The sequence below is a fragment of the Rhinolophus ferrumequinum genome, chromosome 2, assembly GCF_004115265.2.
Source record: "Rhinolophus ferrumequinum isolate MPI-CBG mRhiFer1 chromosome 2, mRhiFer1_v1.p, whole genome shotgun sequence".
In the NCBI taxonomy this organism is placed as follows: Eukaryota; Metazoa; Chordata; class Mammalia; order Chiroptera; family Rhinolophidae; genus Rhinolophus; species Rhinolophus ferrumequinum.
In genome coordinates this window covers 82,500,636-83,023,835 of record NC_046285.1, presented here as the reverse complement: position 1 = coordinate 83,023,835, position 523,200 = coordinate 82,500,636, and the positions used below count along the sequence as shown (strand labels likewise).

The following is a 523,200-nucleotide window of genomic DNA, read 5'->3' as shown; positions in this document are numbered from 1 at the left end:
TTTTTTAAGTTAATATAAAGTAAGACCCAGTCAAAGGCAAACATCAAAATACATTGTAAAATCAAATATTAATTACCCTTTTTTGAAGTTGTGGTATAGATCAGCAAGGTTTGACTACCTCAGAATCTTCCTTCTCTCGTGACTATGACACTTGGAAAATATCCCTCAGCATGTGCCCAGTGGCAATCTCTACTGCGTGTTGTTGGAAAAGTTAACAGATAATGCTTTGACTTGGAGACTAATGAAATGTCTCCATAATCAGTTATATATGGCTTATTGGCAGAGCTGGAGCCAGAATGCAGGCTTTCAGCTGTCTCTGTTGAAGAGGTAATGTTCTAAGGCCCATCGGCATCGCTGAACAGGAAGTTACCAGTGCGAAATTGACCATCAGGGATGAATGTGCTTCCAAAGTTATTCATTTCCTTACTGACAATAAGTTAGTGATTAGTTTTCTGGAGATAGTACTATCAGAAATTGCTCTGACATTCTTATGCCCAGTGTCATACCCCTGTTTCTGTGTTTCCACACTACTTCCCTCCTGTACTCTCCACTTATTTCTCCTCTCTTCCTCTCTCTCCTGAATTCTCATTGGAATCTGGTCAGGACACATCTTAGCTGTTACCAGCGGATGCTCCTTTCCTTAGCCCAAGTTAACAATGTAATGGGGAACTGAATACAAGTTGGATGTCTCCACCCTTGTCCCTACTGAGGGGGTTTAGCCACACAGGTGATACAGGTGATACCCTGGTTAGGGTATCTTTTTTACCACTTTACAGCTTTGACAGTAGTAATAGTGGCATCCTTGTCTCATATTCCTTAACGATTCATTTAATGACAAGTGAAGAGATTTGGAATCCCGCCAAAGAGTGCCAAATGCCAGCTTCCAGTCCTGATCTTACATGTTGAAGAGGCCCAGGTTCTACCCAACTAGAACCTTTTGATCAGTGGTTCTCGACCCTGGATACCTGTTACTACTACCTTGGGAGTTATGTCCGTATAATGCCGAGACCCCACAATCAAATCAACTGAATTTGATGTGATTGTGGTGCCTAAGCATTGACAGTTTTAAATCAGCTGGAATGAACTGTTAATGAGGGACATACTTGGTCTGTCTCCTATGGTTTAAAATCTTGGTCAAACCTGTAGGTGAGAAGAGAAGGAATAGATGCTGTCTTGCTGAGGATCTCAGAGCTAAGTTAGCTCAGAACTAGGGATCTTTGGAACTGCTGCTGCCTGTGCTGTGCTGTAGCTCAGACACTCCAACCACCTGTTAGGTAGCGTTTAGGGCAGCTGACATGAACAGCGCCCCGTGGAGATTTTTGTAAGAACTCACGGGCACCACTCTGTCAACCTCTTTCGTCCTACTCCTTTTGCTTTTTGTCAAAGAGGAGACATCCACTAGTATGCTGCAGCCATCTCTCCAAGTCTGATTCTAGCCAGATCGTAAGCTATCACTGTGCCCACTCAGAAATCCTGGAACTGTGTCATTTGGATAATTCTCTAGAGAGCTAGAGGTGACATACTTGTAACCTGAGTTCCCCAAATAAGAATCTGGAGCAGCTCCATCTTAATTTATCTCCCCAGGAGGCTCTTTGTTCACTGGCCAGTCCTGTGGCATCTTTTGGTTTCATTAAGGGCCCTTTGATTAGCAAAATCACTAGACTTGACGGGGAGTTTGGCTATTTCTTAGATAGATTAAGTTCAGTAGCTCCAAAACTCTGAGTTGTTCCAGGAAGCCTGAACCTTGAGTAATCGAAGTGGAGTACATACTTTTGGAGAATACAGATGTTTAAGGTAAGTAATTTTCTGTCTTTGAGTCTATGACCATAGCCACAACCTTAAGATATTAGATGAATGTAACCTTTTGAACATATTTTTTATAAAGAAATATTTTGTTGAATGGAATAAGTAGCATAGTTGTGAAATCATGTAATTGTTCATGGTATACTGAAATGTCTGTTGTATGTTTTGATAATGTAGACATAAAATAGCTTTGCTAAATTAATGTGAAATGACGTTAATGCCTTTTGTCTTCAGTATACTCATAAAGGAGGAAATGATGACTTGCATAATTTGTCATTAAGCTTCGGTGTTCACGAGAAAGAGAAGCAAGAGCAAAGAGGACACACTCAGGATGTTGGAAATAAAAAATTGCATCTACTGTCAGGGGTTTTTGGAGAATAAACTTAATCTCTTTTTCTTACATGTGTAAGAGGGTGACAGCGTTTTACCCAGAGTAATAACAGTGGACGTAAAATATTGGGTAGCTTTTAATTTAAATGATTAGCTTAAACAGGTGTGTATTTGTGTTTCCAAAATTACACACACATGCACACACACACTTCTTGCATATGCATTTTCATTTTTGATCATATCTGTTCTCAATTTCTTAAATTACCTTTATTAATTTGATAGAAATGTTGGATCCTTTGCATTGTTTGAAATTTTGTTATCAGAGTTGATCCAATGCATCAAAGTAAGTGTTTATATTAGTGAATTACCAATATGAAGGTTAGAGAAAATAACCATGTTCAGAAACTGAATTCAGTAATTACTTTTCAGGTGGCTACATTGCTCTGATAGGCTTCCTTTCATATCAGTGATCTGGTCTGGTCTGCTATCTAGGAAGACTTTAATTCAACTGTATTTTGAAACGTTTTCATTGTTTTAACATGGCTCAAAACAAAAATATTACTGAGTTTTTATCTTGAACTCTAAAAAATCATTCTTTTAAAAAAATGTTAGTATTAAAAGCTGTATTTCACATCTTAGCTACCATGTTTCCCCGAAAATAAGACCTACCCTGAAAATAAGCTCCAGTTAAGATCGTCAATCAGACGGATGCATTTAGTATGTTATGACGATGTTCCAGAAGAAGATGACATGACTGTATTTGAATAAGTGTAGATTGTTGTACATGAAAAAATAAGACATCCCCTGAAAATACACCCTAATGCGTCTTTTGGAGCAAAAATTAATATAAGACCCAGTCTTATTTTCGAGGAATCACGGTAAGTAGTTTTTTTTAGACTGTTAGTGAATTAGTCTAATGATTTATATAAGATAATAGAAAAGCAGCTAGGAATTCCGCTTTAAACTCACTGTTACCCAAATACTGTGTCAAATTCTAATTAAATGCTTTTTCCATATTTAAGAATGCTATTTCATATGCAGTTTTATATTACTGTTCTTTTAAGTAATATGTAACCTGCCAACACATTCTTTTTAAAAAAATGTAACACATAAAGAAAACTTTTTAAAAATTTCCACTTAACATGGCTGCTTTGAATAGTGAAGAACACAGGAGCCTTTTGTCAGGACGCCTGTACTTAATTGCATTAGGATGATTCGATACTCGCTCTAGATAAAAAAGTTCCAATGAACGGAAAAAAGTAGTTAAATGCTAAGAATTTCTATATATTTATGCTTTCGGAAAACTTCTACAGAGTGGGTTGGTGAGGATTTAATGATGTAATGAGTGGAACTGTTTATAGAAGTTTTTTCCCTTGTTATATATATTGCTTGCTTATTGTAAAACAAGGGGAAACAGTCACATACCATACACCCTTAAAAGAAAGTCTTTTTGTTACGTAGACAGCAATGGCAATCTCTTGAATATGCTTTCTGATTTTAGAGATAGGTTTCACTAAGGCAGAGAGGGAGTCGGCACTGTTCACATTCGTTTGGTAATCAATTGTATTTAAAGCTTACTAAAGGAACATAGCCATCTGGAATGTAGTTTCACCTTTGTGTGACTTCTTTATCCTGCATCTCTAGGAGAGAATCATGATAGAAAATGTGAACATTTTCTCTTTGAGAAAGAGGAATAAGAATCTATCTTGAAATCTTAAGAGTATTAATGACATAGAGAAAGAGTCCCAGTTTAGTTGTTAGGTGTAATTTGGGGAATCTATATTAGAAATAATACTTGTTCCTAATTCTGTTGGTAAAACATCCACTTGAAATCCAATAAACTTGGTTTATTTCTGAGTCCATGTAGCTGTGCAACCTTGGGTAAGCCACCAATATCCTGGGCAATAGTTAACTTGAATGTAACAAAGGCCTGCGGTCAAGTGAAAGAATGTACGAAAAATGAATACATTATGTATGAGACTATGTATTATCTATAAAATGTTAGTGTAAACGTGGTCGTATTTAAAACATGGCAGTGCAGATGAAACATGATGTGGGATTAATGCACTGTGCTCAGTTAGCTGGGACAATTCAGGTAAATTTATGCTCTGCCAGATCTCCAGATTTTGCAGGTGGGGTAGGGAAACTTTCAGCTACTACACAAGGGCTTATGTACGCATCTTTATGAAACTTACGCCACATGACCTTAATCCTGTGAACAGAGAACAACTCACTGTCTCCTGTCTCCTAATCTCCAAACTTGTACTTGAAAAGTACAAAAATTCGGTGTCCGGTTTCTTTTTTGTTGTGATTCCAGCGGTATGTGCAATAATGAAACATTTGTCCTCTTGTAGTTGGGAAAAGAAGTTTGGGATAATAATAGATGTGATAAATCAGCATGTGAGTAATTGCAGAATAAAATATTCAGGTGATACTTTCCATAAAATGTTAAGAAGTGAGGGAGAACACCACAAGCTCACGCGGTGTTCAAATGCTTTATGTCACCCATTGGCTTGGAACTGAGTCTTGGGAGGCAGTAGGCTACGGAGAGGTGCAAAGTGTGGAATATTCCAGGTGGGTGGAGGGCAGGAACCAGAAGTGAACAAACTGACAAGCTCGGGTTGTCAGGGTAGCACTGGAGAGTCATTGCAAAATTATGGAAGGCTGTGATTCAGCCAAGGGATTGAATTGTGTCCAGTTCGGAATGTAGTGGATAAGGCAAAAGTTGGAGAAGCATCGCTCTGGTGACCTAGCCAACCTGCAAGATGGTGGCACCAGCCCTTTCCCCTTGTAAACAAGGTCTCTGATAAGTTATGTCAGTGTAGTCAGGCACAGAAACTTTCTCCATGCTTTATGTGTGGTTCAAGTGACATGCTACATGTTTGAGAAAAGCTTTTGGTGTGGCTTTGAAGACCTTCCACAGCTTACCTTGCCTGCCATTCTGGCCTAACTGCCTTCTGCAGCCAGGTTGATGGTGTTATGGGGCCCTCTGGCCCCTTGCTGTTTCACTCCGTCCTTTGTCCCTACTGCTCCCCCTTCCTGGAGATTCAGCCACAAGACTCTCTTGCCCCACTCTGCAAACATCAGCTTTCAAAACTCAGGCGGGTCTTTATGAAAATGTCCATCCTCGTGTCTGTAGACGGAGTATTCCTTTCCAAGCTCCCACTACCTGTTGAGGAATCCATGACTATTTGTATTTATTATTTCCATTTTACATGTTTATATTTACTCAAAGTGCAAACTTTTCGAAGGCAGGATCAATGATTTTTTGTCTTTGAACTCCTAGAGCCTGATTCATACAGTGTAAAATGACATGCTTTTTAAAGAAGACCTGCAAAATGGGGACGGGGCTTCCCTCAAAGGGAAAATGTCCAACAGTAGAATTCCGAGTATCAGACACCTAAGTGAGAAAGCAAGCTCGGGCAGGTGACCTAGCCTGCACCCTTGCTTCCACACTTGAAATCACCAAATAGGAAGCTACTTACATGTTTCCCCCTGTGTAACTCCCTCCTTGTTGTTACAGTCCTAAACGCTGTGCTGTGTGTATAAAAAAAAAAATTATTTTTTTTAGCTCTGGAAAGGCAATCTGGTTCTTTGGCAAATCTGTTCGAATTTTAAATTAAAATATGAATGCTTGGGGAAGAGTCTACAATTACTGGAGATTTGTTCAGTCTTTTAATGAGGTTGAGTGGTAATGGTGCTCCCTGCCTAGGAGGCGGAAAAATCACAAAATTCAAAGGGATGAGTGGTCACCCTACTACAGGGGAGCCGAACAATTTTCGAGGTGCTTACGGTTACACTGGCCAACTGGCATGCAGGTCTCCTTTAAAAAGTTCTCTTTAGTTTTTCTCAGGACTTCCCGTTAGTACTCTTTTTCAAGAAGGTAAAAGGAGAGTTTTAGAAAAGAAGGTGAAGCAATTAAATGTCAGTCAGGGAGGATTTCAGGGGTTTTCAGCTTTTGTTGCAGCAGGGAACACTAGTTCATTACTCACAAAAGTAGAGAATAATGATGTTTATCTTACGAGGTTTATTTTTGTGTGCTAGTATGCTGCTGAGTGGCCAGGCAAATGTGAGGCAGCCATAGGCTGCATTTATTGTAAGGTTTAATGATGAAAGAGTGAGAGATTTATTACCCATCATCATATACTTTAAACATCTGCATTTATTTAGTAAGGGGAAGGGACATGGAACTTGACAGTTACTATTCTCCAAGCAACCATGAGTTCCTTTTGGCAATAACTGCCGAGTTTGCACCTGTTCTGTACCTGGCACCGTGCTAGACTCCAGAGAACAAGGCTCGAAGACTGGAGGGGATCGTGTCATGTTTGATTCCTCGGACTCCCTCACTGTATGTGTAACTGATCTGTGTTTAAATGACTGCTCCTTCTTCCAAGATGCCGCTTCCGTCTGCTCCATTCCATTCCCAGCTGCCAGGCCCTCAGTTGTGTCTGTTTTGTCTTATTACAGTGGCAACTGAGTTTTCTCTGCCCCTGGTTTCTTTCCTCTCCAAGCCAGTATCTCCATTTAAAAACACTGATCACGGACCCATTGGAAGTTCTGGTCACCTTATTTGTCTACTCAAAACACGTCAATGGCATCCTATGTCCATGGGCTACTGCCTAGACTGCTTTTCCTGGCACACAATGAATTTTCCAGCTTCGGCTTCTAAGACGCTCTTCCTGCCAGTCCTCCAGCTTTAGTCATCCTTCTGCCCGTGTGCGTGTGTGTGTGTCCAGGCTGTGCTTTCTCTACCTAGCCTGGTGTGACCACCAAAGGATATGAAGCCAGTTCACATTTGAAGACCCAGCTCAAGTCACATCGCCTAGAAGCCTCCCTCAGTTCCTTCAAGTCCGAGCATTTGCTCTCCTCTGCACTTCTGTGGCATATGTGCATTGGTCTTACGGCGTTTATTCCATTCTGCCTTGCATTGCAGTTGTTTGCTTACTTATTTCCAGTACTCAGTTGTTAACTTTGTGAAGGGAGAGAATGGGTCTTGTTTTGTTGTTCCATCAATCAATACCCATAAAAGTGTTTAACCCTGTAACAGGTGCTCATAAATGCTTGATCAATGTTATGTTCTATGCTTTATATGTGTTTTTAATTGCTTGCCATTTGGTCAGCAGACTCTTAGTTTTCATCAGTTAACAATATCAGTGCCTAAAAGGGGAACTGGACTCCCATCATCCACACCTACGGGGCTTAGGTAAGGAAGGTCAAAGGTAGTTTGTACATGCCAAGCAGGTCGGCATCAGAGAAGTAACATGGGATAGAGAACCAGATTTTTTGAGGCTGTTTCTCCAGCTTCACCAGCTGTGTAATCTTGGACAAGCTGCTCGTTCTGAACTTTTCCCCTCACAATAGATGAAACTAGTACCTACCTACTAGGATCGTTGTAAGGACTAAGATATTTTATTTTAGATACAGCATCTGGTGCGATGCTGGCACGTACAAGTTTTTGGCAAATGGTAGTCGTGTACATATTCCTGCTCTGCCCACCACGCTGCTGCTTCAGTAGACTTGTTTTGTATGACCCTGCATGTTCCTAGCTACAACTGACAAAACAGACAGTGGCAGACTGTTCATAGACTGGCCAGTGACCCGAGACAACGGCCAGACGTGAAGGGTGCCTCCTAGATGGAGCTGATTATTATGTCCTGCCTAGGGAGCTTAAACGGGGGGATTCTGGAGACAGTTATGTAGTGCTTTGGGGATTTAAGGTGGATTAGACTTGGATCCTTGAGAGGCTGTGTTGGCCCAGTGCAGGTTATGAGTAAGCAGGGGAAGGTGGTCCGGTGAGAACAGAAATTCAGAGAAAGGAGCGGAGAATGGGGGCGGGGGTGGGAGGAGGGAGAAGATAGGAAGAGCAGAGAGGGACAGAGGGAGGTGGACTCGGTAGGTTCTTAGTAGCTCTTAGCACCCTGTTTCCTCGAATATAAGACCTAGCCGAACAATCAGCTCTAATGCGTCTTTTGGAGTAAAAATTAATATAAGACCCGGTATTATACCCAGTATTCTGTTCTATTATTCTATTCTATAAAACCCGGTCTTATATTAATTTTTGCTGTAAAAGATGCATTAGAGCTGATTATCCGGCTAGGTCTTATTTTCGGGGAAACATGGTAGTTTTCCAAAAGGTGTGAGTGGCCCTTTGCGTCTTTCCACAGAAGACAGAAGAGGTGGCATTGTGTAGTATGTGGGCTTTGTTGCTCTTACCTCCTCTTGGGGGCTGTGATGGTCCCGCTGGTCGGCCAGCTCACACACAGTATCTGGAGAGTTGGTGCTTGCTGTGCTGCTCCAGACAGGTAGAAACTGAGACTCTGGGTCTTTTCAGCGCTGGAGAGTCATGATAGGAGAGGTCTTTGTTTTACCTGGGAAGCTCAAATGTGGTCACTTGGGGCATCAAGGAACAGGGCTGGTACATCCCAGTCGTGACAACGATGATGGATTGGAACTTGGCATTAGGACCCAAAAGAACCAAACCAGAAAGCCAGATTATGCACTTTACAGTTGATGTTAAATGATCAAAATGATGCTGCAAGTGTTGAAACTTTGAGTAACAAAGGGAAAAATAATCATAGTTCAGTTTTTTAATTTAGGCAGTGAAACTCTGGGCTAATAAAACCCATCCATCCTGGTCTAGTAGTTCAGAAGTAATGTTAAGATTTACCTAAGAGTTCCTCTTTTCACAGCAAGGGTTAAGCACTCCCCAAATCTCCAGCTCCCCCACCCTCTCCCCTCCACACCCAGATTGGGGCGCAACTCTTTAGCAGCTTAGTTTCTGATTCAGCCTGGAAAAGAGTTCCTATTTTAATTGGTTACTTTGCTTTTTTATTCTTTAGCACTAGAAGTTAGCCTGCCAGAATTTGAAACATTTGCAACCAGATGTCTAAAAAAGAATATTATGTAAAGTCAGTTTTTCTTTTTCTTAAGCAATTATCACTTAACACTCTTCTGGAAGTTTTTGGTTTCTAAGAAAAAAACAAAAATAGGGTGTATAAATTGGTGGGTGCAAGTCATATAGTGTAACTTGGTCCAATTATAATTTAAGCTTAAAATGCTTTTTATACCTGTGCATCTCAGCTGTGCAAACCTAATTACTTAACGCCCCTGCTCCCTGCCTTCTACTTCTGACTAGCTAGCAAAGTGCTCGTTACCATCTTGGTCATTGGGCAAGAAAGAAGAGAGAAAGGCACAGAAAAACTAGTTGTTTTTTGATAACTGGCCTATAAACTTCAGTGGGGGATGAGATACTATTGCACAGCTGGTTAAAGGTGGAACTGCACGGAGAACTCCAATCCCGGGAGCACTTCTCTCTACCTGACTTGTTCAGCCCTGTATCCTAATGGTCAGGGATGGAACCCCACGTTCCGCCTCCCGCCCCCCACGCACACACGCTTGAGAGCAAATGCCTCTTCCCATTAGTCTTGTCTAGGTCATGGGGTCCTGAAGTATCATTTGGGGCCTCCCCATCAAGTTTAGTTTAAAACTAAGAAACTCATCCTTCTTCCTTGGAAAAAGCAGGACCAAACCAAAATCCTTTGAGCAGAGAGAGAACTACCACCTTGTAAGATCTTTTCCTCTTATCAGGTAATACAGACTGATTTTTTCATCTTTAGAGGTCTCTTTGAAAAGCAGAATTTAATTTTTTAAATGTTTGAAGAAGAAATGTTTAATGCCTTCAAAAGTTAATTTATTCAAGCAACATTTGAATGCCCACTCCATGCTTGAATCATCTTGTGACACATGAACAGAATTATAACATATTTCTCAGATACTTTGATTTTGCTTTATATTTTAATCTATCTCTAGATAAGTATATGGAAAAATTATAAGGATATTCACTATAATGTTATTGGTGTGTTAATTCAGGGTAGTGAGATTGGAATGGATTCTAAATTTTACTCCAATTTTGTTTGAATTTTCTAAATTCCCCACAATTAACACATGCTGCTTTCAAAGTAAGAAAAAAATATTCTCCAAAGTAGATACTCCTCTGACCCGAAGGCCTAACAGCACTTTAATTAGACCATAATGTTGCTTAACCATTAGCTGAAAAAAACCTGGAGTAGGGCTTTTAAATGAACTTAATGGATTAAAAGTGGTTTGCAGAGCCTGGGGGAATATGGGAAAGGACAAGTCTTGATAGAAGCAAAACTTTTCGATACTTGACAAAGGAGCATGAGTTCCCTGAAAGCCCAAGAAAAGTGAAAAAACTGCAGCAAAGCAGTTGCCTAACAGGAAGCCTCCAGCCCTGTGCTTTGGCCTGATGCCCTGGTTAGACTGGGTCTTTGAAACTAAGAATGCCTGGGGAACCCGGCTGTTTGTAAGGTGGTATGAGCTCCGCGTTATTTAGCTTGCTGAAATGTACATCCACAACTGCGAACCACACAACTAGGGACCTGGATGAGAGAGGGGAGAACTGTGAACCATCTGCCTGTGCCATACACGCTCAGTCCATTCCATAGAAGGTCAACAGCGGCTCTTGAAAGGCACATGGAGGAATGATTGTGGGGGCTTATATGCAATGACATACTTGAACATCCATTTTATCTTTGGCTAAGTTGTTTCTTGAATTTTAATACTGTATTTCTGTCACTAATTAACATGATTAATAGTTGCCCTAACCAGGCAAGTTTATTTAGAAAAACACAAACTGTTTTACAGTTGACCCAAATCAACTTAAGTCTGAACAAACTCTTTTTCTGTTCCAAATATTGAATTTTATTGTCAAATAAGAGTTAAAGGGAGGAAGCTGTCACAGTTTCTCAAGGTTATTTAAAATTTTCCCAGTTCTTCTTCATTTAGGTTTTGTATTTATGATGAGATTTTAAGTCAAGATTTAAAAATATTTAAAAATATTTTCCTATGTCATAAATTTCAACTGAGCACTCATAATGAACAAGTGCTAAAAAACTTGCAGATGAGTAAAAGGGGTATTAAATAGAACTTGTAGGTCACAGCTCACCTCCATCATTCTTTGCAGCAAATTGGGGAAGTGAATGAACCAGTAGTGAAGGGAAGCAGAAGTTGAACCAATTGTAAAAGGGAGGTGAAGCATGGCATTAGGAACATGGCCTCGGGTAAGATACTTAACCTCCTGACAACTCTATGAAGTAGGCGTTATTATTAGTCTCCCCAGTTTACACACAAGGGACAGGTAGAGTGCAAAGCCCTTGAAACAGCCTGGGCTATGTAGAAAGTTCTATATAAGCGTTGGTTAAATAAATAATACAATAAAAGGAGGACTGAAAAACCAAACTCTGTCTGACCTTGTCTTGTTCTTGTTTGTTAATTTTTCAGCCACTGAGAAATGAAAGGTGATTAATGTCAAGTATTTTTCAGACTAATAATTAAATTATCTTCAGTTGCCTCTTGATCACTGGATACTGCACATTCCTGGTAAATACGATCTTAAAAGAATCCCAAGTTCGGTGACTAGGACTGTACCACAGAGAGGATAAACTGTCCCCCCATCTGACCTTCACCTTGGCTTAATATGGGCCGGCCCATGTATGTAGACAAAAATTAGTATTCTGGGATTTAGGGGATTGCAGTGAGACAGGTTAGTAAGTATGATTGCTGGGTAGACGGGGCGGGGGGTCCCTGGTGGAATAAACAACAAAGCAGCCATATCCTGAAACTCCAGGTCCTGGAATGTCTCCTTCACTCCAGGACAGAGACATGAGAATACGCCTTGAGGTTAATACATGATCTCAAATCCCTTTTGGCCGGACAAAGGAGCAGATCTGATAGATAGGAATACGTTATGTCCTTAATCCCTTCAGGATGGGCAAACAGGACAAACCTAATAGATGAATTCCATTAGAAGATTCCAGCTCCCTTCCCCCAGCGGGCAAGGGAAGGTAGAAGAGTAAGAGCTTTTGCCTCAGTCACTGGGCACCCCCATTTGGGACCCTCTCCCACTCAGGAGCTGCAACCTCTTCTCCTGCATCTAATAAACTGTCTTCCTTTACAACTCCTTGCCTCTCCCTGGTCCGTGTGTCCATTTTTGGGCTTCACGAGATGTGATCCCGGCCCACACCCAAAAACTGTCAGCATATCTAACATCACCTACATCATTTGGGGGCTCACGGAAAAATATTCCTACTTCAGCAGGACCAAGGGTATTCTTATATGAAGTTCAACTTCTGGTTCCCTAAATCTGTAAAGCAGTTTTCTCTAGTCCATAGAGCTATTTTTTTTCCCATTGAAAATTAGGAAAATGGGGGGGAGGTCTGAGGAAAGGCATTCTTAAACTTGGCAAATGTATCCATGTTTTTGAACGTTGAAAAGCTGACATTTGTTTTAGAAAATGTGTTGACGGGTATATTGTTAATACATTGCCCATTGAGATTCAGAGAGAAGACTTTATCAGTCTCTTTCTTTCTCTCACTGTTCTTCCTTATTTCTCCCTTTCTGGACTGTTTATCTTCCTTATGCATGCTGGAGAAATTACACCTATTTTAAAAATTAGTTACACATATTTAATGAAGTGTGCTTTTTTTTTTTAATTGGGGGAGGGGAACAGGACTTTATTGGGGAACAGTGTGTACTTCCAGGACTTTTTTCCAAGTCAAGTTGTCCTTTCAATCTTAGTTATGGAGGGTGCCGTTCAGCTTCAAGTTGTCCTTTCAGTCTTAGCTGTGGAGGGCGCAGCTCAGCTCCAGGTCCAGTTGCCGTTGCTAGTTGCAGGGGGCAAGGCCCACCATTCCTTGGGGGAGTCGAACCGGCAACCTTTGTGGTTGAGAGGGTGCACTCCAACCAACTGAGCCATCCGGGAGGCAGCTCAGCTCAAGGTGCCGTGTTCAACTTTAGTTGCAGGGGGCGCTGCCCACCATCCCTTGCGGGACTTGAGGAGTTGAACCGGCAACCTTGTGGTTGAGAGCCCACTGGCCCATGTGGGAATCGAACCGGCAGCAGCCTTCGGAGTTAGGAGCACGGAACTCTAACCTCCTGAGCCACCGGGCCGGCCTGAAGTGTGTTTCTTGGTCCTAATTCTATTGGGACACTTCACAATTCTCTTTCTTTATAAAGGAAAATGATGTACTAAGTTGACTTTAATTACATACCCACCTTAAGTTTAGGTAATGATTCCTAACACATAGATTCTGGATTCATATAAGGATTATCATGGTAGAAATGTATTTAATAATACAAGATAGAAAAAAACCTCATTGTCCACCGAAAGAATGATCAAACGACAGGAATTATACAAAATCTAGTATTCATGGAGCTGTTAAAAAGAATGAGGAGCTCTATATGCTGGTATGAAAAACTCATATATACTCATAGCATAATCATAATTTGAAAAAAATAATTCTGTAAATGTATAAAAAACTGAATTGTCTGAAGTAGTTGCCTTTCGGGTAGGTCAGTGGAAGGGGGAAATTCCACTGGGGTTTCAACATTTTACTCTGTTCTGGATGGTAGAAAATTTCCAGAGACGAAATCAACATATTATTTCTATTTATGTATTACTATTTTTAAGTCCACACCAGGGATACAGTATTCCTTACCTTTTGCGTAGGTGGATGGAATACTGCAAAACTCTGAAGAGAAGTTTGTCTTCCTCTTGAAATCCTTTTCCCATTTTCTTTCTGAGCAGTGATCTGTTACTCTTCTCCAGGGTCCATTAGCTTATGAGGAGCCTCCATTGTGATATTAATACTTCGGGTTTATTGCTGCATTCATTTCCATTAAAATTTATCTGCCTCCATCTCTGTCCTGGAGTTTTCCTCCCTATTAAGTGAAAAATAGGAATCTAGCACCACCATAAAGCATCCTCAAAGGCCTTTTGGAAGAAGAGCATCAATAATATATTAAAGAATAGCTGTATATTAGCTGGTAATGCTAAAAAATACGAACTTTTCTCATTCTACTTAAAAATTTCACATAATATGAATGTCTCCTTCAGGTTGCTCTAGATTGGGGTTTGATGATACTCTAGTTGGCCCAATCCCAAGTACGGGTATGGGATCCCCTCTTTGCTCCCACACCCTGAACTGTTGAGTGATCCTCTTGAATTTTTCTCATGTCTAAAGGCATGATGACATTGGACGACAGCATCTTCCTGAGGTAGCCAGGTCGCTGGATATGGGATGACATGAGTCATTTGTTCCTGTGATGACAGGAATATTGGTGGCCAGGTATCTGAACACAGGCCATTCAGCCTTTTTACTCCAGGAATGGCAGCAAGATGACCTCAGGGTGTGAGTTGGGGGGCTGAGTCTGGCCCATCAGAGCCTTTAGGGAAGTGGCTCTTACAGCTGCCCATCTATCCTACTCCACTTGGCTCTTCTCCATAGCAGGCTGACTTTCCCATCTTCATCAGGGATAGGATCCGTGGTAGTCAAATCCTTGGATATATGATCCATCCTCACTCTATGACAATTCTTAATTCCCATTAAAAGCTTGATGTCCACTTTACTAGCAATTTACTGTTGTAATTTCCTAAAAAGAGCAGAGTGAGCCATCAACAAATGAATCAACATTTTCTGATATCCTGTTCTTCATTCAATGTGGACACAACTAGAATTGTTCCCGCGAATGAAAATCGGCCAAGTTTTGTCTTACCAAATATTTCATTGCAGGCTCCTCTGTAGGCGCTGAAAACCACTTCCAGTTGTCAACAAGAGCTAACATTTTCCAGTCCAGTTTCTCACCCAATGTGACCATGACCTGACTTGTCCCGATTAACTAAAATCGGTCACCCAAGATTTCTACTACAGTTTCACTCTACATCCTTCTGTAATCTCTTTCATACTCCTGTAATTATCATTAGCAGGAGAGCTAACATTTGCTGGGGTCTAGGCTTCACTGATGTAGGCCCCACCTGCCTCTGGCTTCAAGCATTATTGTTATAAAGAGGCAACTCCAGGACACAATTCTTGGCCCAGTAAGACCCTGGTTCTCTACATGCTGGAGAGAACTCTGTCTTATCCCACAGTCTCTGTCCTTAGATTCCTATCCATTCCATGCTCAGAAATGAACCCACCAGTGTTGACACTTGTCAGCCCAATGTTCCCAGATCTAGCTTGGATTCCAAACTTCCGGATATCCTTCCAAAAAGCCCCAGAGGTGAGGCTCAGTAGGGGTAAAACTAGGACTCTTGTTAAGCATCCATTGTCTGGCAGCTTCTCCCTTTCCTTGTACCCTCTTACTGCTTTTTGACACTCATCTCTTTCCTTCCCTTCGTCTACATGTGTTTAGAAGTGATACCAGAGAATCTCTCCAGTTAAAGTGAAGCAAGTGTGGGTGTCGCTGTCCTGAAATTCAACAGAACAGTTCCTCATGTTCCGATCCTAGGCTTAGAAAGAAGTGGCTAGCTTTTTTAAAGTTCTCTTTATTATAAGCAAAGAAAAAACAGACACTCCATCATCTCGCTTAACCCAGCCCACTACCACTGCATATGCGATTATCCTATGGCCCTTCCATTCCAGGAGGCTACCTCAGACACTTGAGAAGCTCTGCCTTCTTAAGGAGAAACTCTAAGACTCTGGAGCATCAATTCCCCATGCCCTGTCCTAAGGCTGGCAACACTTTCCTTTTAGGGGGAGAGGAGCTTTATAACTCTACCATGTGCAGTGTCTCATTTTTCATTATGTCTCAATTCCTAGCTCAGCCCTCAGATTTTTTCCTGCATAAAGAAGACACACCCAGAAATCTCATATCTTTAAGCTAAATATCTTTTACAGCAGCCAGAGCCAAAACATCTAGGTTAGGGACTGACCATCACATATGTCCACACCCAGATTATGAATTTAATTGAGCTTATAATACTTTGTGGCAAAATGTAGTCCATGAATCTCCTTCCCTTTGAAACAGTGTTCATTGTACTCTGTGGGTCTAGGTCAGCCATGCGGCATCTAGTTCCAACCACCATTAGCCCAAATACCACAACGTTTCTTGGTTGGATATGTGCCTCCCTCTTCCCCACCATTATCTGTTCCTTAGAAATCAATAATCTCTACCCCTTCAATTTTCCCAATAGGAAATATGACTAGGAAGCTCACCAGAGATATCAAGACCTGCTCTGCTTCAGTCCCAAAGCCTGTAGTGTTCTTCCTGTTCACAATTCCCTGGCTTTTGAGCAGAGTCTGAGAGCTGCCTGTCAGGGTTTCCAGAGCTTCCGGGCAGGGGCTGCAAGACTTCCTGTCAGGGTTTCCCTTTCAGGCAGAGGTTCTAAGACTTCCTATCAGGGTTTTCCTTTCTGTCAAGGGTTCTAAGACTTCCTGTCAGGGTTTCCCTTTCAGGCAGAGGTTCTAAGACTTCCTGTCAGGGTTTCTAGGCAGGGGCTCCAGGGTTTCCTGTCACAGTTCACAAGGATTTGAGCAGGTGGTGCCAGGGAGAAGAAGCTTATTCATCAGGAAAGCTTTATCCCCCCCGGGCTGCCCTTAAAGTAGCTGCTCTCCTCAGCTAGCTAGCTTAGTTTCATTCATTCAGCAAACAGTTAAGGGGACGCTACCAAGCACAGTTTTGGTAGTTAATTGAGATGTAGTATCAGTTCACCAACACTTTTTCCTTGAAAGTTGGTTTTCAAACACATGCCTGTCTTCAGTTCCAAGGGTGCAGCATTTCTCTGGCTACCGGGTTCCAGCAGACCCCATAGCTCTGCATTCCACTTTTATCTTCACATGACTGGAGCGACTTCTATGAGTTCCCTGGCAGTGGTCTTAGTCCAGGCTCCTTCAGAGAGTTTATTTAGTCTCTTGTGGACTGGTGTTAGATGAGTAATCACCTTTTAAGTTTTCCTTTAAGCTTTCCTTTTGCTGTTCTCTGAGCCAGTAGAAAAGATTGCCAGATTATTCTTACCTCTAGGGAACTCTCATATCCCCAAAGAGGTGCCCTAGGATCCATACAGTAGAGCTCAAAAAAATCCCAATTATGGAATCCTGGGATCTACAGTGCTCTCCAAAGTGGGAGTCTGGAGGTAGTCACCAGCTCTACTTAGCCCCACCCATTAGACCTGTTTACTTATTTATTTTACATACTTTTTTAGGCCTGCTTACTTTCCACCTCATTTTTTTCACCCTGGGTATAGAATTCCGCTGACAGCTACCCAAAGTGAGTAGATTCCACAGTAAGAATACACCACAATTTACTTATCCATCCTCTTGTCGATGGTCCTTTGGGTGTTACTGTTTTTTTGCTATCATGAAAAATGCTGATGGAAAAATAATTGTACATGTCTCCTGCTACATATATGTAAGAGTTTCTCTTGGGTATATACACACACACATACTTACCTTTACAAGATAATGTCAAGTTATCTTTTAAAATTTCTGTACTAATTTATAGTTCCCTATAGGAGCATAGCAGTTTTGATTGATCTACTTCCTTCACAATACGTGGTGTTGTCAGTCAATTTAGTGGGTATACAATGGTGTCTTGATGCGATTTCACATTTTATTTCCTTGAGAAGATTGAACATCTTTTTATATTCACAATTCTTGCTTCCTCTTCTTTGAAACACTTGTTCATGTCTTTTGTACATTTTTTTTTTACTGTACCTTTAAAAAATTGATTTGTATGAGTTCTTTTTTTCCTGGTATTGATTCATTGTTAGATATGTTGTGAATATGTCTCCCAGTGTGTGGCTTATCTTTTCAGTTTGAAAGTTATCAGTGTTTTGTTTCATGGATAGCACTTTTTTGTATTGTTTACGTGCTTATCCTGAGATCATAGCATATGCTCCCTTTAATCCATTTAGCTGAGGTCTGCAATACATAGTTGACTTGAAGCAATGATTGAGAGCGTATTAGTCTGCTAAGGCTGCCCTAACAAAATACTACAGAATGGGTGGCTTAAACCACAAAATTATTTTCTCACAGTCCTGGAGGCTAGAAGTCTCAGATAGAGGTGCCAGCAGATTTGGGGTCTGGTGAGGCCTCTCTCCCTGGCTTGTAGATGGCCATCTTCCTGCTGTGTCCTTGTGGCTTCTTCTCTGTGCACGAGGAAGGAGAGTGAGCTCTGTGTCTTCCTTTTTCTTTTTTATAAAAGCATGCGTTCTATTAGATTAGGGTCCCAAACTTATGACATCACTTAACCTTTATTATATCCTTATTTGCCCTATCTGCAAATACAAGCACATTGGGGGTTAGGGCTTCAACATATGACTTTTGGGGGGACACAATTCAGTCTGTAACAGAGAGTATCTTTATCTTTTTCTTGACTTGAAAAGGAATACTTTTGTCGTTAAGAATTATGTTGGCTCCTGGTCTTTAGTAGATGTATTTTGTTACGGTAATCACGTTCCCTTTTATGCCTAGTTTGGTAAGAGAGTTTATTTGTTGTTGTTGTTGTTATTGGTGGTGGTAAATTGTGATTGCACATTGAATTTTATCAAAAGCTTTTTCTACATCTATTGAAATAATTATATGTATAGTGTTTCTCCTATAATGTGTTAACATGATAAACACATTTATAGATTTTATAGGGTTAGATGACCCTTGCGTTTCTTGTATAAACCCAACTTAGTCAATATGTATTACCATTTTTATGGATTTGTTGTTTTAATAACTGTTTTAGGATTTTTACATGTATGTTCGTAAGTGAAATTGGCTTGTAACGTTCCTATCTCATATTGTGCTTGTCTGGTTTTGATCTTGAGTTTATCTCAAGGCATAGAATGGATTGGGAAAGTGTATCCTCTTTTTTTTTGTTCTCTGGAAGAGGTATTGCAGTATAGTGGTAAAGAGCATGGATTCCTAAGTTTCCAAATTGTGTGTTGATGGGTCACTTAGTTGTAATGCCCAGATACTGTAAGAATTACAGCACCCCTCACCCCCAACAAGTGGGCCTGTATAACCCAAACTCAAATTCCTTTTCAAAAATCCCTAAATGATAAAGTCTATTAAGTTAAAAGCTAGAAAAAATAATGGGTTTATAAGCTTTTCAATAACCAGGTGCTACTTACTGTTGAATATTACTGATTATGATCCCAAAGTCTTAAATTTTCTCAGTATTTTCACTTTAGTCATGAATGTAGAACATTATACATTTTAGAAATGTCAGTGTCAAAATGTAGACGTGATCCAGTATCTCTGTAAAATAGCCATGGAAATACTTCTTGTTACAAGTATTGTTAAAATACTTATTGTTACAAGTGGATGTCCACAGGATACCCCTTTCTCTCCAGGAAGCCAGATGGGAAGTAAAGAAGAATTTGCAGAAATGCGAATAAAAGAAAGAAATCCATACATATTTACCCATACATATTCCATGTGTGTGCCCTATATTTCTATAGCTGTCTAAGAGAAATGAAACCTTTATTTGTTGGCGGGATTGTCCACAGATCTTCAGGACTAAATAGATGTTGAGGATAGTATTGTAAGGTACTTTACCAGTGTTTCAGTGCTTCACTTTTACTATGCCCCTGGCTCCTCTATTTTACCTTAGAAGGTGACAGATGCAACAAGGGAAAACCTCACTTCTCTGCTGGCCAGAACAGATGTTGGAGTGTTCAGAGCTATAATTGGCTATGTTTTCTTTTTTTCTTTCCAGATTCTTCTATCTCTTTTAAATGATGCTCAAAGGAAAGCTGCCCTAGAAAGCTGATATATGAGTTACAAAGATTCCAAATGCTGATGTTTCTGCTTTTTAGATTTATATTTTGATGTTTAAAGCCTCCAGTAACAGAACCCTTGCCATTTCCTCAAGCTCAGAGATTGGTTCCTCCGACGTGTCCAGACTAATAAGTCCACCAAAGGTACTCTTCATTCTGTTACAGTGTTTTTGATCTCTAGCCTTTCTTGTTGATTCTGTCTTAGAATTCAGAACTCTCTGCTTACATTGCGCATCTGTTCTTGCATGTTACCTATTTTTCCCATTAGAGCCCTTAGCGTACTAATCACAGTCATTTTAAATTCATGGCCTGAGAAGTGAAACATCCTGCCTTGTTTGGGTCTGGTTCTGATGCTTACTCTTTCTCTTCAGACTGTGTTTTTTTGCGTTTTGGTATGTCTTGTAATTTTTGTGAAAGCCAGACACGATGTTCTGCATGAAAGGTACTCCAGAAAATAGGCCGTTAGTGATGTGACTACACTCAAGGGGTTTGCCGCTGGGGACGTTCCCGTCAAGAACAAGGAGTGGTTGTTATTAGTTTTTTTTTATTTGCAGCAAATAAAGGAGACGGAGGATTCACATCCAAAGCTGTCTCCCAGAAGGGAGACTTAGCCATTGCTTATATATACTATTTGGTTAATTCCATGTTGATTTCTTCTTTGCAGTTGGCTAAACATATCAGGTCAAGCTCACCTGGTTCCAGCTGTATCTGCAAAATACTGCACTACATTTTAACATTTAGCAAGAATAGCATTTAGGAAGAACTGCCCAGACTTGAGACCCTCGTCCTATCTAAGTGTTAGGAGGCGGGGGTAAAAGAAGTGGGCTAGTCCTGTGATTAAGCTTCAGTCTTTTAGTGAGCCTGCGGCCTTGGGCTGTGAACTTCACATATGCTTCTCAGTTTTCAGGATCCCCACCCCCTTGGGTGGGACAGGATGTCTAGAGTAAGCTAGAATTGGGTATTTTCCTTCCCTCAGGTCAGTTAGACGCTAATAAAACCCCAGTAGATTTGGCCCTGGTATCATAGTTTCTCCGGGGCAGGCCTTGTTAAGAAGGACAGAATGCTCTGGCATATTTCAAAGTGGTTTCTTTTCTCCTCCCCCTGTCGGAAGAGGAGGGGAATTTCCTCTGATAGTCACTGTGAGAACCTGGTTCAGCTCCAGTAGGTAAAACTCACAGAATTATGGGGGCCCCCAGTGACAGGGCCCCTTGGAGTCTAACTCTTAGTCTTGTCCACACTGAACCTCCAGCAATTTGTCAGTTACAGCTTAGGTTTTTCCTACCCCTGCACTGCTTCTCAGGGAGGTTTCTATGGCTGGGTTCTGCTTCAGCAAGATGTGATTCTCAGTGTCTGCCTGTCTATCTTTATGATTTCTGGGGTAGCAGTTTGTCCTGTGGCCTCTCTTTTCTGAAAGATCTAAGACTAATTATTGATTTTTCTGTTTGTTCAGCTTTTAACTTGTTAGGACAGAGTGGCAACTTCTAAGCACATTACGTTCCTGACTGGAAACTGGAATTTGGTGCCTCAGAAAAACTCTTAAAATAAAACAAGCTTTTAAAGTTTAACTTCCTCCTAAATTCTCAAAGCACTTTTCAGGTGTATTAAGTAGTGTGCCTTGTAGTCTGGTGAAAAGAGTACTTGGTGTTAGGAGACAGAGGCAACATAATAGTAACTGTATTTATTAAAAGATAATTTCAAAACAAAACAAAAAAATCACTTAATGCTTTTAAGAGAATTAGGGAGAGAATGTAAAGCACTATAAATAGTTTGGAAAGAAGTGTCTAAAATGCAAGTATTGTGAGTTTATTGTAGTAAATTTTATCTGTCAGCTCAGGCTAAGTCATGCTGTGCTAGCAAATGAGCCCTAAGATCTCATGGCTTATGATGACAAAGGCCTGTGTTTCACTCGTGCTACGTCCGTCCCTAAGTACATATTTGCTGCAGGTCAGCTGAGGCTTTGCACCATGTCATCTTTATTCTGCAACTCAGGGACATGCCAATCAAAGGAAAAGAGAAGATTTTGTTCAAAAGAGGCACATAGTATCGCTATTCACATTTCTTTGCCCAAAGCAGTCATCTGGCTACTCCTGAGTTCATAGGGTAGGCTCCAGGGAAGGGTACTACAAGTCACACAGCCAAACATGGCATCAGTGTGCTGGAAGATATAATCTTCCTACAGGAGTAGAGATATTTTGAATATTAATACAATTTGCCATACAGTTTCTACCAAGTTTGCCCCTACTTTATTATGAAGTAGCTACTCAGAATTCTCTTATCCAAGTTACCACAGGACTGTGATAACTACTGTGCAAAGTTTTTATTGGCCATCTCCATAGCTACTTTGAGGTTGAGTTCTTTTACATTCGCTGTTAGAGGATGAGGGGACAAAGGAATCTTTCAGGTAAATGCTTTTGTGAGGAGCGCTTGGGCATTTGGTGGGATTGAAGGCAAAGTACTTGCTCTTAAAGTATTTATAAAGCTGCCTCTCCAGCAGATCTTTGATGTAAGCATATTTTCCTAGAATCAGCATTGCTAGACAGATGGTGGAAAAATGACTCCTTGTATATCGCGTCAGATTTTGGTTCTTGAGAAGCGTGTGGCCACCCCTGTGGCCATCAGGTTGCATCTGTGTGATGATAAGGAAATAATGCCGATCGAGTGATGGTCAGTTATTTCATCTGTCTGGAGATAGGGATAAAATTACTTAATGGGCAGGATTAGGAACAGGTTAAGGATAGGTAAGCTGTATTAAATAAATGGGTAGAGAAAATGCAAAGCAGTGAAAGCAAAAGCTGTTGTTCTCACAATAACTAGAATACAAAGCATCAAAATTCAGGTCAAAGTATTAAAGGTATATTCTATGATGCAGTGGTCACAAGCTAACAGCTCACAGGATGAGTCTGGGCCATATACAGAGGGTGCCAAAAAAATGTGTACACATTTTAAGAAGGAAAACTGTATTAAAATTGTAATACTCAATATACACCAGTAACAAAAGATGAATACAAGTGATTTTTTTTTTTTTGAATACAAATGATGTTTGACTTCTGCAATTACAAAAGGTGCTCAAAGCGGTTACCATCGGCATCCAGACACTTCTGATTACAGCGAACTACTGCTTGAGCAACGTTAACCAAAGTGTCCACTTGTATACACTTTTTTGGCACCCTCGAGATGTTGATACCTGGGAAGAGATTGGTTGGGAACGGGAAATAAAGCGAGTTAAAATAAAACCGATTGAGATAGAATATAATAGCCTTGCAGGTGCCAGCAATGAGAGCATACTGTGAATTGAGGAACGTGATCAATTCTGTAAACCTAAAGTTACAAAAGACGTCAACAATAAACAAGAGCTCCCATTCCTTCACATTTTGCTCAAAGATAACTCTTTTAATCTTTTTTTTTTTTTTTTTTTTTTTTTTTAACTTGTGAAGATGGAATAAATTCTTTGGTGTGGCCAAACTTGAGCAGCTCCGCTGCCAAACACTAATCTAACTGTCAGTTTCCTGTTACCCAGGCACACATTTGTGGTCTTCCTATTTGCTGTTTTCAGTGCATTCACTTATCTCCAGTCCATAAAGTCCTCTTATGCATAAAACTGCCAGATGCCCTACTCCGCTTTAGCTTAAGCAGAGTTTTTCTAGCAACCAGAGGGAAAATTCCTGCAAATTAAACTACCTGAATGCTGCTGGATTTGAAGTGGCAGATGGTGGTTGGATTTTATAAGCCTCCTTTGCCCTCTTCCTTCATTTTTGGGCTGTTTTTACATTAGTTTTATCTGTGCAGACGTGACTAAGGATGTGAAGCAGCCTCCAAGGAACTGCATCAATGATACTCCCAAATATGGGTCTCTGAAGAGTCATACTGAAGTAGGAATATTTTTCCGTGAGCCCCCAAATGATATAGGTGATGTTAGACATGCTGACAGTTTTTGGGTGTGGGCCGGGATCGCGTCTCGTGAAGCCCAAGAATGGACACACGGACCAGGGAGAGGCAAGGAGTTGTAAAGGAAGACAGTTTATTAGATGCAGGAGAAGAGGTTGCAGCTCCTGAGTGGGAGAGGGTCCCAAATGGGGGTGCCCAGTGACTGAGGCAAAAGCTCTTACTCTTCTACCTTCCCTTGCCCGCTTGGGGAAGGGGGCTGGAGCCTTCTAATGGAATTCATCTATCAGGTTTGTCCTGTTTGCCCATCCTGACGGGATTAAGGACATAACCTATTCCTATCTATCAGATCTGCTCCTTTGTCCGGCCAAAAGGGATTTGAGATCATTTATTAACCTCAAGGCTAATAAATGGCTAATAACCTCATGGAGTCCCTGTCCTGGAGTGAAGGAGATATTCCAGAACCTGGAGTTTCAGGATATGGCTATTTTTTGTTTATTCAACCTAAGACCCCCCAGTTCACCTAGCAACATGCTAACTAACCTGTCTCAATACTGCCTTTCATTTGCAAAGTCAGGGAAGCCCCTTCTGGCCTTTACTCTATTCAAGTTTTGCAGCAACTGGATATTTAGAGAGAACACGCAGGCAGGATGGGGGTGGAGCGCTTGCCAGGCTTCTCAGCAGAGGGCCTCCCAGCAGGCTGGATTGACTGGATTTTTCACTTTCCCTCATCATTTGTATTTCCTAATACTTTTTACTAATTCAGTCTTTAAAGCTGAGAAAATCAGCCAAATTGTACGAGAACACTGCAGCCTTACTCCCGGGGTCCAAGAATAACTGCTGAACTCTTCCAACGTGGCTGCATAGCTACCTCTACTGAAATCTCCTGAGCTCACCTCCCAGACCAAGGGGCATCACACAATGCTGGGACTTTTGTGATTTAAAAAAAAAAAAAAAGCCACTCAGTGTCTCTTCTACCTCAGTTTTTTCAATAACTTATGCTTCGTGTTAATGTTTGTAGTTTAGGAGTCACTGAAGTGATGTCACAAGGCTTAACAGAGCAAAATGTGTTCCTTAGCTTTGACTCACTCGTTCATTCAGTAAGTATTTTCTGAGCCCATATGTCAGGTATGTGGTTCTGACTCTCACCACCTACTTGTTAGGTGGTCCCTGTCCTTTGGTGATGAGACCTTGTATTGTGGTTTTTGGACTGCTGTGCACGTGCTACGTACGTGGCTTTTCAAATTGTTAAGTAGGGAGTCGATGTTCTTAAATAGAAGGATTGGTGCCTGATAAGTGACTTAACTTCTCACTCCGTGGTAATCTGTACTGCTAGGTTTTAGGAAACACCCGCTGCTTCTCGCCTGTGCTGGAGTGAGGCGTTGTGTGGTGTGGTGGGTGTAGTATGGTACCGGGTAGCATATTCCACGGCAGTATAGGATGTGGCTGTACTTAGACTCACTTAATAGCTCAAGCCTCAACTTGGCTATTATCTATTATCTTGCGTAAGTGTTTTAAGGCACATTTCTGTGCCTCCGTTTACTTAAAATGATAGGGATGTTTGTGCTTGGAGTTACCGAAAGCAATTAGCTGAGGTACTGTAGGTGCTCAGCACATAGATGCTCATTAAATGTCAGCTTCTCCTATGGCCCCCAAAGAGGAACACGAAGGGGGTAGAAAGTTCTGCTCAGGAACTAAGAGCCTATTAGGAAGATGAGACATAGACTCTACCTCAAATCAGTGGAGACCATGCCTCTGAGAAGAAACCTAAATAGCATGAATTAACTCACCCTGTCCCCTCATTACACCAATTCTGGAAATGAAAGATGGATTAGTCTAAAAAAAATGTGTTTATACTTGATGTCCAGAAGTCTTTGTATAAACCAACAACCCTTCTTGAGGAAGTGAAATGCTTAAGTTTTAAATTAATCACACACACACACACACACACACACACACATTATAGTCACTTAGGGTTCCATCAGGACATTCAGCTGAAAGTTGTACAAATGTTTCATCCCTCTGGTGACAGCTCATAGAACACGTTATTTCTCATATTTGAAAATATCTATCTAAATAGAAATGTGCTTGAAGGTATTCTATTTCATGTATAGGCCCTGGAAAGCCATTTATTTTGCTATATTTCATATTAAAATAATCAAAACCCTTACTTACACTGCATGTCTTCCTGCTTTTGGAGGTGCAGTTATGGCAGCGGAGCCTGAATGTGTGTTTTGATAATGCTAGGTCAGTCCTAGGACAGTGCGGGTCTGAGCTCCGGCAGGGGCGTCTTTTGAAGTGGTTGTTTCAAACACCTGTCGGTCTTATGTCAGCAGGTTCAGTGGAAAAAACAAGAGCTTTGAAGCTCATGAGACTTAGATTCTAATCCATATCCCTTGGAATGAGGTGTTGAAAATTTGTTGGATTGGTAGTGGTCATATTTGCATAGGGGACTTGGCAACTTCAGGGATCAAGGATTGCTACTTCTCTCATGTTAAATGCCACTGAAACTTCTCTGATGATTGAGATCATCCCAAATGGTGAGTAGTGTAAGGAAGGCCACTTGTGACCTCCCCAAATGACACTAACTGAGAAGATGAGCCCCCGCCACATACCAGTGCCTCAGTTATCTTGGAGAAGGAGAGGGTTCTGGACACACCTATGTCTGAAGTTGGAACTTCAAGGATTATGCTTTAGTGGTGAGCTTAACAATGCTTTGGAGGAAGCATTAATGACCATCTGAGCTGACTACATCTCACACAGCTGCTGGTGTCACACGTAGGGGCCATATAGCTGCAGGTTTTTTGATCACCTTGTGGGCCGTTGTGCTATTGTGAAGCCAGCCTGGTGGTGGCGCTTGTGAGCTTCGACTGCATTAGTGAAGTTGGGGGTGAGGGGTTATGGAGACGCAAGGTGAAGGGCTGGGAATAAGGTGACTCCAGATGTGGTGACAGTCAGAGAAGGGCAACGATGGAGTGTTTAAAGGAGTCAGGGATTGGGAACTCCTAATCACTCCTCTCCTTGGAGAAGCGATGAACAAATTAATCAATAGCAGAGTTGGGACTTGAAGGCAGCTGAGTGTCTCTCCAGTCTGACTATCCCTAAGGAGTATGTACCTATGGACCTACGGGCAGTATTTGGCTAGCCTTTCCTGGTGCAGGATTGTCCATTGCCCAGGTGTCAGTGGCTGCTATTCCTGAACCATGCACAGCTCAGTTGGAGTGTTCCTCTAGGAGCTTCTGTACCCTCAGTGTGTTTTTGAAGGGATAAATGTAAACTTTTGGCTCTTTCCTCACCCTGTGTTGGAGCATTCTCAGGGTTGGAGAATTCAGAGCTCTACATGGTATTATTCACAATTCCCTGAGTGTACTTGCACAAGTCTCAACCTTAGTGGGTTTTGGGGACAAAAATGCTTCTTTTCCTTGCTTTACATGTTTGATGCTAGATTAGAGTGAGAAAATGCTTTGGAAGTGCATTGCAATAAGACTATTTGAAATGGAAGAATATGAAGCATGCAGAGAGAGGTATTTTTAAGAGTTCCTAGAAAATTAGAATGGAATTTAATATTCCCTTGAAGTAAATAAGATATACCCTATTAAAGCCCACCAAGAAAAGACCATCAGGAACACATTTATTATTGTAAAAAGAAATTAGATTTATTTTTCTTGCTGTAGCAAGAGTGCAAGCACGCCAAAGGAACCAGGAAGACTTGGGAGAAGCTTCTCGTAGGATGTGTGTGGGTGCTGGATGATTCAAGGTGGGTTTAAGGTTGTGGAGGCCAATTGTGGATCTGGTGTTTCAGGAAACAGCACCAGTTTTGTGATTGTGTAACTTAACAATGCTTATCCATCACATAGTGGGGTGGGCGAACTCCTTGGTAAGGTGAAGGACCAGCAGTCTCTCCTGTTAAACAGAAGAGGGGGATGTTTCATCATTTTTGTGGTTGCACAGTGGCCCTATCTCTGCCTCATTCCAAATATGGTGCCGGAGTGGCCTTGTTTCCACACTGTTTCTTATTCTGTGAGCGTGGTTTATATTCAGTTGGGAACACCAAGGCACAGTTATCCCTCCCCAACCCATTACTTTCCTGTGATTCCTTTTCCATATAGTCTAGATCTATATTCATAATCTTCATTTTAATATCCATCTTATCCAGATTAAAATGGGAGTGGAAAACGATTAACACTGGTTACTTCTGGAAGTGATACCTGAGGGTTTAGGGAGAAATTGTCACTCTGTTTTACACACATATAGTGTTTACATTTTATAGGTTAATTATTTTTTAAATTAAGTTATTAAAACCAACAATGAAACCATGTAAGAAATGGCAGGGTGCCGGGATGTGTGATTTGGCATTGGGGATGGTCTCAGGGGTCATTTTAGATTTAGTATTTTTTTTGTTGTTGAAGGGAAATTCAAAATTCCCTTTTGGTAAGGGGATAGTTAGGTGTCTTGGATCTGTTTAAGAGATGATTTTGACAAAAAGCTAAACATCATGCTTCTCATACAAATATAAAATGAAAAATTTCAATAATTTTGATTCATTAATTAATGGGGAACCAGTACGATGTATAACCAGTTCGAGAGAATTTGAAGAGCAGACACACATATAGACATCCAAGAATGCTGAAATGGATTTGCTCAATAAATGTAAAACTGGCTTTTGGGAGGGAAAAGATTATCAGTTTGCACCTCTACCTGACAAAATCCGTTGCATCAAGAATGAGAATCAAAGTAACACTTGTTAAAATTTAGGTGTTTCTGCCTGACACCTGTACTGATGATTATATGTCTGAAAAGAGAAAAGGGAGAAAATTTGTTATAACTTTATTCTAATATTTATATTCTGGGTGGTAAGTAATCAACCCAAAATGACTGTTTGTAAAGAAAAGAAAAATTCACTGACTTTAAGATTGACAAGCTTTTAAATTAACTAAATTAACAATTAAATTAATTGTTTTAAATTAACTTTTGTTTTCTATTTTATCTTTTGGGATGGGGCCGAAAGCAAAGTATCAATTATAAGATAAAGAGTAAATACAGTTTTTAAAACATTCAATTCTTTTTTTTTTTAGTTTCAAGTATACAAAATAATGTAATAGACATTTCACGCCTCACAAAGTGATACCCCCTCTCCCCGAAGCTGTTGCGCCTCTGACATCGTATATAGCTGTTACAATTCCACTGACTCTATTCCCCATGCTGTACTCCACATCCTGTGACTGTATGTATATTAAATTATAGTTGACATACAATATTATTCAGCTTCAGCTTCAGATGTACAGTGCAGTGGTCAGGCATCTATCTACACCATCCATGAGACACTCAACTCTTAATGATGGTTTCTTCCTTTATTGCATTGGGTATGTTTTTCAGAGAAAAGTTGATATATTAATACCACTCCGTGAAATAAATTCATGTTCCTATTTTACCTGATCCATTTAACCAGAAGAATTATTTTCTTCCCTGGATACGAAGATCATCCACTTCTGTTTACTTGGGTTTTTAAAGTTTTCACGTTGTGTCTCTTTTCCTCTCTCTCTCTCTCTATCTCTCTCCCCCCTAATGGAAGAAAGCTTAAAATGTTTTGATCTAATTGCAACCAGGAGGGGTAAGCTGTGGGAGGGGAGTAGGACTGTTGAGGAGGGGTGAACAGGAAGCCAAGGCATAGAACACTGCTTATGTCTAACTGATCAGCGAAAAAAATCAAGAGATTGTATTTCTTCACCTGCTTTTCCCATTCCTGCCTTGTCATTTCTTTGCTATTTTTCATGTCACTGCAAGGTATACACACGTTGAGTACTATTTGCATTCTATGATGAAAATTAATGGAGTTTTATTTGGGAAAGAAAAATAAAAAATTGGGGAAAGGGAAGAAGAAAAGAAGAAAGGTAGAAGAGGGATTTCATAATTTTTAGAGAGTGGCACTAGCCACTGTTCTCCTACACCAAACCAAACACATTTGTTACCAAACACAACTGGGAAAGGAGCCTCAGAATTCCTCCTGATTATGGAAATAAAATGGAAATTTAGAATAAAGTAAGAATGACATGTTGGAAGTAATATCAGTCAGGTTTTCCCTGTATTTACTTGCTGCACTGGGACAGCACCCACACCTGCTGGTAGTGGGGGGAAGTGCTATGACTCGGGGAGAGGCAGTAAAGCTTTTATCAAGGATAAAGTTTTATCCTTTGCTTTGAAAGAATGTTTGCCCAAGTTTCAGAAAACCTTTGTTTACTAATCAGAATATTGTTTCCTGCAGTGTAGGTATGGCAAAACCCAAAATATAGACAGTGTTAATTCTGAAAACAGATGTACCCCCCGGGGAATAGCTCTGCCTTTGGTTCTCAGTGCTATCAAGTCTCCTTATTTTGAGTTCCATACATCCTTAATTCCATAGGCATTAGTAGTCTGAGGTTTATTCTGCAAACGCTTTTTTCACAGATGGTGAAAATTAATATCATTAATAAGAAGACTCTGGTAGTGTCTGCGGTGGTAGAAATGATTTATAAGAGCAACTATATTTCACGCATCTTAGAAAGATTATATAGATATTTAGGTAAATTAAACACATGTTTATTATTTAGACTGCCATGTTCTAAGAGGAACATGGAAAACCTGCATTCTGGTGCGAGTTATTGAAATTGCAAATCTGGCTTATTTTGACTCTCTTTCTCAACCATAGTTTGAGTGAATAAACCAATGAACAAAGGAATATCGTAGCCCAATTTGAGATTTAATATGTATCTCGCTAAATTAGATTAAAAATTTTTATACCCCAAATCTCTCCATAGTGGTGATTTCCAAGATTAGAATTGGTTCAAGGCAGTTGCGTGATAACATTTTGTTATTCAACAAACTTTGATTGAGAGAGCATGACTGTGAGCCAAGTAAATTTATTAGCATGTTTCACTGAACTGCATTTGAACAACCAGGTAAATTATTTTAGCTAGGTTTCAAAGTGCTTCTCATCCATTCAGAAGTCACTTTGACACTTAACCTACAGTAATCAGATATTACTGAACACTTGACAGAAAACTATGTACTGATGATAGCATTTAATAAAGTATAAAAAAGGTATTTTTCAATGCTAATAAAACATATAGTGTTAAATAGATCATTTAATATGTGAAAATACCTTTTTTGATATATCTTCTGGTTGATTTTAATGTGTATGTGTGTGACAGACCCTACATTTTCACCTAAGATTTTGTCAGGTTGATTTGAACTATGCCCTTTTTCAGAAAACCAGGACCTACTTTCTAAGGTCTTAATGAATCCTACCCAATTCTACCCAGTGTGACATTGGCATCCAGGGTTAGTCAGGCATCTCAGCAATGACCTTCTGCAAAGGGAGTCTAAAACACTGGAGGAAAAGAAAATAATGGGTATCTTTTGTATATTTTGTATTCCTTTTCTGCATATAAAATTCAATAACCTGAATGAGAGACTTCTTTAGTAGCTAAGGGACAAAGAAACACTGTTAATTTATAATGTTAGTTGGGCACTTCATTTTGTGCCAGTGACTATACTGAGTGTTACACCTGCTATTTCACAGCCATGCTTAATTCCCGTACCACGCTTAGTATTGTCTCTCTTTTGTACATGCGAGGAAACTGAAGTGTAGAATAGTTAAGTGACTTGCCCAGGGTCACATAGTTAGTCCTGGACACAGATCCTCACACTTAACCCCTGCTTTTGTAACAAAACTGATATTTTTGAAATAATTTCTAATGTACTTGCCTTTTGGTAATTAGGGCTAGATCATGAGGCTTTTTGTGCCAAGGAAGGGAAAAGAGAGCCACCCGTAGAAAAGAAGCTCATGGGATTGGTAAGAAGAAAACTATGACGTAAGGAGAATTGCTTCCAGAAAGGAAGGTAAGTAGAAAGTCCCTCTGGCGCTAGAGGAAGAAAGGGGCTGAGAAACTGGAGGGCCAGGTAAGAGTTTCTTGACTCTCCCTGTCCTCAGAGTTGAACACAGGGTGGGAGTAGTTGAACGTCTAAACAGGTTGGGGGCTCTCAGAGAGTGTCCAGGTTGGGAGACTAAACAGTTGAAGGAAGCCCTGGGTTTTTTATGGCACCTTGTTCAACATGGCGCCGTTTCCATGGGCTCAGTTCAGAAGTGACATTAGGCAGAGATACGTCTGTGGATGGGCCTACAATAGTGCCCCTATGCTCCATGCTATGTACAATGGCACACCGGAGAGTCACAAGTACTTGAAGACTGTGTGGAAGTGAGAGGAATATGGAAGCTGAGAGGACTCCCTGGAAGAAGCCGGGAATCGTGGAAAGGAGGTCAGGTCACAGAGTGACAGGCCTTGTGAAGGAGGTATGATTACAGGGCTGCAACCCTGTTGGGGGGTCCTAACATGATAGCCACAACAGTCATCAAATGCGGGGAGGCCAGCAAAGACCCAGAAGATGGCACATGGACCAGAGGCTCGTCCCCACCTTCTCAGGAATTTTCCCTTGAACTAAGCAGAAAGGAGAAATGGTTGTGGAGACTTCGTAAGAGGGACGAAACCACCATAATGAAGAGTCTAAATCTGAAATACATTGGGTATTTGCCTGAAGAGAGCACCTAAAATGGAAAGAGACGCTGGTACCAGTCTTCGGCAGAATCCAGGGTTCTTCCCCAACGTTATTCAGGCTCTCCCTCAATGGCCACCAGCAAGAATGGAAAACAAAGTACACATTTGAATCTTTGTAAGTTCTGATTCTGCTATATCACCTCGCTGTACGACTTAAATATTGGAAGTCTCTTCTGGCAAGTTGAGCAGTAACCTAATTCCCTTAAAAACAAACTGACCAGTGAGACCCCTTAGGCACTAGAAATTCCTTGAGTCTTGAGCAGATGTCAGGCAGCAATTTCTGCCTCACTGGAAATCCCCAAAGTGGAGGGGGCTGGGAGAGAGCTGCGGGGAATGTCTTCTATTTTTTGTTCTTAAAGATGGCTAGGCAGCTGGGATATGTGTACTCCCAGGGGCCGGTCACTGACTAGAGAATTCATCAAACTCACTAAGGTCCTTTATGAACTTGAGAATATTGCTTACCTTTTCTGAACTCCAGCTGCTTCATGTACAAAGTGGAAATAAACATAAAATAGTATTTGCTGCATATAGTTTTTGTAAGGATTGGTGCATAATGAGAAAAATATACTGTGGAATATAACGCCATTATTGTTATTAATACTTCTATCGTTGCTATTACTGTTCTTATTAATTGGTATATTTTGAACTAATAGTTGGGGGCCTCTGATGTGGATAAATAATCTAAGCACATGCAAAGTTATACGTATGGTTTTATGAAACACCACATCATTATTCTCTTAAAATCCAAGCTCTGTAACTCGAGAGCTTATTGTATGTCATCTCATTTTCTAATTATTTTACTTATTTTTGTTGATTCTCACCATCTAAACGATCATTTCTAGGCAGGCACTGTGTTTTATGGCACACAAATGCCCATTCCTGCAGTAGAGGTATAAAAAATGTGAACTGGAGATTAGAAATACTCATTTTCAGCCAGTTTTAGAAGATGGAAAAGTCCTTGAAAACAATGCTGAACAAATATTACAGGAAAAGCTGCATGCATAGAAATTAGAAATTAAGAAATCAGATCCTATCAAGCTCTTAAAAATTCTAAAATTTTCCTTTTATTTTCTCATTTCTTTCATTGCTTAAGTTTATTGTATTGCCTTTTCTCCTTTATTGTTACCAAAACAATTCAACCTTAGGCTCACTGAAGATTAAAAAAAAAATACTAGTTTAAAGAGTCCCCATAGCCAATGCACTTTAATAATTTGACAGATAGCCTTCTACGTCACTTTTAATACAATGAAAAGAATGATTAGACCACACCTACTTTGAAAATTATCAGAAGTTATATAACCAATTCCATCATATGGACACTTAGGTTGTTTCCTACTAACCCCTTTTATTGGATATTCAGGTTGTTTCCAAGTAGTCCTTTTGGTTGGATATTAGGTTATTTCCAACTCATTACTATTATATTACCTGTCACTGCTGTAACAGATTACCACACATTTAGTGGCTTAGAACAACACAGATTTATTCTCTTCCAGTTCTGGAGCTCAGAAATCTGAAACCAGTTTCAGTGGGCTAAAGTCAAGATGTCGGCAGGGCTGGTTCCTTCCGGTGGTTCTGAGCGGAGAATGTATTTCCTGGCCTTTTCCACCTTCTAGGAAACATTCCAATCTCTGCATTTGTCACATTGCCTTCACTTCGGCATAGTCTCTCCCACTATTTTCCTCTTATGAGGACAGTTGTGATTATATCATTGGACCTGCTTGGATAATGTATCTCAAGATACTTAACTTAATCATACCTACAAAGTCCATTTTCGGGGTCTGGAGATTAAGACGTGCACGTCTTGAGGGGCCATTATTCAGCCAATAATAACCAGTACAAACAGTATGAGCAGGTAGAATAGTCTGGGAAAATACTAGGAAAAAAATCCTGAATATTTTATGAAAAGTGATAAAAATATTTCAAGACATATGGATAGTTGTAAAACTGCCCAAATTTCTAATGCTGCCTAAAATAGGAACCAGTGGTGTCCATTTCAAGCAAGGCGTTTTAACAATTTGAAGTCTTGACCAACCTGTTTTCCATCCAATAACCTAAAGTTCACCACGTAAGTACAAAGAAAGGTAAGTAAGGTAGACTGTGGAGCATTGTGTATCTCAGATGTGAGTCTCGGAGGAAGTGACAAATATTCTGAGATATGAAGGAAAAGGAGTGAGTCCGGTGATGGGGCATGAGGGAGAAAGCTACTGACACAGGGAATATGGTACATATGTGAGTGAGAAAATACCTTGAGATAAAAGAGAGCATTGTGTGTTTAAGGAACTGAAGGCACGTTTATGTGGCTAGTAGTGTGTTTTGAATTGGCAGTGAGAGGGCAGTGCTGCAAAAAGAGGAAGCTGGTTAGTTAAGTAGGGGCTTGATCAAGATGGACCTTGTAAGGTCTGTTGTGTGTATGGATTTTATCTTCCAGCAGATGCAGAGGACCTGGGTCCTCTGATACATGAACTTAATGTTGCTGATATGACAAATTGATTTGCAGATTTAACACAATCTCTATCAAAGCACCAGCAGATTTTCACCCCCAGAAATTGATGAGCTGATCCTAAAACTCTTATAGAAATGAAATGGACCCAGAATTGTTGCAACAATCATAAAAAAGAAAAACAAAGTTGGAGGACTTACATTTCCTAATTTCAAAAATTACTACAAAACTACAGTAATGAATATAGAACACTGCTGGCATAAGGATAGACCTAGAGACCAAGGGGATAAAAATCCTTACATTTATGGTCAATTGATTTTTGACAAGGGTGCTGTAATAATTCAATGGGGAAATGATAGTATTCCCAATAAGTGGTGCAGGAATAGTTGGTTATTTATAATTTAAAAAATAAAAACAGCAACTTAGACCTTACCTTGTATCATACACAAAAATCAACTCAAAATGAATCATAAACTTACATGTAAGAGTTAAAATTTGAAAATATCTAGAAGGAAACATATAGCTTTCTTTGAGTCATTAACTATTAGGGACATGCAAATCAAGACACCATGAGCTACCACTTGATACCCTAGACTAGAATGCCTATAATAAATGACTAGAATGCCTATAATAAAAAAAGGACTGACAATAACAAGTCATGGCAAGAATATGGAGGTACGAGAACTGTCACACATTGCTAGTGGGAGAGTAAAATGGTACACCACTTTAGAAAAGAGTTTGGGACTTTCTCAAAATGTTAAGTGCATCGTCATTATATGGTTTAGCAATTCTACTTCTAGGAATCTATGCAGAGAATTAAAAACATATGTCCACACAAAGACTTGTGCAAGAATGTTCATGGCAGCACTGCCTGTAACAGCCAAAGTGTGGAAACAACACAAATGTCTATCAGCAGATGAATTGGATAAATAAAATATATATATATATATTATATATATATACATATGTTTTATGAATATTATTTACAATAAAAAAGAAACATTAAAAAGGAATAAAGTACTGATACATACTAAAACGTGGATGACCCTTGAAAACAGTATGCTAACTGAAGGAAGGCAGTAACAATGATCTCATGTTGTATGATTCCACTTATAAATATCCAGAATAGGGAAATCTTTAGCAGCAGAAAAGTAGATTAGTGGTGGTCCAGGGTTAGGGTGGTGGTGAGGGGTAATGGGAGTGGCTCTTAATAGGTTTGGGTTTGTTTTGGGGGTGATGAAGTGTCCAAAAATTAGGTTGTGATGATTATTACACAACTCCATAAGAATACTAAAACCCATTGATTTGTACATTTTAAATCAATGAATTTTATGGTGTATAAATTATATCTTAATGATATTTAAAAACTGAAGTCTAATACATACCACAATACATAGCTACACCTTAAAACATTATGCTATGTGCAAGAAGCCAGACACAAAAGACCACATATTGTATGATTCCATTTAAATGAAATGTCTGGAATAGGCAAATCTACAGAGACAGAAAATAGATTAGTGGTTGCCTCGGGATTGGGGTGAAGGAGGAATGGGAAATGAAGTTTCCTTTTTGAGATGATGGAAACGTTTTGAAATTAGATTGTGATGATGGCTACATAAGTATAAATATGCTAAAATCTATTGAATTGTGTGCTCTAAATAGGTGAATTTTATGGTATTGTAAATTATATCTCAATAAAATTGTAACTTTGAAAAAAAATGGCCTGGGAATTAGCACAGTCAATTTCCTTCAGTGTAGGAATGGAAGGGGGACAAGATTGGAGCAGGGATGCATGTTAAATGTTTCAGGTTAGAGTGAAAGCTGGCCAGGTGTTCTTAAATTTTACTTTTTTTAAAAAAGATGCTTATTCTCTAAAAGACTGTGATTATAACATTTCACAACTCTAGTCAATTGCTTACCATCTTCACAATTTTTGTTATAGCCACAGCACACTATAGCTATGTAACGTGTGATGCATCCATGGAGAAAGGATGCTTCAGGTTCTGTAGTAAGAGTTTGCTGCTTAGCAAGTCAGCTGATTTAGAGATAGGGGACTGTCAAATTATTTCCCTGAAAAATAGATGCAGCGGAAGAGATAATAGCTGTGGCTTTCTCAGTTCAGCAAGGCAGCTGTTTAGAATGTTTCATGTCTGCAGTGTCTGAGTGTCTCTTTCTTTGGCTGTAATTGAGAGCTTTCTCTAGACACACAGGGGGCTCTTCTGTAACAAGTGGTTAGTATTGATGTGTTAAAAAAACAACACCCTGCTTCTTACACACCCCATGCTTCTCATCAGTAACTTGCACCTCATATAACAATACACTTACGAAAACTGGTTTATTTTTAGTCTTCCTTTCTTCTCATGATAAAGATACAGGCCATATGTTATAATATCACAAAATTCAAAACAGGCAGTAAAATTTTAACTGTTGGAGACATACATTTAAAAAGATAGAATATATAGAATATATATATATACATACATATATATATATATGCATACGAGGCCTGACAATCAAGTTCGCATACTCATTGCAACAATGTTGCTAACCTTTTTTGATATCAGAGGGATTATTCATTATGAATTTGTACCAACTGGACAAACAATTAACCAAGTTTACTATTTGGAAGTGCTGAAAAGGCTGCATGAAAAAGTTGGACGACCTGAACTTTTTGCCAGCAATTCATGGCTCTTACATCACGACAATGCACCAGCTCACACAGCTCTGTCTGTGAGGGAGTTTTTAGCCAGTAAACAAGAAACTGTATTGGAACACCCTCCCTACTCACCTGATGACTTCTTTCTTTACCCAAAGATAAAGGAAATATTGAAAGGAAGACATTTTGATGACATTCAAGACATCAAGGGTAGTATGACAACAGCTCTGATGGCCATTCCAGAAAAGGTTCCAAAATTGCTTTGAAGGGTGGAGTAGGTGCTGGCATTGGTGCATAGCTTCCCAAGGGGAGGACTTCGAAGGTGACCATAGTGATATTCAGCAATGAGGTGTGTAGCACTTTTTCTAGGATGAGTTCGTGAACTTAATTGGCAGACCTCGTGTATACATATATACCATAAAGTAAAAACAGCAATTTAAAAACAGCAATTTAGGTGTTCATTTCTTGACTGTTTAGAAGGACAGCTCTGCAGGGGAAATGAGAAAATGAAGTAGATTGTAGAGTATCCACTCATCTGATGGTATAGCATCAGTAGTATCTAGGATTCTAAACGGTTATAAAGCTAAGGGAATGCCACAGAGGACTATAAAAGCCAAGTGATGTCTGACAAGCTCTGCCTGACCAGGAGACTGTCATCCAGCATTAAATTCACTTCAGTTGCTGTTATCCTTGGGCTTTTCAGAAGCACGCAGGGGTGTTCATCTGCAGTTGATCATGGAATTTGCGCTTTTCCTTGAAACCATACAACAGCCTTTAAATATTCTTTTATTCTTTGTTAATAAGATGTTTCTTTTTTTCATAACCTTCAGAGGCTCAGGTGTTTTTCTTTGCTTGAAGGCAGAGAACAAGGACTGAATAGTTATTGTTCCTGGAAGGGAGCCTGACCTTCGCCAGGGCCCTTGGAGAACAGCAAGGATCAAACAAGTGTGCGGGACAGACGCAGACCTACGAGCCTGGGTATGAACACATGGCATTAAGTACCCGTGGCTTTTTGCACCAATGTTCTTCTGGTGTCTTTTGCCTTGATTGGGGGTTCTTGAAGTCAGAGTCCTGTGGAAATGGTAATTAGGTTTAAAGTATTATTGAAGAAACAATCTCACCTTGATAGTTAACCAAATAATTGGCTACTACTGCTGGCTCTGACAGCACGTTATTAAGTTATGATTGAACCAGAACCAGAGCATTACTGACTCCTTCAGACCCACAGACTCCAAAAAAGGCCATTTAGCCCAAAGTGTCCTGCTTGGGGATAAGGGGCTGGCAGTCCAAGGAGATGGAGAGCCAGCCAGCCAAGAAGCTGATTTAGGACTCACCTTCCTGGACGTGGTCTGTGTCCTTTCTCTATACCACAAAGAACGTGGACTTTAGTATCTGCACATTAGCATGCCAGCCACGTGAACTCACGTTTCTCCATCTGTAAAGTGAACAAAAGAAAAGCAGTCATGCACGGTGTTATGAGGGTAGGATGAGGTGCTGAACTTAATGAGAACTCTCTGCACAGGAGCACTAAGGTTGTTTTCCTATTCTCTGCCTCATCTGTGATGAATTCGACCACATTCGGAGGATGTAATCACTGTGGCCCTGGTAAAATGTAGTGTCATCCCGGGAATTACAGAAGCACTGGATACCAGAAGCCTCTGTACCAGTAAGAAGCCTCGTCAACACTGAATCTAGTTGTGACATAGAGGAAGAAAAATGTATGTGAAAACAATTTGTAAAATGTCAAATGTGATAAAAATGCTGGGTTTTGTTATTAATGTCACTTAACCTATTTTAATGATTTTTTTAATGGTCCCTAGTATAACTTTTGCCCAGAGGATTAAGACAAATCGACTTTGGTGATAAACATATCTTCGTGCAAGGGTAGCCCTTGGCAACAAGAAGGGTAATTGCTTAGAAACAGCTATCTTCTGGTAAGAAAGGGAGAGCAAAAAGGAGTGAGGAATAGTTCCAGATAGTTCCGAGAAAGGCCGTGGACTAAACCTTTCCCGCTCAGGAGAGGGGTTCTCAGGCTGTTGGTGGTCTGTCACCCAGAGTGTCATTTTGTTTGGATGAAGCCAGACTCTGAAGCACATCTAGGAAGAGATTCTTCTGGGAATCTGTAGTTTTCTTTAAGTCTTTTCGGTTATCATTTTGAAACTCTGAGGGTGGAACCTGTGGACTATCCAAACTTTGGAAAACTAAAATGAGGCAGACATCTGACAGACAGAGCTGTCCCTCAGTCAGGGGCGAGGAGTGTGTGCCATCTGCTAGCTCACTTGTGAAGGCCTGCTCTGCTGTGGGGAGACTGAGACATGGGGCTGCAATTTCACCTGGGAAGTAGTAATAGGAACCTCTCTTTTGGGATTCTCCAGGGTCAGGTAGAGAGTACACTTAACCAACAATTGTGTATTGGAAATCCTTCAGTGGGTGAGGTGAAGGAAATGACTTTTGTGTGGAAGGGCTGGTGGGACCAAGGTGACTTGTAATCGTCATGATATTAGGGTGGTAAATATGTAGGGTGTGTGTGCTGGGGGACTGTTGGAGTTGGATGTACACGAACAGAGGAGTTGTAAAAAAAAGGAGGGGCCATTATTTTTTGTAGTATCATTTTTTTCTGTTTATAAGAGAAATACAAGAATATTGTAGAACATGGGAAAATATAGAAAAATATAAAGAAGAAAATTGAAATCACCCACAATGGACAACCAGCAAATGATTACAAGTACTGTATGGGTGTTGATTTGGACTGGAAATGAACATGGAAACATAACAGTTGGGTTTTTTAAATAATAGGAAAAGGGGTTTTTGTTTCCTTTTTTTCATCTTTTGATTTCAGTTTGCAGTAGTTTTTCTAGTGCTTTTAATGGAAATGTACAGATGAAAGAGCTATAATATATTGGTAAAGTTTATACATTTAGAATGTAATTGTATGTGCTGCTTTGTTATCGGTTACTTTCATTTTAAGCATATTATGAGCTTTTCCCTTGTGAGTATTTTCTAAAACATGATTTAAATGGTTTCTTTGTATTCCATCATGTGAATACCTCATAATCGATTTTAGAAATTCCCTATAGTGTACATTTAGTTAGTTCCATTTTTTACTAGTATAAATAAAACTGAACTCAATGTCCTTATGCATCACGTTTGTGTGGATCTGTATTGTGTCACTGAGGTAAATACTATGAAGTAAAATCATGTTATCAAAAGGTATACACATTTTTCATATTCCTGATACATATAATGGGATTGTGTTCTGAAAATATGAACTTATACTCCAAGGGGAGATGTTTGAGAACGACCAAAGAAGGAGACTGGGAGACTAGGAATTCATGATGAGGTGATCTGGAGAAAGAGATTGGGAGATATCCCTGAGAGGGGCCCCGCACGAAAGGCAGAAGGAAAGATTCTCAGGAAAGAACGCAGAAGTTCTCAGGGATTTGTGTTTGCACCAGTGAGAAAGTCAGCAAAGTAAGCCAAGAGCAACACTTTACCATGAAGAGGAAGGCGGTTAAAGAAAATGATGTCTGTAAAAAATGTTCCTTGAACTCTTACGGGCTTTACAAAACCTTTCTAGGGTAGCTTATTATCCTAGTCACTGATGAGGAACTTGAGGAACAGAAATTAAATGACTTTCGCACCGTCACACTTGTACAAGAGACAGAACATAGATTCAAAATGGTGTCTTCTCATCGAAATCCCCCACGCGACTTTTTATATGCCCCTAACAAAAGAGCTTGGCATGATGCCACTTTTAAAAAACTTTCTGGTGAAGAAAAATGCCCTTTCTCCCCTTTAAGTCAGGATCAGCTCCCACAAGGGTGGCTGAAGTGAGAATGAGTGAGGCTGAGGTACTCAAGAAAGGGACAATTTCTATAAAATGCAATGACTCTGTTTTAAACTCAAACCCCACTATTATGTTATTACTAAGCACAACAAACTTTTATGAGGCTCTTTTCCAAAGGAATGCTCAGCTCCTGATCCAAATCCGTAAATTGCAGGTGAGTATGAGGCTCTGTGATTGGCGGAGGCATGTCAATTATGTGGCAAGCGGTGGCAAGCTGAGTCTACGGAGACGTGACACACACTCACTGGAACACTCTATCAAGGGGCCTCGTTAAAACACTTAACACTGGCCATTTCCTCCAAATGCACCTTACTAAAATGGCCAGCAGAAAGAAATACTAGGTTCTAGGATTTCTTGCTTTTTGTATGGGCTGAATTGAGCATTGATGGCAAAGAAGAGACAGAAGAAGAACAGACCTGTTGGTTGCTGGGCAAGTTTGATTTGAATGGGTATGTAGACGTCAAAACCCATTTACTTGTTATTGGAGGACTGTTTCTGATTCACGCTAGAACCACCCCAGCAAACGAGTCGATTTGGGAACCAGTGTCAGCAAAAAGTGAGGGGTAAGCCATTCCTTTTGTCTTCTTTTTACATCAATCACAGGTGGTGGGGGTGAGGGAGTTTTGGGTGTGGGAGTCAGAGTCTGGAACTGGAGTGGTGAGGCCAGCCCTAGCTCTGACAGGATAGGTACTTCCTGTCTCTGGGCCTCCGTTTCTCCAAGGTGGACATTCTAGGATTGCTCAGAAATAAGAAAAGCTTGGTCTCTAGTGGGTCCTTTCCTGCTTCTGTATGTCACAGAGAAAAAGGACAGGTTTTGTATGTTGCAGCACATGGCTCATCAGAGGAAGGCCTGTCGTGGCCACAGCAGCAGCATCACCCAAGGGTCTGCTGGAAATGTGGGCTCTCTGGCTGCATCCCGGGTCTGCTGAATCAGAATCTGTGTTTCAACAAGACCTCCTGGTGATTCGTGTATACATTAAGGGTTGAGAGGCAGTGCTGCAGGTTTACTGTGAACTGTTATTAGACTACACTCTCCACAAGTGAAAATACGGTGTGGGAAGGCTGATTTATTTCTGAGCTAATAATGTTCATAGCAAGATTCCTTCATCCGGAAGGCTTTTGCCCTACTCCCCTAGCCCCGAAATTGTCATGTCCTAAAATGGGATCCGTAACTGATAATCTGAATTTGCTAACAATCCATTGTACAAAAGGTAAACATGGGTCAGATTTCTGGCTGTGAAATGTGTGTGTGTGTGTGTGCGCGTGCACACACATACAGTAGTTCTTCCCTTTCTTTGCCCACCCTTAAGCAGCACTTGCATACATTATGACAAGATATAAAAATAAAGCCTTATCAGTGTTTGCCACTCTAGGGGCATTTTACTACTTTGACCTAGAGCTGCTCTATCCAATACAGTACCACCTGGTTACACATAGCTTTTAAAGTTTAAATGGATTGAAATTAAATAAAATTAAAAATTCAGTTCCTTAGTCACATTAGCCACATTTCAAGTGCTCAATAGCCATGTGAGGTTAGGGGCTACCATATTGGATAGCACCGATGTATAAAACATCTCTCATTGCAGAAAAGAAGAGCTGCCCTTGGGCTACACTATAAACCATCTTCTGTGGCGCAGAGTTCTCTCCCTCAGTGGGGCCTGAGACTTCACTTTTGTATCCCTAGTGCTAGGCATATAGTAGGTGCTCAATATAATGTTTTGCACGAAAAAAGAGAAGATGTTACCACTTACATAAACAAAATTCATAGAATGCGCCTACTAAAAATGATGGAAAAAAATAGTAAAATTTTTTTAAAATAGTAAAAGCTATTTTAATGTTTCATTAGGGCACAGTAATTTTATTTTTCTCATCTTTTAAAATTAAAATTGGGGTTTTATTTGTGTAAAGAAATTGGTTCAAATGTAGCCCAATACAAATTTACTAAGTATGTACTATCACTCCCCCTGTGTTAAGCCCTGCAAAAAGACCACTGCTCTCACAGCACTTATGATCTAATTAATTAAATAGGCAAATATTTATTGAGCACAATACTATATGTGCTAGACACTCTTCTAGGAACTGGGGATACATCAGTGTACAAAACAGAAAAAAATCCGTACCTAATGGACTTAACATTTCAGTGGGAGGAAATAGTCAATAAACAAGATAAATTGATGAACTATATGTTATCTTAAAGAGTGATAATGTTACAGAGGAAAAAATAACAACGACTGAGATAGAGAGTGCTGGTGGGATTGCCATATTTTAATTTCACATAATGTGGTCAGGGAAGGCTTCACTGGGGAACATTTGAAGGAATACTTAAAAGAAAGTGAATCCATGCATTATCTAGGGGAAGAGCATTTCGAACAGAAGGAACAGCAAGCCCTGAGGCAGGAGCGTACTTACCATTTTGGAAGAATAGCAAAGAGATCAGTGTGGCTGGAAAGAGTGAGAGAGAGACAGTAGTGGGAGAAGAGGTAAGAGAGGCAAGAGAGGGTCAGATCATGTAGGGCCTTATTGGCTATTGAAAGGATATAGTTTTTGCACTGAGTGAAAAGGAGAGCCAAGAGAAACGCTTTCCAGAGGAGAGTCATGATTTGATTTAGATCATTCTGTCTGCCATATAGCAAATAGACTAAAGGAGTGGGGTGAGTGGGGGAACAAGAGTAGAACTAGGGAAATCAGTGAGAAGACCAATAAAATAATCCAAAATAATGAAGGTAGCTTGGATCACTAGAGATGTGGTACAGAGTAGGTCGATTCTGGATGTTACAGGTAGAAGTCACGGAGTTTGCTGACATATTGGATTTGCAAGAGTCCTGCATCAAACAATTAGTGAACGGTATAAGGCAAATTTAACTCATCATGGTAAACTGAGTCTGGATGTTGGTGAGAAGACGGGCCTGCATGAAGGAGAGGGTACATATAGACAAGTAATGGAAGACACGGTTGGGGATGATGGGTGAGAATGATGGTGTCAGAGACAGAAGTGAGAAATTTGGGAGGAGGAATAGGGTTAATGGGGATAATTTCAGACATGTTGAATTTGAGGTGATGGTGGGAACTCAAAGTCGGGAGGTGTTAGAAGTTTAGAATGTAGAATTAGAGGTCAGGTAGGAAAGGCTGGTGTTAGACATCAAGACTTGGGAGTTCTTATATAGAGCAGCTGTTCAAAGCAAGGGAATGAATGAGCTGCTTTATATCAAGGGATAAAGGCAGAGGATCAAGGACCAAACCCAAGAAAATTGCCCACTGTCATGAGGAAGGTGGAGGAAGTAGAACCAACAAAATAAATAAAAGGACCCAGTGGAAGCCCAGTGCATTTCAAGAAGGGATAGATCCATTGTGCCAGATATTGAAGAGAGATAAAGGAGAACGTGGCTAGAGGAAAAGCTATCAGACATGGTAAAGAACATTTTAGTGAGGTAAGTGATTTGGAAGCTAGATCATGAGGGTTGAGAAAGGATGGGATACTGAGAAATGGAACAAAAAGGCCTCGGCTCATTGTTCATGATGATTTTTCAAAGTAAGGTATGTGGAAAGCTCTTTTCAGAAGCCTGCATCAGGAGATAGGAAATCCAGTTCATTCTGTGGACGGACACACACACACACACACACCTTACAAGTAGCCTATCTATTGTGTAGCAATACGTACTTCAGTAATGTTACATACCATAACTGAGCTCAGTGATTTCTAGTTAAGTATTTTCCATTGTTAACTAATTCAAATTTAACTTAGGAAAATTCTGATTTCCCCAAAAAATATAAATGTGATTATTCACTTTCCACAATAAATCTTTGCTTAATGGAAAATTCATTTCATCTCCCTTTTAAATAGGAAGTTCAAGGGAGCTCAATAGAAATGTAGCTTAGAAATCTAGCCTTTTTATGTAGCTCAATACAAATTTACTAAGTATGTACTATCACTCCCTCTCTGTGTTAAGCGCTGCAAAAAGACCTTTTCCTGTGCCAATTTTCCCTATGGAACAGATATTTCATCTTTCTTTTCTACTTACACTTTATAACACATCTTTACTTTTAGACTATGCTGGAATGACCTTGTGGAAAGAAATACTTTTCAGGCTCTCAAGATAATTCTTGGGGTCACAGACCCCTCAGCCCTCCAAAAGCAGAAACAAATGAGTCCCCTCCCCGGATTCTCATGGGCATGGAGTATGGTCTGAGTCCCCAAGTTGGAAAGAGAAAACTTTAGGATTAGCTTTGTGTATCTAGAAGCAACCACAAGACTGACTTTTAGCAAAATTCCTCTCTAGGCTCTATATGTTGTTATTCCTTTTTGTCTATTATCCTTGTTCAGCTGTCCTAGATTTCCTAATATATCACAAAACGTCCACAGAAATCCAGATGTGAACTCTCTCAGCTTCACAAGTGGTGGCAACAAGGGACTCTGTTACTTGTGCTGTATTTGTCTTTGCTAGCTTCCCCATTCGGTGTGCACCCATCTGTGTCATCCTGGGACCCAGACAATGAACCAATATGCTGCTTCCACTGTATCCCATGTGCTGATGGACACGTGTCATGGGAACCAGGTAGAAATGGTCATTTTCTTCATTGACATAAAAATGAAATTAGATTAAATATGTTTTGGCAAAGAGATTCTTTGGAGCCTTCTAGCTAAATAGGGGTGAACAACTTATAACAAAAATCGTTATAATCTATTGAATGGTCTGTGCAGTGTGAAAAAACGTAACACTAGGTTTCAGTGCTAAAGCTTCTATAGTTGGAAAAAAACCTTGCATCTATGAATTTAAGAGGGGAAAAAATTTTAGTATGTGAAATATGAATAAACAGATTCATAAGAATAGTATTTAAAATTACTTTGATTTATGAAATAGATTACACATTAGTTACAGAAAAAATAGTAAATAATTGGAAAAATAAGTGAATTACATTTCTATGTTTTACTATATTATCTCTAATTTGGAACTATAAGATCAAGACTATTGTCTTAAAGCCATAATTACTCAAAGTTTGTAGGACAGATGAATTCTGCAATTACTGGCCTATGAATTCTTTACTACAACCTGCTGAATTGCTGCTCTTCATGACCAGAGTTTTAGTTGGGCTGGTGATGCTGAGCCTTATGAAGCATGTTGGAGCAGGTTTATTTTTATCTCTACCTTCTGTTGTAGAAGAGATAAAAATAAACTTGTACTTGTCTTTTGTCAAAAGTCCTTCAAGAGCAATTCATTTAAAAAAAATTTTAAAAGTGTAATAATGTCCCCAATTGGAAAATACGCACCATGTAACCTGAACAGTCTCTGCACAGTTACAGCAAGAGAAGTCCAGTCCAGCAGTCAGAGTCATTAAAAGGGAATTCCAGTCTGTACCTGCATCTTTCAAAGAATATGAAAGAGATCCATTTCATAATCTACCACAAATTTATCTCAAACAAGTTTTCCTTATGTTGCAATATTCTCCCTTAGAGCCTCTGCCCAGCTGAAGGCCCCAAATATTTTCTCAACCTTAGTCAACACGGTCATTTTTGTTTCTCCTCTTATTCTCAGTCTTTCTCTACCTCTTCTCTCAAATCTACATCTGGAGGGTGAGGAGGGCAAAGCTGATTGGGCAAAGACAAAATTATCTTCAGTAGGTGAGGGTGATACTGAATGGAAGACTGAAAACACTAGTATTTTAATTAACCTTATCCTTGACAGAATTCTCTTGATTGTTTCACCTTAGTAGCTTTAATTTTCTTATACACGGGAAATCATCTATGAATTATTCTGGTGTTTATGAGGATGCACACCTCCCTTCTCAACTGGATAACTGGAAGAGAAAGACAGAGGAATCTTACTGAACACAGCCCAGGAGGAAAGGCTGAAACCAAGAAGAGAGACTGAGTTTCTGAAATTGAAAATAATTCTCAATCTGTAATAATAGCTGCATTCTGAAAGACCATTTTATCACTGAGTTTTGGGAGATATTATATATTCTATATATAAAGGGATCTCAATGAATCCTGCAATAGGCCTTTGGCTGCTCAGAGCTATTACAGCTGAAGGGGTCAGTTGGATTTCTTTGCAGTCAATCCACTGTTCTTTGTCCATTAGGTCAAAGGGAGTGTGAACAACGTGGTGAAGACTATTGGTCAAACGCACAAAGGAGCGAGTATCTGCTGAAAGAGGTGGAATTCCTTGCTTATGACGAGGCCCTAGGATTCACTCTTGCCATTCTCTCCATCTTTGGAGTGTTTGGTGGTCTTGGCAGCCGCAATTTTGTATGTGATACACAGGCACACTCCGCTTGTAAACGCCAGTGACGGGGAGCTGAGCTTTCTCATTCAGGTTTCTCTGGTCATCACGCTGCTGTCTTCCATGCTTTTTATTGGCAAGCCATATACCACTGGTTCTGCATGGGCCGCCAGGGCGCTCTGGCCCTGGGCTTTTCTCTTTGCCTGTCTTGCTGTCTTGGAAAGACTATTTCACTGTTTTTAGCCTACAGAATTTCCAAATCCAAAAAAATCCAAAACCCGACTTATATCCATCTGCCCCCCTTTATCAGAAAACCATTGTGTTAATGGTTCTAGTCGACATTGGCATATGCACAGCCTACTTAGTGTTGAAGTCTCCAAGGGTGTACAAGAACATGGAATATCAAAATGTAAAGCTCATTCTGGAATGTGAGGAAGGTTCTATGGAATTTCTATGCTCTATATTTGGAGTTGATATTTTCCTGGCCTTGCTATGCTTTCTTATAAGCTCTGTGGCTGTGGCTCGCCAGTTGCTGATAATTAACGATGAAGGAAAATGGATCACCTTCTGGAGCTGGTCGTTTTCATTGTCTGGATCTCTTTTGTCCCTGATTACTTGAGCACCAAAGGCAAGTTCCAAGTGGCTGCGGAAATATTTACAACCTTGGCATCTGACTGCGGTTTGTTGGGTTGTATATTTGCTCCCAAGTGCTTCATTATTTTGCTGAGGCCAAAGAGGAACACCAATGAAATTGTTGGTGGACGAATCACCACTCTGGATAAGAGCATCCAACTGACTTCAGCCTCTGTGAGCAGTGAGTTTAACAATACTGCGGCGTCAAATGTTATGGAGGACTGGAGTTGTGAATTGAAAGCTGCACTGGTGACATGGTTCAACATTCCCTTTCAGGTTGTCTGTGCAGCAGCTACCTGATGCTCTGGGGTAATACTGAGGATTTGAGTTCTGGTAGTATAATCTTAGCATGATATATGAACTCTCATACTGTTAGGATACCGTTTTACCTGTTACTATTAATAGTAAACCACTTCATTCAAACATTTCATAACGCTTTCGTATGAGGAATGTATAGTAGAGGATATGACAGGCACAAATAATCTAAAGTAATGGATAAAACAATTTGACTCTTGAGCACTTTTATATATATCATGGGTGTCTGATCTAGAAATTTACATTAAACAAAATTACTTTGTGGGAACCAAGAGAGACACCTTATTCTATATTCTGTTAATGCCTCTGTGGAATAGACAGCTTTTCTCTGACTGAGGTAAGAATTACATTTCACAAACTTTCTCTTGCAACAGGGCATTTGATAAGAGAAGTTTCAAAGGACTCTGAAACATACAGAAAATATTGAAGGAATTAAGATATGAATAAAACTCAGTTCTTTTTTGAATTCATAATGGGAATAGACAAGTTTCTCCTAGAGGGAAGGCAAGGCCTACCTGCTCCAGAGTTTCCTGGAGAATAAGAAGTAAAATAGTTGAGTTTCAAATATTATTCTGTTTGAAAAATAGTAATGAAGGAAATTAAGATGTCAGCAAAACAGTTATTAGATTGGTATATAGTGAATATCTGGATGGCAAAATAAAAAAATAAAAAAATAAAGCAGCAAATGTTTACCTAGAGCAGGTAATGCAATATTTTGTAGGATAAATTGAATGATAGATATTTGCCCTTGAATTATCCATAGTTAACTGGAATGCTATAAAAATATTTCAGCCTTCTTCCAGATATGAATCTTTGAAAATTACCTACATGTATTTATGTGCATATGAATAAAGTGTATGAAAAACCAGAATTAGTAGAAATGCTGATAAACCAAATACCTATGTGTGTACTCAGTTCTAGGAAACCAAAGGGATCAGAAAGAGCTCTTTTTTCAGAAGAACTTAACAATGTTTGTGAATGTCAATTAACCAAACTAGGCAGAGATTCATGCAGGCTTTTGGGAGCCGAAAGCATGATAACTAGTTTAGTAGGATAGGTCTGTCAGGAATTTATTGATTGATTTTTAAAGAATGATTATTCCAGACAAGACAAGGGGATGAGCTTTCTGTAATTTAAATAAGAAGTTTAAACCAAGGTCCAGCAAAGCTCCAAGTGAGCTCATTTGTTGCAGGACTAATGGCATCCCAGTACTTTCTGGGAAGGCATCCATCTATCTCTCAAAACTCCTACAGTGCTTTCCTCACCGCCCTGGGATTCTTAGAGAAGAGCCAACATTACTAGATAAAGAGTGGGGAAATTGCTTCCCTCGTCCCTTCACTTGACCCAGGGATGAATTTGGAAAAGAGAGGATAGTTTGTCAAAGTATCACATAATAGGAAAATGAGAATCTGGGTCAATTTTCTGAGTAACTTTCTTGGTCAGTTATATATATAGCTTGAGTAGTCTCAATGATCCATCTTGGGATTTTAAAAAAGGTGAAAGCTGGCTGAAGTCTAGTGATTCACTTTACTTTTATATTCAAACTAGTTCAATCTCAGAGTAATCCATTTCTTTTCTGAAATTTTGATTAACATGTGACATCTAGAAAGATAACTAGATGGATTATCTAATATCAAAATCTCCATTTTGGAGATTTTGGGCAATATCAAAATCTCCATTATCTCTTTTCATACCACGTGACTCAATAATACTGTCTTAATGGACTTGTGTTGTTTGTAATTATTTACTTTTCTGATCAGCAATAGGTTTGGGAAATTAGAGAAAATAAATGTTATTTAAAAACAACATATCAACTGAACTTGCATGTTTAGCTTTAATGTTTACATGTACAACTTCACAGTTTTAAGATATAACTTGTATCTAGTGTGGTCTGAAGTTATCACTTGTTGATTTGGTACACATACGTTGTCATAGGAACTGGCTTATGGTCGATAAATGAATAACACGTGATTATTAAAGGGTGATGGTCTAATTTTTAGTCTTTATAGTTAATTACTTATCAAGTATTAAAACGTTTTTTATAACATTGAAAGATAATTTCTCTTTGGATAAATGTGTCATTTAAAAATGATTTCTAGTGAAAAAAAATGATGGGAATCTCTATCAGTACATCTTGATTTATAAGAGAATCTCATATAGAACTCACTAGTGACAATCCCTGCTGTGGGTGAGCATTTGCTGATAAACATATGCTGGGCCTTGGGGAGCTGCTCAGATTAATTTCAGGGTGTTGGATCAAAATAATGCAGTTGCTGGCTTGGGGAGTAGCATAAAGACTAATTGCTTGAAAGAAAAAAAATTGCAAAACAGCACTTGATTCAAGGCTGACCTAGACACATGTGAGTTTGAGCTATTTTAGAAAAAGAAATGTTTATCAGGGCCGCTCAAACCACACCATAAGATTAATTCCTTTGGATTAAGGCAATGAAAATTCCTGATAGGAAGTGAATGTATTATCGAAAAGGGAAAGATATTCTACGTGTCAGATTAGTCTCCTGAAACAAGAGCTCTGATCTCATACCCTCCCTGTGCCTCAGCTCCCAGTGGCTCTCCACTCTCTCTCTGGAGAATGCGTTCAACTGTCCTAGCCTGACATTCAAACCCCACAAACTGTTTTCCTTCTTCTATGTTCAACATTTGTCACCTGCCACCTCTCTGCTCACATCCTTATAATACAATCCAACTGGACTTCTGCAACTTCTGGAGCCTACATTCAATTTTCCTGATTTCATTTGGCTCCATGATTCCCTTTTGGCTCTAATAGTACTTCAGCCCTCCCTCCCTTCCTTCCTTCCTTCCTTCCTTCCTTCCTTCCTTCCTTCCTTCCTTCCTTCCTTCCTTCCTTCCTTCCTTCCTCTCTCCCTCCCTCTCCTTTTCCCTCCCTCCCTCCTTCTTCCTTCTTTTCTTCCCTGTCTCCCCCTCCCTCCCTCCCTTCCTCCGCTCCTTTTACTCACTCATTACTGAAGGCTTGGTGTGCACCAGATTCAGCGTTAGGCATAGAATATGTACAAAGACAAAGCTTTGTGGCCTACTTCCAGGTACTTACCATCACTTGCTTTCTCTCTTCTCCTTCTGGTACCCCTATGATGAGAATGTTGTTATGCTTGATGTCTCTTCAACTATCATCATTTCTTTGGAATCTTTTTTCTTTTTGCTGTTCTGATTGGGTGTTTTCTGCTACCTTGTCTTCCAAATCACTGATTCAATCCTCTGCTTCATCTAGTCTGCTGGTGATTCCTTCTAGTGCATTCTTCATTCAATTCAGTTATTGTATTCTTCACGTCTGACTGGTTCTTTTTAAAAAATCATTTCTATATCCTTTTTTATGCTTGCTATCTCTCTGTTGAAGTTCTCACTAAGTTCCTTGAGCATCCTTATAACCATTATTTTGAACTCTGTGTCTGGTAGGTTACTTGCCTCTATTTTGTTTAGTTCTTTTTCTGTAGTTTTCTCCTGTTCTTTCATTTGGGATGTATTTCTTTGTTTCCTCATTTTGGCTGCCTCTCTGTGCTTGTTTCTATGTATTATGTAGATCTGCTATGTTTCCCAGTTGTGGCTGGGTGGCCTTATGTAGTAGGTGTCCTGTGGGGCCCTGGCACAGTTTCCCTAGTCACCTGCTCTGGGTGCTCCAAAGGTACGCGTGTGGGTTGTGTGTGCCTTCTTGTTATAACTGAGCCTTGATTGCTATTGGCCTGTCAGTGGTTGGGATTAGCCCTCAGGCTGATTGGCTATGGGGTTTGGCCATGTCCATAGTTTATGGGCTGCTGTGGTGGGGGCTTATCCCACTGAGTGGGATTTGCCTGGGGGCTCTGGGGCCTGGTGAGACTGCCCTTTATGTATGCTGCTTGTGGGGCCAATTGGTTGGTGCTCTGCCTTGGTCTGAAACCAACTTCCAAGTATGTTGATTCTGGGGCCTCTTGGGAGAGACTCTGGTGCAGGCCCCGGTCACCCTTCCCTGTGACGGGCCGGGTCTACCTCTTAGGAGCTACAAAGCCATCTGAAGTTGTTTGCTACCTGTGCTACAGCTGGAGGCGTGTGGAAGAGGCCAAACTGAGAACTGAGGACGTCTCATCAATACCAGGCCTGGGGTAGCTCCAGAAAAAGCCAGGACAACCCAAGGTCTGCTGCCATCTGCCGGCCCCCTTAAGGTTCAGCTGCTGGTAGAGCCTCGTGTGGTTCTTGCATTGGGTGAGGCAGGGTCTCAGGGAATCATTAGAGTATTAAGTGTTATAATTACCAGGTTAATGTAAATTCTGGTTTGGTGCCAGTGCTGAGCCTGGAGCTACTCAGCAAAAGTCTCAGAGCACACCAAGGCTAATTGCCACCCATGCGGGGGCCGAGGACTCATAGTTTTTCAAAGAGGACTGCAATGTGGGCGGGGCTGGCTGCTTGCAGGAAAGGGTTTCCAGCCTTGAGGGAGTGGGGCGAGGTCCTAGAAGAGCTCACCAGGCTAATAAGATCCAGATTTGGCTGTGTGGGGGGAGGGCTCAACATAGGAAAAATGGCGCCCACCTCCCGGCTACACAGGGAAAATGGCAACTGTCCTCCAGCGCTTGCTTTATTGCTACACACTGCAGTCTGCCCCCCGTATGCCTCTGACACCCCTCAAGTTACTGTCCCTCCGCTGGAGCCCAAGGTGAGTGCCTGTGAGTGAGTGAGTCTGTGTGCGGGCTGTTTAAGAGGATGTCTGGGTTTCTCACAGCCTTCCATCCCACCTGGATGGTTGGTATCGCCAATGTTTTTCACAGGCACATGTTGTGGCCTCATTTTCCTGGCACCAGTACTCTGGGCTTGGGAGGCTGGTGTGGGGCTGGGGTCTCTTGCTCCTCCAGAGGCAGCGGGAACCTCCATGGCTGAGATATCCCTCTTGGCTCTCAACCATCACACAGAGGTTTGGTGCCAGCCCGTTTTATGTCTCTACCCCTCCTACCAGTCTCAGTGTGGCTTCTTCTTTATATCCTTAGTTATAAAACTTCTGTTTGGCCAGACTTCAGAGGATTCTCCAGGTTGATTTTTCTATAATTTAGTTGTCATTTTAATGTGTTCATGGAAGGATGCAGGCACAGTGTTTATCTACTTCACCATCTTGGATCCTGGCCCATATCTTTGCAGGCTTAACATCTAGAATATATCTAGCACTTAATTGGTGCCCAATGATTTTATTTTATAAATGAATGGATGAAGGAATAAAGTTATCAAGGTAGCTAATCACTCATCTAGCAAGGCCCAGGTGTAATGTTTCAACATAAGTAGAGGAGGCGGGGAGCACAGCATGGGTGCAGGTGGTAGGAGGTGGAAAGAGCCTGCTGGGGAAACAGTACATTTCCAAGATATTAGGGGCTAGTGTGAGAGTAATGGTCACTTCAATGGGGAAACAGAAGGGAGAGCAGGACTGAAAGGAAGGAGGTGAGTGGAAATGGAAATGTACAATCTTGAAAAGAATTTTTTCATGGTATTCATTTGATTATTTTCTCATGGTATTTTGTCTTTCTTATGTTCTCATATTTAAAAGAAAAAATGCAATACTTTGCCCCACCCACCCCCAATTTCCTCCATTTTGAGCTTCCATCGTAAAATGCAACTCTTTGGAACATCTAAAGGCAGAGGTAATGGTTTGTAATTTTCAGGTAGCATTATTAACAATTTATATAAAATATTTTTGTGAAATTCAATCATTTGCGTTTTTAGAGGATTGTTATACATTTTCCCTGATAGTTTTGGAAAAACAGTTTAGATATAAAAGGCATAATGTGAAAATCCATATAGACAGGATATAGCAGCTAGGGTAGGTTAACTGCTAAACCCAGCAACCTGTTAAACTTAGAGATTTAACAGATTAACATTTAACACACACCAAGACTAGTGTGGGTATTATTGGTCAGACTGTCTCCTAGGTGGCCCCTTCTAGGTAGTGACTCAAGAATGCTGCTGGATCACCTGTATTTGCCCCACCTGACGCATTCTCGGCCTTTTCCACTCTGCTCTGTGCCCCTGTATACTGCATCACATAAACTCCCTTGCTCTTCCAGTGGGTTTTGCTAATTAGAGGCACTAGTGGGAGACAGGAGAGTGAGAGGAGAGGTCAAGGTCTTTGCTATTTCAGTCATGATGCAGTCCCCTACCTGACACCCCTCTCCCATGACTCTCACAAGGTGCCGCATTTGCTGATCTATCCCCTTCTTCTTCCAGACCTGAGGATCAGAACTACTTCCCGTTGTAGTCCCAGGTGCTTCACCATCCTTTGTTAGATCCTCTAACTTTGTCCACTCATTCAATAGTCCTTCTTTAAATTCTCTTCTCTTTTGAGCATACCAGCTGTTTCCTGCTGGGACCCTGACTCATCCAATGTCCCAAGCTCCTTTCATTTTATGGTGCTGCTGTCTTTAGTGCAAGCTGGGAGAATACTTTGCAGGCCCCAGTTCATGGATGAATATAAATAAACTGGGAAAGTCTAATGGTGGCTAGTCTGGGACTGGGCCTTAGGAATTCTTGAAACTTTTTTTTTTTTTTTTTTTTTTTTTTAGTTTCAGGTGTACAAAACAATGTAATAGTTAGACATTTATCATTTATGTCCCTCACACAGTGACAACCCCCCTCCCCCATCCGCCACCCCTCTTATATCACACACAGCCATTATATTTCCATTGTCTCTGAGGAATTCTTGAAACTATTAAGCAAGAGTGCCACTTCAGGAAGAAGACTCCACTGAAGAGAAAATACTGGAGTAGAATCCAAACTGGTTAGGACAAGGACAGAAGAGCAAAGAAAGAAAAAAATGTTTCAAATCCATATAATCGAAGTAAATCTTACTGATTTAAACCTGTGTCATCTTGAAACATACGATAGCCCTGGACATGAATGAGAACAAGGTTTTAGGTGCTTTAGGATAATGAACATAGTTATTTTTGCTAATGGGGCAAAGCAGTGGCAAAGATAATCTCAAATTACTTAAGATATTACTGCCATATGACTTACTTTATCAATAAACATTCCAGGGCTTTTCAGTGTTTGCTGCAAAATGTTGTGCTATGTCGCTATCCGTTTTCGCATCAATTCACCATCACTCAGAACACTTTGGATCGTCTTGTGGAGATGCCTGTGGAGTTTCTAACACATGGTTTTGAATCCTCACTTATGAAGGATCTTTGCTTTCAGAATGATTAAAATTTTTTTGTTGGTAAACATTGGAAGAAAAATGTAAAAGAAAAACCGAAAAATGTAAAAGAAAAACTGAAAGACTGAATGGAATAAGAAATGAGGTAAACAAAATAAAAATGCAATGTTAATTACCACTTTGGAAAACTATTTTCAATATCTACTGAAGCTGATCAAATACATACCCTATGACGCAGCAACTGCACTCCCAGGATCTGCTAACTAAACTATGCCTGTATACTTATCCAAGCCATGCACTGAGTAATTGTGATTACCCAAGCAGGAAATAACCCCCATGCCCATCAAAATGAGAATGGATAAATATATTGAGGATGTCCTCACACAATGGGGTCCTGTACAGCAATAAGAATGAATGGGCTGCTTGTGGGGAGAAGACTATAGGCGGGTAAGGTTGAGAGTTGGCATACCCATTTAGAAGTGATTGCTGTCATCTAAGCAAGAGATTATGATGGCTGGGACCAAGCTCAGAGCTCTTCACAATCTGTGGCTAACTGGACCTTGTCACACCAGATTTCCTGACATAATTTAGACATTTGACAGTTGCATACTTGAAGTGCATATTCAAAGGAAAAGGGAGCATATTATTAGAAAGCTACAATTTAAGCACCGAACATCACTTCCAAAAGTAATCCTATTATTTTATACTGGCTTTTACTGCCTTTTGAAATTCTGATTAAGAAGAAAATTATTTAAGCTGATAAAGCCACCTGCGTAGAAAATGATCATCACAGAGTGGTTTGCCAGAGCTCACTAGTAATTGAAAAACATGAATGAAAAATTTCCTGCTTCTTTCCTATTTAAAAGTTTAAATATCTGCAAGGAAACACAGATCTTCTCTCTTTCCTGTCTGTATTGTGTATATTGATTTATAAGTGCTGCTAGAGAAGAGAGCCATGTTCTAGGTGGTGTCAGGACAATGCTTATGGACGTGGATGCAAATGCTATCCCTGTTCTTGGCAAAAAAAAAAAAAAAAAATGACAGGCTAACAGAAATCGTCACTGGGCACAAATGATGTGGGAAATAGAAAGACGCAATCTCCTTGAGTCACTTATAGACCTGGATGATATGCAAAGAATTTAGACTTACAGCCTAACCAGCCAATGCCTTTTTTTTTCTCCTCCCAAAGACACCAAAATTGATTTCTACTTTTCTTTTTGAAACTTCTCTCTATGGTGCCCCACTTTTTTGGGCTGGAGTATATTGATTTGTAGGTCAGACATAGGGTTTCTGAAGCGAAGCACAAATTACTTACTACTTTCTTATTAGGTTAGTGTTATCACTTGTCTTTGCTATTTTAACTTCAGCTTAAAAGTCAATCTCCTCAGTACCATGTTTCCCCAAAAATAAGACTGGGTCTTATATTAAGTTTGCTCCAAAAGACGCATTAGGGCTTATGTTCAGGGGATGACATCCTGAAACATCATGTGAGGGCTCGTTTTCAGGTTAGGTCTTATTTTCGGGGCAACACGGTATTAAGCAGACTGACAGAGGGCCTTGACTGGGGAAGAAAAAGACAAGGAATTACTTTGGTGCCCTGGTCTCAGAACTGGTTGGAAACAGCAGAGTGAAATGACTAAAAGCAAAGAGTTTAGAATAGCATGGTTTGGGATCAACAGTACACTTTCTTGCTGTTTAATCCTAGGTAAGTTGCTTTACTTCTCTAAGCACAAAGCCTGGCACGTAGTAAACATTCAATAACTATTAGCTAGCATCTTAGTCTGTTTAGCTGCTGTAACAAAACACCACACACTGGGTCTGGGTAGCTTATAAACAAAACATCTATTCATTACAGTTCTGAGCCTGGGAAGTCCAATATCATGGCATTGGCGGATTTAGTGTCTGGGAAGAGCCTGCTTCACGTGGTGGAAGGGATCTGTCTGGGATTCCTTTTACAAGGGTGCCAATCCCATTCCTGAGGGCTCTTTCCTGATCACCTCCCAAAGGCCCTACCTCCTAATACCGTCACCTTAGGGGTTAGGATTTCAACATATGAATTTTGGAGGGACACAGCCATTCAGACCATAGTAGCCAGTTACACTAGTTATCTTAACAGAGTGACTTGAACTGTTAGCTATTATTTTTAGCTAATTGTCTGCTATGTCTGTTTAGTCCTAACCCCAAGGACTAAGCAGCTTAAACTCTAGTGGAGGCAATGAACCCTCCTCTAATTCGTGTGATAGTCAGGGACACTTCTCTGCCTCAGAGTTCCTAGAATCAGGAAACTGGGAATTATCAACATACCTATTTTGTTCAGCTCTCACCTCCATCTTCCTTCCAAGCCCTGCATACAGCACAATTATTCATGAATTCCTGTCAATTCCAACCTCAATATGCTGTCAGATTAGTCTTTTCCTCTTTGTTCACCCAATAAGTTAGACTTTCTTGGCTCCAACACTTTTTCCTCTCTTACCCTATACCTCTCTGCAGCAAGTCCTCTTTCTAAGATGTGTATCTAATTTTGACACTGCCTGACTAAAATCCTTCACCATTCTGTTTTTGTTTCGTTTATCTTTCTCTCTTGACATTCTTTCTTTCCTGACCCGTTGTGGCTTCTCTTCCCTGTAGTTACATTGTTTACAATTCCCTGAATTTATTTCCTCAGAGAAAAAGGTGGCTTCTTTTTCCGGAATCTTCCTTCTCTGTCCCTCCCTTGCCAGCTATCTCCCTCCAAGCCTTGAAGATTGAAGTAACATATCACTCCTCTGTGGAAGCTTGCTGAGCAACCTTTCTTCACTAAGCTGGCGTGGGGTACCTTCTCAGTGCTTTGTAGCACTCCATGCCTACTTTGATTGTAGCACTTACCATCTTGTGTTGTGATGGACTTTGGGAGGGAGCACCGGAGGTCCAGGGAGCTCTGTATTGTTCATCTCTGTATTTCTTGTTCCTGGTAAGGGCCTGATACATGATAGGTGCCCCATAAATGCATCCTGAATATCACTATACGGTATCAGGTGGCTGCTGTCCTGGGAAGCTGGTGTTTTGGGTCAGTGTAATCAAGATACAGAGAGAACTATACATAATAAGTTTTGCTCATTTTTAAAGTTCCGAAGAAGTACTGGCATCGGGTTGTATTTTAGTCCATGGGTATGGCCATATTGAAACTTCCTCACACATGACTCTGCCCTGTAATAAACGCTATACTAACAGGTTTAAAACAGCATTACAGTATCTGAGATGATTTGCTTCTGGAGAAAATCTTTAACCTATAGACAAAGCCACAGTTAGCCATAGTCACCCATAAAGGTCAGCATAGAATTCCCCGCCTAGAGCTTTCCATCCATTGGCCCAGCCTACAGCAGCTAAAGCTGGCTTAATATAAGCTTTTACAAGCCACTAAGATCAAAATACCTTGCCTGCCCATTAAAGCTCAAGGCTGACAACCACATTTCCTGGCCCTACCAAAAGCAGGTCTACATGAAGATTTTGCCCTCCTCAATTTAATTGCTTAATTTTTAGTGTGGGAATTTTCAATTCCCAGCCCATGAAATGTTGTAACCATTGAGAATGCACCAAAATGAATTAAATCCTCCTCTTATTTTTGGATTTATAACAAATTAAGATATAAGTCAAACAGTAGCAAAATGCAATTTTTATTAGAATAAACACTGAGTTGAAGATGTAACTTTGAGTGTCAAGTGGGTTTCCTAAACCTGATCCCAAGAATTATGTCAATTTAATCACCTTGTACAAGTAATGTGGGACTAGGACAGGCCTCTCCACACAATGAGGAACTGCCCATGGGAAAGCAAGGAGAAAGTCCCATGCCCTGTGGACAGTCCATTCCCAAAGAAAATGACAGATAAATTGTCTGAACTCAGCTAGGTCACTCCACTTCCTCTCAGTGATGAGTAAGCAGTGGAGAGGGGCCAAGGGTGTTACACTAGTTGAGTGCCCTCAATATGGAAGGAGTCAGGAGTAGGGAAAAAGCGTTCCCACCCAGCTAATGATAGGGGCTCAAATAACTTTTGTGATTTAATCAAGGAAATGAATATATTAGGAAGCGCTATTATTCCACAGCAGTGTTTTGCTTCTTTTGAATTCCTGTAATTGCTAGCTGTACTGGACTACATATGGATAAACATATGGCGATTTTGCAGAACTCAAGAGAAGTTAGGATGAATTATCTATGCGTAGCTTACCATGAACTCTAATGATGCCTGCCACATTTCTTATCTGTATTTTAATGTTATCTAACACAACACAAGCTGAAAAAGTTTCTAAGCCTTGAAGCATGGAAAAAAAGAATAGTGACATTTTTTTCCCATGATTTTTTTTATTTTTTGCATTCTTTATTTTCTACTTTAAAAAAGTGAAATATCCAAAAGAACAAGTTCAGTCAATTTATTTTGAAAGTGTAACCTCCTTTCAGATTTCTAATTTAAAGACCAGTAATGGATACATAGCTTTGACCTTCATACATTAATGTTGCATTTTAAGAGCAGGGTAAGATGGGGCCATGTGATGTTTCTCAGATTTAGAAGCCTGATCACTTAATAATGTCACTGTACCTATCACTATACAGTATCAGGTGGCTGCTGAACTGGAGGCTGATGTTTTGGGTCAGTGTAACCAAGATACGGAGGAAACTGGTGAGGGTAGCTGACCCTTCAGATGGCCTGAGAGCCTATGATGCCAAAATGTGCCTATTGGCAAGTTTATCTACCCAGGGCTCCCAAAGAAAGTACAGGGGTAGTGAAAAATAGAGAAGTACCGTGCCTGTTTGCCCATTCATGATGAGTAGCCATTTCCCTGGCAGAGTGGGATATAAAATCTGGGCTTGAACTAAGTGATTGATGGGCAGTTTTGACAAGACTCCTTTTGGGCAGTTAATGACAAGAATTAGGACTCCATTGGTCAGTTTGAAAAATCACCAGGTACTTGCGCCTCACTTGCTGTGACCCCAGCAGTGAAGTGAATTTGCCAGTGAGGGAAAAGGGAATGGAGAGATGAGGAGAAGCAGCGGAGGAAGGAAGACATGGACCTCCTCTGGGGGTCTATGTTCTAGCCAGGGAAACAGGTTAATACAGTCATTTGGAGAATGCCAAACATCTGGTCAGTAAAAGACACAGTTTAAGGGCATATAAAATACCTTGGTCACATCACTTAGCATCCCTGAGAGTTTTATGCTTTTTGTTTCTAAATTTCCTGATCTGGTGTATGTGTGTCTTCATAGCACCTATCTTGTAGAGTAAAGAGAGGATTACACGAGATAATGCTTACAATGCTGGGCTTTAAAAAAACACGAAATGCTAGACTCGTGCCATTAAACCATTGCAAAGCAGTGTGCTTGGATCATGTTTTCTCATTCATTCCTGAAGAAACATTTAATGTTATAGCTTTGTTTTTATTATTTTTTTTTGCATGGTTGATATGAGAGAAACATTTACTTTCCTTGAAACCAGAGTTTTGCATTATCTATTATATGATTCTTCTGTAAGCACCTGAATGATAAATCCTTCCAACTCGAAAAGTGAAATGAGAAGAGGATATGAAAAGGAAATTCACAAAAGAAGAAATACAAACAGCTAATGAATATAGCAAAAAATAAAGATACTCAACATCATTAATAAATGAGAACTGAAATATCCGTGGAGCATTGTTTTCATGCACCCCATCGTAAGGATTAAAATGTTAATTCTCAGTATAAAAGGCAGAAATGGGCTTTCTCATACCGTGTAGGAGAGAATTGGTGCAAACTTTCTGGGAAGAGACTTGATGATATGTATTAAATAGTCTAAGATTTCTCCCGGTTGTAACCCAGTCATTCCACTTACAGAAATTTATTGGTAGGAAATAGTTATGCATGTATGCAAGGACTTATCTTCAGCATTGCTTTTATTTGCTGTACCCTCCCCACCAAATCCTTAAGCTACAACAATAGGAAGTTATTTAAATAAATTATGATATAGGAATACAGTGAAATACTACACATACAGCTATTTTAAGGGCTATTTAATGGGGAAATGTTTTCTTGATGTAGTGCTAGATAAGAAAAAGTATGGGTGTTCAAGATTTTATCAAAATGACAACAGAATTATCATGGTTCTCATTATGTAGGAAAATATTCATAATATATCATGTAGTTAAGAAAAAACATTAAAAAACAATATTACAGTACAATTTTAATTTTATATAAAAGTATGTTTCTAGATAATATTAGAACTCCACACATATGAGGTGAGCAATGACTATTTCTGGAAGCTGGGATTATGTATGATTTCAGTTTCACCATTTATGTTTTCCTGTATTTTCTGATTTTTCTCTTACAATTTAGCTTTAATCACAAAAGTAATGACACATATATTCACTGTAATGAAATGTTCAAGCTATACAGAAGTATAGAGTAAAAAGTGGAAGTCCGCCTTCCATTGCATTTTACCCAAGCGTCCTATCGCTGATGCTCTCTAGTTCTAGTTTTAGGGTGTCTTTCCAGAATTTTTTCTGGGGGTTCAGGAAGCCCACACTGTATTCTCTGCACTATTCTACAGTTTGCAGGCCACAGACTGTCTGCTTTCAACCATTTTCCCTGGGCTCTTCTGAATGCAGTGCTCTGATGAATGTGGGGTTCCTCTGTGAGGCTTTCAGTGTCCCTTGGCTATGCCAAGGGCCTAGGATCTCCCTGGGAATTCCTTCTGACCCTCAGAGCATCTAATGTTGTGTCCTTTGCTTCTTTCCTCCTCCTCCTCTTGCACTCAGAAATGTTTCTACCTCCTCCTTAGGTGGGTATTAATTCTTGAATTTTCTTTACCTTTGGATTTTTGGAAACTTTAAGCTCAGCTGGCCAAATCTTGGTTTATAAGGGAATCTTTAGGATAATGGAATCCATTCTCAATAATCTTGGTTTTCAAGACTCTCTTTCTTCTTTCCGTGATCCTTCCTGTCTCCCACCCCCTCCTTCTTCGTTTTCTGCTCTGGACTAAAACTTCCTCATTTACAAGTCCTCTGCCTATCACTGAATTCTTCTTTCATTTTGTAGTTTTGCTCAAACCATCCTCAGTCTCTAGCTGAACTGGGAGAAGTTCAAATACAAGGAAGAAAAAAAAAGGAGCACAGTGGCATATTTAAAAATAATACTTATCAAAGCATAGAGTTAAAGAAGGTTATACTGTGCATTCAGATATTTTTTTAAGGTGAGGTTTATAGATGTCTAATTTATAGAGAGTAAAACTCACCCTTTTTAGGTGGACAGTCAATAAACTTTGTCAAAGGCATACAAAGCTGTGTAACCAAGGCCTCAACCAAGATGTAGCACAACTTCATCACCCCAAACAAGGCCTCCATGTCCCTTTATAGTCAATCTCTTCCTCTAACCCTCAACCTCTGGCAGCCATTGATGTGATTTATGGTTTTGCCTATATACAAGGATGTGATATAAATTACAGTATACTGGGGATTAATTCCTTCTAGTGCATTCTTCATTTCAGTTATTGTACTCTTTACTTCTGGCTTTTTTTTATGGGTTCTATGTCCTTCTTTTATGCCTGCTATCTCTCTGGTGAAGTTCTCACTAAGTTCCTTGAGCATCCTTATAACCATTGTTTTGAACTTTGTATCTGGTAGGTTGCTTGCCTCCATTTTGTTTAGTCCTTTTCCTGGAGTTTTCTTCTGTTCTTTCGTTCGGGACGTATTTCTTTGCTTCCTCATTTTTGGCTGCCTCTCGTGCTTGTTTCTATGTATTAGGTAGGACTACTATGTCTCTCAGTCATGGCCTGGTGGCTTTATGTAGTAGGTGCCCTGTGAGGCCCTGGCACAACCTCCCTGGTCACCTGCTCTGGGTGTTCCAGGAGTGTCCCTTGTGTGGATTGTGTTTGCCCTCCTATTATAGTTAAGCCTTGATTGCTATTGGCATGTCAGTGGGTGAGATTGACCCTCAGGCTGATTGGCTATGAGGTTCGGCCATGTTCACAGTTTATAGACTGCAGTGCGGGGAGCTTACCCCACTGAGTGGGATTCACTCCAGTGGGCCTTTTGAGACTGCCCTTTGGATGTGTCACTTGTGAGGCTAATTGGGTGGTGCTCCACTGTGATCTGAAGCCAAGCTCCAAGTATGTTGGTTCTGGGGCCTCTTGTTAGGAGCTCCAGTGCAGTCCCAGGTCACCTACTACTTGTGACTGGCGAGGGACTACTTGGTAGGAGCTACAAAGCAATCCATGGTTGTTTGCTACCTGTGTTAATGTTGGAGGTGTGTGGAAGAGGCCACACTGCGAACTGAGGATGGCTGCCACAAGTACCAGGACTGGGGTAATTCTGCAAAAAGCCAGGACACACCAAGGCCTGCTGCCACCTGCTGGCTCCCTTATGGTTCAGCCCCTGATAAAGCCTTGTTGAGTACATGAGTTGGGTGAGGCAGGGTCTCAGGGAGTCACTAGATTGTGAAGAACTGCAGTCATCAGGTTAATGTAGACTCTGGTTTGGTGCCAATGCTGAGCCTCAGCAAAAGTCTCAGAGTACACCAAGGCCAGCTGCCACGCACCTGGGTTCTGCGGACTCTGATAGTTTTTCAAGAAAGAGTGCAATGTGGTTAGGCAAATTGAGTGGGGTGGTGTCTCAGGAAGTCAGCAGGGTGGAGCAGCAGAGCTCACCAGGCCAATCAGATTTGGAATTGCCCTGTGGGGCAGGTCTCAACATGTTAAAGATGGTGGCCACCTGCTGGCTACATGGGAGGAGGACCTCATGCAGGAAAAATGGTGACTGTTCTCCAGCTCTTGCTTTGAGGACACATACCTCAGTCTACCCCTTATATGCCTCCGACACCTGAGTTACTGTCTGCTGGAGCCCAACGTGAGTGCCTGCAAGTGAGAGAGTCTATGCTTAGGCTGTTTAAGAGTACATCTGGATTTCCCACAGTCTTCCGTCCCACCTGGATGGTTGGAATCACCAATGTTTTTCACAGCCAGATATTGTGTGGGCTCCTCTTCCTGGCAACAGTACTCTGGGCTTGGAAGGCCGGTGTGTGGCTGGGGTCTCATGCTCCTTCAGGGGGAACCTCCATGGCTGAGATATCCCTCTTGACTCTCAACTGCCACACGGAGGTTTGGGGCCAGCCCATTTTGTGTCTCCACTCCCCCTACCAGTCTTGACATGGCTTTTTTATATCCTTACTTATAAAACTTCTGTTCAGCCAAACTTCAGATAGTTCTCCAATTTAGTTGTTCAATAATTTAGTTGTAATTTTAATGTGTTCACAGGAGGAAACAGGCACAGTACTTATATATTCCACTATCTTGGATCTTTCTCTAGAGTGTGGTGACATCAGGTAGTGTGAATCCTCCAACTTTGTTTCTCCAAAATTATTTTGGCTATTCTAAGTCCTTTGCTTTTCTATATAAATATAAATAGTCAGCTAGTTGATTTGTACAAAGAAAAAACAGGCTGAAATTTTTTATTGGGATTGCATTGAATTGATAGATCATATTGGGGAGAATTGATGTTGTAGCAATATTGAGTCTGCTCATCTCTGAGCACAGTGCATTTATCCATTTACTTAGATATTTTTGATTTTTCTCATTATTGTTTGTGTTTTTAGCATACAAATTGTGCACATATTTTGTTAGATTTATCTCTACTTACCAGTGAAGTTGAATGTATTTTAATATATTTATTGACTACTTGTGTTTCTTTTGAGAGTTGCCTCCATTATTCTTTGTAAAAATTTCCCTTGATAGTTTAGTTTCTTTTATTTGATTTGAATGTACTTCCAAAGAATGCTGGTTGTTAATCTTGTATATATTGCAACTATTTTCTCCTAGGATGTTGCTCATCTTAATTAATATGGTGGGCTTTGGGAAGTTTTAAATGTTATGGCGTCAAATATGTCAGGCTGTTTTTGTTTTATGATTTCTGAGTTTGTAGCTCAATTAAGAGGGGTTTTCCACCCCAAGACAATACAATGTTGTCCTATAATTTATTCTTATAATTTGTAGTTATACTTTTGAACATTTAGCTCTTTACTCCATTTGAAATTTTTCTCTCTGTGTATATGTGAAAGATGTAGTTTTATAGTTGTACAATTGGTTAACCAATTGTTCCCCACCCATTTAATTGAATATCTTGTATTTTTCTTCACTGCTTTGAAATGCCATATTTATCTTTTGCTAAATGTTCATATATTGATGAGTGTCTTCCTGGATACTGACTTTTGTCCCTTTGCCCTATCTTTCTAAATTTCTGCTAGTACCACATAATTTTTATTTCTAGAGGCTTTCATATATTTTGCTATTGTGTAGAGGATTTGTACTGTGGCAGGTTCTGTGGAGAGGCTCACTCAACACCCATTCCAATTCCTTTCAAAAGTGGGATGGTTAAAGACTACATTGCATAGATTCTCTTGCACTTGCAGTTCTGTTGGAAATTTAATATTTAGAAGGAAAAGTGGAATATAGTGTTTTGGAGGCTGCTCTGTGCTGGTGAGCACAGAGGAGGGCATATTTTCTTTTCCTACAGCAATTGTAGCAGAGGTGCCATTGTCTGGCCCCCACTTTGGTGAAGATTGTGACAAATGTAGGCCATTAAGCAGTCAGTAATTTCTTGACTCTGTGAGGAGCAGATGCTCTATTGCTGGCCTAGTTTTGTTTTGAGGCTTTGGGAGGTGTTCCTGGAAACTCAGCCTAGGTTCTGTTTTGTTCACTTTCCCAGTGAATTTGGTACAGTACTCAATATCTAAAATGATTCTCCTTGTGTTAATCAGATGGGTTTTGTTTTCTGGAAATGAGCCGTAACACAATACATCTGCCATCATATTTCTTCTTTAGCAGTTGGGATGTACACGTGGAAGGAGGACTTAATTATTATAATGTGCTTTTTGTTTTTTTTGTCTTCTGTACCAATGTATATGTTACCTATTCTGATGATGATGATGATGATGATGATGATAAATAATAATATCCCAAGTCTACAAAATATTTATGAGCGATGCAAATTTTATTGTAAATTTTGTAGGGAAATGGATTAGACTAGTGTTTGCACACCTCTTGGTAAAAATTAGGAAAAATCCTCCATAGAGCCTTCACTTCTCCTCCCAAAGTTCTACTTAGCTGTCATTTTCCAAATTTCTTTCCCAATTCTTTCCCCAGAGGTCGTTCTTACCTTCTGAGCCCCTCACTTTCTTCTCCTCTTCCCACATGTCATTCAATTACCTTTATTGCAATATTTAAATACTTCAGAATAAACAAACTCATAGAGAGATGTTTCCTTGGAAAAGTAAAAGAAACCACACAGGTATGCACTGTTTTGTGTAGGTGGTGTTTCACAGTAAAAGATTCAGAATTCTAAGCAGTAGGTGGAAAGTGTTCTTCTCAAATTTGCATGGAATGACCAAGGCCCACTCACCTTGCCTTGAAATTAAAGGAGACCACGTGATTAACTTCCTCAGGATCTATCTATGCCAGTTATTAAAATGTTGTCTTTAAGGTCCAAACCTACCCTTGACGCTTTGCTTTGCCATGTTAGGGCTGGGACTGCAAACTGCATTTCTGCTTTGCTTGCTGGTTCTTTGTTAGACTCCGTCAATAGGGGGCGCTAGAGGGAGCCTGGAAGTTGGAGGAGGGAGAAGAACTTGCTTCCGGCTTGCCTTCTGATTCCGAGAGTGTCATCTCAACAACGCTTCTTTACCCCGGGAGCAGCAGTTCATTCCCTTAGGAGCAGCTGAGTCCAGTTTGCAGTTTTCTAGCATATGTAAAACCAGCTTTACTACGTGTCCCCTCAGCGACGCCTGCAACTGCTGGCTGATTTCCCCCAGCGTATTGTTCATTGGTTCACTGTTGTATCTCCAGAATCTAGAACAATGTTTGGCTATAGAGGGTGCCTAATAGATATTTTAGGAATTAATTAATTACTTAATTTAGACAGAACAGAAATATGGTAGATTTCAAATGTCAAAAGAAATTCCTCAGCCTCTGCCACCTCCAGATCCAAACACTGTCTCAGGGACTTGGCATTAATCTTACTAAAGTGGGTATTAATTTTTCTATTTTTAGATGAGGAAATTGAGGCTCACAGGCTTAAGTAAATCAACTAACTCAAGCAACTTTATTATCTTTATACACAGCACATTGGGGTTCAAACTCTGCGTTCCATCTGAGTCCTAAACCTGAGTTCTTTTCCCTCTGCCTTACAACAATTGTGATATTTTGAGGACCAATAGGGAGAGTCATTGACAAAGTATGAATATTTCGATGTTACACATGTATTTCATTAAGAACGTGTAAGTATGAGGAGCAAACATTTATTAGAAATAGCACTATTATAATTTTCATATATCCAACAAAAGCTCATAGAAATTGGGAATAAATGATGCTTTATAAACTTTGTGGGAAAGAACAGCAGCATACATTCTGGGGAGTCAGGAGACGTAGATTCTATTTGTGGCTCTGAGGTTAATTAGCTCTATGACCTTGGGCGTGTCCCAGTATCTCCCTGTGTTTCACTTTTCTCATCTGCAAGGTGAGGGAGTCAGTCTCTGGGATGTTTGATGCACATACCATTTAGCCTTGTAATTTGGCAGTTCTATATATGATATAAAAACGAACCAGCTTATGCCATGCAGACAATGGGAACCATCTAAATGTAAGTCAGGTAATAAATAAGTGAAAGCATAGACCCACTATTCTTCCATTGATATGTTTGTATTGCCACACCTGGAAATTTATTCTTACAATTTATGACTTGTGCTCTAAAAGGAAATTGCAAAAACATTAAGTAACGTAACTTTTTTTTCTTCCTTTTTAAAGCTGGCTTGAGGCTAAAATGATTTCTTAAGGTCTGTTTTGTTTAGAAACTGTTTATTCCTCACATTGAAAATTAAATAGAGGTTTCTGTTTTCTGTTACTGGCATCATGGAAGGATTTATTGAGAGGTTTATCCAATTAGGTGAATGAAGTAAGTCCTCATTTATTTGTTCTTGAATTCTTTCCAAACAGAATCGCTAGAATATTTTGATTACATTCTCTACTCTTTGTGGTTTTGTAATTAAGTTATTATTTGGGGAATTTATTCTTTATTTCTGATTAGGGGATGCATCAGAAATATTCTTTAAAAATGACTCAACCAATTAAAAAGAATAGTTACATCACAAATTAAATTCAGTGAAATCTCTGTTAGTTGGGCATCTTGGGGACCTTTGATGTTCTCAAGGATTTAGCGATCCCTGAAATCTGTGATCACTGTAGTGGGCAGGTAATAAAGATGTGGCCTCCTTTCCCCCAAAGTACCACTTCTCTCTCCCACCTCCAAGGGAGACACTGAACGAGAGAAAGGCAGAATGTCACTGAAAGAGTCCTAGACTGGGCCTTGGTGTCCTGAGTTCTAGTTCTACTTGGATAGGGCTTTGCTGTTACTTTGGGCAAGTGACCCTCTTTCTGAGGACCTCATCAGTAAAAGGAAGATTGGAGCAAAATGTCCCTGAGACCCTTTCTGAATTTTCTAGTCTATGACTTTAGAGCTGTATTTTGGGGGCTTTTTTAGTCCAGAGGAGACTGGATGAGAGGGGCTGGTTGAAAGAATTGCCTCAAAAGAGGGCCATTATGAGTAAGGAATGCTTGAAACTGAAAGACGGAGATCCCCCCACAATGGACTTCTCCCAGTGGCTGCATTTGGATTCCCCCTGTTGACAGGCCCCCAGCACAGAGCTGCCTTTGGATGGTGTCATGTTGCAGATGGACAAGGCTAATGAGGGTGCTTCTAACAGGGCCCAGCTAGGTGTTTGGAGAGGAGTCAGGAGAGAGTTATAATCTGGTGCAGGGTATTTGACTAATTGGCTTTGTACAGCTTGTCCTGGAAGGAGCAGAACAAGAACCAGGTCTCCCAGGAGGAGAAGTACTATTTGTTCCAGCAGTTATATTTAAAAACCCAAGACCTCCTGGGGCAGAGACTGATATGAGAAAATGTTATTTGTTTTTTTCTTCACAATCCAGTGTCACATTCTTTTAGGTCAAAGCTGTATCTTTCTTTTCTACCTGATTTTAATGCAGATAATTTCTATTTTGATAACCTCCAAGAATCCTATCTGTCAAGGAGAGAAAGAGAAAAACAGGACTACAGAAAAAAATTCCTTAGGATACATGTTTTCAATTTACATTTTTATTTGGGTGTTGGTGCAGTAAAACTAAGTGACTAGATAATGGTTCCATTCTTTTTAGACCTTTTAATCTATTTGTTGTATTATGGTTAGTCATGGTGAAGAGTCGTGGGCCTCGAAGCGCCTTCAGAGACAATTTAGTCTGTGGTATGCTGGTAAACTGGCTCTCTGAAATAAAAAGGTCTGGATTTGTAGCATTTGCTGATTTCTGTGGTATAAATACTCTGACTGAGGTCAGTTGCAAGGCGGCCGTGTGATGTCACTGCATGTGGAGCTGGGAGGAGATGCATGCGCACAATTGACTCTCGTGGTCTGGTGAGAGCACATCACTGAACATTCTCAATGAATAGAAATGCTGAGGCATGCAGAGAGGATGCGGGGTATTGTTTATTGGAGGACAGCGAAAGGGCTGCTGTGATTGAAGGAGTGAGCACCTTCTAGGGAGAGGACTGCAGGATCTGAATACCATCAAAATGAAAGCTGCGAGACTAAGCAAGCACGAGTTTCTGGGCCTAAATCTGTTAGATATCATCTTAGGCTAGTAGGCAAACGAATGGAACCAAACTGCTCAGAAACTGATGTCAGTACACATAATACATGTCTATGTATTTACCGTATGATGAAAGTGGTGTCCCAATGAGTGGGGAAGGAGGTATACATACTAATTATGTAGTACATATGTTTATAATACATCTTTACGAGTATATTTTATATATGTATCTATATGTTTATTTATGTTCCCTATATTTATATATAATTATGCAATGTTAATTATAATAATTAATGTGACCCATGAGCCCGTTTTCTCTGAGAATAGAAAACTTAATTTGGCTAATTCCGTGTAACCCAGTCTCCTCTCATATAAACTCAGTCTCTTAGGGCTTTTCTTTCTTCTTCATTTCCGCCACACTGGGCCCATCTAGCTCGTCTAGGCGGTCAGGCATGGCCTTAGAATGGGTGTGGGTCTCAGGTGTGATTTCCTCCTGTCTGCTGCACCAATGTGTAGCTTGCACTTGTGGTTGCAGAGGGCTGGCTTCTCTGTCCGCAGCATCTGCTCCAGATGTCCATGGTTGAGGAAGCTGTGCTCTGTCCTCTCAGCCATAGCGACTCCTCCACGAGCGGAGTCCTCTCCTTCCTGACTTGGATCGGCCTCCCTGTAGCTGGCCCCTGGCTTGGGTTGCAGGCCATCACCCTGCTGCAGGTCGTCCTTGCCCCAGCAGTGCTGGCCTTGGATTCTTTATTGCTTTCTGCATGTCTCTCAGGGGCTAACAGAAAGCACCCACATCTCTTCATTATTCTACTAGGCGCCGGTGGAGGGCGCTATTCTTAAACCCGTGATGCTGCCATTTCTACTCTCTTGTGGCTGTCCCCAGTGGTCCTGGGCATGAAAGGCTGAAGCCTTGGAGAGTTGGCCCTTCACAAACTTATCTAAGCTTCCGCCCTGATGCTCTTGTGTTTGGCTCAAAGCTCCTCCCAGTCTAGAGGGGATTCTTCTGTCTACTCCTGCCCTTATATGAGAGCTCACTCGTGCTTCTCTGCTTTCTGGCTCAGAGTTTAAAATCTGTGCTGCAAGTCTTCCTTCCAGGCGTTTACCTCTCGAAATGTGCAGCCCTTGAAAAGTTAAAAGGACTTTGTCTTCAAGACTGCTGTTTCTACTTTGGATTTGACAAGCCTGTTTTTGTACTCAAAGCCAAGATTTTTGCTTGTTTATTTGTCTGGTTTGGGACCCTCCCTTCCTTGGTGCGATAAGCCAATGTAAATTATAGGTGCTTATAAAAGAATGAAAAGGAAGATCATGTAGGTGAATACAGATGTCTGGTCTTGGGATGAAAAAATAGTTCTATCCTAAATTTAAAAGTAATAGAAATTACAAGAAAAATGCCAGTAGTTTTGATTACATAAAAATTAAAAACTTTTTAATGTTAAATGCACACAATACTAGAGGAATAAATAATAGTCTGGGAATCTCTTTATCCAAATATGAGAAATAAATGATTAATAACCTTTACATGTATGAAGTTCATACAAATCAATTAAAAACATTGAGGCACAATAAAAAAATGAGCAGAGCCAATATATAGAGAATATAGAAGAGGAAATACTAATAACTAATAAAATGAGATACCAAATATATGCAAATTAAAAGTTAACATGTCAAAAATGAGCATAATTCTGCTTAGCGTATTCTGAGAAGTGCATTCTCATGTTGCTAAAAGGTGTGAAAATTGATATAATTATTTTTCTGGTAGCAAATTAAAATCACGACCTTTCTGGTATCAAACTGATATTTAGACCCTTTGATTTCATAATTCCACTAATAGGAATTTAGAAGTTAAAAAAAATGAATAGATACAAAGGAAAAATCAAACTAGTTGGTCATTATTTCATTTTCTTTCATCTTTCAAAATGATCACGTGTTGCTTTTATAATTAGAAAGAAAAGTATTCTTAGGATGCTTAGGATAAGGGCAGGCCAGTGTACTTTCCTTTGGGTAAATTTTGAAAAGGCTTCTACAAGTGCCATTTTCTTTTCACGTCCCATCAATCAGACTATTTGTTTAGTCCCTTATCAGTAAGAGAAGCTTTGTGATTTTACAAGCATAAAATAATGTGAAACATAAACAAACCAGTATTTAAAATTCCATGGATGAGAAAGGATTTCCAAAAATGTTAAAAATGGATACCTTTGAGAAGACACATGTCTTTGACATTTTGAAAAAAGTTTAACATTTTTAATAAGCTATCAAGTGACGTTAGCTATTTGTCAAATTGAGCAGCATTTGTATTGTGCTTTACCCTTTACGAGGCACATGTTCTGTCATTGTCTCACATCTTTGTTAATTCTGTAGCACTTTAGGACAGGAATAATTATGATGTCTCCAATTTACACTACAAAGCCAGCTCAGGGCTCTTAGGTAGTAGAAACATGATTCATATCTAGATTTTCCTGTGAGAAATCCCAAGCTCACTGCACTGTACTGCACTATTTTCAAATAATCCAATAGCATGCTGACAACAAAACAGAAATGTAAAAGAAATTTTTGTTACAAGAGTTTTTAGACTTGAGGTTCCGTTTTAATTTTTGAGAATGTGATGCCATCTGGAAGTGATGTCCCATTTTAAAGCTGAGACAGTGATTCATGATTTCCTGATGGCTATGAATTGTTTACTAGTTTTATTCTTTCTTCTTCCTAAGATTCTCTGTATCAGACAGAAGACAGATGGCTGAAACATTGTGCCACCCAGGGCTGCTGCATTGTATAACTCCAGGGAACACCATTCACATCACATCTGTATGAATGGCACCTTCGGGAATTGTGCTGTGCTCAGCCTGTGCAGCTGTATATAGCCCTGGTGACACTGGGATGAATCATGCTTTTCATTGTGGTACCCAGTTCAGCTAGTGTTAGTCCTGAGGATGGTTGACAGGATAGGGGTCTAAATCCTTACACCCTAAATTTTATCCCATGTTCTATGGCCATTGCACCCTCCCTGAGTCCTAGGGGATATATGTAACACAGAAGATACTATAAGAAAACAAATGTTTTCTTGTTAGCTAAGCTATAATTCCCTTATCCTAAATCAGTGGTTCTCAATTCTGGCCACATTGGCAATGTCTAGAGATATTTTTGGTTGTGACAAGTGGGTGTCCTGTGCTTTGGTATCTAGTGGGTGGAGTCCAGGGACATAAATCCCAAAGAGCATAGGAAAACCCTCTCATAAGAAAGAATTGACTGACTCAAAATATCAATAGTGCAGACCCCTAAAAGTACTCTCTTCTTGATGAGTTAGGCTGGTCCATTTGTAAACCTTGAGCATTTTCGTGGCTCTTTCTTGACTCTTTTCAAGCTTGTAATAGAAGAGGGTAGGGGCTCCTTTCCCCTAAATCCACACTCTGTGGCTTCCTCTTGGGAATTTTCCATTTTCTCTGTGAGAGAAAGAAAAGTCCTTCCTGTGGAGAGTTTTCCTGAGTCATTTACCCAATGCCCCTCCCTCTTTTCCTATAAGTTTTTGTGTAGCACGTCTTGTAAAATATTTCTTAGGGTGGGAGTAAATGCAAGGCTGGAATCCCCCAGAGTGCAAGAGGGCATGGCCTTGAGGGCCTCCTGAGAGTTCTCACTGCCTCTATCCTGAATCCCTCAAGTGGAGCAGAAAGAATTCATATCTCTGAGGGAATGAAGGACCTAGCCCAAAGCAGGCCATTCCCAGGACTTTGATTTCTCTCATTTGATCTTAAAAACACATGTGAGTTTTTATTTTACTCTGTAATAGCCATGTTACTTTTTATAAGATTATTAGATACTTACATGATTTGTTTCTCCATGTCTTTGAATAAAATGTGAACTCCATGCATGTGTTTACCCTGTTGCCTTGCTTATGTGGCCACATACACATAGTTTTTCTCTATTGTCCCTCTTCAGGCGGCTTGGAAGATACTCACCCTCTTCCTGCATTAAGGAGAGAATACCTCAATACTTTTGTTTCGACTAGCGCTAGAAATGTTGAACTGGCCTGTGGCGTGTAGCAGCACCTGAATCAACAGGAATGGTCCATCATGACATCCAGATTCCTAGGAAGGGGATGTTCAATACACTAGTGGATACATCATGAGTGAATGAAAAAGGGGTTCTGAATATCCTTCAAAAGGAGAGGGATGAAGGGAAGACAGCTATAGTCTTGGGACTTGAGTTACAGTGAGAGTGTCAGTGTTTCAGCCAGATAGCCAGGACTGTGTCTTGCTGAGTAAGGTACCTGCCTAGTTTCTGCAGAGAACTCCAGGGGGACATGTCCGGAAACTGGCCCTTGGAGGGAGGCAGGTGCCCTGAATCATTGTCAGCCTCCAGAGTGATATGACAAAGTTGGTAGAATGGCTCAAGCAGCATTGAATCTGGCGACATCCACTGGGACCCTGGCCAGATGTCCTTGAACTGACAATCGGACAAGCAATGTGGCCTGTGCTGGACATCACCAGGTAATAAACCCCAAAGATTTTTAATAGGGGAGAGGGGCTCAGAAACGGTGCCTATGAAGGGTAGAACATACTAATAAAATATTACAAGGGTGTAATATCTCAGAGACAGAGAATTTAGGTGGGTTATGGGTTATGGAGAACTTTTAAGACTCCACCTGTAGGAGGTCTGTATGTTTAAGGCCCAAATCCACAGAATCCAGTGCCTTCCTGGGTTTCAAGCAAATCCCTGGGGGAAGAGAGCGTGGTGGTAGAAAATGTAGCAACATTCTTATCACCTAGAAGCGATAGGATGAAAAGTTTTCTGATTAGTGATGAGATTAGGGAATTTCTTTTTTGGTTTGCTAGAGAAGAGGCTGTGAAACATGTTATAATGGACTGATGTACCAGCGCAGGTGAGAGCCACCTGTGGCGGGATCTTCTTAATTGCTTTCCAGCTACAGGACTTGCCTGAGCTTCTTGACAGTTCTCTCTTTTGTCACAGTTAATTGGAAGAGGTGGGGGTAGAGGGAAACCAAGGCAACAGAGGACTATAAGAGTGTGGGGGATCATAATATGCCACTCAAAATTATGCCCCATGTGGCATATGGGTGTGGGGACAGAGCCAGGAGTACAGTTTCCAGGTTCTTGCCCTCACGTGGAAAGGTGCTGGCTCAGGTAGTAAATGGCCATCAACTGTGATTGGATGGCCATCAGCTGTGACTAATTGGCCGTCAGCTGTAACCAGTGAGCCATTGGCCACTAATATAACTGCCGTGGCTACGCTAGCAGCAGATGGGGGCTAGTGAGAGGATGGTGGCTGGCAAGCATGGATTGCAGTTAGCAAGTGGGGTTGGTTAGTTGGCAGAGAAGTGGATAGCGGGTTGCGGGTTATGTGGCTCCTGCTTCCTGTGTCTCCAACCCAGCCTCCAGTGAGACTATAGTGGTATGACTCCCCTATCTATGTCTCCGTGGGTGATCCTTTTTGACCTCACCAAGTCCTGCGTTCTTATGTGGGGAGCGGGACTAGAGACCCCACAGGACACCCTGCATGACAATGGGTTATTTTGAGTTGAAGAGAAATGAGAAACAGTAGATGCCAAAAGTTGTTCTCTGTCCTTCCCAATTATTTGCCTAAAATCAGGCTTAGACTTAATCACCAGAACAACCCTGGCGTCTTAATAGCCCAGAGATAGCACCAAGAGGAATCTATACAACAAACCCTACTAAATTAACCCTTATCTGCCATTAGTTTCTCCCTCTATATTTATATCCTCAAAGTTAGCTGACCCCAAAAGCCCGAACTCCTTTTCCTTTATCTTGTCACTTCTTTACAAGTATATTGTTCTTTGTTAAGATGCTATATAAGCCCAAGTTCTAAGCATCTCTTTGAGTTACTGATCCCTGAGTGTTCCCCGTGTGTGGGTGCTGCCTGTGTTAATTAAACTCTGTTTTTCTCTTGTTAATCTGTCTTTTCTCAGTTTAATTAGCAGGATCCCCAGCCACTGCATCTAGGAGTGTAAAGGCAAGAAGTTTTTCCGCCTCTATAAGTGGAAACCACGGGATGAATGTAGAACTGAGCTCAGGCTTGGAGACTGAGCCTGACCTAGTCTCAAAGAAGCAGGCAGGCCAAACGTTGGCTGTTCACCTGTGGCAGTGGAGAATCTAGAGTCTCTAAGCCTCTAAACTGGAAAAGATGTGCCAGAAGGTGGTCAGGAAATGAGCTTGGGGGTCTCATGCTAGAACTAACTGGTCCCCTATGGCATACTGCTCTTGTCCTGTGGCCACTCCAAACCCCTCCCCATAGAAGGGCTGTTTAGCAGTTCTGCCCTTCCTTCTTATCTCCAGACCAGTGGGCTAGTAGATTCTATCAGGCAGTCTCTAACCAGGAGAGTAGTGCCCTCACCAGGTAGTTCGATAGAGGGAATTTAATGTGGGAAGTGGCTGTGAAGTGTTTGGAAGAACTGTATGGCCAAATAGGAGACAGGAGGCAGCCCAGAGATGAACGATGGCAGGAAGCTACCACCCTTAGGCTCAAGAGGCAAATGGAAAAAGCCCTAAAGCCCAGGAAGCAGGACTGCACGGTGGGAGCTGGAAACAAGATAGGGAGCTGCTTGGTGGGACCTGGGAATACAGAGGGAGGGGTAGTCTGGTGGGAACTGGAATCCGGGAGACGAGGCAGTGCTCCTGGGGACGTTACCCAAAGCAGAGAGAGGGGAAGAAGTATCCTGGCTTCTCCCTTCCTTCTCTCCCAATATCTCTCCCCAACCTGCCTGCAATGCCAGGTTCTCATTGGCTGAACCCAGATGGAATTCAGTAGGAAGGGAAAGTGAGACATGTAGCTTGCAGGTGTCAGCCTGCTGCATCACGGAGCAGAGCAGGGAAAGGGCAGGGGAGGGACGTGAAAGCAAATGGAGAACTGGTCAGCATACAGGGGTAGATGTTGGTATAGAAGAAGGGTGCCGGGCATGAGTTCTCAGACGCTGTGGTGTTTTTAGTTAGTCTGTGCATAGATTCTTACAAGACCTTATTGGGTTAGCCTCTGCACTCTGAGTGTCCTTGGACCTTGATTGCCTAAAGGAAGTTGTGGGAATCTGCAGAATCTTAGACCCAGCTGAGGTGGTGAGCACAGATGTGGTCTGGCCTGCGTGTGTCTTAAAGAGGACCAATCCCAGTATCTCTGCTTTGTGAAGTAGGGTGTGTGTCACTTGAGAGCCAGGAGGTTCGGAGAGGCACTTCCGGTGAGTTCTAGCCAGCAGATGCTCAGTAGTAGAGGCCTGAGAAATGCTTTGATTTTAGTGAGTTCCCTGGGCCTGAGGAACGGAAGGCAAACTAAAACCGGAAGCTTTAGGCAGGAGCAGGGGATGCAGCTTATAGATGCAAAATGACGCTGAAGACATTTGTCTATCATTTGGGCATAATGCTTCTCAAATCTTCTCTTGGACATCTAGTTGGGAAACAACATTTTGATGACATACGTTGGTTGGGCTCATTGCTATTGTTTAAGAAAATGCCTCTATTCAAATCCAGATAGCTAGATCTGTTTTCCCAAAAACGTCTACTTGACTTGTGTACAGGACGTTAGATAGTATTTACAATAAAGTTTAAAAATCTGTGTGGGTCTGCAGGCTTCTTACTTTCTGTAAACATTAAAGAGGAAGTAAATTCCGATGTATGTTAAATTTTAAATCAGTCTTTCCTCATTATAGCAATGGATGATAGTTAAGTCGTTTGCTCACAGGATGTCAATGTAAAATGGCTTTCCAACAGAACACCAAGCAATTACTTCTCTGTAGAGTAAACTTTCCCATAGTTCTTACAAATGGACAGACTGTTATGTTTAAACACCTATCTTTTTTCTAAATAGGATATAGGCTAGTCTTACATCCTTTAATCAATAATATGCCTTTGAGGTTAGTGGTTATACAGAATGGTGTCTCATTGCACCACGTGTCTAGCCTGAAACAGAGATCCTGAAGTCAATGAGATGTCACACCAGCATTCAATTCAGTTCTTTTTCACTAAATTCAGTTTGGAAATGAACAAAAAGAGTTTATCTGAAATTGTAAATGACTATGAATACATTAAAGGTATAAAACCAGCTAGTCTATGGAAAAGAGCAAAAGATAAATTAGTCAAGAATTATATTAAAATATCAATGAAGAGATTAAAAAATCATTATACTTCTCATTTCCTTTCCTCCTTTTTAAGTTTTGTGATACTTTAATGTCTTTTTAGCTTTAGATGCTCTGGTATAAAAGAATCACTTTCTATATAGTTTCTTCTGATTTCTTGATGGGTCTTTCTTCAAAGACCCAATTTAGTCTTTTACTAAACTTAACCTTCTGTTAAATTTGGCCTCTGAAATCTAATACTGGTCTAGGAAGTATGAAGCTTATAAGAATTGCATAAACTTCACATGTACAGACACTTTTTAAAAAAATCTTTCCTCTGAAAAGGATCCACATCAAGTTTGCAAGAGTAGATAGTAGCAGTTACCCACGTACTAGACCACAAATGAGTCTAGCTTATCATCACCTTCCTTCTGCATTTCCAAATTCTTCCTTCTCTTTTTATGAACCTGTCTAAGTCATCACTGTCTGCCCCAGGTCTTAAGCTTCAAACCTTATAATTGGAAACAGAGTCTTCTCTTTCCCTTCTTTCCATTCAGTCCAATTAGCCACTAAAGCCCAATTCCACCCATGCATTATTTTTCTAAATAAGAACTGTGTTCAAATCACTCTTATGAACAGAAAAGATTTGATCTTCCATACTGTTTACAGAATAAAGATTAAGCTCCTCAACATGACTTTATAGAATCTCCATGTCTTCATTGTAGCCCACCTTTAGTTTATGTCAAATTCACCCCTATATTTATTTTGTACTCCTGGGAAACCAAGTTTGTAGGGGTTTCCTGATTACATCCAGTGCTAAATCACACCAATTTCTACCATTATTTTACTTTAATTTAAAAAATGATAGAGGAGCACATGGCGATTTTAGAAAACAGAAAATATAGATGAACAAAATGAAATATATAAATATTATAATTCAAATTCTCAGAGATAATTACTGCCAACATTTGGCTATATTTTCTTTTCAGTCTTTTTTTCATGCATCTTTATACATACGTAAATTTATAAAACTGAATTTTACTGAGTATACCATAATGCAATTATTTCAATAAACATAATTTCATGTTCATACTTCCATATTTTGGCTATCAAATGTATGGATGTTTAATTATCTAATCTCCTGTTTTGATCACTTAAGTTGTTTTCAATTTTCCCCCCCACAATTTAAAACAATTCTCCTAACGACTTTCTTCTTGTAGGAAACATTTTGTAAAAATTCTTAGTTAATTTCTTAGGGTCGTGTGCTTAGACTTGATTCTGGCATCATTGGTGACTTGATTAGATTGCTGTTTTAGAAAGATATATCAGCAACATGGTTCTGGGATTTCAGGTGGGCGGTACTGGAAACACGGAGGCCGGTTAGGAGACAATTACACTTACATATGAAAGAAATGAAGAGTGATGATGGTAGAAAAGGACAGATGCCCAGATGCTGGACCAGGGCAGCGGCCTAAGGGGCTTCAATGGGTACAACACTGAGACAGGACTTTAAAGAAACAGGACAGAGTATTGAATGACGCAGGAGACTTGAGTAGAGAAACCGAAATTGAGAGCCAGTCATGCTAAAAGAGGCATCAGTGGGACGAGGTGGAGCGGAGAGCTGAAGCCACATGGAATACAGTAGGTTGGGCCTGGGAATGCCAGGGAATATTCTAGAATGTGAAAATCAATGGGTTTTCTAAATAGAACAAGCAAACAACATCAACAGGAATATCCATAAATAGGCCACAAAGTAAAAATTTCCTCCAACCTGAAAATCTGTAACATGCCAGCAAAAGAGATGTCCTGGAGGGAAAAAAAATGCTGAATTGATTTCACAGTAATTTTGATCTGGGTGTGAAAATCTCATTGAGAATGAAATATTCAATCTTCATGGGCAACTCTAGTAGACACTCAACATTTTTACTGGCTTCTTTTTATCTCTAGCAGGAAAGACTACTGTGAACGTGTCCATACCCTTTATTGGGGAAAGAATCATAAGTATGTCATTTATAGATGCTGAAAACCACGCGTCGAGTGTTAACATTTGCCAGTTTCCCTCTACTTTTCCGTAAGTGTCATTCACCTCCTTTGGTTTGGGCTGTGTTCTAGTTATGTGATGTCATGTAAACAAAACTTTTCAAAACTTAGTGGCTTAAAACAGCAACAATGTTTTGCTTATGAATCTGTAACTTACCCAAAGCTTGCTGGGACAGCTTGTCTCCAATCCATTCAATGTCAACTTTGGTGGCTTGAAGGCAGAAGCATGGAATTATCTGAAACCTCTCCAGTCGAGTTTCTGATGGGTGATGCTAGGGAGACTCAAGCAGATGGGGGCTGGAGTGATGGGCGCCCCATGGCCAGTTCTCACAATTTCCACGTGATCTCTCTAGTAAAGTGGCTTCAGGGTAGCCGGACATATTTCACATATTGGAGAGAGAGAGAGAGAGAGAGAGAAAGAGAGCGAAAACGAGGAGGGAACTGTATTGCCTTTACTAACCTACCTTGGAAGACCAATTTTTTGTTGTTGTTGTTGTCGGGTTTTTTTTGCTGCATTCAAGTTAATAGAAATGAATCACTAAAGCCAGCCCATATATATCCAGGGGAGGGGACTTAGACTCCACCTTCTGTGGGAGGAGTGTCTAATAATCTGTTTTTAAACAACCTCAGTCTAAATGAGGGATTATTTGCAGGAGGGGATAAGAGACCTACCATTGTAGCCATAGTTTGGTTGTAGACCCTTTATTTTAAGGATCCGTATCTTTTGAGCCCTCCCCACTTCCCAAGTGCTGGTCCCCGTACCTTCTGATGGTCCTAAAGCAACATGGTACAGTGGAAGGAGAAGATGTTAGAGTCTGATTAGTGATCTCCTGGTCTCAGGTGGGCTCCTGACTTGCTGTGGTTGCCTTGTGCCTCAGGCTTCCCACAGTGAGCGAGGGTGGTTAGTTTAGACCACAAATAGCATGCTTTTTCCTTTAGTTAAAAACAAACATAAGATTTATGTATGAAGCAATTAACACATTTTATTGAGTTTTCCTTACATAAAAAATGTTATGCTGGGCTCTGAGGAAGATAACAAAGACTAGCCTCGGGCAGTAGATGCTGGTTCTAATTAATAAGTGGGGGCAGCCTGTGCAGACATAAGAACAGCATTATGGTCCTTAGACCTGAGCAAGTGGGGCTCCCTGGGCCATCCACCACTCCTGTCCCCCCTTACCCCTTAGAGTCTCAAGGGCTCCTATGCTTTGAAATATCTTTCTCAAAAGTTTCTATGTGCTTCTGCAGTGTTCAGTTCCAGCCAGGACCCCTACTGCCATTTAAGCAGGGTGCACTGAGCCTGGGTTAGGTCTGGCATAGGCCCTGTTATTCGTTTCTCCTGTTCAGAGTGCTCTGTGACTCTCTACAGCACCTTCCTATACAAGGGGTTGACCAGATGGCCAGGAACTTCAGGACTCATAACCATGGGGTTGTTCCAGGGCTCTGTGGCAGGACCCTGCTTCTAGAAGGGCATCCTCGTCAGCAGATAGCTTCTATTGGCTAGCATGGTATTTCTCTTATAGGAGGACATGTGGATGACTAGAATATTGCTGACATGCTGATTCCAAGGCCTGAGAATTTGAATTTTTAAAGAGTTTCCATGTGATGTTGATGCTTTTGGTCAGAGAACCACTGAACTAGTGTGTCTTATGAGCAAAATCTGTTGGATTCTTTTTAACCCTTTGAGAACTTTTGTTCTTGCATTCTGTGTTATTGGTAAAATGCTTAGCTCAAGAGCAACACAGGTCTAAATCTCCTCATCCAAATACATCCAAATTTCCTCATCCTGTTACACATGATGGTATTAACTCAGACCTCACCCTGTAAAATGACCCTCTGTGAATACCCTGCTCAATTGGCCTGCACTGTTGGTCACTGCTCAGTCAGTGCAATGTGTTCCTCATCTGTGTGGCTTACGTGAACGTGTTACATGATAAGCTGTGTATACATGGCCTGAGGACCAGAAAAGTAGAGCTGCAGCTCTGGGACCACATAATTTTTACTGTGGCTGAATGCCACAGGGGTGGGTATGAGTGCGCCTTCCTTTATATATTTTCCCCAAGTTTTAGGGAAAATGGAATTTCAAAAAATAAAATCTGATCAATGTTTGCTGGAGAAGGTAGCTCTTCAAAGGAAGATGATGATAATGGATATTTGGGAGGGGGCATTGCTTTGGCAGTTTGGGTTTTAAAGGGAGGGCTGAGTTTGTGGCCACGGTTTCTGAAGTTACAGAGGCCAGCAGGTCAAATGATCCCTTAAGGGATTTAGGACTTTCCAAAAGCATCTTTAGTCCCTGTGATGGCAGATGGCAGGAGATCCTCAACAGTCAATATTCACTAAATAACAGGTGAGTGCCAGGTCCACCCCAAGATGTGGGTTTTGTAGAATATGTAGGCCCCCTGGGGCTCACAATGCTGTCCCCACACACATAGCCACTAAGGAGCGTTGCCCAGCGGGAAGTCTCTGACAAGGGTGTCAACCAGGTACACAGAAACCAGAGGAGGGAGGTGTGTGTGAAAAAGTGGAATGCAGTAAGGATTCCCATGCATTATCTTAGTGTACCTTCAACTTACTTAAGGAGGGATTTTTATTCCTTTTTTAGAAGTGGGGAGACTAAGGCTCAGGGAGTTGTCGAAGATCCTATATAGTATTGCAAAGCTAGGATTTAAATCATCTGCACACATATTGTGTCTGTAGGAAGGGATCTTTAGAACAGATGATCTGTGTCAAATACTCACTCAACCATCTACTAGCTGTGGTCTGGTTACTGAGTCTCTCTTTTAGTTAACTCTTACAGAAAATAGTGTTGTTTACATAAACTACGCTCGTTGTGACCGAGAGAGACAAGAAACATCAAGTGCCTTATGTGGTGTTGGACACCTAGTAGATGCTAAAATGGTTGGCTTCCTTACTTCCCTTCTCTCCTCTCCCAAGAGGAGGCCCCAGCAGGAAATTGGGGCCATTTGAGTCATCCTATTTTATTTACTGTGCATGCTATACAGTTCTTGCCAAGGAGATGGCAGGATTTTCTTTCAAATAAAACTGAATTCTGCACAGTCCGCAGAAGAAGGATTTTCCCCCCTCTGTTGCTGTATTGAGCTTCCAAAGGGCTTCTTGCCAGAATGAAATGCTTGACTTTTCAATAACAGCCTCTGGTTTAATAATTAGACATTCCAGCAATAACTGCTTTGGCAGAAGTCAGTTAAATTTTATTTTGACAGTGAAGGAATCTACTATTTTCTTTTTCTCTTCCTATGCCGTTGTAATAACGGAAGAGCCTATTTGGAAGCCTGGAGTTTTTGTAACACATTTTATGGTTTATGGCCATGATGTGTGTTAAGATTTTCCCCAAAGGTCACAACTAGAAATATTTTACAGTTGACAGATCATGGGAAAGACCATCTCTTATGTATCCCAGTCAGTAGCTACTTGAGAAGTTTTCAAATTAAAGCTATAGTAGAGCTCTTCTAAGAGTCTCATTCCATCTTTGCAATAGGGAGTGGGCACTGTGGAATTTAAAGATGACTAGGAGGCTTTGGGGCAGGGACACCAAGGTATGGACTCCAGCCCAGTAATTAAATTGTCCCTGGCAAGTTATTGAAAACCTGTTATCCTCAATGTCCACAGCTGGAAAATGGCGGTGATAAACCCACGTTGCGGAATGGTTTGCAGGACAAGGGAAATGTATGTAAATCTCACAGAGTGTAGCACTTGGTAAGAACTCAACATATTTCAATAACTGTTAGGTCCTTTCCCCACTTCCTCCACTGCTTTATAATTAGGCATCGTGGGCGGTCGCTTAGGTCCTCCTGGTGTTTACCTATGTGTAAAGTTACCGGGCTTGGCTAGCTAACTACACTATGTTTCGTGTCTGCAAAGTCTTTGATTCTGTGATTCTTTATGTTGTTATTCTTCACTTGCAAGTTGCTCTGACATTGGACTGAATTGGCTCCAAGGGGAAAGGTGTAATGACCACAAGTGGCTGGGTGGCCTGTATGGCCTCCATGGTAAAATGACTTGAGCTGGGCTTGAGGAAAGTAGGAGAGCAGAAGCTAGGTAGCTATCTCAAGTGGGTCTCAGGATGGATGATAGTTTGACATTTTCTAGGGGCAAGAAGAATCCAGGGAAGTTTAACACAAACCCTGCTTGGAGTTCTGAAAGATCAAACAATTCTAGGGCCACGCGAGGCATTTCTATATTGTCCAGGTTATTACCTTTCAACCTTTCATGAAAAGTGGCAAAAACCCAATAAAAACCAGCTGAAGTCCAGTAAAAACCAGCTAAGGGATTTTATTGGCTCATGAAAGCAGGAAGTCTAAGGGATGGATCCACACCTGGCTGGACGAGGGCCTCAGACCATGCTTCAAGCCTTTTTTTCTCTACATCTTTCAGCTCTTCTTGTCCGTCTTTCTGAGCGTTGGCCTTTTAGTGTTTCTACCTGCTTCAGATAGACTTTCTCTACCTGACAGCAAAGTTAGACCCTGACAGACCTAGTCTTAAAGCCTTCGGCTTACAATCCAATAGGAATAGACTCTCTCTCTCTATGTCCATAAGCCAAATTCTGTGCAAGGGTTCTGAGTGGATCTTGTTCGCTATGGCTCATACCTTGATGAGCACATGGTGTACCACAGTGCTCAAAATACAAAGGCCTGGTGGATGTGGCCACCGATGTGACCAGGGGCCAGGTGGGCGTTGTGATTTATAGTCCAGTGATACGGAGTAATTGCTGTTTACCAATGAAGAAAGATGTGCCAGGCAACACCAAACAGATACAACCCATGACAAGAGGCCTAGTGAGCAGAGGTAAATCCCTGTATTGGTCTCAACCTCCTGTCCACCCAGAGATGCACTGACCGTGCAGAGACCACCAAGAAACACAGCAGAGTACCCCAGGTCCTGGCCTCCAAGAACTTGATCTTCTTTTTCTCTATCAGGAGCTTCCTTTTTTCAATTTTTTGTTCACAGATTTTACACAGCATTATCCTTCACTGATACTTTTCCAGTGTCAATTTCCTCATCCCCATTGTGCTTCCATCCCACCTGCCTGAAAACCCCCCAGATCTGGGTCAACCAAACCATTCCCACTTATACGTAGATGGCTGAGGACCCCAGGAGATGATGACAGGTCTGCACAGGTAAGAGCCATTGTAAACTCATGGCCTACAACCTCGGGCTAGCCCCATTCCGAGGCAGCTCTTTGATCCATGCTCCACAGTGGCCATTTCAAACATTTTTTGCTTGCTGGTTATTTGCTGTTTATCCTGTGGATTGATTCTCCACCTATGTCTTCTCTGTGCCCTGATTGTCTGACCTCTGCAGACAACATCATTTGGCTCCTGTGCTTTGATTTCCTGTTAGATTTGGTCAAGGGAGGCACCAACAGAAGAATCAGAGGGCAAAGGCCAGAGAAGTCGGGTTCTCTATTTCCCTGCTGCCTCGCTGCCTCACTACAGGTCTCGCAAGGACTGAGTCCCTTTGTCTAACGTCTCTGTTGGGCAATTCCCCTTTCATGGCTTCAGCTCTCGAGGGCTCGCTTCCCTCCTCTTGTCCACTGTTGCTTGTTGCGGGGTGGTTCACCTTCCCTCTTTGTTTCCTTAACCCACCCCACATTGATTTGACTTACCCTTTATTAATTCTCTTAATGAGTTAAACTCTTTTGAGTGTATTATCTGTTTCCTGCTGGAAAATAACTGAGCTCATCCACTCTCCTCACACCCGTGGCCTCTCTAATGATTCCTTCATCACCAGAAGTAAAGTGACCCCTTCGTTCTTACAGAGAGAACAGAAGCCACTAGAAGGGAACCTCCTCAACTTCCTTCGGTTAAGCCTATAACCCTCCTGCATCTGTATCCATCCTCTTACCGCACTTCTCCTGTAAAAGTAACAGATGCTCATCAACATTATGAAGAAACGACGTTGAACGAAACAACATTATTCAAGGATCTGCTATACTGGGTGGTCACATAAAAATCAGCTTTTATACTTAGGAAAAAAATTGGGCCAATGCTTCAATGTTCACTTATTACACTTAAATAAGGCATGTGTGGATGCTTTGACACATTTCCAAAATACTTGGGGTAATAAAATAAAATTAATATAACGGTAAATGACAAGAGGTTATAATGTTGTCTATAGTTGTATTGAGTACTTTCTGTCATCCTCATAGAAACAGACTGTAATCTGTATTTTCCTCTTGTGCCAATGGGGACACTGGGGCTCAGATTGGTTAAACAACCTTCCCAGGTCACACGGCTCCTATGCTGCAGAGCTTGGATCTACTCCCCTCTGTCTGATGTGCAAGCATGTCCAACCACTTCTGCTTCTCCAAATGTAAGTGATCTCTTAGGCTCCCTTTTCATTAGCCAACCACTTCCTTCAATAATGTCTTGTTTTACTTTTGCCATTTACTTTCTCATTCATCATCTCAGTGGGTTTTACTAATGAAACCTCTCCTGACTTGAGGCAATGTGATCATCACATTGGAAAATATCAGTAAGGGGCTTCTTCAGCATACTTAGTTGAGTTTAATCTTACACAAAATGGTATTCCCGAGGGACGGGAATGGGTGGCAAATGGAATCACTCTTTCTACCAGGCAGTGAGGCAGTGGAAATAATGCATCAGGTGAGTGAGCCATTATTTGCTTTTCCAATGTGGGACTGAAGAAATATTTGAGTGCACACCGAACCACACACTAAGAGCCTTGATGTGTTATTTTTGTTGTGAGTGATTGAACTGCAGTCAGCCCCTAGGATGAGAACCAAGGCAATGGGCCCTCAACAGGAACACGGCAAAAGTCATCACAGCAGCAACACTCCAAAAAGGGAGGAGTGACTGAAATATTGGACCCCCCAAAATAGTTTTTATAAGCTGGAAGTGCCCTCCAAGTCTATTAATGAGGGGTCTTTCAAGTTTTAAAGAAAGAAGTTTGAATAAATTATAGCAATAAAGGGCAATGGCCGGGACAGACTTACTGTGGGTCAGATATCCCATATGTTTCTGGTAAGATCACACAGTGTCGTTGATCCTGGTTGCCTGACCATTATCATAACTCGTCGGCCTTGAAAAACAAAACAAAAGAACACATAAATAATTATGGGCCATCCTGCACACTCTCTACTTTTCCTTTTTGGGGCCATGCTCAGTTCTTCTTCTCCTTTCGAGGAGAGGAGATGGAGAAAATGTAGATGATTTCTAAGTCTCTAGGTTCGGTAACAGGCTGCTAAAGGTTCGTAGAGGATGCTATTATATTTTTTTTCTTGATGTTTTCTTGAAGCAGTGATTACAGGGATGGCATAGTCTTCAGCACATTTCATGGATGGATTCAGTGTGTTTTCTTTCTTTGCCAGGCACTTAAATAGTTTCAGACAGGGCTCCGTGCTTTACCAATAGCAATGTTCTAAAATCTATTAAGAATTGCATTTTCTTTCAATGATGATGTTCTAAAAGAAATGTGTGGATATTAAAGCAGCAGAAATGCCATAGGAATACAAAGTGACTTAATACTACACAGTGTTAAGTATTTAAAAATTTATAAAGATGACCTATAGTAATTCATGATTAGCAAATTAACAGTAAAGAAGAAACCAACTTTTAACAGGCACGTCAGAAAAAACAAAATCCAACGCTTTAGCAGAGCAAATAGCCCGTGTGCTGTTTATTACTGTCATAAAGTGAGCGTGACAGAAGTTGACATCTTAAGAAATACTCAGTGCACAGAGAGCTTGTTTCCTGGATAGAATCTAGATTATCAGTGCAGCAAAGGACCCTTCACTATGTCTCTGGGTGATGGTTCTTGACTTGGCAATTGAGGAAGGGGTATAGACTGTGAAACAGCATATGGTTTTGAGTTCCCCACACCTGCTAAATGTGGAACAAGTTACACAACCTTTTGGGCCTGCATTTCCTCATCAAAAAATGGAGAATGCAATGAGAATACATGTGAGAATGATTAAAATCTCTAACTACGTGAGTATTGGTTATTGTGGTAAATCTTATTGTTATTCTGATCAGAAGTAGGGGCCCTCATGGAAAAGGCACTGGTTCAAAGTTCTCCCTGTTGAGCCTTGGAGGTTAGTGTCCTCATGCTCTTCCCACTAAGCTCTGCCCATCGTAGCCGATAATTGTAGCCCTGCCTATTTGCTGATGTGTGTGTCACACTTACGTGGGACTGGCCTGCTAGGTTCTATCAAGTTCTCAGAGGATGCAGGGGACATTGGAACTAATAAGAGTCTCGATGGTCTTAGGATGAGGGTTGAAACAAAACTAAATACACAGTTGTGGCCGTCAGGAGTACAGAACATCACTCATGCCTCAGTGTCTACTTCACAACACCTTCATTTCCACGGACAGGGAACAAAAAGTCTGCCACTTCAACATAAATAGTCACTTTTGAAAGTAAAGTAGTCAGTTTCAGATGATGTCCTCACCTTCCTTCTCCTTTGGATGATCTAAGATTCTAGGCATCTTACATTTAGTCTTGACCATGGGAGGGGTGTCTGGTCTCTGACGATCCTTGGTCCTCACAGGCCTGCACTTCAGGGCTGCTCATCCCCCTGGCACAAGACTCCATGCCCTCATATCAGGGCCCACATTAGGGTACGTTGCAGTTCCTTTGTCTGGAGCCCAGCTTTCATGACTGCTGGCTTCTCTCAGTCACGCGTTTTGATGGGAGGGCCTCCTGCTACAGAAACATTGGGGTGCTGTTCTGCCTTGGGCTGGGGGTGTGCGGAGGATGATTGCATCTCCTGGTTTGGGGGACATCGGAGTAATAAAACTATAGAAAATAGCCCAATAAAAATTCTAGAACTGAATAAGACATTATCTGTCATTAAAAAGTTACTGGATGCACTTGGCAGAATAGAGATGACAAAATGAGCTTCAAGAGAGATCAATAAAATTATCTAATCTGAAGAAGAGAAATAAGAATGAAAAATATCAACAAAGCCTCGAGGACATGAGGAACAATATCAAAAGATCTAATATATGGGTTTTTGGAGTCCCGGAAGACAGGAGAGAGTCTAAAAGTCATGGTCAAACCTTTCCCAAAGACAGTAATTTACAGATTCAAGAAGCTCAGCAAACCCTGAATAGTATAGGTACAAAGAAAATCTGGGCACATTATAGTCAAACTGATCAAAGCCGAAGAGAAAGTGTTGAAAACATCCAGCAAAACCTAACTCATTGCATACAAGACAAAACGACTTGACTGATCACCCACTTCTCATCAGAAAGCATGGCGGTCAGAACACAATGAAAAAATATCTTGAAAGTGATGGAAGAAAAACAACCCAGAGAAAATGTCCTTTAAGAATGCAGGTGAAATAAAGCTATTTTTGGATAAAGAGAATTTGTTGCTAGTAGACCTATAAGAATATTCAGGGAAGTTTGTAGACTATAGCAAATGATAATGGATGGAAACACGAATTCTCAGGAAGAAATCAAGAGCATCAACAAAGATGAATATGTGAGTACATACAAAAGCAATCCTCCAATTACATCTACCCTCACCCAGAAAAGTTGATCTTCTGTATCTTTCCAGACTCAGCAAGTGGCTCAAGCCAAAATCCTTTGGGTCATTCTTAATACCTCTCATTCTTTTCTACTACTTTCCTGGTACCACCCTACCAGGAAATTCTGTCCTTTCCACCTTCAAAATATGTACACAGAGTTTGAACACTTTTATTATTGTTATTGTTATTACCTCACTGTTCACTCCCCTGGACGAAGCCACCATCATCATCCCTTGATTATTGCAGCAGCTTCTAGACTCCACTCCCCTCTGCTTCCCTTGACTCTAAAGATTGTTCTAGCACAGTAGCCAGAATGATTTTTAAAAAATATGTAAACCTGATCACATCACTCCTCTGTCACTACCGTCTAAAAGGTCCTCATCTCAGAGTTGTTGGTGGATAAAATCATGAATGTCATTTTTAAATGATACATCATTGTGATTTTTTTTAACATATATCTGAGTAGACACTTAAAGAACTGAATAATTTTTACTATAATAAGAAGGTCTTCCTTTTCCCCTGAACTTATCTAAATGAACAAGGTTTTTCAGAACATGTATCTTTAAAAATGAAAAAAACAAACAAAAGTGTATGGAATTGATACTGAATCTTGTCTCAGTCTACCAAAAAATAATACCACTGTATGGATACATGACCTAATTCAGGAAAAAAAAATCCCAGCTCATTCCATGTCATTAAGATACATTTTCAATAAAATTTTACTTTGTATGGTAAGCAATAATTTTTCAAAATTTAGAAAATCTCATTTTGATAAATTATGTCCAATAATAATTGTCATGATAACTTAACTCATGAGACGTTTTATAACACTTAGAGTCTTATGGACATAGAAAATAAAAATTTAACATTTTATATTCATATTTTTGTTGCAGAGTATTTATAGGGAAATCTGTAAAATATTTTCAAGCATACAAATATTCTATATCAGAATAAAATTCTGAGTGTGAAACAGACTGGAAAAACAAGTTCAGGGAGAAAAAGGAAGAATGTAAAATTTCCAACTGCTGAAGAAGAGTGGGTTCATGAATTTTTTAAATGGATGATGATAGATATCAAATAGCTATGGGATTTAAATTCCATTGGATACATTTAAGATAGTGATGTAACAACCTGAATTTTAATGTAACAATACTTACAATAATGCTGAGGTGACATCTTTTGTGATTATTTATGATGAAAGATGATGTATGTTTTAAAATGTTTAAGTTCATGCTTAATTTTTCAATAATTTAAAAGGGAAATGTAAGGTTTGAATTCTAGTGCTGCCATAGTAGCTAACCTGGAGACTAAGTATTAGTACTAATTAAATGTTAATGTATGCTTGACGCTGTTCTAAGTATTTCCACATCTTTTGTTAAATGTTTATAATATGGGTATGACTAATGTTCTGACTGATGCCAAATAAATAACCTCAAAACTTAATGATGGTAATAAAGCAACCATTTTATTTAGCTCAGAATTTTATGGGTTAGAAATTTGGGGAGCCCTGGGGGTAGGGGCTGTTCTCACTTGGGATGTCTCACGCAGGTATAGTCAGCTGTTGGTGTTGACTGCAGTCATGTAAAGGCTGGACAGTGCCCTGATGCCCAAGCTGGCTTGCTCACACAGCTGGAGGTTGTCTGGGAACGCATCGGGGGTTACTGATCAAGAGTGTCAGGTCATGACTTTCCACTGTGGCAATTTCAAGGCACTCAGCTTCCTTACATGGCAGCTGGCTTCCCCCAGAATGAATGTTGCAAGCCTGGTGGGGAAAAGCTGCACAGCCTTTCTGACATAGCTTCACTTCCATGATATTTTACTGATCAAAACCGTCAGAAATCCCACCCAGCTTCAGGGGAAGGGAAATAGATCACCTGTCAATGAAAGGAGTGTCCAAGAACTTGAAGGCCATGTTTTAAAACTGCCACAAGTAGATAATTATCCCCATAGTGTTGTAGAAGAGGAAAGGAAAGCATAGTGGGCTTACGTAATTTGCCTAAGATTGCAGAGCAGGTAAGTGATGGAGTTCAGATTCAAACCCAATAGTCTGACTCCAGAGCAAAGCTCGCGAACACAACAACACTGCCTCCAGGGAACTGTGAAGCCCCTTGGCTGAATGAGCCCCACCTCCCAGTTCCCCTGCAGAGCCCTCTATTGACACATGCCCTACAATATCAAACTGGGAGATGGTTTCCAGAGTCTACATTTTGGGGAGACTGTTGCTATGGATACTATGTTGCCAGAGCTCTTCAATGACTCAAGGAGGGGAAGACAAAGAGAGGAGTTGGAGAGGCTGCAGCTGCTGGTGCCAAAAATTCCTGAGTCCCCACAGCCTCAGGTGAGGCAGACCTGGTACTTGGTCGCAGCTGCCTTCTTGCCTTTTGATAAGTGTTTCAGGTTGCACATTGCTTGGCAGTCATGGTTATAATCCTAGACTGCCCTGGATACTAATATTAAACAGCTTTCACCTGAATACAAAAGAGTCCGTGTGGTATGATTTTCTGTCCCCTCGTTCTTGGCTTTGATCAATTAGCAGCCATAGGCATCCTCAAAGACATCTACGTGCTTTCCAGAAGCCCTACCTCTTCAAGAAGAACCTCCTCTTTTCTCCTTTCTCTCTTGCCAGTCTGAGTCTATAAGACCTCACTATACCTCAATGATTTTTAAGGTGTGGTCTCGCATGAACAGAGAAATTCACAAACCTTCCTGAACTCAATTTTCTTTTTCAGCAAAATAAGCAAATTTAATAATATATATGTGTGGGGACTTCACATACCTGAGAGAGAGACCCCACATGCCCCCAGGTTCAGGGATAGAAAGGGCACATAGGTATATAAGACATTCTGAGCTAGGGGGTAGGTAACGTACTTTGAGGGCTTCAAAGGGTCGTTGCCTTGGACTCTTCATATGCAGCTAATACTGCGGCAGCTGACGCAGGAGGAGCTGAGGTTGATTAGGGGTCACCAAACAACTTTGTGATGGACCCTTAGGTGGACACAGACATCTTCGTCCCCTGAGCTAGGACAGAGGTCAGATGGGCAGGCATGTGTGGGTCTGTCCCATGTATCTTAACCACAAGGGCCATTAACTGTACTTTCCATTTGTAGAGCTAGTTTTCTTGTGCAGTGGGCATTATCTGCCTCATTCATTCCCGCACACACCCAGGCTCTTACCACTTCCTCTCGTTCTACTATTTTTTTTTTTTTCACTCCAACTTCAGCCTCGGTCTCCTCAATTATGAGATGAGTCTCCGGCTTCCATTCATCAGAAGTATCGAGAGGGTCAGTTACTGAATCCATTATGGGGGACTTACCATTTTTCCATTTGGAAGGAAAGAATATTTGACATATTAATGTGGTTCACTGACATTCAAAAAGCCTCCCTCTCCCAAAGGATTATAAAATAAATTAAAAATATTATTTTAAGGCTTACACAAAATGAATAATCTTCCCTTTGCATCGATATAGTTAAACTTATTTGAGGAAATCCACATTAAAACTTTTTAAACTCCAAGGGAATCTAAATAAGAATGGCTAATGAGCCATTAGATGTCTTTTTTTTTAAATGACTCTAACACGATAATCAGATATAATTTATCAAACTCTAATGATCTAAGTTTCAGAGTTATCTTTGTGAAATGAAGCAGAGGTCCTTACTTTGCAGAAGAAACAGCACTGCAAAACTTTCGTATTACAAAGTGGTTGGGGGTTGTTTTTAAAATGTCCATGTTCCGACATATCACGGGGTGGTGGCCGCCTTAGCTCTACCTCAGGAAAGTTACAGATAGCCTTTCATCCCCAGCCACAGAGCCGGCTCAATTACAGCTTTATGGCAGGATAAGGTTAAGGGGATGGGGCGGGGTGGGGGTGGGTGGGAAGGACACGGCAGACGACGGAGGCAGAAGCGGAAAAATCAATTCAAATTACTTTCATTACAGTGAGTTAGAGTCTTCTCTGAAAGACAGACCGGAACCTCCAGGATGCTGTCAGTCCCATCCCGGCCAGTGGGGAATGAAGGCTCAGAAGGGAACACCCCCAAGTTAAAGAAACAATCTGGGCTCTCCGTAGGGAGCAAAGACAAATCTCCCAAGAAAGCCTCAGCAAATGCAGAAAATGGGAAAGACAGCAGCCTCAGCCCCTCCGGGCAAACCCAGCTCAGGGAGCGGCAACTGGCGCTGTTGCGTGAAGTGGAGATGAATTGGTACCTAAAACTCTGCAACCTGTCCAGCGAGCGCAGCACCGCCTGCACCACCGGCATGCCTCACAGGTAAGCCCCCTCCCGCTCTGCGGGCCTTAGGAAACACCATTTGAAAGTGCTCTCCACGGTAAATGCTTTGATTTATTTTCCCGTGCTGCTTGAGATCTTAAGGGCTCTAACTGCCTTACAGGTGAGTGACTCTTTAAAATGTGTGTTACCACAACAGGAACTTGTTGAAAATGGCAAATAATGCTCCCTGGATTGTTATGGATTGTTATTCAGGAAACACCCCATTGTAAGGAGGCCATAGACACTCAAGAGCTGACAGGAAGAAGGAGTATGGCATTAAGATTTGTGTTAAATCAGAGGAGTTCAAAGATTGCAGGAAAATGCCCCCTTCCGAACAACAACAAAAAGACTGCAATCTTTCTGCACTTCCTTTACCTTGAGAACTTGGGGATGAGGGAGGGAAATGTGTTTGCCTGTTTGAAAAATGAACGACTGGGTAGTGTGAACTTGTTGAATAACTTAGTTTGCAATGGGGGTGCAGAGTAGAGCACATTGACCACTAATAAGGTGGTCTGAGCCCCTTGACTAAGACACTTTCTTTTTTTTGAAGAGGTAATCTAACATAAATCTCTATAGATTGTCTCTCTCTCTCTCTCTCTCTCCATATCTCCCTCCCTCAGTCTTGGCTTCAAATAATGCAGAGGAGGAATAATTATTTCACAAATCTCAATGATATAAGGCAAAAATGTACTGAGTAAAAGTGTCGAGTCCTGAATTTAAAAATTCTTATTCCCATAATTGCTATAAAAATCTCTTAGGAATTAAAGATAATTTTGCAAAGAAAAGTCTTGTAAATATAAAGCCTAAAATAACTATGTTCATTAAATTGTAATAAAAATCCATTAGAAATGAAAAATGGTTCCAATGAAATGGCTGAAGTATGGAAAACTTCTGTAGAAATGTGTTAGCATAGAAATCCTGAAATGTATTCTATTTATCAAAGCATCCCAGTGACTCTGAGATGCCCCCCATTTTTTCTATTTCTAATCCCAAAAGGATACTATAGGAAAACTTATTTAGCAATTGAATTAACTGATGCCTATAGACTAAAAACTTGGACTACAAACTTCAAATGTCCCAAATTCCACTTTTCCCCCTGCAAGGCAGGAATAAAATAGATAGTTCCAAATCTAAGTCACTATTTAAAAATTAACATTTAAAAGATAGAATGAACTTAAGTTTCTGGAAATGTGTTGTGAAATACATTTACTATTTATGGGCAGAGTGATTTGTCTGAAGCTCTTGTAAGCTGTTAGGTCTACATTTAGTGTACGTGGAGGAAGGACCCAAGAATGGTATCAAAGGAAACTTGAATGAACTGTCAGTGTTGGGAATGTAGTTCATATCTGTATATCTTAAAGCTATCATTAAAGAGCTTCTGGAAAAACAGTTAAGTAGCAAAAGAAAGCCTTGATAATGGTTTCCTTCCATACACATTTTTTAACTTACTCTAGGCCAGAAACTTTCCTCGAAGGAGTCTAACACAGGACTATAAAATTCCTGCTCTATTATCTGACATTGGAATAACATTTATTAGGTCAGAGGGGTAATGTTAATTAAGGTAACCAGGTTTAGCCAGCAACTTTTGGGAAAAAAACAAACCACTACTCTTTTCTGCTTTACCCAAGCAATAACAACTTGTCCTGTAATCAGAATTAATGGTTTCCCTGGTAATCTTGAGATCATGTTATTAATCATTGCTTCGCAATAGCTTTGTGAATCCCTTATTTAATGAATGTGCTAAAGAACAGAGAAAGTCATGTCTTACATTATCAAAGATCCAAAATGTCTCCTTCCCCCTTATTTTTACAAGATGATTGTTTCCAGGAGACTAGTGTGTGCAGTTGGAACTTAGTCCATTAATAAATTAGATTTACTACAGAGCTCTATGTGTGCCTATCTCAGAAAAAGGCATTTTTTTTTCTCACTGCCAGCTCCTTTGTTTTTTACACCCCCAAAGATGGAACTACCTATGTCAGTTGAGTCCTTGAGGTTGCTCGGAACAGTGACAATGATGATTGGTACAGTCCCTTCCAATTATGAAGAAGGCAATAGAACATGCAATTCCCCAAGCCACCTGTTTTTCTTTCATTTATATATGTTGACTGTGAAGAAGTTACAGAAAGTTTTTCTGGACTTCCAGTTAGTTGTCCTTTCTTCTAACAGCATGGTCCAAGAGTGATGTCTCCGTTAGAGACCTGTATGTAGAAGATAAATATGACTAATGTAAAGTATGAACAAATATATCTATCTGTGAAACCTTAAATATAGGACAGAATATAAAATGGATTTGAAGAGTCCTTGAAGACCTTACACATTTGCTGTGGGCAAGAATTCTACGGGTTGTTGGTTAATGGCCCTCAACAGGGAATTGCTAGAGTTCTCTAAGTTCCAATTTCCTTTCTGAGAAAATGGAATGAAAATATTTTACAACAGGTTAATTCTAGTTCATGAGGGATTTGAGGATCGCCTTCGGCCCAGATTCAAGGATAACCTTTATTTGAAACAAAGGGTATTATTAACTGATTGAAAGGAAAGCATTAGAAATAGAGAGGGGTCCAACCATCCTGGAATATTTCACAAATAAACTTACAGGAAGCAGAGCAGAGATGCACACTGGTCTTGTGGTAAGTGATTCTGACCCCCTTTCTGGGGCTGTGTCTACATAGGACTATATATTAAACAATCTAATATAATTTGCTTCATACTGATTTATGGCCATTTTGCAGAGTTGTCTGATTATCCTGTGAGGCGGATATATTTTATATGCTGCTCATTCTTTTGCACAGTGAGGGAGGGTGGTGTAGGGGACAGAGTCCTGAAGTTGGAGGCAAAGGATTGGCTTTTAGTTCCTGTGTAACTGGATATGATTTTTTTTTTCTTGTTTCAATTGTCAGTTTATTGCAAGATGGTAAAATTAATTACAAATTTAAACCATAACTTGGTAGTCTTTAGTCAGGTACCAAATTTTATTAAGAGCAAACTGCTTATTCAAAAGTGATTATGGAACATCTCAAAATACAGAGCAAGAAGGACAAGAAACATCTCACTGGCCAATAGATTGTTTGTTTTAATTCTTTCACTATATGAAACTCAAGCATTTCATTTTTAAGAAGGGTAAAGTGTAACTTCAGCAGGCCGCAATACAGAAAAGACTTTGTCACATAGTTTCCATTTAGTCAGTCAACTGTTTCTAGCTGTCTCAATCGGCATAGCTGCGTTTACATAACTGGCTGTGCTTGGGCCTTCTTTGCAAGCAGCTTTAGATCTGCAATGCACTTGGCAATTGTCTCCTTTTCCTGCTGTGCCGAGATGCTCTGTACCACATGCTTCTCCACCCAGTTTATCATGTGCTCTTGTTCCTTTCGACGCATCATATTCTGCACAGCGATCTGATAGTCCAGGCGATTCTTTACCTCCCTGTATACTCTATGCAGCCGGTCCAGGTAAGTAACCTCCAACGCCATAGCAATGTTATTCCTCTGGACATCAAAAAGGTAATGGCGCTTTTGAACCAGTGCCTGCTGTGACTTCTCCAGATTAATTGCATCCTGGATGTATTTCATGGAAGCCTGCTTCGCCTCTTCTAGTTGGGCAATTTTTTGCTCATGAGTTTATCAGCAAATTCCCCAATAGAGGCACCATATTTTTTAACTACATAGACAAGCAACCCTATTGTTGATACGGCAGAGATGGTCTCTGGTGTAACCACATATATTTCTTTGGATAGAAAATATAAGATAAGCCCAGTTCCGAGCACATCGGGTCCTGTTACACCGGTTTTAGGATAAAGGAACTGAAAGAATTCCTCAGGGATCAGCCCCATGACGAACTTTCCCCCCATATTCAGGAAGCGGGTGGTACAGGGGCCTGACTTGGCTGCCCAGTGTGAAAGATCCTTGTTGCCTGCAATACCCCTGGACGAGGGAGGGCCTGCGTTCTTCACACAGGGGGCCGCTGTGGCGACGGTAGAAAGTACCGCCGGGACAACATGGTCAGCGAGGGCCCGCTCGGCTGTCTCTGTGTCCGGGTGACCTGGACAGGGAGTCTTTCAGGGGCAGGCTGGATATGATTTTTTAACATGTATTTGTTGTTTTAAACAACTATTTTTAAGATTACAAAAGTAACATCTGAACTTGGTAAAAAAAACTTTAAAACAAGCATATTAAAAAAAACCACTGCTAATATTTTGCTGTGCTCTTCCCCAGCCTTTTGAATTGGAGTCATATATATATTGTTTCAACTTTTTTTCACTAAATATTATCCAGTCTAGTTTATTATTTCTTTATAAGGACTATATCTTATGACCTATTATTGCTTAGCTTTTCTTATTTTGTTTACTATTTACATTATTATAAATAATGTTATAATAAACAGCTTATACAGATTTTAAAAAACATATCTTGTCTATTTTCTTAGGCTCTATTTCTGGAAGTGGAATATTAAAGGGTGAATATCATACGTATAATATTACATGTACATATATGCCTACATAAATATTTTATCCTTTTTAAAATATAGCTAACATACAATATTATATAAGTTTCAGGTGTACATTATAGTTATTCAACATTTATATACCTAAAGAACTGATCACCATGATAAGTCCAGCAACCATCTGACACTGTACAATGCTATCACAGTATTATTGACTATTTTTCCTAAGCTGCACATTACATCCCCATGATTTATTGTTTTATACCTGGAAATATGAACTTCTTGTTCCCCTTCACCTTTTCCTTCCCCACTTTTAAAAATTTTCAATTACAGTTGACATTCATATTATTTTATATTAATTTCAGCATAGTGGTTACATATTTATGTAATTTATGAAGTGATCCCCTTGACTAGTCTACTACCCACCTGGCACTATACCGTATTATTGACTATATTCCCTTATATGCTTTACTTTTACATCCCCATGACTGTTTTGTAAGTATCAATTTGTACTCTTAATCTCTTCGCCTTTTTCACCCTGCCCCCTAACCCCCCACCCATCTGGCAACATCAAAATGTCTCTGTATCTATGAGTTGGTTTCTGCTTTTTTTGTTTTTTTTTTTTTGTTTTCTGTTGTTGTTCTTGGATTCCACATATAAGTAAAATCACATTGCATCTGTCTTTCTCTGTCTGATATACTCCACTTAGCCCAGTATCCTCTAGGTGCATCCATGCCGCCACAGATGACATGAACCCATTCCCTTCCATGGCCAAGCAATATTCCATGTATATATGTGCCACCTCTCTTTACCCACTTATCCATTGATGGACACCCAGGCTGCCTCCACTTGGCCATTGTAAACAATGCTACAGCGAACATATGGATGCACACATCCCCTTGAAGTAGCGTTTTGGGTTTCTTCAAATTAATACCAGCAGTGGGATTACTGGGTCTTTATTTGTCTTTTATTACAACCTTTGTTTAAAAGTTCTTTGTCTGGTATAAGTATTGCTATCCCAGATTTTTTCTCTTCACTTCCATTTTCATGAAATATCTTTTCCATCCCTTTACTTTCCATCTATGTGTTGTCTTTCCATCTGAAATGAGTTCTCTTATAGGCAGCATATGTAAGGGCCTTTTTAAAATCCGTTCAGCCACTCTATCTTTTGATTGGAGCATTTAATCCATTTACATTAAAAGTAATTGTTGATAGATATGTAGATATTGACATTTGTGTTACTCATATATATATATTTTTCATCTAAAGAATTCCCTCTAAGATTCCCTGTTAATGCAAGTTTGATGGTGATTAATCTTTAACCTTTCATGGAAGCTCTTTATCTGTCCTTTAATCAAATGATAGCTTTGTTGGATAGAGTAATCTTGGTTGTAGGTTCTTGCTTTTCATCACTACAAATGGTTTTGTGCCAGTCCCTTTTGATCTGTAAATTTTCTGTTGAAAATCACCTGATGATCTTATGGGAGCTCCCTTGTAGGTAACTACTGCTTTTCTCTTGCTGCTTTTAAGATTCTTTCTTTGTCTTTAACTTTGGCATATAATTATGGTGAGTCTTGGTGTGAGCCTCTTTGGGTTCTTCTGTTTGGGACTCTCTGCACTTGTATGTTATTTCCTTCTCCAGGTTAGGGAAGTTTTCTGTCATTAATTTCTTCAAATATGTTTTCAATTCCTTGCTCTCTCTCTTGTCTTTCTTGGTATCCCTATGATGTGAACATTGGTATGCTTGATGTTGTCCCAGAGGCCCCTTCAACTATCCTCATTTTTTTGGATTCTTTTTTTTTTTTTTTTGCTGTTCTGATTGGGTGTTTTCTGCTACCTTATCTTCTAAATTGTGGATTCAGTTTTCTGCTTCATCTAATCTATTGTTGATTTCCTCTAATGTATTCTTCATTTCAATTATTGTATTCTTTATTTCTGACTGGTTCTTTTTTATATTTTCTATCTCTACTTTTAGGTTTCCTATCATTTTGTTGAAGTTATCTCTGAAATCACTGAGCATCCTTATAACCAGTGTTTTGAACTCTGCTTGTCTCCAGTTTGTTTAGTTTTTTTTTCTGGGGCTTTGTTCTGTTCTTTCATTTGGGACATGTTTCTTTGTCTCCCCATTTGGCTACCTCTCTGGGTTTGTTTCTATGTATCAGTAGAGCTACTATGTCTCCTGGTCTTAGTAGAGTGGCCTTATGTAGTAGGTGTCCTAAGGGCCTCAGTGGCACGATCTCCCTGGTCACCTGAGCTGGGTGCTCCAGGAGTGTCCTTTGTGTGGGTTGTATATGCCCTTCTGTTGTAGTTGAGCCTTGGTTGCTGTTTGCACATCAGTGAGACGGATCGACCTTTGGGCTTATTGGTTGTGAGGACTGGCTGTGACTATAGTGGAGGAGCTGTCCCTACAGAGAAGGGTTCACTTTAACAGATTTTTGGTATCTGCCCAGTCTGCTTTTTTGGGTGTGTTGTTCTTGGAGGTGGCCAAGTGATGCTCTGGCTTGGTCTGAAGCTGATCACTGGGAGTACCAATTCCAGAAACTCCTGGGAGGGGCCCTGCCATAGGCCAGTTCAGCTGTATCCTGTGCCCCTCCCAAGATGAGCCACAAACCCATCCACAGATGGCTGTCAACCGCACAGGGCTTGAAGGTGCCTTGAGAGACCAAACTGCAAACCAAGACCAGCTACCACTAGTGCCAGACTTGGGGCTGCTGAGCCACAGGTATGATATACTCCAAAGCCAGACGCTGCTTGTTTGGGTTTTGTGAACTTTGAGAAGTTTTAGAAAAGTCTACAGCATGAGCCAAGACAGGCTGTTTGGATGGAAAGGCCACTGGAAGTGGCTTGGGTGTGCCTGAAAGTTGGGTGAGGCTGGGTCTCAGGACAAATGAATGGTGTTAGCCACATTGATGGAGATTCAGATATGGTGGTGCCCGTGCCTGCACACTGGTAGCAGGGAGGACTCGACAGAAAAACAATGGATTCTGCCAACACTTTTGTCTGGGAGAAAGCTGCCCCTCTAGCCCTTGCTTTGAAGCCAGACAACTCAGTTCCTCCCTTTATGTCCCTGGAGCCTTTTGAGTTGCTGCCATAACACTGAAGCTAAGAGCGAGTGAATCCATCAGTGAAAAAGTCTATGCGTGGGCCCTTTAAGAGGAGCACCTGGGAGTGCAGCCACCCTCTGTCTCACTCAGCCACAATCTCCTCTGGTTTTAACAGCCAGAAGTTGTGGGGACTTCCCTCCCAGGCACTGGTACCCTGGGCTGGGGAGCTTGGTGTGGGGGTGGGACCCTTCACTCCTCTTGGGGGACCTCTGCAGCTGAGATATCCCGCCAGGTTTTTAATGGTCAAACATGGGTGTGGGACCAGCCCATTCCACATCTCCTTCCCTCCTAGTCTTGAGGTGGTTTCTTCTGTATGTCCTTAGTTGTAGGGCTTTGGTTCAGCTGGACTTCAGTTTATTCTCAATGATGGTTGTTCTGTGGTTTAGTTGTAATTTTGATGTGGTCATGAGAGGAGGCAAGCACAGTGTTTACCTACTCCACCATCTTGACAAGAAACCCACATTTATTCTTAATGTAATTGTTTTCTGGAAATAGTTTCTCAGTGTACCTTCCCACTGGCAAAATTTGAGAATGCCTGTCTCATTGCTTTTTCTACACTACATAGTATTTATGTGGAATCTATAACATTGAGTTTATTGTTAAATTATTGGGTAAGTTAATTAACTTTTCTGAAGTTAATTTCTGAATCTCAATTTCTTTTATTGCAAAAGAGAACTAAAAGCACCATAAAGGACTGTTCCAAAAATTAAATGAAATAATGTACAAGTGTTTGAAAAGAGTAGTGTACTTGCTTTCAAACTGAAATACGTGTTGAGATGAGATCCCACATTGTACATATTGTATTTAAGGCTTATGAACATAATTAAGGATGAGGTGACTCTTAACTTATCTGGCAAAAATGTGCACTTCACCTAGCACACAACAGCTTAGGGTACTGCTATGCTCAATTAATATTTATGAGAGATCATTCTGTGTTCTTACAGAGGCTTTTTAGAGATTCATACCATCACCATCCTCCTGGGGAAAGGTGACTTGGGGATAGAATACAAAGAATTTTTAAACACTATCAGTGTTAACATTCCAAACCACAGCTGACTGAACATATTAGATTGAAATGACTGGGTACATTTAGTAGGACAAATCCACACATGAATGAACCGTTAGCTATAGTATTTCAATAGTGATTTCTACCATCTTAAAAAATGTTTCTTTTTTAACTAGAGAGTAGTTACACTGAGCCTCATTTCTACTATTTCCTCTTTGCTATGAAAACTCCCTGGCTTCCTAGAAACCATGTACTTCTACTTGCTGCCAGAAGATCAGATGTGGTTCTATGTGAGGACAGGAAGTTCTCCAAGGTGAATTTTCGTGCATTCAGTTCCTGTCAGCAGGGAAAGAGGTGATCCAGGAGCTTAGCAACGTGGCTTGCGATGCAGAGAGAGCTGATGTTGAGAATCAAGCCTAAGGTCTGTGCATGAACATCCAATAAGTGTTGTGTGAGCAGCCTCTTTCTACAGCCCTGTAGCTGACACAAGATGGATACAGCCTAGGGGAGATGAGACACATGCATAAATAAGAGATGCTATTCAAAAGGTCATAACAAAGAAAGGAGTGAGTGCTCCCAGCTGGAATGATTGGACTTGGAACAAGTGCAGGAAGGACTTGATCAGGAGATGGAGGCTGGGGAAGGCAATCCATGTGGAGGGAAGAATGTGAGCAAAGGCACAGATGTGTGAAAGTATGAAATGGAAATGGAGAGCTGCTTCCATTCACGAGGCTCCTGTTAGTATCCTGGCAGAGGTTCTTTCAGGCTGGAGCTGGAGAATGGGAGGAGAGAAGACCATTTTAGAGACGTGAAAAGTCAGGCAGAGACGAGGCGTGGAGGAGAGGCAGAGCGTGTGGGCTGCTCTCAAGAAGAGGCAATGGAGGTGAGAAGAGAGGATAATAGTTGAAGTCTGAAGCAAGATTAGTGGAGAATTTTGTAGGCGAAAACTGATATGTAGATTTTGGGGGGTGGAGGGGAGGAGTCCGGTCAAGAGAGAAAGTGTGTAACACAAATAGCAAGGCAAAATTGCAAAAAAGGAAGAAGACAGAGTCAAGAGCACTGAACGCAAGTGTCAGCTTGGAAAGAGATGTGTTGATGGAGACTGGTGATAAAGAACACATCTCTGGAGTCCTGTGGTCTGCAAGCTACATGCCAGCAGCACCACCTACCAGCTGGGCGGGCCCCTTGCCTGACAGAGGCAGTTGGCTTGGGGGTTAGGGCCACAGATCCTGGAGCCAGGCTGCTGGGTTCAAGCCTTGGTTCTGCCACTAACCAGTGTGTGACTGAGTTTCTTCTGCTATTAAAGGTGGGTAATGAGAGTACCAGTGCTGTAGAGTTATTATGAGAATTAAATGACTGAAATAAGTAAAGCACCTGGACTAGGGCCTGGCACATGGTGTATTATTATATAAAAGCCCTAAGCATAGTTCTGACACATGGTCCATGCCCTTGTTATTGTCAGGAGACTGTTATTTGATCTACCAAAATTAGGGATGCCTCCCTTTTCTGGAATGGATTGACTCTGGTCTGATTCCGTCAATGGGGGTAAGAATAGCTCAGAAGACTGCTGTGAGGATTCCACGAAGTGATGTAAAACGTTTGGTGTAGGTTGGACACTCAACCAGTCTGGGTCCTCATCTCTTCTCTCCTCCTCTACTGATCTAGAACATAGGGGATGGCATCAGTAAAATGGTATCGGAAACAGCATAGAGTGATGGAAATGAGGTGTAATGGAATAACTGCATTTTTAAGCCAATCTTTTTTTTAAGAAAATACTGTTGATTACATTATTTTCTTACTAAAGAGAAAGCTCTTCCTTTTCTAAACGATGATACAATTATGTTTGATTTTTTAAAAAAAGTTTTCCTTAATAGAAGGAAACACTTATGCAAACACCTTCGATGTGGAATGTGCCTGTTTATGAAATGTTTTCACCTTCATTACTTCAGGTGCCTTCACACAACAGAAAGCACATGCTCTTATCTCCTGCTTTCCTATGGGAGAACAGTCTAATGAAGGTGGCCTACCCGATCAGCGAGGCCTGGACCTCAGGTCTCCTGGCCCCTCATCCGGGGCTCTTTACATGTTTTCAGTGTTTCCCAAATTATGGCACACTGGTTGCTCCTGAGATGATATTGGGATATAGGGGGCATGTAGACATTAAATCTCTCGATGGTCTCATGCTTATTTTCATGAGTATTAGGAAGAAATATATAACTTATACATTACACCTATGAATTCATAGCTATAATGGCAGAGGACAAGGCTAAGTTTTAAAATCAGTGAGTCAGTTTAAAGGAAAATATTCACTAGTAGATGTGGAACTCAGATCTGACAAAAATCCTGAAGGAGGTACACAAAGCACTATTTATTTCATCTCCTTTACATGTATCAAGTACCTATAAAGCCTCGTGCTATCTGCCCAGGACTTTTGATGTTCATTCCGTTTAATTCATACAATATTGCCATGGACTTGTTACATTCCACATCCTTTAGTGATCAAGAGGGTGGCTCTGCTTATTCACTTTCTGTGTAGGGCTGATTATTTTTTTCTTATTTACCCATTAAGAGGATAAAATATTCCCTGGGCTGCCTCTCTGTGAATAGGCTCAAGTATCTCCCAGGTTGCCATTTTGAACCTTGGCTTTCTACCCCGTGTCCAAGGTCAGCCTTTCTAGTTTTGTCCCTAAAAATTGAATATTGTGCTTCTCCAGGAGTCTGGTAACATCATGCTGTGACTTTAAAATTTAGCTTTAGTTATAGAGCTTAGTTTCATTTTGTACAACTGAGATGTATTTAAGACATTTTAGTTTATTAAATTTTTACATTTGCCCTTCAGCTTTTTGTGTACTTCTGGTGTTCGCCAATAAGAGACAGTGTATGTCTTGCCTCTGGGACTTCATAGACTGGGGCAGATTAAATAAGCTCTGAGGTCAGGACACCTACATCTGCATCCTCCCACCATGGACTATCCACTGGTCACTATCTATGTGACCTTGGACTTCAGTCTCCTTACTTGTGAAACGGGAATAGCAGTATCACACATTCATGAGTTGGGAGAGTTAAATGACATATGGATAGAAGTTGTTAGCACAGTGCTGAGAGCATAGACAGGCCCTTTCAGCAAATACTATTATTACCATTCCCCTTTAGAGTGCCATCAGCCTTCATCTATTGTTTTACCTCCACACTCTTTCTGTCACTGGATTCCTTCCATGAGCACTCTAAGACTGGGAAAATTCTCCAACCCTACGAGAATGGTCTTGGCATGCTGATGCCCTCCTTGCTTCACTTAGAACCCCTTTCTTCTAAGATGTTGATTTATGTCCTCATTTAAAATTCTTTCTGATTAACAAGGATCAAATGTGTGTCTGACATGTCCTCTCTCCATGTGGAGAGGATACATCCATTGTCTCTAGAACAGAGAGGCCTGGGTTTAAAATCTGGCCCGGTTGCTGGCTACCGTGTGGATTTCAGCAAATCATGTCCCATCTGTGATCCTCAATTTCTTCATCTATGTGGTGGAAAATCAAGCATCTGCAGTCTCTATCATCTAGGATTTTAAAGATTAGATCCAATAGTATATATGAAAATCCTCAGTATGCTACAAGTGCTATGTATATGTTTGCTATTATATTATTTTTATCACCTTCTCTCCGGAGATATTGGCTCAAATTTAGTCTACAGCATGGTTACCACTAATCTGGTTTTCTAGTGAACACGGGAGTAGATACAGCCACACTTCTTTCCCAGACCCTGGACATGTTTTCTTGGGTGTGTTGCAAAGACTATGACATCTGCCTTTTTTTCCCTAATGTCAGCAACTGTGTATTGAAAATATTATGTTATAGATACCTGGCACTCTCTTTAGATTTTTCATTTTAATCTTTTGCAACCATCCATGGGGTAGTTATTTTTATAATTTCCACTTCATGGGAGGAAACGGAACCTTAGAAAAGATCCTTCCCAAGGTCATACTCAAGTAAGTGATAGAAACAGTACATGAACCTGGATAGTTGGGCGCAGATGTCACCTGTTAGCCCCACAGAATACTTCCTCCCTTAGCTTGGGTTGATTGTAGATTCTAATGAGATGTCACTTCAGTAATTTCACCTTTCACTTTCCATCACAGTTTAAGTGGCCTGTGGGAGTCATTTCTTTCCCCATTTTAGATCCTTGCATTTTGCCCTGCTGGTATCTAGCAAAGGTCCAAGGAATGCTGGGGAGCAGTCAGACCTGGGGGGTGGGGGTGGTGGAAGTCACTTTGATGGAGAGCAAAGGGCTGTGTGATACAGTGGACTGTGAATTTCAATATTTCTTTAGGCTTCTCTCCCATGGAAGTTGTTTCCATCAAGAGAGTTATGTAAGAACAGAGGCCCTGGAGACCCCAAGAAGCATCCTCTATTAGATGAATTTAACGCAATTTCAGATCTTAGGTGTTAAGAGTCTTTGGCCCTCTCTCTCTCAGATGAGCTCTGAGAGGATGGATGCAAAGATCCCACAGCAAAAGCTGTCCCAGCTTTTCTGACTTTAGCTTGTGGTCACTAAGTGGCATGTGCTAATGTCCTGCCAGAGGTTTTCACGGTTGTATTATGTGCTTTTGCTCTGTGGGAGGGGAAACAGCATAGTTCTGAGGAGCACTTGCTCACATTTCTCTGGAGATGATAGTTGAGACAATACTTCCTTTTCCCAACAGCCTCCCTAGCTTTGTGAAATGTCACAGGTGTCAGTCTTCCAGTTTTGGAGAAAAATCTCCTTTCCAAGGCAAGAGAAATTGGGGGTTTTATGTGCATTGGTACACACATTGCCACCTAATTGCAAAAATAAACTTGCTAAATCTTTCTTCAGTCATCAGGAAATTAAACTGCACTCCAGATAAGATATCTAGTTCTGGTTCCCAAACCAGGGAGGGCTCCCGAATGCTTATTATTATGGTTAGGCTGTAAGTAAATGTCCTTTACAAAATAAATTCCATTGACTTTATTAAAGGTAACCCTAGGTTGCCTAAATCCTGAAACCTCAGTGACTTGACACAAGACTGTTTATTTTCTGCTCATTTAAGTCCAATCAAAGGTAGGAAGTTCTAGTCAGGTGGGATCCAGACTGATGAAAGTTTTGTCATCTTCAGCTTTTGTTTTCTGAGGTGGACAGCAGATGAATATTGACATAGTCCAGCAGACAGGAGAAGAGACTGTGGAGGATCACGTGGAGGGTGCTTTATAGGCCAGGCCTGTAAGTGGCACCTGTGGGCAGTAGTGATAGTGGCTGGAATTCAGTCACATGACCATGCAACTGCTAGAGAGACTGGGAATTGTAGTCCAAATTCGTGCCTAGGAAGAGAGAAAAATAGGCCTGTGAACAGCTGACCAGTCTGTGCTGCAGAGCTGTGGTCCGAACAGAGTAAAGAAGTGCTGAGGTAGAGTCTGGCTGTTTTCTGTAACAGAGAGAGGCCAAGGCACTCCTTTACCTTTAATGTTATTCTCTTTCAAAGCCTGACCCACTCATCTGGCCTTAGCCACATGGTGGGTCAATATCTTTTGGATTCTCAGCTTGGAACTCACTTTACTGTTTTCCTGAGAAGGCTGATGGCCCATCAGAAACCTGCAGATAGTGATCTGAAGTTAGCTTGGCAGGGACTTGGAATACAGCCTTGCCAATGTCAATCCATGGGTGCTCAGCTCTTGTTTTGAACCTCTCAGAGTTTTTTTTTTGTTTTGTTTTTAATTGCCCGAAGAATCACTTAGGTATGGCTGAGCTGGGAGCCTCCCTGCAGCTCATGTTTTATTCCGCCTCCATTTGGTTGTGAGATGGAGTTGCTGTAGGGCCCCAGGTCATCCTTCCCCATGGAAACAGCCACCGGCTCTGGCATCACAGACACAGGCTGACAGACAGCTCATGAGGCAGGATCAGGCACATGGACTCAAAGGCCGGACAGTGCTTGTTGAGAGCCAGGAGAGCTCACTAATTCAGTGTTATTTCAGAACTGGCCAGGCGTGCGTTTTTAAGAGGAGCTTCTTAAAATGACAGTATGCTCATTCAAACAATGCCATCATTACACAGGTGTCTCTGTGATTCACCTACAGGATTCTTGAACACAGAGAAGGCAGTCACTGTGTTCCCAGCGGTGGATACAGCATAGTTTTGAATGTAATAGTGTGAAATAAAACTGTGTATCATTAACTATGTTCTGGCTACTCCTTCTCTGGCTCATTATCCTGACACAAGACATATGCACATTTTTTTGTGTGAAATGGTGAGGAATTGGAGGAAAAATTGGTTAACAAAATATGGGTTTGTATTCAAGAGACCTTTTTATTACAATATCTCCCATTTGAAATACTTCACTTTAAAAAATTAAAGCCCAAAGTGCATTTGATAGCTTAATCTTTGTATTTAATTTGATTACAGCAGTGAACATTTAGTAGGAAACAAGCTGTCCCAAAGGACTGTTGAATTATTTAATTACCCTCGAGACTAAGGAGGTGAGAGTATGCATAAACAGTTTCACAAGTAGCATGCATTAGGAAGATCACTTCCTTCTGTCCAAGCTTAGTAATTTGAATGACGTGACTACCCAAACACCAGTTGCTTGTTGAACAAAATATTAAATGCTTAAATCTGTTTACAGTATTTTAGGTTCCAGATGGCCATTTATCCAAAATAAGAGGCCAAGAAGTATTACGTTTAAATGTTTTTAAAGTATTTTCAGTTAAATGAATTTCCAATAAAGTCAATATTCAGAATTCAAGGACACTTTTTTGTTATCATATATGTAATATTGAAAGACTTTCTGACTCAAACTGGAAAATTTAACATAAATTCATTCAAGAAGTTTAATCATCTATTATGTTTTAGTTCTGGAGATGTTGGAATATATAAGACAGATTTTGCCGTGAATAATCTTGAAGTTTTTTCAGGGAAGACAAGACTATGATGGTTTTATTGGTGTAATATTAGAAATATGAATGAAGTGCTATGCAAATAGAGATAAAGGAGGAATTAGTTCTGCCAGGACCAGGGGCGACAAGGAAGAGAAGTGTCAGGAAAAAATACACAGAGAATGCACTGTTTGAACTGGAGTTTTACAAGGATGTGTAGAAGTTTGTGAGACTGTGAACCAGCACGGAGGCAGGTTGGAGAGGGACAAGGGAAGAAATGTGTTGTCTGTAGTTCAAGATCAAAGTTGACATTTTCTTAGGCTACAGTCAGCTAAACCACCAAGCTCCTAGTAATGGGAAAATAGTTGGTGACATGGGCAAGATAATATTTCTAAATGCAGAAAATATTCACAATTAGGCCTTGTTCATCTGACATTATTAGAGATTGAAAACTCTCACTCAAGCAATTTTTCCCCCTGAAACTTTCTAATTTAAGTGTCAAGGTTTTATGTTAACTTTTTAAACTTGAAGAAACAACTTGATAACTCTAGTGTATCTTACTAAATGTCAACTCTTGTGCTATGTTAAAGTGTCCTTGGGGACTATTAAGACATATAGAACTATTCACCTTGGAATTTAGAGGTCTTGTTTTGCAATTTTATTTTTAAAGTTTGGCTTCTGTATTTTTCCCCCTTCATTACTCTTTCTGTGTCCTCACCTTGCTGTAAATTTTCCTTGCTGCTGTCAGTAGGCCTGCCTCTAATAGTCCGTTTCATCTAGGTTGCTGTCTTGACTCTGCTGAAGAACGGGAAACAAGAAAATCCGCCTTGCTTGAATTATGAGTAAATGGTTTATGAATTGAGGTACTCTCCCTGGAAGTTTGAAACATGGGCCTTGTGGTATCTTATTTGTGCATTTGTTTATCCTTGGTTGTGTTCCATCAAGCAAGCCTGCTAAAAAGGTGACCTCTAAAAAAATTCCGTTATTACTTTATTTGAACTAACATTTGAATCTGTTTGGGAAAATGCCAAATGCTGAAATTGCTTCAAGTTGAAGTTTATCTTGGAATAATCTTTAGAGATGTTAGAAAAGCAAACCATGTAGAACACAATTTCTCAAAATGTTGATGGGACACTTGTACTCTAGATTTTATAATCTTCCCAGCTGAAAAGAATATTCTATCACAAAGTAAGCAAAATGATTTTGTCTTCCCCGGCAGAAATACTTTCTCAATAATATTGTCTTGGAATTTTAGTCAGTGAGTAAACATTTACAATTAGTATACATTTAAAAATATTATATATTTCAAGTGGAAGTGTGGTATATTTGGGGATTTAAAATACACAAACTGACTTTAGCTTATATAACTATGAAAAGGTGACATTGTTTTCCCCATTTTTTTCTGAGGAAGAAACTGAAAACTCAGAGTACTCATATCACCCAGTAGTATATTGTTAGGCAAGGATTCAAACCCCTGTCTGTCTAACCTCTAAGCCCCCACTCCTGAAAGTTTGTACTTTATTCCGGTTTTTACAGTAACTGACTCTTAATGTTGCCAATTTACCTAGATGTTTTCTTCCTTATTTGTAAAACAAGAGAATTAAGTAACTGATTTCTAAGATTTGTTACATCTCTAGTTAGAATTCTAGATTTTTTAGATTAATCGTAAATATCTAGAAAATGATGAAGTAGATTGCTTCAGATGGAAAGATCCCAACAAGACCTCAGCAGTACATTCATCACAAAACTGAAACTATACATTTTTAGGCCTTGCTGTTGTAGCTGAGACTTACTTTACCTGATGCCACTCTGCGTCCCAGCCTCCCAGCCTTGTCTCTGACAAGTTCCAGTCCCCAGAAGAATAACGTGGCAGAAGTGGGTGAGACCCGTGCAGAGCACGTGGAGCAGTGACTGTGGATGTGTGGGGTTCTTTGCAACTTTCAAATCTGCTTTCTGAGTAGATGCTTAAGGAGTGATGGAGGGATTTCTTGCCACATAATGAACAAATCAACTTTATCCAAATAATCCTTCACTTCTCTTTAGAAAGGAGAACGTTGTATTTAAAGCCATCCCATCCATTTTGCAGACATGCAACCTATAGCATTGAAGCCGCCTGAAAATTGTTGCTTGCTAAATCTGTCAAGGTCTGCCATATACAGCCATGCCTGCTGTGTACTGCTCACCAAGGGCCATCATCCCCACAGACAACAATGTCATGGCAGTGCTTGGAGTTGTACCATGCAGCAGATTTTGGAACAATAACCACCATTTACTGGGCTATTTTTTCTGTGTCAGGTGCATCAAATACCATATTTCCTTTTATATTCACAACAACCTGTGGTAATATGGTGAGGTGTATTTTCCAGAGGAAGAAATTGGGACTCAGAAAGTACCCACCGCCATTCCACTAGTGTGCTGTTGGGGTAGAATTTGAACTCAAGTCCTCCTTATTTCATAGCCCATGCTCTTTCCATCATATTCCACCCCCATTCCAACAGAATGCTCCTAAGCCAGGCCAGTGCAGACTGGGATAAGGGGGCAACGTGTTCTCAGCATTCTGGAAGCTTTACTTCAGTGATGACTCAATAGCACGTGACCACGATACTATCCTGATCTGAAACCTTCGATGGCCCAACATACTTAAAAATAAAGCCTATGTAACAGGACCGAGGCTGCATCTCCTACCTTCCTTCCTCCTCACTTACCTCTTCTCCGAGGCACTCTGTGCCCCCCACAGCCATCTTTCAAGGCAATTCTGGCCATAGAGTGCACTTTCACACATTGGGGTCCCACTGGCCATTTCCTTTACATTAGCATTATACGAAAGGCCACATTTTGGCATCTTTTCAAGAAACAGCAGAGGGTCACACTCAAAGCAGTGAGGGGGCTTTTGCTGCAAATGCCAAAACTGTACTCAAAGATGCTTTCTGGTTGAGGATGTGGGTCAGTGTGGGACGTCTGCAGAATGCCAGTGACATCCCAAGGGCCAGCCCTGCCCACAAGCCCTTGACAGGCCAAGGAAGAGACCAGTAGATCTGTTCACTCTTAAGTGTGCTTTATTCTTTCTAAAGCAAGGCTATAATATATATGTATTAGAGATATGACAGTGACACATTGGGGAGAGTTTTCTATGTTACAGTGTAAGAGTATATAATATACCAGCGAAAGAGATAAGGAAAAGAGATAAAAGAAGACAGACTGAGGCGGGGTGCTGCCTTCGGGATCCGGGCCTGTCTTGACGGGGGCTCTGCATGAGCGCCATGCTGTAATCCCTCACGCTGTACACGTGTCCCCTCCCTGTCCTGATGCGACTGTTTTATTCTACGTATAGAGAAATTTTGGTCTAAAAGAAAGTGAAACGGTTTAGCCAGAATAGGGCCAATGAACGATAAGAAGACAGATTTTCCAGATTAGGCTTGTTGCTTGATTGCAAACTTCTGAAAAAACTCCCTCTACTCCTTGCACCTCTTCCCTTTACTGCTGATGTTACTTCCTGAGCTCCACCCCTCAGACTGGGTTTTCAGCCGCAATCTGTACTGCTTGCCCCCATCGTGCTCAAAGTGCACTGCTTCGTAACCTTGTGGTTCTCTCTTCTCTCCTCCACTGTGAGCTCCTCAAGGCAAAGGCGATATTTTCTTCACTGTGTTGTGTTGATACGACACACACTTATTAACTGCAGTGTCAGCATGTACAGCTGGACCCCCGAGGTAGTTCTGGCAAAAGTGGCAATGACAAGAGGAGAGACCCCTCTGATGGCTCCCAGGGGGGGTGGGGGCGGATGTGTCAGTCAGGTGACTGCTTATCCACCATAGCATCACCTGCAGAGTGCCAGCAAGCAGACACCCTGAACAAGAGCAAAGGGGGCGACGTTCCCATAAATAATTGGAATAGGAAGACAGGCTCTGATCTGTGGTCTGGTGTCCTTGTCCAAATTCATTTGGGCAGAACCAGCACTCCTTCACCCCAGCCGTGGAAAAACAGTCCCAGTCCTTCTAGCCTCACCAGCTCCCGCCTCAGTTTGCAACTGTAGGCCAAGACAATTTTTAGATGACTGTCATGTGTTCATGAATCCATGATACCGTGCTTTCAATAAGTCTCTTTTCTAGCCAAGAAACATTGAAAACTAGGCTATAAATGTGATTGGTATGTTCTAAGAATAATAGCAGCAATCTCTGAGGCCTGGTATCTTAGAGAACTAGCTCGTATTTATTGAATCCATGTTTCACCAGTCAACACAGGAAGGGTCCTCACCTCTAAAGAACATCTAGCTCAAGTCGCTTTTAAGATTCATGGAACACTAGACCTAGAAGAATCCGAGATTACCTAAGCCTGAGCCAATAAAGAAATGAAGGGGACAGAAAGGTCAAGACCTGCCCAAGGTGACACAGTTAGTTATGAACACTGAACAGGTGTGCGTAAAGCCTGCTCACCACCCAGAGCTTGGTGAGCTTCTATTTGTGGACTTCTGAGTCCCAGGGCCTCTTGTGCCCCCTCAGCAAAATGTGGCTGGAAGCCCTTCTCTCATCAGATCTCCTTGTCACTTTTCCCCACACTCTGTGGACACTTGTATTGCACAAAATGTACAGATTCTGAACAGTATGTGATAACTGTCATTCCTGAGACACAGAAAGACTGCAAGGCAGTACATTAGCTGCCCTCCCCCGAGGCCCCCCCCCAGCTGCTCAGAGGCATTTCTTATAGTCTTACGTGTTTAGTTTCAAAACTGATCATTTGCATTGCCAGCCAGAATGCAATAATTCCCTCATAATTATAGTTTTTCTACTCTCCACCTGCAAGCTGGGACCTTTTGTGACAGTGATCAACTTTGAGAATGTTTCGAAAAGAAACTTCAGTGTCAGACAAATACTGGCTTTCTCTTCCCTCACTCCTCTCCTGGGCCTGGCTCCATATCCAGAGGGCAGAAAAAGACTGTAAGGCAATCAAATAGGGCTCCTGTCTCATTTTCATGACTGCTTTCCCAGTTCACCTCTGGCTCTTCCTTGGCTATTCCAAGCTGACCACCTATGACATTTGTGTACAGTTTTCTGTGAACATAGGTTTCATTCCTTGGGGATAGATACCCAAGAGTACAATTTCTATGTCATGTGGTAAGTTTGGTGAGTTTAGTTTTAGAAGGACTGCCGTATTCTGGGGGGGGGGGGGGGGGGGGGGGGGGGGGGGGGGGGAGTGGCAGTAACTTTTTACATGCCCAGCAGCACTTTATGAGTGATTCCAGTTTCTCTAATCCTTGTCAGCATTTGGTGTTATTGCCATGGTTATTTTAGCTGTTCTGGTAGATATCTCGTGGTGGATTTAATTTGCATTTCCCTAATGGCTAATGATGATGAGGTCTTTACATGTGTTTATTTGCCATCTGTATATCCTCTTCAGTGACATATTTGCTCATGTTTTTTGTCTATTTGTTTAATGGATTGTTTGTTTTTATTGTTGAGTTTGAGAGTTCTTTATATGTTCTAGTTTTATTATTTTGTTGGATATGTGGTTTGCAAATATTTTCTCTCAGTCTGTCATTTGTTTTTTCATCCTCTTTATAGGGTCTTTCACAGAGCAAAGTTTTGAATGTTTCTGAGATCCAGTTTACACATATTTTTCCTTTTATGGACTATGTTTTTGGTTTTAAGTCTAAGAACTCTCCACTTAGCCCGAGGTCCTGAAGACTTTCTCTTAAGTTTTTACCTAGGAGTTTTATAGTTTTACACTGAAGCATGTGATCCATTTTGAGTTAATTTTTGTATAAGCGTGAGGTGTCAATCTAGAGTTCATTTGTTTTTGCTTATAGACGTCCAGCTGCTCCGGCACCACTTGTGGAAAAGTCTGTCCTCCTATTGAATTGCTCTTGCACCTTTGCCAAAAATCAGTTGGGCCTGTTGGTGTGGGCCCTTTGCTTTTCACAACCACCTCATTGATATTTCCTATCGTTTGACAGCAACATCTGAAGAGGAAAAAGGTTAATGGACCTTATGCCCAAGTGAATCGTGTCACTAGTAAAATAAATTCTTTGATGATAAATATTTGATCATTTGGAGAGAACTCATTACATAGTCATGAATCATCCTCAAAGCCTATGGTCCTTATGAGAACAGAACATTTGGCCCATATCCCACCAAAATATTTCCCTTTACTTAAATAGAAAGACATGGGAAAGTGTGCCCATATTTTTTTCCCAGAGCCAATACATAGTTGCTTAAGTTGGACTTTGTGAACTTTAAAGGGACAAGAAAAATGATTGGCCTTTGTCAGGCTTCTTTTTGCACATTCTTCAGCAGAGACATGTAGCCAGCAGCTCTGCCACGGACTCAGGAGCCTGCTCGCATACAAATACCACAGGGGACATCTAAGGAAAACAACCTGATCCCTTTTAGGGACACACCAAAGCCAGATAACTCAAGTTAATCATAGCAAGTTACAGCCAGTCTTAGAGCTGAGGACGGTGAAATTAGCTTTGCTTCCCTAGGTTTTTGAAACATGCATCTGTATAAACCTGCCTGTGCAGACATCCCCAGCTCCAAGCTGGGTCTGCCCAAATCCAGTGAATCAGCTCTGAAATGTAGACGGCACATAGCAGTGACCAAGCCTCCGCCTCAGGCAGCCTGCTGGCCTGCGAGGCCCAGCGGAGCAGCAGAACGGAAATATCTGGAGAAGTTTTTACGTGTCCACGGAATTTCATTGCAAGAAACCACCAGGGCAGAGACGGGCATGGCTTACAGGTACTTGTTGGTTGTAATATCCTTCAACCAGGGTACTGACTAAAGTCAAAGGTTATTGTTATTAAAGAAATAAGGACTGAAATAGCAAAACAAACACAGATAGGAAAAGGAAAAGGAAACTGAATGCCGTGAGCCCTCTTCTTGGGCTACCTTAGTTTTTTAAGCTTTAAATTGTGTACTTCCTCTCTGCTCAAAAGCTGACGTAAGAGACAGTACAGCTCACCTGTGAAGCCCCTCCGCACCTGCCGCCTGTGCAAATGTCTTTGACTTTGGGTAGGTAGGTTATTTGTTGGGTCATAATCAAGAATGGAGACTCTGTACTTCTTAAGGGAATTTATAAATTAAGAGTAGGATTTTTTAGCTGCTTGGGCTTTAGGGCTGTTATTTTCTCCTAAGCCTGAATCATGTGGCCTGTGGGCTAACGGCTAATAAAGTAGTTCATGGAACTGAGCTAGTTTTTCTTGAGATGACAACACTTTTTATCAATGTAGCCCGAGATAGATTATTGGTTATTCTCTAAACTTCCAGTACCATCATTTATTCTGTGAAAGAGTAACCAAAGGGAGACATTTTTTCTTAGTGTGGGGTTGGATGTGTAATCTTTGTAAATGCTCTGAGATGGGCAGCATCATTCTCTTTCAGAGCAATAATTAGTCAAACCTCTATAAGATATGCTTGTGCTTAGCTAAATCACCCAGTAGCACCTGCACAAATGCTTCTGTGACAAATGCCTAGAGTTTTAACATCTGGAAGGCTGAGCAAAAGCTGTTCAGAAGATCAAGGGTGCTGAAAAGTAGGGGGAGAAAAAGTGTTTGTAAAGACCAGTTGTTTTAGCTCAAGTCAAAACTTCTACTTCACAGAATAGATTCTTTTTGCATGGACAAGATGTCCCCACTGGTTTCATTTTTCTATAATCCAAAGGTCAGTTTTAATGTAGTAGCTAGTGCTCTAGTTTATCAGCTAATTTGATTAGCAAAGCAATTTGCAATGAGATGGCTTCTCTCTGGAGAACAGTATTTCTCACAGACTTTTTATGTGATAAAGGGCTCACACAGAAGAGGAATGAACTTTACAAGGTTTATAGGACGTAAAAACATAGCACAGCCCACCCCATCATGCATTTTAGAAGTGGAGCCTGAGAAGAACCTAGCCACTTTTTCTAGAGAACGAGTGGCTTATACACGGGGTCAGAGTTGGAGATGACTATGTACCTCACCCACCTTTCCTGAATCTGTCCTTCACGAGAAGGAGCTTGCTTCTCTCTCTGACTCTCCACATTCGCTCACTGTCTTCTCCGTACTTTCCTGACCCTCGGCGGTGGAATATAGACCAAGTGAGGGTAGACTGACTCACTTAGAAAAAAATCTGTCTTTGCATCTTTGTCACAGTATGGGTGGTATTACCATGAACTCTTGGATAAGCCTTTGGAGGGCCGGCCTTTTTCAAAAGTCCTGCTTTAAATATCAGTTATACATCTTGTGATGTGTGCCAATGTTCAGACGAAGATACACTCTAGGAAAATGTTTTTCAAACAGTTATGAGACAAAGGAATACTTTCTTCAAACAGGTAAAAACAAAGGTGTCCTACCCTAGTTGAAGTTGGGGGCCTGGAGCCCACGTGCTTAAGGGGACCGGGACTCCTGGTTCCTGAGGCTTCATACTCTCCATGGTTTGAGAGTACAGTTCTGAGGTGACTCTTCATAATGCCTTGGAGAACAGGCTCTGTGACCTTGAGGATACCTGGTCCTGCTCAGCGTGTATGTGCGACTAGATCACACCGTAGGGAGAAATGGCACTTAAGAGATTGTTTTTCCCTGGTCAGAATGTGAGGGGAAACAAGTGCAGTTAAACTGATCATTGGCCCAGGAAGTAACCAAGGCTTTGAATTATGATGAACTTGCGGTGCTCTGCCACCTCTTCCTCATGTCTTCCTCCATTACTCCTCCCTCCAACTTGAAGCAAGTCTCCTTTTTCCAAATTTCCATAGTACTCTGTCTATTCTTTTTCAAGGCACTTATTAATTAACATTATTTAAATATCCTCCTTTAAACATTAGGGAGGGATTTGGGGGGAAGAGAACACAGGTTCTTCTGGTTCTTCTGCAACTGAGTTTTTGACCATGACTTCTTGTAAATATAGTTGGGGTTAGGTAAGAAATGACTTTCATATTCTTACCTCTTTTTAAGAACAGATTTTTATTAAAAATATAGCTAACATACAATATTATATGAGTTTCAGGGGTATACCATAGTTATTCAACATTTATATACCTAAGGAAGTGATCACCATGATAAATCCAGCAACCATCTGACACTGTACCACGCTATCACAATGTCACTGACTATATTCCCCATGCTGTATGTTATACCCCCATGACATACTTGTTCTATACCTGGAAGTTTGGACTACTTATTGCCCTTCACCTTCCCCCCTTTATAATTTTTCAATTATAGGTGACATTCAATATTATTTTATATTAATTACAGGGATACAGCACAATGGTTAGACATCTATATAATTTAAGAAGTGATCCCCCTGACAAGTCTAGTACCCACCTGGCACTATGCATAGTTATTGCCACATCATTGACTATGTTCCTTGTGCTTTACTTTATATCCTCATGACTATTTTGTAACTACCATTTTGTACTTCTTAATCCCTTCAAGTTTTTCACCCTGTCCCCTCAGCCGCCTCTCATCTATCACCCCAACAAATCTTGTACCCATCTGACTCCATACATAGGTATTACAATATTATTGCCTATATTCCTAATGCTATACCCTACCTCCCCATGACTACTTTGTAACAACCAAGTTGTATTTCTTAATCCCTTTCCCTTTTTTCACCCACACTCCCAACCTCCCTGCCATCTGGCGACCATCAAAACGTTCTATGTATTTATGAGTTTGTTTCTGATTTGTTTGTTTATTTTGTTATTTAGATTCCACATATAAGCAAAATCACATTGCATCTGCCTTTCTCTGTCTGACATACTTCACTCAGCACAATACCCTCTGGGTCAATCCATATTGTTATAGATGATGAGATTTCATTCTTTTTTATGGCTGAGTAATATTCCGTTGTATATATGTACCACCTCTTCTTTATCCATTCATCCATTGATGGACACCCAGGTTGCCTCCATATCTTGGCTATTATAAATAATGCTGTAATGAACATATAAATGCACACATGCCCACGAAGTAGTGTTTTGGGTTTCTTCAGATAAATACCCTGAAGTGAGATTACTGGGTCCTTCACTGTCTCTTTTTTTTTCCTTACTTTTTTAAAATTAGTTTCAGGTATACAAAACAATGCAATAGTTAGACATTTCACCCCTCACAAAGTGATAACCCCTCTCCCCCAATCTATTGCCCCTCTGATATCATATATATCTATTACAATTCCATTGACTCTATTCCCTATGTTGTACTCCATATCCCGTGACTATGTATATATATATTAAATTATGTAATAGTTGACATACAGTATTATTCAGCTTCAACTTCAAGTGTACAGTGCAGTGGTCAGGCACTTATACTGTCCATGAAGTGGTTTCCCTAATAAGACATGTGCCCATCTGATACCCTACAAAATCTTTACAATATTATTGATTATGTTCCCCAAGCTGTCTTTCATATCCCTGTGGCAATATTGTAGTTAACAATTTGTGCTTTCTGTTGTCTCTTCTTATAGCCTTTGTTTTAAAGTCTTTTGTCTGGTATAAGTATGGCTACTCCAGCTTTTTTTTTTCGTTTTCATTTTCATGAAATATCTTTTTCCATCTCTTTACTTTCTGTCTTTGTGTGTGCCTTTAAATCTGAAGTGCTTCTCTTATAGGCAGCATATGTGAGAGCTTTGTTTTCTTATCCATTCAGCCCTCCTGTGTCTTTTGAGTGAAGCATTTAATTCATTTACATTGAAACTAATTGTTGATAGATATGTAGTTTTTATCATTTTATTCATATTTTTTATTTCCCCCCCCCCCCCATTTTAAAGAAGTCCCTCTAAGATTCTTTGTAATACTGGTTTGGTGGTGATGAACAACGTTAGCTTTTTCTTGTCTGGGAAGCACTTTATTTTGTCCTTTTATTTTACATGATAGCCTTGCTGGGTAGCGTATCCTTGGTTGTAGGTCCTTTTTTTTCATCACATTGAATATTTTGTGCCAGTACCCTCTGGCCTGCAAAGCTTCTGTTGGGAAATCAGCTGACAGTCTTATGGGAGCTGCCTTATAAGTTACTAGTTGCTTTTCTCTTGCTGCTTTTAGGATTCTCTTTAACCTTTAACCTTTCCCATTTTAATTATAATGTGTCTTGGTTTGGGTCTGTTTGGGTTCATCTTGTTTGGGACTCTCTGTGCTTCCTGGCCTTGTATGTCTATTTCCTTCACCAGGTTAGGAAAGTTTTCAATCGTTATTTCTTGAAATGGGTTCTCAATCCCTTGCTTTCTCTCTTCTTCTGGTACCCCTATGATGAGATGTCCCAGAGGTCTCCTAAACTGTCATTTTTTTGGATTCTTTTTGCTGTTCTGATTGGGTGTTTTCTGCTACCTTATCTTCCAAATTGTTGATTCAGTCCTCTGCTTAATCTAGTCTGCTGGTGATTGCTTCTAGTGCATTCGTCATTTCAGTTATTGTGTTCTTCACTTCCAACTGGTTCTTTTTTATGGGTTCTATGTTTTATTTTTTTCAAATGCTTGCTATCTCTTTATTAAAGTTCTCATTAAATTTCTTGAGCATCCTTTTAACCATTGTTTTGAACTCCATCTCTGGTAGGTTTGCTTGCATCCATTTTGTTTAGTTCTTTATCTGGAGTTTTCTCCTGTTCCTTTATTTGGGACATATTTCTTTGTTTCTCCATTTTGGCTGTCTCCACGTATTTGTTTCTATGTATGCAGTAGATCTGCTATGTCTCCCAGTCTTGGCCAGGTGGTCTTATGTAGTAGGTGCCCTGTGGGCATGGTCTCCCTGGTCATCTGCTCTGGGTGCTCCAGTAGTATTTCTTATGTGGGTTGTGTGTACCCTCCTGTGATAGTTGAGACTTGATTACTTTGGTCACATCAGTGGGTGAGATTTACTCTCAGGCTGACTAGCTGTGAGGTTTGGCCACATCCACAGCTTATGGGCTGTTGCATGTGGGGGCTTACCCCACTGAGTGGGATTTTCCCCAGCAGGTCCTGGTGCCTGTTGAGACCATCTTTTGTGTGTATTCCTTGTGGGTCTAATTGGGCGGTGCTCTGTTATGGTTTGAAGCCAACCTTCCGGTATGTTGGTTTGGGGAACTCTTGGGAGGGGCTCTGGTGCAGGCCCAAGTTACCTACTTTCTGTGACCAGCTGGGGACTACATGGTAGGAGAAAGCAATCCACAGTTTTTTGCTGCCTGTGCTAAACCTGGAGGCACATGGGAGAGGCCACGCTATGAACCAAGGACGGCTGCCACCAGTACCAGGCCTGGGGTGGCTCTGCAAAAAGCCAAGACACCCCAAGGCCTGCTGCCACCTGCCAGCTCCCTTAAAGTTCAGCTGCTGATAAAGCCTCATGCAATATGCTAGTTGGGTGAGGCAGGTTTCAGGGAGTTACTACAGTGGGAAGTGTTGTGGTCACCTGGTTAATGTAGACTCTGGTTTGGTGTTAGTGCTGAGCCTGGAGCTACTCAGCAAAAGTCTCAGAGCACATAAGGCTGGTTCCTGCCCACCTGGGGCCTGACGCCTCCCATAGTTTTCCCAGAAAGAGTGCAATATGGGTGGGGCTTATTTCTCACAGAGAAAGTTGGGGGAGGTGAGTGAGGCAGGATCCCACTGAGTCAGCAGGATGGAGCCCTCGAGCTCACCAGACCAATCAGATTCAGATTTGGCTGTAAGCATGGGGGAGGCCTCAACATATTAAAGATGGTGGCTGCCTTTAGGCTGCACAGGCGGAGGACCCTTCACAGGGAAAAGGCCAACCGGCGTCAAAGTCACACACCTCAGTATGATCCCCATATGCCTCTGACACTCCTCCGAGTCACCATCCCTTCGCTGGAGCCCAAGGTGAGTGCCTGCGAGCAAGTGAGTCTGTGCGTGGGCCCTTTAAGATGACTCCTGGGTTTCTGGCAGCCTTCCGTGCCACCTGGATGGTTGGAATCCCCACTGTTTTTCACAGTTAGAAGTTGTGGGCACTGCTCCTCCTGGCACCAGTATTCTGGGCTGGGGAGTGTCGAGTGGGCCGGGGTCCTTTGCTCCTTTGGGGGGAAACTCATGACAGAGGTATCCCAATTTTCTCCTGCCACATGGAGGTTTGGGACCACCCATTTCGCATCTCTGCCCCTCCTACCGGTCTCGATTTGGCTTCTTCTTTATATCCTTAGTCTGTTCAGACAGACTTCAGGTGGTTCTCCAGGTTGATTGTTCTATAATTTGGTTGTAATGTGTTCACAGAAGGAAGCAGGCACAGTGTTTATCTACTCCCATCTTGGGTCTCCTAATCTTATTTCTTTATTTTGATTTCCACCTTCCACCAAGACCATGACTCTGTTAAAAGATCTGGTTCAACCTGTCTGTCCTATTTTCTTCTTTGGATGGGTATGACTTCATGTATGGCAGAAGAGAATGGGTTTGAAATGAACCAGACCAGAGTTCAAATCCAAGCTCTTCTGGTTTAAACTGTCTGACACTGGGCCAGCTGTGATATCTAAGTACCTAACACACAGTTCACACTCATTAAATGTAGGTTCTCTCTCTGTTTATTCTGTAGACTCTGTAAATCATTCCAGGGGCTGGGGATGAAAACCTCCTATAGCTAAAACATGGAAATGGGTAAGACAGAACATTCTCAGATGGAAAAGAAAGAATAAAAAATTCTCAGCAATTCACAATCTGTGTAGGTTTCCATGCTGAGCTTTGGAATTCTAAGAGGGCTGGAAGAGCTGGGTAAGCTGTTTTCCCTTCCTAATTTGGTCAGATGCCATTGCAGCCTTCAGCCCAATACCAGCTGCTCAAGTCCTTCGATCATCTGTGAGAGAGCATTATGCTGTGTTTCCATGGAGACTTGGTTATATTTCTAACTAAGGGTGACCAGGGGAGGAAAAAACCCCAGTAAATATGCAAACACATGTATCAACTGAAAAGAAACTGGAGGACATTGTTTGAACGTGGTGTAAAAAGTGCCAAGTTGCTGTTGTAGATCCTTCTGTTGGCTTAGAATTTTCAGCAAAAATAGAAGTTTTTGTGGGTTTATTATATTAGTGTCGATAAAATAGTCACCAAAGAGGATTCTTCAGAGGCTGAAAGTTAATTGTCTGTATTACACAGCACTGAGCCAGAGAGTAAGCCCGAGCTTGGGTCAAAGTTAAAGTATGCTGAGAAGTAGTTTTATGAACAAAGCACAAAAAATAGCTAGACTGAGTAAGGATGCAGCAAACACCCATCTTTGAAGCAATTTTATAAAACTAACATTAGGCAGGAGGAACACAAACTGATGTAAAATGATGCTCTAATCCAGGGGTCAGCAAACTTTTCCTGTAAAAGTCCAGATAGTAAATATTTTAGGTTCATGGGCCATATCCACCTCTGTCATAACTACTGAACTCTACTGTTGCAGAGTGAGCGCAGCCATTGACAATAAGCTAATGAGTAGGCAGCTGTGTTCCAATAAAACTTTATTTATAGACACTGAAATTGGAGTTTCACATAATTTTCTCATACCACAAATCTCCTTCTTTTTTCCTAAACCATTAAAAAATATAAAAGCCAATCTTATCTTGTGGATGATACCCAAACAAGTGGCAAGCTGGATTTTGCCAGTAGGCCAAAGTTTGCTCACCCTGATATAATACACAAAGCCTTCAACAGGTGATTTATTTGATGGTTTGTGTTTATTCATTTTTAAACCTTCTTGTGTCCAGAGGTATTTAAGGTGCTCAAATGAATATAATTCAGAAAGATAAAAATAAATATAGGAGAACTAAAAATGAGGTCAAGAAAGATTAAGAGCAGGAAGGGAAGACAGCCCAGGTCAGCACAAGTGCATGCCACAGGCAAGCCATGCCCTTGAACCCGGATTTGGCTCTGTGCTTTCCAGCTGCACCAAATGGTGCAAAGGGAAATGGAGCTCTTTACAACAGTCACAAAGTCCTTGAGGTAAAGAAGAATTAGGTGTGCTTAGTAATGGCATAATTCTTCCTGATTGGGGGATCAGAGAGAAGTTTCTCTTATGGTTCTTCTTCTTTGTGTAATTAAAAAAATCCTCAAAAATATCCTTATAAAAAACACAGCAGTGAGGGTCCTAGGGCTCTTTCCTATGAAGCCCCTAATATTAATATGTCATTGCATCAAATAATAATTCATCAACAGCAAGTGGGTAGATGGTAGAAGAAATGATTCTGGTTTAATAGAAATCAGATTGATCAATTTGAGATTATTTATGCTTTTAAAATTCCCCAATAACGATGACACAAATATTGTTATCTACTATCATGACAGGGCTTGTGCAGATTCATGGAATGAAATACTTGTTTTGGGTTTTTTTTTTTTTAGTATGTTATTTGCCAACCAAAGATAAAATTTTATATAGCCTTGAGCTGAAGGTGGGGAGGGGAACATAAAAAAAGAAAAGAAGAGGCAGGGGGATGTCTTGAAAGTATTGTATGGGGCAGAACTCGCAGATAATCTCCAAATTTTGGTTTAACAGCTGAACAAAATCAAGGCTTAGAGATGCTGTGTGACTGGCCTGGTGGTTGCAAAGCAGGGACTAGCACCCTTGTCCCTTGGGTCCCAGTCCAATGCTTTCTCTAGACTCTCCATATTTATTCCCAGCCCCCCAACCTATTCCATCCCACCCCATACCAACACACACACACACCCCACATACCCCCCTCACGCACCCTACACACCTCACACACTGCCTCCTGGGGATGCTGCAGGCCCTGTCATTCACCATCCTGCTCTGGTCCACTTTTCCAGGCACTCCCCCTGTTGCTCTGGAACCTGTTTCAGTCCTTCTCTGAACACTGATACTCCACCCCTGCCCCGGAACATTGAGCCTCACTCATCATTACCTTCCCTAACCAGAATATTCTTTCACATTCCCCTTGCCTAGGCAAATCCAACCCACAGTCTCTTCTCTCTCACAATGACCTTTTTTTTTTTTTTTTTAGCTCCATATAGAATTTGGATTATTAGGTGTGTGTGTGTGTGTGTGTGTGTGTGTGTGTGTGTGTATCTTATTCTTAAAATTATGCTGTTGTCACCTTGAGGATAAGGACTAGAGCTTATAATGTTTTGTAATCCTACATGCTTTGCACTTAGAAAGTGCTCAATGCGTATGTATTGCTTGATTGGGATATATCTATTCAGAAGTTGGGGAACAGAAAGAAAGACCAAAGAACAAAAAGGAACCTCCCTTTCCTCTTTAACAGTGCCTTAGACACGATGACATTTAGACATTAGACACTTAACCTGGCTGAGCCTTAATTTCTTCATCTGTAAAATGGGCATAATTCAACTTACTTCACAATAGTGTTGTAAGAATTAAATTAAGTCACATATGTGAAAGTGCTTAGCTCTCTGCCTGCCAGAATGGGAGTCTAATAAATTGAGTGCCCTTCATCCAACCTTCGTCTTAACCAACCCTAGGAATCCATCATTTTCAGAGGTTGAAAAAAAATGTGTATAATGATGTAGAGAGAGGGGCAGAAAATAAACACCTGCAAATTGAATCTTCTACAATTTTAAGCATATCATCCTCCTTTCCTCACTTGCTTTTATAAATTCTTTTTTGCTTTTCCTATCAGAATGTCCCCTTAGAATCTTTTGTATCTTTTCTTTTTATTTTACACATGGCCTTCTATTTAATTAAAATGGCCTCATGAAGTGTTGGAATAAATTACTCTCCAGATGGTGTAATATGAACATAAAGTAATCTTTTATCAATCTGTGTATATCCAGTGGCTAGCATTATGTCTAAAACAGAAATATCTGAGATAGAATGAAATGAAAATGGTTAACACTCCCACTTGTATCTTGCAGTACCTCTCCCATCAGCTTGCCACAGTGTCTGACAATTCCTTTGACTAGAGGCAGCAGTTCTTCTGTTAAAATGGAATCTATCAGCAGCAGACCAACAAGGAAACAGGACACTGGCCAGGCCTGACCTGAAAACAGAGAAGGTGGGAAGGAAGGTTCTAGACTAGATCCAAGGGAAAGTTTGGGTGTCAGGGCCCGGCTTAGTGCTACAAGCTGACTGTGCAGAAATGCAGGAGGGAAGAAACTGAAGAAGAGGGCAGGAAAACTGGAAAGAAACCTCATTCCCTTTCCAGCTCTTCTCAAAGATGTCTGGGCAGTGTTTGAAAACCGATCGAGTTTTCACTGATCTCTAAACAAGAGGCTAAAGATAAGTAGGAACTATTTTTCACTTTGAGAACCTTTTCCTGGGTTCTGTCATTGTGGGGACAGAGTCCAAAGAGCAGTTTCCAGGCTCTCGGCCTCATGTGGAAAGGCGTTGGCTCAGTTATTCGATGGCCATCAGTTGTAATCAGATAGCCATCCGCTGTGGCTGTGTGGCCATCAGCTGTTACCAGTTAGCCATTAGCCACTAATATAACTTTTGTGCCTAAGCCAGTAGGTTGGTTGATTGGCAGAGAAGCAGATGGCAGATTGCGGATTGTGTGGTTCCTGCTTCCTGTATCTTCAACCCAGCCGCCAGTGAGAATATAGTGGTATGACTCCCCTATCTATGGCTGCGTTGGTGTTCCTTTTTGGCCTAGCCATATCCTGTGTTCTTGTGCGGGGAGTGGGAGCTGAGTCCCTGTGTGACAGTCATAGTGAGAATGTGGTGTCCTAGCTGGAGGATTTGAAGGCCAGCTTCCTCCCTCTCTCTTTCTCTAATCCTTTGCTTCCTTATCTATAAAATGAAAATAGCAAACCTTTCCTCACAAGATAATATTATTTGTGACTCAACAAATACTCTCCTCCTCATGACCTTTCTGCTTTTCATAATTTCTGTGATACAGCATAGAAGTTGAAACTTATTTTTGTTCCTAAATGAAACTCACGATCACCCTTGCAGAATCCCAACCCCCACAAACCCCTACCTCCAAATCTTTTTTCGATGCATTCCCATGACCTACTTTTTTGTTGGAACACAAGGCATACTCAGACCTGCTTGAAAAGTAGTTGTGGTCATGACCGTGAAAATCAAAAGCCTAGAAAAAAATGCTTCCTGTGCAGGGGGTTGTATTTTCTACATTAAAAAAAAAAAAAGCCGACATGATTTATTTTAAACTGGCCTAATTTTCATCAGTTGTGGGCCTGTGCTAATTTGCTCTGAGCTAATTTGCTCTGTGGCTCTCCTGGCATCAACATTTCTGGAGGAATATGGGTGACACCCAGATGGTTCAGGCTCAAAACCTATATGATTACTTGAAACCTGAAACAGCTGCTGGTGAAGGGCCCAGAAGGCTTAGTGAAAGAGGCCTATTCAGAACAGAGTAGAATGTTTTTTCTCCTATTGACTGGAACAGAAGTTCTAAAATAAGTATGTTTTGAAAATGGCAGTTTAGATAGGAAATGCTCGAAACTTTAAGCAAGAGTGAGAGATGAGTGCCACTTGGGTTTGAAATATTATTTTCATTCTGGTTGAAATTTCCGCTTGTGGTTTTCCAGGAGAAAGTTTGCTTTGTTTATGTAGCATAATGAAAACATTGGAAATTCGGGGCTTGAAAACAACAGTGGGTTATATGAACCCCCGCTTTCTCATATAGAAATTGTTGATGGCGGTTCCATATGAAAAAAAAACAGGAGTTTTGAAGCCTGTTTTTTTTTGTTTTCTGACTAAGGAGCCACTACACATCAAATAAAACAACAAAAAAACTCTTCCTGAATTTCCCTGCAGTGTCTGTGAGTGCCACTGGGATGCGCTATTTCACAAAGAAAATGGAGCGCTTCAGTACCCTGAACCGAAGACAGCGGAAATCTTCACCCCGACAATCCTAGACCAGAACTTACAATTTGAATGTATATATATCCCTTGATTGTGAAAATTAAGAAGCATCTCTTTTTATACCAAATGGAAAATTTTCTATAGTGAGAAAAAAGAAGTTATGGCCACCATAGTCTCAGGATTCTGAGAAGCCCTGATGCTACAGGAGACATGTTATTATAACCCAACCCAGTTAGATACTTGATAGAGGAAATTTTCTATGTCCTGGAGTTTCTGAGCACAGGGGATTTTGAACCACGCCACAGTCCCCTGGGGGTTCCTGGTGGAAACAAGAAAGGTAGTTGTCTTCTCCACTTGGCCTGCCTTCAGAGAACGTTCTTTAATATCTTTTGCCCCACTTCAGGGGCAGGCACCTTTTCGCACAGTTAAGATGGAGGAGGGGTAGTGAATCTGGAAATGTGTATTATCAGGAAGGCCTTTGAGAAGGTCGGCTCAGAACCCAAGAATGTTCTTAGAACCATGACCCAGCAGGTCTGGCTCAGCACCAAATTAGGAGGTGGATGAATGATGGAGCCCTTTCTCCTGTGTATCCAGGGCTCATTTTCACTAATCATGGGACACCTCTCCACACCTAGCACTTTAGCCTCTCATCCAGTGACCCCTTTGCCTGCCCTTAGTTATCAACTGATACTCCCTAAGATTTCATCTACATATCTTGTGTTTTGTCAACGTTCAGATGAAGATATGTTCTAGGATAATATGTTTCAAACAGTTATGAAGCAGAAGAACACTTTTCTTCAAACAGGTGAAAGTAAAGCTGTCCCAGTTGAATTTGGGGGCCTGAGGATGTCTGCAAAATAGTTCATATCCAAAGAAATGAACCTCTAATGGTGGGCGTCCAGGTTGTAGAGGAACTATTTTCAGATAATCTATGTAGTTCTGAAACCAGATGCTTTTTTTAAAAAAACTTTTTATTTGAAAATAATTCCAAACATACAGAAAAGTTGCAAGAATAATATAAAAACACCTGTAGGCACTTCATCCTTTAACATATTGTTAACATTTTGCCCTCTTTGCCTTAACTTTGCTCAGGTTCTTACATGCTTACTCGCTGACCCCTGCCCCAATTTGTTTTTTGAAGCCTTTTGAGAATAAGTTATGTATGTCATGGCCCTTTACCCCTCAGTATCTCCTAACAGAAGGGCTATTTTCTTATATACCCCTTAGTACAATGACCAACTTCAGTTAAATTTACGTAGTACAGGTATATGATACTTTTATTTGATCTTCTGTCTGTATTCCAACTTTGTCAGCTGGCAGTGATGCTCTTTACAGCCATTTTCTCGTAATCCACTAATACTAGATCCAGTTTAGGGTCACATTGGTTTATTGCTGTCATGTCTTTTTAATTTCCTTCCGCGTTGGACAGTTCAGGCTGGAATTTTAGCCACTGGGAGAGGCTGACTAATTGCAACGTCTGCTTTGAGTTGGGAGGTGGCGCTGTAGCGCTATGCACGTCCTAAGGTCTCCTGGTTACTGCGACCAGTTCGGTGTCAAAGACTGCTGTTCCCCAACAAGAGTCACCACATTTTCATCCTGAACTTTAGGTCCACAGCTAAAGGGCATCTCAAGACTTACTGTCCTAACTGACCTACATAGGTAAATTTCAGTCATCTGTGTTGGGTCATCTCCGCACAGCAGTGTGCACTGGGGCGGGGGGTGGGGAGGGCGGGCTGGGGCAGTGCTATTGAGAGTCCCCAGGCACTGACAGGCAGGGTGGGAGGACAGGGAGAGCCAAGCACGCAGGTATCTGAAGCTGTCCAGCCCCAAAGTCAGGTACCCATGAAGCTGGGCCAGCGAACCACCCCAGGAGGCTGAAGCGGCAGCCAAAGGGAGAAGCCTATTACAAACTGGCTCCAGAGCAGAAGAGTGTGGATTCTGGCAGCAGGTTCCGGTGAGCTCACAGTGAGAGGTGGGAGTAGCTGAGATGCCCCAGCAGCCAGGAAAACATAGATTCTGAGAGGGTTAGATGTAATATTTTTAGACAAGGGAGTTTTGACCCAAATGCCTTTCGTCTATTTTTCCTTCCATGATATTCCTTTTAATTTGCTAAGGCAGAATGAGATAGAAGCTCTGACAGTTGTGGAGTGTGGGTGTAGAATGTGCATCTCATTAAGTATCTAAGCTCTTGCTTTAGCATTTGAAGGGTCTGTAACAGGTCACTGATTCCCCTCCTTTTGAAATTTTACAGCACTCTGTAACTCAGCACACAGCGACACTTTAAAAACTGGTTAAGGCTTTAGGAAGGAGCTGTGATTGCTTCCTGAGATTGTATAAGATGGCACATCTATGCATAATTTCTCAAAAGGTTAATCCTCATTGTAACTTCTTTGTAAGATTCATCGACTTAGCACCTCCCTCCTTTACCCCTGTTTTTCCTCCGAGCATTCTTATTTGTTTACTTCTGTATTGTCTGTCTCTCCCCCTGGAGTGTGAACTCCAGGAGGGCAAGGATGTATCTGTATGGTTAATTGCTAAATCCCAGAACCTGATTATCTAGTGTAGAACTCAATAAATATTTGCTGATTAAATGAATTATTAAGCAGGAGTATAACAAATAAGGCTTCGTTGTTCCCTGGCAGACAATCTGTTGAATTATCAGACACAGGGAATTTCTCCACCGGGCTCTCCATCTCCCTGCCACTGACTTCCTAATTTTCTCTACAAAACGCATCCAAAGTGTCCTCATGTGTGATAGTGGTACTTGGGGACAGCATTGTTCTCACAGAAAATAAGTTCCTTTTTTTTTAAAATTAAAGTTTGTTGGGGTGAAAATTGTTAGTAAAAAAAGTTACGTAGATTTCAGGTGTACAATTCTGTAATACATCATCTATATCTCACATTGTGTGTTCACCACCCAGAGTCAGTTCTCTTTCCATCACCATATATTAGACCCCGTTTACCCTCTTCTAGAGCCCTCCTCCCCCCTTACCCTCTGGTAATCCCTATTGTCTATGTCTAGAAATAGATTCTTAAATCATGAATTTTAAGGTTCTTTGAAGTTGCCTGTCATATTTATCATAATGTCATAAACCCACTTTATTTTTGTTTCTCCTCTGACATCCATCTTATTTCACCTTTCATTCACTCATTTACGTCACTCCATTCATGAAGTCTTCATTGAACTTTCCTCTAGAAAGTTCTCTGTGGTGCCACTGTCCAGCCTTATCTTTGATGATGTTCTGAGTTATAATGACCAGGAGACACTCAGCGCTTTCACTCCGTGCACATTCTTCAGTTCTCCTTGGATGTGGTGCTTACATCCCCACGTTACGGAGCCATGGGCCTCTCCTTCTCTACCTCTTCCCACCACAAGCTCTTCCCCTTCGTACCCCTAGTCCATCAATCCCATTGCCTAGCCCTCTGTAGGTTACTCTTTTCATGGTCATTTTCCATTTCCACCTCGTTACAAGAAGGGCTTCATCTTACTACATTACCCAGGTGTCATTTCTCAAAAGATGGGAGCCAAGTCTAGGGGGTCAGCCCTTCTATTGGGATTCCTGGGTACCCCATCATCCTAAATACCATAGATTTTTCTCTCTACTCAGTAATTGTGGATGATTGTGATTGCTGATTAGACCTCTTTGTTCTTGGTGCGGAGCAGACCTTTCCAGGAACAATCTGGCCTACAACAAAGGAACTCTTCAGCTAGTGATTAGCAGCTGCAGGATGGTACCTTGGTGGTATCATTAGATCATTGTGTGACTTGGCACTTGAATCTGGCCCCTTCTCATTTGATTCTACCTCCTGGGTAAGACGTTGACCTGTTTGACTCAGTGTTAGTCTGAATGGGCAATAACAACAGTAGGGTTGCACTTTTCCATTCAGGGGTTCAGTTGCTGGAGTGGCCTGGGTGAGACTCAGTGACGGTAGACGGAGTCCAACGATCTGCTTCCTCACAACCATTTCCTCTCCAAGGACCTTCCTTTTCTGACTCCATGTTCACCAATTCTTGGTTTCTGGATGTCCTGTATGGGTTAAATAATTTCCCTGGAGAGGGAGAGGGAAAGGGAGAGGGAGAAGGAGAAAGATTTTACTTTATACACAGAGATGCGCTTGATAGAAGAAAGCAAAGACCCATGTATGTATGTAGAAACATTTTTAAAGTTAGTTCTGAACTCCTAGTTAACAGAACTCCCCTCCATGGAGCAGCATCTCTGAATTTCCTTCTACCTATGAACATAGAGAAAAATATTTTTAAAAAATTATAGCTGAAAACTTAAATGGGCCCAATGTCTGACCAGAATATAGAAGGATTTTCCAATAATAATGATGTTTCTAATGCTGGATTATTAAAAACAGTACTCATGGTATTATCTATCTTTGCCTCATGAAACAGAACTTCTCTGTTTCATGGGTACCAAGACATTGTGCCCTTACCCTACTACCTGTTTTTTGGACTTTGGTGCTTCCTTGGTTTTGACATTTAGAGATTTCCCGTTCTAGGACTTAAACTTGCATTTAAGTTTATTTTGTATTTTATGCAACAATTCTATTTGGAGTGTGTGTGTGATGTTCCACGTCAATTAAATCATTCATATTGACCTGAAGTTCATTTTTTAAATCAAAACAAATAGATATTATAGTTAACAGTCAGAATGGACTCAATTACATTAAAAGAGAAGCACAGCAAAAAGAGTAGGAGAAAAAACAACCAAATATTAGCAGTTGTTATTTTAGGTGGAAGGAGTTGTTATTTTAGGTGGATAATGTTTTTTTTCCCTTTTTCTATTCCTAATTTTCAAATGTGTGTGTATTATTATTAAAGAGAGAAAAATTTTAATTCAAGCTAGATTTTAAGAATTTAAGATACGTGCTTTGAAGTTCTTTTTGAGATACCCCGCATCTACAACAAGATTTGGGATTCATGAATCTGATCTGTAGGGAGGTTTACAGATAAAGACTCTTGTTCTGAATTTAACCTGGAGAAAAATTTGGGCCTTTATGTAGATAAGAAATTAAAAATGCATTCTACCAAAATGCTTCTATATGTAACCATAGACCATCTGACTATCATCTATCTATCTAAAAGTAGGAAAACTTCAGAGAAGAGTAGACAGGGCAAAGTTTTTCCTGTCTGCATCTGTGACTTTCTTATTGCTAATGGTGCCACTCTCAGCTTCATACAGTGGGTCTGTGGCAGCTTCAGGCTCTTATCTCATCTTCAAGATGGCTGACGAAAGCTCTCCTTCACTTCTAGAAGGAAGAAAGAAAGAAGGAGCTTTCTCCTTCCAGAAGTTCCGTCTTCTTATTGATGCCTTGGTTTTGACTTGGTGCCCTGTCCACTACTGGATCACTGACCAGATCAGAAGCTTCACGCTCAACCCCTCCTAAACCACCTGGCTGAGAATGGAGAGACAGAATACTCTTGGTGTGACAAGAGGGCAGGTTCCCATCTGGAGGGGACAAATGTATCATAAGCTGGTGTGGTAATGAACTCATGGTAATGAGATTTCAGTTTGTCAGTCATCTGGAAATTGGGAATGAGGCTACTCCACCATTAACCAGCTGTGTACTGTCTCCATTTCTTGAGCTTTGGGTCTGGTTCTTAGTTTTCCTCTTGCTCTAAAGTCCTCTGACTTTTAATGTGTCAAGGGATATTTTCCTCTATTAATCTACATCACCAATAGCTTGTGCTACTTAATCACATGACTAAAATAAGCAGAAATTTCATTTAACTAAAGGTAAGAAGGGAAACATTGGCTTTAAATGCTATTTAATTTAGCATGGAAAGTAATGCATTTTTAATAAGAAACACATTAAAAACTCATAAAGTGGTTTATTTATAAGGTGGGTAACCTCCCCCCCATTACCCCAATAACTACAGTTAAGTTCCATCAACTATTCAGTAAGTGCAATTATACAAATGCCATGTTTCTTTTTGCATCTGATTATAGTAGTTCTCCCTCCTCACACACTCTGTATGCAAAGAGTAAGTGCATAGAATTTTAGGATCTGCAGAGATAGGGATAATTTAATATCTCCTCCCCACCCCCAGGTAATTTGACAGATACATTTTCTGAGGTCTGAAGAGGTTAAGCAATCTGCTAACAGTAACATAGATGGTTTGCTAAGTTCAAGTTAAGAATTGAACCAAAGACTTTTGATCTCCCAGTTCACTCTTTGCACAATAGAGTTGTTCAAATCAACAAAGATTGAGCACCAATTGTGCCCTGGGAAGTATGCCAAACACTGAACTCACAACAAGGAAAGACATGGTTTCTGACTTCAAGCAACTCCAAGAGCCATGCAGTAGGTAAGAGAGCCATGTCAGACATATTATTAGAGTCTGGTATGATACATGCAATATTACTGTTTAAAACACTCATATTGTAGTAGAGCGAATGATGAATGTTCTATTGAGAGTCAGGGATGATTTTGAAGAATTGGCGATTCATACACAGGGTTTTGAAGGATGAATAAAAGTTCTACGATTGGTCCAAGACTAGGAGAGCATTTGATGTAGAGGGAATAGTATGTGTGAAGGCACAAAGGTGATTTTTAAACAAGTTTGGAGACAGATCTGGATTGAATGCTGGTTCTAAGGCTTACTAAGTGGGTGACTTTACACAATTTATTTATCCCTTCTGCACATTCACTTTTTTTAATCAGAAAAATGGAAATAATACACATTCCATAGGGTTATGGAGGAGATTAAATAATATTGCAACGATAAAGCACATAGCATAATAGGAACTCAGGAGCAGATAGTTACTCTTCTCCATCTTCCTTCTTCTTTCTCCTTGCTTCCCTGCAAACCTTCTTGGTGAGGAGAGTACTGGAAAGAAAGGTTAAGAGGCAGGGAAAAAAATAGATCATGGGGAAAGCTTGCCATGAAAAATTGTGGCTGGATTCTTAGGTAAGAAGTGAGAAGGTCAAATTTACATTCAAAAAGGGATTTTTGAAAAAGCTGTGCATAGGAAATTGATAGAAAGCTATTTTAATAATCTAGGTGAGCGGGTGTCATGTGGAGTGGCCTGTGGGGTCTCTCTGGTCCCGCTCCCCACTTAAGAACACAGGATATGGTGATACCAAAAAGGAACACCCACGGAACCATAGGTAGGGGAGACATACTACTACTATATTCTCGCTGGCGGCTGGGTTGGAGACACAGGAGGCAGGAGCCCGCCATCCACTTGTCTCTGCCAAACAATCTCACTTGCTAGCAATCCGCTTCTCTGCAATCTGCAATCCACACTCCGCCGCTTGCAGGCTCAGCCACCATCTTCTTTCAGCCCCATTTTCTGCTAGCGTAGCCACGGAAGTTATATTCACGGCCAATGGCTCACTGGTTACAGCTGACGGCCAACCAGCCACAGCTGATGGCCATCCAATCACAGTTGATGGCCATTTACTACCCGAGTGAGCACCTTTCCACATGAGGCCGAGAGCCTGGAAACTGCACTCCTGGCTCTGTCCCCACAGCGGGCTTGAAGACAGGAGTAGCAGCAGTAGAATGGAAAGAAGAAAGCATGGATTGAGCTATTTGGGGAGGTTCAATAAGCAGGATACATTCTGCTATAGCTTTGTTCACTGCATTTTGGTTTTCATTTCCACACGTACATTAGAGACTGTGTGGAGGGAAAACGCTCACTAATTAGGCCCTAAGGTAACGCACTCTGGCATCAGGCAGGAGGCAAAAGGGCAAAACTCTGCAGCAGCTGCTATCGCTTTAGGCTCTTGTGTCTCAAAAGTGCTTCCGCAGAATCACTTAAGTCACCCATATTCTCATTCACATGAAAAGAAACCTCAGAGGGAGCCCCTGCATTGTCAAGTCTTTTCTCCCTTGCCTGACTTTAAAGCAACTCTTTAAACTACTACATTCCTGAGGCAATAATCTCTTCACTACAATTTATTAACTCAGAGTAAACTTAAATATTTTACTTTTAAGCAGCTCCAGATTTCCCTCTAAGGCTGGCCTGTGTCTCTCCTTTAACACACACTGAAGGGCCCAGTGGGTGCAGGGCTCGCCGGGGAGTGCTCACCAAATCCCTTGGGTCGACTGTGTTCGCTCCATGGCCTCCATCACTTACCTTCTACTTCCCTGTAAAAGCCCTGTGGCCTGTTCTACATGTTTGTCTTTCTTGTTTCACATGAGCCCTTTTACTAATGACCACATTGAAAGATGGAATAATTTGTACACACACACCCCAACTTCTCCTTCAACCCCCTAGAGGACTGATATCAAGAAAAAGAATATTATCTGACGTCCAACCTCTGAACATGGGTCTAATCAGAGGGAGGTTTATTCCCCCTGCAACTCCATTTCATGCTGATTTTAGATCTAAGCAGTATTTCAATATTTGTTCATACTTTCTTTTTTAATATAAATAGCAATCTATACACTTTGAATATGTTTGAATTCTACCCACATATGAGGTTCTGCATAATCTGTGAAAGCTGGCCCATGTAAGAAAAGCACCATAGCTTCACACTTTTCACAAAATGATTGGTCTTTGACTTCATTATCTACTGACACAATTATCTACATTTACTTACACAATATCTATATATTGGAACCCAGATGAAAATAAGTGAAGAACTATTGCCAAGGTATTTGTGCTTTTATCTGTAAAAAGAACCATGTGCTTTGGCTGCCTCTATTAAAAGAAATGAAAACAAATGACTCACATGATTTTCTTAGATCTGACTTGGTGAGTTTTTTGATTTAGATATTGAAAGAATTCATAAAACCTCAGAGCACACATTGAGAACACTGTGCTTGGGATATCTGACTTTCAGCGTGGGGCACAGAGAAGGAGCCTGTGAAACACCTGCATCTGAAGTGCTTTCGTTACCTGAAATCAAGTGAATTTAAATTTCATTACCTTTAAATCAAGTGAATTAAAGTGGTTTTCTAAACATTCCGTGAGGCTAAATTGAATAGATCATAGATTTAGCATATACTATTTATACTGGATGTTTTTAAGCAAGCAAGACAGAGCAAATAATAGCAATAGTACTATACCTGTTTATTTTTGTACATTAGAGGAATCGGTTATTTCTTCCAGTTTTAGGTCTATCAATTATGCAGCCAACCAACCAATGGTGTTGACCACCTGCTACCTGCAAGTACTATGCTAGCCACTAATAAGGCTAACGACTCTCAAAACAACACATCAGCTGCCTTTAATCTTTTCCCTCCTGGTGGTCTGGAGAAGACTATTATCTTGCTTTCATTGTGTGTTCAACTGAGTCTTCAGGAATTCAGAGTCAGATTGGAGAGCATCACAGATGTTAAGACATGGAGTCTTGCTTAAAAAGGGTAAGGTGGTGGCTAACACCGCTCATAGATAAGTGGTGTGTCGTGCAGGGCGGCCTGTGGGGTCTCTGCTCCCGCTCCCCACATAAGAATGCAGGATATGGTGAGGCCAAAAAGGAACACCCATGGAGCCATAGATGGGGGAGTCATACCACTATATTCTCACTGGCGGCTGTGTTGGAGACACAGGAGGCAGGAGCCACAGAATCTGCAATCCGTCATCCACTTGTCTCTGCCAAACAATCTCACTTGCTAGCAATCCGCTTCTCTGCAATCTGGAATCCACACTCCGCCACTTGCTAGCTCAGCCACCATCTTCTTGCTAGCCCCCATTTTCTGCTAGCATAGCCATGGCAGTTATATTAGTGGCCAATGGCTCACTGGTTACAGCTGATGGCCAACTAGCCCCAGCTGATGGCCATCCAATCACAGTTGATGGCCATTTGCTTCCTGAGCCAGCACCTTTCCACATGAGGCTGAGAGCCTGGAAATTGCACTCCTGGTTCTGTCCCCACATGGTGTCTGTGAAATTCCTTCAGATCATTCCTGCTGGTGACTCAACATGAGGCTATTTGCCAGCCAGCACTGTGACATCTTCAGTAACTATTACCCTTGGGTTAAAAAAAAAAAACCCACCAGAACGTTTGACCTTGGATTAGCCTGGGAGTCTGCCCACTATGTGGCTCCAAATAAATAAAAACCACTCCTCACCTTCTTCATTTGATGAACTGCTTCAAACAAAACAAAGGAAGGTAAAAATCCACATTGACACTGTTTAAGATAAGAGTAAGATCAGAAAAACAAGGAAAACCATTCTACAAATCAATTATGGAATGCATAAAACTTAGGTGCTCTGACGTTAGCAACATCCTGCAGAAGAATTCCACTTAGGTACTTGAGGAAACTGCCTTTAACTCTGGATGTATGTGAAAACAGGACTCATGCTGTGCTACCCTATATGGTAGCCACATGTGGTTATTTAAGTGAAAGTTAATTAACGTTAAATGAAATTAAAATTTAGTTCCTCAGTGACATTAGCACATTTCAAGGGCTTAGTATCCGCATGAAGCTAGAGGCTACTGTATTGGATGGTGAAGATAGAGAACATCCCCACCGTCCCATAGCATAGTCCTGCATGAAAAGATCAACTCAAAGCAAGAATCTCAGACCCAACATCCGAAAGGTTGTCTTTGCTCTTATGGATAGTTTTTCAGGTTTTCAAATGAACTATGGCATTAAAAATAACTCTACATAGTCCCCTTACCTTGAGACAAGTCAGATAATGGGGGCTTTGGTCCACCACCATGCCAACCTCATGGTGTAAGGGTAGGAATAATGATCACTAAATATCTAATGACTACCTGGCAGTGGGGTTGATTTAGTAACTTACAAATAAAACTCTGTTATGGAGAAGGTGGCAGAATGTACCTCACCAAAGAGCGTTTTGATGTATGCTATTCTGCACGCCCAGTTATTTTTCAAGTCAACGAGAAGCATTATTTGGCCTTGGTGATTAAATTACCACAATGAGCAGATTCCTGCCACCAGCTGAACCCTGTGATTAGGAGAAGAGAAATATGAATTTTGTCGTTATTCATGTTGGTTAAAATCCAGCCATAACTTTTTGCTGGGTGTAGACATTTAGATGAAGAAGTACTTTTAATTTAACTTTATCTTGTTATTTTATTATCCTTTTGCAGTAATGGCAAACTTTGTACAGAATTATAAATCAAGGCCAAATGTTGCCCGGGTGCCGTGGTACAAAGATTCATTTAGTGTACACACAATCTTATGATCTACAAGGTGATTCATCATTTGTTATCCTGTCTTCCAACTGAGGAGCTGGATGCTACTGCATACTAATAGACAAAAGTCAGCGCTGGGCGTGGAGCCTGAAGTCTCCATAATATCCTTCTCAGATCTAAGTGATTCTTAACCCAATGGCTGCAGAAAGAGCTGTCTTTTAGAAACAATTACCTAAATCCAGTGAATTCATCTGGGAAAGTGGTGAAATATGAAGTATGGCTTACCCTACATCCCCTTGGCTGTTGACAGTTTGCTCAACACTACAGTTTAGATGTGACCAGATAAGAAGGACAGGAAACATAAGATGAGCACCTCAGAAGAGAAGAAAGTATTATGCTTTTCAAAGCGCATTCACATACAATGCCCCATTTGATCCCATATCATTCTGTATCCAACCAGGGAAGGTTTAGTATCACAAATGAGGCGGCTCTCTGGGGAAAAATTGATCACTTTTCTATCTATGTCCCATTGGTCCCATTCCTCCCCGTATACCTCTGTTTGTAATTATTTGTATGCTTGACCACGTCTCTCACCAGACTTGCAGGTATTGGAGGCGGGGGTGGGATGACCAGGCTCTTACTTACCTTGTTTTCCTGGCATCTAGCGTGATGCCTGGTATATGACTTGTTTATTTGCCCAGAGGAAGGGTGAATGGAACACAAAAGATCTGTAAAGGAGTCATGATGTCTTGTTAAGGGAGAAACACATTATTCTGGGTTTTGTTTCTCAGAGTGCTTGCTCTACCCAAATTCAGGAAGATGTTGTTTAGCATGATCTGGGTCACACAGTCTCCGGTGATGGAGTTAGATCTAGGACTCAGGTCTCTTTCACAATACATTTCCCTCTAAAATGTTCTATTCTTTTTATACCATTGAATAGTTTAAGACATTCCATGTCTCTTTGTCGCTAGCCTAGCAAAAGGGAAAATGAATTTTACCTGAATTCCAAATAAAAATAGATTACAAATGCTTAAGTAGGAAGAATTGAAAAGCTATATTGCTGTTTATACTTTTGTTCCTGAATATGATGTCTAAAACCCTTTTGATGTGAAAGGAGATCTTAATAAAAGCAAACGTGACTACAGCGTTATATTGTAAAGTGGACTGTAAGTACAGACTGACGGACGAATTTGCTGGTCACTGGTGGACATAGGCATGTGATCCTGCGTGTGGCAAGTGGTATGTGCAGGTCGTAGTCCGGCTCTGGACTCAGCCTGGAGGTTCAAGAGGAGAGACAGCTCAGATGATAGAATAGAAGAGGTTGAAGAGGTAACAGTCTCCACAGTCAGCAGGACTTCATGTTTCACGGATTAAAACTCCTAACTGTCAAAATCTAGTGTCAAGTTTCTCTACTGACAAATGTCGTAACTGCTTTATACATCTCTTATGCTGCATTCACCTTTCCTCTTCTGAGCAAATGCTTTGTTATATTTAATGTTTTTACTTATAATTATCTTGAGCATTACTTTTATAGTTATGGTTTAGTTATCTTTTGCGTTTCTGAGCTCTCGTTTTAGTTTTCAAGTGTAAATGATCACTTCTCACTTTTGAATACAGTAGTGCCCCCTCTCCTCCAATCCGAGGTTTTGCTCTGCACGGTTTCTTACCAGCAGTCAATGGTGGTCTGAAAATATTGAATGGAAAATTCCAGAAATAAACAATTCATGAGTTTTAAATTGCACACCATTCTGAGTAGTGTGATGAAATCTTGTACCATCCCACTCCGTCCTACTCGGTATGTGAATCATCCCTTTGTCCAGCATGTGCACGCTGTACATACAATACAATGAGGTATTTTGAGAGAGAGAGAGAGAGAGAGAGAGAGAGAGAGAGAGAGAGACCACATTTACATAACTTTTATTACAGCATATTATTATAATTTTCTATATTATTGTTAATTTCTTACTGTACCTCATTTATAAATTAAACTTTATTATATATAAATGTGTGTGTATATATATACATATATATGTATATGTATATGTGTGTGTGTATATATATATATATATATATATATATATATATAGATATATATATAAACATAGCACATATAGAGTTCAGTACTATCCATGGTTTCAGGCATCCACTGGGAGTTTTAGAACCTATCTCATGTAGATGAAGGAGGACTACTGTACCACTTTGAATCTTGTTAGTGGGGACTTGTTTACTTGTTCTCACAAAGCCTTCCCTCCTCTCTGGATCAGAGTGGTTCCTTGAAGGTGTGTGAAGGACTCTTAGGTTCTGCTCACATGCAAAGAAAAGCCTATTGTGATGTTGGGAACTGAGTGTGGGAATCACCCAGTTTCTGGCTGGAGTTTGCCTCCCTCATTTCTTCCCATATACAGATGTTCAGTGAACACACATATCATAAGAGGGAAATGGCCTTACTTGAAGGAGAGATAATATGCCGAGATAAATTGCAAAGGTAATGAGAAAGTGTAATATTGCAAATAATATGCTGGGCTTTACTTTAAGTGTAGTGTCAGAATAATTCTCAGTGTTACTACAGAGGACAAAGTAGAGATGAGGTGGCATATATTCCCTTACTTGAATTCCCATGGCCTTTGGAAACCCACACTCAGTTTTTAGAACATACAAAGGCTCTGGAGGTCTTAGCCTGTGATGGGCTAGGGGGAGCAGAGGACGCCTTTGGCAACAAGTAGTAATGTAAGGACCTGTAAAGAAATTGTGTGGGAGAACTAGACGGGCAGTAACAGAGTAAGATTGGAAAGTAACAGATAATCCCCAAATGAATAACTTTTATATATTATTATTTTATCATACTAGAAAAATTTTAATTTATATGTATATAAGTAATCAATAATGTGGTATATTTAAAAACAACCCTAATTAATGATATCCAGTGAGATCCCTCTACTTCTTATGTGATTTTAAAGATCTTTCAAATCTCATTTCTTAGCTGTTTGCCCATAGTTTCTTTGCTTTTGTGGTAATTATACTATTGCACAGACACCCCTTTTGACTGAATATATAGTTGAAATTGGTAGAGGGAATATGTGGAGTGAATAAATTGGTCAATAATTTTACGACACTATTCCCTTTGAGCTCTGTCTTCCTAATCATGTGCTTCTAGAAGACTGGGCTTTTCATGTGACTTCTTAGAAAGACTTTTTCGGATTTCTATGAACCAGTTTGTATTTGCAGTGGTTTAGTGTGGCAGGGCGTTTGGGAGTCATCTAGGACATTGTCACTTCCGGTTGCCCTGGATTGTCCCTGCAGGGCAGTGCGGCCAGCACTGCCCAAGGCTCTGCGGCCAGCACTGCCCCAGGCTCTGCAGGATCCTACTCTCCAACAGGGCAAAAAGTCCTTGGGACCCAAGGAATGTGCCCATCCAGCTGCTCCCCCTTTCTGGACTACCCTCCCTGCGTACCCAGAATTCCCTGCTGGAGAGCCTGTGCAGCCTCTTCTACAGCTCTTATCCTTGGAGGGTGTAGATGCATAGGCTGCGTGTCCACCTGTGCTGGAGTCTCTGCAGGGGCTGGTGTGTGAGGCTCTTTGCAGAGACCAAAGGTGAATGGGATGGAAAAGAAGGGGGCTTTCATTCACAAAGATTAGGCATGAGCGTATTCCTGACCGATACCTACTAAAGGGCACTGGCAACATAATCATTTTTACAAGCAAATCATTCTATGAATTTCTGTAATGCCCTCTAGTAAGTAATAGTACTACTGTTCTAAGCAAGGTTTATTTTCTTTTCTAACAGACAAACTTTCCCTTAAGATAACATCAAAGAAACTCTAGAGATGTTTTGTGCTATGATAGCACCGATAGAATAAAAACATATCATTTTCAAAGATTCTACTTTAAAGAAAACTCATTGAAATATGTAAGATCTGGTAAAACAAATAGGTTTTTAACCAAAAGGAAAAAAGTCAGTGCTGATTGGGATTACTTATGGAATTTTTAAGGTGTACAGTGACGTGGTATGATATATGCAGCAAGTAGTCAGGAAAATTGCACTCTAGTTCTAGCACTTCTGTGGAACAGCTGAATTGTTTGGGGCCTGACCTTTAGGATCTCAGTTTTGATGTCTATTCAATGAAAGAGGTTGGAAAAGATGCCTTCTAAGCTTTCTTCTATATATGAAAGTCCAGGAGTTTTGCACAAGCTATGTTCTCTCATTTAGATATATGACAAGCTAGTCATCAAATCAAAGACCATCAATTGTAAGATGCACCATTAATTTGTGTACTGTTAAGAAAGAGACACACGGCCTGTCATAATTTTACAAGACTATTGACTATAGGAAACATTCTCGTTTCGAGATGCAAAAATATAAAAAGAATATCTTAAAGTCTCTAATATACAATGATTCTTATTTTATTTATCGAAACATCCTTCACAGTGTCTTGCAAGGTACCTGTCATATCTAGTCATTCATTTATTTATTCAATAAATAAGTATAAACTCAGTGCCTACTGTATTTCAGGTAATACAACATACATATATTGAAATGTATTGAATAATGGAATTTTAGAAGTATACTTGCCTTCCATGGTGTCAACATGCACATGACGTTAGTGATGCTGATAAGAATTCAGCTCAAGAAAACAGCAAGATGTTCTCTTTTGAGAACAACACAATCACCAAAAACTTGATTTCTAATGTGGACATTTGCTCCATAGAAATTTGTATTCAGCAATGGAAGGCAGGTAAACAAGAATTCCCAGATCAGATTCTTACTAATCAAGGGACCCTGGTTACGTTTTCCATATTTCTACAAAAACCTTGTAGAAAGAAGCACTTGTTAATTCCATCATGAAAGGTGCTTTGTTATGTGTCATTTCTTCCCCAGTAGAAATAGGCAAGGAATGACTGTTTTATGAAACACTTGTATACTCTAAATTGTATATGATATGAAACAATTTTACATGATTTATTATTATGCGACATTATTAAATGGATTTATATACACTTACATCTTTATATTATTCATTCATGTCTTATTGTACCCCAAGACTTAAATAATCCTTTAAGGCAACATTTTGTAAGGAATGATACTTCTCTAGTGAACTCACTCTCAGAGTCAGAATCTTGAGGGCACCAGGTAAGTAACAAACAAGGTTCATTCAGCCCTGATATCTTCACCTACAGTGGTTGTACTAGAGGAAGACGGCAAAAGAATTAGCTGAACGTGCTCGAACCCACTCAATATAATGGAAACCATATACACCGATTTCAAGCCTAATTATGTACAATGAACAATGATGTTTTGTTCCTCTTCAGGCAGCAGCTGGCAAAGCCTCTTAGTCAGGGATTAACTAAGAGAACGGTTTCTGTTCTTGTTCGGTTTGGATTTCCCTTCTCGAGCTGTCCTTGCCACATGGAATATTTGAATATTTCTAATTGGTCTTTTCTTTCAGTTTCTGTTCAAAGTTTGTTTTAAGTGCAGGGTTCTGATCAATCACAGTTCTTTTTCCCTCTACTGCTGAAGGCTGCTCCTTCTGATAATGGTTTCTATCTGGGTTCATAGAGCCCCAGCTTCTTGTTTCTGTTGGACCTGAGCATGGTGTGTTTTCTGATCAGTTAAATCTCTTCTCCAAACTGGGGTAGAAAAGAGGAATTCCACACACTGCTGTCTGGGCATGAACTGGTGAAAACATGGCTGCTAGGACACTTCCTGAGTCATGGTTAAAAGGTGATTGCAGGTTATCTGCTCAAAGTTTCTGTACTTACCTAATTAGATTCTCTTTACTTTTCCATGATCTACACTAGGATAAAATTTTTAAGTTGGTTAAATATGTTGCTTATGGCCATTTCTATCAAATCTGAGCATCAGATCATAACCAGAAACTTAATGTGTGCTTGTGTGTGTGCGCAAACACACACACTCACACACACACACACACACACACACACACACACATCATTTTCCACTTACATCATTTTGACCTACTCCTTCCAGCAACATCACTGTAAGAGTAAGAATGGTTTATATTGGTTTCTCTCCCCTATAAATGTCATTGAATAGTAGCTTTCCTGAAGAGTCCTAATCCATATGACTACATTTTAAATATAAATTTCTCCCCCGTGGTCCTTTGGCTATGGAGAAATTAGCACAGACTATAAGGCAGATTGCTTGGAAGAATCTCCTTGAGGGAAATGGGATGCAAGAGGGAAAGAGATTTATACTTTTCATTTAGTGGTAATACTTATTTTATGCAATCTTATATCGTTAGGCCCATTAAAGGACAAGAATGTGAAATATGTCCTCCCTGAAGACAGTTTTTCATGTTTGCATAACATTTTCTGCTTTGAATAAACCAGCCACAAGGAAGAGTCCAATGTGGATGGGCTGTAGTACTGAGTGTTTATTTCAAGGGCTCTTCATTTTCCCTCCCCTCTCCAGAGAGCCAAGATAACACAGAGCCCGCAGGCCTTAAGCACATAACCAACTGTCTTCTCTGACAGTCAGTTTCTGAAAGTTCCTTTTAAAATCCGTGACAAAAACGCCCAATCTATTAGTGGGTTCCATTTTGTAAGCTTCCCTCACAGACTACAGGCTGCTCTGGGATCTTTGTATTTATTCAGTGTGACCAAGTGGAAGGAGATATCTGGGAGTCGAATGCATATGAGAATGTGAGTGTGTGCCAGGCAGGAGGTTCTTTAATAAGATATTTTATCACAAACACTTTTTAAATGCATTTCAGCACAACCTGGACACAGTAGACTGGGTTTTGCATTTTTTGGCAAAATGCCTGGTACACATAATTTAAATATATCTATATATATGTGTGTGTACACACACACACACACACACACAATATTCAAAGACATTTTTTAAAAAATCCTTGAACTTGAAACAGGATGAGCATTTGATTCCCAGTGGATTCACACATAAACCTGGCAATTTTCTTGGTATCTGCATTCATCAGAAACTGTTACTAAGCCAGACATCATAAGCAAACACACTCTAATTCCCTTTAGTGGAGTGTGATAGCCGAGGGACAGTGGAGTTTCATAACAGAATTTTTAAGCATTACCCTGTTACCTAATTCAAATGGCATTTTTTAAAAGGGAATTAAAGATGGTGACATGATTGGTCACTTATACCTAGGCCAGTGGTCAGTGGCAAGTAGTACTAAGGGAAGATAGAGGCCTTTCTAGGTAAACTGAGGCAGTCATCGTGAAGTCCTAGGAAGACAATACAAGGGGACAGGACCCTTGGGCCAAAGGACTGAGGTAGGATCTGCAAAGTCCTCAGGGTGGTATCAGAGGCTGGGAATACTCTTGGCTTCTGGGTTTTACCAGCCATGGAAAGAGCCGAGGGCATCTGATACCCTTCCAGATAGAGTAGTTCCAACCTATCTTTGTAGCCTGTGAATGTAAATGTCCTTGCTGAAACTGGGCCGATTCTTTCAGAAACTGGTTTGGGTATTTTATGCACGGATGGGCTTTAAACATTTTGCTGCTGGAGAAAGACATGTAGGGCTCATCAAAAGCACCTGGCAAGTGTTGTCTTGCAAAGCGTCCTTCTCTGAAGGGAAAGGAAAGCCTGAAGAAGCTCTGAATGTCAGATGCTTCAGCCCACGCTGCAAACTTCTAAGCGGGATAGGGGACCTGGTAATAAGATCCTGTCACAAAATCTGCTTAGTGGAAGTGGACTCAGCACTTTCCTTACAGCACATCTACCATGTCTTAAGAAGTGTACCCCTGGTTTCATGGTAGCGGCAACAGAACTGTTATTAAGATGGCTGATGAGTTGGCCAAAGTGTTTCTAAGGTGAAAGAATGATGGGGAACATAGTAAGCAATGGGAAGGAGAGGAGAAAATAAAAAAGAAAAATATCATCCCATGGAAGTAGGACTCTTCCTAGTTTTAATCAATTAATTAGCAACGTGGAACACACCAGAAATGGGTGATGAATTATTTGGGTAGCAGGAACAGTTATTTTCCAGCAGTTGGTAACAAAGAAAACGGCATACTCCATTTTGATTTTACTTCTAGCTCTACCATCACTGTCTCTGTGACTCAGAGTCAAGTCTCATAACCTCTCTAGGATACTCCGTTTCTCCCTATCTAAATGACAGCTTTAACTCAAAAGTCTCCTCCAGTATTAATACTATGTGTAGCCATAAAAAGTGCAATGAGTCATATGTGGTGGTTAATTTTATGTGTCATCTTAACAGAGTCAAGACATGCCCAGATATTTGGTTAAACATTATTTCTGGATGTGCCTGTGTGTTTCCAGAAGAGTTTAGCATTTGGATTGGTAGACCGAGAAAGCAACTTGCCCTCTCCAAAGTGAGTGGACAACATCCAGTCAGTTGAAGGCTTGAATAGAAGACAAAGGCAGAAAGGAGAATTTGCTCTCTACCTGACTGCTTGAAACGAGACATCAGTTTTCTCCCATCCTCAGGTGGGACTCTCCTGGGCCTCTGGCCTTCAGACTTGGGTTAGAACTATACCACCAGCTCTCCTGGGTCTCCAGCTTTCAGATGACAGATTGTGGAACTTTTCAGCCTCCATAATTACATGAAACAGTACCTTATAATAAATTTCTCTCTCCTCCTCTCTCTCTCCACCTCCAAAAAATGTATACACATTTTAAGAAAGGAAAGAACTGTATTAAAATTGTAAATACTCAATATATACTGATAACAACAGATGAATACAGTCATGTGTACACATTTTTTTGGCATCCCTAGTATATATCTCCCTGACCTGTTACTTTTGTTTTTCTGGAGAACCCTGACTAACAACACATTGTCCATCTGGGAATAAAGATACTGCTCAAGTCTGGCGTTCTTGTCTCCAATTTCACTGAAAATAACTTTAGGAACTAATTATTTGCTTTATATTATCTTTGCTCCCTTCAAGTAATAATTGATTTTTCGTGCTTCGGTCCCAGGTAGGAATTAGAAACATTACATGGCCAACAGTACGCTGCATGCAGAGCTTATAAGAAAGAGATGCTTTTTGCAGTTAGTTCCTTGGTGAGAATTCAGCAGGAGGAGCTCTTTAGCTGTGCGAACAGCTGTAGGAAAGGTAGCGAGGCAGCAGGATCTATGGTACTCAAGAAAATAAAATTCTCCCAGCCGAAAGTGGCCTGCTTCATAAGAAATGGGATGGGCCCTTCCCCAACATCCTGGTAGTTTCAGTGTTAGTCAAAGTATCACCATGTAGTATCAGCACATAGTCAGAGGAAACCAGGAACCCGTAAGTATGCCAAACCCTTCTTTAGGCCTGTTCCTTAAAGGTGGCTAGCTGCCCCTAAATGTCCCAGATGGGTGAGGACCAGAAGGGCCAGAAGAGTTGATATTTACCAAATATGGTCACTTCCACTGGCTCTCTGGGTCTCACAGCAGCCCACTGAGAGTGGCATGTGGAGTCACCAATGCAGGGCTGTAAAGAAGCAGGGAAGCCACATGCCTGGGCTACCAAGGAGGGAGCATCTGTTGTCAGCGAGTTCTCACTTCTAGAAGACGTGCCAGCTTCTAGCTAACTCTGACAGATGCTAGTTGTCTAGGTCCTTCTCAAATCTGCTAGTGGGATCCTTCAGGGCAACCTTGTGCTTCTCGGGCTGTCACGTGATTCATTATATTTTTTACTTACCTATTTATTGTTTGATGGAGGATGCCACAGGGCGTAGAGTGGTCTTGGCCAAATGATCAGCTCTCTCATGAGGGCTCTGAACTGTTCCAGTGGGTTTGGATTTATACCCCTCAGGAGTGTCATTAAAGGAAAACAGGGATGCGCTGGGTTTTTGAGGCCCACTTGTCTGCTATTTTCATGCCCGTTGTCTGTGGAGCTGTCTGCATTCCTCAGTGGTTCTGCTGCCTCTTCCCCATTCTTCCACCCTATGCTGCACTTTGGAAGCAATATGATGACTTCAGCTACATTGTGTGTGACAGTGACTTGTTTTGTTTCTCCAGGGCCATTGCACTTGAATAGGGCAAAATCCATTAACACACAAGTGATTTCAGGCAAACATCCAGGAGTACGTGAGGGGCTTTTATAGAGAGAGAGGCTCAGACGGCATTCTTTAAATCAAGTGGTGTGAGGGTTCTAACCCCCAATTAAACATGGCTGGTCCTGTTTTACTGAACCCAGACATTTTGTAAAATTGCCTGGGAAATAGCCAATGCAAATGTGAACTGATGATTCTTAAATTTGGTGGTGGGGAGTCGGTGGATCTTGTTGAGAATATGTTAAGAGCTAAGGATCCCCTCCCCAGTTAAATACCTGTATGCACATATACCCACATTTATATACCATTCTAACAGGGTCAGCAGACTTCCTGGAGCTCATCTTGGGATTCCAGGGTTAGAAAAAGTCTGGTATTTGGAGTAAGGAGACATGGATTTGAGGTCCCACGGTGACCTTAGGCAAGTTCTGTGTGTTCTTGTAGACTACGTATATCAAAAGCTTGGACCTCTCAGCGGTTCTCAATTAGGGACAGTGCTGGAGGCATATTTCATGCCTCACATCCGTTCAGAATATGTCTAATCTGGGGGACGGGCAAATATTTTGAAAAATGTCCCCAGCTAAGCTGATATGCTCCCAATGGGGTTGAGAACTGTGAGGCAAGTAGAGCTCTAAGATTATCTCTGGCTCCAGTGTTCTATGACTCTGAGTTTTGCTTCAGAAATTCTACTCCATAAAGTTGAGAGGCTACTTCGCCAAGAACTAGTAGAAGAAGACGTGTAGCATGACAGAGGAGGCCAGAAGCCTGGCTTTCGTCTTCTTACAATTCTGTCCATTGTTTCATGGAGGAAATTGGTGGGAAGGGAGCAGAACCCTTCTAGAATTCTCTTTTCCTTGAGAACCCATGGAATTGGGAGAGGATTTATCTATTCAATCTTGAGGGGATAGAGAATCTAATTTATCTTTACTTTTTGAAAACCTATGCACATAAATATTATAGATGCAAAATAAATGTTTTTTTGACTAAATAAATATTTTTTGTTAGTTACTTTTTTAACTAACTAATGTGATGAACTCCTGCTGTCCCATTCTGGCTGAGAATCGCCAATATTGTCTAAGGTTTTATTTTACTGAAGTCATTGAAATAGATATTTATTTATTTATTGAAATTCAAGAAATATTTACTAAGCTCTTGTTATGTGCTTGACACAGTAGAGTTTTTAAAATAATGGAGTTTTAGGAAGAGAGTTCATAGCCCTGTGCTAATACCGAAAACCATATCTAGATACTAACTGCTGAGAAAAATTAGTCTGTTTATGTTTTTCCTCCCCATTCCAGAAAGGAGGACATAGATCTCTATAAAATAAAAGACATTTTTAAAAATATCCTTTATCATTCCCTGGTTTGGACCCTCTGGTGATAAGGAAATGATAAATATCCTTTATTATTCCCGAAGCTCTTGTGGCTTTGTGTTGAAGGGACCAGACACGTACATGTGCTTTAGGTTGGAAAAGCAGCGCATTTGGGTCTCCCTCAGGAAGGAGGTGTCGTATAGCAGAATCAGCGTCACTGAGAGCTTTACCTCTCTGGTCACCATTGCATGAAATAATTCTATAACATGGAGTTCCAGATGCTTAAAGAGGGCAATAACCATAGACACCAAAGGCATCGATAGAATAGATGCAATTGATGAGATTACATATTGCTCTAGTTCAAAATTAGTTTCATTCAGAAGATTAAATTGCTTCAAATACTGGAATCATCCCTTAGAAACTTCATAACTGACTGCATATAATAAAAGACTACTTTTCCCATATGATAATAGTTGTATTTTGGATTTAAATCCTCCTAGTGTGAATAATAATAATAATAAAAATTCTACTATTGGATATTCTCTATGCGGTGTGCTCTGCATTAGACACTTTAATATTGACTTATATTGCTTCACATATATTGAGCGTTTACTGTTTTAGGTGATCAAGTAATCAGCCTTATTAGCTTGGAACTATTATTGTCATTTTCCTCCTTTTATAGTTGAGAGAATTTAAGCTTAGCGCGATTAAGTAACATATCAGAGGTCGCTCAGCTGATAAATAGTGGAAAGCTGGGATTCTAATAGAGGTTCTCTAATCCTATTTCTAATTCAATCCTCACAGCAATCCTATACAGTAGTTATGGACATTTCCATTTTACAGATAAGGAAACGGAGTTGGAGAGGTGAATTAGTCTGATAATGTCATAGAACTAGTAAATGACAGAGCCAGGCTTGGAATCAGATTAGTCTGACTCATAAACCAGGGTCTGTTTCAACACACCACAGTGAGTAGCCATGGATTTAAAACATGTTACAATATCAAAAGGGAGGTACTTACTATCTCCCCTTTCAAAATAATAGACATTTATGTTGATTTTACTTAATAACTTTCTTTCCTTGGCTGTTCATTCTCAGAGGAAAATGCTTGGTACCTGGAGAATTTCTAGAAAATGTATGACATTTTTCTTACTACTTATAGTGATTCATTGTATTCCTTTCTTTGTGTTTTTTTTTTTTTGAATACAGTAATACTTAAATAAAGTATTCTGCAATAGAATTCTTTTTAGTACAATCCAGTGTGGACTCTTTGGACACCTACCATTTGCAAGGCTCTGAGTTAGGCGCCATGATGACGACAGAGACGAATAAAACATTGTTGATTGTGGGGGACAAGGCAAAATCCCCAGCACCACACAGGGGAACAAACAAGCAAATAAACAATAACAGAGTGTCATACAGGTCCTAAGGAGATGGAAGAGAAAATGTCACATGGAGAAGTTGGAAGCAGAGATGGACCTTGAAGGATGGTGTGCCAGTTTGCTAAGGCAGCACAACGAAGTTGGTAGTTTCTGTTAACAACAGAAAATAACAACAAAAATTTATTTTCTCACAGTTCTGGAGGCTATAAGTCCATGATCAAAGTGTTGGTAGTTTTGGTTTCTTCTAAGGCCTCTCTTCTTGGGTTTCAATAGTCACTTTCTTTTTGTGTGCTTACATGGTCATCCCTCAGTCTGGGTCATAATCTCCTCTTCTTAGAAGCAGATTAATAAGGTTGGATTAGGGACCACCCAAATGGCCTAATTTTACCTTAATTACTTCTTTAAAGACCTCATCTCCAAATACTGTCACATCTGAGGTACTTGTGTTAGGACTTTAACATGTAAATTTTGTGAAGACACAATTCGTCCTATAACAGATGGGGAAAAGACGGATAATAATTATGTTACTTCATGGGATGGTTGTGCACTTTAAAAACATCAGTATATGTAACAAACATAGGACAAATCATAGCACTTAGAAAACGCTATATGTTAGCTATTCTACAAGTGGAAATGTATTTGTTTCTATGTAGCATGTCTTGTCCTCCAAAGAAATCAAGTCAGTCAAAAGTTTATACAACACAGCGAGATGACTTATATTATAAGCAGGTGAGAAAGATGGTTGTTTCTTCTGCTTGCATGCTCCTGCCTCCTCTTTACCACCTCCTATTCTGACTTTGTTTCCTGCCAGTTTGATTCTTCCCCTGCCAGGCCCAGGTGGGATCAGTTTGATGCAGTTTCAGGTGCCTCTTCTACCCAGAGAGAAACTCATGTTCTGTCCAGCGCTGCGCTGTTCCCAAGTGTGGTTCATGAGGACATGGAGAGAGAGATGTTATAGAGCTGCAGGGTGTTTGGAGGCCAAAGAGAAGTTGCCAGTGGAGAAGGAGAGATGGAAGATGCTGGCAGGAGGTGGTGATTGATGGAATGAGTACCTGGAGGGGGCAGGAGGGGGTGGGTTCAAAACACGGGTCTCTGAGAACAAAGTTGGCTGTGTCTTTTACACAGCTTTCATCGATCAAGTGGAATAAAGCTGTCCACCTTTGCAGGCTGGCGTGACCAGAGCATCTCTCAGGGCAGCTCCTCTTCGCCTCCACCTGAAGGTAGTAAGATCAGCTCAAAGCAAAACCAGGAAGTCTGTCGAGTTGTCTTTGCTCTCCCCAGCCCACTTCTCTCTCCTTTCCCGTACTGGTCAGGCCATCTTCCCTCACGTCACCTGCCCCGATGTCCCCTGCGCTCACGCCTGACGCACCAGCCTCCAGATGCACGGGGTAGGCGCTGTCATGCACAGTATTTAATATTCACAGTGCCCCGTATCTCTATTCTGACAGGAGGAAACAAAACCCTCCAAAACCTAGGGAGTGTGAGGGTAAAGCTCAAGGTCACACAGACAAAAAGCGGCAGGGATCTGATCGGGGCCCCGATTCCTGACTGCAGGTCCGGAGGTCTTCCTGCCCTCCCTGATGAGTCCCCAGCAGTTATCTTCAGTGACCTTCGCTGACACTCCACCCTCTTTGGCAAGCCTTTCCCATGGGTCATGTGACTGTCTCAGTCCCCAGGGCTGAGTGCCTTCTCCTGTCCTAGGCTCGGAGATGCTCTATCCCCCTCACAGCCACCTGTCCCAGCAGCACGGTAGGCCCATGCTCCTACCACCTCCACAGCTACCCTCCCACCTCACCATCTCTGATTATCAGCAACATCCTGGGCTTCTCGTTCTCCCTTAGCCAGCCACGCACACAATACCCGTCTCCGCAACCTCTAAGCTGATAACCTTCTCAGTTTCCCTATCCTTGCAAATCCCAAGTTGCAAATTCCAAGCCTTGGACATATCTGAATACTAGTGTCTTCTTTGTATCCACACAGTGTAGCCCCTGAGCATCATGGGTGCAAAAAAATCTGTCATCTTGCCAATCGGTGGGCGTCAATTTGCAGTGACCAGCCTCAGTGGGAGCCTCACTGCTATCTGGCGGTCCTTTGCCTGAATGCTGCCAGGTTGATTTCGCTTGCTGCTTCCATGTTTCAGCCCACTTTCTTATGCCCAGTTCCCTGACTCCCAATCAATGATTCTGCCTCTTTCTCTGCAAAGAACTTAGAGTGTCCCTCGGTATCCCCCTTAAAATGTAGCCTTTTAGTCTACCACATTATCTGTATCGATTCCTGTCCTACTTCTTTCCCTCCCCCACCCTCAGAGCATCATCCTGCTCTCCTCCTGCTCCTGTCAACCTCCCTCTCCCAGGCCAAGCTGTGGACCACATCCCTCCAGAGCCTGATGCCATCTGTTATCTCCTTTTTTCCACGTTCCTTTCCGCTGTCTATGCCCCCTCGGAATACAAACCTGTCCAACTTTCTCCCCTTTTAAAAACAAAACCCAACACTCTTCCTGCGGCACTCTACTCCTAGCTGCTGCCCTGTCTCATTTCTACCTGTCCTACCTGCTTATACCGTTTCATTTCCATTCATCCTCTCACCTCCTTGCACTCTAGCTTCCAACTTCCATCACTCCGGGAACACTGCCCTTGACAAGGTGAGGTGTGCTTTCTCTAATAGCCAAAAGAGAGGTTTCAAGCCTTGTTGTTCTTGGCCTTTGAACGAAATTTCCCTCCCGTTTGTACACCTCTCTTGTCTTTTAGGATATTGCTTTCCTAACTCATCTCAGTATCTTTGACTCCCTCTTTGTACAATTGAGAAAAGCCCTTTACAATCTGGTTATAATTTTTAAAATAGTTTTTGGTATATTCTTTCAGACTTTTCCCTATGCTTCTACTAACTTACACAAACATTTTAAAAATTTGTATTCATGGGATAATATGCTTCACACTGTTCTGAAACTTTCTTTTTAAAAAAGTATTCAACAATGTATGTTCAAAAATGTAAAAAGACACTTTAATGTCTTGGTTATAATTACCATTTTGCATTTTTCTCCTCTACGATACCACGAGGCCCAAACTGTTTTCCTGGAAGTGGACTTAGTTTATTATTTTTCTAGTGATTTGGGAGAATATCAGACAGACAGCTGTGACCCATTCCCTTCAGAGAAATCCTTGCCCCCTAGGGGAGGATGCTTTCTTGTGCACATTAGGAACCAGCCAAGCTTTGGCGGGTAGAGGCCTCTGCCAGGTGTAGCTGACTTGGCTGAGTCAGACCCTTGGCTCTGGACATTGCCTTGCCCCAGGACGGGTCCCTCTAACCCCAAATCCCCGGATACACTTCTCTTGCTCTCCCAAAGTGTTGGTATTACCTCTGTCCATGTTGAATGATCGATCAATCAACTTATTCCTTTATCTGACAGAGTCTCAGCCTCAGCTTCTGACTGGGAGCTGTGGCCTTGTAATACTGCTTGGGTAGGAGTGGAATCATTGGAGCTCAGTTGATGGGATCATGGGGCTAAGAAGAAAGAGCTATCTGAGTTCCTGTGTAGTCCAGTTAACCTGTTCCATGATGAGATTGACCCACCTAAATCCAAGCAGTCATCTCAGAGACGTAAGCTTTCCTTTATCCCAGAGATGCAAGCTTTCCTTTATCCTTTATGTGTGAATGAGCAGCGATCCATCAGCACTGCTAGAGGAAACAGATGGTGGGTCAGGAGCAAAGTGTTCCCCTCCGAAGGACAGAACACCGTTGTTTTGGTTGGTATGTGCTTCGCCACATCACCAAACCCAGTATTTTATTAAGCGAGTGTTGGGGTATGAGGACGCTGAGGCTGGTGCTCATGTATTCAGAAATTGTGGAAAAACTTCTTCCCTCTTCTAATCTGTTGCATTCCCTTTTGTCTGTCTTCCTACCATTTAAATTTCTAGTGAACCCATAAAACGAAGGTGTGGCTAAATGGATGCGATCATTAAATTCAGAAAAAGAAAGGCTTGTTGTTTCTAGTAGTTTGTTAGTTAAAAATGCACAATGGCACATGCTTTATACTTTTTTAGGGACAGGTTGGGAAACATCTGTCTCCAAAATGTACAGACAATATAGGACCCTGAGTGGACTAACGGACATAGTCTAAAGTCACTTTGTTGGGACGGAGGGTAAGGGAGCCCTGTCATGTTCCTTCACAAAATAAATCACCAATCAAATGTCTTCCTCAGTCTGATAACAATGCTGGATTGAAGGAGTCTTTTGATAGACATAGAGTTTGACTGAATATTAAACCAAAAGAAATTATTAAAACAATTAAGGGGTGGCCGGTTGGCTCAGTTGGTTAGAGTGCAAACTTTCAACAAGGTTGCGGGTTCAATTCTCACATGGGATGGTGGGCTGTGCTTCCCACAACTAAAGATTGAAAACGGTCACTGGACTTGGAGCTGAGCTGCGCCTTCTACAATGAGACTGAAGGACAACGACTTGGAGCTGATGGGCCCTGGAGAAACACGCTGTTCCCCAATATTCCCCAATAAAAACAAAATTAAGAAAAAAACCAATAATTTAAAAATGTTATGTATTTCAGGAAAATACGTACAAATATGAATATACTAAAGAAGTTCAACTACAATTAGTATCTGAGTTGTGTTGACTCATTAAACAAAAGCTTAGTCCTGGGGCGGTCCGTGAAGTTGACAGCTTCACCTTCTCTGCTTGACTGTTGCTGGTTTTCCTGGGCCACTTCTAGAGTATTTGAAAGTCCCTCTTCCTCCTGCCTCCTCCCCTGGGGCCCATCTTCCCTGATCTAGCTGCAGACTATTTCCAACTGCCACCCTGTCCCTTTTTCACTAGAACCCATAGATTATGTTGTTTTCTTTCTGGCTTAAACCTAAAAAGCTTAGCTCTACATATAATATTATTCATTATTTATAGAAGTTGATGCATTCCTCATGGCAGCACAAAAACATAAGCTTCAAAAAGTAGAAAAAGAACCAATTTTGGCCATTTCTAAATATAGTCTGTCACTTATAAAATACAAACACAAGTTACAGCGAGTAAATAACTGTTATTTCTTAAACAACTGGGTGTCTGCCAGCTTGTTGTTGAGAGTTAGGGCAGACCGTTAATGCCCCACCCCCGTCCCTTGCCAAGTCTGATTTATCATCTGCAAAATGGGACAATAACACTGGCCCTACTGATGTCAGAGGGTTGGGTAGCACCGCACAAGGCGATGCCTAGGAAGTAGGAAAGCACTTCAAAAAGGGTTTTTAATCATTAAAACACATGTAGAAAAGGTGATATAAAGGCATGCCTCCTCAAACATGCAGGAGCAGAGGCTCATAACTTGAAGATTTCTGCACTTGCTGGAGATTTGAAGAAGAGATGGATTCACTTGTAGAAATAAATACCAACTGGGAAGATGGCTGAGGAAGCGCCTCAGCGCATCAGATCAAGAACATGCAGAAAAGCCCTCATGACAACAGCTGGTCAAGTGAGGCTGTGCCCTGTCCCTCAGCAGCCTTGTAGGAGTTCCGTGGTTTCCAAATGTCAGCACCTTCTGATTTTGTGATCTGTCATCAGGGAACCTAGTCCTTCAATCCTTGCAGAGAAACTGAACTTCCATCTCAGGCTCAGTTTGCTTTACAGACCAGCGGTCCTCTTCCTGCACTGGGGCTTGAGTTTCATTTGAAAATTATTTCATAGAAATGCTTTCTTGGATGGAGCATGATTAGATGCTCTCTCTTCTTTTGTTCTTCAAACTGGCTGATCCTATCAGGAAAACCTATATGTAACCTCCCTGTTTCGTATGAATCCAATTTAGAGACATTTAACACAATGATAATAAGTGGAAAAAGGTCTCAGTCGGGTTTACAAAGTGTGCCCAGACTCTTATCATTATTGTGGTTTAAGGGATATGATTAAAAAACGACTTTTAAAAAACTTATTTGTCCCACAGATACAAACCTAATAAAGAACTACTAGCTTTGGCCACATTTTTTGCATTTTTTGTTCCTCCTGATTTGCATGTGTTTCCCCTACCTCATTTAATGCTATCTCCATGAACAAAGAGAGCCAAAGTCATAATCCCAGGTACTGGGGAAGGCCAGCCTCCCCAGCCAGGCACTGAATTCGTTGTGAAGGAAAAACATTCTGACTTTACACATGTCTGCATCTATAGCAGGCTAACACCTGAAGTTTCACCGTTACAGCTTCATTCCTTTGGAATGTCCCTCATGTCTCTCTTCTTTATCCCCAAACAACCATTGATCTGCTTTCCGTCACTTTAGTTTGAAATTTCTAAAACTTTATGTAAATGGAATCATACCGTGCATACTCTACATTTTTGGTCTGGCTTCTTTGACTCAGCAAAATTATTTTGAGATTCATCTATGTTGTTGTGTGTAGCACAAGTTTATTCTTTTTATTGCTGAATAGTGCTCCTTTGCGTGGATATATTGCAATTTGTTTATATGGTCATGTTTTGATGGGTAGTTGGGTAATTTCAAGTCGTCATTAGAATTCTTATATAAGGATTTGAGGATTTTCTAGAAATCTTCCTGTTATTAATTTCTAATTTAATTCAAGTGGAATGAAAGAGCATATAGTATATGATTTGAATTTCTAAAACTACTGGAATTTTTTGAAGTTATTTTTTAAAAATTAAAAAAAAATTTCAAGTACAGTTGACATACAATAATATTATATTAGTTTTAGGTGTACACCATAGTGATTAGACATTTATATAACTTACGAAGTTTTCACCCCTGTAAGTCTAGTACCCATCTGACACTATACATAGTTATTACAATATTATTGACTACATTCCCTATGCTGTACTTTTCATCCCCATGACTATTTCCTAACTACCAATTTGTACATCTTAATCCCTTCACCTTTTTCACCCATTCTCCCACCCCCTTCCCTTCCGGCAACCATCAAAATGTTCTCTGTATGAGTTTGTTTCTGTTTTGTTTGTTCACTTATTTTGTTTTTTAGGTTCCACATGTAAGTACAATCATATGGTATTTGTTTTTCTCTGCCTGACTTATTTCACTTAGCATAATACCCTCTAGGTCCATCCATGTTGTCACAAATGGTAAGATTTCATTCTTTTTTATGGCTGAGTATATGTATCACCTCTTCTTTATCCATTCATCTATTGATGGACACTTAGGTTGCTTCCATATCTTGGCTAGTGTAAATCATGCTGCAATGAACATAAGGGTGCGTATGTCTTTTCTAATTAGTGTTTTGGATTTTTTCAGATGAATACCGAGGAGCGGAATTGCTGGGTGATATGGTAGTTCTACTTTTAATTTTTTGAGGAAACTCCACACTGTTTTGGATAGTGACTACAGTGATTTACAATCTGTTTGGGCTACATTTTATAGTACAGAATATGATCTTTATTGGTAAATTTTCCTAAAACACTTGAAAAGAATGTGCCTTCTGCTTTTCTTAGGTAGAATTTTCTGTAAATGTCAAGTATGACAAGTTGGTTGTTAATGTTACTCAAGTCTTCTATATCATAGCAAATTTTCTATCTCTTTGTTTCATCAATTATAAAAGAGGTATTAAATTCTCCAACAGCAATTGTGGATTTTTCTGTTTTTCTTTATAAGTCTATCTGTTTTTGCTTCATGCATTTTTAAGCTTTGTTTTATAAATATTTAGGTTTTTTTATGTCTTATGATGAATTGATCCATTGTTCAATATGAAATGAGCTTCTGCGACCTTAGTAATATTTTTTTGCTTTGAAATCTATTTTGCCTCATATTAATATAGCCAGTCCAGCTGTCTTTAGCATTATGATAGTATATCTTTTTCAATTCTTTTAGTTGTGACTTATTTGTATCTTTAAAGTTTAACTAGATATCTTGTAGGCAGCACACAATTGAGATCTTGCTTTTCAGTCCAATTTGACAATCCCTGCACTTTTAAGTTGGGTTCTTTAAACCAAATTGCATTTAATGTGATTGTTAATATGGTTGGATTTAAATGTATCATCGCTTTATTTGTTTTCTATTTGTCTCATCTGTTCTATGTTCCTTTTTACTTCTTTTTGGATTGAGCATCTTTTATGATTCCAATTTTTCTCCTTTTTCGGTTTATTAGCTATAACTCTTTGTTATTTTAGTGGTTGCTTCAGGGTTTTTAGTATATATATTTAATTTATTATAGTCAACCTTCAATTCATTACATACCACTTCACATATAGTGCAAGCACCTTACAAAGTATGCTTATTCTTCACTTCCCAGCCTTTGTACAGTTGTTCTCAGACACTTTATTTCTACATATATTATAAAACTCGTAATACATTGCTATTATTTTTATTTTAACCAATTATCTTTTAAAAAGATAAATACTAAGAAAAAATCTTTATATTTACCTATAAACTACATATGTAGTTGTTTCTGATGCTTGTTATTCCTTTGTGTGGAGCTAGGTTTCCTTTGCTATTGTTTATATGTTGAAAGACTTTCTTGACCTTTCTGGGGTCTGGAAGAAGCTGGAGTTGGGTATTTTTCTTCCTCCAGGTCAGTTATGCTCTAATAAAACCCCAAGTAGGTTAGTCTCTGGTAAAATGGTCACTTTTGAGGGCAGATCTCCTTGAACAAAGTGCTCTGGCATATCTCACAATGGTTACTTCTCTCTTCTCCTGACTGGAGGGGATCTTTCTCTGATTTCCACTGTGAGAGTTGTGGAGAGCTCCTGGAGGGAAAACTAACAAAACTGTGGATGCCCTCATAACCGTGGCTTCCTCCTCTGAGTTTTAAATTCTCAGAGTTGTCCACATTGAGCCTCCAGCATTTTATTAATTACAATTTAGGTTTCCCTACCCTGACACTGGTTCCCATGGAGGTTTCTACTCTTGGGTTTGTGCTCCAGTAAGATGTGATTCTCTGTATAAGCTGTCTGTTGCTCCAAATTTGGGGCAGCAGTTTGCCCTGTGAACTCCATTCTCTGAGACATCTACGAAGAGTTGTTGATGTTCAGTTGTTCAACGTTTTACTTTTTGTTAGGATGGAGCGATGACTTCAAGCTCCTTCCATGCCACAGCAGAAACTTGGAACTCCTAATTTGCTTTTTCACTTATTAAATCTCATAGCAATTATAGCACCTGAAAAGTGTTATAATTTTGGCTCCTCCTTTCTAATATTCTTTTTTCCTGGTCATGTTACCTCAGCTAGGACTTTCAGAATAATAATAAATAACAGTGTTAGTGAAGGTTATCTTTATCTTACTTTTTGTTTCATGGAGATATCTTTAGTATTTAAAGTATTAGTATTTAGTCTTTTTTACAATGTAAATAATTTTTTGGCATAGATAGTGTTTATATATTATGTATGTTGCTATTTATATATTGTTATTTATGTATTTATAAAGTAGAAATAACGATATACCGGCGGTGACAAAAAATGTATACATATGACTTGTATTCATCTTTTGTTATTGGTATATATTGAGTATTACAATTTTAATACAGTTTTTTCCTTTCTTATAATGTGTATACATTTTTGGGGCACCCTCTTGCATATAAATATGTTTCTTTAAAACTTAGAAATGAATGTTAAATTCTGAAAAACCTTTCTGAAGAACTAATAACACGTTTCACTTACTGTATTTATATATATTATGAATTACAATAATAGATTGTCAAAATATGGACCGAATTTGTGGCCAATGATATATTCTTAATTTCAGCAATTTTAGTTTTTATCTGAAAGTATTTTTTTCTAATTAGGAGTCTTTTTAGTAACTACAATGCCTTTTAAAATCTTACTGGAATTATAAATGAAAGATTTCTCAAGTTTATGCTCTGTCTTTTAAGGATGTCTCTTCCATAGCAAAACATTTGCTTTGATTCTTCAGATCCTCTTCTTTTAAACTTCTGTGGTTCCTCATATATTTAGTAATTGATTTCTTCTCAGGGGACTCTTTTTTCACTCACTCCTGGGATTGCAGATAGGTCCAAACTGAGCTTATGTGGGTCTTTCTCCAATATGCCAGGTCTGGGCAAATGGAGAAAGGAAGAATTTACAGCAGAAACCAAGATGTCAGCGGCACAGCCCCTGTTGTTGACTTCAACTGTAAAGTCCAAACAAGTGTATTTGTTATGATTATTGTTGCATTCATTAGTTCGCGGAGCATGGTCGTCTTCCCCACCTTCACATTTACTGTATCATCAGGAACCACCTGCTCCCAGGTAGTGCAGGACGGAAATTTGCCCTCCTCATGATAGCTGCATGTCCTCTCCTTTTCCCTAGCACCCGCCACTGTAGAAGTTTGGCTCAGGGTCCCATCCACTTACTTTCCAGGTGGGCAGTTGCTTTTTGATTCATGACTTGGAGTTTGGTAAATTCTTTTTGAAATCTGCCCTTGCATGTGTTGTATCTTACAGATAGTCTCAAAGTAACTGGCATAAGGAAAACACACTGCCCTCTGTCTGGCATTGACATAAATTCTCTGCTCTTACCCATTTTAGTAGAAATAAGGGCATGCTAGTTGGATAGCTAGATTGATAACCTTGAAACACATGTCCATTGATTTTTTTATGTTTTTCAACTGTGGTAGACAGACAAAAGAGAAAACATTTCAGTGAAATAAGCAATAGGTACAAACCAAATGACATGTTTCTTATATGCCCAGGCAATTGATAATTACACATGTAATAATTTTTGTAAATCACCTGAAAAGATAATTAAAAAAAAAAAAAAAGACTTCTTGCTCTTCTCTTTGCCAACTCTGGGGTAGAGAAGGGATTCTTAGAAAGAACATTTTCAAAGAAGACAAAATTCCAAGGCTGATTTCTTGACCTTAATTTTTGTAGGTTGAGTTATATTAAGCTTATATTTGCATTCATTATTCAATTACTCAGATAATTTAAAGAAATTTTTAAAATTGACCTTGGTATGAATTTTTGGTTGTTTTCATTTTAGCCAAGGTATTCTGTGGATTGAATTTCACCTGCAATTATTCCACTTCTCCACTTTGCTTTGCCTGTGTAGATTAAGACACAGAAAACTTCAACTGTAATAGAAGTTGATGGTGTTAAGAAATATAAAAATGAATTCACATGAAATATATGGGAGTTGATAATGAGAACACCTGGAATGGGATAAAACATCCTGTCAGTACCCAGGTAAACTCAGAGTCATCCTCATTTCCTTTCCCCTTATACATTTGTTGTCAAGTCCAATTGATCATCAAGCCCAATTGATTGTAACACCTACCTTCGTCTCCAAACTACCCTCTCCTTCCTCTTCCCTTAGCTACCATCTCTTGCCTCTGAATTTGATGGCCCCCGAACAGCTCTCTTAACTTTTAGACTTGGCTCCCCTCGAAGCCCCACCCCGTGTATAGCCTGTTCTACATTGTCCTTCTAACATATGGATCTGACCTGTCATTTCCCTGGCTAAATGCTTAATGCCTTTAAGGATAAGTCCCAGAATCCTTACCATCACATAAAGTGGTTCCAAACATCTTTCCAGCTGGAACTGTCCCCAAGCCCTGTGATACAGCCACGTCGAATGTCCCGTTGCTCCTACTACACACCATAATCTTTCATGCCTCGGTGCATTTGCACATGCTGTTTTACTTCCAGGTTCACTTTTCCCCTTCGATGCATTACCGCATACTGTATTATCCTATTCCTCCTTCAAGAATCAGGTAAAATGTCACCCAGCCCATTGGGGGAGTTTGTTACTCCCTTTTTAACTTCTGGAACATTTTTGCATGTGTCTTTATTTTGTGATGGTTGCTTCCCTGGCATTCACTCCCCCTTTCTTTTGCCAACAGCCCTCAGATTGTCCCTTGGGGATCTGTCCTTCCTCCATTGTCAGGATGTTGGGGTTGGATTGGCTCTAGACTCAACCGAAATGATGGGCTGTCATTGACCTGTGTTAATTAGAGTATCTCATTTTCCTGGCTCCAGTGGTTGGGTCCAAGGTGGTTTAAGCTTGTCCATTCAGAGTGAACACAGAGTTCTACTGTGTTTGTGACCAGGTATTGCTTCTCTTCTGGGTTTGGTGGTGTGAAAGTATGAGGCTTGGACTCCTCTAATCATTCCCCACCACGAAGAGAACCTTCCTGAAGATCCAAACAAGCACTATGAAGAGTAAGCTGAACTACCCTTTGTGAGCCAAAACCAGACAAAAACTACCTACCTACCTGCCATCTTTTTTGATCAAACCAACATAAGTTGGGTTTGTTTACATTTATCTTTGCATCTCAATGTATTACAGGGAACTTGGGCATAGTAGTTTCTCAATAAATGTTTGTGAAAAGATAGAAAGGAAGGAGAACTGTAGTTTTACCTAAATTCTTTCTCCTTGGCTGTATGAACAGCAAAGCTTTGCTCTGATATTTTTAGATGTCAATCCTTTTATATCTTATTTCTTGGCAAAAGGGTAGAAAAGGTGTAATAAAAACAAAGGACACACACAAGGAAAATCTTCAAGAATTTTTGTTGTTCATTGAATTCTCAAGGAGTATATTAAAAGAAGCTTGTAGGACCTGACAGGTCTCTACAAGGGACTGGGAATTAAGAAGTTTAAACAATACATTTATAAATGCTTTAAGTGATAGAAAATATTAAATTTTATTTTTTTTAAATAAAGCTTCTCTTTTGTATCAGTTATCTTCTGTTTGATTCTTCACATCCACTCTCTCCACTTTTCCAACCTGCTCTCTGCCTCAGGAGGTGACCTTCATGGCTTACTGGGGGGCCCTTGCCATCTGGTTTGACCAATGGGAAGCCCCAGCAACGCAGGAGGAAGGTGAGGTTGGGGTGTTGACTCTTTTCTTGTCCTTAGGCTGACAGTAGCCCCTGACCCAAGATTGTAAGTCCTTAGGAGTGAGCTCATGACAGCCTTCTCTACACGACTCTCTCCAACTCGATTCTGGCAACCACTCCCTTCTCTCTGCTGCTCACGCTGGCTTACTACAGTGTCCCTTAGGAGTCTTCTACACCTACGCAAATAAACCTAGTTTGAATTGACTAATTTGAGTGTGCCATCTGTTTTCTGTTGGGACCCCAAGTGATACATATTTATTTCAGAAATTAAAAAAAAAATTAAACATGGGCAATATAAACCTAATGCATTTTGATGCTGCCGCCTGAAACACTGTCTTTTAAGACTGGAAAAATAGAGCCCGTGTGAGCTGAGCCGATGTGAAAATGACTAAAAAGACAAACCATGAAAGGAAAATGCTTAGAAGGCCCTTTTAGTTTTATTCAAGCAAGTCTTCCCATCCCACAACTCCAGGCTAACTTTAGGAAAGTTTGACAATCCGAACCATGTCTACTTAGTAAGAAGAGAATGAGAACAAATCAAGCAATTTTATTTGGGGGAAAGGAGATTAAAACTGATAAAGAAATTCCAAAACGTGTTGGCTTCTTTTGGCCTTGAAAATTGCTCTTTTAGTTCCAAGTTTCTAAAAGAACACAGATCAAGAGTTGTATATCCAAGCAAAGAGGGATTGTGAACTTTGCCGTGGAGGTTTCGTTTAGGTTAGAATATACAGTGGCCTCTAAGATTTTTATCTAATACCAGTTGACACAACATCCAGTTTCCTTAGACCCGACTTCCTGAATCCTTGTCTAGTTCTTTGTCAAGCCTGGGAGTGTCCACTTCTGGCCCCCAAGTTGAGAAGTGGGTTGAGCATCACGATTTTCCATTCCTCAGGGCTGCCTCTGGTCCTAGTTGACCTTTGTAATAGTTCTGTTCTCTGCGCAGTGCTGCAAACTCCTCTCTCTCTTTTTCCGCAGCTTTGTTTCTCCTCCTGTGAATGGGGCTGCGCCTCTCGCAGCTTGGCTTTCTCTGAAGTGCAGCTGTAGCAGTGTGGAGTTAAAAATAACAACGTCTTGAGAGACTACGAGTGGGGCGGGTGTGGGGAGCAGAAAGCACGTTCATTAAGAGCTTTTAAATTTCAGAATGCCCCTTCTGCGTCCTTAACATGCTTGGTTAAGAACATCCCTGACAGCTCCGAGAGGGAGGAGGTGTTCCTGTGTTGTACTCGGAGTGTGTTATTGGTCTTTATGTTCATAAGGAGGGGAAAAAGCCTTGCCCATGCTGCTGATGAGCTGAATCCCATGCTGTGAGCAAACAGAACTAAATGTTAATTCTGCGTAAGTCAGCTGTCCGAGGAGCCTGCGGCCTAACCACCTGCCCCGTGACCACAATAGGCACTAATTAGCTAGCACTCTTACTGTTTAAGCACGTGCTATAGGTGTATATGCAAGGCAAGCCAAAGGTTCTATAGCGAAATCTGACTATTTATATCAACTGGAAGTGACAACTAGTAAGTCTTAACAAGAAATATCAGCTCTGGCGTATTTATCTCAGCAGTATAGTTTTCAAGAATGTACAGTAACAAAATGCACAACAGGAAGGTATTCTTCCTGCTCTGCTTCCACGGATAACCATCCACTGTTACTCATGTATGCAGTGCTCAAAGAGGAATAGAGTTTATGTTTTTTAAACCGTATTTTAAGAAACAGTTAAGTGGAGACGTAAATTTATATATAATTACATTTAGAGGTGATTAAGTGTCATAATCAAAGCGTACGGTATTAATGGTACACAGAGAAGACATAGTTTAGCTTGGTAGAAAGAAAGGCATGAGCCAGCAAAGGCTTCTGGAAGGAATGTGGAAGTTGAAATGGAGTTGGATTGAAATGGGCATTCTAGGCAGAGCAAATAGCATGTGCAAAGGTACTGTGGCAGGGAACTAGACCATGCTTACATTCACGGATATCTTGTTTAGGTTTTATTCTGAATGATGGAGCAAACACTAAGGGGCTACTGCATATGTCAGTGCTGATACTAATTAATAAACCAATATCTGTATCAATAAACTTTAGCATAAGAGCAGACCCTTTGAGAAACATTGTACAAATTTTTCCTGGATGTCAATGATGGATGTTATGGTTTTGATATTTTCAGTTCATGCTGACACAGATGCTTTCGGGAATGTGGGTGTACAGACATTCCACACCAGGTCACATATGCAAACAGAACACAAAAGCTGAGGAAAATTCTATCACAACCCGGAGGCATAAGGATGCATGTTGTGTGGGGAACCGAGAAACATGCCCATTATCAGTGTGTCAACAAGCCTGCTAAATTCACTGCAAAGAGTTTATTCTCTTGTCAAGGTGAAAAACAACCAGCAACTTCATCATGCCATTCACTTCCTAGTAAATCTTATTCAAGAATGGCAGGATGAAAGATAAGCCGCGGCTTAGAGCAGGTGATAGAACTGAAAATGATAGAATTAATTTCACGCCAGTGGGCTCTGTATTCCACAGTACAGAAACTTTCTTGAAAAAAGACCTTAAAAACATTATCTTGCTGTTATTTCTTTAAAACTACTAAATCATCAGGAGATTGTGCCGATTTCCCCTGTCCCCCGCAGGACATCTGCAGTGGTCTGAACTCATCACGGATGCTCACTAAGCAACTGTCAGGTCCTATTGGATTATTGACTCGGAAGGCAACGGCACGCTGAGCCCCCGCTCGCGAGCTGACGGTTGATGGTCAGGAGCGCAGCTCGCTGACCAGTAATGCCTCTGCTTGCTTTTGCTGTGTTTTAGAATTTGGTCCTGCTCTATGAAGTCGGTTGTTCCTCCAGTTTACTTTGTGTGCGTTTTTAATTTGTCTGGAGCTTGGGATCCAGAACAGAATTCAGGCTAGATTTGAATGTGCACAGATTTGATTTTCAGTTCTCCTACTGTCCTGGATTATAATGCTCCTTCCCCTCCTTCCCCTGTGCTATGAGCGGGGTGGCATTTGTAATACAGAAAATTTGGGCAATTCCGTCCAGGTTCTGTGCGTGCTTTCTGGAGGTCAGAGGGCTAGAGGAGAGGAAGGTTGTTTCTCCAGCCTGCACTCAGAAAACAAGAGGCTCTAATGCTCAGTATTTATAAAACACTCACATCATTTATTCATCCACTTATTGGAAAGACAGTGATTGATCACATTATGTGACAGGCACCCTTGCTAGCAATAGCCAGGCACCCCACCCACTACCAAACCGAGTCCAGAGACTGTCCCAAAATCCCAGGAGTAAGTGGCAGCGCTGAGACTGAAAGCTATGTCTTCTGATCCCAGACCCTGTGCTTTTTCTACTCCCCACAGTGCCCCTGTGAGTAGGCTGTGATCTGGCCCCAGGCAGGTACCTGTATCATCGGGAACTACTGTTGAATCTCCCTTAGTTATATGCTGCCCTTCTGGAAACTTCCCTTCCATTTTCAAGTTCGCTTTATTTGTTTACCTGCTCCTAGAGGACATGGGGTGGAGAATGTGTGGGTGGGTGCCTCAGTTATGATTTTCCACAAGGTTTCACCCAGGAAGCAGGGGCGAACAACTGCGAAGCTGAGATTTCAAAGATTTTTTAAAAAGAAAAGAAAAAATCCTCTATGAACGATGGTAATGAAATCTGAGTTGTCAGGCTGTATTTGATGTCAAACAAAGGGAGATCTGAGATGGTCCTCACGGTGAGTGTGGGCAGTTAGGAGAGGGGGTGCCCTGGGTGCTGAGGAAAATAAGTTGGTTTACTTACCCATGGACAACAGACTTGCTTACCTCGATGCTTCTCACAATTCTGTGGTAATGACTCAGAGGAAATGAATGACTCCAGGAAACTCAGGGATATGTTTGTGTCTGTGGGACAATCCCAGATGGTGTCCAAGCACATGTAGATTAGTCAGGGAAAAGAGTCAAATTACAGCATCTGAAACTGTACTTTTTAACACTTTATTCTGAGGACTGCAAATCAAAGGGGAGAAGGGGGAAAGGCATCACAAAACGAATTACTGATTAGAAATTGTCTTCAAAGCTTGTTTACTGCCTGATGCTTTCCGGCAAATTATTACTTGATGATTTTATTTTTTAGTAATTATCTGCAATGATTAATATTTGGAAGATGCAGATATGCATCATTTTCAGACATATGGTCAATGCAGTGGGTTGGGTTTCTGGGTAATCAGTGATTGATTCTCCTGGATATCGTCAGAAGGTGCCTTTCAGGCCTCATACAGTTGGCTCAAGTCTGAAATCACTCCCTCAGCTTCATAACCCAGGTGCTACGCTAATGTACGCACACTGGGTGATCCCTTCAGCACTGTTGTGGAAAAGGCATTCAGAAGGCAGTTTCTCTTTGCTATCACGTTATGCCCCCAGGAAGATCAAAGGAGATGACTCAGTAATAGAAAAATAAGTTCGTTTACTTACCCATGGCCAACAGACTTGCTTACCTCGATGTTTCTCATAATTCTGTGGTAATTACTCAAAGGAAATGAATGACTTCAAGAAACTCAGGGATACATTTGTGTCTGTGTGTGACAATCCCAGATGGTGTCCAAGCACATGGCAGGCTGCCCAGTGGAGTAGCAGTGGAGACGGAGAAGGCTCAGCAAGAGATGTTCACAGAAAGATGCTCCAAGGAGGGGCCGGGCTGGAATCAGAGGGAGAGGCTGGGCTCTCAGATTGAAACAGGGAGGGAAATGAGGCCAGTCAGAGTGGTGCTGATGCAGGTGGCTGCTTTGTCCTGTGGATTCCAGAGATCCAGCAACACTGGTGGGGGCTTCTTTTGGGGGTGAAAGGAACCAGGTAAGGGAATGTCATGATCCCCAACCATGTTAGCTCCTGAGATATCTTCCTGGTTTCAAATTCTGGTGGTAACTTATCCCACAAATGTGGATATAGGAAAGGGAGTGATACAAAGAACAGAAGCCACTGCAGTGCCGTGGAAGAGGCAGCTGCATTCGTCACCTGGACCACTCAAGTGTGAGCAGAAGAAAATGTTCTCTTTTCCAGGGATGGTTTCATTTTACTGACCCCTCTGAAAGACTTGAAAATGAAAGATGGGATGGTAGATTTTTTTTTTAATGAATAAAAAATACAAATCTGTTTCTCCTTCAATTATTCAACAATCAACAGCTAATTATGAAGCCCCTACTATCCTCACGCTCTAGGAAAAGCTTCAGAGATAGCTATAGTGGAACAGACACAGACTAACTCACTAGTTGGGAGATACAGTGGGAGACAGAGTAAGACAAAACGATTGTAAATTTGCACCCACCACCAGGTGGCAAAGGATGATACCTGTTACTCATAGAATTTATTGCAAAGCCCTTGACCTAATCAGGGAGGGCCTGGAAGCAACGATTGGGCTTATGTCTGAAGAGAAAGCAAAGAAAGAAGGTGAGTACTGCAGCCTGGGGGAACAGTAGGGGTGCAGGCCTGGGATGGGCAGGAGGGAATTTGGGAGTGGGGCAAGGCTCTGAAAGAGTGTGTTGCATGGAGAGGGCAAGACGGAAGGTGATGAGCAGTACCCTGCAGAGGTAAACAAGGGCTAGACCATGGGGCTTTGCAGATAGCGTAGAGTCGTGACTGTATCAGTAGAGCAGTTGGAGAGTCGTGGAAGGCTTTTAAGAAACGGAGCATGATGTTTCAAAGTCAAAACATCTGACTGCCATTGGACAATGGATTTAGTGGGGCTAGTGAAAAAGCAGGGAGATCAAGGCTATCGTCAGCTTTCAAAGCTACTTCGCAACTAAAACCGGTCGGATTTGGAGACGGGCTGAGTGTGGGGTAAGGGAGAGGGAGTTCCCCTCCTGCAATCCTGTGCTTACGTTCTCTTAGTGCTGAAATAAAATAGCTTAGAGTCCTATTAGCCTCTTTAACTTTCATAAGATTCATGTCTAAACTGTTGGAAGATCCTGGCAAGGCTACTACACCCCCACATCTCTGCACTTTTCTGGGAGAAGTGGGAGATGGTCCACTTTCTCCCTTGCATGCCGGGGCTTGTTGGGGGTCAATTCTTGTCATCTGTGTCATTCACCTTTGTTTTGGGGGAATCTGATAAGACACAATAACCCGCACCCCTTACCAGTTCCCACCCAAGATAAAAAATGGAAGCCTAATTAAAAATCAAAGTTCCCATACTTCCTGTCATTGCCCCCATTGTTGGAAGATGGAGAGATTTTGTCAGTTCAAAGCTGGTGGCTGCCTGCTGCAGTGACGGGCATGGCATCTATCTAAAGGATTCTGGGCCCAACCACAAGGCTGACGAGACTCAGGGACCCTGCTGAATTTGAGAATGGCAGCAGGATGGAATGATTTAATAAGCACTCACAGCTTGCTTCATTGAAGCCAAACTCTAATTTCTCAAAAGCTCAGATTCAGTCATATCATCCCACTGCACGTGAGAAATAAAGCCTGAAACATTTATTCTTGTCACCTGGGGAGTGTGGGGTTGGTATATCTGTACCGAACGGTGTACCAGGCTGTGACCCACCATTAGCAGGATCATAATATCCAGTCTTTCAGGGTGTAAAGGCTTCTTTGAGAATGTTTATCCCTCTGTCTCTGGCACTACTCTTTCTTTAAATCCATCAGTTAATTGTTTAAGAGGCAATCATAATTATTGTAAGAGTAATAAAGTCATACTTGTTCTCATTTCTGCACACTTCCTCCAGTCTATTACAGGCACTACAGTAAGCATCTTATTTCATTTAATCTTTAGAACAACTCTGACATAGGGGCGATTAGTCTGGCTTTGAGATGACCAAAGGGAGGCTACAGAAGTTAGGCAACTTGCAAAATGTAGCTCAAATATTAAGTGGCAGAGATGGCGGTTAAACAAAACGTACGTCCTTGAGCTTGATACTGAGCAAGGCATAGTCCTGGAACGCTGGTCTGTGGCCCACACAGCTCCTCAACTCAATCAACATTTAATGACCACCGACGGTATGCCAGGTACTGTGCTCAGTATAAGGAACATAAGACGGATAACCTGAGTTTCTTCTTTGATAAGGCTTCAAGTCTGTTGGAAGCTAAACCTCGATGTCCACATAACACAGACATGTTATATTAAGTGCTAAAGTAGAGGTCAGGCGGAGGTTATGGGAGCACTGAGGTGACACAGGTAAATTCTGATGGGGTGTGGGGGGGTGGTGGGAAGAAACTGGGAAACGTTTATGAGTGATACTATCTTTTCAGTTGCATCTTGAAAGACCAGCAAGCATATGACAAGTGGTGGAAACTGTCGGGGGGACCACTGAGAGGATATGACCACCGTTGACCTGTGATCTGGACGGGGGCAATCAGAGGCTTCTTTCTCACTCCTTCCCCTGTCCTTAGAATGTAGGTTCCGCCCACCACTCCCACACTAGGAGCTTTTTCAAGGCTGCAGCCTTGAGAGAATAATATGTTGTGTAGACCATCTGGACTATGTACGTAACTGAACCTAGTTAAGTCCTCTATATAAACTTTTAAGATTCTAGTGGGTGGTGCAGAGATATAATCGTATTACAGCTGCTCAAGACAAGTCTCGTATGCAACTTCCCTTGCTTATTAAAACTGCCACCTACGAGTCTGCCTCTTTCTTTGATCTCTCCTCACTCTCCACGTATTTGCAAACCAGCAGAGACAGAAGAGGCATTCCACAAAGACGCAGCAGCTTGACCAATGGCCCTGGGGTGAGAGGGTACATGGTGTGCTTATGCTCAAGGACCAGCCACAGAGACGACAGCACAGGCCACCAAGGTAGAGGGAAGAGGGGAATCCAGAGAGAGGCCGTGTGGAGGTGAGAATGGTCTGTAGTGCTGGCCAAGGGCTTTCTATAGAATGGGTGTCCACGGAAGATTTTTCAAAAAGAGAAGTGACACGATCGCATTCCTTCTTTGTGTGAGCAAAACACTCATGGTGTGTTTGCTGATACTCAGTGAGGTACTAGATTGAACTATATAAAAATGTTGACATTTGACCATTTTGACCTACAAAAATGACAATTTCCTATGGTTCAACTTAACACATTTTGAGATTTTGCTTCTGGTTCTGGAAAAGCCTTTGCCTATAGCGGGTGGCTATAAATTTGGAATCTCCTGTTCTTTAGAGGTCCTCAGAAGTACTCCTGGGGTCTAATGATTATTTTGAGTGTCTTAGATTAGCCACTAAGGCAATGAAATAAAATTTTATTTATTTTAGGCTGGAGCTTGGATAACTCAGGATGGTAATTCTGGCAGAAATCAGAGGCTCTGCTTGCCTGTTGATGAAATCATAGAAATTTCTAATATCTATAGGGAAGAAGGTAGATAGGGAATGAAGATTAAGGAAGGTCTTTGATGGTAAGAACTACAGGCTGACGTAGGCTGCTACTGAGAGCTAGCATGAACAGACACGCCATGTGTCTAAGCAACTTTGGGTGTCCTGGGGCTTTTACTTACTTTTCGTCATCCATCAAATGCTTTCTGAATATCTAAATGTTTCATGAACAGTTCTAGGCATTGGGCATATGGTTGGATTTAAACCAGATATATTTGTGTATTTGGTTCTTGGATTTGGGGCAAAACTAGAATGAATAACAGATGATTAAACTGTTGTACAGAAAGATTATCTAGTGCCCACCTGTGCATGAATGTGGCAGTGTAATCTAAGTGGAGAAAGGGTGGGATGTGACAGGGTGACATTTGACGAGTGCCTCTTTAGCACCAGACACTGAGTTTTGGTCTAATTATCTCCTTTTCATCTTCCTCACCTTTGGGCAAACTAGGTGTTGTTATCCACTTTTAACCGATGAGGAAATTGACTGTCAGAGAAATTAAGAAAATTGCTGGGGTTACCAAGGTGGGAAGTGGCGGGGTAGGGAGTTAAACCCAGATCTGTTTGTCTTCAAAGCCTGAGCTCTTTCCATCAGCATCCTCAGCACAAAGCTTAGATTGTGCATGACAAGCCTGCAGGGGCTTATTTTCTTTTCTCAACCAGAATGGAACCAGAATAGTGTAATCATAACCATTTGTTGACAATGGCAATGCAAGCGGTAGAGATAGGATTAGGGTGTCAAGGCCAGGTGGCTGATATTTATCTGCCAAAGCCATGGAAACAGTTTTCCAACCCAAGGGAAGGATGCAGCAGCATTCCTGCAAATCAAACAAGTCCCACAAGAATTTCTATTCTTGTGTCAAGAGAAAGTACAAAGATATTGCTTAGAGTTAGCAAGCATAACAATAATTTGGTCCCAATTTTGATGAATTTGTAGAAGTTGCAACCCAGAGGTTGTGCTATTAATTTGGGTGACATGATTATCATTACTTGCCTTCTCTATCCCACATATGTTAAAATAACAACAACAAAGTTTATATGGCTTAAAGCTTCATGTCATATTCTGTTTGGAGATATGCAGTCAGGAAACCAGAGTGAGATATGCAAAGAATTCCATTTTCTTCGTTTTAAAAATGACTGTCTGCAGACTTGAGTAATAAGGACTTGTCCTGATGAATGTATCCATTCTGAAAAGGTTTTTGTTCCTTTTAAACGTCATTGAAATTCCACCATAGTTTGGTGTGAACAAAGAAAACCAGCAACCCTTTCCTTAATTGGGTGCCAGAAATGTAGAGAGTGCAGAGCTGACTTTCTTATTATTTTAAAAAGGCAGGAGTCCCGGAGCTGCTTTGGTATTTGTTATTGATATAAAAAGGGAGCTCATCATTAAATATGCCTGCTCCTCTCTCCAGGGGATAGCAAGTCCTCTTATCTCCACTCTGAGACAGGGTGGTCTTAATGTCCCATCAGATATGCATTTGTTAGGAACTGTGTACGTCCAGTTGCCTAGAACAGGGACTCCAGGGCCCGGTGGTGAAAAGCTTTATCTCCCAAAGTGAACAACTTTCTATGTTTGTGAGGCCACTCTTTCATCTCAGACTCAGAAAACTCCCTGCAGGAGGCCCTGACTGCCCTGCATTCTTCCACTTTCTTGTGTAAGCGACAATCACCATTCGTAGTCCTGTCAGTCTTGATGAATTCTGTGCGTAATGATCAAGAGCGCATTTTCACTTTCGGGCAAATCAAATCATGGTGGACTATGTGACACAGACATAAGGGATAAACATTTATTAAAGGAGAAAAGCCCAGAGCCTGGAGCTGGTAGGTATTGCGTAAAAATAAAAGCATATAAACAATGAATTCCAACTATAGATAAAAACAGCTACAGGAACGATCAAAAACTTTCGTGTTATCCTTGGCTGTGGTTTTTAATGGTTTTGAAAATCTGCTTGATAACAATGTAGTTAAAAAAAAATTATCCATTTGGTCTTTGTGTGAAGCAGTGTAGGCCGTTAATCCACTGGTCAGTAGCTCGTGCAAGGAAAAGTTCTTTTAAATGCTTTTACAACTCGAACCTGTTTTGATTTAGTGCTGAAATGACTGGCCATTTGCAAGAATATAACTAATTTCAAGGAAAATGGCAAAGGACATTGTTCTCCAAGGTATTTAATAGGCCCTAAAAGTTTGACTTAGAGGGAAAAAAGTGGTGCTTGGAGTATATCCATACCAAGCATTCAGTAAAAATGTGACAATTCTGAGAAACTGGAAAAGACTTTCTCTCTGATTTCCGTAAGAATTGTCTTTTCTTATAATATTGTTAGCCTAGAATGGGAATTTATATATACCTATATACATATGTGTGTGTGTGTGTGTGTGTGTGTATGTACACACACACATATATATACACATACATATATACATATATAGGTACATATATATATTTTTACATACCATTTAGTATATGTATTTGTTTGATTAGACAATAGGTGATGTAGGTAAGATGGGCATTATCATTCAATTTTAGGACAGGAGAAAAATGGGACCCAGAGAGTTAGGACATTTGCTCCCGGTCATGCAGTTAGTATATAAAAATGTTTGAACGTGAACCCTGGTGGCTCCGACACCCAACGATTCTTCTCTCTATGTAGGGGGGCATGGCCCCCGTTAGCAGGCATGTGGTAACTTGTCACCTCAAACCCCTTCCAGGCTGCCATCCCATTTAAGAGCTTTTTCAGCATGTTGTGCTTGGGGGGGGGGGGCCTCCTTGAACAGAGACTTTCTGTCCAGACACGGCTTTCCCCCTCCAACCCCTTCTGCCATGTCAATGGTTCAAGGTCTGTGAGAGACAGCAAGTCACGAACTGTTGTGGGAACCAACTGTACATTTAGCAATGGTCCTAGAGACACGGAAGAGGGGGAAGATAACTGGTAGGACACAGTCTTAAACTTCACTTCCTGTTATATAAATTGAAACCAAACCCCAGAAATGTCTTCTCTCATTCATGTAATGTCATCTATAGTTTTAAAAAAAAAATCGTCCCGGGTACCAAAGTGGTTTGATTCTACTCTCTGTTCATTCCCTTTCCATCCCTCACTCTTTACTGAGCAGCAGCCCTTTGGCAGTCTCTGTGCTGGTGAGAAGGCAGACACTGACCCTGCCCTCAGGTACTGCACATGCCTCGGGGGACAGGGGTAGGACAAAAAGAAGCCAGTGCTGGTTGGCAGGTGGTAGGGAGCTAAAACCTGGGACGTGGTGAATCACAGAAAGCTACACATCTCTTGTCCCCAGACCTATGTGCTTTGAAGACGACAGCAGCATTTGATGGTTTTGCCTCCACCTAACTAGTAGAGGTCCCCAGCCTCTGTGATGTTCTCCTTAAGCATTTCTGGAAGCCCCCGAATGTGTCTTGCATGTGGTCATAAACAAACCTAATGTGCCCTCACACAGCCTCTGCTGCTTCTTCCCTCTTCTCGCTAGCTTTCCTGTTTGGGCTTCTCTCCTGTCCCACCGGAAACTAGCACTGACGTGCTTTGCTAAGATGTAGGAAGCGGCAGAGGCCTCTCTCCTCTTCGTGTTGCCCTCTGTGGGAGGGCTTCCACTGGCTTTCAGGGTCTGTAGTGAAACAGCTCATTCAGGTTGGGTTCCAGACCTTTCTTCCCCCAGACTCAGGCAGGAGTCTGAGTGGCACAGGACAGAGAATAGCCTCAGTGACTTCATTAATGCAGCCAGCATAATATGCCCTCAGAATTGTCCTCCACTTCAGACCGCTGCCTTTTTCCTTCCACTTGGACAAATTTTCTGTCCATGCTCACACTCCTCCTACAGGCTGACCACTTCCTCATTCCATGACTCCTGGGCAGCTCACCTGTGAGTTCCAGAGCATGCCTGAATTCAGGACTACTCTGAGAAGGCGCTGTGCTAGCAGAGTCCAGGGAGAGGACACTGGACTGTACCCCACAACGTTGCTTCCACTATTCTGTGGGGGGGAAGGCTGAGAGAGGGCACTCTGGACACAGTCTCTTTGAGAGAGAAGCTTGACGCCCCATTAAACAGGACCAGGACAATGTTTTTCCCTATGGTTAGAGATAAAAGACGTGGCATGATTATGCTGACGGCTCTAATGTCAAGGACAGCACATATTCATCCTGAAGTGTAATCACTGGAGGAGCCAAGTGATGTAAAATCATTCCCTAATTTGATGGGAAGATGGGATGAGGGAAGCAGGAAGGCACTGGAGGTCTGAAATAAAGGGGGAGTCTTGGGATGGTACAGAAACGAGAGACAAGGGATAAAAGCAGAAATGTAGCAAAGACCGTCCAGCTTTGACAGTGGTAATCTCTTGTGTTCTCTTCAGTTGGACGTGGGTAGGTACCAGCTGTGCCCAGAGATCCTTGTTTGGGGGGCAGGATATTGCCAACCTACAGACCACCTCCTTATGTAGGGGGAATCTGGTATCCAAAAATGTGATAGTTGGTGTGACCTAGGAAAACATTCTGTTCTACTTTTAATGCATATTTATTGAGGACTTACTGATGTTTCAGGCACTGTACTGAACATTCAGCTTGCCAAGATGAGATCACAGGCTGTTTTCTTATGACATAAAAGAGCGTGAGCCAAAGCTTCTCCTAGCATGCTTAGAATTAACACTAACATAGAACATGAACACTAACAGAATTCATAACAAAGTTTGTGCCAATCTAGTAAACATACAAGAATGAACCTGGGGTGAGTAAAAGGGGAAGAAGGTTTTCTCTTTGCAATTTATCAAAATTCTAATGTAAGCGCTTAATTTTGTAATGTTAGACCTTCTGGAATATTATAATAATTACAAATAAATGCATCTGAGAGTGGACACTCTTGGGGCAGGCTTCGTGTCGTGGGAAAGCATTCACCTGGTGGTCAGTGGTCCTGCGTCTGGGTTCTTGCTCTGTCACTCACTCGGTGTGTTTCCTTAGACACGTAATTGACGATATTCATTCTTCTGATACCTAGTTTCCTCATCTAAAACATTTGAAATTAGGCTCATGTTAAATGAGGTCCCTTCCAGGTTTAAGGTTCTTTATGATACTGCCATTTAATCATGTTTAGGGCCTTGCGTTCATTTATTCTTTTTTTTTAATGGTATTTATTGAGAGATCATTATGTGTCATATCCTGTGGCACTGGGTAGGTAGCGTGAGGAGTTTGACTTGTGGAGTTCACACGAAAGGGAGAGATAGACAACAAACAAGTCCACATCCAAATAAACACAGCACAACTTGTGCTATGAAGTAAACAAGTGGGATGATGAAATAAAGAGTAACTGCAGGGAATGGCCCTTCGTTATGCAGAAAAGGAAGTCAGAGAAGTCCTTTCTTGATCCAGGTGGTAGATACAGGATGTGTTTGTCTGTGGGAATTATACATGATTGTGCAAAAAGATTTATTTCCTTTAACAAAAAAAGCTGGGTTAAAACTTTGTGCACGTACTATAGAAATTCAACCGGTTCTGACAGTCTGTTGGGAGAAACAGCTGTCTCCACCTCCCTTCTGTTTCCCCTTCCCCCGAGAAAACTGCTTTCCACACTTAGACGGATGTGTTGGCATTTCCTTATGTTTATGGTTTGGGGTATTATAGCTTTCTGTCTTCCTCCTGCCCTGAACACAGCATGCCTTTGCCATCTTCAGGCTACAGATTTATTTTCAGTTTGATTAGATCAATGTTCAATACTCATGACCGTGCAAACACTAGTCACAGCCGAGCTGTGAGTACTTGTAATCACATAGGACTACTTTCCCTTTCCTGCACACACTTTTGCTTTTCCTAGAATTAATAATTATCTTTTCCCATGTATGCATCCCTTATTCAACCTCAAATACTCCTCCAGTTGTCAAAATATCCTCTCAAAATATCCATTTCCATCAGGCAGGCTCTCAGTTTCACATTCCTAAAGACGGCTGTTCTGAGTGCTTCCGAGCCGGTCCACTTGAGGTTGGCCTCCACACCTGTAGCCTGGCTCTCCTTTACCTCACTCTCCGGTAAGACTGGCTTTCTTAATCTCATGGCTTTCCCATTATTGGTTCAATGCCTCATTTTGAAGCTATTGCCATATCTCCCCACAGTTTCCTGAGAAAGCCTTCATGGGAGGAAAAGTTATTGACATTTTACCTGTCCAAATATATCTTTATTCTATCTTCTCACTTGCTTGATAATTAGGTTGTATGGATTTCTAGTTCAGAAATCACTTGCTTTCAGAATTTTGAAGGCACTGCCTTGGTGTCTCTACCTTCCAGTTTGCTGTGGAACTGTCCAGAGCTATTTTGATTCTTGATCCTTCATATATGTTTTTATTTTCTCTCTGGAAGCTTTTAAGATCTACACCTTAGTAAAGTGAAATTGCGTATGGAATGTGCCATGGTGCAAACCTGTTTATATCCATTTTATCGGGCACTCTGTCTGCCGTACAATCCCTGCACTCATATTCTTCTTTCCTGGAAAGTTTTCTGAAATTATTTCATTGTTGATTTCCTCCCCTCTGTTTTCAGTTTTCTATTCTTTCTTTTTAGAAGTCCTGTAATTGAAATGTGAGGCCTCCTGAAATATTGGTCTAATATTTTTATTGCTTTTCCCCCCTATTTAACATCTATTTGTCTTGGGTTTTCTGGAAGATACCCTCAGTTTATCTTCAAAATTTTCTAATGGGGTTTTCTTTTCTTCTATTCTATTTGTAATTTCTAGAGCCCATTTTTATTCTCTGACTGTTCCTTTAAATACATAGCACTCTATTCTTTCTTTTAATTTTCTCTTATTCCTCTAAAGATGTTTTAAAAACTCTTCTCTCTACATAGTTCCCTTTTTCTTCCAAACGGGTTGCCCCCACACCCCTTTTTATATTTGTCTCTTTCTTATTAGAGTTTTTCCTTAAATAGGTGCTAAATTTTTGTTGTCTGTTTAGATTTAAGAATAGGTGACCCAAAAGCTGATTGGAAACTTTGAGCATGTGGGTGGGGCTTGTTAACTCCAAGTAGATCACTGCAATTTTTTGTGGGAAAATACCTGCTATTAGTCACTTTAGGTCTTTCCTCTTGACTGGTCACACTCTCCAATAAGTGTTTTTCCCAATCTCTTTCTGAGTGAAGGCCTGGGAAAGAGGGCCAAGAGATCTAAGTGTACATTATGAGGTCTCCATTTTCCCTCAATTTTCTGTATGACACCCTTGTCCTTCACTGTGCATGGTGCTCCCATCTGGGGGCCTCATATTTCATCCTTTCTAAAGAGAAACCTCTGGTCTCTTGCTAGGATTGGGTGAGAGAGAACACAGCTCACAGAGCATAGGGGTAGGACTTCTTAAACAGCTTTGGACTATGTTCCTTATTTTATACCACCGTTCATTCCACTCCCTAAGGGACCCAGTGCCACCATTTTATGAACCATTTAAGATTCTACAGTGTAAATCAGGCTGTTTCTTGGTTTTCCCACATCCAGCTTAGGAGACATCTTTTTCAGAATGGCTGTCAGTTCTCACACTTTCCATTGCTTCCCAGCCTCCAAAATTTCATTATTGTGGTTTCCTTTTCTCTTTTCCCTGCCCTTGTAGGTTTATGTCTTTTTGAAAAATCACTTTCCTGTAGATTTAGTGAAGTTTCAGGAGGGAATGAAATTCAATATATGTGTTTTAAGCTGCCATTTTTACCTGTATGCCCCCCCTGTGAAGGCTTCCAGGCATAGCTGTGACAAGAGCTGATTTATGCTTTAAAATGATTGTTTTGCTGCTGTGTGGAGAATGGATTGGAAAAGAGTGGGGTGGGGGCAGCCTGCTGCAGTCTGTACTAGAAATGACAAGGATGGGGCCAGGTAGGGGACAGGAGAGATGGGAAGAAATGCATGGCTCCAAGACATGTTTTTTATGTACAAAGGACGTCGCTAAGGGTTTAGATGTGGGGAGTGAGGGAGAGAGAGGAATGCAGCTGAGTGCGACAAGTTTTGCTTGATGCAAAATGATGCTGTTTCCCAATATGGAGAAAACGAGGAGGAAACAAAAAATTCATATTAGAGACAAGTAACCAATCATTTTATGGCTACTCAGAGACCTTTGTAGACCTGGACTGCAAAGACTATTGTACAATGAGAAAACAATTTTTATATGGTTTAATTTCCTGGTTGTTTGTTTTCTATAGGTGCTTAAGTAGCAGAAGAGTAAAAGGAGTGATTGTGGTGTTGGCATATTGCCAAATGCTGCTCTAAGTAAATGTTCTTGTTTACTGTTTTTCCCAAGGTAATGTTGTGTATTACAATAAGATGTGGGTTTTAATGTAGGAACGAATCCAAGAACTCATATAATCTAAAGACATTCCTTCCTACTTTAGGAAGCACCCTTATGAGTCCTAAAAAATCTAAATATGCTTTTGTCATTCTCATGATAGTTTTTTAACAGCATTTGACTTGACTTTCTTTTATTTACTTAAGAGCAAAAGAACTTGTTGATTTATCCAACAAAGAACCAAGGTTGTAAAAAAATTGATTGAAGTGTCATATTCATTTGCTATTCAAAGTAGGTAATTTGGTAATAATTCTGTAATCTATGAGCGGAGTTATTTTTTAGATATGGATAGTGATATATAAACAGTTATACAGACCAACACATTAAAACAACAACAACGCTTCCTTTCATCGCCCAAAACTGTTTTCTTTACCTATTTGTCTTATTATAGTGACAATCTTAATGAACTCTTTGATTCAAAGTTCAGGTCAACAAATCACTTAAGGGACTATTTAAATTTTGTCATGTGTTCACTGACTGTGTTATTGGGTACAAACTTATAAAGAAATGACATATTTAAAGCTTTGTTCTGAAGACTTCAGCAGCAAATCTCTCGCTGAAGTCTGGGAAGTTTATGACTGCAATACTCATTTGTAGGTTGTTTCAAAGATGTATTATTTACCAAGGAAAATATCTTTTTTCTACAATTTACTATTAGAGAAGAATTTTTCCCTAAAATGGTACATGAATATGAAAAGCCATTTGCTGAAGAAGGGAGTAAAAAGGAAAGAAAGGAAGTGCTGTATATCCAGATAGTAGATCATAGCTAAATATTCACTCATGCTATCATATGAAAAATAAAAGGAAGAAAACGATTTCTAGCTAATAGTCTAGTTATCAAAACTAGGTCTCAGCGTGTAGAAACCTGTCAATGGTATTACTTCGAAGTTAATAGTAAACGAACGTGACCTGCAACTAGGAGACTAGATAGATAATTTGCCTCCTAGCCCCACCCCGTGGCCACACTCTCACCTCCATTGGTTAAGTGCAAATGTATATCTGATTTACATGGGCGGCGAGAATATGTAAACAAAGCTAAGAATAGATAAAAGTATTCTTAATTCTAGTAAGTATTAATTTACCTTTCAAGAAAGAAATACTGAATATTTATTAGTCCTTCCATTTTGGATCTCAAAGTCCAGGGAATCTAGACCTTTATACTAGCTTTTACTCATCTCCGATTATGATATTTTTGTGCAAGGAAGCCAATGAGTTTCTTGTTTCTTATTCTACAAAAATAAACACAACTTCCCTACAGAGCCTGCACTACTCCTAGACCTCACGTTTAGCTAAGAGGGCAGGGTCACGGCCAAGAAATTCTACACCAGTCAACAAACAAAAGCCAATCAACAACATGGGAAGAAGACATACAATTATTTTTCCTATCTCTGTGAGTGTCCCAGGAGGCAGAAATAGAAGGCTGATTTTTCATTTTAAAATGAGACTGTAATGTTTTCCCCAAGTGTACAGGAATTTTTATCTGGAAGTATGATTTTTAGAAGTAAAATCTAACAATTTCCAAAGTTTTATAAACCATTTGGGGAGACTGAAGGGCAGGTGGTAACACACAAATACTGAAATACCTTAGTTGCTATTCTAAATATAAATTCACAATATAAAAGTATTTGATTTTCAGAAAAACACAGAGACTGTACAGAAAATATTTTCTTTCAATTTTCCTTTTTTTTCTGGCTTACTTTCTTTCTAACTTCTCTTCCTTGAAGTCCTCATGGGCTGCTATACCTGGGAGTGTCATCTCTTCTAGAGGCTGGCTCATGCTCTGCAGAGTCTGACATCTCAAGCTTCAACTTTTACATTCATCTAAAAAATAATAGTTCTGCACAAAAATCTGTCAGGCACAGTTTTAGGCACCCTTTTGGGCACGGCATGAACAAAACAGATAAGGATCTTTGCCCTTGTGGAGCTTATGTGGGTGGCAAAGAGTACAGAAAATAATAACAATATTAATTGAAACATGTAATGTATTAGATAGTGGTAAGTGTTAAGGAAGAAAATAACACCAGGGAGGAGGGTATGGGAGGCCAGGGGGCTGCAGTGGTAACGGGGCTGTCAGGGAAGGTCTTACTGAGAAGACGCCACTTGAAGAAAGACCTGAAGGTGACAGGGAGTGAGCCACGCAGAGACCTGGGCAGAGAGAACAGCCAGTAAGGAGCCCTAAGCGGAGGGGAACTGGGGAACTGAAGGACCAGCAAGGTGGCGGGGGAGGCTGGAAGGAGAAGGCAGGTAGGAAGAAATATCAGAGAGGTGGTAGAGGTGAAATTATGTAGGACCTTTAGGACTTTTGCTTTCCTTCAAGTGGAATGGGAAGGCTTGTGTAGGGGGAGTGCCTGGGGATACTGGGTTAAGATTCAATTGAGGACTGGCCAGGGCAAAAATGGGCAGAGCGGTTGGGAAGCTTCTGTTGGAATCCAGGTAAAGAGTGAGGTGGCCGGGCGGGTGGAGTGCAGTGTAGGTGATGAGGAGGTTTGCACACTGGGTATCTGTTGAAGAAAGAGCTGGAGGATCTGCTGATTGAATGGATGTGATGAATGAGCAAAAGAGAGGCCTTGATAGTAACTCTAGGGTTTTAAGCCTGAGATGCTGGAAGAGAAGCATTGTTTCCCTGGGAAAGAAAGACTGTGGGGGAAGTGGAGTTGGAAGAGGAGCAGGAGCTCAGTCTGGACTTGTAAAGTGGGAAGTGACCAGTAGACATCGAAGTAGAAGTGACAAGTAGGCTCCTGGGCATTAAGTCTGGAGTTTAGGGGGCAAAACTGGGCTAGAGAGAGAAATTAGGGATGTGTTGGCTCATAGATGATACTGACAATTCTGAGACTGGATGGATTGCTGAGACAGTGAGTGTGGACAGAGAAGAGAAGAGTTCAAAACATGGGACCTTTTGTGGAGGAGAGGAGGAGGAACCAGCAAAGGAGAGAGAGAAGGAACAGCCAGTGACATAGGAGAAAAACCAGGAGAGGTGGGTGTTCTGGAAGCCAGAGGAGGAATGTGTTTGAAGGAGGACAGTGTGATCAACTCTGGCAAAATGTGTACGTATGTTTATAGGGAAGACCCAGTAGAGAAGGTAAAAATTGGCACGATAGGAGGGAGAAGGGAGAACTGCTGCAGTGATTTCCTTAAGTACAGAAGAGGTGGAATGTAAGTGGAAGGGGTGGCCTTAACCAGGAGTAGGGCAGTTCATCACAGTAACAAGGAGAAGGGAGAGGAAATGGGCCCCAATGCAGGAAGTGAGGAGATGTGGTGGCGGGAGACTCCCATGCCTTTTGTTCCTCAGTGAAATGGAAGTGAGGTCAATAGCCGAGAATAGGGATAGGTTGGGGGTGTCTTGAAGGTTTGAAGAGAGAAGAGAAGCTGGGAAGAGAGGAAGAAGGTAAGGACTAGGGAAGCAGAGTATGATCACTAAGGGCCCCTTGAGGTCTGTTTCATGAATTTAAAGTGAGACTAGTCAATACGGTTGTATGTTTTGCTTCAGTCACATGTAGCTGCATGGGTGCAAGTGTGGAGAAGGAGATTTAAACAGAGTTAATGCTTCTCTTGGAAAGTAGACTCACAATATCCAAACTCACACGAGATGCCAACGTCTACCAGAGTTGGCTAATATATAACGAGAAATGTAGCTATTACTGTCTTTGATCTCCTCTCTTTCTCTTCTTGTGTATCATCAACACTAGATGTTGATTTTCTAGTTTTTAATTTCTTCATGTGAATATGTGCCACATCAGCAATGAGTAAGAACAACATTATATTTCAATGTGTCTATCCTCAAGTAACTGGGCTCCCTCTCTAGCTAAGTGATTCATGCTGACCCACGAGCTGTAAGTGCAAGATTTGAAGTCATGTATCAGAATATCCCATTTGCTGGTGGAAAGTGCAGCTGCTAAATTCGTAAACGCCAGCATTCTCTCTGCTCGGGGTCATGCTTGTCATTTGCCCTCTTTAACCAGGCTGCCCTGCTCATACCCCACATGGCCTCCACATCACTAGACTGAACACCCAGCAGCCTTGTTTTGTTCACACCCAGGGCCCAAACTGCAGCTCTTCATCCCAGCTCATATTTTCTGTCTTGAAGCTAACTCTTTATCTCCTTTAGTTTCATGTTGCTCTAACAAGCAGTACCTGATGCGGTATCTTAACCTTGGCCTTCCCTTTCATTTAAAAAATGATCTTTCCCTGCCAGCGCAGTCCACATCCAGCTTCCCTGGGTAGCAGCAGCCTTACCCATTGCAGGTCAAGCCCTGAGTTCAGTGCCCTTGGGGCTGGCCCACGTATTTGGCCTTTTGGACAGGTATACCTGGAGCCTATGGGAAGCAATGAGATGTCTACCAGGGCATTTACATGGTAGATGTCTACCAGGGCATTTACTAAAGAAATAGTAATGGAAAGTCTTAGACGTCTCCACTTTTGGATGAAAGGTTCCCACAATGTGCAGATCACCATCAGCGTGGTGGCATGAGGCAGTGGACATGGGGAGGGCGGTTGTTCAGGATCAGGGTTTCTGTAAGGGCGGTCCTTGGATTCTCTATAAGATCATTGCTTATTAAAAATAGAAATTTCTGGGTCCCAGACTACTGAATCTCTGGCGGTGGGGCCAGGGAGTTGCTTATTTAATTAGTGTCTGAGAGATATATATGCTCTAAAGTTTTAGGACTACTAGTCTAGAGCAATGGCTCCTAAACCACTCTCTCGGGATGGTTAAAACACAGATTTGTGCACTTCATCTCAGTCATGCTCAATTAGACTCTGGGGTGAGGCCTGGGACTCTGTATTAAAATAATAATAATAATGATAATAATAATAATAATAATAATAATAATAATAATCAATAACAAAACCATCAAGACTTCCCAAGTGATTCTGGTGATCAGCCAGGTTGGAAATATCAAGTGTTCCTTATGCCAAGTACTTTCCAGCTCATCTGGAAAAGATTCATTGTGCTGGAAAACTTTCTCACTTAGTAAGAAATCAGCAGCTCTGGGTGCTGGCTGCCATTCAGCTCCTGCAAAGTTCTACTTCTGGGATGCATGGTGAAACCGAGGGCCTGCCAGCTTTGCTCCTCTAAAGCTCAGACACCGAAACCCGGTTGTGTCACCTGCAAGAGGTTTGGAATCACACAGATTCTGAAGCTCCAGCCCAGACATGTTGAATCATGGTCTCTGGGAGCAGAGTCCAGGAATCCCTATTTTTCAGAAACACCTCAGATGACTACAAGGATGAGACAATTTTGGGACCCACAAATCTGTGACTCTGGTAGGATATTCCAAAATGCAGGTGCCATAACAGCCCTTTTGAGGTACTTCAGGAACTGCTAGTTGATTAAAACGCAAACGTGCCACATTTCCTGATCACATCTGATACTTTGCACTGCCTCTTACCTGAATTCCTCTCCATGAAAATATTTTTCAGGCTTCCTACTCTCTTATCTCAGCTCCAAGCACCTGTCTGTTCATCCATTGCTGCCACCACTTGTCCTCTCATGTGGCTGCTCCAGTGCTCTGTCACTACTGTATCTGGTTACTGACACAGACCTGTTTGAAACTGGAATTGTCTATTTTCCAGAATTACATATTCAATCTGTGATTGTAGGACTCTAGCTTTTATAACAGAGCATGTATAACTTCTTAGTTGTTTTCGTACCAGATTTACTAAACACAGCAAAACTCCTCACCCGTTCCCTAATTGGAGCAAAGACTGAAGTAGGACCTGGTAAAAGGACGAGTTAGAAGAACATTTTATGGAATTGCATTGCCATTTTCTTCAGTGTAGGTGACGAGCTGGGCAGAGACTGGGCTGAGCTGTTTGTAAGGAATGCATGCGGACAACCATTTGTTGTCAGCACAGAGATGTTTGAATAGGAAGTCTAGAAGAGACAAGCTTGAAAGCAGTTTATTGATTTCAGTCCTTCACTAGACTAATCACTTCTTTGGACTACTTCCAAATAATTTATTTTCATACACGGTAACAAGGCAAACTTCAGCCTAATGTGTCTGGAATTATCCCAGATTTTAAATTGAAAAAGTGTAAGGAAGTGAGGTTTACTAAATGGATCAAAATGGTCATTTTCTCTCCGAATGTATATTTATTGTTATTAAGAAAGAAAACAGAAACTTTCAGAATAGTTGATTTTTTATTACATGTGTAATTAATGTAAATTGTAGAATAATTAGAAATTGTAGGAGATAAAGAAGAGAATAAAAGTTGCTCATATTTTTACCACTTATTCAGAAAATGACTTGATATTTTGGGGAACAGACTTTTAACACACACAAAATACACCACACACACACACAAACACACACACACACATTACATGTTGTTTTGTAACAAAAACTATGAATTTGGAGATTGGAAATTTTTTGTATCTATCTCTGCCTGCAATGCTTTACCTACCTCTTCTAAGTGGCTGTTTTCTTCTCATCAGTCAATGTCTCAGATCAAATGTCACCTTCTCAGAGAGGCCTTCGAGGACTACTCAGTCTAAAGCTGTATCCCGTTCTGCAGTTGTTTCAGCCCCATGACCTCCTATGTCACCTTCTCCATAGTCAGTTTACTTGTTTCCTGTCTTCTCCACTACAGGGTGAGCGCCAACAGAGCCAGAACCCTTTCTCTCCTATTCCACTGTATTCCCATTTCCTAGAACAGTGCCTTAACCCAGAGTAGGGGTTTAATAGATATTTGTAGAATAAATAAGGAAACAACAGCCTGACTGACTGACTGAGTGAAGGAATGAGAATATAGGACTGGGAGGGTGGCAGCCAGAGGCACAGCTAAGGAAGTGAGCGGAAAATCGGCTCTGGGCAAACAAATGCTTGATTTCCAAGGCACTTCTGAGGACAGTGGGATCACTTGTTAAAAAGTCCAGAAAGATCTTAAAGGACACTGTGTGGCCCCTAACCAAATGGCAAGTAGCCAAATGTGACAAAAGTTTTTAAGTCCCATACCCTGATTGAGGGTTTGGTAGAATTTAAATGATTCTACAGTGACTTTAGAACTTTCCGATTCATAACCTCATTTTTTGACAGTTTTCTCTCTTTCAGATTGTTTAGACTGAACATTTGTGGTTACTCATCAATTTTTAGTGGTTGACTCTAGAAAAACATGGGTAATTTTTCCAAATTGCATTGTTTTTTTGTGTCATTGATTCGGCTCACTGGCACAATCTTGCTTGTGATCTAAAATTATGAAAAATGAACAATATGTTGAGATGTCAAATTATGCATGAATGCTCAGGCGACAAACAACCTAGCTGACAACGAGGTTATTGTGAAAAATATCTACAACCGTACTTTGCTTTCATATCACACAAGACTTGACTTGAGGCAGGTAAAAATTAATCAAAGGTTCCTTAAGTTTTAACACTTTTGAGGAAAAACAGAGACCAGGTCATTATGCCCATTTCAGAAATATTTGATAAACAGGTATTTTAATCAAATGTCAGTTTTGAGAACTCTAATAGATTTGGAGGATTTTACCTAATATTCAGTTTTCTCTAGCAGTCAAAGGTACACTCTGTATTGCATGTGAAATACATTATGAACTTAATACACGTAACGAACAAATATGTAGCCATTCTGCTCCTTTCCTGGGTATTTTGTGCTTGTTGGGGAAGTGATTCTTTTTTGTGTGTTTTTTGGCCTTTTCTTTCAAGCTTCATGTAAAGATAAAAAGATGAATTTAAAAGTAGTATTGACTTTAAGGAAACGTAAGTGACTATTAAGGAAATCCATTTTGTTGCTGTTGTTATCAGGAGTTTCTTAGCGGTCAGCTAGTCGCGTCTGTCCTTAGCAAAACTAAAGGAGTTTAACCTTGTCCTGATCCTCTTCCCTCCCAGTTGCTTTCCTCTGCCCCCCACTCAGTTTCCTTGCCGAACCACGTGACCTCATACCTGCCCAGTCTGCTCCCTGGCTGTGAGCTGGGGCCTCTGGAATGCCCTCCACAGGCACGTGCAATCTCAGAGAGGCCTCTCTCAGCACCTTGTCTACGACTTCCTTCCAACTTGCTCTCCATCGCATCCTACTGTTTATTCCTTTCAAGGTATTTATCATAATTGGAAAGCACATGTCCAGCTTTTTATATTTGTTCACTTATCAGTCTCCTCTCTAGGATGTATGTAGGTTTTATAAAAGCAAAGACTATGTCTCGTTCACCTTTCTTTGTATGCGTTGCTCTCCAAACCAGTGAGGACTTCATCTGTCCCCTCGTATTTGGTGTTTCTTTAGAAAGGGGATAAAGATGCCTTTGAAAGGATGGCGGGAAAACAAAGCTTCATGAGCTTTTAAACTTCAACTTTTTAAACTTCAACAGCTGCCGTAAAATTGTGTTGGGGGAGAGGTGAAAGTGAGTGAGAAACAGACACACACACGAATGAGGTCATTTATAGCTTAAGTGAATAATAGCAGACATAGTTCATTGTCTAAAAATATTTTCTACAATAGACATGTTTTATGACTTCAAGGTTCTCTAAAATATATTTATCTGGCCTTGGATTTAACACGAGCCTTGGGGTTAAGGAGTTACAGTCCAGATGAGAAAAGGCAGTTTCAACTGTAAAACATTTTGACATTTCTGAGAGAGCTAGCCTCGTTTATCTTTCCTCTTTTTAACTTCTTCTCTCTCTCTTTTCCTTCCTTCCTTTCTTCTCTTCTCTTTCCTTATTTCTTAATTGAATTATATCAAAATAGTACACGCTAATAGTGATGCTATTAAAACTGATAGTACTATTAAAATGTCAAATGTTATTACAGGGTTTATGTATCAAAATATGACAATTTCTCGTCCCAACCTCTCCATTTTCCTGACTCCCTCTTCCTAGAAACAACCCCTTTGGACTTTCAGCTCTTCCTCTGGTATTTATGGATTTCCATACTTTTAAATAATATATAAATACTACTCTCTTTGGATTCTTCAATTTGAAACATAATCTATTGAATTTCTAATATGGTACATGGGGACTTCACTCTCTTACATCACCATCCCCTCTGCTTCTCTTCACCTATTCTCCTCATATAATTATACTACACATTTTGGTTAGATATATATTCAGTGTTAACATTATTATGCCTGTGCAAATTTTATTCCTTGAAATTTGTGATATCTCAATTCCCCAGGAAGAGAGCCTGAGACAAGGATTCTGCTACGTGTAGTGTATTTGGGAGGCACAGGAAACACCAATAGGAAAGTAGGAAGCGTTTTCCCTAACAGTAATAAAGGGTCATTATCAAGGTGTCACCACTACGAATAATTAGAGCTTTATCCAGTGAGGAGCACTCTGGGAAATTGTGTGGAACACACTACTTGTGTCATCCAGGGAGGGTGGGGGAGTTGCGGTGTTTATAAGCCCACCCCTGTCAGAAATTTGTTGAAGACTGTTTCCCAAGGATTGTTAATTCGTCAACAGTTCTGTTCTGCTGTGTGCAAATGCTGGTAGTTAGAAGCTAGCCAAGAATACCAACTATCTAGTGCATTATGGGTATGTTTTCATATTTTTTTGTTTTTTTCTCTGAAATTATTATTTGCTTTTAAAATTTGCTTAGTTTTCTTGATACCTATTACAAATTCTTCCCATGCCTTTCAACAGTTTCTGAACACACTATTTTACAACATTAATTACATCAGGTCATCTGTCAGCTCCCATTCTTCCCTTGCAGACATTCCTGGGGGCCTGTATTATCTCCTATGGACTTCATGCTCTAAGGGTCTTGTACATAGAAGATGACTTCCTGGAATTCCCAGTGCTTCAATCCTGGAAATATGCTTTGCCTACTGAGTTGGATTCCCTTGCTTCCTGCTCTGAGAATGTTTCTCCACCTTGGTTTACTTCTTAGTGAAGCACATTGTTCAGAGCATAGTTAGGTTAGAAAACCATCTTCTGAGTCACCCTGCTTCCACCGGGCTGGTTGCCCCCTTGTTTCTGCATTGCTGCCATTCTAGCATCTCCGTTTTTATTGCCAGAGAGAGTCCCTTCAATGCTCTCCTATTTGGATCTCTTTTGGGGGTATTCTGTTTTCCTTCTTCTTGTATTACTCCTTCATGTTGATGGACTAAATCTTCCAGTGTCTTAGAAAAGATGCTTGGGAGGTTAATATTTTAAACGTTGTGCATCTGAAAATGTATTTATTATCCTCTTGATTGATGGATTGGCTGGATAAAGAGTTATGTGCTGTGGAGACACATTCACAATTGTGAATATATTTTTCTGTAGTCCTCTACCTTCCAATGTTGCTGTGAAGAAGTATGAAGCAATTCTGATTTATAAACCCTTGTACTTGGCCTGTTGCTGGCATTAATTTTAAACCTCTGGAAGCTTATACAATCTCTTCTTTGGTTCCAATGTTCTGAAATTTTGTGATAAAGTCACTTGGTATGGGCTGATTTGTATTTTGTTTGCTCCATGGGCCAGGTCCTTTCAATTTGGAAGCTCATTTGTCAGTGCTGGGAAATGTTCTTAAATTATTTTGTTAATTTTTCCCCTACATTTTCTCTGTCCTCTTTTTGGTGCTTCTGTTATTCTGATGATGGACTTCTTGCTCTGGTTCTCTAATTACCTTATATTTTCTCTCCTAGTTTCCATCTCTTCTTTCTGAAAAATTTCTTCAAATTTACCCTTCAATCATTCCATTACTTTTTCGTATCAAATAACATGTTGTAAGCTTCTAAGAGCTCTTTTTAGTTTGTTGGGTGTTTATTTTTTAAAGCATCTTATTAATACTATTTCATGGATGAAATATTTTTTTTTCTTAACCTTCCAAATAAACAAGTAATTTCAATTGTTCATTTTGTATTATATTTTCTTTTCTGTGCATAGTCTCTATTTCCTTCAAGTTACCTTTTTCTGTTTTGATATTGATTTTTGTGTGTTAATATATATATACATAGATATATATATATACATACATCTATGTATATATATATATTTAATATTCAAAGCTTTCCGAGATATTTGATAATCCTCTATATTTTTAAGATGGAGAAAAAAAAACTTCGATTGGAAGCTCCAAACATATGGATGGGGCTCATTGACTTAGACCTTTGCTCAGGAATGAGCTATTTGGGCCCTTTGCAGGGAAAACCTCAGAAGCTAAGTATGTTTTGTCACATTGGCATTACTGCTTCTATTTAAGACTGGGAATTACCTTTTCCAGACCCCCCTTTCCTGTGTGATTAGCTTGAGCTAAGAGGGAAACTTGCATAAGATCTGGAAAGTGGAGGTGAAGTAGGAGCTTTTACTTTCAGCGGTCGTGCTGCAATGACACATAGACACAGGCAGTCCGGTGGGCTCCAGCCTCCCATCCCAACTCTGACGCCACTGACTAAGAGTGGCTTCAAGCTGTCAAGTGCTTGACTGCAGTTCCCCCAGAGGCAGTAGATTCCATCAAGCTGCCACGGCTCCCCGTCCATTACTCCATTTGGGCGGCCAAACATGCACGCTTTCTGAAAATTTCCCGTGTGCCGTGTTCATATCCATGCTTAAACTGTTGTGAGTATATTCGTTTCCTGTAGCTGCTGTAACCAATTACAACAAATGTAGTGGTTTAAAACAGCACAAATGTATTCCCTTCCAGCTCTGATGTCAGAAGTCTAAAAGTGAGGTGTCCGCTTTAGGAGGCTGGAGGGGAGTACTCCGTTTCCTTGTATTTCCAGTTACATTCTTTGGCTCCTGGCCCCTTCATCCTCGAAGCACGTCACTACAACCTCTGGCCTGTCTTCAAATCTCCTGCTGATCCTCCTGACTTCCTCTTGTAAGGACTGCTGTGATGGCATTGGGCCAGTCCAGATAATCCAGATACCGTCCCATCCCAAGATCCTTAGCTTAATGAAATCTACAAAGTTCCCATCACCACGTAAGGGAGCATTCTGGGGAGTAGAATATGGATGTCTTTGGGGGCCACTATTTTATCTACCACAGTGAGTAGTGACTGTTTCTGATCTGGTTGCCCTCCTCCAGACTTCCATTGTCACAACTCCTCCCAGAGTTGTATAAGCTCCAATTCCGAGAGTAAGCCCCATGGTCCTGTAATACCTTTAGTGACTCTGATTTCCTGACTAAACACTGACTAATACACTCCCAATGTCAATGTCTCTACAAGTATGTATTTCCTTTAGGGCTAGTAAGATTTCCCTGAAATTCTTTTTCTAGTTTCCAAGGGCTTCCAAGGGTCTGGGAGTCAAGAAGCTGAAAATGGTAGAGGGGTCTTCATTGGTCCTATCCATCCAATTATTGATTTCGTTCCGCTATTTTCAGTTTGGTTCTCCCCTACTCACCTGCTGCAGGAGTCCCCAGTACAGAGAGTCTTCGCCTTACCATCTCCAGAGAACATAGGTCCAGGCTCTGGCCATGTGGAGAAGGAAAAGCAGAATTTCAGGGACAGATAAAAAAGAGGGGCTCTAGCAAACTTGCTACAAATTAATTTTTCAGATCATGCTTTCATTAGCTTTCACTTCAGGGGGATGTTGCTGCCAGTTCTCAAAACTTTTGGAGATTCTGTGGTTAAATGAGCTTGCTTCTCAACTTTCTTTACTGCTGTCTTAGAATTTGGCTCCTGTAGTCAGCTAAGACAGTTACCTCATACCCACCACCTTGACCTCTTCCAAAATTTTATTAATGTCATCCATTCTTTTTCTTCCTATTTTTGCAGGTTTATATTGAGATCATTCAAGATTCACATATAATTATAAGAAATAATTCAGAGAAATTCCATATACCCTTCACTCATCTTCCCCTAATTGTAACATCTTGCATAACTATAGTACAGTATCAGAATCCAGAAATAAACATTGATATAATCATCCACTGATCTTGTTCATATTTCACCAATTTTACATGCACTTGTGTGTGTGTGTGTGTGCGTGTTTGGTTTTATGCAATTTTGTAATATGTGCTTTATATTTTTTTTAAGGAAAAAAGTCTCCTTACTATAATTTAGTGGAGTTTTGGAGAAAGCAAAATTAGATGCTGTGTCCTATGTACCATCTTCATCCTAAAGTTGAATGACAGGAAGAATAACAGAGTATTTTAAGCTTGTGAACAAGAGCACAGTATGGTCAAATTTTATCTTCTTTACAACCTTGCTTCCGGATTGACAGGTCAGCTAACAATGCTCTTCATTTAACTGCTGGGTTGTAAACATTCTTTTTTTTTTTTTTTCCCTCTCCTTCAGCCTAGAGAAAGGAATTTTGCAACACAAAACTGAATTAATGCACATTTTAGGGTCATAATATTTTCTCTGTGGTAGAATGATATTTTCTCTTGTCCATACTAAACTATAACTGATGGGCTTTCTGAATCTGCAGAGATAAAGAATTAATGCTCCAGGAGGCATAAACAGAGAGGTGATGGGGCTTTGTCTTTGGATTGATAGCTGTACCTGAATCCCCTAAAATCACTCCTAGGAGTTGGGCACTCAGATGATTAAATTGTCTCGATGGGCCACTTGGATTCCGCTTAATGCAGTCATGGAAAAGATGCCGCAGTATGTATTTGTACTCAAAGTCAGGAAGTAGGAATGGAGGCTCTATGAGACAATCAAAACCAGACAATAATATCTAACCTAAAAGTCAACATAGGCAGTAAAAGAAACTCAACAATTTATGTTTAGTCATTTATGTATATTGTGCCTTATTACAGATGTATTTAGATGAAGAAAAGGAATACTAATTTTTCCCATTTTCTTATTTGGCTCTTCTGGGAGGTTGCAGTTCTAAGATAACTATTGTTTCCTTTGTTGTGTTTGATCAGAAAGAGGCAGAGGAGGTGATGAATGTGGTAGGCCTTGATAAACATAAGCGATAACAAGAAACGTTTTTCTTTTACTCTGCAATCTTTTGTTTCAGTCTATCCGTGATACTGATTTAGGATTTGAACTGCATTATTGAAGGATTCTAAATGAAACTATGATGGTTTAAGAAAATTAAGGGAAATTGTGAAAGGATGATTACTACATTAATTAATTCTTCTTTATCTTAACCCTGTTTAATAACATTGTAAACTCAAGTTGAGAGGAGCATTTTCACTTTTCCATAGATGCATAAGAAACCATTCCAAAATTTAGTAGCTTAAGACAACAACCATTTGTTACTGCTCGTGAGACTATGGTTGACCAGGAGAAAAACTAGCGAGATTGACCAAGTCTGGCTGATCTTGGCTGCACTCGGTTATACATCTGTGGTCAGCTGGCACATTGGCTGGGGCTGACTGGTTTAGGAAGGCCTTCTTCCACGTGGTTGTTCATCCTTCGGAGAACCAGCCCAGGCTTATTCGCATGGTGGTTGCAGGGTCTGAGATAGTAATGAAAGTGTGCAAAGCCTCATGAGGACTAGTCTTGGAACTGACACACCAGCGCTTCTGTTGCATTCTACGGGCCAAAGGAAGTCACAAAGCCAATCCATATTCTGGGCTGAAGTTGATGGCTGAGAGAAATACTAATGCAGTAACATGATCAATATTTGACTGTTCTATTCTGTACCTAGCAGGTATTTTTTCTCTTATCCTCCTGGCAAATTCTTACCATCCTTCAAGCCCTAGTTCAAGCACCACTTCCTTGGGGAGCCCGCTCTGGTCCTGCCCCAACAGAGCGGACCCTCAGCCTCCTTTGTGTCATCACTAACTGTACTGCTATTGTCTGTGTACAGTTCTCAGTGCCTTGAGGACAGGAACTATTTTCCTAAACATCTTTATATCTACAGTTCCTAGCACAGTATTTAACCCAACATATATTTTCTGATTAAATGAGGTAATGGCCATTTTTCAGTTCTTTTAGTTCCCCCACCCACATTGTCATGTAGCTGTCATCTGGAGGAGAATCTTCTATTCCCTATTCATTTCTCTCCCTTAAATACCTTGACAAAAATTGGACTATTTGACGAGTTGTAATCAATGGAACAATGCTTGTGGAGGAATCTCCATGTTGTACCGCTAGAGTTTTGAGCATTTGTGAAGCTTACTAATGGCAAGGTAGCGTTTCTGCTTCAGTTCTTCAGCTGGGGTGGCTCCCTTCCATGTGCTCTGTGTGGTGCAGTTGCCAGTGCCCAGGTTCTTAGCATTTACAAGCATAGAAATGTTTATGGTCAAATGTTCAGAACTCCGTGGCAGTTGTGCAAGATTCAGCTTTTGAAAGTACTTTTCTTTAACTGGCAATTTGGTGCCATGGGAAGTTGTTATACAGTTGTGGGGGCCTGAAATGGCATTTTCCCATTGTAACAAACCCCTCGGTGTCTCAGTGTTTGTTTCTCATTGCATGTTGTTCCTTCTAGGCACAAGCACTATGGAATGAATACCTATAGTTAAGACTCCCTGGGGCTGAGAGAGATCAAAGATAACACCTAGTTCAACATAGTCTTATTTTATAGAAGTGACAACAGAGGCCCACAGAGGTAAAGTGACATACTCAGAGTTACACAATGACTTTAGGGCTTTTGGACAGGATTTGTGCAGTGGGAATAATTCAGAAATGTCCTAGAGAAACGAGCTGCCCAGCAAGGCGGCTCTTTCCCTTTAATTAAGCCAGGTGAAGGCCCATATGATGAGTCCTCTCTTAGCAGAGATTTCTCCTTTTTAAAAACTCATCATTTCCCACCCAGAGGTCAAATGGGAGGCAGTCCCTCTTTGACTGGACCAGGAATACCTATCTGTGTTACCTATCTGTGGATCGCAGTCATCTGGTTAAATTCAGATTACCAGGCACCTTCCCAGATCTCTTGAATTCCTGGGACAGAAATCTGTATTTTAAGCAAGTGCCCCGGTGATTCTGATGTACTTCTCGTGACGTCTGAGTACAAGTGGATATGACATAATATCAGTCAATATAAGTGCTACAGAGAAAAATAAGTCAGAGAAAGGGATGATAGAAAAGTTGCTATTTGGATAGGTAAGTTAGTGGAGATTTCTTTGACCAGAGACCTGGAAAGGTAAGCGGCCAGCCATACAAAGATATATGGTAAGAGGGACTAAGTAAGAGTAAATGCAGAGGACCTGCCTAGGAATGAGCTTTGCAGGTTCAAGGAGAAAGAAGACTTTGCTAAAAATGGTGCAATGATTTCCTATCAATCTTAAAATGAAATCCAAACTCCTTACCACACTCTATGAGACCTTATGTAATCTGGTCCCTGTCCGCTGGCAAAGACTAGTCCCATGGTCACACGTGACTGGGGGACCCAGTAAGTGTCGCTGGGAAATGCAGTCTCTAGTTCAGCAGCCATCTCTCCATGCTATAGAATGGGGACCACAAACCTTTGGGGGAGTCTGCTTTAGTAAGATCTCAGTAAGGTGAGCTGAAAATTGACCACAGGATTTGGCAAAATGAATCTCATTAATGACCTGGATAAAAGCTAGTTGGGTGGAGCCAGGGGCAACTTTAATCTGGAGTGATTGGCATCTTTTAGAGGCTTTCTATTGTATATGAGTGAATAGCATGATGACTGGAGGGATGTGGGGTCTGGGAGGTCTTTTTTAAGATTGGAAGTTTTTAGCATCTTTGGGTGCTATCAGGAAGGATGCAGTTTGGAGGGAGAAACAGACAATGTAAGAGAGAAGCAAAATCAAAAACTTTGAGAAGGGAGGAATAGAAGGAACCCAGTGCATCAGGGAAGGGGTTGGCCCTAGAAAGCAACTGGAACAGTTCTCCTTTTTAACGAGGAGGAAAGCAAGTTCAGAGCTTGTAAGGGGTGGAGTCAGGATCCAAATCATCAAAATTTTCTCAAGGCCAACTTGTGTTCAAGAAAGAGATTTCATTATTTTTCTTTTCCTCTTTCTTTTCCTCCTCCTCCTTCTATTGTGTGACATACTCGTATGGTCCTTTGCTCCCACATCCCATAGTTCTAGTTAATGACATTTATTCATTCAACAAACTTTTTGTGTACCATCTCTGCAACTTGTGGTGTTCCCGACTGTATAGTATGATATTTAGCATCAATAAAAAGCCATTCTTTATTTTACCCCTGAATAGAGGAGCTGCCAGCATTTCAGAAGAGCTGATGGCTTTTACTATCTGACCACATGACTTGGTCTGGACCTAGGAGATTACCCTCTTCCATGAATGGGTGACCTCAGGGGATGATGTAAGAAGGAAATTTCTGCCCTCTTAGCTCCATGAGCCAAAACACCTTACAGATGAATGGGTGACAAATGTCACACTCAGACCTCTCTCAACCTGAGCCACATTTAGGTTAATGCTTTCGTGTCATTTAACTGGAATGTTTTTTTAAGGACAAGTTATCTTGTTAGAAATTGACAAGTGGTTTTATGAGGAACCTCTGCTCATTTTAATATTTTCTTTTATCTGTACAAGTTTTTCTTGAGTCTACTTCATTTCACATCATTCTTTGATGCATGACTAAGAAGTCGGAAGGTACCCAGGGGAGATCTTTATGAAAAGTAGAAACTAAAATTAGATATCCAGTTGATTGAAGAGTTTGGATTACTGATGAATAACTTACTAGGAACCAGGTAAAAACCTGGTGCTAGGAGACATGGCTAGCAAAGAGAATACTTGAGCATGCTTACAACGTAAGTTTAAATAGGCTTGTGTGAGATACAGGCTTTCAGTATTTTCTATGGTAGAATATGTTCTGTGTTCCAAACAATGAACTTAAAGCAGAGCTCTGGAATGCAAATCACTTGCAAGTAAGTATGCTTAATTGCCTAATTGCCCTCATTACTAATATTTAAGGTAATCAGAAGAAATATATGAAGGATTCTGGGTGGGGTGAAGATAATAAGGTTTGAGCATATTAACACCAGGACTAAAATTAACACAGAGAAATGTACAATAAAAAGTTGTCTGTACTTGCAAGGGGGAAACACGTTAAGTTTTGCATTTCTTGGTGACCAGAGAAAAGTGAGAAACATGAGTAATTCTAAGATTCACAGTGTCCATAAAATGCAAATTATTTGTAAATTGTAAGCTTTCAATCACTTTAAGGGAGGAACTTCTGCTGTTGCCACAGGCTGCAGCAACGATCTGGGAGGCACATGATAATCCATACAGGCCTTGGGGGTCACTCTGGACACTTTCGCCCCCCCCCCCCATTTCTTGGCTCACATTTTTCTATTCTCTTTGGTTTGCTGGTGCTCTGTTCTCTACTCTTTTTTTGGTGGCACAACAGCTGACTTTTGGCTTCAGTGTGTGTGCTTCTCTGCTCTCTCCTCAGCACCTACCTGCAGCTGCTGCCTTGTTCTGACTCCCCAATATCACACGGCTTTCTGACCCACTCAGAGCTGAGCTTGTCTCTACCTTCAAAGCCAGGACCATTCCTTAGGCGCAAGCCTCCAATGGGACAGGTTGCACAAGGGAACAGGTGTCTGCTTTACAATGGAGTCACCTAAATGTTATTCAACCTTTTCCTTATGGATGTATTGGAATAAACTATTCTTAATGAAAATTGAGGCGTTTCCTGATTTCTTTGATGATATTTGTATATGTTTGTAATTTCTGCCTTCCAACGATAAGTGATTAAATTTATATGCTGCAAAACAAGAAAGTGTAGGCTGGGTCAGGGTGGTGGCAAGCCCTCTAATTTGCGTTTGTGATTTGCCATATCTAAGTTAAAGTGATATGTTCTGTTCCACCCTTACCTGTCTTAGAAGAGGAAGGAAGGGAGGAAGGAAGAAGGAAGGAAGGAAAGGAAGTTCTAAGAGTATAGCAATTGTATTGACTATTTGGGCATGTATTATGATACTGACAGAAATATGGAAGCATATTCACTCTTGGATAAAGTCGCTGTCAGTGTTCCCAGGACAGCTGATGGCTTTTGCCCATCTGGTCACATTCCCGTGTCTGCGCTTAGGATGTGTGTCCTCTCATGACTGGGTGGCCTCAGAGGATATGTATTAAGGGGATTCCCACCCACTCAATGGGTGGATTTATATGAATGGAAAAAACTCTATTCATATGTTCTAAAATATAAATATGTAGTCAAACAGCAAGAAGGAGCCCCAAATTTCCATAGCTGTGCTCCTTGCGATTAGATATTTTGTGAAATTGAAATTTGGACTGCTAACAATATTTTAAACCTGTCTGCAAAGATTTATAAAATTTGCCTGATCTAATTACATTGTAGATAAAACGCTGCTGAGTATCTGTCAAAAATCCTTGTTAGTCCAAGTTGTGCTGGAGACAGACAGCTTGCATTTTTTGTGCAGCCCGAAAAAGGAAGCTGTGATTTCCAGTTTCGACTGCTCCAAGTACCCCTGCCCTGCCCACTCTGGTGACAGTTCTAGCTTCCTCATTGCTGGTGAGTTGTTCCTCTTTCCTGGGCTGTGACCCAGGAAATAGAAAGTTCTTGCACACTGGACATAGCAGATGAGAAGCACCTGGCTCTTCCTGTGGAGGGCATTTTTGAGCCATACAGCCAAGGACACTCACCTGGGACATGGCTTCAGCATCCTCTATGAGGGAAACGTGGGCCAGAACAACATACATGTGGATCTGTCACCTGGCACAAGGCTTAATGTTATTCACACCAGAACTAAATCACTGGACTGAAAGTGGTGTCTTCTCTTTTGCCGTTTATCAGTATGTTTTCCCCGTTTTCCTGCTGGCTGGAAAGTAGAGCAGTACTGTGTACAGTTGATAAGCCAACACTTTTATTCTTTTGTTGTTTATTCTTTTGGTGTTGCAAATTCTGCCCAAATCTACAGAAGAAAGGCATGGCGAATGGATTTGTCTTTGACAGCACTCTATTCCAAGCAGCTGATATGCTTCGGTTGAAAGACAGTATTAGTACGGTACACAATATATTTTCTCTTCTTTCAAAACATGGAGTTACTGAGGCTGTCTTCAAAGTCACTGTTCTCCAGAATTGGCACATAGGTTAGAAGTGCTTCTTGGCTCACTTCAAGTGTATGGGAAAAATACCCAAGGCCCTGTGGAAAGCTGAGTGCGCCCACGATGTATAACTTGAAACACTCCCCATCCTAATCCCCAAAGTACTCAAGAAAGACTCCAGTCTTAGTGTGGAAGCTTGGATGAGCAATATGGTAGGGCACAATAAACAGTTTTCCATACACGTTGTTTGTTTGTTTGTTTGTTTATTGTTATTAATTTCACGTGTACAAAACAATGTAATAGACATTTATCATTTATATCCCTCACAAACCTAATCTACTAATCTAGCCCCCCTCCCCTAATCTACTACCCCTCTGACATCGCATATAGCTGTTACATTTCCATTGTCTCTATTCCTAATGCTGGACTCCACTTCTTGTGACTATATATATATATATACATATAAAATTATAGTTAACATTCATTATTGTTCAGCTTCAGCTCCAGGTGTACAGTGCAGTGATCAGGCATCTACACCGTCCATGAAGTGGTCTCCCTAATAAGACAAGTGTCCAATGGATACCCTACAAAATCTTTACAACATTGTTGATTATATTCCCCAACCTGACTTTCGTAACCCCAGGGCCATCTTGTGGTTACCGCTTGTGCTTTCTAATCCCCTCATCTTCTCCCTCATCCCCACCCTCCCTCTCATCTAGCAACCCTCAGTTTTTCCTCTATGTCTCTGAGGCTGTTTGTGATTAGTTCGTTCATTTATTCTTTTCTTTAGATTCCACATATAAATGAGAGCATATGGTATTTGTCTTTCTCTGTCTGACTTATTTCACTTAACATAATGTTCTCTAAGTCCATCCATATTGTTGCAAATGGTCACATTTCATTCTTCTTTATGGCTGTGTAATATTCCATTGTGTAAATGTACCACAGTTTCTTAATCCAGTCGTCTACCAAATGCCTATCCAATAGGCATTTTGGTTGTTTCATATCTTGGCTATTGTGAATAATGCTGCAATAAACAAAGCATCAATTTTTTTGAATTAGAGTTTTGGATTTCTCTGCATAGATACCTAGGAGTGGAATTGCTGGGTCATAAGGTAGTTCCATTTTCAGTTTTTTGAGATACCTCCATACTGATTTCCATAATGGCTGCACCAATCTGCAATCCCACCAACAGTGCACAAGGGTTCCCTTTTCTCCACATCCTCGCCAACACTTATTGTTTGTTGATTTATCGATGATAGCCATTTTGACTGGGGTGAGGTGGTATCTCATGGTGGTTTTTATTTGCATTTCTCTAATGATTAGTGAGTTTGAGCATTTTTTCATATGTCTGTTGCCATCTGTATGTCCTGTTTAGAAAAATGTCTCTTCATGTCCTCTGCCCATTTTTTAATTGGGTTGTTTGTTTTTTTGGAGTTGAGTTGAGTGAGTTTTTTATAAATTTTGGATATTAACCCCTTATCGGATATACCATTGACAAATATCTTCTCCCATTCAGTAGGATCCCTTTTTGTTTTATTGATGGTTTCCTTTGCTGTGAAAAAACTTTTTAGTTTGACGTAATCCCACATGTTTATTTTTCTCTCTTACTTCCCTTGCCCGAGGGGATATATCAGTAAAAATCTTACTACGGGTAATGTCTGTAAATTTTCTTCCTGTATTTTCTTCTAGGACTTTTATGGTTTCAGATCTTACATTTCAGTCTTTAATCCATTTTTATTTTATTCTTGTTTATGGTGTAAGGAAGTGGTCGAGCTTCATTTTTTTTTGCACGTGTCTGTCCAGGTTTCCCAGCACCATTTATTGAATAAACGTGGTTTTATAAGCTTTTATGTCCTGCCTACTGGGTTATCTGAGCAAGAAAGCTCACCCATCAGTCATTTTACGTCTGAATTCTGACAAATGACACTTGGTATTCCTTCCTAACACAATCTAAACCCTAAACTAATAAAAATCGAAATTGTGCAGGGAGCAAAACTCATCTTGTGAGGAGCAGCCAAGAGAAGGCCAAATTATCAGATCATGTTTTCACCAGGCACTGATGGAGCAGTCATATTTGGCTCAGCTTATAGCATCACTGTAATCAGATACTTGGGTTATTGCATATACACAGAAAACACATAAAAGGTAGGTTGCTGCACCAGACTTTGTATTTACAAAGTCTGGGTTATTTCAGTTTACGTTCAAGATCATCAGTTGATTGTTTTGTTTTTATCACGTTATCTCACAAAATGGAGGTACTGGAATGAGATGCATAGCCGGTGCTTCTTGCTGGTGTGCGTTGGTAACCATGCCCTCCCATGGGGTCTTCTGGGCTCCATCCATGCTGATGGGCCATTGACCATCTCCAGCATAAGCTCTGTCTCAGTTCTCACCCTGGGCTTGTGGCGAACAGCAGAGTCAAGTGCTATTAACCAAATGAGCCAGAAGCCAGAACCCACATAGACCACCAAAGATCTCCTCTTTGTGAAGAAGTTCAAGTTTTAGTGGCTTCCAACCCAGGCGACTCTGATGGTTGCCATTCAACAGCCACGTGCCTGTCCGTTTCCTTGCTAAAAGTTCCCTGATTTTGATCCTTTTCCTCCAAGCAACCATGTGTGTAAGGGAGGGTCAGTGACTTCCCTGTATCTAAGGGTGATCCTTGATTTGTCTAAGCCATGTCCTCAGTGTGTGGACCCACGACATCGATCTGGGAACCTGTTAGAAATGCAAATTCTTAGGCCCCACCTGCTGGATCAGAGCTTCTGGGAAAGAAGGCCAGCAATCTGTTTTAACAGGCCTTCTAGGTGATTCTGATGCCTGCTCAAATTTGAGAACCATTGGCTTAAGCCAACCTTAGAGGCTCACACCCCGGTCTGTGACACGTTAGATGTGGCCATGTGATGCAGTCCCAGTCAATGAGATGTGAGGGGAAACTGAGGCTTCTAATGAATACACAAAAGACAGACACATGTCCGTTTTCCCCTGCCTCTGGACATTGATGTGCAGCCAGTGAACTTATGATATTCATGTAACGAGGTGTTTATAAAAAGGTTTGACAAACAACTGTCATTATTTCTTTGAAAAACGTGAACTATTACAAATACAAAGCCAGCAGAGGCTACGTGTAGTTTATGTGAAAAATTTATTTGGAATATTCTGGTCATGAGACCTTATTCTGCTGCCTGCCCTCAGAAGGACCACACGTCAGTCAGTCCAGAACAGGACACGCCGATGTCACCTCAAGGTCAGGCACCGGCCATAGGGAGGCGCCAGTCACTTCATGCAGATCCCTCGCCAATTGCTCTGTTCCCCGAGGAGAGCATTTTCCTGGGGCAGCGGAGAATGGCTATGCGTGGACGTCGATTGGCTCACTCATGCAAGGCAAAGAGGGCCCCCAGACTTGTCCTCGCAGCTGCTCAGTGGCCGCTGCCCGGGTCAAGAGCAGTGTTTGTGGAGCTCAACCACTTCTCTTTAAGGATTGTTTGCAGTTCTTTCCAGGCTTATGGGAAGTCTCAGTGTGCACTCTGCCCAAGGGCGTCCCAATATTTGATATTTAATTACAAAGGCTCACTGCTGAAAAGGTGACCTTTCATTTGGCTCTATTTTCTTAACTGAGCCCTGAAGCAGATGAAATATTAGTTGCTGAGAGCTGGGCTGGGGACTTTGGCTTGCTTTCCATTTCAGTTAGAGAGTTCACTTCGCAACGGTCGATCTGGTGTCATACAAACATCTTTTCCTTCCTCCAGTCTTCTTTAGCATCAAAATCCAAAAGTGTTTTCTGATTTCGCCTTTGGGGTTAGGTAATAGAGCTTATAAAGGAAGCAAAATGGTTTTTTCTTCTTTTCACTTTTAATACCGATTTCCCCGACAGAAAGGAAATCACAGTGAGTTATTAACGGCAGGACGTGCAGATTAATTAGCGGCTCCCTCTCTTTCCCCTACTGAATTGACTGTGGGGTGACACGGGGCCCCCCTCTCTGTACTCACACTGATTTATGGAACATTCAGCAGATTCGTTGGAGGGCCTTGTAGCCTATCTCTCCCAGCACGACTATTTATAGGCTACTTTGTTCCAACAAACCACTTTCATTCTGAGCTCCTTCGTCTGGTTGGTGTTGAACTATTTCCATCATCCGTGAGGAGGCTGTGAGCCAGATCTTATTTACACTTTGAAAGCATTAATATCATTTGGGTGAAGTGACTTAAGGTGGGGCATTAGGGATGACTGCAGTTAGGATTTTACTGTCACAGACACAAATTGGACACAAACATGAGGCAGGAAGACAGAGCTGCTATCGCTCATGATGCTCAAAATACAACCACAAAAATATATATAACATACGTTGCAACCAGACATGGCACCCACCAGAGTCCTTACTGCCTCCGAATCAAGTTAAGTAAGCTTTATTTAAGGTTCTTCATGATTTGACTCAATGCATTTTTCCTTCCCCATCTCCTGCTATCATCCCCTTTCACTATATCATCCAACTGTAGCACACTGCCTCTTCTGGTCTACACTTGCCCAACACTTCATGTATCCATGTCTCTGTTCACACTCAGCCCTGACTTGGGGTATCCTTATCTTCTCTAACAATGGGCTCCTGTGCCCTCAAACAATAACCTGTTCATTTTTTCAAAGCCCAGAGCAAATATCACCTCCTCCATGCAGCCTTCTCAGATTGTCACACAGTCACTCTGCTTGGCACTCTCCCCGTCCCCAAATTACCTGAGCTTCTTTCTTTTTTTGGTGATTTATTTATTTATTTTAATTTTTTAAAATTTCAATTGCAGTGGACATTCAATATTATATTAGTTGCAGGTGTACAGCTTAGTGGTTAGATGTATAACGTATGAAGTGATCCCACTTGGCACCATACATAGTTATCGTAATATTATTGACTATAATCCCTATGCTTTACTTGACATCTCTGTGACTATTTGTAATGGTCAACTTGTACTTCTTACTCCTTTACCTTTTTCACCCAGCTCCTCAACCCCCTCCCCCCGGCAACCATCAGTTTGTTCTCTCTATCTATGCGTTTGTTCCTGTTTTGTTTGTTTGTTTGTTTTGTTTTTTAGATTCCACATATAAGAGAAATCATGGATTTCTGTTTTTCTCTGTCTATCTTACCCTCTTGAGCATGCATTTCGTTCTCTCCTGTATGATAGTTATCTATTTTTATGTCTGTCTCTCTTATTAGACTTTAAACGGTTTCAGGGAAATATGGGTCTTGTTTATCTTGAAATTCCCTTTCCCAGCACCTAGAACAGTGCCCGGATGCAGTAAGATGTTCAGTAAATATTTGTTTAATAAATGGAAGAGCAATGTGATTTCTTTCCCGTATTAGACTCTTCCTCGGAAAAGGGAGAAAACAGCAGCCTTAGTTGGACGGCTGAGTTTGAATAATTTCAGTGAAACTGTTTGTCGTTAGGATTTAGCAGATTAATTTTAAATTAAAAAATGAAAACACATTGTAGAAATCTAAACCTGGAAATTCTTTGGAGGGGGATCCGGTCCATGCCCTGAGCCACATTCTATGGAAAAGTTGCACATTTACATCATTACCTAAAAACAGAAGTTTGAAACTCTGGTCTCTTCCTCTTCTTATAAGGACACCAATCCTGTCATGGAAACCCCTCCCTCGTGGCCTCATTTAAACCTAATTACCTCCCAAAGGCCCCACCTCCAAATCCCATACCACGGGCAGGTTATGCTTCAACATATGAATTTGGGAGAGACACAAATATTCAGTCCATAACAATGCCCAACATAAAGACAGCCTTTGATGGTGGCCAAGTATGAGAGCCATAGTTTACTTGGTGACTGGCTGGTGCAGTTCTTTCTCTTGGGGAATTTAGCTAGGAAGTTTACTGTTAGTCTGTAGTCCCAGGAGCAGTGGAACCAGAGACCAAGTAGCTGAGTCACTATAACATGGTGGATAAAGCACCAGAGTAGGAAAGAGCAGACGCCACCTGCTGAGGGTAGTCACAAGTAGATGGGACCACTAGAGAATATGGTCTCCCTAATGACCTTTCAGTTCGTTCTCAAGCAGGTCTTTTCCTTGTAATAGCCTTAGGTGGCTTTAGGCTTAACTATCTACCAGTCCAGAAGAAAGAGGGTTTCTCTTTTCTTAAGTCCCAGGATTGAGTATTCTTGAATTGATTTGGGTCACACGACCATCCTGAGTCAATCATTGTGACCTGGGTGATGGAACTCTCTCTGACTGGCCTAGATCACATGCTCACACAGGAGCTTGGGAGTGGGAGTCTATCCCACTTGAAACATAGGATGCTCTTATCAGAAGGGAGAAGACATCTTGGATGTGCAAAAAGAACAAACTCATTTCAGTTTCTTGTCACCTGAAAGAGCCCATCGAACACAACTACTATTCAGAGAAATAAATCCTCTCTTTTCTGTATCATGTACTGACATCTGGTCCTGTGGCCACAATTTAAGGACTTCCAGTGACAGCAAGCTTCCCAGGTCTCCACAGCCCGCTGTGTTGGTGAACAGCCCACATTTTCAGCAGGTGCTCCTGCCAGTTCTCCTTGGTCCTGCTTCTGTCCTATAAAACAACACTCTGTAATGTCTTCCCTCCTCCACATGACAGCCTTTTGAATTTCAGAAGACAGTTCACAATTATGAATGATTACAGGAAAATTAAAATCAGGCAATCATTTGCTGGAATGAACATATTTTCTCATTTACCTACATGTAACATTAAATATCTCACACCTACTCAATTAAAAGAAAAAAACCCAAGCCAAAAACATTAGGTGTCTAACTAACCTCTCTGCTCTTCCCCCACATGAAAGCTTTTATAACAAACAACCGTATTGCTCTGAATAATGCGCCATGCTGTTGAGTGGACGAGCACGGGGCCTAATAAGGATGTGAGCGGTGGAATGGCTAATCCCCCTCTACATGGCGAACACAACAGTGGTTGGTTTACACAGATAATGCAATCTGACTAGCAGGGAAATGGAATGACTGCTTCCAACTGTCTGTTGTAGAATGATACCTCACTTGAAAATGTCACTTAAAGAGTTACAAATGGGTGAATTGATCTGTAAATGAACCAGAAACATGTGGGGTATAAGCCAAAGAAAGCTCTTGGGATCTAATGACTCACTGTGCCTACTGCAAAAGCAAACCATTTTAGCACCCTGGAAGGACCTCCTGTAGCTAGTGCTTTTGCCTGAGGCTCCAAGTGAGAAGATTTTGGTGATAAGAAGATAGGGCCTCAGCCATTACCTTTGAGCACCTTGTCCTTCTGCTCAAACACCCTCAAGAAGACCTGAGTCACCGTCTGACAGGCAGGGAGACTAATCTAATCTGATAAAGTGAGTCCCCTTAAACTCAGAAGAGTTGGTTTCTGGAGAACATAGAACGTTCTTCCTAGTAGGTCAGCCTGGGAGGTCTGAAGTCAAAGGTGGCAGCATTAAACCCTCAGCTCACTGGGAGCCTTCCACATCCTGCAAATGGCCATCAATGGTCAGAGAGGGAGCTTTTTATTGACTGGCCTCATCTGGTTCTAAAGCCCTAATTCTGCTAAGGGCAGGAAATTGCCCATAAATTGCTGTATAAGGTAACACATCCCCTTCCCAAGCAAGAGCTTTGGGTAAAGGTTTAGCTAGTTCAAAGTGCCACCTCCCCATTAGAGCTGGTCTTTATGCCATTCTTCACGTTCTTGTTACTCTCCTTTGAGTTGTCCCCTGGTACCTGTGTGTCCCACTTGGTTCTTGGGGATTCTGCTGCACCCAGTATCTTCGATTGCAAACCTTGCACTGCCTCAGTGTCCAGCTTTGTGCTCCGTGACCTACTGTGTGCCTGGAGGTCCTAATGGTTCTTGGTGGTTTTGTTGCCCCATTCCACAATGTGGGTGACTCCAGGAGGCTGCCTCAGACACCACCCTCAGCTGTTGCTGTCATCCTCGCATGCCATCCCAGACCCAGTGTTGTGCCCAATGTGGAACTTCTTTGGGATGCCTCGGGCTCTGTCTCAGCCTAGTTAGGGTTTCTAGACTCTTAGCCCAGTGATGGAGGAAGCACAGACTCTTCTGGGAACCCCACAGCAACTAAACTCATCATTCTTCCTGATCCATCTTGAGTCTTCTCAGAGATTTCCCAGACCTCTGATCTCTGTCTACTTATAGTAAGTTCTATGTTCAGGCCTCCAGTTTTGCTTCTGACATAGAAGAGGAAGTGTGGGGCTTAAAAAACAAAGAAACAAATACCTTCTTTCAGCAAAATCATGTTTTGTTTTATTTTGTTTTGTTTTTAACAGCTTTATTGAGATATAATTTGTACATCATAAAATTCACCCAAAATAAACGTGTAACTCAATGATTTTAGTAAATTTATAGTACAACCATAATCAAAATTCAGTTTTAGAACATTCCCATAACCTCAAAAAATGTCCCCATGCCTGTTTGTAGTTAGTCCCTGTTCCCATTCTCAGTCCCAGGAAAGCACTGATCTTTTTTGTCTGTATAAATGTGCTTCTCCAGACCTGTCATACGTAAACATCAAATTATATAACGTATAGCCTTTTTGTCTGGCTTCTTTCACTTAGCATAATGTTTTTGAGGATAATTTATGTTGTTCCATGTTCCATTCTTTTAATTGCTGAACAGAATTGCATAAATATATAAATATAACACATTTTGTTTATCCACTTACCAGTTGATGAACATTTGGATAATTTTCTGGTTTTAGTTATTATGAATAGTGCTGTTATGAGAATTCATGTACATGTCTTTATGTAGTCATGTATTTTTATACCTAGAAATGAAATTCCTTGGGCATATGAGAAATTTGTGCTTTTTAAGAAATGACCCAACTATTTTCCACAGTGGTGTTACCATGTGATATTCTCATCAGCAATGCGTGAGGGTTCCAGTTTCTCCATGTGTTATGTTTTAATGATTAAACCAAAACACTTTTCATTCCCTATAAATCATTACTAGGAATGAAAAGTATTTTGTTGAATATTTTCCGGATTATCCTTTCTTTTTAGAGACTGGTCCACTTTGATCTCATTTTGTTGAATTGATCCCCTGACAACTGTATTAAATTGCCCAGTTTCCAAGCTTCCTTTTGGATTTAATGTCACTGCCTGCTCCTTGACTTCATCATGAGTCCTGTGACTGGAATCTTCTGTTCTCGGAACTCGAGTTCCAACTGAGTCTTGATCCTGAACCCCAGGACGTTATGATTCCAAAAACTACCTCTGCTGACGTGATAGTCAGCATTTTGGTAAGCATTTACCAAAAAAGAAGGTTTCATTCAAAAACTTGGGGGTACTCTTGATCAGGAAAATGGTAAATTTAATAACAAACCAGCTATTTCTTAAGGTTTTGTCACTGCTTTGTTATTCCCTCCACAGCTTGCATGCCTCGTAGCTTCCATTCTGTTTGTTTCACTGCCATCCTACTAGCGTCATTGCTACTTCTACCTCCCAAGTAGTCCATGTGCCATTGTCTCACCACCTCTGGGCCTGTGTTCCTTCCAGGGAGGCCCTCTGATTTGGTGGTTCTTTCCATTCTCACCATGGGTGTGGTGATGGATGATCCTTTCATGTGAGATCTCTGTCCCTGAGCCAGTATTGTTCCTGGGCAAAGAGCCTCTGAGTGGGGCATGGGCAAGCCCACCTTCCCTTATTTGACCTATGAGACTTCTTCTTGTTCTCTTTCTTCTCACCCCATCAAAGAAACCGCTTTCAGATGAGAGTTGTTCAAACCTGTGCTCTGGGTGAGTTTACATCCCCATATTGTCTTGGGCTGTTTGGTTGTATCTTCACTTTTGCTTTCTTGTCAGATTGGAAAGCAAGTCCAGTCCCCTGCCTTCTCTTCTCCCCATCTTTCTCCCAACCTCCTCCCCTGTAACCCATGCTTTCCCCAAACCGACTGTAGTCATTGAATGGTAGCTCCAAAAAAGATCTGTCAACATCCTAATCCCTATAACCTGTGAATGTGACCTTATTTGGAAAAAGTATCTTTGCACATGAAATGAAGTTATAGATCTTAAGATGCGATCGCCCTGGATTACCCAATGACAAGTGTCCTTATAAGACACCTGGAGGACAAGCACATTTGAAGGTGGAGTCAAACGTTGGACTGAAACAGTCACAAGGAATGCTGGGAGCCACCAGAATCTGGAAGAGGCAAGGACTGAATTGTCTCTTAGAGCCTTTGGAGGGGACACCGCCATGCTGACACCTTGATTTCAGGTTTCTGGCCTCCAGAACTGTGAAAGAATACATTTCTCTTGTTTTAAGCCACCAAGTTTTTGTTTGTTTGTTTGTTTGTTTAATTTAAAACATAAAATATGGGTTGTTCCTAAACTCTACCTGTTGGCCACTGGATTCCTTCAACTTCCTGTGTCAGAACGTAGCAACTGACACTGAGAAGCCAGATAATCTGTGACTACAGCCCTAGGAAACTAACATATTGAACTTTCCCCAAAATTGACCAACTGCTTCCCCATGGAGTTCAGTCAGCAGATTATGTTCAAGTTTTTTGTCTCCCTTCAAATCTTTCCCTGCATTTGATTTTAGCTAAAATTCTTTTCCTTTTCTCAGTCCCCTCCCCATTCTTACTACTCCTTTGCCAGTATTTCCTAACATCTACACAGAAATACCATATTGCACTTCTTCCTTCTTCTCTCATTTAACCACCATGGAACTCTGTAAAAAAAACAAGTAGGAGGTAGGGGGAAAGGGTGAATGCAGACTACTGGGGACAAACCACAATTATTAGCGATGTCTCAGAAATTTCAACGTAGTGATTAGATTTCTACCCAGTTCTGGCACTATCCCAGAGTTCGATATAAATTCATTTATTCAGTCAACAGGAATTATAAAGTACCTCCCTGCATAGCCATGTTATAGACTGAGACATATCCTTCTCTTCTAAGGAGCTCAGCTCTCATTAATTTGATTGACTATGGACTTATATCGGTTCTCTTCCATTTAGTAGAGGTCAATTCTAGGGAGGGTCAATCAGTCTTGGGTTGACAGAGTAGTCGTCATTACCCAAAATTCTTTTAATATTCCATGTTTAATTGTTGCGATCCTTAGTGGACCAGACTACTTCTTGCCTGCCTCCCCAGCAGGAATCCATATCAGATCTAGAGAGAAACAAATAAACAGTGATTTGATTTGCTAAATTCTTCTCGACATCAGTCAGCAAAGCTTACTGGTCACATCCTGGATAATTGCTCCGGATACTTTTTGTTAAAAAGTAAGCTGAGTTGCCTTGGTGATGTGTATCCCACAGTACTGGTGCTGTGAAATAAAAAGAAAAAAGGCATTGGTCTTCCCACCATGACAAGTACACTCCCAGGCTCCTCATTCCTTCAAGCATTATTTCTATTTTTCTGGGTATCATTTTTTGTTGTTGTTTCATAATGTGAAAGTAAAATGTACTTGCAGCAGAAAATCATATACTATCAAAATAAAAGAAATAAAAATTACCCCTAGTTCCACCACCTACCAATAACTATGAATGATATTTGTGTATGTCAAACATACCCAATAACGAAATATATTTGCGTATATGTATATCCTTTTGTTTCTCTGCAGAGATAGATAATTTTTGCTTCTGTCAAAATAGGCTCATACTGTACATATTATTTTGTGAATTGTTTTTTTCAGCTCACAGTGCATTGCAAACATTTCCCCATCATCTTTCTATTAGAACTGGCAGTAAGAAGCATCATTCTTCCATTAGCAGATTTTACTTGATGGCTGGCTGATTCCAGCAGTCTCCTGCTGGTTTTCCTCCATTGAGTCTCTTCTCTTATGCCTCCAGGCCATTCTATTGGCTTCCAGATGGAGCTTCCAAAAATACTGCTTTACACTCCTCACCCTGGACCAAAATCCTTGATGGACCTTCTTCCTTCAACCTGCAGCTCTCCCAAGGAGGAGAGGCTTCACCCAGACTTTTATTCCAGACTGTTTGCAATGGACTCCAGTTCACTTGCATCATTTCTAACTACATCCTTTTAAAATAGGGTTCCATCCAAAGTGCTTTGCTCATTATTTCCCAATGGGCCCCTCAACACCCGCCTGCTACCTTTGCTAAAGCTGCTTCCTCTGCTGGTGTATCCTTCCTCCCCTATTCTCTTTCCTTGCCTGGGTTCTTCTCTGTCCCTAAAGCTCAGCTCTGTTCTGATACCACCATAGTTTCTCTAACTGCCCTAACCCCCAGGAGTCTTCCCCTCTTCTTATAGAGTGGGTATCAGCTATACCACTTGTCTGACATATGGGGCAGGCAACTGGTCATCAATAAATGTCTGCACGCTCCCCAGACAGGAAGGGAGCCCTATGAGGAGGGGCTGAGTCCTCCACTTTTTTGCCTCATCAGGGTATAGAACTTGTCAACTGAACAATGAAAAGTGCATACTGACGTGGTGATCAATGCATGGTGATGACAACTAACTGTCTTAAGGATAATGTGAGAAAATGAAAAGACACATGAAGACACACAAAATTATAGCCGAGGTAACTACCTTGAAAAGTTGTCAACTATATAAAATAACAACAATCAGTAAACTATGCATGAAAAATGAAAAACGCAAAAACCAAGAAAATATTAACAAAAATGTTAAACATTGAAAGTCTGGATTAATGCGTGACATTTTTTTTCCTTCTTGCCTCCACATATCACTGTTTCCTCTTAGAATCTGTGATAAGTTTATAATTTAAAAAAACTTAAATTTATTTTATTTTACTTACACGAGTAATACATGTATATTGTAAAAACTTCTGACAACACAGTGCTTGATAGAGCACAAGATGAGCGCTTGATCCTTATATCCTCCAAATGAATTTTGTTTTAAATGTAACGAAAGCCTACAAAGGGAAAGACTTAAATGAGGAAAAAAATCTCATAAGATCTTACATCTGCTCTTTTTATAACTCCTCCCCTTTGAAAATGAAGAGAATAAAGAGATGAGAGAAGACATCTTTTATAAAAATATAATAGACATTATGAGGTAGAGTGACATGTATAATAATGGCTTTCTCACCCTAAGACCAACAAATTTGAACGGAAACAACTAAATTTTAACCCATGAATGTATTTTTGGAAATACCTTCAGGTTGCTTCTTTTTATCAACCCCATCGGGCCAGGGTGACTTCAGGTGAAAAGCTCCTCCAGAGTCTGATTCACTTCTCAGTTTTGCAAAGGTGAAGATGAATGTTTATTTGACTCCATCTATAGAGTACTCAGTTGAGAGCCCAATTAATTTAGATGTTGAACAAAGGCTGATGTCCCCACCTCCCTTTGCTCTGGAATGAGATAATGGATGTAAAAGCCTTTGATACAATGCCTGGCACACAGTGGGTACTCAAAACTCTGTTCCTCTCTCCTTTTCTCCCTCCCTCCCTCTCTCTCTGCCTCCCTTCTTCTCTTCCTCCCTCCCTTCCTTCCACAGTATTTTAGATTTAAATTGTCATGAAATAAAAGTTTATAAGATACTCTCTGAGAAATCATCACAGTTCATCAATTCCTTGAAGCATATATTTCTCCTTTGCTGAAACTGTGACATGATTGATAGTTGCTGTTGGCTTGGGGTCCCTCAGGATGTGGTAGTTAATACTGCAGGTGTGCGTCACAACTTTCAGAGGGGGTGTCACCAGCTTGGGAAAAAATCCCAGAGACAATTGTTGAGCATGTTTTCTTTAAAAAAAAAAATGCCACGTTACCAGCACAAGGGAGGACAGTGTGGACAGATGTGGACATTGATGACTCACAGTAAAACATCCAGAAGCATCAAATTCTGAATGTGAACACATTTGGGGGATTCTTTAACCAATTTATTCCCCTCATATTTTCACGTATGTACATGAGTGAAAAAAAGCAAAAAGTATTTGGTTCTGACTTTACTTATAAGGAATTGAATCAATCAAAAGTTGAGGAAGAACTAATGGCATTTATAAAAAAAAAAAAATAGACCATGTGTCCCTGTTTTCTCCCAGCTCTATATCCAGGTTCCAGACAAGTTTATGAGAAATTACCTACCATGAAGAGGCCTGAACAAAATAATATGAATTGTGAATTTCCTATTTTTCCGCACCTGCTTCCTGCAGTACTGTGGCACCTTGCCTTAAATGTATAAAGCGATAGATACATACTGGAAATCTTGCTGATATATCTGATGTATCAGAAGTTTCAAATTAAGGAAATATTTGTCAGTGGCTGTGGGTATAGTTTAAATGTTAATTGAAAAGCTTAACCATCCTTAATTATGTTTTGGTTTTGGACATGTGGCTGGTGATGTAAGAATACTTGTATTGAGCCTGTCCTCAGAATTTCCTGGTAGGGGTTCTCTGGTGAACCTTTTTTTCCAGGGGAGCAGACGAGTAGATACCTGATAGATTCTTCTATTTAGCAGAGCCTTGAGTATTTCCAATTTGACCTCTCAATTTTACTTTCTCTGTTATCCCCAAACCTATGCCTATCTAAATGTGGGCCCGTGCTAATTTTCACGGCTGGTTCAATTTGTCAGAATATGATAAATTGTTCTCCAAACCCACGTGTTAAGAATTTCTGATAAATAGCAAACTCTCACCCTAACAATTAATTCCTCTTTTAATCACAAATAATAAGCACATAAAGTGGCTTGCCATCTGCACACATGCATGTTTAAAATTATTTGGATATTAGCAGCTTCTTTTGTGTTTTGAATGAATCCGATTTTTCCTGGCTGCAAAATTAAATGTTTTGTGGGCCTGGCTGACTGTGGTTTCCAATGGAATATAAACTATAGGTTCTAAGTGGACTCAGCAAAAAGCATTTGATTCTGACTTTACTTATAAGAAATTGAATCAATCAAACATTTTCCAGGTAATTGGAAGAAAAAGTTTTTCTTGAGCAATAGGAATAAAGTATTATGAAGTATTAAAAAAAAGGTTGATAAAAGGCATATTCAAAAGCTACCAAAAATGAATGATTTAATTGTTCTGAATTTTTCAGACTTTTAATATAGAATTTTCCTTCCTCATAATAAGAATAGGGCTTCTCTTAAATTGTATTCATCGAATGAATATAATTGAATATTCATTAAATTATTGAATATTCATTAAATTATATTCAAAGCCCTTCTCACAAGGAAGTTCTTGCAGTGAGGAGCAGTACGCACAGTGGTTAGGAAGGCAGTCACCCTCCCTCCCCCCGCTCGCCCCGTCCCTTACCAAGGTAAGTCCCAGGTCTGCAGCTTCTGGCCGGTGTTACCTTGGGTAAGTTATTTGACTCCTCTGTGTTACATGTTTCCTCATCTATAGGATGCAATTGATAACGTAGCACCCCCCCTCATTTGATTTTATGAGGATAAAATGAGTTAATACATGTAAGGTGTTCTTAGGAGTTTCTAGGATATAGGAAGTGCTGTGTAAGTGTTACTGCTATTAGTAATTGCTGAAGTCTCCCTATGAGCTTGAGTGAGAGGAAATGAAAGACTTCCTCACAGCCCTGCTTTACTAAATTGAGATGGACACTTAGCGGTTAGCCCATGTCCCTGCTGTGGTGGGCCAAGCACTGTGTCATGGAATTCCCACCAACATCCAGGCAAGCATGTTCTTGTACCATTTTTTCCTCACAGGAGGCTGAGGCACAGGAAGGTTGAGAATACTGCTCAGTACACATGGGAAAGAAGGGGTAAAGCTGAGCTGGGATTCACACCAGCTCTAACTCACTCCCCACACTAGAGTCCTTCCTTGTTACCATCAAGACTCTAGGATGACCATGAGAAGATACGGTGCAAGTTAAGCAGCCTGTGGTCTGTTGTGACCAGCTCTGTACCATGAGCCAGAGATGACTCTTTGACATTATTTGGAAAGAATTCCAAAGATCAGGTAATAATAGAGATCAGCTGAGACCAAGGCGAAAGTTCAGGGTAAGTAGTAATTTGGCTCTGTAATCTTGTAATCTGAAAAAACAACTCATGCAATGTATAAAACAAGAGAGGATCTTGGACATAAATATGTATCGCCCTCATATTTCAGGTGAGAGAAAAGAGGCACAGAGAGCTGTAATGACACCTGAGGTCACAGGCAAAGTGACATATCCGGGTTTGGAACCCAGGCCTTTGCTTCCTGGTGCAGGCCTGTCTCTACTACCTCATGACACTTCCAAGGTTTCTGGTTCTGGATGCCCAATATAAAGCAAGCCCTTAAAAGGGCAAATTGGCAAAATAAGGAGATTACTAAGAACAAGGAAAAGTACTAGAAGTGCCTTGAAAACCACATTTTTTTTTTTTTTAATCAAACATCACCATGTAGAGCCTGTATGCCTTTGTGGAAAGGGGTTGTGTTTGGATCTGGGCTTTGGAGCACATTTGTAGTGTTGGCTGAGGATGTGTAGAGTGGCCTGATAGTGACATTCATCGTGGTCTAATAATGACGTTTATGAGCACGTTCCTGAGAGAGCTCCATAGTTTCTCTTGACCAAAAATATAAGAATTAAAATAAAAACAAGCAATATCTACATCTGTATTAATTTGTTAAGGCTGCTATAACAAAATACCACAGATTGGGTGGCTGAAACAAGAGACATTTATTTTTTCAGAATTCTGGAGGCGGGAAGTCCCAGATCAAGGTGTCAGCAGGATTGATTTCTTCTGAGACCCCTCTCCTTAGCTTGCAGATGGCCGTCTTCTGCCTGTGTCCTCACATGACCTGCCCTCTGTGTGTGGCTTTGTCTTAATCTTCTCTTCTGATAAGGACACCCATCATTTTACCTCAATGACCTCTTTAAAGACCCTATCTCCAATACAGTCACCTTCTGAGATACTTACTGGGGATTAGGACTTCTACATATGGATTCGGGGGGCCCATAACTATATCTATGCCTCTATCTATATTTATATCTCTGTATACATACACACCTGTATCTGTATCTGTGCGTATGTCTATATCGATATCTATACCATTTGTGGGTCTTTTGTGAACCTGAAATAATAATAGTGAGAACTCCTCCAAATCCTACTGTGTGACCATGAAAAGATACGTATTCCACATCTGATTTCCCCAGCTTCATTAGCATGTGGCCTGTTAGCACGAACTTATTAGGAATGAGCATCCTCACAGCCAACTATTATCCGATTTCCGGGCTCCTGAGACCTACTGCTCCATTAATGACGGGCAGGGTGAGCTCAGCTGGGTAAGTCACCAAGCTGCTGGCTGGTTGTCAGAAAGCCCATGTGGCGACAGATCTGAAAAGGCGCAGTGTGGGCAGCAAGGAAGAGGCTCGCACTGTGAGCACTGCTCTGGCCTCAGGTCTTCGATTCTCTCGCAGGCGTGTACTGAAGGCTGGAACACTTGCCTCCACAGGAGGTGCAGGTGTGAGTGTGGGGCACTTATTCACTCCTTTTAAGGAGCGAGCTGTGTGAAAGTAGCATGTGCAGGATTTTCTTTCTTTCTTTTTTCTTCCTCTTCTTCTTTTTTTTTTTTTTTTTTTAAGGAAACAAGTTTCTCTAAGAATTTGGCATACGCCCATAATCCTCCCTTCCTCTCTCCTCCTTCCTTTGCTTCCCTGTCTCCCTCTCTGAATTATTTATAGAGTGAGGGCCTGCTATGCACAAGGCACTCTGCTTGGTCTTGTGGGGGATAAAAGGGTGACTCAGAGGCACTCTGCTATGCATGTTTTATTCTGATAACCCATTCCCTCTGCTGCTCATGTTTTCAGGCATTGCTCTTCGTTCTGACACTTCAGCTAGCAGTGTCCAGATCCCTGGCACCCTCAGCACCCCCTCCTCCCTGTAGCATTGGCAGCACTTGTACCTCAGGCCTTAGCCACCTTCCACACCTTCTCCCCCTTAGCCACTGACTCCTGACCCCTCTGGCCCTGTGGTGGTCATCGCTGGGTTCCGTCTTGCCTCCCAGGCTGCTTTATTTTTTCCCCCTTTTTGGAGCTGTTCCTTCTGATTCCTCCCACTTCTTCCTCTTCTCAATTTGACTCTTTTCCTGATTCGCATTGATCATTTCCGATGAGGCAGCTTAGTGTGAAAAAATAAACATTCTAATGATCTGCTTCCTCTCTGCCCACTGCTGTTTATTCCAGGGAACAAAGATGCGCTTCAAGAACTCCTGCCTTGGAGCTGAGGGTAAAAAGAAGGCGTCCTAGGTTCATTTGTCCCTTTCTACAACCCTCACCCCATCCTAATGTTACTTCCCAACCACTGAAAACTAGACAGTTTATTTATATTTTAAAGTAAAGAGTGGGAAGGGCATGGAGGGTAAAAGAGGAAATTCCACAATATGCTTTAAACCTCTTCTGCAGGTTATAAAATGTTAAGATTCATATCTGGAATAGAACTGAAAATAGGCACAGATTGTACTTAACAATTTTATTTCTACACCTTAATTTGGCTGGGAAGAAGTGGTCAGACCTGCTATTTTTATTTTGTTTTATGTTTTTTATTACATAGACACAGACAGAGTGTGTGTTCCCCCCACATCCACCAACCTCTGGGATGACAGACTCCCTTCTTTCCTGCTAATCAAATTCATGCCCCAGGCAAAGTCCCTTCCCTCTGTGAGGGTGGCCTGGACATCCATGAGCTCCTAGAGGTGCAGCCTTTGTCTAAGTCACCTTTGTCACCCAGCAACAACAAACCCAGGTACCTAATAGGGTCTTAGGAGAAGTGTGGGGAATTAATAAATGAGGAACTTTCTCCAGCTTCCTGTAATCATTCCCCTGCTAAGCCCTGGTAGACTCGGTGTCTGTATAACTCACTCTAACTAATGTGACCCTGACATTGTCAATTAGCCCATTGAAGACGGCATGCTTTGTACTTCTCACCCAGATTGCTAGTTCCTTGAGGAAAGGAACACTGCTCCCTTTTTTTCTGCCACATTTCTCTCTATTGCCTAGTACAGAGATGGTGCTCATAAATATTGTTGGTTTCAGCTCTGTTTCTTTTTGCTTGACAGTGGTGTCTGGAAACAGAAAACTGATTTTGCAGAAGCCACGATTTTAGTGTACATTCATCGTAGAAGGATTCTGGCTTCATGCATTTCAAACAGAGAAATAAATTGTTATTGGCCAATTGATACTTGGTTTGATTCAACCACGTTTATTGAGCAGTTGCTTTTCACTTGACACTGATCCAGGCAATGTTCCCACCTCACATCTTGCTGCCCACCACTGATCTGGGGACAGTGCTTATCCTCACCAGCTGGCCGTAGAGGACCAGCAGGCAGTGTACATGCTTCCGGCCACTGGCCTGGACCTTTCTGGATGGTGATGTGGACCTCTGCTCACTTAGTGCAGCCCCTTTTTGGGTGGTGCTGGACTGCTGCCTCCTCGCCCATCCTTGGCCAGCCTTTGGGAGCCAAAATAGAGCCCGCAGCAAGTTAGCTGTCTTGACTCCAAAAAGTCTGCACTGTGGCTTTTCAGGAAACTTCAAACTTATCTGCTTAAGAAATAATGTGCAAAGGGTAAATGAACCCTGGCAAGGCTAATAATAGGGACTTTAGGCTGTTTTAGCAAGCCAGCCAGTCACAGAGTAATCACGTGTTAATTCCCTGGCAGGTTCGGTGGCAGAAACACCCCCACGCCACCCTCCCCCTGTTCCAACTGTTGTGCTGCAGCAGGATTTGGTCTGAGTCTGAGCAGAGTCCCCCTTCATGAGCAGCCCTCCAGATTCTGTTACAGCAAGGGTGTGTGAAAGTGATCCGTGCCTTCCCGCTGCACACAAAGACAAGGAGCTCTTTAAGGGAACTCACTGCCTGCTTCTCCTGCAGCTACAAACCCGTGTCCCTGTGGGCTCAGCGACCAAGGCTTTTGCCTGAAAATGAATGGGGAGGGGTCTTGAGGAGCCCCCAGGACCTCCCAGAGAGGGGCAGGGAGGGAGCTGACAGGCTGAGCGGATGAGGACCACCGGTCCCCGGGGCCGGGCTTGCGTGTAGCGGCTTCGTGCGATGCTCCGCGTGCCAGTTGAGCATCCTGCCTGAGGTCCGGAGGGTGCTGGCGGCGCATCTTGCGGCATGCCTGCGTGGATTTGAGCCATCGCCCAGAGGCGAGCCCGCATTCAGACACGGCGGATGGGCTTCCTGCAGGGCTGTGTGTAGTCACCACGAATGATCAGCCCTAGGCATCTGCAAAAGCCTCCCGACTACATGGATTTGGCTGTTTAATCAGCCGAGGTCACTGCCCGGGAAGACTTGCTAGCCTGATCCGCGCTCCAGCTGCTGTGACAACTTCAGGGCTGGCTGTTTACTTCTCTCGGTGCCCGGGGCTCTGTCCTGCACCGCAGCCACTTTCCCGGCTCTGAAGTCTGCCGCGAGGACTCCTCTGACGGCATCCCAGGAAAGGGGGTGCGCCAAGGAGGGGTTACAAGGCTAGCAGAAACCCTCCCAACTGCTCAACCTCTCGTGACTGCCTGTGTTTTGGGGTTCTGAGAGGGACCGTGTGCTGCCCGGGGAAGCAATGCAAGTCTCCATAGCCTGCACAGAGCACAATTTGAAGAGTCGGAATGGTGAGGACCGACTTCTGAGCAAGCAGAGCTCCACCGCCCCCAATGTGGTGAACGCAGCCCGGGCCAAATTCCGCACGGTCGCAATCATCGCACGCAGCCTGGGGACGTTCACCCCTCAGCATCACATTTCTCTCAAAGAGTCCACCGCAAAGCAGACTGGCATGAAATATAGGTATGGATGTACGATTCCCTCTGCCCAGGGTTTCCGTGTTCTGTATAGGTACAGTGGAGACAGTTCACCGGTTTTGAAAAGTGACTTACTCATCTGTGGGTTGCTTAATTTAGAATTCTCAGGTGTCTCTAAAATAGCTCTTTAGCAGGGTGGAAAACCCAAGGTGGTTGTGTTGTGTTGTGTGTGTGTGTGTGTGGGATTTTTTTATTTTGTTTTTTAATGTGGCCTATTTTGTGCATTCTAAAGTATTAGGAACACCTTAGAAGCTGTATGAATTCCAGTCTGCGGAGAATAATACACTGCTGGAAACTGGTATTGAGATCAGGGTAGTTTTTCAACAGCAAATGTGATTGTCCTATTTTATGGTACAGACTGTAGTTTCTGTGATTACACTATTAAAAATAGTTTCCCATCTAATACTGCATTCTTATTTATCTTTTGAAACACCATGGTAACAAATGCTATGCAAGCCTTTGAGGAAGTTTTGTTGCAGGAAGAACCCTCCACCCACCAAATGGCAACTTAGATTGAACACTGACATATTTAAATCTAAATTACTGCTCGAAATAAATCTGGGCCATGGTGTGAAACATGGAGAAAAAGTCCATTGTTGTAATACAACTATTTTCCGTATAAAATTTTAAGCTCCCTCTTCCTCTATGTTGTTTTCCATAGTTGGAAATCTTCCTGGTAATAGTTGATGCTGTCTTTAACAGGGAATGACTTAAATTTGATAAGTAGAAAATTTCATTATTCAATTATGTGACTCCTGCCTCCTCATTATGTCTGCTTTGTACCAAGCCTTTCTAACTTTATTTCTTTTAAACTATTATGCTTCTAATCTCTAAAAGTGTTTGCAGATGTAGAGGAGAAAAGCTAATGATGTATCTTCCGAAGGCTTTGGTTACTTTAATTTGCAGATAGGATTTTGTCAACGGTTTACATTTAAATATCCAGCATCTTTCCTAGGAACCAGATTTTAGAATAGAAAGAACTTAATGCAATTAAAACAATTCGCACCTAAGACCATTTCCCATGTGGGGCTTTTGAAATAAGCATTTAAAACAATTTCTAGAAAACTTGTCCTTGAAAAGTTTCTTTGCAGAGTTACAGGACAGCTTCTCATTGAAAAAACTCCAAGCACTGTTGTTTTGATGTATTTTTGAGCCATTAAGAAAGAAAGCTGTGAGTGGGGGATGTCCTAGCGTTAAAAACCATAGCTAAAGCTCTTTGCCCCAACCTCAGTACCATGCAAGCAGTCTGACTCCAGCCACCTCTTTGAAGTGTCTGCTGTGTCTCTCTGCTTTTCCCAATATTTTCATGAAGGAGAGTAGGGCCCCACAATGACAGTTTGCTAACTGAGACTGCAGTATTGAGTGCATTGGCATCTTCTATTGCTGCTTCTGTGGCACACACCCAACCCCTGCCCTGTGGACGCAGTTCAGGTGCTGAGATGGAGATGAACTGCTCTCTGCCTTCCTTGGCAGGGCCCTAGGAATAGGACACTCAGGGTAAAGCACATCACAAAGGTGATTTGGATTGTGGCCTTTGGCACTTTAGCAGCACCATGAACTTTCTTTTTGTAAACCAGAAGAAATAAAAAAGAACACCCTTCATTTATTGTGGCAGAGTTTCATAGTTGCTTGTGGATCATTATACTGGAAGAATTTGGTCTAGTGAAGGCTTTTAGAAAGCAGGAGATTTCCATTAAGAGTTTGCTGGTAACTTACAGCTGAGCTCAGATGGGATGATAATTGTCTCCCCTTGCCGAAAGCTCAGTGGGCAAGATTCACTTGGGCGTGTTTCATCACTGGTAACTAAGGACAGCTCTTTTCTACAAAACGTTAGCCATAGGTGGTCTTCTGTACACTTTGAATTCAATTGTACGATTTGCTGTTTATGGTGACTGGACAAGATACCTTACCTCTACTCTCCCTCTTATTCTGAACCCTTCCATCTATATCAGGCAGGTGGTTTTGTGTTTGTGACTTAACCCCTCTCTTTTTCAAATTCCACTCAGGGTGACCTTTAGGAAAGAGATTACGAGATTATGCCAAGTGTACATTAAGACTTCTTAGTGTTGGAGAGAGAAAGAGAGACAAAGAGAGGTAGGTGGAGAGAGAGACGAATTATACACTTTATCAAAAATAATAGAAGTATTTTTATTAGCTTAATTATCCTTTTCTTTGAAATTGATGTCACTAAAATTTAATGTGCATGTATGACTATTGATCAATGATAAATAGCAAAACATAAAAAATAATGCTATAGAGTTGGGGAGGTAATTAGCTTACGTAAATGACCAGGAGAATACCTGAAGGAACTAGAATAGAAAGTCAGTGGCTAATTGTGTTTAAAATAATAGTCTCATCCTAAAAAATGATTTCCGTAGGCATAGCTTAATCTGGATCCGTGAACTCTATAGGAAATCAAGATCATTATCTTTTTGTGCACGTTTTTTTCTGAAGAGAGTGTTCATAGCTTTCATCAGAATTTGAAAAGTGTCTACCACTCAAATATTGTTACAAGCAGTGTTATAGAGTGAAGAGGTATTCAGTTAGTCAACAAATATTTACTGAGCATCTATTCTGCACCAGGAACTCTACTAGAACTGGGTACACAAAGATGTAGAACCCAGGCAAGGTTGGGGGCTTACATTCAGTTTGGGGAAACAGACCATGAATAAGAAAACGAACAAATAATAATCTATGGTGAGACATTTTCTTATAAAGGCTATATTTTGGGGAGAGAGAGTCATGTCTGGGCCTTCTTGGTTTATCCATTTTGAGGCTGCCATGTTGTCCTCAGTTCCAGGATTATGGTTACATCTTGAGGCATGAGTAAGTGTGCCCATATCTACCACCTGTTTTTGCCATCACAAGGACTTCTTTCAGGTTCCAATTCTGCTGTAAGGTGCTACTTGGCCATTGAGGACGTACTTATAACCCTGGTAAAGTAGTAGAATGCCTTCTACTGATATAATGCCTTATGATTTTTAAAGCGTAACTCATATCATAGTCTATGATTACCATTCATAAATCAAAAACTCATGAACATGGGATTTTAGAAAAAATTAATATACACTTGTGTGAAGCATATAAATTCTGCAAGAATAAAATGCTCAAAGCCTCTGTTAGATCCACACTACCACTGTGCAAGACTCTTGCATAAAATTTGCTGTTGTTTCAAGGCTGAGGATGAAAAAATCCACTAGGACAATTTGCTACTTAAATGATACTGTCAGCCCAAGAGAACAAGATTTCACTTAACGTTTAACCTGGGGACTATCCTGAATGTAAATAACATAGGACTATTTTGTTTCTTCTAGTTTTTATACTTGTGCTTTTTTAATGCATGAGAGTTTATGTTATTTTTACATATGTTTTTAATCTCAGAGTTCATCACACTATGTTAGAGTTTGATGTACCATCTTCAACCATATACATGATAAATGTAGATATGATAGATGTAGATACATACGTGAACCCTTCATCCTAAGAAAACCAAATCACTTAGAACAGAAGTTAAGTCAGATTTGTTTGGTTGTTTTTGCTTGTTTGGTTGGTCAGGTGTTATTAATCTATTTGTTTATTTTTTTAATAACTTTTTAGAATGCTTTTGTCATTCAGAATTGAGCACATTTGTACCAATAAGCTACCCCCCACCCCCATTCTAAAATTGTTACTTTAACTATAGAATTATTTCAATATTGATGGACTCAATTTCATTGAGAAAAATTTTATCTGTAACATATACATCCATGTCAACGTAACCTTGTGCTGTATAGTTACATAAAACAAGCTTTGAAATTCTTAAGAGAATTCTTTACAAGAAGAAATATTGTCTGAGCAATAATCTTTAATTCCACTAAAAACTTCTCTTTTTCCAGTTTTTTTAGGCTAACCGTTATCATTATTGTCATCATTTAAAATTTTTTTGAAATAATTATATATTCAGGAATTCACACATACACACACACATGCACACATACAGGGAATTTTTGTTTACCCTTAATCCAGTTTTTTCCAGTGATAACATCTTGCATAACTCTAGCACAACATCAACACGAATAAATTGATGTTGATACAATCCATAGAATCTATTTAGACTTTACTCGTTGTGTATATATTCATATGTGTGTAAGTTTATATGTCTATGCAATTTTATCACATGTAAGACTTTGTGTAACTACCATCGCCGTGAAGAAGCAGAATTGTTCCATTACCACAAGGCTCCCTCAAACGACCCCTTAGAGCCACATCCATGTACTTCCTCCCCAATCCTTAATCTTTGGCAACCACTAATCTATGATCCATCTCTATAATTCTGTGGTTTCAAGAACATTATATAAATGGAATCATAGGTTTGTTTTTTTAAAATATTTTGGGACTGGCTTTTTTCACTTAGCGTAATTCTCTTGAGGCCCATCCAAATTGTTGCGTGTATCAATAATTCATTTCTTTTTATTGCTGAGTAGTGTTCTATGCTATGGATGTTCCACAGTTGTTGTTTTTTTAACCATCCATTGAAGGACAATCAGTTTGTCGTAATCATTATTTTTAGCATGTAATTGGTACTGTCAGATTATAACATTATTTCCAAGTTCTTTCAATGCTATTCAGTAGCTCAGGAGATAAAATCCAAACTACCTAATATGGTACCTGAGGTCCTTCATGGTCTGGCTTCCATTATGCTTTTCAGTCACTACTCTTTGTTTTCTCATCTTACCTCCAACCTCATGCTTTATGAGAAGTACCTACTCGAGAGAAGGTTGTTCATGATACCCTGAACCTTCTTGGGTTTTTTTTGTTGTTATTTTTAATGTCTCTGTGTCATTTTCCATGCTGGTCCTTCTGCTCTGGAATTCTCCTACCCCTCTTGGTCAGTCAGGTGAACTCCTAGGTACGCCTCCTCCAAGACCCAACTCTAGCATAATCTTCTCTGTGAAACTGTTCTTGTCTCCCTCCCATATAGCATTAAATATTTGCTCTTAATGCCTTCACTGCATCTGGTTCTTACTTCTATTACGCAATCATGGAAATGATTGATTGCATAGTGTTGCTATTATCTCGTTGCATCTGTGTCTTCCCCATTAGTCCATGAGCAGCACGAGGTCTAGATTTTATTCATCTCTGTAAACCAGAGCCTAAACTTGGCACCTGGCACATAATAGCTACTCAATAACTGCTTGAGAAATGACGACACACGTGGGACATTCTGTTAATTGTTGGAGATACAGAGAGTGAGAGTCCTCTCTTGAGTGATTATAGTTTAATTGGGCTAGTTTTCTACACAAAATGGCTGCATATGTTAAGTACAACAAAGAACGGTTGCTGTAGTTGGAGAAGACCTCATTCACCAAGGGCTGTAGGAGTCAGGGATAAGTTTCATGAGGAAGGGCAGTGGAGCTTGGTATTGAGGAAGGAAAAATACGAAGAAGAGCAGAGAGGAGAAGGACAGCCAACTACAGCAGGGGATGTAGCATGTCTCAAAGACTGCATGGAGTGGTGAGAAACAATGGAATAGGGCAGAGGGCTCGTGCAGGGAAGTGGTGAGAGAGCATCTTGTAGAGGTAAAGAGGGGTCAGATTATGGCACCCTGGAGGTCAGGGTAAGCAATTTAGACACAAAGTAAACATCAACATTGGTGGAACCATTATGAATTTTTGATCAGGGTCTCTGATTACAAAGTTCTGTTAAGAGAGGCTTAATCTGGAAGTTGGTCCAAATACAAATTTTAGAGTTGTAAGTTTGAAACAAGAGACTTTGTGTTGAATTTTATAGCACTCTCTATTTTCCTGTATAGAAGCAACATTCCATAGAAAAGACTCAGACCAGATGCTTTTCCCATGCATTCCTTTCCCAGCCTTTTTATTAAAGTACACATCTCATCCACTGTTCTTTACCTCCCACGAATGGTGGGCAGATTTTGAATCAAAGCAATAGAAGTGAAATCAATCTTGTCAGCTGATTACGTAAAAGGCACCAAGTGTATGTGAGTGTGTGTGTGAGTGTGTGTGTGTGTGTGTGTGAGAGAGCCTCCATACGGGGAAAAGTGGGAGGAAATAAGTGGGCTGAAGTGGAGGAAGAGGAGAAGAGCCAACTCTGTGGCTATGTTTCAAATAGAAATATTTGACTTTAGTCCAGAGAAGAGAGCAGCTTGTTATTTAAAATGCCTTTTTTTTGGTAAAGAATACATTTGTCATTCCCACTGACGCCTATGGGTGTGGGCTTTCACTCTCTTCTTCAGAGCAAAATGCTGAGAATGGGGAGGTGGAGAAACCTTCCTGAAAATTAGTTGCTGATTCAATCTCATAGAGTTTATTCCACCTCTGCAAGGCACCAGTCAGAAGTCTGACATTCATGGGATGGTGAGAAAATGGTAGGAGGAGAGGGAGCCTCCCGGAAGTTGTTAGGCAAACGTCATTTCATGGCTCTGGAAGTGTGTGTGTGTGTGTGTGTGTGTGTGTGTGTGTGTGTGTCTGTACGCACGCGTGTTCAAGTGAAGGAATCCATCCAAAGTGTTTTCAGAAACAGCTCATCTTCTAGCTGCACTCTTCAATAGGGTTGTTACAGATAGAATCCTTAATCTCAAGTCCACTCAATGACCCCCTTTAGAAGTGCACTCATCTTTATAGATATCCTTTTAAAAAATGTTCTCCAAACATTTCAACTTGTGATAATTTGAGAAATGTTCTGAGAGAAGGAGGGAAAAAAATAACATTAAATTCAAAAGGAAAATCAGATTAATAAATTTCACTGGTTCTTCAAATTTATTTCACCCAATTTATAGTCCAGCATTATATATTGATTAGTATATTGATTCCTGAGCAGTATGAAGTTTGGGTCCAGTGAATCTGATCAAAATATAGAACTCTTGGTTTCTCTGAGTATTCTTCAAAGCTCCTTGTAGGAGAGAAAAACCTCTTTATGAGAACTGAATTCACAGAATTCATCAATTCATACTTTTCCTGCAAGAATTTCAAAGCCATTCTGATAGTTTTTAGACATAATAAAAAATGATTCGATGTTGCAAATTAATCACGTTGTATGCTTAAAAAACATCACTGTCAACAGTTTTCCACTTTTTTGAGAATTGGGAATAAAGTGATAGAGACTGAGAAATTTAAGGCAAAAGTCAAATTTCCATTTTACTATTGAGAATGATTAATCCTATGTGGTCACTGGAAATGACTGAGCCATAGAGGTTAGCAGTGAGGAAACTTTAGATGACATCTAGTTCAGTCACATTATTTTATACAGAACGGCCAGTTCTTTGGTGAGAGTTTCTTGGGCTGCCGATGGGACGATTAAGGCCAATCTCAGGTCTCCTGACTCCATGAGTAGGATTCATTGCACTCCTTTAGTTTCTACCTTGCAACTTCTTGGTTATGTTCCCTTTTTCAATACAGGAAAGAAGCACAGGGCATGCAGTGCTTCTAGAAGGGCCAATTCCCTTCTATACATATGCACAGGTTGCAGTTCGAGCTTTTCTCTTTAGAAGAAGCAAAGCCATGACATGCACCGAGAGAGCCAGACCAGCTTCAGCCAGACCTGAAGAGTCGTGAGGACCCCAAAGGGTCCCCACAGGAGCCCTCTCCTTGTACATGTTCTGAAGCTGGACATAAATTAATTTCCAGATGATAGTGTAATTAGCATCACAATTTGTAAAGAACTGGTGTCTTAGAAAGCGCTGCAAAATTGTGAGCACAGACCACCTGAAAGGGCTACAAGTCAGTCCTGGATAAGAAATGCTCATTGGGGTATTCAGTGTTGAGCATACTTTGCTCTTCTTCATGATTTTAGAGATTACTTTGACATCTTGCTCCTAGAGCTCAGAAGCAAAATACTTTTAAAAATCCTCATTGCAGGTTGATTTTCAGTTACTCAGATTGGAAACCCAAACAAAAGCTCAGCAGTGATTTTTTTTTTTTCTTGGAATTGACAGCTAGGGAAGACTCTGAGAGCAGCCGCCCAGGCCATCTGGTCCAGCCCTCATGAGAAATCTGTCCTGTTTTTCCAATTTGCACTGTGCAGCAACTACTTGTAAAGGCCCCTGAAGAAATATTGTGTAATTTCCTTTCACGGCAGTCATGAAAAAATTTGGCTCTTCTTTCTAAGAATTGGGACCATTCATTAAGCTCTGAAATCCTCAGAGGAAGCCATAAGGTGAGGGCTTTTAGAATTCTTGACCGTTGTCTAGACTCTAACAGTCAAGTCAGGTTGGAAAGTGAAGATAGAAGACTGAGGGGTGAGAAAGCAGGGGCACAGCAGTGAGGCAAGGGAGTGACACGCAGAGGATCCCAAGCCCCTTCGACATGGGAGGGGACTCCGCCCCATTCATGAAGGATCATGAAAAGGTCAAATTTGGTATATAGGTTTCAATGGTAGTTGAATATGCACATAAAAACTAACAGTTTAAATATGACTAATTTGCCTTTTGATATACTCTTATAAAGAAGTTGTTTTTTTTTTAATCTATCAGGTGTAAGTATAAAGGCAGCTGTACACGACTAGTATTATTAACAAGGAGTTTTCTGTATCGATAATTACCGTCTTCCAGGAGGCTGCCCCTGCAGGGACTCAGCTGCAGGAAATTCCAAGCACTGTGCTCTTCATGATAAGTTTGTATCTACTGGAAGGCCCATTTGGTTTAACAGAACTCTTACGTAAGAAAAGCAGCGAGCTTTTTCCTGAAGAACAGATGCTAATACAGCACCCTCTTTACTGTCTCTTTGAAATTAGTTTCCACTTGAAACTTAGTTTTTATGTTATTGAGATTTTGTTGTTAGTATATTTGGCTAAGACCAGAGCAACAAGCTTGTTGAAAAATCAACTGTGTATAAATAAAATGGCTTTAATGAGTGCTATTAGGTTGGTGCAAAAGTAATTGCAGTTTTTGCAATTATTTTTAACCTTTTAAACCGTAATTACTTTTGCACCAACCTAATACTTCTCTGTCAGCTCAAGAAGCAGCAGCAGATTCCTCTGAGGCATCTGATGGAAAGAAACCTTTCGATTCTCTACCACTCCAGTTCCTACCTCAATATGCATGCACAAGTACTTCTGCATTATGGAATCTTTGCATTCACTGAAAAGACTGGAAATGCTTGGAAGAAATCTTAAGTCTGATTCCAGAGGGTTTTCATCTTGATAGAAAACATATATGATCAGTTTTAATAAAGAGAAAATAAACGAATTACTGTGAAGAGACTCAAATCGAGAGTGGGTGTTAGAAAGTTCACGGTCTAACTTCCTGCTCAATAGTGGCTTATCTTTCATTTTCAAGGAAGAAGTTTAAGGTTTCAGTTTCCAAAAGCAATCTCCTGGAAGTCAGAAGGGTTGGATCTCTTAGTCCATAAGAGCACAGGATCATTCCTTAAGAGAGAAGCCAAGTGCATACTTGCCTGAGGACTCCAGATTCCACCAGATGTTTCCTGCTGGCTTCAGGACCTTCTGTGGTCCCATTTTAAAAACATGACATGATTTAAAAGAGGATACAGCAAGTATCCTTAAGAAGCAAATCTGGCCATTTCGCACTGTAGTAGTTTCCTATTGCTGATGCAACCAGCTACTACAAAGTTAGTGTCTTAAAACAACACAGATTTATGCTCTCACAGTCCAGAAATCAGAAGTCTAAAATCAAGATGTCGGCAGGGCAGTGTTCCTTCTGGAGGCTGCTGGGTAGAGATTCATTTTCTTCCCTTTTCCTGCTTCTAGAGACCACTTGCATTTCTTAGCTGGTGGCTCCTTCCTCCATCTTCAAAGCACATCTCTCCAACTTCTGCTTTTGTCTTCACATCTCTTTCTCACTTTGGTCCCCTTATAAGGACCCTGTGATAACATTGGGCCCACCTGAATAGTCAAGGATAGTCTCCCCATCTCAAAATCTTTAACTTGACTACATCTGCAAAGTCCCCTTTACTAGGTAAGGTAATATTATCCATAAGTTTCACAAATTAGGATATGAATATCTTTCAGGGGCTGTTATATAGCCTACCACACATATCATGCAAATATGTTACAAAAGAGAAGGGAGAGTTAAAGGAATCCCAAAGTATCAAACATTACATCCTCATCCCTTTCTTAGCATCTAAGACATATTCAGGTGAGGCAAAACCACTAACGGAATAATGAGGTCATTGAAAAGGCAGAGCGCTGGGGATTTCTGTGTGTAAGGCTACAGCTTAGGTTTGGAATCAGAATAAAAATTCCTGTTTACAGTGTGTAGTTCCAGAGTGGAGAAGTTTAAACAGTTTTTTCTTGACCTTGGCGATTACTATATAATGGCGGCTACATAGTGCCTGAATCTGCTCTGTTCCTTAGACCCCTCAATGTTGCACTACTACCAATATCCCTTTTGCCGTTTTCCTTTTTTTTTTTTGAGACCTACATACAAATTAGAAGATTTAGAGGTGCACATTAATACAAATCAATAGATAACCATAAAGATCAAGCTATAATTAAAATTCCTTTGGCTTAACAAGTATACCTACCTCCAACTTTCATGACTAATCAACGAGATATGGAATCATTCCCAGCCCACTTTTCATCCTGATGGGATGCCCCTGTGAGGCTCTGTGCATATCAGATGACAGAACTTTACTCTCCTGTAAAAGTCATGCTGTCCCTGCCTTACTAACATGATAGCAGTGAAGTGGGGGAGGAAAGAAAGAGTTTCCTGCAGGGATGTAAAATTCTTTTTCCAAACCCATCTATTAAATATTACTCTCTTGAATCCATTAGGTTGGCCAGTCATTTTCTTTTAATCACAAAAAGCCTTTTTATTCTTATTCATAAGTTTTCAAATGACACAAATTTTCAATTTAAATCTCATGCCGTTTTCCTCTGTGGACTTTTGTCTCACCTACCAATAGAGGAAGCTGATTGTGGCTCTGTTCTTTCCATCTCTTTCCAAAGCCTCACAGCTCCTCTACCACTGCTGCAAATATTGGGTTTCAAAGATCATATTCTTGATGCCAAATCATTTAAATCTATACCTTCTTTTGGAATGCAAGCAATAAATACCAAATTGCATCAAATTTGAGGAGAAATGTTAATGGCTGTAGATCAAAGTAAGTTAAAAAAGATTCACTGGAACAGAAATCAGGAGAGTCAAGAGTTAAAACTCAACCTTGGCCTATAATTCAGTCTCTCATGGACAGATATTGTTTCCTGGAGGCCGTAAGGAATGTAGTGCTTGAGTAAAAGAAATGAGGAAATGACCCCTTTGAGACCTTGCTGACCGTGGACTGTGAAACCACCCTGAACTCTACAGCTGGGGTCCAATGCACGGGCTAGGATGCAGTGATGGAGGAAGAATTCTAAAATAGGAAGAGAAGGTGTTGTAGAATCCCTCACAGGGCTAGTCAGCGCCACGTGCATTTCAATGCAGGGTCACCATCTTTATATAGACAGGACAGTGTATTGATTTTTATTTTATTTTATTACTTTTTTTTTAATTTATCGGGGTGACAATTGTTAGTAAAATTACATAGATTTCAGGTGTACAATTCTGCATTACATCATCTATAAATCCCATTGTGTGTTCACCACCCGGAGTCAGTTCTCCTTCCACCACCATATATTTGATCCCCCTTACCCTCATCTCCCACCCCCCACCTCCCTTACCCTCTGTATTGTCTGTGTCTATGAGTTAGGACAGTGTATTTAGAGCCAACAGGAAACACTAAGTACACTGAGGGCAGGAACCCCACCTACCCTTGCTGTCCATCAAACTATAGCCAACCAACAGGGTCTGTATTCTAACTCAGAGAAGATATGTTTCTTAGGCCAAATGCAAATTCAACAATGAACGTTGGTTAATGTTGACAGCAGAAAAGAAAAACACATTGAAGTCTGTATGTTAATTCCACTAATGAACTGTGCCTGATTACAGGTCACTGATGGCCACTAATGAAACAAACGTGATGAGTTTAATAAGTTTACTTCAGTTTTGTTTCTTAGCAGGAAGGCAATACTATTCACGTGCCAATAACATCGAGCAAAGTATTTGACCGTACTTTAACATTGATTAGTTTTAGGAATGGAAGCATTCATAAAATGTTAGTGTATGCTTTTTCTTGTTGGTTATTCCTATTAAGGAGATTAGCTTGGTCTGTATCTATTTTGAGATGGAAATATCTTGGGGATAGTATTTGACAAAAGACAAATGCTAACTATCAGACTATGTGAATGACATTCTTTGCCCCTAAAACAAATCTTACTTCATGTTGATAGCCTATGTAAACATTTAAACCAAGGAACTGAAAGAGCTTAATTAATATTATTTTTGTGCTTGAGAAAAACTCTGAAATCGGGTAGCAAGGAGTGTTATGGCTATTTTCAGTTATAGCAACTGAGGCACAAAATACAACCTAATGACATATTGTGCAGTCCAAAATATCAAACTTTTGGTTTCAATGGTAAGCTCAGACAGCTTCTAGCTTACTTTTCCTTATAGTGACGAGCAGATGTTTATGACAGTAGTGAATCAGGACTGAAAGAAACCTAACATTTGCAAATGACATTTCTGGACCAGGTTCTATTTTCCTTTGTTGGAATGAGGCAGTAGAATGGTCCAGGTGCTCGGTGTCCTTCATCCTTACTTTGCCCAGAAAACCAGGGCAGAGACAGGGTGGTGCAGCATGATGAGACAAAGAATGTGTGCTCAGGAGATCAGAGCTAATCTCAAATCCACAGGCTGATGGCAAGTTCATCAGCCACTGTTTAGTTCTGGTACTTCAAGCTATTAGAAATATGCATCAAGCAGAGGAATAAGTGCATCTTCAGGTGTGACTAGGTAAATTTATATATAACTCAAGGAGGTACCAGAAGGTGATTTTGGGGGGCCAAATATTTGTCATACATATTTGGTCCAGCAAAGTGTGTGTGTGTGTGTGTGTGTGTGTGTGTGTGTATGTGTTTAAGATGCAAACACATAACATGGAGTCGTAGTGGATAATGGCTCTGTGGGTTCATGACATAGTAGCCAAAGGTACTACAGCATTTGTTTACCCGGCTTTGTCTTTACTAGCAAATAACGTCTCTGTTTCCCAGTATCTGTAAGATGGTCCTGGTAATCCTTTATGGGGTTGTTTGGAAGATTGCACGAGATAGTACAGATTGTTATCCATTATATTTGTCATTACTGTCAGTAAAAAAGGGACAAGAAAAAATGAGGCTCTATGAGCACATGGTAATATCACTGTGATTGGTCTTTTTTAAACATTTTTTTTTTTGCTTTAGAATATTCATATTTTAATCATCCCCAGTTCTAGCACAATGTCTGGCATGTTGTAGGTGATCAGTAATAGTTTGTTGGGTGGATGAATGGATGGTTGAATGGTCCAGTTTTCATAAGCTTCAAGGATTATCATAGGATCGTATTACATTATAAATATAACTATCTTGGATTCCAGTCCAGGTTTCGTTCTCTACCAGACTTGTCCTCTTCACATTCATGTTGGGTCTTCTTTGCTTTGGAGTCGGGAATCCTGGCTGCTAGAGAGCCTGAATTATCTTTGCTGTCCCCCATGGTTTCCATTAGATCTACTTACACCCAACCTTGTAACAGAAAAGGATGTAAAGTGGTTCCCAAATCGCGTGTATTACAAGAAGAAAAAAAAAAACAAAAATGGCAAGGTAAAGACAGACATTCGGATGCTTGTAACATTTGTCTTGTTCAGACACTAATGCGTGTGCACGTCCTTGAGAACCATCAGCTGGCCCTGTACTATGTTGTTCCAAAAGAGAAAACGGCAGCTGTGTGCAGGGTCTCTGGGGTGCGGCGGAAAATTGTTCAGGGACTGCTGGAGTCTTTGTTTTTTGTGGGTTTTCTGCTAAGAATGTGGGTCTGCATGAGATGGTAATTCCCGAGTCATCATTTAATCCTTTACCAAAAAGGGGACGAGGAAAGTAAGGTGGTTTATAAAACTATGTTCCTGTTGGTGGTAAACAGATTTAGTCATAGAAAGGGAATACCTGTATGCAAACTATACTTTGGGGACAGATTATTTATATTGATAAATAATATTCACAGGGTTATATTAGTCAATTTAGAAAGTGATGTATTTGTAACAGTTCCAAGACTCCTTCAGTGACTTGGATTTTGAACAGAACGTGACGTGCAGATGGAGCTGGTTGAGTCTTCTTACGGCACATCCAGTCACTCTGTCCTTTTCTCAATAGCTGCAGCAGACTGAGGGTCTGAACGCCCCAGAGTACAGGTAGCAGGGCCACTCAAGACCCCAAGTCAAGGTCTACTCACTCCAGCCCACACTGAGCTACATTTTCTTCTGAGATGTGTGAACAGAAAAGCGATCTCCTTATTTGGTTGTTATGGGGACAGGTGTGGTGAGACTATCTAAAGATATGTATTAACATGTATGGTTTCTCCCTGCTTCTTTCCACTTTCTTTTTTTTATTCAAGCAAGTAGCTTATGCTTTCTTATTTGCAGAAAATGTGATTTTTGTTTCCAAAATACTAAGTCCGTTGAAGAGAGTTGGGTTTGAGAGAAAAGGCACTTCCCAGATTCCTCTGAGATTCTGCTGGATGGGCCCCAGGAGACTTGCTCTCTGATAGCAGCTAAAAAACATACTAGGATCTCAGAGGGAATGGCCCTGTGGTATCAGAGAGACTGGTTCCCCGGCCAGAGATGTCCAAGCTCTCTTAAGATCTATGAAGCTCCCTGAGTGACTTCAGAGTGGCAGAGGCAAGGACCATATGGTCTGGAACAAAGGCCAGCCAGGATAACACTGGACAGATGACGGATGATGGGAAACCCTTCCTGATGCCTCAGGAGTGTAAGACCCTGGAACGTTGGCCCAAAGCCAGCACCAAGGAGGGAGCAAGGAGGGATCCGGTATTGTCTGAAAGTTAAATTTCCTGTCACCTTGGCAGGAAGGGGTCCCTGAGTTGAAATTAAGTTAATTTTACAGTAAAATTTTACCATGCTATAATTCTTGCACACCTGAGTTTTGGCCTGAGAGTCTCATCTGCTTCTTTTGCATTTTGGAAGGTGGACAAGGAGAGCAGGAAGAATAATCCAGGCATCGTTTCAAGATGGGAAAGGAGCCAACGAAAGGAAAAGGGATAAGGAAGAAAACAAGTGTTTTGTGCTGTAGACATGAGTCTGAGGCTTAGCCATGCAGAGACTACAGGGATGTTTTAAGAACAACGGAAGTTATTTTTATGGAAATAGGGAATATTTTGTATTTGAATTTTTTCATCATTTCTTGTTCTGCCTTCACAGAAAAAAGAAATTAATTATTTGATTAAAAAGTTCCTTTTACTGGCATGCTCATTTCTCAAAAGAACGATTAAATGGTCTCCACTTCAGTTTAGAACAAGAGAGAGTTTTATTAAAATTGAAGCTGAGTTGGTAGTGCAGAGCCAAGTCCAAGAGAAAAGGAAGGACTCGGAGGTTCCTCTGGGGCTGTTACTGCCCCTCTGACGGAGGAGAGCTGAGGCCCAGGACAGTGCAGATGTATAAATAAGGTGGAGTGACACCTTCTCAGGGAGGCCATCGACTGACCGTGTTATTACTAAAATATCATGCACTGTTCTAACCACGATATAGCAGGAGTTAGGGGACAAGTGTGTCTCATTATTAAACTATTGGCATTAAAGCTTTTTCATATTTAATTGTGATTATTCAGTATCAGGATTATACAGAATAAAGAGTTCCAAGGAGAGCATCATGCTCGTATAGTATTTGGATGCGTAACTATTAAAGCTGATGTGATTTGGAATGGATGGATTTGTTCAATAAACACCCCTTGAGTACCCACTCTGTGCCGGGCACTGTTCTGGATGTTGAGTTTAAAGGAATGAACAAAATACAGTCTTTGCCTTTAAAAAGCTGACATTATTTGAACAAGGAGAAAGAGAAATAAATCAATGTTCAGCATATCAGGAGGTAAGACCTACTGGAAAGATAAGCAGGGCAAGGGTTAGCGCGTAACAGAGGGTGCTGTTTAAAGAGGGTGGACAGGGATGTTTTTTGATACCTTTTGAATGTGACTGACTGGGAGAAGGTGAGAGAGCAAGTGAGCCTTTTGAGTATGTGGGGGAAGATCAATACAGATGGAACAGCAAGTGCAAAGGCCCTGGGGGCATTTGCTGCATCTGAGAGGAGTTAAGAATTCAATGTGGTTGGAATAGGTCAGGGAGGGAGAGGGCCAGCCAGAAGCCAGATCTGGAGGGCCTCGTGGATCATTGTGAAGACTTTGAATTTACTTCTGGGTGAGATGGAGCCATTGCAGGATTTTGAGCTGAAGCGTGACAAGATCTGTTGTAGGCTTTATAAGGATTGCTCAGGTATCTTGGTAAATAATGGAATGTAGGGGTACAAATGCAAGACAAGAGGCCAATCAGAAAGAAGCTACAGTCATCTTCATGAAAATGAAGGTAACTTGAACTGGGGATATAGGGGTGCAAGTGGTGAGAAATGGTCAGATCTCAGGTAGACCAGCCCATGATGATACTGACGAGGTCCTATTACGTATGGAGCTTCTAATCTGGGGCTGTTCGTTGTAGTGATTAGACTTGAGCTTGAATCCCGTTCTGTCACTTATGCTGTCTGGGCTAGCTGTTCATCAGTAAAATGTAGATGGTGACAGTACCCATCTTATAGGTGGTTAAGAGGATTAAATAAAGGCACTGATCTTAACATTTCAACATTTTAATTCTGTCATGTTAGTATTCAAAAGTATCCTATGATCAACATCAAGAATTAGTGTGGTCACGTGTCTTTGTTCTAAACAGCTATTATTAAGTGGATGGTATATTTTCAATTGATGGAATGTTGGAATTTAGGAAATACAGGGTATCAACATAAAAAAAAAATGGAACACGCATATATCCTGAGGATTTATGAGCATAAGCTTTCAGATTTTTACTACAAGTTACTTTTCTCTTTTAGTTAGGGATCTATTCCTTATTTTCCCCTATTTTTCCCTTTCCAAAGAGTAAAGCAAAAAAATCCGCCCCCATCTCTCAAATTTCAAAACTGGAAAACAAACATTTTTCCAGAACTGCTAGTAATTTACTTTTTTCTTGCCGTACCTAATTCTCTCTGGCACTATCCTGAGTTGCAAACAATAAATCATTTTTTTTAAATAAAAGGCAAGTATTCAATCATATGGCTATGTTATTTCCCTGATACTAGGAAACTGGATTGCAAGCATTCGATCATATGGATATTTTATTTCCCTGATACCAGGAATCTGGATTTTAATTCTGGATTGTTTGAGTTTTTGATAAACAGAATTAATCTTCAGTATGATGTAGACACAGCCTTATAGGTAAAATGAGGCTGCTGTCCTCTTTACCACAGACGTTGTGGCCCTTTCTTGTTCTACTGGCAGTGGGCAGCCACCACAGATTGCCACCACACAGGCTCATGGTGTCTATAGCTCTTATTGTCACCCAATCAAGTCAACAAATCTTTATCTAGTCCTTATGTATTATGGGTATAGCACTCTGGTAGGGTCTGTGCATGAAACAAAAGAAATCCTGAATTCTACTTATCCTTTAAGGAGCATGGCAGCTTGTACCTTATTGGGGAGACAAGATTAACCTGCTTAAATGACTTGAGAACAATGTAAGTAATATAAACGAGATTACTCTGGAGAATTATAACAATATAGCAAGTTAAATGTTATAAACCATGGATCTCAACTCATCCAATCCTATGGTCAACATCAGAGAGAGAGGAGATAGCTGACCTCTGATCATAAAAGCAAGGAGAACGCTGGCAGCCCCCAGTCTTCCTGCTATCTTGGTGACCAACCTGATTATCAAGTGTCACAAGCCAAAGAATGCAGGGGCAGAAGACTGGGGCTCCACAATTCTAGGATCTGGACAGAAAGCTGGGTGCCTAGTGCAATGATCCCCATTGTTCAGGGACACACAGCGGCCAAGTGCAGTGGCCAAACATATCCCGCAGGGCTCACCAAGAGTGGGATTTCAGCAGAATCAGCCCCGGTACCATCACCACCACCCACTCCCCCAAATTAATATACAGACTGACTGAGGAGAGAATGAGAGGTCTCCTGGTGGAGTACTGCAGTGGTCTTCCTCCTTTCACCAACTCCCTGCAACAGAATGGGCTATTTCTCCTCCCACCCCAAAGCCAAGAGGGAGACTCCAGAAGGATCACTCATAAGCCTGCCATAACCACCCACTATTCTCAAAATCTGGGATAGCAATGCATGTCATCCTGATAGTTATCAAGCCACTGGCAACTGCTAGGGTATGGAGGGAGGGTCCGGGGGGGAGGGGGATGGCTGTTTCAACAAGGGCCAAGGGCATGAAGAATTATAAAGAGGTGTGAAGGCAGGATCCCAGTTGTGCTTGCAGGACCTAGAAATTTAGGCCAAAGAGATGAGGCTAAAGGCTGCAGATTTCTGGTGGTGTAGGGAAGTACATCAGAGAAGTTGGTAAGAAGTCATCAGCTAAGGGTTGATAAGCTAGCCTCATAAAGAGCCTTACCTTCTGAGCGCCAAGAAAACGAGGCAGGGCAGCAGTTATGCGGCAGACTTGGAGGACCGGAACTCGCTGCAAGCAGAGCAGCAAGGAGCCATCTCTCTCTTTTTCCCATGTTGTCCTGGACCAACACCAGAAGAAGCATGTAAGGAAGATGGGGGGAGAGGTGTCTGAGAAGCAGAAGACTCCTGCCCTGCTTCACTCTCATGTGAGGTCAGGGATGAGAAGAGATGAAAGATGTGCATTAAATATGATGGGGACATTTTAGAAGGAGCAGGGCTGTGTCTTAGAAAGAGTTTTAAGAAAAGTGACTGCAAGGTATAGAATTGAGCCAACATGCTTCAATGGAAGCCATCACAGAGCAGCAACACGGGGGAGGTTCAAGGAGTAGAGTTGAAAGCTGTAAGTGAGAAAAATAAAAGTGACGGATGTTTCTAATCCAACAGGTGAAGGCAATGGTATGTTGTGAGAAAGTTGGGAAGGGAAAGGCCAGTTTTGACTAGAGAGTTATCAAGAAGGCTTCAAGGACAAGGTGAGGGCTCGGGTCCTCTTACTGAAGGATAAGCAGTGGCTGAGTGGAGTGGGGAGAACAGGTGAGCCACGTGCAGTGGGAGGGGGCCTGGCCTTGATGGAGTACAGCCATAGACAGTGTGACAGGGCTCCACACACACCAGCGGCTTGGACCAGAGGTGCCCCAAGCTCCCAGATGAGGAATTGGGGTTTGGCCAGAAAGACGGCCAGCATATCCTTCAGTGCTGAGGCATGTGACAGGAAGGGTCTGTGAAAGAGGGAAGAGGAAAAGGGCGCTCCTTAAGACGCTATTCCAACCCTTGTGGAGGGCAAAGGGATTCAGAAGGACGACTGTTACACCCACGCCTTTACTTGGCTCCATTTATTGGTTATAAATAATGCAGCTGTGCACTTGAATCCCTTCCTTTTAAGCATTATAGGGCTCACTGGGTGGAGAGCTGGGGATGTGAGGCTCTGCAGCCTGGTTTCAGTTATCCACTCGGAAGCCAAGACTCCCTGTCCACGCATATAACATCCACTTGGGAACACCCCACCCGTCGCACATTTTATCTATGCTACTTACTTTTCTCCTGTTATCTATAATTTTAAATGGTTCTGTGCCCCCTCCCCTCCTTGAGGTGAATTAATAACCATGGAGACACGATGCTATTAGAACTTGGGCAGAGCTTAGTGACATGCACAGCTGCAGTATTGTCGTGGTTTTCTGTGACAGCTGGCAGTGTGGCTGTCTTCATTGAGTAAAGCAGGTGATAAGTATTGCGACCACATTTATGTAGAATATCACCTCTGGTAGGAGATGTGGATATTACACTTAAAACAGAAAATAGGGCTATATCTTTACCTTGAAGACAAGTTGCCAGAGGTTTTAAATAGCATGAAAAGTGAACTATGGAGAGTACGAAAAGGAGGCTTTTAATATGCTATAAAGCAATCAAATTTCCCCAAAGTTATGTGTGTACAAAAACCAATCGTAAAATTGTCAAATATCTCATAATAATGAGCATATTTCTCTCTGTGTGTATTTGAATGGCTCAAACTCTACTGTGAAGAAATAGGATTATTATTGCAAGCGCAGAAGGTGCGGGTTGACTGCTCATTTGGCCCTCTCCCCATGGTTTGTGGAAATTTCTCTCAGGGATGAGGGGAGTGTCAGAGCTGCCTTTTCTGAGAAAAAGCGGTCACAAGCCTGGCTCCAGCCAGAATGAACCCTGAAGCCTTCGCTCACTTGGTGAGCAGTTCGTCCCGGTGTCTGCTGAACCCCCATCCTACATAGTATCTCTGACTGGATCGTTTTTGCTTCACATTTCTATTTCTTTGGAAATATTGATGATCTTTCTCTTCCACAGCATCAGTAGCAAACATCATTAGCTCAAACTCACACATTCAACGGAAATTCAGCGGAAGAATTTGAGCAAATTCTGATTAACAATAGACACAGTATGAAAGGTATGCGGCTTAATTCACTGACACATTTGCTGGATTCAGTACTAAGATGGACTAGAAAAAAATCCAAGTGTTTGGTAGGTACTTCCTCTCTCTCTTATTTTATTGGCTACTCGGGTAGACTGAATGATGGCCTCCAAAGATATCCAAGTGCTAATTCCTGGAGCCTGTGAAAGTTACCTTACATGGCAAAAAGGACTTGGCAGATGTCATTAAGTTAAGGATTGGAGACGGGAGATTATCCTGGATCATCCGAGTGGGTCTTAAATGTAATCACAAGTGTTCTTGCAAGAGAGCAGCAGAGGAATCTGACCACAGATGTGATGACAGAAGCAGTGCGAGATTTGGAGATGTTAAGCTGCTGGCTTTGGAGATGGAGGACGGGGCAGAAAACCAAGGAATGAAAAAGGTATAGAAATTGTAAAAGGGGAGGAAATGGATTCTTTCCCAGGGCCTCCAGGAGAAACTAGCGCTGTCTGTATCTTGACTGTAGCTCAGTGAAACTGACTTGGGACGTCTGACCTCCAGAACTATGAGAGTAAGTTCATATTGTTTTGAAGACACTAAATTTGTGGTACCGTGTTTCCCCGAAAATAAGACCTAGCCAGACAATCAGCTCTAACGAGTCTTTTGGAGCAAAAATTAATATAACACCCGGTATTATATTATATCATATTATATTATATTATATACCGGGTCTTATATTATAGTAAAATAAGATGAGGTCTTATATTAATTTTTGCTCCAAAAGATGCATAAGACCTAGCTGATTGTCTGGCTAGGTCTTATTTTCGGGGAAACAGGGTAATTTGTTACAGCAGAAATAGGAAATGAATACAGCTACCTACCAAGCTAAAACCAGGAAGATGGAGAGGAAACATGGAGCATTTGAGTGACCAGAGTGTGGAGTGACATTCTTTTTGAGCATTGCCCGACTGCAGGGATAATAATTTAAGTTCCACCCCTCAGCCCCTTCTCCATTAGCGTTCCTTTCCCACTTGATCAGAAGGAGTCCCTCTTTCTTACCTCCGTGTATATAACTCACATGCTCCTTACTTTCTGCCAGGTATAATTCCAATTATCTTGTGGGTAAATGTCTTCTTATCTGCCAACTTGATAGTAAACTTCTGGAGGGCAGGGATCCAATCTTGAATTTTTCCTTGATTCGTTCATTCAACATTTATTCAGTACCTGTTGTATACTTCGCACAATTCTGAGCACTGGAGGGGCAGAGTGAGAGGTGTGGGTAAAAAAGCAAAAATGTAAGTAAATTTATATAATATGTGAAGTGCTGTGTCAAGAACACACAGTGAGGAGTTAACATTCATTGGGTTTTTACTACATACAGGCACATTGCTAAGTGCTTACATTTATTCTATTTAAAACTCTCAATATCCTTCAGCTTTCTGTGGCAACATTTTCTTAGGTATCTAAAAATTCTTCAGGAATATTGTGAGCTAGAGGCAGGAAACTGGTACATACTTTGTCAACAGGAAAATTGAGTTATCAAACTATGATATAATATTCCCAGTATCAGGGAATGAGCCAGAAGGACAAGGGAAGGTGAGGTTTATCTCAGTGGTGCAGTAGGAGTGCCCATTGTTACCTCCTGATGCAGTGGCCAGCCAGCCTTGTCAATGGGGGCGGAGGTCACCATCAACCGATCTGTAAGCGGAGTGGGCTGGTGAGCAGGGCCCACTCAGGGGCTCTGGCTTTGCCAGACAATGCAACAGTGGTCAAATTACCGGGGTTCTCTGGGGGCCCTTCTGGCCACCACTTTCACAGCAGGAAGCACCTTGTTCACTGAGGTGCCCTGGAATTCCTCAGGACCTGAGGCTTTCTGGATTCAAGCACTGATTCTCGTTCCAAGCCAGTGTCCCGGAATACTGCTAACTCTCTATCCATCTCCCAGCTGATGTAAAGGAGTGGAATCCATCTTTTCACCATCCCTTACAGAAGCTTTTACTTTATTTTTTTTATCTCAACCATGACTAATATGTATTTTGTATCTCAACTCTAGTATAAATGGGTCCAATTAGAGAAAAAATATTTCTCATTATCTACGATGTGGGATAAGGCGATTTTATAAAATATAGTTTCATGTCTATATTATCACATGCCCTAAAGTTATAGGTTTGACTTGTTGTACAGAGAATTATCAATGGTGAATGACATTTTCTTACATTTTAAAATGGTTGACTATAAATGTGGGATCCTGATAGTTAGAACATACACACATTTGAACTGTGAACAAATAATAGTAGATACCCTAACAAAGGGTTTGTATCATGGGAGAACAATGGTTTTTTAACTTATAGAATGAAAAGACATATGTTCCACATGTGTGAGCACACACACACATATAAAATATATATATATATAGGGACAGCTACATTTTAATACTGTTACAAATTGTATAACCCAAGGAAAAATAACTTACATTTACATAACACTCAGATCCTTCTAAGGTCCTTTCACATCTGTTATCTCAATTTTATTCTTACAAGACTCCTGAGGAATAAGTGGAGTAAGTGTATTTCCCTCATTTCCATGATGAAATCAAGGCCCTGAGAAGCCAAGTGGCTTTAGAAAACCATATAGCCCAGCTCAGCAGTGGTAGACTAAAGCCAACGCCCCTCCTTGGGATCAAGATCCAGATCCTTTTCTTGACAGAAAACCAACACAATGGGGATTCTGTTACAGACCATATACTGTATTGGGTAAGAACCTGGGCTTAGATCTCAGTTCAAATCTTGACTCTAGCATTTACCAGCTGTGCTGTCTTGGATAAGTCACATAACATTTCAAAGGCTCAATTTTTGTTTTTCAATCTAGAAATGGGAAATGATAGTGCTATATTATTCAGAGTCCATAAAGGTCAGTGCCCAGGCACAGAGCAGGGTGAAGAAAAATGGAGAGTGGACCCGAAGGGGCAAACAGAGAATAACCTGCGGAGGACCTCATCATAGGTAGTCATGAGGAAATACAAGATAAGGCAGGTGACAGGCTCAGCACAGCGCCTTGAACTAGACATAACAAGTTCTCAGTAAATGTTAGTTGTTGAAATTATTTTTATTATTATTCTCATTGGTGTTTGGTGTTGTCTTTCAGCTTCAGGGAGGTATTTCTAGAAACTTGACTGAAAAGAACCTATTTTGATCTAGAACCTAGAATAATTATTCTGCTCAGAGATGGGATAGGTATGTCAGACATTCAGAATATAATTCTAGACACATCTACAGGACTAATTCATAAGATTAAAAGGGAACATTTATATGTACACTTTAACATTGTGTCTGGTGACAGTGTAATTAAGATTGTGTCTGGTGACAGAGTAATTACGATTGTGTCAGGGTTTCCATATGTATTGCTATTTTCAAGCTTTTATAATGGTTATAAAATTTTGCTCTGGTGAAAACTTGGCATACTATGCCTCAGCCTTCAGATGAAAATTTTAACAGAGTAAAATGACCTTTTAATTGTCTTTCATTTGAGTAATAGAATATATGTGTGTGCGCCGTGGGTGTAGATATGTGTATATCTACCCATTAATACGTATGGTAATAGCTCCGGAGTTCTGTGTTACTTCTTCCCTGTCTTGATACCATTAACCCTGCTACTTAACAAGGAAATGACTCAAAGATGACTCATCTACAATTCCACCTAAGGAAGAGAGAAGGAAAAAAGGGCAAAAGAACAAGTGAAGAAAGGAGAAATACAAAGAATGGCTAAAGGACAGATGACTTACAATAATCTTGCAAATAATTTTTTAATATCTACCAGTGTACACATTTTTCACAAAGCCTGTTCCCACTGGAGCTAAAATACGGAGCCATTGCTCTGTACCCACATGCCTTCTTGGATTCACTGCAAAAGAACAGCGATGCCGTTAGTAAATAACGTTGCAGAGCAAACAGCAGGCTTTCCAGAATCTTGTTAAAGTGATATGCTAATTTCCATCCTACTGCTGAACGAAAATCTAAGACAGGTAGCTAAATATTTCAGATACCTAAAGCATCCCTTATTATTTCCAAAGCAAATGTGCATCTCCAGAATGAAAAGCCTGCCGGGAGAGCAGCAACAAAGGGAGGAAAGGGGCAGGACAGAAGCAAAGGAGACCTAAAGGGTGCTGGGTGTACTTTCTTTCTGGAGGGTTCAGTCAAGTGAGAGACAGGGGCTGAGAGAGAGAGAGAGGGCAGAGCCCATTTCTTTTTTTAACATACATCCACAGCTCAGCTTATACAATTTGTAGCAGTATTGAAATTAGATTTTCTTTAAAACTCTTGAAAAGACTCACTTTTCATTTTATGTTGCGTATAATTTTAGGATCAGAATAGTTGTTAAGGATGAAGGACTCTGAGAGGTCACTTAGTCCCAGCATCACAATGTCAGATGCCTACCGGCGCCAGGTGGGTAAAGTGAGTACCTGGCGGGGCCTTCCCCAAGCCTGTAGTGGAGGGACCCAACACGTCGTCTAAATGTACAGCTGTTCCTCAGCTTCTCACAAATTCTTACCGTATTGAAATATGGGCCCCCTATCACCAGATCTTCCAATTTTTCAAGAGAAGCTGGAAATCCTCTAGAATGTCAACTCCAAGAAGGCTTGGATTTTTTCACCTGTTTGGTGTATAACTGTAAACTCAGTGCTTAGATGCATGTATGGTGCGCAGTGAGCACTCCAAAAATATTTGTTGAATGAATGCATGTAGAAAAGCAAGCAAGCAAGCAGGGTTTTTATGTGAATTCTTTTGAATTCTAATGCTGACAAATAGATTTTTATGTTGTCGTGGTTTAATTAAAAGGGGAGAAAATCCACCCCTATGTGGACCGAACAAAACCTATCTCCGGTCTAAGTACAGTTCACCACGGGATGCTACTTTGCCTCCTGGGATCTAATCCAAGTTCCCTGTACTATAGACAGGGAAACTGAGGCCTCCAAATAGTAATGCTTTGTTCAGGGGTCACCCACATGATTCATGGCAGAGTCAGAATCAGCAAGACAACCAGTAAACAGTCAGTTAAACCAGTAAAACAACCTCCACCTTCTAGTTGCCCATCTAGAGCTTTCTCCTTTTTCATACCTTGCTGCCATTTCAAAAACAAATACAAAATCAGCCACAGGAACGTCAAAAGATCAAGAAATAAAGTTAGGTTCCTTTCTAAGAGGTCAAAAGACAGCCAAGAACTTTGAAATTAAAAGATAACTTGCAAAGGGGCGATGGAACGTTTGAGTAAGATACAGGAGGGAACCCCTCCCGTAGCTCCTACACAGCCAACCTGGCTGTGTAAAAAGCTCTCCTCGCCCACATTTTGTCTGTCAGAACCTGAAGTCCAGGTCATGCTGCAGGAGCAAACAGCACCCAGATCTCAGCAGCTTCAAGCACAGGGTTTATTTCTCGTTTACACTGCATTTCTTCATGGGTCAGCTGGGTGTTCTCTCTACATTGTGCTTACTTTGGGACCCATGCTAACCAGCAACCAGCAGCCACCTCTAGGCCATTGTCCATTGCTATGGCAGACAAATATGGAGAGTGTGGCAAGTGGCACACTGGCTCCTAGAGTTTCTGTCCAGAAATGAGACCTGTCACCTCTGCTTACACGTTATTGGTCCTGTAAGTCACATGGCCACACCTAACTTAGAAAGGGCAGCAAGAACAACCCTGCCTGTGGTTGGCATGCAGGGGCTGGAACTGCTGACGAACAGAAGTACAAATTGACTTAGCACAGCTCCAGAGCCTGGAGAAAAAGACACGCTCTCACAAAACACCGACTTAGGTCCACACTTTTGTATCTTAAACATGGGCTAGTAAAGAAAAGCTAAATGTTCTACTCGTCAACATTTCCTATCGAATATTCTCTCTTATGGGCTCTTGTGTATTTCAAGTTGTTCCAAGTGCAATCAAGTGCTTTAACCAGATGAAAGGAAACAAAAAGCTTAGAAGTGTGGCTTAATTGTTAGTGCCATGTGAATATTCTTGATTTCCAAATAAATATGTAGTCTGCTTTGGCGAGGTCCAGTTTTAATGTTGATCATAAAGGCTCTCCCCAGCTCCACGAGTGCCCTGGTGCCTACATGTGACCAGTACACTCACTCTGGGCAAAGGCAGAGCTAGGCCTGCTCCAGAAAATGAAGTGTGTTCACAGACGCCACATTGCTGTATTTCTATGTACTCTGAGGAGTCTCCAGGCCATCAGACAGTGGTGGGCATGGAGGGCCAGCGAGCCACACTCTGTAAACTACAGGCTTAGTTGCTGTGTCCCAGCTGCACTGAAAACTGAAAAGCAAAGCTTTGGTTTGTTAACAAATGGAGACCAATAGTGTGCCCCTAAGCAGAGCTGATTATTTGCTCTCCCTGATCTAAACTGTAAGCTCCTTGGGGGCAGGACATTTTCCTTAACCAAAAATAAACAAGCAAAAGGCTTATTTATTTATTTCTTGCAATATTAAAAACTTCATAACAACTTTATTATGAACTTGACTTCACATGTAAAGTCAATGGCAATTACACTTAAGAGTAACTCGTTAAAAAGTTTACATATCATAATATAGGTGTGTGCTATCTGAATTTCCAGAAAGTATTCTCAGAATCTAACATAATCCTAAACACAAAATTTGTTGAGTAAGAGAGTGAATGAATGAATGAATGGTGCAATCCACAGTCTTCTGCCATTTTCTATTGAGAACAATTGAGAGCTCATGAAGAAGAGCTAGAAGGTAGAAGGCCACCCAGGGGGACTGTGTATGGTGACAGCTGGATGCTGGAAGGCAAAGATGAGGAAGGAGCCCCAGGAAGCAGCTGGAAAAGCACTCCCTTGTCCCTCTGTCCTTACCGCTCTGGGACTGCTCTGTAAAAACACCTCCATGAGGTTTGTCTGGTGGGCTCTGGGAAGCCTGGAGGAAGTTCCCTTTCCCTTGCTGCCTCATGTCCTTATCTGCCTTTTGCTGCAGACACCCCCAGACTGGAGAGGAACAGAATAGAGACAGCACAGTGATTGGACAAGGAAGGAAGCGGGTGTAGGAACATGGTGGGAGGAACTTTTCCTGGCTCCGTTCCTGTCAACACACCTCTCTCCTGTCCTTCCTTTCAAATTAAATAAAATATTCATTAGAGTGGATATGTCTGTACTAGGTATGATTTGGTTAAGATTGCTGAATCTCCCCGTTCAAGAATGGCTAGTGTTTGCAGAAGCAGGTAATAGAAATGCTATAGTGTGTGAGCAGTTCTCCCCCAGAGAAACAGTTGTGGAGCAAACCCAGAGCCCTTCCTATGTGCAACGTGCATGATGTTGGCTGGCTATATCCTCACACATACCTCAGAGGTAAATAACCTATTAGCTCCATTTCACAGATGAGCAAACTGAGACATAGGGAGATTAACAGTCAAGGCCAAAAGCTAGTGAGTATTGATGGTATTTGAACACTGACAGCCTGGCTTGAGTGCTCTTAGCCACTGTACTATACTTCCATCTCTATACCTATTTTTCCTTGTTTCTCTCTATTTTTACTTTGCAAGTGTGTAAATTTCAGAACAAAGACGTACATGGGCTATTCTGGAAACTCAGATACCTTTTGCACCATTTATAACATTGTTTTTATAGCAAAATGCATTTTGATTTCCAAACAGCCAGCTTGCAAATAAACTTTTGAGCTTCACTCTATTTATAAGACGGATGTTCTTTTTATTTTTTATTTCATTTTAAATTCCAGGTAGTGAAAACAGCATTTTACAGAAATCAGAAATTCTGTTTTCAGAAAGTCAAAGTCCTCTGACTTATCCTAGAATTAAAAATAGTGGAGACGCAACTTATATGTCCATTATGTTCCAAAGTCAGTGGGTAAGGAGAAAACCAAGTGCGAGCAAAATTACCTTTGAAAATCCTTTCAGAAGGCTCCATTTGGGAGGTCACTGTACCAGCTCCCAGCCTACTGTTTCCTCCAGTGCTGTTGGATGCCAGGTGAAGTAGTCAGTGTTTAGGGCCATGAACTTCAGGGTCACTTAAGTCCAGTGAGGTGCTCACCCTGCATCAGTTACAAGGGACCGGGTCCCACCAGGAAATGGAACTCTTTCCCACCTTCTGGTCACCCCAGAATAATTCCTTTAGATGAAGGAAATCACCAACAAGAATGGCTTGAATTATTTCTCCTCTCCCTTTTCTGACTTAGTGCCTTTTGTTAAATTTGGGTATGTTAAATGAATGTTTGATGTGACTGACCTCAGACTGTATGTACAGTAAGGCAGACCGCTAAAAATCTTAGAGCTTCAGAATGATCTCAAAAGATTCACACAAGCATTCTCATTCTTACTCCTTTACCCAGCACTTTAACAGGACCACAGGTTTTCCAGATAATTTCCCCTAGAAACGCGACATCGAGGAACAATTACCGGATGGCTCGAATGGCTTCTGAGGTCTCTCACTTGCTGAGCCAGCTTTCTTAGCTCATGTAGAGCCTCGGGTGTTTTTTTAAGTTGACATATGTGAGGAGACATTATGCTACAAACTGCATGGATTATGAGATATCAGCTCTCCTGTTATTAAAAGGTGATGTCACAGATGTGCCAAGAGGAAGCCCACATTTAAAATGATTTTTCCAAGAGGGTGAATCTGTACCAACCAGTCTCACATTTTCACCGGTCTTGGCTTGGTACCCAAATCAACATCCCTTGACATTCTGGTGGACTTACCTCCATGGTTTGACTCCTAAATCCTTCTTAATTTTTTTATGATTTGCGACTCGCGTTGGAAATGTGTTCTCTGCCCTCCCCCTCCATATTGCTATATACATATTAGTGACTGGTGCCAAGAAGCTTCTTTAGGTACGATGGTAGATATTAAGGACCCATGACTGGAGTGGGTTGAAAGTGCCTTTCAAAGCAGCATAAAATTGAATCACTTCTATTCCATTGCTATTGGGTCTGGGGGTAGAGAAATGACACTCGCATTCATCAGATTTCTCCTCTGACCAGTGTACACAGATTTGTATTTATTTACATCATTACAGTAGAACTTCAAGCCACTTAAAGCTGTAAAAATATGTAACAACCATTTATGTACTTGGTTCATCTTCAGTCTGTCTGTACATTGCCTTCCCCCGCCCCACTTTCTAAATCTATCTTTCATCCATTAAAAATAGCTTTAGAGAAGTATTTTTTAAACAAATCCCTTGATCCTGTGTGAGATCTGTGTCATTCTGAAGAAAGGATTTGAGGTGTTTCTTTTGTGTGCTTGCAGGTTAAGTTGCCATGGTAATGGCTTATTGTGAAATATTGGTAGAAGTGCATTAGGAACATTGCATGTGGCAATTCCATATTGGGTTTCTGTTATTAGAGCCTGGGCACAACTTGACTTTTCTCAGTCCCAAACAATCTTTCCATACTTTTATAATAATGGGAATTTGTATTTCTAGCCCAAGGCTGCCTTTTTCCTACCTCATGATGCTTTTAAAAGAATCCAAAAGAGAATCATTATGGAAATTGCTTTGTATCAGGTATTACAGAGAAACAAAGTTCTCATGATTTTGACAGCATTTCAAACATGTAGAGAGCACTTTCTTTTTATTTTTTTTTTACTCTGCATTATTACTACTGCTTAAAGTCACGAAACATCACATAGAACAACTGTCAAAAACTGGAACAATTTATTTTGCGTTTTTCTGCATTTGCTTTCATGTCCTCGGGACAACACATAGTTTTATGAAAATATATGGAGAATCGGGTCTGCTCTCAGAGCCTGATCGGACATGTGAGTCAGAATTAATTTTAGAAAAAGAAGCCATAATCTTGATGCTGCTTTGTCAGCATCTTTTTGAGCTGAATGGATAGACAAGTATTTTCATTTAAGTAATTCAAGTTCATCCTGTCCTTGGCAACAGTTTGTCTCTCTCAAGCTTTTGGGAGGCCAACCTGTATTTTCTAAACTGGTCTATATTGCAATACACTTCAATTAGGAAGCATAATAGATAGGTACAAAGTGATTTCATTAAGACCTTTTTCTATAATTACCATCTATCTCCAGGAAAATGTTGCCCATATGTTTCCCATGAATCAGTGACATTTTAGTGATTTTGATGAACAGGTTTTTCTAAGGATGCCTCATTTATTCATGCATGTATTCATTCCAATAGATAATATTGTGCACTTACTTTGTGTCGAGGACGGTAACTTGAGGCCACACACTGACCTGGCTGACAAGAGTTCTCAAGTTCAGAACTGGTTCTACATGGGAGCCACCCCTGTTTCCTGGGACTTTGCAAACTTTGGTGCTTTCTCCCAAACCCTCACAGTCAGCCATTTTGCAATGGCTCTTCATGACAATCTCATTCATTCATTCAGCTGGCATTTATTGGGCCAGGCTCTCTACCATGCTCAAGAGATATCAAAGCAAGAGTAGTCCTTCCCTAAGAGGAGTCCAGACACTTCTGGAGTCCTGTCCTTGCGCGCGTGAGCGCCGAGGAGTTTGTTTTCTATTGACCCCACAGCAATCACACTCTGTAAGAGGCTTTCTTCAAACTCTTACATCTCTTCATTTTCTTCTTTCCCTTTCTTTCTCCAAGCAAGGGTTTATGAAAGTGCAATTCCTAAGATCACGGCACTGAGCTTCATTTGCTGGGTGTGCCCACGAGTACAAGGGACAACAACGTTCATTGCTTGAGATTTTGTTATGTGCTAGATGTGATGTGAAGCCCTTTACACACGTCGTCTCATTTCATCCTTACAAACACTGTACAAGGTAGATGCTACCCTTCTTCCTGTCTTACAAATGAGGAAACTAAGGCTCAGAGTAACCGTTCGGATATCTCTTAGGTTGAGAAGTAGAAAAGCTGAGACCTAAATCCAGTTTTGTCTGAGTCTAGTGCCCAAGCTCTTAAACTTCGTTGTCTAGCCATCCTTACTGTACAGCAAATTACGGGTATAGTTCTAGTGAGTGTCCATTCTCATCTATAAACTATGATTTCCATGCCACTATTTTTGTTATACTTTATTGAGAAATATATGTCTCTTACAAGTCTCTTTCAAAATATATGTGACTCATAGACCCAGGTAGAAGTAGATACTATTATGTAATGCATTTCAGAAAGATTTAGAATTAAAGAGAATAACTTCTCTTGATTTCCTTTGAGTACTTGTTCTACATTAAAAAAAAAATAAATTTTATACAATATTCAAAGTTAATTTTTTAAAAAATGTGATGTTTCTACATTAAGGAATGTAAGGTTTCAGCATTACATGAAAACCTAAAATATGTATCGTATATCTCTGGCTCATTCAAGTTCTCTCTCTCTCTCTCTCTCTCTCTCTCTCTCTCTCTCTCTCTCTCTCTCTCTCTCTCTCTCTTTTTTTAGCAGTTTGACTAAATGTGCCTAGGGATGACTTTCTTTGTATTTATCCTGCTTGGGTTTGCTGATCTTCTTGAATCTGTAAATCAATGTTTTCACCAAATTAAAATTATAATACCAACTACTAAAGTTGGTAAGCACTGAGCAGAGCCCAATTTTACTAATAACTTTGGCCTAATTAGGTTTATAATTGCACAAAACAAAGGCCCCTTTGCTCCTCAAGTAAGGTGGAGTTTACTAAAGGATACTTGTAATGTAATGGACTGTGTGAATGATGAGAGTCTCGTGGGACTTCAAGGAAAACCACCATAGAATAGCCGGTTCTCCCCTGATCTGGATACCAAGCAGCTCTGGAAACCTCAGACACAGGAGTTGGTACATCATCCACCAATAGTGGGTGCTTCCTCATTAGGCTCACTCAGCTTTTTCTGGGTACCTGCTCCCTTCTCCTACACTTTTGACTTGCTTTCTCATGTCTTCTTTTCTTTCCTATATTTTTTCGCCTATCACATTGGATCTGATTAATCATAACTCTCCTTGCCATGACATTTCTATACATCTTTTCAGCTCCAGCGCTACCTGCTAATAACCTCATTTTCTTAGCATCTCCTAGCTAAAATTTCTGAGATAGCATCAGATAGGTCCAGCTTATGACATCATCTCTGTATAGGCGGAATCCTCGACACCATATGTCATAAGACACTGGCAGGTATATAGACACTGAATTGCCTGTAGGGAGGTGACCACTCTAGTCCCAGCAGTTTTCAGTGCACAAGGGTGGTAAGAGTGGGGAATGGGAGTCTCATGATAAAAAACATGACTTCTTCAGTGCTTTTTCAGCAAGGTCATGAATAGGAGCTAGAGGCATGGTTAGCAACTTAATGGCCACGTCTAGTTTATTCTGAACGCTTATTTCTATATGTGAAATTCCAAAGATGCCCCCAGAACACTGCCATGGATAATTGTACAGCTTGGGCTTTCTAATTGGTGGACTTCAAGGTAGACTATGGTGTTTTTAACTGATTTTTTTTTTTTTTTTTGGTCTGAATGTTCTACTAGTTGCTGAAAGTGGAATTGTTTATTTCTCCCTTTAATTTTTTAAATTGTTGTTTCATATATTTTGGAACTCTATTATTAGCATATATATATTCATGATTACCTGTCTTACTGATTAATTTACCTTTATATCATTATAAAATGTGTCACTTTTATAATGTGTTATTTTTGGTAATACTCTTGTCTTAAAGTCTGTTTTATCTGTAATATTAATATAGCCACTCCAGCCTTCTTCTTACTGTTGGCATGGTATAATTTTTTCCATCCATTTACTTTCAACTTATCTCTTTATATAAAGAGCATCTCTTGAAGACAGCATGTATTTGGATCTTGCTTTTCTATCCATTCTAACATCCTCTAGCTTTTCATTGGAGTGTTTAGTCTATTAACATTTAACGTAATTGTTGACAACGGTGGATTTATGTTTGGATTATGTTTTCTGTTTGTCCTTTCTCTTTCTCTCTTTCTCTCTTTCTTTCTTTCTTTGTTCTTCCTCACCGTCTTACTTTGGCTTTTTAAAATTGCATTTAAAAATGCATTGTGGTTTATCTATTGCTATTTTAGCTATACCACTTTGCATTATTTTTAAATGGTTGGTCTAGGGAGTACAACATACATCCTTAAATTTTTACAGCTTACTTAGAGTTAGTAACACTACATGTAGAACGTAGAAATTTGCAAACTTATAAATTCATTTGTAGCCACCCACTCCCCTTAGATTACAGATGTTTTAAACTCTCAAGACAATGTTATCATTTTCACTTTATAGATTAAATGATATTTTAAAGAAAGTAAGAGAAAAAAATCATCTGTTGTATTTACCCACATATTTATCATGTCTAATGTTCTTCACTCCTTCCTGAAGATTTTTCATTTGATATTATTTTCTTTATACCTGCAGACCCTCCTTAGCATTTCTTATACTAAAGATCTGTTAGTTATACATTTTCTTAGATTTTTCTTTCAGTCTAAAAAATGTTTTTATTCTGTCTTTGTTTTTGCAGGCTATTTTCTTAGAATTCTGGATTGAATTTTTTTCCTCTAGTAATTTGCAGATGTTCATTCGTCTCTGGCCTCTACAGTTTTTACTGAGAAATCAGTTTATTTAAATCATATTATCCTGTCAATAATGCATCATGTGTTTTTAGCTGCACTCAAGTTTTTCTCTATGTCTTTGGTTTTTTAACAGTTTGACTATAATGTGCCTAAAGATGGTTTTCTTTATGTTTATCCTGCTTAGGGTTTGCTGACCTTCTTGGATCTATAAATTAATGTCTTTACCAAATTTGGGGAATTTTTAGTCATTGCTTTTTAAAGTATATTTTCTCTCACATTCAATTACATATATGTTAAACCTTTGACTATTTCCCCCCAAGTCCTTGAAGGTTTGATCATTTCTTAAAACCTTTTTTTTCTCTCTAATTTTAATTTGGTAATTTCTATTCACCTAGCTCCAAGTTTATTGTGTTTTACCTGTTATCACCATTCTGATGTTACGCTCATTCAGTGAATGTGTCCCCATACATTGTATTATTTTATTTGGGAAATTGCATCTTTTAAAAAAATATACAGCTTCTATTCATCAGCTGAAATTTCCTTTTATTCATTATAAGCATATTTTCCTTTCTATCTTTGAGCAGAGTTGTAATTGCTGCTTTAAAATCTTTGCTAATTCCAACATCTAGGACATTTCAGCATCATTCTCTCTTGGTTGTTTTTTATCTTGAGAATAGGTCATATTTTCCTGTTTCTTTGTATGTTGAATAATTTTGGATTATATTCTGGACATTGTAAATGTTGTATTGCAGAGAGTCGCATGCTATTATATTTCTCCAAAGACTTTTTCTTGTTGTTGTTATCACAGACAATTAACTTAATTCAATTCAAAGTGCAAATTCTGTCTCTTGGGCAGCAACTGCAATCTCATTTCTGACATTTCAGTCTCTCCTTGCCCATTTGGAGTCTGCCTTGTAAATGTTTGGTTCAGAGACCAGCCACAGATTTGGGCAGAATTAGTACAGAGAATTTATAGTTCCTCTCTCTGGCTCTCTAATTTCTGTGATTTTTTTCTCACTTTCTAGTGGCTGTGCTTGTCCCAAACTCTGCCGTCTAATTCTTTAAGTCGGAAAGACTACAAGTTTTCTATCAGAGTCTTAGCCACCTGACATAGACTGAGAACTGCTGTCAAGCCAAAGTAATGAAAATGGGAAATCCATCCAGTGCCATTCCCTTCTTTCAAGTGTCAGCTCCCCTCTGTCAAGGTGTGGGATTTGATTTTAACCTACTTACAAGCTCAAAATAAGCTTGGCAATATTTCATGGGTCATAAACAAGGGCTTTATTACTCATGGCACAGCAAGCACTATTTGTATCAACATGCTAGCATTAATTTCTCTTGTCCCCAAGTCTCATATAAATTGGTCCATGGGCCCAGATGGATGCCTGCATACACATGGGTTGTATTATAGGAGAGGAATACTGAGCTTGAGGAATCGGCCTCTTTTACATTAAGCAGTTAACCAGCCTGCTCTTTGTCCCTCAGGGAGACCTTATACAATCCTTCAAGACTATTTACTGCAAATTCAACCCTGAGTAATGGCCCAGGTTATGAGCAGTCAGGTTCTCACATCCTAGGCACACCCAGAAAGAACATCCAGGGACGTATAGCAAATTGTTTCTCTCAACACTCTCCAGAATGTACCTTCTTTTGGTTGCTCTTTGGTGCCTTCAGGTAGTTGCTTTTATATTTTGTCCAGAGTTTATAGTTGTTATCTTCAGGAGGATCATTCTGATAAGAGCTTATTTGGCCATTACAGGAAATAGAATTGGCCACTTCACCAGTATAGACCACATTGTGAATGGTTACGGAAGAGCCCCACCAAGCATTGATCAGTGACCTAGAGTATATACTGCCTTGTATGGGACAGCACTGTAACCGTACAGTGGGTAGGTCTTGTTCAGGCATAAAGTTCGTCAACTATGAAAGATCAGGGCTCCGAGGTCCACAGACGTGGCCTTTCTGCCCCTCTTTTTGCACAATCCAGTGAGGGAATCAACACATCTGACACACTCTCATCTTAGATTTTGGTTTAATAAACTGAGTTGCTAGGACGGAAAATGTCAAACACCTAAGGTTCTCATAAATTATATTAACAGAATAGCTCTGGGCCTGATAAATAGGGATTTCCGTTGACTCAAGCCAATTCAACAGAAGTGTCAGCTCCTCGAGGAAATCCCAGACCAGAATGCAAAGTATGAGAAGACAGATGGATTTGCCTTATTTGCTGACACCAGCAGATGAAGCCTTGCTGTCATCATGGGGCTGCCTCCCAGAGGGCAGCAACTTGGCCTGGCAGCTTCGCTGACCTAGAGGCTCTTTCTACTGCAAAGAAAGTAAAGAAAGCAGCTGGTTCCTGTTGGATTCATCAGTCCTCCCATATTCTTTACTACCTATAAGCATTGGGCTTTCCACTGCTCTCTCGTCCTTACTTTGCTCTTGTGTTTCTTTGTTTTGTTTTGTTTTGCACTTGCTGTTTCCTCTTTCTGGAATGCTCTCATCCCAGCAATTAGCATGCCTCCCTCCCTGACTTCAGTCACTTCTCCACTCAGATATGTCTCCTCCTTAAGGTCTTGTTTGGGCACACTATCTAAAAGAGTAATCGCTGTTATTCTCCATCCCTTTACCCCATTTATTTTTCTTCATAGCATTTATTACTATTTAGTATAATATTATATGTTTGTTTGTCTCTCTTCCCCACTAGAGCATAAGGCCCTTAAATGCAGAATGTCGTCAGTTCCGTTACTTGATGTATTCCCAGCACCTCGAAGGTGCCTAACACGTAGTGGGTGCTCAATAAGTATTTGTAGAATAAATGAATAACTAAAACTTATTAGCATTAAGAGTAGAAAGAACATTTATAATGTTGCAGTTTAGACTCCATGCTCTGAAAAGCAAAGCAGATAAGAAACAACTGACAAGAATGCCAACCCATGAACCTCTCTGTCTAACTAAGGTATAACCCTTTTCAGAGTTTAGTCCGCCTAATTAAGCATATTTTTAAAAAATCTGGTAAAGGCAAATGTAAGAGCAATAATAAAATAGCATGTTTCCATGGTACTCGATCCCACTCACATATTCAATCTGAAGGACAGTGGAAGGGTTTTGTGTTAAAATCAGGTAATTTACTTCCTTCTCACTGGAAGACGTATAATTAACCTAAATCAGCCCGAAGTACTCAGGAATGCACATGGCGATACCATATGATCTAAATGCTTTGCCTTTGAGTAGATATAACTAACTCAGAACATGGATTGAAAAGTATTTTCTACTCAATAATGTATTTTTAAAATGCTTTTCTCATAATGAGATAGATCAGGAAGCACTGATTCCTATATATTAATATTACCATGCTACTTTGAGAAATATGGTTTTCACTAAGATTTGACAAGTTAGAAATACCAGTAATTTATTAAACTTGTTTTATATACATATGTGTGCATATATAAATATAATATGTATGTGTGTATATGTGCGTGTTGTGTATACTATGTGCAGACATGGTGGTATTGCCACAGATGTAGTGCTATGAACTAGACCCTGGGGTTACACAGGCAAATTAGGACTCCATCATTGAGCAAGTGTTCAGTCTAGTAGGAGAATTGGAAATATAAACAAATAATTGAAAATCTGGGCCATATAGAATCTATAAGAGAACTATTCTGGATAGAGTCATGAGAGAGAGAGCAGATAAAGATCAAAACGTTTTTGGGAGATGATTGAGGTAAAGGAGGCAAGCATCTCAGGTAGGTGGCTACCTTCATTCCTACTTATCTCTCTTGCTTCAAATTTTTGACTCTGTGCCATCGCTTTGATGTCTTCCTTTGGTAGCCACCCCACCTTTGGGCTTCTGCACGACTCCGTTCTTTGCCTGACCCTTTCATCTGTGTCCTCATGCTGTCTAGCTCCTGACTTCATGGGGCTGTGTTCCCCATTCCTTCCACCACCACCCCACAATCCTTCCCATCCATGCTTTCCCATAGCTCATTGGAGAGCTAAACATTTAGATAAGGAAAATCTGGACAAAGAAACAAAGGCACAAAAAAGTATGCAGAGGGAGTTGCCTACCGTTTGGAATGGAACAGTAGGTAGGAAACATGAACTATGGTTATGAGGCTGGGTCGTTGGAGTAGATTATAAAGGGCATGGTACACCATAAGAAAAGAGTTTGAGCTTTGTTCTGGGGGCAATGAAGAGCTATGGAATGCTTTTGAAGGGGAAGTGTAATACTTGGAGTTTGACGTGAAAGAAGATAGAGTTTTCTAAGACAAACTATAATAAGGTAAATACTTCTTATGGACATTGATCTTTTATCAATGCAGCTTCAAATTCACTAGATTTCCCAACTATCATCCCTCATTTTTGAACATATGACTGTTCTGGTTAAGTCTTCAAGGTTATGAATTTAATACCCTTATTATTTAGCTGGGTCACCTCTATCCTGTAGTTATGACATTATTATATTAAATATAACTGCAAGATATAATTATTATTGAGTTGAGTTTCATCAAGTTAGTCTCGGCCCATTGTTGCAGCCTGTCTGCCCTTCCTAGCTGTGGGCCAGCTACAAGTTCGTAATCACATCCTCTGTTCTTAGCAAAATCATTAACGGAGTTGTTGGACAGAATGCACTACAGTATGAAACTGTATTGCACACTGTTAAAGAGCTCCTCCCAGGGAAAAATTGATCTCTAATTCAATAAGCTTTGAGCAAGTTGTTCAACCAGTTCCAAAACCACTGACTCCACACTCCATTTGGTGAGTCTTTGCCTTATTGGAACAGAGATGTTTGATATTTATATCATTTTCCTAATCTACCAGTTTAGTGTATCTAGATGTCTAGTACTTAAATGTGAAACAAGTCTGCCTTTATGTATTATCCAAATTTTCTAAAGCGAGTTGTTTTCCAGTGGGAGGTTATGGTGAAGTTTAAACAAACTTGATTTTGCTGCACTTTCTTTTTGCTGGTGAGTACCTTGCATCCAGCCAGTCAACTTCAGCTCTCCAATACCTAGAGGGAATCGTGGAACCAGGAACAAAACAACAAAACCATAGAATTCTTGACTTTAAAGATCAAAAAAAGGCAGGTGGAAATATTTTAAATGCCTTGCAATCAGACAGAGCTAGCCCCCATCCTCCTACATCTTCCCTTTCTTCCTTTTGTATGGATACAAAATAAAGATTCTGAGCTGGGAAGGGGAAGGAGAAAGTGGGAAGAAAGCAAGCAAGAGAATTAGATGTTGGGGGTGAGGAGCATGTCCCCTGCCTACAGCCATAGGACACGTCAAGAAGAGGATGGAACTCTACCTTTGGGGATCGAAGAGGAAAGGGAAAGCAGGACCTACAGCTGAGCTGGAGTTCTGGGAGGAAACTGCCTTGCAGATGGGCCTTAATGGAGAATGATGGGCTCAACAGGAGAGCTGAGAAGTTTTGCTCCTGGCTGTTATCAGCCACATGACCTCATCTGCCCCAAGCAATGACCATTCTTTTATCACGCCCCTAAGACTATGCCTGATGCAGAGAAAACCTCTGCTGAGTGAACTAGTGTTTGCAGAGTCATCTTCTGTGGTCTCAGCCTTTTTTAGTGGTAGACCGTGGCTCACTTACTTCTGCCCTTCCAGGGAACACCATAAACCTTCTCAAAGTCTCCAGGCCTTTCAGGCTTGGAGCAAAACCCCTGGCATTCCTGCTTCTGGCTTATTATTTGGATGCTCCTCTTTTAGAGTGTGCTTCTTATCTCTTTGAAGCTGTTTTTAAAGAAAAGACCAGGGAGACTGAATCTCCTTCTCCTCTTCCTGAGTACAGCCATCACCCTAGCCCAGGAGAGGTTCTTATGGGTGGTAGGTGTGGCTCTGGCCTCAGGGCACTTCTGGAGAGGGGCTCCTCGTGGACTGTCAACACTCAGGCTCTGGAAGCCTGCCCCTAGAAGCCTTAAGGTGATTGGCTTTGCTTTGCAAACAAATATTTCCTGTCCTGTTCTTTAAAAGTATCTTTAGATCCTTTTCTGAACACTGAGCCCCCATGTGTCCCGTAGAGTACCTAGTAATGTGTGGGTATGGCATGCAGAGGCAGCTAGAGAAGCGTCAAGCTGAGGAGAGCAGAGAAGTGGTCCAGGTCAGTGGGACCCAATCACCCAACATAGATGCTTCAGTACATGACAGGATGAGAAAAATTAGAACCATGGAGTGAGATTTGCTTTACCGTTAATCATTCAATGTAAAAGAATCCTCCTTTATCCTTCTTATGATAATTTTCAAAAGTGTTTTTACATATAGACACTAATATAACATAATTTTACATAATGCAAATGAGAGCATTATACATGATTTCAAAGGTACAATTTAGACAGAGTATTTTCTTTCACTGTTTTGTGGTGTTTAAAGGCTTTTTAAAAATTTGTGAAACCCCGGTGATAGCAGATGGTGGGAAGCATTTTGTTTGCCTGTTTGTTAATGTCCTTGTGTGGCAAAACAAAAGTTAGCAACCTTATGTCCATTCCCCAAGTTCTTTTAGAATGTTTACTTGTACTTGAAATCTAAATATCTGCAAACCCCTAGAAGGTCAAATTTTCCTGGGTCTTGTACTCTGAGCCCCGCTGGGATGAGCCAGACGACCACTGAAAGAAGGGGAGATCTGCGTCCACATAAAAGTCAGCTGTGACCTGGAAACTCTCTCTTCTCCTGTCAGAATGTGCCTGAGCTCAGGGGTCTAAGGCTGGGATGCGAGAGGACTTCCCTGCAGCCTTTTTCTAATTTGCCATATGTAAAGATGCAGTCTAACTTGGCATAATCTTGATCAGTTACATCTCTTGATAAATTTCATTTTTTTAAAAAGTCATAAATAGTATATAGGTTTTGTAATTAAAATGAGGTGTTTTTTGTTGTGTTTTGTTTTGTTTTTTTTAAAGGTTGTTCTGGGCTTTATGTGTTTGGATTCTTAATTAGATTAGAGATTGTGGGCATTCCTTTATTTGAACGGTATATTTTAAAACATGAATCGCTAATGAAACTTTATACATATATGAGTAAGAAAAGGTCAAGCTTGCATAAGTAGTTTGATTCCAAGTTTTCCTTGCTTTCACGTAAGGATCCCTCTCCTTCACCAGTTTTCACCAAGTTTAGTCATGCAATTTCTTTTTATTAAGTGGAATCCTTAATATTCTGTCCCACTGTACAGAGGGTGCCAAAAAAATGTATACACATTTTAAGAAAGGAAAAAATATTAAAATTGTAATAATGTATACCGATAACAAAAGATGAATACAAGTCACGCTTGACTTCTACAATTACAAGAGGTGCTCGAAGTGGTTACCAGCAGCGTCCAGACACTTATGATTATGGCGAACAACGTTGAGCAACGTTGACCAAAGTGTCCACTTGTATACCTGTTTTTGGCACCCCCAGTATTTACCCATGTACCTGTGCCTCACATTTACTGCTGGGCATTGGTTTGTAGTATGATGCTTCTCCCCCTAGTGGATGGGTTAGTTCCAACCAATATTTGTCATCGTCTGTTTCTGTAACAACACAGCTTTTCCAAAGAATGTAACTGTACCTGCAGTAGAGAATGTTTCTACCTGCTAAATGAGGCTGAGGCCTCTGTACTCAGTAATTTCTACCCTCCCTGAAAGTGCAGTGATTTCCCTCTAGTACTCAGACCATGGTCAGACCAAGAGGCTTGATTTTTCTTTCGGAAAATGTGGCCATTGTGCTATAAACCCATTTAGGAAAACTGAAAAGTAATAATGAAATTGTGTTTGATTGTTATGAAAATTTATTTAACCTTAGATGAAGGCAAGTGACTGCACAATACTGCATGTGATTTGTGACTTCCTCTGGGGAGACCAGTTTTGCCCCTAGATTTTATGATTGTTCATTTCTAAGTTCCCATAACCAAGTTTGGTCAGAACCCTAAATATAAAATAGTTTCCAAAAATAACTCGTCTTTTCCTTGGTCCCTTAGCCAACCTTTTGTGGAGTTGGTCTTACCAGTGTAAAGCCTCAAGGAGCCTTGAAACTGGCCTGAAATAAAATAGGAACAGAGTTAAAATCTGTTTGGGTCTGTTCCTGTACTCTTATCCATCTTATGTATCATTTCTCACTCCCTTTACTCTGCTTTACCCTACTTCTTTTATTTTGGAAAAGGAAATAAATGCACACAGTGAAAAAGTTTTTCAAATAGTTAAAAAGAGTACAAAGTGACAATTAACTCTCCCTCCCTTACATGTTCTCAGTTCCTGTTTCCTGGACTGTTACCAATTTTCTATGTATTTTAATAGTCTATGCATAAACAAGTATACACAGGTACACAATACACACATAAATGCATATACCTTTTTTCCTTTAAAAACACTGACATACTAGATACGTTGTTTCATATCTTGCTTTTTCCCTTTAAAAATGTACCTTGGAAATCAGGTCACATCAGTATGTGACCCCATTCATTTTAGTAGAATATTCTTTGTGTAGCTAGTGTCCCTATCAATGAATATTTAAATTGTTCCTACTTCTTTTCAGCACACATACATATGCACACATAATAGCTGCATTGAATACTGTGATACATATATGTATATACATATACATGTATATGCATATATACATGTATATGCATATATATATATATTCATAGGAAAAATTTCTGCAAGTAAAATTGCATAGTCAAATGAAATGCACATTCAAAATTTTCATGCATACTGCCAAATGACTGTAATAAGATAGCTTCATAATACATTCCTACTGATAATGTTTGAGAATCCCTGTTTCCCATAACCTAGTAATGAATAGTAATGGCAAACTTTTTGATCTTTGGTAATCTGATAGATAAAAAGTGGTATCGCAATGAAGTTTTAAGTTGTGTCTCTTCACATATTTAAAATTCACTTGTGTTTCTTTTTTTCTCTCAACTTTCTGTGAACGCGCTCATTTTTCAATTGGGTTGTTGGTCTTTTCATATTGATGTGTTAGAAGTCTTTATTATTGATTAAGAAAATTATCTTTTTGTCTGTCAGGTGGGAGGCAAATTATATTTTTCCGGAAATGTGTAGTTTTTATGTAGTCAAATATATCAGGCTTTGGAGTTTTTGTCATACTTTGGAAGTCCTTCTAGATCATTTTTTCAATTCCCAAATTTTCTTCTAAACCTTTTAGGTTTCAATGTTTTGCATGGAAGTTCTTGATCTCTCTGGAATTTTTTTCTGGTGTAAGGAGTATGTCCCTCTCTTTATCTTAGAAGAAAACGAATACTCCCAATTGTGGCAGCACAGGGCCAGGGAAATAGAGATGCCGAGCCAAGGGGACTAGTTACACCGTCAATAAGCAGCCTTCACTGCCTCGCAGACACAGCAAATGAATGACATATTGATAGAATGATGCTGTGGCCTCCTCAACACCAACGGCCATGAAAGGGCCCTCTCCTCCCTTTCGATCAGAGTGGGTTCAGAGTCCCACAGACATGGGAACAAAACTCTGCTTTACCCTTGTGAATTGGGAGGCTTCAGATAAGTTGTTTTATCTGAGCCTCCGTTTTTGCATCTGTGACAGTGAGGACACCAGTTTCTACACATGGTAGCTACTGTGAACGGTGAGAGAGAAAACACGTCCAAGGTCGCCCAGGAGTAGCAGTGTACCCAGCATTTAAAAGCTATCCAGTGAATGTCAGTTTAATCCTACTTTTCCTTTGGATTACTTTTTCATTTCACTTTGGCTTTTTTTCTCTTGTAAATACCAGTAGAAGTCAATCCTAGCCAGAAATCATGGTCCCTAGCTTCCCATTCTGGCCTCCTTCTTCAATCTCAGCCCCTGCACCCATGTTTTCTGGGACTTAGGGCCCTCCACAGGACACCTATCAGAACTCACTGTGAATCACGTGCACCTTCACACGCGCTTAGCCTGAACTTGGAATTCTGTCTGGATTCCTCCAACTTCCAGGCTTTCTTATCTCTAAGATCATATACTTTCCTCCTGATCATGTCCTTGACTCCAGCCGTGCCCTCTCCTCCAAATCCATGCTAGAGTCTGCTGCAAAACTTCTAAATTCTGCTTCCAGAAAAGAAGTCAATCACATTACTTCCCTACTGAAAGGATAAAACCCCAGTAGCTATAGATGGCAAAGCTCTCCACAAGCTCAATCCTGCTGTCTCTTCAGATGCTAGTAGATTCCCTGACACATTGTTCTTTTTCTGCACCTCTGTGGCTTTTCCCTACTGTTCTTTCATGTCATCCCAGAAGGCTCTCTCCCTTACTCTTCTTTCACCCAGAAAACGCTTCCCTCTACCTTGAGACCCTGTTCCAGCTTCCTCCTTCCCCTTTCTGAGAGTTTGCACACCTTATCTCCATCATGACTTGCCTTTACTTCTCCCTCCATCCAAGGAGAGTGACTTTGGAACACCACTTTATACACACATTGATTACAATACTTACCACGTGACACCTCCATTATCTTCACATGGCATTAAATTATTCATGTCCTTGCCTGGTTTTCCATAGACTGTGAGTTCCTTGCAGTTGAGGATTACAGCTCTATTTAGCCCTAGTGCTCTGCCTCGTATATAGGACAGTCTCAAAATTATTTGTTAAAGGTAAAATATTAATCCATCAATATCCAGACATTTTCTGGGCCTCTCGGGAAGGAATAATTGAGTTAGGATTTCCAGGCTTTGGAACATGTCACTTTCAGCTCACACCAAGATACCTCAAAGAAGAGCTGCTATTTCTGTTTTTCACTGTCAGCATTTCACCTGTTATTTGGTATTTTATAACGTGAGCCGATTATAAAACGTTAGCCAATGAATCAGAATTGTACTTAGGTAAGAACACAAATGCACTTTTTTAAAAACAGTATGATCTGTCAGAGTGGAATGTGGTAAAGCCGGTTGGGTTTTTCTTTTTTCTTTCTTTTTTTTTCCTTTTTCCTGTTTGCATTACAATCAGAGCTGGACATTCCTTTGGCCAACATTATGCATCTTACATTTTACTGTGAGACTGACTTGTGTTATCTGCTTGAGAGTAAAATGTCAGAAACATTGCTTACAACCCAAGGAACTATAATTATTTGTCTAATTTAATTTTTATAATCCAGAACACATTTAAGAGAAACAACACTGCTAACCATGTGCTAAAAAATCTTGGCTGTTATTAAATTAGTTTTATCATCTATGGGGAGCAACAACCAAAATTAGTTTAAGCTCTTCTGTGGACTAAAACTCTGGGCAGCAACTGGAAGGGAATTTGGGCCTTAATTCTGATCACCCATGGATTTTTGCATGTTCGGGATGGCACAGATTACGGAAAATTTCGTTGCTGATGTTTATAGTGATGAAAAATTAGGAGACTTTATTTATATTTATGTGATCCTGAAATTTCCAGTGATAAACAAGGAGATACTTTTTGGAGATTCTAAGAGAGATTATAGCTCAGTCCTCTTCTCTTGGAGATTTCTCTCTCTTTTGAACAAGTGCTCTACCTTGAGGAAGAAATACAAGAAGTGGGAAGGAGGAAAGACACCCAACTGAGCCACCCAGTTAGCTGAACCAGTTGTGGGTTCAACTAGTTGATACATCATAGCTCAATCATACCCAGGCCTATGGGCAAGTTTGACATGATGATATCCACGGACCACGATTTCAAAACTAAATTTTTTCGTGATAAATGCAGATTACATTGCAGAATATGTTTATGGCCACTGATAGTGTAAGGACTACACATAAAAGCCAGGGAGGATGCTCTTGCAGTGTGACAGACTTGGTAGGCAATTAAAAATCAGAGTCTTAAATTACTATTATTGTCACATATTATAGTCTCATTTTTTTTTGCCTTTGCTACCAATCTCAATATATTTAATGTAATTTACATGGCATTTAGATGCACAGAAATTATTCAGATTGTTTACTTCTGCCTTAAGAGATCAAATATCTCCTCTAGAAATAAAGTTTCATTATATAGAAGTGAGATACGTTGGAAATAAATATCTTCTGGGGACACCAAAGTTGGAGAGTTTTGGGGAAAAGTTTCTGTTTTGAAGCATAGGGGCTTTGTTACAGCATTTCTTATCGGAGTCAAAAAGCTGAATAAGTTTAACTTGCTTTCACTTTCTTCTCTACTTTCTTCTTTTATCTTGTCTTTGTCTTACTTCTCCTCATCCTTCTTTTTCCTTATTCCCTCACCCTCCTTTCTGTTTTATCTTCCTAATTCCCATTCTCCTTTCTCCGCCCCTAGCAGCCTAGGGGGAGGCACCAGTGGACACCTCTACCACTAATGAAGTCCCTTCAGCACACCTAGTAACGTGTGATGTTCTGTGGCCACTGTTCTATGTCCTATGGCATGTACTTGTGGTGTACACCTGGTCACAGGTACATTTCATCTGACTCTGGGAGCTTCTAGGACAGCAGTGTGGGTGTAGAGCACAGCTTTGGCATTAGACAGATCTGGGTTCAACGCTTACCCTCTCTGCTTAGTATTTGTCACCAGTGACCTTAGGTAAGCTACTCAACCTCATGTGTGAAAGGGGACACCAATGTCTACCTCAAATGATCCTTGTGAGAATTAAATACAGTGATAGGTTTGACTACCTAGCATAGCCATGTTGCACGTGTGATACATACTAGTTTTCTACCTTTACCCGGGCAGCATGCCACAGGGCAGGGTCGGGCACTCCTGGGTCGCCACAACACCATCAAAACCCCACCAGCACTTCTAACACATGCCTTTAAGGTAATTTAGTCAAAGTATAGAGAAGCTCCTAGCAGAGGAAGATTAGTCCCAGCAGGGGCATGACGGAGGGTATGGAGTCAGCTGAGGTTGGAAGGGGCAGCAGGTAGGAGCCCGGCCTGGATTTGAGGTTCAGGGATATGAACGACCGAGGGGAGCTTGTCTGTACTAAATGATTATGCAGTGTTGCTCAAGAAAGTAAAAGTGTGGGCCTCAATATTATAGCCCAGGTGTAAGCATGGTGTCTCTATTTTAGCAAATATTTATTAATATGTGTTCCATAGCCATTCTTTTTTGACATCTTGGAACATAAGGACTATCTTATTTACTTCTCCTAATGCAGTCTGTAACAACAGGGTTTATTCTAAGTGTAATATGACCTAGTTGGGGACCAAAACAATAGTAATATCACTTTCCTTCCAATTATTAAAGTGCCTACTATGTGCGAATTGTTGATATTTACAATAACCCAGGTGATTATTATCCCAATTTATAGAAGAGGAGTTGAGGCTCAGAGAAGTGAAATATCTGCTCAAAGCCTCATAGATCATAAGTGGTAGAGGCATGATTTGACTTTAAGATCTGGGGCTCCAGGGCCTGTTCTTGTGGCCTCTCCCCACAGCTTTGCCTACTTCAATCCTGCAAAAGGCCAGCCTGTTTCAGTTACAATAACATGTGTGTCCGTTGTCTCCCGATCGTTTACTCAGGCAGGCAGCAGGGCATGCGCTATGAAGTATCCCAAGAACCATTGCAGATTTACCCCATTGTGGGTGCAGTCTCTTGCCTTTGCACCCCTGTTACCTAGGTGGAGGGTAGAAAGCTCACAGCGCCCTTCCCCTCCCCCGGGACAATGAGCCTCACTCCTGTCTCATGACTGCTTGTCCTCCCTCTGTGTGGGCTCCTGGAAAGAGCTGAGATCCTGGAAAGATAGGATACTTTGGCTCATTCCTTGTCTTTTCTTCATCTTGTGAGATGAGGAAAATGCCTCCCAAGTTTCTGTCTCTGTTCTTTCACCCATGACAATAATATCTACTAAACTCTGTCTCAAGATTATTATAAACATGAAATATGAGTATGGAGGTAGAAACAATTTCTGAAGGTAAAGTGCTATGTATGATCATGGTTTGTATCAAAGGGAAATCAGGGGAGGTATTATTTCTCAATATTAGTAACAGAAGCATTTCTGAGGGATCCGCAGAACAATCACACGTCATGTTGACTGAATATCAGCGCAATTCTGCAATACCCTTCACTGGGGCCTAGTGGAAAAGTGCATCTTGACCAGCATTCAGCTCAAGTAAAAGGAAAAATCCCACAGAAACTGACTTCTGGGTAGGCTAACTAATTTAAATCCCTGGAGTTCTTAGCAGTGATTTAGGATTCCTTCAGAAAGAAGAAAAAATTCTTCTATTAAATACCAACCCCCCACAACACCTCTTTCAGAGTATGGGGGGCTTTGGGCACAACCACAATCTACCATCCCCTACAGAAAGCTCCTTTCCTGAGAGCCCTAGGTAGCTCCTTGCCGTTCCCAGTCAGTATGTCCTCCCTGCCACCTCAGACAAGGCTATCTGAAATAAAGAGCCGATGCAGGGGCTTCGCAGGCAGAATTCCCACCTATATCTTCAGAATACCTGGGACCGTCTCAACTGATGGGCCACGTCAGTGAGCAGGAGAAGAGGAGATGGTTTTTATAACTTGGGTGCTTGCCCAGACCGTCACTGTTATTTCTTTATTGGTCATTTTGCTGCCAAAATAGTGGTTGCATCTTCTCAACATGTAATGGCAGGATGTTTCACTTTTGTTATTGTTGTTTCTTACTGAGAGTATTAGACTTCCCTAACTCCACCCACCTCTCCCTGTCCCCCAAATTAAGGTCAGTAATAGAGAAAACTTGGTTTTATGAAATGATTATCAATGAAAAGAGACCCTTCTCCCTTTATGCAATACACTGGTCTGGAAAATGTAGCATATTTTTCCATTTAAGCATATTTTTATGATAAATTTAATTATGCAAAATGCACTTCTAAACTCAACAATTACAAGGAATCTGAAATTGTTTTATAATGTAAAGTCACTATCTATGTATAGATATCTATTTATAACTATATATGTTAGTTTCTCTTTGAGTAACATACCTACATTCATGGATAATCCACAGGGTTGAAATCTGGTAGAAAGTTGTCAACTCTCAGTGAAGGAAGCTATGAAATAAAAACCAGATCTAGATAATAGGTTAGGTTTTTTTTTTTCCGGCACATAAGCCTCTTAAAATGCTTACCGAGTTTGGCGTGAGTACCAAGCAAAAGCTATAGTGATAAACTCCGTCCTCATTATCTTCACCGATCTTTCTCTAAATTTTTACTGTAATTAAGGTCTGCCAGAGAACCCCAGTTCACATGTTGCCATACTTCCCAATCCTCTTATGTGTGTTGTTCTCACAGCCCAACTGGTCCCTAAGCTTTGTCAGGCTGAGATCGTGGCTGGTCTTCCCTGTGGCTTGTCTTAACTTACCACAGATGCCGCACCTATAGACTGGGTGTGATAAAATTTATTTTTTATTCTGCCGCAAAGCAATGTAATTCAGTGGTTCTCAAATGCTTTGACCACAACCATAGAAATACATTTTCCATCGTAGCCCGTGACACACATGCCTATACATACATACCATAAACCAAAGTTTCATGAAACAAAAGTTATCCTTGTATGTGAGATGGACTCTGAGCCCTGATATTTTCTGTTCTGTTCCATGCCGTGCCATTTTGTCCTGGTTAAAAATATGGGATGTGACCTTTAAAATAGATTTCATGACAAACCAATAGGTCACAATCATCAACTTGAAAGCCACTCCCTAGTGTATGTGGGGCAAGGTTTCTCCCAGGCCCACAGCAGAGCCACCACCCAGCAGCTGCTGCCACCGGAGTGTGTGCTGCCCTGGCTGCTCCAGTGACACCACCTGCAATGCCTGGCTGACGTCCCCTCAGTAACACCCTGTTCCCAACAAACATGAATTTTAAAGAAAGTGTGAATGTGGAGGAGACCAAATTTCCTTTTACGCCTACATTTTCTTTTCTCTACACTGCCAACACCACAGGTAGACTACCTTGGTGGTAGGACTGGGAGACCTAAATGGAAATAAAACATTCCATTGGAAAAGTTGACGACTGTAAGCTGTATCCCCTGTCCTCTTCACCCAGGGGAAAGCACCAAAAGATGTTACGCTCTTCTTGTGGGGGTCTCCTTGTAGACAAACCTTAGTGTCTAGCTGTCCTTCCTCCCCTGTTCTCCACTCTCCTGTTCTCCATCGTATCTCTATACTGTGGACCTTCATCCCTTAAGGTTGCCCTAGAAGCACATCTAAATGCCACCTCCCCTCACCCCTGTGACACACTGTTCATTTCCCAATTCCGAGTTAGTCAACCTGGCCTGCACACCCCAAGAGCTTTTGAAAAATACCCCTGCCCAGAGCCTCATACCCAGAGATTTCCATGTAACTGGTCTGAGGTGGGGCCTGGGTGTTGGTTTTTGAAAACTCTCAGGTGTTCCTGTTGAACAACGAGGGCCGAGCAACACTAGGACTGACTGACAATACTGGAGGACTTCAGGGGAGAAGTCTAGGGGTCTGGGCCTCCAGGTTCAGTTTCCTTCAAGACCTCCCCACATTGAGGTGCACAAGGAGAATTCTTCTTGATCATACGGATGGAAGCTATAGAATCAGACACACAGAGAGAATGATCCCCAAAACAAGGCATGAATTGTTAGAGTCGGTGCAGTTTCCATAGACATTAAGGAAGAAAACCCTTACGGGCACGTAATCTGCACAGACCTTCATTAGTATAAAGAATTGTGTTAGCCTCCCTACGTCCACTCCTTACTCTAGCTCTACCTTCCAGGCTGTGAACTTAGATCTTCCTGCATAAAATGGGCTCCAAATACGGAGCTCCCTAGCTGCCACAGCTTGGAAACATCTTCTTTGAACTTCACCATGCTCACGAACCATCTGGGGCTTCTTGTTAAAACGCATGTACTGATTCAGTACATCTGGGGAGGGGCGCAGATTCTGCATTCCTAACAAGCTGCCAGGTGATGACAACCATGGTGCTGGTCCACTCTGTCTACAGGCCTTAGACCAGCCCAGCTTCTGACCACAGATCCCCTACGTGACGGCTATAAGCAGGTGAGGAGCCAGGTGGGAGTTTATGCTGATCCCATGAAGTCTACCCAGAGACCATGGGGTCAGAGGGGAGGGTGCAGCCAGCTTTTCTCACTACAGGGAAGCTTCGTCCAGCACATTGGCCTCCCAGGTGAGGGCCCTTTCAGCGTCCTCAGCTTGTGGAAGAAAGGGCAGGGGGCTTGCTGGGACAGCCCCAGTTGGCTCTTGCTCTAGCTGAGACCTTCCCTTTTTGGTTCCCCTTGGCTGATTGACTTTGATGTTAGTTCTGATGGCATCAAAAGCTCTGTGGTTTAGGCATGAGCATTTTTAGGGTAGGAGAAGTTAGTAAGCCCAGGGAACAATCACCAGTGACTCTACAAAAAGGCTACTTATTTATAGTAACACCATAACAGCTAATTTACTTAAGTATATAAATCAAGAAATACCAAGAAGCCAAAGAAAACAAAGAACTTCTAAGTGAAAAAATGTATACTACCTCTTCTTACTGGAGGATGGAGATCTGTTTTGACACGTTCAGCTTCTTCTTGATGTTTTGAACAGTTAATGCCCTGGCTGAGATATTACATTGTTACTTTCCTACTCAATAATTTGTTAGCACCATTGTGTCTTGAATCCATCAGATCTTTGATAATCAGACAAAGATCCAGTCTTCCTAGAATGGCCCAAAGGCACCCGTCCAAAACTCCTTTTTATTAGAGAGATCTATCATTGTCACTGGAGTGTTAGCTCTTTCTGGTTAACTTCTTAAAGGGGTAATTTATTTGAACCACAAATAATATTAGAATTGTGAAGAAAAGGACCGTTTCCCTTAATAAAATCAAACTCCACACTCTTAAGTTTGGAAATGGAGGGAAATTCAACATAGAATGGAGGGAAATATACATAGAAAATGACGGCTCACCTTCCCCGCCCTGATCCTTCTCTGTTCTCTACTTCCCTGCCAAGAGCCACTTTCTCCTTCTGGAAGCTTCCACTAGCTGCCATTGACCACCCACCCCTACAGGCAAGTCATAGATGATGGGTGCTCTTTCTTAACATTCCTGCCTCATGTGTAACCATGGGCTTACCTCCAATTGGCTTAGTAACATAGTTGAGAAGATGGGAATATTTAAACCAGACTTTTCTAAAGACCAGGACACTGACGCTCAATTGGAAGGCCCATTTAATATGAGATAACAGGGTCCTAGTCCTGAAGATTCTGCTTTAATACATCTGGGATGATTCTGGGTGATTCTAATATGATCCATGGACTACACTTTGGGAAATACTAGCTTAGAGATTTTTTAAAAAAATCAAGATGAAATAAAAAATCAAGAAGAAATAAACTGAGAACAGTGTATAATGAGATAGAATCAGGTTGCAGGTTTATGCTCTGAGCCTCCAAGAGCCCATCATGTCCTATCTCCAGGTCTGGCCCTCTGTTCTTCTCTAGTTCTAGACCCAGAGCATGAGATCCAGTACAGAGAGGCGTGCCTGCTCCCACCTGTCCAAGGTTAGTTGTCCAAGTTCTGAGACCCGACCTCTTCTTTTGATAACTGACAATAAAACCAACCCTCTATTCCTTGAAAGAACTTCACCCTCCCCCTGAAGGTATCCCATTATTCCATTGACTCAAAAAGGCAATCTCATCTGAATCCAACACGATATGCCTAATACCTGTTCAAGAAATAAACAGAAACATGCAGTGTCAATTAATGGGGGATGGAGGTGTGTCATGGATCATTAAAGGATAAATAAAGCTTACAAGTTCATACAACTATTGAATATTAAACAAAACTTTTTTTTTGTCTGAATTTTTTATTCTCCCACCTTATTTTTTTGGTCACCTTCAAATACTCTCTATCCTCCATGGTGAAATGGAAAAATCTACTTCTTGGGCACCAACTAGAATATGCATGACACCCCAGAAGTATGGCCCCTTCCTCCCAGAGTTCACATTCTAAATATGCTAAACAAACTAAAATCAAATTGTTTCTGGGCATTCTCCTCATAATAAATAATAAAATGCCTAAAATCTTTTCTGGGATGAGAAGTATAAATAAATAAATAGCATAATTTGTTTTATTCATTTGTACTATTTATACTTTACTTGCACGCTGTGTTCAGCAGGCACTGAATTGCATTCAGAAAGCTTAGTAATTCTCCTTTTCCTAGTGACAAAAGGGAAAAAACTAATTGCTACATTAATAATGTTTGCATGGGGGCTAAAGAAGTGGGTCAATGTTTTAGAAATAAGTGTACCAATTTTAAAATTGCATTCTAATTTGGTTCTGGTCCTTAATTCTCTAAGTGTATCATGAAATTGAAAATAAAGACATATTCTATCTTTATTCAAGTGTAATGTCAACACAAGGAAGAACTCAAGTTCATTGAAACTCACTGGAATTTGAGATTACGCAACTTGAATTGAAAGCAGATTTATGGATGGGTGGCTTGGTGTTTCCACGCTTAACACATTACAGTATGGCCCACCAGACAAAAATGAGAGCTTCAGGTGGGAAGCGAGAAGGGCAGCGCAGGGTTAAGAAAAGACAGTAGCCAAGAATAGAGTGCAAGCGGGGCCAAGGGACTCAAGCCTCAAGGACTGAGCCCCAAGCCTCAAGGACTGAGCTCCAAATCGGGCCAACACGGTTTTTATTGATTAACTTCTAAGGAGGTAAAAGATTGTTAATCTCAAGATCTGTGCGTTACGTAGCCTGCTGGCTGTCTTTCCGAAAGTTCCCAGTGTGTTCCAGCTTGTACTTTGCCTTCACACACACGCACAACTCCAAGGAATCCATTGAAAGGGAGGGACCAGTATAATTCCATCGGGCCTCAGTTTCTCCCTTGTGAAATCCTGGGAAGAACGCAGGGGAACAAAGGGTTTGGCAGCTGTAAGGCAACAGACAGCGTTGCAATATTCTTCACCAACCCTAATTTGAACTAGAAACAAACAGAAGGATAATGATCCATTCCAGCCTCTATATGAAAGAAGAGAAGGGAAAAAAGAGAAAAGACAAAGAAAGAAGAGAGAAAGGAAAATAAATTGGTGAGGATGTCTGGGACTGTACTCCTGAACCGCAACCACCACAGCACTACCTGAATTTAAACAAGCCCAGTTTGGCTGGGCCTCATTTTTGAAGGGAACAAGTGAGAGGGATGTAATCTTACATTACGTGACCGTTAAGCATTTGCCCTCGCTGAAATGACAGCCATGTGTTTGGGCCTGTCATGGTCTGATACATACATTTTCCATGTTCATGTAGTTCATTATATGGTCTGGAGAAGCTATTCACATAAAGCTCTTAGAGCAGATACCAGAAGGGAAATAAAGCAGATCAATGACTATTTTATCTCCACATTTCATTATTTTTGAACTGGTAGGAGAGAAACGCAGAGGAAATAATAGAATTTGTATCTGCTGATGTATCTGTGGTCCATGACAAGTTATAGTCACACTAAACTCCATGAAGAAATAAATGAGCAGAAACAGCTCTCCAAACAAACAAGGAACAGCTAAAGAGCAGTGCCTGGTGGGAAAAGGCGTAGAGTCTGTGGTTGACCAAGGTTTCAGTTCCCATCATGACATTGTCTCTTAAATGCTTTACAATCAGGAGAAATCATACGAAGTATCGGGTGTTTCCCCCCCCCCCTAAAAAACAGGTCTAATAAGTGTCAGGGTTGGTGTGAGAATTAAATGAAATAATACGTGTAAGTTATCTCATTCATAAGTGATTATCCAATGCTAGCTGTGATAATCATCAAAAACGAAGTAGTCAAATACGAAGGAGTCTGAGTAAATGGCAGGAGGTGATTAATGTTATGAAACGTAGTTTTTTCAGTTATAGCCCTTACATCAATTCAGCAGATGAATTTTTCAGCAGATGATTTTCAGACATTTTGCCCAACTGGTTCTTAGCCTGCCACTCTCATAAAACGAATGAGTGATTAGAGTGATAAAATAAACCCAGCTCTCTTACTAAGATAAAGAGACAGAGAGAGGGAGAGACAGACAGAGAGAGAGACAGACAGAGCGAAAGAGAAAGAAAATAAGAAGGAAGAGAAGAAGAAGAAGGAGAAGGAGAGGAAGAGGAAAGCTATATGATATTTTCTTTTCAGAGTCTATGTGGCAGAAGTATTTAAAGAAGAATAATCCTGAAGTAGCAAATATGTATTTTTTAGTTTTACTTATAAAGTGAAAAAAAGTGACACAAATTTTAATAAGGTTAAAAGACGAAAAAATTTTTTGAAGTTTAGCTTCAGGTGTCAGGTAAAATGTGTGACACAATGTTTCCTACAGGAAAGCAGAAAAAAGAGAAACAGACAGCCAGCACTGAAATAGTCCTAGAAGAAATAAGATCACAAGTGACATCTAACTAAGCTGAAAATGCCGTTTTCCACCGCTGAAACTCAGCCCTGGCAGGTGTGTTAGGGCCTGGTTGCTTGCTGTTTGAGGAGAAGGTCATCGTTCTTGGCCTGAGCTCTCTGCAGGCTTCTTAAGACTCTGAGAAGACATATCTGACTGGATTTGTCACCGTAAGAACCTGATTCATCAGAAGGAACTAGAGAATCAGTAGAATTGGGCATGTTTGGTTTCATATTATAAGAAACTCATCCACCAGTTAACATATTATGTACAGAAATGTGTCTATTCCAGCATTTTATTGCCTCTGTGAAAAGATTAGTCAAAAGAACACTTAAAGAATCTGGAAACTTCCAGCCTTCAAGTCCTTTCATAGACTGACTTAACAACTGAGAGAGCTTCTCCATCATTTCTGAGTGGTATTTTCATTCCAGACACGATTTTCTAGCTCTTCAAAGTTGTGACCTTTAAATTTTTTCACAATTCACATATCTTTGTATACTTTAAACTAACTTGGTGCTTCTGTGAGATTTCCAATTCTCAAAATGTGTGCAGTATTCATCTGACAGGGCAGAGCCAATGAAACCCGAAACAGAAGGATCCGTTGGAAGGAATCTGATTCATTCTTCATTCTTTTTTTCTTCCTTTTTTTTATTCAGGAAATATATATGGACCATTTATCTACCAAGGACCAGACATTGTTCTAGACACTTGGGGATACAAGGAGAACAGGATACACAGGGCCCCAATCCTTAAGGTACAAGCAAATAAAAAGAAATGAACACACTAATGAAAGAATGTAGGGGATTATAAGAGCTACAAAAATAAAAAGAAAAAAAGAAAGAAAGAAAGAAAAAGAGCAGAAACCAGGGTATGAAATAGAAAGTCACAAGAGGAGACCTATTTTATATGATAGAGTGACCAGGGTGGGCTTTTTGAAGCTGTGACATTTAAGCTAAGGTCTAAAACTGAGGAAATAGTGAAGAGTGGGTAGAAGAGCAACCCAACAGTGGGAACAGCATATGCACAGGCCAAGAGCTGGGAAAGAACTTGGCTTGGGAGAGTGTCTTGGAGGGGTGCAGGAGAAGCAGCACAGCAGACAAGGGGCTATTTATGACAGCGGTCCAGACAAGAGACACCAGTGATTAGATTTGGGTGGTGGCGGCAGAGATTCAGGGCTGTGGTTAGAGTTCAGATGTATGTTGGAGACGAAATTGACATTGCTTGCTGATGTATTGGGCATGAGAGATTGAGAAACAGGGCTTCTCCCTGCTTTCTGGTTTGAGTCATTGGAAGGATGGTGGTGTCACTTACTGAGTCGAGGAACAGGATTTGGGGGGGAAATGAGTTCCATTTTGGACATGTAAGGTTTGAGAAATCTGTATGCCAAGTGGAACTGTAAGACAGACAGTTATATACCTGTGTCCGAACTCAGAAGAGTGCTCTGACCAGAAGAAATGACTTTGGGAGGCATGAACTCACATTCAGTATTATTGCTGAATCCATGGGAACAGATGTGATTTCCTCTGAGGCAAGCACCTTGGAAGGAGCCTCTTCTGAGGCTTAAAAATTAATATTTATGGAGAGTCCTTCCATTCCCTTGGATCTTCCAAACTCTCCCCTAGACTAAGCGAGGCCTCTGACTCTATCATGATGCCGCAACCTGAAGGTAGAATGACTTTTACTAGATGCTATCAGCTTATATTAAGTGTTTTCCTCAACCCATTATGAGAAATCATACCAGGAACTCATCCTGGTGTTTACTATAAAGAGGGTGTTGATGATATTGTTATTTATATACCACTGCAAGGCATAAACTGGCATCTGATGAGAAGGAATCCAGACTTAAGATCTGTTTTGTTTGGGCAAACATAGTGATTTTGAATGTTTTAATTGTGTTATTTATACCAGACAAGCATGCATTCTGTAAATAATCACAGTCTCCATCACTCTCTATTGCGTACCTGGCTGCTTTTCTCCTTTTGGTGACTTGCCGGGCCTAAAAGAGGGAGCATTTGAGTTTGCAGCCCCTGCGTATGCACAGTCTGGTGAAGATGATGATGGTGATAATGATGGCAGTATGGTGAAAATGATGATGATGATGAGAGTGCTTACATGTATTGATCGCTCTATACGTCAGATATTGTTCTGAACACTTTACATCTACTTACTACTCGTTTAAGCCTCACAATAACACAATGACCCTAAGAGCTAGCTGATACTTTCCCCATTTCACAGATGAGGAAACTGAGACACAGGAAGGTAATAATTGTACTTGGTCATGCAGCTCCTGAACTCTCAAACACTTCATTATACTACACTGACCCATGGAAATGGTAGTCAATTCTAGAGGCAACATTGAATTTGTTCTTGTGAAGTTATCTGGGGGCAAGTAGAAGAAAAACAAAAGTAGGGAAGTCTTGAAGGAATACATTCAGTTATGTTCCAGCCAATGTGGAGCCTGCAACAGAAACTTCCCTTCCTGACTCTGGTCCAGCACCATACTAGATGGCAACCCACTAAAAGTTCATTAAAATTCCACAGGAAGACAAAGCAGGTCCCTGTCTGAACAACTGTTTCATAAGTACCTTCTAATTAGGAAAAGATCATCAGTAGCACTGAGATAATTGTCGGTGATCTTCTAGCCCACTATTTCGACTTCAAATTCTCCAGCTTCTTGTCTTTGTTTTTCTTCTTTAATTTTCATTTCCTACTGAGTTCTTTTCTCCTCTCTGTAATTTCTTTGTCTTCCTATCATAGACTGAGCCCTGTCAGTGTTGGCTAAATCAACTTCTAAATTTTCTTCTAGGCTTAAGATGGGGATCATTTGGAATTTGGTCATCTTTTTCAAACTGTTTTCAAACTGCTGAGCTCAATGTTGTTTTACATGTACTAACATTTGGGTGTTAAGAAATCTATTTTTAAAGATTTTTTTTTATTAAAAATATAGCTAACATACAATATTATGTTAGTTTCAGGGGTACGCCATAGTTATTCAACATTTCTATATCTAAAGAAGTGATCACCATGATAAGCCCAGCACCCATCTGACACCATACCACGCTGTCACAATATTATTGACTATATCCCCCATGCTGTACGTTACAGCCCCATGACTTACTTGTTTTATACCTGGAAATTTGGACCTCTTATTCCCCTTCACCTCCCACCCCCCTTTTTAATTTTATCAATTACAGTTATATTATTTTATATTAATTTCAGGTGTACAGCATAGTAGTTAGACTGTTATATAATTTAAGAAGTGATCCACTTGACTAGTCTAGTACCCACCTAGCACTATATATATAGTTATTACCATATTATTGACTATATTCCCCATGCTTTATTTGTATCCCCATGACTATTTTGTAACTGCCAATTTGTACTTCTTAATCCCTTCACCTGTTTCATCCTGCCCTCAACTCCCTCCCATTACCCTGATAAATCTAGTACCCATCTGACACCATAGTTATTACAGTATTATTGACTATATTCCTTATGCTATACCCTACATCCCCATAACTACTTTGTAACAATCAATTTACTTCTTAATCCCTTCCCCTTTTATTTACCCACACCTCCAAGCTGCCTTCCATCTGGCAACCATCAAAATGTTTTCTGTATCTATGAGTTTGTTTTGTTTGTTAATTTTGTTCTTAGATTCCACATATAAGGAAAATACATTGCATCTGTCTTTCTCTGTCTGATATACTCCACTCAGCACGACACCCTTCATTCAGGTCCATCCATGCCACTGCAGGTGGCAATAACCCATTCCCTTCTCTGGCCAAGCAATATTCCACCGTATACATGTACCACCTCTTCTTTACCCATTCATCCATCGATGGACACCCAGGCTGCCTCCACGTCTTGGCCATTGTAAACAGTGCTACAATGAACATATGGCTGCACACCTCCCCTTGAAGTATTTATAGCATTTGGGGTATCTTCTGATATTACCCTGAAGTGGGATTACTGGGTCTTTCATTATCTCTTCTTAGCCTTTGTTTTAAAGTCTATATGTCTGATATAAGTTTTGCTATCCCAGCTTTTTTGTTTTTTTTTCATTTTCATTTTCATGAACTAATCCGTTTCCATCCCTTTACTCTTTGTATGCGTTTTTCAGTCTGAAGTGAGTCTCTTATAGGCAGCATATGTAAGGGTGTTGTTCCCTTATCCATTCATAACTACTATGTCTTTTGATTGGAGCATTTAATCCATTTACCATTTACATTGAAAGTAATTGTTGATAGATATGTAGCTATTGCTATTTTATTATTCATAATTTTGATCTTTTTTTCTTTTTCTTTTCTTTTTTTCCGTCTTAAAGAAGTCCCTCTGAAATTCCTTGTAGTACTGGTTTGGGGGTGATGAACTCCTTTAGCTTTTTCTTATCTGGGAATCTATCTGTCCTTCAATTTTAAATGATCTTCACTTCTGATTCTTTTATTTTATGGTGTCTATGTCCTTTTGTATGCTTTGCTATCTCTTTGTTGAAGTTCTAAGTTCCTTGAGCATCATTATAACCATTGTTTGGAACTCTGTCTCTGGTAGATTGCTTGACTCCATTTTATTTTTCTGGATTTTTCTCCTATTCTTTCATTTGGGACATATTTATTTGTTTCCTCATTTTTGCTGCCTCTCTGTGTTTGTTTCTATGTATTAAGTAGATATGCTATGTTTCCCAGTCATGGCCAGGTGGCCTTATATAGTGGGTGTCCTGTGGGGCCCATTGGCACAGTGTCCCTGGTCACCTGCTCTGGATGACCCTGGTGTGGATTGTGTTTGTCCTCCTGTTACAGTCAAGCCTTGGTTGCTACTGGCACATCAGTGGATGGGATGGACTCTCAGTCTGATTGGCTGTGGGGTTTGGCCACATGCACAGCTTATGGGCTGTTGTATGAGGGGACTTATCCCATGAAGCAGGATTTGCCCCAGCAGGCTCTGGTGCCTGTTAAGACCACCCTTTGTGTGTGCTACTTGTGTGGGTAATTGGGTGGTGTTCTGCTGTTGTCTGAAGCCAACCTCCAAGTATATTTGTTCTGGAGCCTCTTGGGAAGGGCTCTTGTGCAAGCCCAGGTCCCCCGCTGCTGTAACCCGCTGGGGACTACCTGATAGGAGCTATGAAGTGATCTGTGGTTATTCTCTGCCTATGCAAAACTTGGAGGCATGTGGGAGAGGCCTCACTGTGAACTGAGATCAGCTGCCACCAGTACCAGGCCTGGGGTAACTCCACAAAAAGCCAGGATACCGAAAGGCCTGACTCCACCTGCCAGCTCTCTTCAGGTCCAGCCACAGATAAAGCCTCATGCAGTAGGCAGGTTGGGTGAGGCAGGGTCTCAGGCAGTCACTTGAGTGGGAAGAATTGTGGTCACCAGTTATTGTACATTCTCGTTTGCTGCCAGTGCTGAGCCTGGAGCTACTCAGTAAAAGTCTTAGAGCACACCACGGTCTGTTGCTGCTCACCTGTGGCCCACCAGACAGATAGTTTTCCAAGAAAGAGTGCAATGTGGGTGGGGTTGGCTGCTCATGAGAAAGTTCCTTCAGCTGTGCACGAGTTGAGTAGGGCAGGGTTTCAGCTGAGTCAGCCGGGATGAACAGCAGAGCTCACCAGGCCAATCGGATTCAGATTTGGCCTGTGGAAGGTGGGCTCAACACAGGCACGATGGCGCCCGTCTGCTGGCTGCATGGAAGGAGGACGGCTCAACTCCTCAGAGAAATGCCAACTGTCCTCCAGTCCACCCCTGTAACCACACCTCAGTGTGCCTCCCATATGTCTCTGAGGCCCCCCAAGTCACTGTCCCTCTGCTGGAACACAAGGTAAGTGCCTGCGTGTGAGTCTGTGCATGGGCCATTAAGAGGATGTCTGGGTTTCCTGCAGCCCTCTGTCCCAGCCGAACCGTCGTAATCCCCACTGTTTTTCACAGCCAGATGTGGGGGCGCCTCTTCCCGCCACCAGAAGTCTAAACTGGAGAGCCTGGTGTAGGGGGCTGAGGTCCCTCACTTCTCTGAGGTGAACCTCCATGGCAGAGCTAGCCCTCCTGATTCTCAAACACAACAGGGCGGTTTGGGGCCCATTCTTTGTCTCCGCCCCTCCTACCAGTCCTAATATGGATTCTTTATATTTTCAGTTATAGGACTTCTTTTCGGCTGGACTTAAGATGGTTCTATCATTTAGTTGTAATTTTAATGTGTTCACAGAAGGATGCAGGCACAGTGTTTATCTACTCCACCATGTTGCCAGGGTCTGGGTGCTTATCTTGTTATTTTTATATTATTGTTACCTGTGTCCGCCATCATTTTATTCTGAAAACCCTTAGCAGACAGTGACCATGTCAGGATAATGAAACTGGTTCAGTGCTGAGCACATCTGAGTGCAACTGTTTTTTTTTTTAAAATATTAAATAAGTGAGATAAAATGCTGAATTGGTTAAACAGATTAGTTACAAGAAGTGATTTTCTTTTCTTATTATTTTATTTATTAAATTTATTGGGGTGACATTGGTTAGTAAAATTATATAGGTTTCAGGTATACAATTCTGTAATACATCATCAATATATTGTATTGTGTGTTCACCATCCAGAGTGTATCACCATATATTTATCCCCTTTTTCCTCTTCTACCACTCCCCTCCCCCCTTACCCTCTGGTAACCAATAAACTGTTGTCTGTGTCTATGAGTTTTTGTTTCTTTGTCTGTTTGTCTTGTTCCTTTGTTGCTTTCAGTTTTATATGCCATATATGAGTGAAGTCACATGGTTCTGGACATTTTTCTGTCTGCTTTATTTTGCTTAGCATAATAATCTCAAGATCCACCCGTGTTGTCACAAATGGAGTATTTCATCTTTTCTTATGGCAGAATAGTATTCCATTGTGTATATATATCACATTTTCTTTATCCAATCATCTACTGATGGACACTTTGGTTGTTTCCATGTTGTGGCCACCATAAATAATACTGCAATGAACATAGGGGTACATATATCTTTATGGTAAAGGTTTTCAGATTTTTTTGGTAGATACCCAGGAGAGGTATTGCTGGGTCATATGGTAATTCTATTCTTAATTTTTTGAGGAACCTCCATACTGTTTGCCATGGTGTCTGTACCAATTTACATTCCCATCAGCAGTGTATAAGCGTACCTTTTTCTCCACAGCCTCTCCAACATTTATTGTTGTTTGTCTTGTTGAGGATAGTCATTCATGATGAGAGTCAATCACCTAACAGATGTAAGGTGATTTCTCATTGTGGTTTTGATTTGCGTTTTCCTAATAGCTAGTGAAGCTGAACATTTTTTCATATATCCGCTGGCTGTTTGTATAACTTTTGGGGAGAAATATTTGTTTAGTTCCTCTGCCCATTTTTTAATTGGATTGTTTTTTTATTGTTGAGTTGTATGAGTTCTTTATGCATTTTGGATATTCGCCCTTTTCAGAGGCGTTGCTTGCAAATATCTTCTCCCATTCTGTTGGTTGCAGCTTTGTTTTGTTGATGGTTTCTTTTGCTGTGCAGAAGCTTTTTAGTTCGATATAGTCCCTTTCATTTATTTTTGCTTTCACTTCCCTTGCCTTTGGGGTCACCTGCATAAAATCCTCTTTAAAACCAAGGTCCATAAGTTTAGTACCTATGCTTTCTTCTATGCAGTTTATTGTTTTAGGTCTTCAGTTTAGGTCTTTGACCCATTTTGAGTTAATTTTAGTATATGGTGACAGACAGTAGTCTAGTTTCATTCTTTTGCACGTGGCTTTCCAATTTTCCCAGCACCATTTATTGAAAAGGCTTTCTTTTCTCCATTATATGTTTTTGGCTCCTTTGTTGAAAATTTTCTGCCCAATATATGTGGGTTTACATATGGGTTTTCAATTCTGTTCCATTGGCGTATGTGTCTCTTTTTCTGCCGAAACAATGCTGTTTTGATTATTGTCACTTTCTAGTATAAATTGAAGTCAGGGAGTGTTACATCTTCAGCCTTGTTCTTTTTTCTTAGGATTTTTTTTTTTTTTTGGCTGTTCGGGGGCTTTTATAATTCCATACAAATATGATGATTTTTTGTTCCATTTCTTTAAAAAATGCTGTTGGGTTTTTGATGGGGATTGCATTAAATCTGTATATTGCTTTGGTTAATACGGCCATTTTAACTATGTTGATTCTTCCAACCCATGAATACGGAATATCTTTCCATTTCTTTGTGTTTTCTTCAATTTCTTTTAAGAATGTCTTATAGTTTTCAGTATGTAGGTTCTTTACATCCTTTGTTAAGTTTATTCCTTGGTATTTTATTCTTGTTGCAATTACAAAAGAAATTGTGTGTTTTGTTTTTTTTTTCATTTCTTTTTCTGAAATTTCATTGTTAGTATATAGGAATGCAACGGATTTTGGATTTTTGTACATTGATTTTTGTAGTCAGCAAGAGTACAAAAGAGTAGCCTCTACTCTCACCCACTTGGAGGGAGCCAGAAACAGAAACTCAGGAGCTGGGACACTGTGTGTTACAGGTTCTGTGTGAGATATGCATGGACGCCAAAGAAAGTACTGAGTGAATGAATGGAATCAGACAAACAGATTAATAGATGATGGGGTGGGGTAACAACTTATTTTTTAATCACCCAAAATGGAAAGAAAATGAAAACCTAAACTAAGGTGGAAGCTCTTATAAGAAATGTCTCTGAAGTTTTTCAAAAAATCTCAGAGCAGATGCAACAATGCTTCTGTTATTTTCCTAGTTGGCAACACTGAGCTTATCTTGTGAGTTGGGGAAAGTAAGCCAAGAAAGCAAGCAGAACCCTACCAAAAAAGAGTCAGGGCTAAGCAGACAGCACTGTGATAAAGGAGTTCTACATCACGGGAGTGCATGGGCTTCTAAGGAAGAGGCAACAGAGCGGATGGAGACTGGCGTGAACAGATGGAGGCTTTCCATTCTGCTGCATGGTGTGCTGAGTGCAATCCAGTCTTTCAACATCCACCTGACGTTAATCAAACTCCAGTTTATCTCTAATTTAGCACTTACTATCCTACTGTTCACTGCCCCCTGGTTTCCTTTTACTTTTTAATCCTCATTTGGGATTTAACTGGTACTACAAACATCTGGACTCACTGAGAATTTCTTCCAGCCTATTGAAAGGTGGAGGGCCCTGGAGTAGGGGTTATGGCAGAAGCTTCTCTCACTCCATAACTTCTCTAATCTGTCCTAACACATGGAAGGCTCTGAGGTGGGTAATAGTCTCAGCTTATTGACTGAGCTGTGTGAGACCTGTGACATTCTTTTCTTCTCTGCATCTGCAATTAATTTTATTTAATTTGCCCTTTATTCCAGTGGGCGTGTGAAACAATCTGAGGCTATTTAGAGCCTCCCCCTGTCCTTCTTCTAGGGCTGAGCCTCTGTTCTGAGACTGGTGTGGTGCTAGGGCAAGTGTGGGCGGGGCTGCCTTAGCTGCCAGGCAGCCGAGAGTCCCCATCCACTGCAGGTCCCGCTCCACCCTGTCTCACTGTGGAGGTCTCCTTAACCTGTCTGCTGCTCTCTTCGGGACCCAGGGCACCTCACTGGGGCCCCGAGGAACTCTGTAAGGCTGGCTCAACTCATCTGCCCAGCTTCCTATCAGCCATTGAAGCTCAAGTCCATGGTGAGACGCAGGGGACCGGGGCTGGAGGACATTGCTGCCTCCCGGGGCCACACTTCTGCCTTTAGACACCCCATCCCTTGCCCTGTCTAGAGTTTCTGCCAATAACATCTCTCCTGAGGGCTTTTCTTGGGGATCCACATCAATGTCTCTTCCTTCCCTCTTCAGAGATGGTTGTTGTCCACAGCCTGGGAGGGTATGGGCGAAGCCTCATCACAGATTCTTCCAAAGCTGCTCTTTATGCCCAGAGTCCCTTCTCTTCTCCTCTGAAGTTAAATCCCTGCATTCTGTGGTGTAACAATCACTCAGAGACAATGAATACTGCAACTTCTCAAAGGGGATACTCACGGGGGTGGGGGCGTGAGGGAACAGAAAATATAAGGAAAAGGCATGTCAGTGAATATATCATACTCTCACGTCAACACAGAGTTCACACAGTGGAAAAGGACCTCAGAGTTCTTCCACCCCAAGTCCTCACCATGGTTTGGACCTTTCTATAGTATCAACACTTTAGTGACAGGAACGGCACTGGACCCTGGGACAACCCTTTTAGTTGCAGTCTTTTCTAAGTCTCCCGGCAGCATCCACTGCCCTGAGGGTCACATTCAATGGATCTATTTATTTCATGTTCTCTCAATGCTCCTGGCTGCCCAGGCCCCAGGTGAGCAGCCTGAAAAGGAAAAACCCCCACCCACAGCAGAACGGTTTTGGCCAGTCCTGGGCAGAGAAAGGCCACTGCCCCAAGGGAACCCAGCTGGCCCCTTTTATAGTGCTGTCTGCGCTATTCTCCACAAGCTCCTGCCTGGGCTTCCCCACAGGCACCCGCGACCATGGAGTAAGATTGGCTACCAGTCCTCACGCCTGGCTGTGGATGGCCTTTGTGCTGATGGTCAGGCAGGGCTTCTCAGCCAGGGCAGCACGGATGCCGGCGCTCGCCCCAGCCGTCTGAGACGGAGGGCCGGCGTTCCGCACTCACACATTTGACAGGCGCTCCCGGGATGAGTCCAGCGCATACTCCAGGGGAGAACTCTGCTATGAGCAGTTGTTAAGCTGTTCACCAAATGTGAAATTAATTAGAAGTGGAGGTGAAATCTGTCAGTTGAGTGACTGTTCTTCAGGCAATCAGCTGTTGATTTTCAGCTTTGTGTCATCTTGAGTTTCTGTTCTTTCACAGATGCTTACCTTTTCCGCTTCCTCTCTTTCTTTCTCTGTCCTATTTTCCTTCTCTTCTAATTCTTTCACTAGATAGATGCCTAACAAACAAGGATGAAACAGACCCCGGCCCTGGCCTCAAGAAGCTCATGGACATATGAATACATGATTATGATAAGTGTTATAGGTTATATAAGTTGTCTATTGCTGTGTAACATTACTCCAAAGTTTAATAGTTTATATCTATTAACTCACAGTTTCTGGGGATCAGGAATCCAGGTGTGGCTCACGTGCGTCCTCTGTCTCAGGGCATCTCGTGAGCTCACAGACGAGGTATTGGCCTGGCCGGTACCATCTCAAGGCTCAGCTGGGGGAAAATCCACTTCCAGACTCACTCATTTGACTCCTGGACGGCTTCAACATATGATAGTTTCTTGCTGGCTGTTGGCCAGAGAACTCCCTCAGCTCCTTGCTGAGTCTGTGGATCAGCTCATGACAGGGAGGCTGGCTTCCATTAGAGAGAGCAAGCGACAGAGCCAGAGAGGGAAGAAGGAGGCCACAGTCATTTTCTAACCTAGCCTTGGAAGTGGCAGCCCATCGCTTTTGTCATATTCTATTTGTTAAAAGCCAGTCACTGGGTCCAGCTCACACTCAGAGGGATGAAATTATACAAGGTGGGAATACTGGGAAGCAGGGGGCATGTGAGAGACCACCTACCATGCGGGATTGCTATAATGTCTTTTAAAACATTTCAGCCTCAAATCAACTGGCCCAAGCTCAGTGAATTAAAAATATCAGTTTCCCCTTTTCTTACGATGCAGTGAGGAAGGCAGGTGAGGAAACTTAAAAAGCATTAGAATGAAGTCCTAGAGATCAAATTAAAATGGTTCATTATTCCTGTTTCTCAACTTTGCCAAAAGTAACATCTCAGTTTCTGTCTCCAATGCGGAATTGAAGTAACTTCTGTTATTTCTCTTTAACTAAGCATAGCCTTCCCATCCATCCCAAAAAAGACCAGTGCCAGTGAGGCAAGTGGAGACTATTCAACTAAATAGTCTATTGAGTATTCAGTTCAATATTCATCCCTATTTAGTTCCAGTAAAATGACGGTGCTACAATTGGTGATGTAGTTACTTTGACTCAATATCGATTTTATCCAAATTTCCAACCAGAAAAACCTGCGACCTTAAGAATATTAGCTCACACACAATATCCAAATGAAAGATTTCCGTTCAAGAATCTAGCCTATGAGCCTGGCTATTATTCCTTTATAGTATCAGATGAGGGAAAGGTTGAAGGCCATCCTAATTGGCTGCTTTGGGATAATGCATGTGAATTGAAGTCGGTTGACACCTTAGTGTTTGTAGACACCACATGTTTCATTCTAAAAGATTAATAATGGATCATACAAATGATCCTACAGTATAATTTGTTTAAGCCTTTAAAGAGTATAGTCACACTTGTACCATTATATATATGTATGTATGTGTGTGTGTGTGTACACACACACACACACACACACACACACACACATATATATATATATGCAGAATGGAAATATCTAAATATTTTATACAGAATGCATGATATATCACCAAAGAATCTCCCATTTTAATTCACATAAGGTGCCAGCATTGAAATGAGACCCACGTCCTTAGGTTCTAACTCCGTCTCACAAGAATTAATGCAGAGATCCTCGAAAGCCCCCTGACAGGTAGGTCACAGATGGTGGGACTGAGGTAAAGGAGATGTCCCTGCTGCCCAGACAGCTCCATCTTTCACGTTCAGTGCGCCACTTGCCTTCTTGCAAAACAATTAGCTATGCATATGTTGACCTACCTCAAAGGCCCTTGTTTATTGAAATGCTACAGCAACTTTGTGGTGGTTTATTTATTTATTTTTAGTACAAATATAAAATAAATTCATATTTATTACTCAAAACTTAGAATTTTATTGCTAATTTTATCACGGAGAAAATTGGCATCCATAATCAAAATTCAGTTTGGGAGTATTGCATATAAGGCATATGTTTTTTGATAGTCACCTACAGTCACAGGTGGGGGATCTGATTTGGAAACCTCAGAGCCTCAGTCACTATATTCCCATTTCAGTGTTCTAAAATGTTTGGAATTTCACACTGCTGAAAGTGTGACCCCACGTTAGAGATCACTGAGGAAGAAAAACATGGAAAGCTGTCTTAATATACAACTTAGAGAGGGGGTGAATGTGAGCATGAAAACTTTTCATTCTGCAAAACCAGTTTCCACAAGGAACACATCAGGCAAGGCTCAGGTAGTAAACACACACACACACACACAAATCAATTATTCTGCCTTCATTTTAAAAATATGATAATTTCTTTAAGAACTCATTTAAAGTTGTTTATATTACTCCTTTGACCATGGCAGGGGCAGGGATCATAGACCCAAGTTGCTGATGGGACATTAGCGTCACAGAGGTGCTGGCGTCAGCAGTCAGGCACTCATTAAGCCCAGTCTCTTTGATTTTCACTCACTGCCTCTTCTAAACCCAAGAGGGTCCTACTTTTCAAATTTAGAAAGTAAGCAACTCCCATAGCTCCCTTTCTCTTATGCAAATAATACAACAGAATGCAGCACAAGACAAATATGCTATTAACTTGGGGATGTATCATCACTGGTCCCACAAAGTACAAGTTAGGGTTCTGAGTACATTTTCCTTACTAGATGCACAAGTTTCTGCAGAACTGTCTTTTACCAGCTTAGAAAAGAAGAGCTAAAGAGTAATATTTCTTTGGATTTGCAAGTAATAATGAAATCCTACAGAGACAGGACCAGGTTAGAGGAGGGGGACTGTGGTGTCAGCAGTAGGATCTGAGAAGAATTCCTTTATCTTGTTGGCTCTGTCCTCTCAAGTTACAGCAGTAGGGAGTCTCTTGAACTGCCACTTAACAGGCAGAACGTGATGTGGAGGGTGTTTTATTTGAGGTGAAGTGGAAGAAACAAGCAAAGTCTCTGTGGCCGAAGCCATGAAACATAAATGTATGTATGAGCATGTAGTCATCCATCTCTCTCTCTCTCTCTCTCTCTCTCTCTCTCTTTCTCTCTTTCACACACACACACACACACACACACACACACACACACACACCCACCCTCATTCTGAAGACTCTGGATTCTGTTTACCAGGCTTGAATAAATGCATGCTTCCTCTTAATAAATCATGTTGAAAGTTCCCACAGTGAATCCTTTGGCTGGTCTGAGAAGTGGCTCATGCTGCAATGAGGGGGAACTTTCAAGTGGAGACACAGGTAGAAAAGGGAGTCTTAATATCTGAGCTATAGGAGGATATATTAATTATTTCTAATGATACCCTCGTGAATTCCATTTCTACTTTTCTGTAAGACAGTGTAAAGTATCACAAGACTAGCGCCTCTTCTGCCAGGTGAGTGGGCAGTTTCAAGGAATTCCCTACCACTGTAACATGGAAAGACAGAGCCAACAAGATACAGGGTGTAGTACAAGGTTCTGACTATTTTCTATGCAATTTCACTTCTTAAAAAACTCAAAGGTTATTCGGTGCTCAGAAAGCTGTTTGATACTTTTAATTCATAAAATATAAGAAGTTTTAGAGCAGCGCTTTCTAATAGAAATATAATGAAGCTACTTATGTAATTTAAAATTTTCTAGTAGCCACATTAACAAATGTAAAAGGAAGCAAATGAAATTAATTTCATAATATATCTATTTAATCTACTGTATCCATAATATTATCATTTTGATATATGTAGTAGATACAGTAATCACTATATTTATAATATTACCATTTGATATGATATAAAAATTATGAGATTTTTTACATTTTTTTATACTGAATCTTCAAAATCTGGTAAATATTTTAAACTTAAAACACTCAAATTGGATGTTAAGTTTTCATCAGAAATACTGAATCTGTATTTAGTTTTCATAAAATTTACAGCTGAAAAAGTGAGCTCATATTTCCAAGTTGCTCCAGACATACTTAAAATAACTGAATTGAGGTCAATTTTTAAATTCAAATGAATGAAAATTAAATAATATGAAAAATGCAGTGTCTCAGTTGCACCAGCTACATTTCAGGTGAACAACAGCCACGTGTGACAACAGCTACATGTGATGTGTAGCTACGAACGACAGCACAGGTTTAGAAAAATGAACCGTTTCATCCTTTGAGCCACCTCAGGTCTCCCAGGGGATGGATTAATTTTAAAGGATTATAACTTTTGGCAAATAGGCTTGAGAATTTTTCTTGCTTTACTCTACATCATCCCTTCTCCTAAAACAACAACAAAGACAAAAAAAATTAAGGTCATAACATAATTTTGGTCGGTCATTTTTGTTCCTCCATCAGCCAGCAGCTGTCCAGCGTGATATAAGCTCCATTTCTCCTATGGGGCCCACATGCTAGGGTGGCGAGGAGGGAGGGAATTGTGCTCTGGGCCCTGCTGAGAGAAGGACAGCAGAGAAGCCAGAGCAGGTGCCCGGAGCAGGAGCCCCGAGGACGCTGAGTCCCCCAACCCCACGTGTTCTCACCACCCACCAGACCCTTCCCTCTCCTCCCTCTCGTTGACTCCCAGTCACTGCAAGGCGGCTTGCAGTAACTTGGATCTCTGCCATTGCCTTGGGAGTTCCTTGGGAAAGGCTAGAGGTTTTTCACACACACAACAGAAAACACACTGCAGATGCCTGTGGAAATAATTACAATGAGTTATCTTCTCGATGGCTTTGTTGTTGTCGTTTTCCCATTTTCTTCAAAAGTGAGCTTGAGCTAACCTGACTGTTGGGTCAAACTTCTACCGTGTTTCCCCGAAAATATGACCAGGTCTTACATTAAGTTTTGCTCCAAAAGACGCATTAGGGCCTATGTTCAGGGGATGTCATCCTGAAAAATCATGCTGGGGCTTATTTTCCGGTTAGGTCTTATTTTGGGGGAAACACAGTAGCTCCCCCTCTTCCCACCTGTGTGGCCTCAGATGAGAAAACGTGGCTCGGTTTCCCCATCGATAAAACAGGGTTTTGATGAGGTAGTATTTAAATCACCTCTCAGGGAGTCTGGTGGATGAAAAGTCCTCAAGAAATAATAGAGCTTATAATTATTGTTTTAGACTATGGCCTCTTAAAGTTTATCAGCGAAGAATTATGTGACCCCTATGCATAACATATGAGTATTTTAAGGGCAGCACATCTTACAGCGCTCCAAAAAGAAAACGCCTGCTGTGATTTGTCCAAAACAGTATTTAATATTAAATAAACAAATCTTGGGCTTATTTCACATGAACATGTCTAGCAGAAGCACCATGCCAGTTCTGCTCTGAGGAGGATTCGATTATCACCAGCAGACCTCCTTTCAACATTTGATTGTTTGAGTCATTCTGTTGATATGCATTGAAAATGAATGCCCCTCCCACCCCCACAGCAGGAGAAAAATACAAATTCTGCCAGGGGTCACTAATCTTTTTTTTCTTTCTTTTTTTTTATTAATGAACTCACGTTTGTTTCCTTTTTCTTTGCCTGTTTCTCCTCTCCTCAGCTCCCTCACCAGCACCTGTATCACGTGCCTCAGGCTATACCTCACATGGTACATTAGAGGCCAAGCTTCTATGAGTCTAAGACAATTTGTAATGACCTTACATCTTGTCCACCCTCTCCCATAACCTGTTGCCATTGGTTTTTAAGCGATTTCAAAAGGTGAAGCCCAGTGAATTTGCAATGATTTCCTTTCAGCTCATCAGCTTACACCAGTGGGCTCTTATTGCCTCTGGATTAGAAACGTCAGTGACCTTCAACCAGGGTCCAAGAGGCCAAAAAGGAGCAAGGACGTGAGGAAAATGATGAATGATTTGCTTATGTAACACTAAGGAAATAATCACCATGGTGTGTGTATATCATTATGTGAATTTATGCCATCTGCAAATGATCAGATTAGATAGAAGTTGCACGTCACCATGTTATGCAATCCATACAGTGTGTCATTATAGATTCTATTTTCGAGTGACATCCTGAGAGGCTTAACAGATATTTAGCTATAATAATCTTTCTATAGATTTGTCATAGTACGAGAAAAGTGAAACTGGGAATTGTACCTTAGAGGCAATGGTGGTGTGGTAGAAAAAGCACTAGAAAATCCAAGTTTGTATCCTATCCTCCCGTGTGCCGGTTGTGACCTTGAACAAGTCCTTTTACCCCATTGAAGCCTCAGTTTTCTCATCTGTAAATGAGCATCAAAATAACTACACCCTGATGTTTTTGTGAGGATTAAACAAGATAACAAATGTATTCTAGGGCTATTCTTAACCTCAAGTGTTTGATTTATATTAATTTTAAATATATATATATATATATATATATATATATATGTATATAATTTTATTGAACCACATGAGAAAATGTTCATAATATATAATTGAATGTAAATAGATTTCCATATTATTCATAAGATAATCTAAATTTTGTAATTAGATATTCACATCATTGTATCAAGCCTGATTTTCTCTCTCAGGCTCTAGATTTGTACATGCAACTGCCCACTTGACGTCTCTACTTGGATCTCAAAGTTTACGTATCCAAAACCAAGCTCCATATCCTCCCACCCCCACCCAACCTGCCTTCCTGCCAGCATTCCATGTTTCAGTTCATAACAGCTCATTTCCTCCACCCTTCAGGTCTCAGAAGCCAAAACTTTGCCATCGTTCTTGACCTTTCTTTTCCTCTCCTCCCCCACATCTAATCTGTTAGCAAAATCCTATGGGCTCTTTCTTTAAAATAAACCCAAATTTCAACAGTTCCTCACTTCCTCCACTACTACCGTCCAACCCAAGCTTCTGCCTCTCCCCTGTGTTACTGCCATGGCCTCTTACCTGGTCTCACTACTGCCTACTGCCCTGAAATAGCCTCCTTGCAGCCCAGCAGCCAGAAGGATCCTTTGACACCCTAAGTCATTTCATGTCACAGCTCTGTGCAGCACCCTCCAACGCCTCCCCATCCACTCAGAGTCAAAGCCAGAGCCCTTGCAGTGGTCCAACCAAACCCTTCACGATCTGATACCCCCAACGTCCCAATACTTCCTGGCCCTCATCATTCTTCCCACCTCTGCTCACTCTGTTCCTGCCACATGGGCCTCCTGGATTTTCCTCAGGCAGACCACACCCATTGTTACTCCAGCGCCTTTGGACTTGCCTCTTCCTGCCTGCTCCTCCCCAGACATCCACTTGGCTCATGTCAGGTCTCACCTCAAATGGCACCTTCTCAGTGAGGCCTTCACTAGCTCCCTATTTCATATAGCCACCCCATCCCCACGCCACACTCCGCATCCCCCTTTCCTGCTTCATTTTCCTTTGTGATGCTTATCACCATTTGACATTATCGCATTTTGCTATGTGGGTACACGTGTGCATAATATGCAGACATATACAAATATACACAAATATGTGTAATTTATTTGTGTGGTGTCAGCCACTCTCCACTAGCATCTAAGCTTCATGAAGGCAGAGAACCTCTGCTTAACACTGCTGTAGTCCCTCTGCCCAGAACAATGCCCAGCACAGAGAAGGCTCTCGGTAAATATTTTTGGAATATGTAAGTGAATTATTCACCTATATTCATTCAACAAATGTTATTGAGCCCCCGTCCTGTGCCATGCATTGTTCTAGAAACTTGAAATATCATAGTAAAGAAAATAGTCAAAGATACTGTTTATCTATCTACCTACCTACCTACCTACCTACCTACCTACCTACCTACCTATCAGAGTGGGAAGTGTATAGTGATGGGATTATGGGTGACTTTCCGTATTTGTACTCTTCTGTACTTTCTGTTATTGTTGCCATCAGAGATAGCTATGCAGATAGAAAAGAGAAGTGAAGAAACAGTTAAATGCAAAGGGAACTTTAACATCTATCCTGCATTGATGTGAACACAGTCAGACGTCTGATTAGGTATCAAACTGTTATATTCCTGCTGTGATTGAGGCAGGGAAGATGGCTGACTCTAAATTGCCTGACTCTAATCTTGGCTAGTTTATATGACCTTAGCTCTCTCTGTAGCTCAGTTTCCTCATCTAAAATTTGGCGATAAAAATAGTATCTACTTCATAGGTTGATGTGAGGATTGAATGAATACATGAAAAGTGCTAAGAACAGTGTAGGACATGGAACGAATAATCAACGATAAGCACTATTACTGTTTTCTGTTGGCATTAGAGTTATTAATTCTAATCTTTATTACTATTGAATGAAGTGGGGGGAGATTTATTCTCCACACCATTACGTTTAATTATGCATTTACTGGCTCCTATAAAAAAATACTATTTAGAATTTTACTCTCGCATACATTTGAATAATTTATTTATAATAAGGTCTTCTGTGGATAAATTCATCAGGAATTAAAGAACAACTCTGAGAATAGGAGCAGTCTTCCCTGAAAGCCCAGCTCAGTTCTCAGAACTGTCTCAGACGTGGTCTGTGGAAGCTGGTTTTCTGGCCATCTGAGTAGGGAGTCAGGATATTGCCATCTGAGGTGCCACAGAAAGAGCAGTGAAAATGAATTTGTGTAATTGGCACTCCAGTGGGAATGCCTGTATGTCTGATGTGAAGTTAATTATATTAATTAGAAAAACAACTGTTTATATTAACCAGAAAAAAATGATTGATTTAACCCCAGATCACATTTTAAATTAGTAACACTCTTGCGGTAAATATATGTAATCCTTTGAAAAACTAATTCAAATGTCATTGTTTGACAAGTGGTTATGCTTAATCAAAATCCAACTGGAAGGTTTTAATACTTTGGGTAGTTATTTATTTGTTCATTTGATTTTGCTTCTTTGTATGTTCGGCCGAATCCAATTACATTATTACTTGGAAATGTTTTTATTTAGCATTTTATCATAATCATTTACAAATAATCCAATTAAATCTGATGAAGCATATTGTTCAATGCAGGAATAAGACATTTGTGAATTCTATATGTCAGCAGTTGCATTTATTAGAGTTAGGGATTTTTAACATTAACTATGTTCTCCAAGAGTGAAGTCTAGAATGCTTGCAGGCAAGACCCCATGACTCCATTTCTGGTTCAACAGCTAAACAGAAGTGACACACTACAAGTCCGATGAGGTAGCTTAGGCGTATTTTGCTTATATAGTTCACATTTGAATACTTCTTACTTTCTCTCTGTTCCACACAGTACACAGTACATCTCAAGGTCTTTCAGTCACTACCAGCTCAACTCTTGTAATTTCAAGAGAGATGCTCGGGTAGCATGCCAAAGAGGCCGCAGAGTTGTCAGTCTGAAGGAAGTATCAGAGGCTGTCTGCTCCATTCATCTACCTTCAGGCTAAATTGCACAATTAAGAGTCCAAACTTGCCCAGTCCTCTCGGCTCTCTGAGCAGTTGAGATGTATGTGTGATGAATGAGGCATATTTGAGAGTAGACTGCTTAGTTCGAGTTAAGCTCAACCCATTTTTCATGTCAGAAATTCTCCCCTCAGACCTCAGCTGAGCCTGAAACCAAGTCCTTTGACGAATATCAAATGATCCTCAGCTCATGGTAACACATATTAGAAATGAATGTGGAGCAGGTGCCCCTCAGCACAGAAATGAGATGGCTTTCTGTGGGTTAAAGCTGCGACACAAACATAGGCACCTGAATGGAGAAAGAGGCAATATTCAAAACTCTATTTCATTGAACGTACCTTTATACTTACTGTCAAGAAAGGGGTGTCGAAGGGGAGGTCGTAAGACAGACGATGTCCAGGAAGGAGGTAGAATCAAAGCTAAATATTAAACACAATCCATTAGTGGTGAAGATGGGATTATCTGCACCTGAAATTGTTACTTGTGGGACTTGGACCTGAGCTGGGAAAAGAAAGTAGAAATTCAAGGTTTTCCTAGTATTTGTTGTCCCAGAGACAGGAGGCTTGCCCCAAACCTAGGCTGTGTAGTAGAAGAGTTCAGAGCAGAGCTTTGGACTAACAAGGCCTGGGAACGAATCTAGCCTCTGCCGGTTACTTCCTGTGTGGCCCCAGTCAGTTTGCTGAAACTCCTGGTTTCCCATTTATAAAACAGGGAAAATGCAGATGATGTAACAGTGATACCTACCTTATAAGATAGCTAAGATGCTTAATGGGGGACCATGTGTATGGTACCTGGTACATAGATAATGTTAATAGCTGTTGGTTTCTATTTTCTGTGTACAGGACAGATGAGTGCCAGAGGCTCATCTTCCTCCTGATCTAAGGAAAATGCTAATTACCACTAAACTTCCTAAGCCCTGCAAAATGTTAGCAACATTATTAAGGCATTTTAAACTGTACCCCCCCATTCTCCCTTTCCAATACAACACCTCTGTCAGCTTTCCCCCCCCTTTTCAGGGTTTGCACTCATGCACCTGTATTTTTCACAATTATAGTCATAGTGACTGCACACTTTCTTATTCAGATATTTTCTTTTCATTTTCCTTTAAGTCTGGGCTCCCACTGGGCCATGACTTGTGCTCTTCTGTCTGTTGTGATTTGGGGAGGGCCTGGGACCAGGACAAATGAAACCGTTTTATCAGGAAGGACCTGAGCTTTTTCATCTTGAGTTTCCACTCCCGATCTCTCACTATCTTGCAAAGCATTGAGCCCCAGCTTCACCCTTTCCAGAATGAATGAAAATCGACAAGATCCCAACCTCCGAGTTCACAGTCTCACACAATTCAAATGGATGCAGACCAGGCATAACTCAGGCAAACAAGTCTTGAAATATTGCAGAAATTAAATTGTTTGTGCACACTGGGAAAGCATAAGGGGTGAACACGCTTATGGCTTGGTGGGGAAGGCTCACTGTTCAGAAAGGCTGGAACCAGAGGGAAGAATGCTCCTCGTCTCAGCCTTTCTCTTGTCTCTGTATAGAATACTTAGTATTTTGTTCTATACTTGGCCTTCAGACATAAAAGATAATGAAGGAAAGTAGAAGTTCTCTCGATAGTTTATAATTCTTATTCTAACTGATGCACAAATATCACAGTAGGTGCAATATGTATGCAATATGACAATTTCATGAGTGCTGAAGATGGAAAATAGCAAATATTTATGGTTTACCATCTATCTTTTGAAATTATAGCTATCCCTCCTTGTCTCCCATCATGTTTAAAACAAATGACAGATGAAAAGAGGACAAACTTTGAATAACTGAGCAGAAACTGAAAGTGTAGAGAATGATGCTGGAAAAGGGTGAAGGGAAAAAATCTGGAATTGTGTACTTAGTCACTAATTTATTGTCTTCTCCTCTGCTGAAACATGAGCTCCTTAATAATAGAGATGCTGGCGGCCTCGTTCAAGGTTACCTCTGGATCCCTACACACCTAGGAGAGGCCTGGTCCACAGTAGGTGCTCAATAAACACCCATTAAAGCATAAGAAAATAGAGAACAGAATTTCACCCTCTTCAGGTTGTAGGGTTGGTCCCCACTGGAATGGCAAGCAGACCCAAGGAGCATTCCAGCTCTCAGCAGCCATGATCTTCTCTAAGGGAAGGAGGGAAAACTCCTCCCATTTGGGGGAGAACTCCAACTCAGGAATTGAGATTTCCCAGCATCTTGTTCCTTAAGTTAACAGGAGAAACACTCCAACTTGCATCAAAGACTGCTGCATTGCCACCTGACTCCATGTTTAGAGCTGTAATTTGGAATCATTACCCAGTTAGAAGGGGAATCCAGTATCTCTGCCTCTTAATTTTGTTTTAATAACTTTCAAATAGGGAAACTACTTTGCTCTCTGTGACTTCTCATGCAGCATGTAGTATATCTCATTTTAATGTCTTACTGCATTTAAATTTGAACCACATGGCTCCCAAGAATTGTATTTTTCAGCTACTGAGAATAAGCATATAGTTAGCAGAAGGAAAGGATCTGGTCCCTGGAGCATTGCAGGAAACCTGCAAGAGGAGCAGAGAGTCATAATTGTGTCATGGCTAATCCAATAACTGGGCAGGTTGACTGGATTCTTGAATTCAAATGGAAAAGTTTCAGAGATTTCTGTATTTCATAAAAGTCTTTGCATGAGTAATTAGTGCCTTTAACAATTCCCTTCCCAGTAAGTGGCATCTCAGTCTTCTGACTACCTTAACACAAGTCCTTTATTTATAGAAGAAGCTGTCTGGATAATAATGAAAAAGCAATCCTCCCCCTCAAAAAAATAGATAATTCAAAAACTATAACTGGTGCTATTTTAGTGGCTGACAATTTTGAGCAGACTTTTCATTTTCCTTGACCAATGGCCCAGTAGAAATGGCTGTAGCAACAGCATTGCAAAGACACAAGAAATACTTAATGCTTCACCCCTCCTTCTCCCAGCCTCAAACACGGCTGACAGGTAAGCCAGAATGCACAGAATTCAGTGGGAATTCATTTACAAAGCTAGGAGATCTTTTTTTCTTTTTTCCTGTTTCCTGTTCTTGAAATTGAAAGATCTTTTAGCGAAAAGATGAATGAGACAAAGTGTTTGGTGGCAAAGTTTCCCTACAGGGTCTCTTTTCCTACCCCAAGCCTCAAGGCTCAACATTCTTTCCTCAAGTCTGCTTTCGAGGTTGTATTCCTGTGTGTGCTTGGCTTTTCACAGTTACACCTAGCTCTGATTGTGCCATGAAAAGCTCTAGGACTTGGAATTTTCATGGAAAAGTTGGGGTGGGGGAGGGGTAGTGTTGCCAAATGTAGCGAATAAAAACATAATCGCCCAGTTAAACTTGGACTTCAGATAAATCATGAATACTTTTTCAGTGTAAGTATCTTCTATGCAATACTCTGGACATATTTATATTAAGAAATGTATGGGTTGTTTGTCTGAAATTCAAATTTAACTGGGCATCCTGTATTTTATTTGGAAACCCTGGGAGAGGGTTTCCTGGGTGGGGAGCTGTGCCCTGAAGCCTCAGTGAGTGCATCTGTACACACAGAGGACCTGGTGATCCGTCCAGAGCCAGCCAGAGTGTCTTCAGATGAGAAACAATTAGACCCTCTGTGATGGTGGTGGTGGTGGTGGTTGTTTGGAGAAGGGCTCATTTTTGCTAGCTTACCTTTATTTGAAATAAGTTTGCCTAGGAAAGCAACACTGTAGAATGGGAAGGGCACCCACTTATGCGCCCTGGATGTAATTCCAATTCTGACATTTATTCACAGTGTGACCTCAGACTAATTAATGTTTTTTTTGCTACCAGAGATGATAAATACCTGTTCTGCACACCTCCCAGGATGGAGTGAGAATTAAAAAGGAACATAAAGCCAGTAACACAAAGCCCAGTGTATAAAACCAGTGATCCATGTGGCCCCATTTCCCACCAGTAAAGGAAATGGTGGAATTATTAGAGCCCCAAACTTCTTGGTAAAGCATTAGTGGGTAGGTTTTCTTCCTACAGATCTTTCTTGTTTGTTTCTTTATTTAATACAGTCGTGTGTCGCTTAATGATGGGGACATGTTTTGAGGAATGCGTTGTGAGGCCATTTCATTGTTGTGCGAGTGTCGTAGCGTGCACTTATACAAACCAAGATGGTCCAGCCTACTACACATGTATGGTACAGCCTATTGCTGTTAGGCTACAAACCTGTCCAGCATGGTACTGTACTGAATACTCTAGGTGATTGTAATTCATTGTGCTATGACATTGTGACATCTATAACATCACTAGGCAATAGGAATTTTTCAGTTCCATTATATTATGGGACCACCATCATATATGTGGTCTATCATTGACCAAAGTGTCATTATGCAGTGTATAACTGATGTATAACTTATATGTGGGTGAAGGGCACAAATATTCAATGCACAGCTTGATAAATGTTTTCATATGCATATACTCATGGAACACAGGCAGGTCGAGATCTAGAACATTTCCATCTCCCCAAAACATTCCTTCATACTGTTTCCCAGTCAATACCACCTTCCCAGAGGTAACTACTATTCTGACTTCTATAACCATAAATTAGCTTTCCGTGTTCTTAAAGTTAATATAAGTGAAATCACATAGAATGTATCCTTTGGGTCTGGCTTCTCTCACATAATATTGTACGTTTTATTTTGTAAACTTTTAAATTAAATTTATTGGGGTGACATTGTTTAATAAAATTATATAGGTTTCAAGTGCACAATTCTATAATATATCATCTTTATATTGCATTGTTGTGTTCACCACCCAAAAAGTCAGATCTCCTTCCATCATCATATATTTGGCCCCCTACACCCTCTTCTACCATACCCCTCTTTCACCTTACCCTCTGGTAACCACTAAAATGTTGTCTGTATCTATGTGTTTTGCTTATTTATTTGTCTTGTTTGCTTATTGCTTTCAGTTTTATATCTCACATGAGTGAAATCATACCGTTCTTGACGTTTTCTGTCTGACGTATTTCACTTAGTATGATAATCTCAAGGTCCACCCGTGTTGTCATAAATGGCAGTATTTCATCTTATGGCCAAGTAATATTACATTGTATATATGTACCACACCTTCTTTATCCAATCATCTATCGAAAGATACTTAGGTAGTTTCCATGTCTTGGCCACTGTGAATAATGCTACAATGAACATAGGGGTACATATATCTTTACAGATAAATGTTTTCAGACATTTTGGGAAGATATCCAGAAGAGGGATTGCTGTGTTGTATAGTAATTCTAGTCTTAATTTTTTGAGGAACCTCCATGCTGTTCCCCACAGCAGCTGCACCAATTTACATTCCCACAAGCAGCTTATGAGGGTTCCTTTTTCTCCACAGCCTCTCCAACACTTGTTATCACTTGTTTGTTTGATAATAGCCATTCTAAGAGGTGTGAAGTGGTATCTCATTGTGGTTTTGATTTGAATTTTTCTAATAGCTAGTGAAATTGAGCATCATTTCAATATTGTATGTTTAGAGTCATCCATATTGTGTGTGTCAATAGTTTGATTTTTTCATTCCAGGGTAATGTTCCATTATATGAATATACTACGATTTATCCATTTTATTGTTGATGGAGATTAAGTTTTTTTCCAGTTTTGAGTTATCATAAATAAAGCCACCTTGAACATTCTTGTACATATCTTTTCATGAGCATATGTATTCATTTCTCTTAGATGTATAGGAGTAGAATAGCTAGGTCATGGCATATATCTGTGTTCTCTCTCCAACTCCAGGTGCATGGCATGCATTGCAAACATGCAAACATATATATATATATATATTTGAGAGAGAGTGAGGGACAAAGTAAATAAGAAAGGAAAAAAGGAAGGAATTGAGAGCCTAGTTCCGCCAGCAGACTTCACCATACATAAAGGCATGCTTTAAATGTACATTTCACTGTAGAAGAGGATCCTGAATTTAGGAGAACTTCTTTGATACATTTCAGTAAACAGAATCCACAGAAAAGCTTGAGCCTTACACACTTAGTCACATATTAGTGATGCAGTTAGTTTAAGTTTAAACAGATGTCATTTAAGAAAAAAATGGTAGTTTCTTCTTACATGAAGTTTATGTTTAGGCCTTCACATTCATTTGTTTTACATCAGTCAAAATATTTTTGTCAATTCTCAAGTAGCTCCAACTGTCACACCATAGCAGATTAACTATTAGACATAAAATACTTCACAGACAAGCCAGGTTTTAAAGGCCAAAATTACTAAATGTCATTCAAATTGTTTCCATTTTGGAAAAAATAAAATATATTGAAGTTTATAAAAAATAAAATGTTCATAAGTAGGAACAATATAATGCTTTTGCTTTCCACACCCTTGGGCAGTGTGTGCTCTTACTGTAATTTGCCAGTGTTGGGCTAAAATTGTCCCTCCTGTGTTAGGACAGTGAGTGCTGCTGCCTTCCAGCACCAGCCAAAGAGGACTTGACCTTCAGCTGGATCACCCCCTGCCCTCGGCCTCCTCTGATGTTAGTGCTAAACCACACAATTTCGAGCATTCCACTGTTGAAGCTACTCAGGCAAACGGGCTTATGGGACAACGTCAGGGAGAAGAAGCAGAGTCCAGCAAAACAAGAGGTCTTTCCAATAAACCTCCAAGAAGTTAAGCATTTGGTTGTCAAGTACAATCATTTGTAAATTGTTGTGAAATAGATAATTCTGCCTAAAAGTATTTTAGCATTGAAATAATAAATAATACCAGAAGTGCAGTGCAAGGATTGTAAGATTCAGTACTCAGAAGCCATCTTTATAAGGCCATAGAGCCTGGAATGGATGAGGGTTCTGGTATGGTATTTGTTCATTCAAAATCCATCTAGCAGAAACTGCTGTTCAGAACTGAACAAGGTCAGTAGAAAGGGAAGGAGACGTGATACAAAGTGAGCCACAGGGTTGGTCCTTGACTTCTAGAATTGAGGAAATAAAGCCCGTTCTGAGTTGTGCCTCTCCCACTATCCCTTCTCAAAGGGTCAAGGAAGTTAATTAGAAAATTGTATCACGTTGGTAGGCAGCAGGCTCAGGTTCACGTCTCAGACTTGCCACTTACAGGACTGTGTCTTTGTTAATATTAACTTCCTGAGCTTTAGTTTCCTTACCTGAAAAGGGTGGGATCAACTGTGGCAACCACTGATCACTGTGAGAGAATCTCAACAAATGTTGGTACCTGCACGCTCCCCCACTCCAGCCCTCCCCTATTCTATTTTTCTGCTCAGATACCTGAAGCAGGGTCAGTACATGATTTCTTCCCCTCAAGATAGTATAGTCTTGCATGCTGATACTGTTGTTTCACTTCCTGAAACATAATTCTATTTAAAGAAGAATGGGGTACTTCAGATGAGGGTCTACAACAACTTTTGAAAAATTACGGAAATGCAATCTGAAAGGGGTTTTCTCAGGGTAGAGTTTTCCCATATTAAAAATACAAACAAACAGGGAAATTGGGGCTTAAATTAACTGCAATGTTAATCAATTTTAGTAAAATAAACAATTAAATCTGCCTCTCAATTTTCACAGTATTATGCAGATAATAAATACTCGATATAACCAATAGATGTTGAAATGAATTACAATGGTTAATCTAACTCTGCATGCAACATAAGCAGAGTTCAAGCCCATTTTCTGTGCAAAAATTATCCTTAACAACCAGAAAGCAATGGAACAAAGATGGTGAAAATCTATAAATCTTTGTTCTTCAGAGAATACTGAAAATGGTTTCAGACCGGTTTTAGAGCAGCAAAGTGGTGATAAAACCTTGTGATTCATTTTTCTCATTCATTAAACAAATGTTCATTGACCATCTACCCCAGATCAGGGCAGGTCAAGATAAACTACTTGCAGCATCCCTGTCTTGGAGGACCTCCCTGGTCTCCAGCAAACCAGAGACTTACAGTTATTTATTATAATAATAAAATGTGAAAAAAGAGATTACAGATTGGATACACCACACTGGAGAACACAGAAAAGAGCCAGGGAAGGGAAATTCTTCATAGAGGAAAAACAATTCTGAATAGTAGGATATTGGATAGATAAGAGGCTTGGGTAAGTTATTTAACTTCTCTATGACTCAATGGATTCAGCTATAAAATGAGAATAATACTGTTTAACCTCTGAAGATTCTTGTCAGGATTAAATGAGTTAAGATGGTGGTTCTTAAACCTGAGTGTGTATGAGAATCACCTAGAGTTAAGACACACGACATTGCTGTGAGTCCAATTTTCTGATTTAGTAGTAGGGTGAGCCTCTAGAATTTGCCTTTCTAGCAAGCTCTTGGGTGAGGCTGGTGCTGGCAGACAGGGTGCTACAATTTTAGAACCAGAGGCAATACAAGTGAGGGGCTCAGAAAAACTCCTGGCACACGACAAACACTCAATAAGTGTGAGCTACTATTTATGGGCTTTTGAGCTGGGTTTAAAAGCCTGAGTCAGAGTTTGCCAGGTGGAGGACGACACTCCAAGAACAGGGTCTCTCTAATCCAAGGATACTCTAAGCAAAGGAAACAGCATGATGTTTTAGGGATAAATTAGAGATTTGGTGCAGCTGGAATATAGGTTAGGGAATGCAAAGCTGAGGCGGTGAAAGGAAGTTAGAGAGGAATAGTTTGGGAATGCCTATGAGAGCCACAGAGACTTTAAATCATGACTTCAGCTCCTCGTGTTGTAGTTCTTCTCTCTTGGGTCTTATCTCTCTAACAAGACTTTGGCTACTAGAGGGCAGGCGCGAGACCACACTGTGAGCGCTTCATTAATGCTTGTGGGCTGAATGCATATTAGCGAGAAGGGTAAAATTTGTGTCAGTTATAAAGAACAGCAGCTGAGCAGTTAGCGACTTCCTAACTTGAAAAACACAGACAGCCCTGAGCTGCTTAGGCCAAACACAAGATTTCAAGGCAGCTGAGCAGCTGAAAACTGTCTCTTTTCATTATTTTATCCCAACAGAACAGGGAAAATCCACAAAGCAATTTTATCTGCTGCAAAACAATTACAGCTGGGCGAAGGAAGAACACCACAAAAGCCTTGGAAATTTCCTGAGAGCCAGGGTGTGTGAAATCCAGACAGAATTAATCACCCTTGTTGGTTCCTTAAATGGAGAGCTTAATCTCATTTTTATATATCCGTAAAGAATAATTTGGAGAGGCTTCGAAAAGTGCAAGTCAAAGCCTCTTGGAGTTCAAGGGAGACGTTACTGGTCAAAAAGGAAATAAAAATGCAAAAGGAAGGTTATAAAAGCTAAACTGCTTAGAAATGTTTATATCCTATAAGTTCACCATTTTAACCTAAAATGTAAAGTGTCAAATAATTGTTATCTTGAAATAATAATTTATGTTTAAAACCACATATTAAGCTTTGGAGATATGTTGACAGGCTGTGTGATGAAGATAAGCGATTTCCATCTTTCCTCTGTCTCTCTGAGATAATTGTATGGCCTCAGTAAGAGGAATGTCAAAGGTCTAAAGAAGAGGACTGGACCCAGTGGCCTTTCTGGCCCAGGCTGTGACAGGCTTTGGCTAGGAAAAACAAAAGGAATTTCACTTACCGCAGGCATTCATCAGAGGAGGGGTTCTTAAGGGATTCTGTCTGATCTGTGCAGGACAGACAAGGGACAGTCTCCCTGGCTGTGTATTTCCTGTGTGAAAATAGGGCGGGTCGTTGAAGATTCAGAAGAAGGAAGCAGCGAACAGGAACCAAATGGCCCAAGTCACCCAACCTCTCTGTGCCCCAGTTTTTTCATCTATAAAATAGGCGTGATAATTATACCTAACTTCTAGGGTTATTGTGAATATTCGATTGGTTAGGTCTTGAATGTCACCCGTCCAATAGGCGGTAATCAGATGCTTGCCAGCTGTCTGAGCTTTGGAAACTCAATCGCTCTGTGTCTCTGTTTTCTCAAAAAATGAGGGAGTAAGATGACTTTATCTCTGAGAACCTTCCTGTTCTTCAACTTTTTGATTCTGTGACTCTGCTGTGAATATGTTGCCTTAAAGTAGGAAGAGAAATAAAGAGATGGAGCGGAGCAAGAGATGAACTTTTGTCTCCTTGCCTCACTAATTTTGGTCAGGAATTCCTGAGCTACTTCAGAGTTTGAACGACACTCAGAGAACATTTTATTTTCCTTGGAAAATTTCATTTGTTCATGACAGTTTGCACATAGCGAGTGTTTGTTTGTCAAACATCATTTTTAGAAGTTACACCAATATTGAGGTTTAATTCTTTGCACTAGATGGATCCAGTCAAAAAGCCTTACGTAGGGGAAATGCAGCAGAAAAACAACTATTATGGTCAAATGGAGAGAAAACTTAAAGGCAGGATTCCATCCCAAACATCCTCGGCATCACTGCATCTAGGAGCCAATGTTCCTTTGCTCTTTGCCCCTAGAGACAGGTGGCAGAGTGCAGTGGTGAATGGCATGGACTTGGTCCCACTGAGGCAGATATGGATGCCACGCCCAGCTCTGTCACTTACGGCTGTCTGGTCTTGGCCATGTTACTCAACTTTCCTGAGCCCCACTTTCTTTATATATAAAGTGAGGTATTAACAATACTTACTTCTAAGTTGTTGTAAAGGTTAGATTTTTTTAATGTAGGTTGAGCACTTAATGTGATGTTCAGAGTAAATGTTCAAAAAAAGTGAGCTCTCATGGTAGGCAACATAAAGAAAGAAAAATTATTAAAACAACATCATTCTTGTGATATAAACATGCAAGGACTGTATTCAATATGTAAATCTCCCTCACATCTTCCTTGATAGATCTTTACACTGACGTAATTTAGTTTCGTGTTTAAATTATGTCAGTAAAAGCAAAATAATAATGAAGTACGTAATAATACCTTGAATTGTTCCCTCACAATTTACAAAGCAATTTCTTCTTTCTTTTTGTAAATTAAATTTATCGGGGTGACATTGGTTAATAACATTGTATAAGCTTCAAGGGTATAATTCCATAATACATCATCTGTGTATTGCATTGTGTGTTCACCACTCAACACTCAAAATCTAGTCTTCTTCTATCACCATATATTTGAGTCCCTTTATCCTCCCCTCGTCCCCATTCTCCTCTGGTGATGACCATACTGTTGTCTTTATCTATGATTTTTTTTGCTTGTTTATTTGTTGACAAAGCAATTTCATATGCATTGTCTCCTATATTCAACAAGCTTGAATTTCTTCTAACAAGAAAACTAGTTCACAGGGATGGTGAGTGGCAGAGCAGGAAATAGAATGCAGTTTTCTTGACTCTCTGCTCCTTGCAGAAGCCACAACCCTTGTTTATAGAGTTTACAAAGCCCATCTACATGCAGCCTCTCATTCCCTGCCACTCTGTGATGAAAGCTAGACTGGTGTTATTACCTCCATTTGTTAAGTGAGGAAATTGACACTCCAAGAAGTTAAATGATTTTCCGAGTCACAGCCTGGTGAAGGGCAGAGATAAGACCAGAACCCGCTCATTGTCTAGTGGCACAAACAGAAATAAAAATAAGCAAATCAAAACAATCTAATAAATATTATAATCCCTTTTAAATGAATTGTAAGATGTTGTGGGGTCCCAGAAGCAAAAGAAAATAAGTGTGTGTGTGTGTGTGTGTTACATGAGAGGGTATATGTTGTTCAGGGAAGATTTCCCACAATAGTACTTGAACTGATATTTGAAGAAAAAGTAGGCTGCAAAGTAGGCACTTGGAGGAAAAGTAGGTAGTGGGGAAACCTCATGCAAAATAATAGAAGCTCAAAATAATTTTGCTGGTCAGGCAGAAAGTTCTGTATGCCTTACATTCTGAGGATGCTTTCATTTATTCTTTTAACAATTCTTTATTCAGCATCTACTATGTGTGGAGATCTGTAAGCTTGAGGTCCCCATAACCTGGTCTGCAGGGTACCCATAGTTGGAAATACCCAAATGGAACTCAAGCAGCTAGAGGCAGCATGTGAGCAAGACCAGAAGGCACTGGAATAGATGAAGTCACACGCAGGAGGAGAAAGCAGTGAGAGATGGGAGAGCCCTGGACAAGCCCTGGAGTCCAATGTTTAAGTAGGGGACAGAAGATGCAAGGTCAACAAAGATTAGAAAGCAAAGGTCAAAGACTGCAGAGGTCAGTCAGGAAAGAGGGGAGAAAAATGAGTGAGGCCAACATTATAACAGTCCACAGAGTTAAAAAAGATGGAGACCAAAAGGCCACCACAGTAAAGGACAGTTGGGAGGTCTCCTCTGGTTTCAGTGAGCACAGTTTTAATGTCATGCAGGAGGAAGAAGCTAGATAATTGTTGGTTGAAGAGTAATGGGAGGTAAAGAAGGAAAGCTTCCGAGAGCAGATGAGTTCCGTAAGCTTGGCTGGAAAGGAAAGGGAGAAGCTGGAGGTAGGCAAGGGAAATGGGAGGGCTGAGGATACAACTGAGGGAGGGTTTCTTTTTTTAAAAAAAAAAAAAAGAATGTCAGAGACTTGAGGGAAACCCAAGGCACTGAAGATGAGAGAGGAGCTAAGGAGATATGAGGAGATGTGATCAAGGACATTGGTGAATAGAAGGAGGGATACTTTTTCCCCAGATGAGGGCAGGAATCTTGTTTTGTTGCAAATAACAACAGAAGTTAATCACTGGTTTGTAGAATGAAGCAACCCGTTTACACAAATAAGGGAAGTTAATTGGCTCAGAAAAGTCTAAGGATGGAGCTAATTTTAAGAGAAGCTGAATCAGAACATAATGTCCCTCCATCTCTTAGCTCTGAATTTTTCTGTTTGGCTTCACCCTCCACAGGCAAAGAGGCTCTCAGGAGGCATTCTCTTCTCATTTGAATAAAATTCTCAGAATGAATTCTAATTGGCCATATTTTGTCATATGCCCATTCCTCACCAATGATTCCAATTAGAGAGAAAAAAGAGCTGATTGGCTTGGACAGGGTCACATGTCCATCTCCTGAGTTAGAGGTAGGATGACTCCTCGTAAGCCATGTGAGCTGAGAATGAGAGAGTTCTCCAAGAAAACCAGGGTGTTGATAGCAGAAAAGTGGGGAAGGATGCTGGGTCAGTGCAAATAAATAAATAAATAAATAAATAATCAAATCAGATGTCCACTACGCCTTGTGACCAGAAGATGTGAAAACTTTGGCAGAGGGGACACGGACGAAGTCCAGGCGGGTGGCGTCTGTTTTGTGCATGAGGGAAGAAGCCTGACTTAGTAACGCTGTGCAAGCCTTGCGGCAGCCTCCACAAAGCTCAGCACTCCCACCTACCCACCCCCAACTCCCCTTTTTTCCATTCCTCCACAAGTGAGGGGGAATGAAAGTTGATAAGGTGAATTAAAATAAATGCCTATGATGAGAAGGAAAGAGGTCCCATGCAGAGGTGGAAATACCTGCAGGTGTGGTAGGAGGGAGCGAGGCAAAGATAACTCGAGCCATGTCAGTCTGCGAAAATCACTTTTTAAGTTTATTACTTATTGAAAGAAAGGACCAGCAGATTCCAAAAGAACAAGCTAACCTCATAGAAAGCGCTGAGAAAAGCTGGTTTCTTCTCAGCGTGTCTCCTTATTTTCATAATTTACCTCAACTCTTCTTCAGACAGGAGTGGTTGGTCCCCATAGTGTTGCACGGAGATACGGTCAGTGTAAATCGTCCCAGGACCATCTCCGGGGAGGTGCACTAGAATGTACTGGGGGGCAAGGGAGGGATCCTGCCCTTCTGAACAAGAATAATTAATGTGCATGTGGACATGCCAGGAGGCTTTATCCTCCGAGCACACTTCAGAAGTGAAAACGCAAACAAATCTGAGGACAATGAATGTGCTGAAACCACATTACAGGAATAAACTCAGGGAAGAAGTAAACGCTACAAGCTTTCCAGAATCTGAACGCCCCAGAGCCCAGAAGTGGGTCCTGAGAATGTTTGCGTCTGCTAACTAGGGGACCCCCATGGCCCGGGAACAAAGGGAGGAAGGGGTGGGCATGGGAGCCACTCTTCTGAGATGCTGCTCCCACCCTTAGAGTCCACACGGAAAGAAGGCAGCCACCCCCAGCTCAGGGTCTGGAGGAGACTCTGGCCTCACTCCAGAATTTTGCCCTTTGGATTTGGGGATTGAACTATGGGTATTTGGATGTTTCCAGAAGCCTTGCTCCTTTGGGTTGGTTTGCCGAGCTCCTCTGAGCCCTTCTGGCCAGTTTAAACCCTGCCTCCTGCATGAACCCTCACTGGGCATCCATGTTCCAGGGCTCCCTCGCGCCCTCCTCTGAACTCCAGTGGTGCATCATTCCTTCAACATTTAAATTGGGTCCTGCTTCACTGTTTTCTGTGTGCATTCCCTTCATCTCCCCAGGGGGGGCATAGAGTCCTTGACGGGTTCATTTTGGGGGTCCCTAGAACCCAGCATGGTGCCTGGCAGGTAGTTGATGTTCAGAACATGTTTTATTGGTTGGATGTTCTCTTGCCTTAAGGTGGCTCCAAGCCCAGGAACCAGGAGGGCCAAGAGCCAAGCCAGTCTCGCGCAAAGCTGGGAATAGAGAACCAGGGGCAGGAGGAGGAGGGCCTAGGAGAGGAAGCGGGACATCCCCTGTCTCAAGCTTTTTGGCAGTTTCTGCTGGAAATCCCCAGAGCTATGGGAGCACGCTTCCTGTGGGATTTCCAGCTAGCCACTAGCTAGGAAGGGTTTGGGGGGACTCACTGAGTCATTTGTTTTAACCCAGAGAAAAACTCCACAGGAGCATTTCATGGAAGTTTGTGAAGGAGATGACCCTCCTGCTGGGAAGTCAAGTTCTTGTCCATTTCTGAGCTGGGTTCTGTAGTCCCCCTGTGAGTTCTCTGAGCTGCCCTCTAGCCATTCATTCATTCATTCATTCATTCAACAAATATTTATTGGGCCTCTATTATATCTGCTAGCTCTGCTCTAGGCACTGGGGATGTAGCAAAAAACAAATCCAACAAAAATCCCTGCCCTCATAAGGCTTACATTTTAGTTGAGAGAGAACAGATAACAAAGAAGATAAGGAAAATGTGTACCATGTTAGGTGGTGGCAAGTGCGTAAAACTAAAGGAAGGTGGAAGGGGGCGTTGGTATGGGAAATGTGCTTTTATCAGGACAGATCGGTCAGGGAAGGCATCCTTGGGAAGGTGACACATGAGCTGAAGGAGGTAAGGGCGTCAGCCCTGTGCGGTCTGGGGAAGAGCACAGAGTAGAGGGAGCCGCCTGTACAATGCTCAGAGTAGGAGTGCCCATGATGTTAAGGAAATGCAAGGGGGTCGGGAAGGCGGCTCCAGAGGGAACCAGTGGAGAATAAGAAAGGAGGTCTGGGAGGCAGCGGGGGCCAGGTCCTTGGGAGCTCTGGAGGCCTTCGCATCGTGGAGATGGGAATTCACGGAGAGTTCTGAGCAGAGCAGTGATGGGACCTGACTGCTGTTTTAACAATATCCCTCTGACCTCTAAGGAAAGAACAAGGTTAGAGGCAGGGAAACTGTCCTGAGGCTACTGGAATGATTGAGAGGACTGCTGGTGGCAGTGGAGGTGGTGAGAAACAATTGAGTTGTGGATGTCTTTTGAAAACAGAGCAGACAGAATTTATTTCCTGAGCGTTGGGCACGAGCTGTGAGATGAAAGGAGGAGTCAGGACTGGTACTGTCTTAGTCTGTTTGAACCGCTATAACAAAGCACCACGGACTGGATGGCTTATAAACAACAAAAATTTATTTGTCACAGTTCTGGAGGCTGGAAGTCAAGTTCATGGCACCAGCGTGGTCAGGGGAGGGCTCTCCTCTGAGTCTCAGACTTCATATTGTGTTCACATGTGGTGGAAGGAGGTAAGAGCTCTCTGGGGATTCGTTTATAAAGATACTGATTTCAGTAGGGCATTAGAGCATTTGTGAACTAATCACCTCCGGAAGGCCCACCTGCTAATACCATTACATTGAGCACTGGGGTTTCAACATATGAATTTGGAGGGGACACAGACACTCAAACCATAGCAGATGCTGAGGTTTTTGCTTCAGTGCCTGGAAGGATATGGTTGCCCCAAGTCATCTTTCCAGCAGGTTTCCTTTCTATGCCTCGTGATTGTAGATATGGGAGTAGCCACTGCAAACACGTCAGCTACTGAACGTCACATTGCAGCAAGGTGACTTTCTGCTTCCTGACACCTTCCCGTCAGCTGAGGTCTCTAAACACGTGTAGTCCTTCCCCAGTGTCTTCCTCTTTCTCCTCCATTGCCAGGAAAGAGAACAGAAAACCAAGGCAACCCACATGCAGCAGTTCTGGTTTCTTGGCTGATCTGGATTATAGAGAAATACCATCATCCTTCAGAGTGCCTTGATTTGGTTTGTGAATCATGTATTCTGCACATAGCCTATATTCAGTTCTAGAAGTGATATGCATTCGTTTTGGTACAGAGCATTCCTTTGGGAAGCCCTGAATGATATTTGAATCCTTTTTGATTTAGATTTAAGAAAAATAAGGCCTAAGTCTGAAAACAACGCAACTAGTTCACAGAAAAACAGAATTCATTCAGTCTCCCGGTCAAACAAAATTCTAGAGCACTTATATGAAATCATTGCTAAATTGAATGAGGTTAGGGGTAGCTATAAATTCAAAAACAAATAAATTATAGTCTCAAAGAGATTGGAATCTAGGGAGAAAAGTGAAACAACCTCCCCCTTTTCCTTGTTTTTTCCCTTCCTTCTTTACTTTCCTCCTTCCTTGCAGACACATGTATTCAACATCAAATATTGCAGGAACTATGCCAGATGCTAGGGATAGAAACAGACACACTAGATCTGGTCCCTGCTCTTGAGAGGCATAGTCTGCTGAGGGAGACATTGGCCTCCAAGTTAACTTATAATAGGAGGTAGAAAAAAATCAATTTTAGAAGAGAGCCAAGAATCAAAACCCATTAGACCCTAGGAGAAAGGAGTATTAATTCTGACTTTGGGGACTGGGGAATTTTGTAGTGAGTTGGTGAAACCAGAGCTGGTTGGTTAAAGAATGAAAATTTTGGGGGACAGAACATTTTAGGCTGAGGGAACAGTGTGAGTTCTACCACAGGACATGGCAGTTTTTGAGAACAGCCCAGCAGCTGACACTGAGGGGGTTTTAGCGACACTCAGGACAGGAGGAGGTGAGCCAAAACCATGTGCTGAAGGGCGTGAAGCCTCCAGTGTCCAAGAGAACAAGAGCATTCACTCACTCCTGCAACTGTGGGGCGCGTTTCTCACACGCAGCTGCTCTGACGTGGGTGCCCTCCAAGGGGACACTCAGGCAGGGAGAGGCTTGTGGAAGGGCTCCCTCGGAGGCTCCCCAGGGAAGTTTACAGATTGTCTCATCTAACTAAATCAGTGGACACTGAGAATAGAAGGCCATTGCCAGCCTGGCCAGAAACACAAAGTGAGGAAAGAATCTAGTGAGGGAAAGTGGAGCGGCTTCAGCTGGCAGGACACACAGGGGAGTGGAGCTGACAGACTCTTTTACCTCATTCCTTCCATGCTCACGCCAATATTCTCTTGCCTCTGGAAAACATGGGACCTGGATAAAATGGGGAAGGCCCATCCACTCCTCTGACATGTGAAGAGGTCCCCAAGACCCAAAGAAATGCCCCATTAGCCTTGCACAGATGCTTACTATGTTATTAAAGATCCACTACGTTAGCTGGAAAAAAACTAAAATAAAATGCAAACTCTTTGAGGAAGCAGTACAGCCAAGTTGAAAGAGCACTGAATCAAGAGTCAAGAGACCTGACCTCGTTGGATTCTTCACCTGAGTAGCTGTGTGGCCTTAGGTACCAGAGATCCCCTCCTTAGCAATTTCCCAGCATGAGGCCCATTGTGCAATCATGGAGAGTTGTTCAATCTGTCTTAGTCCCAGGTTCCACTCAGATTCACTGCATCAGGATCTCCAAAAGCTAGACTCAGAACCTGTATTTCATAGGGTTCTGGTGGTATTTGTTTGTTTGTTTTGTGGTACTCATGAGTGCTATTCACCAACTATTTCCTGTCCAGCTCATTCCTGGGAACCAGGCAGCATTGTTGTGTGTGTGGCCCTCTTGTGGTTGGGTGGGGCTGTGTAACTGGTTCTGGCCACTGAGTTGTGAGTGGAAGAGACCAGTGTCTGCTTTTGGCTGGAGTATTGAATTGTCAGAGTGAGGCCGTCACCTGTTGTCTTTTCCCTCTGGCACTGTGATCAGTCACTGTGGGACCTCTGAGTGACCACGATGAGCAGAGCACCCTGCCTACCTGCATTGGACATTGAGCCTTTGTTGTTATAACCTTTGTTGTTATAAGCCACTAAAATGGGAAGCTTGTTTGTTAGCACAGCATAATCTAGCTTACACCAACGGATAATCATCCTCAGGTGATTCTCACACAACCAGACTGACAATAGGCAGGCCTCTGAGAAGCATTGGCTAGATGACCTTTCAGGTGCCTTCCAAATCTAATTTTATTTTTTTTGGTTCTGGAAGCAGGTTATTAGCTATTAACCTCTGAGAAGATGCTAACTGGACATCAGATTAGTACGGCTCTTCTGAGGTCTTTCTGAGAGCTGCTGCTGCAAAATGAGAAGTGTAGGGAGATCAGAACGGTGAGGGGGTATCTGGGGTAGGGGGTACAGCGGAGCCCTCAGAGAAAGCAGTCATACGTGGGAGCAAGCGGAAGGCACATTCCAAAGACTCACCTCACCTTGGGCCCTGGGCCCACTCGACAGCTGGAATTCCTACCTCTATCATTTCAATTTTTCTTGGCACTAGAAGTTTTTAATGAATGGATGGATAATCTGCGTTAGGGATTTTCAACATCGGTGATGATGGTTTCTTAAAATTCTGCTGCCTAGAAATTCTTTTTGTGAGTTCGAGGCCTAAGCTCCTTAGCACCACAGTTTGGGTCACCTCAACACATTAGTAGGGTGAATAGCCATCCTGGTTGTCCTGGAACTGTCCTGGTTTTAGCACTGAGAGTCCCACATCTGGGAAACCCCACAGTCCTGGGCAAACTGGGACCGTTGGTCACCCTATGGGCCACTTTGTTCCTTTCCAGTAACGTCACTATGAAGACAAACTCACCACCCCACCCCACCCCACTCCGAGAGTTGGCAAATTTACATTCCAACTTCTTTCCATGTGCTCTAGCTCAAGTCAGGAAAAAATAAACCCTCAACAGCTTCTGTTCTACAGAAAGAGGTTTATAGATTTCAATATGCCAGCCAAAAAGAAAAAAAATATTCTCAGCTTGATTCTTTTGCCAGCTTGATAGGCAATGACAGAGATGGGTGGTTTCCAACAAAGTTTTTCGCCCCTGAGCTGGTTTTGAACCTCGCAGCTCTGCCACTTGACGGCATCCAGGTTTCCAGACGCTGGCAGAGCTGCGACAGTCTGTCACCATCAGGGCCACTTTGAATTTTCCTGTTCTAACAACTAGACAAGATGTCTTTGGAAGGGCGTTTAGTACTTGGGTGGTTTGTTTTCAAGATAGATGAACCCCCTAGTAAATGTGCTTCAGAAAATATTCAATGTTGGAAAATGGTCTGTATCCTACTTGAAGAGTCTGCTTAGTTACAAGGATAGACACTTTTTGTTCTGTAATTAAATGAATGCAATGACTCTTTGCTGAAAGTGGTAATGAGAAACTGGGTAATGAAGAACTAACTGGGGGCCTGTCGGAAAATAGCTGAAATCCTGAGCAGTTATAGCTGGTATGGCATTTGCTTCCCCTCTGGCTTATACAAGGTATTATGAAGTGACTAATATGATCATATTTAACTTTAAGATAAGACCCCTGAAATGAACTATTTGCCCGAATGTCCCTCTACTCTGCAGCCCAACAGAAAAGAAGGGTCTGAGGAAAGGCAGGTTGCCTCTGGCTCTATCACCCTCCTCCCTCCTTTCATTCTCAGTAGGCACTGGGTCCCAGACCAAAGGCTGTTGCAGAAACAATTTGCTCCTGGAACAATGCACAAAAGGAAGATAGAGTGCAAAAGGAAAAATCTACTTCCAGGGAGACAGAATTAGGAGGAAATGAAAAAATGAGATGTCAAACACAATGAGTGGAAAGAAAGGCAGGAAAGTGAGGGCATTTCTGGAGGCAAGGATGGCCCAGGATGCCAGGAAATATGGTTTGAGAAATGCTGGGAAAGGCTTCTTGTTTCATATATTCACTCTGGCAGAGGAACCGCAATACAAGAAATTCTATTCTTCTTTTAGGTTAAGTTCAGTTCTCGTCGGAAAACTTCCATCATGAAATCTCCCTTGGAATGGGATGACATGTACATTGAATGAATTTATCACGTAGATTTTATTCTGCTAGCAGTAGAACACGGTGCCTGAGGGGTAGGGGCACCTGGGAGGCTGAAATGTACAGGAAGGAAAGTGACATACAACACACATTATTTGTCCTACTTCAACACATTCCCCATAGCTGACCCCGTGAGAAGGAAAAGAAAACAAAAAAGCCTGAAATTGTGTGGATTGGGCTTTTCTCCTCACCAGCCTCCTCAGGAATGTAACCTCAGGAAGATTTGTGCAAGTAAATCTTACCTCAACGTCTTTAATTTCTGCAAGACTTTGGTTTTTCCTGAGAACACCAAACTGCCAGTCAGCCTGCCTTTGTGGCTTTCTAAGTCATGGGCTTTGAGGGGTCACCCATGTTTGACAAACATGTGACCAGAGGAAATTCAGTGATGTGAATTATGAAAAAGATGCTACCATGGGAATCTTGTCTGGCTCCAACAGGCCATTTTACTCACTGGGACCAAATGGACACCAGTGCCTGCAAGACCTATAAGGCTATGGTTCTAGAACGAAGAACTGATCAGAGAAGGAACAAATTTGCATTTTCCTTCAGACAAAAGGAGAATCTGACTGAATGAAGGAAAAAGAAAAACTTCGAAGTTGAAGCCACAGATATTGCCAGAAAGTAAAAATCGATTATTTTAATGCATTTTTTCAAAAGAGCATGTTTTAAAATTTGATTCAAAATTATGTGAAAAGTCAGATGAGGCACAGCTACCTAATGTGAGGGAAATTAAAGCAAAAATAAATTATAGTAAAGGAAACTTTTATAGAACATTATTTCAGCTAAGATGAGAAAATTAAGTTTAATTTATATAATTTAAAAACTGAACATAGCACGTAAGTTCTTAAAATTTTTCAGAACATGAGAATCTTTCAGAAGTTTATTTATTCTCAGAAGCAATGATTTCCCTATAGAGACCAGCTAATTTAGTGTAGCTATAAATTAAAGTGAGCACTTTCTATATTGTGTACTTGTGTTATCTGTAGATTGGATTTGAAATTTTTATATAGTTTTCCAGGTTGCAAAAAATCATTAAAGATTTTATCAATTCTTTAGGCATCTAAGAAGAGACCGAAAGAGATGTTATGGGCCTTCCTACTGCTTCTAAGTTTCCAAGCAATGGGTAGTTCAAATGATTCAACTATCGTTGTCAATATCAATGCCAAACCAATTTATTCATTAGACACAGAGCATTGGTTAAAGTCACCTACCCTCTGTGAGGGACTCTATCAACTCCTTTAGCAAATTGAGCCCAGACCCTCTACGGCACTCTTACCAATGAATGGTGGCCACCACCGTTCTTAGAGCAAATGAAAGCGATACCAAGGGAAAGATGAATCTTTGAGAAAAGAGTCAGGGTGACAAGGCCCAGCTTCCCATTCATGTCAAGTCTCCATCCTTTGCTGACTTTGGCGGATCTGAGCTTGATTTTTTTTTTTTAAGAGATCTAGTATGCTGCTCTATAATCTCCATGAAATTACAAATTCTTCTTCCTAAACTTGAAAGGGTCTGTGTGTTCTAAGAGATTGGCTGGGGCAGGGCAAATGTGGTCCAGGTTCTGGGTGTGTAAAAAGATTGAGGCCCAGGGATCCAAAGCTGGGCGGACCTGGGTAGGTACTAAAGCAGCCAAGGGCAGGAAAAGCCAAGAGATGAATCTAGGGATTGTCTGAGGCCAAGGGAGGGGAGTTGAGTATGATGATCAAATCCCAGGAGTGAACTCAGAGCTGAATGAGACAGGAGCCTAAACATTAGAAGCCAAATAGGCTGGGGATGGAGTGGATTCCAAGAGCAACGGGGGTGTGATGGGGGTTCAAAATAGTTTCATGTTCTTAGCTGAAAATGGAGACTCCCCCCTTTTAACCCAATATATGGCGTTTTTATATTGTTTATTATTTTAAAACATTTTTGATGGCTGCATATATTCCATCATATTCCTGTAGCATAAGATTCTTAACCATTTCCCTATTGTTAGATTGTAGTGCTTTTTAAGATTCTCATTTTCATACACTTTAAAGTTAAAATTAAAAGGAAAATTACTAGATGGATCTGGATTCACCAATTTAAGAAGAAAAATATAGATATTCACTAATAAAAATATAGATATATTTAAGAAGTAGGGGAAATCTGGAGCCATTAGTTAATGAATAGGCAAAACCTTGGCGAAGTGTGCAAGATACGGGCTTTTTTTAAAAAAAAAAAAATCCAAATCATTACAGATGAGAAAAAGTTAGAGATTTTTCTTAGTGAAGAATAATTATAGTTAGGACTAAATTAGATGGTGATGGAGAAGATTTACCTCAGATCTGTTATTGTTTTTTAAAAACTTGCTCTAAATTCAGGTTCCGTTTGTTAATTTTAAAAACATATAAGTGCTATTTATAATGAGTTTTGTTTTCCTAGAAAAGGCGTAAGTAACTTATGGTCAAAGCGTTGCTCTCTGCCATCTGTGCGTGGGAAAAGTCTAGTCAATTAGGTCTTGAAGCCCAAGGGAGGCATCACCCATCACCTGGGTAATGCTAATTGAACTATGGGTACGGTACCCAGGGCCTCAACGCTGCAAGCCAGACAAACAGCATAGGAAGTAGGACCTTGTATCTGGAGTTAGTCTCAGCTAAAAAAACAAAAACAAACAAACAAAAAATGACAACAACGGAAAAAAAAACTTCTGAAATAAGATTTGAGATTTAAGGTCTTTAACAAAACCTGGGAGTGGAACTGGGTTCAGAATTCCTGGAAGGTTGGAAGGATGTGGAAACTCAGCGCTGGAACCCTGTGAATCTTCCACAGGGCAAAGGGCCCCATGGATAGGTCAGAGAGCAGTACAGCCTGACTGCCTGCTTCTCCCAGTCTGGTTCTGACATTAAGCCTTAGACATCCTAATAATATTCCAACACTATGTGTTCCAGCGCTTCACAACTCTGAGCTGATTCTCTTCAGTCTGTCCTCTTGGGCAGTCCTAGCATGGGCCCCGACCAAGACAGCGTCCCAGTAGTACAAGGGTGCATTTCATAATACACATTTGAGCAAACGGCTGTGGAAACAATTATGCCCGTTCACTTTCTTCCCACTAGGACACCAAGAGCATGCCTGCGTATCTTACATCCTGTGGGCAGCTCCACTCCCAGTTCTCCTCATCTCCCGCTCCACTTGGCCTGCAAATCCCTAGACAAGCCCTCAAGGGTCCAGGGCGTAGTATCCAAGCTGTTTGCACACCAGCCTCTGGCTTTGACAAGCCTGTTCTTTCACATCAGGGGCTTTTAACGATTAAAGGATCTCAACTCTGCTTGGAAGGTGAGAGAGACTGGGGCTGGTCTGTTGGGTGTCCCCCCCTCTTGCCCTCCAGTTGTTTCGCTATAGCCTGCAGTTCCACAACTCCATGTCTAGTCTTTCAGATCTGAAGGTATGTGATCTGAGACCACAGGGAAGTAACTGGGGTCTGGTTGTGCTACAGCCTTCTCAGGCAAGGTAGATTTTTGTAAATTCTCCCTGTGCACTCCTCACCTGGCTCAGAAAGCTCCCCTGTTCTCTCCTGTACCTGGACACAAGGAAATGCAGTCAGTCAGGCCATCTATAGCTCCAGGGAAAGGGGACAGTCCAACCCTATTGTTGCTTTTCTCTCTGAGCGCCTGCTCCAGAAGTCCCTCACCTTGCCATGACCTTGGCTCTTTTTGCTTCCTTGGCCATCCTACCCTCACCCCAGCAAGAAGTCCATTAGAAGGACAGGCAGATCTGAATCTCCCAGCTGCTCCTGCCCCTCCAGCCCCTTCCATCAGTGCATTCTTATGGCAACATACCCCCTCCCCAGACACTTTAAATAGGAAGGTACATATTTATCATAGTGGTTCTCAAAGTGTGGTCCTGGATCTGCAGGACTCATGCCTTCTGGGAACTTCTGAGAAAAGGGAATTCTCAGGCCCCACCACAAAATTGCTGAATCAAAAATATGTACTGGGATAGGGACCTGACATTCTGTGTTTCACAAGCCTGCCAGGTCATTTTGATACATGCCAAAGTTTGATTATTTGCATTTCTAACAGTTTCCCAGGTAACGCTGATGCTGATGTGGGGGCCACATGTTGAGAAGCAGTTTATGAGCTTGGGGAGATTATTACTCTCTTCCAGAGTTTGGCAAACTATGGCCGGTGGCCCACATCCAGCCCACTGTCTGTTTTGTAAATAAAGTTTTATTGGAACATAGCCATGACCACTGATCTACATATTGTTTATGGTTGCTTTTGTGCTACAAGGGCAGAGTTGAATAGTTGTCACAGAGACTGTATAGCCCTCAAAGCCTAAAATATGTACAGAAAAAGGTTGTTGACCCCTGATCTACACAGACACATCCTCTTCTGGACCAAATACGTGGCTTGTTGCCAAATGGAATGTAAGCAAAGACAACAACAACAATAACACACCGTGAAATGAGCACTTGCAAACCCCTGAAAGCAGCTCTAGTTGAGATCAGAAGTCTCTGGTAGAGGCTGTTGCTGGCAGGTGCCCCAGGCCACCCGAGGCCTGAGGGCTAGGCCAGCACAGAATTTGCAGGTGCGCAGGAATGCTGGGCTGTCAGTTGCGTATAGAAGAGACTACATTTTAGCAATCTAAGCATTTCTTATTAAAAAAACAACTACAGATTTTTTTCAAGGCAGCATGCTATTTGATTATCCTGGACTCAAAAAAAAAAAAAAAAAGTGGAGTATTTGAGCTCTTTCCCTTAGCAGCTAAGAAATTCCATTTTTCTTTGTTGGCTCTCTCTACAGTATCGAAAATGCTTTCTCCACAATACCTAGTTGCAAGCTTTTCCAGAACAAGAGCAATCTGTAAATGTCTAAAGCTGGAGAATGTCATTAGGTCAGACCTCCAATTTAGACGTGTCGTTCAGTCTCTAATACTCATGGGAGATGGAGATGATGGAGGGGAGGGAAATCATCTGCCTTAAAAAGAGGATATTTTCACCTTTTTATAAGAAATACAGAAAATGGGAATAGCCATTCTGAAACAGCAATTTCTGAAGGTCAAGAAGACAGTGCAGTAGAATGGCAAGAAATAGCTCCTAGAATTCAGCTAGAATTTGAATACCCAGATTGAAATCTCAGTCCTGTAGCTTTCTACTGCTGTGGCCTTGGGCAAGTTACTTAACCTTCACCACTCTGAACCTGTTTCCTCATCTATAAAATAAGGATAATCATATCTAGATCAAAGATAAACTTAAACTTGATCTGGTAAGTTCCTCATGTGGTATGGGATACTCAGTCAGTGTCAACCTTCATTTACTCCCCTGGCCTGTTGGTAGAATTTTTCCTTTTATGTTTTATGATTTCTTTGTTTTTTAATTTCGGAAACTTTAGCAGAACTGAGAAAAGAGAAGCTTTTTAGGGAAAAAATGATGCTGTTTTAAGAGAGCTAACAGAACTTCCCTAATTTGAGGAAAATGCTTCATTTATTCATCTCTGCTGTGTATGGTAGCAGTCTTTGAAATTACTTAGTCCTGGGTTAACAGCTCTACAAGATGCTGGAGAAGAATTTCCAGACAGAGGACAAGCATCCTAGGGACAGCCTAACAGCTATGGGGCGGGGGAAGGCATGAGGGGGTGAAAGTAAGTATAAAGATGAATCTAACACACAGGGCTCTAGCGCCGCCTCAGGCATTGACCAACCAAGTTATTTTTACTCTCAGGACTCCCTGAGAGTGAAGTAGCCCCAACAGCATTTTCCATTGTCTAGAAGGCGTGTGACTTAGATGGAGAATGGGGCAGTGGAGAGTGATGGCACATGGAAAAAGAGAAAGAGCTCCACAGATTCAATAGTTATTAACTAATATCTCAGCCTTTGTAGTTGTCAGATGTCCAACAACTTATGGATCATTAAAAGGAGACTCTTTGTGATCTCCAGGAATAAAAATACTTTGTCAATAGGTGTTTTGTTATTAAGGGCCGTGCCCACTATTCTCCTAAGGAATAAATTAATTCATTTAGAGGAAAGGATTGAAGAGTTCTTGTTATTCAGCATGAATTCTCCCTCAGGTCGCTGCTCATAGTCACCTCCTCAGAGAAGACTCCCCATCCACCATCCCATCCACCCGTCTACAGTGACCTCTCACTCCAGCCACTCGCCTACACCCCTCCCACTTCACTGTATCGTTACTTGAAATAATGTGGTATAGTTAACTGATTACTTGTTTATTGTCAGGCTCTCCAACCAGAATGAAAAAGGCCTTCGCCTTATTCATTACTTTATCCTCAGGGCTTAGAGCAAGTACTCAATACACACGCATTTTATGAAGGAATTAACTCTCCCCAAAAACAAGTTTTAATAAAATTCTAATTAGAATTTGTGTCCCATTGTAAAAAGGGAGGTTTCAAACTGACTCAGTAGTCTCTTGTTTTAGAAAGACTCTCTTTTATTTCTGGGCTCAAGGTTATCATTCATTTGCTTGTGTCTGATCCTGCTGCATTTATTTCTAGGTTTATTCTATTGGTTTAGTCAATACAATATTGAATATTATCATAAGCATGGGCATCTTTTTCTTATTCCCAATCTTAAAGGTAAAGCTTTCAACATTTCAGCAATAAATATGGTATTTGCTGTAAGATTTTTGAGATGCCCTTTGTCAGAGTAGAGAAGTTCCCTTCTATTTCTAGTTTGCTAAGTTTTGTTTTAATTATGTGTGGATAATATAAACAAATAATTTTGCTGTAACTGTTGGAATGATCATAGGATTTTTCTCTTGTTTTATCAAGTGCTAAACCATCCTTACACTCTGACATGAATTCAACTGGGTCATGATATATGGGTTCTTGCTATATTTTGCTAGACTTAATTTTCTAATATTTTTTTAGGATCTTGGTATCTATGTTCAACAATGAGATTGGCCAGTAATTCTTCTTTCTCATAATGTCCTTGTCCAGTGTTGATATTAAGGTCATGTTCCCTCTTTTTCTGTTTTCTGGCATGATGGGTGTGTGTTATTTCTGCCTGCAGGACTTGATAGAATTCACCAATGAAGCCATTTAGGCCTGGAGTATTCCTGTGCTGCTCAGGTGTTAGGAAAGCAACAGATCATACCAGTCCAGTTTCAGGGCTTGAGAGGATTCAAAGCTTAGCTGCCATCTCTTCATGGACCAGTCTACTTTCCATTCACCCTTACTTCTGGGTTTAGTTATTCAGGATCCCAAACCCAGGCCTCATGTTTTGTCCTCCAGCCTGGAAGGTTGTCCAAAGTGCTGTTCAGCCTGTCAGCCTTTTCTTTGCTAATCTGCAGAAGCACCTGGGGATAGAGCAGCTGCCAAGTCCCACCTTACTGCTCTGGGTTTCCAGTTTCTCCCCGATCTTGGTCCCATAATTTTACACTTACCTGTTACCTTTCTGATCCCTTCAAATATACGTGCTTTCATTCTGTGCAGCTTTTTTATTCTCTTCAGTTGGATAGCTTTTCTAAATTACATACTCCATTCTGACCAGACAGTAGTTTGGTGTTTTTTTCCCTCAAACAAAAAAGGAAACTAGAACCTGTACACCCAAATGAAGTCTTTCAGAGTAGTGTCTTGTGGGGGCCACGCACTTATTCCAAATATGCTGCCTTTGCTGAGAAATTCTTGATCTCCTCATTAGCATTATCTTCAGGACCAGGTTTGATTGCGACCTTCTTATTCAAATCAATTCAAAAAGTATTCTTCAGTCCCTACTGGTACCACATGCCTCAGGCGAAGTACAAAGAATACAAAGATAAATAACAGAGGGGTTGTAATCTGCGGAGATGGGTATTTAGACAGACAAATGACAGCATAATGCAGGTACCATTACAAAGACAAGAACCAAAGGTATTTATACAGAGAGGACATACTCGTATAGCACACTGATTCTTTCTAGAAAATATGGTTAATAGGTCATATGTTAGTCTGGATTCTAAGAAAGGAGCAGAAGTTAGCAGTAAAGAGAAGGAGGAATGGTCATTCCAGGGAGAGGGAACAGCACATGAAAAGAGAACACAGAGATAAGTTGAGAGGCAACATGGCTCAGTGGTAAAAAGAGTGACATACCTATGTGAAAATATGGCTCTGATAGCACGCACCTGGTCAAGTAACTTAACTTTTAAGCCTCAGGTATCACTTCTGTAAAGTAGGATTAATGATATTTTCCACCTTATAAGACCACTTACTTAAATGCGATGTCACCTGTAAAGTGTATTAAACAATATTTAGTACATAAGAAGTACTCGATAAATTATTGGAGCATATGATATAGGGGAAGGGGATAGTAAGAAATAGGAAAAACAGGTTGATTTTCTCATTAATTTTGCTGCCTATAAAAATAAAACTCTCTTGGGAATATTCAGAGAGTTAGGTCAGGGTTAGAAAGACATGGAAAGGAGTTGGAGGGCTATCCCGCCCCAACACACACACACACACACACACACACACACACACACACACACACACACACACACACGAGTTCCAGGATTGGCTTGCATGAGGCAGGAGTATGGGAATTAGGGTTTAGACTCCCAAGGAGACTGCTTTGAAGGAGATGGCACTCATCTGAGTGGACAGACTGAACTTAATTTTTTTAAATTTATTTTTAAATTTTTAACACAATATTTAACCCGACATATCCAAAATATCCTTTCCACATGTAAATCATATAAAATTACTAAGAAGATATATGTTTTTATGCGAGGTTTTTGAAATTTGATATGTATTTTATCATTTTGGACTAGCCACATGTCAAGCGGTCACTAGCCACAGGTGGCTAGTGGCTGTTGTATCGGAGTATGCAGATTTGGGGGACCCTAATTGCCTATTTCCCAATTAACTGACTTAAAACTCTGCTGCTGCTTTACTCTTAAGCTAGAACGATGAATAAAACGTGCACTTAGGTTGTACATAACATTCTGTAGGCAACTTTACAATACCTTTTCTTCCCATGTGACCAGTCTGGGCTAGCTACAGCAATTGTGAGTGGTGGTGCTCTTAGAGGGCCCTACAGTTACCTCAGAGTAGTTCATCTGCCAAAACTACCTGAAGTTAGTTTTAATAAGACATTGTTTTGTGGTCACTTGGATGTGCTTGTCCCTTAGGTACATCCGTTCCTCAGAGCAACCCCATACCCTGTTTTTCTCCACTCCTGCACCTTCTCTGCCTCATCCTGTCTCCAGGGACACAGCTCTTCTCCACCCCACCCCCCAGGGCTGCTCAAATTCCACCTTCCCGCCAGGTCCCGTCTCTTCTGTGGACCCTCCTCTTACCTTCCTCACTGACCCAGCAACCACACTGCACACCAAAGCCTTTCATTCCCTCCGGTTTTGCTTTTCTGTAATAGTTATTCCAAACCCCTATTTACATCTGCTCCTATGGGGCAAACTTTTTCAATACAAGGAATAAGCTTCCCATCTTTGCCTGATAGAGCACAGGACACTCCCTTCTTAATGAATAGTCATAAATTAAATAGTACCAGCCAATGTGTGACAGAATAAGTGAGGTCTAATTTCTCTCTCCATTCCCTCATTCTAGGGAGGATTGAAGGGATGTTCGAAAGAAGGTGGCTTGGTCTAGTTAAGGAATATGTCAGTAAACAAATTGGAACCTATTTTAAATTGCTAAGCTGAAAAATGGTTACCACAGCACCACCAGGAGGAAAGCAGCACTATAGCCTAAGGAGAGAACACAAGCCCAATAATGGAATGACACGGGTTTGAGGGCGGACTCCATCCCTCGTTTTCTTCTCTGTGAAGTTAGTTAACCTCTGGAGTATTGATTAGATAGACATCCACGAGACAAAAACAATACCTACCCTGCCCACATTAAATGAGAATAATGAAAATAGTAGGTTCGAATGAGATGGTGCTATACAAATGCACAGTTGCTGTTTTACAGAGGCAGGATTTGGCTTATGCTGGGTGAGCAAAACCTGGAAATAAACCCTCCGTTTTCATTAGCCTCAACATCTCTCCTGGAATCTTCTAGAGTGGAGCTCAGCAGTAGTAAGGGAGCTAGAATAAGGCAAATGCTGATTCTGCCCTGTTCTAAAAATGAGCCCTCAGGAGTGAAGTCTATTTTCAAAGGTAGGGACCAGAAGGGGCGGGGGAAGTTGGACTAAGATAGGAACAAAAAGCTTCGGAAGTGTTGTGGGCCCCGGGGATATCACACGATGTTTGATTCTGGGCAAAGGAGAGGTGAAGAGAAACTTCTTTCTCAGCTGAGTTGTGCAAGGGAGGAAGCTGCCTCCACAACCATTTGTCAACTTCTTAACCTTTACTGATCATGGTAAAGACAAGCCTTGTGAGGCTAGAAAGGAAAAAAAAGAAGAGGAAGAGGAGGAGGAAGAGGAGGAGAAGGAAGAGGAGGAAGAATGTTTGGTCAAGTCACAGAGGAATACGACATGTTTGCCTCATACAAATACCCTTAAGCTGTTCAGCCACCACATCACCCCTAAGCAGCGCACCCCAATCACAGTCTCTACACTAATCCTTGTAACTCCCAATTCATTTCCAGTTTTATAGATTTTTGTTTACCAGCTTTATTCTGTTCTCTTCTTCAAGTCCCAAAAAGAGTATAGTCGTTCCGGCTCCAGTGTTCAGTGAAAGTTGGAAATGGTCCAGGATATAAATGAACTCAATAATGATACGTCAATCATCTAGTGTTATTGAAAGCTTCTCCCTTGCAAACATCGAAATATTCTTAGATAACCAAAGACGGCAATTTGTGAGCTGTTTTACATGCAAGCTCTTATTCGCATTCTGCCGTTCTATTTCACATAACATTCAGATATAAAGTAGAACTTCCTGAAATTTGTCTTCTTAAACTTCTTTGTTCCGATGTTGAAGTAATGGACGTGTGCACTTTAATCCTAAGAGCGTGGTGATCATTCTTTCCAGATGCAAATGCTCTCCACAGTCCAATTTTCATTTATCAAGAAAAATGCCTTCTTCTTCTCTTTGGGCACTTAATACGTTTTCAGCCACATTATAATTCGCAATCTCAAAGCCAGACGTTTTGATTTGTGAAGGCCGTGGGTTCCAACCATTTTGGGAAAAGGAAAAATTGCTGGTGTTGCAGTTTTTATTGTTTTCTCTCTCTCCTAAGAAAACAATCGCTTGTGAATTTAAGGTAAACATTCCCAAAGCAGAATGTATCTCTCTTTCCACTTTTAAATATGTATGTACGTTGCCAATGGTGTGCGTGGATGTCTACGAGAGCAGGCAGGCAGGGACAGACTGTGAAGAAACCGATGCCTCAGAGACTGGGGAAAAGCGGCCTCCTTCCTTCCTACTTTATACCTACCTTATTACCATATGTGAAAAACATTTACTCAGTCCTGCCCAAGTTTGATGCCTTTAAAGGGTAGTCAAACCGAACCAAATTATTATTGCTTCAAAGGTTAGGGACAATGTACTGATCACTAGTAATGAGAAGGTTAAACAATGCAGTGAACCTAGAAGGTTCTGGTGAAACCATCTGGCTCGGTAAACCTTATTTTAGATGACTTTGAAGAGCTGGAGAACATCTCCATTTGTACAGGGCTTGTTTTGTTTTGTTTTATTTTTTCTCTAAAGAGAGATCGAATTATTCTATGCATGTGTTGGCCCTAGATAATTTTCCATGCATAGCTAGCCCTAATTTCGCTGGTTGCAGGCAGGTAGAGCTAAATCAGATAGACCTATTTCAACATGTAGGCTATGCAAATTCTTTAAAAAAGTTAGAAACTTTCTTTTGCTTAATTTTGTATATAAAAAAAAATCCCCCACAAAACTCTAAAATTAAAATTCAAAACATAAATATTGAACAGGGCAGCCACTTTCATTCTCCTGTACTTAAAATGCATCTTTTCCACCAGAGCAAGGCAAACATTTCTCACCAAGATTCACTCACGTGTGGCCTCGTTTACCAGAACTCAGTTATAACATCATAATCAACCAGATACAATATTCAATATTTCTTCTTATTCCTCTCCACTGCCCTGACTCCAATGCCTCCCACCAATTACAAGACCAAAAGAACACTGTAGAGGGGTTGAAAGCTTTCTGGCAAATATACAATGTAATATAACATGTGATTTCTATTGCCCCAAGTTTCCTGGGTAAGCCTTATCTGCCTGGGTATATATTTGGCCACAATACTTATTTTCCAACATTTTCAATGACAATTAATTAGTCTAAAAGTGGGGATGGACAGCAGATAGATAATCATTCAGGAAGTTTATACGAGCAGCCTTGGGGCTGGGAAGCCTGAGGTCCATGGGGAGTCTATTTTAGTGGTTCTGGCATTCACAGAACCAGTTACTTTGATTCAGATTCTTTTCATCTTAATTAGGACCAGCGACGTAATGACACAATCCAACACATATGGTAGGATTATAAAACATTTGGGGTGACTGCTGGCTGCTGATCTGGTGGTATTTACTAGTGTATATTGATTTGTAAATGTAACAATATTGGGCTGAAGCGTAGGAATCGCCTCTGTGCCTTGAGGCAGGAGAAGTAATACACTCTGGCTACCAGAAGCCACACTGGGTAATCGGAAGGTAGGAGTCCTTTAACAAAGCCTTTGAAAGCTGCGTGCCATGGCAGAGTCGGGCAGGGATAGCTGGAACTCACACTTTAGCACTGCTAGCTGGATCAGTCACTGAAAACACTCTGTGAGTCTGAGTTCTCCTCAGAAAAATGGGAGAGATATCAACTCACAGTTGTTATTTATGAGAATGAAGCAATGTACGTAAAGAGCTGGGCACAGGTTATCTGTAAAGAGAACTAGGAGTACCTGGGTACCTACTAGGCATATTTGAATTTCTTTGCTCTGCAAACTTCTGAACTGTCTACACGTTTAGTTCACATTAACTGGAAGAAAGATCTCGGGAACGGTTTCCATGGGAAGCCAAGCTGCCTTTGTGAAGAAATGGAATTATCAAGATTTTTCTATGCCTTTCCCTTCTGCTTTGTAACAACGCTCCCCGCCTCCTGGGGAGCTGTAATGGCTTGGCTCCTGAAAGAAGGTGTCTGTCTCCTTTCTATTTCCTTTCATAGGGACGTTAAAACTCCTTTCTTCTGGTGTATTAAGAATCCCATCCACACAAGAATAACAACGCCAGCCCCCAGAGACCCATCCTGTTACCGGAGAAGAGCAGAGCGATGCTCTTTCTTCTTCACCTTCATTCTACTCACTCTTTTCCCAACATCTGTCCTGAGCTTTAAGAAACACTGCCACGCTCTTGGGGTTGTGTGTGTGTGTATACATACCTGGGGAAAAACAACTACTGAATGTATGTTTACGTATGTATGTATTTTCAGCTCCCTAACTAGAATGGAAGCCTTTGAAAACAAGACCTTTAATGTATGGCTGGTTTGTACCATAGCAGATACTTCCAAACATCTTTCACTGAGTGCATGGGAAAACCAGGCACTTCCACCAAACAAGTATTCATTTTTAAAATATACGCATGTACTACTATGCTAATATTAATTATAAAATATACCTCAAAAAAGCAGACATTTTAAAAAGGGATTAAAAATGCAAATATGAGTACTTCTAATTTTTCTTTCCACACCGCAGTGTGTTCATTGTCTTTTGGGGCACGAGCATCCATTTTGGAGACTGCTGCCCCACAGCGCTGAGGAATGGCTGATTTTTTTTAAGACCGAGCAGTCACCCTGGCCAGGCAGGACCGAGACACATGTTCTGGGTTGCTTTTTATTTTCCACCAGTCTCCTGCCTACCATGCTTTCTCTGTTCAGTGCCTCCCTCCCCCGTACACATTGACTCGGTAGGTATCTGGGGGGACATTTGGGTGACGGATGTCTTACTTAACTTAGACTCAAGCCTTCCATGATTATTTTCTTGGATGCAAAAGGTGCACCAGCTGCCTGCATTCCCCCCTCTTCTCATAAATACAAGAAGCCCCCAGAGGCTGCCGGTTTGTGAGGATCTCACAGTCTGCCTGGTGTTTCAGTCGTGTTAGGTGTGCTGTATGGGATGGTCACCCACAAAAATTGTGGGAAACGTTCTTTGCAGAAACAATCCGGCTTTTCATTTCAGGATGCAGATGGAGGTATGGTAAAGAGGTGGTGGGGAAAGGCTGGGGTACGTGTGACCGTGGAACCTGGGCCATCCTGTGGACTTGCAGGGAGCCCACACAATAGTTCGTTCACCAAACATGCGCCGAGGCCCTATTAGAGGCTGAGAACTCTGAGATAGAGTTGTCCACTTCAGGGAGATTTCAGTGTTCCTGGGAAGACAAACTATGGACTGGAGAAACTAAATCACACTGCAAGCAGCTGGTCATGACAAGCGGCGGCAGTCATCCAGAGGAAGTTCTGTGTATCCTATCCCAGTCCTGTCACACAGCCCGTGAGACCATGACTGCCCAAAAGAGATGCCCATATGCACTCAAGATGGACACGCACAGTGAACAGGGTAGTAAACCCCACCCTTGCCCTGGTGCCACAAGCCATTCAGTAGCCTCTGCCTGGAGAGGGCAGATCACAAAGTAAAATTTCAGAGGAGGGAGAATTTTCCATCACTAAAAGCTGGAACATGAAGAGCATTCCATTGTCAATAAAACAGTCTGCAATCCTCCACTTCAGAAGCCATATCATATGACTGCCCCACTTTCTCAACCACAACTCTTCCTTTAGGCTCTTGGCCTCCACCATCCAGCTCAGTTACCTGCCCTGCCTGTTACCCTCAACACCCCACAGAGGCCACACCACGTTCCTCGTGTGCCTACACTGTAAGGGGTGTCTCTCTGTGGTGGCCACAGCTCTAAGCACCCGAGAGTCAAAGCGAATCCATAACTAATTCTTCGCGTGATTCCCAAATGTGAGCTTTTCATTGGTTTTCAGTGCCCTCTCGGGAGGAAAATAAGTTAATCTGTCAGTGACATAGAAAGGAAGAACAGCTTACAAAGATTTGATGTTAATGCCAAAAGATGTTTAAATTTCCTGAGGATGTTTCCTGAGTTGGTCTCCCCTCTTTCATCTAGCACACCAGCAATGTGTTTAGTCTGAAACTCTGCAGTCTGTGAAGATAACAGCTATTGTACTACAGGTCACTTACAGACCTCTTGTCAATCGAAGGCAGCTGCGCTAATTTGCAGATGCTTTCTTCTTTAGATTACTGAAGTCGTCTCCTGGTTGCTCTCCCTCGCTCCAGTCGCTGCCTCCTCCAATCCATCCTCCACATTGCTGTCAGTATCTTTCTGAAATGCAAATTGGATGGTATTTTATCCTTGCTTAAATACTCTGATAGCTCTGTATCACCCACAGGTTACATTTTAAATTCATCAAACATGGCATTCAAGCCTTTCTCTAGTCCCAATCAACCATCCTAGCCCTGTTTCAAGCTCCGTAGGTCTACTTTGACACACTGCCCATCTGATAACCACACCATGTACCTTCTTGTTTAGATGTGTCGCTACTTAAACTGCTTCCTGTTTGGAACACCTTCCCCAACTTCTTGCCCTGGTGAACACCTCTTCTCTCCTCAAGTCTTAGCTCAGATCCTCCTTTCCCCGGGGAAGCTGCTTTCAAACACCAGCAAACAAAGGTCTCTGCCCACTTCTTTGCTCCCGTCCCACCTCCTACACAGCTCTGTTGTTACTCGTCATTGTATTAGACTGATTTTTGTCTACTTATTGTCCAATTCTTGTCTACTCATTGTCTTCCTTGCCTCTATGCCCCAGAACCCGACACAGTGATACCCAAGGGCTACTCAAATCCTCCACAAATGACGGAACAGAAGGAACTTACTGATCTCCAAGGTTTCCACATAAGGAAATCTCCTTTCTGATGGGGTGTATATAATTCTTGTTTGTAGGTGGCTCAATCCCCAGGTCTGGATGTGGAGGGCCTCAGACTCTCACCACTTCTCTACAAATATCTTGAATCAAATCATAGGACATTCCATAAATAAGCAGAGAACCTCAAGCTGAAATAGAATACAAAACAAACATTATTAGAAAGAGTCCTTCATTGTTAACTCTTCCTCCCTACCACAGATATTGTTCACATTTTAGATGTTAGCCCTGCTTTATGCACACATGTATGTGCAAAGCAGATAAATCCTGAACCAGCTGCTAATTGAATTTCACCAGCAGTTCTGCATCTGATGTTCCATGATTGGAACAGCCCTCAACATTGAAAATGTACTTCATGAGTCACTGAATTGGGTCTTGATTGTGTTTTTATTTTTCTTTCTATTTTTATACGGAGGCAGTGAAATCTAAGTTAAGGGTGCTTCAGCTAATGGATGCATCTTGACATTGAATTGAGGCTACTTTGGCCCATCAATGTCCAAGTTCATTCATTTAATCACAGAAAAGCCACCAGGAGGGTCTGAGTGCATATTTCCATTTTCTTAGTCTAACAACGAGAACCTTCTTCCCCTTCAGCTAACAAGTCCCCAAGTCCCCAGCCGCCCAATGAAACCTGCATTTTTTGCAGAACAGTAACAAAGGCGTACAGCCAGGTTTTTGAAATGCTCTTTCCAAAATGAGCCAAATTAAATGTAAAGCTCATTCCAAAACATGTTCCTCTCTACATTTGTAAAAGCATGACTGCTTGGCAAGGCTCTATTAAGAGAAAAGGGCAAAGTCTCCCCCAAGATTTTCAACTTTATTTTTTATACTAGTTAGAAAAAAAAAGTGTTTGGAAAATCAAATTGCAGTTTGACTTAAAAACAACACAAAAAGAAGTGTTGTAGGTGGGAATATGCTCAGAAATGCAATAATCATAGTGTTTCATAATCCCTAGAGACAAATATGAAGTATCTCTCAATATCGAAATAATAGATTTACAAGTTAATCTAAGAGATATGTTTTTCTGTTCACTAAGAGAAAAGAAAAACAAAGTTCACCCAAGCTCTCCTCAAAAACATATGCTTTGGGCCTACCAGTGTTTTCACTGAAAATATTTATTTTAGGGAATTTTGATGTAATTATCATCAAACTGCCCAAGTGAAATAATGGGATCTCAATTATCGAATCCACATTCCTTCAACACCTGCTATTTTTATGACAAATCTCGAGTATGTTTTCTCTCCCTTTGCAGACAGACAAGGCCACGATACATAATGACTCTAAATAGGGTTTCCTTAACCAAGTTAGATCCATAGGGAGTAGTTAAAATAGCCATAATCAGGTGGCCAGAAGACCACCTGCGAGCCTTCCCTCTCTGCCTTAAGTACTCAGAATGAATTCACTCCTTGGTTCTCAGATCTCACAGTGGCTTCTTGTGGAGTTTTGTAATAAGGATACTTGGGGCTGGGATGCACTGGGCCTTGACAATAGAGGGGATGTGTTCAATTGTTCTCTGTACTTCTCTATAGCATTTAACACAATGCAATAATGTAATTATTCATGGAACGTTTAATCTCCCCGGCTAGACTCTAAAGACTGTGAGGGCAAGGCCCACGTCTGTTTTTTCTGCTGCCTTGTCAGACTTTGCACACAGTGGCTGTTTAACACATATTTGTTGCATAAATTAATGAAGGAGGAGTATCAAAACTATTTTAAAAATAATCTGCCATTGCACAAAGGAATTTCAGTGGTTTGAACATGACATTTTTTTCTTCCTATTTTTTTTTCCTCAACCCTACTTTTCCTGTCCCCTCAGTGCCCCTGCCACACACGCACACATTATTTATTACTTTGATAGAAATCACTTCCTAATTCCTTTTCTTGGCCTTATTTGCGTGCAGATCTCAATGGACAAAGAGTGAATAAGAACTTCCTTATTCAAAAAATGTTTGTCTTTACTTTTGTTCAGAATATATCTTAATCCTTTTTTTCCCCATAAATGGCTACACAAAACATTTCAGCAGTGTTCTTAACAGTGTGAGTTATTTGATATTGCTACAAAATCTGTCTATCAGTCTATGGAACCTAAGACCACTATTTGCCTTGAGAGCACAGAAATGACGGATGGTCTTTTCCCCACTTGTTTTGGGCGGGTGCAGCAGCTCCTGCAACTATTAATCCCAGTAGTTATTATCATGGCAATGACTAACATTTGTAAAGACCTGTGTGGCTCTGTAAGCCTTCTCACATACTTTATCTCATTTCACCCTCACAACTAACTGCCTGTAAGCAGGTTAAGGCAGGCACTGCATTTCTGCACATTTCACAGATGGAAACACTGAGGTTGGGGAGGCCAGCATCCCAGTGCTGCTGAGGAGTGCAGCCCAGCCTTCAAACCGGAGGTCCTTGCTGCTGATTCCAGCCTTTCAACACTATGTTTCCTGTCTTCACTTTCATTTTAAATCTTTTATTATTATTAATTATTCTTTGGTGGTGAGAGTGGGTGAAGAGTGGTCAGAAAGGATTTTGTGCAAAGCAATTTGATGACTTTGCTGTTGAGTGTGTCTGCTTGGGAAGAATGAGAAAGGAAGGTATCAGACATAGAAGAGATGAATGTAAAATTCAGGAGCAGAGCTCGAGAGCTCACGGGAGGCCCTGCGCTGTACGTGGGCGTTTTGTTCCGGTCAGAGTCAGGGCCGAGTTTCTGTAGGCCTCGGAGATCTGCTGTAAGCTTCAGTCAGGCCTAGACGCTTCAGCTCCTGGTGACGAATGGTTCGTTAACATCGCTACCTGATGGTACCAACACTAATAACTGAGTCTTAAATTGCAAAATGACAAAATAAAAGGGAACCCTGCTGAGGTTAGAAGCTCATTATTCCTATGGGGAAATAGACCCAGTGAGATGGCTCCTACTCAGCTGCGCAGCCAGTCTGGGACCCGAGCGTTTGTTCACCTTGTCCCAACATGGAGAAGTCCCTATTCCGTCTTAGGCTTGGCCGAGGCAAGACAGAGCTACCCTGGAGCAGGTCTTCTGTGCCCTGCCAGCTGCAGGCATTCGCTATTCCCCATTCCATCTGCAGAGGTCAGCCCCCTGGACGGCCAGTGCCCCGCCCTCCCTGCCTGTCCTCACACAGGCTTGGGCTCTTCCTGCTCCGAGAGCTGTCCCCATCCCCTCCCAGCCCATTCCTTTTCTGTGGCTGCTCTTAGCAACTAATGCGAAGTGGTTCGCGTTTCTCAGTTCAGTACATTTCTTTTTCCCATCATAAAAGCAATACATGCTTAATACAAGAAACTTTAGAAAATACAAATATACAGAAATTTAAACCTACCAGTATCTTACCCCCTAGAAGGACTACCACTGTTTTCATTTTTAGTGAACTTCCTTCTTGGCTTACTTCTATGCATTTTTAAAGATCACATTGCAACAACTTTCAGATCCTGTTTTTTTCGTTTAGTATGGTAAAGCGAGCATTTTCTTGTGTTAATAAAATACTCTTTTTAATGTAATTTGAAATAGTTACATAATACTCCATCTTACTGATGAAACAATTTGATTCTCCTCGTAAAATTAGTTTTCTTCCTTTGCCCATTATAAATAATGACTCCATCTATATTTTTGTGCACGAACCTCATTGCAGACATCTGAATCTTTCTTTTAGGTAAATTATTAAAAGTAGCATCATCGGGTCTTGGGATTCTTGATTCCTTATATGAAAATGAAGAGCAGTTTTATGTAAGAGCAGTATTTTGGTGTGGTTGGTGGAGCAGTGCACTCGTATGACACAGAGCAGAGGTACAATAAATGTTTCTTGTATAAATAAATGAACATAATCCTATTAGGAGTATTTGCATTTTAAAAGAGGAAGTTTGCCAACAAATGAATCTTCAATTGGTAGCAATATTTATAATATTGAAGAAATCAAAATTGTAGTGACTGCAAGACTGTGATTGAAGGGAAGTTTTCTAAAAAGAAACGAATTAATACTTTCTAAAAAGTGTTAATTCAGTTCATCACGGTGAAGACCCTAGCCTACTATGATCAAAGGAAGGGCTCTTATGACCTTCCCCCGCTCCTGGGTCAGACAGTCCACATGAGCCTGGCATCGTGCCAGGGCCCGGAAACAGATGAATGAGACCTGGACTCTGTCCTCAAGAAGTCCATGAGCTTGAAAGGGGACAGATCAACCAGACAAGGCACAAAATAACAGGGAAGAGCAGAGTTGAGAGATAAGCTCAGTAGAAGAAGCAACTAGCTCTTCCTGGGAAGCTTCCTTGGGAGACGGACTCTGGAGCTGGGTCTCAAGTGAGAATATGTGAGAAAAGCATTCCAAGCAGATGCACGCGCGAAGAGCCATTCTTCCTGTTTCCAGGGAATCCTAAGTTGCTGATCGCTCCTTCCCCACTCCAGGCAGCACTTTGCCGTGTTGGTCACTCCTTCCTTGGTGAGAATGAGTTGTTCTGGCTTTCCTAAGAACAGAATTTGATGCAGAGAAAAGAGACAGAGCCTGAGACCTGGAGATACTTGACACCAGAGGAACAAGAGAGAATACCATTAAAAAGCAAAGGGGTGCAGACAGGAAAAGCAGGGAGCCTGAGACAGGACCACGGAACTGTACAGTTGGGAAACGGGGGTGTGCAAATGGAATATAGTGTGCCCCTAGAGTTGTGCAACAAGGCAACCCTAGGCCCCCAAACCCAAGGACCTCACCAGTGTAGGGAGATGTGACCTTTTCCCAAATGATGCTCCTTCCACCTTTATCCACTCCTTCTAAACTTCTCCAGCGCAGGTTAATACCCTCTCTGTTTTAAAGCTCTATTTAAGTAAAATATCTCTTAGAATACAGTCCTCAGCAATCTGGGGACTATTTCTCTCCACCCTGCCCAGGAAGAGAGCAGTAAGCCGGTTGCCTGCAGCCTGTAAGCCTGGCTTCTGTGTCTCTGTGTAACCCATCCTGTGTTGCTCCCCACCGCTCCCGCTGACTTGCAGCACACTCCCCTCCTTTCTGCTCCTCAGGCCTGGCTCCTCTCTCTGCCTGGAACTTCCCTCCCCAAGATCTTTCCAAGGCTGCTCCTTCCCATCCTTCTGATGTCACCTCCTCGGAGTGGCTGCCCTCTGACCACTCGGGTTTGCCATTATCCAGCTCACGTTTTCAGAGCACCTCTCATTTGTTGAAGCATTTCTATGCCTCCTTGTTTACTGTGAGTCACCCCAGCAGAATGTAAGCCTCCTGAGGTCAGGAGCTTCCTCCGCTGTGTTCACTGCCACAGCCCTAGAACCTAGAACAGCACCCGTCTCAACAGCCAGTGCTCAATACACAAGTACTGGGGGAATTAATGATTCGTTTTGGAGATACGATTTATTCACGTTGATGTCCTTAGCTCTTTGCCCACACAGCTCTAAAGTGTTTGTGAGATTGAATTGTGCCGAAAATAACTCTTGATCCAACCTTCTTTTGCAGGCAAGGCTACCTCAGCTCTTCCAAACTTTTCTTTCTGTTCCCCTTTCCAAGCCCCTAGCCCCACACCTCATGCACATGTTGTGAGCGTGGTCCGTCCCGGCACCATGGGTCACCCCTTCTCCAATCAGCAGAGCACACAAATGACTTCATTTTTTTTCTCTTTTCAAAAGAGCAAAAAATGGGATGAAATCAGTTCTGTTGCATTTTGAACAGTGTGAGCTGTACATTTCCTTCTGCCTACTTTCTTCCCCTGCTGTTTCTGTCTGAAGGCTGATGGAAAGAGTGAGATGAGTGGCAGTTCACCACCTCCCACTGCTGCCATACCATCAGTCACAGAGAGACTGTGGAAAGCTACAGTCAGGAGTGGGGGTGGAGAGTGGGGGCCGGGGGCGGGGGGTCCAGAACAGACAGCAGGAGAGGGTATGCATGCCTAGCAAGAGCTGCAGAAACTTTTTCTTTCAGGTCTAGGCCTCTAAAATATACCTGACCCAGGCAGAGACCCTCCCCCTACAGTCCCCCCAGAAAATGGCTAACTGTTGGGTCATTTCTGATGGGCAGGCTGCATGAAGGCAAGGTGGAGCAGTGGAAGGAGCACACACTTCCATAGCAGACAGAATTCCACTCCTGGAAGGAGCCACGTGTTAGATGTGTGGTACCTCGGCCTGTTGTTACTTAAACTCTCTCGCCCTCCATTTCCTCATGGATCAAATGGGCACAAGAGTGTCTACTTGGAAAGACGGTGTGCCTTTCTATGCATGAATTACGTGTGAAAGCACCTGTTAGGATCCTGGCATCTAGGTGGTTTCCAGTTTCTGATGATTACGAATAAAGCTGCTATATATACGTAGTTGCCTGTAGTTGTTTGTGGGAGCATAAGTTTCAGTTCACTTGGGTAAATACCTCCGGGTGGAATTGCTGAGTCATATTGTCTGCGTATGTTTATAAGAATCTGTCAAAATGGTTTCTAAAGTGGGCTGTACCATTTTGCATCTCCACCAGCAATGGTTCCATTTGCTTTGCATCTTTGCCAGTACTTAGCATTGTGTTTGTTTTTGGTTTTGTTTTTATCTTGCCCATTCTAATAAGTGTGCACTGGTATCTCATTACAGTTTTAATTTGTATTTCCCTATTGCCTAATGATGTGGAGCATTTTATCATATGGTTCATTTGCCATGCAACTATTTTCTTTGGTCAAGTGTGTATTTAGGACTTTGGCCACACCTTTTACTGGATTTTTTTGTTCAGGCATTTTTCTTTCCAATCAGTAGCTTGTCTTTTCATTTTCCTAACAGTATCTTTCACAGAGCAAAAGTTTTTCATTTTTATAAAGTCCAATTTTTCAATTTTTTTAATGGATCATCCTTTTGGTACAATATCTAAAAACTCTTGCCAAACCTAAAGTCTTACAGATTATTTTTTTCCTTTTTTTTCCCTAGACGTTTTGTAATTTTAAGTTTTACATTTGGGTCTGTGGTCCATTTGAGTTAATTTTTGCATAAGATGTGAAGAGTGTTTCAAGGTTTATTTTATTGTAAATAAACAATTGTTCCATTTGTTTCAGCACCATTTGTTGAAGACTATTTTTTCTCCAGTAAATTATCTTTGTACCTTTGTCAAAAATCAGTGGACTACACTTGTGTGGGGCTATTTCTGGCTGGTCTATTCTGTTCCATACACTGTCTATTCTGTTCCATGTCTACGTGCTTCATTCCTTTGCCAATACCCACTGCCTTGATTAGTGTATGAGGCGACTGAGATGCCTATGGTTACCAGGAGGTAGTGGAACTTGGATTCAAACTCGCGTCTGTCTGATAACAGCTTACACTTAGAGTACTTACCGTGTGCCAAGCATTATCTTAAATGCATGAATCCTCACATTTCATACTCACATCCACGCTGTGAGGTAGTTTCTATTATTATCCCCAGTAGCAGAGGGGGCACAGAGAGGTTTGGTAACTCTCCCAAGGTTTCACTGATGAGGTAGAGGCACTTCTCCACGATTTGTACTCCACCATTGCACGGTGCTGGCCAGTGTCTTCCAGCAAACCACGGAGCCTCCTGAGCCAACAAGAGTGGAACAACGCAGTCCTTAGCCACAGCGAAGCGATGGCATGAGAGCACCCACTGTGGGCATCACTGAACACCTGCTGTGTACCCAGCACTGTGCTAGGTGTTGGAAATAAGCAGATGTATCAGACAAAGACCCTGTCCCAACAGATCTCAGTCTGGAAGTAGAAGCAGCCATGTACACAATGAGTGTCACCTGCACCGTGATAGAGGGCATCTGACGGCAGATGTGAAGGAGATGGGACACCACAGAGAAAACAGGCATGAATTTTCTGTTCCTCTGTCAAGGAAAGTGAAAGGCAAACGAATGCGTGTTTGCTGAAAGCATTTCCTTTTGATTAAGTGGCTATTTAAATATCAACCTGCTTCCGTCAGGCTCCTGCCTCTGAGTCTGTGTCACATTGCTGACTTTGCTTTCTGAAGAGAAAGTAAGAAACACCCCCACAGTAAACGGAGTCGAAAAGATGTGGAGCATGGAACTCCTACATCAGATGCTGTTTTGTTTGTTTCATTTGCCTTTGAAAACTGCACAGCTCATTACAGTGGAAACTAATCATAGCTCTCATTACAAAGTGGATGTCAGAGAAAGCTTGACCTTTGCTTCAGCAAGTACTCGTAAGGTATTTACATAGGAAAGTGTCGTCATTCTGTCAGGAGGAGAGCTGTGATCCTGGACAAAATCTGGAAAGGGCCAAAGTGTGTTCTTCCTTTGGGGGCTCGCTTCCTTCATCTAATCCCTATCCCACGTTTATTACCCTTTCCATCTCTCTCAGAGTTTTAGTGCTTTATCTCTTGATTGCATCTTCAGATCCCTCCAAATTGATGTAAGAGAAAGGTCTGGAACTCTTTCACACTAAGGTGTAAATGACTGGTAATCATATATAGCCAGGCCTTCCAAACTGGGGCAGTAAAGGGTGCCCAGAAGTACCCAGTAAAGCCATGGGACCAACACAGCACATCTCTAAGATAAGAAACATGCTTGAAAATTTAAGAAGGAAGCATTATTTTGTATTAAAACAGACACAGATATATGAAATGGAATATAAAATGGTTGAAAGAATGAATCACATTAAAGTGAATTGTTATAAAAAGTATTGTGCCTGAGGCAATCCACTTCTTGCTAAGACCCCGGAGCCTTGAGGCTGGAGAGTCCTCTTCTCTCTCCTGTGCTCCAGAGGGCAAGCACGGCAGTCCCATGCTGCAGGAGGGTGGATGAGGCCCTTGAGAACCCCACGGAGACCTTAGAGGCAAGGACTGGTATCCAAGTAGAGATAACACAAGTAGTGGGCCTGAGTTTGGAATGAAATTCATTGAGGGCCTAAGAAATATTTTTTTAATTTACCAAAATTAAACAAATAAGTAGGGTTACTAAGTGCCAACCCTATTGACTGCATTATACACATTTTAAGTAGTAGCAGTGGGGTTTTGCATATTTAATTTTGCTTTCAAATATTCTTCAAGATTGTCTTCCCTCCCATTTGTAAAAGATCCTTGTAAACTCACCTGCTTGGTTGCAGATGTATGCACCATGAGGCATTTTTAAAACAACTTTCATCTTTCATCTGCATCCGAGATCCTTGATGCATAGAGTCCTCTATCAGTCCAGTGAAGCCTTCAGACCCCTCAGAAAAATAAGAGCTTTAAATACACAAAATACACAGGGTGCCACTTAAGTTGAAGTACAGTTCAAAATATTTAAAATCCAAATTCACAACCTCGTAAAACATGCACTTCTTTATCAATATATCAAACAACAACTTCTAGAAACAAGTAGAATACCACAGTTTCCAAGTGGTGATGAGGGTAAATGGTGAGTGCAAATAATTTTTTGAGATCTCTGAAGCAACTGTGATGTGACAGAAATTTTCCTATAATTTTTATTGGTGGCAAAGTCACAGGAATTGTGTATATTTCTGTGTTTTCTTGCCTATTCATAATTGAAGGAGATGTGAAATTTCAGTTCAGTTGGTGAAAAATAAAAACGTATTTTTTTCCATTCCCAAGTTCATGAACCCCCAAATTTTATGCCCCTGAGGTAAAGGTTCTAGAGTCTTCTGATTTAAGACTATGAGTTATTGATTTCCCTCTATTCTGATACTTGAAAAAGAAAAAGCAATGTAACTTTTATTTAAGCGACAACTAGACCTCGGCGGAGAGGCTGGAGAGTCCCCCACCCCACCCCCACCGCCGCCAAACACCCAAGGTTGTGTAACCCCATCCACATAGCTTTCTGTCACATGTCCATCTTCCCTTCCTGGTGATCGTGGAAGAACTATTCTAAATACCTCAGACCCACGTGATTTATCCAAGCTTTGCCAACCAAGTACTACCTTCTCCTTTGCCTCCCTTATCTATCTTTATCTCCTGGCTCCTACTTTTCTGATGATTCTAGCAAAATGACTCACAACGTGCATGTAATAGATTCAGGATGGTTGTGATATCTAAACACAAATCCAGAGAGTAGGTGGATCCGAAGTTCAGGAAACTGAGTCTTATAAGGCACAGAGGTGGCTTCCTACCAGCTTCAGTACCTGAACCAGAGCCCCGCCCCCTAGATTCAGTGTTTGAGGCACTGCTTTTCCTAGGATATAAGAAAGGCTGAAAGCAGCGAACATTTATTGAAATGTGTTGGGTCTAGTGCTGCATGTACGTTTTGTCAATCTCAACAACAACAAAAAAAGTGGGCTATTAAGATCTCCATTTATGAATGAGGAAAGAGGCTTAAAAAGGCTAAATAACCCACCCAAGGTCACACACAGCTAGTAAGCATGGTTTCTGCACCTCTGCTCTCATCAGTCCACCAGCCTGACGTCCACCCACAGCACCACTGAAATGATTTGCCATGGAAGTCGGTAGCAATCTCACGTTGCTGAAGAGCCAGGGCATTTCTGTCTCCTGGAATTGGATCTCTCAGCAGCCTGCAATGCTGCCAGACACTGTCGCCCTGTTGAAACCGTTCCACCTTGGCCTCTGCGCTGACACTTTCCTGGTGTCCTTCCGCACCTCTACCACTCCTTCCTTCTCACTTTCCTTTGCCAGTGCAGCGTGCTCTCTGCCACCTGTGATGTGGGAACTCCTGAAGTTGTGGCCCTCTGTTCCAACAGAGCACTGTCTCCTTGGGAAGTTGACCACAGCCCACGGCACCTGTTACCCTGGATATCCAGAAAACACTTCTCCCCACTGTAAGCTCCAAGGAAAGCTAGGATATCTCATGCATGTTTGCCCATGGGCCCAAAGCTGAGGCAAAACCCTCTGTTTCTCAAATGAACCCTACTCTGGTAAAGTGCAGCGCTCTTCACCCAGCTGCTCAAGTCAGAAACCTGAGAATGGCTCATTACTCCTTCTCTTTTACTCACCTATTCAATCAAACACAAATCCTATAGATTTTACCTGCTAAGAATATCTAGAATCTTCCCCGTTTTCATTGAATATGATTTCAAGGTGCCATCATTTCTCATCAGGATTACCAAAGGAGCCTCCTGACTCCTCTCCTTTCCTCCCTTCAATCCATTTCCCCTGCTTAAGTTTCTCAGTAGTTTTCCATTACTCCTTCATATGAAGGCCAAAATCGGTAACATGCATGAATTGGTGAGGCCCTGCTTGATCTGCCTCCTACAGCATCCTCTCCCCCGGCCAGACTCATCTGCAGTCACTCTGCACTCCACTCTTCCGCTGCCCTGTTCTATTCCAGTTCGTTAATTACCCACGTGTCTTCCGAACTCCAGGCCTTTGCACATGTTGTTCACTCTGCTTAGACTGCTAATCCCTACTCTTTTCATTAAGTTACTTTCTGCTCCTCCTTTGAATTTCAGTTTAAATGCTGCTTCCGTAGAGAAGCTTTTCCTAACCATCCGGACCAGGTCAGCTTCCCCAGCATCCCAATTTTATACTTAGGGCATACTGTCCTTTTATTTAAGGTTATAATCAAAAAATGAATTCACTGTTTAATGTCTGTTTCCCTTCCTATGATATAAGTTCCATGACATCAACAACTCTTACTCAGCCAACAACCCCACACCCCAATACATGGCTTGTATGTAGGTTAATACAACAGTAATACAAGGTTGGATCTCGATGCATCTCTATTGAACTAATTAATTAATTTTAAGGAAGTCTTTTTTTGCCATACATCTCTAGACTTTTCTAGGATGATACAGATCAATAGGTGATTTTAGATGTTCAAAGCAAATGAATAGGAATTTACATTGTCAGTTGGGATTTACAACTGACAAATGGCTTAAACCTTTAAATCAAAGAATCTGAAAGAATGCCATCCTACTTTGTTGATACTTCAATGAAAGTTAAGAAGGAAACAAAGTTTCATTGTTCTACTTGTCAATGCTTGTCATCAAAATGCATGCCTAATTATTTATGTGCCTGGTAGTTTCCAAATGACTCATTATTCACTTATCAACAGTGATGAACAATGTCCTCGTAAGATAACATGATTACCATCTGTAGTTATCGTTATGGCTGTCAAAATGCATGTTCTTGTGCAGCCATCAAAAGCAGCTGACTGACAAGTCACATGGCTTCAGCTCTGGATTTTTCAAGAAAGGTTAAATATACATTTCTTAAAAAAAACATTCCCATACCTCATATTTGACTAGTAACTTCCAGGTAAGTCACCACAGAATAGCAGAGTGTGACTTAGAGGGAACAAAACGATGTTCAGATAGAGTGAGACAGCAGATGATGTAATGATCTGACCAAGTCGAACCTAACTTATGTCTGTCAGCCTGACCTGGCCACTGAAGCCTCTTCCATTACTTTCAGTCATCCATGTTGTGCGAACCTTTAAATCAGGAATTTTTCCCCACACAATACACATCTTTCTTAGTCAAATGCAAGGTACGTATTTTAGCTAGCTACTCCTCTTTCCCGAGCAATTTACAACCGTGAATAGTGTCTAAAATACATGTACTCAGAAATAAACAATTTAAAACAACCCATTTGGGCTACTATTCTTCTGCTTTGAGCATCTCTGATTTGTAAAGGAACCGTAACAGTCAGACTGGCTTGTGATGCTGTGCCGAAGTGATGCTTGATTTCAGTTCTCACCACTCCATTATTGCCTTAGCATCAAAAAGGGCCTGATGGATGCTCCACCAAACAACAGTAGGAATTACATTTAATGCCTCTGCCATGGAACTAACCACTGTTCTAAAATAAACTCAGCCGGTTATTCATTAAGTAGATAGTCCTTCCTTCAGAAAGAAAGGAATATGGTGATGGAAGGAGAACTGACTCTGGGTGGTGAGCACACAATGTGATATATAGATGATGTATTACAGAATTGTACACCTGAAGCCTATGGAACTTTAGTAACACTTGTCACCCCAATAAACTTTAATTAAAATATACACACACACACACACACACACACACACACACACACACACACATACATATATATATTTCCACATAATGAGGATGCAAGGTGGTGAAACTGTATTTTATCATGTTTTAGTAAACAAAATTATGGCATAGAGGACAATAAATTAAGTGGAAATTCATGATTAAAAAAAAAGGAAAGAAAGAAAGAAAGGAGAAATATGACATTTGAGTTCTGAGAAGCTATATCCCTTCTCCAGATAACTCTTTACTGAAGCTTTGATTTAATGTTTAGGATTTCCAAAATTTGACTATCAAAGCCAAATGTCCCATGCCCCCACACTGATGTCATTCATTTCTAATATTAGCAGCAGAGCAGCTCAGGTTCACCTGGGGAAGAAGAGCTTTTATTTTGAGTTAAACAGGAGCAGATACTAAAAATGAACACAGTGAGACTTCCTTCTGGTATATCTGACACACATAAACTAGGTAGAGCAGTGCAATGAGACTAGTATTTTGAATAAAATGGGAAAGGAATTTAATTGAAAATTTGAGGTGCTTGCAGAATTTTTACGTAGTCCCAATTGTGCAAATGATGAGGAATTAAGAAATAAAGAGAAAAATCTATAAAGTTGTTTTGTTGTACAATGTCACTCAAGATCATAAAGTGTTCATGAAAATTCCATATGGATGAGATAAAGAAGGTTCCAGAGCATCTGTTATAGCCCAGCATGATGGTATAAACTTGGCCCTTATTTTGTGGTACAGCTACACAAACAAGCTTTGGATGATATATGTTGTATTTACTAGATCAAATGCATCCGGTATTTGGGCTCTTATTACCCAGCCGAGTGTAAATGGATCAGAGTAGCTGGACAATGGCCGTGTCTCCTGTTAGTATTGCGCAGACAGAAACATGAGCAGGAGGATGCAGATGTGACATTTAGAAATTGGTGCTGGGATTCCAGTCCCTGAACTGGAGGGAACTAGCTCCTCCTACCTTCTCCATCTGCAAAGTGAGAGGCATTGACATGTGTTGAGAGGGCTTCCCTAGGTAGGAGTCTCATGAATAGATTCAGTCCTGGACAAGGTCAGGGCAGTGGACTTAGAGACTAGATATGGTTCATACACAGAAAAGTCCTCTCACTTTAAAAACATCCACCTGAGGTTGGGACTGGGGTTAGGGGATCAGTTCATATATGTCTAACCTCTATGCTAATATAAAATAGTATTGACTATCAACTATAATTGAAAATTTAAAACTAAGAAGAAGAAAGAAAATAAATATAAACAGCCATTTGAATATGGTAGCCATTCCATGCAGAGGGTGAAGCTATTTAGAGAAAGAGTTAAAGGAAATAAAATCTCCAAGGCTCAATGTGGGACCTATTACCACTATATCAATATTTGTCTTAACCAAACTTTTCTTACAGTGCAAATTCTTCTAAGGCTTTCATTCCAGAAAAGCTGGCCTGGGTGTTTAAAGAGCAGTGATAGCAAGATGGGCCACGAGTAGTACTTGCTACTTTGCAGTTTGTTTTTGCTGACAATTCTCAAGTTTATCCAGTGGGGTCTTCCAAACCCATAGCAGAGTGATCATTGTCTTCCTATGTCACTGTCATAAGGAAAATAGGGCAGGTCTCCCCATCTTGGGTGTGGAAATGTTGCTCAGTGACCACCTGGCCCTATTGGAGTTCATGAGAAAAATGTCTTGCTCTGCATAGTTTTCTGCACCCAGTCCCTCCTCCCTGTTCTCAGAATCACAGAAAGATATTAAAATGACCTGAAAATCCTTACCTGGATCTTCTTTCCATGACACCCACATAATTATGCAAATACCAGCGTGAAGTAGCATCCGCCTTCCTCTTACACCTAAAGACATCCACGGAGGCCATACCCTGTTCTATTGTAACTACATGGTTGCCTTTCTGTGTCCCTCAGAAAAGGGTGAGACGGTAGAGCCCTGTGCCTTGTTCCTCTCTGATCGCCATGACCTGGACGTTGCCTGGAACGTGGTCACCTCCCCATACATCTTTACCAATTCATCAGTGTTGGATATCTCTATCTGGAGGACTGTTGTTTACATATACTTGCTTTTTTTGTTTTGGTGTAGTCTCCTTTTATTCTCCCCACTATATAGCTTTTGCCGTAGATCAGTAGACTTTTAGACTAAAAGATCTTCTGGCTACACATCCTAGAGTTTTCCGAGAAACTACTAAATGAACAATTTTTTATGCAAATTATTTTCACGGGAGAGGTTCAATTTATTTTTATCCTATTGAGTAAAGTAGTTCAAAATATTTTCCACACACACCGTTATGCAAGAGCTTCCTTCCAGGTGGATATATCTAATTCATATGGGAAAATCTAGCACTATGCCTTTGAGAGGGTGAACAGAGTCAGAGATCACAAAAAAGAATTAGGCCTTGCGTTTGTGTACTGTGCAATACTTTTAGCATATATTACCATGTCCTGGCCCCACAACAGTGATGCTGGATGAATGGGATAGGCATTACTATCCCATCCTACTAAGGATGAAAATGAACGCGGGAGGAAGGAAGTGATTTCTCCAAGGTTACCGAGCTTGTTGCCACAATGGGATAGAAACTTGACGGTCTTTCAATTTTCAACTCTTTGCAATGTGAACTGTGCTATGACATTCAATGTGTTGCTTAGGTGGCATTTTATAAACAAGAATAACAAGCAGAGAAAAGAAATCAATGCAAAAATGAGAACACTGATTACTAACTCTAAAGAAGCTGTGGAAGATCGAGGCAAGGCTTGCAGGAGCTGAGCTGTGCTGCAGCTGGAAAAGTCTGTGTGTGCTGTTTTGTTTTGGGCGGGAGGAAAATAGTGTTCTCAGAAGAGCATCTGATCCGATAGTAAGAGACATAATTGTCTACCATGTTTCAATTATTTAAGCTTCACCGCCTCACGTTGAACCCCTACAATATTCTATGAAGCATCCCCTCCCTGAGAATTTGATTCCTTCTCTGACGGCAGATAGGCAGATGACAAGATGAGCTGGGTCTGGGTCTCCGTGGACAGATACCTTACAATGCAGACTACAGCGTCTAGTTCTCTCCCTCTTTACAGAGTGGGACTGTATTTCCTTTCTCTGATAGACTTTAAGGGTTGAAAAGCAAAGGTGTTGATGAGGAAAAGAAGAACCATTTTAAAAGGACTATTTAACCTTCTTATGTAGCATTTTATAAAACAAAATAATATAACTTAGCTTAAATAGCCCAAAGGATTTTGTTCTTTTAAGAATCCCCATCCACTGGTAATAATACTCTGCTGTAGAAGTCAGTTACTAAACTAACGAGTATTTATTTATTAAGGGTCCACAGTGTGTCAGGCTCTCTTGATGAATAATGAATGAATAATAATACATGACTGGTTGGTGAATAAGATACAGACTCTGCCCTCAAGGAACTCACCTTCTAGAAAGAGAGAGAAAGACAACTTGTAAACAAACTAATAAAAACTGTCCTTCGGGGCTGCAAAGCTGCGTCTGGTGGGGACATTTGTTCTTGCGCTGAGCCTAAGTACATTCCGAACATCCTAGCGCCCAAATCGAGATGAGAGAGAGACTCAGCCCCACCCCACAGCCTGTGTCTGGGGCTCTGCGTCTGCCACAACTCTAGTGGAGCACAATGCGATCCAAAGTGAGATATAATATTCATGGTTAAATGTACACAGTTTCAGCTGAGGAAATGTTGACCACATGTTGCTTTATTTTTATTCTAGGAATCTTGGAAAATCAGGACTCAGAGTTTCTTGCTTGGGTCTTGGTAAGTACTTGGGGTATCATGTGGGGTGAGCTGGGAGGTGAGAGGTTAGGGAGGATACCAGGGAGTGATTGGGGTGCATGGTGACCCGTTCTAAGGTGAGAAAGGACTTCCTGATCAGCGTCGGGCCACTTCTCTTTCCGAGCCTTTCCTGCCCAACGCAGCCCTCTCTCTGTCAGGCCCACGGAGCCACTATGTTCATGATGCCTTATGGGGTCTCATCAAAGAGAAAGAAATCTGGTATTAGAGCACAGCCTAGAGGGAGAGAGGCTCATGTGTTATTCCCATTTAGCAAGTGTGAAGGACCTCATCGGATGCATTTGTTTGCTCACCTCACCTGCGTCACCTGAACTTTTTCCATCCTTATTTTCCCTTTGCCTAATTGCTTGACTTACTTTTCTATATTGTTATGTACTTTAGTTTTATAATCTACTTTAGATACTTTGGGGGCAAGGTGATTTCATATTTATATATATAAGTTGGGAGGAGGGTTTCTTGACCCACGTTGAATGAAAGGGATGACAGTGAATCATCCCTGATAGAGATCGTGGCAACGAATTCTGCCTCCTTTCGCTGTATTTCAAAGATACTAAGGTTATTGATGGCTAAGTTTTTTCTGATTCTTCCTAATGCTCTGATTTAGGAGGTAAGGGTGGCTTTTGTTCAACGTAAGTCGAAGGGAATGAGACATTTGCTTAATTTACGGCTCTGATCTTGTTACCATTTACTTTTATTTGAAAGGAGATTCACTATCAGGGAATCTCACTATCAGGAGATTCACTAACCTTAGTTTTATGTGAATGTGCTTTATGGTAAATAATTATTCACTCTCCATGGGAAGAAACTACCTATAAATATAAATTAAGAAACATAATGATTTAAGAAAACATAAATTTAAAAATATAGTAAAAAACAGTCATTGACCAATTATCTCATAGAGTCAGTATCTATGACAGAAAATAATTTAGTCAAAAGTACATAGAAAACTCAACCAAAGGCCCTTAACACCAAAAACATTCAGGTGTCCCTGAAGGGCCACATGTAAATGAATCTCCAGAGGGTGGACAACAGTTTTTTTTAAACCCCCACATACGTAAGCTGTAGGTATTTGGGTGAACTTTGAAACAGACTTGATTCAGGAGCAACAAGTCCGGATTTGAGCTTCAAGCTTTTCTGAGAGCCTGAACATGTACGATAAGACACTGAATGAGAAATAGGAGGAAACAAAGTTTATGGGCTGATTGGCTTCATTCAAAACAGGTAACAAAGCTTGACAGCATGAATAAGAATTCTTTAAGAATTTTTCTGAGCTGCCTCTGTAAGCCAGAGGAGACAAAAAATTCAGAGAAAGGAATAATAAACCTGCCTTAGATAGTTTGTCAGGCTCTACAGACCCCAGCTGTGAAATCCAGGGGGGCAGGTTTATTGCTGTAGGCTTGGGATGTCAGCGAAGTCACAGCTCATGTTCAACTGAGGTTTCGGAAAGTAAGTATTCAGTGTTCCAAGCAATCACAAGACTATAGATGTCTTTTATGGAAATACTCTAAAGTTCATAGCTAAAGCTAACAATTCTGACTCTCTTCTCTGTCAGAGGACAGGCTGGAAATTTCTTGCTCTGCCATCTTTCCTTTTGATAAACTAAGAGTATTTGTAAACAGGAGCAGATAAGTGAAGTAGCTTGAGGATGAACTGACGAGACATCTAAAGGAACATAGCCCTGCCAACAAGAGAAAGAGGGGAAAATATTAAGTGGCCAAACCCACTTGTGGATTGCTGTGATTGGCCTTGTTTATAAATACACTGACCACTACTGTTAAGACCCAAACTCAAAGAAACTTGTGGGAAAGGAGTAAATCCATCCAAAATCCACTAGAAAAGTTTAAAACTCTGAAGCCATTTAAAAATTTGGATCAGGAGTAGGATATGATCAAATGCATTAGGATTGTTTTCCGGGAGCTATTCGAAAGCTAGATTAGAGGGGGGAAAGGGTTGAAACTGGAGATTGGGAGATAAATTAGGAGTCAGATAATGAGATGGTGATATCAAAGATGGGCAGAAAGGATGTGATTATTTACAAGGAAGAATAAACAGGACTTGGTGACCTTGGGGTGCAGAATGAGAGGTCGTCCCGAGAAGAGGGTGCCTGGGTTCCTGGATGGGGAATGGGGGTGGACAAGCTGACATCTCAGAAGGAAATGCAAGAGAAAGCAATAAGAGGCAGGAGGATCTGGAGAAGGGGAGTGGTGATCAGAGAGCCTGTGAACCTCTGGTTTCAGATACCCAGAGGGACTGGGGAGTGCTGGAGAGAGCTCTGGGCTGGAAACAAAGACCCCGGAACTTCTAACAATGGCAAACCCAGGGTTGTCATTGAGATCACTGGCAAATACAGAGAACTGAGATATTTGCACAGGTTTAGGACACCCATCTTGTGGAGTTTGCCAGACTGCTTGCTCCCTGAGAGCAAAGACCACCTGTTTTTTCTACACCGATGTTGTACCTTTAATAGATCATGGTATCGGAAAAGTAGTAGGTGCTCAAAAATATTTAGTGAATGAATGACTGGATAGATGGATCAATTGCTGAGGAATGACAAAAAGTGCACTGGGTAGTAGTGAAGATCCTGCCGAAGTCAGAAATCATGAATTGCTGGGCTGCAGCCAGTTCAGTTCTTTGGTTTTCTTCAGCAGCATTTCAATGTAAAAACAGAGAGGGCCTCGTGGAGGTGGGAGGTGGGGAGAGGAGAGAGAGAGAGTCCCAGCGTCGAGGATTCGAGGATTGTCCCCAAAATGAGTCAGGGACCAGGAGGTCTACTGCATATACTGTGCCATGGAGTCCAGGCTGGGTTGGCTCTGGCCTTCTCAGCAGGGCTCTCACTCCTGTAGTTAGAAAGAGACACCTCTCTGCACTCTGAGTTGCTCCACAAAGTTTCACATGAGGAGCAGGAGACCTGCCTGATTCTTGCCATGGAGGTGATACACCGCAGTGGGCAGCTGCTCTTACAGGTGCTTGAAAAGGGCTGTCTTTACCCTGCACTGTTTTACACAAACCTCCAGGCCGTAATTCCTAGGTAGTGCAAACTGACTCCATGATTATTACATCTTATGTTCTTTTATGCAGCCCTTTCTCACTTCATCTTGAAAAAATGAAGCCCCAAAGGAAAATATGTAACACCTTGAAGAACACAAGTCTCTCCAGAGCCATTTCTTCTCACCACAGAATTATCTGTGGTGCTTTTAAAAATGCAGATAACCGGTCTCCACCCAGACCTTTGGAATCATAAGCTCCCAAGGCGCCCCGGACTCAAGTGTTTTTAAAAGCCTGCGCTGATGATGATTTGGTGGCAGTGGCAGTGTTGGAACCTGTTGCCCTCACCAGATGGAGAACTGGTATCTGGTGAGCCGGTCGGTGCCAGAGCCATGATTTCTACCTACCAGGTGGCTGCGGCCTCCAGTCCTGGCCGCTGGGGTTTGCCAAGTCATTTCCACCTGAACCGTGGTCTCCAACAGGAAAATCTGCCCAGCTCAGGGCTGGCCTCTGGCTTCTCTGGAGCCGAAGTCCTGAGAAGGTTCCTGGGGCAGGCAAGTTGAGCTCAATCCCCTTCCATTCTGTGACTGCCACCTTCGTCCATTTTGCCTTATGCCCTTCTCTAACCAAGGGAACCTTCTAGAGCAAAAGCAGTGAATCTTAAGAATGGACTGTGTGGGCTTCTTTGTAATGTACAGCGTATGTGCAGCACACACTCCTGGCTCGTCTCCCTCTGCCTTGGAGATGCTCTCACTGCACTAAATATTTTGACACTAGGAGAACATGACATGAAATATTTAACACGGATGGTATTATTTTTGTGACACCCTTTGTGACTGTCATCCTTATTGCTGAGGCTAATGCACACTAGGCCCCTTGCTTATTATTACAATGACATAACAACAATAGTATTTATAAAGGGCCTCCAAGACTCTGGAGAAACAATTTAAAAAGTGCAATTTCTTCCCTGAGAAAGTTTATTAATTTTTCTGCATAACAGAGTGCACTATCTTAAGACCAAAATACTCAGAATTTAAATGCTGCATGAATATTAAACATATAACACGAGAGTTTGGGGCTTGTCATTTTTCCTGGAAAGTCTACCGTGAATAAGCACCATGATGCACACCCATTAAAAATGAGCAGGCGTTTGTGTCTTTACAAAATTATTTAAAAATATTTCTCCCTCATTTCCTACTTTCATGGATAAAATCCTTCTTAAGAATTGCTGATAACCTGGCTGCCCTCTGAATTACCAATGACTGCTGCCCACATGCCTTGGCTGTCCCTCGTGGAGTCTATTAGGTACAGTGGGATGCGAGGACAGCAGCCTGATGTTCCACGCATGGTCAGAGCTAGGGCTCAAGGGAAAACTTGAGAAGAGAAAGCAGAGGAGTCTAAAACATCCCCGTGTATGTATACACACACACACACACACACACACACACACATCTCATTGCCCTCAGTGCAGTTGTAAAGGGACGATTAGCCTTCATTTGCTAACCTGGGATTCAAAAATGACACAAATGGTTGCAAAGCTATTGAGTAGCAGGGAAGAGAGGGTCCTCCCAGAGCCAGATGTGGGCAATTTGCTGAAACGGATAATAATTTATAAACATGGTCTAACAGTTATGAGAGGGAGAATTAGTCCTTGCAGTCACCGCTCCTTTTACAGACGAGAAAAACAGAAGCAGAAAGAAGGGAAATGCCCACAGCCAGCAGTAGAGACAGCAGAGCCCTATATCCAGCCCCTGGCCCCTCCACCAGCCACCTGGGTCCCCACCACCCCATCTACCTCCAGCTTCCAAGTGCTCACAGCCACTGCTGTTATCTGCCACTCTTTGGGTCCTCAGCTTTCTCTTTGAGGGACGTGAATGGCTGGACCAGCATGTAAGGCCCCTTCTAGCTCTAATAGCTGTGATGTGCGCAGCAGTGAAATTCAGCATGACTCCAAGGTGGCAGCTGGTTAAAAATGCCTTTATTTTAGAACTAGAAAATGTCGAACCTGAATGACTCCTGGTGTTACTCTCCAGAGTGAGGGAAGACAAAGACCTATGAAAGCTCCACAGATGGAATGGGGGCCAGAATCTGTGTCCTGTGGCCCATGATCAGGTGTGATTTCCCTATGAGATTTCAAAGTAAGAATGCAAGTGAGTGCCCTGACTGAAGCTCCCGACTCCTGGCTTGCCCTTCTGTGCACACTGCCCGTGCTACCTCAGGAAGCCCTGCCGTGAGTGGCTAGCTGTACTCAAAGCTGCATCCTGACTAAGGCACACTTTGTGTACATGCGAGTCTATTCCTATTGTTTCCCTAGAGGTTGCCCTGAACACTCTATGTTGATAAAGATCACCTTTGTAAGATTACTTTCCTAAACCCTATGCAGCATGAAAACCCAAAGGACAGTTTTACTATTTCAATCAACAGTGCAGTTGAGCTCCTCTAGGAGTGAGGCTACACACGAGGAAATCAGTTGGGGTGCTATCCTCCTGTAAAGCGGGGGCTCCACCTCTGGTGTGCTCGTGTTAAGACAGAGCAGGGCTGTGGGGAGACACCTCCGGGAGGGTGGCGTAAATGTCTGAGGGGTGCCCTGCTGTGGGTAAGTACATGGAGGAGAAACGTGTAGAGATTGTACATATGCCTTAGAGGGCTTAGGTGGACAGAGTTAGGAATAAAATCTCAGTTCTTTTTAGGTTTATCAAGTGTGAATCAATCAGAAGCCTTCCTGAGTAAGTGAACAGAAAACCCAGCTCAAGGCAAAGCAAAAACATCAGCTTAAGCAAAAACAGAAATTTCTAGACTCACGTAGGAGAATTTCTAGGCTCACATGCACTGTGGATCCATATGGCTGATCCATGGGTCAGACTATGAGCTCTGCAAACCAGCGGTTGGTTTGCTGCAAACCAGCAAACTCTCGGGCTGCCCTCAGAATGACAAGATGGTCACAGTGGCTTCAAGCCTCATATCCCTTTCACTCTGACGGGCTTGTGTATCCATCTTGAACCAATCACTGAAAGATTTCAGTCAATGAAGAACTACTCTTGAAGCTGGAGGACAGTTTAAATCTACCGCAACCACAGAATGCAGATTCACAAAGGAAAGTTACAGTGCTCTTGCCTAAAGAGCTCTGAGTTCCTCTGCTCTGAGTTAAGATGAAAAAATATCCCTGGGTCCTGAAATCCCTTCCCCCCTAGTTTAGCTTAGCTGAGCCTTTTCTGAGTCATTGATAGCCCAGGTTGAAATTAAAGTTCTCCCAGCATGTTCTATAGCATGGTGCTCAGTTTGGTGGGTCAGCTCATGAGGTCAGCTTCTGATACCTCAGTTTGCCTAATTGAGAAAATTTTCCTCTGCAGGGTATATATGTAGCTTTGCATTTTTAATATACTCTCTCCTGTACATTTTCTCTGTAATCTTGAAGGATCTGTGAGACTGAGGTTCATTTACAAAGAGAAGCTTCATCCTAATACCTGGATGATGAAAATATGCAAAGGAGGACCTCCAAGAGAGCAAAGCAGAAAATACCAGCAATGTGCATTTTATATTTGACAATTAATTAAAATGAGAGGAGGAAGAGGCTACCTAACATGCAATTATAGAAAATTGGTGATGAGGTAATAAGCAGGAGCTAAATTAGAGCTGACAGTGTAACCATAGGGATTACTTCAGGGTGAGGAGAAGGAAACAGGAAGATAGAAGTCCTGGTTTGGCTGTTTGTGGTGACTTGAAACGAGCTTTCTGTGGGACTTTGTCATGTTTCTTCTTAGTCTCTACCTCCCCTGCTGATGGTACCTTCATCTCCCGCTCTTCACTCCCTTTCCTTTTCCCCTTACTGAGCAGAAACAGTAGCCCAACCTGGTCAAGCTGCTTTTTTTTTTTTTTTTTGAGTTATCATCATTTTTATTTATATTTTTATTATTTTTATTTATTTATTTATTTTTTATTAGTTTCAGGTGCACACAACAATGTAATAGTTAAACATTTATCATTTATATCCCTCACACAGTGACAACCCCCTCCCCCCATCTACTACCCCTCTGACATCACACACAGCCATTACATTTCCACTGTCTCTATTCCTAATGCTGTACTCTGCTTCTTATAATCATATATATATATATATATGTAATTGTAGTTGACATTGACATTCATTATTGTTTAGTTTCATATAAGTCAGAAAGAGAAAGACAAATACCATATGATCTCACTTATATGTGGAATCTAAAAAAAAGAGTAAATGAACTAATCAGAAACAGTCTCAGAGACATAGAGGAAAACCTGAGGGTTGCGAGACGGGAGGGGGGTGGGGATCAGGGGGTGAGGGGATTAGAAAGCACAGTCAGTAACCACAAGATTGCCGCAGGGATATGAAAGTCAATTTGGGGAATGGAATCAAGCTGCTTTTAGCAGTGATATTCATAACTGCTGGTTGAAGAGAGGAGGCAGGACGGGTCCTGCGACCTGTTTCTGGAAGGCACCGTCTGTCTGACTTCATTACCTGTCACACCATTCCCAGGGGCAACGTTCAGGAGCAGAGCGGCCCCCTTCCCATTGAGCACCTCCCCAGGAGGGCTGGTTGGCTGCCCTGGCCCTGCTGGTAGATTTATGGCCTGAGATTCCATTAGCATCTTAGTTTGTAAGGCCTTAAAGGGCAGAAGCTGCAACTGACTCCATCGTCCCTGTAAAGCCTGGAATCTGGCACTCCTCTCATTCATGCATGTGTTTTTGGATTACGCAAAAGTGTGCCAGATGCTGTGCTGGGGAAAAGATGCACCAGTGCACCAGCACCTGCCCTCACACAGCCTACATGGGGGGCGAGGGGGAGCCAGGACCTGATTCCCAGGCTGGACTAGATCCTTGGTCTGTGTGTCCCCAGAGGACACCCTGCATTTGTTTTTTGGTGATCGTTTCTTTAGCCCAACTTATTTCCTGCTGGATTGTCAGCTCAGCACACATGCCTAGATCAGAGAAGGTGCTTAGTATATTCTCCTTTGTGAAATGAATGAATAAGTCACTGTGTGGCTAGTGCTCTGAGAGAAATACAAGGTGCAAGGAGAACACCAATGAGGACTGCCTCAGATAGAGTTGGGGAGATCGTGGAAGGCTTCCTGGAGGAAGAGAGATCTGAGTTGGGTACAAAAGGACGAGAAAGGTGAAAAATAGACAGGTCAAAGAGTAAACAAGTGAAAAAGCAGTTTAACAATGATCTGATAGAGGTAGAGAGACAGAGACTGAAGTAAAAAACACAGAAATGGTATGGACCAGGAAGTGACCGGGAAGTGGGGGAAGTTGCTGGAGCAGTGTGATTTTGAAGCATGCATAGGAATCTGTCGGGTCAGCAAGAGAAAGGAAACCACAGGCACTTCTTTTGTTGAATTTCCTACAAACCCCTCACTGAGATCCGGGCTTTCCTGACCAAGTGTAGGAGAAGCTTCCTAAGGCCTGTACGCTAATTGTTGGAGTATTGATCTGTCTTCCCCAATGAACGGGGAGCTCCATTATTATCATTTGCCACTTTGACCCCCACTATCTGGCATGGTTCTGGGGGATCATAAGAGCTTAGTAAATATTTTGTAAATGAATTGATCAATTTCAGGAAGAGAAGCAAGGAAGTCTAAATCAGCATGGCCTGGAGAGGAAACTATATGGGAAAGAAAATGATGAGAGAGGACTTTGGAAAGATTACAAAGAATATTGGAGGCCATGCCATGAAACTTGGAATTTATTGGTTTTGTGATTGGGTCTCTGAAATGTTTAACTCCAGGAATCACTTGCCTCAATGCATTTAAAGAAGCTCTGTTCTTTAAGGAAAAGGACAGAGGTAAATGGAAAATGAAGAAATGGACAAATACAAATCAGACAATATGAACAAAAAGGAAGTGAAGTGGAGTTATAAAATTAATAAACGAAGTAGGATCAGGCGAAGAAAAGATACAGTAATGAGAGTTGGTAATCGATGGAGTGGGGTCCCTGAGAAGGAGCAGGAAATGAGCCCCAGATAATCAATCAGTGGAGAAATGAATCTTGGATGGGAGAAGGGACCCTCTTCCACAGCGACAGAAAGAAAGGAAGAAAAGATGGGTGTTGTCTTAGTTTATGTTCCCTTCACTCTGGAGCCAGTGGTGAGTGCCCATCCACCAGAGTGAGGGAGGCGGGGTGTTTGCATACCAGAGGGAGTCCTCAGGTAGCTGGACACCCACGGGGAAGTGGGCCTGACGGACATTAATCGTGTCTGCTATGGGGAGGTTGATAGATTTGGCAGCAGGAAGTGGAGGAGGTTATAGTTCGTTCGGTTTTATGTTCCCTGTGAAACGGAAGGCATGATTATCTGCTGACGAAGAAGGAAGAGGGGTGGGATCTGAGGTTTAGAAAAGTAGGGCAAGTTTGAAATCTAAACAGTGGAGAAAAAAATGATTAGAAAACAGAGGACTGGCGGGCTCCATGCACAGTTACTGTAGACCAAAAATTTATAATGTATGGGTCTCAGCAGTCTGTGATTTTCTCCAGCACAGCTCAGCATCTTGGTTACAGGTAATGAGCAGCCAGATAGTCACATTCCTCCAGGGGTCGATTTTAGCTAGGCAGGTGCAATGACGGAAGAGTGAAATAATGCAGTTGAGAATAGGGCAAGAGAATCTTCTACACAGTGAACCATGTTACCCAACCTTTCTAACCTTTCTGGTTAAGGAAGGAATTGAAGACAGGGACTAGAGGACCGTGTGTGAGGAAGGCAACAGCACAAGACTAGCAAGAGTGAGAGATGATAGCACTCGAGGGCTAATAGCAGAGCTTTAATACATATATTTGGAATATGAATAAGGCGCACCTCCACTCAAGTTTTCTTGTGTGGAAGCTCAGCTTTCTTTTTTTTTAATTAAAGTTTATTGGGGTGACAATGATTAGTAAAGTTACATAGGTTTCAAGTGTACAATTCTGTAATAGATCATCTATATCACATTGTCAGCGCTGTTTTTTTCACGGCAACTTTGTGGTCTTCTATTTCTACCCCATCAGCATTTTCTACTGTCCATCTAATAGTCATCACCTGTCTTGCATACAATTTTTTAAATTGAGGTTTATACTTGGGAGTTTGCAATATCCAAGGAGTGCTAACTGTATGTAATTTCTATGTCGCTGTAATTTTCAGAAGAGTTTGCATTTTGTTCAGATGATTTGGTGGCTGCTGTGTGGCTCCTCTGATTGGCCCACTGGAGCTGCATGAGGAAGACAGTGGATTCTCAATTACCTCTGCTAAGAGAGGGACATTTTTTCAAATGCTTTTATGTTTGTCCTTGGAATGAATTTTGTATTTCTATTTGCATATGGATGCCATAAACACGAAAACCTGTTAGTGGAAAATCAAGGATTACCTAGAGTTAATAAAAGGTGTAGGAACAGTATAATGTCCTAGTAGCCCTTCTCTAAGCTTCAGTTAAGCTTTTAAATCTCCATATTGAATTAATCACTCTACGTCGCACCGTGGGAGAAATTCTTCCCTGACCTCATCAAGCTGATGTGTCTCACCTGTCCCCTTTTCTATCAGGATCGGTAGCCCTTATTGTCCCAGAAAACAAGAATGCTGATGCTCTTTTATTCCACCTTTTTTTTACCCCCCACTAAGCTATTTTTGCTACAGTCATCTACTGCCACTGGGATTTTTGCAGAGGTTTAATAATACCGATAAAATGAAGGGCAAATCACCAAAGAGAGAATCTTGAAAGAATAGTCTGTAATTCTTTGTTTGGTCAGAGCTAAAGACCCTGTGAGGCATTACAACGTCCAGTTTGGAGTCAAGGCCTGTTAATCTTTTCTGAATGGTTCTTCAACCTCTGCCCCATACGTAATGTCTTTCTTCCTACCACTCCAAGCTTCCCGTCATTTTGGGAGCTTGTAGAGGGACTGAGTCCATTCCAATGACGTTCTGATCACTTCCCAGACCAGTTTTGAACTCTGACTGCCATTACTCTCACATGGCGAGCTTTTAAAAAGCACCTGTGCCTGAGCTCTTCCTCAGACCACCTAACCCAGAATCTCTGGGGTGGGGTAAGGCATCAGATCCCAGGTCAAGGAGCTCGAAACTCTGCATCCTGAATCCCCACCTGTGTTACTTCTTATCAGATGGCTGAGTCCACCGTGGAGGCTTTGAGCACCTGAGAGATTTTGCAGATCTCTCAGGCAGCATGCAGAAGACAGAGCCAGTGACCAGGGGCATGCCACTTTTAGTGCCCAGTGCGAGAAGGAAGTACCAGGTGGGGTCTTTGTTTTTCATTTAGCTTTGATCTCCAATTAAAATTCAGAATTTTGCAGCACTTTTGAATGTTTTAGTCTATTCATTACTCTCCATATGTCACTTCTGAACAATCCATAATAAATCATAGATTTTTCCTGTGCTATGTTAAGATGGGTATACTGTTAGAACTAATGCATTCTAAGTTCTAACTTTGGCAGTCTCTGGAAAAGTCATTTATTTTCCTATAGAATTTCTGCTGCTTCACATACATCTCTTTGGAAGATAAGAAGGAAAGTAACATTTAGTGAAGACCTGTTGTGTACTTAATACTGTACTAGACATACTCGTATGCTATTGAAACCATTAAGAACGTGGACTATGGAGTTAGACTGGCTGGACTCCCACCCTGGCTCAGCCACTCCCCAGCAAATAATCTCAAATCACAGAGTGGTTGTGAGTTTCACATGAGATAATGTGTATAAAGTGTGTAGCACAGGGCCTGGCACAATATATTCTCAAAATTACGTTGGCTGGCATCATCATCATCTCATTTGGTTCTCACAACAATATTGGAGCAAGTATCATCCGTTTTAGAGATGAGCCAAGTCCCAAAGGTGAAGTTGTTTATCCACTGACATACTCAAGCTCAGGTGTATCTGAAAGAAAATGGAAGTACCTACTCTTCAGGCCTGTTGAAAAACAAGAGAAATAATTTCAGAATGTATTGCCTAAGATCTGAGAGATAGTTGACCTGCAAAACTGAGCTCTATTCTTGGTGTTGGAAGGACAGTGCTGAACAGACGGTCAGATTCCCTGTTTTTGTGGTGAGTAAGCTAAGATTTCCAGCCAAACTTCAGGAACCATGAAGCATGGTACATACCAGATCTCTTAGTGGCATATTCTTTCCTAGTTATCAGACAGTTCTAATCCTTTGCAGTGAGTGGTCCCTAAGGTTCTTGACTAATCACAAAATGATCAAAGGTGGAGAGTCACCAAGCGAGTGTCTTTGCTCCCCCAGGAGTTCCTTCTGGTAGCATTGTCCCTTGTTTCCTGAAACCAGGGCACCTGCTGCTAACAGGAGTAACAAAATGCTATCACTGTTTTAAGATGGCAAATGCAAGTGTTATTCTACGACAATGACTCTCTGGATCCATGCCAACCTCCCAGCGATCCTCTGGAATGTTCTCTCACTGTGTATACTGGTGTGGTAGCTGGGGAATACCCAGACCACTAATTCATATAAAGCCACAAATGGATTGATTCAGATTAACATATTTCCAAGCAATGAATTAATGAAAAGAAGATCAGCAGTCGATAAAAGAGTTTATTGAACATCACTTCTATGCTGATTATTTCCTCTCTGCTGGTCTTAAATTCATTCATTCATAAAACACTTAATAAACTCCTACTATGTACCAGGGTTGTTTTTTTTTTTTACATGGTTACCTATTTTTCTTTTTTCCTTTTTTGTCATGAGAACACTAAGATCTGCTCTCTTAGCAAATTCAAGTCTACAGTATTATTAACTGTAGTCACCATGCTGCATATTAGATCCCCAGAAATTAGTCATCTTGCCAATGATAGTTTGTACCCTTTAAGCAACATTTCCCCATGTCTCCCACCCCCTCCCCAGTCCCTGGCAATCAATGTTCTACTCTGTAGTTTTAAGAGCTCAATTTTTTTAGATTCGACATATAGGTGAGAGCATACAGTATTTGTCTTTCTCTGTCTGGTTTATTTCATTTAGCATAATGTTCTCCAGGTTTTTCATGTTGTTGCCAATGGCAGGATTTCATTTTTTTAAAAACTGAATTATATTTTTTCATATATATATATATATATATATATATATACCACATTTTCTTTAATCATTCATCTATCAACGGATACTTAGCTTGTTTTCATATCTTACCTACTGTGAATAATGCTATACCAGGTTTTATATAGACTCTGGGGATACAGAGATTATCCCAAAATGTTAGTGGTTTTGAAAATGTCTCAGGAAGACCTATCTCTATATTTGAGAACAATCCAAAATATTGTTGATCTAGAAATGTAACTTTTCTATTCCTTGATGTCTTTGGCTACCTAAATTTCTGGATAACTTTCCATACAGTATGTTGAAAATTGCATGATGGAAATTTTATTCCATCCCTATAAAATCAGGACTATTTGGTTATAATGTCATCACTTCCATGCTAAAACCTGGTTGGGAACACCAGTGTTCAGATCAGGCTGCCAGGAGCTGTTCTGGACTTCTCCCATGCCATAATTAATTTTTCAGTATAATATAAAATATCATTTCAAAGGAGAATGACTCTATGTAGAGTTTTAATTAAATGGGATCTGCTAAGATTAAAGATATACCAACATGGTTTTATGATTTAGTATTGCTCCATTTTCTTCTTTAACATGATAAATTTCTACATATAATTACTGAAAAGGGAAGGTCTCTGACTCTTAGATAGAAATAGACAGTCAGTTTTTAAATAAAATTTTTTAAAAATTCCATGCATAGTTCTATGGGAGCTGAAAAAATACCTCATCTACTTGATACAGCTATGAATTTTCCATTAGGAAAAGGAAGTTATTATAGAATTAAAAAAAAAAAAGCTAAAATCATTAACAGTTGGTACCTATTAGTCACAGATGAAATAAACGAACCTTATGTGTAAATCCATAAAGCTACAGGGAAACATGGGAACTGGGTTAATTTGAATGTAATAGAGTTGGGAACTTTTAAAATCTTTAAGTTTTTACTAACTTATCCTTTATAGAGTTCCTCAGTTTTAATTTCTCTGCATTTCAAAAACTTCTCAGTCAAAATGTACGTGAATCATTTTGTATTTCTTCTGAGTTTTTATTAGTGACATTTAAAACTACAAACATCTTGAAGCTCATAGTCCAAGAGGGAGAATTTGAAAGGACTGTTGTAAAATATTTTTTATTCTTTTTTACAATGTGTTATCCTTGTTTTCACTAAAAGTTTCTTTGCCTCACCACGGGATAAAAATTTATTTCCTGGAATACCTGATAGCCCTATGAGCACACACTGTTTTTTTCATACAGATACAACAGAGTTATTTAAAATTATTACTGTTTGAGGAGAATAACTCATTAAACCATCAGAAAGCATATCCCTGCACAAAGACAAAGATTTGACGTGAACTTTTCAGAGATAAAAGAAAATATAAAGGAAGTAATGTTGACTTTAAAACTTCTTGACATCAGTGTTTTTCAGAGAGTTCTTATTCACAGTAACTTACTGTGGAAAAACAAAAGATAAATGCAAAAAAATATATATATATATTTGAACACATACTATCCAGGCCCTGTGCTAGGAGTTCACTGAAAAAACAACAAAACTTTCAATCTTAATAATAGATCCCATTTTAGAAGATATTGAAAATATTGAATTTGTTTAGAAAAACGTGAAATGACATTTAGCTCTAATGTCCCACGATAGGTGTCTAATTTTATTCTAACACTGTGTTATTTCACCTATTTAGCTATTGTGTACATTTCTTATAGGAGTTCTTTCAAAGAACAAAATGAACAAGGCACATTAGTGATACATGCTGGTTATAAATGCCCTGGAATCTTCATTGTAAGAAATAATTTTCAACATGTAAATATAAGTACAAGAAACTATGAGGAAATTTTACCAAGAAACTTAGAACAAAACACAAACACTGCCTCTTTTTCATATTCAAGAAGTAGGGAAAGCTATAATTTGTTAAATCTCTTGTTTATGAATGGATTTCCCCCATGAAGTAATAAGGTTTAAAAAACAAAACCAACTTGCTTCTGATTATAAAAGTAATAATATTCATCTCAATAGTGTGGGCAAAACACTGAGAAGAAAAATGTATCTGAAAATTTTGGGGCTTTATTTTATTTTAAAATTTCCATAACAGGCCCAACATGCTAAATCGATCCAGTCAGGAGTCATACCTACATAAGGAAACTTAAGGTGCTTAAGCCATGGATTTAAATTACTATACGAGTATATTATTAATTCTAACATCTAAATGTTGGGAGTGGGTCATTATTTTCTGTGGGAAGATTTAGAGCAGTGAGATTTCATTCCTATGTTATGCTCACAATGGAGTGTCTTATAGCACAAAACTGCCTCTTCTAAACTCGTCCCCATCCTTCATCCTGCTTCCATCACCACTTCCTTGTCTTTAAACTTTACTAATCAGATTAATGGAGAAACAGAACAAAATGGTTCCAGGCAAATTTTCCCTGAAACAAATCTTAAAACAAAAATGGAACTGGTAGTATCTTTTGGCACTACAAAGAAAGAAGGAAAATATCAAATATTTGTACATTCTCTACAAAAATCACAAGAACCTAATGTCTATCCAGCCATTCAACCCTCAAAACTCATCAAAATCTCAAGCCTGCACATGGGCATTAAAAGGTGGTCCAGGGTCCAACTGTCCATAGGTTTTTCTGGGAAACCCAGCCAGCCAGCCCTACCCCAGCCTTGACTAACTTAAGACTGGGCTCCCCTCTGCTACGGCCTTGATCACTGGTACACCCTGCCCCAGATTCCTTCAGTGACACCCACCTCATTATTGCTCAGCTCTCAGCCTTGGCTCTGGGGTTCTTATGGGTTTGAGAGCTTACAGTCCAGGATGGCTCTGTGCATGGTGTCTCTTAGGAAGCTAAAACCTGTCCTCAAGTGGAGTTGGGAGAAACTGGGAGCCAGGAGGTGACCCAGAGGAGTGAGGGCAAGTGTATGCCATTCTTCATCCATAGATGAGGTGGTTTGGGGGCAAAGATAGGTGTTAAGCTTATTCTAAGGCAGGTTCAGTGATGGAGGCATTCGGCAGACGGAGGAACATGGAAGATTCATGAAAGCAGGATATTGTTACAAGCATTGAGAGCAAACACTAGGCTGTACCATTTGGCTCAAGAGGGTGGAGAGGGGCGCGGGAGGTATCATTACCAGAAAGCAACATGGGGCTGGGAGAGCCCATGGCCTTGGAGACCCCACCTCTAACCAGCTGTGGAAAGTCACTTCTCTACCACTCACTTCCTCATCTGTAAAATATGTAGAATTCTTCAGAGCTTGCAGAGTTGCCTGTAAATGGGAATTCTACTTGCACTTCACCTGCCTGAGAGCCCTCTTTGATTCCACACAGCCTTTACCATTTTCTTGTCTAGTTTCATTGTGATTTTCAGCTCTTTATAAAGTGCAGGTGTCTTTTTGAAGCACCCTCTAAATCCCACAGAGTTTGAGTGGTTTTATTGGTTCTTGCAAGAAAAGGTAATCAAAGTAAAAATGAAAAGGCTAAGTTGTTATCACATTCATTACCTCAGGCCAGATGCTCGTTAGCAATACACTAGAAGCCAAAAATGAAAGACCAAGTTGCAGGTTGAATCCAAAACTAGGGGCCAGGCCCTGTGGCAAACATCAACAGATGAAGGAAGAACGCTTTGCGCCATTTGTCTAAGCTAGAGCTTTGGGCTGTGTCCCAGGGGCCCAGACACAGGTCCACACCCAGTTTACCTGTAGTGGCCACAAATGGGTTGCTCAGAACAGCGTTTTGCCTCCCGATCACCTGGTATGCTTGTTACATATAAAGATTCTTGCAGAATCCGATCTCAGAGTGGGGCTCCTAGAGAGTTCTTGATGCACCCTGAAGCATAGGAGCCATTGATTGGAGATTGAAAATTAATGCTTGCATTGGCAGACACTGTTAAACACCAAATTTCACTGACTCCTCCTAACAACTCTGTGAACTATCTATTATTACTACCCTCCCTCCCCATGCTAGTGAGTGGTAGAGTCAGAATTCCAACCCAGGGCTGCCTGATTTCCCCCTACCTGCTCAACCACTAACTTTACTGCTTCCTGAGCAGAATACCTCCATCCCACGATCCTCAAGTGGTAGAGGGCAACAAGGGCAAGAAGCCAATTCTTCACCTCTGTCAACTGTCGGTACATCCCACCCCTATCATCTCAGATTTCCCCTCAGGTCCAGATATCTAAGTGCCTGCTTTCTGTCTGTTTGGTTTGGATCCTGCAACAAAGTGCACATTAAAGTACCTACCTGTGCAACTTAACCTCTCTTACTGAAAGAACAGCCTTTACTGCACTCCATGCTATCAATAAGAGTGGGAAGGTGGTTGGGGGCGGGGAGGGACTTGTTTGGATTTCAGTCCCAGCTCCAGCTGCAATACTTACTAGATACTTGAACTTTGGGCAAGTCTCTTAGACCTCTGAAAAATGGGTAAAAGTTCAGTAAAAGTGTGAGAAAGACAAGTGAAAGTATAAAGAAAAGGATGAGATACTCAATTATCGGTATGGAAAGAGTCTAGAACAGTGGTTCTTAGCCCTGGAATTATCTAAGGATCCTTTTAAAATTCTGATGCCGGGGTCCTGTTCCCACAGATTCTGAGTCAATGGGTCTAGTGAGGAAACAGGTCAGCAGTACCATTGAAAACTCCCCAGGACATTCAGAGGTGCAGCCAGGGTTGAGAGTCACTCGCCCAAGATGGTGAGTGAGAGAAGCAACCCACATACTGCACATGCTGTCATGTCAGAGACACTTTCTTACTAGGGCTGGAATGCCTGTGTCTTAAAATGTTTATTTACTGATTGAACAATTATTCCGCACCTACTATGTGCAGGCTCCACTTCAGGGGTTAGAATTGAAAATACAGATTAAAGTTGGTCCCTGCCATCAGGACAGTTACAGTCTGATGGGGAAGTCGTTTGTGAAAGTAAATTAACATAGTTCCAATGCAATGTGGTCAGTGTGGTAATAGCAGCTTGTTCAAAGTGTAAAAGAAGAGTAAATGAAATGATTTGTTCTCCCTTCACAATCCAACCACAGAGTCATGAAATTACAGAAATGAAAGGAGCTTGATGTCCCTAATTTTGTGTATAAGGAAACTAGAAATTAAGGAGTGTAGACACCAAGACTTTCTCAGGCTCACAGAGTTAATAGAACAGAGACCTAAAATATTCACTTCGACTCTCCAGAGGAAGTGTGAAGGGACTGTGTCCAGCAGACCTGTACTCTGAGGTTGAAGTTCTGGGTCCTGAAGAATAAGTAGGACTTGGACATAAGGACATGGGAAGGCTTCCATTCTCAGGAGACTCAGCCCACAGCTCAGAGGGGCAGAACTCACAGGGGTTCTGCCCCGGCCCTGCTCTCAGGGATGCTTGGTGCCCCCTCCTCCACATCCTCAGCTTATACTCTGTTTCTTGCTTTCCATGCAGTTTGGAGGGATGCTCCTTCCTCCAGCTCCCCCTCTCTCTAGGAACAATTCTATTCGAATGAGATAGTGACCATGTAACTTTTGCCCAGTACGTTGTCTAAATTTGGTGAGATCTGGGGTTTGAATCGCTGACCTTAAATTCTTCAGTGATATAAGTTTCTAATAAATAACTCTAAACACCTCTAGATTGAATAGTTCTTGATCCCTTGGTCAACCTTGACTACATTAACCTGGAGTTGATATGTGCTCTGTGTGCAAAACTGACAGTTGTTTGTGTTGCGTTGGGTCTCTATTCTCCCCTTGCTCTGACCTTGATGTTGTTTGTTCCTGAAGTCTCACCTTCTCTCACACCCTGCATTCTTTTAATCGGCAAATCCTATTGCCTTGTCTTCAAAACTTGTCAAATATTCAAGCACTTTTCACTAACCTCCCTACCACCACCTCGGTCCAACCACTGTCATCTCTCCTGGATTAATTATCACACCAGCCTCCTAACTGCTGCTGTGCTTCAGCCTCAGCCTCGGAGGTATGACCTCAACACTGCAGCACATGGTCCTTTCAAGGAGTATCAGATGGGGTTCCTTCACTATTCCAAACTCTTCATTGGCCTCTCCAAGGTCCTTTTTGTAATTGACATGACCCTACATGGTCTGTTCCCCATGACCCCTTGGACCTCACCTTCTCTTCTCTGGTCATTCTGGCCTCCTCATTGACCTTGAACATTCCAAAGAAGCACACACCCCCTCCTGCTCCTGTCCCCCCACCACACCCTGAAACTCTTTCCCTCCAGATAGCTGCATGGCGAGCTCCTTCATTTTCTTTGGGTCTCTTCTCAAAAATTACTTTCTTCATGAAACTTATCTGGACCCTATGTAAAATCTCGACACCCACCTCCTGACATTTCATATACTGTAGCCCAGCCTTATAAAACTGACTCTTTTTAACACCCATCAATAAACATTATGTGTTTTATATGTTACTTATTTATGAAATTAACATTCATAAATCAAAACTATATATTTAACTTGTTTTTTTTTATTGTTTTGTCTTTCCCCATAAATCTGTTCCATGAGAAGAAAAATAATTACCAGTTTTGCTCATTATTGTATCCTGATAATTTAAGTACAATGCCTGCCATATGGTAGACTCAATGAATATTTGTTGCATGAAAGAGTGAAGAAAAGTTAGCTGTGGCATAATAAATATTACAAATCCATTTATATATTTCTGTCTTGGTAGTTATAAAAAAATACATATCCAAACCATAAGCAAGTCAAACTGCAATATAGAAAAAGAAGTCACCAAATCTAGAACCTTAAAATGATTCAAACCCAAATCGAGGGACATTCTACAGCGTACTTGATCAGTGCTCTTCAAAAATGTCAAGGTCACCAAAGACAAGGAAAAACTGAAGAACTGTCACAGGTCAGAGGAGACTAAGGAGACATGAACACTAAACGTAATGCTGGGTCATGCATAGGCTCCTAGGACAGAAGAGAGGACAGTGAGATTCAAAAAGAGGTCTTTAGTTTAGTTACTAGTACTGGACAGTGTTAATTTTCTGGTCTTGATAATTGCACTAAGACGATGTACTAGGCTAACGGCCAGGGAGGTAGCCTGCCTGAACACACAGTATTACATCTAATGGTCTGAAGCATCTCTTCACACTCTAGGAAGGAAGTCATTTAAATAATAAGCGTGTTTCCTAAATGAGTAATAAGAAGTAATTACCAACAAGGTAACTGAGTAACCAAGATAGGGCTGTGTATGTGTGTATGTATGTGTAAAGGCAGTTTTTATGTTACAGCAATCATTTTTCTATGACCAAGCAGGGGTCTTCGAAGCATGTATTCCTTGGTACGTGAAGGAGTTTTATCAGAAGACACAATAACAATTCAAAGTTCTCTTTATACTCTCTCTGCTTTTAAAAGGTTAGAAATAACACGTGTCAGATTAGTAAAACTATCTTCTAAATAACGCCTAACTTGAGGTTTCACAGTGAATTGTACACGATCCGAGGTCTCAAGAAGGAGTATTCTCTTTAAAAGCAGAAAAATGATCAAGAAACCTGTCACAGAGGGCTTTTAAGAATCATATTAACTAATAAACCACCTTAGATCTTGGGTGAAGAGGGCAGTAGAGAATAAAATCGTACAAGCAGAATTTCCCTGTGTGGAAGTCTGCCACTCCATCCCTCTCCATCAGGAGAGATGGTGTCTTATTTGTAAGTGGCCACTCTTCCTCAGGGGTGGCTGCTGGACCCTGCCTTCATTTTGCCACCCCCAACCCACCCCCAGAAGCCTTGCAGCCAAGGAGAGGGACTTTCCCAAGCCCTTTTCTGGGATGGGACACAGCTGGGTGGGTACCCAGGGACCAGAAAAAACACATCAATCACCTCAGGACTAGAAGAACTGAAGACTATTGAAGGGCATTCCTTATGTTTCTTTAAATCAAAATAAACATGTTAGTTTGGCGGGGAATTATCCCAGTATTTTGTAGATTAATGACTGTCGAAAAGGCAATTCAATTCAATTTGACCAACAATTATTGACCATCTACTAAGGACTCACTTCTGTTCTAGGGCTGTGGAGATAAGAGATAAATGAAATAAAACCCTAACCCTCAGACAGCTTACTCCGTAGTAAAAGATTAAAGTTTGTAAACAAATAACTATAAAACAAATGAGTAGCAAATGTCTAAAAGTTCAATGAGGTAGCCTACCTGAATAAGGAAGCTGAATGTAAGAGTAACAAAAGTCCCAGAAATGGTATCAAGCTCTTTATTTTTACTAAGTTATGGTGTAGACATATATTTATAATATAAATATATATTATATATATAATATAGTGATAAAAATACAATGAATGTTTAAATTTTAAAACATTTATTACAGTAAAAGACATATTGCCATTAATCCCCTTAAAATACACCCCCTTTCTTCGAACACACTTATCCCATCATTCTTGCCACTTTCTGAAGCAGTTTTGGAAGTCCTCTTTCGTGAGTGTCTTTGGTTGCACTGTCGTGGTTGCCTCGATATCCTGAATAGATTTAAAATGTTTACCTTTCATGGTCATTTTGACTTTGGGGAAGAGCCAGAAGTTGCATCATGCCAGATCCAGTGAATAAGGTAGGTGAGTACACACTGTAATGTTTTATTTGACAGAAATTGCCTTATACCAGAAGCAATCTGTGACATGGAGCATTGTCATGATGGAGGATGATTTACAGCACACTTTAAAACACGTCTTTTCTCAACTGTAGCTCACACCTGACTGACTGCCCTGAACAAGTTGAAACTTGTCACACACGGTTACTAAAGTTCCCCCCCGCCGCTTCCTGTATTAAAGATCCCTGCCTTTCTGTTCAGATGACCCTTGGCAGCAGCATTCACTGTATTTTGTGATCACAAAGGAAAGGCTCCGTGTCACACATCACTTCTAGAACGACGATTTCTGTCAAATAAAAACATGACGGTGTGTCCTCATCTACCTTATTCACCGATCTGGCACTGTGCGATTCTGGCTCTTCCCCTAAAGTCAAAATGATTCAGGACATAGAGGCAGCCACGACAGTGCAACTGAAGACACTCACAATAGAGGACTTCTAGAACTGCTTTAGAAAGTGGCAAGAATGATGGGATAAGTGTGAAGCGAAGGGGAGTATTTTGATGGGGATGAATGGCAATGTGTCTTTTACTATAATACTTTTTTTTTCATGTAAACATTCACCATACTGTTTGATCACACCTCATATATATGCATATATGATATCCATGTTCTATTTTATATTAAAATTTTCAAACTAACTGAAAAATAAAAACATTTAATTATTACAATTTTTTTTTCATAATTCGTTAATGCTTTGATTTGGAATCAGAAACCTGACATCTTCTGTAGCAAAATGTCAGTTACAGTATTATTTTCACTGTGATACGAATACGGTATGCAGCTTTAAATACTTAAACTGGGGTCGGTCGATAGTTTTTTCCGATTTATTTTCAGATTCATATTTCTAAAAATAAACTCCAACGTGGGTAGAATTATTGTAAATGGTTCTTATAAGCAGGGTGATCTCCAAGATGTGTGTGTGTTCAATCCTGATTTTCAGTGTTGTCATATTTAGTCTTCAATATCATTTTGTACTACAGTTTAATAACTTCACATCATAGCCCTTCATTTGCATTGTCAAAAATTAATTAAGAAAGTTAAGCTAAATAATGCTAGCTTGTTTTCATAAAGTTTGAAATTCAGTATTCAATGGCCCAGTTTCGAGGAATAAATTTCAAGCTATCAATTTCATTTCTGGAAACTGCCTGCAATGTAGGAAAGAGGACCAAATTATTCTTTAACAAATGAATTTCCCAAAGACTATTCTGTCAGGATGTAGAGAAGCAAATGAAATATTTATGCAAATACTTGTGAATGTCCCATAAAAAAAATATTCAAAAGGTGTAGATGAGTTATAATGTCAGCAAGAAACTTGGGATTTCAAGCCAACCTTTTTTGTTCAGTGGAGATAGGACTGCTCCCTTCGATGCCATGAATAGTTTAAAAAAATCTCCGTCATCACAGCACAAGTAAGCCAGCAAATTCATCAAGCAGACACTGACCTGATTTTGCTCCAAGATATAGCAGAATAGCCGATTCATGATATTAATTACTGAATCCATGGCTCGTCTCATTTTAGCTTTTTAGCCCAAAACAACTCCTGATGAATGAGAAAATTAATGGATTTATAGACTTAAATGTTTAGTGCCCCTACTACAAAATACTGCTGCCTCGGGATCTGCTGCTCCAGCGTCAGCCCCTTGTGTAGTAACATAACTTAGAACAGTACATCCTACATCCAGTGGTCTGAGACCTTTCTCATCATGAACTGAGCCATTTCCTGATATTTTGCCTCACATGACTCCTTGTTCAAAAGTTCTTTGACCCTCCAAAATTCTCAAAACATCACAAATAAATATAGCTAACAATGTGCTATGATTTATACCTGTGCTCTCTTTTGCTGCAATAGAAAATGTCACCAATAATTTAACTTATCCTGAAAGTTCTCAGACATTTTTTTAACATGCTAAGCTACAATGTTTCTGGTTATACTAAAATTTGAAAATGTTTATTTATGCTCTGGACATATCATTTCTGCTGTATTCAAAAGAGATTCTTTTATAAACGTGTTGTCTGTAAAAAGGTTTTGATGTCCCGGCCATTTTTTTTCACTTAATAGAGAACTGCATTTCACAGCCGAGCACTTATTTTCCTCTCATTCAAGAACAAACCCTGACATTTCACCAGTCCATTAAGCTTCTCAACGCCCATCTTTTCTGTATACCACTCATGGCTGGTTTTATTATGGTGACTTAAGTTGTAATTTGTTTGTGTGAACAGTCTTTGTTTGGATGTTCTTCACATCCACCATAAAGCACACTCATATTTTTCTCGAAATACTCAACTCTGTGTTTCAGGAGATGCATAAGTTCATTTTTCTCTTAATTTTACAATAAGAAAAATAGCAGTAAACATGAGGTGGGAAATAACAATTGCGTGTGATTTCAGTGTTGGAAAAACAAAGGAAGGTGTCTGGCCTTTGGCTAACTGCGGAGGGCAGCGTCCTTCCAACAGATGACATCGCCCCTCGGAGTCATGGGTGTCGGCAAGGTGGGGACACAGGCCCTCTGTTGTTAAGAGACACTGGAAATCAGACATTTTAAAAGAAACATCTTCAAATTATTTAAATGTTGGTAGCTTATTCAAAATGTATTAAAATAGCAAGTGGGTGAACATAGTTCGAGCCAGGCATAACAAGTCTGGGGGTGAGTGCAGCCTGTGGACTGCCCCTCTGCACCCTCTGGGGTTGTAGGGTGTAGTAGAACGTAACAGTAAAATAACTTATATCCTACCTTTGAGTTCGTCCCTGGGAACAAAGAAGGGAAAACATACAATTACATCAACATTCTGTGGAGTCTGAAATCCAAGTGCCGTAATTAATTTGGAGACATTCTAATGAGGCAGCGAGATGCAGTGTCCAGGATACCTTCCTTGAAGCCAAGCGTGTGTGGGGAATCCTGAGTTTTTCACTCATTAAGTTGGTTGACGTTAGATTCCTGATCTGGAAATAGGAATAATAAAATTGTCTTGTACGTTTTCCAAAAAGATTAGACATGAAAGTATGTAAATTTCTCAGCATACTGTTGGCATTTGGAAGGTGTTCCATAAATGGTAGCAATGACTGTTATTATGGAATACAAAACATAAGTTTCCAACAGTGTTTCTTTGTATGTTCCCACAAATAACAATTGAGCCCATGCTGCTCTCATTCCGGCCACCTCTCTCTCTGTGTTATGTTTCCTCATTGGCCCAGTGGCCCACGCCACAGCTTATCAACACACTCTAAAGTTTTCTACCTCCTTGCCTTGCCTATATAATTGAATATCTGTCCCTTCCTTCTTCATTCAGTCACCTCCTTTGCAACTCAACTAAAATGTCATCAATTCCATGAAGTCTTTCCTGAGCGCTACCTCCCTCCAATCTGGGTAGCAAACTCCGTCTTACCACCTTGTGTCCACCTCAGGCATAGTATTGTCAACTATGGGAGGAAGGAATTGGATTAACCACCTGATTGTCCCTACCACCTGGGTGCAATGCCTTTGCCTGGCATGCAATTAGGGCTCAAACAGTGGATCAGGGTAGGAAGGAAGGAATGAGGTGGCAGTAGAGGGCAGTGGCAAGAGCCCATGCAGGGTCGCTTCTCTCCTGCTTGACCAAGGCAAATCTGGCTGCTGGTTATGCCTCTCTCCCCTTGCCTTCCCAATCCTCACTCCAGTTCCCTCTACTCCCAGCCCCAAACTAATGGAGATCTCCATTCTGGAGTAGCAGATCACAACAGAGAAGGTAGTTAATTGCCAGCCACCTCTTGGGGCTTGAAAGTAGGAACTGAAAGGAAAGTTGAGAGGGTTTCTTTTGAAAGGTAATAGGGAATACATCCATCAAGAAACTAGTAGAGCTGATAAATGAATATAGTAAAGTAGCAGGATACAAAATTAATATTCAGAAATCCGTTGCATTTGTATATACCAATAATAAAATATCAGAAGGAGAAATTAAGAAAACCCCATTTACAATTGCTTCAAAGACTATAAAATACCTGGGAATACAAAACAGAGTCCCTTGTTGGAGACAAAGAAGGGAAGAACCATAACCCAAGGTCTTACCTTCACTTTCAGAACAGGTGGCTTCTTATATAAGTGACAGTAAGAATGGGTGTATAGCCAGAGTGGGCGTGGTAGCACTACCCTCTTTCACACTAATATTCATGGTTCTATATCAGAAGAAAAAGCATTGTGTAAGACAGGGCTGCTCTTAGCATATATGGTGCCTTTCAATGAAGAAAGGGCATCCCTCCCTCCAGGGGGATGCAGATGCTGCTGGAGCTTAGTGAGAAGACGGGAGTGGGCTGGATTTCAGTGCCCCTCATCCAGGCGCCTTCAGGAACAACCAATTGAAGTGGTCTTGTCATAAGAAAAAGTGTGTCCTCTCATTATATACAATATTAGAAAAATGATTATAAGTAACATGCAAAAATTTATTCTTTTCTAGGAACATGGGTGACATTTGGAGGTCAAATTTCAGATGAGGTAAGTTACTTTTTCTTTCCATTATGCTGATCAAAGAAAATACAAAGAGAGCTATATGATAGAGGTATTCTTCCTGGGATCTTTGCATCTTACACGGATAACGTTTTAATCACAGGAAACGGTCAAGATTGACTCAAAGATTGTTTTCAGTTTTCTCTTGCTTCTTATATTTTTCACATTTAGACTATTAATCCTGAGGCTGTCAGTGTATTATATGTGCAGACTGAATAGATAGAGAAGGAACCAGTTTGGAATTAACATTAATCACTTTATGAAAATATTTTATTGCTGTTGTTTGCTTTAGCTTCACGTAGGGTGACCAACTGGTCCCAGTTTGCATGGACTTTCACATTTTAGCCTGGGACTTCTCAGTCCTGGGCAAACCAGGACAGTTGGTCACCCCAGCTTGGGCAAGTCAATCCAACTTCCATGAGCTTCAGTTCTTCCTTTGTGAAATGGGATAATAATGTAGACCTTGAAGGTCTGTAGAAAGGATTAAGCATGTCGTGCATCTCAGAGATTTATATAGCCTTTTGACTAGTAGGTAGCAGACACTCCATAAATGGCAGCTGTAATAATTATAGTTACCATAAAATTCCTTTAAATCTTTGTTTACACATTCAGAACAATGCTTACCAAGGTGACAGTCTTACCATTGCCCTAAGGGGTATCTACATGGCATAATGAGCTAAGGCTCCAATGCCCTCCAGACCCCCGATCCTTCCTTGCCTGCCTGCAGCACCACTGATGCTACATCTGAATGGATACACTCAGTGGGATGCAGCCCACTTTGCCACTGACTAGATTAACTAACATTTATATCTGGTATTAACAGTTGCCAGTAAAATGCAGATGAAAGCCCCAACTCAGAGGGGTCCTGGTCAAGATGAATAAGACGATGCCTAGAAGGTGCTCAGACAGTACCCAGCCAGAACAAGCCCTCTGTCAAGGTGGTTCTTACTATCATTCCTAAGCAGAACCCTGGGGGAACCAGGGGTCTTTTCCACAGCTCCCAAAGTCACCAGCATTATTTAATAGATGCTGGAGGAGGAGTCTTATCTGCATATTATTATCTCTCTGAATGCCTGTTTCCGGTATTGGGCACAGGTTACTCTAGAGAGAGTGTCACCTGGGGGATTCCTTGAGAAACAGACTCTGAGCTGGAGAGTAGCATGCAGAGCACTGTTAGGAAGTGCTCTCAGGATCAACCCAGGGCAGGGAAGGAGGCAGAATTGGGCAGACAGAGAAACTGAGCCATTTTGCCATCTCAGCAATGACCTCAGCTGACCCCATGGGAGCTCTGAAGCTGAAATGGCCTGCAGGGTTGTCCCAAGTTGGGGCAAGAGGACTGAGCATTTATATCCCTTGCCAGTCATTGGATGGAGGCTGCCTTGGGAAGCAGGTCTAAGATTGGGCTTGGCAACTCTCTTTAGCCGAGTGCAATTTCCAGAAAGCGTGGATAGCTGAAATCCACCTGATGTCAGCATTCCTAGCAGCTATGGGAGTAAGTCCTTCGGTTCTGAAGGAGAATCTGGGTGGCCATCACGGAGCCCACTATAGGGCTCTCTGACGGGCATCAGGTGGGGCGTATGGAGACGGCACAGAGGCAAGCCCACAGGTATCAGAGCAATGACCACAGACTTATATACAAAATAGGTAACAAGTAGGGAAGGAGGTCTAAAGTCAATAATCCACTGTACCCAGTACGTGCATAACCTTCTACTGCCAGGTATGGCGCTTCCCTTTTGCAGCAGAGTGGCCAACTGTAAGCGCGTCACTTTCCCCTTCATCTTTGCTTTCCCCTTTACAGTGTTGGCCACTCTGCTGCAATAAGCCCAGGATGCCCACGTCAGAGTGTGAAGGGCTGGGCTCCGAAACAAATCCTTTCAAAATTATGGTTCTAAAATCTCAACCACACGTATCTCATGAATGGCTGCAACCGCTCTCAGCTCAGATGCAGACCAAATAGCTAACTGTCCTTCCAGAGAGCACCTGTGACGTCCCCCAGGTCCCTGTGGAGAGAATGCCAGTCACGAGAGGGAAGGGAGGTGCAGCAGACCAGTCACACCAGTGGGTGAATTGCTTAAGCTCATGGCAAAAATGAGAGGCAATCGCTACACATTCACCGCCCCAGATTTTCCCACGTTGCCTTCACATGAGCTCAGCACAAAGCAAAGCCAATTATGGGATCCAGCAATGACCACACAGCAATGTGCTGGGTGACGCAAGCAGTGCAGCCTCAGGAGGTGGTGATGTCCCCATTCCTGGGAGAGTTCCACCATAGATGGAATAGCCACTTGCCCGGGATATTATCAAAAGGATTCAAACATGAAACTAGATAACACCATGAGGTGCCTCCCAAAGATGATTTGGCTTGAGCAAAAAACCGTGATAGATGTTACTCATATGAATACCATTTCTAGAAAATGGTGTATTATCATCTTACAAGGCATTTAATTTTCAGAGTTTTATTTACATGTTCTCATCTGTAAGGTAGTTAGGGTTCCTTCAATTGCACGTACCTAGGAACTCAAATTGCCTTAACCCATTAGGAAATAAGTTATTTTGACTTTCATACTAGAAGTGTAGAAGTAGAGCAAGCTCCTGGGTTGACTCAACCAGTGGCCCCCACTCCATTTCCCAGTGATTCTCTTGGCCCTGTATTCTTTGTATTCCTTTGTGTATCGCCTCCATCCTCAGGTAGTAAGAGAGCTGTAGGAATTCTGGGCCACAATTAGAATGAAAAAGCCAGGGAAAGGCAAGGGAGGTCAGCTTCCTCTGGGCCTGTAGGCTCCATGGGAGATCTGAACAGAATCATCCTCATTTTGCAGATGAAGAAACTGCAATACAGAGAGTTCAAATGACTTGCCCAAGTTCATTTATCTAGTGACTGGCACATTCAAGGCCAGAAGTCGTTCTTCTGACTTAGTCCAGTGATTTTATTATTCTATGTTGAGATCTTCAAATTCTATGGTTGGGAAACATCTCATTTAGTCTAATCATTTAGTCCAACTATCCATCCAGGATTCTCCATCTTATCTTAAAACTTCTTTCTATATAAAATTTATTATGCACATTTCCCAGTAATAATCCGCTAGTACATCATGTGACATAACACAAGAATGATGTACAATACAAGCACAACAGTTTCTCAAACACAGGACATATGAATGTGGGAAAGACTATACTTATCTTAACGTTTAATCTCTACTCAGGATAAATGTCATAACAGTACCAAATTAAAAGCAGTCATAGCATTTTTGCTCCTACTTTTCTAAAGGATTTGCAGGATCTCCATTTTGCTAGCCTAACAATTTTCTTGAACAGCCAACTTTAAAAACAACAAGAAAATAGTTTATCTTGGATACGCTGATGAAGCAACTTTAGCCCACAGTCAAAACCATAATGGAAAAATCAATTTTAATTATTTGTGAGGTATATAATTTCTCAGTTGACTAATAAGTCTATCAGCAAAATGAAAATGTCCCCTCTCCACTGTTGTTTATGGCTATTCCTCTATCGCTATCACTCAGGCTGTTGTTTACAGCTATCCCCACCAACACTCTTCTGTCACACTTGCCACTTGCCTTCAGCAGAACAAAGGAGGGAACAAGGAGCCTGAAGATCTATTTTCAGGCTGACATTAGGGAGCTGGATCCCTGGTGAGCCAGTGCCTCCCTCCTTCCTTTCCCTGTCGATTTGGCTGGCTGGTCACTGTGATGATGTCTGAGGTTTTGTTGAGATGCGGGTGACAGGAGTTATAACAGTCACAGCTCTGTTTAACCATTGATTCATTAGTACAGTCTGCTAAGCCTTGAGGAAAAAAGGCACAAACTTTTTAGTCATGAGTCACCCAGGTACCACAATCTATTGGCTTGGAGAAAGGAGAAGAGAAATGAAGTCGGTCAGAGTACAAATTATCCTCTTTGTCAGAGAGATGTTGTCAAACCTGATCTTCCAAGCAGAGTGAGAAACAAATCTATTCACCTCACTGTGCTCCTGACCACTGGAAATCCCTTAGCACCCAGGTAGATGTCTGAGGGGAAGAATGGTTACTCTATACACGCTGGTTGAAGCTTCTTGTTTTCTTTGTTTACTACAACTGAGAAAAGCAAGGAATGGTTAGTGGAATTTCAGTGTTCTCAAAGACCACTAGAGGATTCAAAGTCACTTCCCATGTTTGGAAAGCATTTGGCTTTTCTGACTGACCTTCGCACCCTCTTGCAGGTTGCTGAACGGCTCATGACAATCGCCTACGAAAGTGGAGTTAATCTCTTTGATACTGCCGAGGTCTACGCCGCTGGAAAGTAAGTCAGTACCTATTTGTGGCTCTGAAGTGGCATCTGTAGAACCAAGAGACCCTGCCCAAAACATTGCTGACCTGCTGGTGAGAAGGATCTGCCCTTCCCACACATGTGGAAGGCACTGCTTTTCTCCCTCCCTCTACCACCATCACCAGGATTAGGGATATTGACCATCTCTAGCCCCCTCTGCCCACCCAAACCTTCCCACGTCTGGTCCCTGCATGATGAATGGACTGGGAGCAATTGCCATGGTCTACGTAAGGGTAAGAGGTGGCTGGGACCAGAGTGGTAGCAGTGGAAATCAATCAGTGTTAATCAGATATACGAGTGAGCAAATAAATGAACAGATTACAGTGTGGTTGTTCAAAAGCTAGTCTCGTTATTTTATAACAACATCTCATAGTTCCTCAGTCCCCGAGGGAAACTGGGCTGTCCACTCTGCAGGGAAGCAGGGCCTGCTTTTCCTGTTTACAGACTTGTCCCTCCATGTAGCATTATAGGTAGGGCAGAGATTAAAAGACGGGTCCCTAACGATGCCAAGAAATCTAATATCTTTTAAAAGAGGGCATTTCAGACTCCACTCTGAGGACAGAGAGGGCTACAGAGAGGCCTTGCTTCCTTTGCTGTAGAAGTCACATCTTGCTACCATCTTCCCTTTGACCTGAGAGCAGGTATGGGCTCTAGGACAGGGCTCACTTCTAAATCAGAACACATGGGGCTTGTGCCCCCAGGGCCAGGCCACAGAATCCATGCGCTCCAGGTCCAGGCACAGCAGCACATTTCAGAACAGAACTGGAACACCTGGGCCTCCCACTGTGAACATGGATGCAGCTCCAGGAGCTGAAAGGCACAAATAGCTGGACAGCTGCTTGAGCAGCTCAGCAATTTTCTAACAGGACTGTAACACATAACCACCTGCAGGCCTAATGCCCGCCCCCACCTTCGATCAAACTGCTGGACTTGCTGAATCAGGTTCACTGTTGCCTAGTTGAAGTGCCTGCCCCTTGAGTGGGTTTCCTCCTTTTCAACGGCAGGTGTGTGTTTAAGGACCATCAAGGAGGTTAAGAGCCCACATCCCTGATATTTTCTGTTGAGTTCAAGGAGAGAAAATACAATTGATAAGGCCTTGCTCCTTTTGACACCCTACCCTTTCTCACTGTTTTCTTCTTTTGTTGAGTCCTGCTCGACACCAAATTGGGCTCAGGTTGACAAAGGGAGGAATGATGAGCGAGTGTGTTAGAGTTCTGGTTATGTTCCTACTGTGAAGGATAATCAGTCCCGGCTAATTTCTGGTTGATTGTCAGTGTGTAACTGAGACAGGTTCCCACTGTGAAATACAAGGTTGCAAAGGCAACTGTCAGAGAGATAGAGGAGAGGAAGAAGAGAACCCTAACATTCAGTGCATGTCTTTTGGGGGCATGCTCCAGAGCTAAGCACATCATGGCTTATTGCCAAGCTCCTAAATACACTCCAACAAAGACGGAATGTTCAGTGAAGACAAAAACCGATTAGCAATGACTCCCATCTATAGCACACTAATGGACCAAGTGCTAATTCCGTTGATGTCCCCATTCACAAGTCTCTAGAGGCCAGCTGCTTCTCACAGTTGGTCTTACTGGGAGGGACCTAGAAGACAGTTTTAGTCTCCTCCAGCTTGGGTCCCAGCTGAGCTAGGTAGATGGGGAGAGGAAGTGGGGATGCCATCAGTGTACCTGTCTACAACCCAGGCTTTGGTGCAAGAAGAACCTTTTGTCCTGTTTCTATGACAGTCCTTCTCACTAGAACCCAGATCATTCTCTACGTGGGCCACTACAGCTGTAGCCCTGGCGCTGGGGCATCTAAACCCACAAATGCGTTCTTTTATCCTGCAAGATCTCCTGGGAGTCAGTATTTTCTGTCTAAACAGTTGAGGTCTCATTGTCCTCCCTGGTCCCACGTGGGGACCACTGCAAATAGAAGGAAAACCTTGACTCCCATCGGGCACTGCCAAGCGTGACATTTATGTATGGATCAGTGGTTTCAAAACACCAAACTGCCAAAGGACTCCACTGTTTCTTAGTATCAGGATCTCAGGTGGTCTCCTAACAGTGTGTCAGGATTTGGCAGGTGTTTCTGGAATGTTCTGGAGCAGGATTCTGCAGGCATGAGCAGAAACAGTGGAAATGGAGAGCCCCTTCTATTTTGAATATTTAGAGAATATTCAAACTGAGAATTCAAACAAGAAATGGTTCTGGTGTTTTGGATTGACTCCCACGTTTCCAGGACACTGTACCCTAAGACATTATCTTTTTCCCCCTGCAGGGCTGAAGTGATTCTGGGGAGCATCATCAAGAAGAAAGGCTGGAGGTAATGCATTCACCATAATCATTTATTTACCTTTAAAAAGACTTATTATTTGTACCAGAGAAGGGAAAATAAAAATTGTATGACAATTGACAAAAAGGTTCTCCAAAATAAGGTCAACTTTTAGTAAAGAAATCATTTACAGTGTTCTGAAAATACCAGCCAGTTCATTTCTGGTGCTTCAAAAGTTATTGACTAGTCATTAATCACAGTGAATTACCAAGGGGTTGAGCAGAGAAGGTGGGAAAATTTAGGAGGTCTTCGTCCATAAAAGAAAGTGACATGTTCATGACTTCTGACTGCCATTTATGGTAATTTGGTGAAGTAAGCAGCTGACAGGAAGCTGATTATGTATACTGTACACACCACTATTAATAACTCTGAAAGCAAAGAAATTATAAAGTAAGAAGCCCTTAAGATAAATACCCCAAAGCTTTTTTATCTGCCAGTGTCTCTCCAGTGTACCGGCAGCCCTATTATCTGGGGACTCAAGAAAGCGCTTCATCTGCTATCCTTGATGGGGTCATGTCCCATCCCATCACGTTCTGTAGCCAAAACCAGTGGTATGGATGCCATAACATCTGCGGGGGTGGAGAACAATCCCCCTCTATTTCACATGCATGTTAGCCCCGTTGGCCACTTCTTCCCCAACATGAGCGCAGAATCAGGTAAAGACCACTGGACAAGTTTGGGGTCCTTTTCTGCTCTAGTATAATATCTGCTGGTTGCATAAATAAATAACAGTTCAATAGTATTAGTGAGACAACTGTGCAAAGAGCTCCGTACCCACACAGGTAGCTTGTATAAAATGTAGTCCAGGAAAAATAGACCTCCTCAAAATGTTTAGCTCAAGACTGGTTTTATTATGCCTCTGCACAAAGCATTTAATTTCCCTCTGGAAGAGGAAACTAGAAAGGTCATACAGAGCTCCGTGTATTAGGGCTGCTTACACCTCACTCTTAGATAAACGTTTGGTAGGAACTAGGGGCCTTGTGGAAATAGGAAACCAGAAATTTATGGAGATGTCAACAAATAAAATTTAGTGACCTACATTCTCCCTCCTACTTCTCTTCCTCCCCAACTCCAGGGGCTGTGAGTGTGTTACAAGAGAACTGTATTCATCCTTAAATATGGAAAAATATTCATGTCCCCTCCCAGTCTTCCACCTTGCCTGAGCCACTTTCCCACTCATATGTTGATCCGTCCATCATTTCCCAAATAGGGATTGGATCCATTTCATAGGGCTGCTGTGACAAAGGGCCCCAAACTGGAGCTTAAACCAACAAAAATTTATTCTCTCACAGTCTGGAGGCCAGAAGTCCAAAATCAAGATTTGGACAGGGCCATATTCCCTCTGAAACTCTGGGTAGAATCCTTCCTTGCCTCTTCTGAGCCTCTGGTGGGAGCTTTGGTGTTCCTTGGTGCAGATACAGTACTTCAACCTCTACCTCTGTCATCACATGGTGTTCTCCCCCGTGTGTGTCTGTGTTTTCTTATAAAGACATCAGTCACATTGATATTGGATTAAAGGCTCACCGCTCTCCAATACGACCTCATCTTAATTTGACTAATTACATCTGCAATGACCCTATTTCCAATCAGCTCACATTCTGAAGAACTGAGGGGTTAGGACTTTAACATAAAATTTTGAGGGACACAAGTCAACCTATAACAGAGACCTTGGAGATGAGTCCACTAGGGGTGCAGTGAAATCTGCAGCGAGGTGTAGGCTGACAGAGTACACCTGAGGAAGGAGGGGACACGTTGGTGCAGTAGCTCTTCTCCCTTCAACACCCAGAGAACATTTAGCCACCACTCTCCATAATTCACAGACCCCAAAGAAAGTAGATTAACATGCATCTTTCACAAACTGCCTTTCAGTCTTGCAAATAAAAACTCAAGCTATCATCATGCTACAGAGTATTGATATCAGTTCACAGCTGCCCCCAGAATACTGGTGAAAAGATAAACCATATCATCATAGCACAGAGTCTATAAAAGCAGTTTCAACTAGCATACTTGTCTTCTAGTCCCAGTGCCACCACTCACTAGCTGTGCTGTCCAGGACAAGTTACTTCTCTTCTTTGAGTCGCAATTTCCCCACCTGTAAAATGGACGGCCTGGTTGTTCAGGAAGTGTCGTGCTGATAACGTGACAGACGGTATGCAAAAGTATTTTGAAGGTGGTGCTGTATCAAAGTAAAACATTCATATTATCATTCTGCACCCTCTCCAAATGCCTCCGTGAGGTCAGTGATGATTTGCCAGATTGCTGTCTACTCTTGCGATTTGAACACAGATGTTAGTGTGCACACCCATGTCAGGCCGAACATTTTACAGAAAGCCCAGCTTTACAAAAATAAGTAAGTCCGCGGTGGTGTTTGGCAGGCCCAAATGCTCTGAATCATCAAAAGGGCTGCATGCATTTTTCATACTACCCCACCCAGCCTTCGATTGAAGCTCTGCCCAGGATTGCTACAGGAGACCTTGCTACTATACTAGGTCTCATGAGGTTGACGGATGAACCTGGAAAGCGCAGCAGCCCTTCTGGAATGTACAGATGCATGTCTCTGTAGACTTTTCATTTCAGTGATTCAAATTATTTTCGGGGAATTAACTTCAGTGGGATGGGGTTGCTGACATTTTCTGCAAATTTTTCTTGGTGCAGCCATGTTGTCAGAATTGTCACTGCTGTTCCCTATTGGTTATCATTAATCATACTAGGCTTTTACACCTGAGGGCCCTGAGGCATCGCTGCGACAGCTAATGGAAGTATAAATGCCTTATTTCAAATACTCGCCAAGTTTGGTCTTAACTTTTGAATCACAAATGGTTTTTTTTTCTAGACCAGTTCAATTGAATTATATACCTGGAGCAACTATATTACACTGAGATCTGCCTCCCAATTTTAAATTATATAACTATAATTCTCAAGACATATTTCTTATTCCACGACCATAATGGCATTTTCTGCCTGTGGGTGTGGTTTTGAGAAAGTAATAAGTTTGCTGACAAGATTTCCACATTTTATTCCCTTAAGCATAAGGTGGTAAAACTTTGAGTTAAGGATTATAGGACCGTTTTCCTGAAATGACGTTTCCATTTAATAAGACACTCAAAGAAATTGTATTCCTATTTATTGACTATTATAATTTGCTTCATCATTCATATTTCCATGTAGTCAGTTCTTGCCTGCAAATGTGGTGGTGGGAGAGGTAGTAACTCAGAATCACTAGGTCCATGGTCCTTGGAGGGTAGACTTAACCCCAGAAAAGTTTATGTTCAATGTTAAGTTAGATGCTAAGTAAGTGGTAGTTGGTGGCTGTTTGTTTGAGCTACTAAAGCAATCCATCCTTTAAGTCCTTTCACTTACCCTTCTCATTTACTCTTTCTGACCCTCTATGCCTACCGATTACCTTCCCTTTGCCACCACCACTCACCTGTTTGCTGTCACAGCCCTCCCCCTCCTCCAACCCCTCCAAGTAAAGGTCACTTCCATTCAACCTCTTGCTCTGGGGTCTGACTTGAAGTCCCCATTCACCAGTTCCCTTTGTCCTTACATTTCAGTGACATGAATTAACAAATTTATCTCTTTACCAATCTTTTAAAATATAAGCTATAATGAGTTCTTTGTAGTGTTATAATAATAATAATATGACTCTGTATAATAACCAGCAATTTATTTAATATTTCTCTCTGTTTGTCTGTTCCATATACAGGAGGTCCAGCCTGGTCATAACAACCAAACTGTACTGGGGTGGAAAGTAAGTTAAATTCCTTTTATTTTCCCTTCTTGACAGTAAACAAGTAGTAGTTCATGCTTTTATCTTTTTAGGAAAAACCATTTTACATCTAACGTACTAAAATTAATTGGTTTGCAGGGAAAGTTATTTTTTCTCACTTGAAGGAAATAGCAGTTAGCCTAGGAGTCAAGTTTAGCAAGATGCCCCCAAAGAAATGTAGTGCAAAGCATGTGGTCGCTCATTACTAAGTGATTCGTGGAAATTTTCAAATACCATCCTCATCCTTAGAACCGTCTCCAACACAGAGTTCAAATTTGGGGGGAAGAAAATAAGCACATAGCATCACAGAAGAAAAGCTACTCAAATCTGCCCAAACTTGGAGATTTCTACAGAATGCAAAGATAAAAACATCTCATCTGGCCCAACGTGTACGTCTCTGATCGTTTCTGCAGAGCGCACTGAACGTGCCCATTGAAAGGAGCATCCCACTGGAGAGTGACACAGAGCTACTTGTATCACTCCCTGTCAGGCCTCGTGAAAGAGAAGTCCTCTCTCTGGTGTGGGATGCAGAACAAATTTTGCAGAGTGAATTAGCTTCTGATGGATCTACTGGTGTTTGAACTGGTGCTTACATTACCCAGCAGGACTTAGAAGTCTGACCTTTTTGACAAACATGTAAGAAAATAGCAAGCTACTCCATGTACCTTTTCAAGGAAATCTCAAAGACTTCCATGGAGTCTTAGAAAAAAACAAACAAACAAATCCTTATTCATCTGCTAATAATTGATAGGGAAGAGTTAAAAATGAAATTAGAGTCAGAGGCCAGTTCCTCAAAATGTATATGTGTATGCATATGTACATACATACACACTGGGGGTGACAAAAAAATGTATACATGTAGACACTTTGGTCAACGTTGCTCAAGCAGTAGTTCGCCATAATCAAAAGTGTCTGGACGCTGATGGTAACCACTTTGAGCACCTCTTGTAAATCCAGAAGTCAAATGTGACTTGTATTCATTTTTGTTATTGGTATATATTGAGTATTACAATTTTAATACAGTTTTCCTTTCTTAAAATGTGTATACATTTTTTGGCACCCTCTGTATTTACTCAGATTTTATTGATGTTTTGAGCCTGTTTATGATGAAGACAGAAAGATGGAATTTAGATGTTTATTCTTATTATAGTTTATATAAAAATAAAGCAACATAGTACCTATGAGAATATAGGCTTACATTGTCTATGCTCTGATCCACGGTGCCATTGCCTGGTGCTTTTGCAGTGGTACTCAAAATCTTGCCTAGAATTTAGAAACAAACAGGAAGTAAAACAATCCACAAGAACCATTATGTAGTAGAGTGTTATGTACACTATTATCTGATATACTTATAAAAGATATAAAATCCCTAATGGTAAACTCATATGCTTTAAAAAGAGGTTGCCAAAGGTACTAATTTTGAAGAAACATTTCATCAATACTTTAAACTCGAGGACACATTTCTTTCTAATGGGCCAGAGCTTGAGAATGGTCTGAAAAGGCAAAAGTCCTGGTTAAAAGTTGCTCTTCTTAGCATATCATTTAAGGAAAAGTTGGTCGATCACATTTTAAAAGGAAATAGTTCATTTGTTTGGAAAGTCAAAGGCGCTATCAAATTTGCTTCCTTTCTCAGAAGAGCTAATGACGTCAGCAGCCTGGCAATTTTATAGTTAAGCTCACAAACTTAAGTGAAGCCTTTTTTGAATTTGAGTTTTTGAACTTGCTTGGGATTGGTTAAGAACAAGGTGGGAAGGTTGAGCCATGTGTCAAGTTCTATATGGACAGGCTGTGCATGGCTAAGTTGTTATTACTATGGAGTGATGACAGTCATGGTTAATTAATTCATTGCCTGCGGTCTCCAAAGAAAAGGGGCTCAGTATGTTGCTCACCAGCCTTTTCTCTTCAGCGTGCAGTGGTGCAGAATTTGCAAAGAACAGGGTATGAAATTAGCAATTTGTTCTAGAATTATTATTCTGTACTTTTCCACTCAAAGTCATTTGCTTCTTTTTCTTCTTAGAGCTGAAACGGAAAGAGGGTTGTCAAGAAAACATATTATTGAAGGTAGGTACTGGTGCTTCCATTTTATTTTCATCTGGGGGCTGCTGATTCAAAAAAGGTATCAACCGAATAGGTTCAAAACATTTTAGGGGGGTGGAAAATTCTCTGTAAAAAGCAGCACAGTCAACTAAGTTTCTTCCTGGGGTTGAGTGTGGGGAGTGTAGTGATAATAGAGGGAAGAATGGAATCTCAGAGAAAAGTCAAAGTTTCTAGAACTCTTCTCATTTACAGCTATGCTGACATTAATAAAACACTTCCATAAGACTTTTTAAAGAGTTTTATTGAGATATAATTCATATACCATAAAAGTTTACCCATTTAAAGTTAATTGGTTCTAAGGGTAATTACAGAGTTGTGCAATCACTATCATTTAATTTTAAAACATTTTCATCACCCCAAAAAGAAAACTTGTACCCACTAGTAGTCATTTCCCGTCCCCTCCTCCCCCTCTCCCATAGCCCCAAGCAACCACTGATCTACTTTTCTCTATATAGATTTTCTAATTCTGTACATTCTATATAAATAGGAACGTACAGTATGTGATATTTTGTGGTTAGCTTCTTTCACTTAGCATAATGTTCATCCATGTTGTAGCATGTGTCAGTACTTCATTCTTTTTTTTTTTGCTAAATAAAATTTCATTGTATGACTGCCACATTTCATCTAGTCATCAGTTAATATGCATTTGTGTTGTTTCACTTTTTGACTATTCTATGAATAATGCTGCTATAGACATTTGTATGCAAGTTTTTGTGTGGACCTATGTTAAGACAACCATACTTTAAAAAAAAAAAAGTATATATGCATAGGAAAAAACTTATAGAAAATTACCACTGGGTGATTGATTCATGATTCCATTGCTTTTACAATGGTATCAAAATTTTGCATAGCTTAGAAATAAAGAGGAAATATTAGGTTGGTGCAAAAGTAATTGCAGTTTTGGGTCAGCCCGGTGGCTCAGGCGGTTAAAGTTCCATGCTCCTAACTCCGAAGGCTGCCGGTTTGATTCCCACATGGGCCAGTGGGCTCTAAACCACAAGGTTGCCAGTTCAATTCCTCGAGTCCCACGAGGGATGGTGGGCAGCGCCCCCTGCAACTAAGATTGAACACGGCACCTTGAGCTGAGCTGCCTTCCGGATGACTCAGTTGGTTGGAGTACATCCTCTCAACTACAGGGTTGCTGGTTCGACTCCCACAAGGGATGGTGGGCTGTGCCCCCTGCAACTAGCAATGGCAATCGGACCTGGAGCTGAGCTGCGCCCTCCACAACTAAGATTGAAAGGACAACAACTTGACTTGGAAAAAAGTCCTGGAAGTACATACTGTTCCCCAATAAAGTCCTGTACCCCTTCCCCAATAATAAAAAAAAAAATCTTTACCAAAAAAAGTAATTGCAGTTTAAAAGGTTAAAAATAATTGCAAAAAATGCAATTACTTTTGCACCAACCTAATAAAATAGTCTGCAAGAACCATTATATTAATAGTAGAGTACTACAACCCTATTTCTCTGTGAGGATTATGAGAATTGTAAGGAAATTGCATTTATTTCTTGCTTGTCTGTATATTACAAAAACTTCACACTTTTTCAATAAAGGAAAAAATGTTAAAAGGGGCTGCCATATGTTTCTAACATCTTTCTACTAGTTCGTGAATTAATTCATAAAAATCCAAGATTTTATAACTTCAGATTCATGATTAATCATTGACACAGATGATTTTTCTCCTTTTAAAAACTAATTTCACTTATGAAATGCCAAAGTTACCAAAAAGCATAAAATATATTCTAATCAAACCACTCTGAAAATAAAAATGGATAAAGAAGTAAAGTCCTCCCTTTGCTCACCTCATCTCTTTCCACAATTTGACAATCTGGTGCCTTATCCTTCCCAACTTTTCCCTACAGTCACACTGACTTATCTATCTACACAACTTACTTATAAACACAAAAACATATTGTGTTGAACCAATGGAATTAAGCTATAGCTATGAACTTAAACTTTACTGTATGTCTCAATTAAAATAAATTTACACACACACACATACACACATTATTTATGTGTCATTCCTGTTTTTAGTATTTTAAAGAATTATAGAAATGACCATCCTTATATAAATGAATTAGAAACTGGAAATGACATTGTTAGGTCAAAAAATAATGGATATTTTCACACAAAATTACTTTCTAAAAAGAATATACCTATCTGATGGATGAACTGATCTTATTTATTTGCTTTTTTATACAATTATTTATTAATTGGTTTGAGCTTTTCATAATCATGTGCTTCTTGTTCTGGGAATTAAGTCTTCGTATTCTTAAGCTATTTTTCTTTTGAGTTGTTTGTCTTGATCTTATTAATTTGTAGGAGCTCTTTATACGTTACTGATGTTCACCGTTTGTCAATGACATGAGTTGCAAATGTTTTCTCCTAGGCTGTCATTTCATGGTGAAATTTTTTCTCCGCATGAATCTAATCTAAAATATAATATTACTGTTAAAGACATTCTTCCTAGTTTGGGAGTTGGAGCTCCTTATTGACCTATAACGATAATGACTTTGAAATATCTTAGACTTGCACTAGAATAAAAAATAGTTTTAGTATTCAATCATTTAATTTAAAATGGAGACTTTTGAAGCCAGATCTTGTGTACACACACACACACACACACACACACACACTTTTAACAGTAATAATTATATTCATTTACTTCCATAGTCTTTGTTTGAGTTTGGTATTTCTCACTAACTGGTTTTTAACATATTTGTAGGCATTTGGGCTCTGAAATCAGACAAACATTGGTTCAAGTTCCAACTCTGTCATGTATGAGCTGGGGGACTTTATGCAAACAACTTAACCTCACTAAGCCTCCATTTCTTTGACTATAAAATGGGCCATAAATATTCCTGCCTTATGATGATACTATACGTCGATTGAAATTAGATCATTCACATTGAGCACAGTGTCTGTCACATAATAAGCACTTGATAAATTTTACTTTTGTCACCATCATTCTTCGTAGTACAACTGCTAGTCACCATTCTATGGATAAGAACACCGTTTACTAAGTAAGTAACACCTGAGGCTGCCACAGTAAATAACCACATTCTAGCACTACAGAAAGCTTCCAGATTCCTCACCCAAACAAGCTCTCTTCAGGCCTTGGTGTCCAATTGGTCACTGTAAAGTCAAACCCAACCTGCCTCTCAAAAGTGGTACCACTCCTTCTCTAGCCTTTACCCCAGTATTTTCATCTACCACACAGTTTGTCAATAGAAATAAACCCAAGTTAGCTTGTAGTAACCAGTTGAACCAACAGTGCTGCTGCTTTTCTTTTCACTCTAATTGATTAAAAAAGATATTTAGAAAATTGTTCGCACTGGTAATCAATAAAGAAATAAAATCGAAGAGAAAAAAATGGAGAAGGTGTGCTACTGTGCTTTTTAACGAATCTCCATTGCTTTAATAGTTACCAGTGTGTGCACATAATTTTAGAATTCTTTCTTTTTTTAAAGAGAGAATTGAAGTTTTCTTCAAGTCTCATACAACTTAATAGAAATACCTTAAATTCTCGCTCCCTTTTAAATAAGTCAGGAGTTCTCTTAGGAACTAATCTCTCAGGATAGATAAACCAGTTCAGCTGAAGTTCAAACTGACCCAGATTCAAACTTCAACACAAAATTCCAAACTTTTGAGATTGAAGAAGAATTGCGATCAGTTATTATTATGTCATTATGTTATTTTTCAGTTCACAGTTTCAGCCAAAGACAAAAAATGTTCATGAGTACAAGAGAGTCAGCAAAAAGGATATTTCTGGGCAGGCTAAAATTAGGGAATTGAGTGATTTTTGCAGAAAAGAAGGTCACATGAGATTTCCAGACCCAAAATAAAATTTGAATGATTTGTAAGTCATTATCCTTGAGCCTCATTGGTACTTGTTCTGTGATGAAGGTGATTTTATTCAACACGGGACATTCATACACACATTAAATCTGAGAGTTGCTCTTAAAGGATAAAACAGAAGCCAATTCATGGAGAGTTCAGGCCATTTGTGCTGAGTGACCTTGGCCACCTGAGTTAGTTTATAGAGTGAAAAATGAGTTTGACTTGTACATAGTGTAGTTTTGAAGAAAACTCATATGAAAGGCCTTTTCAATGGGCCCAAAGTCCTTGACTTAAGTCCAGTTAGGAATAACATTCTCCTTAGATTCACAAGGAGGGGTAGAAATTTCACTAATAGGTTTATTATATCCATTTAGAATCCCCAGGTCCTCTCAGGCTCTGAAGCTCTATTTATTCATTCCGCCATTTTACAAACATTCATTAAGCCCAAATGTGTGCCTCTGTTAAAATTTAGCAGATCAAATTTCCTTAGACTCTAATAGGAAAAATAGAAATAGTTTGGTAAGTCATACTGGAAGAATAAGTAAATTGTGTGCTTTTTATAGGCAAAAGCTGTGTCTAAGTCTGTGTTTGCCTTTCAGGTAAACAACAGTTTTGCTATGAGATTCAAAACAAAAACCCACTGTTTCAGGAGTAGATAAAGAAAATCGTCTGAGAAAGCTCTGCTTGAAATTTTTTAATGAATAGCAAATGTTAAACCCTCCTATCTGAACTTTGTTTTAAAAAAGAGATAATTGATGATTTTGCAATTGAAGTATAAATTTTTTAACAAATGGATTCAGCACAGGATCCCTTTCTTGTGTTCCATGTTCATAGTAAACTAAAATTACCCACCAGGATAACCATGTTTCATAATGGCAGATGCAGTCACATATATTATTCTAATACAGTGCAGTCTTCAAATATATATATATATCAAGTGTATTTTAAATCATGAATGAGAAGTCTGCCAAGAAGATGCTGGAAAATTATGCAGGGAAACCGTGTACATTACTTAAGCTAACATTTTTTTTTCAAGCTAGATAGGAAATCAAATGTGTGGTAGGTGTAAAAGATGACGATATAGCATCTTTGAGTAGAACGCTTGCAGAATCTCCAAACTACCGATTTCCTGTTTCTACCCCAATAAGCCTGCAACACTGAACACCTGATCCACCTCTATGGCGATCGGCTTAATCTCTGAGTGAGCAGATTTCTTTAGAAGCCTGTGAAATAGGCTTAACTTGATTTGAGGTTCACCTTATGAATAATACAGTTCCTGTTCAACCTCAGAACCTAGAAGAAAAACGAAGCTAGATTTCTTTTTTTACTATAGTCACTTGAAAGCTATTTTCTTTGCACAACACAATTTATCATCCTGTGGGCTTTTGAGGAATTGCTAGTTAATTGCTAGACATTCCTCAAGGGCAAGGAGCGTTTCTCATGCTTCTCCTATGTTCACTCTCACAGACCCTGGGTGGGTGACAAGGGACAGGCTAATGTCAAAAGTGCCTCCAGCAAGTGCAACACTGCACTGGAGCACTTACCATCTTGGGTTATGATTCGCTGTCTGGATGCCCCTCCGGAGCCAAGGCTAATGTATTTTTGTATGTCTAGTTAAACTTAAGACAATACCTGGCCCCAAGTCAGTGCTCAACAAACATTTGCTAAGTGGAGATAGAACATGACAATTTGTTTATTGGAGATAAACCCTAAATGGCTCTCAAGGAGACAGTCAGTGCACACGTCTTTATGTTGCTATGATTTTTTGCTATTTGTACAAGATTAAAGCATCCAAATAGGAAAAGGCAGGACTACCCGATTTGGTTTGCAGTCCCCGGAAAGGTCAAAGCAGAAGGATCACCTAGCTCCCTTTCATCTTTGGACAGAGGAGGAAATGAAGGCCCAAAGGAGCTCGGAGACATAGGCGAGGTCATTCAGGCAAGCCTGAATTAGTACCCTGGATCTCAAACCCTGTGCTTCACCTGCACATAGACCTCTCCCTGAATATGCCAGACTGTACCACGCAGCTGCCAGTGGCCCCGTGTGGGTGTTGGATGTGCTGCTCAGACTTATGGCTCCCTCCATCACCACCAGTCTTTTCCCCTGACTTCCTCACCTTACTTACATGCACGTCACTTCTCAGGCCAAACATCCGAGAGTCATCCTTGATTCCTCTACCTCCACTCTCTACATCCAGCCATCAGCACATCCTCTAATTTCTGCTTATACAACTCGTCCCAAATTTGAACACCTCTCACCAACCTGGTCCAACCTTGGTCTGCTGCAGTAACCTCCTTACTGGTCTCCTACCTGCTTTCTCTCTTGTCCCCAACAGATCTTTCTCAGCACACCAAGTGATCAGTTCAAAATGGAAGTCTATCCCGTTAGAGATTTCAGGGAAATATCATTTTCTCTGCTTAACTCCCATGTCCTTACCTCCCAGTCCCACAACCAATATTTTTCCATCTCACATAGAGTAAAACCCAAAATTCATACCACGGATTACAAGACTGTATGACTGAGATTTTCAAACTGAGGGGATAATGTCTCTTAGGGGCACAATCTCCTTTTACTTCACTACAAAGACAGAGTAGGGACCACTAATATCATTGCTTATAGTCTCACATGAAGACACTTGAGTCTCTGCTTCCCAGAGAAAGAATTGACAGGTGAGGAATGACCAAATACCATGACCTTTATGGCGAGTGCACGCCATTATTTGGGGCACACATTATTACCATGATCAACAACGCTGTACCAATAGATGCTCTCAGTATGCACTGCTGGCTTCTTGGGGGTGAACACCATGTCCATACATCTCTGTACCGCCAGAGCCCAGCACAGTTTCAGGATCAAATTGGAATTCAGTACATGCTTATGACGTGAAAGAGTAAATGATTTAAGTCCTGACTGACTGGTCACACAGCATTACAAGGGCCACGTCCGTTGCAGCTTCTTCTCCTACTTGCTCTCAGCCCACACTGAGCTGTTTGAAGAGACACAGAAGGAGTGGGCCATCATCAGAAAGGAGGACATTGCTTCCAGTGCCAGGCATGGGCCAGAATGTCACTCAATGCCTCCTTCCAAAACCAGGGGCTCTAGTGATAATCGCTAGCATTTGCTTTGGCACGTCTCCTTCTGAGCCTTTCCAGGTGTGCACACCATTGTAATTACCGTATCTCTATAGACTGTTGCATTTACAAAGTGCTTGACAATTGATTTTATTTGTTCTCTGGAGCAACAATTCCAAAGGTACTAAATACTGTTATCCCCACTGCAGATCAGAAAACTGAGTCACAAAAGAAGGTGAAATAACCCAGGTGGGGGTCACACAATGTGCTAGGGTACAGATTTCCAAACTTTCACAATTGTAGCACCCTATTGTTTGTTTGCTTGGTTATCCTGTCCTCCCTTACCTCCTCCATAAGCACAGTTGTTTCCGAAAAGTAGCTCATATCATAGTGCTTTTCAAAGTAAATTTAATTTCAAGCTGCCCTTGAGATAGCCTGAGCCTGAAAGTCACTACAGTTTTTTAAGAGCAAGCATTAGACCTTATAACACCTACCTACCCTCATCTCTTCATCAGTGCTCTTTTAAACAAGCTTCCACCACAGACAATCGTTTCTCAATGAATGAAAAATATTTCCGGAACTATATTCAAGCACTCCATTTTCCTGTCAAAAATATAATTGTGGCTGGCCAATAAACCAGTTTGAAAAATCAAATTTAAATGAGCCAAATTTAAATTTATAAGAGCTTCATTTAACATGCAATTAATTTTATGCCTATAATAAAAAGAGAAAAACCTCCGGTCTTCCTGAAGAAATTAAATTGGCTGATTAGGAAATGCTGTGCCTCATGAAAATGAGGTAACACTACTCATGAACACTGTCATCCTTTTGGTTGTATAATATATACAATGCTTTCTATTTCAAGGAAATATTAATTTCACTGAAATTAAATAAGTTTTTATGAGTGCTCATAGAAATGTGACCAAATGGTTAGGGCTAAAAAAAATGATTATTAGTGCCAGATATTTTTAAAGCTCTCGCTCTCTCCTTTATATTACCTCTTAGGTCTTTATAGCTTCTAGCATTTTTGTTTCTCCCCAAAAGAATGGAGAACAATAAAAATGGTAGAGCTCAGCTATATTTAAGGTTCTTCAAACTTTGTTCAAATCAGTAAATTGGAAAAAAAGCCTTCATTTGCCAACACTTTTATTCCTACTATGATAAAACCCATGTGTACATAGCGCTGGTAGTCATTTATTTCTGATTTATACTATTTTTATGTTTTTGATGTGCAATAAGTATATCTCCATCCCATTAAGTAATTCAATACATGACATTAATTTGCATTTTTCAAGAAGAAACTCTTAGTCTGCTTTTTATTCTAAACTTTGCTTCTGGATACTGCCACCCATGAGTCATTGTGCAAGATTATTACTAAATATGTGTTTTCCAGTGGGGTAGGAGAGCTAAAATCATTGAGAAAATTCTAAGATTTTTCCTTGTTGGGGTCAAAATCAGCCTTTCATATATTTTTTAAAGGTTTTAGAGATCAGTTAACACATCATTATATTCAATGCCTTTTTGAAACTAATCCAATGCTCTTTTTAAAAAAAGAGAGAGTAAATTCTTAAAGGTAACCAAATTTTAGCTATTTCTCATAGTGCTCATCCTTAGACTTTTTTGGTTTTTCCTGCTTCTCTTCTCAGGATTGAAAGGCTCCCTCCAGAGGCTGCAGCTTGAGTATGTGGACGTAGTCTTTGCAAATCGACCGGACAGTAACACCCCCATGGAAGGTGAGTGAAGAAATTTAATAAAAATTGTACAGTTATTGATTCTAGCTTCACAATTTATTCTACTCACAGTAGGAAATAAAATACATTCCGACGGATTTGATTGAGTATGAAAAATAAAAACCTTTCCAGTCGATGTCTTTCAGCCTCAATATTTACTCCTTAAGCCAATGCTAAACATCCTACATCTTCATTACTTTTTAAAGCAGTTGCAGGCATTGGAATTGTGCCTCCTGTTGGGTACCGTGCTCACTTTTTCCAGGTTCATTTCACTTCTGTGATTCTATCAACTAAAACAATAAAATTAATTGGAAGGAGAGTTTATAACCCAGCCATCATTATTTTGGAGTGAGTCCGCTGAGGGTCTTCCTATTTTATAATGACCCTAAGTCTGATTAGTTTCCAATCTGTGGTAACAAGTGCTAAGTGGTACCATGAGCAGAGATTTTACAGGAGCCACTATTCAAAATGAGACTCTTCCAATTTGGTTTTTGATTCTAAAGGAGCTTCAACATTTTATTTCCTTTCTGTTATAACTGCTTGAAGACAATAATTTAAGCATTTTTCAGAACATTCTTAAAACCATGTTTTCTTCAATTTACATTAATTTATGGAATGGTTGAGAAAGAAGATTGTTTGGGAGGTAAATTACAAACAATATTTTAGTTAATTGAGGTTTGCAGTCATATGGATTATAACTTATCTGGGGTAAAGGAGAATAAAAACATTTGGGAAAAAGGAAAAGGAGAATGTTTTTGCTATTTGAGGTTTATGATATGACATAGATCTACAAATTTTCAAAGAATTAGAATAATCAACATAAAATTACACTGATGGTAAATCTGTCTTTGATGATTCAAAAGGTAGTTCAGGATCTTGTAATAAGCCTATAAAAGTTCTATAAAGATTTATTCTTGCTGTCGGGTTATAGAAGTTGTACAAGTTATAAATGATTGAAGTACATATGAATTTTCCTGTAGCTTGCATTTCTGACCAAAGCAATGTTATTTAAGTTATTTTCCTTGCCATTTGTCTCTTTTTCAACTACAGAGAAATGTTTAAAATACATATTTATGTATGTATAATTTTCTCCTAGAATTTTCTGCTTGCTTGATTCTGAGTAAATTAGAAGTTTACTATTATATAAGGCAATATTAGTGTTGGAAATTCATAATAAAAAAATTATCCATGGAAATGACATAAAGAAAATGGGTGTTCGATAAAGCAAATCATAAACACTTTTTAGTATAAGAAATGCTTATTGCAAGGATAATATAATGTCACTCTTTTCATATTAGAACAGAGTACTACAGCTATGTAGTGAGTAAAAGTTACAGATGAAATGCCATTTAGTGGGGACTGTGAAAGACTGAAATTGCTTCCCATTTTAAGTGCCTAGTGACTATTTTTTTTTCTTTGGAAAAGTGTCCTAGTGTTCTTTGCAATTACACCATATGCAGGATAGAAGAACAGCTGGAATTTTTCAGTCTTTTGTTTTTTTCCCATTTTGCCCATCCTACCCCTATCTTTAATCTTAGGGATATAATGTAGGAGTCTCTCAAACAGACAATTTTGTAATTTGCATGATGTACCTATAAAAGGAAGAAATTCTCGATTAAGAGCCAAACTATGCGATGCTGATATGATAATGGTGTCTGCTGTATGAACACTGATTATGCATTGAAATTTATTAGAAGGGTGCTTCCAATTGTTTAAAAAAAAAAAAAAGTAGAACTGTAGCATGGTCCAGCCTCTGCTGAAATCAGAGAACATTCCCATGTTCTCTGATTTCCTTATAGAAAATTCTGCATAGCAGAATAGGAAGCTATTTTATCATGAGCCATTGTCCAGATGCAGAAGTCTAATGAAGAGTGTCAAACAATAGAGAGGAACATGGCTCTGGGGCAGTCAGCCACCTTATGCTGCCATGTAGCCTATTCTGCCCCTCCCCCACTCCCACCCGCACCCCCACCAGGGGCAGATCCACTCCGAGCTGGCCCATCAGGCTCAGAGTTTTATTCCTCTGGGAGGACTTAGCAAGGACACACCACCACAGGCAATCGCTCACATAGGACTTGCTCCAGATTAAAATAGCTCCACTGTGATTTCTCCCTAGCTTTCAGAAAATGTGTATCCTCAGACTTCCTATACTATGTTCTATGGTGGGCCCAATGGAAGTGCCAGTTTGAGGCTAGTCTCTGGAAACTCATTCTCTACATTTCGTCTTTTCTACTTCACTGTAAGAGAGGAAAGCACTGATGTGGACGATAGAAGAAGAAATGGGAAATAAGAAGAATGTAAGAAATAGACAGGGATTGCAGGTGGCCTTGGGTACATTTGCTCCTCTAAGAATGAAAAAACAAAACAAAAAACAAAAACACAAACTACTGGTGTCCAAGCTATTTCTGGATTCCATGTTGTTATTAAGATTCATTTTTTTTCAGTGGTTTTGTAAGTCATATGTGTGTGAGAATGAAAGTTGTACACGTACAATGGGGCTACCTTAGGAGGGCTATTTGTTTCTAAAAACAACACAGAAAGTAAATGTTATGTATAATCAAAATTACCCTTGAAAATGCTATAGTAATTCTTTGTTAGTCAATGTTACTCTGTAGCCTTTAATTAGTTACTCAATTTCTTCACCAAATATAGTGGCAAAACCATCACTAGATTTCACAGAGCCACTTTTTTTTTTTTTGTAATTGCCAGAAAATTCTTAATATGATTCACATCCTTTTCTCATTTTAGCAACTCACATTGGCAACTTTGGGCTCAATCACATTCATTTCTAATATAAATGATGCAACAGTGGTTGCCAATTGCGTATTGCCAAATTTTCATGCATTAAATCTACATATATTGGCACTGTACTGTGTGTATATGCTGGGTGTCCTGTAGTCGACCCTTAGCATTTGTAGATCATTTTTACTGGTTTCAACCACTCCCTGACAACTCCGTGGAGGCACCACACAAGCTAACTTACAATTTTTCTGAGGCACCTATTTTAAACCCCTAATGAGATCTAATGAAAGAGCATAGCCCAGCTTTCTAAGACACATTTTAAACAACTTTGATTTAAATTTATTAAAATGCCAACCCCATTCATTTAATTTGCACCATGAAAGGATGTTAATTGGGAACATTTCTAAAATAGACCAGGATGAGTTTCATCCAGTTTTGACATATCATATAGCAACCCATTGAGCCAGAAAAAGATGAGCAGTAACACCTTCTTCATAACATCTTGGCATCATATATCCAATGAGTTGTTGCCTTCCCTTCTTCCTTAGAAAACCGATAGACAAAACGTGAGTCCTCTGAAAAGAATTCCAAACGTCCCATCACTGGAGAAAGGGGTGGCGCTTCATTTGCAATCTGCAACCCTACGGCACACAATTCAACATTTTAGAGCTCTGGGAAGATGTTCTGGACAGCAGAGGGGCACTTGTGTACTTTGTCCTCTGTCCTTCTTGTTTTTCTGGTTCACCTCGTAGTAAGTCATTTTTCTTTCACAGCATCTGCTATGCCATCTGTCTCTGCTACAATATCTGGCATCGGTGGCATGTTTTCCAATCCCAGAAAAAATCAGCCCATATTCTGTTTCTTACTTCTCATGCTGCTGTGTTCTTCCCTGTAGTCACTGACAGTTCCTCGTGCTCTGTGATATTAATATTCTTAATTCTCTCATTTCCATAAAACCCCTATGTGTATTTTAAAACCTCTTGCGCTCATTAGAAAGAGAAAGTTCACTCCAACGAGTCCTCCTGAATAGGGCTAGACTTGGAGCATGTGTGTGTCTGACGACCTGTACTAGGAGTTTTTTATTTGGTTTTCTGTCATTCCCAAGTGCCAGGCTCATTTCTCCATCTATTTGCTACGTGTTGCTTCAGGGAGGACGTGATCGAGCATGACGGTAGACAATGAAAGGAGGTTATAAACCTTGTACCACTTGTGAATAATAGAAGAAAGAGGGGACCCATTTTCGTTTATATAGCTTTTTAAAAATGAAGGTAGAAAGCCAATAATTTGTTGATCTGCAAATATGATGGGTTTTATATTAATTTAGCTTTCGATTTAAAAAAACAACAACACTTGGAGTTGAGCCTTCTAACTTTCATTTAGAGCTTTTTGCCAAACTAGTTAATCTCATAGACTCCTTGAGTCATGAGATATTATTCCTTTCCTAAGTACAGTTCAGTTTTTTTCCTGTTAGCAATTCAATGCAGACATAAAACAACCCAGATGTCTTATTTCAAATAAGAAAAACAAGATCAAAGTTGGTTTCACCTAATTCCATAATATCATCATGTCAAACAACCCATTCCATAAGTATTTACTTCTTTCTAAACCATCTTTTTTAGTGTCACCATATGTAATCAGCGATCTATGGATATTCAGGAATCTAGAGTATCCAATGACAGTACAGGAAATACAAGAAAGTGGCAAACGTTGCAGCATCTCAGTTTTTTTACATTTTTTTCACCTCTAGAACACTGGACCTAGATATTTAGCATCCAAAGTAAAGCTTCAGAACAAAACCTTAATGACCTAAAACCTAGAAATATCACCTAACCACAATGGATCATCCCTTCTGCATTTATATTTTATTATCCTTCCTGAAAGACACTCTCAATCTGTCCCCCCAAAAAAACCATAATAATAGCAGGAAGAAGTCTTCTGCAAATAGTCTATAACAGTGCTGTCCAATAGAAATATTATGCAAGCCACATATATATTTAAAATTTTCTTTTAGCTACATTTAAAAAGTAAAAAGAAACAGGTGATATTAATTGTAAAAATATGTATACTTTAATCCAATGTATAAAAAATTGTTTCAATATAAAAATTACTAATGAGACTTTTTACTTTCTTTTTTTCATATTAAGTCTTTGAAATCTGTAATATATTTCACACTTATAGCTTATCTTAATTTGGACCAGTCACATTTCAAGTGCTCAATAGCCACATGCGGTTAGTGGCCACTGTATTTGACCATACAAACTCTATTTCCAGTCTAACAGAGCACCAGACACAGAGTAGGTGCTCAATAAATATTTACTGGGTGGAAGGATAGCTAGAAGGATGGATGGATGGATGGATGGATGGATGGATGGATGGATGGATGGATAAGTGTTTGAGCAACTGACTGAATGAAGCTCTAAAGTCAAATAGTTCTAACCTAATTTTTCTCTACTTGAAAACTTATTTGGGTTTCCTGACGTCGTGAACATGCTGGTACTTACTCTGTTTCAGCATATTTCAGGGTGATGTTAAGAAGGATGGGACACTGGCAAACATCCCCAGGACACTCTTACACCCATGTATCCTCATCTGCAACAAGGGCAGCATCCAGATGCCGGATCTCTCCCTAGAAATCTGATTGATACTTAAATGAGTAGAAATGAATGGAGGGATGATTTCTTGGCAGTTCGTTGCCCCTGAGGATTATGATATCAAATTAAAATTATCTAACACATGTCATTTATGTCTCTGGCCAGGAGGTTCCTAAGAGCCTCTGGTATCCATCAGATCAATTTAACCTCCTGGCTTGAGAAGGCTGGGAGAGCTGAATTTTCAATAAATTAATTCGGAGAAAATGATTTTCATATTCAAGAAGAGAAGCCAAACCCTACCAAGCCTGATTTTATAAAATTGGAAAAAAGTGTTCCAATTTTATGAAATCAGTTTTATTTTCACTTAAGTGTGAATTTACCAAACATTTTACTGCTGCTTTAGACTTATGTTTTATCCTTCTTGGTTAGACCTTCCTTGGACACCCTATGTAAAATCTATCCTGCATACCTTCTATCCCTTGATGTTTTATCCTATACAGAACAGCAAGCTAGTCATGTCATAAAAGGAGAAATTAATTTCATCCATTCTAAGGAAAAACACAGGGGGGATGGTTGGGTTAACTTTGGGTTCTTTTAGTCTCCAGTGCAGCTTTTTAGAAAGAAACCATTTTTTTATTCATTGCGGGCCTCCTCATTGGGACAATATTTCTGCAAAGTGGACTAGAGAACATTAGATGGACACATCTTCTAATCCTGGCTTTGCACCCATTAGACTGTATAGCAGGGACAAGTTACTATCCTTGCTGAGACTCCATATTTTCACCTGAAAATGGAGGTAACATATAAAGAGACATCTGAATGCGTTAACAATGTAGGTTCACCACCTCACTCAGAGCTGAGGAAGCAAATATAAGCTACATTTCTAGAATGCCCCACATAATGTACCTACATATAAAACTCCTTTTTGTCTGGATCTCTACTCGGAGGTAACCATAGAAATCCAAGACCCTGAAATTATCACGTGACGAAAATCCAATGAAGGTGGCCAAGTATAGGGTCAACCAGGGTCTATGGTGAGGCCACGGAGGAATCAAGGTACAGAGCTGGCGAGGAAATCCTCTAGCCCATTATTTTCTCTTTGGAATTTTGTTCTAAAATCCTCCATTCCCTTTATATTAATGTCATCATAGATTCTCCAGGGTTAATCTATTCAGTTCAAAAGCGATCTTGAACCTGTGACATTATTTTCAAATGTGTATCTAGAAAAAAGCTCAGTAATAGGATTCGCTCATTCATTCAACTGATATTCATTGAATATCTACCATGTGCCAAGCACCAGGAGAAGCAGAAGTTAATAAATCAGGCAAACATCCTGCCCTTATAGAAACTGCGTTCTTGTGGGGGAGGTAGACAATAAATTGGTAAATCACATGAGATCGTGATACTAGTATAGAGAAAAAAATAAATCCTAGAAGGGGGATAGGACGTCTGCGGGGTAGAATTTACATAAGGTGTCCAAAGAAGATCTAACCGAGAAGGATATGGAGGGAGTACCTTGGCCTCCCCCGACATAGGAAGGGCAGGACTTTGGAGTCAGATAGATCCGAATTCAAATCATCTTCCTCTTTCTTACTAGCTTTGTGATCTTAGGCAAGTTAATCTCTTATCCTCCGTTTACTTGTCTGTAAAATGCAGGTGATAATATCTACTCTACGGGTTATTATGAGGATTATTTGAGACAATACATACAAAATGCTTAGAATGTTGCTTAGTACCTGGTAATTATTCAAAACGTTTAAGCTATCAATTTTTATTGTTATGGTTTGCATGGTCCTTTTGTAAATTCGCTGTGTGGGAAACGACCCTGATGCAATAGTAGCCTCCAAGTTCACTACCAGGTAATCCTAGAGGTCCCAGAACAGAAAGGCTCACACAGCAAATTAAGATGCATGAATCACATGGTTTGTTAAACCAATTAAAAAAAACATAGTGAGAATCGAGGGGGAAGAGATAGGCGGAATTAAATCAATTAGGGTAGAGTACAAGCAGGTAGAGGGACCCAACTACCCGAATTTTGGGGCAGGCAGTGTTCACACGATCTCTTCTTTCAGCTGCATTGGACTTCCCTCTGGTGGCCTGGTTATAATGGTCAGAGGTGAGGTTTGAGCAAGGAAGCACAGCAGACCGAAGGTGCCTGGGTTAATGGATCACTTGCTGTATTGGAAACCTCAGGGACAAATCCACCTGGCCATTAGCTGTACATCACTAGTTAACCTGATGCATAGCTGCAGACAAGAAATGAGGATTTCTTGTGCAGAGAATTTTTGAAGCCAGAATGGGGACACCCACGGGTGGCTGATTTAAGACCTCTTTTGAGTCCTCACGAGTTTCATGTATATTTAGTGTATCTCGAGTGTTTGGTGTTACTCATATGGATGCATTGTGAATATCATGTCTTTCCATCCTTCCCTCTCTATGCTCAGCACACACAGTCGCTGCTTTGTCTGTGGCTGCCATGACTCAAAGGTTACTAATCCACTTCGTTTTGCTAGACACACACTGTGAATTCTGCCAGTCTCACAAACTACTTGATTCTCTATCCCGTTTCATTTATCCTCACTATTTGTTTGTGTTCTTACTTTCTTGAGCAGAACTGAGTAATCTAAAGTAACACAGCAAAGACACATTACAGAGTTTACCACTCTGCCTCAGACTTGCAGTCTTCTAAGACCATTGAAAAAATTTTCCAGAGTTGACAGAGGGCCCCAAAGTTCTGAACATGGATCACTCTGATATGCATCTATCAGGAACAGAGCCCTGGTTAACAAATTATCTTTTTCCATCTGGGTTCCACAGAACAGGAGCTTTAGGAAAACTCCCTCTATTAGACATACTGAAAAGTTCAGATTGCCAAGACTGGAGAAAATACGTGATGGGCTAGCTTTAAAGAAAACTACATTCCACTTTGTAATCATCTGCTGCTGTGTTTTGTGCTTTCTTCGGAAGGCAAAGATTTCCAACCTTACTCCACAAAGTTTTGGTTGGAAGGGAGGATCCTTCCAACATGAGCACATAGAATAGAATATGCTTGTGTTCTATACAGTTTAGCTACATCCTCCATTCTCTTGCCCCCTTTTGTTTCCTTTCTTCACATCTTCAGTCATCAGTGAAGGCAGAAGATATTCAACCCCTATCATTAGTAAGATACAAAAGGAGAAACAACAGGATCATGTGTCTGGGGGCTTATTGGAACTTCTTACCCCAAATCTGTGGCCCTCACCAAGCTCAGAAAGGGTGGTTTTTGTTGTTGTTTATTTTTTCAAGTTGTTTTTAGTTCAGAAAAAAAGAAACAGAGAGAGAACGGAGATGGCTTCTGCTCACCCCCAGCTGTCAGGTGGAAACAGAGCTGCTTAGTATTCTGGGGCTGTGGGTTTGTGACTCATGTGAACTTCCTTCTGTGGGAGTTGTCATCTCCCTGAAAGATAGCTGGAGCTGTGACAAGATTTACCTCCGTATTCTGAGGGAATGTTGACTCAATCTCAGGGGAATTCATCTTTATAAATTCCTCATTATGCTGCAGCTGATCTGCAATGACATGGGTGCAACTCGAAGACTAACATTATCCAACTCGCTAGCCGGGACAGGTGGGGCTGTGGATTTTAGCAGCCTGTCACTTAGGAGCATCTCACACAAACTCGGGGTTTCCAAGCCTGCTGATTTCATGGGGTGAGCAGAGCCACCCACCTACGCCATCATTAACCTGGAATTCTCAGACAGTGGGGACGAACAAATACCCTTAAGTCTCTCTCTTGCCCTCTGTACAAAATGAAGTAACAAAAGAGTAAATGTTTTTGTTAAACCCCTCTTGTACATTTAATATGTGTAGTAAAAAAATAGGGGATCTGCCATCAGAGGGTGAGGATGTTAGTTTTAGGCATGTAAACTTGGTTGAGTTGCTCAGACTCTGTTGCTCTGTGTTTCATTTGGAAAATTGGAAGAATAAAAATATTACCTTCCCTAACTATTTCCAAGATTGGTATGAAGACATTAAGAGATAATATAAGTAAACATGTTTTATAAACTATAATGCCTTGTACACATATTTTGAGGTTGATATTGTTGTTACATATGTTTATAATTTGGGGAATAGATACGCATAATAAGATGTAATCATTAAAGTTTCAGCCAGGCACCAAGACACAATTTCATTTCTCTTTGAAATGAAATTTTAAAGAGAGGCACCCAATCTGCATTTGTATACTTGCAAAGGAAATGGGCAAGGGCTGGTTCCATTTCTCTTTCCTTCCCCAGCTTTTTATTTTGAAAAATTAAAACCTACAGAAAAGTTGAAAAAATAAACATATAATACTCTTCACCTAGATGTACCACCTAGTGCTGTATTTTGTCCCTATTTTGCTCTTTCTCGCTTTCTCATTGTAATATTTCACACACACTTTCCTGTCTCCCGAGAACAAGGCATTCTTCTATATACTCATAACATAATCATCACACCTGAGAATTCTAACATTAATACATACTATTATCTAGTATACGATCCATATTCAAATTTCCTGTAATGTCCTTTACAGGATTTACTTGAGGTTTTTGGGGGAGAAGGTGGCTCCATGATTTAATTAAGAATTCCACATTGCTTTTAGTTGTCATGGCCTTTGAATCTCCTTTAGTCTAAAACTGTTCCTTCACCTTTTTTGCTCTTTAATGACATGGACATTTTTTTTAAAATCCAAGCCAGTTGCTCTGGAGAAGCTCTCTCAGTCTGGATTTGTCTGATTGTTGTCTTGTGATTAGATTAAGAGTAAGCATTTCTGCAAGAAGACTACACAGGTGATGTTGGGTCCTTCTCAGTGTGTCCCTCAGAGGTTCCCATGGGGGTCACTGTGTCCCATTATTCGTCACCTTAAGGTTGATCACTTGGTTAAGGTGATGTCTGCCAGCCTTCTCCACCATGATGGTACCTCTTTGACTTGGTAATTAATGAATAACCTACAGTGTGATTCTTTGAGACCAGGTAAACAGCCTGCTGCCCCACAGCCCGGTTGTATCATCCAATGAGGATCCCTGCACATGTCCATTGTTCCAGTGGGGGTTGCAGCCCTTCACCCTCTGTGAGCGGGCATTCTTCTGTGGAGACGAGCTTTCCCTGTCTTCTCCCCCACCGCACTCTCAGTTCCCTGACTCTGGAGCTCCCTGACTTGCAAGAATATAAAGGTTGAGAGTGAGGAGGAGAGAAGATCTGGTGAGAAGGGTATATCTGGAGGAAACTGTGCTGTGAGCCCATCCACCCCAACAGTGGGAGAAGGCTGTCTCTTCGCTCCAGCCCTGGTTGTGGGTGGGGAGTTGGGAGGCTACTCATATTGCTCAAAATGTGACCTTCTCAGTTGGGGACTACAGTGGCTCAGGAGCTGACTCATGTCTGGCAGATCTAGGGGTAGAAAAGTGGGCTGGATCTCTACTTTAGTGGTACAGCCAGGAGAGTGCTTTTCTCCCTGGGGGTGACAGAGAGGGTGTCTGTGAATATTTCTTGGGTGGGGTCATCTTGGGTCCTGTCCTCTAGGAGAACAGCCTCTAGGAGGTCAGGGCTGGAGCTAAACACCCAAAGCCAGTAGGAAAAGGGACCAGAGAAGAAGCAGAAAGTAGAGGAATGGAGGAGACACCAGCACTGTCCCATGTCACCCCTTACTGCAGGCTTCTAGTCTAAACAGATCCAGGCTAGGAAAGGGAAAAGAATTTGAGTTTGGAATTTTGACCTGAGATCTATGGAAGCTGTTTATGATTGAAAATGATGTCAGGACGGTCTATTACCCAAGAGTAGACAGAAAAGCTGTAGGGCCAGCCTGAGTTTTCATCAGGGCCAAGGGACATTTGTTCCCAGTGAATGTAAAGAGCCAGTGGGAGCTTTAAAATTAAAGTTATGTTACGATTACATTATCATGTTCATGCTTGTTCCACATACTAGTTACATATCTTTAAATACCTAATTTTAAATCAATCTGACTTAACTTACACATTAAAAAAAGGAACTCTTCTATTAGTTTCAGAGCACAAATTTGCTTACTTTATAAGAAAATAACATTATGTCCAATATAACTAGAAGTTTAGGAAAAACTTGTGTGCTTAAGATTCAGGTCTCCACAAATTATAAAATACGGTGCTTGGCCACCTATAAAGGTCAAATATAAAACGGTCAAATATAAAATTTACATATTATATATAGATATCCTTCATACCTTATCACTACTCTTCCCCACAAACCCTCCCCAGGAATCTGAACACTTTTGAAAGTGTCACTTCTACTTTGGGGGGCAATTGCTTGTCAGTGTTCAAATACTGAAAAAAGGTTGTAAGCCAGAAAACCTCAACCTCTGCAGTTTGGAATTTATTCATCCTTTCTAAATGTATCCCTGTGTTAGGTTTTGCTTATTTGTTTTAAATTCTGAATGATGAACTTGTGTTGTGACTAGCTTCAATGAAGCCAATCATACAATATTAATGAGAATTAAAAGAGATACTTTTAGACAACTTTTTAAAACCTTACAAGTCAACCTAGAATTTACTTATACAAGAAAATTCTTTTCTTTTTTTTTTTTTTTTTAAGGGTAAGTGGATAGAAACAATGGGTACAGGGAAAGAGTAGAAGGCGGAATGGGGCGGTGGGGGGGAAGTTCAGTGTTTTCAATATTCTCCTTTACTTGGAGAGAAAAAAAGTGTTGTGTCATTAGCACAGAAACTGGAAGTATATTTGGTAATGGAACAAACTTAATTACCACCTATAAATGAGTGCTTTTATCTAATAAGACAAGTGAAAAAAACAAACTGACTTAAGAACTCACACAAAACTTAACAGAACACGAAAAAAGGAGATATGGAGACCAAAAAGAAAAAATTGGTAGGTACAAAAGGATGAAATTTATTTCTTCCATACATTTCCCCTACTCCCTTCCCAAACACAGGTCAAATCTTGCAGACTCCTTTCTCAAAAAAACTACGGAATGCATTTTACACGTTATCTTATAGCACTTAGGCTCAGAGAAGAACATGGTATAGTAAAACTACTCAGGTCTAAATCCTGGCTCCTTCATTTATTTATATCAACTAATATTTATTGAGTGCTCATTATACTAGTCATTATTCTTGTTACTTAGAGAACAAAATAGACAAAGATCCCCACTCTTGTGGGACACATTAGTTCTAGCAGGAGAGGTAGGGAATAGACAGTACAACTATAAGAAATTAAATTATATAGAATATTAGAAGGTTGGGGGTTACAGCAAAAAGAAAATGTAGAGGAGGGCATGAGGATGGAAATGCTGGGGGAGTCGGGAGTGTCCTCTGAGAAGGTGAGATCTGAGCAAAGACTAGAAGGAGTGCAGTGAGCACAAGGAAGACAGGGAGGCCGTTTCTGGCTGTAGAAACTGTGCAGAGGCCCTGAGATGGGAGCAGCCTGTTGTGTTTGAGGAACATCAAGGACATTAATGCGGCTGCAGACAGTAAGGAAGGAAGAGTATAGGAGATGGGTGTAGAGAGAATACAGGGGCCACATCTTTTGGCACCGTCTGAATTTTGGACAAAGAAGTGACACGATTCACTTTACCCTGTTTCCCCAAAAATAAGACCTAGCTGGATAATCAGCTCTAATGCGTCTTTGGTAGCAAAAATTAATATAAGACCCAGTTTATATTATATTATGTTATATTTATTATATTATACTATATATATTTTACTATAAGACCGGGTCTTATTTTACTATAAATTATTTTACTATTGTTTTACTTATTTTACTATTTTACTATTTTATAGTAAAATAAGACCCGGTCTTATATTAATTTTTGCTCCAAAAGATGCATTAGAGCTGATTGTCTGGCTAGGTCTTATTTTTGGGGAAACACGGTGCATTTCTAAAGGATCCCTCTGGCTTAGAATTAGAATAAATTATAAAGGGGCAAATGCAAGAGCAGGGAGACATGTTAAGAAATAATTGTAACAATCTAGGTGAGAGAAGATGATGGCTCAGATGAGAGTGTTAGCTGTGGAAGTGTAAAAGTGGATCCGTTTGGATAAATATTAACAGTACAGCCAGTGAAAGTTCCCGATGAGTTGGATGTGGGTGTAATGGAAAGAGAAGTGAAGACTGACTCCAAGGAATTAGGCTTGAGTCACCAGAAGGATGGAGCCACCATCGACCGATATGGGAAATAACATAGGTGCAAATGGTTTGTAGGAGAGATCAGGAGTCTGTGTTTAGTCATTGTGAGTTTGAGATGTTCATTAGACATCCAAGTAAAGATGTTGAGTAGGCAGTTGGACACTGAATCTGAAACTCAGGAGACAGACAGAGATTTAAATTTGGGAGTTCTTTGCATGTAAATGGTATTTCAAGCATTGAGAATTGATAAAATTACACAGGGAGTTAAAATAGAAAGAAAAAAAGGACATAGAAAGAAAGGACCAAGGACTGAGCGCTGGGGCTCTCCAATATTAGGAGGAGGGAGAGAAGAGTATGGTGCCCAAAGAACAGGTAAAGAGAACACATCATAGAGGAAGAATTGATTGACCATATGAAACGCTACTGACGGAACAAGTAAGAAGAGGGCTGAGAATTGTATGTTGGTGTTCACAGTGCAGAGGTGATCGATAATTTTGACAACACCAGTTTTATGAAATAGGGAGTGGGTGAGGGAGTGAAAGCTACGTAATCTCTGAGTCACAGCTTCCTCAATTGGAAAACAGTGAAGAAACCTCTAGATTTAGGATGACAAAGTAAAATATTTCTGCCCCTTTTTTTTAAAATAAGCAATTTAAAAAATCACCCAATAAATAACATACAGAGCCAAGAACTGAAATAGAAATTCCCTTTCTAATGGAAGTAGCAGACAACTGGAAACCTGGACCAATATATATGAAAATGGGGAAGGGATGGAGAAATTGTAAATGACTTAGCAGAACTGAAAAGATTTATTAAAAGTGGCCACAAGAGAGAAGCAAGTAAATCTGCACCATACAACTTGAGAAAGGTTATGGCATTACAGACACCAATGCCACAGAAGACGGGTGGGGGCTGTGTGAAGTAAGAACTAGATACAAGGTAGTGGTTTACAAGACTATACAGAGCTGTTAAAGCTCCATGTCCCCAGATCTGCAGGCAGGACTCTGCCTTTCTCCTTCAATGAAGAAGGCAAGAGGTACATTAACTGGAGAAATTAGTTGAGAAGCTCTAGTCTAAGGGATACTAGTCAGAAGAAGGTGGGACTAGGCTGGGTAAAAAAAAAAGGATTGTAAAATTTGAGACCCCACACCTCTCCTCTCACTTCCAGGTCACTAACAGCCAGGTTACTTTCCCCATGCAAAGATAAGGGAATAAGTCTCTGGAGAAAATTAACTATCCCAGAAAAAAAAAAAAAATTAACAGATACTGACATTATAGTGAAAGAAAACCCCAGTGGGAAAAAGTGGCAAGTCCCCTAATTGCTCCCACCGTGAATTGCACTAGTTAACAAGTGCCATCCAAGCACAATTTTAGTGCTTTGCCCTTACATGTAAACAGAAACCTGACATTCAAAGAAAACCTCCAATATGAAAAAATTTTTAAAAGAGCTCATTAGAAGAAAATAGCAATGAAAAGCGATATAGAAAATTTCAAAGAAATTATAATTAATATACTTGGTCAGATAAGATACTGCATTAATGGAACAAGAACAGGATGAAAAAGAGCAAGAACGACATAGCATTCCAAAAAAAAAATATTAGAGATACATTTTGATGGTTGCCAGATGGGAGAGAGTTGGGAGGATAGGTGAAAAAGTTGAAAAGAAGTACAAATTGGTAGTTACGAAAAAGTCATGGGGATATAAAGTAAAGCATAGATCATATAGTCAATAACATTATAATAACTATGTATGGTGTCAGATGGGTATTAGATTTGTCGGTGTGATCACTTTATAAGTTATATAAATGTCTAATCACTATGTCGTACACCTGAAACTAACATAATATTGTATGTCAACTGTAACTGAAAAATAGAAAAGAAAAAATATTAGGGATTAAAAATATAATGCTAAAAAAATTTTAAAGTCAATAAAGAAGTTGAACATTAAAGTTGAGGAAATATTCCAAAAGTGAAAAAAAAGGCATTGACAATAGGAATGAAAAGATGAGAAAATTAAGGTTCTTTTCAGGAAGTCCAACATTAATTCAGCTACAAGATTTCTAGAGAAAGAACAGATGAAAGGGAGGAGAGGTAGTTATCAAAAAAAAAAAAAACTACAACAACATGTCCACATTTGACGACTATGAGTCTCCAGATTGAAAGTTCCCACCAAGTGCCCAGAACAATGAATGAAGACCCACACAAAGAAACATTATAATGAAATTTCACAGCTGAGAATATAAAGAAAAGCATCCTAATATATTCCAGAGACTTAATAGTGTACACACATGAAAGACTGAGAATAAGAATTGCCCAGAGGTTTTCAACAGAAGAATTGAGACCCAGTGTATTGGAGCAAGTCTTCAGAATTATAAGCAAAAACATGGTGGGAATCTACAGGAATAACAACATGTTGACTTTCCTGTCTCCCAAACACAACTCCTCAGAAGCTACTGGAATATGTTCTCTACCAAAATGAGGAAAGAACGCCACAAAAGGACAAGATCCAACTCATTAAAGGGAAGAAGAGAATTTCCAGGATGTTTGGAAAAGAAATGCCAGAATGACAGCTGTGCAGGAGGGACAGAGAGCAGCCAGTGTAGGTTGTGGCAGGATGATGGCGGGCTCTAGATGGGATGTTGTAGTGTGGGGCAGGGTGGGGGGGTGGGGTGGGGGGGGGTGGGGGAGACTGCTGAGGTTCTCACAAACTTGACCATGTGGAAAACTGTATTGAGAGACATTTGCACAAAGTATGGGAAATTGGAAGTTCAGCTACAGCTCCATATAAAATTAAGTTAATGAAGCAATTGTCAACTAAAAGAAGATGAAAAAGTTATAGAAGAAAGGAAATGTGATCATTGTAAACTACTTTGCTCAGCAGTGGACACTAAGTAATCAGTCATTAAAATGAAAACACAGCATATGAATTTAACTCTAAACTGAGAAGTGAATATATTGGGGGGTAGTGAAGACAGAGGGCTGTATGAGTGGGAGCTAAAATCCTCACTTCCACAGGTCAGCAGATAATATCTAAAAAAGCTGGACCAAAAGAGTAATGCATAAATATTACTGAGGAATGTAGACATTCGTACCAGAATAAACAGCTGCATGTGTTGCAAATGGTTTCCTCTGGGGTGCAGGCAAACAGTCAAAGGACTACTGCTTTTTGTCATAAGCCTTTTAGCATTAACTCTTTAAACAACGTGCATGTGTTACTTTGACAAAGCCAAAGATTAAAATGATAAACACACACATACAACACACAAATGAGATAAAAATGTCCCTGGTATCGAGTTGTCAGTAGTAAATATGATCTCATGGTTGTTGAAGTCCAGGCACAGTCCTCAGGATTTAGAAATACACAGTCAATGCTAGTTTTTCTACCCCAGAGTCCACCATCAGAGGCCAACCCATTTCTCACCACATCCCTCCAGAAACATGCCAGCACAAGAGACCTACCTGCTGTTTCCTAATCAAGCTGTGCTGAGCCAGCCTCCTTTCCTCTGTGACTCCAGAGCAGGCTGTGCCAGATAATCCATTGCAGGATGAGAAGAAACCATAATTTCCATTTATTTTCTGTCTTGTTATTTGTAAAGTTTCTATTTATTGCATATGTCTTATTTTCTATTTTTAAACAATCCATTGATATAATTATGGGCATTAAAAGTAGTAAAAATAGTACAAAAGATTCCTATAGGCCCCTCTCCCAGATTCCCTCAAGCACTAACATCTTACATAACCATGGTACAATTATTAAAATATGGAAATTAACACTGACACAGCAATGTTATGTGGATCTTATTTATGGATAAGATCCTTATTTAATCTATGGATCTTATTTATGTTTCTCCAATTGTCTCACTCATAGCTTTTTCTGGCCCAGATCCAACCTGTAGTTCATACATTGCAGTTCATCATCACGTGTCTGGTCTCCTTTAAGCTGGATCAATTCCTCAGTCTGTCTTTGTCTTTCATAATTTTGACACTTTAGAAGACTATTAGCCAGTTATGTTGTAGAATGTTCCTCAGTTAGAGACGTTTGCTACTGATTAAATTTAAGTCAGGTAATTTTGGCAAAGGAGCCATAGAAATGTTGCATCCTCTCAGTGTATCACATCAGGGGGTACATAATGTCTATTTTTCCCATTACTGATGATGTCAACTTTGGCTAATGTGATACCTACCAGGTTTCTCAATTGTAAAGTTACTGTTTTTCCTTTAGTATGTATAAAATATATAGAGAGTGTATAAAACTAATGAGTATCTTTGGGGGAGATACTTTTAAACTATGCAAATATCCTGTTTCTCATCATACTTTTGCCCACTTAATTTTAGCACTCCTCAATAATTCTTGCCTGAAATTAAGCACTGTAGTATTTGCCAAATGATGATTTTCTATTTTCATCATTCTTTCTACTTTTTTTAGTTGGCATTCTACTGTGAAGACGACCTTTCTCTTTTCCCCTATTTATTTATTTATTCAATTATTGAATTTTTTATTAGTTTCAGGTGTACAAAACAATGTAATAGTTAGACATTTATCATTTATTCCCTCACACAGTGATAACACCCCACCCCCATCTACTACCCTTCTGACGTCGCATACAGCCATTACATTTCCACTGCCTCTATTCCTAATGCTGTACTCTACTTCTTGTAACTATATATATGTATTTTATGTGTGTGTGTATATATATGTATAATATATATAAAAAAATTATAGTTGGCATTTATTATTGTTCAGCTTCAGCTTCAGGTGTACAGTGCAGTGATCAGGCATCTACATCATCCCTGAGGTGGTCTCCCCAACGAGACAAGTGTCCATCGGATACCCTACAAAATCTTACAACGTTATTGATTACATTCCGCAAATTGACTTTCATATCCCGGTAGCAATCTTGTGGTTATCGATTTTGCTTTCTAATCCCCTCACCTTCCCCCTTATCCCCACCCTCCACACCCATCTAGCAACCCTCAGTTTTTCCTCTATGTCTCTGAGACAGTTTCTGATTAGTTCATTCATTTATTCTTTTCTTTAGATTCCACACATAAGGGAGATCATACGGTATTTGTCTTTCTCTGTCTGGCTTATTTCACTAAACATAATGTTCTCTAGGTCAATCCATATTGTTGTAAATGGTAAGATTTCATTCTTCTTTATGGCTGCGTAATACTCCATTGTATAAACGTACCACAGTTTCTTAATCCAGACATCTACTGATGGCATTTCAGTTTTTTCCATGTCTTGGCTATTATGTATAGTGCTGCAATAAACATAGGAGTGCATAAATTTTTTCGAATTAGAGTTTTGGATTTCTCCGGATAGATACGTAGGAGTGGAATTGCTGGGTCATAAGATTTTCAGATTTTTGAGATACCTCCATACTGTTTTCCATAGTGGCTGCACCAATCTACAATCCCACCAACAGTGCACAAGCGTTCCCTTTTCTCCACATCCGCGCCAGCACTTGTTGTTTGTTGATTTATTGATGATAGCCATTTTGACTGGGGTGGTATCTCATCGTGGTTTTTATTTGCATTTCTCTAATGGTTAGTGAGGTTGAGCATTTCTTCATATGTCTGTTTGCCATCTGTATGTCCTCTTTAGAAAAATGTCTCTTCATGTCCTCTGCCCATTTTTTAATTGGGTCGTTTGTTTTTTTGGAGTTGAGTTGAGTGAGTTTTTTTATAAATTTTGGATATTAACCCCTTATCGGATATATCATTGACAAATATCTTCTCCCATTCAGTAGGATCCCTTTTTGTTTTATTGATGGTTTCCATTGCTGTGAAAAAAACTTTCTAGTTTGATATAATCCCACATGTTTATTTTTCTCTTACTTCCCTTGCCCGAGGGAATATATCAGTAAAAATCTTACTCTGGGTAATGTCTATAAAATTTCTTCCTATATTTTCTTCTAGCAATTTTATGGTTTCAGATATTACCTTTAAGTCTTTAAACCATTTTGAATTTATTCTTGTATATGGTGTAAGGAGGTGGTCCAGCTTCATTTTTTTGCATGTGTCTGTCCAGGTTTCCCAGCACCATTTATTGAATAGACTGTCTTTACCCCACCATACATTCTTGCTTCCATTGCCGTAGATTAAATGACCATATACACATGGATTTATTTCTGGGCTCTCTATTCTGTTCCATTGATCTATGTAACAATTATTGAATATTTTTTAAATTAATTTATTCAGTGATTTATGTCAGTATGAACTAATGGGCTCTGATTTTATCCTATGATTTATAATTCATTATTTATTTTGTTGCTACAATTATCCCCAACATGGATATTTAGAGTATCTTTAGCATGTCTTCCATGTCCTTTACACATGTCTCCATATATCTTTTTTTCTGAGGACTTTTTGCTCCCCAGTGGTTTTTTGCCCGAGATATTCCAAGCTCACCTATATATTCCTCAGCCCTGTAATCAGCCATTTCTCCCTGGAGCCCTAGTTTCTTTTAATGAAAAATAGTATTTTGAAGCCAAGATCTGGGTGCCATCATATATATTTTATAACATTAGCTTGATAGTACAGTAGTTATTTTATATATCAATCAATATACCTTTTTGGAAAAGAAAACTGGGAAGTATAATAAAAATTTTTGAAAAGCACTCTCTTTGTGTAGAAAGCACTGCTCTTTGTTTCCTTAGCCTGGACTATCGCCTAGGAAGCCATCCTGATCTCCTTAGTTGGAATTAAGCGCCCCCTGTTTTTCCACCTGTGTAGCACGAGGCCTCTTCCTCTGTGTATCACTTACCTTTTCCTGCCTTACTTTGTAGGCAGTAGTTGACTCCATTGTCTCTTTCTATCCTGTCAACTTCCTGTATTGAAAGAGGTTCATATGTAAAAGCTGCAATGCAATGAGTCCCAAGTAGGGAAGAGAAACTGTCCATGTTGCTATGTCACAAAGAAGCACCATGCGGACACACACACACAAACACACGAAACACACACACACAAAACACACACACACACACACACACACACACACACACACACACGGCAGCCACCTATATGAACTGTGTGATCAGGAAACAGAAAATGGTTCCTGTTGGTTCCCCAAAGGAGCTCTGTAGCCAGCATTTTCTTACTTTAATGTAAGCTGTCATGCTCTGTCAGGGCATCCCCGTCCACTTGGCTGGGAACAATTCTGCCTATTTCTAATGAGCGGAAGTGTTCTCTATGAGTAAGAGCAGGCTAGGGCCAGACTGCTTGCTTTCAAACCCCAGCTCCAACACTTACTAGCTGGGTAATCTTAAATAATTTACTCACCTTCGTTATGCCTCACTTTCCTTATGTATAAAATACGAGTAATAATAGACCTATGCTATAAGATTGTTGTGAGGACTAAATGATTTAAAATATGTAAAGTGTTCAGAACAAGGCCAAGTATGTTATGAGCACTAAATGAGTGTAACCTTATTATTAATATTCCAGAAGACCCTTATTTGTATACGAGAGAGCCTCATAAAATGTGGCATGAAAATACATCAAAGTTCAGGACATGAAGGATTAGGTTAGACTAGGGTTCTGTGCCTAATTAAAGACCAGTCCCCAAGGGGGACAATTCATTTTACACTTTTTTAGTCGCTGACTCCTCCTTGCTGCTCTTTGCCTCGAAGCCAGGCATGTGTTTCCCCTGAAGCACAAGGAAGTGTGTTGTGTGTGGAAAAGTCAGCTGTGGGAGGGTGAGGGGAGTTGGACAAGCCACAGGGTAAACAGGAGACATTTTCCTTCCGTCAGTTTTATTCAAAGAGTTGTAAAGAAAAATGTTATGATTGTTTTAAAGTAAATGTTTTATTGCCGGGTGGGATAGAAATCTGCATAAATTTGCATGCTAAAGTCAAAATTGTCTAATAACATTTGCTTTTGCCGCACTTCAGTGGATCATGCAGAAATATTTAAGAAGCACTATCAAACCTTGCTAAATACTTCCTTATGAGAAGATTCTAATAAAGAAAATAAAGGAAAACAGCCCTCTTTGGGTGAGGGATAGAGAAGCACCTCAGAAATGGGAAAGAAAGCCCCAAAGCAAGAGATCAACGGCTCCAGGTACAAGCAGACTATGTGTGCAACAGTAAAATAGACACAAGGAAAAGAACATGGGGCATCCCAGGACAGACCCCGGGACAGGCCGGCGTCCTCTGCATTGGCTCTTGCAGTGGAGTTGCTCAGCTGCCACTGGGCCTGTCTTACATTTTAGCAATACAGTGCAGCAGGTACTTTGTTTTAAAATATTAGCAGAGTTAGTATTTTCTCTTTACCACATAGTTCACTGTTGAAAAGCCGAGAAAAATCACTCCACCACGTCAAGTTTAAAAGTTGCCTTTTGGTTAGTTACCAGATACCTCACACATACAGATAAGCTTTGCAAAGCTAAAAATGGGTCTGACAGGGGGCCGCATTTGCTGTAGGGGTGGAGGTTTTAATATCATTAAGATAGCATCTCCTTTCAGACGTCTCCCAGGGTAGGACCAGGAAGTAAGGCCAGCTCTACACTTTTAAAGAAGCAATAAAGACTGCTTCCTGTTACAGCATGAAACTAGATTTGCCAGCAGAAAATCACATTAGGATAAATATTGTTTTTCTCTTATCCGTCCTCTACTAAGTCGCCTGCTTTAATCTTTCATCCACCAGATAGATTTCCTTTTAAAGTAAAGTTAAAAGCCTATCCCAAGAAACTGATACACAGACAGTTGTATAAATAAAAAGCTCCAGACAGGATCACAGACTAAGAAGCTACGAGTCAAGATTCTACATCGGTGTGCCTGACCAATGAAAGTGACATGAACACAATTGAAAAGATCAGAAATGCAAGGCTTGAGTCAGATATCTACAATGCAATGACAGATGCTCTGAAGTATAAAAATAATTGTTCCACTAATAATGGCTGTATATATATTAGGTGCCATGTAGAACTTGTGGGGTTTGGTTAAATTCATTTTTTAGGATCTCAATGAACATTTGGAAAACGATTCCTTAATGAATGTTTTGCATAATACGTTTCCTTTTGACATGCCTGAAGACTCATTGCCTCAGTTGATAAAGATATTTTAACCCTCTATGTGCTTCAAATAGCAAAATCAAAAGAGTGCACATGAAATACATAAATCTGGATGAAGACAAAGGGAAGAAGATATTTTACTTCATATTGTTTGAGCATGGGGATAGGTGGGTGAGGCTGGTTTTAGAGGAAACTGCAAAGGTGGCTTCATCGAGTTTTTAATCTCTCGGAGTTTCAATGTCTTCAAATGTAAAATGAAAATGTAACAATGCCACCTCATTGGGCTATAGCAAAGCTTAAATGCAATCATGTTGGTAAAATGCCCAGCACAGAGCCAAGCACAGAGTAGGCACTCGGTAGAATTTGCTCTCTCCCTTCCCCGCTGTTATTGGTGTGCCCAAACCCCGTCTGAGCACAGCGGAAACTGTTGGTGGTTGGCCTAGCAGTCATCATTTCTCAGGCACCCAGATTTTCGTGTGGGTAATCACTCTCTCCTCACACTGCCGACTGACTCAGAGGAAGGCCTCTTCCTCTCCCCTTTCCAGCCTTCAGTTCCAGGATGGGCCTGGGTTGTGTTAAGCCAATCATCCCACTTTTTCCGCTTAACCAGAGTCACTGGTTCATGTGACCAAAACAGCACAGAGTAAATGTCAGCAGTCTTGGAATGCTGAGGCAAAAGGGCTCTGGATAAAGATGGACAAGCAAGCAGGCAGTCATGGCCACCTAATGCCACAACGGAATCCAGCCTGGGGATAGCAGAACACAGATTTAGAAAATATTGGTCCTTAATGACTCGGAACAACCAATTCTGAAGCATGTACGACCTCTGCATTTCTGGTGACAAAAGCCGATAAATCTCCTTTACAATTTAAGGACTTTCAATTGAGTTTTCAATAACATATTCCATTAAAAAAAAAACAAAAAAAAAACCTAACACACTAGGAAAAACTGCAACCTAAAACTCAAGAGGATCACGAAATAAAAAGATAATAATTCTCAAAGATAGCCTCTTTCGATCTTTTACATATCATAGCCAAATGAAGGATATCTATAACTTCTAGCACATCTTTCTATGTGTTGCTGATAGGTTTTATTGTCATATACCAGAATTCCCTTCCACCGTCCTTGTTCCTGATATCTAAGAAGGGTTTCACTTAGCTATTCTATACTTAGTTCTATCAAATAAACGTACACAGCAAGTTAATGTCCTTGTTTATTTCTGCATAAATTTTGTAGATCATTCATTCTAGTACATTCACTGGAAAAAAAATTAGGCTATTCAAAATCAGGTGTTCATGGAATGAATGTCTTCCGTGGCAACAAGAGCAGCTGGTAACACCTGCTTTGAGAACTTCCTAGGCCATTGCTATAGACTGAATGTTTGTGTCCTCCAGAAATGCCTACAGTGAAACCTAACCCTCAATGTGATACAGTTAGGAGGTGGGCCTTTGGTAAATGTGTAGGTCGTCAGGCTGGAGGCTTCATGGATGCGATTGGTGCCTTTAGTAAAGAGGCCCCAGACAATATCCTTGTGCCTCCACCATGTGAGGGCACAGCAAGAAGCTGTCTGTGAACCAGAAAGAAAGCTCTCACCAGACACTAAATCTGCCAGTGCTTCATCTTGGACTTCCCAGCCTCCAGGCTGTGAGAAATGAATGTCTGGTATGTATGCCACCTATGGCAATCTTGTATTTTTGTATATGTCTATGGTATTTTAGTTATAGCAGCCCAAACTAACCAAGACGGCCATATTCTGTAATAAAGTTTGTGGACTTACTGGACAGGAACAAAACTTCAAAAATTTTAGAGGGAAAGAGAATCCTTTTTCAAATTTCGATTTTTTCATTCATGTCAGAGAGATATCCCACAATAGGGAAGACTCATGTTCAAACTACAAAAAATCCTTTTTAAAAGTTTGACCAGTAATATTGTCAAAGGAAACTCCAGGATGTGAATGTAGCAGACCAGTTTCCTACAATCCACGGATGATATAACTTTAGCTTCACCAATGAATCTGTAAGTCAGGTATCTAGGAAATTTGCAGTACCCTGGAATTTCAATTCACTTAGATTTGTTTATTTGTTTAAATGTGTTTATTTGTTGCCTTGCTCCAGACAAAATTTAAGGCAATGGGTTCACGTACTCTCATTTTGATAGTCTCTAAGTCAATTAGAATTCGTTCCACTATTCACAAATCCTACAAAATTTGGCATTATGGGAGAATAGCACTTTATACCCACCAGAATAGAAATCATCACTTTAATTACTACCATTTAGTATTAACTAAACATAGAAATTACAAGCTGATAGTTTCAATTCAACAGGTTTTAGCAGGAAATAGTGGGGACCGTGTTTAGATTATGTTGAAGGGAGATGTGAGATTTTATGATCCATATTCGACACAATTATTTATTGGGAGTGTCATCAGGCAGTAGTGCGTCTACATGAGAAGCTGCAAAGGCCGGATGTAGTGAAAAGAGGATTACACAGAAAAATTGAGGATAGAGTGGTATTGTATGACAAGAAAGCTATGTCATTATTATTGCAAGTCGCTTAGATACGGTCATCTAAATGTAAAACGAAAGGTCTCTCTCTTGCTAGGATTAAACAGTCCCTGTCTAGTGGAGGAAGAAATAATATTAAAAGTGGGCAGCATCACATAGCCTCCCCCTCCATAGGGGGAGCTGAACGAGGCATAAGCAGGGTCCTCAGGATAGCCTGTGTCTGTCTCTTCATAAGTCACAGTAAACTCAGGCTCTACAAGGAATGTTTCTTGTTTGCACATTCTGCAAATGGGGTTTTTAGGTTCTAGAGTTTTATTCAGTTTGAGATAAGGTGAAAGATGGCGGTGAAGGGAGGCATCACAGGGGGAGGTAAGGAAATGCCACAGAACTCAAACACGTCCAATTAAATTGTCTCTCAACCTTAACCTCCACCCATTTATTCTTCCAAGGTGGTGGGTGGACTAAAGATAGCCACACCTTTTTTGCTGGTCCTACATAGATGGTCTAGAACCTCACTTTGGAACTTGGGGATACTTACCAACTGTTGTTTTTGTTCAAGGACTTTGGACTCTGGGTAAAAGTGAGAATAAAACTGTCCCATTTCAAATACCTTTTCTACATATCAGAGTAAGATTCGTTAATGACATCTGGGCAATTTTAAAGGCTCAATTCAAACTGTCTAGGGTCAGGGAAAACCAGAGTGTGGCAGAGCAGAGAGGTTGAAGACCGGATGACCTTTAGGGAGGTTCTCTCAGGGTAGCTGCAGGGTGAGAACAGTGTATTGTCCTTGGAGACATAAAGCTCCATATGTATCCCTTCCTAGTCTCTTATTCTGAGCTGTTTGGTCGAGAATCATTTTGGCTGATGCCCTGATCCAGAAAGCTGTTCCTTATAAACTATCTTGTGAAGATCACTCTTTCTGTAAGTTTCAACAGGTCAGAAGCAGACATGAGCTCTTTTTTGGCTCTTTTTTTTTTTTTCCAAAGAGTTATCAGATTTGAGGTCTTTGTTCAAGGAAGCAAAAAGATAGTTCGTATTTCTCAAGTCATTTAAACTCATCATGAACTATAGTCATTGGTGTATTAAATACAAAAGGATCGATATAACCACACAGAAGGCATCACGTGTTCACAAATACACAATGGGATCAATTAAATAAATGCCCTGTCATTTTTCTGGCCCCAACCCACCTTCTCTCACCGTGTACTATGCACAAAACCTTCCAAGACAACCAATCACCGAACTTCAAAGCTAGAAGAGGCATTATAGACTATCTCCTGAGAACTTGCCCATATGACTATTTTTCTGAGCCTCAGCTTCTTCATCAATAAAATGCGGGTTACAATATAACCCACCTAAACAGTTATTATAAAGATTGCCTATGGGCTCAATTAATATCAGTCTGCTCACTTGTGTTGAAGGAACTGAAATCCAGGAAGGTCGAGGAATGTGCCCAAGGTAGTGACAAGGATGGGACATAAACCAGTGTCTCCTGAATCCTGGTGTGCTCTGCAAGACAGATGGAGCCAGAATTTCCTCAGTCAGCAAACCACTAAGGCGAAACATGGCATCACTCCATTGTATGAGTATGCGTTTCCATTCCTGTGAGAAAGGACATATCTCTAGACACTCAGCTGTACACTGAGGGAGGGCTCTCCTCAGCCAAGAAGATAAAGGACTAATAAAGAACCAACAGGAAACTTCTAAGCCACAAAGAGGCACAATTATAAATCAACACCACCACCAGCTGCTGACGTTAAGTAAATAAACAACTCAAGTTAGATAAATAACGAACAGCTGGTTTGGAATAAAAATGGTGTCCAGGTCTAGAGTTATTTTTTATTAGTGTTTACAACAATTCCTCTGATGAAATCAAGTCTCTGTGTTCTACCAGTGCCCCAGTTGTCACGGTGCTCTCCTCTTAAAAAAGAAAGGATCTAAGAGCAGTTAGGTTGAACCACGTGAATAACACTGTCAATAGTCAGCATTTTGACCTCTAAAAATGGCAACTTCATTTGTTTAAGCCGAGTATTTGTGGATTAACCTATAACATGTTAGTGTTTTAAAGTGGCACCTTTGTTTGGGAATCTTGTTCTTTCTTTTTTTATATTATAAAAGTGTGATGATGCACACTTACAGAAACTTGGAAAATATAGAATAAAATTACATATAGTTCCACTGTATAAGTACAATTATTAGTTTGTATATTCACACTCAGCATTTTGTAAGCATATTTGAAATATTTTTAATTATTAATAACATTCAAGCTTTTAATTAGGCCTTAAAACAATGAACTCCTAGCCTGTATTTCCTCATCCAGAGTAAGAGGAAACTGCATTGGTGTGTCTCTAAGGTTTCTTTTGTTTTTATCATTTTGTGTCTTTATGGCCAGATTAACTTGAGTACATTCTATGTGATCAAAACGCTCATTTCTGCATATTTGTATGTTTAGTCCTATGGTTTATTGTTCGTGCAGTATAACTATTTGCTTATGACTTTCAAGGTTCTAGGGAACATTCCCCATGAACCACGGTTTAATGTGAGCAACCATTTTTTTCATGAGGGCCAGTTTAAAACAAAACATGTTTATTGACAAATACGTTTCACTCAAAAACAGTTTTATTAAGTCCTTTAGCATAAAATGCATATTTGAAAATATAGATGACCTACATTATTGAAAGAAAAATGTCAATCTTTTTTTCTTTTTTAAACTAAAATGTTAGAATGTGAGCCTATTTGAGAAGACACAACCAGGGCCATATCCTGCTTACCTCTTACTCAGTTTGTGTGAACTCTTTTAGCTTCACAAATTGGTCCGCACACTTTATCTCATGTCAAGCTTTGAAAGGCTTCCATAGGACCAATGCTATCCTCACTTTACAGATGGCAAATGGAAGACTCAGAGAAGCACAAGTGATTTGCAGCATTTATAGAGGGCCAGTTACGCGCTAAGGATACAGGGAATAAGACAGAGCTGTCTGCAGCCTGCGGGCTAAAGAACAGTACTGATCATTTCGGACTGGAAAAGAGAACACAGGGAGTACACAGAGAAGATTTAACAAAGTTTGCCTGTAGTTTAGACAGTGTTTCTCAAGCTTTGAGATTTGAGAGCAGATGAAAATAATACAAAGGCCCAGGTTCATTGAAGTAGGCTAGGGCCTGGACCTTTGCATTTTCATCTAATTTCTCAGGTGATCCTGATTCATACCAAAATGTGTGTGTGTGTGTGTGTGTGTGTGTACGTGTATACGCATGCACACATGTGCATGTCATATGGACTAAAGCAAATAACTAAATTAAGTGTTAACTTATAGCATGAAGCATTCAGATTAGATGAAAGAGCAGAAAGGAAACGTGGGAGGAAGTTTATACCCACTGCAATGGCTTAGGTGGGAATGATATAAAGCAGTGGTTCTCAAACTTCAGTTTTCACCAGAGTGGCTTGCAGGGCCGGTTTAAAACAGACTGCTGGGCCCCAGCTACCCCCAGAATTTGTAATTCAGTGGTTCTGAGGTTAGGCCCTAGGAATTGTATTTCCAACAAGTTCCCAGGGCTGCTGATGCTGCTGGTCCATAAGGCGGCATTGTTACACTTTGGGAGCACTGGTGGAGACAAGCACAGTGTTTCCAAGCCCTGGCTGCACGCTGGAATTGCCAAGGATGAATTCTTAAAGTATTGATGCCGGCCCTCACCCCCAGAGATTCTGATAAACTATTACTTCGGTGGAGCCCGGATAGTATAGTTTTCCAAGCTCCCTGGGTGTTTTAATGTGCACTCAGGTTTGAGACCACTGGTGCTAAGGCTTTCCGGAAAAGCAGGGAAGTCATTCAGTCCTGGGTTGACCGATTTAATCAGTTTGTTTGTCTGGATGTCCTTTCCCAGGGTCAGGTGAATGCAATGCACTAAATGATATTCTTAATATGCTCTTCTCCATTCAGGATCAATGCTCCGACTAGGATGCTTTTAAAATGTATTTCCATGATACACAAATGAAACGAATGCATTTAGACTCGGTTAATTTTTTTCTTAACAATGCTGCCCTCTAGTGTTTTTAAATAGTAGAATCATATAAAAAACCCACCTCAGGCATCAGTATGGCGATTTCCTGTTAGACACCTAAACACTTGGGGAATTTTTCTCTGATATTAAAAAAATAATAATATGCATGAAATTTAATTTGTGGCAACATGAATCTCTAACCGTGGCCTCTCAGTTCTCTCACAGTTTCTCCCTGCATTCTGCACTGCAGAATCCTCCAGAGGATAAGGACTCCTGAATTAAAGCTTTTACTACAAATGAAACTGAAAATAAGAGCCATGGTCCTTTTGCCTTTCTAAATATTTTATTTTTAAATTAATTTTTGATGGGACAATGACAGGGACGATTCGTGATATTATGATCAGTCAGTGTGGTTCTAAAGACATCCTTTATCTCAGAACTTGGCGAAAAGTGCCTTCATCCAATCAAGGCAAGATGAGAAGAAAAGAGAAAGCTAGCTTTGTTCATTTGGTCCATATTAAAATTTTTGTTGTCTTTTGGCTCTTCTTCAAGTTGTAATACTGTGATCAATGAAACTCAACTATAAGTCTTTTAATAGGATTACCATGATAGATTATTCTCAAAGATAATGATTGTGGTCTATGACAAAGAAAAAAGGACTCCTGGAATTCTCCTTTCCACATTCCACCATGCTCTTGTCTGCAGAGTCAGAGGCCAGACAAATTAGGAGCAAGAAATGACCAGCAATTAAATGCCTGGACCATTGGAGTTTCCTGTAGGCTATTCCACACTCTGAACTATTTGTTCTCACCTTTTCCTCATTTCTCACATCCTCCTCTTATTCACTTGACTAATAGTTTATTGAAAATAGAATTCATCAAAAAGGAGCTCCCGTGTCTTCCTGTGATGAGTTCTACAAACATCTTGGGTCCCACCATCTCGATAAAAGTGTCTTTCCTCCCCCACCGGTGCTTTGCGCCTCCTCCATCTCACTTTAACAAGTCTTCTCCCTCCTTTCTTTCCCAACCCCCTAGCCTGTATCATCAATAACTCCTCTTTCTAGATCACGTCCAAGGGTATACAGGCTTATTCTTGCATCTTCCATCTTTAAAATAAATCCTTTGACCCCACATGCCCCTTCAGCTACTGTCCTATTTCTCTGCTTGGTTCACTTCCAAACATGAACATGGGAAAAGGAAGTCTTTAGAGTCTACCCAGGTTGTCTCTACCGGCTTCCTTTTCCCACGCCCCCTCTTCCATTGGCTCCAGCGTGGCCTTGGCCCCATGCACCACCAGCACAGAAACTGCTCATCTTGTGGTCTGCTGTGACCTCCCTGTCCTGTGGCCAAATCCAGCGGACACCGTTTTGGGCCCTTCTGACTTCAAGGCTCACAGTGTTCCAAGTGTGTGAGCTCAGCTCCTTCTCGAAGCATTCTCTGCTCTTGATTCTAAAAGCTTCCTGCCTCTCTGGCTGCTGATGACCGAGACCCTGCAGTGTCCGATCTCTGACCCGTGGGCTGGCTCTTAGGACCTCTTCTCTTCTCTTTTCTCTTTGTAGACTCCCCTTACATAGACTCATCCCCTTCCATGAATTTAAGTACAGCTAATAGACTGGTAACTAATAAATATATCACCTCAAACCCAGGTTGATTACTGTGTCACTTATCCAACCATCTCTGCACGACATCTCCCCTTTAGTATCTCACAGGCACCTCCATTTTTTGCATGTCCAAACAGGAAGCCTTGATTCCCTCCACCTCCCAAAACCTGTTCCTGCCTCAGGCTCCCTCATCACTGTAAATGACCGGGTACCTGGGAGATCGCCTTGATTCCTGCCTTTCCCTTATGTGCCACATTCAGTCCATCTGCAAATCTTGTGCATTCTATCTCTAAAATATATTTGAATCCATCCATGTCTTTATTCCACAACCCTATTCCACGCCACGCTCTTCTCCTGCCTGGAATACTGCAATACATTCTTAAAGATCTTCCTGCTTCCTCCAGCCCTCCCACTGTGATTCTTCACCGCACAGTCAGAAATAGTGCTCTTCTGAAGAGTAAACTACAGCTTGTCATTCCCTTACCTAAAAAATGTTAATTTCCCAGTAAACTCTGAATAACAGAAAAATAACATGGTTTGCCCTCTGCCAATTTCATCTTGTACCCTTCCTCCTTCCTTACCAGACTCCAGGCACAATGGCTTTTTTCTGACTGCTAAAAATCACTAAGCTCTGACTCAGGGCCTTTGCACGTGCTGTTCTAGCGTACGCTTACACATCTGTCTAGCATACGCTTCCCCTGTTCTTCCCATGGCAGGCTCCTTTTTATTTTTTGATGACTACACATGACTCCTCAAGGAGACCTTCTTTGACCTAACTAAATAGGTCTTCCCTTTTATTCCCTATCTCAGCCCCCTATTTGTTTACTTCGTAACATTTCACATTTTATAATTTTTATACGTACTTGTTTGCATCTCCATCTTCTCCACTCAACCTTAAACTCCCTGAGTCCAGGAGCTTTTTATCTGTTCTACTGATAGATGAACCTAGCGACTTGCGCAGTGCCTGGCAAATGTTAGGCTTTTAATCATGTATGTTATATCAGTGAATGAAGGTACAGGAAGAGTCAGAACTTCCACTCCACCTTAATTGCTCTTGTCATGGCCTCAGTGACTGCCATGGGGCCAAGCCACGGCCGTGTTCTGTGCTCATCTTACTGGACGACAGATTAGAGACAGGGAAGTGTCCTAGGTTCAATTTATTCTCTGTTAACCTCATCAGTGTTTACCAACATGTTTGATTCATCACAGTATTCCCAGCACCCAGTGCAGCAGACACTTAATAAATACTGTGGATTCAATAAACTCCTCGGCTCCTGAAGGATACAGGATGTGAAAGGAAAGGGAGCTGGTATAACAATGGAGATATCAAAGAGAGAGAATGCATCTGCGGCAGACATTTTAAAATGGCTTTCCGCTTCCAGAAGTGTTTATCATTGCCATTTGCATAATAAAAGAAAAATGTTTCATATAACTTTGTATACCTAATTTGCTTTAGGAAGGGAGAATGAACTTCCTGGCTTTCATGGCTGAGTTAGTTTAGTTTCCTTGTAAGCCAAATTCTACCTCTACTGGGTAGACAATGGTGAATGAAAGCATTCCCATGTTCCACAGAAAGAGTAAGGAGAAAGAAACCAATGCAATTTAAATGGTTTACATAAGCCAAAGCAAGGAAGCAAAGAACCTAACCCTCTGTCTCATTCCAAATCCTCAAATCGACTTTGAGACCAGGATTTGATTCTTCTGAAGGACACGGAACCCACAGGTCTTTGTGGGACACAGAGAAGTCGAGGCTGCAACCCCTTGAAAATGTCAAATTAGCAGGCATCCTGGGTGTTTGGCTGACCTGCTTTGTAGGAGAAATCCAACTGTGATTGTGACTTTCCACTCAGTTGAACCTGAGGCTCTCTTGCTCTTTGGTTCTGCATCACATCTGGCTGATGCCAAGGGCATTAGCTCAGCTCCATCCCTCTGGGGAAGGCATTCATTGTCCTGTTTAGGAATTGTCACGTCAAGCTGAAAGAGGCTGATGTGCAAACTGGGTGGGACCACGAGCAGGTCCCAGTAAAATTCATTACATGGGTGTCTTCGAATAAAGCTTGGTTCACAGTGCTCAAGGACAAGTAGTACCGTTGTGTGCTGGGACCCAATGTGGCTTCAGCTGTTTGCTCAGCATTTAGTAGATTTATCTTTCTGCTAAATACACTGTTGTTCTGTCATCTCTGTTAAACAGCCACCCTGTGTGAGCCCTCGCTCTGCAAATCCGACACACAAAGGCAGGCCTCCTACCCTCACTGACCTTACTTCTACAAAGTCAAAATAGATGCTTTCTCTTACGTCTCCCAGGTTCTGCAAGAGGTGACTCATGTGTTGTTCTGTCAGGCCAGGAACCATGAAGCAATAAAAGTAAAAGAAGAACTTAAGGTGGTCATTATGTTTTTAATATCATTTAGTGTTATTGCTACAAATGGAAATGAAAGTCAATTTACCCAGAAGTACCATTAGCCTCCAAACCATCAATATTTCATGGTAGACTATTATGTTGTTGCCAATGTTAAGTAACTGTATTAATCAAACAAATAATTGCATTAAACTTCTAAGCTTTGGGCAGGAAAAAAAAAAAGAGAGACAAAGACCACATAACTTTGAAAACCCAAGAAACTCTTGAAATGCTGTTTGGTCTTCCGTAGAAATTGTTCGAGCCATGACACACGTGATAAACCAAGGAATGGCGATGTACTGGGGAACCTCACGCTGGAGTGCTATGGAGATCATGGTAATTTCATTTCTATTTTTAAATGGCCATCGAGTATCTTATCACAGGCATACCTTGTTTTTATTGCACTGCACTTTATTGCGCTTCACAGATATTGCATCGTGTTTACACATTGAAGGTTTGCAGCAACCCTGTGTTGAGCAAGTCCAGTGGTGCCAGTTTTCCAACAGCATTTGCTCACTTTGTGTCTCGGTGTCACATTTTGGTAATTCCATGTCACCCTCCACCAGCAAAAAGATGACCTCTTCCTGAAGGCTCAGATGATAGTTAGCATTTTTTAGCAATAATGTGTTTTTTAATTAAGGTATGTACACTTATTTTTTTAGCCATAATGGTATTGCACACTGAATAGACTATAGTATAGTGTGAATATAACATTTATATGCACTGGGAAGCCCAAAATTACCGTGTTTCCCCAAAAATAAGACCTGGCTGTACAATCAGCTCTAATGCATCTTTTGGAGCAAAAATTAAAATAAGACCCAATATTATATTATATCATATCATATCATAGCATAGCATATCATATCATATCATATTATATTAAAGACCCACTCTTATAGTAAAATAAGACCAGATCTTATATTAATTTTTGCTCCAAAAGACACATTAAAGCTAATTGTCCAGCTAGGTCTTATTTTGGGGAAACACGGTAGTGTCACTCACGTTATTGCGGCACTCACTTTATTGCAGTGGTCTGGAACAAACCCAAAGTCTCCGAAGTGTGCCTCTATTGTTTTTTAGATACGTCTAAACTGCAAGAACTCTTGCGATCTCTCCTCGTAATCACCAGAATTTGAGAATCACTCAAATTCTATGATGAATTCCATCATTGCAGAGATGGATATGGGGCCTGGATCTCAGCAGCTTACAATACAACAGGGAGGGTGCCGGTCTCTAAAAGGAGTCGTGTTTTAGCACCTTCTTGGGTGGCAAGAGGATAAACTGAATTTCTCAGCTAATAAGATATATGAACACAAAATTCTAGTTTTCTTTAAAAACACTATATTAAATAACTATACTGTTTATTACATGCTAATTACAGATCATTTTCTATTAGTCTAAGTTTTATTTCTTTAGAAACCCAAAAGTAGTCAAATTACATTTTTTTTATAATAGTCCATAATTCACACTTTGGATAATTTCCTCTGGATTCTACTTAGTCCAAACCCTTCTGAAGACAAAAAAGGATTTCTTGCATTTGGTATTGATTGCTCCGAGTGAAATTGATGGTCATAATTTTGCTTATTATTTGGCATCCTACGTGTCTCTTGGTTTGTACTGATTTCACTAAAATGAAAACTTCTCATGCACACAAATCACAGGGCAGCCTTATTTCTCATCAGTATAAACTCAGTTGCAATCTTATTTCTCCCTAGGAAGCCTATTCTGTAGCAAGACAATTCAATATGATCCCTCCAGTCTGTGAACAAGCTGAGTACCATCTTTTCCAGAGAGAGAAAGTGGAAGTTCAGCTACCAGAGCTCTACCATAAAATAGGTAATCTTCACAATCAAATTTACTTAATATTTTTAACAACAAGAGACCAGTGACCTGGAAAACAAGATTTACTGAAATGCTTTCCTAAATATCCTTCATTAACAAAGGGATGTAAGAGCTATACATTCCAGAGACTGTAGAAGAATCAAATGTGCTTATATGTAGTCTACAAGGCAGATACAACAGAGTTGCAAATTGTGACCAGCATATAAGCTGTACTCGGCAGGTGTTGAAAAAACAATGCATATAGAATGAAAGGAAGAAACCATGAATTAAACTCATAGGGTGCTTGCTGGAGCCAAAGCATGCATCTTTGAGTGGATTATGACTGTCTTTCCAAAAAAGTTATGGATATATACATCTATATCTCCTACTCTGTGCCGGAAACTGAGTCAGACGGGGAATTCAAGAATGACTGACCTGTTTGTGGAGGTAGACATGATGATTTCAAAGAGAGGGGAAAATAAATACACAACATATACACAAGAATTTTAGACCTCAGAAAAACGAATAAGCCATATTTTCAGGCTTATTTATCAAAACAGTTTCCAGAGATAATTTATTCTCTAAGAAATAGAGGTTCACATGAGCAGAAAAATGCTGGGTAAGGAAAAAAAGGGTAAAAAAAATTCAGCAACAATAATTATTATCGCTATCATTTACCTAAGTGTGTTTACTGTGCACTAGGCATAGCATGTGTACTACGTACAAGACACTATTTAGGCACCGAGTGGACAAGCAAAGAGCTGATTTCTGTGCAAGTAAAAGTGTGGCGTCTCTGAGTGTAAAAAGAAACATGAATGTTGGACATCAGAAAATTATGGATAAGTCACATTTTCAGGGTAGTTAATATGGCCTGCTCTCTGTAACTGACAGTGTGTGTTTAATTGGTTTATAAAAATGAAGCACAATTCGTAAATGCCTAAATGGGAACAGAAAGATAGATGCTGGTATAAACTCTTTTTAGCTGGCCAGCTTTCCCCCATAACAAACCAAGTCCTGCTTAAATACCACCACGGTTTTGATCCCAGTTTGCACAAGCAACTTTTAAAGTTTGTTTTTTTTCCCTTCTGTAGGAGTTGGAGCAATGACATGGTCTCCACTTGCCTGTGGAATCATCTCAGGAAAATATGGAAATGGGGTGCCTGAAAGCTCCAGGGCTTCTCTGAAGGTATTTTCCTCCACCTCTAGAAGAGTCTGGGGATGGGAGACAGGGATGTGGAGAGGGAGTCACGATGAAATAAAAAGCTGCGCAGCAGCCCGTGGCTTCCCGCTCAGGCAGAGCATGGCCTTAGGCGGGCACTGTCCTCTGGCAGGCTCCCACAACCCTGAGCCCGCCAGAGGTCTCTGCTCCTGGCCCAGCATCAGTCAGCCCTTCATAATCTGCCAGCATGAATACTTCTCCTCTGGGGCCTGGGAAGCAATGCCCTCCATTGTTATGTATTCTTATGTTAAAAAAAAGGCATTTCGTTCCTCCTTTGAAACTGACAGAATGTAAAAGTCCCTTTTCTATATGAGAGGATCTAATTTTACTTTTCTTGACAAAACAAAATTTAAGCCACAGAAATGTAATCCATGTGGGGTTAACCAGTTGTAGCTGAGTGCAGTTTGAGGTTGGTTAACATTTTTTACTGTGTGAGGGTGGAGGGTGAGGAGGGAGAGGTGGGGAAGCAGACCTGTCACGGGCTCTCGAGGCGGGCCTTCTCAGAGGTCAACTCTGCCTGCTACGTCTTGCAGCTTAAAATTCTTCTCTGAAGCATAAGATGTTTAAGATCACTGACATAAAATTACCTCCATTCAGAAAATTTTGATGATTAATTTATTGGAGAGTACTCCAAACATCTCCTTATTAATAACAACACGTCTGTTTTCTTAAACCTTGAGAGAATGTGTAATAACATTAGAATCACAAATTACTCCGTAATGTTAGGCAGAGAGAATACAGGCACTTTCAAAAGTCAGGCAAGCCAAAGGCCCCTAAGAGGAAGCAGAAGTCTGAAAGCCTCTTGCCTCCATCCGCACAAAGTTAGCGGGAGGTCAGCTCAAGTTAGGTCCAAACCACCAACCATTTAATCACTGTGGCTGGGACCAGCATGAGCTTCCCTAATCAGAACCTTCTCCAGGCCTGTCACTTTCCTTTCTGCCTGTAACAGTTGACCTATGAGCTTGTTTGTTCTCTAAAATAATGCAACATAAGCATGGTGACATGGTCCTATTTCTAGTTTTGTATTATCACAAATATAATTATCCTAAAATAATAAATACTGTCTTGCATCTGAAAACTGAAGATTGTTATAAACCAAGTTTAAGTAAGTCAGCAAAGAAAAACTAAAAAGCATTTTTAGGGAAGAAGGTATAAAAGGAGGAAGGCAAAAAGAGAGTGAAGGAAGGGAAGCACTGAAAACTGTAATTTTACTTAGCGCCTACTATGAGTCGAGCACCGAGCTAAGTGTTATTATTCGTCTCCTTTTATCCTCACAAAGGCAAATGGACACACGTGACTTGTAGTCAATTGTAACTAAGCATGTTGCTTTACATTCTTTCAGAGACTTTCTGAAAAGCTCAAAGTACTTCCCTATATATTGGGTATTTGTTTTTAGACTATCATTATAAGAGGGTAGACCTTTTCCAGATGCAGAAAGTGAGCACAGAGAGGTTAGATACTAATCCAAGAGCACAAACTCATAGTAAAGATGCTATTAGAAACCGGGTTTCCTGGCTCTCAATTTCATCACCCCAAATGCAGGTTTTTAAAGAAGGAAGAAGTAGCTATCCTGTATTTGGAGTGTATGATTGGTTAACCTCAATCACTGTTTGGAAAAAGCTTACAGATAGCTGAAAAAACTTTCACAAATGCACTAACAAAGGGAGAAAAAAATGAAAAAAGGAGATACGAAATATTTGAAGGTGGCTAAGCCCAAAAGCGACTCAGAAAATATTTCTATTTTTGACGTTTATGAAGTCAGCTCCATCTATTTTGAACCGTTCTTAACAGTAAACATTAAGGGCTCTCAACAGGTGAAAGGCAGGCAGCCAATCATAAAACATACTCTCAAGGCTTCCTGAAGCATCAGGGCAACCTTAGGAGCGAATGAGAATGCTAATAGTTAAAAAGAAAATTAACAAAGAGAGCCAGGCAAGTAGACAGATGAGTTGGCAACTTGCACATCTCCCTGACCTCCCTCCTTACCCTCCCCCCACCAAAACATAGAATACATGATTGGTCTTTCACACTGGCTGCTGCAAGTTATACCCGTAAAATAAAGATGCTCATATTTTGTGTCTATTGTAAATATTGAACTGTAGCTGAAGGATAAATTAACCCAGTGTGAAAAATACCTATCTTTTAGAACTACTTACCCAGGGGCTTTGGGGGAGGCTGCATCTGACCCACTACTGTAACAATGACTTCTAAATCAGTGTCATCAGCTCTGACTTCACTGCTGAGCTAAACACCACTGCTTCTTTGTGTCAATTACATCTCTCCAGGTGGCTGTCCCATGGGCTGTCCCATGAAATCTACCTCACTCCCCAGAACCTGCCCTTCCTTCCTATTAGACAGAGCCTCCACCCATCCACCTGGTCGTCCCATTGAGAAGCCAAGGCAGTACCTCAGGGTGTCCTCTCCTCCCTCACTCTTGCCCAGTGGGGCAGCCACTCCTCCAGTCCACATCTTGACCCAGCATAGCTCTTGTTCAGATTGCCATCGTTTCTTTCCTGGTTTGCTGCAATAACCTCCTGTCTGGACTCTCTTTTCCCCCCTTTTCTCAACAACCCACCATCGTGGCCAACTTATCTTTCTAAAAGATTAATCATAACCATGCTTAAAATACTTTAATGACTCCCCAGTCATTGTTTATAGGACAAAACCCAAGCCCCACAGAAAAATATTCAAGGAAATCCCCTTGAGATCTAAGTTGGGCCCATTTTTCCATTTTCTTCTCTCCCCATATCATATTACTTTGTTTTCCACCCAAATGTGCTGTACTTTTCCCCCTCCCTCCCAGAAATACCCTTTTCATCCTGCTGTGGAAGCTCTCTTCATTTCTAAAGACAAAGCTTGGTCGTCTTCACCTTTTCACTTTATAAAATTGAGTTATTTGAATCTTCTTCTGTTAGTTCATGAATGCTGCTTGCAGAGTCTTAGAATTCTTTGGTTGCAAGGAACAGAACTCAATTCAAACTAATTTCATCCAAGAAGGGGACACGTAGACACTCCCTGGGAAGGATGAGTGGCGATGGCCTCAGGGGAGACTCCATCCACAGACTTGCAGGTTGTCAGGATTTTCTATCTCCCCTATTTCTCTCTGCATGGGGTGTCATTTTCTTCTGCTACTAATGGGTCTTCTCTATGAGGCCAGGAGTGGGAAAGCTGGTGATTGCAGGTTTACATCCTTAAAGCATGTAACCTAAGAGAAAGAGATCTTTTCTCTATCGGCATCAGTCCAGAGAAGACTGGCCAAGCCTGGGTCATGTGCCAACCTGTTAGACGAATGGCAGTGACCAAAAAGATGAGTTGCTGTGATCAGCTCACGTCGTGCACCATAGTTGGGTATGTTCCACAGGAGGGCAGTACAAACATGGCTTCTGAGGAAATCATTGAAGGGGGCACCCCCACTACAAAACACTTCTCAAGTTACCAGACAATGATCTGTGATGACTTCTAGGACAGACACTGAAACTTACTCATGTAACTCATAACAGAGCCTGGCACACAATAGGTACTCAGTAATGTTTGTTAAATGAATGCAGTGAGCCAGAACGGAAGATCAACAAGTCTGATCAAGAGACCAGGTGTGTAGCTTTGAAACAGAGAGTTTAAATAGAAATGAAAAGTACAATAAAACTTATGGAAAGCTCTTCTCTGTTGTTAGCAAACTGCCTTATAAAAGAGTCATAAAATATGTACCCCTCTGTCAAAGAAAACTAGGAAACATGCAACACTAGCTGAATAAAAGTTGGGGGGCGGGGTGGAGAAGGGCAGTCCAAGTACTCCAGGGGTTCAAATTAAGAAACTAAGGATATTGCACATTATGGTCTCGTATCAGAAGGAAATGTTTTAGCTCCAGCATTTTACCTAGAGGTTGCAACCTCACTCGTGAAGACTTGGCTGCTCTTTTGAACCTCAAACTTTGATGTTTAAATTGAAAAAGTCAATCTTGGATGCTAAATTATTCTAGACAAGTTCCAGAGATGCAGTGGGACTGATTCTGTCTATAGCTTCCTAGTCGCTGCCTGAGCTCCAATCGCAGGTTATGGGGCCAGGCTCACAGACTATACCCACTCCACTACCGTTACCTATAAAATGGGGACACATAAATAATGGTCATGGCATTGGAAGACAGCAAAGAAATAGGCTTCAGGAAAATTTAGAGAATTTTGTGACTTATGTATAAACACAGTAGCCCACTAATCTGTGGAGAAAAGCTCTTTTGATTGTTTTTTACACAAATATTTACTGAGTGTCTAGTTCATGCCAGGCTCTGTGCTGAGTGCTAAGCGTACAGGGATGAATGGGGACAGCCTTGACCCTCAAGGAGTAACTCAGGGACTTGTCTGAGAGACAGATATGTGAAGGGGTGAATTAGGAAACAGTGTGAAATTCACAAGCCCTGTGGACTTGTGAATCATACTGTATGAAGTCATACTGTAGGAAGGAGGGGGTGCTCAATCTGAAAAGTTGAAGAGATCTATTTTTACTTGTGGCGCCCTGGTTTCTCAGATTCCTCTCTCGCCGACATATGGGCTGGGCCCCCGCCTCTGTGCCCACCACTGTGTCAGGGCAGGAGATGCTGAAATGAACAAGAAGCTATCCTTGCCTTCCACTTAGTTAGAAAAAAAGATCAACATGTAATCAAATCACTGTAGCAGTGGGGTGAGCAACACAATAAGGTTGGAAGAGGAAATTTCATATTTTGGGGGATGCGGGAGTCTTTCCAATGACTGTGGCTCACAAGGCAATGTGACAGATGCCTGCAAACTCCCTTGGTCTTCTTGATTCATAGAGTATTGCTCACAGTCAACAAGCTAGTTTTTTATTATTGCACACAACCAAACCCCCCGCCAATCCTCTCATAAAATACTGCTTTGCTTTCATAATAATTAATTAATATTTTAATTAAGCCTCATTTCCTCCTGATGCTAACATTTTCGCACTTGTAAGGCAGTTAAAGCTACTTATTTCCAAAACACTTTTGTTTCCTTTGGCAGGAGGAAAACAATATGAATACTATGCATTTACTGTTTAAAAACTCTAACCTGCTTACGTTTTCCAATGAGTAAGGCAGCAATGAGATTGACAGTGTGAGGGTGGGAAGAGAGGGATTCAATAAAAGATGGTGATGTTTGTTACTTTGAGAAGTCTGCCTTGGTATGTTTGTGTGCATACACGTGTGTGCGTGTATAAATATTTTCACACACACAGAACTTGTAACCCAATCCTAAGAGCAACAATGCATTGCACGTGAGATTTGAAAAATGGAGTTCCAGAGATTCATAAATAAACCAAACATTCTTTATGTGTGTGGTATATCTCAAACCCGAAGTCTCCTAGTTATAATAAAAGTCAATTATTTGAAAAGCATTTGGCTTTTGGTTTTCAACTTTTTATTTATTTATTTTTAATTTGAATAACATTCAGAGATACTGGTCCCCTGACAGATGTTAGGAAACTACACTGAGGATTGCTGTTTTTCCCACTGGTTCAGGGAGTTCAGGGAGTCTCTGCCGTACCCAGCCCCCTGGCCAGGGAAGGCTGCTGCGCCCCAGTCACAGCGTTCATTATCGTAACTGTCTACCTCAGCATCACTGGCACCAGCTGTCATCTCCAGGCCACCCTCCCTCCCGGGACAAGCGGAGGTTTCCCAGAGCTGAGGCTGGGAAAACTCTTGGTCATGTCCCTAAGCAAAGTCTCCCATAAGGAAGGAGCCAGAGCATACGCCTTGGAGGCCAAGGAGGAGAACCGCGCGGGGAGGCTTGCCCTTTCTCTTTTCCACATCTGCAAAATCATTCCAAAAAATCATAATAAAACATAATGTGGTTCCTCTTTTCTTTGGAAATATTGTCTTGGAATGATGAAAAACTACTTTCAAAACAAAAGGCAGCTGCCTATTCAAATCGTGTGGGTGGAATGACTGTCACAACTGCAGAGTTTGCTGCTGCCTTTGGGAAGATAAAGGAAAGTCTGTGGTGGCAATTATGTCACACATACGCGTAATGGAGAAAGTCCTCACTGCCAGGGATGGTTTTTATTATTTTCACTAAAACAGACTAACAAAGTCTTACAAATATTTTTTTCCTTTGGGTGTTTCCGCCTTAGTGCTAGCTTTGTATGGAAGAGTCTATTCTTCCCTGTTTCATAGTAAGAACAGAACCTTCTGGAAAGTAGGCCATTGAGAAGTTTTAAAAGATTTAAAAGTCCTTTTATTTAGGAAATTAGGCTCACTTTATAGTCCACAGATCAGAGTCAGTCACTTCTCATATGTTTTAAAAAATAGTCTCCCATTTTGAGTTTCCTTACCTTTTTAAGTTTCACTATAGAAAAGGTAATACACATTTGGGAAAGACTTTATCCACTTTTAAAGTTTTAAAAATGTGCTTGGTACCTATCAGTTATACCATGTCTGCTTCTAGGAAGGAGCTGAGAAAGCTAACAAGGAAGCCCCATTATAAGAATACAAAACTGGGAGTAAATTGAAGGCAAGAGGAAGAAAGACAGTTATAAGAATGTAAAATAATGGCTTCCTTTGAGCAGAAAGCTTGGCACCCAGCTTTCTTGACGAAAAGGAAACATAATAGACTTTGGTGAAATGTAAATACTTTGGGGTTTTGTTTGTTTGTTTGTTTTGTTTGTTTTGCTACATGCTAAAGTTGGCTATGGCAGTAAGAAACATCATTTCCTCCACTTAGCAAACTGGATATAATTGATTATATGTCAGGATTTTCACATCTTTCATGCGTGTTGATGGATTTGAGTGATGAATATTAGTTAAAATTAATCTGTTTTGAACCAATAAATAAGGAGCGAGACCATGGGGACCATTTCTTTGAATGAAGGCATAAGGTATCCTCATCACCATGAAACACAAAGGTCAGAGTCAAGGAAATGCAGGAATTCACCACGCGGTTCTTGTATTTTATTGAATTAACAGTCTTTGACGTCAAACCCTTACTGGACATTAACATTTAAATCTTCTTATTCCTAGTGCTACCAGTGGTTGAAGGAAAGAATTGTGAGTGAAGAAGGAAGAAAACAGCAAAACAAGTTAAAAGACCTCTCCCCGATTGCTGCGCGTCTGGGCTGCACACTCCCCCAGCTAGCTGTTGGTAAGCCAGTTACGAGGGAGGGGCTCTGCGGGGGCACAGAAAATACAGCTTTCAATTGTTGATCCCTATCCCTCTATGAGAAAACATCATTGTAGGGGCAGCATAAACTCCTGGTGAATACTATCTAAAACGAGGTTTTCAGAGTTCCCCAGAATTTTCCATGTGTGTCAACTCCTTCCCCTCCTTTATAACCCAGTTTAAATGAGGACTCGTGAGTGAAAATGCACACATCCTCACCGTGTCGGGGGTGGGAGTACCCTCCGAACTGTGTGGGGATATCCATTTCTTCTGGCTCAGTTTTCCATCCCTGTTGAAGCGTAAGCAGGGCAGGGTGAGAGACTGAGAAGCAGAGCTGTGACAGAGGCCCAAGGCAACTGCCTCAGGCAAAGTCTGTCCTAGAGAAGCAATGTCTCCCTGAAACTTCCCAGGGGCCATGGAAATTGCTCCTCTAACAACTGTGGAGTCAATGGAAGGTCATGGTCCCTGGTAACAACTGAAAACCACAGGCAACGGCATGATCCAACAGAAATATAATGTGAACCACATATTTAATTATACATTTTCTAGTGGCCATATTCAAAATGTAAAAAGGAAATACGTGAAACTAATTTTAATAAGGGACTTTATTTAACCCCATATAGCCAAAATATCATTTTAACATGTAATAAATATTTTAAAAGTTATGGAGACCTTTTACACTCTGTTTTTCATACTAAATATTCAAAATCCAAAATGTGTTTTTTACCTACAGCACATCTCAACTCAGGCTGAACACATCTCACGTGTTCAATGGCTACATGTGGCTAGTGGCTAGGTGTTGGACAGAAAAGCATGGAAACTTTCAGTTCTCATGCTGATGGCTATCCGCCAGGCTCTGTGACAAGCACTTCATGCCATTGTCTTGTAGCCTTAGTCATCAAAACAACCCTGAGAGCTATACTTTTACAAGCCCTTACTTACAGATATTAATGGAGCATTTGCTATTATCATTTCCACTTTACAAATGAAGAAACTAAAGATAAAAGAATTCATGTGGTAGTTATGGGAAAAATAAAATAGGTGTAAATTCTAGAAAAGAATCCTAAGAATTAAGAAATAGCAGGAATTGAGACAAATCAGATAGTGACTTAATGAGAAAAAAAAAAACTCAAGACAAGTTTTATGCAAATAAAATAATGTGATAGAATATTTGTTAGAATCTTGACCCTTCTGAGGTTGGAAGGCAAGGAAATGGTACTGGCAGTTAACAGTCATGGAAAGATGGAAATGGGAGGTGGTTTGGGGGTAGGGGAGAGGAATACCATTTTACCTAAGTATACGTATGACTACCTTTAATCCTTTCTTCCTGAAAGAAAAAAAAAAGAGAATCCAAGACTATATTTAATGTGATTAGTTAGCATCCCTATACCTTTACCGAACACAGTAAAAAGTATTAGTTATTTGTCCATCAGCAAGTTATTTAACCTGCTATCAATTTTCTCATCTGTAAAATGGGTATAATGATACATATCTTACAAACTTGTTGAGTAAGCAGAGAGTAGGTGCTCTTTGTGTAGTGTTATCGATGGTGATGAGGCTGCTGCTGTTTTTGTAAAGAATTAGACACCTGGGACCTGAAACTCTGTCTCCCCCCGGCATGGCATGTGGTCAGAGTGACAGGCACAAACAGAAACACTTATTCTTGAAATATAGTCATAAATATGGTTTTTAGGTGGTAACGTGAAACTGAGTATTAAATTTAGCTCTGAAAGAGACAGAACATTGTCTTTCTAAAGAGGAAATCTTTACAAGATTTAAATGTTCACTCGATGTTAGATATACATGAAAGATCCTCTTTACAGAGTTCAAGTTTAAAACATGCCTTGTTTCTCCTTTTCCTCCCTCTGTGCCCCCAGCTGTCTATCATGCCGGTCATGCCTTTTTTCTTTTTTTTATAAACAAGTAGTTTTGTTTTTAACCACAGACCTCTCAAACCAAGAGGGAAATTATTTCCAGGCATATTAACTTTGATCTGCTAGAAGGGTGTGGGGGAGGGGAAATCCCTTCCTCCCCACCGGCAGGAAACCAACTACTTGAACCCAACCATGAGCAGGCTCCCACCTCACAGGCCTGCACCTGCCTGCATAGCGTTCACACCTGGCCGGTACAGGCACTCTGTGTTGCCTGCTTGGTGCCACTTGGTTAGATGCTAATTATCTAGAATCATCTGCATGTGTGCTAGCCAGTTCTGTCCAGTGGGTTCTCCTACGCCCTGCATCCCAGAGTGGGAAATTGGCTGTTGCTGATACCAACTAGTTTATGGGCAATCATTTTCCCCATACCTGCTTTGCCCTCAGAAAATGTCCCCTGGTGCCAAAACAGAGTTTTAAGTACCAAGCAGGAAATAATGCAGCCAAAAAGAGAGAGAGAGAGAGAGAGAGAAGCAGCAGCAGCCGCAGCAGCCGCAGCAGCCCTGGATACCTTGGCTTGTTGCCTTTATAGAGCATTATCTTGCCCATGTGGAAAGATTTAGCGATTGCCTTAAAAGGCCTGAGCATGGTCACAGCTTAAGAGTTTTAGTTGACAGCAGAGCCTTGAGAAAATGGGGCAGAAGAAGTCCTTGGGTCCTTTTCACGCATCAATCATTCGTGCCTGTGTTTATTCAACAAACATTTGCTAAGAACATTAAGTACCCACCATGTACAGGTACTGGGCTGGGTACTGAGCATCCAGCTGCAAATCTCACAGCCTGGCGGGCAAAGCAGAAAAATAAATGGGTCATTTTTTTTTATTATTTTTTTTAATTTATTGGGGTGACAATTGTTAGTAAAATTACATAGATTTCAGGTGTACAATTCTGTATCACATCATCTATTAATTACATTGTGTATTCACCACCCGGAGTCAGTTCTCCTTCCATCACCATATATTTGATCCCCCTTACCCTCATCTCCCACCCCCCACCCCCCTTACCCTCTGGTAACCACTAAACTATTGTCTGTATCTATGAGTTTTTTTTAAAACGGGTCATTTTAATACAGTGTTGTAGTAAAATAATTGGGAAGGGCCCAGGGGGTGTAGGAGCTCCCAAACCAGCCTGGGATTCAGGGAAGACCTTTGGGAGAAGGTAGTTCCTGTGGGGAATCTCAAATACTGAGTGGATAGTAAGGCAACAGAGGGAGGACGCAAAGGGACCTTCCAGACCAAGGCGACTGCTTGAGCCAAGGGCTCGAGGAGGAGGAAAACAGCATGATGTTTGCGGATCGAGAGGATTGACAAAGTGTTCCTGGAGCACAAAGTTCAAGGCCAGGAGTAGGAGACATGAAGCTGGCGAGTGGGCTAGAAAGCGAGGTTTGTCAGGGTGAGAAATGAGAGCTTCAGCTTACAGGGCAATGATTACGTAAGGCACACGCTGAGGAACGTTTAGTCAGCAAGTGACATGATCAGATTTGTATCTGGAGAAACTGCTGCTGGATGTGTAAACGCCGGGTGGGGGTGGCGGGGGGGTGGGGGACAATCCAAAGAAGAGGTAGGAGGAGGAGTTGTGCCAGACAGAGATGGTGAAGCCTGAAGGAGGGCAGCAGACAGCGGAACCAGAGCAGCGATTCTCAAGTGTAGGCCCCACATGCACACAGCGGAATATTCTTCAGCAGTAGAAAGAAATGATACACTGACACATGCTGTAACATGGAGGAACCTCACAAACGGTGCTAAATGAAAGAAGTCAGACACAGAAGACCCATATTCTACGATTCTAGTTAGTTGAAATGTCCAGAAACAATAGATCTGCAGGATACAAAGTTATTAGTGGTGTCCTGCAGTCGGCCATGGGAAGGGGACTAACTGTAAATGGGCAGGAATGAGCTTAATGGGGTGATGGAAATGTTCTAAAACTATTTAAAACGGCTTAAATGCAGTTTTAGATTTTAACGCACTTGATACATTTACCCAAAATTATTGAACTGCGCACTTAAAATGGGTAAAATTTTTGGTGTGTAAGTTTTCCCTTAGTAAAGTTAAAAAAGAAAGAAAGAAAGAAAACCTGGTTTCTGCATCAGCAGCATCAGCATCACAGGGGGAGCTTGTCAGAAATGCTGCTTCTCAGGCCCAGCGGTCCCTTCGCAGTCAGAAAGTCTGGGAGTGGCACCGATAGTTGGTGTTTCACGAGCCCTGCATGCTAACCTTTCTGATGCTCTGATACATGCTGCTAACCTTTGAGAACCACTGGATTAGAGAAATTTTTAGGCAGGTACTCAACTAGACTTGGCAGTGACAGGTAAAAGTGGGGTCAGAATGGGACAGTCCCTAAGTTTAAGTGCCAGTTTCCAGATGGGGAGACCACGTTGTTGAGGATGCCACCAAATGGGGAATAGAGGCGTGACAGGCTGAGGTTTAAGTAGCAAGAAGCTTGCAGGGCCTGTCGGACATCTCCCAGGGACACAGAGCAGACACTGCATCTGTGGGCCTATAGAAACATCGAGTTCAGGGCAGCCACACGCCGAGCAGTCTACTGCAACCCCAGGGAGACCTCGGCTTCAGACATGTCAGGAAGGGGACTGGGAGGTGAGAAAGGGGCATCAGGGAGTCTAAACGGGCCTTTCAGAAGTTTAAGGGGCAAAGGGTGGGACCGTTGCTCGGCAGGTATGAAGGATCAGAGGAAGCTTATTTTACAGTGGAAGACATTTGAGCACATTATGTTGATAGAAAAGACAATGACGATAGTACTGCTGAATAAAACAATTCGGGGAGCGGGGAGAGAGAGAGAGAGAACATGAATTAAGTCCAAGGAAAGACAAAAGGAGATGGATCCAGACAGAGTTTGGCCTCAGACAGAAACAGCACAAGGCGTCCTCTGAACCTGGGGGATGTGGACGTGTCCTCGTGTCCGTGGAGAGTGGGGAATGAAGGAAGACCCCACAGATGGACGTGATGTTTTACATCCAGCTGGAGGCCAGGTCATGTGCTGAGAGCGAGGGGCTGACGCTGATGGAGAATTTAAGGGTAGATGTTGCCAGAGAGGCAGAGGAAGGGAGGGAGTGGGGTTTGAGGGTTAGTGAGAGTGAGATCGTCGACACAGGGTGAATCTTTTGTTAGGAAGAAAGGTCGGTCCGATGAGGGTGGACAGGTAGAAACAAAGGAACCAGACACGTAGAGTCTACAGGACTGTAGCAGGGGAGAGGAAACTGAGAGCATGAATACGAAGCAAAGGCAGGAGCTTGTGGGCCAGCATGGAAACAGGAGTCCAGACGTCTGCGGATGAGCAGTGCCAGGTGTTTCCAGGCACAGGAATGTATTTCTGGGGTGAGTGGCTGGATCTCACGCCCCGTTGTTCGGGTAAGGCCTCACATAGAAAGCAGTGGCGCCCTAAGGCCACAATTCAAATACACAGATTTACCAGATCGTCTCCACAACAGGGGTGCTGCTGAGGTTTTTAATCCTGGAGACACGGTCCATCCTCTCCCCAAACGTTATAAATGAATGAATGTTATGAAAATGAATGTTTGCCATAAAGTACAGTTTGGTTGCCACAATGGCCGCTGGAGGTGGTGTTTGTAAGCGAATCAATCATCAGAAGTGCTCTGCTATCCTGACCCAGTGCTCTGTCTCCCCAGCATGGTGCCTGAGAAACGAGGGTGTGAGTTCTGTGCTCCTGGGATCATCCACTCCTGAACAACTCATTGAGAACCTTGGTGCCATTCAGGCAAGTACCATAGCCCTTTCCAACAAACGCTAGGGAATTTCACAGTGTCTTTGAAAGCTGTCCCCAGGCAGGGTCCCGTCTCTCCCCGCCTGTCCTCCCTCACGTCACAGCTTCCAGTTGCACAAAAGCTGCTAATATAGGGAACAGGCTACCTGTTCCTAGATGGGGGGTGGAGGGAAAGCGGGGACAAAGGCAGAACAGGCAACAGAACTGTTACAGAACGTGGATCCAGGAGTGTTCTCTTCTTATTAACAGGCAGTGATCTGGAAGCTCAGGTCTCAGGATGGTTTGTTTCTGTAGAAAGGCACGCCACGCCCCAAGCAATGTTCTATTTGCTGACTGGGTTCTCAGGCCCGATCATTAAAGTATGCTTAATAACCTGCTTGAAATGTAAGAGCCATAGGACAATATACGTACATCACTTACTTGTATTCGTTTGTTCTTTCCACAAATACTTACTGCCACCCTCCGGTGTGCCGAGCCCCTCCTTTCTGCTCTCTGCAGCCTGCATCCCCCTCCGATCACAGCACTTAGGATAATGCAGCATAGTTGCCTGCTGGATTGTAAGCTCCCTGAGGTCAGAGACCTGTGCCTTTCTTGCTTCTCCACTGGTTTCCAGTTCCTAGCGTACTATATGGCCCTTAGTCAACACTTAAGAAACACTTGTTGAGTGAATGAATGTTTGCCACATTTTGAAAGAAATAGAATCAAAATTCTGTTTGGACTTCCAGGGTCCCATCTCCCTGGCAGCACTTTCAGGAGTGCCCATCTCCACTCCCTCCCATGAGTGGACTGCCTGAGGCCCGAGGCTCTGGCTGGAGCCTGCTCTGGGGAGCCCACGGGGGTGGGAGTTCTGAGGGGGGTGGGCTCAGCGGCTGTCCTGACCATCCTCCTCCCCAAAGGCTGTATCTCAGGCCTGAGCCTGCCCCACTCTCAGCAGGGGGCCCCAGGAGGGAGCCCGCCCAGTGCTCTTGCCATAGCCACCACCACCTGCCCAACAGGTAAGGTGTCCTTTCCTCCTGCTCACTGGGGAACAGAACTGTCTCACGGCTTCTCCCCTGTTCACCTGTACCTGAAACAAGCACTTTCCTCTCCGTTACTTTTCCCAAAAGAAACAGACAGAGTGGCGATAAAAATTGATCTAACTTAAAATGGTTAAAAACCCTTCTGAATAGCGCATGCTGGGGGATAAATGGCACAGACTTCCTTTGCCACCGTCACCTTTCTGAGGGCTGTGCCTCTGCTTCCAAGAAGCCCTCCGAGCCCAGCTCCTCCTGGATTCTGTGGGAGCTCCCCATCCCTTCAGGGGAATGCTGCTCTTATGATGGCCGCCCCCACCTTTACTCCTTTTCACATACGCTCTGGGAAAAGATAAAGGCTACGCAGTGATGGTGAGGAAACAGAGGAACCGGGTACCCGAGTCCTGGAATTCCATCTGATGATGTCAATTCCACTAAGCGGTATTGAGCACTTATTCTATGCCTGGAACCACGCCAGGCAGAGAGTAAGAACACGGGCTCGCTGACAAATGAATTAAGCAACCTGTCGCTTAGTTCATTCAGCAGAGCTTTGAGAACCTGCTGTGACTGGTCACTGGGGATACCACAGGAAACAAGAAAGAGATTGTCCAATGTTCAAGGAGCTTCCGTTCCAGTGGGAGAGGCACGTTAATAAATATATAAAAGAATTTCAAAGCGTGAGAATGGCTATTAAGAGGGTGTGGTAATATGCTACTTGACAAATGGATGGGCCCACTTTAAATAGTGTCCTTGCCAGGCCCTTCTCGGTATGTGCTGTCTGAAGTCTGGAAGATGAGGCCCCAGCACATGAAAACCCAGGAGAGTTTCCAGACCCAGGGAAGGGCCCTAAGGTAGGAAGGAGCTTGGCTTTCTCCAGGAACGGCCAGTCCTGGGCACGTGTGGCCAACATGCAGTACGCAAAACGGACGGCGGATATACTGGAAAGCCAGGCAGGGGACAGACCTTACAGGACACTAGAGGGGTCAGAGTTTTATTCTACGTGAAACAAATCCTTCGAAGGGTTTTCAGAAGAAGAGGGACATGCTGTTATTTGAACGTTTAAAGATTGCTCTTGGCTGCTGGAAAGTAGAATGAAGAAAGGCAAGGGCGGTTGTCCAGGTGACAGGTGATGGTGGCTTGGACCAGCTAGGATGATGGCCATGGAGGTGAAGTGGATGGATTCTGTCGGTTTTGGAAATAGAGACAGGACTTGCTGATAGCTTGGCAAGAAGAGGGAGGAATGAGGATTCCCGTCATGCTGATACAGAGCGAGCACTGCCATCCCAGGGGCAGTCAACACGCCTAGATGGTAGAGAGGTCACTCCTGGGCTGTAGTACTCCAGGTAGCTGAGGGCACGTTTCAGAGGAAAACTGGGTCAGTCATCTTCCCAAAGCATCTCCTTGCCAGTACGACTCTGGCTGGTGGCGAGATGGGGCTTCCACACTCGGAAGGTAGCTACAAGAGGAGTTTTCCAGGCAGGGAGGCTCCCACCATGGGCGCTTACCAGCCTCGTCCCCTTCCTACTCCCACCAGCCCGGCACCTAAGAATCCACCCTAGACAAGCTGTGATTGGGCTGCTTAGTGGGCGGAGAATAAGGTGGGGTGTCTGCAGGGTCCCAGCAGTGGTGAGACTGGGTACAGGATAGAAAGCTGCAGTGCCAGCAGTTGTAAGGAAAGGAAATCTCTAGTAGGCAGCTGCTCCAAGGGATAAAATGTGCCTAATGTGCGTCAACTAGGGGGTATGTGTAAATCAGAACCTCAGTTGGGACAGACTGTAGGAGAAACCACAGCTACAGAAAGCCCACCACCATCTACATAGCCCCCCCCCACCTAAAAGGTGCAGAGAACTGCGGCTCCCTCTCCGCCCCACCAGCCTTAAAACCCTTCTGAGGCCCCCATCAGCCACTCAGAGCAGCCCAGGCTCCTCACATCCAGGGCTCGTCTCCCCCCGAATCCTAATATCCAGCCACCTGGAACCACTCAGATCACCAGAAGTAAGAGTGGTCCTCTGCCTGCAGTGGCCACCACCCCAGCCTGCCAAGGTCCGACTCAAGGGACCCAATCCTGGGACTGCCTTAGTACCCCACCAGTCAGACACCCTTCCCCCACCAAGTATTCCAGTCAGAGTAACACCAAGGTTGCAAAACTGGGAGCCCAGGGAGTGCTTGTGTAATGCGCAGATGAAAATGTTTTAAAACAGCTGTCAACATTTTTAAAAATCAGGCAATTTCACATGAAATTCTGGATGTATGGCTTCTCTTTATAATTCAGGCCTTTGCAACATTATATATATTTTTTTCATGTTTTATTCAAGTACTTTCATGGTTTCATTTTTTTTTTTAATGTTTAAATCTCTATCTGAAATTTATTTTGGTGTAATGAATGGAATTTTTTTTTTTTTTCTCACATGGCTAACCCACTATAGACACTAAACTTCCAACAAATCCAATTTCTAGATTTGGGTCTCAGCGTTGCAGTCTCACTTTAAACAACACATTGGTTTATATCCTCTGAGACTCCAGAACTGGTGGGAAATGCAACTCTTCCTTTAGCTTCAGATAAGAAAACAATAAGCAGAACCAGTTCCCAGGCTGAGTAGCTCTACTGCTCTGCCAACCCTAAGGTTTCTGGGGATGGCACCTGAGTGGAGACAAGGTCACCCTGGCCAGCGTGACTGCAGCAGAGGCAGGGTGAGGCTTAAACCTCAGAACTGGTCATCATAATTGTATTTCACCACAGTCTCCACACAGGGTCAGACTATTCCTGCGAAAACGTCTGCCTTTGTTTCTTGTCTGATGGTGTAATGTGTGCCCTTGGCCCCCTTCTCACAATAAACACTAGCTAGCCCCAGATGATCTCATCCTTTCCCAGGGCTTCAGTTAGCATGTCCGTGACGATAACTTGCAAATCCTCAACTCATCCTCCTGCTACTAGCAAGCTCCACAGCTGCACTTCCTGCAGCCTAAAGCCATTTCCACCTGGATAGCCCACAGGCACCTTCAACTCCACACTTACACTCCCAACTACTTCTCCTGTGGACTCCAATCACAATCATATCAGTATCTTTCTAGACATGCAGTCTTAAAATCACTATCAATCTCCAGAATGTCTCTCAGAACCCCTCTCATTTTCTACTCCACTGTACCTGTCTTACTTAAGGCTGTCAGTGTCTAGCTAGGGCAGCAATGAATGTCTTTTTGTGCCAGAACTTCCCAATTTTATTATTTTTTAATTTTTTTATTAGTTTCATGTATACAAAACACTGTAATAGACATTTATCATTTATACCCCTCTCAAAGTGACACCCCCTCTCCCAATCTACTACCCCTGACATCGCATACAGCCATTACACTTCCCGTCTGTTATGTTGTACTCTACTTCTTGTCACTATATATATATGTGTGTATATATATTTATAATTGACTATATATGTGTATATACGTATATATTTCCCCAAAAATAAGACCTAGCCGGACAATCAACTCTAATGCGTCTTATTTTACTATAAGACCGAGTCTTATATTAATTTTTGCTTCAAAAGACGCATTAGAGCTGACGGCCCGGCTAGGTCTTATTTTCGGGGAAACACAGTATATGTATATATTTATATATAATTATAGTTGACATTCATTATTATTCAGCTTCAGGTGTACAGTGCAGTGATCAGACATCTATATCATCCCTGAGGTGGTCTCCCTAATAAGACAAGAATCCATTGGATACCCTAAAAAAATCTTTACATTATTGATTATATTCCCCAAATTGACTTTCATATCCTGGTGGCAATCTCGAGGTTATCAATCGTGCTTTCTAATCCCCTGAACTTCCTCCTTCTCCCCACCCCCACCTCTATCTAGTAACCATTTTTCCTCTATGTCTCTGAGACTGTTTCTGATTAGTTCGTTCATTTATTCTATTCTTTAGATTCTACATATAAGTGAGATCATATGGTATTTCTCTTTCTCTGTCTGACTTATTTCACTAAGCATAATGTTCTCTAGGTCCATCCATATTGCTGCAAATAGTAAGATTTCTTCTTTTTGGCTGTGTGATATTCCACTGTATAAATGTACCAGTTTCTTAATCCAGTCGTCTACCGATGGGCATTTCGGTTGTTTCCATGTCTTGGCTATTGTGAATAGTGCTGCAATAAACATAAGGGTGCATAGATTTTTTTCAAATTAGCATTTTGGAATTCTCTGGATACCCAAGAGTGGAATTGCTGGGTCACAAGGTAGTTCCATTTTCAATTTTTTTGAGATCGAGATACCTCCATACTGTTTTCCATAGTGGCTGCACCAATCTACAATCCCACCAACAGTGTATGAGGGTTCCCTTTTCTCCACATCCTCGCCAACACTTGTTGTTTGTTGATTTATTGTTGATGGCCATTCTGACCAGAGTGGGGTGGTATCTCATTGTGGTTTTTACTTGCATTTTTCTAATTAGAGAGGTTGGGCATTTTTTCATGTCTGTTTGCCATCTGTATGTCCTCTTTAGTAAAATGTCTCTTCATGTCCTCTGCCCATTTTTTAATTGGGTTATTTTTTTGGAGTTGAATTGACTCAGTTTTTTTTATGAATTTTGGATATTAACCCCTTATCAGATATATCATTGAAAAATATCCTCTCCCATTCAATAGGCTCCCGTTTATTGGTTTCCTTAGCTGTGAAAAAACTTTAGTTTGACATAATCCCATGTTTATTTTTTATTTCCATTGCCCAAGGGGATATATCAGTAAAAATATTACTCCAGGTAATGTCTGTAAACTTTCTTCCTATATTTTCTTCTAGGAGTTTTATGGTTTCAGGTCTTACATTTAAGTCTTTAATCCATTTTGAATTTATTCTTGTATATGGTGTAAGGAGGTGGTCCAGCTTCATTTTTTTGGATGTCTGTCCAGGTTTCCCAGCACCATTTATTGAATAGGCTGTCTTTACCCCAACAAAATTTTTGTTGTATTTTAAATGACCATATAAGTATGGATTTATTTCTGAGCTCTCTATTCTGTTCCATTGATCTATGTGTCTGTTTTTATGCCACTACCATGCTGTTCTGATTACTGTAGCCTTGTAGTATAATCTGACATCAGGTATCGTGATACCTCCCACTTTGTTCTTATTTCTCAAGATTGCCAAGACTATCAGGGGTCTTTCATGGTTCCATATAAATTTTAGGATTATATGTTCTGTGAAAAACGCCCTTGGTAGTTTGATGGGAATTGCGTTGAATCTGTATATTGCCTTAGGCAGTATGGACATTTTAACTATGCTATTTCTTCCTATCCATGAGCATGGTATGTGTTTCCATCTATTTGTATCTTCTCTAATTTCTCTCTTCAGTGTCTTATAATTTTCTGAGTACAGGTCTTTTACTTCTTTGGTTAAATGTATTCCTAGGTATTTTATAGTCTTTGAAGCAATTGTAAATGGAACTGTTTTCTTAATTTCTTCTGATATTTTGTTATTGATATATACAAATGCAACTGATTTCTGAATATTAATTTTGTATCTTGCTACTTTACTAAATTCATTTATCAGTTCTAAAACAGTTTTTTGGTGGAGTCTTTGGGGTTCTCGATATATAGTATCATGTCATCTGCATATAATGACAATTTTACTTCCTCCTTACCAATCTGGATGCCTTTTATTTCTTTTTCTTATCTGATTGCTGTGGTTAGAACTTCTAGAACTATGTAGAATAGAAGTGGAGAAAGTGGGCAACCTTGCCTTGTTCCTGATCTTAAGGGGAATGGTCTTAGTTTTTCCCCATTGAATATGATGTTAGCTGTGGGTTTATCATATGTGGCCTTTATTATGTTGAGATATAGCAATAAATTTCTGACATCCGTGTTCCCTCTCAGCCTACACCAACTCATCCTTCAAGCTACCACCAAGTGTCTGATGGGTTTTCTCCCAGTTCAGAAGTCCTGAGAGGTTGCCCACTGTCTACAAAACAAATTTCAACACCAAAAAATGGCATTCAAAGCCTTCCACTCTCTTTCCCCACACTTCTTTCCCCTGTTCCTACCATTCCACACCTCAGCCACTCACTTCACACTTGTATCACTCCACTGCAGACTTCTGCTTTTTTCAAGCTATTTCCTCTACCTAAGATGCTGTTAACCCTTGGCCATCCTTCACCGGGGTTCTGACCACCAGTGGTAGCCTCTCATTAGTCTCTGGGCCTGTCCTGTCCACTTACCGTAGCCTCTAGCCACACGTGGCTATTGAATGCGTGCACACTAGCTCATCCAAATGCAGATGTGCTGTTAAGTGTAAAATGGACAATGGATTTGAAAGACTTAGTATTTTAACAAACTGTAAAGCATCTTAAGAATTTTCTACTGACTACATGTTGAAATGTTTTGGATATAATGGATTAAAAACATAATTTCACCTGTTTCTTTTCACTTTCATTCACGTGGCCACTAGAAAATCTAAAATCGTATTGTGTGACTTGCATTATATTTCTACCTGGGCAGAGATGCTCTGGATAGTCTATATTTCAATGAGCCTTCATTTATTCAGACAACCTGTAATCACGAGAACCGACTATGGCCCAAGCGCTCTTACTGGCACTGGATACAGGGGTGAATAAAACAAGATCCCTGACCTCGAGGAGCTTACAGTTTGATGAAGAGCTTATAGTCCAGTTATGGTTTATAAATGTGTACCAGTCTAGATTTTCAGCACACAGAACAAATATCAAGTCCTAATCACATCCTTTGTACTTCTCCTGCTCTCAGGTTCTCCCAAAGATGACATCACACGTGGTAAATGAGATTGATAACATATTGCGCAACAAGCCCTACAGCAAAAAGGACTACAGATCGTAAGGCAATGCATGAGCCACAGGAGCTGCATGGTTAAAAATCGGTCTATACCGGTGCAGAACGGTGTTACTAGCCAGTCTTTTACATCACTTAGCAGCCCGCTGCTCAACCTCTAGTGTCCCTGGATTCTGAGGTGCCTGCTGTTGCTACCACTGTGCACCTGAATTATGAGCACATCTGAAAACTCATAACTAAGAAAATCCATTCTAAGGAAATCCATTCTATTTTCTTATCTTGGACTGGAGTCACCTATTCTTGCATTGCTGTGTACACCTCATGCTAATGCAATAGAAAGTATATGGAGGGAAGATATATTACCTTCAGGTATTCAGTAACTTAAAGAAGGCTACACAGATATATTTTTTCAAATGAACAAAATCCATAGATGCAACATGGATTGCATCTGAAAGAGTAGCTATGTTCAGTCAGAAGTCTTGTCTGGAAAAATAACACAAACAATTTTACCCTTTTTCTATTTTCACATTCCTGTTAGCAAGAGTTGTTTCACTTGTCATTCAACAAAACTAAAATTCCTAGGTATTTGCTTTCATAACCTTTTAAATAATCACTGTTGTTTGACCCCAAGAATGACCCTGGATAGCAATTTACCCAAGATGTCTATTAGGATTCAAATAATGCTATGTCCATTTATACGTAGAGGTGGTAAAAGGATGAACACCTCCGTCTTTAACTAGAGACACCATGGTTAATTCATGAAAGGGAAGATAGTACTGCTATGGAAGCTTAGCTTTGGATAAAATGTAATGCATCTGCAAAGAAGTGTTCGTTTTTGACTACATGTTATGAAAACCTGCTTTATACTTCGACTGCTTGTAGGCACAGCTTCTGCAAGTTTAAATATTTGAGCTTTAAAAATATACACATGCTCAGTTCTAATAAGTAAACCTGTAAAATACCCAGAAAGGCAAATGTTTGCTGTTTAATTAGCACTGGGATTTTACAACATCATGCTTGGTGTTTTGAGGAGTTATTACACGAGAGTAAATCAAGGGCTTCATGAAAAATGTCACTACTCGACACACGCTGGGTGAATTAACTTGCCCAATGAAAAGCAAATGTTAAAGAACTTCCTGATTCTATAATCACATTATGCGCGTTAAACTATATGCATGAAAGCTCACTGCATGGATTAAAGGGGATTAGCTCTAGTGCACTCTGAAGCTGAGACCTATCTAGCCCTGCCATACTATTGGCTACTTACCCTCATGAATATTCCATTTGAGAAAAATTGTGAGAATATACTGTGTACCTGTAAGGGAGAAAACATGTTCTTTCTTTTTGGGGGTGTGTATTGGGGGCACAGGTCCTATAACTATTTGGATATCTGAGCATGTACAAAATTCTAATTTAATTTTCTGGCCAGCAGGTCCCTCATATAGAAATCACTTTGAGACTAACAGAAGAAATACCCTGTCAGCTTTAAATGCTATTTCCTGCCATCATTTCCAGATATGTATTTCATGGTTAAGTTCTAAATCTGTAAATGTTAGTGTGAAATACCAACCAATTTTCTTTTTGATTACTACTACTTGTATTCAATTAGGGAAATAATTTGGGTTTTTTACCCCAAAGTATCAGACTGATGATGAAAATGGATCATTTTGCAGTTGTTCATTGTATATTCAATCAATCCAGTGAATTACTATATGTATAAATAAGCTGAAGTTGTCTAATGGAACTGCAATTTAACTTATTAATTTGCTTAGAGTAATAAAAGCATTTTGTGCGTTTAACCTCACAATTAGTTTTTATCTAATCTTTCACTATAAGGTAAAAAAGGTATATATATATCCACCTCTACAAAACAGGCAGTGAGACTCATTTAAATAAAAATGATGTTGGCAAGTAAGCTGCACTGAGTGATATCTAACAGAAACAGCAGTGATCAAGATTTAAACGGCAATCCAAACTATTATTAATGGCGTAAATGATTAGCTCCTAAAGATATCATCTCTCATTGGGTTTTAGAAATACTCTGCACTAAGGTTACAACTCCTCAAACTCATTTAGAGCCTGCTAATTACAACCAAATACAAACAGTATTGCTTAGCCATAGAAACAGCTAGTTTTTTAATAAACAAATCATCTGCCATGGTAAATATACTAGATAAGAAATTCACAGTTATATCCTTAAGAAAAATGTCCATGCACTCATTTTATTTTCTGGAAAGAATTCTTTGGGAGAGAACATACCATTCCTGAGACTAACCTGGGTAGCAGCCATCCACATACTGAAATCTCGGCCAGGGGACATGAGAACGAGAAACTTTGTGCCTGGCTTCCCACTTTAAGAACTGTCCCTTCATCTCCATTAACACTGTGCCACGTGTCACCAGATAAGCTAGTAGAGCGTCAAGGGACCTTAGCTGTCTTTAAGACCATTCCTCCTTGGCCAGTGAGGAAACCAGGCCTGGAGAGAAAACAGCTTCCCAAACTCACACTGCTAGTACACGCAGAACCAGGCCTAGAACCCAAGTATTTCATATTTTATTCAGTGCTCTTGTAAGTACAACTTTCCTTTTTAGCTTTAAAGTTTTATGTAAAAGTCAACTGTGTATATGAATTTTTAAGTTAAAAAAAGCTTGGGTATGAATCCACATTCAGAATCAGCTAAGAGGGAAAAGGTCAAAGAAGATGCAATCAAAACTCATGAAGGCCAATGAGAAGTCATTCTCTAAATGCCTGCATGAAAATGTAAACCAACCACTTAAAAACCCCTCCTAATCTTCAATTAATTCCCCAGATGGGAGACAAGCCCTTCAGCCCAAACTCACGTACCTGTAGACTGGGTCTCTCTCTCTCTCTCTCTCTCTCTCTCTCTCTCTCTATATATATATATATATATATATATATATATATATATATATATACATGCCTATGTATAGGCTTCCTTTGTGTCTCCAGAAACAGCAGCAACGGGCACTCATACTGGAAACACACAAACGGGGAGGGCAGGCACAGCAGGCACATACTGGCAGAGACCTAACATTATTCTGCTCTGTAATATAACTGCACTATGCCAGTCAATGCCATACAAATATTTGATCAGTAACTACAAAAACACATTTACATGTGTGGGAATTTAAAATGATGGCTAATATAAAATAACGTAATAAAGATATACTTATTCACATGATTCTTATAAAGAAGCCTGGGGAAAATATAAATTTTAAAAAGCAAAGTTTAATGATACTTAATAAGGCCTTTCACAAGAATTTTAGATATGAATCCAACCTCATTTCAGTTAACTTCAAAACTTACTTCAAATTATTCTTTCCAAGGTAGAATAATATATCAAACAGGACAACCAGTAAATTTTTACTGGCTAAGAATAATTTCAATCCAAGATTTTTATTAAGTTGTAAAAAAATTAAAAATAGGGAAATGTAAAATTTTCCAGTACTTTATGCCCCTACTTATCACTAGGGGTGTAAAAAAAGGAATTTAATCACTTTGAATCTCAATTAGAGCAGAACCCTTTATTTTACTGCTGTTGGACAAGGGGGGGTCTTTTGAGATAAAAATTCTACAGCAAGTTTTTATTAACTAAACCATAAATCATAATTCTGTGTACCACAGAGTCATTTCAGACGATGGGAGAGGAATGGAGAAAAGGTTCTGTAATCCCCAAGAGTAAAGTACTGGTATCCTGAATGAAAACTGTGGAACTGTGAGTACATGTCATAAACTTATGCACACAAATTTATCTAACAGTATAAGAAGTTAGAAACCATTATAAAGATTAAAAACAAAAGAGTGCTGGAGAAAAAATTCAGAACCAAAATCAAATGTTGCTTACTTGCTTTTCTTCAAATTATTCAGTTTATTAAGCACAGGCCTCTATTTCACCACCCCATTTCAGCTACATTGTGTAATAGTGAGAATGGTGGCAATTTCCCCAGCTACACAGGCACTGCCATCTAGTGGCAATTTTTCACCTGCCCTTTAAAAAGATACGTGGCCCAGATATAAGTAACAAATAGATGTTGATAGTCAAATAGTCATTTTGTGAAGCAAATGTATTTGGTACATAAACTCCATGCCACTACTCAAACTACTATTTATCAACGGGGGAAAAAAAGGTTAAAACATAAAAATAAACCTCTCATGTGTTACACTAACTACTGTGCAGTGAATCTCTTCTGACTTCCCATTCACCCCATATTATCCAGTGATGGCACATGCATAACGCACCAAAATAAAAGTAAAGAATTTCAAACTTCTAGAAACAATGATGAAATATTAGGTTGGTGCAAAAGTAATTGCAGTTTAACAGGTTAAAACTAACTGCAAACACCGCAATGACTTTTGCACCAACCTACTGTACCCCTCACCTGAAGACAATGAAGACCACTGTGCAAATGTCGTCTTTCCTGCTTCTTGGACATGGCCTGACAACGTCTCCGACAGGTAAGTGAGAAATGAACTCCTCACGAATACCTTTCTATAAAGTTATAAGTAAAACAGCAAGTATTATTTGCAACATTCACCTTAAATTAAGAAGTGAAAACTAAAGATTCAAGTTAAGACTGGGCATTAGAAATAATGGTATTTCCTTTGTGCTACTGCCTATAAGAAATTACTAGATGGTCAAAAGCTCATAGGAATATGAAACCACTATCATCTGGGATTCCATAACCTTTTAAATGATATTGCTTCAAGAAGAGCTTCCCAAACTTATTTTCAAATCATGCATGGCAAACAAAGAAAATGATAGTATCTATATACTCACACTGGTTAAAAAATGCAAGAGATTGCTCTCAGCCCCAAGAGCTGAAGAGATCAGTATTTTATTTACAATCGATGGGAACCTATGGACTAAAAGGGTCAAATTTATAAAAGTCCTCATGGAAAAATGCCGATAAGCACTAAAATCACCGTTAATTCCTTGGCGTGTTCTTAGAATTCTGGAACTAAGATCATGAAAATTACTTTGGTAATTTACACATCAATACTCAGGAAAGAGGTTCTCTCTCTTACCGAACATTCCTCCAGTGGTCTGAGACCATACTCAAAGAAAACAACGATTCCAGTCTCTATAAACAAGGCAAACCAATATGGGAGGGTCAAACTGACCTCCTTGGCCACCCAAGGCCAACGCCGTCCAGCTGAACAGTGTGTGCTTTAACCCCACAGGACAACTCGCATATGCCTGGGCACTATTTTTAGGTTATTACCTTGGCTACCTTTCTTCTTCTTCTTTTTTTTTTTCAAAGTACTTTTCCACAAGTTTCTCTTCCCCAAGTTGGAGAAGCCATGTTTTTAACTTTGAGTTATGAGTATATCAAATCACAAATTCAGGAAACTATAAACATGAAGTTCAATCCGCCTAGCCCGCACTCCCCTCCCGCCAGGGATTCATTCTGATATTTAAGGTTCAAAAAAAGTTGTAATATTGTGCTTGGAACACACAGAACCAGTTATTAACTTCTTGCTATTATTATAAATAATAACAGTCAGCCCAGGTTACTGTGACCTCTGACAAATCAAGGAAACAAGTTATTTTCTCCTCTTGTGATTATAGCATTATACATTGCGAGACACTTTTTGCCTTTTAATAAATGTCCTGGTACTCTGAGTTTCCCTTTCAATTTATTTAATTTCAACAGTCTGTCAAAAAAAGAGCCAATAAACAAATACTGAGTTGCATTTTGTTGGGTTTTTCAAACCCTCAAACTCCAAACACCTTCCGTGTCTCCCACCCTGACCAGCCTGCTACTTCTCCATGTACCACAGGCCACCCACAGACACAAAGTTAGGGGCGAAGTTGACATGGTCTACTTGGAGCCCGTGGACAGGAGGGCGATGAGTCCCGAAGAAGCACTGATGGATAGAATGTAGTTCCTGTAGGAATTTGATGTTAAGGAAAAATCAGGAACCCAAAATTAGTTTTTCAACAAAAAACAAAGAGCCCATCTCTTTGGAATGTTCTGTTTCCCTCCTGACACTCTGTATGATGGCAATTATATGCAGTCCATTGTCTGCAAACACAATTTACAAGACAGAAGAAGGCAATAAAAAATAAAGAACATTCACAGGATATGTGTTCCAATTTTAAAAAGAAAGCACTTCAGACAGAAACCCAGAACTCAGGATCACAAAGAAAACATCTGAATGCTCTTTAACCTTCAGAAGAAAAGCTGATCAAAGAATATGGGAAGGAAGAAAAGACTTGTTTTCCTTTTTCCCTTCAAGAGCACAGGAAAAATAAGTCTCCCCTGCCCGTCAGTGTTTGGGCTACAGCTGACCAAAAGTAAGGAGCTTGTGAAAGTTCGCAGCTACTCAGCCTCAGGACTGGACTGTTTGGGGAAAACCACTCCAGTGTTTCCAGAAGATGCAAGCTGAAGGGTGTCTGATATGTTATTACATCAAAATCTCCAACTGTTAAAAAGTTGGCTGCACATCCCTGGATAACACCCTGAATAAATTACCTTAACAAGAGAATACTGATTCTTGCCCAAAAGCTCAATGTGAGAGAGCAGCTTGAAATTCTGTTAGACATTATGAGATGTGCCGATTTAACTGCACTGGCCATCTAGCCAAGCCCAAAGCCCAAACACTAGCAGACACATGGCTCATGCCAAGGGCTATCAAAGAAGACAAGCTTGCTTTTACTCCTTGCATCTTTTCTGGAATAGGTAGGTATACATAATTATATACATGAGACTGCTTTGCAACACTTGTTAGGTATCATGAAGTCATAATTTACAAACTTTAAAGAACTTTAAATCAAACCCAAAACCCTTTTTGTAAATGTCCAGAAACTTGCCTAAGGTCACAGTGCTGTTTAACAGACTGGCTCCCTGTACAAAACCGAAACAAACCACTGTTTCTAGACTTCTAGGAAAGCATAAGCAGGATACACTGTGGGGTTGAAGTTCTTCAGGATGAAGAAGGACGCGACAATGACCAAGACGAGGAACAGGGTGTTGTTATAGAAGATGGAAAATGTTGTAGCTTCATAATCAGCAACTTCATTCTTCTTCCACAAGATTCTGTAGACAAGTCAAACAAGTCAATCAAGTTTATAAATATGCATTAAAATTTTTAAATACCACATGGCTCTACTTCATTGTAAGGTAAGTTTTTCCTTCGGTGTTCTGGACAGAATGTATATGAAATTTCGTCAGCATGGTCCCCTTTTTTCTCCTGAAAAGGTATTTCCGTCCATTGATGCTGAAGAAAACAGTGGCTGGGTATGTTATCTTCTTTTCCTCCAAAGCCCTGACTGCCTGGGGAAGAGTAAGTAACTGCAGTTGGCTTTGTTTCATCAGCAGCCAAAGCAGGCATGTCTCTCTAGGTCCTCACCTACACCAACCTCGATGATCAGCAGCTGAGACAGCTTCCTGGGCTGTTGTCTGGCCTGAGGCTCTCTCCAGCCTAGATTTCAGCCTGAAATATTAAACCTTAAGACAATCCCAAGGACAAAACCTAGTTGTGGTCTCACTAAAGCAGACCAGTCTGCGACTATTTTTAGCCCTCTTTACTTAAGTCAAACAAAGAATATCCTTGATCATTAGGAGGATTTTATAAAGTTTGTAAAATCCATTTACTTTTTATTTAACCCATTATGCTACTTGATTAATTTACTGGTAGTACTTTATCAACCTTTCCTTTGATCTCTTCACATGGGCAACAGGAAGAAGTTCCAGGGTACCTGTGAATACTTTATTCCTCTTAGGTAATTAACTTTGTAAAGCAGTTTTTAAAAGAGTAAGTTGTGACCCATTAGTGGAAAGTGAAATCAATTAAGTGGATCCTATGCTCAGGGAAAATAACAATGGGTTGAGACCAGCATTTTTTAAAAATAAAAATTTTTAAAAATACAATAGGAAAGCATAGAAAAGTATCGAGTACATCACACAGTAGGGTAATTATTGTTTTGTGAAACATTTGCATGTGTATATGTATGAGTATATTTGGTAAAAAGGTAAAATATGTATTCTTGTACTGTGGGTCATTACCAAAAAGGCTGAAAGCCACTGCCACTGATGCTTCGTCCCCCCAAAAAGAGACACGACTCTGGGGCCAGATGATACCCTTTACCAATCCTATGGACAGCACTATGGCTAATGTCATTGGAAACTGCCACGTTTTATTCACCAAATGTTCAAATCCAAAGTCAACCAGAGTGACTGTGAAGGAGATAAAGAGTGTTAGCACCTCATCCCCCTCATAACTAATCTGTGGCTTTTAACATATAGGCCATATTTTTTTAATTCTGTGGATACCATTAATTTACTAAATCTTCAATTTACCGTGTTTCCCCGAAAATAAGAAAATAAGTCTTATAGTAAAATAAGACCAGGTCTTATATAAACTTTTGCTCCAAAAGACGTATTAGAGCTGATGGGCCGGCTAGCTCTTATTTTCATGGAAACGCGGTGCTAGGAGTTTGGGAGAAGTGAAGGACAGTACACTATTACATTCAATGCAGCCATCCACTATAAAAGAGCTTCTGATTTCAGAGAAGTTTAAAAGTAAGTTCTAAAAAATGTATGACTCGAAATTGGAAGAAATACACTATACCATTCTAACATTGATCAAAGAAAACACCAACTCAGAAAAGGCATAGTCCAACACAGTCTAATGCTAGAAAACACTCAGAACAACTGCCTGTTTTGAAGACTCTGGCACAGGACCCATGGAGACAGGTTCCTTAAACAGGCTACTAGCCTGCCTTTACTATGAATGATTACATCATCCCACCTCCCACGCGGCACTTCTCCCTAACTCCCTGTCACGCCTTCTTCAATTCTTTGAAGAAAGAGTTAGCTCAATCACTGAGGTCACGCCAGCTCCCAAGACGACCGTGTGTACACAATCAGGACTAACGGCTTTCATAACTTTTTCCAGTCCACGCATATCCTGGTTCATGAAAAACTTTAAGACCCACAAATGGCCTCATCAGCAATGGTTCTGCCAAAGCTTCACTGACAGAAAGTCTAGTTTGGAAGAGCACTACCCAAAGAGTCATTTTTCCAAGGAGCACTTCCTACAACAAAGGAAAAGTTGAGACCAAACTCAACAACTGTTACAATCAGCTAATGCTAACTGACAGACCGTTGGTAAGTCAAAGGGAAGTACCACTCACACTCTGGGACAGGCATCAACGAATGTCTGATTTTCCTGCTTATTCCCATCCTTGAATGGGTGGCAAAACAGTTTCACGGGGGCATGGAAGACATATTGGAAGTGAGTGCAGATGGAGCTTTGAGAGATATGCACCTAAGCAAGGAGGTGCTGATAAGCCTTCTCCTAAATCGTATCTCTTGGAAGCAACTTATCCTACGAGAAAAATATCAGCACTTAATGGGAGTCTTAGTCCCAGTTCTTAGTCAATCACGAGTACAGACCTGGATACGACTGAATCCAGTGTGGCTTTGTGAGAAATACTAACAGCACAAATTTCTACAGATGACCAGAACAGAAATTTTATAATCTTCTGACGCTCTGCATTTTATGTATCAATAAAACCTCCACTTCATCCTACTTTGAAGTATGTGGTCCAGCCAATGACAAAGAGATTTCATTTCCCATTCCGATTCTGATTAGTAATGACTACCTGAATACCGAGCAAGAAAGATGCTGAGACACATCCCAGGATCAAGAACAAGTGGCAGACCAAATCACGCAAGTCCGCAGTGGGATGAGACCCACTTACCATCTCTAATATCATTAATCGCCTAAAACCTACAAGAGCTATCACAAGCATTCACGGTAATTATGATGTGCACTGCAGTTCAAGAACCACTATTCTAATAAGTATTATAACTCAATAAAAAGATTTTTTTTAAAGTCTTCTAGATTATCTAACCTCTATTCCTATGCAAAAATTTGCAATCAGAAAGCTATACAGCCAGACCTCATTGAAGCTGCTCCCTGAAGAAAGTCTTCATTGTCATGTTTTTAACATTGTGCCTTCAGTTTTATAAAGGATCCATAGGAGACAACCATTTCAATAATGTTTTGGTGCCTTTGCAAAACTACTATTAAAGACATTGTTCATTAAGTTACTCAGTGTCCCTTAAATAAGGAACCACTTGATAAAGTCCTTCCAATAATCAGTGCCAGGAAAGTTTCTTTTCAGAAGGATCTGCATGCCGCTTCTCATTGGACAACGAAAGCTGTATGACCTCAGATGCTTCCCCTGACATTGGAAGCTCAGAGCTAAGTTTAGTGCTCAATTGCTGTAACTTACTCTGAGGCCACCTTTTCTTACTTTTAAATGGTTTGTGATCTTTTAAAATTGTACTGCTTTGTTTTATATGCACTTTAATATTCCAAGTCCCCACAAAGTCTTTCTGGAGCAAAGTGGGATAAAAATTCCATTTTGCACACCACGTTGTAGATACTGAAACTTAAGATCCATGAAAACAACCTCAACTCATGACTCTATTAAACCATCTGGCAACTCTCAAGCACAAGTTTACTCATCACTCAGAGGCTTCTGCTACTCAGATGATAGACTATTTGCAAAGCCTTCCAAGAGCAGTTAACGGGAAAACTTGGGGGTATGGAGGGTGGGGGTAGCGGCTAGGGCTAACAAATGTGGCACAGGACTGACAACAGGAAACAAACTTGAGTTTTCTTTTTCCCAGCCAAAGCAGATAACCCAGACTGGACGTCCACAGGGAAGCTCAGGAACAGAAGTACCACCACCTAAAAATGCTAACACACAACACAATGAAAACTCTTCAGACCCAGAGGGGTTAGAGGATATGCTCAAGGTCACACAGCTATCAAGTGGCGGAGCCAGCACCGGACAAAGCTCTACAGCAGAGCAGTTGAGTATAAGCTCTGAAGCCAGACTGCCTATGTTCTTATCGTGGCTTTACCACACACGAATCTACAGGCCTGGGCAAGTTACCCACGCTTTCTGTACCTCAGTTTCCTGAAGTGTAAAATGGAGATAACAACAGTACCAACCTCATAGGGCTCTTCAGAGGAATAAATGAACTGTGTACAGCACAAAGAAAAGTATGATAGTAATAAAAATTCACAAATTGTTATTCCCATTACTACATATTCTACAATACTAACATTTGCCTCAATTTCAATATTCATTCATTCTCTAAGCAGAAATCAAAAACTTATTTTGTACAAAATATCCCCTTTTATGATTACCCCAAATACTTTAAATAAGGAGTCAAACCTTTCATCTTTTTCCTTGCGAGACATCTTTCTATTATCAGCTTCAGAAAGTTTCCGAGTCACTTCTTTGGAAACAGCATCTTCCCTCTTCTGTGCTACTCTGGAAAGGGAAAAAAAAAAAGTTTCCACATACTCCAGGAGTGAACACCATACTCTCTCAGAAACACTCTGTACTCATCTTTTGTATTGGCAACTGTATGATACTTTATATTTCAAGAAAATAAACTGAACAGCAAGTTCCAAGTTTATTACACTGTACTAGCCAAGAGAGCAAGCTCAAGAAACTTCCAAGATGGGGTTTACTAGTTATGAGTTTTGGTATCTGCTTAAAAGGGAGAATTTTCCAAAGTTTAGATATGTAATAGGGAAGTAAAAGTCAAATGCTATTAGCACAATTTAGTTATGAATTATTGTAAATCCATTTTGTCTTAGCCTATAAACTATTCAACAAATAAATTTGACAAGATATTAACAAATGATATGATTTCAATTCCAGTAAATAACAGGAAAGAAAACCAGGCTTAAAAAAGAAAGGGAAATTAAAAGCTATATCTTGAAGTAATGTTTTTAATTCCACTCCAAAGGACGATTTTGTTAAAAGGAAATAATACCATATGATCAGAGATAGACCACACCACTTTTAGTTCAATGAACCACTGGTATGAGGATTGCACCAAAAGATAATATGGAAATCAGCCAGAAAAGGCTGAAAGTGATATCTAAGATATCAGATCAGGGTCTTCAGTGCGAGTCAGATAAAGAAAATAATTAAATGCATACTCATCAAAAATCTATATGGTGAATTTTATCACATGGGGTTGCTAGTGAAAGAGAGAATAAAATTTAAACTGATGAAATACTGAAAGCCTCCTAAAGATTATGACATTTAAATTCAACATGTGTTTCTCACAATAGAGAAAGTGATTAGCCGTAAATATAAAAGAAAAAGTCAGAACTGATCAGAAGCAGCATATAACAATTACCTACACAGTCCCACTATGAAAACATTCAACACGATACTGAGATGTATTGAAGGCAACAGGATATAGAACACAGAGATAGAAATCTATTCATTTTATGTTCGCTTAATCAATCCCTCATGACTAGATGTACCGAGGAAAACTGGAAAAATCAGGACGGATTCCTCAGAAGAAGGCCCACGATGACTCAAGGCAATAGTTTTCAAACTTTCTTTAAGCAGCAGTTTCTGGGATACAAATTAAGCACAAATTTTCTCTAGTTTTACTTATGTCTCCATCTCTAGCTCTCACTCAAGAACCAAATTAGAATCAACACTGTTAAAAAGAAAACCTTTGGTCAGCTTCCAGTAATGTATTTCTTCCACAAATCGATAACTAGAGGGAGGAAAATTAATATCTAAGAAAAATAAATAAAAGGATATTAAGTTCTGAAACCTAAAGAAAATGCAGCTAAGGGAGCAGACCGCTGTCTTTCTAAGAGATACTTTAGGACACCATAATGTACTTTTTCTTCCAAAAATCCAACTTCACATGATTCATTTTGTAAAAGTTCTACTCCGAAGGGCAGAGACTCTTATTTCTGAACCTGTCTAGCAGTCCAGACACTCAGTGTTTCTGAACTTCACATGGGACCACTTTTTTCTAAGCAAGGCCAATTGAAAAGAAATGGACAGGGTTTACAGCAGAAACTTTCTTAGCTGAGCAGAAGGGGGATAATACACACACATACACACCCCCATCAGGATCCTAGGACACAAGAATAAGCTATTTTCAAAAGAGTTGATTATCTCTAAGCATCCAGAACAAATAGTCAATCATCTGTCCACATGACAAATCTTCCTGAAGACTGAACCAGATAAATAGTTACTTTCTCTTCTAGGTCTAAAACTCTATATTCAACAGCCACACTGTAAGTTTATTACAACTCAAGAAGAAACCCTACCCTCCGTCTTAGGGCTCTTAGAAAATAAACCTCACCGGGCACTGAATGCTCTAAAACAACAGAGGCCACTCCAGTGACCCAGCCAAATGAGATAACCCACAAAAATCAACTGTTTTTCTCTTACTATTTTTTTTTTTACATCAGTATGTCAGAAACTTTCCAAAATAAAGAAAAACAAGAATAAGATCTAATTTCTTAAAATAAACACATCTTTGCAAATATTAACTCATGCCATCTTTAAAAAAGAATTCCCAAGGGCTCTCTCACCTCCTAAGCTCTCCAACACTGCACATACACATTTACTATGTGCCAGACACTATGCTTATCACGTCACACGTCTTACATTTAATCCTCACCGTCTTATAAGGTACCTTTAGTCACCCCATTTGACAGCTCAGGAACCTGAGTCTAGAAAGATAAAATATATGCCCAAGGTTATAGATGTAAGAGCCGCAGAACTGGGACTGGAATGCAGACTGTCCACTGTGCAGTCATCTTCCCTCTACTACCAACACCTACCCACACCCAGCAGCTTCTCTCTTGCTCTCTGACCCTTAATGTTCTTGCAAATCTTATGAGTTTCGATGTCAGCGGCAATATTTAATATAAAACCAAAACTATGGCTAAAAAAACATTCCACTCTGAGAATCTATTAAATCAGTAACTCACTGAAATTCTTCCTGAACTAAATGTACCATTAACTGTTGTAAGGGATATAGAACAAAAGACATGCCAGTTGCCCTCAACAAGCCTAAAGTAGAAACGAGAAGGTAAAACGAACATGATTTGATTCCAAATGGGGAATGAAACATGACATGCAGAACAAGTGAACAACGACCAAGTCCCAAAGGGACTGAGTTCCAGGGGGCTCACAAAGGATGAGTTGTGCCAAACGCCCACTTCTGAGAGCTTCACTCTCCATCGCTGGCCATGCTCACGAGACAGCCCAGAACAGCAGAGGCTGAGATGGGCTGAAGCCTGGAATGGCAGTTGGTGAAGAGGGGCTGCCAAGCAGAAGGATGACCAAGATGACCCAGCCGGTCACTCTACTGGTCTAGCAGAAGCGCAGCCGCACACACTCCACCTGAGCTCCTATGGGGCCGGAATAGCAGTGGAGAAGCTGCTGAGGCGCCTTTCAGCCATTGAGGCTCTTCTGGCCTCCTTTAACGGAGATCACCTCAACGTGTTTCTATGCGCTGTCACCAGAAAGAGCCTAACACAGGGACAGCAGATTTAGGAAGGATTTCTCTGGAAAAACTTCCTAGGTCTCGAAATGACAGACATGGAAGAACGGAAAGGAAGGGAGACAAGCCTAAATGAGGGCAGGTGTAAGACAGGTTCAAAGGATGACGTGAAGGCTGAGTCAGAAGAGCTAAGGCCCAATCCTGAAAGATGAAGCCACACTGGGAGGAGGAGGATGATTTATATTCCAGGGGCCGGAAGAATTTGGCTTTAATACACTTAGAAAAGAGAACAGCACGGTGAGTTCTAAGTAAGAGAGTGACATGATAAAAATGATGGCAGATGACGATAAATACATGTTCTTCATCCCATAAAACAAGAATAACACCTGAATGATGTAAGAATTACAGAGAGTATGATGTGCTTTATATACGCAGTGCATGGCAGGGTGGGCCCTAAGTTTTTATTTTTAAGAAACTAGATGGAGACTGCTAGAACAATCCAAGCAAAAACAGTGTCCAAATAAAGTGGGAACTATGGAAATGGAAAGACAAAGCGTACACAAAGCACGCTGGTACTTTGAGTCTCAGCAATATTTCAACTGCCTTTAAGCAAGTACTTCCAAAGAAACATAGCACCAACAAGGCTCCAATAAGGAGGCAGAAAAAAATCCTGCTATCCTAAATCAGATAGCAAAGACTGCATGAAAGCAATTTCGAAAGACACCATTTTCAATTAAACATTAATTTAGACCTACTTCCCACGAGGATCATGGCACTCTGAAATAACAAATGTACCATCTTTCCTTAAGTTTAGGCTGTTCCCTCCACATTTTAACCTTATGAAACCAGAATATATAACTGCTTATAATTAATGTATAAATTTAGTTGTGAGGCTTGGGTTTCTTCTCCAAAAGCTATCATTTCAATAATGATATATTTTATAATATGTGTGATCTTAAAATAGAGGAAATACGATAATCTTTTACATTTTCATACACTCATAAGAAAAAAAATGTAATTAGCATTAAAAATGTCAGAGTTTAATAATAACCAAAAAAAAAGACTACTTCTTTCACATCTAAAAATAGAACATGGACAACCCAGAACAATTCTTTCCAGAAAGATTTCCATTTGCTTCTGAATTGTTCATTTAATTGGTGGGTTTGTTTTTCTGATTAAACTCCATGATATAGGATAGAGCTTTAGTGTTCTAATTCCACCTTCAAAACCTACTTTCATAGCAGTGTCAGAAGCACTGCCTCTGCTTCAGTTAGTTAATTCTTCATAGCATAAGGTGCCTTTCCCTCAAATAGAAATATGTAATCTCAAATTAATGCTTACTGAAACCAAACCACCACCACCACCACCCACACACAATCTACTACTATATAAAAATGTAACACTTTCACTTGAGAAACATACTTACTTGTGCTTGAGAACAAATTTCACATTTTTGTAGGCAAAGGCTACCAAATAAGTGCTTACTAGGGTCATCACACTATACAGAACAGCAGACTGAATAAGATCCATATGCCATATTCGCCAATATAGCCCTGAATTAAGATAAGGGGGGAAGGGGTACAAAAAGGAACAAAACGTTACCAAGCAGTTATAAAGTCCTGCTGAAATAATTATAGCTAAGCCTGGTTAAAGTACAGTCCAGGATGGGGAATCCAACATAGTAGATGAGGAACTTCAGAAGTGGGATATCAAGTAAAAAATGGTCTCAAGCTTTCCCAGCTCAGAGCGCTTGAAAAACATAAGCTTCCTATTACTAGTCCATACCAGATTTCCGCTTCTTCTAAAATGAGAACTGGCTCAACAGAATCACAATTCAGACCTCAAATTTCATTCATCAGGGTACTATGTGCTACATGTAGGCCATTCCAGAATGCCACGTGCAGTCCTGAACCAGAGTTTACATGCTGACGTGGCTGTTACCTGAAATCAAGGCAGAGCTCAGTGAGGGCTCAGAGCCCTAAGGGCTTCATACCACGTTAATTTCACAATGGGTTTTATGAGGCGGAAAGAGAAAACAAATCTGGATTTGACCGCCCAACATTGCAGCAATGAGTCAGGAAATTCAAATTAATTTGGGGACCATGAGCTGTAAAGACAATTTTGGCCAAGTTTGCCAAGTTTTTCCACCCAAGTGAGAACTGCCCTAATAGAATAATTCATGTTAAAAAAGTAAATCGCTGGTCCTTGGCAGTGGTCTGACTTCTCATCGAATTAGGAAAATGATGCTCAGCAATGAGAAGCGGTTCACCTAAAGCTACCCTTCTAATTCAGTGTGAGTATTAAGGGGAACCTCTCCCTCTTTGAATTCATTATTTTCCAAAATAAGTAATGATACAAGTTTAAGATCTCGTAGCGGCAAACTGCGGTTGTGTAGGAAAAAAACAGCAAGCTATAGGCAGGAGTGTGCGCACCAGATCTTAACCAGGGTGCTTATTTAAATACTAATCGGGGCTGTCATCCCAGGACTAGTGAATCACAATCTCCGGGACTGGGACGCGGGATCCAGCGTGCTTTTAAAAAGCGCCACAAGTGACTTTCCTGTGATGCCGCCCACCGCTATCCCAGACGAGCACATTGAGGCCCACAGAGGCTACGCGCTTCGCTGAGCTCAGGGCGGGCTAGGGCGAGAGCGAACCGAGTACCCCAGCGCTCGCTCTCACGGGTCCGCCCGGCCCTGCCACGTCCTAGTCTTGCGCGACCTGCCCGCGGCCTCCCCCGCCCGCCTACTCCCAGCACTCACAGATAGGGATGGCGGACACGATGAAGGCGTTCCCGAAGAAGAGCGCTGAGGACTTGGCCGAGAGGTTGCGGCTGAAATCCTGAAGGAGCAGGTCCTCTTCGGATTGCTGCTTGGAACCGCCTTTGGGAGCCATGGTGGAGCAAAAGCCAGGAGCTTAGACGGCCCAGACGGCGCGACGACCCGCAGAAGCTTTGGCCCCGCCCCCACGGCCGCCGTATCCGCTAACGACCCGTCAGCGCTGCGCGCGAAGGCGGCACTCACGCGGCGCGGAGCAAGCTTCCCCAGGATTGGCCAGGTTGGTGCCGCAACATGAGCTTCCCGGCGTGATTGGGCGAGCACGCCAGACTTCCGCATTCTTGGTGAGTCTCTTGACTTCTTCCAGAAGAAGGCTGGGATTTGTAGTTTTGTTTTTCACATGAAGAAAACTTGGTTGAGATTCCGTTTCACTGATGCTGATAGACCCACGCTTTCCAAGTTTGGAATTCCAAAATGAAAACTTTTGGCTCTGAGTTATACAATCATTCATTCAACGAGCATATGGTTAGTACCCTCTGTGTGTCCCCAAGAGTGGGGTAGAGGAGGAGGAAGAGGAAAAAGAAAAATATAGCTAACAAGTAGAGTCCCTTCTCCGTCACACATCCATCATTACATTAAATATCCTCAAAAATTCTATGTATATCATTGCCCCATTTTGTAGGTGAAGAACCTGAGAATGGGAGCCCCGCAGGGCTGGTCTCCCGTGTGGGCTCTTTTCACCAAAAGGTAGCCTTTACCTTTGTATGAAAAAGAAGGCACTTTTGCTTTTAAGGAACTCATGGTCTCATTAACGAAGATAATATTTAACATGTGTCTTAATACATTTACAAATTACTATCATTTTATTACTTTTATTTCAACTAAATCTTTAATGTGGTCTCCAAAGCCACGCTAAATTAAACATAATACTAAGTGAAGGCAACATGTTGGCTGTACAGGCCTCCTCGAAGCTCAAAATATTGAATATGCCTATTAAAACAACTAGACACCATTTTACCTCATCAAATTATCTCAAAGAATAACCCTCAACCACTTCACTCTCAGCAAAAGCTTTTTTCATCTATATTACTGACGTCAGACAAAACTTCCTCAATCTCCAGCTTCCCTGTCATCAGATTTATAGATCTTTCTCCCTTACCTTATCCAAATTGTAATCTACCTCCACAGCTTCCATTCTAATGGCATTGTTCTTTTCAGTCTATTCTCTATATAGGTACCACAGTGAGTTTTCCTGAACTATAAATCCTTCCATTATCTACAGCAAGTATTCCCAAATGCCAGAAGTTTTCACCAATTCACTGCAAAATGAGAAATTAAAAAAATAGACTAGTGAATTTTTCAGAAACTAAAAGTATTCATTTAAATATATCTGCATTTATATCTTTTTTTATGTTAAAATAATTTGTCTTATATGGTGATGCTGATAGGAGAAGAAACTCTTATTTTCTCTTCCAACATACTCCTGTCTTATTAAATCACTCCCTTTTTCATCCATTTACTCTGGCTAAAATACTAGCTTTCAACACTAATTCTTTTCTTTCCCTCTCCATCTATGATCAATTCATCAGCAACACTGTTTGGCCCTGTCACTATAAGTAGATTTCCTGCTACTATGTGTAAACTAAGTATATAAAAAGAAGATAAAAGATAACTATAATATAAGATAACTATATATATAAGATAACTATAATCAGAAAACTATAATATCAAATGGGACCAAAAAATCATCAGGATATTTAAAAGAAAAAGAGGAAGAAAGTAACAGATAATAATGGTTAAAAAAAAAATTATACCTGAGGAAAAAATATTTAAACAAATAAAATAGGAAAGATAAAAGTGTGAAATGTTAAGTAGATAAAAATGTTAAAATTGAAGTGATCAAAAGGAGCTGAAAACAATTAATACATTTTGTAAACCAAGAATAAAAACCTAAGTAAATAGAAGCAGGGGAGAATCTAAAATAGTAGGTATTTAAAATTTTTATAGGGATAAATTAAAGAAACATGGTAAGCAATGATGCTTATATCAGAGAAGGTTTTTTGGTGATTGTTACAATGAAGATTATGCAGGTGTACACTTGAAATACTGGAGCAGTGTTTTCTTACATCAAATATTATCTTGTTCCTTTTGAAAAGCAGCAAGACCTAAAGATCACTTATATATGGCATATATAGCCATGGCACATTGGACAAGCAAAGTAAATGTGCTAAAAAACAAAAGGAAGAATAGACAACAGTTTATATCCACACAAAGATTTGCAATATATTTTGCCTATTTCAATATAGTTCAACTCCATGAAGTAACCAGATGGACTTGATTCCATACCAGTCTGTTCCTAATTTGTGAAATTCAGGTTTAACATTTCCATTATCTCACTTTACACTAATCAGATTGGAGAGAGAGAGAGAGAGAGAGAGAGAGAGAGAGAGACAGAATTTAGAGCAATACTATTTATTGCTGTCAGGGATATGGATAACAAATTTCTTTCATCTACTGCTGATAGCTTTGTGGAAGGAAATCTGGCAAGTTATAAATTAATTTACCTTTCTGTGGCAGACACTGCAAGTTGCCTAGCCAATAAAGAAAACCACTGCTAGTTCTTCACTCGGACCTTATGAAGAATAATAAATGACTCATCCAGGGCTACTGTGGGGGAGGGAAACTCCCGTTATAAAGCCCGTTTGAAATGCAAATCTCATTATGGAAATAAGTTTTTGTAAGATGAAACACTTATGTTAGTCTCTAGGTATAATATTTTAAAGTCCTACCTGAAAGATAATTTACTCTGTCAAACTACATATTTTAGGCACTGGTGTATGATTAATTCATTGGTTCACATATTCATTCAAATATTTATTGAAAAGCTACTACCTGAAAGGTACTATGCTAGACCTTTGGAAGTATCCAAATAATCATGATAATTATAAGAACCAAAATTTATTGAATTTTTTTTATATGTCCAGCTCTATGCTTAGCCCTTCACGTATATCACCTAATTTAATCCTTGCAACAACACTAAGCAATATGTGTCATTATATCACCATTTGTCAGATGAAGAAACTGAGGTACAGATTAGTAAAGTGTCAATGAAAGAAAGTCCAACCCTATAGAAAAATTTTATAAGAGTTTTTAATTAGAGTTTAATTGAGCCAACTGAAAACATGCCCAGAAGCATCTCAATCTCAGAAGATCGAGAAAATACTCCAGAGAATAGCAGTTTTGCAGTTCTCTTCATACATTTAGAATCAAAGGAGTAAACTTAGGTAGGTTACGTGAAATTCATTGGTGATCGATTAAGCGGGTAGGAGAAAGCAGTGGGGAATTCTCTCAGATTAGATAAAAAGTAAAATGGAGAGATACATACTTCTTTCACATTGGAAGTTACAGGATAGTTAATAATTAACATTTATAGTAACTAGTGATGGTATTTGGGCAACATGATAACAATGAGGAGTTTTGGGGTCATCGTGCTCTGGTTATGCCTCCAAGGGATTTGGAAAAGAGGATTATTCTGGCATTTCAAAGGTACATTATCCTAGATGCATAAGAAAAGAGGATAGGGCTCGATTAAGGTAAAGATTAACTTTTTACTAAGGAAGCTATACCCACTGTGACCTGCTGAATTAGGACTTTATTATCAGATCACACTGTAAGGTTACTTTCGGTCACTAGACTTGTCAGATTTATTATGGGGCCCCCTTTTTGTCCATAGTTGTATCCTTTATAATAAACCAGCAATAGTAACAAAAGCATTTTCCTGAGTTTTGTTAGCTGTTCTTGCAAATTATCAAACCCAAGGAGGGGGCCCTAAGAACCGTCAATTTATAGCCTGTTGGTCAGAGCACAAATGACAACTTGGGACTTGCAATTGCATCTGAAGTGGGGGACAGCCTTGTGGGACTAAGCCCTTAAGCTATGAGGTTTGTGCTAACTCCTGGCAGTTAGTCTCAGAATTGAATTAAATTGTAGGCTACACAGTCAGTGATCACCAAAAATTAAATGTGTGGAAAACTCCACACATTTAATGCAGAAAAACCCAAAGATATGTTCAGAATCGAGTAAAAAGAAATCAATTCTTTTCCTTTTGTAATAACTGCAATGAATGAATTGTGCCCAGTATAGGACATGAGATAGTAGGCGGTCAATATAACTGAAAAGCTCATCTTTGCCAAAAGGCATTCAAAACTGAGCTAGATTAAATAGATAGAATCAACAATAAATATTGTGTACGAGTTCTGACAATTAAGTTCGCGAACTCATCCTAGAAAAAGTGCTACTACATACCTCATTGCTGAATATCACTTCAATCACCTTCGAAGTACTCCCCTTGGGAAGCTATGCACAATCACCAGTGCCTAGTCCATCCTTCAAAGCAATTTTGGAACTCTTTTTTTCTGGAATCACCATCAGAGCTGTAATCATATTACTCTGGATGTCCTGAATGTCATCAAAATGTCTTCCTTTCAATATTTCCTTTATCTTGAGGTCAAGAAAGAAGTCATTGGGGGCCAGATCAGGTGAGTAGGGAGGGTGTTCCAATACAGTTATTTGTTTACTGGCTAAAAACTCCCTCACAGACAGTGCTGTGTGAGCTGGTGCATCGTTGTGATGCAAGAGCCATGAATTGTTGGTGAAAAGTTCAGGTCGTCTAACTTTTCCACGCAGCCTTTTCAGGATTTCCAAATAGTAAACTTGGTTAATAGTTTGTCCAATTGGTACAAATTCATAATAAATAATCCCTCTGATATCAAAAGAGGTTAGCAAAATCTTTGCAACAAGTGCTTGAACTTAATTGTCAGACCTCGTAAACCAAATACGCTTGGGATTTAATCTGCCCCATAAACTCTCAAATTTACATAGATTTAAATGCATGCAATATAGAAAAAAATTTAAGGTTGTGTGTTTTTTCCACACCACTGAGCAATTAACTCAATTCTCCTTGGACACTGACCTACACTGAATTTTTGTCTCAAAAATTCAATCATTTCTGATCCATTCAACCTCCAGCCTTTCTCCTCTTCCTGGAAGTCAGAGGGTGGGAATGAAAGTTCCCACCACCTAATCCTGATTGGTTCCCCTGGCAACCAGCGCCCATCCTTAAATTACCTAGGGGCTTTCCAAAAGTGAACTCATTAGCATAACAAAAGATACCTTCTCACTCTTTACACTTAGGAAACCCCAAGGGTTTTTGTAGCTCTGTGCAGGAAAAGTGGACCAAGACCAAATATACATTTCTTATTACAAATTCCAATACCACAGATGTAATGAAAAAAACTTTACCTTTCAGCAAGAAATGTGCCCTTTTGCAGAGAATGCTGCAGAATGTTGGCCCTTAGACTTGGTCAGGACACTTCTTTCCATGCCACCAAACACAACACCACCATTGATAGGAGGTGTTTGCCAGCTGGATTATTTTTTTATAATGATAAGGTCTTGAGAATTCAAAATGCACACATTACTATGGAATTGATTTTTAAACCAAATGAGGCATTAAAACATTTGAGGGACAAGATTTGTCTTTGAGCTCGAAGCTTATCCTTTCAAAGATAAATATTGTTTTCCTTTTCGGGAAACTGGAGACCGCTTCTGAAGCAATCGAAAAGTCTGCTTCTTTTGTGCCTAAGGATATTCATAAAGTCACGTTTTAAGAAAATGATACACATCTACAGAAAATATATTATCTTAATAACCACTGATGGGGGTGATAATACTTTAACTCTCAAAACTCCCCCTGGAATCTTCTAAATATGAGACTTGTCACACATGCATCATCCATGCAGTACTGCAGGGCACAATAAAAATTCAGACTTGCACTGGAAATAAATCTTTAGTTACATGTTTAACCTAAGCACTATGGCAACAGAATATAAGATAAAGTAGGTCATAGATTTCAACTGGAATGGCTTAGATGATACAAAAGCTCAGTTGTAATTTGTTACTCATCTAATTAATTACTCGGGGTCTTTATTTAAAAATTCTTCTATTTCACACGCTCCAACAATAACTTAGTATACAAAAATCGTAAGACCAAATTCTCGAATAAAATTCATTCATCTCAGTATTTATTTCATGTGGTTTGCCAATAAACTAGTCGTGTCCATTTCCATACATCTCACATATAGATAAGAAAGGAAATTCTAGTAAAAGGAAGAGCTGTATGAGTCCACAGTCATGCAATGGCACAGTATATGATTTGAGATCATTTGGGGGGTGATCAAAACCAGACACAGAAAAGATAATACACATCTGTCATTGGAAGGTCAATGAAATCATCAGTGGTCTCTCCTAGGAACCAATTTGGACAATTTACACCAGCTACCTAGGCTATTTTTATCCAGAAAATACAAAATTAAGTTGTAATCCCTTCTACAGTATTTTTTGATTCCGTCTTCTTTTGCATCTGGGGTAGGTATGTCCCTCTGTCTTACTAACCCATCATTTTTATTCCAACTCCAACTACCTCCTCTAGGACCTTTGTATACTAAATATCCTTCTCTCTTTCCACTTTCTTTCATGCATGGAACTTATAGTCTTTAAAGTCAGAAAGATCTGTCTGTTTTATCTGCCAGAGCAATAGCTGTGTGATGTTGGGGAAATTACTCACCTTCTCTGAGCTTCACTTTCCTCCCAAGGTTGCTGTACACATTAAATGAAACAAATAATGTGAGGCCCTAGCACTGTACCTGGAACAGAGTAAGCTCTCTTCTCCCTTCTCTTATCTCTTGATGTGTTGCCTCCTGCTCCATTTATAAACTTCTTCGGCTTTCTCATTTTCGGCTCATGCGCATGCACACACACACACACACACACACACACACACACACACACACACCCCAGACAAAAACACGTGTGCACGCTTTCCCGCAACTCCGCGACACGCTCAAACTTCCCACCTGCCCTTCACTGCCAAAGAAAGAAGAATATATTGGGGCTCACTCAGCTTCTCAATTCCCACTCACTCGTAACCATGGTACAACCTGATTTCTATTCCTGCCTCTCTCCTGAATCTGCTCCAGAAACAGGCTACTAAATGGCCAAGTCCAACCTTTTTTCCTCAGTCGGTAACCCCCTAAGCTATCTTCAGCATTTAGCACCACTGAATATCTGCCCTTCTGGTCTCCAGTGCACCTAGAGGGACCCCTGGTTGTCTTCCCACCTTTCTTAGCTTCCTTCTGTGGTCCTGCACTGACCACTGCCTCTCCCTGCTTCTTCGGGTAGCTTTGCCCACTCACGTGGATATGAAAGAGTCAAAGAGTAAATAAAACCAGGTGGCTCCAACCAGAGTCCTCAGGAAGTAGTATGACACTGGCAATAACTTTGGAAAAATCAAGATAACTTTTCTGGGTAAGTCTTCAATTCAGTGTTGCTCCCTAACTAACAAAAACTGAGGTGATCTTTAGACTGCTTCATACCCCAGCAACACAGAACAAAGTGAGAGGCGACTGGAAGTGTATTCAGAGCCTTCCAGAGAGCACCTTAGAGGACATACTTCTTGTGTTCTTTTCTTACACAGATCTATTCAGGAGATGGAAGGAGCAGAAATATCTAAAAGTACCCACTTAACTGCTGAACACTGTGTATTTAGAGTCTGAGCTTCAATCAACCGCAGATAAGTTGAGTTTTTTCTACAATGAGTTTTAAAATCCTTGATCCCAAGCAGTCTTTATTCTGTTGTACATCAGTTATGAATCTTATACAAATGAAGAAAACTTTTCCCTTACCACCCTTTGCAAGGGTTTCACCAATTTTCAACTATGAAGACATTAGTGGGAATGTCAAAGACAAAACTCATGGTATATGTTACCATGGTTTATCATATACATACTGGTTAACAGCATAAGACCTAGAGTAAGATAGCCTTGGTTCAAATTCTACTTCTACATCTTGTTGGTTGTGTGAAGTTGGGGAAGTTAGTTCATGTCTCTCTGAGACTCTATTTTACTAATCTATTATTCAAGGGAAATCATGATACCTTTTTCATAGGGATTTTGAAAAGATTAAATGAGAAAATGTACACAAAGTGTTTAGCACAGTGCAGGACTTGGGGCTTGCATTCAAAATATGTTACGTAAACATGTATTTTTCTCTTGCTATATTTCCAGATTCACCTCCTCCATTTCTGAGATAGTCTGCTTTAATTACTTGTAAATAAACAAACGTGTGTATGTGTGTCTGTGTGTATGTGTGTGGTGTGTATGTAACTAAATTGGAAAATAAAGCACGGGAACGTGGCTGTAAGAAAGCAGAGTCACCCCTGGTGAAGGTGTCCAAGGCCTAGGTCTCTGCTCAGAATGTAAATGGACCCCCATCTACTACTTCCTCCAGAAAAGACAGAGGGGTCTTTAGCCCCTGACCTTGGAAAAGGAAGAAAGGTATCCTATGTTAAAGGAGTGGGAGTGAAGTAGAGTTGCTTTTTCAGACCTCTTCTCCACCAGAGTAATATTTTATTGTATTATGATTATAAAAGGAGAATTCTGATCTTGAAAGTTGGAAAACACAAACACATATAAACAAGAGGTCAAAATTAACCGATCTTACAACTCAAAGATAACTTCCATTAATATTTTGGAGCAATTTCTTTAGTCATTTCCTATGCATCTATTTGCACATCTGTAATTAACACAATTGAGATCAGTGCTATATATAGTTTTGTCTATCTTGCCAGTTGTTCTATTATGATCATTTTTCAATGTCCCTGGAAAGTCTTCAAAACATTCTTTCTAATGACTGGAAAATTGCCCTTTAGATGAATGTACTACAATTTATATATTTATATTAATAACTTGTATTATTTCCTAATCACAAAATAATTGCATGACCATTTATAAAACTAGAAAATGTAATATATAAATCACCCATAATCTTATCGCTCAGATTATAGCCACTGTTTATATTTTGATATATTTCTTGCTAGTATTTTCTATGACGAGCTATTACATATTTAAAATAATTGAGGTCATATATTACAAGTATTTTGCTATGTCATTAAAAGTGCTTTGAAAAACAATTTTTAGTGCCTGTAAAATGCTAAATGATATATGTCTGATCTCACGCTCTTACTGGTAGGGAGGAAAGAAATTTCCAGCCAATAAGGACAGAAAAATGCCCAGAAAGAGAGGGAAAAGGCTTGTATAAGGCCATCACCCCCAAATCAAGACGTTCTCTAGAAATAGTCCAGACTTGCTTGGCATGCAAAACCAAGCGATTTCTTGCAAAAGCCAAGTCACCAGACTAAGGGATGGTAATTCTTTGAGTTAGAACCCCTTCAGTTACAAGTGACAGAGCCCTTTCTCAAAGAAGGTTAAGAAAAAAATCAACAATAGAAAAACAATAAAAACAGAGATAAGAAGGAAAGAAGGGAAAGGAGACGGGAGGGGTAAAAGAGAGACATTTATTAACTGAGTTAAAAAAATAAATAAAGTTTCACCACTACTGAATACAGAGGCTCAATCAACATCTTTAGGACTTTCTTATTTGTCATCTCTCATCCCTGCTCATGTGTGTTGGCATCATTTTCTCCACTATGAACAAGAGGGATATTTTCCTGAAAAAAAGCTGGTCACATGACTCTCTGGCTTACAGCTCGTGATCCCAGAGATGGAGATAGTAGGTTTCCTAATGGCTCCTGAAGATTACCAGTGGGCATTCTGGTTGCCTACACCGAACCAGTCACTGTGATCAGGGGAGAGAGTATCTGATTGGCAAAGCTGTGTCTGGGGACCACACCTAGTGGGCTGCACAAGAGACACCGCCACTGAACTGCACGGCAGGAGTGGGGTTCTCCAAACAAGGAAGAAATGCCGGCAGAATCATGCATGAGCAGGTAAGAGGTCAATGGTCATATCATCACCAGCAACAGCATCACGAAAGGGCAGAGGAACAGGCGGAAGTGATTCCAGGCTTGGGAAACCAAGTCCAGTCCTAACCATTCGGGAGGCAGGAGCCGGGGGGGCCCGTATAGTCCTCAGGGGCCCAGGATAGATGAATGCGCCTTCACTTATTCAACCCTCCCATACTGTTAACCATTTAGATTGTTCCAGCTTCCTTTTTTATCAGTTACTCTGCTAAGAACTACTCTTTTTGATTTATTTACAAATAATATTTATTTGATTATGATTATAAAATAAACATGTTCATGATAAAATGCAGAAAGATAAATAAATATTTATATTGCTACTATCCAGGGCTACCAAATTATGTGTGTGTGTTGTATATATACACACATGTACATATATATATATATATATATATACACACACACACAAAATTGATATTGTACTTCAAATAGACTTTTCGTACTTGTGTTTTAGTTAAAACTAAATTAGAAATACTTTGTGTCATTAAATATTCTCTGATATCAGAATTCTGACAAATACATGATATTTCATCATATAACTTATCAAAAAATTTTAGCCATTTCTTGATTTGGGGACATTTAGGTTGTATCCATCTTTTCATTATTGTAAGTAAATCTAAATTAGGTATAAATAAATACTTGCCTGCATCTCTAACCATTTCTTTGGCATAGGCTCCTATGCAGATACTAAATGCAGATACTGAGCCAAAGCATGTGAGCACCAGCACACAAGTCACACAGACCGTTCTAGGGTCAACTACATCAAGCTTTAAGGTGAAGGGAAATGACTACATTCTATAAGGCCCAAGATAACAGAATGACGATAGTGGGAAGCCAAGAAGAACGAACTTGAACGTGAGGGCTATAACACTGGCCTCACGGGGAAAGACAAGATTTGTTTAGGATGCCATTCAACAAGATCAAATCTTAACATAGACGAATTCAGGGTTTCACATTTTGATTTACACAGTTGTCCCTAGCAGACTGACCCGAAGTAACACCAGCCTGAATTCATCCCTTACCTCCACTTCACTTCTACTCTAAGTTGAGCCTCATCTGCCCCCAGCTACCCAAGCTGTCCCCGGAGAGAATTATATCCAACCAGCAATGAATGTAGAATAAAGTGGAAATATGTGTTTGCCAGAAATGTTTCACAGTCTTTTTTCAACGGTCAGAGGTAAGGATCAACAACATATCCCAGAGGACTCTACAAAGTCTGCGCTGTGGGAAACGAGAAGGACCAGGATGGGGGAAGAACAAAGTTCTCCAGAATCCTAGAGCAGCCTGGCGAGCTGGCAGTTAAGGACGGGAATTCTGACAGTCGCTTACACCTGGGGAAAAGACCATGGGGTGAAGGAGAAGTGGGAGAGGGACCACTGCAAGGACCAGAGTGAATAAAAGAGATTTTTTTAGGAGCCACCATAAATACAGAGCTTTGGAGAAAACAACTATGGCCAATGAGGATTTCTGAGATGCTTTCTGTAAGGTGGTGTGTGTCTAGACTGGCTCTTTAAAAATACCAATAACAATAATCTTCAAAGCTTCAAAAGATACATTCATGTTTCTTTTGAATGGACTCTGTATTAAGACTCCGCCACATGAAATCTGGAAATAACTTTTAAAAGTAACCAAAGTATGAGCCACTATATTCTCCTTAGAAATAGGCACTCACTCTGTTTTACACAGGATCTGTAGAATTTATTCACTCCACTTTTTTTCCCCCTCTCGTCCTCCCTCCAAATGATCAACACCTTTCTATTTTATGGTTGGATTGACTCACCATGTGGTTGTGGAAAACGTACCCTGAAGTAACTTCTTCTGGTCTTACCTCTGCTCTGTAATTTTCTTTCCTCATCTTACCACCTTCTACTAAGCGATTATAGCTTATTATTATGACGAGAGTCTTGCTTCACTTGTACTTATATACCCTACAGTCTTGATCCAGAGCTTTACACCTAGTGCTGCAATATACATCTTTGCAACATTTTAGTGAAGGCAATTAGAAACTTTGTCATCATTAAAGAAATCTGCTTTGTCTTCATTTATTCATCAAACCAACAAATATGGATTGAGGATTTCATACAGATAAAACTCATTTCTTCAATCTATTGTACAAACTGCTTTTCTGTTCTCCCTCAAGAATGTGACTTTTCATCTGTTGATCATTTAAAAACTGGCTCTAAGCAAAGCACATGGTGGAATGAAGAAGAAAGCAGTTTATTCCTGATAAAGATTTGGCTTCCGTTGTCAAAGGGCAGAAGCAGCTAGTCAGGCAGTGTTCTCCATTTCTAAAGAGCAAAGCACCCATTTTGTATTGAGATGATTAAAATTCTTTAATCATGAAGTGTTTTGGCCTGATAGTTAAGGTATGTGCTTGATTTTAGTTTCTCTTATCTGAGGATGAAAGGAGAAAAGAAATGTGGTTTGAGAAGGGAAGAGGCCTTAGGACACTCACCACAAGACAAAACAAACAAACAAAAGCAAACAAAAAAAAAACAAAAAACAAAAGGAGATGTCTCTGAGCCCAAACATGCCAGAACAGCCTCCTCAAAGAAACAGTGGTGGTGAAGAAAAATGGACAGGGGTTTTCGGGGTTAATCCTGTGTTGATGCTTCACTACCCTACAGTAAGAGACCAATGGAACAGGAGGAAGATAATAGAAGAGTTTGTGGTCTTGAAATAATGCTTGGTGTCTCCTTTCAGCACATTGGTCTCCTGCCTCCCACATGGCACACAGACCCCTTCTGGCCACATGAGAGCAAGCACGTGTCACCAAACAGGGAGTTAGGGATTCTTGTCGGGGAGGGAGGGGTTCAGTGACCAACCCTGCATGTTTTCCCAGGACTCTCTGGGTTTTAGCGCTGACAGTCCTGCATCCAGGGACATCCCTCAGTTCCTTGCCAAAATGGAAGGCTGGTTATCCTACTCATCAGCTTGAAGTGGTCTTACGGAAAATTCAAGTATTCATGAATTCACTTAGACATATTATTTTGTTCACAACTTCGAAATGTTCAGATTGCATCTACACAAATACCAAGTCACTCAGTTATAAAACCAGAAAGGCCATGGGTATTGGATTAGACTGACTATGGGAAATGAGGGGAGCGCAGTCTCAGTCTGCGGAATGGATTTCTAAACATCTCACTGAAAATACAGAGGAGGGAGATCTTGCAACGTTTTTAGAAAGCAAACAGTTAAAAATACAGAGAATTTCATTTTTACTCACTTAAAATATGTAGAATGCTGTTGATATTCTCTATTATTGACATAAGATTTTTTTATCAGTGTAAGTTTTTGTTTGTTCATTTGTTTTGGATTTAGAGAATGTAACTATTTACAAGGGGTTTCATTGATTCATTTGCAAGCATGTCCCCACCCCCAACCCAGTACTTCCCATGGTCTTAGCTTTACAACTTTGAATTCTCCTAACAACATGATATGAAGAAGGTAAACCTCAGGCTTAGGGAAGTACTGGTTTCATATTTCTTAATGTTCTGCTGTGAACCATCAGTTTCTCATACTGACACTGCAAGTTCCGAGTCTTTAACCTAAAGCAGGCCCCTTAGCATGGCCAACTCCTCTCTGTTTTCCTCCAAATGCTAATTTCCCCACTCCTTCTCTCTTTTCTCTTACTGATTTACAGAGAACACAGGCCACTTTAGAAAGTTGTCTCCTCATCATCCTGCCAGCAGAACCTCAACCCTGACTCGACCCATACCCCTGTGTTTCTCCCTTTCTCCTGCCATAATAAAACAAGTGCTTCTCCTTATTTCTAAGTCATATCCTCTACTGGCTCAGTCCATCCTCTCACCTCACTCCCAGGAGCCCCGACGTCAATAACTGTCATCTCTGCCTCTGTTTATTTTCAGCTGCTCCTTCTCTATGACTCTGTTCTTTAGCATTTATATATACTTAACTCACTCCCATCTTTAAAATACATTATTTTTCTATCCCAATTGTTCTCAGCTTTGGTTACTCATTAGAATCACCTGGAAAGCTTTTTAAAAATGCATGGTACACAAGCTGCCCCTCATAACGATTAAGTAAGAATTGCCAGGGGAGGGGCCCAGTTATCAAACTTTTTCTTTAAAGATCCCCAGGTGATTCCAGTGTATGACTGGGTTTAAGAAACCCTGATTTAACCTGCCTATCCCCCAGCTACCTCCATGTCCTCATTCACTGTCAGGCTTGACTTGCTGCCTCCTTTCTCTGACCCCTCATTCATGCCTCTACCTGTGTAATCTGGCTCATGTACCCTTCACTCCCCACTGCCCGCCATCGTCTCAAGGTCACTAAAGAACTTCTCGTTGCCAAATCCTACTTTCTGACTGGGCAGTGTTGACCCTGTTGACCCCCTCTTCCTTCTGGAAGCCCTCCCTTCCCTTGGCCCCCACCCTGTCCTCTCCCAGCTTTCTCCTTATCCCCCTTGCCCGCCCCTTTTCCCTAGGCTTCCTCTCCTTGGTTCAGTCCTTATCCTTCTCTGTCCAGTCTTGTTGGGCAATCTCATCTACTCTTTTTGCTTTTACTGACCCCCAAATGCTCATGACTCCCACAGTACAAACAGCATTCCTGGCTCTTCCTGTATCCCACTGCCTCCTGCATAGCTCCCGTTGAACTTCTCAGTAGCTCACTCAAATTCAATGCTAAGACTGAACTCTTTATCTCACCCCACACTCCCAAACATGTTCTTTATTCATTGTTTCTTATTTCAATTTACATTTATTTCAATGCCCACGTAACTTGGGCATTATCCTTGCTCTTGTAAACCTTTCATTCAGTCAATCAGGTCAAGTTTGTCTTATCTCTTAAGTAATTTTAATTCCGTTTTCTTTTTAAATATTACCCCTTTAAGAGGCCTTCCCTGATCCCTAGACTAGGTTAGGCTCCCTGTTACGTTCTTTGAAAACACGCAATCCTTGCTCTAGCACGACACTCAACAAAACCTATAGTAACTGCTTAATGTCTGACTTCCCTGAAGATGGAAAGTAAGGTGCTAGGGACTTGGAGTAACAGTCTTTACCCTCCGGGATCTTAGATTCTAGAGAAGAATATTGATAATTGTAATAGACACAGGAAAATGCACAGGTAGGTGGAAGGCTCTCACTAGCCTGCAAAAGGATTTCCTGAGTTGTGACATCATCGATGGTGTGAGGCGACAAGCTGAAGAAGTGTTGCGGAGTAGGTGAGTTTTCTGTGTTTCAGTCTAGTGCCTCACAAATAAGTAAGTCTGCTGAGTTGATTCCATGTGGATTCTTTTGGGGAGAATAAAATAAATTGCATGTATCTTCATTCAGAAATGTTGACTCTAATAGTTAACAATACTGTATTGTATATTTGAAAGTTGCTAAGAGAGTAGATCTTAAAAGTTCCATCACAAGAAAAAGTATTGTAACTGTGGTGGTGGATGTTAACTAGACTTATTGTGGTAATTTCATAATATATACATATATTAAATCACTGTGTTGTATGCCTAAAATTAATACAACATTATCTGATAATTACATTTCAATAAAAAAAAAGAAAGGGAGGCTGGGGCCGCTGAATGGCTCTGTTGGTTAGAACGCAAACTCTGAACAGCGGGGTTGCTGGTTCGATTCCCACATGGGTCAGTGAGCTGTGCCCTCCACAACTAGACTGAAGGACAACAACTTGGAGCTGATGGGTCCCGTGGAGAAACACACTGTCCCCCAATATTCCCCAATAAAATTTATTTTTTAAAAAAAAATCTTAAAAAAAAAAAAGAAAGGAGGGAAAAAGAAAAGGAAAGGCTGACTCTAATTCTGGAAGCCCTTAGACCTAAATATGATCTGAAAATCTAACCATTTTAATTCTATAAGCTAGTCTGCAATAAATAATCTTAATAAAAAGGCTTGGTATACCTGTTGCAAGATCTATCATGTATTTATAAATACTATGGGAATAGTAAATATTTTAAAATGTATTATAGTTCTTACCCCCCAATTCTACCCACTTTCCATTCCCAAAAAGAATCATACAGCTGTTAGCTAATTTCAGGAAGCCTATTTTTTGGTTCTCTTGGACCATATCAGCTAAGGACATTGTGGTCCATATTTGGTGAAAGCCATAAAGAAAAGATCAAATTTGGTGATGGTGCTGCTGGTTGAAATTCTGCGACCTTTCAGATGTTTGTTTTTAAAGGGAACAATGAAAAACAAAAAAAAAAGAGTAAAGTTCTAAAAGGTGTTTTTCTTACACCTTTGTTAGATTACAATTTCTGAAATCTAAAATAACTTCCATTACCAGTTCTAAGAAAGTCTGGTTTTCCACAGGACTCCTGTGTGGGCTTTTAGGAATTCCGGGGTTAATAATTTGTATTCGTGCCAAACCCGGGCTTCATTTCCTTTGTCCTTCTGCACATTTTGCATGCATAGGGGCCGTTGGCGTGCACATGTATTTGGGTCTTTGCATATGGAATGAGTGTGCTTTCGTAAAGCAGTCCCATAAAAGTTCTAAAATAGGGGTGAGTACTTGGAGAGGGGCCAGCCGCAGGCTGCAGATGGCATTGCTGGCGATGGGGGTTGGGGGAGGTCACAGCTCTGTCTGGGCCGCCTTTGCTCCTCAGAACCTCTGTGCTCTTGAATGGGTGGCGCTGGCTCTGTGCTTTTACTATTTACGAGGGGCTTTCACACTTTACTAAGTATGACATTCATGGAGGCAAATGCAAGGCTATTCTTTAATGAATGCAGAATAACGTCCGCTCTCCTTTGTTTGCATCTTGGAGCAAAAACAAATTTTAAAAATTGGTCTAAAGGCTAAAACCAGTGTCAGTATTTGACAATAATGGTGACCATCAAACTCTAACTTGCTGGGAAAGAGGGCACAAATGACAATGGGCTAGTTATGATCTTGGAGAATGGAGTATTTGATCTAAGAAAGAATGATATTTAAAGCATTAGGTTGGGATAGCTGGGGAATATTTGAAATGTCTAATTTTGAATTCAGGTATTTTATACCTAACTTCATGTCAGTAAGTTCAAGTTTGCAATAAAGGTTGCACTAAAGAACAAAATAACTAGCATCAGACCCTGATAGGTTTTGACCCTGAGCTCAACCACAAAGCAGTTGTATTTGGGGATCATGGCTGACAACTCAGGTCAGACCTGAAAGCTAGAGGAAGGGGACAGATTTGTGATTTACTTCTGAAGATTCTTGTTCTTTTTTTCTTGCACTCCACAGTGCCTAGTACAGTTTCTGGTACATAGTTGGAACTCAAAAATATTTGTTGACAAGCACAACAACAAGGGCAGGGGGTTGAGGATGTAACAATACTTAGCTTGTGCAGTTGAGAGAGAATTGCCTTAAAGAGTTAAGAGTGACCTCTGAGGGAGGGAAAGGAGAAAGAGAAGTGGTTGATGAAACTTGTAACAAATCTTTTGGTGGGATGAAAATACAAATGCCTTGATTCTCAGACAATGCAAAACAATGAGAATCAAACACAATCTGTACCATGTACAAGGAAAAGTGGAATTTGCTTAGGAAGGACATTTTGGGGATTATCATATTATCCTTTCTACATGAATTCATTCCGGGAGTGGACATCCTACTTAGTAGGTGTTGCTCTGGTCCCTCACTGAGGCATGGCCAGCTGGGAAGCCATGGGATGACTATAACGCGTTCTTCAACATTGCGTTGAAGAACATTGGATGCGTTCTTCAACATTGGGATTTCTCAAATGAATTTTTAAAAGTACTACATTGACTTGACACTTGCTACGTCTATGGTGAAACAACTTCAGAGGAAGCACATTGAAAGCAATAGACAATCTATGTATTTTAACACTGAAACATCAGCGATGGGAGAGTCAGATTGATGGAAAAGATAATCAAAGGATAACACATTCGTTTATACATTTGTTCCTTGTTACCCATTTCTGAGAGTCATCTGTTATTTAAAAAAATGAAGATTAATGAAAACTTTTATATTGAACCTATTTCTAAGTTATTAAGTACCAGCTTTTAGGGGCTATTGGAAGATGATTTCTATAGAGAGGGTAACGAGCTAATAAAACAAATGAAGTTGTCTAAGTGAGGTTGTAGACAGAAGAGCAGAGGGCCTGGGACAGACAAGCAAGCATATATATTTTGGATAAGTGCAGAGTGAAGAGCCTCAAAAGAGACAGAGGGAATAGCCAGAGATGACCAGAGAAAAACGAGGGAGGTCACTGGATGACATAGATACCAAATAAACAGAGTGTTTCCAAAAAAAGGGAGTGAGTTTTAATACATTACAATAATGAGCTTTGTAGATTTACTCCATGATATATTATTTTTTTTGCTATTCAGCTCCTTCAAGCTTTAAAGACTTCTGCACCTCCCTGGATTTTTCAGGTATTAGTGACCCAGAAACGTAGGTAACCTACCAAGCTGCTTCATAAGTATATATGTTTTGAATAAGTCTACCAAGACGGTTTTTCCTGAACCGTCTGGAAAATACTGAATCACATGAGTTGACAGTGGGGCAAAATGTTTGACATCAGGTAGTACTGGAAAACTATGAGTAAAGGAAAGGTGCAGGCGTTTCCTCGTAGACTTTGCTTCGAACATAGAGGAATCACAATGATAACTTCACGTGAAGCCTCTCCATCCCTCAGTGATTTTTACTATCTAAATAAAGACCGTTTCCAAGACCTTTATGCCTCTTTGAAAATAAAGATTATTAGGATTTTTTCTGCTCTAATCTAAAAGCAATATTCATTAGAGAAAATTCTCATTACAAAAAATATAAGAAATTGGAGAAAATCACTCATTATGCCACGATCCAGTCTCTGTTAGCATTTTTAAGTGTGTTTCTTTTCTTTTTTATACACACTAAAAACGTTTTTTATAGTTCTAATTACTTTTCATAAGTACTTTTCTATGTTGTTCCCCCCACCCCCGCTTGACAAGATGTAATCAATTTCCCACTTCAAAGTTCTCATAAAGATTTTTTTTAATGCTTTCATTACATAATTTAATTAACAAGGCCCCTATGGTCAAACATATGTATTCATTTCTGATTTTTTTATGACTATTAAGAACTCTGCCTTCAATACATTTATTCTTAGTGCTTTTACAACTTTTCACAGTATTTAATTTAATAGATTAAGAAATATGAATGTTTTTGAAGCTATTGATTTAATTTGCTAAATGGCTGTCTAAGTTGGGTCCCAGTAATCTTCATTATAAGCACAGGCTTTAGAGTCAGATCTGGGTTGAGTCCTGGCTCAATGGGCTGTAGTGAGACCCTCACTAATGATTAGGGTGTAGGGTGCCACCTGCTCCCCGCAATGGGTAACTCAAATACAACACTCAGCTGAAAATATGTTGTAAGGAAGGCTAATGAATAAATGTTTCCCTGTGATGACTACTTCAATGCTATTTTTTTGAATATCAAATTTCAAACTCTATTATCTTTTTCTTGTGCCTCTGTTTTCCTCGTCTCCTTGACACATGTTTGGTTCACTTGCAGAGTGATAGGGCCCTGAGAACCACGCTTTGTGCCTACAAGAACTCAACAAGTTCAACGGGTCTCTCTGAACTTTATCTTTAAACAGAAGATAACAATTTCTATTTTATTGGGTTGTTTTAAGGGTTAAATCAGTTCACTTATTTTGCATAGTGTCTGTCATGTAGTGAGCACTTAATAAACGATAGCTGCTATTGTTGTTTTTTAAAAGCTATGGCAAAAGAAATTAAATTAAATTAAATTAAATTTTAAAAAAAGCTATGACAGTTTTGTGGGAACAGAGCCAGGAGTGCAGTTTCCAGGCTCTCGGCCTCACGTGGAAAGGTGCTCACTCAGGTAGTAAATGGCCATCAACTGTGATGGGATGGCCATCAGCTGTGGCTAGTTGGCCGTCAGCTGTAACCAGCGAGCCATTGGCCACTAATATAAGTGCCATGGCTACGCTAGCAGTAAATGGGGGCTAGCAAGAAGATGGTGGCTGAGCTAGCAAATGCAGATTGCAGTTAGCATGGCGGATTGCAGCTAGCAAGTGGGGTTGGTTGTTTGGCAGAAAAGCAGATAGCAGGTTGTAGATCGTGTGGCTCCTGCTTCCTGTGTCTCCAATACAGCCTCCTGCGAGAATATAGTGGTATGACTCCCCTATCTATGGCTCCGTGGGTATTCCTTTTTGGCATCACCATGCCCTGCATTCTTATGTGGGGAGCGGGACTATAGAGCCCGCGTGCCACCATGCATGACAAGTTTACATCCTTAAATACCAGCAACGTATGACAGTGTATATATATATATATATATATATAATATATAAAAAGTTTATATATATAAACTTTTTAATCATGTAGTAGTTAAAAAAAAATCATGTAGTAGTTAAAAAAATGGAGGCTCAATCTTATTTAATTTACATTTCTTTGCTTACTAGTGAAGTTGAATCTTTTTTCCATGTGTGTGTTAATAGGTTATATTCTCATTTAGAGTTAGGTTCAAATCTCAGTTCTTCCACTCATTTGCTCTGTTATAAGGCCTTTTGTGGCCAGCAATGGAATACTCTGATTCAACAGGACTAAATAATAAGGAAATGTACTATATCCCATAAGATGGAGCCCCAAATAAAGCTGCTCCTGGAGGGCAAGTATGATTAGGATTCTGGCTTTCTCCCCATGAACACTCTGTCCCACCTCTAATAATCACAAGATGTATATAGCACTTCCAGGTATCACATCCATACACAACTCTAAAAATATAACTCAATTATTTTCTGATTTCTCATTGGGAAGGAACTTACTAATCTAAAAAACAGTAGAAAATTAATAAAAAGATCAATACATTTAAATTCACAAATATCATTAATTTCTTTAAGACATTTACTGCATTAGGTATTGCTTGTTTGTTTTTGCATCTCAGAAAAAATGCAAATTAGTCACAACAGAATACCACTACACATCTATTAGAATGGCTAAAATACAAAAACAAAACAAAATAAAACAAAAACCCCAAACTGGTAATCCAAGGGCCCACGTAGATGTGTAGCAACTGATTAAATTTTCATGTAATCCTGGTAGGAATACAAAATGGTAGAGCGAGGAAGGCAAGAAAGGCATTGACTGTTTATAAGTATGAGAAATCATTTTCCAAACCCATCTAGATGATTGGTCCCTCTCATATGATTAGCCATATGTCCATTTCTAAACCTAATCAATGGTATGAAGAGTGGAACCACACCTTCAGTAACCGAGACCCTTGAGGATCCATCTTCTGTGCCGAGAGGGATGGGGGAATGGCTACCTGAAGGAAATCAAGGTATGATTACAAACCTGGCTGGGTGGGGCTGGGAGGGGCGGGAACAGATGTCTGATAGGCAAAAACAGCAGGTGCCCTTTAGGTGAGTGGCTAGGCAAGACCTTTTACTCCTCTGACCCTCAGTTTCCTCCTTGACCAACTGGGGATGTCCACTTTAACTGAATGTTTGCAAAGTATCAGACACAGACCTGAGCTGAGCTATGTGTTCAGAAATTGTATTTCTGCTGATTTCAATTCATCTGCATGAGCATTTCATATAATATGTTCTTTCCTAATTATGCAACTTTTTATAAATATATTGAGAATATATTAATAGGAGGAGTAAGATACCTATAGACATTTGTAATGATTGTCCAGTCAAGTGCATTAACCTTTTCTTTTTAAAAATGTCTTCTAACACTTTTAAGCGTAGAAAGTAACCCCCAAACCTCTTTGCACTTCTCTTTACTGGTATCTAATAAAAAATCACATTTTTCATTCTAGACTTTTTTGATGTGAGTTGTTACACTCTGGTCTCTTTATATTGAATTTGTTATGGTGTTAGCTCTAAGAAGAGGATCTACATTGGATTTCTTTCCTAAACATGTAACCAGTTGCTTCACTATCGCTTATTAAATAATGCTTTCCCACATTGATTATGATCCCTTTGTTACAAGAGATTATATTCTTATATAATTTGTAGCAAGGGACCAGGAATCCCTCTCCTCGTACAAACCAGAGGAGTCGGGAAGAAGCACCCCAACACCCATCCCCTAAACACACTGTAACCAAATCTATGAGTTTAAGAATTGACAGTTGCATACAATTCGGTCTTTCCACCTGGTTAACTGCCCTTCCTCTCAAATCTTCACTTTGCATATTTGGTTGACTTTCTGTAGTTTCCCTCACATCAAATCCTCACAGTGCTGATTAAGATCATTATATTCTTTATAGCAATTCTTCCCAACGCTTGTAATCTGTAGCTCTTAGAACAGCATGCTGCGGTTCCCATGTGACTGCCGGTGATTTTTGTCCCGGTCCACTTCTTGATCCGGTTTTAGCAATAAACCTCATAAAAATTTGCACCCTTTTCTATAACTTTTAATCTACCCTACCATTAGTATACTACGAGGCAGAGTCTATTTCTGTTGTTACTTCTGTTCCCACTATCCTTCAATGCAGCCAAACTGGATGTTTCACCCTTAAACAGCTTGTGTTCCTTTCCTGCCTCCATGCCTTTTCTATGCGATTCCCTGCTGCTGGCAAACAGCATGCCACACCTGCCTCCTCATTTTATCCTGTCTAAACCCTAGCCGTCAATGTCTGACATACTGGAAATATCCTAATAGGTAAAAAAATAAATATGTTTAAATTCAATGGAATATTATGAACAAAAAGGAAGAAAAAGGAAGAGGAGAGGAGTAGGAGGAGGAAGGAGGAAAATGTTTACATATATATATATATATAAGCAAATTGTATAAGCAACTTGATTATGAGTAGATGTACTGGTCAGTATTTGATTAACATGAGAGAAGGGCTACAAGAACTAGAGCAGCTGTGGAGAGGTCAGACCCTGGGTCCTAAGATTTGTTCTTGCTACAACTGTGTCTCTGTCTGTCTCTGTCTCTCCCTCTCTCTTCCCTCCCCTTCCATCTCTCATTGTTAGTTTCTTCTATTTGACTTCATTCTCTTCCACCACAGATAGACTTTCTCCTTGGGGGTAGGGTGTGGGGGGCAGAACATGACTATCAGAATCTACAACACTGTGAGCCAGTTCTAAAGTTTTTAAATCCCTAGGAAAGACTCTGGTAGGTATGGATTGACTCATGGGCTCACCTTAGACCAATTGCCATGGCCATAGGAATGGCTACCTTGATGGTCAGACCTGGAGCAAGACTCTCCATATCACCAGGAAGAAGGGCTAGTGTGATTGGCCGTCTCATCAAAATCACTTGATTCGAGTGATTCCCCAAAGGAAATGTGTGTGTATAGATTGGGGTGGGAAGAGGAGAGGGGAAGATGGTAGGAGAAGCAGCCATGATGCTGAGTAGACAAAAAAAAAAAAAAAAAAAAAACAGTTGCATTCTACAAATTGGCATGCAAGGCCATTTGTGATTTTCCCCTAACACAGTACAGCCCCCTTTTTTGTCACTCCATACTTTTTATCCTGTGTTAGGGACATTGAACAAATTAGAGCTCTCCAGGGTTCCCCCTTTGCACATGCTGTTCCTTCTTCCTCTAAGCCCTCCTACTCCTTCTTCCTCTACCTGGCTAATTCCCACTCATACCTCGGCTCATATTGCAGCTCTCACCTGCTCTAGAAAGCCTACAAGGATTCCACACTTTGCCTCAGTCACAGTTGGAATCCAATAAATGCTTGGGCCTTACCTCTAGCATAGCCCATGTTATACACTCCAGCCTGCTTAAGCAGAAAGGGATTTATTATAGGATACAAGGTAGCTTACAGAATTTTAGGGATGCTTAGGAGCCACATTTGGTTAGTACTGTGAGCAATACATGCAGGAGAAATGTCCAAATCCTATATGAATGCCACAGCCAGCCACTGCCTGCCACTTAGCCCGTCCAGTGCTAGAACCAGGATTTGAGAACCCACTGTCACTGAAGAACCAGGCACCTCTACGACCCTTCCTGCCAGAAGAACCCCATGGTCACCACATCATAATATTTGCTTTCACCTTCTAAATCACTTTTTGGCAGAAACCTGGTCACATAGAAAATTTAGCTGCAAGGGAAACTGGGAAATGTAGCTTTTACTACAATATACAAAGGGTTAGAGTGGTGTTGAATGAGCCAATTTCCTGTATCTTCCATTGTCACGTCCAGCACAACACGGGCAGTGAGAGAACGAGAACGGGCGGTGAAGGGTTAAGAAAGAAACAGAAATCAAGAAATTTGTGCAATAGGGGCCAAGGGTCTCATAGCCTCAAAGGACTGAGAGCCCCGAATTGGGCCACCTTGTGGCTTTTATTGATGTACACACAAGGAAGTAGCATTGTTTTCTCCACGGTCTGTGAGTCTCATACATCATACCAGAAAAATGATTCAAATCAATCACCCTTGCCTAAAAACAGCCAGAATCGAAAGTCCCATGATGTCTTAATAATTGTATATTATGTGCCTCCCCAGGAACAAAACCTTTATGCTGAAACTTATTGATAAGAATAGAAGGAGAACTGATGTTATCACATCATTGAATCACTTCCCAACCAGGTTGTGGGAAGGAATATAGCCACAGAGGCAGAAGCTCTCCTTATCAGGGGGACGGTGGGGGACTGTGCCCACCTCTATTGACCCCATGAGTTCTCCTGGTGGTCTACACATGGTTCTGCCTGGCTTAGGTTGTTCCCCCCATGGGGAATCTTACCCGTCATTGACTGACCAGCCATCTTTTGAGGCCAAACAGAGAGACATAAGGTATAAGCACAAAGGTGGAGCAAAGTCCCTGAAAGGGTCAGTCTCACAGACTTCTTTCTTTAGGGGTAGGCGCGAGGGGACAGACAGTTAGGCTGCTGCGTGACAACATTCTATAAAAGTTGTGTTATTAAAAGCATACAAGTTTATGATTGTCATACCATCTTGGTGAATAGTTGCATAATCTGTATAAAATCTTTATTCCCAGAAATACTTTTAATTTAACATCTATTTTATCTGATATTAGTATTACTAAGCCAGCTTTCTTTTGGTTACTAATTTCCTGGTATATCTTTTTCCCATCCTTTTATTTGTAATCTTTCTATGTTATTTTGTTTGAGATATGTGACTTGTAAATGGTATGGATAACTGGATTTTTTTAAAAAAACAATTTAAGAGTTCTGTCTTTTAATAGATGAGTTTAAATATTTACTTTTCATTGTGATTAGAAATCTGATAACTTATCTCTGGCATTTTATAGTTTCTAATTTACGAAAGTTGTTCTTTTTTCTCTCCCTTTTGCCTTTTTTTGGATTGCCAGGTTTTCCTAATTCCCTTTCTTTTTCTTCAACAACTTTGAAAGTTACACACTTTACTTCCCACCATTTAGTGGTTTTCAGCAGACTTAAATTTATATTTTCCTAGCAAAGTCAATAGGTAATCCATATCTCTAACCTCCTCCAAGATAAGACATTTAGAACAAGTTAACTTCCCTCCTGACTCACCACGTTCCCCAAATACCCATAGTATCATTAGATTTTTGGCTCAAAATGTTTTTATTTGTGCTTGGAAAGAAGAAAGAAGTTTCTCTTTGTGATTACTCTGCCATCTTGATCTAGATGTTTCTGTACGATCACTCTGCTATCTTGATCTAGATGTTCTGTGTGATTGCTCTGCCATCTTGATCTAGATGTTAACAATAGCAATTTAATCTCTTCCTTTCCCCAAGTCCTCCTGGCTTCACAGCCTTTCATCTCCATTCTGGACTCCTCATGTTTACCATTTCATCCACATTATCTGAAGACCCACAGCTCCCTCACTTCCTGCCTCGCCACCACGCCATCTTGCATTCCTTCAACCTGGGAGACACAGAGCAGGTGCCCATACTTTGAAGAACATGAGCTCTGAGCATGAAGAACATGAAACTGCTGCAGTTTCTTGAGCTCCCTGGCCTACTCCTGCCCTTCTCTTTTTCAGCACATGACTTTGCCTCTTACTTCAGAGGAAATAGAAGCTACCAAGTAAGAACTCAAAATTTCCCACTTCCTCACCAATAAATTCATATATCCCCACCCATATTTTCCTCTCAGTCTCACATGAAGCAATGACCTTCTTCTACTCGTAGGCCAGCTTTAGGACATAGTCCCTCAGTTACTACTCCTGTATCTTCTTTTGTCTCCTGTACTTTTAATTCCCCCTCTCTAATCCCTCATTGCACTGCCATATAATGCTAATTAAATCAACCTTGCTTGTAGTGAACACTTAATAAATATTATTGGAAGCTATAAGTGAATACATTTGTCATGTAGGATATTTACAAAATGGCCATAATAGCTGTCTTTCATCTGAGATATTGTTAAGAATATCAAGATACTGTAAACACTCAGAAGTGTAGCTTTTTACAAATATTTAAAGATTATACCGTGAATTCATAGAACAAACATCTGAGTACTACAATCGTCCCATTGTAGGCACTGGGAATAGAGAGTGACTAAAATGGAGCCCTCATGTAGCTGACATTGTAGAAGAGGAGAGTAGGAAATAAATAAATAATCAAATAAGATAATTTCAAATGGTGGTAGGGCCTATGAAGAACATATGTGGAGTAATGGGTAGGGAGTGGCATGTCTGAGGGAAAACCAGACAGCCGGTGTGGCCAAAGCATAAAGAACGAGGGGCATGAAGAATGAGGTAAGGAAAGGCAGCCCGGAGCCAGATCATGACATCATGTGCAAATTCTATTGCACGTGCATTGGCATGCCACTGATTTTTTAAAACTGAAGTAGTACATACACTGTAAGGTGTGCAGAAAGTATACAACTTGGCCTCCCTCTCTCTCTCTCTCTCTCTCTCTCTCTCTCTCTGTCTCTCACACACACACACACACACACACACACACACACACACACACACACACACACCATGAAACCACCACCCCGTTCAAGACATAGAACATTTCCAAATCTCAGAAGATTCCCTCAGGCCGTTTCTCAATCTAACCATTTCGAGACCCCAGTGCCTAGCAAAGGTGAAGTTCCAGGAGCCACGAGCTGGCCTTCTATCACTGCAGATTAGTTTTGCCTAAGATTAGGAATACCTCAACTTCTTTTAAATAGAATCAGACAGGACAAACTTGTTTGACTTCATTTGTCTGTCTGAGACAGTCATCTATATTGTTTGCATGTGCCAATAATTCACTCCTTTTTTATTACTTGTCGTAGTTTGTTATATACACACATCGTTGTTTATCTGTTGTACTAATGATGGACATTTAGATTGTTGCCAATCTTTATCTATTGTAGGTGAAGCTGGTATGAATATTCTTGAACATCTTTTAGTGGACACAGGCACTCGTTTATCCTGGATATATACCTAGGAGTGGAATTGCTAGGTCATGGGGTAAGCATATGTTTAGCTTTATTAGCTATTGCCCAACAACTTTCCAAACTCATTGTATATACTTAGTATTGTGAGTCTTTTCAATTTTTTAAATTTTAGCCAGTCTAGCAGATGTGTACTAGTATCTCACTGTCGCTTTAAATTTGCTTTCCCTGATGATTACTGATGAACACCTTTTCAGATTCCAACTTTGTATTTGGATTCTGACTATTGATAGGTTTTAAGCAGGAGATTGACCTGATTAGTATTTTTTAAAGATCCCTCCAGTTGTTCTGTGTAGAGAGAACAGAAGAAGCAGAGCGAGCATTCAGAAGACTATTATAGGAGTCCGGGCAGCAGGCGTAGATAGCTTGGCTTAGCAGTGCAAAGGAGTTAGAGAGAAGTAAAAACATGCAAGATATATTTGGGAGGAAGCCTACCAAATGTACCCATAGACTAGATATGGGAGAGAAAAGGAGGAATCAAAGATTATCTGAACAACTGAATGGATGGTGGTATATTTCCCACAGTGTGGAAACAGGGTGTGTGTGTTGGAGCAGGGGAGTGGGCTCCTTGAGTGTTAGAAGGAAAGTTATACGAGATGAAAGAAGAGACTGACTCGCATGATAGAAAAATATGTTACACTCCCCGTCCCCTTCCAAAAAATTCTGGTCACAAACTCTGCTCCAAGAAACATTCTGGGCAGTGACAGACCTGCAGTGGTCTTTGATTTACTTCTCAGCCTTGTACATGAGCTCTGTAACACTGCACAGTATGAGTTTGCCAGCAAAACTCATATAACTTCATTTATCACTAATGTTGTTGGTTTTTTTCCCCGTCCAAGAATAAAGTATGTCTCACTACAAGATGAAATAAAAAAATCCAGAAATGTAAAATTAGATTAGTTTGGAAATTACTGGCATTTTTCTTCTTGTGTAAGGTCACTCTGCCCTTGTAGGTCAGTGCTGGGGAAGTGACACATTTCTTTCTCCATCCCACACTTCTGCTTATTTTCATGCAATAAAAAGCAAATCTTCAACATTTCAGATGTTTAGTGCATGTGGCAAATATTTTTATCCTCATTTAAACCTTTAATTTTAAGTTACATTATGTAAAAGGTAGAATGCCAGACCACGAGTTTACCAGGCCATTTCTATGTGGAAAACAGATTTCTGTACTTGCAGAAATAATAACCTAACTGTTCACGGCTCCGTGGCAGTAGGCTGCCTGCTGCTTCGCTTTGTGTAGTGCTGTTCAGTTCTTAAACTGGTGACAATTCTACCTAAAAGAAGGGCCTCGCAGTGGATAAGGGCTTACTATAGATAGTCCCCGTGCTAAACACCAATCCTATGAGGTATGCATTATTAGTACTGCCGTTTAACATATGAGCAAAACAACTCCAGCTACTTGCCCAGTAGGCTACTTGCCTATTTGGTCACACGGCTTGTAAGAGAGCGGGCTAAGAACAGAACCCTGGTTTGTCTAAGTCTAAACCTGAAGCTTTTAATGGTCCCTCACCTAGGATCATGTACAGTGGAAGTTAAATGTGTATATGCCGCTGGGGACTATCATAGTACCTATCTCACTGGGGTATTGTAAGAATTAAATGGTTAACATACATACAACACGTGGACAGTGCCTGGATTATGAGAGTGTTAGCTATTATGTGTTTTTAAAATAATACTTTATTAAGATATAATTCACATAATACAATTCAAACATTTCAAGTGTACAATTTAATGTTTTGTAGTATATTCAGAGAGGTGTATATCCATCATCACAATCAATGTTAGAACATTTCATCACCTCAAAAAGCAACCCAGCATTGATTAGCAATCAGTTGCCACCCCCATCTCCAGCCATAGGCAATCACTAGTCCCCTTTCTGTCCTTACACATTATAGATATATAAGAATCTATCGAATATATATTGCCTATCCTGAACATTTCATATAAATGGAATTGTATAATATGTGACCGTTTGTTTCTGGCTTCTTTCATTTCACATAATGTTTCATTTCACATACATGTTGTCGCATGTATCAATCAATACCTCATTTCTTTTGGTTGCCAAATAATACTGCATTGTATAGATGTACCATATTTTATTTATCCATTCCTCAGTTGATGGACATTAGAGTTGCTCCCACTTTTTGGCTACTATAAATAATGATGCTATCAATAGCTGTGTACAAGTTTTTGTATGGACGTATGTTTTTATTTTGCTTGGGTATATATCTCGGAGTGGAACTGTAGCTATCCCTTGCTGCTGCCTCTCTTCCTTTGCCCCTTGCCAAGCTTCTGGGTTTGAGCTGATTCTCTACTTCCTGCCAGGGAGCCTTGCTTGGACCCCATGCTGGGCCCAGTGCTCTGCTCTGTGCTTCCATAATGTCCTGAGGGCTGCTTTTGCATTAGCCGGGTCACATTCTATTAAGCTAGGGAAAGGGTACTGTCTTCCTCAGCTTTGTCTCCCATGGCAAGCACAAGGCCTGACCTGTGGCCATTGCTGAATAGATGTTGACGGAAATCAAGAAAGAAGGGAAGAAGGAATTGAGCCCAGATACATGCTAGAAAGTTGTCTATCAGACGACTAGTAAAATCTTTTCTGTTACATCATGCAGCCTCAGTGTGAATGGACAAAATAGAAAAACGAAAAACAAAACAGAGAGTGATTATTCAGATCAGAGAAAGCGTTTTCACTTTATTAAATCACTTAGCACAGCCTTCTTATAGATAATGTGTCCCCTGGGAGAATGTGGTCCAAAAGATGCTGTGTCTACCATAGGGATAGCCGGGATGCTTTTAGACATACAGGAAGGACATTTTTAACATAATCATTAACTATTTATTTCAAAGTATATTAGAAGTAAATATAACTAGGATATCAAACCCATTATATAGTTGTTTAGGAGCAGGCTAAAGTGTTTTTTTTTTTAAATTAAGACTATTCAAAGTATGTATTAAGTAAATAATGGTGCAGATGGGTCACAGATACAACAAATAGTATATAGATGATACAAAAGAATTGAAGTTTCTGAACATTACTTAATGACATTTAAAACATGAAAAATTTGAAGTATAAAGTTCACTTTGGACAGCTGTGCTTAAGCCACCCAGTCTATGGTAGTTAGTTACAGCAGCCCAAATGCACTAACCCAGTAGGTCCGGAGACAGGTCTGACATCCTGCCTTTCTGGGATGCTGTCACTGCTGATCCTGGGCCGCCACACTCCGAGCGTCAGAGTTGTAATGCACAAATGAAAGGGTCAAGTAACAGCAATAATACTACCTACTACCTTTTCAGTTCTGCCAAACACTGGGTATTCTTCCAGGTGTCTTATAGATGTTAAACTTATCAATGCTAACAAAAACCCTACCTCCTCCTATCTCCACTTTACAAATGAAAATTTAAAAATCAGAGTTGGCTCAACTTTTCGTCACAAGCTTTTTTCCCCCAACAAAGTAAGACACACCCAGGCAGAAGGGAAGTAATAACACACTGTCTGTGTTTCCATTATTACTATCAAAAAAATCAAGCGACAGGGTCCTAAACCATTGAGTTGGCTTTGAGCTATGCAGATTCTCAGTATTTGTTCTATTCACATGTCCTCTCTGTGGCCTTATTGTGAGTCGGAAAGTAATCTGGTTTGGGGATCAAAAACCTGAAAATTTTCCCATTTCCTTCCCCACAGTGAAAACAAAACAGCTCTGGGCAAGGGATGCATTTCTATCTTAGGGTTATTTGATGAAGGAAAAAAAAACCCTACTAAAACCCAATTTGAAATAAGAAAGCATTCTTAAATAAATATCAATTACCTATGGTAAAAAAAAAAAGGCACACACACACACAAACATACACACACACGTGCACACACACATACACACTAATGTGCACAACAGTTTCAGCTGCTTGTAGGGGAGTTATGTTGTCTCTAGTAAATATTACTAATTCATTTCCACATAAGTGCTTTGTGAGTTAAATACTTTATATTCATATTATTCTTTTTTTGTAAAGATGGCAAAGTACCTCACTGAGAATAAATCCAAGTGTGGGGACAGAGCCCCCAAAAGCAGTTTCCAGGCTCTCGGCCTCACATAGAAAGGTGCTGGCTCAGGTAGTAAATGGCCATCGACTGCGATCAAATGGCCAGCAGCTGTGGCTAGTTGGCCGTCAGCTGTAACCAGTGAGCCATTAGCCATGAATATAACTGCTGTGGCTACGCTAGCAAAGAAAAAGGGGAGCTAGCAAGAAGATGGTGGCTGAGTCTGCAAGCGGCGCAGTGAGGGTTGAGAATTGTGTTGCTCCTGGTTCCTGTGTCTTCAATCTAGCCGCCAGTGAGAGTATAGTGGTGTGACTCCCCTACCTATGGCTCCGTGGGTGTTCCTGTTTGGCCTCACCATGTCCTGCGTTCTTGTGTGGGGAGCGGGACCAGAGACCCCACAGACCCGGCCTGACACCCTGAATGACACCAAGAAAAAAGTAAAACTAGTTTCTTTCCAGAGGGTCCAGAACCCTTTATAGTTGGAGAGAGAGTGATTGTCTATCAGTCACAGATCACCAAGTTGCCTTAGGTGCCTTTTATAAAAACCTTCACAAGGAGAACTTAATTCCCTACCTGGCTAAATAGCAGAGTCCAAAAACCTGAGGGCTTATGGCTCAATCTGGCCTGCTCAATTTGGCCTTTTTTGTTGTTGTTCTTGTTTAATTTTACAATGTTTGTGTAAGTCCAGATATTTGGCTTCTCTTAAAAAGTGGGAAAACCTGGCAACAACGGGACCCAGATTCCTGCGTTAGCTTTAGCTATTTGTAGCAGAGGAGTGGCTGTCCCTTGTGACTAACCCAGCAAATTTCACTCACGTCCCTTACCTACCTGGCCCTGTGGGCTTTTGAATTTGGAATCCCTGGTTTATAAACAGGCTTTATGAACAGCCAACATTTGCTCATCATTATCCTGAGGTAATCAGGCCAAGTATGTCGGAATCCGAAAACCCAGTGTCCTTTTAGCAAAATGAAAGCAGCTGGTTCACACAAAAGATATTCATTGACTTTGTGGTGTGCTCTGATTAATATTGCTCAGATATGCAAGTGATTAATGCCCTGTGTTCCTCCTTGTAATGCGTCAGTTGGTATACTCTTAGCTCATTTCCTGTGAGGCTCATATTAAGTGCTGGGAGGGACTCTAGAAGTGGCCCAGTGATTTTCCCATCTAGTTTGCTGGTTGGTAGGAGGTGAATTTCCTGAGCGTCATAAGGGAAAAGAGAATGGAGATTTTTCGTGTATGGTGGGAAGGGATGCTATCCAGAGAACTAAATTACTCTTTTTCAAAAAGCAAATACTTCCTCATGCTTAATTTAGAGGATGGAGAACATTACAGCCATCTGTGCTTTTAGTCATTTAATAGGTATTTATTGTCAACTTTGTGCCACACACTGTGCTAACTGGGGACATGATGAATTAGATTGGGTCTCCTGCCATGGAGAAGTTTAGTCTGCAGGTAGTAATCCAAATATTTATGCCCCGATAGCTACCTGAGAGGTGACTGGTGCCATCTTACAAGGGGAGCAAAGATCTTTCCATTAGAATCCCCAAAGAAATCCCATAATACTCCCATCTGTTTGCCTTCAAACAGACACAGATATATTTTGCCTGGAAAAAGATTTTCCAAAGCTCCTACTGTCCTTCACCCATAAGACACCTCCACCAACATAAATACCTTTGGCAAGGGTAAAACCTCAAAAGCCTCCAGGGTCCAGCAGGTAATAGATGGGTAGGGCAGACCAAACCAGGGCCGTGTTAAACTACAGAGGAGCAGCCATTACTCAAGTACCAGGTACTGCCAACTATTGGTAGGCAGGAACCCTGGCCCAGTGTTGCTAGAACATCAAGGTTTGTGAGAGAAGAGAGAAATTAGGATTTAAAAACATGTACTGTCTTCTTTTTTTGAGAATTATGGTTCAAATATTTTCAAACCCAGTGTAAATCATCCAAAATGGTTTTTCAGACAGATTTCAGCTAGACTGTGACCTCTGATTCCAGGAAACCCAATGTCCCACCCTGTCCCTGTATTTAACACGGAATCTTACCAAGAATTGCCAAGAACTTACCAAGAATTTGCCTTTCCCAAGAAGTCTCATTGGGTCTGTCATGTTTTTTTTTAAATCTAACACATAATAATATTCAGACTTCCTGCATCTCTCTCTCTCTCTCTCTCTCTCTCTCTCTCTCTCTCTCTCTCTCTCTCTCTCTCTCTCTCTGTAAAAATAATTGTTTTTATTAAAAGAATAGAACTTGAACACATTCATCGATACAAGTTATTCCTTAAGAGTATGAAAGATACAAATGATTATGGACATAATCTGGTTCTTCTGACAAGTAATTCTTAACTTTTCAAATTCACGTCATTAGGGCTTGGAATCCAATCCTTTCCTGGGCACTTGTCCTTTATTTCTGGACTGGTCTTGAGCTAAAGAGCCCCTTAGTGGCTTATCTTTCGATGGCTACAAAGACTTCATTCTCTGCCATTCACAGGTGCTCTTATTTGCCCTGCCTAGAATGTGTAAGCTAATTACACGAAAGATTTTGTTTTGATTTTCCATCTCTCTGTTCTCAGAGCTGTTTTCTTTTTGTCCAACTGCAGCTAAAGAAAAACAAGATAGAACTGAGAGTGGAAAGTCTCCCTGTTTTTGTTTTTATTCAGAGAAGATATTTTCATTCTTTAATTATTTTACTGCAGTTTCTCACCTCATTAAGACCTAATTTATGCACAATAAATAGAATTAATTTTAATTAGTAGCCCTGGATTGTGAAATTTCCTTAGCAACATCCCAGAAGAGGCCTCAGCTTTAATAATGCTTCAGATTCCCTGCTTTTCTAGATGAGCATACTAAACAGCACAAACAAAACAGATAAATGAAACTGTGTCCCTAACACAATATACTTATGTAAAACATTTTAACTACCCTGGGATATTTATTTATAACATTTTAATCACCTTGAGATGCTTTGACTAATGTTTTGTCTTTTTTTTTTCCTAATCTTACAGTAGCCATCAAAAGAACATGTGTTCTTCTCTAGAAATACCTGTCTTTGGGGAATTTAAAGGAGATCATGACTTCAAGCTGAGGCCTTAGTAGGTAGTAATTTCTAAACGGGATCTAATTTCCTGAAAATGAGAAAAGTGACAATGTATGGATCCCAAGACACTAAAAACATTTTAACCATTTTTTCGTTGCTTGCTTCACACCAGCATTGTTCCAATCTGCCTCTGTCAGCTCCTGAACTCCTATTGTCGTCCTCTTCTTCTTGGTGGCATGGGGAGGCAGTGTTTCACTTGCCCATGGTCACAGCGTTGAGCAGAGCACATATTTGAACCCACAACCCTCTGGCCCCAGAGCCTGTAGCTTTAACCACTTAGCTGCCCTGCTTGAGGAGGAAAACAAAAAAAGCAGAGATATAGTTAAAGCTGATGTTTTTTTCCTTACCAGTTTGCCTTGGGTAGCCTCAGTTCTTCCTTTTGTCCCAAATTCTTCACTTGTAAATCCCAACAGTCTATTTACCAGAATGTTGTGCCAACTCATTATTTAAAGGTATTCATCATTCCTTGAAAGAAAGGCTACATAAATATTACAGAGCCATTTTTAAAATATATGAAATGCATTCAACTGAATATATGACAGTTATATTTCTCATTGTAAATAAATAAATGGGTGCTCATTTTCTAACTGAGTCCTGAGGACATGGTTGCTCTGAGCCCCTCTGCCTAATCTCACAATTCAGGCTGATGGCGGCCAGACTCAAAGTCAGACAATACACCAGGAGTGAGTGCCCCTGAGGCCTCAGGAAACCACGTCCCAGGCGGTGGCTATGCCTCCGAGTGCCTTTTCATTCAAACCTTCTACTACACTAAGTGCCATAAGAGAAATATGAAGAAGCAAGACAAGGGATATGTAAGCTGTGATATATTCATCGAGTGGAATACTACTCAGCAAGAAAAAATGAATTAAATATATGTACAGCATGTATGCATATGAATTTCATAAACATTTATGTTGAAAGGAAACAGACAAAATAATACATATTGTATGGTTGTATTCATATAAAGCTTAAGAACAGGCCAAACCTGGGGTGGTGGGTAGGGTGTGTATAGAGTGGGAAGGGGCCCAAGCGAAACTTATGGCGTGGGAAAAATGTTTTCTGTATTGATTTGGGTGTGGTTACATACAGGTACAAAAACACATTGAAACCATAAGGTTGTACACTGTGATTAGTGCACTTGTTATACCTCAAGAAAAAAGAAAATGAAGTAAACATTACATAGGCTAAAGACTGTTGAGCTGTGATACACATGGTAGCATCTGCAGCCAGAGCTGAAGGCAGGGACGAGCTCACACCAGGGCTTGTGTGTTGAGCTAAGGGTTTTGCCCTTTATCCAGTAAGTCCAGGGGTTTCCTGAAGAAGGCATGTGATCAGATTGGAGTGGTGAAAACTCGGCATCATTCTGTATAAAGGGAGGACTGGAGCTGGGATGAAATGGAAAGCAAGGAGAGGCGATTAACCTTAAATAGTCCTCATTTGAGAAAAACCTAATTATATTACGTTGGTGCAAAAGTAATTGCGGTTTTTTGCACCAACCTAATATTTCTATCAATTTGATCAGTGCACACTTTCTGTAAATACAAAATGTCCACCCATGAAATTGGGGGAGGGAGTAGTAGCTACCTGGACCCATTCTGCCAAACCAGGCATGGACACAATTTAAAAACGGCTTTTCTGGGGCTTCTGAGCCTCTGCAGGTTCAGAACGCCTTCAGCTGCCCAGGGCAGGCCTTCCTGGCTCACTGCCCATTGCAGCTTCTCCTACTTCCCCACCCCCAACACCCGTGGTTTCAGGTGGTTTTCTTCACAGCATTTGCATCGAGGAGGAAGAGGTGGTCACTTCTGGCCATACTGATCTAAATAAAATGAAGAGGTCCCAGGGTCATTTCCATGGAGATTATGTATAAGCTGAGCATTCTTACTCAGGCATGCTGTCAAAATTCAAGAAATTTTCCATATTAAAATTAAATATTGCTGATTTAAAGATAAGTGTTTTTTTCAAACACTGAATTTAACATAAATGATTTTTAATGTATCTCCATCATAGATGTAGGTTCTTTAATTTTTGTAGTTGTTTTGAGCTGTTTCTACTTATTCAATAAACACTAAAAAAAAAAACCATTTAAAGTATACCTGTTTATGTGCTTTAAATACATATACACCGGATAACGCAATGTCCGTAATCTGAGCTCTTTTTTGATGAATGCTTCTTCAGGTATGGTCCTGTATTGTTCATGAGGCACAGAGAAGTAGCTACTTACAGGCCATTAAATAAATAAGATATTTAGATTGAAAGCAAATGTAGTTCAGCAAATGTAATACTCTAATTTTTAAAAATGGTGTGTGTGTGACATATGAGTACTTAATTTACAAATGGATTACCTGAACCTTCAGGTACTCTCAAGACCTTTAGCAGTTCAGGTAATATAACCTCTGATCCCAAAATTGTACAGCTCGAAGGAAAGCTAAAGATCAGTCAACGAAACCCACCGACTTTACAAACGGAGACAGCAGCTCCATCAAAGCGAAGGAACCTGCCCAAGGTCGCCCTGTTGATGGAGGGTTTTGACAATGCTTTCTTTCACTTCCAGATCAGGTTTCTTTTTAATATCTTAAGTAAAAATTCATCCTGCTAATTTGAGGAGAGGAAGAAAAAGGATATTGAAAAACTAATTACACATGTAGCGATATAAGAAAATGACCACCTGTGGTGGGATTAAGCCAGCTGTAAACTGGGAGCACAGGACAATAGGAGAACAAAGTGTGAGGTTGATTACATGCCTAAGAAGGAAGAAAGCACTGGTGGGATGGGGTCTGCTTTGTGCACTAGACCCCAACTAGTCATGATGGAGATTGATGGAGTCGGAGGAAGGATGGAAGGCAATTTAGAAAGTGGGATAATTATTAAAAACCAAAATTAATGCAAAGAAACCATGATAAACAATAAAAATATACCTACAGACTGGTTCTGAGGCTGTACTTGCACGATCCTGCCTCCCTCACCTTGCTCAAATCCTGGCCCTGGTTCTAATAAAACTTGGTTTACAATAATTGGCAGCTGGCCTGTGAGCCATGGTTTGTCAATTTTGTTTTTAAAACATTGCATTAAAATATCACTTACCTTGATTGCTGAGTTTTTTGGCATCCTCTTAAAGTTTGTGCCCAAGGTAAGTAAGGCACTCACCTCACCTTCGTCCTGGCCCGAGAGGACCCTTGCAAACAGTGTAGAGTGGCTAAATTAGCTAATAAGGCAGCTTGAGTATAAAACAAAATGAAGTTACGTGTGCCTGTGTTCATGTAATTACTCTCTCATAGAGCTACCTTAGATTCCGGACAGTACATTTTGATGAGTAAGAGAGAAGATGAAAACCATAATACCTCCTGGGCCTGGGTGGAGTGAGCCCAGGGAGCAAAGACCTCCTTAACCAAAAGCTCACCAAGCCGCTCAGGAGCAAAACTGCAGCACTAACAGATACAGGGCTGAAACTAGTGCTTTAGCAATTCCCACATTATTTCAGTGTCTAGTATTCTCTCATCTCATATTTATATCGCCCCAAGCTGCATACGAGAGTCTCTTTGGTCGTTTTTAAGCATGCATTACGGTTCGAAAGCAACTCAGGGTTCCAAAGGAAACCACAGTCAAAGATGAAATTGGAATTTCTTCAGGATGTGAGTGGTGATTTGTCTGTCTCATGAATCTTATACACTCATTTCCCAAATAATCTCCAGTCTGAAAGAACACATCTGAAATGTTACAACTCCTGCAAGAATGTACAGTACAATGATTCCCTGTTCCAGGACATTTTATGCCTTAGTAACTCTTTAACAGACTTTGGATATTTTGTTTTCCTACTAAGGTGTCAACTGAACTCATAATCACATTTAGGGTCGGTATGGCTTCCTTTTAACTGATCTGGTACATACTTAAAGATTTCCTGATGTCCAGATCTGGGAACATTGTTACCCATGAGGTCATTGTAAAGGTAGCACAGTTGTCTTTAAAAGTCTGCAAACAGTTCTCAGAATTGGCTAATGTGATGTTTGGGTATATCTAACCTCCCAAACCAAACCATTAATTTGGTTGTGCTGAAACTTTTTGGGCTCATCTGTACAGCCAGTTATTTGGGAACAAGTTCATTTTTTGCCGTGAGAATTTTAGCCATTTTATATTATAGCTTTTAGACTTCGTTGCTGCCAACTGGGATAACTGTCTCCATAAAAGGTTTTTCTTCCTTCTCTTTTTAAGTTTTTTGTTGTCGTCGTCGTTGATTCCTGAAGATATGGTGAGTTTCTTTCTCTTCATATCTTACCAGCTAAATTATTTGGTGTGTCACAAATAAAAAACACATAGCACATAGTCCTTCATTAAGGAAGAGAAGAAAATTAAGACATAATGAATTTCCTGGAGCCAAAGAACACTCCTTGACCTTTTCTCTCAGAGTGTACTTGGGATATAAAATGAGAACAAACCTGAGGACATATTGCTATGCATCTATGTGCTTCTGTTGCCAAGTACAAGAGGTGAACCAAGTCTCCGATAAATATCTTAGGGGTACACACTTGTACTGGACAACCCGAAAATGACTGCGCTGTACTGGAAAGAACACAGAGCTCCCCGCATCCATTTAGAGGCTTCTTTTTGTGCCTGCCTATACATAATGGATAGCCCAGTCGGCCGGAGCATTAAGTACCAACCGCTCCACAGCAGAGGACCAACTCAGAGTGCTCTGGGGGGTGCCGAGACTTGGGGGGCTTAGCGTGAACGAGGAGGAGGGAGTCTGGAGATGAGTCCTGGCTGTGATGGAAGGGCGGCTCCAGGGAGCAGTCTAGTTAGCATGGCCACCCTGAAGTTGTGGGACACCAGGGATATTCCCATTTTTTTGAGGTCCTGGTATACTAAAAAATGAATGTTAAAAAAGATACTGACATCGCAATGTATAATATTTTAAATGTTTACAAACATTAACATTACAAACTGAACATCTCCCATTGGTGTATTTCTGTGGTTGTTTTACCTCATTGGCGATTATGTCCAAAGTCCACATCTGAGGCCCTCAGTGAGTGGTAGGCCCCAGCCAGACGCCTTCCTCAACTCGGACCAGACAGCCCAACGGGCAAGGCCTGCTTCTTTTTTAACCTACACCCTGAAATGCTTGTGCCCTGAGCATTCCCTCAATAAGTATATGTTGAATCAATGAATTGAATGTTCTCTAAACAGAAGCAAAAGCTTTCTCACCTCATTCCTCCTCTGAAATGCCTCCATACTTGCTTCCCTCTGATCATGCATCCTGCCTACCTTGAGATTCTAGCCCAGCACCACGTGTTTTCTGAAGTCTATCTGTCCCGGTTACTGTGCCCAATTTCCTCTACATGCTCAGAAGTCCTCTTGTGCTCAGTCCGAACCACTTAGAATAGCTTGACACTCCCGCACCCAAACCTCTACCCCCAGCCCAGCCCAGAAAATTCAAGCCCTCTTGCCGTCAGGAACCATGTCTTACTCTTTTGTGTCTCTAGTGTAAGGCCTGTAATTTCATGTGCTGTCTTGACATCTGTGAGCCTGTCAGGACCGCAGAGACCTAACCACGAGCTCTCCTGCTTTTGCCAGATAATCCTACCCAGTGGGAAACTCCCCACTTGGCTGGTTCCCCCATTAGCCAGACCAGCTACATTTCACCTGGTCCTCAGAACCTAATGGATATTACTTTCCTGCCAGCCTGTACAATTATTCAAATAAGCCAGTCACACCCTCCCATGGAAACCAGGGGTCACCCTACCTCTTGTTTCTGTAAAGCCTACCTCCCACAACTCCTGCTTGTTCACTTGATTCCTAGATGCAAACCTCCTGTGACCCTCCATGGTGTGTGATGTCCTCCCACAGGCTGGAAGTATACGTGACTGGTATACTGCGGTCAAGCTCATCTATATAGAGTCAGGTGTAGGATGTCTGGCCATTTTGTACAATTTAGGGTGGGAAATCCCTCTTTCAATATGGGGTGAATAGGAGGTGCTCAAAATGGTATCCCACACAGAGCTGTCACTTAATAAATTTTTGTCGATTGCATGATCTTCATTCTGTGAAGTTCCTAGGCAGGTCAGAGACTGGAAATTAAATAAGTGTGGTGACAGAATCCCAGAGAGCAGTTTCCAGGCTCTTGGCCTCACGTGGAAAGGTGCTGGCTCAGGTAGTAAATGGCCATCGGCTGTTACTGGTTAGCCATTAGCCACTGATAACTGCGGAGGCTGAGCTAGCAAGAGCGCATTGCAGTTAGCATGGCGCATTGCAGTTAGCGAGTGAGCTTGGTTGGCAGGCAGAGAAGCAGATGGGGGATTGCGGATTGTGTGGATCCTACTTCCTGTGTCTCCAACCCAGCCGTCAGCGCCAGCGAGAATATAGTGGTATGCCTCCCCTATTTATGGCTCCGTGGGTGTTCCTTTTTGGCCTTACTATGTCCTGTGTTCTTATGCGGAGAGCAGGAGCTGAGACCCTGCATGACACGTTGCATGACAATAAGTATTTGCTGTATGTCTACAACAAATTAATTTTCCTACAAATAATCCATTTGAATCATATAGCAATGGATTCCACTTGCATAATTGTATTTCAAGCAATCTTTTTTTTACTACTGACCATGCTGTTTACCAATAAAAGTAAAGTTGTCTTAGGGCAAATCTGTATTCAATTTCTGTACTACTGATCTGGCATTTACAATTGCTAATTGGTAACAGAAATAAATCGTAACATTCACTTATGAAAACAAGATGCTAGTATCAGTCAGCATAATCAAGAGACCAAAAACAGCTGAAAGCATATGAGAACTCAGACTTTTTCCACATAAGAATTGACTTAATCTGTTTCATTGCCTCCATTTATCTCTTTTTTTGTAAGCAAAAATGGCAACACTGAAGGTACAGAAAATCAAATAGGATCTTCCTGGAATCTGTAATTAGTGCTAATTAGTGCTTCAGAGACAGTCGGTTTCCCAAGGTCCACGAAAAATAAAATAGCGACGTTTTTACTCCTGAGGGTTCTTGCTTATCCTAAAGCAGCAGGTAAAAAATACACAACAGCCAGCAGCTGTCCTGTCTAGTTTGCAAGTCACACTCCTTCTTACATGGGTCAGATCTCCTCCCAGGGCCCTGCCACTTCTCTCTTCAAATTAATGTTGGTGAGTTAGGGACAGGGCTCTGAGATAGAAGAGGGAATTGGCAGGGCTGAGGAAACCTCAGAGCCCCTCTGGTACCACTCTTCCATCCCACTGGGAAGGTAATGACTCACTTTCTAGCCTCAGCTCTCCAGGAGGAAAACTCCAGGAGGCAAAAGTTAGTGCGAAATGATCATTAAACAATTTCAGCAAGCTTTAGGCCATAAGCCAAGTGCAGGGCCGTTCTTTGAACACCTGGCCGGTGCCTGAAATGAAGCTATACCCAACCACTCTGCTGTTCCTTCTCCCAGAATGGATGGTTTGGGTGAAACCCTGAGTACACTGTGATGTGCTGATCACATGATGACTATAAGGCTATTGCCAGAAGCAAGTGTACGTGCTCAGGGTAGGGAGCAGGCAAGGAAAACAGGTATTTCCAAACAACTCACATGGCTTGCTACTGGGGACTAATCATCTCACCAGGACGTGGAGGAGTGAGTCAGTTGACCAGGCCTGCGTGTGCTTAATCCTCGGGCTCCATGCGCAGGAGCCTTGGCTATGCACCAAACAAGCCTATGTTCCAGAGCTGGGCTCTCCGAGCTCCGAGCTCACGCAGCTCACCGCCTCAGCCTTCAAAATGGGCAGCCAGAAGACAGGCTTTGGTCCCCATGGTGGCTAGAAAAGGAGAAAGAAAGCACAAAAACAACACAAAAAAACTTTCCTGACACAATGCTAAAGGCAGGAGGCAGGCAGGGTGCCAAGCCCCTAAGGAAAGCAGGAATGACTCCTCCTGAAGTAATCATTTTGTGTTGAGTTAAGGGAAGCCACCAGGACAGCAGCTGGTCCGCAGTTTTTGTGCCCAAAGTTTGACCATTTTGCTGCTGATCGCTGTTGGCTTGACCAGCCAAAAAAAAAAAAAAAAAGTCCCCACACTTGACCCCTAGGTATGGAGAACTTACTTAGTATTCGATACACAAACTTTCCACATTTTAAAAAAAATTTTTAAGAAAAAATAGGAAAAAGTATTTTCCATAATCCAAGTGTTCAATACTGATAGTTTTATATGTACACTGCCAGTAATTGCATACATACATAAATGTATGTTTTTAAACCAGAACATACCATATAGTTATGTGATTTATTTTTTAATTTTTAAAATTTTATCATGCTTATCTTTTCATTTTAAGAAACATATACTGACTTCATAATTTTTAAGGCTGCATAGTATTCCAAGTGGGTGGGTATACCATAATGTACCCAACCAATCCTCTATTGCTGAATAGTGTGGATATGTTCCATTTTTCTGGATCATAAAATAAAAATACCCTCTCTATATAATTGGGTTCTAGAGCTGATATCTCAGACAGGCTTTTTGGAGCTTTCAGTGTGTATCTAGCACCATCCAGGGAAACAAATTTTGACCAGTAAAATCAAAGACGTGGGAAGCCACTACTAGAATCCCTTTTCCTTACTAATATATCCTTGCAGCAAGGTGTCCAGCAAACATCAGAACCCAAAGCCAACAAGAACGAAAACAACAGCGAAACCAAAAAGAACTGTATTTTTCTCTCTGTCTTGCAAAATGGGGTGTCTATTTGACTCAATACTGGCCAGTAAGATACAAGTGAAAGTCTGCTGAAGAGGTCTGGAAGAGTTTGCTTCCCTATTATAGATGTCTCCTTTCCTTCTTGTTACTTTCTTTTTCTTCTCCCTCCCTGGAATGCAGAGTTCTGTCTGGAGGTGGATCAGCTGTCCTGTGAATATAAAGCGACCATGAACAGAGGAGCCCCACACCAAGGACCAGGAAACAGACAGGCAGAAAGAGTCTGGAAGCTGAAGATGCCAGGGACCTGCTTCATCACTCCTGGACTACCCACCTCTGTGCACACGAGAAGGAGAAATCCCTGTTCGATTGAGGTATCTAACTGTGGTTTCTACCGCATGCAGCTGAATAGAATCCCTATTAATGCAGAAAGCTTCATCAGCCTCTTAGTTGGACCTAAGGATCAATAGAATTTATACATGAATTAAAGTAGAGAAAGGTATTGCAGCCCGAGGAGATAACAGCAGAAAATGCATTTTATCTTACAAGAGGAATGAGGGAGGGGTCTGTATTGTTTATTCGTGTGCAAACATGAGGGAGGGAGGATATGAGGCTAGATTGAGAACAGATACTAAAGCCGCTCTGCCCAATAGAAATATACTGTGAGCCACATGTGCAACGTGAAATTTTCTAGTAACCACAGTGAGGAAGTAAAAAAGAAACAGGTAATAGTAATGAGATGAATGACTCATCAAAAAAAAAAACCAGGTAAAATTAATTTTAACCTACGTTTTATTTAATTTACATATGCATGTAATTTCAACATGTAATCACCGTATCTTATATTCTCTTTTTTATTCAAAGTTTTCAAAATCTGGTGTGTATTTTCCATTTGCACAACCTCTCAGGACTGAACAAACTTCACCTCAATAGCACAGGTGACTAATCGCTACCATATTGGGCAGTGAAGTTTTGGAATCTGGAATCTTGTATTTAAAAGTTTGAACTGTAACAACAGAAGTATAAACAGAGCCATACTTTAATTTCTAAGAAAAAAAATCTAGCATATTCCAACATTACAGTGTTATATTTTATTTCAAAATGTTATGGCTTATGGTTTTGGGAGACAAAACACACACTTATAGCAGATTCTCAAGAGAGTATGTTTCTGTGGAACAATAACAGCAGTAATCTGAAATCCTAAAGTCAGGGATACCTGCTGAGTCCCCTTAACCTTAGAATGTTTCTTTTGCAATGATATTTTTAGGGTATTTTTTTAAAAAAAATAGAAGCCAATAATAAAGAAAATAAAATCACCTACTACAGATAACTATGATCAACATGTTAGTAAACTGTCCTCTAGAACATTTTTATGTATGAATATTTTTACAGTTGAGATTATACTTTTTATACTATTCTCTATTCTTGCCATTATTTCATAAGCACATTTTCTATCATTAAAAATTCTTCAAAAATATCATTCTCAATGGCTGCCTTATATTATTTCTTTAAATGAATAAATCAAAAATTTTTAATGTTACCTTAATGTAAGACAGTTAGGCTGTTCTAAACTTTTTACTACTATAAATAATTTGTGCCAACTGTCTTTATAATAAAACTATTCTCACGGGCAACATTACTGAAACAAAAAGCATGGATGCTTTTTAATCTCTTGACATAGATTTGCCAAACTTCTTCCCAGGAAGATTTGAACTAATTTACACTCTCACCAAAATTGTGTGAGCGTATATATCCCTCTATACCGTTACCAGCATTCTGTGTTAACCTTATTAAAAAGGCAATGGAGAAAGAGGATAAATGTTGGAAATCGCACCTTGATGTGCTTTAATTTATACTAGTTGATTACTGGTTAGAACAAACATTTTTTCCTCTGTTATTTAGCAACTAGTGTTTCTCTTATTAATTTTATGTACTCTTTATATATTAACATAAACACTTTGTCATACTTTAGAAAACATTTTCAAGTTTTCTTTCATTTTAATTTTATTCTTTTCTTTTAAAAATCAGGTTTCTTGTGGTACATTTTACATATGGTAAAATTCACCTTTTTAGTTAAAAGTTCTAGGAATTTCCACACATATAGACAGTCAGGTAACCAGCACCACTGTCAAAATACGTATTTCCATCACCTCCAAAAATATTCTTCTTGCCCTTTTATAGTCAACTCTTCTCCCACCTCTAGCCCCTCGCAAACCACCCATCTGTTTTCTATCCCTATAGTTTTGCATTTTCCAAAATGTCGTATAAATGGAATCATACAGAACATAGCCTTTTGAGTCTGGCCTCTTTCAATTAGCACAGTGTTTGAGAGATCCACCCATGCTATTGTGTATGTCAGTACTTTGTACTTTTTTATTGCTGAGTAATACTCCAGTGTATAGAACCCCACATTTTGTTTATCCATATACCAGTGGATGCACATTTGAGTTATTTCCAGTTTTGTCAATAATAAATAAAACCACTATAAACATTTACATACAAATGTTTGAACAAAAATTTTCATTTCTCTTGGGTAAATACCTCAAAGTGGGATCGCTGGGTTGTGTAGTGAGTATATATTTAACTTCATAAGAAACTACTAAATTGTTTTTCTAAATGGCTCTCAATTTGTTATTCCTACCAGGGTTGTATGAAAGTTTCAGTTGCACCACATCTTCACTGGCCCTTGGTATTGCCAGTTTTGTTTTTGTTTTGTTTTTTTATTTTGGGGTTTTTTTAGCCATTGTAATAAATGTGCAGTGTGTTTAGTAGCATTTCATTGTGATTGTAATTTTCACCTCCCTGAGAAATACAAAAACAAACAATACCTAATGTAATAAATATTCTAAAGAAATTAACAGTATTTTTGAATTCAAAAGTATTGATACTTTCGTTTATTATTTTTCTATTGTAGGGAAAGTTCTTTCCCCATGAGTAATCAGAAGAAAATTCAGCAATATTTTTAGGTATTTTAAAATGATTTTCTCTAAATTACTTACATTTTTAATCCATCTGGACACATATTTAGTTAGCTAGTTGCATGGTGGTGATATCTATATTCACTTTTTTTGGAAAAGCTAGTTGGTTTTTTCTGTAACCTTATTGACGAATCCGTTCATCCCATTTATTTGTGAAGCCTCCCTTATTAAATAATAGGGTCTTCTCCTAGGCAATCAAATCTGTTCCATTTATCTATCTGTCCATCCATTCAACAATTACTTATTAAGCACTTACTGTGTACGAGGCACTAGTCTAATTTCTGGGAATACAATATTTAGTTAAAAAGTAAAGATTTTAAACTCTTGGAGCTTACATTCTGGTCAGGTAAGACAGATAATAAAGGAATGAGTAATTATATAATACCTATTTTGAATAGTGTTAAATGCTAAGAAGCAAAGTAAAGTGGGGTAAAGGGCATGTAGTATGAGCAAGTGCCCTTTTGGATAGGTTGGTCAGATCAACCAACCTCTCTGAGAAAGAGATATTTGGGACTTGTGTGTATTAAGTTTATAAGACAAGGAGGAATCTAGAGGAGGAGCATTCCAGGTAGAACCACCTGAAAATGCAAAGACTTTGTGATAGAAATGAGCTTAACAAGTTGGGGGAAACAGCAAGGAAGCCATGGTGGATGAATCTAATGGAGATGACAAGTGTAGATAAGGTGAGGAGGGCACTTAGAGGCACAAGTCACGTAGATCCTCGTAGACAATTTATATTCAGATGAAAGCTACCGTGTTTCCCCGAAAATAAGACTAGCCAGACAATCAGCTCAAATGTGTCATTTAGAACAAAAATTAATATAAGACCCAGACTTATTTTACTATAAGACCGGGTATAATACAATATAATATAATATAATATAATATAATATAATATAATATAATATAATATAATAAATACCAGGTCTTAATATTAATTTTTCCTTCAAAAGAAGCATTAGAGCTGATTGTCTGGCTAGGTCTTATTTTCGGGGAAACACGGTATTGAAGATTTTGAGCAGAGGGATGATGTGATCTGATTGACATTTTAAAAATACCACTCTGGCTGCTGTGTGGATAACAGTTAGATATATTTAATTTAAATAAAAATGAATCTATTGAAATAAGAATAATTAAATAATAGCAGAAGTGATATTTGGATATAGAGAAAAAATTATGACGGTGGTATTTTCATGCCCAATGTGTGGAAAACACTGGCCTAACTGGTTATTGCTAGTATCCAGGCAACTGTACATTCCTGCAAGATTCTCTTATGACCAGCCATTTTCCTGAACTTTCTTGATAATTCTAAGCATTCTCCCACTGATTCTTCAACAGAGATGTCTCTGCTCCCTGGTTATAGTGTTTGATACTTTCAGACTTACTGCACATCTATTATTACAGTAGAGCTTGGAGGAACTCACCTCAGAGAGTCTGAAATCCTGAAGCAAATCAGAGCTATCCCAGCTTCCATCAGTGATCCAACTGTGTGTGGAGAACTGGGTACCCGAGAGAGAAGGATGAATCATCAGAGATAAACTGTCTCAAAGGCACACCCAGGCACAGTCTCCCCAATGCGCCCCCTCCATGTTCTGGATTGGCATTATGGAAGAGCAGTTCCTAGAGCTGTGATTTCAGATGTGCCTAGAGAAGCCCCGGAAACAATTTACAATTCCTATGACCCCAGGAACAGAGTTCAAAAGATGTTTTCCTACCCAACTGAATGCACTGGGCAAAATTACATTTGTTTTTGAAAAAGTAATATAGACACATGGCAAAAAAACAATTCAGTGCGAGAGTATACAGTGAAAAGTTTAAAAGGGGGAAGTACGTATGTACACATGGCTACACATGTGTTAGCATATATAGGAAATATTTCTGGAAAACTGCATAAGAAATGAGTTACAGTGGTTGCCTCTGCAGAGAGGACTACAGGGGATCTGAAGAGAGGAAAATTAGAACGATTTACTTTTCACAGACTATTTTGTACTTTCTGAATTTTCATGGATTTTTATTGTGTGCATACATTAATTTTTCAATTAAAACTAATTAAAAAATAAAAATAGGGCATGTGTTTCTATCATTCATGTGAGGAGTCCTGGAAGCTAGTCTCACTGCAGAGGCATTTAGCCAGGAAACCTTAATTCTAGCAGGAGTAAAGTCAGAGACAGTTTACCTAAACCTTGACTCCTAGCTGCTGCTGGGCCAGAAGGGTCTGGTGCTCCCTCCTAGGTAAAAATAGAACTCTCGCCTTACCTGAGAGAGATGGTGGGAAGTTCAGTTTGAATCCCAGCTGTGTGGCCCACTGTGGGACATGAAGCAAATTATTTAATTACTCTGAGCCTTATTTTCTTCATCTGTGAAATGGGGTGAATAATACCTTTTGGTGTTTTTTAATGACAGAGAGCTTTTGTGTGTGTAAGATGTCTCCCAGTTACTTGGATTTTAATTACTATCCATTATATTAAAAGTTTTAATTTTGCGGGGGTGGAATACTGAGGAACAGTGTGTTTCTCCAGGGCCCGTCAGCTCCAAGTTGTTGTCCTTTAATCTAGTTGTGGAGGGCGCAGCTCAGCTCCAAGTCCAGTCCCTGTTTTCAATCTTAGTTGCAGGAGGCGCAGCCCACCACCCCATGCAGGAATTGAACCAGCAACCCTGTTGTTCAGAGTTCACACTCTAACCAACTGAGCCATTTGGCTGCCCCAAAAGTTTTCATTTTTAACCCTGATGTTTTTAAGCCTTTTTAAGACAATACAGAGATAATTTTATATTGTATTTTTATTCTATTATATTAGATCATATCATTTTATAAATCAAATGGAACACCTTGTGTGGAATGACTCAATTCTTTAACTAATGTGCACTTCATTCATAAATTTAATGAATAAGAATTTCTTAAATGACCAATCCTGCTTACATAATTAAACAGATTCCTTTAGAGTTTCAAACCACAGTTATGAGTTTACTATATTTTATTCTCTCAGACTCCTCAAACACTTCAAAATGTACAGTTATAAATCTCACAAAATCTTAGACTTTAAGCAATTGTTTATCTAAAATATTAGACTTAAGGATTTAATACATCAAATATCTTTTAAAAAATCATATGTATAAAAACAGAACAATTTTTTTTTTAAAAAAAAAAACTTGCTACTAAACAATTTACTCAAATATATCACTACCTCAAGTACAAAAAAACATTTTAACACTCTTCTGGGGTTTTGCTTACCTAGCATTACTCAGTTGAAAAGGAATCATATTTTGAACACGTCTTGAGCTGTTATCGTATTTCACATTGTTTCATAATTTTAGATGTCTATTGACTTCTAACCTGTGGTATTTTACTATGAGGATTAAATATGATAATTTATATTAACAGACATTCTTACACAGTATTCAGAACACCAGAGGTATTCAGTTATTCATCACAGTTTAGAGTTAGGAAGGAAGTGGAGGCAGATTGTGAATCTGCAAACCAATAATATTGCCTTCCAATATTGGTTCTTCCCCTTCCTTATAACAAAACCTGATTTTCCTCTGGGAGCAATACACCCAGCTAATAGACTACATTTCCCAGTTTCCCTTGCAGCTATGTATGATCATATGACTAAGTTTTGGCCAATCAGATGTAAGCAACAAGATGTGACTGTAGAAATTATAGAAGTCTCCTTAGAAGAAAAGGGCACACCCTTCAACTTCCCTTTCTTCACCTGGGCAGCTCCAGCAGCCAGCAAGTGCCACAGCCTAAGGATGGCAGATACAGAAACCTGGAAGCTCTAGTGCCTTATGACCATGGAGCACGATGTTACTCCTGGACTACCTATAAATTTCTTTTAAATGAAAGGAAAATAAAATTATATCTTTTTTAAGCTGCCATTTTTCAAGTCTCTGTTATTTACAGCCAGACTTAATCCTGGCAAGTCTTATATATCTTATTTTCCCACCTTCCTCATTATCAGAACCCTGCATTATGAGCTAGAAAACCAAGAATGTCACATATGTGGATACATAGACACAGTTTTTATAAAATACATATTTTTAATTGTCACATTAGAGCCATAGGTTTATAGGCATTTAAATTTTTTAATTAATATTTTACTATATGCTAATTCATCTTTCGTAAGATTAAATTGTTTATTTAAAGAATATCCAAAAAATGTCCCCAGGTAGCATTAAGAAGAAAATAAAATAACATGAATCAATGCTGCCGGCCCAAACCAGGGTCTGTGTAAGATGTGGACCCCTCCAGGATGCATAAGGCAAGCCCTAGGCCCTTAGCTAACTGGAATCTTGTGGGTACTAGCCTGACACTCCTTCATCTAGGGACCTCCTAACCTTTGGCTCAACTTCCTCTAGGCCTAATACTGCCAGATTGGCTTTCCTTATCTATTGTTCCCAAAGAAGCTTGGCAGAAACATAACAAGTTGGAGTTTTTCTTTCTTTTAGCACTTCAGATATTTGAAATTGTGTGGGATGACTCAATTCCAGGAAACTTCAGGTATCCTGTGACACTTGTTCAGTGAAGTGTTGGAAAAAAAACCTACTCTAGGGTTTTATTGAAAGATGTGAGCAAGCCAACTTGTGGGAGGCAAGGACAAAATGTAACTTCAGAAGAGTGTCTCTTTCATTCCCTGTGGTTTGCAACATTGGTCTTCTCTGCCCAACTCCTACATTGTTTCCTTGAGCCCAGCCTCTGTGTGCTTGGCTCCAGAAAAGCCCTGCCACTGACTTCCCCATAGCAACTGGCTCACAGCCTCCTCCGAATTCTATTTATGAATGTGTGTGTTCAATTATAAGCTCTTTCAAATCCTTTGAAGGGATTATTTATCCGATGTTTATTAAAGCCTCGATATTAGATATTATCTCCTTTACTTCACTTATCTTTCCTTCAAACTAGGCACTATGAAACCCATTTTACAGATGAGAAAACCAACTCAAAGGTCAAGAAACTTGGCCAGGGTTGCAAAACAAGTATGTATTGGAGGTATGAATTAATTTCAAATTCATGTCGTTTTTCTTTTCTTTTCTTTTTTTTTAATTTATTGGGGTGACAATTGTTAGTAAAATTACATAGATTTCAGGTGTACAATTCTGTATTACATCATCTATAAATCCCATTGTGTTTTCACCACCCGGAGTCAGTTCTCCTTCCATCACCATATATTTGATCCCCCTTACCCTCATCTCCCACCCCCCACCCCTTACCCTCTGTCATGTCGTTTTTCTACTGCCTCCTTCAGCCATGTCAGAAAGAAACTGGGATATTAATGTCGCTTGCTACCAGCAAAATGGAAAGATCACAGACTTTGGAATAAGACAAACCTGGGTTTAATTCCATTTGGTTATTTCTGAGTTATGTGACCACAGATCATATATTTAAGCTGGTTTTCCCATCTGTAAAAATGGGAATAATAATAGTATCTACCTAATGGCATTGTCAAGAGAATGTACAAATGAGCTCGGCACATGCTAGATACTGGTTGAATAGTAGCAATGATGGCTTTTAAAAATTAATTTAACCTTCAAGATGATGGCTAACTAACTGATCATCTAGCATAAGTCAGATCTAGGAGTTCCAATTGCTTTTAAAATGTCATTGAAGAAATAGAAATTCATTCCTTCTATAAATGTTTATTGAACATCTACTCCATGCCAATACTATTCTAGGGACTGGGGATTCTGAAGCTTACATTGTAGTAAGGTGGCGGGGAGGAGCAGTAAATATAATAAATCAGTTAATTATATAGTAAGTTAAAAAATAAGTTCTATGTGGGGGAAAGTAGAAAAGTGGAGAAACAAACTGCAGTATTGTACAGGCAGGTCATAGCAGGCCTCACTGAGAAGGTAAAAACAAAGCTTTGAAGGAGGTGAGGGAGTCAGCCAAGCAGACATCTGAGAAAAGAGGTGGATTTACTATATAACTAGTGAAGTTTAAATTTCAAGATCCCTAACTTGCAGGCATCCCATCTAATTTTGTATTTGTGATTTCTTAATGAAGATGTACAAACTTGCATACATTTTAGTATTTATCCATGCAGAAAAGTTTTTCCAGCAGAAGAACCAGTTAGAGCAAACTCTGAGGTGAGTACATCTGCCTTGCTCAAGGGATAGCAAGGACAGCCTCCCATGGTAGGAGCAGAATGAACAGGAAGAGGTAGGAGGAAGGGGGTAGATTATGTAAGGCCTTGGAGGTCACTATAAGAACTTTGGCTTTTATGGGAAGCCATTGGGGGTTTTGAGCAGAGTTGTGACATGATCTGACTTACCTTTCAAAGCATTGTTTTGCCTGGTATATTGGGCAGAAACAAGGGAATAGTTGAGAGGCTGTGGCAGTAATCCTGGGATGAAAGATGATGGTGGCTTGGACCAATATGGCAGCAATGATAATGGAAAAGTGGCTGGATTCTGGGTATATTTTGAAAGTCAAGTCAATAGGATTTCCTGATGGATCAGTTGTGAGTTCAGAAGAAGAGAGACAGCATGAGATCACCATCTAAGTGAGCCTAGAGAAGGGAAGCTAGCCAAGTTCTAAGGCAGAAGGCACGTCAACTTTTCAACAAAATAGTTTGGAAACACTGGCCTCATATTTGACTGAAGTAATTCTTTCAGATAAAAGCTGATAAAACACATTCACTTGTGTTTTAATTGGACTGATTGTTTAATTAAATTAAAGTAAGGTACGTATGAGGCTAAATCGTC

The 523,200-nt window shown here is 40.7% G+C and overlaps 3 protein-coding genes across 6 annotated transcripts; 2 read left to right on the top strand and 1 right to left on the bottom strand.

Moving 5' to 3' along the window:
• Positions 1-41,942: 41,942 nt before the first annotated feature.
• LOC117032904 (vomeronasal type-2 receptor 1-like) lies at positions 41,943-48,263 on the top strand. The gene is given in 8 exon segments (XM_033124628.1): positions 41,943-42,032; positions 45,555-45,597; positions 45,600-45,665; positions 47,190-47,326; positions 47,328-47,474; positions 47,477-47,602; positions 47,605-47,896; positions 47,899-48,263. Coding segments are annotated over 8 exon segments (1,266 nt in total).
• Positions 48,264-93,381: 45,118 nt separating this feature from the next.
• On the top strand, positions 93,382-455,298 carry KCNAB1 (potassium voltage-gated channel subfamily A regulatory beta subunit 1). 4 transcript variants are annotated; one of them, XM_033123839.1, is made up of 15 exons: positions 93,382-93,500; positions 93,597-93,925; positions 349,537-349,580; positions 375,663-375,700; positions 379,928-380,007; positions 382,306-382,350; positions 386,066-386,110; positions 388,146-388,189; positions 396,785-396,871; positions 430,094-430,179; positions 431,559-431,679; positions 432,756-432,850; positions 439,884-440,004; positions 445,596-445,684; positions 453,453-455,298. In XM_033123839.1, exons 2-15 carry the CDS (start codon positions 93,639-93,641, stop codon positions 453,540-453,542), a joined length of 1,272 nt encoding a protein of 423 aa, XP_032979730.1. In that variant the 5' UTR covers positions 93,382-93,500; positions 93,597-93,638; the 3' UTR covers positions 453,543-455,298. The 4 variants fall into 4 exon arrangements, with proteins under 4 accessions (XP_032979730.1, XP_032979722.1, XP_032979740.1 ...); XM_033123831.1 differs by lacking the exon at positions 93,382-93,500 and having other exon boundaries at positions 93,553-93,925; XM_033123849.1 differs by lacking the exons at positions 93,382-93,500; positions 93,597-93,925 and adding an exon at positions 115,621-116,078.
• A 1,429-nt stretch (positions 455,299-456,727) lies between these two features.
• SSR3 (signal sequence receptor subunit 3) lies at positions 456,728-470,796 on the bottom strand. The gene is made up of 5 exons (XM_033123873.1): positions 470,583-470,796; positions 469,248-469,374; positions 464,716-464,814; positions 460,424-460,555; positions 456,728-459,404 (listed from the first exon to the last, which is right to left on the bottom strand). Exons 1-5 carry the CDS (start codon positions 470,713-470,715, stop codon positions 459,338-459,340), a joined length of 558 nt encoding a protein of 185 aa, XP_032979764.1. The 5' UTR covers positions 470,716-470,796; the 3' UTR covers positions 456,728-459,337.
• Positions 470,797-523,200: the final 52,404 nt, after the last annotated feature.

What these genes read in the sequence shown, in the direction of transcription:
- KCNAB1 (XM_033123839.1), top strand. Translation starts at nt 93,639, where the DNA reads ATGCTGTCAGTCCCATCCCGGCCAGTGGGGAATGAAGGCTCAGAAGGG. An exon ending in ATCAAGAAGAAAGGCTGGAG is followed by an intron (nt 382,351 to 386,065) that starts GTAATGCATTCA and finishes TTCCATATACAG; the next exon opens with GAGGTCCAGCCTGGTCATAA. An exon ending in AAACTGTACTGGGGTGGAAA is followed by an intron (nt 386,111 to 388,145) that starts GTAAGTTAAATT and finishes TTTTCTTCTTAG; the next exon opens with AGCTGAAACGGAAAGAGGGT.
- SSR3 (XM_033123873.1), bottom strand. Translation starts at nt 470,715, where the DNA reads ATGGCTCCCAAAGGCGGTTCCAAGCAGCAATCCGAAGAGGACCTGCTC. An exon ending in AAATTTGTTCTCAAGCACAA is followed by an intron (nt 464,815 to 469,247) that starts GTAAGTATGTTT and finishes TTCCCTTTCCAG; the next exon opens with AGTAGCACAGAAGAGGGAAG. An exon ending in AAGAACTTCAACCCCACAGT is followed by an intron (nt 459,405 to 460,423) that starts GTATCCTGCTTA and finishes AAATTCCTACAG; the next exon opens with GAACTACATTCTATCCATCA.